Source organism: Dermochelys coriacea, chromosome 3 (genome assembly GCF_009764565.3).
Source record: "Dermochelys coriacea isolate rDerCor1 chromosome 3, rDerCor1.pri.v4, whole genome shotgun sequence".
NCBI classification, from domain to species: Eukaryota; Metazoa; Chordata; order Testudines; family Dermochelyidae; genus Dermochelys; species Dermochelys coriacea.
The window spans coordinates 85,725,305-86,195,381 of record NC_050070.1 but is presented as its reverse complement, the minus strand read 5'-3'; the positions used below and the strand labels follow the sequence as shown (position 1 = coordinate 86,195,381).

The 470,077-nt window shown below is 41.6% G+C and overlaps 4 protein-coding genes and 3 long non-coding RNA genes across 20 annotated transcripts; 3 read left to right on the top strand and 4 right to left on the bottom strand.

Annotated features, from left to right (window-relative positions):
• Nucleotides 1-7,877: 7,877 nt before the first annotated feature.
• Nucleotides 7,878-34,600, bottom strand: RPF2 (ribosome production factor 2 homolog). Of its 3 annotated transcripts, none has more exons than XM_038394018.2 (10): nt 34,461-34,600; nt 32,423-32,555; nt 28,377-28,414; nt 26,108-26,147; nt 23,180-23,261; nt 23,015-23,091; nt 19,340-19,439; nt 14,421-14,523; nt 12,904-13,048; nt 7,878-8,162 (listed from the first exon to the last, which is right to left on the bottom strand). In XM_038394018.2, the coding sequence occupies exons 1-10, from the start codon at nt 34,481-34,483 to the stop codon at nt 7,980-7,982; spliced, it is 924 nt and encodes a 307-aa protein (XP_038249946.1). In that variant the 5' UTR covers nt 34,484-34,600; the 3' UTR covers nt 7,878-7,979. The 3 variants fall into 3 exon arrangements, with proteins under 3 accessions (XP_038249946.1, XP_043366769.1, XP_043366770.1); XM_043510834.1 differs by lacking the exon at nt 34,461-34,600 and adding an exon at nt 25,076-25,247 and having other exon boundaries at nt 28,373-28,414; XM_043510835.1 differs by lacking the exon at nt 34,461-34,600 and adding an exon at nt 25,076-25,247.
• Nucleotides 34,547-49,122, top strand: LOC122459313. The gene is made up of 3 exons (XR_006279915.1): nt 34,547-34,677; nt 46,290-46,710; nt 47,302-49,122. It is a non-coding gene; the product is annotated as an uncharacterized LOC122459313 (long non-coding RNA).
• On the bottom strand, nt 47,536-61,242 carry GTF3C6 (general transcription factor IIIC subunit 6). The gene is made up of 6 exons (XM_038394019.2): nt 60,885-61,242; nt 55,074-55,154; nt 51,281-51,344; nt 51,054-51,098; nt 50,817-50,930; nt 47,536-48,217 (listed from the first exon to the last, which is right to left on the bottom strand). Exons 1-6 carry the CDS (start codon nt 60,921-60,923, stop codon nt 47,913-47,915), a joined length of 648 nt encoding a protein of 215 aa, XP_038249947.1. The 5' UTR covers nt 60,924-61,242; the 3' UTR covers nt 47,536-47,912.
• Nucleotides 52,829-54,778, top strand: LOC122459312. Its single transcript, XR_006279914.1, has 2 exons — nt 52,829-52,944; nt 53,293-54,778. It is a non-coding gene; the product is annotated as an uncharacterized LOC122459312 (long non-coding RNA).
• Nucleotides 61,243-82,811: 21,569 nt separating the features above from the next.
• On the bottom strand, nt 82,812-121,234 carry AMD1 (adenosylmethionine decarboxylase 1). Of its 2 annotated transcripts, none has more exons than XM_038396099.2 (9): nt 120,609-121,234; nt 98,523-98,609; nt 93,789-93,915; nt 90,023-90,125; nt 87,570-87,612; nt 87,327-87,471; nt 85,960-86,052; nt 85,711-85,866; nt 82,812-85,047 (listed from the first exon to the last, which is right to left on the bottom strand). In XM_038396099.2, exons 1-9 carry the CDS (start codon nt 120,737-120,739, stop codon nt 84,907-84,909), a joined length of 1,026 nt encoding a protein of 341 aa, XP_038252027.1. In that variant the 5' UTR covers nt 120,740-121,234; the 3' UTR covers nt 82,812-84,906. The 2 variants fall into 2 exon arrangements, with proteins under 2 accessions (XP_038252027.1, XP_043366768.1); XM_043510833.1 differs by lacking the exon at nt 120,609-121,234 and adding an exon at nt 119,589-119,685.
• Nucleotides 121,235-131,856: 10,622 nt separating this feature from the next.
• On the bottom strand, nt 131,857-149,609 carry LOC122459311. 4 transcript variants are annotated; one of them, XR_006279912.1, is made up of 3 exons: nt 148,751-149,584; nt 146,871-146,919; nt 131,857-134,609 (listed from the first exon to the last, which is right to left on the bottom strand). It is a non-coding gene; the product is annotated as an uncharacterized LOC122459311 (long non-coding RNA). The 4 variants fall into 4 exon arrangements; XR_006279913.1 differs by lacking the exon at nt 131,857-134,609 and adding an exon at nt 141,835-142,530; XR_006279911.1 differs by lacking the exon at nt 131,857-134,609 and adding an exon at nt 143,558-146,687 and having other exon boundaries at nt 148,751-149,583.
• Nucleotides 149,610-149,777: 168 nt separating this feature from the next.
• On the top strand, nt 149,778-389,170 carry CDK19 (cyclin dependent kinase 19). Of its 8 annotated transcripts, none has more exons than XM_043510824.1 (17): nt 150,050-150,165; nt 179,578-179,669; nt 187,203-187,264; nt 204,035-204,110; nt 265,670-265,780; nt 276,454-276,594; nt 294,500-294,534; nt 315,167-315,227; nt 326,262-326,319; nt 327,498-327,629; nt 354,631-354,774; nt 355,014-355,083; nt 356,038-356,110; nt 357,264-357,361; nt 370,276-370,354; nt 376,114-376,380; nt 380,101-389,170. In XM_043510824.1, exons 1-17 carry the CDS (start codon nt 150,132-150,134, stop codon nt 380,230-380,232), a joined length of 1,665 nt encoding a protein of 554 aa, XP_043366759.1. In that variant the 5' UTR covers nt 150,050-150,131; the 3' UTR covers nt 380,233-389,170. The 8 variants fall into 8 exon arrangements, with proteins under 8 accessions (XP_043366765.1, XP_043366766.1, XP_043366761.1 ...); XM_043510828.1 differs by having other exon boundaries at nt 150,052-150,165; nt 179,468-179,669; XM_043510830.1 differs by lacking the exon at nt 179,578-179,669 and having other exon boundaries at nt 149,778-150,165.
• The last annotated feature ends 80,907 nt before the right edge of the window (nt 389,171-470,077 follow it).

Sequence of the window (470,077 nt, the reverse complement as noted above, 5' to 3'; positions counted from 1 at the left end):
AGAACATGTGAGGAAAAGTGGGGGGGGAATAAACATGGGGAAATAGTTTTACTTTGTGTAATGACCCATCCACTCTCAGTCTTTATTCAAGCCTAATTTAATGGTGTCCAGTTTGCAAATTAATTACAATTCAGCAGTATCTCGTTGGAGTCTGTTTTTGAAGTTTTTTTGTTGAAGAACTGCCACTTTTAGGTCTGTAATTGAGTGACCAAAGAGATTGAAGTGTTCTCCGACTGGTTTTTGAATGTTATAATTCTTAATGTCTGATTTGTGTCCATTTATTCTTTTACGTATAGACTGTCCTGTTTGGCCAATGTACATGGCAGAGGGGCATTGCTGGCACATATCACATTGGTAGATGTGCAGGTGAACAAGCCTCTGATAGTGTGGCTGATGTGATTAGGCCCTATGATGATGTCCCCTGAATAGATATGTGGACACAGTTGGCAACGGGCTCTGTTGCAAGGATAGGTTCCTGGGTTAGTGGTTCTGTTGTGTGGTGTAGTAGTACCTGCTTTGAATATTTAACAGAAACAGCCCCTCTCCCTCTCCATCTCCAACAGTTTATCCCCACTACAGAAGTGTCTCTCTCACACCTGGTGTTTCTCAGGCATTTGAATTAAGCAGATCTGATAAAACACACTCCCTAACCCCACCCCAAACAAAATGAAGTTTTAAACAGCATGAACAAAACTCATTCCCTTCTCACTTAATCAGGTTTATCTAGTGTTCTAAGTCTACTAGCTCTCCAGTTATCTTCTATATTGTCAGGAAAAGCAAGATAGATGGAACCTGAATTTTCAATGTAAGAAACAAGTAGGAATAAACTTTGCAGGTCTTCTTTAAAACATAAAGAAACCAACCTCCCCAACTCACACACAAACCCAAATTGTCCTCCTCTGCCTGTCACCTTAAAGGGTTAAAAGCCCTCCTAGCATTTCATTCAAGTCGCCCTAATCACTGGAGAATTATTACTGTATGCAAAGTGAGCTAATAGGAGCTAAGCTCAAGCCGGTAGGTATTAAAAACTCATTACTGTTTATTGGCATACTTACTGGCTGTGCTTTTATCAGAATGTTTCAGGGGTTCTTTATATGAATCCAGTTTTTAAAAAGCTAATGTTGGGAAGACGGGCTGTGTGGGGCACTGCATGGCAGAATAAGAGAGATTCTTACTATGCTGGTGTTCTTGTGTAGGAACATCCAGAAGCAGATCTACTGATATACTAGCATAACAGTTCCAGGCCATGCCCTACAAAGTACTGAGCGCTCTCAACTCCCCTAGACTCCCGTGAGAATTGAAACTACTCAGCAGCATGTTGCAGGATCAAGCCTCAAGATGCTGGGGCTGTTTCCCTTATACCATCTTGTAATTCCTTGTTGCACTGGGAATTCTCTGTTGTGTCTGAGAACATGATCTAGACAGCACAACATACTTAACTAGCCCTTATTTTCCTAACTCACTGTAGCATTCTCTTCCCAATTGTTCCCCAGAAAAGAAAGGGATTTATTTATTCCCTTACTTAAGAAAAAAATTGACTAACACAGCTCATTTAAAACAGAAAGCCATACTCATTCCATCCCTTTTTCTACTTATGAAAGCAGAAACTCTTGCCTGATGGGACAAAAATAGGAACAGTCCCTACCACTTCAGTGTGAGCTAAAGGAAGAGAATAAAAATCTGTCATCAATTTCCTCCTAATAACTGCTGTCAGTAGGCCTCAGCCTGCCCATCTGTGGCTAATATAAGGCATCACAAGTGCAGCAACAAACCACAAGATGTTATTCTGCTGTAAAACAAACAAAATGGGCTGCAGTAGCAGGCAGTAGATTCAAGGAGATAGGATGGTTGAAATAACACCCTAGTAAAAAAGTACAGTACCTGAAGTAATGTTATAATTCAATATTTAATCAGTCAGAATTATAGCCTCACTGTATTAAGTGCTGTGCATACATAGAAGTCATGGTCTCTGCCCCAAAGAGTTTATAATCTAAGTCATGGAGCATATGAAGGGTGAGGAGAGGGAGATAATACGTACGTGCACTTTGTATACACTATATAGACATTTAATATTGTTTGTTTTGTAATTACATAACTAAATACAGACTAGCTCCTGTACACTGTCTGTTTCTTTGTAGGTACATGGCAAAAATAGGAACTGAATAAAGATCTGAAAAGAGAAGGTTGTAGTATTACCAATCCCTTGAAGGAAGGCATTCAGTAAACAAGGGACCATGTGAAAGAAAGCATAAAGACATTTGTGAAGAAGTACTCAATCCAGGCTGGCATCATGGGCAAAGAGGAAGAGGGGGAGCAATGAAATAAGTAAGCTGGGACAGAAATGTTAAGAGCATTGAAGGTCAGAGGTGCTGTGTTGAGTGTGGTAGGCTAAATTTTGCTGTTGCATTTGGTAGAGATTGGAAATGGATGATGTGGAAGATAGGGAAATCACAGAAGAAAAGATTGCAGTAATCAAGACAGGAGATGATGAGGATCTATACACAAATTTTAGCATTATGGACCAAAAAAAAGGCTGTATCTTAGAAATGTTATGCAAGAAGAAGCAACAAGTTTTGGACATATCCTAGATGAGTGGTGTGACAGAGAGAGGGAGTCGTCAAATGCAACTCCCAGGTTATGAGACTGATTGATCAGGAGGATGGTGGTAGCATAAGTAGTACAGAGAGTGTGGGGACTGGAGAATGTACTTTGAATTTTGGGGAAATTATAATCAACCATAATTTTTTTGTTTTTCTATTAAGTTCTGGTCAGGATTTTTACCTCCACTTTCTGAGTTGTTACTTTGCAAATCTATCTCTTGGCTGGTGGAAGAGTAATGAAATCAATGATCGAAGGCTGATAGAATATCACTGAAAGTTAAAGAAAACCGGAGTGAACAAAGAATGGTTGATGTTCTAATTTCTGAATGAGCCTGGACCTGTTCTACAATGCTCACTGCTTGCTCTAATTAGAAAGTTCTCATTTATTGAGTCCATAGATTCCTTAATAACCTTCTCCAAAATATACATCCAAGTCAAAAAATTTCACCCCCCACCTTCAGTCTTGCTTAGGCTGTTGCAGGGGTACAGCTAAGCTATTTTCAGTGGTGGAGTAGCTGATGCCAGGACAAAGTATCTCTAGGGAAAGACCTGACTTTTGATACAAACTCCTCCTCTTTAGAAATATCTTTGGGATACAGGGATAAATCAGCATTGGCTGAGATAATTAGCAGTATCTGAAGAAGGAGATTAGACTCATTGGACACAGGGAAATCATCCACTCATGCATTATATATTATGCACATGTATACAAGCACATACTAATACATATTTTGTACTATATATCTAATGCTTTCCATTAATCTCTATTTAATCATGTTTGAAATGCTAATTTATTAGACCTTTTATTTACTTTTCCTACGCTCTACTTTTTCCTTTCTGTTCTACAGATTGCAGTACTTGGAGTATTTGAATGAATGCACCAAGACCACATTGTCTTTAAAGCTATTTAATGCAGCCAAAGCCCTCACACAGAAGTGCCTGTCTCCCCTGGGGCTAGCTACAGGCTACAGCCATCACTACACCCAAGGTGCTATTTGTCATCTAGTCCAGTACTACTCAAAGTGGTGGTCCGACTTCCCTGCAGGGGTGCTGAGGCTTTGATGGGCTCTGGCAGAGAAGTGATGTAATTCCTCCTCCGGCCGCATGGGGCTCTGCACTGCGGGAGCCATGTGGGCTGCCACCTGGCCCTTTGCACAAGCCCTGTTGCTGCTGCTGCTCCCCTGGCCCTGGGGCTCCCGCTGCTGCCTGGTGGGTCCCCGGCTGCTCTGCTGGGCCTGGGCTGCTTCCTGCTGCTCAGGCTTCTCCGAGCCGCTCTCCCCGTGAGTACCCACCACCCTGCCTGCAGCCAGCCCTTGTCTCCAGCCCCTGCCGCACCCCCTGCCCTGCTCACAGCCAGCCCCTGTCTCCAGCCAGCCCTGCACCCCCCTGCAGCCAGCCCCTACCTCCAGTCAGCTCCTGCCCTGTCTCCAGCCAACCCCACACCCTCCTGTCACCAGCCAGCTCCGCACCCCCTTCCCTGCTCTGCCCATAGCCAGCCCTGCACCCCCTGCCTCCAGCTAGCCCTGCCCCACGCCCCTATCTGCAGCTGGCTCCACGTCCACTGGTGACCTGCAGTTCCCATAGCAGTAAACCTGCACACCTGCTTCAATGAGGGGGGCAGAGAGCAGCTGAGACCCACACATGTGCACACTCTAGGGTGACCAGACAGCAAGTGTGAAAAATCAGGACGGGGGTCGGGGGTAATAGGAGCCTATATGAGAAAAAGACCCCAAAATCGGGACTGTCCCTATAAAATCGGGACATCTGGTCACCCTAGCACACCCCCAGGGAGTGGTGGGGACCCACACGTGAAACGGAGCTCATTTCTAGTTCAGGTCCATCTTTTTAAAAAAGAACTTTAGGCAGGGTTAAAATACATCCATATTTTCCCAGACAGGTCAGGCGTTTTGATTCTTAAATCGCCGTCCGGGAGGAATTTTTAAAATTTAAAAATACGGGAAAATACGGACATATGGTAACCCTGTTGGTACAAAAAATAGATACTGGGGCACATCCCTTAAATCAGAACTTTTTATAGGGAACCAGTTGTTAAGATTTTGGCAGCTCATCACTGCCAGTGCCGGTCCGCGAGCCATTGGCTGCCGGTCTGCGCACACATTGAAAAAAAATTGCCGGTCCCCCACATCAGATAGCTTGAGCAGCACTGATAGTCTGTTTCTTTTCCCCCAGAATGCCTGCTCTTCTTTTCAGCAGCACTATCACTTCACTGGTTGTTCTTCATCTTGTTGTTGTACATTTGATTTTTTTTTCCTTCTTAAATGAAGTACTTTGCACTTTTTAATTGAATTTTATCTTCTTGATTTCAGACCTATTCTCCAATTTATCAAGGTAATTTTGAATTCTAAACCTGTCCTCCAAAGTACTTGCAACCCCTCCTATCTTGGTGTTATCTACAAATTTTGTAAGCTTAATCTCCACCCCATTATTCAAGTCATTACTGAAAGTATTGAATAGTACTGGACCCCAGGGAGGCCACTGAAGGAGCCCCTTAAATATACTGTCCCAGTTAGACAGTGAACCATTGATAACTACTCTTTGAATTCCCCCTTTCAACCAGTTGTGTACCCACCTTATTGTAATTTCATGTAGACCATATTTCCCTTAATTAATAAAGAATTACAGGAAGGTAATATAATTAATACCAATTGACTTGGCTTTATGGAAGATAGGTCTTATCAAACTCTTTTTCTGATGAGATTACAAGTTTGGTTGATAAAGGGAATAGTGTTGATGTTATAGACTTAGATTTCTATACAGCAGGGGCGGGCAAACTTTTTGGCCTGAGGGCCATATCGGGTTTCCGAAATTGTATGGAGGGCCAGTTAGGAGGAGTCCTCGCCCCCTATCTAACCCTCTCTCCTTCTCGCCTCCTGGTGGCCCCCCCAGGACCCCTGCCCCATCCAACTCCCCGTTCCCTGTCCCCTGATGGCCCTTCTGGGACCCCTGCCCCATCCACCCTTCCCTGTCCCAACTGCCAGGGAGGAGGGGCCCGCGGGCCGTAGTTTGCCCACTTCTGCTATATAGCATTTGACTTGGTACCACACATTATAATTAAGAAACTGGAATAGTACAAAAAAAAAAAACCACCAGGGGACAAACTGTGTAGATTAAAAACTGGCTGACAGGTCCTCAGTGTAATTGTAAATAGGGAACCATCAGCTGGGTGTGCTTCTAGTACAGGGGTCTCAAATTCAAATGACCACGAGGGCCACATGAGGACTTGTACATTGGCCTGAGGGCCACATCACTGCCCCCCTCCCCCAGCTGCCCGGCCCCGGCCCCACTCCACCCCTTCCATGAGGCCCCGCACCTGCACCACCTCTTGCCTTTTATACTGAGTGCCTGCTAGTTTGGTGTGACTGCATCACACGCGGCTGGGCAACAACATTCAGCTTGCAGGCAGCCATGGTAAGCCCTAAGTGCACTCAGGGTTCTGCTTCTTCCATATTCATTACAATGCTTTCAAACTGCAGCACCCTCCTTTCCCATACCAAGCAATGCCTGGTGGCTTGGCCATTTAAAAGGAGGGCCTGTGGTCTCTCTGGGATGATCGCCCCACCAACCAACACACACACACCCCACCCGACCCCATGCCCTTTAGGCTAAACACCAACAGGCCAGCATGGACAGGTTTCCCCCCACCCCCACCGCAGGGCTCTAACCCTTTAAGCCAAACGCGAACAGACTTTTCCTGTAGCTGTATTGGACGTGAATGCATCCCAAGTCTTCAGGGCAAATAAATCAGTAAACACACTTTCTTTTAAACCCTGTATCGTATTTACAAAGGTACACACACCAGAAGTGCCTTCTCCGGCGTCATGGTCCCGGAGCCCGCCTTGAGAGGAGGTGGAGGGTATTGGCTCCAGGGTGATGAACAGTTCCTGGCTGCTGGGGAGAACAGATTCACCGCTTGCTGCCTGTGCACTGTCCTTCTCCTCCTCTTCTTCCTCCTCCAAAAAAATCATCATGCCCCGGGAGATTTTCACAAACATGTTTGCGTTCCTTTTTTTGGAATGGAGTTCTGCCTGAACAGATTCTTCTCCCCAAACAGCGATGAGATCCAGTACCTCCTGCTCGGTCCATGCTAGAGCTCGTTTGCGCATCTGGGACTGCATGGTCACCTGCGCTGGTGAGCTCTGCATGGTCACCTGCGCTAATCAGGTCACCACACTGACCAAACAGGAAATGAAATTCAAAAGTTCCCAGGGCTTTTCCTGACTACCTGGCTAGTGCATCTGAGTTGCAACTGTGAAGAGCGGTCACAATGGAGCATTCTGGGATAGCTACCAGAGGCCAATACCATCCAATTGCATCCACAGTACCTAAAATCCCGAACAGTGATGTCAACTTTAGCGCTACTCCCCTTGCTGAGGTGGAGTACAGAAATCGGTTTTAAGAGACCTTAAAGTTGACAAAACCGGGTGGTTGTGTGGCCGGATTTAGTTTTAATTCAATAGAATGTAGCTAATTTCGATATAATCGCATACTGTAGACCAGGCCTTAGAGTATTAAAAGAAACTTGTCCATATCAGGAAAGAAAAGACAAATCAAGGTTTTGCTTCTTTAGCAGTCTCTCTATGGCATTCAAATATAGTGAAGAGCATAGTATAAATACCTAGATTAAAAAACACAGTGGACTGAATAAATTAGTCTTGTCCCTTGCACTCAAATCAAGCATAAGGTTCTGTGCTTAAGAGACTCAAAGGTCTCATGTGTACCTATGGTGAGTATCAGGTGCTCAGATACTTTAGTGATGAATGTAGTATAATCAGCTTGACAGATCATTCCTAATTCTAGGCAGTGTAAGTAATGCTTAGTTACAAAGAGGACATAGTTCATTAGCACATACTAATATTGATATAGGTTCTCTTTTTTGAAATGCATAGTTAATAAAAATAGTCCAAAGTTTATTAAGTTAGAGATGAGTAGTCAAAAAGTTATGTAAAACAGTCCAAATACTTTTAACATTAGCTGAAAACAAATCAAGGCCAGCATTTACACATTAACAGCTCAGTTCCCAGAAAGGGTTTATATGACAAGAGTATTCCAACAAGAGTCCCCAGGATAAAAACCCTAGAAGGCCATTTAATAGCCACTTATCTAATAGTTTTTCTTCAATTATTTGTTCTACTGATTTCTCCAAATAAGCATATCGAGCTTCAGACACCTGAGGAAATAATGTCAGTGTACAGCCCAACACCACTGAAGTTCACTTTTGTAGGACTATACATTAAAAATAATTACAGGACTACAGCATTTTAAAAAATGGCAGCTGACTGGTCCACATCTGCCACATTTATTTTGTGACAAATACAGCAAAAGCTGAAGTTATCAAGAGTCCAAAACTATTTTATCCTATCAGATGGATTTTGATTTCTTTGGACTAATCCCTTCATCTTCTTCAGTCATCTTTGCTGCAGGTCTCTTCTTTAATCCTTTCATCTTCCTTGTCTGTAATTTACTGAGATCCTGTTTCTGCATGTGGATCCGACCATATGATGTACCAAAGACATCGTGAGAGATATTCTTCTTCTTCTTTGGCTGCAAGGTAAGAATAATGTTAACATTTCTGGGCCCAGAATACAATTCAGTCCAGTAATTAAACTTCCATTACAATTTAAGATAACTACACCTAAAAATGGTATTGTACAGATAAAATCCAGAGTATAAAGATTTATTTTCCTGTCTTTATATGCCATCAGATCAGTTCCTTATCCTGCCCTACCCGTGCGTCCCTCTATAGATCATGCAATGACATCAGTTAGCTTAGCAAAAAGACCTGAACATTGCAAAGATAGTGTGCAATAAGAGAGGGCTACTTATTGTCACGGAAGGTTCTTTGAGAAGTGTAGTCCCTATCTGGATTCCAAGCGTCGGGTGTGCATGCGTGCCATGCGCTGGAGACGGAACTATTGATAATAGTGTCCATTGACCCGCATGCGTTGACCATGTGGTGCATCCAAGGCTTTAAGAGGCTGCATGGATTGTCGCCGCTCTAGTTCCTTCTTACCAGGTGGTAGGAGAACACCGAGCAGAGGGGATGGAGGGTGGGATTGGAATCCAGATAGGGACCACATATATCTCCAAGAACCTCCAATTACAGTAAATAACCTTCTCTTCTTCTTTGAGTGCTGGTCCCTATGTGGATTCCAAAGTGGGAATATAGCGAGCACTACTCAAGATGGAGGTGGGCGCAATGGCTCTCGAGAGGACCAGCTGTGTAGGACAGTATGACCGATGACAGCATCCATCGTGGTGGAGGGTCTGAGGCACCAGCTTCTGCACACAGAAAGGGGGACCATGCACTGCCTTGTTTATGTATATGATCACCGTCCTGTTGTCTGAGAGTACTTGGACGTGGAGGGAGTCTAGGAACGCTTGGCAAGTCAGACAGACTGCTTGGAGCTCAAGGATGTTGATGTGCATTCGTGCTTCTCATATGGACCAGAGGCCCTGAACAGTGTGGTTGTCAAGGTGGGCACCCCAGCCCGCTATGTCTATGGTGAGGGTGGCGGTTGGTGTGGGCGGCATGAATGGCATGCCCACTAGGACCGTGGAGGGGTTTCACCACCACGAGAGGGAGGTCAAGATGCTGGAGGGGAAGACTAGTAGCTTGCTGAGAGTGTCTTCCTTGGTGAGAGAGACTGTGGGGAGCCAATGTTGGAGGCTGACCATATGGAGACGGGCAAGTGGTGTAACAGCAGTACAAGCTGCCATATGTCCAAGAAGGGAAAGGCATTGGCAGGCATGTGTGGGTGGATGTCTCAGCATGGTAATGAGGGTAACAAGGGCATTTAAACGTTCCCTGGGAAGAAAGGCTCTGGCTGTCACGGAGTCCAAATGTCCTCCTATAAAGCTAAGTGGGAGGGTAGGGATGGAGACGGATTTTTCTTCACTGATGCATACTCCTAGTCTCTGAAGGAGGGTGTGTAGGGTGCACATGGTGGGCAGGAGCGAGAGGGTGCTACCAGAAGCCAGTTGTCTAGGTAAGGAAATAGGGCGTGCCCCAGTCGGTGCATACAGGCTGCAACAACCACAAAGATCTTGATAAATATGCGGGGGGCAGTGGAGATCCCAAAGGGGAGGACATGGAACTGATCATGGACATTGCCATGATAAAACAAAGGAATTTGCGATAAGCAGGGTGAATGTCTACATGAAGGTATGTGTCTTTCATATCGAGAGCCGCAAACTAAGCTCCATGCGGGAGGGAAGGAATAGTAAGGGGGAGGGTGACCAGCCGGAAGTGAAAAATGTGGATTTGTTTAAGGTGTGGAGGTCTAGAATGGGGCGCATACCTCCCCCCTTTTCAGAATAAGGAAATAGGGGGAGTAGAAGCCATGGTGGCAGTGTGGCACAGGTTCTATGGTACCCTTGTGGACAAGGACAGTGGTTTCGTAGTGGAGAAGATTGAGTTGGATAGGGTTCGGGAGGGAAGGGGGCAGCTCCCAGGTGGGTAGCATGGGGGGAAGGAAAGGAATTCAACCAGGTATCCTTGAGAGATGATGTCTAGCATCCAGTAATCAGAGTTGATGGAACTCCAAGCATATGGACAGAGTGCAGACAGAGTGCTAGACAACCCCCGAAATGATGGGAGGTGCGTCCGGAAGGGTTATGGGAAGTTTTCAGGTCTTTATATGAGTCAAAACAATTGTTTGGGTCAGTGAGAAATGGAAGCGGCAGAGTGCCAGGGCCATTGAGAGCGAAATTGATGTTGAAGCAGTTCCAAAGGTCGCTGGGGGTACGGTGATAAGTGGTGCGAGGACGAGGATGCAAAGGTGGGGGTTGTCGGTGGGTGGGGGCTGGGGCATAGATGCCCAGGGAGGGAAGGGTGGCCCGGGAGTCCTTAATGGAGTGAAGGGACTCATCCGTCTTGTCACTAAACAGTTTACTGTGGTCAAAGTGAAGGTCTTCCACCGTCATCTGGATCTCCTTTGGAAGACCATTGGACTATAGCCACGAGTCACGACAGAGAATGACTCTGGGGGTTAAGGAGCGAGAGACAGTGCCTGCAGCATCTACTGTGGCCTAGAGCATGACTTTGGCCATCAGCCTCCCCTCATCTGCCAGGCGTTGGAAGTCCTGCTGTTGGTCAGGAAGAAGAGTCCTGGAAATCTACCAGTTGGGAGTAGGATAGAAAATTGTATTTGGCCAGGATGGCCTGATAAATGGCAATACAGAATTGTAGCCCCGCTAACGAATAAACTTTTCTACTCAGCAAGTCTAATTTTTTGGCATTGCGATCTGGTAGTGTTGATTTAAAGTGCTGTTGTCGGGCATGTGCAGTGGCAGCATTGATCACCAGGGAATTTAGCAGTGGGTGGGTAAACAGGAAATCTGCGTCCTTAGAGGGGACGGAATAGCAGCATTCCGCTTGCTTTGGTATGGGGCACAAGAGGCTGACGTATGCCACACCATCTGGGCTGGTTGTAAAGTAGCCGAATGAATGGGTAAGGCTGTGCCATAGAATCCCAAAGATTGAAGCATGTCCAGGAATTGGTCATGGGGGTCCTGAACATCCTCTAGTGGAAGGTTGAGGGCCATGGCCATGCGACGGAGCAGGGACTGATATTGTGTATGGTCATCTGGTGGGGAGAGAGAAGATTGGATCAGGGCATCATCTGGAGATGATGACACGCCCGTAGGAATGGGCAATTCCAGTGGTATAATCGGGGCTGCCGATGGACCCAGAGGGTCCAGGGGTTCCTCCTGGACAGTCGCTGTATGCACAGGAAAGGTACGGTGTAGGTGGTGTGCACTGCGATGTTGTTAAGGGTCCCATGAGGCCCAAAATGGCCAAGGAGTTGCCATGCATGGGCGGGGTCCACAGGTATCGGGAACCAAGGATCAGTGGTGTGACCGTAGTCTGGAGGATAGGCATGGTACCAAGGATCCAGACTATAAGAGCAAGAAGGTAAGAGTTGTGTCTAGTTCTGAAGACCAGTCGGACTCTGATTGTTCTGGGAAAGGGGGAGTCGATGATGCAGGTGGTACCGGCAGTAGCGGTGATGTCGGAGGATGGTCGACCGGGAGAAGGGGCTCGGCCGTCGTCGTTGGAGCAGGACAGAGAACAAGAGGTTCATTGGCCAGAGTAGGGAACCTGGGACCTGATGGGGTTCCAGAATGTGATGGGGTACCAGTGAAGGGTAACATAAGCTCTGCCATTGGTGTAAGTGAAGATAAACTGCCTGGAGTGCATGGTACTGGGAGTACTGAGCTCGACAGAACCAGGGGGCTCGATGGTGCTGGAAGTGACAGAGGATCCTGGTGTTGGAATTGACAGTGTTGGTGGAGAGTGTTGGCATTTAGAACGATATTCTGTGAGCGCTTTCTTGGAAAGCGGTGTTGAAGTCGAAGATGGACCTTCATCTGTTGCATGCAACTTCTCCCCCAACCGATCCCAGCTCAGAGAGAAAACACTGCATTTTGAGATGGTCCCCATCGGGGAGCCACACTTGTGCCCGTACTTCTTGTGCATGCGGTGAGGTTTTGTCGGTGTTGGTGGTGCTGTACGAAAGGGACCAGGTGAGGCGGTCACCGTCCGTGACTGGCATCACTCCGGTGGTTCTGCTGGAGCTGGGTCTTGCTGCACACATGGGTGCATGGTTTCCGCCATTAGAAAATTTTGGAGCCAAAGCTCACATGCCACCCAGATCCATCATGGAAAGGAGCTCCAGATAGAGCAGCGAGAGACTACGTGGGCTTTGCCCAGACAGTACAGGCAGCAGGTGTGCTCGTCACTCACCGAAAAGGAGCGAGAGCACAAGGCACAATTTTTAATCCCGGCTTGACAGGGCATAATCCCTGGGCTAGGGAGAGAAGCCCCCGAACGGGAAAGATCCAACAAGTAACCTAACTAGCTGTGGCCGAAAAATGGATAACTACCTAATTAAGTAAATAAAGAAATTATACACAGTGAAAAAAAGGTTGAATGCAGTACTCTCAGGTGGCTAAGAGCATGGAGAGACTGGGTTCCAACTCTGGCCATGCGGCAGTAAGAGGGAACTGGAGTGGTGCAGCCTCTTAAAGCCTCGGGCACACCATGTGATCGATGCACGACATGAGCGGGTCAACAGACACTACTATCAACAGTTCCAGTGAAGGCACACGGCATGCATGTGCACCCCACGCTTGGAATCCACATAGGGACCAGCACTCAAAGAAGAACTCACACCTTCATCCCTTGGTCTTTTCCATGGTTTACTTTAAAACTGGCTCTGTATTAAAGACTATGTATGATGCAGAGCAAAGATTTTTGTATAAAATACAAAGATTTATGTACCTTGAGGGCTTTAGGTTGTTTAAGAGATAATTTATAGAGGTCTTCTGAAGCCAAATGTGTTCTCCTCATCACCAGATCGAATGAAGGTCCCATCTCTTCCACTTCAATCCTCGGTATTTTACATCCCGACTTCTTCAACAACACTCTGCGGAAGAGAGAGAGAGAACAAAAAAAATAATTAAAAAAAAAATCAACATTGTCTACCTTTGCTGCATTTCGTACTTATGTTTCTAATTATTTTCTGGACCACAGACAGAACTTGGCCTTTAGAAAACATGGGCAACTGTTGAATTTTTTTTTTGGTTCAGAAAACTTATAACCACGGTACCAGTGTACCACGGTACCAGTGTCTGATCTTGAATGCGTATTCAACTCCCATTGATTTCAATACAGTTGTGTGTGTGTAACCCACACACCTCCTGAGTGTGGTGTTCTGTCCCCTCAAGTGGCACTGAGATCACTTAGAGATTAATGAGTCTGCACTACAACCTTAGGTAGAGGCCATGTGGATTTTAGCTCATGCAGTAGAGGCTCATGCACTAAGCTTCAGATGTCCCAGGTTCGATCCCGCTTACTGACAACCAGGATCTGTTAGTGTTACATGTGCACAGAACCATGGGCTGGATCTGGCCCTGGAAAATGGCTACAGATAGAAATTAAATCTAACCTCCCGTCAGACGAGGGGCAGGCAAACTTTTTGGCCTGAGGGCCGCATTGGGTTTCTGAAATTATATGGAGGGCTGGTTAAGGGAGGCTGTGCCCCTGCCCCTATCCGAACCCCCTGCTTCTCACCCCCTGACGGCCCCCCCCGGGACTCCTGCCCCATCCAACCCCCCTGTTCCCTGACAGCACCCTGCCCCATCCACCTCCTGCTCTCTGTCCCTTGACCACCCCCAGATTCCCCGCCCCTAACTGCCCCATCCAACTCCCCTCTCCTTCCTGACTACCCCCCCACCCAACCACCCCTTCTCCTTGACTGCCCCCGGACCCTCTGCCCCGACTGCCCCTGCCACCCCATCCAACCCCCTCTCTCCTTCCTTACTGCCCCCCCGGGACACCTGCTCCCATTCAACCACCCAGTTCCCTGCCCTCTGACTTCCCCGACCCCTATCCACACCCCCTGGACTCTGACCACCACCACCACCACCAAACTCCCCTGCCTTCTATCCAACTCCCTTGCTCCCTTAACATGCTGCCTGGAGGGCCAGTGGCTGACGGCATGGCTGCACCAGGACAGGCAGCCGCTCCACACAGCACAGAGCACCGGGTCAGGCTGGGCTCTGCAGCTGCGCTGCCCCAGGAGCTCACTGCTCCTCTGCCCAGAGAACTGCACCAGCGGAGCAGTGAGCTGAGGCTGCAGGGGAGGGGGGGCAGTGGGGGAGGGGCCGGGGGTTAACTTCCTGGGCCAGGAGCTCAGGGGCCAGGCAGGCCGGTCCTGCAGCCAGACGTGGCCCGCAGGCCGTAGTTTTCCTAGCTCTGTGTTAGACAATGTAAATGGGGGAAATGACGACACTTACTTGTAGCTTCGCATATAAATTTTTCCATCCATAGCTGTGAAATGCAGAACATACTCTAACCCTGCCAGGCGAATAGTAGGCACAGTAGGACCTCGAAAGAAATCTGAAAGAACATTTCAAGATGTAAAAGTGCCAGGTTTCTTTACTTTTTTAAAATAAAGAGGTTTTTCAAAAAGGAGGTTTAAGATAAGCAGGACTTTTGATTCTAGTTTATTTGACAGTAAGTCTGTGTTATAAGGGATGAATCTCAGATTAACTAGAAACAGATGTGGCCTTTCTAGAGGCAACTGCAGTAATGCTAAACAGGGTCCCTTTCTGACTCACATGCAGGATTATTTACTACTTCAAGCCCCAGTCCTGCCAAGACTGCACTTGCTTAATTTTGCACGTGAGTACGCTCAATGGGACTACGCATGTATGTACCTGCTTAACTTTACATACATGAGTAGTCCCACTGAGCCTACTCACATGTGCAAAGTTAAGCAAGTGCAGAAGTCTTGGTAAGAGAGCATAACAGACATCTGCTTTCCAGAAATAATTTGGTAGCAATACAAGCTCCAGATCTTATTTTAAAGATCAACCCACCCCACCCCAAAAAAGATAGAAGAACAGACATTATCACTGCTTCAATAGTAACAATAACCTTAGTTTTGTGAAATACAAAAAGCCATACTTATTTCAGTTTATCCACTCTTCTAAACTTTCAGCTAGGAACTCAGAAAAACAAAATGCATCTCACATATGGTTCACTAAGTATACATAAGTACAGAAATAACATTTAGCTAAGTTATGAGGTTGTTGGACAAAGTGATGGATTAAAAGTCTCTGGTACCAAAGCCAGCAGTTAGAGTAGATATAAATAAGTGATCAAGATCAATACAAGATAAACATATACAAAGAAAGGAGATAGTGTTTAGTGTTACCTTGATTGTTTTTTACTCCCCCTTGTTTACTATATCATCTTGGAAACTTGAGACCATCATTGCTTTAAAAAACAGTTTTGTCTGTGGTTAAACAGAGCACTTTTGCTCTTTTTTAAATGAGCTAATACTTGCTATTGCACTACAATGAATATTTTTACTATTGTAGATGTACACATTTAGCAGACAAACACAACATGGTCAGTTACATATAGAAAGAAACTTAAAGATTGTGTTTACAGTTTCACAGGGAGCAAATTCAGATACCAGTTAACTATCAGTTAGTTGCTAACAATTCTCGTATCAGAGCCATTAAAATAGTGTATGAGCAAAGAGCACATAACCATGCAAACATGTCAGCCCTTTGCAGAGGGTGGAGGAAGGATGTAACCTGGTCCTAGGGAACAGGGTATGTTAATTAAAAAAAAAGATTAATACCCAGAAGCAGAACTGCTGAACGGCTCACTTCCCTTTAAGTTTCATTTTCAGATTCTTCAGCCAGTGTTTTCCTCAGTGACCTTTTTCTGGGAGCATCAGTGATGAAGCTATGTTGAAAACGAAGTCTTATTGGTGGCCACTACCTGAAGTTTAGCCAGAAAAATACTCTGGGTCACTTAATATTTTCTCCCTCCTCCTTTGTTGGGTTACTGGATTTGTATCTAGAGGAAAAGTCATCAGTAAAATATTTTCTTCTATTTTAGTATCAGGCTGTAACCAAGACGTCTCTTCTGGCACGTGAGCATCTACATTGCTTTTATTGGCAGATTATCCTTTTAGTATGTTCTTGTGGTATAGCTTTCCACTCGCAGGATGATCTTTATATCCAAATACAAGTGGTCAGGAATTTAAGTTTCTGTGACATCCACCAGCTGTAGACAGTATTTTTCCTCTCTGAAACTTCAGGGATTTGAAAATTTTGGCTTATTCATAGTTTTTGAGACAGTCCACTGTGGTTGGATTAGGGACCTTGTTTTCGTTATTTTTTTAATTCCTGCCACCAGTTTACCTCTTGTTTTTCTCTGTGCACTTAATGTGTTTCAAGGACATCTGATTCAGTAACCACAGCAAAAGAGCTTTTGATAACTTCCATTTGGTCTTCAAGGACTTGAAATGTGTGTTCCAAAGTAATTTATAATTTGGCCACTTACTAGGAAGATGCAACAGTTCTTGTCTGAACAGCACAAATATTGCTGGACTTTGCAGCAGTATGATGGGTGGAGCAGGACATAGAACAGTTGTTTTATGCTCCTTTATGTCCCCTTCATACCACCTCTACCCTCTCTTTTTCAAGAGAATCTAAATGACTCCTCCATATCTATGTATTGGACTCCAAATAATTTGTGCAAACATGGTGATAGGGGTGAAGGAGAAACTTAAGTGCTATCTCAAAACAAACAGGTCTCTTCCCATTCAGTCCAAGCCTGCATTTTAAGAAGAGTGACCCAACATTTGCCAATTTTTAATACACAAGTGGGTCCAATAAAGGAATGAGCAATGAAGTGTTTCACAAATATGTGCACAGGAGGCTATTAGAACCAGGGGTGCAGCAACTACATCTCACAGGAACACAGGAGATCAACAGACTCCTAATACTGGCACCAGAAACCAATGGCAGTAAAACCACTACTACAATTTTAAGACAATGCTTGTATGGAAACGGGAGGGGGAAGAAAATTACAAGTCTTTGCCTGGTTCGTCTATGTAGAGGGTTAAAAGGAAGCTGCTATTTACATATCCAAACCATTATGAGATGTCCTCAATTTTTTAAAAATGGATTTAAAAGTTTAGTTTAATTTGGTTATTATACAATATGCGAGTTCATTCCCTACCCCCACTGATTTCTAGAACGTGGGATTGCTATCACAGGACTTCCCAAAATCATACAAAATGTCCTTATGGACCACATGTCTATGAAAACCTGGTTGTTTACCACTAACATCAATAACATTACTCAGTCTAGTAACAAGGGGTCATTAGATAACTGAGCCTCCCGGCTCTTGGCAGTAGCGCTATAGTAACAAGCTCTTTACAAGAGCTGTGAGAGTTTCATAAGTTTCTTGGCAACAAAATGGTGGATTAAATACATTATCTTTCTCAGGACCAGAAAGAGTTACTCCCTATCATATAACAGCAATTTCACAGGAGATCAAATTGTAAGCCTAAACTATTTGGATGGTCTCAACATCTCATTAAATCCTTTATCAGAGGACCTCCGTCTTCCACCTATTGTTTTGTCTTTAGACATTTCAATGAAATCAACAGAACATCAAGACATTTGATGTGTACTTGGCATATGTTCTGCAGCAAAAAAATGGATGTGTATTTGACTGACGTGTATTTGGGTGTAAACAAAAGCTTAAGGGCAAACAAATGGGAGAGGGATATGTTACTCAGATTGGCAACAAAATAAATTCAAAGGGCTAGACTTTCAGTTCATCTAGCAAATATCAGTCAACGACTGGCAACACCATCCATTTCAGCTGTAAACCTGTATTTTGTATAAATCTCAATTGTGTGTGTGCGCATTTCGATCCATCGCCCCAACAATATGAAAATATGCTTAAGGGGATGCACATTAGAACAAGAATGTGTGGGGTTACTGGCGTGTAATGATTCTCTTCCAGAAATTTGGGCAAAGTGGCACAAACCTGATCTTATATGGTTTGCATCCTATATAATATGGACAGTGATGTAATCATTTAATCATTCACAGGACCCCAGCTTCTAGAACTGACTGAAAAATAGCTTTGCCATAAAATTCATCCTATTTGGTGCTATATCTCTGAAAAATACATAGATGAGCTCTTAAAAATAGCAGTAATTAATTTATTAATGCAGCAGTCACACAAAGTCTTCTTTTTTAGCGTCTCCAATAGTAGTTTAGAAAGATTGTGCAGTTACGAAGTCAAAGGCAGTGGCAATTTTTAAATTAACTTAGGCAAAAATGGATCTTTGGGATTTAACTATGAGTATAGCTTAGAAGTTTGATTCTCATCTGAATCTCCATGCCTCCGTCCATCTTTTCATTCCCTGCTCATGCCCTACCAACATTCCCACACACACCACTTCATAGTCCACATCTTCCGCACAAAATCCCATTCAGGTTAAGCACCACCTCTTTCTTTTAATGAAGCCTTGGTGCAGGGAAAGAAGTGCAGGAGAAGGGGAACAGATCTTCAGTCATTCTAGTTTCACTCCTAAAGCTTACTTCCCAAGAGTACACAGATTGTGAATAATGCCACGATACCATCTTACTTTTAAGCTCCAAATAGAACAAGTTCAATTTTAGACAAAAATAATTTGTCTAGAAAGTACACCCATTTTTGTAGTTGCTCTCAGCACTCCTAATTAAAATCCATAACCTTATCTATCATCTGTATGTTCTCTGCCTATTCCAATGGCTCCCATCCTTGATGTACAAAAAAAAAGTTTGTACATTTCTGTTTAATGGAAATCTGTGCCTAGCTTGAAGTTAACCAACACATTTAATTGTATGTTTCTGCCTTAACCACCACTTCTCATTTTCACTGCACATGTTGAACCCAAAATTCAACCTAGTGAGGTCCTGATTAGAACTGGTTGAAAGTTCTCTGATGGAATAGTTTACCATTAGAAAATGCAGTGATTTGACAAGGCTGTTTCAATATTTCCAAAAAATGTTTTGAGAGGAATTTCGTTTCACAGGAGATTGACTTTTTGTTCAGATTCAGGACGAAATTAAGTTTTGAAATGTCAATTTCCCCACTTCAACCACCTCTAGTCGTTATGGCTTTCCCAGGCTGATCTACTTTCTTCCATCCTTGGAAACAGACTTGATGATGACAGATTTAACTTCAGTTTTATGGTATGTTGTAAATCCTAATACCACTTCTTTAATGTTATCTTGCATTCTTGAATATGGACAAACATTAACAGGCAAACCAACATTTCTCAACATTTAGCATTGCCACAGATTTATGAAGTCCTACTGCTCATAAAGTCTTATTTCAAAATACTCACCAATGAGAAGACTTTTCAATCTTCTATATTCTTCATTTAAATCAAATGTGTCACCAGCAAATATCAACATGGGCTTTGTTCCTTCCGGACACTTGCTGTTCTATTGGACAAATATCAAACTAAGTTATAAAGCATATTATTTATGCAAGTGACCATGCACATTCCATTCTGAGCAGTTCTGGTCTCTGATAAACACAAAAAGAAAGGCATTTAAAAAATAAATCTATACGTTACTTGTACTTGGAAGTGTTTGCATTTTGAGTGTTTTTAAACAATAAGTGAGTGTTGTTCTCATTTAGGCTGAATAAGGAAAAGCTTCCTCATAGTAAAGCGTGTTCGACTGCGGAAAAGACCTACAATGGAAGTTCATTTGTTTGGGACTAATTAGAACTAAACTATTTGAAACACAAGCAAGCATACTGTATTTCTTGCATTGGGAAGGAGATGGAAAAGACTTACTGGATCATTCAGTCCATTTCCAACTTCTGATTCTGATACATCCTTATATAGCAAATTGACCACAACTCCCTGCTGTGAAATACTTGTGAAAATCATCAAGCTTAAGATGAGGGATCACTTTTCAAAGTTAAATTTCTTGCTACCTAAAAGATCTTTTTCATCCATACTACTTGTTCTGAATCTGCAAACTAAGTAGTTGCTAATCTGTGTAGTTTCTTAATTATAATAGTGTAAAAAGGCATATAAAATAGCTAACCTATTCTTTGGCAAAACCAAAACTTAATATGATCACACCAAGGTGGGTTTTCTGTTAGCTTTGGAGTTTAAGTCTCTTGAAGTCAAAATGTTGGCCCTCAGACTGAGCCAGATACAGTTCCTGAAAACCAGGGTTTGTGAATAATTGATGGCCTGAGAAAGTCTCAGAAGTATCTCACACTGATAACAGAAATATCCTTAGCTACAGTGAGATGAATTCTGCCCTGGGAAACCCATACATGGTTTCCCCCAATAACTTTGAAGGCCTCCCATGGGTAGAATCCAAGCTAGTAGCTTTGTAAATTGAATTATTCCTGTTTGCAGCTAAAGAAAATTGTAGACTTGGTTTGTTCCCAACAAAAACTTTGCAAAGGAATCCACTGGAAAACATATAGTTAATTTTAATAACATTTTTTACAAAGCACAAAAATAAGATTCTGATGTGAATGCATATGTTAATCCTGGAAGTTTAAAAGAGGCAATAGAGAAATGGTTTTGTTTTCCTTACTGAAAGTACATCAGATTCACTACAAGTGCTCACCAACAGATGTCACTAGAGCTCCTGCATCTTTAACAGGTTTCAGAGTAGCAGCCCTGTTAGTGTCTATTCGCAGAAAAGAAAAAAAGAAAAAGAAAAAGAAAAGGAGTACTTGTGGCACCTTAGAGACTAACAAATTTATTTGAGCATAAGCTTTCGTGAGCTACAGCTCACTTCATCGGATGCATTTGGTGGAAAATACAGAGGGGAGATTTATATACACACACACAGAGAACATGAAACAATGGATTTTATCATACACACTGTAAGGAGAGCGATCACTTAAGATGAGCCATCACCAGCAGCAGGGAGGGGAAAGGAGGAAAACCTTTCATGGTGACAAGCAAGGTAGGCTATTTCCAGCAGTTAACAAGAACAATTGAGGAACAGTGGGGGTGGGGTGGGGGGGAGAAATAACATGGGGAAATAGTTTTACTTTGTGTAATGACTCATCCATTCCCAGTCTCTATTCAAGCCTAAATTAATTGTATCCAGTTTGCAAATTAATTCCAATTCAGCAGTCTCTCGTTGGAGTCTGTTTCTGAAGTTTTTTTGTTGAAGGATAGCCACCCTCAGGTCTGTAATCGAGTGACCGGAGAGACGTAGAGACTGTCCAGTTTGACCAATGTACATGGCAGAGGGGCATTGCTGGCACATGTCACATTGGTGGATGCGCAGGTGATCTTCCTAAAAACACCATCCTAGCCACTCTGGATGTAGAAGCCCTCTACACGAACATTCCACACAAAGATGGACTACAAGCCGTCAGGAACAGTATCCCCGATAATGTCACGGCTAACCTGGTGGCTGAACTTTGTGACTTTGTCCTCACCCATAACTATTTCACATTTGGGGATAATGTATACCTTCAAATCAGCGGCACTGAGATGGGTACCCGCCTGGCCCCACAGTATGCCAACATTTTTATGGCCGACTTAGAACAACGCTTCCTCAGCTCTCGTCTCCTAACGCCCCTACTCTACTTGCGCTACATTGATGACATCTTCATCATCTGGACCCATGGAAAAGAAGCCCTTGAGGAATTCCACCACGATTTCAACAATTTCCATCCCACCATCAACCTCAGCCTGGACCAGTCCACACAAGAGATCCACTTCCTGGACACTACGGTGCTAATAAGCGATGGTCACATAAACACCACCCTATACCGGAAACCTACTGACCGCTATTCCTACCTACATGCCTCTAGCTTTCATCCAGATCATACCACACGATCCATTGTCTATAGCCAAGCTCTACGATACAACCGCATTTGCTCCAACCCCTCAGACAGAGACAAACACCTACAAGATCTCTATCATGCATTCTTACAACTACAATACCCACCTGCTGAAGTGAAGAAACAGATTGACAGAGCTAGAAGAGTACCCAGAAGTCACCTACTACAGGACAGGCCCAACAAAGAAAATAACAGAACGCCACTAGCCATCACCTTCAGCCCCCAACTAAAACCTCTCCAATGCATCATCAAGGATCTACAACCTATCCTGAAGGACGACCCATCACTCTCACAGATCTTGGGAGACAGGCCAGTCCTTGCTTACAAACAGCCCCCCAACCTGAAGCAAATACTCACCAGCAACCACACACCACACAACAGAACCACTAACCCAGGAACCTATCCTTGCAACAAAGCCCGTTGCCAATTGTGTCCACGTATCTATTCAGGGGACACCATCATAGGGCCTAATCACATCAGCCACACTATCAGAGGCTCATTCATCTGCGCATCCACCAATGTGATATATGCCATCATGTGCCAGTAATGCCCCTCTGCCATGTACATTGGTCAAACTGGACAGTCTCTACGTAAAAGAATAAATGGACACAAATCAGACGTCAAGAATTATAACATTCAAAAACCAGTCGGAGAACACTTCAGTCTCTCCGGTCACTCGATTACAGACCTGTGGTGGCTATCCTTCAACAAAAAAACTTCAAAAACAGACTCCAACGAGAGACTGCTGAATTGGAATTAATTTGCAAACTGGATACAATTAATTTAGGCTTGAATAGAGACTGGGAATGGATGAGTCATTACACAAAGTAAAACTTTCCCCATGTTATTTCTCCCCCCCACCCCACCCCCGTTCCTCAATTGTTCTTGTTAACTGCTGGAAATAGCTTACCTTGCTTGTCACCATGAAAGGTTTTCCTCCTTTCCCCCCCTGCTGCTGGTGATGGCTCATCTTAAGTGATCACTCTCCTTACAGTGTGTATGATAAAATCCATTGTTTCATGTTCTCTGTGTGTGTATATAAATCTCCCCTCTGTATTTTCCACCAAATGCATCCGATGAAGTGAGCTGTAGCTCACGAAAGCTTATGCTCAAATAAATTTGTTAGTCTCTAAGGTGCCACAAGTACTCCTTTTCTTTTTTGCATTGTTTAAGAGTATCTTACCTTAATATCTTTTAGTGACACAAATTTCTCAATGCCTAGCTCAATCATATCCAGGACATGATAATCAAACATACGACCTATGAAAGAAAAAACAAAAAATGTTGGGTTAGACATTTATTCTCAAGAGCCATTTCTTCGACCCATTTTTTTAAGAAAACATTTTACCTATTATGAGATTGTTAGGCCTCTTCTTATTATGTGAACCAAACAGAAACAAAGAACAATCCGACTTCTTCGAAAAAAACTCCTATAAGATTAAAAAAGACCACGAACTTCAGTTTGCAAACATGTTAAAGATTTGGTGACTGTTAATGTCACAGTTACATCAGTTGAACAGCTACAAATTTCATGTTGTAACCCATTCCCCCTTGGGAGGTTAATCCATTGTTTTATACACATGCCAGATAGTTCTTTCCTGGCATTTGACCTAAACTAGTGATACTCTGACCTCAGTGGTTCAGGAGCCAAATTAACAATCAACATTACCCAAAAGAGCCACAGAAGTGTGAATTCATGGTTTCATTTACTATAGTACTATTCATCTTTAAAAGTATGATAGGAAATATTTATTGTATATTATTCTCACAGCAAATAAGTTAATGACTTAAGCATCCAGATTGATTAATAACTTAGACTGGTTAATAATTAAGTCACAGTGTTTTAATATGTGCTGCAAAGAGCCGCAAGAGATGCATTAAAGAGCCACTTGCAGCTTGCAAGCTACAGTCTGAGTATCACTGAGCTAAATATTCCACTTCCTAATTTTGTCCCATTACTCCTTGTTCTTTACATTTTTTTCATTGGTCACCCTAAACTCCTCTTCTGCCCTCTTTGATGCAACATCCTGTTAAATACTTGTAAACAGTTATATTTTCTCATTTAGGATACGTCTACACTGAAATCCAAAGTGTGACTGCAGTATAGACATACCCACATTGCCACGGCTAAAAATAGCAGTGTAGACAGGCTAGCAACGGAAGTGCATACCAAGGATCCTTGGCATGCTTGTGTACTCCAGGATGCTGCATTTACCTTGCTATTTTTAGCCATACTAGTGTGGGTATATATATTTGAAATTCCATCATTTTTGGAGCCTAGATCATAATTTATGAATGCTTTGGGAAGCAGAGGTAGCAATACTGCAATTTTTAGTTTAAATGTTCCCAACAGCACTGTTAGAAAATGCTGTGCACATTTCACAGGATAAGGGACGTTTGTTTGCAAGGAAATTTCAAGAGCATGGAGACAGGACAGGGGCTAACCCCCTGCTCCCATTTAACTGACTTGTACCATCCTGCAGTTCACTGACACTCATCTTCCTCTGGATTCCCACTACTAATGCTCAAAAAGGAAAGTAATGTAGTGTTGCAATTAACTTAAATGTTGGATATTCATCAAAATACTCTGCCTTACTTAAAACCAAGAACAGATGGAGGAAAATCCATGAACTAGAAATTTTGAGACCAAAGAGAAATCCTACAAAGCAGAGATTCTCAAACTTGTCTTATTGCATAATCCCTTCCAGATCTACCAGCTGCCTGCATACCACTACTCTTCTTGTCACTGATACTTTGTGTGTTCTTCTTAACATTACCTGTCTTTAGCCATCTGTCCATATTTCACTGTTATGTACAGATATACTTTTAGTGCGACATAGCTGTGTTCTCATTAAGAACTTAATACTTAACTTAAGAACTGCTGTTTGTGGCACCAGGAAGCAAGGCTGATGTTGAGAGCCGTGCCATAAATGGCAACAGCTTTGTGAAGGCTGCTCTAGCAACAGGGACTTGGATTTTTTCCCACATTACACTGTGGGCATTTCTAGGAACTCATAACTGATAATTTTCTCACAGTTACCACAATAATCTGTTTTATTGGACAACTGGCAGTGTAATACAAATGCAAAGAGGACTAGCAGTAAAGTAAATGAATTGTTTATCTAAAAGTTTATACTGTCTTAGAATGTAGTCAATGAAAAATATGAAGAAATCTAAATTCTCCAAATACTTTTTAACACATTAAAAATATATATCAAAGAAGGCCCTAATATTTGATTTGTACCTGACAGAGCAAAGGTATGATTAAATCTGAGTCAGTATCTAGAAGAATCCATCTCAAATGAGGTCTGTTCTTAAACAACGATTGTATATTATCACTTCTCATCTCTTATGAGCAACCAACCACCTGTGACCAGCAGTCTTTGCTCTAAACAAGTATGTTGTTCCATGACTCTCTAAAACAGACAAGCCCCAGGATTTAAGACAATGCTTTGATATTTTTGTCTTCCTGTTCAGAAACCAACTTGACCTTAAAGCACTGAACTGAGACCAAATTTAGTCAGAAGTATATAACAGCCATCACAGTCCAAAAAAGTTTGTTTTCATTTTAAATTTTTATTTTAATTTTTTAAATGGAAACTTCTTGTCTGTGAACTCTGGAATAAAACTTGTGATTCATGATCTTTGATTTGCACTGCTGAAGTCAGGCAGAACACCTCAGCTTAATACATGCTTCTCTTCCTTTACTCAAATGTAATTAAGAAAAGCAATTTTTACAGGACACCCTAAATTTTCCTTTTACTCTTTTTTCCCCTATGGATTTTTTATTTGTGAAGAAACTAAGATGAATATTCACATAAACAATACATACTTTAAATGACCCTGAGGCTAATGTGAATTTCTAAGAGAGCTGTTTAAAAATATTATCCTTCCCTTCGAAACAAGCTCCTTTACTTATAACAACGTTCTATAATCCTAAATCTGTTTTGTCATAATTTCACAGTAACATACATACACTTTCAAGAGCACCCCAAAATTTTTATTTCCATAATAATAGCACGAGGGTTCTGCCTTCAGACAAAATGAGTGTTACCAGAAAATAACCTGGCAACATAAAACCAAAGCAGTATCTCTCAGGATCTAGTATTACACAGATATTCAATTTACTCCAAATTGCACAATAATTTCCTATAATTTAGCTTTGGGGTATAACTCCAGTGAACCTTTAAGAACTACTTTCCATGGCAGCCCTGCATTACTGTACATAGTCTCTCTTGTTCCATAGCAAGCTAAATAAAATGTAGTTTATACTTACCAGTGATGTTGGATCCTCAAAAGGTCTGGTAATATTTTTTCTGAAGGGGGAAAAAAAAAGAAAGAAAGATTTGGAATTTTTTTGTTTCAGAGTAGCAGCCATGTTAGTCTGTATCCGCAAAAAGAAAAGGAGTACTTGTGGCACCTTAGAGACTATTTATTTATTTGACCATAAGCTTTCGTGAGCTACAGCTCACTTCATCAGATGCATGCAATGGAAAATACAGGGGAGAGATTTTATATACACAGAGAACATGAAACAATGGGTGTTATCATACACACTGTAACGAGAGTGATCAGGTAAGGTGAGCTATTACCAGCAGGAAAGAAAAAAACCCTTTTGTAGTGATAATCAAGGTGGGCCATTTCCAGCAGTTGACAAGAACGTGTGAGGAACAGTGGGGGGAGGGGGAGAGGGTAGGGGGGCGTGGAGAAATAAGCATGGGGAAATAGTTTTACTTTGTGTAATGACCCATCCACTCTCAGTCTTTATTCAAGCCTAATTTAATGGTGTCCAGTTTGCAAATTAATTCCAATTCAGCAGTCTCCTGTTGGAGTCTGGTTTTGAAGTTTTTTTTGTTGAAGAATTGCCACTTTTAGGTCTGTAATCGAGTGACCAAAGAGATTGAAGTGTTCTCCGACTGGTTTTTGAATGTTATAGTTCTTGACATCTGATTTATGTCCATTTATTCTTTTACGTAGAGACTGTCCAGTTTGGCCTATGTCATGGCAGAGGGGCACTGCTGGCACATACATCGCATATGGCATACATCACATTGGTAGATGTGCAGGTGAATGAATGAGCCTCTGATAGTGTGGTTGATGTGATTTGGTCCTATGATGGTGTCCCCTGAATAGATACGTGGACACAATTGGCAACGGGCTTTGTTGCAAGGCTAGGTTCTTGGGTTAGTGTTTTTGTTGTGTGGTGTGTGATTGCTGGTGAGTATTTGCTTCAGGTTGGGGGGCTGTCTGTAAGCAAGGACTGGCCTATCTCCCAAGATCTGTGACAGTGATGGGTCGTCCTTCAGGATAGGTTGTAGATCCTTGATGATGCGCTGGAGAGGTTTTAGTTGGGGGCTGAAGGTGATGGCTAATAGTGTTCTGTTATTTTCTTTGCTGGGCCTGTCCTGTAGCAGGTAACTTCTGGGTACTCTTCATGCTCTGTCAATCTGTTTTTTGTATGACTTCACACTAGATGCCATGGTGGCACTTGGGTTATTCTACTCTTCTGAGAAGATTACTTCAGCTTTAGAAGCTGAGTTCCATCTCGGATCCAAAGCAATATTAATTAAGTGATTTTTCCTCCCTTGGTATCCTACCGTTAATTGAATTGTCTCGTTAGACTGACCTCCCACTTGATAAGGCAACTCCCATCTTTTCATGTGCTATGTATTTATACCTGGTACTGTATTTTCCATTCCATGCATCTGATGAAGTGGGTTCTAGCTTATGAAAAGCTTATGTCCAAATAAATTTGTTAGTCTCTAAGGTGCCACAAGGACTTTTTGTTGCTTTTGCTGATACAGACTAACACGGCTACCACTCTGAAATATTAATTCTGTTAGTCTTTCCTTAGTGTTCCCTATGTCGAAGTCCTTCTGTCATTAGATGCACTCTTCTCCACATTTCCTCGCTCTTATGATGCATGAATTGCAAACAAGCATAGAGACAGTACTCCAGAAGTGCAATAAGCTACCCTCCACAAGATGAAAATTTGCCTTTCAGGTATCACATGATATATCTTACAGTTGTCTTTGCCTTTTCATCCATATCATGTTTAATATTCCTAGATTTTCATGAGGTAGTACATCCAAGCACCTGAATTACAACTTGCCACTTAATGGCTCCCTATTTTGTCTAAACATATTCGATTATTAACTGTATTTCCTATTGAGACTACTTGCAACTTTACCTTTTATAGATTTAATGTTACTCTTTCAATTTATCTGTGCCAAGCTGAACTGCTGCCATATCTCATTAGCTGTTCACGCAGATTTGGATCATCCATGAAGTTGATCAGTAACTTGTCCCTTTTGTGAAGTTTTTACTTCATATATTTTGATAAATGGGACTGGACTCAGGCACTTAAACACCTATGGGCTTTTTTCCAGGTTGTTGTTGTCGTCATTTAGAATCACCCTCAGTTTATTATGTAGCCAGATCTTTTTCTTTAAATCCACTTTATTGCCCTGAATGGCACCTTTCCAGAGTGAAAATATTAAGTCCAACTTTATCAAACAATTTTAAAATTGCAAAATGTAACTTACTTTTTGTACAGGACAGCAAAGGGCTTTTTCAGAGCATACTGTAAAACAAAGAATTTGAAGTTAAGGAGAAAGTTCTTTTAACACACTGAAATACTAAGCATTGTTCTTTCTAAAATTCTACATGAAAACAGCATCAAAATGATAAATGAACTACCTGAGAATTAAACAGAGTGGCCATCAGGTACAATCTATCCCAGAAAGAAATCAACTCTATAAACATGCTCACAAAAGGGGCAAGAAAGTACAGATATAAGACTGGATTACTAATTTTAAAGAGGAGAGGTTTACAAAAAAACACACTTGAGACCAAAAAACACATTTGAAACACCAGAACAGGGCAGAACATCTTCACCTCCCACTCAAAATAATCTCAACGTTTGTACGAGAGATATTAAATTTCAAAGTAAACTACACTATTTTTATTTTATTAAAATGTTTATACAAATTGAGGGAAATGTTGCCTTGCAGTTAGAGCACTGGAAGAGGAGTTCAAGGTTGTATTCCTAATTATGGCCCTGACACACCAACTGAACAGTGCCTAGCACATGGGGACCTGGTCCATGACTGGGGTACATCAACACTGCAATGTAAGCCCAGGGTTTGAACTCAGGCACATACCTAACCCCCTTTCCATCTTCACACAAATCACTCTGACCCAGGACCAGGACCCATGGGGGTGGAGGGTCCAAGACTGGGTCATGCCAGGATCCAGGGTTCAAGCTCTATTGCTTTGCAGTACAGACACAGCCCCACTGCACTAGTGATCTGCCAAAGATATTCCACAATACCACAGAGCGACTTTCTGTGTCCTCTTGTTGGAATTATTAACATGGGAAATCACAAATCACCAGACACCAATTTAACCATAAATTGCTTTATTAAATCCAAAGCATCTTTATGCAGTTGCTCTAAACTAAAAATAAGCAGTCACTACTTCCAATACAGTAACAAAGTGAGCTGTAGCTCACGAAAGCTTATGCTCAAATAAATTTGTTAGTCTCTAAGGTGCCACAAGTACTCCTTTTCTTTTTGCGAATACAGATTAACACGGCTGCTACTCTGAAAAAAGTACTCATAAACATTTGATCAAGACACTTACAACCTATGGTGCTTAGACCCATACTGGTCGGCTCCAACATGGTCAGGCAGGTATTAGCAATGAACCCTTTAAGAGTTTACTTTTTATACCTTTAATGAACAAGTGATGTCATTGCAAGTTACTGACTTCAGATAAAAACCAATTGGAGACAGTTCACTCTTATTTCCAGTCTTAATCCAGATAAGATTTACAACCACCTTTCTTTGCAAGGCCTTCCCTCCCCTCCTTCTTGCTGCCCAACAGTCTTCCCATTGCATATGGGTTCACATAGGCTTTAACATTGGCGTGTGGGTTGGGGAAGGGCCGTGTTGGCTCATTTTAAGACAGATTCTCTTTGTTTTATTTAAAACCACCTGCAGTCATCCCTGTAAGTCAGAGGACTTCTTTTGAGAAACTTCCCCTTATCTCATTATTCTTTGAACCAGACATCCTCCCTACTTTACTCCTTCTGGCCTTATCACTTATTTTTTAGGCCTTCCTTCTACTTGCTAGTGAGGGCCTTTCTTTACAATACATGTATATTTCCTTAACCAAATTTAAGATGACTTTCATTCTTTAATTTTATACTTATCCTACACTTCTGAACAGTCAAGTTTTCCCAGACTGCGCCACGAAAAAAGGGATAGAGCAGTCACATTTTGGGAGGTCATTACTAAGGCTGGGATATGGGTGGTTATACTTGAGCCCACATAATGCACTGTAGATGGTAGAGCCCCAGGCTCGGAGTAAAGCCTAACAATTCCTAACCCGGAGTTACAAATGAGTATGGATGCTTAAATATACTCAGGAATTGCTAATGCAAATTCTGCTAACACTGCGCTCACATTGCAGTGTAGACATAGGGATTCCTAGGTGTTACTGCAACACAAATTATACCTATGCAACATTGGGCAAAGCATATCACCTCTCCATACATCAGTTTTCCATCTGTTAAATGAAGATTAAACCTAAGCTTAACACCTCTTAGTGAAACCTCTAAGTTTCTTTAAACAGCTTTGAGATCTTAAAATGAAAGGCATTACAGAAAGGCAGAGCATTACTAAACTCCCGTATTAATAATACACATTAGGCAAAGTTAAATACACATAAAATATTTTAAACACAATTAGTCCTAAAGTCAAAGTTTAGCACTTCCCTACAACAGCAGAGGGCAAACACATTCCTATCACAGCATTATTATGTTTTGGCGCTATTTTAGGTGTCAGATGGCATTAACTGTTGCAGGTAAAATAGCTGAACACCAAGTCAGGTTTTGGCAAAAATCAATTAATTTATTTTAAAAGATTTTATTTTGAAGTGAATTTGACCTTTGTTAATTATTTAGGACCTTTTACAGACATTTCTAATAAGTTTAGTTAGCTCTTGAAGCCTGGACCTAAAGACAGTCAGATTATTACAGCATGTCTCGGTGAATACTGGGATGCATAAACAGAGGACTCTTGAAGAGCAGAGAGGTTATTTTACATCTATATTTGGGACTCGTGCAACTGCTGCTTGAATACTGTGTCCAGTTCTGGTGCCCACAATTCAAGAAGGGGGTCAGAGAAGAGCCATGAGAATGGTGACAGGATTAGAAAACATGCCTTAAAATGACTGAGCTCCTTGAGTCTATTTAGTTTCATGAAGAGAAGAATAAGGAATGACTTGATTACAGACTAAAAGCATTAACATGGGGAACAAATATTTAATAATGAGTTTTCAATCTAGTAGAGAGATATAACATGATCCAGTGGCTGAAAGTTGAAACTAGACAAAATTAAGAAAAGAAGACAGACAAATTTTTGACAGTAAGGATAATTAACCATTGGAATAATTTACCAGGGATCACGTGAATTCTCCATCACTGACAATTTTTAAATCAAGATTGGATAATTTTCTAAAAGATCTGCTCTAGGAATTGTTTAGGGGAAGTTCTATGGCCTGTGCTATGCAGACGATCACAATGCTTCCTTTTGGCCTTAGAATCTATAAATTTATGATTTAGTCCTTATGATTTGGCATCTTTCACGTTACCGATAAATCCTATTTCTCCTCAGATACTGCAGTTCTGGTCCAATGTACAATAGGCTACATCTACACTACAAACCACGGATGGCAGTGTGTAGGATATGTTCAGTGAAATACAGGCTGCATCCACACGCCAGTACATAGCTACATTTGTAAGTGAAAGGCTCCGGAAGAGAGTAAGCAGCAAAGAAAAGCTCCAGCAACTCCCCACTGCAGTAGTCTCTTTCTGTGGCTAGGCATGACCCCCACCCCCCTAGCAACAAGAAGGCAGCAGGACACTACAATGAGCGTTCCAGTGAGTAGGGTGCATACCTGGGTACACCCACAGGGTTTAAGGCAGCCAATCAGGAGGAGAGCTCTGCCTGCCAACCTCCAACCCCTCAAGAGCTGAGAAGAGTTTTTGGATCCGGGAGAGGGAACAGCTCTCACAGGGGGGGAGGAGGAAATAGAAAGAGCCTAGTTGCTCAGGGAAGCTGTGCTCCGTTCCCTTTCCACTCCTGAGAAAAGTGGGTTGCCTCCTCCCCATCTCTGCAACACCAGCCTTGGAAGGGGGAAGAAGGTAAATAACCCTTGGGAGAGGGGAGTACACAGAAGGTGCATAATTAACAGGCTGCGGGGACAGACTTCATTAGAATTCTGGGGTTTGGGGAGAAGCTGAAAGCTCTGTACTATCAGGGAGCATTTTAAATACAAGTCTTTGTAATTTCATCTTAGTCCTCTGGCAGTGGGCAAAGTCACCTTACTCTCTAAATCTGGCAGAGTTGGAAACACCGACTATCACATACACTGGTTGGGGGCAGGAGGAATACAAAACCAAGACTGGAAATACTGGATTCGGAGTAGATAACATGTGACACAATTTGTTTAAAAGAAATGACTCCTGACACACAGCCCATGTTAAAACTTATTTCAGTACACATATTTCCAACAATATACTTACAATATCTTTAAGTGTTTCAGTCACTGTTAAGTTTGCATTTCCACCTTTTATGAGGATGGCATTTTTTGTATTTTCAGTGAGCTTGGGTTCTCTCTTCTCAAGAAACCTTTTGGCCCTCTTAGTTTTAGGCTTTCTACAAGGATATATTAATTACAAAATTAACTTGCACAAAACATATTACACTATGCTTGAAACAATCACTGCTGGTTGATGTTCTGTCAATAAAACAAAAATATGAATAAGTACTATACAAAATAACCACAAAGGAGTTAATGAAAATGCTTTACTTGATTTGTAAACAACCCTGCCCCCCCCCAAAAAAAAACTACTGAAATTGAAAGTAAAGTCTTGGCCTTAAGTTTTAATTTCCTGAGTTCTGCTGACTTGAAATTTAATGTGGGGCAATATTTCCACATCCTTGCTGAAGTCCTGATGGTTTCCCTTCATACCAAAACCCTGCATCATGGCCCCACGCACTATGGCTCATGAGGACTAGAGGAGATCCTCTTAAGAGCCCATCAATGGCAGCCTAAAGGCGAATTAAAAAGCCCAAGTTATGCTTGGCACTTCTCTGCTACTTCATGATGTATCGTCATGTACAAATACAGAGTTAGAAGAAAGATTGCTAATGAACAATTGCTACCATGACTAACCTGAATTTGGGTCCTTAGAAAACAGTTGACCGGGGTGGGCAAACTTTTTGGCCTGAGGGCCACATCTGAGTGGGGAAACTGTATGCAGGGCCATGAATGGAGGACTGGTGCAGGAGATTGGGGTGTGGAGGGAGTGCGGTGTGCAGGATGGGGCTCAGGGCAAGGGGTTGGGGTGCAGGAGGGGGCTCAGGGCAGGGGGTTGGGGTGCAGGGTCCAGCCTGGCGCTGCTTACCTCAAGCGGCTCTGGGGTGGTACAGCACAGAGCGGGGCTAAGGCAGGCTCCCTGCTTGCCTCGGTCCTGCACCATTCCCCTGTTCCCGGCCAATGGGAGCTGCGGGGGGCGATGCCAGCTCATGGAGCCCCCTGACCCCCCCGGGGGCTGCAGGGACATGGTGCTGGCCGCTTTTGGGAACAGCACGGGCAGGACAGGCAGGATCCCGCCTTAGCCCCATGACACCACAGCACTGGCGAGCCAGACTGAAAGTCCTGACTCACCAGATCTGGCCTGTGGGCCGTAGTTTGCCCTCTCCTGCAAGTAACCATACTGTCCTCTATTAAGATAGACGTTCCGTTTCAGTTTCACCAGTGATCACTGCACTACCTTTATGGATTATCTGTGAACTTTTGCCAGCATCTAGACAAGAACGATCTACTAAACCTGAGGAGTTTGTTCCTGAAATGCTAAACAGCACCAGAAATGAGTGGCCTACCTCTAGATCAGTAATACTCAGATCTCTGGTTCAGGAGCCAAATTAGGGCCCAACATTACCCAAAAGAGCCACAGTGGTGTGTATTCATCGTTTCATTTACTATTTGTATATTATATATATATATTATTCTCACAGCAAAATGACTGACCAAGTAGTCTACAATTGGTTAATGACATAGTAAAAGCATCCTGATTTGTTAATAACTTCGACTGGTTAATAATTAAATCACGAAGCGTTTCAACGTCATGCGGTGCTGGCTGTAGGGAGGTTATTTTGGAGAACGAAGTGAGGCAAGGAAATCCCCCTACAGCAAATCCCACAGCCACAGGGCTCTGCCCTCAGACAGCACCCAACAGAGCACTCCTCCCTCCTTCCTGTTTACACCTCTGGAGGCCCCGCGAAGGATCCTCTCGTCCCCCCGCGGGCAGAGCCGGGGAGATGCGTGTTAATACTCCGTGAAGGAGCAGAGTCGGTGCCTCCTCTGGGGCATCCGGGCCGGTGCGGGGTGACGATGTCCCCCCTCCGCTGGTTTGGGAGCCCAGCTCCTGGGCAGGGGCCCGCCTGGGGGCAAAGCGCACCCCGCGGACGCCAGCTCCCCCCGCACTGAGCTGGCCGGGAGCAGCCGGCGCTATCGGGCCCGCCAAGCCCCTGCACCGCCCCGGAGCCGCCACTTACACCACCCGGTCCAGCGCCTCCATCTCGCCGGCAAGAGAGACTGACGCACCCCCCACCACGTGCTTCGCTGCGTCATGACGTCACATCCGCCGTCAGCAAGCCAAGCCTCAAGGCAGAGGGACCGGGAGTCGGGAGCTGCGGAGTGCGTGCGCGTTTTCTGTTACTGAGCATGCGCAGTAGACATTGCGGCGGTCGCCGCCCTCAGATCGAAACGGGGGTAAAAGGACTACGGTGGGGAAATGGGTACGGAGAGGCGGTAGGGACAAAATTCTCAAAAATGAGAGGGGGCGGGGGAGGGTTGCGTTCCTGGCTGGCTGTTGCCTTTCCACTGCGCCCCCTAGCCAGGGCAGTGGCGCTGCAGGCCAAGGTGAGGGCGGGAATATAATTTATTAGCCCAGCTTCTGCGGGTGGAAGAAACAAGTTTCCGGGCTTCCCGGAGCGCCTCCTCAGGTCGGTGTAGCTCGATCGCTTCTCTCTCTCACCAACAGCCCTCGGTGCAATGAAAGCTATTGCCCCACCCACCTTGTCTCGCTAACATCCTGGGACGGTCAGGGCTACACCACCAGTGCGGAGACACCCACCTTCACGTTTCTGACCCCTCGCCAGTAGCTGTGATCAACACTGAAGCATAACTCAGAAAAGCAAGGAATGATTCTTCCTGCTGTAGGATTTCCTTGGCCGTCTGTACAGCTCTCTCAGCCGCTCCGTTCACTTGTGGGGACGATAGGCTGCTAGTAATGCGACCAAACTCATAATTTGTTCAGCATGACGTGAATTCTGCAGCTGTGAGTTGTGATCCATTGTCCATCACTAGTTCTGGAATACCAAGAGTGAGCAAAAGTGCGCTGCAGTTTTTCGCTAACAGTGGGACGTTATGTCTTTAAAGTACATTATTTCTATATACTTGGAAAAATAGTCCATGACAGCCAGATAATGCTGTCCTCTGAATTCACGTAAGCCTGTAGTTAGTCTCTTCCAAGGTCTGCCTAGTAGAGATGTTGTTATAAAAGGTTCTTTGCATTGTGTTGGTCTGTTAGCTCTACAATGTTCACATGCAGATACTTTATTCTTTATGTCCTTGCTGATTCCTAGCGACAACACTGACTGGTTGGCTCATTCACACCACTTAGTCCTTGATGTCCTTCGTGGATGAGGTTTGGATTTATCCTCCCATTTAGTTTAGAATTACGATGCAATCTCCTTTAATCATTCATCCATTTGACTTCCTTAATTGTCCATGTTTCAGAGTAGCAGCCGTGATAGTCTGTATTCGCAAAAAGAAAAGGAGTACTTGTGGCACCTTAGAGACTAACAAATTTATTAGAACATAAGCTTTCGTGAGCTGTAGCTCACTTCATCGGATGCATTTGGTGGAAAAAACAGAGGAGAGATTAATATACACACACACAGAGAACATGAAACAATGGGTTTAGCATACACACTGTAAGGAGAGTGAGGTTTCAGAGTAGCAGCCGTGTTAGTCTGTATTCGCAAAAAGAAAAGGAGTACTTGTGGCACCTTAAAGACTAACAAATTTATTAGAGCATAAGCTTTCGTGAGCTACAGCTCACTTCATCGGATGCATTTGGTGGAAAAAACAGAGGAGAGATTTATATACACACACACAGAGAACATGAAACAATGGGTTTATCATACACACTGTAAGGAGAGTGATCACTTAAGATAAGCCATCACCAACAGCAGGGGGGGGAAGGAGGAAAACCTTTCATAGTGACAAGCAGGTAGGCTAATTCCAGCAGTTAACAAGAATATCAGAGGAACAGTGGGGGGTGGGGTGGGAGGGAGAAATACCATGGGGAAATAGTTTTACTTTGTGTAATGACTCATCCATTCCCAGTCTCTATTCAAGCCTAAGTTAATTGTATCCAGTTTGCAAATTAATTCCAATTCAGCAGTCTCTCCTTGGAGTCTGTTTTTGAAGCTTTTTTGTTGAAGTATAGCCACTCTTAGGTCTGTGATCGAGTGACCAGAGAGATTGAAGTGTTCTCCAACTGGTTTTTGAATGTTATAATTCTTGACGTCTGATTTGTGTCCATTCATTCTTTTACGTAGAGACTGTCCAGTTTGGCCAATGTACATGGCAGAGGGGCATTGCTGGCACATGATGGCATATATCACATTGGTAGATGCGCAGGTGAACGAGCCTTTGATAGTGTGGCTGATTTTCGACGTCTCAGACTCAAGGAATATTTCCAACACACCTCTGACCAACATATTAACCCACAGAGACCTTCCTGCCAACACTACAAAAAGAAGGATTCTAGGTGGACTCCTCCTGAAGGTCGAAACAGCAGCCTGGATTTCTACATAGACTGCTTCCGCCGACGTGCACGAGCTGAAATTGTGGAAAAGCAGCATCGCTTACCCCATAACCTCAGCCATGCAGAACACAGTGCCATCCACAGCCTCAGAAACAACTCTGACATCATAATCAAAAAGGCTGACAAAGGAGGTGCTGTCGTCATCATGAATAGGTCAGAGTATGAACAAGAGGCTACTAGGCAGCTCTCCAACACCACTTTCTACAAGCCATTACCCTCTGATCCCACTGAGAGTTACCAAAAGAAACTACAGCATTTGCTCAAGAAACTCCCTGAAAAAGCACAAGAACAAATCCGCACAGACACACCCCTGGAGCCAGGACCTGGGGTATTCTATCTGCTACCCAAGATCCATAAACCTGGAAATCCTGGACGCCCCATCATCTCAGGCATTGGCACCCTGACAGCAGGATTGTCTGGCTATGTAGACTCCCTCCTCAGGCCCTTCGTTACCAGCACTCCCAGCTATCTTCGAGACACCACCGATTTCCTGAGGAAACTACAGTCCATTGGTGATCTTCCTAAAAACACCATCCTAGCCACTATGGATGTAGAAGCCCTCTACACCAACATTCCACACAAAGATGGACTACAAGCCGTCAGGAACAGTATCCCCGATACTGTCACGGCTAACCTGGTGGCAGAACTTTGTGACTTTGTCCTGACCCATAACTATTTCACATTTGGTGACAATGTATACCTTCAAATCAGCGGCACTGCGATGGGTACCCGCATGGCCCCAAAGTATGCCAACATTTTTATGGCTGACTTAGAACAACGCTTCCTCAGCTCTCGTTCCCTAATGCCCCTACTCTACTTGCGCTACATTGATGACATCTTCATCATCTGGACCCATGGAAAAGAAGCTCTTGAGGAATTCCACCATGATTTCAACAATTTCCATCCCACCATCAACCTCAGCCTGGACCAGTCCACACAAGAGATCCACTTCCTGGACACTACGGTGCTAATAAGCGATGGTCACATAAACACCACCCTATATCGGAAACCTACTGACCGCTATTCCTACCTACATGCCTCTAGCTTTCATCCAGATCATACCACTCGATCCATTGTCTACAGCCAAGCGCTACGATATAACCGCATTTGCTCCAACCCCTCAGACAGAGACAAACACCTACAAGATCTCTATCATGCATTCCTACAACTACAGTACCCACCTGCTGAAGTGAAGAAACAGATTGACAGAGCCAGAAGAGTACCCAGAAGTCACCTACTACAGGACAGGCCCAACAAAGAAAACAACAGAACGCCACTAGCCATCACCTTCAGCCCCCAACTAAAACCCCTCCAACGCATCATCAAGGATCTACAACCTATCCTGAAGGACGAGCCATCGCTCTCTCAGATCTTGGGAGACAGACCAGTCCTTGCTTACAGACAGCCCCCCAATCTGAAGCAAATACTCACCAGCAACCACACACCACACAACAGAACCACTAACCCAGGAACCTATCCTTGCAACAAAGCCCGTTGCCAACTCTGTCCACATATCTATTCAGGGGATACCATCATAGGGCCTAATCACATCAGCCACACTATCAAAGGCTCGTTCACCTGCGCATCTACCAATGTGATATATGCCATCATGTGCCAGCAATGCCCCTCTGCCATGTACATTGGCCAAACTGGACAGTCTCTACGTAAAAGAATGAATGGACACAAATCAGACGTCAAGAATTATAACATTCAAAAACCAGTTGGAGAACACTTCAATCTCTCTGGTCACTCGATCACAGACCTAAGAGTGGCTATACTTCAACAAAAAAGCTTCAAAAACAGACTCCAACGAGAGACTGCTGAATTGGAATTAATATGCAAACTGGATACAATTAACTTAGGCTTGAATAGAGACTGGGAATGGATGAGTCATTACACAAAGTAAAACTATTTCCCCATGGTATTTCTCCCTCCCACCCCACCCCCCACTGTTCCTCTGATATTCTTGTTAACTGCTGGAATTAGCCTACCTGCTTGTCACCATGAAAGGTTTTCCTCCTTCCCCCCCCTGCTGTTGGTGATGGCTTATCTTAAGTGATCACTCTCCTTACAGTGTGTATGATAAACCCATTGTTTCATGTTCTCTGTGTGTGTGTATATAAATCTCTCCTCTGTTTTTTCCACCAAATGCATCCGATGAAGTGAGCTGTAGCTCACGAAAGCTTATGCTCTAATAAATTTGTTAGTCTTTAAGGTGCCACAAGTACTCCTTTTCTTTTTGTAAGGAGAGTGATCACTTAAGATAAGCCATCACCAGCAGCAGGGGGGGGAAGGAGGAAAACCTTTCATGGTGACATGCAAGGTAGGCTAATTCCAGCAGTTAACAAGAATATCAGAGGAACAGTGGGGGGTGGGGTGGGAGGGAGAAATACCATGGGGAAATAGTTTTACTTTGTGTAATGACTCATCCATTCCCAGTCTCTATTCAAGCCTAAGTTAATTGTATCCAGTTTGCATTTTAATTCCAATTCAGCAGTCTCTCCTTGGAGTCTGTTTTTGAAGCTTTTTTGTTGAAGTATAGCAACTCTTAGGTCTGTGATCGAGTGACCAGAGAGATTGAAGTGTTCTCCAACTGGTTTTTGAATGTTATAATTCTTGACGTCTGATTTGTGTCCATTCATTCTTTTACGTAGAGACTGTCCAGTTTGACCAATGTACATGGCAGAGGGGCATTGCTGGCACACGATGGCATATATCACATTGGTGTGGACTGGTCCAGGCTGAGGCTAACCTGGTGGCTGAACTTTGTGACTTTGTCCTGACCCATAACTATTTCACATTTGGTGACAATGTATACCTTCAAATCAGCGGCACTGCGATGGGTACCCGCATGGCCCCACAGTATGCCAACATTTTTATGGCTGACTTAGAACAACGCTTCCTCAGCTCTCGTCCCCTAATGCCCCTACTCTACTTGCGCTACATTGATGACATCTTCATCATCTGGACCCTTGGAAAAGAAGCCCTTGAGGAATTCCACCAAGATTTCAACAATTTCCATCCCACCATCAACCTCAGCCTGGACCAGTCCACACAAGAGATCCACTTCCTGGACACTACGGTGCTAATAAGCGATGGTCACATAAACACCACCCTATATCGGAAACCTACTGACCGCTATTCCTACCTACATGCCTCTAGCTTTCATCCAGATCATACCACTCGATCCATTGTCTACAGCCAAGCGCTACGATATAACCGCATTTGCTCCAACCCCTCAGACAGAGACAAACACCTACAAGATCTCTATCATGCATTCCTACAACTACAAAAAGAAAAGGAGTAAATTCCCCGTCAATTTAGAGGAAACAAAAAAACAAACAAACTCCTAAATCAATAGCCTGTCAACAGCTGAGGGGAGGATGCTGTTGGCTGCCACACAGAGTACAAAAAAGTTCTCTTAACAACATTGTGTGTGCGTGTGCGCGAGTACAAATGCCCTCCCCCTATAGAGCCCTTAAAAGGATTAGTCAATTTACCAAGATTAACAAAAACATTTAGAGCCCAATCCTTCAAGACAAGGACGGTGGACCCCTTAGGCTAGATTAGACCCTAAACATTTTGGCCATCTAACCTGACTATTCATTTGTGATTGTTCTCACCCTATGTAGATGTGTGATCCATAAAGTTCAGATTTTTATTTAATTGGTTTTTCCTCAAGAAAACCTGTATTATTTAAAAATAATATATATTTTTAACAATTATATAACTTCTTAATAGCTTTCAAGGTATGTCAAATATCACCCAAAAATAATAGATTTAGTAACTTAATATTTGTGTAGACAAGCCTTAGACATTAAGGAGAGAGTACTGCTGCAATAGTATATTTAATCATTTATATGGACATTTAAATTATATGTAAATAAAGTACCCAGTCTTGAAGTTTAATAATTTTTATGATAAGGTTAGTATTTTTAAATGTAGAAAAATAAAAATGTTTATGGTAATAAGATATTTTAACAAATTAATTCAAATGTATCACATTTGCTAAATTATTTCCATGTTTTAAACTGTTTGTACCCTTCTGAAATAAAGGAGGGATGAGGAAAGGTGAAAGGAAGCCAATTCTGTTAGGGTCAATATTGGTCATGAGAAGAAAAGAAAGCATCTTTTGATGAGGAATCAATACATGAATGCATCCGATGAAGTAAGCTGTAGCTCACGAAAGCTTATGCTCAAATAAATTTGTTAGTCTCTAAGGTGCCACAAGGACTCCTTTTCTTTTTGCCAATACATGATACATACTCAGTGTCAGATTTTGCTGCCAGTAACAAAATCTGACAAGGAGGCATTTTCTGATGCCACATAAAGCACATCAACTAGGTTTCCATGGTAGGAGGTGCAGCTGTCATTTTGAATCAAGGCCCAAACCTGCTAGCTGCCCCAGTGCAAGGCAGACGCTCCCAGCCATTGCAACAGTTACAGCAGAGTTACCCCTGAGAACAAGTAACAATTCAGACAGAAGTTAGGCTGACATAATGCTTTTCAGATAAACTTATACATTTTTGGGTCTGCATCCAGAGATAGCCCAGAGCAGAAGAGTAACAGCTTCCCCCGAAAGCCCTGCGTGCGAGCATGTCAATAGGAGATCTATGTCCATAAAGTGGAAGGAATTCAGAAAGAGAAATAAAAACTACTGAGATCTAATTGTTACTCCCCCATTGAAGAACAGACAATTGGGTTGAGGAATAAGGAAATAAGGTCTCATTTGACTGGCTATCCCAGCCTCTGGACTGTACTCAGAAAGTTAACAGGTTTCAGAGTAGCAGCTGTGTTAGTCTGTATTCGCAAAAAAGAAAAGGAGTACTTGTGGCACCTTAGAGACTAACAAATTTATTTGAGCATAAGCTTTCGTGAGCTACAGCTCACTTCATCGGATGCATTCGGTGGAAAACACAGTGGGGAGATTTATATACACATACAGAGAACATGAAACAATGGGTTTTATCATACACACTGTAAGGAGAGTGATCACTTAAGATGAGCTATTACCAGCAGGAAGAAGGGGGGAAGGAGGAAAACCTTTAGTGGTGATAATCAAGGTGGGCCATTTCCAGCAGTTAACAAGAACGTCTGAGGAACACTGTGGGGTGGGGTGGGGGGAGAAATAACATGGGGAAATAGTTTTACTTTATGTAATGACTCATCCACTCCCAGTCTCTATTCAAGCCTAAGTTAATTGTATCCAGTTTGCAAATTAATTCCAATTCAGCAGTCTCTCGTTGGAGTCTGTTTTTGAAGTTTTTTTGTTGAAGGATAGCCGCTCTCAGGTCTGTAATCATGTGACCGGAGAGACTGAAGTGTTCTCCGACTGGTTTTTGAATGTTATAATTCTTGACATCTGATTTGTGTCCATTTATTCTTTTACGTAGAGACTGTCCAGTTTGACCAATGTACATGGCAGAGGGGCATTGCTGGCACATGATGGCATATATCACATTGGTGGATGCGCAGATGAATGAGCCTCTGATAGTGTGGCTGATGTGATTAGGCCCTATGATGGTGTTCCCTGAATAGATATGTGGACAGAGTTGGCAACAGGCTTTGTTGCAAGGATAGTTTCCTGGGTTAGTGGTTCTGTTGTGTGGTTGCTGGTGAGTATTTGCTTCAGGTTGTGGGGCTGTTTGTAAGCAAGGACTGGCCTGTCTCCCAAGATCTGTGAGAGTGATGGGTCGTCCTTCAGGATAGGTTGTAGATCCTTGATGATGCCACAAGTACTCCTTTTCTTTTTTACTCAGAAAGTTGGGGATGAATTATTCAATCTACATTTCATAATGACTAGATTATTACATAGTTGTGCTGGTGTTCGGAATAAATACCTATTTTATTGGTAAACCTAATGTACTCTGACATACATCTTTGTCCACATACAATAGGAACAGTAGCATAACATAATCCTATTAAGAAAGTGATTAGAGAATACTGTGAGGGAAGATCAGAGCCTGAAAATATTTGAAAACCTTGATTCCTCTTTCTGCATCACAAACACATTTATACATAATCAAAAGCATTTGCTAGCAGAACATAAAAATGTGTTTATACCAAAGCTGAGAACGAAAGAAAGTGGAGGATTCTATGCTAGGAGGCTACCATTGAAACAGTTTATCTGAAATGTAAGCAAAAAGTTATGATATTTCTACTATGAACCCTGTTACTCAGGAACAAGATGAACTGGGTTTTTTTTTCCTTTTATGTTTTCCCTTGTAGCCAAAACTTCATTGCTAACTCTGATTTATATCTGAATTTGTCCTTGAATACTTCACATGTAGTGATCATTAGTCCAAATTAGTCCAGTGGAAGCTGTAGTGTACAAAGGGCAAAAGTTCTTTTCCTATCACTGGTAGAGCTGCATTTTCTTGCTGTCACCAGTGGAGATTTAGACCTGGTCTACATACAGAGGTTAACTAAAGATGTGATTTTATACTGTTAAACCAGTACTATTGTGTGTTTGGATATTCATCACCATTTAAACCTGGGTTGTATCATTTACCTTGTGTTGGTAAGCGTACTGAGGTGCAAGCCAAACCAATAACTTGTTTTAAACCTTACATAAAAGAGTCTCCACATACAAAAGTTGCATTAGTTTAACCTACATATTGTAATTTAAACTAAGGCAATGTGAGTGTTTAGACAGTTTCTTAGAGGGCCAAATTTTCCCAGTGAAAATGCTCTGGGAAGAAATACCAAGTATGTTTTGATTAGAGTTGTGATCCTGTTGTAACTTAATCTATTGCCAAGTAGCTGAACACCTTTCTAAATGCTAATTTAGAAACTCCACAATAAATTTATTCCAGGACACATACATTTTTGTTAGTTACTCTAGGCTGGGATGGAAGAAGTCAATGGAGCTACTTCAATTACACCAGATGAAGATCTGGCCCTCTATCTCTAATTCCAGCTAGCCTTACTCACTTCTCCATCCTATCCTTTGTTCACCTTCTGCCAATTTTTCCACTGCGCAGCAGCCAAAGTGACCAATGTCATATCTACATAACATTTAGAAATGTAAAAATCTGTTTTGTGCTGTTACTTTAAACACTGAAAACGATAGAAACGTAAGTACAATGGGCTAGTGGAGAACACAGAACACCACAAATTCCACAACAGTTTTCCATGGAGAACACACACTAATTTAGAGAAAAAACACTATCAATGTGACGGTCACATTTTTGTTTGAAAATGTTGTATTTATTATAGTTAAAAACATCTAAGATTTTTATGACAGGTTTCAGAGTAGCAGCTGTGTTAGTCTGTATCCGCAAAAAGAAAAGGAGTTCTTGTGGCACCTTAGAGACTAACAAATTTATTTGAGCATAAGCTTTCATGAGCTACAGCTCACTTCATCGGATGCATGCAGTGGAAAATACAGGGGGGAGCTTTATATACACAGATGAGAGTGATCACTTAAGGTGAGCTATTACCAGCAGGAGAGTGGGGGCTGTGGGGGGGAAAACCTTTTGTAGTGATAATCAAGGTGGGCCATTTCCAGCAGTTGACAAGAATGTCTGAGGAACAGTGGGGAGTAGGGGGAGTGAATAAACATGGGGAAATAGTTTTACTTTGCGTAATGACCCATCCACTCCCAGTCTTTATTCAAGCCTAATTTAATGGTGTCCAGTTTGCAAATTAATTCCAATTCAGCAGTATCTCGTTGGAGTCTGTTTTTGAAGTTTTTTTGTTGAAGAATTGCAATTTTTAGGTCTGTAATTGAGTGACCAAAGAGATTGAAGTGTTCTCTGACTGGTTTTTGAATGTTATAATTCTTGACATCTGATTTGTATCTATTTATTCTTTTACGTAGAGACTGTCCAGTTTGACCAATGTACATGGCAGAGGGGCATTGCTGGCACATGATGGCATATATCACATTGGTGGATGCGCAGATGAATGAGCCTCTGATAGTGTGGCTGATGTGATTAGGCCCTATGATGGTATCCCCTGAATAGATATGTGGACAGAGTTGGCAACGGGCTTTGTTGCAAGGATAGATTCCTGGTTTAGTGGTTCTGTTGTGTGGTGTGTGGTTGCTGGTATTTGCTTCAGGTTGGGGGGCTGTCTGTAAGCAAGGACTGGCCTGTCTCCCAAGATCTGTGAGAGTGATGGGTCATCCTTCAGTATAGGTTATAGATCCTTGGTGATGCGTTTGAGAAGTTTTAGTTGGGGGCTGAAGGTGATGGCTAGTGGCGTTCTGTTATTTTCTTTGTTGGGCCTGTCCTGTTCTAGATGACTTTGGGTACTCTTATGGCTCTGTCAATCTGTTTCTTCACTTCAGCAGGTGGGTATTGTAGTTGTAAGAATGCTTGATAGAGATCTTGTAGGTGTTTGTCTCTGTCTGAAGGGTTGGAGCAAATGGGGTTGTATCGTAGAGCTTGGCCGTAGACAATGGATCGCGCGGTGTGGTCTGGATGAAAGCTGGAGGAATGTAGGTAGGAACAGTGGTCAGTAGGTTTCCAGTATAGGGTGGTGTTTATGTGACCATCGCTTATTAGCACTGTAGTGTCCAGGAAGTGGATCTCTTGTGTGGATTGGTCCAGGCTGAGGTTGATGGTGGGATGGAAATTGTTGAAATCTTGGTGGAATTCCTCAAGGGCTTCTTTTCCATGGGTCCAGATGATGAAACTATTTCCCCATGTTTATTCCCCCCCATCGTTCCTCAGATGTACTTGTCAACTGTTGGAAATGGTCCACCTTGATTATCGCTACAAAAGGTTCCCCCCCCCCGCTGGGTATAGTTCACCTTAAGTGATCACTCTCGTTACAGTGTGTATGGTAACACCCATTGGTTCATGTTCTCTATGTATATAAATCTCCCCACTGTATTTTCCACTGAATGCATCCAATGAAGTGAGCAGTAGCTCACAAAAGCTTATGCTCAAATACATTTGTTAGCCTCTAAGGTGCCACAAATACTCCTTTTCTTTTTAAGATTTCTATGACTGTCTAAAACAACTTGGCAAAACAATGGACCATTTACTTTGTACATCACATGCTTTGAAATGTCAGTTTCACTATTTCTCCCAAACAAACAGTATGCAAGGGAGAAACTGATTATAATGGTTAGTCAAATAGGGGAGCAAATAAATAAATAAATCCTGAAAGTGTTTTTAAAGGAATTATTTCAAAAATATTCAGAACATGATTTAAACTTGTTTTTTTTAAATTTTCAACTTGGAAGTTTTGAAACTGACTAGTGTCCCTGTGACATTATTGACATAAACTATGACCATATAGATCATTGTTGCAACAACTGTTATATATTTGCAGCAAATATTGTACAAAGGTTGTCATGTGGGGTATCTATAAAAAGGTTATGCTTTGCTGGTTATGTTTATGCTCTCTGTATGTGTGTATCATTTTGTAGCTGAAGTTATGAATATTGGCTACATACTTGTATCTCAATGTGTTTTGATTCTAAGTAGCCTCAGTGAAACATTTCATCAGCTTCTTGAGAAAGGACTATTCTCAGTAAGTGCCCAATCAAGGAACACTTAACTGACAATGAACTCTGGAAGATGACAATCCATATCTGAGCTTTCCTGGGAACGTTCAAACTAATATGTAAACAATGGCGTAGGCCTGCAAACTGAGTCATGCATGGACATGTGACTTGCCCATGTGACTCCAAGCACCATCTCGCTGCTGTGATTTTCCACAGTAAGAACAAAGAGGGATCCTTCCATGGGCGGAGAATATAAAAGGCCCTGAAAACCCCTCCATCTTGTCTTCAATCCGCCTCTGATCTCTGGAGGAACCTTCCTACAAACTGAAGCTCTGAACAAAGGGTTGAATGACCCATCCCAGCTGTGGATGTACTCCAGAGACTTGATTTGAACCTGCAGTTTATTCCATCACTGCTACAAGCCTGAACCAAGAACTTTGCCATTACTGTATGTAATTGATTCCATTTAACCCATTTTAGCTCTTCTATATTTCTTTCCTTTTACGAATAAACCTTTAGATTTTAGATTCTAAAGGATTAGCAATAGCGTGATTTGTGGTCTGACTGGTATATTGATCTGGCTCTGGAGCTTGGTCCTTTGGGATCAGGAGAACTTTTTTCTTTTACTAGGTTATTGGTTTTCATAACCATTCGTCCCCATAACGAGTGGCACTGGTGGTGATACCGGGAAACTGGAGTGTCTTTGTATGACTTGTGGTTAGCCAATGGGGTGAGACTGAAGTCCTCTCTGTTTGACTGGTTTAGCGTGCCTTAGAGGTGGAGAACCACCAGCCTAAGAACCACCAGGGCTGTGACTGCCCTGCTCTAAGCAATTTGTCCTGAATTGATACTCTCAGAAGTGTCCCACCAAAGGCAGCTTTGTTATAGTCCCTTTAGTAATACTATATATAAAGTCAAGTGTATATCAATGAATGACAGGTGCAAGCTAGACAAAACAGGGTTAAATTAGGTTCTAGTAAGCTCAATGAGATGTTACAATAAAATTAAGTAAAGAATACGTTTTGCCTTTTGTTGACAGAACAAGATTAAACCCCTAGATCACTTGCAGACTTCACCTGCTGATTGAAACGTTCTGACCAGAGGTGGTCTCCTATTGGGGACCATATGTAGTGGAGGGAGGAAAGAAATAGGCTACCAAAAATAACTCAGATGCGTTTTGTATGGTGTCCACCAATCTTAGCAAATAGGTCATTTGTATAGCATTTCCTGGAAGGAACATCCACATGGGTAAGGACATGAAACCCCAAGCTGAAATAACTGAAAATGTCAAGGCTTTATTTTGCAATAGATATCTTACAAAGAAAAGATTTACTTTTATTGATATTCATGGATGTGCAATGCATCAGAGTTTTTCTATGGTGTCTCCTTCTCATTTAGTCATTTGTTCCTGTTCCTCAACTCAGAGGTAAAGATGCTAGCCGGAAATGCATGTATACTTAACATAGAGACAGATACTAAGATCATCACATTCAAGACCCAAAAATGGCTTCCAAATTTGTGGGTGCAGTTTTGCACTCACTATTAATTACTCCCATAAAGTGGAGGTCAGATTGAGGTGACTTTAAAAATTTGGTTCATAATATTAACTAACTCCATTCATCCTCACTTCTAGATGCTGCAGACTTGACATCACCTAGGAGCATCATGTAAGGTATTGTCTTGGGCACTTCCTGAAGGAGAGTTTTCTGCTTCAGAGACAGGGCTATCAAGGAGAGGGACAGAGTCATCCATTTCCATGCTATGCTGCTTCTCCAGTGCGTAAGTTAGGCCAGAGTTCTCTTTGTCACTGACCTCTCCCTCCAACTTGTCTGCCAGTTTGTCCTGGGCTTGAGCTGCCTCCTCAGAATCTTCCTTTTGGTGCAGAAAACTACAAATCATATTAGGTCTGCTGTATGAGAAATCTTTGTCTTCAATCTGTAACCACTCCACACCACCTGGTCAGAAAAAAGATAAACTAGTGAAACGGGGAGGAGAGATTTTAACAGCAAGACGATATATTTTCTTAGTTTCACGAGTTCATTGTTTTAGCCTCAAACAATAACTAGAAATATGCAACAAAGGTAATGTTATGTTTGAGAAAAACCAACATTACGTACGAGGTGGTGTGTGCCATAAGCTTCTGCTACAAAAAGACTTGAGAGAAAGAAAGGAAACTGCCTATGCCCCATTTTCCAAACTGGAGACAGTAAAATCCCTCCCAAATGTCCTTAACTTCCTTCTGCTGCATAAGACAGACCTGTTTTCATTATGATCCTCACATGCTGAAGTGAGGAGAAAAATTCTTAGTTAAGACAAATAGCAGCTTATGTTTCACTGTCCTGAGGCAATACAGCATAAAACTCTGAGGGGTAGAAAGTTTGTTTGCTTGCTTATACTGGTTTATGTCTCCAATATAACATTTTTTGTCTAAGAACTGAGAGAGGGTCTTCAGAATCCCCATCATACAGATGATTTCTAATCAGCTATTTTCATTTGCTTTGCACTTGAGAGCTACATATCAGAACTATTGTTCTTCTAGCTGAGCAGTGCCCCCAACAAGCTCTTAGCTCTACTTCTTCAAATCAGCCCGTGTTTCCTATTAGGAGACTCAACACCTGTCCACCTCCAACACACAAGCTACTGCTGCTGACTCCTGAGTATTTTCAACCTAGGAAGGTACCAAGAATCGAGATATGGTCTTCCATGTGCTGTGTAAAACATAACTATTACACCACCAGCTAAACCCATTACATTTCTAAAATTAGGTAATATATGAATTTTTATGGTATTTATTGCTATCATGAACGGGGTCTCTCAATTACAGTCCAAGAGATTAAAACCAATAATACATCAAAACAAAGAGGGCTGCTTAATGGGTATAGTATTTTCCCCTTAATGGGGATGCCTTCTGTTGATTTACTGGCATTTGAGTTTTGTATGCATGTCTCATGCTGGTTCTGTTTGTTCATCTAATAGCTTTTCATTCTTCCACAGCAGTGATACATAAAAATAAATGGTACAAAGTTGTAAAGGTCAACATTTCCTTGCCTAATCCAAAAGAATGACTGGGATGGGAATGACATCTTTCAAGAATGTAGATCTTTATCTTTGGGCTGAGTCCCACCATACATTCAGGAGTTGAGGCCACTAGTTTTTGTGGTTGTTGAAGCTTCCCTGAAAGCTAGGGCTGTGTCTTGGTTAACTAAGTCTAAGTGTGTCTGGGACAACTAAAAACTATTATTTAATAGGATAATCCTTTTCCAATTCCTATTTATCTTAGAATCAGTGCATTTATATGACGACAGAAAATTCCATTATAAATACTGGGAGGGGGAAATCCTTTTCATTCAAAGGTTGGTTTCCCAATTATTTATAATACCAGCGAAATAGTAGATCACACAGACATTAGTTTACCATTCTTTGGTATTTATTTTGTACTGTGTCAACACTGTTGTATCTAGGTGCCACACAGCACCTATGCAAGTTCCAAAACAGTTTCCATACGATTCAAGATGCTAAGAATATATTTTACTGATGCAGAATGGAGACTATCATGTTAATTTAAGTTTAGAATATCAAATAACTTGATGGAACATGGCACCTGAAAACATCTAAGTGACTATGAATGAAAAGTGGTACCGCATGTCTGTAGTCCAGTTTATTAAAAACACATACAGATTACTAATGGAACTGGTATTTCTTCCCTCATGTAAGTATGCTCTTCAGAAGTCACACGTTCTCAATGTACAGTAATCAAAATGTGTCAAGTGCTGAATGTATGAGTACTGAGTGTTTGTCATGTGCAAACATTGAATTGCTTGTGAGGAAGCTTGAGAGTTCACTTAGAACATTTCCTACAGTGGCGTTGTTTTACTTAAGCAACCCACCTGCCACTATATTACACTAACTTTTAAAATGAATGATTTCTTAATAAATCAATAGGTAGTATTAGGTGGGAAAAGGAAATGTTACATCTTATGGGTAAAAGTCATCCCATCTGTGATCAGATCTTTACATCTAGATCTCTCACAATATGACTTTAATACCATAAAATGTAATCTTCCAGTTGAATATGTATAAATTTAGCATAAAATGGCTCTTTATTCCTAACCCTGTGTATAAGCAAAATAGCAGGAACAACTGGGAATAAGACATTGCTAGGAGCAGTATTACTGTAAATATCTAACTACAGAAACAGCATTGACTTCCAGCCTAGAGATGAAAGGCAAAATTTAATCCTGTTGTGAAATGGTACAATGACATTGAAGCAAGTGCACCAGAACTTAATTTGCCTACAGAATGCATATAAAAATGGAAAGTAGTTTGGCCCAAATCACAGGAAGTTTTACAAATAGCTATCATTTTTTAGTTCAGTTAATTTGTTTATATATCATATTGTTGTTTAAGAACGGAAAGCTTGTATCCTTTAATTCCCTGGATACTTATTGGCACTAAATGGTCAAACTAATTTCTGTCTCCAGCCTGGTATCAAAGATAAGGTTTAGTCCTAGGACGACCTCACATGTTCCCACATACAAGACTAGGTGCACTAACCTACGCTCTCTTCTCCTTCCTTCTTTTCAGTCAGGAGCGTCCGTGTCATGTTCAGCTTCTTCATTGTGTGGCATTTGTATTTCAGCTGTAGTTTTTGGTTTCCTTCTGTGTCCACTATAAATAAAAATTAATTGATTCATTTTAGTGAACATCCACATCATCTGAAACGTGAAAATTATCTGAACCTTACAGCGTCAGTTTAGATACAAGCCAGAACATACAAGATGCATCACTTACCTTGTTCTGCATTTTCTTCAAACACCACACAGGTTCCAAGGGTATCTATGGAGAACAAAGGACAGTTAGCTGAGAAATAACAGAGGTTATTTGCCAAAGGCCCAGTACTTCAAAAATTGAGTGCTCTCCACCTCCACTGAAGTCAATGGAAATTGAGGATCTCCCATGATTGGGCCCTGTATGTCAAACTGAAAATGAGCAGTTTCATCCATATAATCTTTTCCTACCTTCATACTCCCCAGCAAAGACATATCTGTCCACTTGCAAAATGGGCCTCTCTGTGTCTATTCCCTACAAACAAGGATAGACAGAAATTACATGGAAGTCATGCTTCAGCTAGTCAAGGCAAGGCACCAAGACTAAAGAAAACAACTGGTATGCCAAGTACAGTAAAACCAGCATTAAATACAGATTCCCTGAAATGGTATATGCAGTACAAGATAAAAAAGCAATATGGAATGCAAGCTAGACATAGTAAATCAAGTCTATTCTATCTCACTGAGATTAGTATGGGGAGAAAAATGAACACACACAAAGGAAACTTTCTTTTTGGTTTATAGACTCAAAAGCTTTCTAAACTGTGAGATTTAGATAAAACAGATATACAGTATATCTCGGAAAATTAGGTAAGCAAATGAGAAAGGTGTGCAGGAGAAAAAAAGGTTGCGTGAGTACACAAACACCACGCAGGCACATCAGCAGTCCAATGGCAGTGGTCGGAAGCTATTATTTATACACAACAAGCAGATCTTTGAAAATAAAAGGGACACCGTCAACTTAACATCAAGCAAATTTCTAAAAGTGAGTTAAAAGTGGTTTCCAGGACTAGTCCTGCTTCTGTTTCCTTCTACAAGTTTCTGTGGTTTTACAATCACTTTTCCCTATTTTTGAACTGTTTTTTCTCCCATTTCTGTGAGTGTGTCTCATAATCAATAAGGAAGTGACTATACAAAAGAAATAGTGAACCTGACTACACACAAAATGCTGTGAAACAAAGTAAACAAACAGAAATAATTTGGGGTGATATCTAAAGTTACTATGATTGAAAGAAGTTGTTATATTAATTATACTCGGTACATGATTTTAAGACAAACACTGTTTTCCAGTTGATAGTGTCCCACTGAGTTGACTGAATGCTTTTAAAAAGTCTTTGATCTGGAAAAGGCTACAGCATGTAGAGGGAAGAGGCAGTTGCGAGAAGTCCAAAGGAGCATAAACTATCCTATATCCAATTTCCTATTTATTAACAGCTTTTCAAAAGTACTTTATGCAATTGTCTTAGGGAAAACAGTATTTTAACTCAGAGTTTTATATTACTAAATTTACTTGCATGGAAAATAAATTATTCCTTAAGGGACAAAACCTTTTCAGGGCTGCATACTGGGGGATTTCTGTGTGGACAAGAGGGTGGAAGAAATCCTTACTCTGGCTGCAGTTCAGTACAAAATCTATTTCATTGCCATTAATGCAACTTCAGGTTTACAATAGCTTCTGTGCATTCATTTTGGGAGTGCGTTTTTTGGGTTGGGGAGGCATGGTGGGGGGGGGGGGGGGCAGAGACGGCCAGAGGATTTACTGAATATATGCCTTTCCAAAGCCCAGTTGCATGCAGGGATGCTGGAAGTCCCCACTGAACATAGCCTTGCAGCGTAGAGGTTGGGACCCTTGCATGAGGTTCCAAAATCCTGCTCTCCCTTCTGCAACAGAACCTTATAAGTTGTGCTGGCTCTGAGCCCTTCCAACTACCCAGGGCATAGGGACAAGATTTATAATCTAATCACAATCCTCAGTTTGTAATATCAGTCCTCTCCACACAACCCAATTATGTCATCACAAATTAAGGAAAACATCAGAGGGAGAATCAGTTACAAGATCAGAAGAACTCTTAATGGTGAGCCGAAATATTTTAAGTACACATAAAAATGAATTTTTTGAATCACTATCAGAACACGAGCAACCTTAAAACTGAAAAAACAACAGAAGCTCACGTATTCTCACTTCATAAGCCTGAAATGTTCTCAGAAAACACACCCAACCGTCTACTCCATGTGATGCTGTATGGAATATGGGAGACGCTTCATGATATTGTTAATACCAATATTATAAAATTCCAAGGAATCTTATCGGATATGCCACGTGAAAATGTTATGCTTTGCCAAGTATGATAATCTTGTTTATATGTTTGTATTACCTTTTATTGTGAGTTATACAATATTATGGTATATTTGTGTGTTTCTAGGTAACACCCCCAGATATCAGCATTACCTCGCCTGTTTGATGGCCCATCAGGGTCATCAGCTGTACAAAGAACCTACTGAAAGGAGCCAGGGGCTACACCTTCTGAGTCAGCAGGATGAGTAGGGGCATGCCTATAGAGAGAGAACTTTAAGGCTTTTCCATGCCTTGTGCTGTGAAGCTTGTGTTTGGGACACAGGAAGTACAAGCCAGATGGCAAAAGGAATATAAAGGGCAGCTGCATCATCTCCATGTTGTATTCATTTCTGCTTCTTACTTCTGGAGTAACTTTTCTACAAACGAAGCTCTGAACAAAGGACTGAATGACCCATCTAGAGATACTGAGCCTGATACTAAGAACCTGATATACGGACTTCGAAGTCTCTGTATTTATTTGATTGCTTTACCATTTAACAAATCTCTTGTTCTTTCTTTTTTCCTTATAATAAACCTTTAGTTTTAGACACTAAAGGATAGACTGGCAGCATGGTATTTTAGGTAAGATCCAAACTAACATTGACCTGGTGACGTGGCTGACCCTTTGGGTCAGAAGAACATTTTGTATAGTAAGTAGAGTGTTTAAATAACTTCTCACTGTACTGGATCTAGGAGCTGATTGGGAACCAAAGAACTGGAATGCAATAAAGGAAGATGTGTGATTTTTTTTTTTTTTTTTTAGCTTCTCAATAACCAGTGTTGGGGATCAGAAGCACAGTTTGTGACTGGTTGGTGAGTTTAACTTCAGTGTTAACCACCAGTTTGGGAGTGTCTGCTCTCCCTTATGCAGCCTGCTCTGAACTTGACATTTTCAGTAAGGGCTGCCCCAGGCACCCCGGGTCACACTCCATTTCTTAGCAAAGATTCAAAACTGGGTGTCTCATTAGTAACTATAACAGACCCTCACTATAACACGCATTGCTATAGCGCGGATTCGCATATAGCGCAATCGCAGTGATTTAAATTGGGATCCATGGTAACGCGACCCCTGCTATAATGAGCTACTGCGCATAGATTCCGAACCCGCGTTCTAGCGAGGGTCCAGTGTAGTACTATAGTGATGCCTCATTACTGATATATCATTATTTTTCCTAGTATACTTGAACAAAGCATATTTGTTGTAACGTACTGACCTTGATAGATACAATTATATTTGTTTGGCCTCATCAGTGAGACTATTCAGGTGCATAAAGTTAAGTTACTTGTTTGTGAGACGATGGCCTTTCATGTTCATTTTGTAAAATCCACAGTGGGTAGCACAGTTGTAAATACAAATTAATGAGATTCTCGCACAAATACTTCCAAAAAGTAATTTTTTAAAAAAGTCTTCCGTGACTAAGCTTGAGGTTTTGTTTTTTCCTGCTAAAACTGATCACATCATTAACATCAAAGTAGGATACAAAATGTAGATCCCTGTACTACTATATAAGATACAAAAACTGGAAAAGTTTAGTAGTGTCTGACAAGAGTAAATGGTTTTCACTATTTAAAAACACTGTGTTTGTTTGTGTGGTTTAAGTCACTTGGGTGTTTTTGAAAGTTATACCCAAAGTTTTGCGTAACAATATATTCACAGGCCAAAGAGAACTTTTGATATGCATTCACATTGCCCACTGATGCTAATCGCTCTGTGCGCAGACCATGGGAGTTTATCGCTCATATAGTCTGCATATTTCTACACAAAGAGTTTGATCCACAGCCCACTGAGTTCAATGAGGCCCTAAAATTTTTCCTTGTTCACGAAAATAAAAACTTGCCTCTTTACTAATATGTTGTAGTCAAACTCACCAAAATCTTGCATTTGTTTTCACATTTTTCTAGGAAGTCTGAATCAATAATTCCTGATAATTCTACTACGACCAGTTGTTCCTGCAAAATAAGCATATAAAGCTCATTCATCATATATTTAGAACACTAAATAAACGAACAACTTTAACATGAACACAATTATGTCTATTGCTTTGCTATTAAAACAGACCTCCCTCAAAATTAGAACTGTAGAACCAAAATTTGACCTTTATTGTTTATTTGCAAAACAACACAAAGACATTGCTATACCAGAACAAAGTAATATCCAACTAGTACACAGTTCTGTCCATGTCACCAAAACCACAACTGAATTTGAAGGCTGTTTGTATTTGACCTTAGATAATGTTCAATTTATACCTGGAAGAAGGACTGACAGCTCTTATAATTTTATGCTAGCTCGCGTAACAGCACATATTATATTTATTCATATTTTTTATTAAATCTTACAATGCTTCAACATTTACCAATTATAGACTGCAGCGTGAATTCTATAGGTTAATTATAAAGTTTAATTTTTTCTGCTTCTATCTGTTTACAGTGTGTTGCCTTTCCATTTAATTTGTTCTTGTAATTCCTTAATTTGAGGGAACGGGAAGTATAGGAGGAGAAAATGGTGTTGACAGATCCTTGCCAGTCTTTTTCTGAAGATAAGAGATAGATGCCCAATTTCCATGACCAATCTTATAATAATTATCAGTGAACACACAATTTAATTTTAAAAGTGTGGCAAAGGAAATATTGCAAGTTTGATTTTACAGCTTACGAGTAGCTATTACTCTTTTTTTTTTTTTTTTAAGGTTATGGTAAAATAATGCGACAGTATCAGTATTATTTTCCAAGTTCTTCCTCCTATACAATACAGTAAAGTTTCTTTTCCAGTTTCAGTTGACTACATGTAACTATCTGGCTTTGCCATCACAGTCCTCTGCTATCACAAAAATAAACATCTCAAATAAAAACCAGCTTTGTTATAATTGGAAGTTTTTTAAAACATGACTCCACTGGAGAGGCAATGCAGTGCAATGGATAAAGTTTCAAATGGACTTGGGAGACTTGAGTTCTACTTTGCTCTCCACCACTAACTTTTTGTGACCTTGGGCAGTCATTTCGCCTCACTGTACCTCAGTTTCCCCTTCCACCCTTGGAGTATCTTGTCTATTTAGAATGTAACCTTTTTGGGGGAGGGACCATCTCGTATGTTGGTATAGGGCCTACCACAATTGGGACCTGATATCAGTTGTGCACTGTAGGTATTACCCTAATACAAACAACACCAGTTCCAGTATCCTGTGTGAAATGAACTGGTGTCAGTCCACTTCCTAGCTGACTGCTGTCCACATCATAACCTTTATTCTTCTGGAGCATCAAAGGCCTGCTGCTCTACACTATAAAATGTTACCATTTGTAAACAATCGTAAGTATGCTCATAAAATTTGCAGATGACACCAAGCTAGGAGGGCTTGCAGTCACTTTGGAGAATAGGCTAGGCTAAGGTAAGAATTCAAAATTACCTTGACAAATTGCAGAATTAGTCTGAAATCAGTAAAATGAAATTAAATAAAGACAAGTGAAAAGTATTGCACTTAGGAAGGAAAAATCAAATGCACCACTACAAAATGGGAAATAACCGGGTAGACAGTAGTACTGCTGAAAACGGTTTGGGGTTACAATGAATCACAAACTGAATGAGAGCCAACTACGTGTTGCAGTTGCAAAAAAGGCTAATGTGCTGAGATGTATTAACAGGAGTTTCACATGTAGGACACAGGAGGTATCTGTCCCTCTCTACTTGGCAAGAGTGACCTAGCCTCAGCTGGAATATTTGTATCCAGTTCTGAGCACCACACTTCAAGAAAGACAGGGATAAATTGGAGAGAGTTAAGGTGAAAGCAACAACAATGTAAAAGGTTTAGAAAACTTGACCTATGAGGAAAGGTTAAAAAAACTGGGCATGTTTACTCTAGGGAAAAAAAAGGGGGTGGGGGGAATCCTGATAACAGTCTTCTGCAGTAGCTCACAAAAGCTTATGGTCTAATAAATTTGTTAGTCTCTAAAGTGCCACAAGTACTCCTTTTCTTTTTGCGAATACAGACGAACATGGCTGCTACTCTGAAACCTACAAGGGAACAGTGATCGTTTGTTCTCCATGTTCACTTAAGATAAGGTAAGAAATAATGGGCTTAATCAGCAGCAAATGAAATGTAGGTTAGCTAGTAGGAAAATTTTTCGAATGACAAGACTAGTTAATTTCTAGAATAGGCTTCCAAAGGAGTATGTGAAATCTCCATTAGCAGAGGCTTTTAAGAACAGCTTGGCCAAACATCTGTGAGGGAAGGTCTAGGTTTATTTGGTGTTATCTCAGCACATGGGGCTGGACTAAATCAGGGTTCTCAACCTTTTCTCTCTGAGGCCCCCCTCAACATGCTATAAAAACTCCAGGGCCCAGTGGTGGCAAGGGGGTGGAGGGGAGGGGTCTCGGGCATAGGCATAGTTTGACTTCTATTTTGTGGGGCGGGCAGGGGCCAGCGGGGTTCGAGCCACCACCACATGGTGGGGTACAGGGATGGAGTGCCACCTCCACCCCCTGACTCATCTCAGCAGGCTACACAGCCTGTCTGGGTTGGGAGGGTGGGGGGCAGGGAAGTAACCAAAAATTATAACTCAAAGGTGGAGGGCTTAGCTCAAAAAGTTTGAAAACAGCTTAGGGTGCAGGGAGGGGGTAGCTGGGGCTGTGTGCCCACAGGGGTGGCTGTGTGGGTGCACAGAGGAGGTGGCTAGGTGCAGGAAGGGGATAGCTCAGGGTGCAGAGAGACGAGTACTAAGGACTGTATGCAGACAGGGTGATAGCTCGGTGCAGAGAGAGGGGTATTGGGGCTGTGTGCTGTGAGGACTCCCCTCTGATCCCTGTTCCCAGAGGGGTCTGCCAGCCATGGAGCAGGATCTCCCCATCTGGGTGGGCTCTTACCGGCTGCCTCTGTGGGAGCAAACAGGGCTGGAAGCTGAGGAGCAGCTTTAATCTGGGGCACCAGCAGGAGAGGAGAGAGCGCTAGCGCTGCCGCTGCCTGCTCCATGGCACCAGCGAGGGCTCCAGCTTCCTGCCTCCGACCTGGCCAGGGAGAGGAGATGGGGGGAGGAGGAGAGCTGCCCCCAGGGCTGCCATGCTCTTGTGCTGCAGTTTATTATTTTTTTGGGAAGGGGAGCAATGCCCTCCATGTCTCCAACTCTGCCCAGGGGCTTAAGGCTTCTGCCGCACAGGGAGTACCAGGGCTTGGGGGTCCGGGATTCAGCCCTGTGGGGGAAACGGGGGAGGGGCACCAGGGATTGGGGCTTCAGCTGCAGGGCTCCATGGCCTCCTTGAAAGGGCTTGCAGACCCCCAAGGGCTGCGGACCCCTGGTTGAGAACTGCTGGACTTGCTGACCTCTCAAGATCTCTTCCAGCCCTACAATTCTACGAGTCTGTGCTAACTGATACAGTACATAGGATATTCCTGAGGGCATTCTGTGCCAAAAAATTAAAAATTCCGTGCACAATATTTTAAAATGCTGCAAGTTTTATTTGTCAATAAATAAATGCAGAGGCTCCAGCATGGCAGTGGGAATCACAGGCCACTGGCTACACAAAGGTGGGAGATCACCTGCAGCCTCCCCACGCCCAGGACACGGACTCATCGGTGAGACTACACCAGACCCTGCCACAGCATAAGGCCCAGGTCTGTCCCAGAAACACCCTAGAATCCTGCTCTTCTGCACCAGGTGTGGGGCAGGCAGGATCCAAGTGTGGAGGGGCTCAGTGTGAGGGGATTCGGGTGTGGGGGAGAGGATTGTGTGTGGGGCAATCTGGGTGCAGGCAGCTCAGTGGGGGGGATCTGGATTCACAGAGGTTCGTGGGGGGGGTTCTAGGTGTAGAGGCAATAGCAGTGGTGAGCTGGAGCTGGTTCGCACAAACCAGTTAAATTTTGAAGCAGTTTTAGAACCGGCTGTTAACCCACTTCCCTGCAGGGGGCGCTAAGGCTTTGATGGGCTCTGGCGGGGAAGTGATGTAATTCCTCCTCCGGCCACTGGGAGAGCCACGTGGGCTGCTGCCTGGCCCTGGGCACGAGCCCTGTTGCTGCTGCTGCTCCCTCGACCCCTGGCCCTGGGGCACCTGCTGCTGCTTGGTGGGTCCCTGGCTGCTCTGCTGGGCCTGGGCTGCTTCCTGCTGCTCTCCCCGTGAGTACTCACCACCCTGCCCGCAGCCAGCCCTTGTCTCCAGCCCCTGCCACACCTCCTGCCCTGCCCGCAGCCAGCCCCTGCCGCACCCCCTGCCCGCAGCCAGCGCGTCTCCAGCCACCCCCGCACTCCCTGCCTGCAGCCAGCCCCTGCCGCACCTCCTGCCCTGCCCTCACTAGCCCCTGCTGCACCCCCTGCCCGCAGCCAGCGCGTCTCCAGCCACCCCCGCACTCCCTGTCCTCACTAGCCCCGCCGCACCCAGCCCCACAGCCAGCCCCCGCTGCACCCCCTGCTCTGCCCACAGCCAGCCCCACACCCTCCCTGCAGCCAGCCCCTGCCACACCCCTGTCCTGCCCACAGTCAGCCCGTCTCCAGCCACTCCTGTACTCCCTGCCCGCAGCCAACCCCTGCTGCATGCACCCCCTGTCCTGCCTGCAGCCAGCCCCTACCTCCAGCCAGCCCCACACCGTCCTGTCTCCAGCCAGCCCTGCATCCCCTGCCACTGTCTGCAGCTGGCCCCACGTCCACTGGTGCCCTGCAGTTCCTAGGGCAGTAACTCTGCACACCTGCTTCAGTGAGGGGGGCAGGGAGCAGCTGGGACCCACACATGTGCACACCCTAGGGCGACCAGACAGCAAGTGTGAAAAATCAGGATGGGGGTGGGGGGTAATAGGAGCCTATATAAGAAATAAGACCCCAAAATTGGGACTATCCCTATAAAATCAGGACATCTGGTCACCCTAACACACCCCCAGGGAGCGGCGGGGACCCACACATGTGAAATGGAGCTCATTTCTATTTCAGGCCCATCTTTTTAAAAAAGAACTTCAGGCAGGGTTAACATACATCCGTATTTTCCCGGACAGGTCAGGCTTTTTGGTTCTTAAATTGCCGTCCGGGAGGAATTTTTAATATTTTCCTGGGAAAATACGGACGTACGGTAACCCTATTGCTACAAAAAAATAGATAGTGGGGCACATCCCTTACATCGGAACTTTTTATAGGGAACCGGTTGTTAAGATTTTGGCAGCTCATCACTGGGCAACAGGACCCTGCAGGGGCTTCGAGTTGAAGGGGGCTGGGCCGTGTGGGCGTCTGGATGCTGGAGGGGGGGGTGGGGGGTGGCGTTCAGTCCCAGTCCCAACACATTGCAGGCCGTGCCAGGGAGAGCAAGGATTGAAGGGCAGGGAGCATGACTCCCCCTTGCCCGGGGTGGGGGCACAGCCACAGCCTGCCCAAGTTGGCGCAAAGATCGCGGGAAAATAGGAATGAGGGCTCCCCCCCCCCCCCCGTCATTGACTCCTCTCTCCCCCGTCGTGTCCAGCCCCGCTTCCAGCCTAGCCAGACGCTCACCCGCCACACCCTCCAGGGCCAGCCCCGCCCGGGAGCTCCGCGGCCATACAGCGGGCGTGCAACAACGGGAGGGGGCGCCGGGGACCGGAGCCTCGGCCTGCCCGGGAGCTCGGCCCGGCAGCAGGGGCCGCCAAACACCGCCGCCCCTCGCTCACCAGGCCGGGCGGCCGCAAGGAGCCTGAGCGCAGACACCCGATACCTGCGCCGCGGCTGGGGACTCCTACCCACCTGCTCCTCCTCTTCCTCCTCAGCTCCCACCGCCGCCATGTCCCGGATCCCGCCGCGAGCCAGCGCCTCAGCGCCCACGACGTGACCCTGCCGCCGCCATCTTAGCTGCGGAAAGGGGCCGCCCCCTACGGCTCAGATCGGGGCGGGGGCCGATCCCCGGTCTCGTCCTGCCGCCCGATCCCCCCCCCCCCCCGGCGCGGGGGGCCCGGAGCAGCGAAGTCCCGCTCCAGCCGCTTGCTAGGGCGGGCCACGGGCTGCAGCCCGCGGAGGGAGGCGGTTTGCTGGAGGTTTCCTCCGGTCACAGGGGGGCCGCGCGCGGGGAGATTCCAAACGTCCCCTGGCTCCCGCCACAGGGAACGGGCCCCGAGGCGGCGGGGCCGGGCCGGGGCCGGGGCCGGGGCCGCGGCCGCGCTTGGCGAACGGGAACGGGCACCGCGCAGACCCGGGCCCGGGCGGCCCAGTGGGCTGGAGGGGCAGTGAGGGGGCTGGGCCAGGCCGGCAGGAGAGGGGAAGTGGCTGCCAGGCGAGCGGGGCTTGGAGGGAGGGAGCGCGGACTGCGACGGGGGAGTCGGCGCGCCACCAGGGCGATGTGGCCCCAGGGCTCTCCCCGCAGTCGGGGCACGGCCGGCCTGTGCCGGAGACAGAAACTTCCTGGGAGGCTGGGGCCTGCCTGCGAGCTGCCTCCCCATGGCGCGGGGCCATCCCAGAGCTCCGCGCGTGCCCGGTGGCCTTCAGTGCTCTGTCTGCAGGCCCGCTGCTGCCCAGCTTTGCGCCCCGCGTCCGGCAGCCCGTGTCTCTTGAGAACTTCCGGTAGCCGCCGCCGCCGCCGCCGCGCGCTTCTGCCCCCGGCCAGGGCCCGCGCGAGCTGGCTTCGTATGGAAGCTGCCAGGGGAACCGAGCTCGCCTGGGGTTTCCAGCCGGAATGCGTCATCTTCGTAGGCTGAACTGAAAACGTAGCTGATGGCGGCGGGAGGTTTAGCAGCCCTGGCCTGTGCTCACTCACTTAGTTCCTGGAGCCGCACCCAGAGCGCCTAGTGAACGAGCGCTAGACTCACGGAGAGGAGCGGCCCCCAAATGCAGAAAGGATTCTGGAGCCCTTTTGCCGTTAGGCCAGGAATACAAGGCAGGTTACAAACCACATGAAGTCTAACTCCGGGGGGGAGCAGAGCGCATGGGCCTTTTCCAGGCCAAGCGTTGCTTGGTTTTGTTGTTGTTTTTTTTTTTTTATAATCCGCATCAATCATTCGACGTAATAGCATGTCGCCCCCTCTGGTGACACTGGCGGCGGCAGAGCTGCAGTATTCCGCAAGGCTTTAAGAAATAACACCAGTGCATTGGAGTGCCTTACTTCATATTCTGCCACTAGAAGGAGACACCTGAACAAAATCTTGCTTGATTTAGAGATCTTGATCAAATCATTCGAGGCAGGTTTTCAATTAGTTTTTAACTCTAATGGCAGTAGGTAAACAGGCTACTTTATTTCAGTAATCTTCTCATGACTCATTCAGGGGTGATAAAGCTAGCCTTTTTAATTATCCTTAATTACTGGTATTGTGATTATTAAATAATTATACTTAATTATAATGTTTTGGGGCCAAATCTTGAAGTGTTTAGGCAGAACCTATAGTGACTTCAAGTGAAGTTCTGCCTGAGTAAGGACTGCTGGATAAAGCCTTTAATTTTCAAAGTGCTTTACAAACATTATTTAATATTCACAAACTACAGCACTCCTATGATACAGAATTAGTATTATTATCCTCTTTTATGGATGGGGAAACTGAGGAAGAGAAGGGACATACCATAGAGAGCCCTCCTGAGAGCAGAGACTAGATCTCTGGAGTTCCTGTTTGTTAGTCCTCAAACCCCATCTCTTGGTTTGTGCAGGATTGGGGTCTAGATTCATTTGCATGCTTAATTTTATGCACTGTGAGTAATTTTCTTGAGTTACTGACACTATGTAAAGGTAAGCATGGATTTAAGTCTTTGTAGAATTGGGCCCTATAGATCGGAGCTTTTGGATGCATCAGGAAGTTTGTTTACATATCATCATAGGTTAAGGACTGGGACTAATGATCTTAATTGAGTCTCTGTAACAGTCTCTATAATGTTTCTTCTTTAAGGGTTGTTCCCCTTCACCAATATTACAAGAAACAGGGAGGGACTCACTGAAATTAACCAGAAGCAAATTTATTGGATCCCACTTTACTTTTCACTTTGTCTCATTCTTTTTCTCTCATTTTCATGTGGTCTTTAATGCAATATCCATGCTCGTAACTCTTTCCCAATCCCCCTGCACAAGGCAGCTGTTCTCTCTGCCTACTCTTTATTCACTTCTGTGAGATCCACAACATTGATCCATTTCAGTTGAAGGCTCTTTTTATTTTAGTAATGCTTAATAAGATGGAGCCTTTGTCTGGGTCTCTGTTTTGTCTGTCTATTTAGACTGTAAGAACATAAGAATGGCCATAGTAGGTCAGACCAATGGTCCACCTAGTCCAGTATCCTGTCTTCAGCCAGTACAGTGGTCAATGTCAGATGCTTCACAGGGAGCGAATAGAACAGGATAATTTTGAGTGACCTAACTTCAGTGAAAACTGAGACTGCTCAACAGCATTGATGATCAGAGCTCTTGTTTGATCTCAGTTTGATTTGTCTATAGTTACTTGTTAAAAAGAAACTGATGCAAAAGAACTCAGTGCTTTTAATGATGATCCTAAGAAATTTTATATATAATGCATATAGGAACAAAAGCTCATGCACAGTGTCTTATAATCATTTACTTACATTGATTTAAAGTATACTCCAGGGGACTTTAAAGTGAAATCTGTTTCCTTGTTGAATTTTGTTTTGTCTTCATCATGTATGAACGCTGCTTTGCTTCTTAATGCAGTGTTGACAAAAGCATACAGTTGGACAACCCCAAGAACTGCCAAATTATTTCACCATGAAGAAAGGTAAAAATACTTACAGTAGCCAATCTGTATAATAGAACATCTGTTTGCTTTAGCTCAGGGAGCTTTTGAGGCCTAACTTGGCAGAATTTTGAAATTCCTGGTAGTTTAATGTGTTAGTCTTCTTGCTGACCTAGGAAAAGCAATTCTTACCCAGTGAAAATACAAAGGATCCTATTACGTAACTTTGGAAACAAAAGCTGTATGAATGGATTGTCCTTCTTAATACAAGTGCTAAACTTGTGACTTTCTTTTAAGTCACTGAAAAATGGTTCGGGATGAAGCAAAATGTAGACCTTAGTCACCAATCGCTTATAACTATTTTGCTGATATGTTATCTATTGCTGTTGCTTTCCCAGGTTTCATTTACATAATAGCATACACCACTTGCTCTCACAGGATTGATGGCTCTGACTCCATACCGAGCTATAATACAGGATGACAGAAAGGAGAGTAATAGGGTGCTTGGAGGGCCAGGTGGGCTAGTAATTGGTGCGCCTGCCTGCCCGCCCGCCCTTTGTTTTCCTGGTCAAGGTGCTTCAGTCTTTCAGGCAGTGTGAGCAGGGGGAACCTAAGCCCTACCACTGCACTGGGTCCCAGGCCAGGGCCCTCTGAGTTGATCCTGAACGGGGGGGGAACACCAAGTAGGGAGTGTCCACTGCCCTGGAGTCCCTTCAGTTTGGGGTGTGGTCCCAATGGTCCAATTTGCTGGCATGGCTTGCTTCCTGTGGTGCCCTCTCATGGATTTTGGATAGTGTCCTGCTGCAGTCCCAGGGTCCTTCGGGCAGGGCAACAATGAGTTTGCTGAAGCCAAACCTCACAATGTCTCTGGTCTGCAATCACCCCCTCAGTTGTTGGAGGATCAGAGGTCTTCTCCACAGTCTCCCTTGGCTGGAAGAAAGAATATTCTCCTTGGTGGCTGCCTTGGCTGACAAGCTAGTAATCCTTCCTTTCAGGTAGGGTGGTAGCTAGCTCCTGCCTCTTTACCATTCAGCCTGAACTGGCCCCAGTTCTCATCTTTCCTCCCCCCACCCTCCAGTCCTGGGATTGGCTGCAGGTATAATGAGACAGGGCTAGCTGGGCCTAAAGCTCTCCTTCACATCTACTGTGCTGGCAGGCAGTTTCTTCACTTCATCACAAGGTGGCTCTGATAAGGCCTACAGATTGACACACTCTGTCCACTGGCATTTTATATCACTTTGAGTCAGGACACTGCCATTATGGTTTTTATTATGTTTGATTACAAGTGTAATGGGTCACTCCACCTCTTGTGTGCCTCCTAGCAGCTAGGTGCAGTACTGCAATCCTTTTCTTGTCCCTGGTGCCCCCTGCAGGCTGCCAGTCAACTTTGGTGGGTCTTCCATAGCTTGGCCCTCTAGCCAAGACACAAAGTCCAAATGAACGCCTTCTGTGGGTAGCAAAGAAAGAGTTAAATAAATTAACAATCCTGTCATCCTTGCTAGGTTCTTCGGGGTTGTCTCCTTGTTGGGATTTATGCTGTGGCTTGCAGGGGGATCTAGGCCTGCCCACTACTACGTGTTCTAACTCAGGAACCCTATAAACAGCAGGTACGCTAGTACGTTGCTGCTTCTTCCCTTTGCCTTTTTCTACCTGACCCATTTTAGGTTCATCCTTACCTCAGGATTAAGGTTTGTAGGTCCTCTTTTTCTCTGCAAACCCAGCTTAAACAAATACTGCTAGAATCAAACTCTGGTTATCCTTCAAGATCCTTTGGCCAGAGAGTCATACCCTTCTTTCCTTTCCTCTCTGGTCCTAGATGGGAACTGAGCTGCTAAGATCCTGCAGCTCCTTTTAGCTGAGCCTGCTGAGCTCTGTTTGGTTACTTCTGTGAGGCCTCTCTAGGCATGCCTGGAGAACCCACCTTCACTACTTCTGGGGCAGGGTGTAGTGGGACCCCACAAAGCCTTCCATAGAACTACAAAGCCCAGGTACACCCCATGACAACAGGGAAAACATTTTTTTGTAAGAAGTCTGACCACTGTGACCTTAACTTTTGTATTATTACAGTCTTTGTAATTCTCAAGTTCCATGCATTTTGCCCTTGTATATTAAGTCTTGTCTCTTCTAGTCTGCCTTTGGATCTGTCTTCTCAGTTTCTTGTACTCTCTCCCATGTTCTTCAGCTGCCAAACCATTGTCTTTCTCTTTGTGTTTTTTTGCGAGCTCCAACACTTCACAGTTTAATTGTGATGTCCAATTGCATTTTATGGTCAAGTTGTAAAGGCAGTAGATTAATTCAGTTATCTGGGATCATATATATCCAACCAAAGAAGCTGTTCCAAAGAAACCAGAAGAAGACTAGGAATGCGTTGCTCCGCCATGGCATCCCTTATGAATGTTTGGAAAAGCCATGGCATCTTGAAATGTACGAAGGTTCAATTGGTGAAAAGCCTAATTTTTTCCATAGTGACTTATGGATGTGAATCATGGGAAATTAATGCTACTTTGACAAGAAGAAAATTGAAGCCTTTGAGATGTGGGCTGGCAAAGATTCTTGTGTATGTTCTGGATGGAAAAGACGACAAATGCTTATGTTAGAAATATGATTGCAGAGAAGCAGACACTGCTTTCAGAAACCAACAGATGTAAACTTACGTATTTTAGTCACATCGAGGATGGAATGAAAATAACGTTGAGAAAGTTATCGTGGAAGGCCTTTGTAATAGGGTTGACCAGTGAGGAGATCGTTAAATGGAATGCTGCAAATCACTGGGAGATCAGCTGCTGAATGCTTGGAGTTAGTGATGAATTTAGAAGGCTTTTGAAAATTCTGTTATGGTGTCACTAGTATTCAGACATAAATAAATGGATTTTACTTGTTTAAAAGGTAGTCCAAAATATGATTGATCAACCTTCAGAGAGGGCTTGACTTTTTTCTGCTGTTTTATTCCCATATCTTATTTTTAAAATTGTTCTATTTATTAATTTTAAAAAGCCTTACTCTATCAGACCTGCTTACCCCTCAGGCACTGCATATGTCTCTCTTTTAAAAATGTCTTGTTCAATGTCTTGTTTGCTTTTCTCTAGTGTCTACTTTTTTGACAATAATATAAGAATGAAATTAAAACAAAACATTTAAATCATATTTTTTCTTTCCAGACACTTAAAATAAACTACACTTCTTCCTTTGCAGAAGCAGAGGAGCATAATAAATTCAATGTAATCAGAGCAGGTTACGATATGAGACTTGTAATACCCTGCAGAGACTCCATGCCACTTATCACACCCATGATACTTGGCAGGCCTGAACTTAATTGCATTTTACCCATTAATGCCTCAGTACACTATTCCTTATGTAGGAAAGACACCTAATTCAACTCTTTGGAAGTTTTGCTTATGAGGGGGCTGCAGGAGAATCACTAAGCCTTTAAGGATACTGGGGAAACAGTTTTGAGAATCTTTTGCACTTGACTGCTACTAATCAGCTCACAGGATTATTAACAAAACTTGCTTCTGTTTCTAAGCACTGAAAACTTGTTCTTTAGTAGTGTTAACTAAAAAAGATGCTGAGGCAGGTTCATTCTCATGGTTAATCAAGTACTTTCAGGAGTACTGCTTCCCTGATTCATGTCAAAATAGGTGGATACTGTACCTGTGAAGTAATTGAACCTTTGAGACTCATTTATGCACAGACATCTTACTCATGATAACTCTGTGGAGATCTTTTTAAAATTAATTTACGTATACAGCCCATTAAGGAGATGAATGATAACTTCAATATAAGAATAGTTCTGTAGGAAATCACCCTGTCAGATTAAGGAGAGATGGTAGTGTAGAAATCACATGTAACTACAGGGCAGGTTCCTGCCAGAGGAAAAGCTGTGAATTTTTTTCTATTTATTTTTATTCACATTAATGAGAAAAAAAAAAACATGTTTTATTCATCTATTCAGTTTTTACCATTGAGTCACTTGATGCTCTGCTAGCACTGTCCTTGTATGTTGACATTAGAACAAGTGTTGCTATTTGCTACAAGTTCTTTGTTTCACTTATTAATACAGCTTTTATTTTGTACTTAAAGTGCAGTTATTTAGAGGATCACTTTTTCAAATTGTTTTTGTTACAGTGTGCAATGCCTGGTCTCAGTTAAGTCAGTCAGAGACACCAATCAGGAGATGAATTTTTGAGAAAGTAACTCTCTGAAAGTTTGTTTCACTGATAGCCTGTCCACTCTGCATTTCACTTCCTCTAATTAATAATTAAGCACCAACTTCAATACACTCATAGTAATTCTTATCTTTCCAAGTTTACTTCTCTGATTTCTAGTCTACACCAAAAGAGTTTCTTGAAATAAATCCATATGAGTGAGGAGTTTTTTTGTCTGTTCTTATAAATGCAAATAAATATTCCTTTAAAGAGCTAAGGCTAAATTGTAGATACTGACCTTCCTTGACTGTCTGCCTTAGCAGGGAGACAGCTGCTTTCCCTCAGCCAACCAACTAAGAATGGAAGGAACAATCATTGATCTACCCTTCAGGAGCTCAACTTCCAAATTCAATTTAAAGTGACTTCTGAAGCAATCACCAGTGGCCTGGAATATCTCAGCACTATGTTTACTATCATTTGGGTTTTGCCCTGGTGTAGAATTCAGAAGGGTCTGATTCTGGACTCATGGGATTTCCCCTTTGAACACTGAAAGATTTGTGTAATATATTAGATGGATTTTTAGGTAGTGCACTGATCTGGTATAGTCAAAATAGCAAAACCTAGCAGCTCAGCCTCTTCTGAACTTCATTATTTGCCTTCTCAGGGATCCTTCAGGCATACTGTTTACTATTAGAATAATCTTTCACATTCAGCTGCAAGACCGATGACATTGTGCCTTCCAAGAAAGTAATTAATTCAGGAGTTTCTTTATCTGCTGTAGTCCTCAGAACCTGAATTTCTCTCTAGATTACCTGATTTCCAAAGCAGCGATCTTGCATCACTGTTCATTAATAATCTCCAGGATAACGTGACCAGCTTTGCAACATGCTGTTCCACTGACTTCATTCTGATGTCCACATTTTTTATGTTCTTATCTGACTTCTCCAAGTGTCTTCCAGCTCTGTTGTTGGATCATATTAAAGAAGTTCTGTATTAAAATCACAAATGAGTTTGATTCCCCGTAGTTTAAATTCCAGGGTATTACTAATTAAGAAGTCTCTTGGTTTTTGGTACTGTTTCTCTCCCTCTATGTGTGAAACTTGCAAGCTGCTAATTGTGTTAGTACATTCTAAGACAGTCTGTTCTCAAAGCAATTCTTTGTAACAACAACTACTCACGCAGAGAGAGAGACTCAAAGCAATACTCTGTAACAACAGAAACAGCACCCAGAGACTCCCCGCCCTTTTGTTGTATTCATCTCGCTTTATTAACAGTTGTGATTAAAATCGAGATAGAAGATGTATGTGGATGGATGCTGGGGTGTGGATAATAACTGAATGATCAGGGAGGTGCCAGCCTAAGAATCCAGTGTCCATCGGCTGAAGGAGGCGTCAAGTGGAAATAATTAGAGGACCCCCGGAGGGGAGACTGGAATCCACCCAACAGCCTCAAGAATGGGAGAACCAAAGAATAAGATAACATCTGGCAGCACGGAGCCGTCAGGAATGTGCCATCTGCTGATTGATTCAGCAAAAGCATGATGAAGCAATTCCCATAGACTGGCATAGGAAGAAATTCCTATAAAAATGGACTCTAGAAAGTGGGAACTTTGGGGTCTGATTCTGCAAACCAACTTCCAGGAGCATCAGATGAGCATCTGACAAGGCCCTGCTCCCTCCTCATGTCCACGCCACCTGGCCAGTGGCTTGGCATGAGCAATTCTAAGGCTGGTAACTATGATGATAACCTTGCAGAACCTCTGTGTGTGTGTGTGTATGAATGAATGTGTGAATAAATATGAAATTGAATGGAATGTTATAGCTATATGTAAGTGCTTACTATGATTCTTTCTGTATTCACAATAAATGTGGCATTTTGCCTTTTCTCCTTTAATAAGATCCTGCTGGTTTTTATTTTATTGGTGTAACACTGTGACTATCTTTTTTGTTTTTCCATCAAAGTGAGAATTCTTTTGATGGACATTTGACTTAGAAATAATTAGCACCAGTCTGGTATGAATCAAACTTTCATCAGAATCAGAAGTGGAGGGAAAATTACATACGGTGCATATTAAAATGGTGTAGCCTCTGTGTGATGTTTTTGAAGCACACTGTTGGAAAAAGTATAACTGAATTTTGTTCTCGCCTTTTGGCATCTTGTCTCTGCATGAGGATTAAAAAACAACCACCCTTTTCTTGGCCAATGTTTTTTTCAGTTGTAGAAACATCGCCAGCTCTTTAAAATAAGGTATAAAAAGGATTAACTGTTTAAGTATGTAGGAATTGTGTTGAAATGTTCTCAGGTTGTGGTGAGACTCCCCTTTTGTACATTCTTCTGTAACTAATTTTAACTCTGCTCATTGCAGTCTTTGCTGTCTGAGCAGGTCACTTGTTGTAAATCATGCTGAATAAAGTATGGGGCATTTAGTGATACTGTTCATTGAATGATGTGGCAGTCAAAAGCCACAGGACTCAGCTGGAAATGCTTTGAGGAGGATATTAAATAATACGATTGTGAACTATTTGATTAATCTGGGTTTTTGCACTCTATTGAATGCTGCAAATTTGTAATGCAAACTAGTAACCTCTACCTTTGAAGGGGAAAAGATATTAGAGGAGATGACTCCCAAGCTTAAACCACCAGATTTGTGTTTGGTTCTGATTTTGCTCTTTGAATCTCCCTGATGGGATGCATCTGACACTTCAAATTTTGGGCTTGCAAGCCTTTAGTTAAGTTGAATGATAACTTCAGTACAAGACTAGTTTACTTTTAGAATAATCTTGCACATTCAGCTGCAAGACCGATGACATTGTGCCTCCCAGGAAAGTAATTAATTCAGGAGTTTCTTTATCAGCTGTAATCCTCAGAACCTGAATTTCTCTCTAGATTACCTGATTTACAAAGCAGCGATCTTGCATTGCTGTTCTTTAAATAATCTCCAGTATAACGTGAGCAGCTTTGCAACGTGCTGTTCCACTGACTGCATTCATTAATCATGCGCTAGTCTAGATCAGTGATACTCATACTGTGGCTCTCGAGCCGCAAGTGGCTCTTTAATATGTCTTCTGCAGTTCATTGCAGCATATTCATTAAATCACACAGTATTTTAATATCACAACAAATCAAGATGCTTTTACTATGTTATTAACCAATTATAGTTGATAAAATAATACTTGGTCAGTCATTTTGCTGTGAGATTAATATTTGTAATGCCAATTTTGCCACAGTATTTTTATATATTTCCCCGTCATACGGTTTAAAAAGGAATATAGTACTATAATAAATGAAACAATGAATTCACACTACAGTGGCTCTTTTGGCTAATGTTTTTCGCTAATTTGGCTCCTGAACCACTGAGGTCTGAGTATCATTGTTGTAGTCTGTCTAAAAGAAAATTTGAATGTGTACCTACAAAATTTAAAGTATTATCTCAGATTTCCTCTTTAGATTAAAGCTGTTGACTTACATTAGCTCAGATGTTTGTAATAGTTAGGAGCTCAACTGTGAAAAGTGAGTGAAAGTTCATGAAATGTCACAATAACCTATAACAACAAATGTTGATTGGGAAATGGTGCAGAAGGCAAAGAGAGTGAACTAGTCCAAATAAAAAAAACTACTGCTATAATTGAAGGACTGTGTTAAGATCATGCCTGCTAAACAAGAATGGTGTGACACTGAAAAAAATCAATTAACCAAAATTGGTGTGTCAGAAATAATGAGGGGATGGGCTATTTCACCTATCACTCCCTTTGGGGGTTCTTAAAAAAGACAAACTTTCTGGGGAAAATAGAAAATCAGATGGAGACTGTCACTACACCAGCTGAGTCAAAGAAGGGGAGTGAGTGAGTTTTGCAATCATGACTGCCACCTGGATCATCTCCTGTGACCTGGACCTTAAATATTCCAATCCTGGGAGATGTCCTGATGGAACCGGACCAGAGAGAGGGAGCCAGATGACATCAACAGCTCCAGCTGAATCCTGAACACTACCTGGGATGTAAGACACTGTCTTTCCCCCCCTTTCCCACCAAATTATATCCTTTTTTCTTTCCTACCTTATTTCTTTTCTTTCTTATCCATCTCAATTTTTCCTTCTGTCTAATAAGAGTGTGGTGTAGCTGGCCAAGACTGCCTATTTTTCAACACTGCTGTAAGCCTGTGACCAGCAAGGGGCAGCTAAAAGCAATGTCATGACCTGAACAGCCTGATGCTGGTATGAGTTTTCCAGATTTCGGAATGGCTAAGGCATGTGCTGTGGCTGTGTTTTTCCAACAGTGGGGTTGCAATTGAAAGTCATCTCCAGAGACAGAATCTGCATTCTCTATCTTTGCTGTTCTTTTTCTTCCCTTTTGTTTGTTTCTTGTTTTGTCTTCTAGGGAACAGGACTGGACTTTAACAACAGCTTCAGCCCATCAGTACTAATCTCTTCTCCTTTCCCCCCAAAAGACAAGTATTTCTATCTTTGATACCACCTAAAAGCCTGTTAAACAAGGGGTTTTTGCCTTCTAAAAACTCCAGTTAAAGGGAAAGGGACCAACGAATGCTGTTAAAATTAAAGTGTTAATTAATATTTTACATTTCAAATACTTTAACTGTTTTTCATTTGTGTATTTTTAATAAAAGGTTAAAAAGGATTTTAAAGGTGGGTGCACTATAATACTAAGCAGGCTGAGGTCTCTGTGTACCAAACCTTGTTTCCAGGTGTTGGATGGTGCCTGGGTTATTTTAAAAATCTTTGGCCCATATATTTCATCTAAATTAATACAACAAGCACTAGTCTAAATATTTTAATTTTACTATATTTTTCTCCTATATACTTTTTTTTTTAAATATTCAGAAAGTTTAATAAACCACTGAACCAGTGGTTCTCAAACTAGGGCCGCCGCTTGTTCAGGGAAAGCCCCTGGAGGGCTGGGCCAGTTTGTTTACCTGCCGCATCTGGCCAATGGGGGCTGTGGGAAGCGGCGCGGGCCGAGAGACATGCTGGCCGCCCTTCCTGCAGCCCCCATTGGCCTGGAGTGGCGAACCACGGCCAGTGGGAGCCGCGATCGGCCGAACCTGTGGACGCAGCAGGTAAACAAACTGGCCCGGCCCACCAGGGGCTTTCCCTGAAAAAGCGGCGGCCCTAGTTTGAGAACCACTGCGCTAAACTGTCTGAGATATAGATTCTTTGGTACTAACATAGCCTGTCCTTCTATCTTGAGTGATTAGGCCAAATACAGAATACATCCATTCCAGTCTACAAAAAGCTGTTTCTTTAGCACACACAGAGGTTGCTCTTGTGCTGTACAAGATCAAGTACTTGCCTGCTTGTATATGTGGGTGAGTTAGAACTCTCTTTGGATAAAGCCTGCTTGATTGGACTGAGTAATGTCAGGAAGCACAACATGTAATCTATTGGCCAGCACTTATGCCAAAGTCTTACAGTCAAGCTTGATTAATGAAAGAAGTTGAGAACGGACTCAATGAGATAGTGTTTCTCCAGGTTTAAGAATAACCAGGATTAGAGCAGGTTAGATCTTGGTGGGTGCAAGCCCCTCCACTATGACAAATCTTTTATTACAAAACACAACAAAATTAGCCTATCAGATTACTTTTAATCCTGCATTTGTTTTAATAGTTGGTTTTTCAATTGCATGCTGTGTGGTGATGCAAGTGAGAGGAGCTGGAAAGCAAAATAGAAATCAGGGTCTCTAAATGGTTGCCCACTGAGCCCTTCTGGTGGTCTGCATAACTTAAATATTTTGGGAACCAAGTTGTCATAGGTCATATCTGTGCCTACGCTGTAGCACCCTCTTCTCACCTAGCGTGTCAGTGCAGGCACTTCCTTCCTCAGTTTCTTTTCTCTCTGGTCCCCTTAAGAACACTACACAGTGTCAGGAGACTGGGTCATAGGTGATCAGGCCTAGTGATCAGAGCAGTAGTCAGGCCTCATGATTGGAGCCTGACTGCTAGAGCCAGGGGTCGATACAGGGCCAGAACCTGGAATCAGAGCCGACAGTCAAAACCAAAGTCAGAGTCCAAACACCAGAGCCAAGGGTCAAGACAGAGTTGGAATCTGGAATCAAAGATGAGTCAGAGCCAGATTGCCAATAGGGAAGGCAGGAGCAAGGCTGGGACAGGACGGGTACAAGGCTGGCTGGAGGGCAGAATCTGGACTGGAGCAGCAGGGCCTGATGAGAGAAGAGTGCAAAGAGTCCATGGGCTTGTGTGTTGAGCAGCCATCAAGCTGCTTCTTATCTTAAGAGCTGACCTGCTAGCTTCCTCAGCCAATCTGGCTCATACTGAGCATGTGCATCTGCAGGGCCTTACTCCTGGCATAGTCCAAAGGGGGGCACAAGACCCATTTCCCCTCCATTATTAAATTCAAATTAACTTGAAATAAAGTCTTGCCCCTTAGCTCAGGGATTGGACAGCCCTCTGTAGGACTTGTGGTCTGCTGGGAACTCTTCTCCCTTAGTTGAGCTCCTCTTTCTGTAAGCACCTCCCTGGAGCTGAGACCTGAAGGCCTTTTATCAGGCCCAAGTGCTTGTTATTTAATTAACTTCCTGGATAGGCTCCCTCCCCTTAAATTAGCTTGTTGTTGCTAGTAGCCAGTAATCCGATGACACAGGTATCAGGGAACTGGGAGGGTAGGAGAGTAGATCTTTCTCTTATGTAATTGCCCATAGAATGAAAGAGTTTGATACACAGATATGGATTGTTCGGCATCTCTGTTCAGGGAATGTAATACAGAACAGCTGCAAATACAACTTTTTCCAAATCTTAATGATATAGAAAGTGTACAGTTAGCATGCCCCCCCAACACATATTGACAAAATTAAACACGAACACTTAAAAATAGCAGAAGTGTACTGTATGTTTTGGTGTTTGGCTGTTCATTTATTTTCTACTACTTCTGCTTGCTTTAATTAGTACTACCAACATCCCCCTCAGTCTCTCCACCAGTTTCTAAATACTGTTGCTTCAGCTATTACAAAGCAATTGCCTCCACGCTGCATGTGGTCTTGCTCTTTACGTGTACCAGATGTTGATTCAGGTGTGCACTGTGAAACAGCATTATTTCCAGACAGTTGGGCAGGAGGAGCAATTTTAAAAAAAATATTTCATTATAGTTTCTCTTTTAAAATGTTTGAATAGAATCTGAAATATGGGAATAAAATGAGACAACTTATGTCTTTATTTAAATCAGCAGCCTTTTTAAAGTCCTTTTATATCTCAAAGTTCACTGAACTCTAGGCAAAAAATTAAAACCGAAGATTAGCAACTACAGTTTGTTAGACCTTCAAATGAAAACTACTGCAATTTCTACAATATTTGAATGCACATGTATGTCTTTCTTTTAGCATAAGGTGAAAAAATGTACTTTGAACATTTGTCTCTTCGGTTTCATCTATGCAACCCTATTGTCTTCAATGAAGCTGAACAGGTAGAACTAAGAACAGAATTTAGCCCTAAAACTGGAATTTACAATTTTGTTGATGATGCACAAGTCAGAATAGAATGCAGAGCAATGTTTTTAATCCTGTTGGCTGTGCAGCTCTAGCAAGTGTAAAATAAGCAGTAAATACAATACTTACTTTTGCCACTAAAGTAAGAGGGTGGGATTCAGTACATACAGGGAGCAGCTCAGATGAGTAAGCAGCAGCTATTTTTTAACAGTTATTTGCAAAATCAAACCACAGTTTCTGATGCAAAGAGGCACATATTGACCAAGTCTGGAATAAAAACCCCATGACCCTATAGAGTTCACTTGTGCACTGAGTTCAGTTTTGTTGTGAAATAAGGATGTAATCACTGTGTGTGTAAACTAGGAAATAGAATTTTCACAGAAATGTAAAGAATAGCATCCACCTGTCTATTGTTTGAGTATATACAATAATTTATTAAACATAATTTATTTGTTGGTAATCCCCAGTATGCAGTATAATGTACAGTAAAATCATCTCTTTACTCAGTCTAAAAGCTTAAAGTTAAACTTTTCTTAACATTAAAAAGCACTTCTGAGTTAATGTTGCTCATGATCATCTTGATAAAAAAGTCATTTTTCACATTGACAGTATAGAAGCTGTATGTAGGGTTGCTTTTAAACTGTTTTAGCACTGGATTACAGTTCCATTGTAGAACACACAGTCATGTGATCTTGCACATAGATTTCCATGGGACTGGCCGTGTGAGTATGTGCTCAGCAATTCTTGAGGCCCAGTCCCGCACCCTATGCAATCATTGGCAATGTTACCTCCGAGTTCAGTGGGTGCATGATTAAACTTTATGATTAGGGCCACTCCACAGGATGGGGAATTCCCTTTCCTGCAAATGCCAGGGATTTACAGTATTTGGAAGTTCTAACCTGTGATTCTTCCAAAGATCAAACATACCTCCCTCTTAAAGGGGCAGTTTCAAGGAAAGACTGCAACAAAAACTTAGTTTCCTAGGCCTTCTGGAGATTTAGCTGGCCAAAATTTTTGATCCAATGGTGTCTCAAATGACTTGCATTTTGAATTCAATGCATAGACCACTGGCAAATAGATCTTGCAAACTGGCTCAGTGGGTTGCCCACTGCACTGCAGCTGTAGTAAAGGTCTCACTTTTGAACACATCCTTTAAGAAAACATACCCAGTGGTGAGTAGCTCTAGTACAGTATCTCCACTTCAAGATTTTTGGCCATTCAGTGCAATGTTTTACAAGGAGATGAAGTACTACTCTCTTCCCTCTCGAGTGGTCCCTATACGTAGGACTGGAAGGGATCTCAAGAAGTCATCTAGTCCAGTCCCCTGCACTCATGGCAGGACTAAGTATTATCTAGACCGGGGTGGGCAAACTTTTTGGCCTGAGGGCCATATTGGGGTTGCAAAACTATATGGAGGACCGGATAGGGAAGGCTGTGTCCCCTATCCGCCCCCTCCCACTTCCTGCCCCCCTTAGAGCCCCTGATCCATCTAACCTCCCACCCCCATTCCTTGTCCCTTAACTGCCCCCTCCTGGGACCTCCTGCTCCCAGTCTCCTGACTGCTCTGAGCCCTATTTGCACCCCTAGCCCCTGACAGGCCCCCCTGGGACCCCACCCCCATCCAACCTCCCCTGACCCCATCCACACCCCTGCCCCTAACCACCCCCTGGACTCCACCCCCTATCCACCCCCCCCCCCCCGCTCCCTGGCCCCAGACTGCCCCAACCCCTATCCACACCCCTGCCCCCTTACAGGCTCCCCAGGACCCCACACCTATCCAACCCCCCTGTTCCCTGGCCCCTATCCACACCTCCCACCCCAACAGGCCCCCCGGGATGCCCACGCTTATCCAACCTCCCCCATCCTGACTGCCCCCCCCATGACCCTCCGCTCCTTTTCCAACCCCCTGGCCCCAGCCCCCTTACCATGCTCAGAGCAGCATATCTGGCAGCTGCACTGCCCAGCCGGAGCCAGACACGCTGCCACTCTGCTCTGCAGGAGCACGCAGCCCTACCACCTAGAGTGCTGCCCATGCAGCAGCATGGCTACAGGGGAAGGGGAACAGCAAGGGAGTAGCCAGGGGCTAGCTTCCCTGGCAGGGAGCTCAAGGGGTGGGCAGAATGTGGCCCATGGGCCGTAGTTTTCCCACCTCTGATCTAGACCATCCCTGACTGGTGTTTATCTAATCTGCTCTTAAAAATCTCAAATGATGGAGATTCTACAACCTCCCTGGGTAATTTATTCCAGTGTTTAACCACCCTGACAGGAAGTTTTTCCTAATGTCCAAACTAAATTACCCTTGCTGTAATTTAAGCCCATTGCTTCTTGTCCTATTGCCAGAGGTTAAGGGGATGCCCTGACTGGGATGATTTAGTTGGGGCTTGGTCCTGCTTTGAATAGGGGATTGGACTAGGTGACCTCCTGAGGTCCCTTCCAACCCTGATATTCTAAGGGCTTTGCCCCTGCATATTTGGGGGTGGGTGAGGGGGAGAAAGAGGGTAAGTAGGGGTTGGTTGATGCATGCTAAAAAAAAAAAAATCCATGTGAAAACCCTATGTTTCTGCAGCAGGGAACCCAGGGAAAAAGAGTGGCAGAATTTGAATTTTTTACCATCTCTAGACAACAGATAAAGGAGATGGTGGATCTGGGATCTCAGAGGCAGAGTCTTGTAGATCCACAGAAAAGGATGGAGGAATACAGAGGTTGTACTAGAAAGCACCAGATATCAAAAGACATGAAGAGGCGGGTGTGGAAGCAGGAAGACCAACAGGCAGAGATGTTTGGAGCAAGCTCAAAAGCTCTCTTTCCAAAATAGCTACATAGACTTTGCTTTAGGAGCAGAATTGAGTAGGTCAGCTCCAGGCTCCCATTTGCAGATGCTCTGGCTACAAGGGAAGACAGAATATGACAACAGTAAAAATGCTGCATACTTGGGAGGCACCTGATATTTCTTATCTACCTTTGGAGACGTAGGCATCTGCCACAGGGTTCTGTCTGGGTTCATGATAGCCTTGATAGGCAGCAGTATTTTTCTCACTGAAGCAGCCTGTGAAGAGTCTGTGTCTCAAGCTCCTCAATAGGAATGTGAAGGGCCCCAGCTATTCTTTTTAATACATCTTGGGAACCTTTGTGGGGTTGTTGGTGGTACTACAGCTTCACAAGGGGACAAGGAGGAAGGATCACTGGGAGGTCACCCTCTGGTTTTTGTTCTTTTCCTTTTGTACCTGTGGTGGTGGGAAGGTCTGTGGGACCTGCACCACAGATGAAGCAACCCTGGTGGCGGCATTAGTTCCTCAGGCTAAAGGTGGTCTGGGCAGAGTAGGATGGTCCCTAATAGGGTATGAGCCTTGCGTCCAGGATACACGGAACCATGGACCAAGGTTTTGTAGGTCACAGTATCTGTCCCGTGAAGAGTGGCTGGGCTCTCTGTAGGACATGGAGGGTTGTAGTAAAATATACTGTTGGTATTGATCTTCCTCATCCTCTGACTTGGTGGAAGATGCTCAGGAGAATGTGTAACTCAGATCCAGTGTACCACAGGAAGGTTATTGCTTTGGAGGGTGCACTATTTTGGTCATTATCTAAAAATATTTACTTTTTAAACCTCCTAGCTTCAAGAATTTGTGGCAACAGCCCAAAAGCTGGTATCAATTTTCATTTACTTAAGTTCAAAATTCAGCCAGACTGGTACTATTTTTCATCTTAAATTACCTGTAAACAAATGTTAACAGAATAAAAACCTCCTTTGGATACTAGCATCTATAAGATGATTTTTACAGTGCAGTATGATATCAAAACGTTTGTCAGGTTTCATTTTGAAACTGATCTTTTAAGCAATAGAGAATGACTTTTAGGTTAGCAATACCAAACATTTGCCTAAGGGCTTTAAGCAGTTTCCTAAAGCCTACTCTAGCAGATTAGATAATTTACAATTACAAGCACTATAATAGTCTGTAAAACAAAATCTCTGAATAGGAAAGAGCTAAAGGTCAGAAAATTACTAGCTTGTCTGACCTCCTGTATAACAGAGGCTATAGAATTTCACTTAAATCACCTCTGCGTTGAACCCAAACATTTAACTAAAGCATACCTTTCAACTGGTCTGGAAGACACTCAGATGGAGAATCTAACATTTCCTTCAGTAGTTGACTCCAGTGGTTAATCAACCTTATTGTTAAATGTGTGCCTATTTCTTCCTTGAATGTCTGGCTTTTACCTCCATCATGGGTTCTTATACCTTTCTCTGCCAGATTAAAGAGCTCTTTAGTACCCAGTATTTTCTCCCTGTGAAAGTACTTACATACTGTAATCAGTCACCTCAATCTTTTCATAAACTAAAATAATTGAGTTATAAAGTCTCTCAGTATAAGAGCATTTTCTCCAAGCCCTTAAATTGTTTCAGGCACTCTCCTGCTCCCTCTCCAATTTAACATCTTTTTAAAAATATGGACACCAGAACTTTATGCAGTATTCCAATATCACCAATGCTATACAGATGTAAAATCACCTCTCTACTCCTACATTTTAAGGTGTGGTATTAGCCCATTAGCTAACACATGATAACTAAGTCTATTGTAGACAAGGTATACTACCTTTAATACAATATAAACTAGCTGAGTTTAAACCAATGACCAGAGTGGCCACTTGACTTCAAGGGATTATGGGTTGTTTCCAGAGGCCAATCACAGCATAGTAATGCAACATGCCATCCACACTGACATCTGGGCATTTCAACCGGAGCACAGCAAGCTTTATGCTTCTCATGGAGGTGGATTACCAGGAGCGCTCCAGCTGCAGAGTCCAGGTGCTCTAAGTGCCTTGCCAGTGTGGACACCTCAGGAGTTAGGGTGCCTGGGACTGATTTAATGCATTCTAACTTGCAAGTGTAGCCAAAGCCAAAGATTAAAGGATTAACACAATAAGGCCCTATTTCTGACTGGAACTGTTGCACAATCCAGCTCAGTGCTAATTAAGTCAATTGACCTGCAGTCCTATATGTTTTAGGGTGTACAAAGGCTTCAGGGACACCACCCTGAAGAAGAGGGATAATGGGGACCTTTTAACTAGAATTGTAGGGAGTGGACCAGCGTGGCTGTGAAGTTCAGCAATTGATCAAATACTGAGCGTACGTTGCCAAGCTCCTTCTCCCCTCTCCCCACCAAAGAATGGAAGTATGTATTTACCAGCATGCAAGGCCTATCAGTATTATCAATCCCTTGCATAGTGCACTCCCCTTTAGGGAGTAGATGAGTACTTATACTTGACAAGGGTGCATTGCTTTAGCCTCTTATCTGACTGGTTAGGCCAGACTGCACAGTATCTAGGCACAATGAGGTCCATTACTGGGGCTCATACACCCTACAATACAGACTAACTGAAAAGCCTACTACATTGTTTAAGACCTCCCACAGACTGCAGATAAAAGTTAAGGAATCAACAGGATCAGTGAAGTAACAATTGTGTATCCAGTCATGTAACAAGTCTGGTTGAGCACAGCTCCACTGAGCCACAGTCCCAATCTTCCTATTTCTATTTGTTTATATGCAAAAATCAAGTTGCTACATAGTAGTAGTAGTATTACTATGAAAACTTCAGGCAAAAATTCCAATTTCAAGGTCAGTGACTGGACAAACCAAATGGTTCACACTATTGATTCCTAGAATCTGTAACATATGAAGCTTTTGGAATTAGATTTAAAATTTTATGAATGACAAGATGAAACAAGTATGTATCAAATATTTAATAGAGTTAAAAAAATTAGTTAAGTTTATGGACGAAAGATCCATCGATGGCTATTAGCCAAGATGGTCAGCGACACAACCCCATGCTCAGGGTGTCCCTAAACCTCTGCCAGACATCAGGCAATAACACACTTGATAAATTGGCCTGTTCTGTTCATTCCCTCTGAAGCATCTGGCACTGGCTGCTGTTGAAAGACAGGATATGGGGCAAGACAGACCATTGTTCTTACTCAGTATAGCCATTCTTATATTATGTTAAGTCTTCCAGAGGTAAAATAATAGTGTTTTAACTGTAAACTTGTCAAATAAAATGGGTACATTTAATCTCAGATTGTAGTAACTACAGAAATGCCAAAGATTAGAACATATTGCTTAGGCAAGGTTACTCCAAGCATTCAGCTATCTTCAATATTTCTGAAGTTTTCAATAGTGGAAAACAGTTCAAAATGCTCACTGATAATTTAGAGCAGCGATATTCAGAGTTCAGGAGCCAAATTAGTAGTCAACATTACCCAGAAGAGCCACAGTAGCGTGAATGACAGGGGAAATATTTAGTTTTTCTATATATTGTTCTCACAGCAAACAAGTTACTAACTTAATGCAAGTTGATAACTTAATTGGTTATTCACACAGTTAAAGCATCCTGATTGGGTTAATTAAATCAGTGTTTTAATATGTACTGCAAAAAGTCACAGAAGACTCATTAAAGAGCTACTGGCGGCTCAAGAGCCACAGTCTCAGTATCACTGATCTAGACTAGCACATGATTAATAAGTAGTTTTGGTTTAGTCACACAATATAAACTCTGATTAACTATTTAATGTTAATTTGTCTAAGTTATTTTGAATGTAGAACATTTTAAAACATGCTTTAAAGATTCAAACCATTTCTATATGAAACATGATTAGCAAAGACTTCACGACAGTAAAAAAATTTCATAGCTACTCCTATTTATTCTTTGCAAGATGGTGCTTTGGGATTCACATTCCCTAGCGAGCTCTCCAATGGAGATTAATTGGAAGTTCAAACAAATTGCTCCAGGACTGTTAGGCTAGACAATTTTATGTTCAAGTGTAGCAGTAAGAGCAGCTGAAAAACATGCTGAATGCTAGCCACTAATTCCTGCTCCTTAGGATTGTCCAGAAGAGGAGACTTGTCTGCATTACCTCAAGAGATAGTACACTAGATTTAAATTTAGCCAGTAGCTTCAGACTGACTTTGCAGACTAAGTATGATGAGCATACTGTTGCAACTATCATGAACACTGGGGGTTAAGAGATAAAACGTGCAAAATTAAGGGGGCTTGAAATCCAAGTTATGTTTCATGGCATGAACTTCCTAATGCTATCAGGCATGCATGCATGGATGGACTGGATAATAGGGTATACAGCATAGGAGAAACTGATATCTGATTAATGTGGTAAGTATTTATTTAGAAAGAATAGCTTTAACCTTCATAAGAGCAGCTTAACATCTCATTTGACTTATTTTGGTGTATTGTCCCTTTAGGCTATAAGTATCTATTCTGTTCAATGTATGCAATGCATATCCCCAAATTTTTAAGCGCAGAAGTAAATTCAAGCTAATGAATACATTATTCAGATTCATATTTCAACTAAGCTGTACAAAAAAGCACAAAAATTGTGATTTGTAACATACTACATCATCACTACAGACATTTTATTAAGCAAACTTTTATTGAAGCATTAAGTTTTGTGGTACAGATATATTTAAATTATCAAAGTCTAACACCATAGAGAAATTATAAAACCATACTTCCCCCTCTCCTGATCACCCAAGATAGTTCATTAATAATCCATTCAACAGCTTTCATTTTCTATTCAAGGCTTGTTTATATAAATTTGCATTTTTTTCAACTTTACTCAGAAAGGGATCTTCGGTCTGTTTGTATTATAGGACCTCAAGCCAACATAATGTCAAATCAGTTTGGACAATGTTCAAGAACAAAAACCATTTAAAATATTGGTCCTCAAAATATAAAAGCACCAAAAAAAAAAACCCCACAAACACGGTGCCATCTACAGAAGCAAATTGTTAACATTGGCAGATAACTTCTTCAATGAAGTCTTCAATCAACAATATGGTTAAAATAAGTCAAAATAATGTTCCAACCACTTGATTTCCAACCAAGCAGATTTCTTAGTTTAGAAACACTAAAAAGGTGCTTCATTTATAAATACGGAAGGAACAAAAACACCATTGTGTCAATCCAGAAAGTCAAAACAATATTGTGAGGACAAGAGGGAAGTCTCAAATTTGTAGTTATTAACTTGGTCTCACATCTGCTAAAATCCCACAATATTTGCAGACATAGCTGAAAATATGCCAACTCTTGAAAGCCTCCATCTATTAGTCAATAGACATTAAGTGACTGAATTACATACTTTTACACATGTTCTATGAATAGCATTCTATTTCACTGTGTCCAGTTCTTGTTCTATGCAGTCATTCACTTAATGCCATCAAGTCATGGTAAAAGGAACCACCACATTAGTTAGGAGGAAAACCAGTGAAGTCACAACACTGTTGAATATAGCATTAGTCACATGCACAACGTCACAGGACTTTCAATCACAAGATAAAGGCATTGATTTTATTTGGAATGACAAAACAGACATTTAGACCAGTTTATACCATATTTTCTCAAAACTGGAAATGAAAGTTAATGTGTAACAGTTTGAGAATGACCCAAGCTCATTAGCATAGCTAGCCTGGTAAATTCCAGTCTTTTTGGCTAGGACAATCTGCCGACAAATTTGAGCGCACCAGCTTTAGTAAGTTAGTCTTAAAAACATGTAACTTGAGTAGATTACAAAAGGTGAAAAAATATAAGCAACAGTGTAACAACTTTGCAAAGTACCAGTTCAACTATGCCAAAGCATCTGTATCCTGACAAATAACTTTCTGGGCCTCCTCTGAATGTAGACTACCCTACAAACAAATATCAACTTGGGCAGTAAATGAGATGAGACCAAACTTGACCTAAGATAATATTTGAACCCAAGTCTCTAGAAGTGAAAGGCTAGTGCATTATCTCACAGTGCTTCAGCATATTGCCCTTTACTCTTTCTGAACAAAATCCTACGAGTTTAAAGGACTAAAGTATGAGGAACAGTAATTTTATTATATCTCAAATAAAAAACCACACCCCTATCTGTAGTAGTCTTTACTTATTCTCAATCTTGCCAAATAATTTCTATCAAGTGCAAGAACTTTGATTCAACCATTGAAATGTGAGTTAGAAATCAATTTCATTAGAGAACACACACATTTGTCAAAAAATGGTCTAAAGATTAAAATTACAGCATAGATGAAAAAATCTGGCAGCAATTTAACAAAACTGCCCAAGATGAGAAGAAGGCTGAAGCCAATGTCTAATGAGGACGAAAGCCTTGTCTGTGGGGAATTTTTGGTGATACCTGGAGAAAAGCTATACTGTGTGAAATCCTAATTGAGTTGTTTTTACAAGTTTTGTAAAGTCTCATACAGTAACATTTCTCTACATGCACTTCAATTTCACAGCAAGAGTGGCATAGAATACCTAAACACAGAAGAGAGCATTCATGCAAGATATCTAACTCCTTGATATAATAATGCATACAATTCAAAATGATTATACTATGAATACATCTAGGGCTTCCCGCAACTACAAGGTGGTAGTGGAAAGCATGGCCCCCTGAATCATTAACTAGAAAGCAGCCACCACCTTCTATAAGGGATCTCTTTTTGCGTTTTTTCTTCATTTTTCTTAATCAACTATGTTGCTGCTGCCGCTTCTTGGCAAAACTGGTAAAAACAAAATTGTAATCATTGAACTGAGCAATCTGGCGATCAACACGTTTAAACCCTTCAATCTTCTGGGCAGAAGAAAACACTGTGCGACATTTAGAACTCTAGAAAAAAAAAAGTTAAATTCTTACATTTTCTGAGCTTTTTCTTACTTAAATTAACATAGCAGATACAAACTTTTAAACTAGTTTGTGGCATGTTCTTGGGATGCAATCATCAATGTGTTTCTTTGAATGAAAGTGCTGTAGGAAGCCACTGCAGTCTATTAAGAAGAAACAATTCTGTTTCCTACCCACCCCCTAGGTCTTTCATATTGCTTCTGTAGCAGATATGCAGGTTAGATGACCAGATCAGCACTTAAAAGCAGTGCTTCTAGAACTACCAGTTGTGACCAAGAATCAAGCTCTTATTGCCTATCACAATGCCTATCCAAAAGTGACTGGAGAAGATTCTAAAGCTTGATTATTCCTGTATTTTAGCAATTTCATGAGAATGTAAGGACATTTTAGAGAGCCTTGGTTTGAAGTCCAGATTAACTGACTTCTAAATTTTGTGTTTGATATATGCCAAAGTTTTGAAGACTGTTTGGACCCTGAAGATTGCTTCTTCTCCTTAGCCCAAGCAGCTACTGTTCAAATTAATGTAAATGGAAATTATAGGAAATGGAGAAGGGAAATAAATGATTTTAAAGCAAGGATATTTTGTTTAGTTAGCATCTATGTCTATTACCACCTTATTTAGTTGCCAGTTAATAAAAGGAGACTTACCTGATTAACAAAAAGGGTGGTAACAAATTTTCCTGGCTTGAAAACCTCTACAACCTTTCTAATCAGCTCATCATAGGATGTCTGACCAATGTTTGTTTCAAAACTAACGTAAGAAAACTCTGGTTCTGGAGTTATGTGAATAGTCCAATAAGTTCCCTGAGGAAGACAGAAAAGGTAAATTAGAATCATTCATAGAAACCTAACAATGATGTCAATGCTCAATGATAGCAGAAAAAATATGAAACTTACATCCAATTTCATCCCATTCATTGAATACCCACACGGATTGAACATTGTAGCATCAATGACAGAACCTGGTATCAGGTCACGAATTCCACTCACCTGAAACGTAGAAGTAAAGTTACATAACTTTGCACTTTATGCTAATAAGCTTCCATACTTTGTATTATACAAGTCTGGCTACCAAAGTCAGTGAACTCCAATTTAAGAGACCAGGCTCAGAAAGGATGTCGGAACTCTTACTTGGACAGGGAAAGAAGAAAATTAACATCTACTGGAGGCCCATTATACAAAGACTTGCTTTGTATCCAGCCCTACCCCAGTAGAAACACCTGCCACACAAGTCAAAGTGGCCTGGCCCCTTTCTTCAAATCTTTAACGTATTTTCATACTAAGTCTTAGTGCCAGCTGTATGCTTCACTGAAAAGCAAATTTAAGGATGAGGGTGTAATTGAAAATTGCAACTATGACTGCAACAGATAAAAATGGATAGTCCCAGCAGTCCCAAAGTGAGTAATGAGGACAGTTTGGATTTGCTTTAAAGTCTGAACAACATTCTCCCTTATTCATGTTCTAAAAGTAGGCTTCTATTTCACTGAAAGTACAGATCTCCCAGACAGTACTTGCACTGTACAGTCCTTCACTTAAAAGCCATCAAATAATATAACACAAATCATAACATTAATTAGAAGGAAAAATAGATGAAGTCACAATACTGTTGAAGTCGTATGCATATGTCAGTGAGAAGCAGTGGAACTTTTACCAGAGTCAAAAATTTTGGGAGGGAGGCAAAAAAAGATGGAATTCATATCCAAGTTTTATCAGAAGGGGGAACTTCTCCAACCTTCACCTTAAAAGAGGATTTTTAAACCTTCACAGTTTTAGGGGAGAAGTTTTGTCTGCATTTTAGACCGATAGCTATATGGTTCAATTAAAATTAAGCTACTGACTAGTCCATTCTTTTTATTTCTGCCAGTCTCCTTCTCTTCATGGAGTTTTACATTTTGTCTGTTTCAGTCTCAGTCAGTAGGTTCATGTCCTTTTTCTCCCAAGGAACCCATACTCCTTCACCCCTTTTCCAGACCACCAGTAAGAACTTGCCATCAGCAAAAGAGCTGGGAGTTGCTTCCAACAGATGCTACAATTCTCTTTCAAATGGGCTGAAATAGAGGGAAAGATGCAAAAACTAGTTCTGTCTCCAGAATTCCCAACCAGACTCTCTCCCAGAGCCAAAACAGAACTATTTGTCTGCCATGGCATTTTCCCTATTAATCTCTTTTTCCATAGGATGCGGATTATGAATCAGCAAGTGCTAGGTGAAGCTACAGTTGGCTCAATTCTGACCATCCCATATAAAATTTAAACTCCAGACTTACACGAGTGACATCATTTGCAGTAACACCGTCTTTCATGTAGAACTGGTCCATAACTACTGGATCAAGCTCGCTCATCAGAATTTCCAGTGTCTGATCTGGCTGATTGGTTACCCCACTTTCTGGGAAATCCAGAGTGTATAAATACCTGTTTAATATATAATCACTCCTGTATTATCCTAGCAGCACTTCAAAGTGATCTGTATTTTAGAAAATAGATTTCAGAATCTTAAAAAATATACCTACCAGCAATCAGAATTCATACGCCCCATGCAATAAGCTGCTCCATCTATTTGGGACAGAAGGAAAGTCCATTTATAATGCACCACAGCTGATTCCCCTCTCAGTGAAGGGACTAACCTAATTTCTATTCTTAACAAGGATAAAGTAAGAGTCATTTATGGGACATATAAAATGGTTGTTACTCATCTACAAGAACAGGTGTAGTGTGCCAAATCTTGTCAATAAGGATACTCAAATATAGTACCAAAGGCAGTTGTGATAATGTTCATTTTTACCTTTTCTAACAGCTTGTCTATCACACAAGCCCATCATTTATCTTTTAGGTCTACCTTTATGAAACATCTTTAGTATGTTTTATTCATAAGGGCAATGAGAATTAAAAACAGAGCTGTGACCCATTACAATACACGTTTACAGGCTAGATCTTAAATAGCAGGCTCACAAGCTAGCTGTTCACTCTAAGAAAACATACCTAAAAAGAACACTAGCTCAGCAACTGAATACATTAATATAAGGATGTATATTCTATCATTCAAGATCAATATTAACTTCAGACTCCTTTTACTTTTTAATTGAAAGTACTTTAAATTTAAAATTCTCATTTTGAATTTTGTAAACTGCCTAGCTTAGTACATCAGTGTGGTTATACTTTGAACAGTGCAAATTGACTGGCACCTTTTACTCCGATTTGCTCTCTGTGCACATTCAGAATCTCATCTAATCAAGATTACACTGCTTTGTTTCTGAAACCTACAAAGCCAACGCCACTAAATGTCAGCTACATTTTATTCCATTTTTAGGTCAAAAGGATTGTTTACTACTTTCCACTCAATTACCATTCTGCATACCTCACCTCACTCAGGACAATAGGGTGTTACAAGTTCCTAACTGGACATAATGTGGGCTACAGAAGCTTGCCAGTGGTGACACAAGAAAAGAACCTAGCTCAATTTTCAGATCCCAGGCTGAGTTTATGATGCCAGCAGTTAGAAGCATGTTCCATATCAAACACATGTCATTAACAGACACAGCATGGAACCTCATAATGAAAGATTTAGAGCCACTTCAGTGTAAGACTTAACCTGAATGATTTTTTTAAAAAGTTACTAGGACCTTGGAAGTACTACAGTAGTAGCCACCTTGCTGTAGTGATTAGGCTGGGTATCCTCAGTGGCCACCTGTTTGAGGAGCACTATGATTTTAACACTGCTGGCTTAAGCATATCAAAACCCTACAAATAAAGATAGGACATGAAGGGACCTCAAAGGTCATCTAGTCCAGTTCCCAGCCCTGAGGGAACTATGAATCTAGACCATCAATGACAGGTGACTGTCTAACCTGTTCTTAAAAACCTGACAGATTCCACAACTTCTCCGTTACCCTGTTCCAGTTAGGAAGTTTTCCCAATGTCCAGCCTAACTCTCCCTTGCTGCAATTTAAGCCCCCTACTACTTATCCTGTCCACAGTGAAGCAACTATATTCCCGGCCAGTAGAGCTGAACTGTGGGTAGACATGCCAAGGTCTTTAATCCTGAGGTACTACAAGTTCAAAGCCTATCAGGCTCCTTTTAAAATTTATTTTTTCTATGGTATGCAATCTCTCTCATACACTCTGGTCAGGATATTAGCAGGTACAATCTCTGGTTCTGGTGGAGGAGTCTGAGACAGCCTGTACTGGCTGTGAAAACCTACAACAGGGGTGGGCAAACTACGGCCTGCCAGCTGTTTTAATCCAGCCCTGGAGCTCCCGCTGGGGACCAGGGTCGAGGGCCGCTCCATGCAGCTCCCAGAAGCAGTGGTATGTTCCCACTCTGGCTCCTATGCGTAGAAGCAGCCAGGGGCTCAGCTTTGCACGCTGTCCCCACCCCAAGCGCCATCCCTGCAGCTTCCATTGGCCAGGAACCGCAGCCAATAGGAGCTGCAAGGGTGGTGCCTACAGATGGGGTAGCATGTAGAGCCGTTTGGCCATGCCTCCACATAGGAGCCGTAGGTGAGGACATACCGCAGCTTCTGGGAGTCGCTTGAGGTAAGCACCACCTGGAGCCTGCACTCCTGAGCCTCCCCCTGTGCCCCAAACCTCTGCCCCAGTTCTGATCCCCCTCCTGCCCTCTGAACATCTCAATCCCAGCCTGGAGCACCCTCCTGCACCCCAACCCCCCCCCAGAGCCCACACCCCACTCCCCCACCCAAAGGCCCCTCCTGCACCCCAACCCCAATTTTGTGAGCATTCATGGCCCGCCATCAATTTCTATTCCCAGATGTGGCCCTTGGGACAAAAAAGTTTGCCCATCCCGAGCTACAATAATGTTTTCAACAACTCTTACAGCCACTTCGTATGTGCAGGATATCATGACTGCCACAGGAAGAATCAGTAATAATTTATTAAACAGGCTTAAATACATACATAATGTTTGCTCTTAATACACAAATAGACAATGACAATTCCACTAACTCACTTGGGAAAATTTCATTAAGGAACTCTACTTCTTCCTGGAAATTCCTATGTGGGTACTCCTGGTGGGAAGGCTTCATGAAATTCTTACGTGAGTAAAAGAAGCTCTGAAAATAAAGTCAACATACATATTTGGTATGCTTGGGTACTATTCTAGAGATTTTTACATTCTAGTTGGATAATAACTAAGAGGTATAATTAGATTCAAAAGCTCACCATTACTAAACAAATCAGAAAAGAGGAGGTTATTCATCTTGTGGATTAACTGCAGTTCGAGATGTCTTCCCCCCCATGGGTGCTCCACTTTAGGGTGCGTCTGTACCTCTTGAGCCCTTGATCAGAGATTTTTCTGCTCGCAGTGCCTGTTTGGCCTGTGCACATGCCCTATGCCTTCTCATGTCAGACAGAGGCTATACAGAGATGTGCGGGCAAACTGCCCCCAGTTCCTTCTCCTCCTGAATGTCTCCACAGAGAACAAGCAAAAGGGAAAGAAGGGAAGGTAGTGGAGCACACATGCACACATCTTGAAGAACTGCAGTTACTGCACAAAATGAGTGACTACTACTTTGAGTAGTGCTCCACTTCAGGTCACTTCTGAGCAGTTTCCCCCAAAGAGAGGAGGGAGCTTTGGAACTAGGTCCACAACAAAGAGTACTGCAATCCCAACAGCTGTATTGGATCTGACAGCATGGACTAAACTAAAGCTCAGTACTTCAAAAACGTATGTACTGAAGCCCATGTAGCGGCCTTGCATCTCTCAGACATTTGTACATTCTTAAGCAATGCTGTGGATGTTGCTTGTGACCTGGTAGAATGTGCTATCACCCCTTTAGAAGGATGAATTTCTGCAGTCTCACAACAAGTGACAATACATCCGGATATCCATCTCAACAGTCTGAGCAGAAATCATGGATATCTTGGATCTATCTGCAAAAGACATGCACAGCCTGAGTGACCTTCAAAATTGCTTGGTCCTATTTAAGTGGAAGGCCAGAGAGCCCTTCTAACATCCAGGGTATGGAAACAGGACTCCTGCAGAGTTATGTGGCTTGAGGAAAAACACTGGTATATGAATTGGTTAAGGTGGAACTCAAAAATTTAGGTAAGAATTTAGGATGTGGGCATAAAGAAACTGTATCCTTGAAGAATACTGTAAAGGGAGAAATCTGCCAGCAAGGCTCTAATCTCCCCAACTCTACAGGCTGACAAGATGGTTACTAAAGAGTCTTCACAGACAAGTGCAAGAGACTGGGTTGCCACAGGTTTGAATGGATGTTTCATAAGGTAATTCAGTACCAGGTTGAGATCTCATGTCGAGGTGGGGTCTCCAGTCTTGGGTAGAGATTTGCCAAACCATATTAAACTTAGAAACATGATGAGCAAATATAGAAAGCCCCTCTACAGCCAGATGAAAAGCTGATATTGTGGCCAAATGGATCTTAGTTGAGCTAAAATGTGGTGGTCCTGCAGTACTGGGTGACAATAGCCATCTGGAGACTGAGGTTTCAGTATTGACAGACTCGGTACCCACGAGGAGCAGGGAATCCAGCTCATCCGTTATGGTAAGTCCCTCGCATATCTAAACTCCTGAAGGTCTGAGTAGAGAATAAGTACTGACGCTTTAGCGAAGGACATGATAGCCAAAGCTGATGGTACTGCCAATGGTGGGCATACTGATGTAGGTGCTGACAGAGTCTGGTTCCATTGCTTGCTTGGAATCGAGGGTAGATACCAATAGAGGGATGAGTTTGACTGTACTGGACCATGATGCTTATGCTTGCCATCCTCATCCCCAGTAGAGAATACTGAAGACCTATAAGAACCATGTCTCCCTCTAGAAGAGGGGTCTCAAAACTCCCGGCCCATGGGCCACCTGCAGCCCGAAAACCTCCCCACTGCAGTCCATGGAGGAGAGACGTAGGCAGACAGTTGCCAGCAATGTCCAATGTAGGCATTGCCCCCCACAGGCTGGGAGAGAGGGACAGAGATATCATTAGTTGCTGGGCAGAGGCAGCCATGGAAGCAGCATCACTTGTTTATATTCATTGCGGGGAAAAAAGTCAAAATACCGAACACAACTATCTGTTGCACACCTTGCTGCAATCCTGAAGGTTTCAACTGCTCAGTCATGGAGGCCAAACATCAACAAACTGAAAGAACTGAAGCGTTGCCAGGTGTCTGGCAAACACTAAAAACTCTCTGGCAGGCGAAGAAGTGTATAAAGTTGTATGGCAGCTTTATTATTTCTAAGAAATAAAAAATAAAAAAATACAATATAAACATTTTCTTTTCTGAACACCATCTTCAGTGACATTATTGGCCTGCTGGAAGGATTTGAGGACCGGCACAAATTGATTTTGAGACCCCTGCTCTAGAACTCCAGGGCTTTCCAGCTTCTCTAGTACTGGAGGAGTTCTTCAATGGTACCAAATTGAGAGGTCAAGGATCCAGAGACTACAGATCTCAGAGGGGACCCGAGCCTTTTTGGAACAGGGTCCTTCAGATAAGAGTTTGTACTCCTTTCCTCTTTGGGAGCCCTCTCAGAATCCTCCAACGATCTCCACTTCTTAGGGGAAGCCTGCTTCGGATCTGTCTGGAGACAGATGCACGGAGGGGAGGGATTTCCTGACCTGACTCAAGACAATGGTCAAAATAACTGGTCTATCATTAATAGTCTGAGCTTAATCTCCCTGTTCTTTTGTCCTCAACGTGATGGCTAGGGAGACATTGCACTTCCAGGACATGTGGGATTCCCTCAAGCAAGACACCTGGAGTGGCTGTCACTCAAAGGTATAGCCTCTTGGCAAGAGGGGCAGCATTTATATCTGGAAGCCAGGCATGCCTTGCCAGGAAGATAAGCCTCCCCAAGAAGAAAAAATCCTTTATTCTCACTACTAACACTAACTATAACCGCTAACAACTAATCTTAACAAAACTATAAGAATACAAAATTGGTGAGGCACACTCAAGCTGGGCATACTAGAGCTCCGTTTCAGGCCAAGGTGATAAAGGAACCGAGGCAGTTTGTCTGTGCATCCCTATGTAGCCTCATTGTCCAGCACAAGGAGGCATAAGGCACATGCACAGGCCAAACAGCCACTCCTAGTAGGAAAATCTCCAATGAAGATCGCAAGAGGCATATGTGCACCTGAAGTGAAGCACCCATAAAGGACATACCTGAAGAAGAATGAGTTATTTATCAGGTCTCCTATACCAAAGGAAGCAAAAATGAGCATTCACTCTAAATAGGATAAAGATCTTTGAATACTTTATCGAGTTAACTTTTTACATTTAAAAAAATTAAGATTAGACTGCTTCTTTCTTTTATTGTTTGCAAATTCCATGTGATTCTCCCCCCCAACATAAAAGGGGGGAGAATCACACAGAATCTAGAGCTTTCTTCAGAGCTAAGTCCACATAAACAACATCTTAGCTCTCACTGACAACTTTACAATAAAATCCAATGAATATACAAAGGAAAAACGTTTCTTAAAGACTAAGGAAGCAATCTTATTTCAAACTCTGAGTTACATTTCAGAAGTATTAAAGTAACTTGACCATGTTCTTTTTAAAAAGTTAAAAAGTACCTACAGGATTTATGAATCCCATCTTGGTACAGAAAGGTATGAAACTTATAGGAGAGGAGATTACATCATTAAAGGGAGCAGAGGCCATGGAAGCTGTGAAAGACTACATGAGAAACATGAATTTGAAGGTCTTTAGTAGTACATTGCACCAAATCTTTGTTAGTTGTATTTCTGGCAGCTTACCTGAATTGAGTCAAACCCACTGTACTCCCTAGCAAGCTCCAACAGGGGAACCAGTGCTTGCAGTAAGAGGGTGGTACCACATGTCTTCAAAATGAAACGTCTCTTGGAGACAAACATGCTACTCTCACTGAAAAAAAGAAAATGTCTTACATTAAAAATGGATTGATGGTTTAGATCTTTGTGCAGCACCCTCAACAAAGGTTACAGTATACGCACATTAAACTTTCTATGTACAAAACAAACTTGGGGCAGGATTTGGAGAGCAATGATTAGACTAGGGGTGGGCAATAATTTTCGCAAGGGCCAATCCACTGATTTTTGATAAGTTATCACGGGCTGCACATTTCTACGATATTAATGGAGGAAATGGGGGGTCTGGGAGGGAGTTTGGGTGCAGGAGAGAGCTCTGGGCTGGTGCAGAGTGTTGGGGTGCAGGAGAGGGTGTGGGCTCTGAGAGGGAGCTCCAGGCTGAGGCAGAGGATTGGGGTGCAGGGTCCGGGAGGGAGTTCTGACCTTGGGAAGGGGTGGGAGGTGCAGGCTCTAGTTGCAAGGTGCTTACCACAGGCATCTCCCGGCCAGTGATGCAACAGGGCTCAGGCAGGCTGCCTGCTTGCTGTGGCCCCACGCCACTCCTGGAAGCAGCTGTGGCCAGCTGCTGCTGGCACATCTGTGCACCCCTTGGGGGGGAAGCAGGTCTTCACGCGCTGCCTGCCCCCGCAGCTCCCCATTCACCTGTTTCTGGCCAATGGGACCTGTGAGGACAGTGCTGGGGGCAGGGAGCCATGTCCCCTCCACCAGGGGTGTGCAGAGATGTGCCAGCAGCAGCTGGCAACAGCTGCTTCTGGGAACGGCGTGGGGCCACAGCAGGCAGGCAGCTTGCCTGCACACCTCTCTGCGCCATGGGACTTTTTGTGTCCTGGACTTGGAGATCGCAAAGGGGCAGAGGAGGCTGGACAGAAACGTTAGTCATGGGGGGCTGGAAAGAAATATAGACAGGCTGGATACAGCCTGAGGGCCGTATTTTGCCCACCCCTGGATTAGACTAATTCCATCACACTAGAGCCAAGTTTATCAATGCTAAGGTAGGTAACTATAGCATACAAAGCCAGCTGCTGCAATAGGCCTTTGCACCTAGGTATTACAAATCAGAGTAAGATTTCAGCCAAGATTTTAAGACGTGGCTAGTTATTTTTGGGTGCCCAGCTCAACACTTAAGGAGCCCAATTATTTTCCAATTGTGGGTGCTTGAAATTTCTAGAAAGGGCCTGATTTATCAAAAAAGCCAGGAACACAATCTGAAAATCAGATTTATTTAAGATGTCAACTTGAACATCCAAAAGTCATTCGTCACTTTTCGAAGTCTTGGCCTGAGATGTCAACAATAAGAAATCAATATTCTTTAGTACAAGGGTGTGGAATTAGCCTCCACAACTATGAATAGTTAATATGCCTTTTCTGAATAAGCATGTATCAGATAAAAGCAGCAGCTGGATAATTTACTGTTTACTTGCTATGACTGCATTTGAGAAAGCATTTTAACAAAAACAGGCAAGCATTCATGTACAATTCAGTTTTAAAAGCATCTCAAGACACAATATAGATTCACAAATCTTGATTAGTAAATACAGCTATTAGAAAACATCATCAACATTCATGTAAGGAAGGGTTACCAGTAAATCTCAGAAAGACTAACTTGAATAATCAGATCCATAATGCCCACGTTTTCAGCATTTGTTTCAGATTATATTGTCTGACCACTATCTAATACACCAAATTAATTCGTCTTTGGCTAAAAGAAAGCAACTTTCCTTGCCTGAAAATGCTATGTTTCTTTAGAAAACATTTTTGGTTGGTTTGTTACTATTCACTGTGATAGTGGGTGAGAGGTTCTAGGCTAGCAAGACAAGACTATATATAAGCAGTATATACATTTTCCCAGATATTAGGCAAGTACGGAATTTGGACTACAGCTTTAGTTACTGAAATGCTTTCCCTGAAACAAGAGCAATTCCATTCTAAGACTAATTAGCTTTATATACAGGCACTGAAGTGGGCCAGAACAAAATCTCATTGCTTTTTATAAAATCTTAGCTTTCAAAGACAAAAGGGGTCATTGTGATTGATCTAAACTGCACAGACCATAGAACTTCCCCAAATTAATTCCTGTTTGAACAGGAGCATGTATCTATCAAAAAACACCCAATCTTTATTTTAAAATTGCACCCAATCTTTATTTTAAAATTGCCATTGGTGGTAAATCCACCACAACCCTTGATAAGTCGTTCCAACGGTTAATTACCCTGACTGTTAAAAATTTCCTTGTTTCCAGTCTGAGTTTTGTCTACCATCTTCAAACTATTGGATCTTCTTATACCTCTCTCCCCTACACTGAAGATCCCATTATCAAATATTTGTTTCCCTCTTTAAGGCATCTGGCACTCGCCACTGTTGGAAGACAGAATACTGGGTAGACAGACCATTGGTCTGACCCAGTATGGCCATTCTTATGTTTATGTTCCTATGTATGACTGCCCTATCCTCATTATTTACCACTCTAATAACAGGCTTATACAATTGCTAGGATTTCATGTTTCCAATATACTTTAAAGACTCCTCACTGTCCCTAGCCCTGCCAACCATGAATTTTTCCCTGAAGACATTAGCTTCTTTAATCAATATTCTACACTTTTATCAATTGCTACTTATTTCCCAAGCTAGATAGGAAGAAGTTTACATCTAAAACAGTGCAGATATTTCTGTGAAGAATGCAGATTGCACAGCCACTAAGGAGGACTGTATATTGTCTACAGGGTTTGCTCAAACCATGCCTTGAATTTTCATTTACATTAGTTTCCTTTAAATTGCTCTAGAAGCTTAAATGGTGCCCCTTTAAGATGCCATAGGAGTATAAGTGCCTCTTGTGTAAGTGACAATTTGGGCCCCATAAGTTTCAGCTGAAAAAGTTAGTGAAAAATTAGATCAAGAAAGGTAGAGCAGCCTTGACAGAACTGTAACTTACTTCATCTGCCAGTGAAGATATAGTAGCCAGAAGGTTATAGATCCGTATCTGTCCATAGTGGCATTCCAGAATTAGAATATTTTAGTTTAGTCATCAATATACCTTTAAACTGAACCATGGGTTAAAAAAACTGAATATGAAAACTAAATGGAGAACAGGACATTTGTTAGCCGCAGTGAAAGTTAATTCAAATGGCATATACTAAATGAGATGCAGTCTTTAATCATGGATACATTTATGGAAATTTCAGTTACTAACCTGGTCTGATCCTTTGATTTAAGAGGTGAATTTAAGATCACACTAACAAATTAACTTTAGTAAGAAACTTGCAGAATCTGTTAGCCAGCTGAACAAATAAGTTGCCCTTTCAAAGTGGTTTGCCAGCTCCAGAATTTGTTGTTGAGTTGTATACTATTTGGAGGCAGTCTTCTCCATTTCATAATCAATTAGTAAGAATTCAGATTGCCTCTCAATTTATTGCATGAGATACGTTATGTAAGATAGCACACAGCCAACATCTGTGTTAAAGCCACATGTTCATTACAAATCAGTGACTACTCAGACCAGAATTTCAGTGAGCCAGATACTCAAGTACACTATTAGCTGAATTGGGAGATGGAGTGTTTGATATATATTGGCTATGTATGTTTATTACTCCCTTCTTCTGGATGCAATGTCAGACCTGTTCAAATATTTGTTTCCCATGGATGGCTCGCTTATGGAGAATGCTATTATTATAGATTCATTTTTCTTTTAAGAGACCAATATAGGGGTTATGCAGTGTGCACAGTTTAACTAGTTGTGCACTTTTTGCAGCCATGGATTCGTAGCAGATTAAACAGCAATGAAGTACAAGGCTGCAGATGCTGGAGGTTTTCTAACACAATTTCCTCAGGAGTTTCTCACAAGCTCTCTTTTCTGCTCAACAAATCTATGAAAACTGAAACTTTTGTATTGTGCCTGCAAGGTGCAGTTTGTGGTCCTTGTAGTGAAATGAGGGGGAGTAAAAATCTTAATCTTTATTTTCCACACACTTCCATTTGACTGAACAATTTAAAAGTTAAAATCTAGAGTCATACACAAAACAGGCAGGCAAGTGTGTTTTTGCCTCTCACTTTTTGGAATGTGGGGAAGCAGTTGAAAGAGAAAATGCAGAAGATTCTTTTCCTTAGTACAAATTGTTCAAGATTCATGCAGCACAGCTGCAGAAACCAGGAGGGAGGAATTCCAGAGATTTCAGGGAATCTGAAGATTTGTTTATGGATGTCCTTAGTTCAGCAGCTATACTTGCTTTCCATATTTCATGTAGACGTAACAAAGCGAGCCTTGAAACTAAGTTTTCAGTTAGTCTTCCCACACAGTGCTGAACATAATCCTTGTACATGTTTCATGAAACCTTAATGTGGGAGATTTCTATTGATCCCAAGGCAATGTCTACTGATCAAGTAAATTCATCACAGAACTAGATGCAGATACAAAGCTAGTGCCTTAATCCTTTGAGATGCAGAACAAGACAAGCAGTGGTGCAAAACCTTTATAAAATGATTCATGATAATTGAGCACAAATGTGAAACATGTTTACAGTTGACAGACACTGCAAGATGTAGACATCAGAAGAATCTGGAGACTAGAACTACGAATGACTATTTCTTGGAAGAATATAATTATGTATATGCTTGTGTAAAACAAAGTACATTGTTGGAATACTGGCTTACCTGAGTACATAAGCTTCCTGCTTGTCAGTTTTTGTCACACTTATGATCAAACAATGCACATTCTCCAAAAGTTTGTCCCACTCAAACCTATAAAAGAAATCAGCAAGTCAAAGCTAATTCAAACACAAAGATGATTTTTGCCACAGAATTCAATTTAATTCTATAGTTAAGGTATAGTGTCATTTTTAAGATGAAGACTTTATATTAAAAGCTGTAAGCCACAAGAAATCTCACATCTAACACCTTCAAATTTAGTTTTGCTAAATGGTAGTTTACTGCCCCAGTTTGAGTTTACACATCAGCTAGCTGGTTTCCACCAGTTTTATTTTTAAATCACCATGGCTTAATTGACACTGCATATGGATTTAAAGCAATCACAACTGCTCCTTCCTCTGGGAAAGTATACAGCTACACTGGTTGGTTAATTAATTGCTTCCATACTTTGCTAGAGAAGATTCATGAACCAATTCCCTTACATTTTTGCAGCAGGTACTCTTCAGCTCAGCTAACCTCTCCCTCCTCCACCATCCAATGGCACCACTAGTTCCTAATAATTTGTAGATGACATCCTATGGCATTAACTGGTAGTCAGGAATCCTTTTCCCACCTGCTAATCGACCATGGCAAGTCAAAAACACAGCTTACCCATCTGTTCAATAAGACACTTTAGCTACCCAATTGTGGTTTCAAATGTTAACACTTTAGACATTCTTGGAAATGAAAGATGCTGAGTATTAATTTGCTTGTGCACTATAAATAGTATTGACATAATCCTTCCATTCCCATTTTTACCAGGAAATAGGAAAAACAGTAAGTAGCGACACCCAAAACGAGCCTGTAAAAATATCTACAATGTTATGTTATAAGTAAGCTATTATAGATGGAAGTTTCTATAGTTACAGCAGCTACATAGCAAACTTGATTAGTTTGGTTAGAGATGGAAAACCTGCATTTGAGCTACCAGAAGTTTCAGTTAGAGTGCATTTCAGCCAATATTCTTCATACAAGTTCCAGCTCCCTTGCCTGTGAACTAGTGCTATTAATTTCTGAAGAACCATGGTCTAGACTAGAGATCAAAAACCACATTATGTGGCTACTAAATAAAAACCATGTAACCTTGGGCAAGTGACTTAATCTGTGCCTCAGCTCCCCATTTTACAGAAGGGATATATTTCTTTGTCTCAACTGTATGCTCTTTGGGGAAAGGACTGTTTATGTATCTGGACAGAACCTAGAACAACAGAACTCTAATCATCATTTCAAATGAGATTAATATCTAATTTTAGTGACATGATCTGTGATAACTGGCATACAGGAGTAGCCTAGGATGATGTCTAAATAACCTGTGTATGAACAAGCCATTTGCTTTTGCATTTTTTTTTAAATAAAGCTGATTTCCTCCCCTTTATCTTAACAAACAAATCAAGTTTTTAGGTACCATTTTAAGCAGCTGAGTGACACGAACATTAAGAAGTTTTATTTAGATTAACCTGCTGTGGGGGCAGTTTATAAAAGTGTAGTCCACATAGGATAAGCCACTGCATTATAATGCCCTGGTAATCCTATAGGATGATGCATTAGGACAGGTTGTCTCGCAACCCCAACACATAAATAAGTTTCAATGAATAAAGTGAAACCTGGTCAATTAAGACCAAAACATAATTTAGTAAATTTTCTCTAGAATATGCTGTATATCAGAGCACTATTTTAAAGCTTCCACACAAAAAATATACTGGCTTCTGGTACATGTTGCTCTTCCCTTTAAACAAAATGTCATACTGAAACTTCAGACTCCCAGAGCTTCTCCTACATTTATCTAATGTGTAACTTTCAGGAAAGTTAAGATTTTAAATAATGCAATCCACAAAAAAGCACTAAGATGCATATCTAGTTAAACTTAGTAAAGCTAAACATTTGATAGCTACATCAACTAATTAAAAAGCTATGTATCCATATATAAATCTCTTCTGTAAGTGAACAGTGTTAACTTCAGCCACCACTAAACACCAACTAATTTCTTAATGAATGACAACATATAAAAATGTAACAGGCAAGCCACCACACACTAATTACTTCACCCGTTAAACTAACATTTAAAGGGAATAAATTGAGTAATCAGAAGGTGGTGCACACTGAAATAAAGTGTTAAGTTTCACAATTATGAAATTAATGTTAATTCCAGTTTAACAGTAAAAAGCCATTCGTCTACATATAATGCCAGTACAAAGTTGAACTCAAATGAAAAAGATAAGCAGCAGAAAGTGTGCCACTGAAGAAAAATTCATCTGAGAATTAAACCTTTAAAGATTAAAGCAGTAACTTTCAGTTGAACTCTGAACTCACTCTAAATACTTCCAGTAACCCATTTTATAGTCTACCATCTATATTACTTCTCAGTCTTCTATAATCAATGATTTGAAATGAAGGAATCTAAAACGCATAGCAGGTTTTTGTTTTTGTTTTAAATTTAAGTCTAAGGTGATGAAGTCTCTATTAAAAATCTAGAAGACAGACTTAATTTAGTTCCTCAACTGAATATATTAATCTGCATCTCCTGTCACAGTTACTGATCTAGCTGCAGCTGTTCCCTTTCTGGTCTAAGTGCCCCTTATTATCACTCAGGTGGTCAGGCCTTGTACCTTTATCTCTCCTGTGGTGGATTTCTGCCATTCTCTCACTTTTAGATCTGGTTGCAGTACCCTGTGTTAAAGTGCTTACCCAGGTTCTGGCACCTGTAGTTCTTCCCTTAAGGGGTCTCACTAGTTGTGTATAGTTACAAAACAGCCTTCTCAAAGAGAAAGTTATTCTGCAATAAGACTAAAAGCATGAGGAAGAAAGGGTTTTAAAACAAATGTTCTTCATGCATGTCCATTTTACACTAAAGGCTAACCATTATCTGATGGTGCCCTCACTTCTTCCGACATCAATAGATGCTTCCCTCTTAGGCTATGTACACGCTACTGCTTACGTCGGTATAAGTTATGTCACTCAGAGATGTGAATAAACCACCCTCTTGGGCAATGTAAGTTACATCAACCTCAGTGCCAGTGTGGACATCGCTATGTGGTGGAGAGGTTCTCCCGCCAACATAACTTCCGCTGCTCGTGGGGGCTGGAGTAATTAAGTCAACAGGAGAGCTCTCTCCCATGGGCTTAGAACATCTGCACTAGCAGCACTACAGCAGCACCACTGTAAGCACTGTCATGTAACCATAGCCTAAGTCTGCTTTTTCCATACTCTCCCCACTACCCAACACCAATAGTCTTACTTTTTAAATCTCCTAGAGTTCTTTCAAATTCCTATGTGCAGAGGACGTTTGATGTCCCGGCACTGTCTCAATCTCTCTCAAATGTTTGTAGAGAGGTGGATTATCCAGAGTAATTTTTCTCTTCTTGCTTATTTTTCCTCACAGACTTCCTATTACACTTAACCAATATATGTATGCAGTAAACATCCCAATCACCAGGTCACAATTCAGTATTCATAAGTTTACAAAGCAGCTTCAATTCCATCAGTTCTGCTTTAGAAAACTTTTAAATTAAACAATCTATTAAGAAAATGCTACCGAATCTGTAAAATTATGCTGGGCTTCTTGGTTAAACTATATCAAATTAAAATACACATCTCTGAATATCCTTATCGCTGTCAAGCACAAATTCTAGGAAGTCCATTACTGTCCAACAGGCAGTTTAGCTGACCCTGGCTTCGCTCCCACCTCCCACTTTGCTCTACACTGCTAAATCTTCAAAATTTAAGTTAACAAGCTTTCACAGAATCCATAAAATTAGTTAAAACAATTATTTCTTGGTTAACCAATCTGAAGATATTCCTAATTCTCAGTACATCTCATAGCAAGTTTTGAGTAGTGTATGCAGGGTGGATTTGATTTAAACCAAACTGATTTAACTCATGATTTAAAGTCAGGAAGACTCTATTTAATCATGGATTTCTACATAAAAGTGCATTTTTGTTGGTTTTTAGAACCTTTTTACAACTCAGATAGATGTAGTTTTCATTTTTAGAAGGTATACATCATACATTTTTAAGCGATTTATTTTGAAAACTTTTCAGATTAGTTTTATAGCTATATCAGAAAATGAATGATGATTGTTTGGTTATTTCATTTACCAAAGGTAACTGAAGCAGATATTTATGAAGTCGTTGGGAGGTGAACTATCTCCAATTCAATAGGTTAATCATTAATATTTGGAGGATTTTCTTGCCACATTGCATTAGGAGAAGACCACCACCAGACAGGCATTTACATTATTTTATTTAACTAAAACATTATATATTTTAAATTTTTTTCTTCAACAGAAAACATTTTAACAAAATAAGTATGAATTTTTTAATTTAAACAGTCAAGTTTTTTAAAATCAAGTTTTTGTTAAAATTGTTTAACTAAAATAGTTACATGGGGAATTTTTTTTAAAAACAAAAACAAATTAAATCGACTATGTCAGCCAGGTCAACATGAGAAACTTAAAATATTAGCTTCTGCAGCTAACTCCATTATCTTTACCTTCATTTTCCAGATTATGATCAAACTAGAATAGAAAAACAAGCTTTCCTGCTTTTTCAGGTCCCAAACAATTTCTCAATTTGGAATCAGAGTAGCAGCCGTGTTAGTCTGTATTCGCAAAAAGAAAAGGAGTACTTGTGGCACCTTAGAGACGAACAAATTTATTAGAGCATAAGCTTTCGTGAGCTACAGCTCACTTCATCGGATGCATTTGGTGGAAAAAACAGAGGAGAGATTTATATACACACACACAGAGAACATGAAACAATGGGTTTATCATACACACTGTAAGGAGAGTGATCACTTAAGATAAGCCATCACCAACAGCAGGGGGGGGAAGGAGGAAAACCTTTCATGGTGACAAGCAGGTAGGCTAATTCCAGCAGTTAACAAGAATATCAGAGGAACAGTGGGGGGTGGGGTGGGAGGGAGAAATACCATGGGGAAATAGTTTTACTTTGTGTAATGACTCATCCATTCCCAGTCTCTATTCAAGCCTAAGTTAATTGTATCCAGTTTGCAAATTAATTCCAATTCAGCAGTCTCTCGTTGGAGTCTGTTTTGAAGCTTTTTTGTTGAAGTATAGCCACTCTTAGGTCTGTGATCGAGTGACCAGAGAGATTGAAGTGTTCTCCAACTGGTTTTTGAATGTTATAATTCTTGACGTCTGATTTGTGTCCATTCATTCTTTTACGTAGAGACTGTCCAGTTTGGCCAATGTACATGGCAGAGGGGCATTGCTGGCACATGATGGCATATATCACATTGGTAGATGCGCAGGTGAACGAGCCTCTGATAGTGTGGCTGATGTGATTAGGCCCTATGATGGTATCCCCTGAATAGATATGTGGACAGAGTTGGCAACGGGCTTTCTTGCAAGGATAGGTTCCTGGGTTAGTGGTTCTGTTGTGTGGTGTGTGGTTGCTGGTGAGTATTTGCTTCAGATTGGGGGGCTGTCTGTAAGCAAGGACTGGTCTGTCTCCCAAGATCTGAGAGAGCGATGGCTCGTCCTTCAGGATAGGTTGTAGATCCTTGATGATGCGTTGGAGGGGTTTTAGTTGGGGGCTGAAGGTGATGGCTAATGGCGTTCTGTTGTTTTCTTTGTTGGGCCTGTCCTGTAGTAGGTGAATTCTGGGTACTCTTCTGGCTCTGTCAATCTGTTTCTTCACTTCAGCAGGTGGGTACTGTAGTTGTAGGAATGCATGATAGAGATCTTGTAGGTGTTTGTCTCTGTCTGAGGGGTTGGAGCAAATGCGGTTATATCGTAGCGCTTGGCTGTAGACAATGGATCGAGTGGTATGATCTGGATGAAAGCTAGAGGCATGTAGGTAGGAATAGCGGTCAGTAGGTTTCCGATATAGGGTGGTGTTTATGTGACCATCGCTTATTAGCACTGTAGTGTCCAGGAAGTGGATCTCTTGTGTGGACTGGTCCAGGCTGAGGTTGATGGTGGGATGGAAATTGTTGAAATCATGGTGGAATTCCTCAAGAGCTTCTTTTCCATGGGTCCAGATGATGAAGATGTCATCAATGTAGCGCAAGGAGAGTAGGGGCATTAGGGGACGAGAGCTGAGGAAGCGTTGTTCTAAGTCAGCCATAAAAATGTTGGCATACTGTGGGGCCATGCGGGTACCCATCGCAGTGCCGCTGATTTGAAGGTATACATTGTCACCAAATGTGAAATAGTTATGGGTCAGGACAAAGTCACAAAGTTCTGCCACCAGGTTAGCCGTGACAGTATCGGGGATACTGTTCCTGACGGCTTGTAGTCCATCTTTGTGTGGAATGTAATAATTATTGTATAATTTGGAATGAATTAATTCAAAGAAAATATTCTCTCCCCACTGGCAGAAGAAGCTACTTCTGTTAAAAGTGAGACTATCACTTCAACAGTCTCTGAATCCAAGTGGTTAACTGACTTCTACCAGTTCACTGGTGTGACTTTCTTTAAATCATCAGCAAACATATTTCTTGAATGGTTCACCCTTAGCTCTGAAGTTTATTATAGTAGGCACTATGGAGGGATGACTGTTGGATGTCCACGTCATAGGCAACTCCTCTTCTTCAGCAGTTACGGTTTGATCCTGGTACCGAGTCTTGAGAACCTTTGCAAGAAAATGAACTGGTGACAGTGCTTGTCCCATTTGTTTTTTTAATGCTTGTAATTTAACTCTGTCATTACATATTTCTCTTTTTAAGATCTCACTCAGTTCCATCCAAATTTCAACAGCCATTAGCAATAAAACAGCTATTTCCCTGCATTTTTTTCAAGGCTACAGAAATAGGTTTCAGGGTACTCTGCATGTGTTCAACATTTTTCTTAAGCTCAATGTTGAGAACTTTGGCTGTAAGAGTGCCATCTATTTTTTCACAGTTTTGTTCACAAACTCATCAGATTAGGCCAGTTCTTGATATAGTGCTCAAAACAGTCCACTTCTGAGTTCAATCGCATGAGTTGTGGGAGAGTTAGCTTGGTTTCTCCCACTTTTTTCAGAGCAGCTACTACAAAATGGTTGTTATGGAAGTATTTTGCAATTTCAACATTAGCCTTTATTTCTGGAACACAGATGTCTGACTAGGAGGTGCATCAAATGAGCACTGCAACAGTATGTTATTAGCTTGGGACTCTCTTCACTCTTCTAAATTTCTTCTCATCTTGGATATATTTGCAGCATTGTCTGTGACCAAGTGGCGTGCTAGACATTTGAATTTTTTTTCTTCCCACAGTTTGTTATAGCTTTTACTGCTACTTCTTGTAAATATTCTGCTGTGTGTTCATTTCCTGATGTATCAATTGTTTCTGTAAGGAAGACATTCCCTTCTTCTGTTGTCACACAAGTACATACAACAGGATCACTGGTGACATTGCTCCACCCATCAAGACTCAGGTTAACAATTGCACCCTCTAGACCTTTTGCACACTGCTCAATTTCTCTTTCATACACTTTACTATATCCAGCAATTTGCCTGCGACATCTCCTCTGTTGGGTGGACCGTATCCTGGTCTTAATGACTGAACCATGTTAATGAAGTGTGGGTTCTCAATCATATGGAAAGGAGGGTTTGTTGCATAAACAAACTGGGCAATTTTTTCATCAATTCCCTCTTTTTGTAATCTGCTGGTTCTTATCACAAATTTATCTATGGTTGTTTCTGGAGGATGGAGATTTTTTTTTCTTTTTGCTACAGGTGATATATTGGCTATGTGACATACATGATGTGACTGAAACACTATCATTGGCAGATACCCCTGAAGCTGTAGAAAATAATGGTGATCTTGAAGGTGGAGAGTCTTCAGAATCCTGTAGACGATGGAGTCTCCTAAACAAAACAAGTCAATTTAATTATTAACATACTGCTCATTTAGTATTACTCATTGCATTCACTGATACTCAGTACTACTTTAAAGGTGAAATTGTAAAAGGAAGATCTGCCTATTTCAGCTTTTTTTTTTAATCACAACTGCATCTAAAATGATAGTACTATAGAGTAACTATATTTTTTGCTCAAACATGAGAATTCAAGAATAGTCCAGAAGGAAGATAGGCAGTCCTTAAGAAAAGTAAAAAATAAAGAAGTTTACCAACCTGAAGATCCTATATGTTCAGACATGTTCCTTTCATTGTCTTCAATACAGTTTCCTCCTGAGAAGGAACACTTCTCATGATGATGTTTCATTTGGGCAACCAGGTCTTGCATTTCTTTGTTGTACTGTTTGCATTTTGCACACATGCCTGTCTTACCCACAGGTAGAGGAACTTCATTAAAATATTCCCAAACTGGGTCTTTTACGGCCTGCTGCCATTATAGGTTTTCCCTTCTAGTGAGAGAATGGTATCGTAGATCTCAAAGCAACGAAGGCTACACTCAAAGACCTCAAGACTTCAGGAATATGCTGCTCAGTTTCACTTTTGTTTCTACTTCCTGCCCCCCCCTTCTCACATTTATCTCCAGACTTCTTGTCCAGATCTATTCCACCCCCAACCATCTTCTATTCATTGAACTTTCTGAAACTTTGCACTTTTAGAGAGAGGTAAGGGATTGCCTCTGTGTACACAAATTTTCAGAGGCAAATTGAAGGATTCAATGTTTTAGAAGAACTGAAAAAAACATTCTGCAAGGCACAGGAATTCAACAGGATGGTGTGCTGCCTTTCCAGAGCCAAAACATGAGACATCACTAACAATGAATAGGATTCTCAAGTTAATGGACAAGGATCCATTTGTGATGATTCATATTACTAATTATACTGTATTGTGGGATATCACAGATCACAAAAAGACTTCAGGGTACTTGGAAGGATGCTGAAGAAGAAGAATTTCCAAGCGATCACAGTTTCTTCCTGTCCTGTGAGCAAAGGAAGACGAGGCAGAAGACTTTGGAAGTGAAGTACTAGCTAGGTAAGTGGTGTAGACGTTTGATATTATAGAACACTGACCACTTTCTATGGTAAAAGGAGACTGCATAGTTTAGATGACCTCCATCTCAGTAGAAAGCGAACCAATCTCCTAAGAGACAAGCTGGCCAGAGGGAAGATAAAAGCACTCATTACCACAAAATCAAGATGCTGACAACAAAATTAATGAAGGAACCAAAGGACAAAGATTCTTCATTTGCCTATATACCAATGCCAAGAGCATGGGTAACCAGAGGAATTGGAACTGCTCATTTAGGAACATAAATTCAACCTAATTGGTATTACTAAAACCTGATGGGGAATGATCTCCATGACAGGATTATTTAAATCAATGGTTGTAACCTATTTAGAAAGGATCAAGTGGGCAAAAACAGGAATGGGAGTGGCACTCTGTCAAAAAATGTTTTGGGAGTCACTGAACTTGGAAAACGATTCTGAAAGCTTGTGGATCAACATCCTAAGAGATAAAGTACAAGGTGTGTACTGGCTGGTATCTGCTACAGACCACCAAATCACACCAGGGAATAGGATTACTAGTTCCTTACACAACTACCTATCCAGTGTAAGAAAAAAAGCTGTGTGATCATAGAGGACTTCAAAACATATGCTGGACATATGATGCACCATTACTAAATCACCCACAGAATATCTAATTATTAGAGATGACAATTTCCTAACTCAAAAAATGTTGCCTCCAACACAGGGGAATTCTACACTAGACCTCACCTTGAGGGATAAAGAGGAACTAATCACACAACTAAGAGCTAATTGTAGTTTAGGTACAAGTGATAACTTAATCACATTTATAAAGTACAGAGTGAAGTCCAAACCAGTGATATATACGGTTCTTGAAAATGTCAGTTTCACAAAGCTGAAAACTACTGAGCCTAATTAGTTGGAACAAATTAATAGGAAAAAATGTGAATGATAATTGCAAATTGTTTAAGGACTTTACTAGAGGTCTGAAAAGCCACACACAAGGAAGAAGACTATTGGTTAAAACCAACCTAGTTTAGAAAGGAAGTGAGCTATAAAAATATAAAACAAATGGAAGAAAGGGGAAGATGACAGCATAAATATAAATCAGAAAATAGGAATGGTTAGCAAATTGATAAGATAACCAAAGGGACAAGGAAAAATCTTTAGTCACCAGAGTTGAGGATAATAAGGAGCTTAAAATTAAAACAAAGAATACTAACAGCACTGGTCCATTACTAGACGGAAATAGCAAAATTATCAATACAGAAAAGTCAGAAGTGTTCAATAAATATTTGTTTTGTATTTGGGAAAAACAGATGATATAGTCATATGCTAACACTTTCATTCTACTAGCATCTCTGGAGGATCTTAAACAGCAGCTACTAAAGTTAAAAATGTTTAAATCAGTAAGTCCAGATAACTTGCATCCAACAGTTTTAAAAGAGCTGGCTGAGGAACTTGCTGGACCATAATGTTTATTTTCAATAGGTCTTGGAACACTGAAGGAGTTCCAAAAGATTACAAAAAAGGTAAGTAATGACAACATTAAGAAGGGTAAAGGAAATGACCCAGGTAATTATAGGCCTGTCAGTTTGACATGATCCCGGGTAAGATAATGGAATGGCTGATACCCGACTTGATTAATAATCAATTAAAGGAGGGTAATATAAGTAATGCTAATCAACTTGAGTTTAAGAAGATGGATTCTTTCTAAGTTGACTTTTTTTTTATGAGAATACAAGTTTGGTTAATAAAGGTAATAGTATTGATGTAATAAACTTTTGTAAGGCATTTGACTTGGTACTGCATGATATTTTGATTAAAAACTAAAATGATAAAAGTAACAGGGCATACATTAAAAGCTAGCAAATAATTCTCAAAATGTAGTTGTAATGGGGAATCAGCATTTAGAGGGTTTTTCTAGAGGGGTCCCACTGGGATGAGTTTTTTGTCTTATGTATGCTATTTAACATTTTTAGAAGTGACCTGGAAGAAAACCAAAATCCTTGAAAGTTTGCAGATGACAAATATTAGGGGAGTGGTAAAATAAGGGAAGAGGACAGGTCACTGACACAGAGCAAGCCAGATTGCTTGGCCTCAAGCGAACTATGTTTATATGGTTAAATATATACACATCTAGGAACAAAGAATGTAGGCCATATTTAAAAGATCGGGGACTGTATCCTGGGAAGCAGTGACTGAAAAACATTTAGGGGTCATGGAGAAGGATGAGCTGAACATGAGTTCCCAATGAGAGATTGTTGCCAAAAGGGTGCCTTGGATCCATGAGCAGAGGAATCTCAAAGAGCAGAGAGATTATTTTACCTCTATATTTGGTACTGGTGCGACCACTGTATCCAGTTCTGGTGTCCATAACTCGAGGATGACAGGTTTCGGAGTAGCAGCTGTGTTAGTCTGTATTTGCAAAAAGGAGTACTTGTGGCACCTTAGAGACTAAAATTTATTTGAGCATAAGCTTTCGTGAGCTACAGCTCACTTCATCGGATGCATTCGGTGGTGTATTTTCCACCGAACGCATCCGATGAAGTGAGCTGTAGCTCACGAAAGCTTATGCTCAAATAAATTTGTTAGTCTCTAAGGTGCCACAAGTCCTCCTTTTCTTTTTTCAAGGAGGATGTTGATAATTTGGAGACAGTTAAGAGAAGAGGCACAAGGATGATTAAAGGATCAGAAAACATGCTACAGATTGAGCTCCTTGCATCTATCACTATAACTTAAAGAGAAGATTAAGGGGTAACTTAGTTACAGTCTAGAAGTACCTACATGGAGAACTAATATTTGATAATGGGCTCTTCCACCTAGCAAAGATAGATAACAATTCAATGACTGGAAATTGAAGCTAGACAAATTCAGACTGGAAATAAAGCACTGATTTTTAACAGTGAGAATAATTAACCATTGGAACAATTTACCAAGGGTCATGGTAGATTCTCCATTTCTGGATGTTTTTCTAACATATGATCTAGAAATTATTTTGAGGAAGGTTCTATGGCCTGGATTGTACAGGACATCAGACAAGATGATCACAATGGTCTATTCTAGCCTTGAAATCTATGAAACAGTCTTGTATTTGGGCAGGATTGGTATTTTCACTGATTGTGCCTGAGCAACACAGCAGCTTTGTGACTCGAATCAAGTCCGTTATACCACAAAAGCCATTTGGACTTGTCACTCAATTCACCAGAAAGCTTTGGCAGCAAAGCAATACCAGCAGAACTGACAACTTGATACTTTATAAGGCTTTGAGGTTTACAACTTTCACCAGGTAAATTCATGCCTCTATTTTAAGGAAGGAAATAGGCACTCAGCAGCAGCTCATCTTCCACACTGGTATTTGGTGACTTTCACAAGGCAAAGTTCTGAATGGTGTGTTTAAGCAGCTCGAAGAGTCAAGGATTTTTCCTTGCTGAATGTAGATCAGCCCTTGCAGAATACTTATCAGTGAAGTGCTACTTTATTCTGAAAGTTTATCTACAGAGGCAGAATATGGCATGGATTCTCAACCTATGATTACAGGCATTTGAGTTGTGACCACCAAGCCATTTTTTGAATTGCTAATTGAGAAGGAGGGGGAGTCCCAGTATGGCAAAGGTTCAGAATGACTGCACTAAGGGCTTGCGTATGCCAGAGACTTTTGCACGAATGTAACTATAGCTACACCAATAACCCCCCCCATACTGAATCAGCATAAAAGTGATTTGCACCAATACAGATCAATTTGGAGATGAGACTGCTGTAGGTTGCTTTTTATTTACATTATTGTAACATTTATAGTAAGGGACTATAGCGTGCAGAAGTCTCTGGTGTAGACAAACCCTACGATGAATCATCTTCAGAAGACAAGTTTAAGACAAGGTTTCTCATACAGCTTCATTCAACTTCAAGTTAATCAAACAACTAGGCAACTGATTTTTGCTGACCCTAAGGTAGCAACTTAAAATGGCTTTCACTCTATGTCATACTCTGCCACAAGATTTTGTTTATTACAGGACACTCAATTACCAGATCACTTGTATAAAGATGTCCCTGCCCCTTCTAAAAGTATCTTTTGCCCATCCAGAACTATGTTTTAACTAGTTCACTAACAGATTAAGCATGGTTCACTGGAAGAATTCATACAGCAATGACCAGGGGAGTCAGGCTGTACTGCTTTGCATTATTGCCTGTCAGTTGATTATGCTCAGCAATCGGAAAGCAGGAACATGGAGGCTGGCTAAATGAACATTGTTAGCAGTCTGATAATAGGGACATTCCTATCCAGACATTTAAAATCCAAGATGAAATGCCGTAATGCAGACCAGCTATCTACTGAATAGGTAGTTATGAAACTATTTTCTAGAATAATGCACCATTTACATCAACTTAGAAATATCTGTCTGATGTTTTCCTACTTGATTAAAAGTAATGCATAGAGTTGTTTTAATGCAGCAACAGGCAAGATATTTTTAATTTGAAAAAAGGGAAACTCAAAAATTGTCAGGAGGTTTAGGAAGCCCAGAACACGAAGCTACTTTTAACTTAATTTTAAACTGACTAGATTTCAAATTGCATATCCCTTTGAATTGTTCGTTCTACATTTTACCCAATGTTTAAAAGTCAGCTTAATCTTGTAAATACTTTTTAGTTTTTTCCTGAACATGAAGTCTTCTTAGTTGATGCACCAACACAGCTGTGTGAAAAAGTGACTTATTTTTCTTTGAGTCAAACAAATGTCTGAGTAACATCTGAATGATGGATTTAAAAATATTAAGAATCCAGACTTTCTTCAGACTTTTTAAAGAAAAGTTTGTATGGAAGCAACATTTTGATCTTAAGTTGCTAAACAATTTGAATAAATGCCATTTTAAGAATGCTCTGTTGTAGCATGTAAATGCATATTGCTACTATAAAAGCTAGTTGTATAGGAACAATATTACAAACAGACCAGTCATAGTTAAATACAAACAGTACTTAAGATTCTACCTGGACTAAGTAGTATGAACCTGTGCATAAGTAGCTAGTGTCTTATTGCTTCCACTATGGGTTAATAATAACCTTAAAATTACCAGTGGTGTCGTATTTTTATTTAAACTCACAATATTAACTGTTAGGGCCCATTCTGGAATTCCCACTCATGTGAGTGGTCTATTCATGCACAGGTAGTTCAACTGAAGTCAAGGGGACAACTTTCATGAGGGTTATCACATTCAGATCTTAATTGCCCAGAAGAAACAGCATACCTACAACAAAACAGGATCCATGTAGTTGTTCCCCTATTTCATACACAACTTGATGACAGGGTGGACTGATTTAAAAATCAAAATTATTTAAATTACCGATTTTAATCATGATTTCAAACAGCAGGCAAGAAACGTTGATTTAAATAAATTTTAGTTGTTTTACACATTTTATTCAGTTATTTTTCTAAAGAAAGGTTGATTCTCATTGGTTGGTACCTTTAAAACGTGTTTATACTGCAACTAAATACATCCTTTACACTAAACTTGACATCTTGCTAACCAGGAAGATGCACTATATCTACACATGTATTTAGACAACTATATAGCTTAATTTACATTTATTCAGATTCTTAATTTTTACCTTTTCATTCTGTTAGAAAATGATGAATGACTTACTAGATACTTTTTTATTTGTGATTTGTAAAAAAATTTGGATGGAAATTCAAATCTGATTAAAAATGCATAAAAACAGCATTTACTTTAAAAGAAACTACCTTAAGTGTGCTGGATACATTTAAAAGTATATCAAAACATGTTTTTCCTTTAAAACTGATGTATTAAAGTATTATTGAACTTATTGCTTCAGGTCACCATGTCCTCCAAGATTTTACAACTAGTACATCTCATCCCGTCAAACCCTGTTTTTATTCCTAGATTGGAAAATAAAAACAAACCTTCAAGCTTTATCACTCAAATGATATCTTAACTCTGAATGAACTAATAACTGAACCAAACTGAATAAACTGAAGAGAAAATATTCCCTGAACACCTTCAGAAGAAGCAGCTACTCTGCTGTCAAAAGCAGGTTCAGCATTTAAACTCTGTTCCCAGGTGCTTAGCCAACAACTTCCATCAGCAGTTCCATGGTATAACTTTAAAACGTCAGCTACAACATGTACTGCTTAATCATTTAAATTAAATACAAAAATAGATCATAATAAGTTTAAGCCTGAACTGCCAATTTCAAATTAAATTTGAAATCGTTTATATTTTTAATTTAAATAATTTTTTTTTTTAAAAAAAATCCACCATATTTGGTGTAAACAGTGCTGTTTTTAGCCATTACAGATTTCAGGTTCAAACTGTTTGATAAACTGATTCAGAACTTAATTTCTCCTATTACTGAAGCTATGTAAATTGATACCAGTTATGTTTGCCTGTAGTTCAAAGGGGACCTTAGTCCATACTTTATGTTCCTTACAGATCACCAGAATTTAAGCTGAGGCTACATCTGTAGAGAATACAAGAGCATTCTATAACCAACAATTTAAATCTAGAAGCAAAGATTCACTCAATTTCTCAAACTGAAAAGTCCATCCAAAACATTAAATGGCAGCTAAGTAATTGCTTGCTTTAAGTAGGTTCATATCAGTGTGTGCAATGCAACTCTAGATAAAATAGTTTAATTGGCATAAACAGAACTGTCACCACTAAGACTATGTAGTTATGATTTCTTTGGTATGGTCTGCTTTTAAATTTTTATTTCTATGGTAACTATACAGCTTTTAAACTGCTCATAATGCATTTCAAAGGTCTTGGTGGTCAGAGAGCTGACCAGTCACATGATGCTAAACTGCTCTAAAATATAGCTGAAAACACAAGCTTTCCTAATACTATTTTTCCATATATGCAGTTATTGTAGTTACCACAGGGATATGGTGCTATTTTGAATGTGAAGAGATGTGGACCATCCGAAAGTATGGTCCACACTGCCATTTCCATCTAGTCCAGTGGTCTCAAATGACCACGAGGGCCACATGAGGACTAGTACATTGGCCCAAGGATCGCGTCACTGACCCCTCACCCCACTGCCCCGGCCCGGCCCCCACTCCACCCCTTCTATGAGGCCCCGCCCCTTCCCACCCCTTCCCTGCCCCCATTTCAACCCCTTCCCGGAAATCCCCACCCCAACTCTGCCCCCTCCCTGCCTCCAGGGGGTGCAGGAGGGGTGCTGAGTGTGGCAGGGATTGGGGTGCAGGAGGGGGCTCAGGGCAGGGGGTCTGGATGCAGGATGTGGCAGGGGTGCAGGAGGGGGCTCAGGGCAGGGCATCTGGGTGCAGGAGAAATGTGGGTGCAGCAGGGGATTGGGGCAGCGTTTTTGAGACCTCTGATCTAGTCAGACTGCCAGCATTCATGACATGAGAAAAAAGGTAAACTTTTCTCAAGCACTCTTTACAAGGAAATGGACTTAATCTTTAGCAAAGCTCTGTGAGAATTCTAAAGATGAAGCACAAAGTTATGTAGGAAGCAAACTGTGTTCACTGTACTTTATAGACATGTGAAGTTTTTGTACACCTCCCTGTAATCTGACAGTTCCACTTTTAGTTTCAACCAAGTGGTGAAGACCACCACAGAATTTTAAAGCAGGCTTAAAAGTGTAGTATCACCAATGGAAAAGATCTTTCTGCAGAGAATAGGGCTGAATGCCCCAGTTATCAACTTTTATGACTGCTGCCTATTTTTGTCTTGCAGTGTCCATCAGATCGTGAAGGGGCCAGTTTACAGTTAGTTGTAAGCATATTATAAAGAAAGGTTTTTTAGTTATTTACTTCCAATTAACTAAAAAAATTTATATTTAACTATAATTTTAATAGAAGAGCAATGCTAACTTGTGAATATGGATGTCTGCAGAGAGAGTTTGATGTAAGCATTTCAGAAATTTGTATTGCTTTCACCAATTTAGTTCACATGTGAAGATTTACTTTAACAGAAATAATTATAATGGTATTACAATTAAATGCTCAGTGATCTAAATATTAAGCATAATTATGTATATAGATTTCTTCCATGAGGAAATTTTTATTTCACTTCTTTACATGATCTTGTTTGTCAAAGAGGAATTGCTACATATTTGGGACATGCCAACACAAACTTAAGTATAAGGAATTTTCAATTAGAGAAAACAGTATGCAGTACTGTTCAACATAAGATTTTAACTTATTTTCTTCAGAATCTCATGGTAATTAAGACCCATGAATCAAAGCATAGAAGTTCTTAAATCTTTGATTAATTTTTAAAAAGGGAGAAGATTGACTGGCTGTTCAAAATACAGTTAGTAGCTATGATTTAATGGCTTCCCAAAGTTATATGAATGAACATTAATTGCAGAAAGATATGAAATAAACCTCTTAAAAATTATTCTGGATCTCAGGGTTTCTCTGGATTTCAGGGTGGGTAGGAACGGTGTCTCCAGTCTCTTTGCCAGAAGCTGGGAATGGGCAACCGGCGATGGATCATTTGATTACCTGTTCTGTTCATTTCCTCTGGGGCACCTGGCACTGGCCACTGTCAGAAGACAGGATACTGGGCTAGATGCTCCTTTGGTCTAACCCACTAGGGCCATTCTTATGTTCCTATCTTTACTACTCTAGAGTTATGGAGAAAAAATAAGAGTATAGAATGTACTTAAATAGACTGCTGAGAAGGGTGGAATCATCCATTTTTTTTTAAAAAATCGTTTTTATTTAAATTGGATTTTGAGGGAAAAATCCATCTAAAGATAGTATTAATTAAGATGCATTATAGCACAAAGATATCATCATGGAACAGGGACTATAAATTCTAATTTATAGTATGAGAATATTATGTAATGTTAAGAAAAGTTTGCAAATGAGTCCAATAGTTCATGGATTAGGGACCCAATCTTATGGAGTTCGAGGGGCTTCTGTATAGATTTAGGTTCTTTCTATTACCCAACAGGATTCAGTGCTCAGTCTAGAGAGTAATACTCAAAGTGGTGGTCTGCGGACCAGTGCCAGTCCGTGAGCCATCAGCTGCCGGTCTGCGTGCACGTTGGAAAAAAAATTGCCGGTCCCCCACATCAGATAGCTTGAGCAGCACTGTTTAGAAGATACCATCAGAGATGCTTAGTTTTGCAGTTCTCCAAACTGGGATTTGTCTCCAGAGATAACATGCTTGTTAACAGCAAAAAAGTTGTTAAAGAAATGAATACTCTAGTGAGAAATAACAGACCTCAACCCTATTGTCCCTCTGCAAATTTGTGTACAAAGTCATCCCTTACCTCTCTCAAGTGCAAAGTTTCAAAAGTTCAATGAATAGACTGTTGTTGGGGGTAGAATAGATCTGGATAAGGAGAAGAAGTCTGGAGATAAATGTGAGAAGGGAAGGACAGGCAGTAAAAACAAAAGTGAAACTGTTTGAGCAGCATATTCCTGTAGTCTTTCTGAGTATAGCCTTCATTGCTTTGAGATCTACCATACCATTCTCTCACTAGAAGGGAAAACCTGTAAGGGCAGCAGGCCGTAAAAGAGACTACGTTTTGGAATAAGAACCATTCAAGAAATATATGTTTGATGATGATGTTTTAAAGAAAGTCACACCAGTGAACTAGTGGAAGTCTCTTAACCACTTGGATTCAGAGACTGTTGAAGTGATCATCTCACTTTTAACAGCAGTAGTGTCTTCTGCCAGTAGGGGAGAATATTTTCTTCCTTTGGACTTTCATTCTAAACTGAGAAATTGTTTGGGACCTGAAAGAGCAGGAAAGCTTGTTTTTCTTTTCCAGATTATGAAAAAACAGGAAGATGAAGGTGAAGACGACCGAGTTACCTGCAAAGCCAATATTTTAAGTTTCTCATGTTGACCTGGCTGACAATTTAATTTTTTTTATAAATATTTCATTTAACTAGTTTAGTTAAAAACAATTTTAATAAAAAAACCTGATTAAAAAATTGATGTTAATTCAAAAATTCATATGCTTGTTTTGTTAAAATATATGTTTGCTGTTGAAGGAAAAAAATTCAGAATACATAACATCATGGTTTTAATTAAACACATCAATTTATATGTCTGTCTGGTGATGTTCTCCTAATACAGTATGGCAAGAAAATCCTCCAAATATTAACCTGTTGAATTGGAGATATTTATGAAGTCACTGGGAGGTGAACTATCTGCTTCAATTACCTTTGGTAAATGAAATAACCAAACAATCATTCATTTTCTGATACAGCTGTAAAACTAATATGAAAAATTTTCAAAATAAATCACTTGAAAAATTTATAGTGTGTACCTTCTGAAAATGAAGCCTACATCAGATTAGTGAAAAATAAGTATTAAGGTTATAACAACCAACAAGAATGCACTTTTATGGGGCTTTATCTCCATACTTCTAGAACTATAGTTTAGCAAACAAGATCTTCTCTACATACAACTTGCACGGGTTTAACTAGTTTTACTGTTCTTTTTTAAAAATGAGATTTTCCAAGGCACAAAGAGCACTTAGGTGCCCAGCTCCCATTGAAAGTCAGTACCCTCGCATGCCCCAAATGGAGTATGAAGGACATAGAAACCTTGCCATGGAGTAACTGGAATGCACTTCAGGAAACCTTGCATCTTGCCAAAGGAAACCTAAAACAAACTAACTCATTTGTGTGTGTGTGTGTGTGTGTGTTTGTGTGTATTTAACCTGCTTTAACCCTCTAAGTTATTTTTTTCTTAGTTGATTATAGGATTGTCTACCAAGTGTTATCTTTGATATGAGGTCTAAGGTGCAACTGTCGCGCGGGGGGGGGGGGGAGGAGGAGGACATGGACAGATCCTTTGAGACTGGGAGTAACCTGAATATTGTTATGTTAGATGTAAGGGACCCTCACAAAGTTAAGTTTGCCTGGCTGGCAAAATAGACCAGAGTACTCAGGGGGTCTGTGACTCCATGGTTCAGCTGCTATAGTACTTGAGTTTGCACTTGTTGCTTGGTGAAACCTAAATATAGAACTCTCAACCAATCTTGTTGAGCTTCTTGACAGGCTGTCCTGTGGTTGGCACTCTGACCCATGAGCTACTCCAAAGAGCTTGACAATATGTTTTCCAAATCAGAAGCTTTTCTCCACATAGAATGCTAGCCTGGATACAATCAATAACCATTTCTACCGCCCTCTAAACATGGGATGCCTTTCCTAAGCTGATCTGCAATGCCTCATGTGATTCAAATTATTAAGACCTACTTCTACTGCAATAATCTGCAAGAAATTTGCCAACCAATAATTGCTAGACAGAAAGGAAATTAGGGAGATAGCTTCCTATATACAAAAGCCCTGGAACTAAAGTGTGCCAGTCATCACCCTGACCACTCTGCTTTGCATGTTTTATCTCCCTTTTCCCTTTCAGACAGTAAATACCTCAGAACAGGGATGGTTTACAGTACTCAACATATTTTGTGCCACTACTGAAATATAAACAACTTGGGTACATTCAGAGACCTGGTGCACATTAGCATTACTTCTCTCACAAGTGTCCATTTGCCTGAACTACTAAACAGTATATAAACTACATATCAGCTTTTTTCCATGCTCTTTCTACAGTACTAAAAGCATGTAAACATACTTAGAAATTAGTGATGAAAAATACATATCTACAACTAAGATTCACAACTCTAATTTCCTTCTGACCTCCAGCATCTGAACACATCACTTCAATGGCAGATCCTTCTGCTAACCACCGTTACAGTCCAAGCACTCAAAGGGAATCAGGTGTTTTAACTCTTGGCAGACAACCCTCCCCAGGCAACACAACATTGTATGGGGAGACAACCTAGAGTAGCAGAAACCTCATGTGTGTCACACCCAACACTGTTTAATCAAAGACCTGTTCCCCAGCAGGTTTGTCTTAGATACTGCACTGACAAAACAGAGCAGTCACAGCTCAGAGAGCTGTCCCTACCACGTAAGGCAGACTAGTTTGAAGCACGTGCACAGGAGAGACTCAGCCCACTCCTCCCCCCTGCGTGAGTGGAATGGAAGAAGCGCCAGCACATTCCTAAAATGCCCATTGGGTGACAGACCCAGACCCAAACCTCATTGGCTTGAATTTGTCAATGGCAGAGGAGAGGCAACCCCATTGGGGTGGGGGGGGGGGAAGAGAAGAGGCGAAGGCTGAGCCAAGAAACTCACGTGTAACCGTGGTTCCAGCCACACTTCAGCACTGGGAGGGGGCTACTCCCTATCGCCTGCCAGGCTGCCCCACTGCGCCACAACCACAGACAGGGGATCCCCACAGATTAATATCTCCTGTGGGGGGAGGGAGGGTGTTATCTGAACCCGCTCTACGCATTAGAGAGAGTGGGGGCTGCTGCGATAGCCACCATGAGGGAACCCCCAGCCCTGCCTCCACAGCAGAGAACGACGACACGCTCGCTCCTTCCCTGCTGCAGGCTCCGTGGGCGGGGGAAAGCAGTGAATACCCCCTCTCGGGAAGGTCTGGACACAGGTGACAGCCCACGCCGGTCTACGGGTAGCTCACCCCTTTCTCCTCGCTCCGGTCGCTTGGCAGCAGGCGACCCCGCCATAAAGGCGGCTCCCCCCTGGGTTTCGTTATCAGGGGAAGGGCCAGGCGCTAACCGAATCCCTGACTCAAGCCGCAGGCTGCGCACAAGGCAGCAGCCCCTGCAGCTGCGGCCCCTCCGCGTGCGCGGAGCCGCGGGCAGCCACTGCGACACTTGCCCCCGCTACACCCCCTGCCCCGCGGCCACGGCGGCTCCCCTGGCCCGTCACCACATGTTGCCAGCAGGGCCTTACGGGCTCCACGCGGTGGAGGCGGGTGTCATGGCTCCTGCGCAGAGCCCGGTCACTGACTACCACCTTCGCCGGGCCCGGGCGCGCTCTCCCGCAGCCAGCGGGGACCGCGGCTATGAGCGAGGCGCTGCCCGGGGCCCCTGGAGGGCGGGAGAAGGTCACACCCCGCGTGAGGCCAGGCCGGAGCGGGCAAGGTCAGGCCGGCGGTGACTCGGAGCCAGGCCGGCACCCAGGGCACGCACAGGCCGCGCCTCAGGCCGGGGACGGTTACCACTCCCCGCCCTCCCCGGAGCCTCACCCGGGAAAGCGCCAGGCGCGCCCCTCCCCCCAGCCCAACCGCACCCCGAAGCGGCTCGCGGCGCCCACCGGCGACAGCCCGGCTCCCCTCCGCCCGCCCACCTGGGGATGGTGCGGAGATCGCCGGACCCCTTGCTCTGGTGCGGCTCCTGCGGCGAGGGCTGCTCCCGGGCGAACCACACCTCCAGCAGCTTCTCGGTCCCTTCGAAGAAGTGTGCACCGTTCTCCTCCATGGCGCGACAACTCCGCAACCAACAACCACAGAAATTAACCCCAGCCCGGCGGCCGCCCCTGCTGCTGCTGCACGGGCCGCGCCGCCGCCGCCGGGTCCCCGGCCGCGAGTCACCTTCCAGGGGATAACGTTATGCGACCCTTCAACAAAACCAACAACAGCGAAACCGCCTGGGTGCGCGGCGGCTGCGGCGTGAGCGCGGGGGTTACAGTCCGGGCGGGCGGGCGCGGGGCAGGCGAGGCGGTTCGGTTCCTTGTATTCCGTATGTTCCCCTGTTGCAGAGAAGAGCGTAGAGCGAGCGCTAGCTAATGTCGCCGGCCATACTGTGTAAGCGAGGGGGCGCCGCGCACGCAGCCGCCTTTATACCCGCACAGGTAACAGGGAACGGGCCGCCGAGCGCGCCTATTGGACGCGCGCCTCTCGGCCCCGCGCTCTCCCAGCCCCCATTGGACACCGCACCTGCCTGTCGAGCGCCTCGGCCTGTTCGACTCCGCCCTCAACAGCAGCCCGCCCAGAGAGAGCTGTGTGAGCGAGATCGACACGGGGAAAGCTGGAGTGTGTGTGGTGCGAGGAGCATAACGGGGGGGGGGGGGGGGTCTGGGGCGCGAGCGGAGGGCGGTGAGAAGGTGTTTAAGAGTGAGGTGTGGGGCCGGGGAAGTCACTGTTCCTGAGGCTGAGAAGGGAGAAGTGTGACACAAGCTACTTGTGTGAAGGGGGAGGGGGGGTGTAGGGGAGAAAGTGTAATTTTTTCAAAGTGGTGCAAACCCCAGAGTATTAAACTAAATCAGCATTAGCCAGTTGTAAACAGATGCAAGCGTGTCTACAGAGGGGCGTGCACCAGTTTAACTAAAACAACTTAACTACATTTAATTTAAAAATTGATTTAAGTGAAAATGGTGCAACTTTTGTGTGCAGACATGGCAGGGGTATAAGAAATAGCCTGTGTCTGAGAGAGAGAAACAACAGTGATAGTGCAATGGAAAACGTGTGTGTGAAAGAAAAGGGGGTGATTGCATGTGTGTGAGGCCTTGTCTACACACAAAAGTAGTGCAAGTTTAACTAAATCTTTTTTTTTTTTTTTAAATTGGTAAAGTATCAACTTAAGGCAAATTGATATAAGGCACTCTTAAACCGATGTAAATGTCCATGCAGAGCAACGGCACCAATTTAATGAATACAGTTTCTAAACTAATTTTGTTAAAACAGTACAATTTTTGCATGTAGACAGGCCACGGGAGAGTGAGCGAGCAAAATACAGTACAGAGATAATAAGATGGTGGTGATACAGAGGGTACAATATTTGTTTGTGATATGTTCCTTTTATGTTGCTCTGTACGTGCAAAGGGGTTGTAAAGCCACTTATCTGGGCAGCTGGGATTTCCTCCTGTGAGAAAGTTCCCAGGTCAGGAACTTGTAGCGCTACTGTAGTTCTATGCCAACCACTATTTTGCAGCTTTCTGATACAGGAAGCATGACCCCCCGGGTGCATGGTCAGAGTGGCTCCATATTCCAGCTATCCCAGCCTGCCAGAATATTACTTTGGGTTAATAGGCAGCTGGATGCTGGCGACCACCAGCCCCAGAACACAGGGAGCACAAAGGTAGCATAAAGCCACCTTTGCCCTTGCCCATTTCTGTCCCGTGCAGAGCAAAGAATCAGTTCCAAAGGGGGAGTGCTGAAAGAATGTCCATGTTTTAGCGTGAGGAAAAGAATATGGACAAATTCCACATACTGCTTCAGTCCCTTTATATCATTCTGGTAGAAAAAAGGGGCTGTGTAGTATGTAGAATCAACCCCAGGAGAATACTCCCCATGTACAGAGGTTTCTCATTTTGTGTATAGCTGGCTGAATGGCTATTTTTCAGCTGTTGAGAGAAATTGTGTACGTGTGTGTGTGTAAGGGAACAAAAACGGTAACGTGTTAGGTGGAGGCGTTCCTCTGCTAAACACGGTTCAGTCATACTGTTGACTTATTTGCTGATTCTCTGTATCACATATTTCCAAGGACACTTTAAAAGGATACAGATAGAAAAAACTAGTTGCTGCTGATCTAGTCTGTGCACATAAGGAATGAATGACTTTCAAGACATTTGACCAGTTTCTAGGCAAAAGCGTTCATTGTTTTTATGTATCTGTACTACTCCCAGCCTAGCACTGACCTCCCACATTCATCTTGATTTAGCAGCCTTGGTTCTCTCATTTCACTTACATACAAGGCAGTAACCACAGCCAGCTCCCTGCTTCGGTGGGTCAAATGTTAGTAGTCAAAATTTCTCTCTGCAAATACAAATTGTTCATTTACCTTATGGAAATTCTGGTTTGTTTTTATGTCTGTTGTAACTAGCAATGATAGTTCTCGTATTTACTTGCTAATTATCTATGTTAGTGTCTACATCTAAAAACAGTCAAAATAGTCAAGGCCTGGGTTTTATGTTTGTTATATAGAGGATGGATTGTGGATCTCTTGTATACAACCAGTTGCTATTCTGATGTATTATATTAGATATCAGTAAAAAATACAAAGTGCTGTCCTTCCATCTGACCCCCTTTTAGGAGCCCAGTAAAATTCTGATGTCAAGCTCGGAGTTTACTAATATTTTTCAAAGCTCAATGATTAGGTGAACTTATGTCAGGTAAAATTGTAAGGGCATAGGTGTATTTAATGGATCTTTTATATATATCGCATATTAGCTAGTACTAAATATGCAAATGCAAAGCAATATAAATAAAGGGCTAGTTTAGTTTGATTCATGAGACCTTTGAATAACCTTTTTTCAGAAGGAGTGCAAAACAATATTTTTGAGTTAGTATGTATCCTGTTATTCAGTTCTTGAAATGTCCCAAATTGGGGACAAGCTTCCAACGATGAAGTAACAATAAGAGATTATGACCACCCAGACAAATATCAGGGTAAAAAAGAAAGTTGCCCAAATCCCACAATCCTCTGTCAAATATTAAGATTGATAGTTTTGTTATTAATAAATAGATAAACAAGTTATATAATTTAGGGTGTAATGTGGAATCTTATATTGGTCATAAAATATTATGAAAAAAATAAGAGGCGAGGGGTGTTAAAAGTGTGATATCATCTTGGGTATAAAAGAGTGTATGGACACTTAAGTCTTTGCCTTTGTTTATGTACACCTTGTTTGTATATACAGCCAAATCTTTGGCCTGATATACATCAGTTGATCACTGAGGAATGACACCTTGTACCTATACTGAAATAAACCTGTTCCTTAGATCTGAACTCAGGAATTAGTAGTGGTGTTGTATGCTATAGTAAGCAGTGATTGTTTGCTTTGCTAGGTTTCTAAGGTACCTGTGGACCTGCTTGATGGTCCAGAAAATATCCTTACAATAACCTGAATATTTAGCTATGCCTTGCAAAATTCTGTATTTGCTGAATAGGAAAGAGAAATAGTTCTCATATAATAACTGGCCAGTGTTGTGAAAATTATGCCTTAATTTAAAAAAAAAGTTAGTGACCTTCCTACAATTTACTTGAAATGAATTATTCAATAGCTAAAAAGAAAAATACATAAAATATTAAATAATTATTCAGTGACTTTTTTTAAAGCTAAATTACATCCTCAGGCCAAGAATTTCAATTTTGGTGCAAGTTCTGTGAACTAAAGAGCTCATGTAAAAGCTAATAAGTGCCCAGATGCCACAGTAAGTACGGGGCAAATTTTATTCCCATTTTACAAATGGAGATATTAAAACAGGTTGGTGGTCTGAGATTAATAGGAAGAGCTTTTTAAGTGACTTATTCAATGCCTCAGAGTGAGTGTGCGTGAAGCAGAAATAAGAACTCGTGTTCTGTCTCTCACTCTGTACTTCCTTCATCTCATGTTGCCTCTAGAATAAAGTGTATATATGTAAAAAATGTTAATTAAAATATTCATATATAAAACCCCCTCAGAAATGGAGATTTTTAATGTTATAACAACAACATTGATATTTAAATAGTATATTTTTAAATAATGTTTTATTATTCATATAGCATAATAAGTGAACATGCCTGCCTGCCCGCCCTGCCCCGCCCCTGAGCCGCTCCGGGAAGCGGCTGGACCCTGAGGGAGAGCGGGCCACAGGGCTCTGTGTTTTGCCCTGGCTGCTCCTCTAGGTACCTCCCCCAAAGCTCCCATTGGCCGCAGGGGCAAGGCAGGCGGGCAGGGAGGGAGCCTACCCTGTCCCTGGTGTGTGCTGGGCTGGAGCCGCTCTAGGTAAACGCTGGGGGGGCCGTGGGGAGCTGGCGGGCCGCAGAAAATAACCCTGCGGACCACATGCGGCCTGCGGGCCACGTGTTTGAGACCCCTGGTCTAAATTAATTGACAAGGCTTTTCATAGAGACAAAGAATAAACCATAAGCCTTTGCTTCAGCTAAATAGCACAAAGATAGGAAAACCCATAGTTCAACTCCAGATAGTATTGTTTCCTCTTGTTCTGAATTACACACACCTTTGTAGAAGGTAGGACATGTTGAGTTTTTTCTCCCCATAGAGTTCACTGAAGGAAGCTAGGCAATTAGAATGCTCCATTCCCCAGTCATAGTATTAGCTTGTGCAGAAACTTTGGATTGTTCAGGTGGGTTTTAACCAACTTGATTTAAGGATAATTCATCACATCAATCAAAAAAATATTGTAGAAAGGTGGTTTATATAAGTGAATACTTCAAATGGGAACCAGAAGTTAATATTAAAGTGATAATATTGCCAAAACTAAGCATTTAAAAAAAAATCATGAGCCAGGCATCAAATTCATGGTTTGCTCAAAAGTATGAGATTTTTTTAAAATAATACATCTGAGTTCTTTTATTTGACTTCTGATGTTGAATTTTGCACTTCAACATTAAGTTCCTCTCTGCATCAATGAGGGATGAAACTTACCTTATAACAGATGAGATTCCTACAGTAACATGAATCCAGGAGCTGGGTCTAAGAAAAATACAGGTCACAAGATTTATAATACAATCATGAGCCTTGGCAACATGATAAAAATGTAAGTGGCTCTGCCATAATTTTATATTGTACCATACTTCACTTAAAAATTAAATACAAGATATTTCCCGTACCGAAGAGGAAGAATCTGTGTGGCTTAACTACCTAGAACTCTAAAACTGCATGTATATTAGCTGGCTTACAACTGAAATAACCTATTATACTTTCTCAGTGGCAGTGTGATTTAAGTTTTACTATAGCAGCATATCGCTGATGGCAATGCTATAGCTAAGCTTGTGTCAGCATTTCTAAAAAAAACCTCCTTTTAAATACAGATCATGACTCAGCTTTGAAATTTGCTCTAGAATTAATCTGACAGAGGCTTGTTTTTGGACAATACAAGAGTAATAGTTTATCCTTTTGGGGATCGGAGGGCAACACTTTTTCCTAGAGTTGGGCAAAATTGGTGCCGATCATAGAGGTATAGGAGGTGCATACAGAAAATTTTTTTTAAAACTTGATTCTACAGCCTTTTTTTGACGTTTCATCTGTTTTCCATTTAAGTGAGTTGCACTTTATGACCTTACCTTTGGTAAATATTTCTGTAGCATATATATCTTACCCTTCCCTTATGTTTTCTACAGTGGTTTTATCTGAGAGACTAATGCCTGGTCTACAGTGGGGGCGGGGAAATCAATCTAAGTTACACAACTTCAGCTACGTGAATAATGTAGCTGAAGTTGATGTACTTAGACCTACTCACCGTGGTGAGTTGACTGCTGCTGCTCCCGTCAACTCTGCCTGCACCTCTCGCAGTGGAGTACAGGAGTCACCAGGAGAGCACTTGGGGGAGGAGGGGTCCATTTATTGCGTCTAGACTAGATGCATGGAGACTTAGGGTAAATCCAAGCTAGGCTACTTGTAGAGTGTGCTACAAGACATTTCCACTAACTGAAGGTTCTGGAATCTCCCTGTGCCACTGTGCAATGCAGAATTAGTGTTCCCTGCAGAATTCTATTTTTTCCTGCAGATCTGTGATTTCTAACAAAATGCTTCCTTCTGGTAGAAATAATAAATTTTAGCCCCATACTTGGCAGGGCTTGGGCTGTCAGCAGAAGGACTAGCCACATGGGGCTCTCAGCGGGAGCCCCACCATGTGCACGGCTGTCAGATGGAGCCCAGCTGCATAACATTTCCTGAATCTGATTGTCTGTATTGTTTCAGATATATTGCTGACAGGTATTTTGAAATAAATTACCAAAATAATTGCAACTGGTGTGATTATTTTGACAAAAAATATGATTGAGAATTTTTTACAATTAATTGTGCACAGAGTTTAATTTTTTTGTGCAGAATTCCCCCAAGAGTAGTTAATTTACTGCTGGAGTTTCTGTTTATAGGTGAGCTACTTTTGCTTGGCAGGTGTGATAGATCATGGAATATAAGCTTCCTGTTGTAGAGAAAAGACATATTAAGGGACATAGTCATTTTAAAAACCATGCTTTAAAAAAAAAACAAAAACAAAAAAACTTACAATTGCTGCAAACACCTAAGATAATTATACCTGGAAAATTAAAATAATTTACCCCAGTATTGTACATCTGGCAAGGTATGCTAGTCTTTTGGGATGCAGATGGAGAGCTCTTCTGGTTTGACAGCAGTGACCAACTTGTTCCTGGAAAGAAAGCCTTCTGCCCTTGTAATAAGAGTAACACACACACACGTATGTTGTGGCAGGAGACTGAACTTTATTTCTTGGCCCATGTCATCTGATATAGGTAAGAGTTATAAAAGGTTAATATCCTGACTCTAAAGCAAGCCTGGAGAGACATTCTATCACAGATGCTTTGTCCATACTTTGGAGCCAAGGGGAATTCGTGCATTCCCTCCAGTCTCTTAAGACACAAACAGTCATTTTGATCACTCCACTCAGAGCCAGAACAGTAATTGCCAAGTCCACTTCCAACAACAGAATTGAGCTTGTTTTTTTAAAAAAGGTGCTTTAATGTTTTGAGAGCCACGAGTCGCAGTTTTTTGGGCTTGTTTTATTAGGAGGTTGTTTATTTGGGCTTTTTTGTAATAGATGACTAACATGGAGGATGGAGAGAGCAAGGATGACTTTTAATAAAGTATACACAAATTATTGTAATATTTTAATGTGTAACTTAATGTTGTATGCAGCAAAACTAGTACTAAAAAAATAATGGAATTTGTATAAAACCTCCCCACCCCCAACCTTTTAAATGGGGTGGGCTTGTTTTGGGCTTGCTCTGAAAGGCAGTGCTCTTTCCCCCATTTCCCCCCCCCCCATCGGAGTTCTCAGGAACCTCCTCTATCTTCCGGTCCAGATATACTGAATCAAGAAATGCCCTAATTCAGCTACTCTCTTGCTTCCAAGGCCAGTAAGGACTTGGAGCTCTGGATATTCTCAGTCACGAGCTTGTTATTCTTGAGCAAGATCTGTCTGACACACAAAGAGTCACTGACAATCTCTGAAGGGAATCATGTCCAGCCCTTCTCCCTTAGAGAAAAGGCTGCCATGGAATGGGGGCTTTGAGGGTGAAAATTATACAGCACTTATTTGATGATGATAAAGAGTATTGATTTTTGTTCTGAAGTTTCCTCACAGATCAGTACTTATGGTACAAGTATCTATTTGCAGTTACCTTAAAAAAATATGCAACTGCATTCTTCTAATGTCCTGCATAATGGTCACTTCAGAGAAAAAAATCACTGGCAGTTAGAATTCAGAGAATCCAGAAACTCTGTCCTTTACAAACTAATTGCTAGTATGGAGGCATTCATAAACAACTGTGGCTAACCAAAAATTCTTGAAGTTATCAAGATTCCAAGGAGAATTAAAAAACTTGCTTCATGGCCAAAAAACTACACTTGAAATGTCTGTTTCTTATTCTGAGTTTTGATCCTTCCCACAGACACACATCAGAGTAGAAGAGGGCTGAATTTAGTCCTCTAAAGAATACAGTTTAAGGCCGAGGAGACCACTATGATCATATAGTCTGTCCTCCTGCATAACATAGGCCACTGAATTTCATCCAGCGATTCCAGCAGTGGAGGTGTTTGTTCTTTGTTAATATGTAATAAACTATCAAGCCCAATAATTTGTGGTTGAACTAGAACATCTCTTTTAGAATACATTGAGATTGAATGTCAAAGACTTTCAAGGAATAATTTACCAATTCCTTCAAAAATGAGGAGTATTTGTGGCACCTTAGAGACTAAAATTTATTTGGGAATAGGCTTTCGTGGGCTAAAACCCACTTCATCAGATGCATGGAACGGAAAATACAGTAGGCAGGTATATATACACAGTACATGAAAAGATGGGAGTTGCCTTACCAAGTGGGGGGGATCAGTGCTAATGAGACAGTTCGATTAAAGTGGAAGTGGGCTATTCGCAACAGTAGAATAACAAGGAAAGAAAAGTCACTTTTGTAGTGGTAATGAGGCCAATGTAATCAGGGTGGCCCATTTCAAACAGTTGACAAGAAGGCATGAGTAACAGTATGGGGGAAATTAGTATGGGGAAATTAGTTTTTGTAGTGAGTATATATGTACTGTGTATATATACCTGCCTGATGTATTTTCCATTCCATGCATCTGATGAAGTGGGTTTTAGCCCACAAAAGCTTATGCCCAAATAAATGTGTTAGTTGCTAAGGTGCCATAAGTACTCCTCGTTGTTTTTGCTGATACAGACTAACACAGCTACCACTCGGAAACCTGTCACCAATTCCTTCAGTAAATTGTTCCAATGATAGGACTTTAATTGGGGGGTAATCTTTCACTATTCTACAATATAAAAAGTTATTTTCAGTATGTCTGACTCTTGCAGCACAGAATCTGAGATTGGGAGTTAGATGAAAGACAAGACAAGACTCACTCCAGATCAAACTGAAGTGATAGTTGGAAGAGAGTATCATTGGAAAAAACAGGTAGTAGTTGCGTCTGCCTCTTCTGTTAACAGGGATGTCTTCCCTTTGCCAAGATAATTCACAAACTTCGATCTTACTAAAACCATCTCTACTTCATGAGTCTCAGATAGCATTGGTGTGCAAAGGTCTGGACCTGTGGTACCTAAAAGGCCACTTGAAGCTCAAGAATGAAGACTGTGGTCAACAACTCAGCTCCTCAGACACAAGACAGCTAGCTACTGCAAAGGATAAGCTTGTTTCTGCAAGAAACAGAGGTCCCAGAAGCCAGTCCAAGACTGAAAAGCTCTTGAAGGATTTAAGAAACACTTCAGTCATCACTGCTCCCATTCCAAGGGCAAGGTACACTCCTTTGACCTTGCCTTAATAAATAAACACACACAGCAGCCATAAAATAAAAAATAAGCAAAAGTCAGTTTTCCCTTTGGAGAGGAAGATGGCAGAAGAGGAGACTCACATGACAAGGGCTAGTCATTTTGCTTAATTCACTTCTAGAATCTGCTCAGATGCTACAGTGACGAGGACAGTATAAGAAAACGAATAGAATAAAATTCCAAGTTCAAGTAAAGTGAGGCATGAAGAGGTTAAATTACTTATTTAAAGTCCTCTTCAATGGACGTTTCGGAGGCAGGAAGAGAACCCTAGAGTCCTGCTTCAGATGAATTACAGACTTAGGCCCTAGTTCTGCAACAGACTCCGCATAGATGTGGAAATATGTTTGAGTGGAACCAATTGCAGGATTAGGGCTTTCAGGACTAAATTTGTCACTGATCTTCACTCAGAAAAATCCAACTGATTTCAGAGGGTGTTCTTTCTATAGCAGGGATTGGCAACCTTTGGACCGGGCCCGTTTGTTTACCTGCTGCATCCACAGGTTTGGCTGATCGCAGCTCCCACTGGCCGCGGTTTGCCACTGCAGGACAATGGGGGCTGCAGGAAGCAGCGCGGGCCAAGGGATGTGCTGGCCACAGGTTCCCGCAGCTCCCATTGGCCTGGAGTGGCGAATCACAGCCAGTGGGAGCTGCGATCGGCCGAACCTGCGGATGCGGCAGATAAACAAACTGGCATGGCCCACTGGGGGCTTACCCTGGTGGGCGGGGTGCCAAAGGTTGCCAATCCCTGTTCTATAGTAATGTTAGGATTGACACAAGCACAAGGTAACTCTAAGCCACAATATTATAGCTATTAAAACAATTGCGTTATTCAGAGCATTTAAAAATAAGATAACCTAACTCTGAATGTTTTCAATATTTTAAAACCTTCTAGAAGACTATGGAAAATATATAGTATATGCTACTTCCCCAGGGAATCAAACTTCACACTGCAGGAGTTTTCACAATGAACTTCCTCTTCTAGGAATCTGATTTATTGAACACAAATTTAATCAGCCTCCTGCTTAGGGTTGCCAACTTTCTAATTGCAAAAAACTGAATACCCTTGCTCCATCCCCTTCCCCAGAGCCTCTGCTCTGCTTCTTCTCTGAGGCCCCCCCCCATAACTTGCTCTCCCCTCACTTTCACTAGGCTGGGGCAGGGAGTTGGGGTGCAGCAAGGGATGAGGGATCCAGTTGAGTGTGGAGGCTCTGGGGTGGTGCCAGAAATGAGGAGTTCAGGGTCTGGGAGGGGCTCTGGGCTGGGGTAGGGATGTGGGCTCTGGCTGGGGGTGCAGACTCTGGGATGGAGCTGGGGATGAGAGGTTTGGGGTGCAGGAGGGGGCTCAGAGCTGGGGCAGGGGGTTAGGGTGCAGGAGAGGGTGCGATGTGTGGGCTCCAGGACAGAGTTTGTGTACGGGAAGGTCTCAGGGCTGGGGCAGAGGGTTGGGGTGCAGGAGGGGACATGGGGTGCAGGCTCTGGGAGGGAGTTAGGATGTTGGAGTGGGTTCTGACGAGGGGTAGGGAGTTTGGGGTGGGGCTCCGGCCAGGCAGCGCTTATCTCAGGTGGCTCCCGGTCAGCCGTGCAGGGGGGCTAAGGCAGGCTTCCTGCCTGCCCTGGCTCTGCACTGCTCTGGAGGTGCCTGGCATGTCCAGCCCCTAGGCGGAGGTGTGGCATGCACTGTTCGCGCGCACAGGCACCGCACCCACAGCTCCCACTGGCTGCAGTTCCTGGCCAAGGGGAGCTGTTGCTAGGGACTGCAGGGACATGCTGGGTGCTTCTGGGAGCTGCATGGAACCAGGGAAAGCAGGGAACCTGCCTTAGCGCCGCTGCTCTGCCGACTGGACTTTTAAGGGCCCAGCCACCAGGGCTGTTTTCCACCAGGGCTGTTTTCCACCGGGCATTCCTGTCAAAAACTGGATGCCTGGCAACCCTACGCCTGCTAGGTCACAAACTTTGGTGTAGAGTACTAGCCTTGTCCCTGCTGAAGCTTTTCTCCCAGCAGGCTTGTGACCCCATAGCCTTCCTAGCCAGTTTCTGATCTTTACAGATATACATTCCCCAGGCCTGTGCTAGGAAGCTCCAGGAAGACATCACCCTATTTTCTTACATCAAAAAGCAACCTTAACTGCATGTATCTACTGGCACCTTATAAATCGTAGCTCTGTGGAACAGTGGCTGGTTTCAGTTCCATCACTGGTGCTAAACCAATGCACTAAAGGACCTGCTTTGGAACAGGTGCACCGGGCACGTGCCTAGAGATCAATCCCCGTTATAGGTAGGTTAATGTTTCAGTTGTTGTGGAAGATCTACATTTTCATTACAACATATAAAGAATAAGAACTGAGTGTTATAGTATATTCTGTGCAATATGCCTCCCATATTCTTGTATCTATGGTATAAGAAATTACAAGCAGGGCTGTATGATGATTAGTTAAGTTTACTTTTACAGGGCCTAAGGATAGACTGTAAGCCCTTCTGGGTGAGGATTGTCCCTTTTCTGTATTTACACAGTACCCAGCACAATAGGGTTTCAATACCAATTAGGGCATTTGGGTGCTTGTGATAGGGTTGGGACTCACTTCTGCAGTGCCTTCTGTTGGTCACTCTGGGAATTAGCTCATTCCACGTGGAGCACCCTCTAGTGGTGGTGTCCCATCTATCTCTTGCCCTCTGTTGGCATCCAGACCTGCATTACTCCCTTCTCGCAGCATCCTCTTCAGGACACTGCCCTCCGGTAGTGCCCCCTAGTCCATGCTCACCCCCTTCCGGGGGGGGAAGGGTTAACAGCAGTCTTTTCGCTTCACCCCAGCTGCAGTGGCCAACCACATCTCCAAAGTCTAACCCCTTCTATCAGGGGTCAGGTGCAGTCTGCTATAGCCACTTCTAATGGCCAGGTGTAGTACAAAGGGGAAGGGGGGGGACCAGGCTGCCTCTACACCCTCCTCTAGCAGCAGCCTCCCTGCCCTCCTTCGCTTTCCTTGTCCACCTCTCCTCCCTAGATCACTTCCCCTTCAGTCCCCTTGCACCTTGTGGGCCCTTCTATCAGGACCTGCAGCCTGGCAGATATTGGGCTAGAGCTCGCTTCCGCTTCACCTAGCCTCCTTCACTCACAAGACCAACCTTCTCTCTTGAAGGTCTGGGAGAAACTAACTTTTGCCTGGGCAGTCTTTATATAGGGCCTAGCCTGGCTCTGATTGGCTGCCTCTTGCTCAGCCCTGATTGGCTCCCCAAAGGCCCTCTCTGATTGGCTGCCTGTCCACGCAGCCGCTCTGGCCTGCTGTAGCCCAATCTGGCCTGGGGTGGGGCACCACCCCACCACAGTGCTACTATAATATAAAAATGTACTAGAACTACTACTACTAATTGTCTCTGAGAAACAAACAGAGCACACATGTAACAGTGACCTGAACAAGGAGCATGCTGTTTCTTTCCAATCCTGCTGAAAGCTTTAAAAAACATTGGGCCCAATTCAGTAATGTGCCAAGTGCCATTAATTATATGACATTGAGAACCTATACCTTAGACCCCAGAAAAATAAAATTTACTAGTTATCATATGACCCCCTTGCATGTAATATCTTGCACTTGTGCTATGTGGGAGGCAGGTTGTAGAGAATATAATATGGCTCTGGACTTTCAAAATGGCACAAATTAGATTAAAAAGAAATGGACAACATTAAAAATATGCTTCTGTCTGAAATGATACAGAACCTCAGATTACTAGAAAAAAGAAAAATAATCAGTTTTTTAATTTGTGTATTTAAGAAGCACTTTGCATATAGTCATTTCCCCTGTTTGTGTGGGTCCTCACATAGCAACAAGTACAAGGATTTTTTTTTAAAAAATATGAGAACATGATTGTAGAACTGTAAATCTCCTCAGTTTCCCATCAATTTTTAATATAAGAAGCAACTTTAAACTATTTTTTTTAAATTATGTTTCAAGTTATGTCCCTTTAAACACTGAAATAGTCATTCAGTTTTGTCTGATTTTTCATTATATTTGGAGAATAAGGATCTACAAACGCTAAGGCTTGGTCTACACACAAGTGTCATTTTAACTGAAAGTGTTATTTTATATCAATTTAGTTAAACCAATGCAACTTTGTGTATGGACACTCTTAGGGGCTGGTCTACAAACAGTTTTTGTATCACTATAACTCTCTTGGTTTAGAAACCAATATAGTTAAAGCAGCACAACTTCCTAGTGCTTAATTAGCTGTAGCGGAAAGGGAGGAAACAGTAAATGTGATATATCTTGATTTTAATAAGGCTTTTGACACAGTCCCACATGAAATTCTCATAAGCAAACTAAGTAAACATGTCTAGATGAAATTATGATAAGGTGGGCATATAACTGTTTAAAAAAATATACTCAAAGAGTAGTTATCACTAGTTTGCTATCAAACTGGGAAGACATCAAATCGGGTCCCACAGGGTCTGTCCCAGTTCTGGGACTATTCAATAATTTCATTAATGGCTTGGAGGATGGAGCGGAGAGAACACACAAAATTTGCAGATGACACCAAGCTGGGATGGGCTGCAAGCACCTTGGAGGATAGGATTAGAATTCAAAATGCTGTTAATAAATTGGAGAATTGGTCTGAAATCAAAAAGATTAATTCAGTTAAGACAAGTGCACAGTATTTCACTTAGCAGTGAAAAATCAAATGCACAACTGCAAAATCAGGAAAAACTGGATTGGCAGTTGTACTGCGGAAAAGGTGTGATGCTGTATGAAACGTGGGAGACATTTTATGATATTGTTCCTACCAATATTATAAAATTGCAAGGAATCTCACCAAATATGCCATGTAAGGTATCTGTGAAAACGTTATGATTTGCCAAGTATGATAATCTTGTTTATATGTTTGTATCATCTTTGTATTGTTAATTATAGGTATGTATAGTATATCTGTATTTCAAAACTTGTGCTGTATGTCTGCGTGACATCCCCAGACAGATGGACTTCAGCGCTGAGACTGTTCGATGGCCCATCAAGGGTCATCAGCTGTACAAAGAACCTACTGAAAGAAGCCAGGGGCTACACCTTATGAGTCAGCAGGACTTGTAGGGGCAGGCCTATGGACAGGGGACTCCAAGGTTTTTCCATGCCATGTGCTATGAAGCTTGTGTTTGGGACACAGGACATACAAATAACATGGCAAAAGGAATATAAAGGGCAGCTGCATCTTCTCCATTTTGTTTCATTCCTGATTCTTACCTCTGGAGTAACTTTTCTATAAATAGGTTTCAGAGTAGCAGCCATGTTAGTCTGTATCCGCAAAAAGAAAAGGAGTACTTGTGGCACCTTAGCGACTAAGTGAGCTGTAGCTCACGAAAGCTTATGCTCAAATAAATTTGTTAGTCTCTAAGGTGCCACAAGTACTCCTTTTCTTTTTTCTATAAACAAAGCTCTGAACAAAGGACTGAATGACCCATCCAAGCTTTGGATGTGTTCCAGAGGGACTTTCAAGCCAGCAAACTCACCAATATTGCTAAGAACCTGATATATGGACTTGAAGTCTCTGAATGTATCTGATTTTTTTACCATTTAACAACTATCTTCTTGTTCTTTCTTTTTTCCTTATAATAAACCTTTAGTGTTAGACACTAAAGGATTGACTGGCACCATGGTATTTTAGGTAAGACCCAAACTAATATTGACCTGGTTACGTGGCTGACCCTTTGGGGTCAGAGGAACATTTTTATAGTGAGCAGAGTTTTTAAATAACTTCTCACTGTACTGGTCCTAGTTGCTGATTGGGAGCCAGAGAATTGGAATGCAATAAATGGGGCTGTATGATTTCTTTTTTTGCTTCTCAATAACTTGTGGGGGGAATCAGAAGCACAGTTTGTGACTGGTTGGTGAGTTTAACTTCAGTATTAACCACCAATTTTGGGAGCGTCTGCTTTCTCTTTTGCAGCCTGCCCTGACCGTGGCATTTTCAGTGAGGGCTGCCCCAGGCACAACGAGTCACAAAAGGATCTGGGGATAATGGTGGATTACAAATTGAATATGAGTCAACAATACGATACTGTGAAAGAGACAAATATAATTCTGAGGTGTATTAACAGGAGTGTTGTATGTAAAACACTGGAGGTAATTGTTCAGCTCTACTTAGCACTGGTGAAGCTTTAGCTGAAGTAGTGTTTCCAGTTTTGGGCACCACACTTTAAGAATGATGTGGACAAAATGGAGAGAGACAAGAGGAGAGAAAAAAGAACCCATGAATTATAAGGAAAGATTGGACATGTTTATTCTAGAGAACTGAGGGCTGAAGAAGGACAATTTCCAAATATATAAAAGATTATGAAAAGGAAGGTGATCAATTGTTTTTCAAGTCCATGGAGGGTAGGACAAGAAGTAATTGGCTTAGTTTGCAGCAAAGGCGATTTTGGCTGGATATTAGGAAAAACTTTCTAATTTTAAATATAATTAAGTACTGGAACAGGTTATTTAGGGCTCTTGTAAAATCCTCATCATTGGTCGTTTTCAAGCACAGATTAGACAAACATCTGTCAGGGTTAGCGTAGGTATACTTAATCCTGCCTCAGCACTGTGGAGGAGAAAGAGAAAAACTAGATGACCTCTTGAGGTCCCTTCCAGATCTATACTTCTATGATTCTATAGCAGTATAAAAATGCTTATATTGGTATAGCTATATTTATGCTATTTAAGCTATACTAGGCGTGGCCAAACCGCTGCTCATGAGCCACATGTGGCTCTTTTATAAAGTGTGGCTTGCAGAGCCTCCCTCCCCATTCTCCACCTACCAGACTTGGGGAAGGGGGAACTCAGAGCTTCTGCTCTGCAGCAAGGTGTCAGGGCTAGGGGCTTCTGCCAGAAATAAATGGTGCCTGCTGAGAGTGGGAGGGGCACAAGTTAAAGGTTTGCTCCCCTACCCACCCCCAACAGCCTCCCCTTACCCTCAGTGGTTTTCCCTGCGGCTCCCAGCTATTTGCTGCTGCCTTTCCCCATGGCCATAGTTCCCAGCTTTCCAGCTCCAACAGCTGCAATGTAGGGAGGGGGCCTGGGAGCACCATGTGACCAAGGAGGGCCAGCAAATCCTGGCAAAAATCTGGGTGAGGATGGACATATGCCCCCCATGCATTGCCTCTGGCTTCTTTCCAGCAGGGAGGCGGGGGTCTTGGGGCTTCAACCCTATGGGGCATGCCTACTGGGGTTCATGGCTTCAGCAGGAGTGGGGCTGAAGCCCTGAGCCTAGACAGGTGCCTCCCCTAGGGCTGAAGCCCTGAACCGTCCTGGGACCAAAGCCCCAAGACCCACCATCCCGCCGCAGGGCTGAAGCCATGAGATACACCACCCCGCTGCAGGACTGAAGCCCCGAGACCCAGCAGGTGCGCCCCGGCTCTTGAACTTCGGAAGATTGTTGTATGCAGTTCAGAGGCTCAGTACGTTTGGCCACCTCTGAGCTATATTGATAAATGTACCTTTATAGCACTATAACAGTGTCCACAGCAGGGGGTTGCACCACTTTTACTATATGAGTTTCTAAATCAATATAGTAGTGGAACAAAAATTGTGTGTAGATAAGCCCTTAGATCAGTTTAAACCAGGTTTACTCTGGTTTAGCTTGTGTCAGTAAACACGCACATGCTAAACAGATATTACCAGTGTTAATTTCACACAAGAGAGTCCACACACAAAAGCTACAATGGTTTAACTAACCTGATTTAAGTTAAACCAGTGCAATTTCTGTGTGTAGACAAGCTCTCATTTTTGTCACTTTACAGAATTGGGGCCACTGAAAAGTTCTGCAACTTTTACAACACCACTTAGATCAGCTTTTATGCACAACCAGATTGTGCTAGTAAATAAAATTACCCATATTCTGTCTCTTTCCTCCATCTCACTCCACCCCTTCCCCCAAGCTCCCCACCCCGCCTCTTCCCGCCCAGTTCCATCCCCTCCCCCGAGCATACCCCGTCCCTTCTCCCTCTCCCCACCAGCGCCTCCTGCATGCTGCAGAACAGCTGAACCACGGTGGATGGGAGACGCTGAGAGGGAGGGGAGGAGTTGATCGGTGGGACCACCATGGGCAGGAGGTGCTGGAGGGTAGGGGGAGCTGGCTGCTGGTGGGTGCTAAGCCCCCACTAATTTTTTTCCGCCCTGGCAAATGCATGTATCTTGGTTGGGAGCTACTTGCTTCCTATGGGTTCTTTTCTCTTCAAGCTGTAGGAGCTAGCTTCTCTCATTGGCTTTGATACCCTGATAGAGATGATGGCGCCACCTGTTACGATCACTTGCCAAGATTTCCCATTGGTCAGGATCAATTCCAAATTCCTTCATATCTCACTTGCATGTGTTTTTATAGTGAAGCTTGGGATATCCTGTTGTTCTTGTTCCCTCTGATAGCTCTCCATATAGAATGTCCTTGGGTATGCATCTGTCTTCCAACCTACTCGATGGCCCAGCCAGCGCAGTAGTCTTTGCTTGAGCAGGGCTGTCACACTAAGTAAATTTGCCCTTTGAAGAACCTCTGTGTTGGTGACTTTATCTTGCCATTTGGTGTTGAATATGTGGCATAAACAACGTAGGTGGAAACTGTTTAACCTTTTCTCTTGATGAGCATAAGTTGTCTATGTTTCTCCACCATACATGAGAGTGCTGAGGACGCAAGCTTAGTACACTAGCATTTTGGTCTTGATGGTAAGTTTTGAGTTGTTCCATGCTCTTTTAGTTAGTCCGCTAAAGATGGTGGCAGCTTTTCCAATGCGAACATTTAGTTCTTCATCCAGTGAGAAGTTGGTGGTCACTGTAGAATCTAAATAGAAGTAGTCCAAAAGTTCAGCTATCAGGTTTGTATTTAAGGTAATTGAAGGATCTTGTGGAACCCCCTGTCATAATACAACCATTTTTTTATGCCGATGGTGAGAGCAAATGCCTGACAGGCACTTAAAAGGGGGTCCATGAGTTCTTGTAGTAGATCTTCATTGTGGGCTATGAGGGCAGAATCATAGCAAATAGAAGTGATTAGCACCTTTTTGACTTTGGACTTAAATCGGGACAGGTTGAAGAGTTTCCCATCTGATCTTGTGTGGCGATACACTCCATCTTTCATGTCCTTAAACACAGTTCAAGAGTACAGAGAAGAAGATTCCAAAGAGTGTAGGGGCAAGAACACATCCTTGCTTCACTCCACTTTTCATCTCAAAGCTGTCCGAAGTGGACCCGTCAAACTGGACAGTTGCTTTCATATTGTTGAGGAATGAACATATAAGACTTAACAGGGTTGGTGGGCAGCCTACCTTTTCTAGTATTGCAAATAGACCTGATCTGCTAACTGTGTCAAATGCTTTGGTTATGTTCACAAAGGTGATGTACGATGGTTGGTTTTGCTCTCTACACTTTTCTTGGAGTTGACGCAGAGAAAATATCCTGTCTATAGTTGATCTTCCAGCCCCGAATCCACACTGTGATTCAGGGTAGACATGATTCACCAGCTGTTGTAGGTGCACTAGGGTGACTTTTGCGAAAGCTTTTCCTGTTTCACTTAGGAACGAGATACCCCCTTAGTTGTTGCAGTCGCCCTTTTTGCCTTTATTTGGGCATAACCTTTCATGGGTAAAAAACCCACTTCTTCAAAGCTTATGCCCAAATAAATTTGTTAGTCTTTAAGGTGCCACCGAACTCCTCATTGTTTTTGTGGATACAGACTAACATGGCTACCCCTCTGATACTTTTTGCCTTTGTTTTTACGCAAAGTGATGATGTTTGCGTCATGCATCTCTTGTGGTAGCTCACCCTCTTTCCAGCATTTAAGTAGCAGCTGATGAAGATAAGGTAATAGTCTTATGTATCTTTCCCACTCTTGAGGATTTCTGCTTGGATGCCATCTTTTCCAGGAGCCTTGCCACTTGATAGCAAATCAATGGCCTTGCTTAGCTCTTCTACATTGGGCTCCACATCTAGCTCTGGCATGACCTATAAAGTTGGTATTTGGTCCAGTGAGTTGCTGGTGATATTTCTTTCTTGTGCTTATAGTTCTGAATAGAGTTCAACCCAATGAGACAACTGCTTGCTTTTATCTGTAATGATTCCAATGTAACTTTACTGTGCCCCACTGGTTCCACAACTTGATATTTAACTCTTTCTTCTGATTAACCATGTCTTTGTGATTTTTCCTTTAGACTCAGCTTTCTGTTAGTCCAGGGACAAGGAATATTTTGCCTACAGGATCCTTGTGCTGTTTTGTGAGGTAACGCTTTGTTTTTCTCACCCCCCAGAATAAAGCAGTTGGCCAAAGGCAGAATCTCCTATGTTCAGGCCAGAGTACTGGATCATTCCCCAGAAAAACAGCACAAAGTTTCTATTTTGATTATGATACTTTTAACAATAAGTCAATGTAGGCCAGTGACTAGATCATAGGAGAAGAAGTCAAGACTCCTGGGTTCCATTCCTAGTGTGTACTCTCATTGTAAGATCCTTGACAAGTCACTTAAATTCCATGCTTCACTTTCCATACCGATAAAATGAGGCTCTAATAGTTTTCTACATCACAAGGGTATTTTGAGGTTAAATTAGTTAATGACTATAAGGGACATAGAGAGTACCTTGAATGGAATAGATGCTACAGAAGTGAATTTTTTTTATTAAAAACGTTAATGTTAAAACTCACTGACACAAACTAGTTTTTCATTTGTAACGCTGACAAATTTACAATTTAAATAAGACATCTGAACTTATGCCACTTGATTCTGCTGTATTCCCCTTTTAGATTTTGTAGTTGATGTAAGTATGGGCACTGTTTAATTTGTAATGAAAGAGGTGACGATGCTCAAGCAATTTTTAATTTTTGTAACTGACATGGCAAGCCCAGAGGTGCCACTAGGTTTATGAACTGCCAAACCTTGAAGTGCTGGCACAAATTAAGCCCTGGGTATGGGAGCACCTGGAATAGATTAAAAAATCTCTTGAAAAACCTATACTATGATGCCACACCTCATACTTTCAGGCAAGCACCCATGAAAACCCCAGATATATTTATTATACCTCCCAGCAAAAATTTCCAATGTGCTTATATGACTTTGTTTCTTAAGTGAACCTCTATGTGCTTTAGCAGCACTTCTATCTGAAGACATACACCTGCAGAGACCTCTTATAAATTCTCCTCCTGTGAGGCCTCTTCCCCCTCTGTGGTTTCCATTATATATTCCATACTTCCTTATACTGCAAGAGATGGATCTCTTTTTCTACTCTTCAGGAAAGGCAGCCTCATTTTGAGTCTAACTGAAGTAAACATTTAAAATAAGTATTTTATATGCTAACCAATGCAATGCCCTGTCAGCTTTAGCGAAGTTGCTGGAAAAAGGCTGCTTATGGCCCTTTAAGAGTTGGAAGAGAAACTGCTCCCTTGCTGAACCTAATTGGCAAATGAATGCTCCAGTTAGGGATCAGCCAACTAAGAGTGAAGCAACAGAGATGATGCAGCCTCCAGTTGTGGGAGACTGTGGGTTACGGAAGGTTAAAGAAGAGATAAGAACTTTTTGCTCTTCCCTGATAATTATACAGAAACAGAGTATAATGGCTGAGAAATTTATCTAGACAATAAGGGAAGGAAGTAAGTTAGAGCAAACTGCAAAGAAAAAGCTAGCATATTCTAAAGAAAATCTGCAAAGGGGAATGATTTGGCTTATGTCCTTTCCCCCTCATGTTGTATACACAAGGTCTAAAAATGTTTAAAAGGTGGCTTTGGTCTTTACCTTAGAAATACGTGTCTTGTCTGCCTTGGAAAACTAAGATGAGTAAAGAATTAGTGATATCACTAAGAGAATGAAAGCTGAGCAATTGAGAAAGAAAGGGGTTTATAGTAAGACTGTTTAATCCTTTTTGTGTTTAGTTTCTGTGACTTAACACTTTGTTAAAAATGAATTATTTATTCCAAAGCAACATCTTTGCATCTCCAGTTAAGATGTTAGAGTGTATAACAAATATGCTTGGAGTCCGCCAATTTGGCATTCCTGATCTAAATGAATTCCTGAGGTAAGAAATAAGAAGAAAAAATGCTTTGGTGGTTTTGTGTGACTTTTAGGCCACCTTTATACATCAATGGAAGGAAAAAGAAAAGAACAGTATTTTAAAAATATTAAAGCCATTTCACTTCTAACTGGCTTAGAAAACATGGAAATAGACCCAGTTGAGACAGAAAGCATAGAGAAAATACCAATTTAGTAAAACTGAGAAACTTCTAAGAGCTGTACAAGCAGACAGCACCAGTGTCAAAATGATATTCAACAACTGGAAAGTCCCTGAACTGTGAATAAGTACAAAGCTGATTCCATCTCCTCATCCACCTCCACATTTTACCTGATCAGGGTTTGGTCTGCATGATTTTTTTCTAAGCTGCATGCATGTTACTAGCATATTCCTAGCATGAAAAAGCATTGGAAATAATATTACCCCAGGACACAAGCCAATTCTTCGACAGTCTTCCCTCCATCCCCATTGGCTGTCACTCAGAGATTCTCTACCTTGTATAAAACTGCTTGTGCGGTTTCCCCTGTAGGAGCAAAGGAGAGAGAAGAGGGTCCCTTGCAGCTCATCTCTAGCTGCCCAAACCTATCTGTATTCATCCAAATGGATAACTTTTCTTCTTTTTCCCTGCACTCATCAACTTGTCTCTGTCAGACAGGCTAAGATGAACTGCTCTAATTATTTCCATTTTCATGGGAGAGCAGAAAATGCTAACTCATACCCCCACATCAGAAGTTGGAGGAGGAGGGGTTTTGTTGTTTTGTTTTTTTTGCACCAAGTGGGAATTGAACTTCTGAAAATCATCCTTATTGGCCTTATTGGGTTAATCCCAGGAACACTTAGCCTTATATTGTCAGGCTAGAAGTTGGTAGAAGAAGGAGAGCAATAGAAATTCACAGGTTTACCACAGTTATATTAAAACTCAGCTTAGTATCAGGTAAGACAGCCAGCACCATCATAGTATAACAGTTATCATGGCAACTTCCTTTATTTTTTTTTTTTGCTCTTCCTTGAGTTCTTTGGCATTAGGACACTCACACGTTCTTGACAACTGCTGGAAATGGCCCATCTTGATTATCACTACAAAAGATTTTTTTCTCTCCTGCTGGTAATAGCTCACCTTAACTGATCACTCTTGTTATAGTGTGTATGGTAACATCCATTGTTTCATGTTCTCTATGTATATAAAATTTTCCTACTGTATTTTCCACTGCATGCATCTGATGAAGTGGGTTTTAGCCCACAAAAGCTTATGCTCAAATAAATGAGTTCGTCTCTAAGGTGCCACAAGTACTCCTGTTCTTTTTGTGGATACAGACTAACATGGCTGCTACTCTGAAACCTCACATTTAAAGTGAGTTAACATACATTTCCTTATCTGTTACTTATACCCCAGGTTATTAAAACAAATTTAAAATATCACTTACTTTTCACTTCCTTTCTTTCTGTATCTTACTTAGTGAAAAAACTAGGGGTTTCATTTCTATTTCTAATTGGCTTCATTTACTGATTCTAATGCACCACAATGCTGCCAGGGAATGGCTTAAATTTAAAAAAAAAGTGCTTTTATTTGAATTAAAACTGTAATGAAAACACTTTTATTAATACTAAGTTTTGTAACAGTTTACTCTCAAAACATGTTGGGCCAAACTGCCTGCTGAGTGGCCCTTTTAATCTATGGACTACATTTGTAAAAAGAGTTAACAGAAGTGAAGGTCCAAAGAAAGACTGAGCCAGCTCTGGAATGTTAATGCCTTTCCCATCAATTGTAGAGCTATTGCCTGAGAGAACAGCCCTGTTACATGTAGGGCACTACTCAAAGTTACAGCTTTACTTAAGACTACTGGTAGGTGATCTGAAATGCTTTTAAAAATTGATTTATGATCCAAGTTCAACTGAATACATGTATATTTGGCTCCCAAATTTCAAATACAGTGTTATTAACTGAGCCTTTTTACCTGTCAGGACCTGAAGTAAAGATACTTTCTCTCCAAGAGTTCCGGAGATCACTTGCTTTAAGACTTTGTTGAAGGGAAACATGCACCCAGATCTTAGGTCTTGGCAGCTAAGTAAAGAACTTAATTTTTGTTTAAAAATTTGCAAATAAATATAGTAGATCTTCGCTTAGCTTCTTAATGATTTGGAGTCTTAAACAGGTTCTTGGCTCTCTGAGATATTTTAATTCACCTTTTAAAAACTCTTACACTTTAAAAGTTTGAGTCTTGTCTGGTTCTAGCCTCATCTATTTAATTACCTCTATTTCAAAGGTGTGATTTTATTTCTGTCCCAACGTTAAAGATTTAAAATAATTTCTCCTTTCATAGGGTTGACAGATACGATCAGTTCTTTTCCTGAAGGGAATGGAAGGAAGTTAAAATGCAAGGAGCGCCTTGAAAATGAAGACTAGTTTGTTTGCTGCAATAGGGAAAGGGGAACCAGTGTAGCGATGCAAAGAGGCGTGACAAGCTAGGGAAATGATCTTTGCAGCAACATCTGGAATGGATATAGCTAAGGCAAGCCCGCATTTGTCAAAGCCAGAGAAAAGGACATTGTGGTAACTAAGGCTATGTCTACACGGCAAATTACTTCGGTCTAATTTACGTCACTCAGGTGTGTGAATAATGCACACCCAAGTGACGTGTTATACCAACATAAACGCCAGTGTAAAAAGTGCTATGTCATCAGGGGAGCTTCTCTCATCAACATAGCTACCACCTCTCATGGAGGCAGGAATTATTAAGCCTATGGGAGAGCTCTCTCCTGTCGACTTAGAACGTATTCACCAAAAGCACTACAGCAGCGCTGCTGCATCAGTGCAGCTGTGTCCATGTGCGGCAGCTAATGGAGGCTGGGGGAGACTAAGCCTCCTGAAACCTCCTCTAATGCTCCCTGCCACAGCCCTGGGGGACTCATCTGGACTGCTCTGGGTGGCAGTGGGCCAGCCCAGGTTCAGGGCTGGTCTGGGCGCCAGCTGGGGTGTGGGGCTGTGCCAGCAGGCTGACTGGTGGGGGGAGGGGTCTTAGGTGGAAGTGGCAGGGCAGGGGCCTAGCCTTCCTGAATGGGGGGTGCACATGCCACCCATGGCTGTACCGCTGTAGCTGCTGTAGTATAGATATAGCCTGAGATAATGAGGTCCTTAATAATGATATCATGAGAGTTTCAGTTGTGTGGGTGGATAGGAAATGCAGTATTTTAGATTTTTTTCTGCATTTGACCTAGATTGACACAACCATGATGTGAGGATTTAAAGAGAATGCAAAGTTGAATGTTCTGGGCCAGAGAGAGGGAAGATGGAGATGTTATACATTCCCTGAGAAAAGAGGGATTGGAGGATTAGGAGTTCTGTTTTGGCCATGAGTATAAGGTAATGGCTGCAGGTGCACAAGGAAATGTCAGAGACAGGCTGAGGCTTCAGTTTGGATAGAAAGAGACAAGTATAGAACAGAAGTGGATCTGTGAGCTTTCCGCATAGAGATGAGTTGAATTTGCAGATTAGTTTATGTAGACATAAGGTATAGAGGGTAAAGAGAAGGGGAACCATAGTGAAGCCTTCTGCCCCCCGCCCTTCCCCAAATGTTGGAGTGGGGAAACAAGAGGATCCTCTGAAGACCATGCTGAAGAAGTGATTAGAGATGCAGGAGGAGGATCAGGAGAGGACTGAGTTATGGACACCAAGGGAGAATAAGATATCAAAAGAGCACCATCAGTGGTGTCAAAGACAGCCGACAGGTTGAGGTGAGTGAAGATGGAGTACTGGTTCTGAGTTTAAAAGCTTTAGTGAGGCATTTCATTTTCAAGGTGTAGAAGCTAGAGTGGAAAGGGTCTAGGATGGATTTGGAATGAGGAAACATAAAAGGGAGAGGGATGTCAGTTGGAGAGAAAAGTGGTTCAAGAGTGGGATGATTTAAGATGGGAGAGACTGAAGCATGCTTGTATCATGAGGTGAGAGAACTGGGGAAGAGCGGGAGGTTAAGAAGAAGGATAAAGGAGGAGATAAGAATGGGTGCAACAGAGATCAAGAGGTGGGATGGGGTCATTGAAGATGCTAGAGGACAAGAGCAGACAAACTTCTGTATCAGTGACAGGGAAAAATGAGTTGTAGGAGGGGAAGGGAAGGTGAGGAAAAGGTGAAGGTCTTGTTGCATTTTTGTCAATTTTTCTCAGAAGAAACTGGTGAAATACTGTCAGAAAAGTGGAGGCAGGAGGAGGTGGGGAGTATTTGAAAAGAGAAACAAAGATGATAAAAAAGACAGCTGAGATTTCAGATGGGAGATAAATTATGGTGAAGAAGTTGGAGTTGCTTAGTTAGGAAGATGACAGAAATGTAGGATGGGGAAAAATGTGAGAAATGGGAAATACTGAAGCATTATTTTGATCACAGAGGGTAACTCTATAGTGGTTTTATTTTTATTAACACTTTTATTAACACTTCTGAAGTATGTAATTTTATTTAATTATATTGGTTAACATTGGATTGATACCTCTCACTGGACAAGATAGCAATGTAGCAGCTCAATATCAGGCCTTATCGATTTTCATTTGTCGGTATCTGCAAATAAATCCCTGCCGAGGACAGCATCCACCATTAGAGAAGCTTGCATAGTGAGAAGGCAAGCTATCAGACAATTTTGATTCACAAGTACTAAGAGCTATGGCAGAAGCAAAGCTGACTCATATAGCTTTCTAAAAAAAAATGATCATGTTAGAATAATTATGGTCCCCCTTTGCCACTTCAGATTCATGTCATGACTTTTGCAGCCCTTTATGATTGCCGTACCAATCAGATGCAGGATTTGAATCCAAACACTAACCACTATACAAAATTCGATTTAGAGGTTCCAATTAAGACAAATTTCTTCTACTTACCTTAGCCCCAAACACTAAGTCATGGAGGTCTCCAGACAAGGGAGAGAAGCTTCAAAATAAGCAGACCAACATTTCAAAAATTAATAAAGTATTTAAAATATTTGAGAGCTCAAAGTAATTTAGTCTCTAAAACTTCAACACTTAGTTTTCATGATGTCTGTTTGAGGACTCCTTTGTAGGCCCAATATATTTAGGACTGATATTGGCCTGGTTATGAAGTTATGTTTTAACATTGTTTAGAATTCGCTGACATTACAAAAGCACCAAAAAGCTCACATCAAGACTCAGGTCCATACCTTGCTACATGAGTAATGAGAAAATAGGCCCTCCCCAGTGAACTCAGTCTTTGTTTATAATAAGCAGCAACAAGTAGATTCATTGAACAAAGGATATTTCTGGGATGACAAGGTAAAAGTAAAACAAGTATGTTTTGCATATTAGCCAATAGTCTGACTTTACCACCTGCCATGCCTCGCCAACATCACCTGTCAGTGTTTTCAAAAAGAAAAGGAGTACTTGTGGCACCTTAGAGACTAACAAATTTGTTAGTCTCTAAGGTGCCACAAGTACTCCTTTTCTTTTTGCGAATACAGACTAACACGGCTGCTACTCTGAAACCTGTCAGTGTTTTGTAAGTGTCATGGCAGAAGTGAGTTGAGGATAAGGTGGTAGCTTTATGAATTTGATGGGGGAGTTTTTTCCATGCATAATGGGAGAATTGATGATAGAGGTTGGCATTGTTGACAGAGCAAAGTCCTTATGGCACTGATTTTCAGTTAAAAAAAAGCTAAAATGGGGTCTCCTTAAAAAAAAAAGGTTATATGTGACCATATACCACTAAAATTCTGAGAACAGCTTGAGACATATGTCTACCCTATGTAGCCTGTATCGCTATAACTAGCGCCCTACCAAATTCACAGTGCATTTTGGTCAATTTCATGATTTCAGATATTTAAATCTGAAATTTCATGGTGTTATTATTATAGAGATCCTGATGCAAAAAAGGGTCGGGGGGGTCACAAGGTTATTATAGGGGTTTTGCGACCCTTACTTCTGCGCTGTTGCTGGCAGTGGTATTGCCTTCCTAGCTGGATGGCTGGAGAGCGTCAGCTGCTGTCCCGAAGCCCAGCTTGGAAGGCAGTGCCAGTGCCAGCAGCAGTGCAGAAGTAAGGATGGCATGATATGGTATTGCTACCGTTACTTCTGTGCTGCTGCCTTCAGAGCTGAGTACCCAGCCAGTGGCTACCGCTCTCCAGCCACCCAGCTTTCAAGACAGTTCAGAAGTAAGGGTGGCAATACCACGATCCTCCTACAATAACCTTGCAATCCCCTGCCTTTTGGGTCAGGACCCCCAGTTTGAGTAATGCTTGTCTCCCCTGTGGAATCTTTATTGTATAGGGTAAAAGCACACAAAAGACCAGATTCCATGGTCTGTAACACATTTTTTACAGCTGTGAATTGGGTAGGGCCCTAGGTATAACTATGCCCACGTAACCCTGTAGTGTAGATATAGCCTATAACAACAGATTTGTTGTAGGAACATCATTTGCCTGAATGACACTGATTATTTCACAAAAAGAAAAGGAGTACTTGTGACACCTTAGAGACTAACAAATTTATTTGAGCATAAGCGTTCGTGAGCTACAGCTCACTTCTGAAAACTGGTTATTTCATCAGACATCATCTTCTGTCAACATAGCTGGGGTTCTACTTACACTGGGGTTTTTGTCAGCATAGCTATAGATATCAGTGGTGTAGTTTTTTTACACCTCTAACTGAAGTAGCTATTCCAACGCAACTTAAATGTACACCAAGCCTAGGACAGAAAGATGTAACCCTTCTCTTGATAATCATGCTTAAGACTGGATGATTCCTCTTACAGTGTAGTAGCCTCTTGGGGATGTTGTCAGGTCGATGGTGAGTCAGGAGTGCACACGGTGTCTCACTCCCATCGCCATGGGCTGGCCGGCAGTATAGGTTCACCTCTGTGAAGCGAGTTCTGGGCAACCCTTTGATTTTGCAACACTTCCTGAAGCCATGGTTCTGCCCTAGTGCAACGTCAGAGTGCAATGCAGGATTTACTGGACACCTTCAGATCTCTTGTCCTCTTGGTCTGGTCGGGAAGGAAACCAAAGCGTTACCCGGCCGGCCCTCTTCTGCCCGCACTTTATTGGGGGCTGAGGGTGACAAATCCGGCCCGCTCTGCTGCAAAGGGGTGTGTGTGTGTGTGTGTGTGCGTGCGTGCGTGCGGGGGGGTTACACAGGGAGGGACAGCTCTCTCCGCCTCTGACCCCTCGGGGGAGGGACAGATGGAACCCCCAGCTCCATCCCTGCCGCAGCCGCTCCGAGCCGTCACCTGCCCCGTCTAGGCAACGCCACCCTGCGGGGCGCAAGGCGGGGCCGAGGGCACCAGTGCAACACTGAATGCAGCTCCCGCTCCGCGCTGCCCCGGCCCCGAGCGCTCTGTCCATAGCAGCTACACCCCAGCAGCGCGTGCCAGGGACCCTGACTGACGAAGAGGACAGCCACTCCCGCCTATGCCCGTGGCCCAAGGAGCGAATGGGCGGGATTAGCCCTGGCCAATCGGGAAGAACGGTGAGGGGGAAGGCGGGGCCACCGCTTGAGTGGCAGCTCACGAGATAAACAAGTTCCAGGCAGCAGCAGAGTCCTTCCCCTCCCCCGTAGCCGAAGGGCTGAGGCGGCAGCTGCGGCGCAGGTATGGAGCACGGTCTCCCAACGAACCCCCACCGCATGCAACCGCTGCTTCCCCCCTCAGCCGGGCAAAGTGAGGAGTCAGCAACTTCCCAGCGCCCGCTGAAATGCTCAACAGCCCAGGGAGAGCAGAGCGCAGGCGCTGACGGGAACTGGGTATTAAGGGACATGCTGGGAAATGTAGTTCGCACGCCGCTGCCTGCTGCCCGGGGCTCTCGGACCCCTGCCGCCAGCTGTACTACCAGTCCCAGAATGCTCCGCGCGACGCCGCGAGCCGCCCCAGTTGAAGCGGGTGGCGGCGGAGGGGACCAAAAAAAAAAAACAACAAAAAAACAACAACAACAAAACAAAAAAAAAACCACACCGCAACCCAAAACAAGGAAATGGTGCAGGGAGGCGGTTCCCGGCGCTGGGGGCGCTGATCCCGCCGCGCCCCCCTCCCCCATGGGTGAGCCATGGACTACGAGTTCAAATCCAAGCTGGCGGCCGAGCGCGAGCGGGTGGAGGATCTGTTCGAGTACGAGGGCTGCAAAGTGGGGAGAGGCACCTATGGGCACGTCTACAAAGCGCGGCGCAAGGACGGGTAAGAGGAGCGGCGGCGCTGGCATGGGACGGGGGCTCCTGGCTCGGTCCCCCGGCTCTCCCGGGGCGGTGGGGAGCCGGGGGCGGCCGCGGTGCCGTGAGTCCCTGGGTGTGCCCCTGATGCTCGACCGCAGGCTCCCGGGGCACCATCTCGACCCCGCAGCTTGGCGCCGTGGGGCGGGCGCGGGGGAGGCTGTGGTTGTCGGTGGCCCCTGGGGGCAGGAGTTGGCGGTGACAGCGGGGCTGGGCGGGGCTGGCTGCCGCGCCCCCGCCAGTGGGAATTCCCAGAAATCTCCGTCTGCCCCACATATACAGGGGGAGCGCGGCTTGCGGGGAAGGGGCAGTTGTGCGGCGAGTCCGGGTGCGAAGGGGGGTGTGGACGGACGAGGACGACCTAGGACAAGGGGTGTGTGAAGGTGGGGTTGGCTTTGGGGGGGACAGTGGGAGGGAGAGAGTCAGGGTGTAAAGGTGGGGGGCAGTGGGAGAGAGTGAACAGTCCTGGGGTGAAGATGGGGATTGGTTGTGGGGGGGGCAGCCCTGGGGTGAAAGTGGGGAGTGTATGTGTTGGTGGGTGAGCAGTATCAGGGGGATGGGAGAGAGCCCTTGTGCATGTGTGTGGGGGCTGGTAGAAGGGAGGTGGGGGGGAGTCAGGGTGTGCTGGTTGGGGTAAGGGCTTGAGGATGACCTGTGGTAGCCTTGGTAGTAAAGTGTGTGTGTGTGTGTGTGTGTGTCTGTGTCCCTTTCTCCCTGCAAAAGATGGGCACCGGCAATTTTCTGCCCCATGCTCCTCCCGGTAACTTTACTGTTTCACTTGAAGTCATGAGGGATGGTGAGGCAAAAGAAAAAATAGGCTAAAGAACCGAACTCTTGGAAAAAGTTTTTTGTAAACTATGTATTAAAGTAGAAAATCCAGCTTTCAAAAAATGTATTTACAAAACATGACTTTGTGTGGAGGTGGTGAGATGCAGGTGCAACTTCACTGACTGGTACATCCGGGCTTCATATAGCTCATAAATGTGCTAATTAAGCACTTATGTTCAGGGCCCCAAGCAGGCCCTGAGTGTTTTAGCAAAAAAAGGATAAAACTAACAAACAACCCTGTACCACACAAATAAATAAACCAAATTAAAGAGTATTCTGGGTATATTGATGCTAGCCAGTGTGTTCTGTATGGGCTGAGTGGAGGTCTCTGTCAATTGTTGCTTCAAATATCTTATTTTGTTTTTGAATAAATGTTTTCATCCCCAACCCCAGAATTGTTAAGAATATGAAATTTGTTAGCTGCTCAGTAATGTGGTGGTAAGTGTCCCTTATCCATTTTGTGATACATTTAATAGCACAGTCTAGTACAAATTGAGTGAGGTGGTGTTAAAAAGCTAGGTTTTCTTGTTGTCCTAGTGAGGTAATTCAGTATGTTTACTAAATATGTGAGGTTTTTAAGTACGGAAAATCCCCTAGGGGTATTGTGTGCTATCTGAAGCATTGGTACCTTCAGTGTTTATTAAAATTTATTTTTAAAATCCAAAAGAATGACCTGCTGTGCTTGCTTCTACTTTTTCTGTCTCTACTGTGTAGAACTGTGCTGTAGTTTTTAATAAGTCTGGTAATTGTTGACGTGATTGACAAAGCCCTGGCTGGGATGATTTAGTTGGGGATTGGTCCTGCTTTGAGCAGGGGGTTGGATTAGATGATTTCTTGAGGTCCCTTCCAACCCTGATAATCTATGATTCATACTAGCAGATAGCTAAGCCCAGAATGAGATGTGCTGCTCTCCTTCCTATCATGTTGCACAGGTGGGATGGTAGTGCCCTAGCTAGCTGTTACTATTCCTTGCTCATCTCATTTCATTGTATTGCAATTCTGTGATTAAAATTTAGCTATATCTAAGGTTTTAAAAAATCAAATGTTGATCCACACTTCAGACAGCATGAATATTTGCTGGAGAATTAATTCTAAACATCTCATTCAAATCACTCAGACCTATAGGAACATAGGATAGTGTTCAGTGGGGTTTTTTTTTAAACAAAACTATTATGTGTTGTGTGTGTGTGTGAGGGTGCATTTACAGAGGTGCTTTGTACATGTTCAGTTTTTAAAGACACTTGTAAGTTCTTATCTTTCCACGGACAACTAATTCTATGTAGACTTCCAGCAGTATAGACAGGTGGAGTCTTGGAAAAGCAACAGGATGTTAAATTAATCCTGTTACAGGTAAATAACTTAGAGTAATCTAAATTTGCAAGACACATTAAGGCTACATCTACACTAGAGAGCTTACAGTGGCACCAATGCAGCTGCACCACTGTAAGATCTCTCGTGTAGCACTTTGTGCCGTTAGGAGAGAGTTCTTCTGTCGACATAATCAAACCACCTCCAACGAGCAGCGGTAGCTATGTCCCACTGACATAGAGCTGTGCACACTGCCACTTACAGCAGAGAAACTTGTGTTGCGCGGGGTGGTGTTGGTGTTTTGTTCTCACCCCTGAGCAGAGCGACACAAGTTTTGCCAACATAAATGGTAGGGTAGACGTGGCCTAAGTTAGTAGGGTATAATACTTAGGTTAGACTAATATTTGAGAGACCGAGGACTGGTCCAAGTACACAACTGGGAGTCAGGAAAACTGATTCCAGCTCCAAAGCTGATTGCTGTAGCCTTCAGCATAAAGTCTAGTTAATTTCAAAAAGAGAATGTAAAGGCGTTTGAGGTACTACAGGTGACCCTGAGCTCCCCTGATAATTTTGGTGATTTTACAATTACATTTTCCTTTTTTTATGGCTCTTCTCATCCTTGTTACTGCATGAAAGATCTTTGGAAACAATAAGAAATAATAGTTAAACTGACTATACTCACAGTGCTGTTAAACACATCAGGTAAACTGAAAAAATCTTTGTTGTAATAATCCTTTGAGTGAGTTATAAGAATTGGTTGTTCCCCCCCTCCCCCAGTATAATTTTTCTGTCTTAAACTTGAAAGTTGATTGTACACCTTCAGTTTTTCCATTTGTAAAATGGGGATATTGCTCATATACTTTAAATGGGTGTTGGAAAGATTATAAGGGACTTGTACCTAGAGACATTAAAATGTTAGAAATATTGGCAGGAAATAAAATGAGACTGAACTTGGAACAATGGTAGCTAATACATCTGTGTGAGAAATGATCCAAAAACTACACTGGACATGAGAAAGAGGAACTGGAAAGAGGTGATGATGAAAAGGACTTAAAGGTGATAGTGAACAGTAATATGATGCCAAAAATGCCAGTCAGGGTGGATAAAAATCAATGATTTAAAAAAAAATTAAAAATGGATTTTTTATTTAAATCGGATTTTTTTGATAAAATGCTTTTTGAGGAAAAAACCTATCTAAAGATGGCTTTAATTAAAATACATTATAGCTCAAAGATATCTCATCATGGAATACAGATTATAAATTCTAATTCTATAGTATGAGACAATATAGTCATGTAATGTTTAAGAAAAGTTTTGTAAATGAGTTCCAATAGTTCATGGATTAGGGACCCAATTTTATGGAGTTCCAGGAGCTTCTGTATAGATTATTTAGGTTATTCTTTCTATCTACCCAACAAGACTCAGTGCTCAGTCTAGAAGATACCATCAAAGATGCTTAATTTTGCAGTTCTCAAACTGTGGATTTGTGTCTCCAGAGATAACATGCTTGTTAACAGCAAAAATGTTTTAAAATAAATAAATGATATATAGAGGTGAGAAATAATAAACCTCAACCCAATTGTCCCTCTTTAATTTTGTGTACACGGAGTCAATCCCTTACCTCTCTCTAAAAGTGCAAAGTTTCAAAAAGTACAATGAATAGAAGATTGTTGGGGGCGGAATAGATCTGAACAAGGAGAAGAAGTCTGGAGATAAATATGAGAAGGGAGGGACAGGCATTAGAAACAAAAGAGAAACTGAGCAGCATATTCTTGAAGTCTTTCTGAGTGAAGCCTTCATTGCTTTGAGATCTACCATACCATTCTCTCACTAGAAGGGAAAACCTGTAATGGCAGCAGGCTGTAAAAGAGACCTGGTTTGGGACAAAGAACCATTCAAGAAATATATGTTTGATGTTTTAAAGAAAGTCACACCAGTGAACTGGTGGAAGTCACTTAACCACTTGGATTCAGAGACTGTTGAAGTGATCATCTCACTTTTAACAGCAGTAGCTTCGTCTGCTAGTATAGAAAGAATATTTTCTTCCTTTGGACTAATTCATTCCAAATTGAGAAATCGTTTGGGACCTGAAAAAGCAGGAAAGCTTGTTTTTCTTTTCCAGATTATGAAAAAACAGGAAAATGAAGGTGAAGATGACCGAGTTAGCTGCAAAGCCAGTATTTTAAGTTTCTCACACTGACCTGGCTGACAGTCAATTTAATTTTTTTAAATATTTCATTAACTATTTTAGTTAAAAACAATTTTAATAAAATCAAACCTGATTTAAAAAAACTTGATTAACTAAAATTCAAAAATTCATATGCTTGTTTTGTTAAAATGTTTGCTGTTGAAGGGAAAAAAATCCAGAATATATAACATTGTTTTAGTTAAACACAACAATTTAAATGTCTGTCTGGTGATTTCTCCTCCTAATACAGCATGGTAAGAAAATTCTCCAAATATTAATGATTAACCTGTTGAATTGGAGATAGTTCACCTCCCAATGACTTCATAAATATCTGCTTCAATTAGCTTTGGTAAATGAAACAACCAAACAATCATTCATTTTCTGATAGAGCTGTAAAACTAATCTGAAAAGTTTTCAAAATAAATCACTTGAAAAATGTATAGTGTGTACCTTCTAAAAATGAAACCTACATCTATCTTTGAGTTGTGAAGAATATGTATTGAGGTTTTAACAACCAACAAGAATGCACTTTTATGTAGAAATCCATGGTTAAATTGAATCTTCCTGACTAGTGATTTACATTATGTTTTAAATCAAATTCACCCAGATGCCAATATCACTTCTGGGCTGCATATCCAGAAGCTTCACTTTGTGGAGTATGGAGGTGATTGTTGACCCTTTCTGTATGGTCCTAGTCAGAGAGTCCACAACAGGAATTTGTTGTACAGTTTTAAGGTACCGCAGTACTAGAGATGTTGTCATATGATCAAAAGTAATTTGAAGAGCAGCCAAAATGACAAAGAGGCTGGAGTGGCTGATTTATGGACAAAACTACATTCTCTCTATGAAGATATTTTAGTTACTCACTGCAACTAGATGTAGAATCCTCTTGTCTGGCTCCAGAAGGAGGAGTCTCCTTAAGGAATTGTGAGGAGGGGGGAGGGAACTCCACTGAACAAAGTGGATGGTTCAAAGGGAAGTGGCAGGTCCCCGTGTGGAGAAATCCTAGCCTTACATGTGCCTTGGGTGGGGTGGAATTTATATACTGTGCACTGCAGTAGGAACGTTTTCTATCTCAGACCAGCAACAGGTGGTCCATGCCCATACTCATTACAGAAGAAAGATTGGTTCAAGGGTAAACAGGAGTTGGAACAGATTTTTTTTTTTTTGGACGGCATCCCCTGAGGAAGTTGGGGGAAAGGGGCTTGGGACTCCTAACATCTGGTTGTGAGAATCCCCAGGGTACAATCCGTACTGTTGAACAGCAGTGTTCCCTCAGTTCTCCAACCTGGGGTGCCTTTTACGCCGCTTTGCTGAGACAGTGACTGCTCCTGGCCTGATCTCACTGTCGCTTCAGCATGCAAATTACTCCCAGCTATACCGCAAGGGTGCTACAGCCAGCCACCTTTGAATTACACTGCAAAGGAACATCAGCAAATTTGCAGACCCAGACTTCCCTCAGAAATGTGTGTTGTATACTGCTCAGCCCTCTCCTGGACAATACAAGCTCCTATAAAGTCTATCTTTTTTTTTTAATAGAAAATGACATGCATAAATCCTGTTATTTTAAATGGAGTTTCCCAAACGCTTCAGTTCAAGCACACGCGTTTAGATAAAACAATGAAACAAGTTTATTAACTATAAGAAGATAGATTTTAACTGATTACAAGTAAAGAGGCATAAAAATCAGAATTGGTTACAAAGAAATAAAAGATAGCTTGTTAGGTTAGGCGTTAGTTGAGTTCTAAGTGCATTCAAAGCAAAAATCTCTCACTACAGTAACTCCTCGCTTAACATTGTAGTTATGTTCCTGAAAAATGCGACTTTAAGCGAAACGATGTTAAGCGAATCCAATTTCTCCATAAAAATTGATGTAAATGGGGGTGAGGGGTGTTTAGGTTTCAGGGAAATTTTTTTTCACCAGACAAGACTAATATATATATATATATATACACATACACACAATATATACATTTTAAACAAACAATTTAATACTGTACACAGCTATGATGATTGTGAAGCTTGGTTGAGGTGGTGAAGTCAAAGGGTGAGCTATTTCCCAGGGCATGCCATATTGCTAAATGATGAACTAGCTTTTGGCTGAACCCTCAAGGGTTAACCCATTGTTGTTAATGTAGCCTCACACTCTACAAGGCAGCACAAATGGAGGGAGGGGAGACAGTATGGCAGACAGAGACAGAGGCACACACCCTGTGTGAGAGAGAGATGTGCATTGCCTCTTTATGTATGCGGACCTCACTCTAAGTAAACTGTCTTTTTAAGTAGATCAGCAAGTTGAGATAGCAGCTGCTGCTGCCAGGAAGCTCCCTCCGTCCAGAGCCCTGTCATGTGTCTTCCCCCCTGTCATGGAGATGGGGTGGAGGAGCAGGGGGGAGGGGGAAACCCTGACATTAACCCCCTTCTCTTCCCTCCGCCCCTGCACAGCAAGCAGGAGGCTCCCTGGAGCAGCTCCAAGGCAGAGGGTAGGAGCAGCACATGGCAGTGGGTGGAGGGACAGCTGAACTGCCAGCAATTGATAGCCTGCTGGGCGGCTGCCCCACAGGGAACTTAGGGGAGTGGGGAGCTGATGGGGGGCTGCCAGTCCACCCTGGTTCCAAGCCCCCACCAACTAGCTCCAACGGGCTGTTCTTCCTGCAAGCAGTGGACAAAGCAGGTGGCTGCCAAATGACGTTATAAGGGAGCATCGCACAACTTTAAATGAGCATGTTCCCTAATTGATCAGCAATGTAACAACGAAACAATGTTAATCAGGATGACTTTAAGTGAGTTACTGTACATCCTAGCAGTCTTACTGGCAGAATTCCTTTCTGCCAGGATCCCTCCCCAGTCCAGTGATGCCTCCTTTGTCCTTTAATTGTTGTCAATGCCATGAGTAGAGATGAAGGGAGAGATGATTTGGGGCATCTGTTCCCCATTATTTATAGGAATAATCCAGTTTCCAGCCAATGGCAGCTGCGGGGGTGGCGCTCAGGGTGGGGGCAGCATGCAAAACTTCCCTGATCGCACTCGCACCTAGGAGCTGCAGGGACATGCCGGTTGCTTCCGGGAGCTGCGCAGCGCCAAGGCAAGCAGGGAGTCTGCCTTGGCCCCACTGCGCTAAATGGCTGTTTTAATGGCCGGGTCAGCAGTGCTGACTGGAGTCGTCAAGGTCCCTTTTCGAATGGTTGTTCCGGTCAAAAACTGGACACCTGGCAACCCTAAACTTCCTTAAGTCATACCACAAGTTATAGAAGAGCTGGGAATTAAGTCAGACTGCTCAATTCACCCACGTACATCCTATTCAATGGCTTGTGTTGCTTGTCTTCTGGTGTGTTGAATGTGCAATGCCACACACTTTATCATAGTAAAATTTCTTGTGTTGCTGCATGAAGTATATTAGTTGACTTAGCATGGTAAGTATAAAGCACTACTGTTGGTTTCTTAGCTTGAAGCAGACCCTGAAAATTTGTCACTATAGTGTGTGTAATTAAAAAGAAAAAAAAACTCCATATACCCCCATAACAAGCAACACATACAAATTAAATGAATCTGTACAACTTGCTAGTTGCAAAACACACTGAAAAACCATGAAATAAGAATTATATAGTTAGTGTTGTCATGATTGATAACTGTGAATGAAGTGAGCTGTAGCTCACGAAAGCTTATGCTCCAAATAAATTTGTTAGTCTCTAAGGTGCCACAAGTACTCCTTTTCTTTTTGCGAATACAGACTAACACGGCTGCTACTCTGAAATCTGTGAATGAAATGACATGACATAGCTGGAGATGATGATGTGGCTCTACTTTCCAACAGGACAAAGTGAATGACGATGGATACTTGCTGCTCTTTCCTTAAGGCTCTCATGTGCAGAGTTTTTTAGGGATCTATCATGCCTCCCCCTTCTTCAATGTCTGAGACCTCTTAAAGATGTGAGGTGCTCTGGGCTCTGCTGCCCACGCTATGCAAATACCACACCATTATATGTCATTTTCCACTGCATCCAGTGCCACTACAAAGGTGGTGATGTGCTTGTCGGATTTGAAGGGAAACCAGATGAATCTTGGTGACAAGAGTAGGAGATAAGATAAGAAACAGTTAAGGGTTTTTGTCATGGAAGTAGAGAAAATTGGACTGATTGCATAAGAGGGCCAATTTTCATAACCTATTGAAGAAAAACTGGCAAGATTTAGTGATTGACTTACTGAAGAGAGATAAGGGGGGCCCACAAGGGATGGATAAATTATCATCCCCTTACACAAGGGGGACAGTGAATGTTAGACAGGGGAGAAAGAAAAGAGTGTTTGGGAGGAAAAATTAGTTCATTTTTGCTGTGTTAAATTTTAACCGGTGACAACTGAATATCAGGAAAGGTGTTTGAGAAGCAAGACTGGGGGTTGTCAGGAGCAGAATAGTCTTTCCATAACCTCTCCTTTATTTCCACACTCCCCTCCTCCCTCAGTTATAACTCAAACAATGAATGGGAAAATGAATCACGTAAAGAAAAAACAATTGTAAACTTTGTTTTCTACTTCCCAAAGATGTATCTTCTCTTGACCTTGCTTGCTGGCATTCGGGAATTGAAACAAAACCAGCATTTTTTAATATCTCAGGTTTCGCCTTGGATGAAACAAACTAGTAATTGACCTGAAAAGATTTGTTTCAAATAGTGATGTATTTGACTGAAAGAATGCTGAATCCACTTCAAGACAGTTGTTTTCACAAAAGAATTAGCAAACAGAAGGAGGGTAGTGTGGATACCAACAGCTGATTTAATTACTTCCTTAGCTCTAGGTTGACCTAAATTAAGTCAATCTAATTCTATAGTGTAGACAAACCTTAAGCCATCCTTATACATTTACTTCTGGTTGTATCCTTAACTCTTGTGGTTTTAAGATGTCATCTTTTTTTAAAAAACTTTTCTCTCATATTGGTGTGTGAAATATCCCAGTAGCAAATGGTGAAGTTGAGTATCTATAAAGTGTTGTTAAATGAAAAGTAAATAAATTGAAAACTAAAGATTTAAAAAGATTAGCGAAATAAACTTTGTGTTTCTAAAAATAGTAGGCAAAAATTTCACAGGCTAGGTCTTCACTACAGACTTGTATCAGTATACCTACATTGCTCAGGGGTGTGAAAATCCAAACCCAAGCAACCTTAACTCTTCCCCATAGGGAAACGATGGGACAAAAAGCAGTTATATGATTGTTATATAATTTGGGATAATTGCAACATATTCTCCAGTATTTTTATCCTAAATAGTAATGTATATTCTTAACCTTAATTCCATCTTAATGTAGTTTTTCAACTGGGCATTTAGGAATGAAGGTAAAAGTATTTTAAATAGTGTACTGCACATGTATAGTATCATAGTCTTTTGATAGTGCATGATAATGATGCTTCAATTGCATACATCAATAATAATTTCTAGCTGTAGCATGCTTAGTTATCTACCTTAATATAGTCGCGCTCTTTCTCACATTCTCCCTTTTCATGCTGCTCTGACAGGTTGCATAGCCTGACAGACAAAGCAAAAATTGAGTTCTGAAAGTGGATCTACAGCTCATCATCTTGAAATACAGGTACACTTTTATAAGAGATCTTAGTTCCTCAGCTTTTAAGCTGATCAACTTGCTTAATTCCAAGTACTTTGTTCTAAACTTTAACATCCAAAATACGGCCCGTAAAAAGAGCAATGCAGGTGAATTTCCTAAAATAGTACCCTTTGCTTAACTTGTGCAGGCAGAGAACAAAGAGCTCAGATCAGCTTACATGTTCTGTATGCAATAATTTGGCTTCAATGGTGAATAATCAGAATACTGCAAAGCACAATGTTGATCTGATTCTAGTGTTCTGTTGTCCAGAATGCTAGTGTAATAGGCTAAAAATATTACTCTGGGTGTTGGTATTTAGAATATAGCACTTACTCTGAATGAGTAGTTCATATCCTATGTTCATGTAAATAGAATAGTTTTAGCTAATATTGGAGACTAATAATGGCATGTTACTGTGCATGACAACTTGCATTAATTGTGTATTAGATAGACTTTAGACCAGACTAAGGAATTATTTTTATACCTGTTCAGTTGGCTGTGCTATGCAATGCAAACTGAATATGCTGCAATCAGGGGTACTGTAACTGCATTTCAAAAGACCTTAGCATGATGTTCTTGAATAAAAGCTCTTATTTTTCAAGGAGGAAGGAAAGTTACAGCCCTGGCTGAGTTCTTCTTGTCATCCGACACCAGGCTGCTGTCTTGGAACCAAGCTTAGGATCCTGCGTGCTTCACGCCTCCTGAATCTGAGTGGCATCTGAGGACAGACTACAAGACAGGCACACTCCTGGGGTTACAGACTCCTGCCTAGTACCCATTCTTAGGATGTGGCCCCAGTTCTTCTAATCCACAAGATCAGTGCCTAGTTGCTTAAGACCACAAGACCGCCAAGTCTCCCAGTAGTGTAAGCATGCCCTCCCCACCCTCATGAGTGCGCTAGTTTATGATTTAACTTATCAGGCTACTTGACAGTTAAAGCAAGGAACATGCAGATTTTGCAAAAGAATGTCTTAACTATACACACTTTCCTCATAGATACGTGCAAGAGTTAGCTCCCCTTTCCCTCTTATAGGCTTGTGGCATAGATAGTTATTTCAGCTAATAAATCAATAACCAGTCAATAATCTTGGTTGGTAGCCTCCATTGTTCTGCTAGGGCAAGGCTATTCAATTGTTGATAGTCCTTGATGTTCCTATTTCAGTTTCTTAGATATTGTCTATTTTCTGCCATATGCAGAAGATTTTAATCCACACAGAAGGTCATAGTCAGCAATAGGGTTCACAAGGAATTCATAAATTTACATAAATTCCCCAAACTGTCAGTGCTAGTTTCAGTGTAAATAATACAGTTTCTGGATTCCTTGGTGCAAGAAGTCATATTAAGATCTTTTGCAATGCAATTATTTCTGATTTCACCATGTTTAGTATTCCTGAGTTGTCAGTTATTGTTCACTTTTCATATTGGATTCAGTCAGTATCCAGGATAACTGCTTGTAAACTTCACTTGAACTTTTAGGAAAGGATGGGATCATAATCTGCTTAGTAAGAACAATCTTGCAAGTATCTCTTTGAAATGGAGAAACCATTGGGCTTTTTGGTGCTAGTGCCATGAGACTCTCAGGTGTGAAGTCCACTCTTGAATTGGTCTGATACCTGGTGATGACCAGGAGGGAACCCAGCAGTGGCTCAGAAGAAATGATTTTGTAGCAACAGGACACTGAGCAGCAGCAGTAGCTGGAGGAGCTCTTGCAGGATAAATGAGAGAAAGAATGGTGTCACCACATGGCAAAGATCTTATCTATTGAAGAGAATTTTGCAGCTCTGAGAATAATTCCCCTCCTCCCCCCAAATTGAAATGCACCTTGTGACCCAAACTAGTGCTTCAGTGGATTGTCAGGGACTAAGTAACGTCCTTGTAGCCTTTCATGTTGTTTAAGGCTCAATCATTACTTAGTCCTGACAAATTTGGCACCAGTCATTTGCTGGCACAATTGTTTGAAATAGTCATCCAAGCATAGGAGGAAGTGGAGTTACCAGTTCTTCTCTATACTGCCTTATCTAGTGAACATCCTAGAATTCTCTCTCTGCTCTTTGCGATATCCCCTCTCCCTATGTCTCACATATTATTCCCTCCCAGCCTTCACTAGTGCCCCTGGCTCACTCCATAAATGAGCAAACCAAGTGTGGTTTTCTGGCTGCAGGTCTCAATCTGACAAACTATAGGTAGTCCAAATACTTCTTGACACCCTTTCCTTGAACATTATGGTCTATTTCAATCTTCTACTAATTTGACCTAGATAATATGAGCCTTATTAGAGGGAGGGTAGGTTTTGCTTGAAACCTCAGATATTTTAATCATGACCAGTTGCTGATAGCTACATGGCTCCCATAGGCCTACATACATTCCCAAAGTAAAATTGAGTGTATTTAGGGGTGAAGCCCTGATTTGATGTCTCAGACTTGCCATGACCTGCCTTTGAGAACAGAGAGGTCCATACTCTTTCCACTCCCTGGGAGTCTTTGTTTCTCTTAGCGTCCCCTGTTCAACTTCTCCAATTTTTTAATTATGGAGACATAAACGTATTTAATGCATCATATTTGGAGGCACCAGACTCCTCTCAACCTTTATTTAAAAAAAAATCTGGTGGCTTGTTTAGAATAGCTTGTATTTTCAACTGTGTGTGATGCGGTGCGTAGTATTGCTCTCCTTATTAGATGGGGCATCTCTTGAGCTATTCTGCTCTCCCTGACTGAGATGCTTGTGATGATATCTTTAAAGGAGAAAAAACTACTTGCTTTGTAGTTCTGTTTCTTTGAAGATATCATCTTGCAGAATTCTCTCTGTTGCCCAAGTCCAATCAGACAACTTCTAGAGGGTTGAGATCAGATTGAGAATCCTGAGAGTTCCTCAAAGAAGTAGAATATCAAGGGAAATAATAATCCATTGTGTGATCGATACCTTTTGAAAATCCTTATAGAAAAATATTCAATATGTTGGGAAGTAAATTGGGGTTTTCTTTCCCAAATAGAGAGGTACAATACTGTTCATGTTTGGCACTTTCCCACACCCAAATACTTATATTTAATAAAGTGAGGTTATTTTTTATTTATTCTGGAGGGCAGGGATTATTGTAATCTAGAATGAGAACTACACATGTAAGGGAAATTCTGGATAGTTCTGGTTTACTATTTTTTTTTTTTTTTGAAACCTTGGATAACTTCTTGAACCTTTCCTTGCTTCAAGTAAAACTCCAGACAAGAATATGCTCTAAAAATCGTATACCTGTTTATTGTCAAAACTTGTTTCTATGTTCTACTTATGGTAACAAGTATGTAGCTTGGCTGCTGGTGAATAGTACTCTCTGTCACAGTTTCAGGATAACTGCACCTGTATTTCCCCCTCTTTGGTGCCTCAAGGGCACCCACTTAAAAGTTTCTGTTTCCCAACTGTCACCTCTCCTGGGTGAAGACCTGCATCTCACTGTGGCACTCTGTGCTTCAAAACAGCACCCTGCAACCTCCATATTCACCACTGTCTCATAATTATGACATGTTTTGTACAAAATATACCTTGTGAGGGATCATTTTAAAAGTCTTAACCTGTTAAACATTAATATCCCGTTGGATTGTATGTGCTATCATTGTATGTAAAGTTACAAAGTTTTGCTATGTGTGTGTTACTGAAATATGTTGTGAGGTTGTGAACACCCACAACCAGCCTATCAGATGAAACTGTGGAGGAGCCAGAAGTGCTGATGGCCCATTAAAGAGAATCCATGCTCCTAAGGATTATCCCAGGAACTGTATACAATGGAGACAATGGAGACAGATAACACATAGGCAATGAAGACTGCTTGACATGCGTTATAGCAAAGGATCGTTCCAGCAAGCTGGAAGAAACTATAAAAGAGGGAAAGTGACATAATCTCTTGGCCTCACTTCCCCCACAACTCAACACCTGGAAACACAACTGGAGGACATAGACTGAACGGAGAAAGGTGATCCTGGGCTGGAGGAGAGTTCCAGCCTGTGTATTGAAGATCTGTAACCTGCTTCTACTATCTATTAGGGTGAAATACTGCTTGATTCAAATCCTGTCTAGTTTATAGAATTTAGACTGCAAATTTTTATTTCTTAGGTAACCAGCTTTGATCTCTCCACTCACTACTTATAATCACTTAAAATCTATATTTCTCTAGTTAATAAATCTGTTTTATATTTTACCTAAAACAGTGTGTTTTGGTTGAACTGCTTGGGAAATATGCTCAGGTTACAAAGGCTGGTGCACGTCCACTTTCCTTTACAGAAATGGCGAACTTAATTAACTTATGCTGAAACAAGTGTAAGACGGTACAGTTCTGGGGTGCAAAGCTGGGGAGATGGGTGGAACTGGTTGGAGCTTCTCTATAGTTGGTTCATGAGTGGCTGGGAGAAGCATTTATGCAACGCAGTTGGGTGTGTCCCTGCCTGTGGATGTCTGTGTAAATTCAGTACCTGACATAGATTTGTGGCTTAGCAACAGCATCACAGTGTGAGAGAGAGCCCAGGATGGTAGGATAGAGGGCTCTGCAATACCCCAGTTATAGGTTACCCCTCGGGAACCCCGTCACATTCACTTGCTTCTGAACTGGGCTTTTAAGGCTGTGCAACTTCCTGCCATATACTGCAATATTCCCGGCAATCCAGTCTGCCTAAAAGTCCAGCGCCTGTGTTTTGCTTTTCCAGCTGTCACCAGCAGTTATAAGTTACCACAGAGCTCCTTATAAGTAAGCATATTTATTCTTAAATAAAAGCATTACAGAGAAAGCATATAAAACAATAAAAGCTAAGAAGTACACCCTCAGAATATACCCCCAACTCCAGCATAGGTCACTAGTAGGTATCAGTTCTTCAAACAACACAACTGCATTTTCCCTTTGGTTACAAGTTCATGTCGGTCTTTGGATGGGAAACCGGAACAAAGGCCCCGAATCAGCTGAAGCTCAGGCTATTTATCCAAAGGTCCTTTCTTTGTGAGTTGGATTCTGGACAGTCCAGTTTGAACCGGAATATGTGAGCCTCTCTGGGAGGTGGTACCTCCCTGGAGGTTCTATAACCTGGGCGATTTGCCTTAATCATCTCCTATTGTTTTCACTTTCTGGAGAAGCTGTGGTAACCCTCCCCATGGAGTGTACACATTCCCTGGCCCATAATAATACATACACCATTCATACACTAAATACAATATGGTCTGATCTCCCAAAGACATTGCAGGAATTTGACACATCTGATAGTCTCCAATCCAGAAACTCCCCCAAGGATCTTTGATTTTGATTGGTCAGCAGATTGATAGAGTTGAGCATAATGCATGCATAGCATTCCTGGCACTTGCGATACTTTCAGAATTGAACTTTGGTTTCCCACATGGCTATCTAGAGCAATAGCACTGACCCTCAGGTCAATCTCTATGCTTTATTTTAAATGTTAAGTACAGATTAACTTTATAATTAAGATTTATCTTATTTAACTATGAATTGTTGGGGTTATTTGTACTGTTTGCAGATCAGAGTAATTGGGCTGAATTCATTAGTTGCAGCAGGGATGGATTTGGTCTAGCGCAGGAGTGGGCAAACGTTTTGGCCCACGGGCCACATCTGGGTATGGAAATTGTATGGCAGGCCATGAATGCTCACAAAATTGGGGGCTGGAGTGTGTGTGGGGGGGTGAGGGCTCTGGCTTTGGCTGGGAGTGCATGCTCTAGGTTGGGGCCAGAAATGAGGAGTTCAGGGTGAAGGAGTGGGCTCCAGGCAGGGGGTTAGGGTGTGGGGCAGGGGTGACGGTTCCGGCTGGGGGTGTGGGCTTTGGGGTGGATCTGGGTATGAGGGGTTGGAAGTGCAGGAGGGTGCTCCAGGCTGGGACCAAGGGATTCAGAGGGTGGGCGGGGGATCAGGGCTGGGGCAGGAGGTTGGGACACAGGAGCGGGTCAGGGGGGCAGACTCTGGACAATGCTTACCTCAAGCAGCTCCCAGAAGCAGGGGCATGTTCCCCCTCCGGCTCCTATGCAGAGGCGTGGCTAGGTGGCTCTGCGTGCTGCCCCATCCGTAGGCACTGCCCCTGCAACTCCCATTGCCCATGGTTCCCAGCCAATAGGAGCTGTGGGAGCAGTGCTTGGGGCCGGGGAAGCACGTGGAGCCCCTTGCCTGTCCCTATGCGTAGGAGCCGATTGGGGGACATGCTGCTGCTTCCGGAAGCTGCATGAAGCCATGGCATGCGTGGAGTGGGACAAGCCCCCAACCCTGCTCCCTGGCTGGAGCGCTGGAGAGTGGCAAGTCCCAGACCTCGCTTCCCTGGCGGGACTATGAGAGCCAGATTAAAATGTCTGATGAGCTGGATGCAGCCCCTAGGCTTTAGTTTGCCCGCCCTGGTCTAGTGCCTAACTTTGTATAAAAATATACATGAATATTAATGAGCATAGTTCTGTATTTTGCCTAGAAGCTTGTTCCCTTTCTTAAATATCATTTTAAACTAACAGTCTAACTCCTGCTGTGTTTATTTATGAAATTTTGTTAGCTTTTTTGAGGGCAAATCCATCAGACAAGCTAAATTTATAAAAGGAATTAATCTGTTCCTTTTTAAACTTGCTCAATCAAATATTAACTACCTGTTCTTGTCAGTGTGATGAAGTGATATAAAATATTTGAACGCCTTATCAGACTACAATTTGGAAAAACATTCTTAATCTTACGAACATCTTGATTCTGCTAATTCTGAAGCATAGTAAAGAAGTTTGTTATTCAGTAACACGCAGAAGAGAGAGTTCAAGAAGCAAGTGTGATTGAACTATTAATTAGTGAATCTGCATTTAGCTAATCAACACCAATGAGCAGCGTCTCCCAACTCTCAGGCCAGTATATAGATGAAAGCTGTAATGAGGTCACATGTTAGCAAGTTCTTAAAGTAAACTAAGAAAATCCATTTGTTTACGTCTGAATATGACAAAGTGACAACATATCAGAATTATCTAAAGCGATGGTTCGTGAAGGGTAACTTCGAGCGCTCAATAGGTAATCTGCTGCACACCATCCATCCATCTAATCATAGGTCATCCCCTACAATGTTGATCCTACACCATTTCTTCCATAATGACTTTCTTAGGGTTATTTCCATCTCTGTGCCTCATGTGACTAAAGTACATAAGTTTTGCATTTGATTTCTGACATCAGGGTCTGCTTCTCTCCAATAATATTTCTAACATGGGCATTTGTCCTCCCGCCACCCCCATCCAGGAGATAAGTGTGGCCATCACCACATTTCAAAAGCTCCACTTGTTTTCTTGTCAGCAGCATTAACTTTCCATGAGTCATATCTTTAAATTGCTATGGAAAAAAATAGGATTTTCACCAGTTGCACCTTCATACATTTTGAGATGCCAAGTTTTTTCCAAACTTCCTTAAAGGTGGCCATAGCTGAGTGAGCCATCCCTAGTAGTCTTCCAATTTCTTGAGAACAGCCTCCTTGGTTGTATGTATATGATCCCAGATAATTAAATTCATCGACTGCTTCTACAGTTTGTCCATTAATCGGTGAAGCATGTGATCAGTGCATGATTGTACTCTCCACACTTTTCGGTGATGTGACTTGGTGGCATGTGCCTCAGCCCTCTCTGAAACCAGCTTGTTGTGGTAATAGTTCTGCTTCTGTCCTTCATTTCATGCAGCCCTGGATTATGTAGAGCATACCTTTGCTTTCATGAGATATCAGGGAAATGATATAATAGTTACCACACTCTATTATGTTTCTCTTCTTTGATAATGGCAGAAAAATTCCCTTCATCCAGTCCTCTCGCCAATTTCTAGTCATCCATACATCCTTACAAAATTTCCATATAAGAACAGTTTTGTGATCTATCCCTCATGCTTTCTCAGGCTTCGTTTTCATAATAGCGTTTACCACTTTCATTCACAGGATTTAGGGCTTTTGGCTCTGTACTCTCTCATCTGTCATCTTGAGGTATCAAGATTAATACAATAATCTCTCCCCCTGCATTTACTATCACTATCGCTCAGTGAGGACTCTGCAATCGTGAACTTTTATTACGTTTGATTGTGGGTAAAACCTTTCAGTAAGAAGTCTGACTATTGTGAACATACTTTTTGTATTACACTCATTATATTTCTCAGGTTCCAAACATTTTTCTCTTGTATATTCGCTCTTGTCTTATCTAGTCTGCTTTGAATCTCTCTACTCAGTTACTTATATTCTCTTCTACATTCTTCTGCCTCCCAAGCCTTTATTTCACTGTCATTTTCCTCAAGCTCAGACACCTCAGTTAACCATAGTTTAATCCTACACTGACTTTTCAGAGTGTGTGCTTTGGTGGTTTTGAGCATAATAATTTTCATTTTATTCTAAAGTTTGCTGGGGTTGTTCTCTTTCATCTGTGCCAATGCCTAAAACCCATTCTCGACAGAAGTTGTATAACTTAATTGATTCTGGACAAATCCGGATGCAGTGGACTTGTCGAAAGTTGTATCATGTTAAGTTTTAATTTTGTGCTTGAGGCTAACAGCCTATGATCTGACCCATAGTCTGCACTCGGAAGTCTTTGTCCATTGGACTCTTGATCACCAGCATTGCTATATTATTATATGGCCTGTCTGGTTCTTTGTCACACTATCCAGTGACCTCCACATATAGAAACATCCAAGTTTTTGGGTGAAGATGTTTGTAATGACCGGGTGATTAGAGCAACAGAATTCAACTAAAAGTATTCCTGTCTCATTTTGTGAACCCAAACCATTGTTTCCCATTACATCCTGGTGAGTTTACTGCACTAACATTCATATTTAAGACCCCAGTCTTCGCATGGTGTTTTAGTTACTGTTCAAGTCACTCATAACCACAGCCTGTCCTTTTAATTGCTGGCGCCTCCTACCCAGTATGGTTTGTTGTGCCTTCTGGCCTGGAGGGTCTCACTATCTTGTGCTACATGTGATTCACTTTAACAGAGGGTAGTTTCCTGCTGCTTTCTCTCCAGTTTGTGGCTGCTGTTAGTTAAATCATGATTTAACTCTTCTGCCTTTTGATGGTATTTTCTCCATTGAAGATCCCATTTGCCTACTCAGGTGCCAATCCTCATGAAAGTATTGGCATTTCTGAGGCTTGCCAGTTACTTCGCCGCCACTCAGCACCTGGTGTTGGCCAGTCACTGGTTATATCATGTACTGCCACGATGATACCGTCTAAGTCTTGAGCAAGTTCTTCACTCTTACAAAATAAGCTAGAGCATTACAACTAAACTACAGTTGTCAAAAAAGATTGCATTTTTTATAGATTTTCCTTGCTTCTTAAACTCTTTCTCTCTCTCTCTGTAGCCCCCCCACCTCATTCAATATACACTTATTAACTCCTGCAATGCATGTGTAGCCTCTTTTAGTACACAGCCCTGAGTCATTCCATGAGCACCATCCATCCTGTGTACTGAATGAGCTAAGGGTTCTGTGGGGGTAAAAATAGATGTAATTAAAGACTGTTACAATGCATATGCACAAGGTGCTGCAAATTAAGGTTCTGTAGGCAACCTTAATAACAACATTTCCCAACTTTGGTGCTTTACTTTGCAGCTTTGATGGTCTTTTAATGTATTCTTTTGTATGTAACTTTTTAGGATTTTGAAAAAGCAAATAAGGGGGGAAAATAACATTCCATCTTTTGGAACCATTCGGACACTAGGTTGTCAGGTCCGAGGTGCAAAAAACTCGAACACACAGAATGACCTTAGCCCCTAAAATTGGACAGCTAACAGTGTGTACTTAGTACCCTTACAGATTTCCCTGGCCAACTGCCTCAGAAAAAAGGATGATCCTGGGAAAACCTAGAAAGGGGGTAGCCTGAACAGGTACCCATCCACTGGATTATCAGTGGGGTTGAAACCTTTAGAACCATAGTATAGCCCTCTACCACTTGAGCTAATGGAATAATTTGTGGTGGTAGTAGGCTGTTATTCTCTGTATGGAGCAGCCACTAGAAGGGAATGTGACCCTTCTCTAGTGGTCTTACAAATATTCAGATAATGGATGATATCCCTCCTATTGAGGATGTTGGGAGTTCTGGGTTCTACTCAGGGATCTGGAGAGGAGTCTGCTGTAGTTACAGATGTTTTCCCTGCCACTCTTCCCTTTCTCTGTTTTCCCTGCCTAAACCCTCCTAGATACTTGTCTGCCCCAAATTGTCCTGTACCCCCTTTCCCTTTTGTGCCTCATTCCCACTCTGCTCCTCAACCCTCTGCATTCATGTCCCAGGCAGCTTCCATCTTCTCCTTCATGCTGCCTGACACCTAGTCTTGGTGCCACAACAGCCCCTGGCAACCAGGATGAGCAATTGTAGGAAAAGTCCTGTGAAGCCCTGTGCTGGAGCATGCTTAGCAAGTTCTGTGGGGGAGCATGCTCAGTGAGGTCAGAAGGTTGGAAGAATTTTGCTACCAACCTCTAACAAATGTTCACTAAGCCTACGAAAGTTACCATTTGCATGAACTTGGGTGGATTTTCACTGGGGCAGCAAAAGGTACTTTGCTCCTTAGGCTGTTTCAAAGTATAGAGATGCTGGTTTATCAACGAAATGGTTGTAAGAATTTAACATTGGCAAAACAAATGTGTTTTCCCCTAACCTTATTGTCTGAAATGGCTAAATTGTTTTTACAGAAACTTTTCCAAAAAATTCAGCTCAAGGCAAACATGGAAAACTGGAGCCCAAATGGTTAAAATTTGTCTAAGTTATAAGCAACCGAAAACAAGGTCATAAGTGGAAAGTTGGGTAACCTTAACTATAATGTAATTAATTTTACAGATTATATATTTTAAAAATTGAGTATTTTTAAAACAAATTGAGATTGTGTTCTTCCACCAGTAAAGCTAGATGCTTTAGTTACACGAGTCTATGTGGGAGAGATACATTTGAAACAAATTTTAAGCACTTCTAGGTATGATTTAAAAGCTTTCCATATATAAATGTCACATTTCAACTCTGATATTTAAGGGCCCTTCCAGGACTAGAAGCACATGCATATGTTCCACGGGAAATCTTCCTCATCAGAGGAATAAACTCTTTTTAAACACTTGGTTGTGATCCAGCATAGAATCATAGAAATGCAGGGCTGCAAGGACCTCGAGAAGTCATCTATTCCAGTGTCTCTCAACCTTTCTAGAATACTGTACCCCTTGCAGGAGCTTGATTTGTCTTGCATACCACAAGTTTCACCTCACTTAAAAACTACTTGCTTACAAAATCAGACATAAAAATACTAAAGTGTCTCAGCACTCTATTTCTGAAAAATTGCTTACTTCCTCATTTTTACCATAAAATTATAAAATAAATCAACAAATATAAATATTGTACTTATATTTCAGTATATAGTATACAGAGCAGTATAAACAAGTCATTGTATGAAATTTTAGTTTGTACTGACTTCGCTAGTGCTTTTATGTAGCCTGTTGTAAAACTAGGCAAATACCTAGATGAGGTGATGTACCCTCTGGAAGACGGCTGTGTACCCACAGGGGTTGGTTGAGAACCACTGATCTAGTCCTTTCTCTCATCCTGAGGCAGGACCAAGTATACCTATCCTTGTCAGGTGTTTGATCAACCTGTTGTTAAACACCTTCAGTGATGGGGATTCCACAACCTCCCTTGGAAGCCTATTCCAGTGCTTAACTATCCTTTATAATAAGAAATTTTGTTACTAATATCTGACCTATATATCTCCTGCTGCAGATTAAACCCATTACTTCTTGTTGTACCTTCAGTGAAAATGGAGACTAGTTGATCACTACGTTCCTTATAATAGCCCTTAACATATTTGAAAACTGTTGTCAGGTCTGCTCTGTTATTATCTAAGTCATTAATGAAAATATTGAACAGTACTGGACCCAGAACAGACCTCTGCAGATCCCCCATTTGATAGTGAATCATTATACTGATAACTAGCCTTTGAGTATGGACTTTCAATCAGTTTTGTGCCCATTTTATAGTAATTTAATATAGACTACATGCCCTAATTTGCTTATGAGAATGTCACATAGGACTGTTTCAAAAGCCTTACTAAACTCAAGATATCATGTCTACAGTTTCTGCCTTATCCAGTGGGCCAGTAACCCTGTCAAAGAAGGAAATTCTGTTGATTTGGCATGATTTGTTCTTGATAAATCTTTGTTGTCCATTACTTATATCTTCTAGGTGCTTACAAATTAAACAATCAATCATTTGTTCCAGTATCTTTCCAGGGAATACTGGGTTTCTTGAAAGGTCATGCCTCCCCCACTCACATTTTGATATTTACTAGCTACTAGAAGAATTGACATAGATTCATTAAAGTATTTTTTTGAAAATCTGTTGTGGTAGTGAAGAAAGATTTTGACTTTGCTGTCATTAAAATCCCCTAAATTTAATTACATAAACTCAGCAAGACTTGCTGATTTAAATTCTTTATTCTCCGTACAAAATATCTTGGCTTTTTGCAATATCTGGCTTTTTCTAAAATGGATTAATAATGTTTTGACAGCTAAGTGATGTACAGTATACTTTGCACGTAAAAAAATTTAAGCATAAAAGGAGGAGTGGAAACGAGTGACCTTTTTTGTTTTTTCAGCTTCTAAACTGAGTTTGTCTTTTTCGGTTAGAGATAATGTCCATGGGATAGTCAAAGGATAATGGTTTCCTGTAAAATAGATATCTGTGAAATAGAGGCACTTGTATTTATCTGGTTTCAGAGTAGCAGCCGTGTTAGTCTGTATTTGCAAAAAAGAAAAGGAGTACTTGTGGCACCTTGGAGACTAACAAATTTATTTGAGCATAAGCTTTTGTGAGCTACAGCTCACTTCATCGGATGCAAGCTTATGCTCAAATAAATTTGTTAGTCTCTAAGGTGCCACAAGTACTCCTTTTCGTTTTTGTATTTATCTGGGGAACACTAATCTGTGATCTTGTATAACAAACGTACTCCTGTGGTACCAAATGATTGATTCCAACTAATTGTTTTGTTCGTTGAATATTTGTGCAATAGAGTGACTGCCTCATTGTACACTTTTGATCAGACATTCCCATTGGCTTAGAGAACAGACTTAGTATCCTTGTGCAAGCCTGTGTAATAGCTTTTAGATAGCACTGTGTCCAATGCTGCAGGTCAGAAATGGAACTGAATGCCTGTAAAGGTTGGTACTTGACAGAGGTGGTGCCTAGGGGAGGTGGTGTGGGGAGCCCAGGCCCTCCCACTCCCCTGGACTCTGGCCCAGGGCCCTGAGAGGGTGTACAAGTTCAGGAAAGGGTTGTAATCAAGTTAATGCAGAACAAACACAGTACCTTTAGTCTGTCTGGGTTCTAGTGGGCCAGTTCCTCTCTTCTCAGAGAAGCAGCTTCTGTGTCCTTTTTCAGGAGCTCCTGAGGCCAGGTCCTTCTCCCTGCCTTACCATCCCCCTTCTGAGCTGTCTCAGGTCTTTTAAGCCCCATCATCACCGGGAGCATGCTCTGCATGAGCAGCTGGGTGGGGAGTCCGGGCCTGGAGTTTTTTAACCCTTTATTCCTGGGGAAATTCTACGCAACTGCGCATTGCAGAATTTCACAGAATACCCTAAAAACAACAAAGAGTCCGGTGGCACCATAAAGATGAACAGATTTATTTGGGCATAAGCTTTCGTGGGTAAAAAAACACTTTTTCGGATGCATGGAGTGAAAATTACAGATGCAGGCATTTTAAATTGACACCAATGCATTGGTCATCTTCCTGAAAACACCATCCTAGCCACCATCGATGTAGAAGCTCTTTACAACAATATTCCACGAGGATGGACTACAATCTGTGAGGAACAGTATCCCTGATGAGGCCACAGCACACCTGGTGGCTGAGCTTTGTGACTTTGTCCTCACCCAGAACCTTTTCAGATTTGGGGACAATGTATACCTTCAAGTCAGTGGCACTGCTATGGGTACCCGCCTGGATCCACAGTATGCCAACATTTTTATGGCTGACTTAGAACAACGCTTCCTCAGCTCTCATCCCCTAGCGCCCCTCCTCTACTTGCGCTGCATTGATGACATTTTCATCATCTGGATCCATGGGAAGGAGACCCTTGTGGAATTCCACTGTGATTTCAACAATTTCCATCCCACGATCAACCTCAGCCTGGACCAGTCCACACTTCCTGGACACTACAGTGCAAATAAATGATGGTCACATAAACACCACCCTATACCAGAAACCTACTGACCGCTATACTTACCTACTTGCCTCTAGCTTCCATCCAGGACACATCACACAATCCATTGTCTACAGCCAAGCCCTAAGACACAACCGAATTTGCTCCAATCCCTCAGACAGAGACAAACACCTACAAGATCTTTATCAAGCCTTCTTAAAGCTATAATATCCACCTGGGGAAGTGAGGAAACAGATTAACAGAGTGAGACAGGTACCCAGAAGTCACCTACTACAGGACAGGCCCAACAAGGAATATAACAGAACACCACTGGCCATCACGTACAGCCCCCAGCTAAAACCTCTCCACCACATCTTCAACGATTTACAACCTATCCTGGAAAACAATCCTTCACTCTCACAGACCTTGTGAGGCAGGCCAGTCTTTGCTTACAGACAGCCCCCAAACCTGAAGCAAATACTCACCAGCAACTACATACCACATCAGAGAAACACTAACCCAGGAACCAATCCCTGTAGCAAACCTCATTGCCTACTCTGTCCCCATATCTACTCTAGCGACACCATCAGAGGACCCAACCACATCAACCACACCATCAGGGGCTCATTCACCTGCACGTCTACTAATGTGAAATATGCCATCATGTGACAGCAGTGCCCCTCTGCTATGTACATTGGCCAAACCGGACAGTCCCTATGTAAAAGAATAAATGGACACAAATCAGACATCAGGAATGGTAACATACAAAAGCCAGTAGGAGAACACTTCAATCTTCCTGAACATTCTATAACAGATTTAAAAGTAGGTATATTTGAACAAAAAAACTTCAGAAACAGACTTCAAAGAGAAACTGCAGAACTAAAATTCATTTGCAAATTTAACACCATTAATTTGGGCTTGAATAGGGACTGGGAGTGGCTGGCTCACTTCAAAAGCAGCTTTGCCTCTCCTGGAATTGACACCTCCTCATCAATTATTGGGAGTGGACTATATCCACCCTGATCGAATTGGCCCTGTCAACATTGGTTCTCCACTTGTGAGGTAACTCCCTTCTCTTCAGTATATAATGCCTGCATCTGTAATTTTCACTCCATGCATCTGAAGAAGTGGTTTTTTACCACGAAAGCTTATGCCCAAATAAATCTGTTAGTCTTTAAGGTGCCACCGAATTCTTTGTTGTTTTTGTGGATACAGACTAACACAGCTACCCCCTGATACTTGACAGAATTCCCTGTTTACCCCTCAAAATTTCTGGCTGCTAGTAGGGGCTGCTGGACTCTGCAGAGCCAAGCTCACAGTGAGCGGAGCGCCCACCCTGCTTTGATCCTCATTCTTCCATGGATGGGAGAGGGCCTGGGAGATCCAATCAGCTCTGGCAAAGGGTGAAGAAGGGCAGGGCCACACCACACCATGTACTCTGGTGGGACAGTAAAGAAGTTGCGGGGAGTAAAGGTTTCGGGGGTGATGGTGTCATGGCTGGGCTCTGGGGGAAGGGGTTGTGGGTGTCTGGGCTGGGGGGTGCCTGCACCTGGGCTCTGGGAATATGGGAATGCAGGTGTCTGAGCTCTGGAGGCCCCACACAGCCCCCTCCAGCACTCTCTAACTGGAACTGGTTGGTGTAGGAGGTTTCTTTAACTCTCTACTTCTGGGGGAATCTTTTTTGCTGTTGTTTCTATTGACATACTTGTTGACAGGTATTTTGAAATAAATTACCAAAATAATTGAAACTGGAGTGATTATATTGTGTTGTTTTGACAAATAAAATATGCAGAATTTTAAAATATTGTTTGCAGAATTCTTAATTTTTTGGCCCAGAATTCCCCCAGGAGTAACGCTTCAACTCCCAGTGTGGGGTTTATACATCCTATCACGATGCCAAACAAATTACAGAAGGTGGGCCCTCAGACTATTAAGGGTGCTTTATTATATTAAAGGTCTATTTAATAAACCAAAAGATCTACTAGCAGTTGAATGTAACTTGTGCTATCATCAACATATACATTCTGTGGAAAAAATCTTAGCATCTTAATGTGAGTTTATACATATTATGTTTCTGAATTACTAAAGAATACGAAAGCTTACCACACCCTTCTGTAAGAAAAAGGTCAAAGGAATTCTCCAGTGTAGCTTTTCCTACTGGCTTGCCTCTACGAGCAGCTACATAAGAATCTCCTTCAGAGCTTGGTTTTGTTAGAGAGCATGAGCAGCACACCTGGCAAAGGGCCTTTTGCATCCAGTTGGGAAGGAACAAAATTTGTCCCTGCAGCCTGTGACTGTACTACAAAAGGTTACTGCCAGATTCTTATGGCTTTCCCTGTTACTATACAAAACACATGACTTAAATTTTTCACAGAATTTGGTCAGTGTAATTGAATATTAACTATTGCGCAAATGTTTAGTGGATTTTTATATTCCATCTTCTTCAAATTTATCTACCCATACTGTAAAATGTAGAATGCCTATTGACTATCAACAAAAAATAAAATCATATAAATATTCTGTGGCATGTACAACATTTTGTACGATGTACATCAGATTTTAAGATTGAGAATTTAGGTGGTGACTTTGTTAGATTAAAATAAATAAAATATATCTAAGAAATTTGATGCCAGATTGCTGTATGTGGGTAAACTCATGGTAAGGCTTTCAGGGAGGAAAGGGCAGTTGATAAGCTATTGGTAAACTTGTCACTTTATATGGAAAAGGTAAAGTTTTTAATGTTTGGTGCAGTTCATGAAAGATTGTTAACTCTTTATAATCTGAAATTAAACCTGTCATAGCTAAGAGTGGGGAAATGAATTGTCTTTTCAAGAACGTTATGCTTAAAAACATAATTCTTTTAAGGGTATTTAATACCTTACTGCAGTGGTTCCCAAACTTGTTTGGCCGCTTTTGCAGGGAAAGCCCCTGGTGGGCCGGGCCTGTTTGTTTACCTGCCGCATCCTCAGGTTCGGCCGATCGCGGCTCCCAGTGGCCGCGGTTTGCTGCTCCAGGCCAATGGGAGCTGCTGGAAGTGGCGTGGGCTGAGGGACATACTGGCTGCCGCTTCCAGCAGCTCCCATTGGCCTGCAGCAGCAAACCGCGGCTACTGGGAGCCGCGATCGGCCGAATCTGCGCATGTGGCAGGTAAATAAACTGACCCATCCCATCAGGGGCTTTCCCTGCACAAGCGGTGGAACAAGTTTGGGAACCACTGCCTTACTGGTTTATCACATGTTCCAGGAAATCTACTTATAATCTTGATATTGGCATTAAAATACATGGTAACCACCTGAGTTGTGAAACCTGACATACAATTTAATAAACATTGAGACAAAGGGTCTTCCATTCTATTTTAATATGACTCAAATAAGTATAGCAAATAGGAGGGATGTCACTTGTTACCTGAGAGCAAGTAGAAGAATAACAAAATTATTTTTATAGGAAAATAAAATCTAAATGTGTGATTTTAGTTTGTTACTCATGCTGACTCAACTGTTCTAACATGTTGTGTATTTGTAATTTACAAGACTGACACCTTAATAATGATTTAAATTCTTAATCTTTTTATATATTAAAAAAATCAAATCTGGAACATGCATTAGTAATGATGGCTGATCTTCCAAATTGCAGTGAGTGAAATTGGACCTGATGAAGCATCTATTTTCCATTCCAATCTCTGCCTAAGGGTGTTTTTCAGATAGGATAAATATGCAGTCTGTTTGACTCTACTATGCAGATTGCTGGGTCTTGCCACCTCCTCATCAGTGAAATTGCAACCTGAAGTCAGCAGTTTCTATACTTAAAATCTAGTTTGCCTACACACTGCCTATACGTATACCCTTTATTAAAGCTAGTTGAAGACTGCAGAAGGTAAGTCAGCTGAGCTGGAAAGGACTGGGATGGGAATATCAGTAGCTCCACAGCATGCTTCCTGTAGACCTCTGGCATCTCTAACAGGCTTGGAGGATGCTCCTCCTGTTTCATGTGTGCCATAAGGGGAACATTAAAAGATTGCTGTAGAGTTTCATGGGTTCTTTCTTCCTGTGAGCTTTAGTGCCAAAGTCCGTTTTTCCCCTTACTCTGTTACAAATTGAATGAAAATGGAGATGTTATGATCTTCATAATGGTTTAGAGAAGAATCTGCATTCAGAATATTCCACACACTTGTAGTCCTTGTTAAGCAGAAGAATAAGCAGTACAGGCTTCCTAATAAGATCAGTGTAGACCTAATATTTGGTGTTCCCAGACAATTATCTTCTACCCTTTCTGTAGTCCAGTAATAGGGGCGTATTAGACTGGAAAAGATGGTATGCAGACTAAGCTAGTCATAGCTGAACTCGGTGTTAACACAATAATGTTATTTCCAGGGGCTCTATTTACAGAATTGTGAAAGAGCTGGCAGCTAAAGATATTGGTATTGTCATTCCTAAATAATTTGGTAAACTAGTCTTTGTTGTTTAATTACGAAAATTATTACACAGAATTCCATGAAACTGGTGGCAAATTCAGCAAGCTTCTCTGACAGTCTAAAGAGCCTTACTGCTCTGGACTCGATGTATAATTCACAGATGAATAGAAGCGCATCACTCCTTTTTTAGGTAGTGGAGTCCTTAATGATAGTCTGCTTTTAACATCATTGGAGTATAAATCCATTTTCTCACCACTTAATGCCTACTATATATGATGTAGCAATAATATTTCCCTTTCCCCCCCTCCTTATCTTTGGATAATTCTTTCTCTTCTGCTGTTTGCTTCTCTGGAAAGGAAAGCTTTTAGAATCTGCGATCTATTTTGAGTGATTGCATATGTCAATTCCACTTCAGGTGTGTGGGCTCTTAGTGCACTAGAGTTGGAGACTTTTTCCTTAGTGGTAACCGTTGGGGTGGTGCATGCACCCTCTGCCACTTTGTGCTGCTCCGAGATGGTGTAAAGGGCAGAGCTGCTCCACTCCCTCCTTAGTTCCTTCTTACTACCCAAGATCAATAGTGGGAGTTGATTAACTTGCTACTATGAGTTTTCTCTCACTCCAGGGGATTAATTTCACTTCTGTAAATAGTTAGTAGTACTTGTTAGAGTAGCTTTTCTGTGTTATTTCTATTACAACTTTGAGCATCAGATTCCTGCTATACAAGGGGGACTGTTGACCACTGCTGGGATATGCCTTGTTCTCCAGGCTTTTAAGCCTTGTGTTGCAAAAAGTCTATTGATGTGTGATCTTCATTCCAGGTACATAAAGTGCCTTGGACAGGGTCACTTCCAAGACCATCGCCCCATCTGCAGGGACTACAAGTCCCAGAGAAAAAGGATAGAGAAGTGACACTATATTACCTCCTCAGGGAGGTTGCCCTGCGTCTACCTTTTGAAACTTCCTGCTTGGTCTGGGCATCAAGGAATTCTGCCTTCGATGATTGCTTCTCTGGATATTGTGGAAAGTTGAAAGGATGATCCTGTGGTGTTTGGGGCTTCTTTGTCTATCCAGGATGACTACAGGGCCTAGTAAGAGTAACTAAAGAGAGTAGCTTCTGAACCACTTAAACCTGAATATCGAGTAAGGCAGAGTCCGCACAGGCTGCTAAGCATACTACATAAATATGGGAGGATCCTTGTGATTGGCTCTGCCTATAAGTTAAGTCATTCTAGAGTGCACAAAATCTTTGTGGCAAATGCCATCTTCTCTGCCTCCAACAGCAAAGAGGACAGAGAGAATCTAACATGTCCCTTCTCAGGACTATGAATGTTTTTACACCTGCCAGGTTCCTTAGCTGTCTCAGTAGTGAATGAAAGAGCAGATCAGGAACAGCCTTCTTCTACCCCAGAAGACAAAAACAGAAAGAGATTCTACCTTTTTGGTAGAAAGATTTATTTCACAGCTGGTCTACAATATTGTATCTTTCTAAGCAGCAAGTCTTACTGGTCAGATATGAATTCTCCCTTTCAGGCAATGAATTGAAGTGCTCAGACAAGTTGCTGGAGGAGGCCAGGCAGGAGTTGCAGGCCATCTTAGAATAGGGCAAACTGATGGCTGGGACCTCTCTGTGGGCTGCCTTAGATGGTGCAGATTTGGCAGCCGGAGCCAAGGCATTTGCAGTAACTGAAGCCATGAATATCTGTGCATAATCATTGGGTCTCCTGCAGGACGTCTGGTCTAGCAGACTATCCAGCAACTTCACCTATGAATGTTCTACCCTCTTTTCACAGAAGACTGATCAGAAACTCCATAGTCTGAAGTATTCAAGGATCACACTGAAACATTGGGAATTTACACTACTTTCCCTAAAGGAAAGCAATTCCTTGCACATGTCTCTAGTGATACTAGCTCTTCCCACCGAGGCAGCCTTGACAACTCCAAGAAAAGCAGTGGGGGGACCACCAAAGGAAGAGACTTCCACCTCCTCTGTTTTCTTCCATGGTAGGTTTTTAGAGACAGTCTGGAAATCCAAGCAGCCTGTTTGACTGTCTTACTGAGGACAGAGTATCAAATCATTACATCCCCGTTTCTCCCGCCCCTGTTGTTCCAACAGGTTATCTCACTTCCTTTTTGCTTGGGCCCATATCATGACAGATCGATTGGGTGCGAAGTACTGTGTAACAGGGATTTATTTCCATCCTCTTCCCCATCCCTTTTCAGGGACCACTCTCAAGAGGTTGTCCTCCTCCAGGAGGTCCAGTCTCACCTTCATTTGGGAGTTATAGAAGAGGTTCCGTTCTTCACATGACTTCCTGATCCCAAAGGCAAAAGGAGGTCTCAGGTCCATTGTAGACCTCTAAAATATGAACAAATATATAAAAAACAAGGGTTTGTATGGGCACCCTAGACTATATCATCCCCTTCCTGGATCCTGGTGACTTAAAGGATACATATTTCCATGCGGCTATCCATCAAAGCCACAGGAGATTGCTAAGATTTCTGGTCAACACAACCTGTTATTAGTTTGCGGTCCTTCCCTTTGGCCTGTTTGCTGCCCTGCAAGTATTTACAAAAAGGCATGGCAGTAGTGGCTGCATCCTTAAGAAAATCAGAGTGAAAGTATTTCCTTACCTGAATGATTGGCTGGTATGAGGTAGATACAAACTCCAAGTAGAACTCAGTTTATGCAGGATCCAATCCCTCTTAATGATCAACAAGGACAAGTCAGTCTTTTCCCCAGTTCAGAGAATAAAATATATATGGGTGATCCTGGATTCTACAGTAACCAGAGTGTTCCTATGTCAAGCCAAATTCCCGAGAACGTTTAACATTTCTGCAGATCTCAAAGCCCATCCAATCACAGTAGTAAGAAACTGCCTCAGACTACTGAGGCATATGGCCTCCTGCACATATGTGGTTTGGCACACCGGACTTTGTCTCAGGAAGTTGCAGAGTTGGTTAAAGACTGTTGGTTAAGTACTTCCTGGCTCGTCACCACTGGCCATGCTGATTTGAGTTCCTGCATGAGTACTAGTCTCATAGAATAGTAGACTGGAAGGGACCTCGAGAGGTCATCTAGTCCAGTCACCTGCACTCATGGAATGAGTATTATCTAGGCCAGTGGCTCTCAACCTTTCTTGACTACTGTATCCCTTTCAGAAGTCTGGTTTGTCTTGTGTACCACCAAGTTTCATGTTGTTTAAAAACTACTTGCTTACAAAATCAGATGCAAAAATACAAAAGTGTTACAGCACACTATTTCTGAAAAATTGTGTACTTTCTCATTTTTACCATATAATTATAAAATAAATCAGTTGGAATATAAATATTGTACTTACATTTCAGTGTATAGAGCAGTATAAACAAGTCATATGAAATTTTAGTTTGTACTGACTTTGCTAGTGTCTTTTATATAGCCTGTTGTAAAACTTGGCAAATATCTAGATGAGGTGATGTATCCCTTGGAAGACCTCTGTGTACCCCCTGGTTGAGAACCACTGATCTAGACCATCCCTGACAGGTGTTTGTCTAATCTGCTCTTAAAAATCTCCAGTGACGGAGATTCCACAACTTCCCTAGGCAATTTATTCCATTATTTAACCACCGTCACAGTTAGGAAGTTTTTCCTAACGTCCAACCTAACCACCCTTGCTGCAATTTAAACCCATTGCTTCTTGTCCTATCCTTCAGGGTTAAGGAGAACAAATTTTCCCCCTTCCTCCTTGTAACAGCCTTTTCTGAACTTGAAAACTGTTATCATGTCACCTCTCAGTCTTCTCTTCTCCAGACTAAACAAACCCAATTTTTTCAATCTTCCCTCATAGGTCATGTTTTTTTTAGACCTTTAATCATTTTTGTTTCTCTTCTCTGGAGTTTCTCCAGTGTGTTCACATCTTTCCTGAAATGTGGTATCCAGAAGTGGACACAATACTCCCGTTGAGACCTAATCAATGCGGAGTAGAGTGGTAGAATTACTTCTTGTGTCTTACTTACAAGGACTCCTGCTAATGCAGCCTAGAATTATATTTGCTTTTTTTGCAACAGTGTTACACTGTTGACTCATATTTAACTTGTGATCCAGTATGACTCCCAGATTCCTTTTTGCAGTATTCCGTCCTAGGCAGTCATTTCCCATTTTGTATGTATGCAACTGATTTGTTCCTTTGTAAATGGAATACTTTACATGTTTCTGTATTGAATTTCATTCAGTTTACTTCAGACTGTTTCTTCAGTTCTTCCAGATCAGTTTGAACTTTAATCCTATCCTCCAAAGCACTTGCAAGCCCTCCCAGCTTGGTATCGTCCGCGAACTTTACAAGTGTCTGTATCGTTTATGCCATTATCTGTATCATTGATGAAGATATTGAACAGATCTGGACTCAGAACCGATCCCTGCAGGACCCCACTTGATATGCCCCTCCAGCTTGACTGTGAACCACTGATAACTATTCTCTGGGAATGGTTTTCCAACCAGTTACCCACCCACCTTATAGTAGCTCCCTCTAGGTTGTATTTCCCTAGTTTATTTATGAGACGGTCATGTAAGACCATATCAAAAGCCTTACTAAAGTGGAGATATACCACATCTACTGCTTCCCTCCTATGCACAAGGCTTGTTAACCTGTCAAAGAAAGCTATCAGGTTTGTCTCCTTGGACTAGTAGATGCATCCGGCCAATGAGAGTGTGGGAGAGAGTTCACTTTGGCTTTCTCTTACCCACACTGGCTCTAATTATGGATGTTTCTTCTGTAGGTTGGGGAGCTCACCTACAAACCTACCAACTCAGTTTGTGGTCTCATGAAGATTTGGCTGTCCACATAAATGTGTGGACATGCGGGCTGTTCATTTGGCCTGTTGGGCTTTTCTCCCATCACGGCAGAGAGGCTACATGTTCTCATAGACAACACTGTGGCAATATTCTAAATGAATATGTAGGGAGGGACTGTATCAGACTGTCTGTATCAAGAGGCAATACCTCTTTGGGAGTTTGGTATTGCCAATGCAATAAATCTCAAAGCCTCCCACCTTCCCTGTGTTCATAGTAGCTTCGAGGATCGCCTGAGCAAATAATTCAACAGAGATTGAATAAGTGGCTTCTTAGTTCAGATAACATGAGATTCATTTTTCAAACCTGGGGGCAGAGGGTTACTCACTTAGACCTGTTTGCTATTTGCCTCAAGAAAAAGTACCAAGTTTCTTGTTCCAGAGCAGCTCACAATCCGGGATTTCTGATGCTTTTGTACTTTCTACGAAAGATAAACTGATGTATGCCTATCCTCCCATTCGACCCCTTCCCATGGGTATGTTCAGGCTCAATTTAGATCATGCTTGCATAATCTTTATACTATCAGCTTGGCCTTACCAGCATTGGTTCTCCAGTCTGTGAATCTCTCTACTAGGGCTCTTTTGACACCACCTTCAGAACGCAAGCTGAGCTCCCAGGACCATGGTCACTTGCTGTATCCCAACCCAGTTGCTCTCCATCTGATGGCCTGGACGCTCTGTGGTTAGCAGCTCAAGAGTGAAGTGTTCAGAGAATGTGCAGAACATCCTGCTGAATAGCAGGGAAACAACTACTAGATACATTTACCCGTTGAAATAGAAATGATTCTCCTTTATGATCAAAACAGAATGATGATTTTCACCACTCCTGGTCTCTCCAATATATTTTGAACTGTTTGTTCCGCCTGAAACAATAAGACCTATTGATTTAGTTCTGTCAGAGTTCACCTGACAGCTGTCTCCAGCCATCAATCGCAGGCTGCTTAGTATTTTTGAATGTTATGTCAGTCAGATTCTTAAAGCATTTGGACAGGGGTTCTCTCCATGTGATGGATTCCATTCCTCCTTGGCACTTAGATCTGGTGCAACAAGTTTTGATGGTTCTGTCCTTTGAACTGATGGCTGCAGGCTCTTTACTGCAACTTTCTGTGAAAGAAGTATTTTTGGTAGGTATTACCTCCAGAAGAAGGGTGGTGGAGTATGAGCATTGGTAGAAGACCCTCCTTACGCATTTTTTTAAATATAGACGAGGTATGTGTACCTCCACATCTGAAATTCCTGACTATAGTAGTATTGGAAATCTACCCCAATCAAGCCATATACTTAATGACTTTCTTTTCTAAGTCCCAGTCTCATCAGGATGAGGAGAGGCTCCATATCTTCGGGCGATGAATTTTTACTTAGACAGGACTAGATAGTTTTTTAAATAGTCATCCCAGCTGTTTGTCTCAATTGTGGGCAGGATGAAAGGTCTTTCAGTCTCAAAGCAGAGGACTGCATCCTGGATTTTGTCCTGCATATGCCTGTGCTACGATGTTGCCAATGTACCCTCTCCAAGCAGGGTGGTAGCACGCTCTACGAGATCTCGAGCAACTTTTTTTGGCTCAAATAGCTATAGCTGACATTTATAGAGCTGCAATTAATAGTCATCAGTACATACTTTTACTACTCATTACACTATATCTCAGAATTCTGGAGATGATGCCAAGTTTGGATGAGTAGTTCTTCAGTCCTTGTTCAGGTAGACTGGAAAACGGACCTCTGGTTTAAACTGCTTGTGAATCACCTGAAGTGGAATGGATATGTGCAATCAATTGAATGAAAAAATGCTTACTAACCCTGTTCTGTTACTGTTTTTTGAGATGTATTATACATGTCTGTTCCATGACCCACCTCCTATCTGTCAGAGTCTATTCGGTAAGAAGTAGCTGACGGGGAGTCTGAGGTGGCACCCCACTTTATACCATCATGCAGCAGCAGCATGAGGAAATGGAGGATACATGCTCCACACTGATAGGTACTGATAAGGGGGGAAAAAAATAGACTCTGCACTTGGCATGCACATACCTGAAATGGAATGGGCATGAGTAACACATTTTGAAAGACAAGTTACAGAACAGGGTAGTAACTGTTGTTTTGTTTTGTTTTTAATCAGTCAGTCATGTAAGATTGTGAAGAAACAAGTCTCTGTACAGTTCTAGTAAAGGCTGAAAGAACTTATCTGGACCTGGAATTAAAGTAGCTGAATTTTTAGCACTCAGAATTATTTAACATGGGGACGTTTTCTTTTACATTATAAGCAGACTGTCAAACTTAGTATCCATAGCCTTAGAAGAAACTCACCTGCACATATTATAGTTCCTAGTGTCACTAGTGGTATTGTGGAGTCAGCTTAATTTTAGCAGTGGTGACAGTTCTTTAGCTTGGTGATATCTCTGAACCTTCATCAAGAGGGTTGGTAGTAGCAGAGGCAGTCTCTATGTGGAAAGGAGAGTGAATCACCAAAGAAGAGATTTTCTGTTGTGTCCTACAATTGGGTTAGAAAAACTGCAGCTAATAAACTCTTTCTAATCAGCAAGTAGAAACCCTAAAAATTTGCTGGGATTGCTGATTGTAAAGGCCTCAGACTACTATACAATCAATTAGGATTTATCTCTGATTGTCCTAGTTTAGAAGTTACTGGAGAGAAGGAAGAGAACTAGGTTAACCCACTACTAATGGTTCTGGAACAGAAAAGACCAGGTTCATGAATGTCTCCTGCATTGCCTGCAAGGTTCTTTTTGCATAAATACCAGTGAAAGACCTTCTCTCAGAAAGTGCTTGTCTCCATCCTGGATCAGGTTATGGTCTGGCTCATGGGTAGGCTTTATTAAATCCAGAATATTCACCACGAACACACAGGTTCACTGTTGTCTTGGTTAAATCACTTAATCTCTTTTGTTTCTCTATATGTAAAATGTGGATAAATACCTGTCTATCATGGGTGCTCTGAGACATGCTTAGCTTTTGCAATATACTTTCAGGTTTTATGGCAGGTTCTCTAGAAATGCAAAGTAGAAGAACATATAAATATGGCATTTTAAAGCATGAATTTTGCAGCAGTGGGTAGTGAATCTGATTTATTCCTTAAGCTGTAAACATGCTTCTGAGTTCATAGATCCTGGTGGACAGAGAGACAAATAAACAGAAAGGCAGCTATGTTCGTAGTGTCTATTCTAAAACACAGCTGAATATATTTACCAAATGGAGGGCAAAATCAGGCTATAGTTATGTTTCTAATAGTATCTTGTAATAAAAGTTTCTTTATAATTTCTATCTAGTTTGCTGTCCTGTAAGTTTCCTGTATCTTATTATTTTAGTGTAACATTTATTAAACTAGACTACTTTTAAAAAAAAATTTGATCTGTCCGGTCATTTGGTTTAGATTGGCTCCTCTGATTAAATAAATATACAATTTTTAAAAATTATTGTCTGTGTGCAGCGTATGTAGAAATACTACTTCTAATACAATAATTAGAATTGAGAACTTTTCCCTTTTCTAATTTTTTTAAAAACAAAATGTAGACTCAGATTACATTTTGGATGCTGAATCCTAGTAATTGCTTTGTTTTGGGCATTTATTTATGTAAATATAGTACATTGACAAGTCTGTAAACAAAGTAATAATAAACTAAGAATAGCATTTAGGAATTTGGCATTGTTGTGTTTTGAGAAGTGTAACCTTTAAATCTACATAAACTTCTCTGCCTTTTACTTCTGCTGTGTTCGTAGATTCCAGAAGGGCTTCGTGTATGGACTTCCTGCCTTGGAGGTAGCAGAATATTCAGCAGAAGGTAAAGAGGAGTGCTGCCTTCTGGTGTCATTGTATGTTTGCTGGGGTGCCTGGCATTGTGTGATGATCTATTAGAAAGAAGGAATCATATAACAAAAAGTGAAGTGGTGTTGAAAAATGTAAATCGGACAGTGACATTCTGCTAATCCAAACTTTGTGTAAAATTATTTGCATAAATTAAGTTCCAGGTGGGACGATGAAGCACTGCAAATGCTCCTTCCCTGAAAATTGAAGCGGTTAGAACTTATTTTCAAGATTAAAAGTATAGAAAGAAAATGCTAAGTATAATACTTCTTCAAGGATGTCTGTTGTGCTTACTGTGAGATATTTCCTGCTTGCCCGAACTCCTATTGATTGCCACTTGTTCCAGAATTGGGCTGAATACTTCGGATGTGGCCTGTCATCTTTCTCACTGATGTTGAATGTGGACTTCTTGATATCTCAAGAGCTTTGACATTTCCTTTCCATCTGCATTTCAATCATGTTCAATACCCCTGGCTCTATTTTCAAGGCTTCTTACAGACTGAAATACCTTAGTACATTTTTGACCAGAGCTTGAGTCCTCTTGCGTGACTTTCTTTTCTGGTGAGGCTGCCATCACCTAATTTGGGTCTTGGCTGTTACTGTCAAGGAAAGATGGAAGTAGCTGATCCAAAGCTGTAATTACCATACATGAAAGGTACAGATTATTCACTTTCTATATTAAAAGAAAAATGATCTTTGTCTCATTAGATCTGAGTGCTAAGTGATTAAACAGGTGTTTGCACCCTTGGGAAGAATAATTCTAGGCTGCAGTCCTTTAAAGCAGAGCTTTGTTTAAAAATTGGTCATTAGGATCTCCTGATGAAAGATCCATCTTAATGTCCTGAAGGTCCCAGAAAGCAAAACATAGTGTTTAATTTCTCTAATTTGCAAGCCACTACGATCTCCAAATTGTTATAAATTCTATTGCCCTCTGCCTTTGTTTTGTCTTCAATTTTATATTGAAAGTAAATGTTGCATACTTTTTTCCAGATCATCAATGTATAAAGTGAATAAGATCTCTCCTATAATGGATACCACTCTTGTCATCTGAGTGGTGTTCTGGTTGTGTCAGATTTGCTTCAGTATTTTCTTAAACCATGGAAAATAAGTTTCTGGCATGTCTTCCACTTTTCTTTTTCTAATTTTTAGATTTTTAAAGGCTAATATACTTCAAAGGCATGTGTTGAAGTACATTCTTAATAGGTAGTATATTCCATTAGTGACAAATCCCACCATAACCTCCACAGGTATGCCGGCTCATGCTCGTAGTGGAACTGGAATGGTGCCAACATAGGGGAGTTCAAGGGCAAAATGCTGTGAGGCAATGCATGGGTACTCCCTGTATGCTATGGAGCCTAGGGCTCTTCACAGCAGGGCTCTTTCTACATCACCCTACAGGGGAAGATTGACAGAAGATTGTGAGCCAGATCAGAACATGTGACTTCATGGATCCATCAGCCTTTCTTCCTTGTACATTTCTGAAACACTGACCCCACATTAGGAACTGTTAGGTAATTCTGCTGATGCTGTTCTGCCACTCTTCACATGGGGAGGATTCTTCCCTTCCCCAGCCTTCAAATAACGAGTTAACATATAAACCAGCTATTCTGCCTGTGTTTTGACATCAAAATTTGCTCCTAAATGCTTTGTCCGGACTTGTTTAAAATGTCTCAAGTGAGGTTGGAGTCTTCTGCCACTTCACTGAAGTGGTTATTTAACTGTCTGAGATCAGATTTTCAAAGTGTTGGCTTTGATGGACTAAATTTTCTTCCCGTTTTATCTCATTCTGGTTACACCTCTCTACCTTAGGTAATTCTCTATATTTGTTGTTTACATTTTCATATGTTAATAGATGGTTGTAATTGATTCTCTTTAATCATTTAACAAAATTGTAAACTTTTCACCACTCCATTCCATCACATCCAGTACGAAAATACTGTTTAACTCCCCCCCCGCCCCCCAAAAAAACCTTTGACTCCTACTAGTAGTAATGAGAGGTCTCGTGGTCATAGTTTTTTTTTCCAAGTATCTTGTCATTTTTCTTCTGAATTCTTTCCTTACGTTTAAAAAGTTTTCTTTTCTCCATTTATTTTCCTTTTTCTCTACTTTTCTGAATTTGTTGCACTTAGCTTCATTTTGAGATGTTTCAAATTTTCTTCTGCACCTGATATTTTATACTTTGCATATGAATAGTATTTTTAATCTATGGACGCGTGCATTTAACATCTCTTGAAGTGTTATGATTGCTTAGGCATGCATTGCCTGCCTTGTCTTCCTGCTTAAATTTTTATCTGGAAACAATTTTGAAGTTTGAAGAACTAGGGCTAGGTATGTCAGTACTATGGATTGGATTTTGGTAAGAAGGTAGAGTGCAACTTTATCAAAGCCACTACCTAAGTAGCTGAACTTCTGCCTTCTTTACTTACAATTCCCAACATAACAAATAAGGAATTTCTGAGATAAGTGAGCAAAGGAAAGACTTGTCTCCAAATGGAATGCCTGAGGAAGGCAAGAATAGGAAATCGGGTATCATTCAGTTGACATTGTGACTGTGAAAGTATTTGGCACTGGGAGATAACAACCATCAGTAGCTGTGAAAATCTTATTTTACAATGTCTGCAATACTGGGGGGTTGTGTGACCTAATGTTGGCAATATACCACTGGTGGGTACATAGTTATGAGTCTATATCCAGGGACTTGCCTAGACAGGTGTTTCCCCTGTGATCACTGTCTTCATGATATTTCATTTAAGGGGGCTGCATGTGGTCTCTGTCGAAAGCTAAGAACCCGCTGGTTGTCATGGTTGTTGTGGGAAAATATTTTATGTTCCAAAGCTGCTAGAAGTGAAATTTCAGTTGATGCAAGCTTTTCTCAGAGCCAACTCAATCAAGAATGAGAACAATTGACATTGTTGGACCCAGCCTAGCTAAGTGTTTATAGGCTAGACGAGGTGCAGGCTTGGTCCTTTACAAAGCACAACAGAGCCCCAGAAAAAAAGACCTTGACTAGGTGGACCATTGGGGCAAACTAAAGTTAACGAAACATCTTGGTCATTGAAGAGAGGAAAAAAAGGTCTGGAACTGTATAAAAGGAGAAAAAAGGGCATACGGTAGTATCCATTACAGTGGTGACACTCTGACAGTGTGAATATCTCATGAAAAGTGCATTCCAGCTGTCTACTGGAAAAGCACTATACAGATTGACAGATGGGTGAGAGATAGCTTATTAGTTAGGAAAGGAACCTTGTTAATAAGTATAGGCTCTGGATGGTGTTTTATATTTTTTTGTTTTATCTGTCACCATATGTTTCCAATCCTTATATTTGCTTTTGATTGAATCTTTATCTTAAGCTTTGTCAAATAAACTTCTGTTTGGTTTTGCTACATATGTGACTAAATGCTGTGTGCTATCGAGAGTGCTGAACTGAGGTGAAGCTAGTGAACTGAGGGCACTGCTTCCACAGAGGCAGTGAATCCTTGTGCATTGTAGGTGTCCAGAAGTTGAGGGACTGGGCACTTGAGTGTAATGAAGAGAGGTGTACAGATTGGTAGAAGGGACCAGAGCCCAAAGCAGAACTTGGGAGGCTAATTATCTCTATAGATTTAGCCACAGGTTGTCTGCTCTGCCCCAGGCATTCACTTAGGGAACCTGAGGGCTGAGGTGTGAACATTGCTAGCCTGTGGAGCCCAGAATGAGATGTTTGTATTGCCAGCAGCTGATAGCCTTGGGTGAGTGGGCACAGACAACTTCTTGCTGTAAGTTGGCAGTAGTGATTCACCCTGTACCCCTGGGTAATCCTGAAAGTGTAAGTGTGGATAAGAGCTAACTAGCTGATGCACTTCTTGGGTAAGACTTAATTCAGTTTTGGGAAAATACAGCGAGACTGAATATATGCCTTTTTTGCCTTTTGATACTGTGACAAAGCTCTGTCCTTGCCTCCGTGGGTCACACGTTTCCTGGCAGATTTCGCTAGCCTCAGAGGCTCACTGTGACCCTCCACGTAACCCTTCTTTCTCTAGAGACAAGGGTTACAGTCTACTGAGCCATTTTCATCATAAGCCAGTGAGGGAGGTGAGGAGAAGTTATCCTTTCTTGCACAGTCTCTGTTGTCTCCCAGTCTCAGTGATTAAACAGGGGGCAAAGGTAAGGGGGGGGGAGCTCAGGCCCACCCTCTACTCCAGGCTCCAGCCCAGGGACCTTAATAGTATCAGCTATGGTAGCTGACCTTTTAGAAACATGACATGTACAATTCCCTGGGCTACTTCCCCCACAGCAGCCCTCACTTCCTCAAGCTCCACTTCACCCTTACCTCAGGGCCTTCTTCCTTGTGCTGGATATGGTGTGTACTACTCAGCCTCTCCAGCCGCACAACTTCTTCCCACAGTTCCTGACATGCACACCCACCTGACTGACTGGGAGGCTTTTAACTAGTTTCAGCCAGCCCCGATTGGCTTCAGGTGTCCCAATCAACCTAGCATTCTCCCTGCCTTCTAGAAAGTTCTTAATTGGCCCCGGGTGTCTTAATTGATCTGGAGCAGCTGCCATTTCACTTAACCTCGTACCAGGGATTTATTTAGCCTGGAGCTAATATATCTATCTCCTACTACTTTTTTATAGCCATCTGGCCTTGCCCCGTCACAATACTCAAGTTTGAAATCTAGGAGTCTTGTTGGATCAAGGGCTGCTTTTGTCTGTCCAAACAGTAGCTGAAAACGAGAACTTTTATCTTTAATTGGAAAGATTGCATTCTGCTTCCGAATCAGACGCACATCACCCCACCATTATTTGTGCTTATTATTTCCATATGGGGCTATGACTATGTGCTCTTCCTTGGGATATACTTGAGAGCTACTTTGAAACTTTAGCTAGTGTCCAATGTGGCTACTTGTTTAGCAGTGTTTCATTCATGAAGCGTATTATACTTGTGCTCCAAAGATTGCGCTGGGTTTCCAGTTCATTTCTGGATGCAGTCCAGAGTCTCAGTTTTGATCTATTAAAAAAATAAAAAGGGATTTATAATTTATGTTCTATATATCTTGGTGATCACATTTCTGCTTATGCTTTGCATCTATAGTTGAGAGTAGCTTGTGATGTCGAGGCAAACAATTGGTAGGTTGAAAAGTCACAGTACTGGCAGTATAGTATTCTCATTGAAGGACCCTGGACTCTAGCTTTCCACCCATCCTGGTCTACCATACAAAACCATTATTTCAGCTTTGTGGTTTTTGTTTAGGAGAAGTGAGTTAGAAATCTTTTAAATTATAATGATGGGCTTACAATTTTTTTTATTGAATACACTGCTAGAGTGGTGATAGTTATACCATGCAGTCACTTCTATATTCTCTAGCTCAGATGTTCTCAAACTGGGGGTCACTGTGGAATGTATTCTGGTGGTGGTGGTGGGGAAGAAGCCGCTCTGCCTTCAGAACTGGGCAGACAGAGAGCGTTCTCTGCTGGCCAGGCACCCAGCTCTGAAGGCAGCACCACTGCCAGCAGCAGTGGAGAAATAAGTGTGGCATGGTATGGCATTGTCACCCATACTTCTCTGCTGCTGCTGAAGGTGGTGCTGCCTTCAGAGCTGGGTGCCTGGCCAGCAGCCGCTGATCTCTGCTCTGCCTTCAGAGCTGGGCAATTATGTACTTGTGTGGCTGGGGAGGGGGCGTAAACTACTACAGACACAAAGAAAGGGTGTTTGATCAAATAAGTTTGAGAGCCATGTTCTAGCTAGTGACTGTTAGAGCTTGCACTGGGAGAACAATCCTCTAGAGCAGTCCCTTGATGTAGATAGTTAATCGTAATCTTGTTATACAGGCCAAACTGTATTTAATGATATCCAAATTAAGCCTACTTGAATTCAAACTGAGACCATTATGATATATCTGAAACATATTCTGAATAGTATAGATAAAGTAGTATCAGAGATTACAACAATGGACTAATTGTCAAGTCTTCCTGAGTTCTGTTACAGACACCATGGTCTTGGGCAGGTCTCTTCTAGGTCTCTGTCAACTTATCTGTAATATGCTTTCTAATTCTTGGAGTATTGTGAGGCTTAGTACTAAAATCCTCTGAAATGTGTTAAGGATTTTAAGCCTTAAGTTCTTCTGAGATGAACATTTTGAAAATAGACTTATTTTTGGACTTCTGTGAGGAAAATGCAAAGTGAAAATGGCAACAGGAAGAAACATAAAGTTGCATTTTGTTTTTCTGCAAGGAGTACTTTATTTGGAAATAAACCAGTTTTTCCTTCCACTGTACAAATTAAGAAATATTAACCTTGAAGACTTGCAGAACTAGGTTTTGCCTAGTGATGGAGAGAAACTGTTCAAGCTGAGAGATCACCTCATACACTACACGTGGTGTGGCATTTTACAATAGAAAGAGCCTCCTATGTATCACGTGCTAGGATTGAAAGCTTTTGCATCTGGATGTTCCCCATGGCAGTTTGCAAAGTCTGGAGTCAGGAAACTTTCAAGCCAGGATACAAGTCTCATATAGTTCAGCTTGTTATAATGTTTTTATTTTTCATAAAATAACAAGGTTGATAACACTTCTGGAACCAGAATAGTCCCTTAATAATACCCATAGTCTTGAATATGAGAATTTTAAAACTTCATAAATGTAAATATCTAGTGGCTGCAACAGCAAACACTTTAAAACAATGCTTTGTTTTTGGAAGATCATTGGATGGAATTACTTGTGCTGTAACCAGCTAAGGGAGAAACTTGTCTATTAGTAAAAACAACTCTTATCTGATTTGTTGTTAATGGTCAAAGGTCTATATATGAATAAGTTGCCATCTTTTGCATTGCCCCAAAACTGCAGAACTACAGAATAAGGGCCTCTTGCATGACTCTTCAGATTTGTGGAGTGCATTATAAGGACAATTCTTGCACCTCTCTTTCAATGAAATCTGTACTCGTATTCTTCCTCTTATATAGATCTCACAACACTATTGTAGATATTTATGCTGTGCTATTCCTACAGGGATACCAATATACTTGTCTCTTAAGCTTAGTACATAATTCACTAGAACTTTCTTGTGTGTATACTGTAGCATCATACATTCAAATATTTTTTTTTTCAAGTTGCTTAAAAATTTAGGTCACTAAAGATCAGGCAGTGAGTTTACATACTGTTTTCTTTTATCGAACCTCAACATTTAAAAGCGTGGAAATGGCTAGCTAAGGACATAAGAATGTTTGCATGGGCAATATAAGATTTCTTATCAAGTATTCAGAACTATGTATTTCATCACAGTGCAACAGCCTTAACTGACTCATGGAATGTTGGGGTTTTTAAATGGCTTTTATCTGAAAGGATATTGATACATGGGAAATACACTTCTACCCCAATATAATGCGACCTGATATAACAAGAATTCGGATATAACGTGGTAAAGCGGTGCTCTGGGGGGCGGGGCTGTGCTCTGGTGGATCAAAGCAAGTTCGATATAACGCGATTTCACCTATAATGCGGTAAGATTTTTTTGGCTCCCGAGGACAGCGTTATGTCGGGGTAGAGGTGTAGTAAGAGCTAAAAATATATTTATCAGTTGGCAGTAGTTTTTTGGTGAAGTACTCAAAACAGCTGTTTCTTGATATAAAATAGGAGAAGTGTATAAAATAGAAGTGTAAAACTAATCTGTGATAAAACTTTGAATATGGATTTGCATTTCAAGCTGAAGAATTTAGCATTAATGTGTACATATGTAATTTTTCTTAAGAAAAGTTGTTTATATTTTGAAATGACTGAAAATAGTATTTTGTGTGAGTTAAGATTGTGGTGATGTATATGTGACTGGTTCGGTCACAGATCCCCTTGGGACTGTCACCTGATGTGCTGAAACTACCTCTGAGCCCGTTTTCCCTGTCAGCTTCCCTGCCAGAACCCTATCTTGTTGAGCCAGACATGCAAGCCTGCTGCAACACAGACCCAGGGTCTGAACCATGTCCCCAAAGCTGCAGGCTTTAACTGAAAACCACTCAGCAGGTACTCCTGTCTCCAGCACCCAGACACCCAGCTCTCAGTGGGATCCAAACCCCAAATAAATCCGTTTTACTCTGTATAAAGCTTATATAGGGTAAACTCATAAATTGTCCGCCCTCTATAACACTGATAGAGAGATGTGCATGGCTGTTTGCTCCCGCAGGTATTAATCACTTACTCTGGGTTCAATAATAAACAAAAGTGATTTTATTAAGAATAAAAAGTAGGATTTAAGTGATTCCAAGTAATAACAGACAGAACAAAGTAAGTCACCAAGCAAAATAAAACAAATCACACAAGTCTATGCCTAATACATTTAAGAAACTGAATACAGGTAAAATCTCACCCTCAGAGATGTTCCAATAAGCTTCTTTCACAGACTAGACTCCTTCCTAATCTGGGCCCAATCCTTTCCCCCGGTACAGTTCTTGTTAGTTTCAGCTCAGGTGGTAATTAGGGGATTTTTCATGACTGCAGCCCCCTTTGTCCAATTGTCCTAGTTATTGGGAGCCATCAAGATTCTAAGCCACCATTAATGGCGCACACTTTGCATAACTACAGTTGGACCTCAGAATTATATTTCATATTCCTAATTTCAAATACAAGAATGATATATTCATACAAATAGGATGAACACACTCAGATTATACACTTTGTAATTATACCTTACAAGAGACCCTTTGCATAAAGCATATTCCAGTTACTTCATATTTCCACTTGTTAACATATTTCCATAAACATATAGAGTGCAGTGTCACAGTATACATTTCTTAATACTTAATAAGAATGTCTGATATATGGGCAGAGTAAAGTTTATTATGTCCTTAATTAGCTATTTCCTTTTTTCTTAGTTACTGGGTTTTGTAAACAAGTTTTTGAGTTTGGAATTTAAATTTTAAGAACTTCTTTTCTATTGTGTACAATTTTCTATTGTGTACATAGATGGGGAGGAGGCATTGTAACAGTCTTCAAGCACATAAAAGGTTGTTATAAAGAGAAGGGTGATAAATTGTTCTCCTTTACCACTGAGAGAGATTTAGGTTAGACTAGAGGTTCTCAAACTGTGGGTTGGGACCCCATTTTAATGGGGTGGCCAGGGATGGTGTTAGACTTGTGGGACCCAGGGCTGAAGCTGAAGCCCCCAGGATGACGGGACTCAGATTACAAGCCCTCTGCCTCGGGCTGAAGCCCTGGGGATTCGACTTTGTCCCCCACACCCAGGGCAGTACGGCTCCGGCTTTGGCCCCCCGACCCAGGGCAGCAGTGTTTGGGTGGGCTCAGGCTTCGGTCCCCCATTCTGGAATAGTGTAATAATTTTTGTTGTCAGAAAAGGGTTGGGGTACAATGAATTTTGGGAACCCCTGGGTTAGACATTAGGAAGAACTTTAGTCAGGGTAGTTAAACACTGGAACAAATTACCTAGGGAGGTTGTGAAATCTCCATCATTGGAGGTTTTTAAGAACAGCTTAGACAAACACCTGTCAGGGATGGTCTAGAGATAATACTTAGTTCTGCCTCAATGCAGGGGACTGGATTAGATGGTCTGTTGAGGTTCTTTCCAGTCCTACATTTCTAGGAATCTATGAAGATAGTTTTTAAATTTTTTAGGGCTGTCGATTAATCGCAGTTTACTCACGCAATTAACTCAGAAAGGTGAATCGTGATTAAAAAAATTAATCGTGATTAATTGCAGTTTTAATTACACTCTTAAACAATAGAACACAAATTGAAATTTATTAAATATTTTGGATGTTTTTCTACATTTTTAAATATATTGATTTCATTTACAACAAATAATACAAAGTACAGTGCTCACTTTATATTATTTTTATTACAAGTATTTGCACTGTAAAAATGATAAACAAAAGAAATAGTATTTTTCAATTCACCTCATACAAGTACTGTAGTGCAATGTCTTTATCATGTAAGTGCAACTTACAAATGTAGGGTTTTTTTGTTACATAACTGCACTCAAAAACAAAACAATATAAAACTTTAGAGCCTACAGGTCCACTCAGTCTTACTTCTTGTTCAGCCAGTCACTAAGACAAACAAGTTTGTTTACATTTATGGACGATAATGCTTGCCCACTTCTTATTTACAATGTCACCTGAAAGTGAGAACAGACTTTCGCATGGTCCTTTTATAGCCAGCACTGTATGGTATTTACGTGCCAGATATGCTAAACATTTGTATGCCCCTTCATGGTTTGGCCACCATTCTGGAGGATATGCTTCCATGCTGATGATGCTTGTTAAGAAAATAATGCGTTAATTAAATTTGTGACTGAACTCTTTGTGGGAGAATTGTATGTCTCCTGCTCTGTTCTTCCTGCATTCTGCCATGTATTTCATGTTATAGCAGTCTTAGATGATAACCAGCATGTTTTCGTTTTAAAAACACTTTCACAGCAGATTTGACAGAACGCAAAGAAGGTACCAATGTGAGATTTCTAAAGATAGCTACAGCACTCTACCCAAGATTTAAGAATCTGAAGTGCCTTCCAAAATCTGATCGGGATGGGGTGTGGATCAAGCTTTCAGAAGTCTTAAAAGAGCAACACTCTGATGCGGAAACTACAGAACTCGAACCACCAGAAAAAAAAAATCAACCTTCTGCTGGTGGGATCTGATTCAAATAATGAAAATGAACTTGCATTAGTCTGCATTGCTTTGGATTGTTATTGAGCAGAACCCATCATCAGCATGGATGCATGTCCACTGGAATGGTGGTTGAAGCATGAAGGGACATATGAATCTTTATCACACCTGGCATGTAAATATCTTGTGATACTGGCTACAACAGTGTCATGCAAACACCTGTTCTCGCTTTCAGATGACATTGTAAACAAGAAGTCATCAGCATTATCTCCTGTAAATGTAAACAAACCTGTTTGTCTTAACGATTGGCTGAACAAAAAGTAGGACTGAGTGGACTTGTAGGCTCTGAAGTTTTAAATTGTTTTATTTTTGAATGCAGGTTTTTTTGTACATAACTCTACATTTGTAAGTTCAACTTTCATAATAAAGAGATTGCACTACAGTACTTGTATTTAGTGAATTGAAAATTTTTTACAGGGCAAGTATTTATAATAAAAATAAATATAAAGTTATCACTGTACACTTTGTATTCTGTGTTGTAATTGAAATTAATATATTTGAAAATGTGGAAAACATCCAAAATATTTATATAAATATTATTATATTATTGTTTAACAGCCCGATTAATCACAATTAATTTTTTTAATCACGCGATTAATTGCAATTAATTTTTTAAATCTCTTGACAGTCCTAAAATTTTCAATAGCTGGATAGGCTATCAGATTATTAAAACAGAAAAGTGGGCATTTCAGGACAAGCTAATAATGAATCCTGTGGACAGACCTTTGTCTCTTGCATTGTACACCTAACAAGGCAGCTAAGTAGTACAGCCTACCTTCACTCTTAAATGCTGGTAAAAATTGCTTAAAAATCATGGCAAATGTAAGTTTCTGATCACTGATCAAGGCTAAAGCTCTGGTCTTTGATACAGACAGTGCCTCTCAAGCTTCATGTGTCTGGGCTTCAGTTACCCTATCTGAAAAAGGTGTTAATGCTTTGCATTTCACATAGAGTTCATTTGTAGTTATCAAGGTAGCTCAAAAAGATGGGTAAGCATTTATTATTAACCGTGTTTTACATTTGGCTTAACTAAGTACTGATATCCAAAGCAATTTGACAGGTTTTGGAGTAGCAGCCGTGTTAGTCTGTATCGGCAAAAAGAATTGGAGGACTTGTGGCACCTTAGAGACTAACAAATTTATTTGAGCATAAGCTTTCATGAGCTACAGCTCACTTCTTCGGATGCATCTTATGCTCAAATAAATTTGTTAGTCTCTAAGGTGCCACAAGTCCTATTCTTTTTCCAAAGCAATTTGTATGCAATAAAGTACAAATCTACCACCTCTAAAGTAAGGAATCCCTTCTTGCTCTGTCAATGTAACTTCTGACAATCTACTTAAATTCAGTTCCTCAGCTACCTCATCTGAAAAATGGACCTGTGTACATTCTCCCTTGGGTAAGGGACTGTTTTCTGTTTGTTTGTTTGTTTTTTGGGTGGGTGGAGGACACACAGATGGAGTCAGTTACTTCAGTAGATTCTTGAATTTCTTTTTACTCTTCTTAAAAGTAGCCATATCCAGTTCTGAAATAGTCTCAGTATCTGACAACAGAAATTATTAGGGCTATGGAACGGCTGCCATATGAGGAGAGATTAATAAGACTAGGACTTTTCAGCTTGGAAAAGAGACGACTAAGGGGAGATATGATAGAGGTCTATAAAATCATGGCTGGTGTGGAGAAAGTAAATAAGGAAGTGTTTTTTCACACAACGCACAGACAACCCGTGGAACTCCTTGCCAGAGGATGTTGTGAAATCAAAGACTATAACAGGGTTCAAAAAAGAACTAGGTAAGTTCACAGAGGATAGGTTCATTAATGGCTATTAGCCAGGATAGGCAGGGATGGTGTCCTTAGCCTCTGTTTGCCAGAATCTGGGAATGGGCGACAAGGGATGGATCACTTGATGATTACCTGTTCTGTTAATTCCATCTGTCGCACCTGGCATTGACCACTGTCAGAACACAGGATACTGGGCTAGATGGACCATTGGTCTGACCCAGTAAGGCCATTCTTATGTTCTTAGGGGAACATCTAGCATGATTAGGGGCTAAGCATAGTTGACTGTTGCAATCAGCTTTACTGACAGAAAATCGGGTCTTGTTTTCAATAATGGCAATTTCTTAAACATTTTTAATTCCTGCCCTTGAAAACTGCCTCTTACACAAGTCCCAAGTCAAAAGTTACCTGTGTTTTCAAACTTTGTAATCTTTCATTCGATTTAGGGGACATAAACATACACTTTGCTGCCACCCCTCCCATCTGAAGTTGGTAATCTCAAAGGATTTATATGTCAAAATATATTCTAGTTCTTGGTAAGTCAACTTTAAACTTCAGAAAGAATGAAGGTTTTTTGCAGTTATAAGACTGATTTTTTTATCTCCCTTAGAATGGAACCATAATTACAGGCCTCATATAAAGAGGCTGCTATGTCTCCATAATAAACTCAATTAGAACCTCAGTCCAATTGTTGCAAAAACTATTGGACTGGGCCTTTACTGCTTAAACTAAAGGAAAGAGTTAGCTTTAATTTATAGAAGGCTCTTTTGTTATTTCTAAGCTGCTAATAGAGGGCATATGCATATTAAGATGCTTAACTTTACTTCTGCTGAAGGCAATGGCAAAAAAAACCAACCAACCGAAACCAAACTCTCTTGTTGAAATAAATAGAGCAGGATTGCCCCTGAATTGCCCACCACAAAAATCAAGAACTTTGGCTTTGTTACAATGTATTTTAAAACCTCACTAGCACACAAGTTTGTAGACGTAACAAGAGGGTTAGTTTGAAGGAGGAGTAATAATAATCCACTTTTGAGTTAGGTGAGACCAAGTTAGACAAAACTCAATTTCCAATCAGTATAAGTTTTCATATTCTCCTTTTTCTTGAGAATAAATCTGACAACTTTCAAGCCAAACAAATTTTGTATCCAAAGGTATAGGATTGCAAAAACAAGCATTATTATGGAAGCTAATTGTAACCTTAACTACAGACAATAAGGAGGTTAAGTTGGAGCACGAGTGAGACTTGGTGAGACATTAACCTTCTGGGTTTTCCCTACTTCTTCTTAGCCAACCCTTTGATTAAGTATACTGTATTGTGGTTGTTTAAATGCTTGATAGCCTATTTAGTGGGAACATCTGAGATTCTAGGACATTGCGCCGCAGGGTGCACTGAACCGTACAGAGCACATGAAGTTTGAAACTGTCAGTGATGAGGACCTAGCAAAGACTTTGCTAGATCTGTTGCAGTATAATAAGGAAAACTGTCTTTTAAAAACCCACATTGTGAGTTTGATATTCTTTCAGTGATATATTAAATGTTCAAAACGTAAAAAGTTTTAAGGTTAGAAGTAGACTATTCCAATTTTATTTGGATTTGAGCCATTTTATGGTTGCTAGATCTTCCTAAGAGAATCTTGCCGATACTCCTCCTGAAGGTCGAAACAACAGACTGGACTTCTACATAGAGTGCTTCTGCTGACGTGAACGAGCTGAAATTGTGGAAAAGCAGCATCACTTGCCCCATAACCTCAGCCGTGCAGAACACAATGCCATCCACAGCCTCAGAAACAACTCTGACATCATAATCAAAAAGGCTGACAAAGGAGGTGCTGTCGTCATCATGAATAGGTCGGAGTATGAACAAGAGGCTACTAGGCAGCTCTCCAACACCACTTTCTACAAGCCATTACCCTCTGATCCCACTGAGAGTTACCAAAAGAAACTACAGCCTTTGCTCAAGAAACTCCCTGAAAAAGCACAAGAACAAATCCGCACAGACACACCCCTGGAGCCCCGACCTGGGGTATTCTATCTGCTACCCAAGATCCATAAACCTGGAAATCCTGGCCGCCCCATCATCTCAGGCATTGGCACCCTGACAGCAGGATTGTCTGGCTATATAGACTCCCTCCTCAGGCCCTACGTTACCAGCACTCCCAGCTATCTTTGAGACACCACTGACTTCCTGAGGAAACTACAATCCATTGGTGATCTTCCTAAAAACACCATCCTAGCCACTATGGATGTAGAAGCCCTCTACACCAACATTCCACACAAAGATGGACTACAAGCCGTCAGGAACAGTATCCCCGATAATGTCATGGCTAACCTGGTGGCTGAACTTTGTGACTTTGTCCTCACCCATAATTATTTCACATTTGGGGACAATGTATACCTTCAAATCAGCGGCACTGCGATGGGTACCCGCATGGCCCCACAGTATGCCAACATTTTTATGACTGACTTAGAACAACGCTTCCTCAGCTCTCGTCTCCTAATGCCCCTAACCCCTACTCTACTTGTGCTACATTGATGATATCTTCATCATCTGGACCCATGGAAAAGAAGCCCTTGAGGAATTCCACCATGATTTCAACAATTTCCATCCCACCATCAACCTCAGCGTGGACCAGTCCACACAAGAGATCCACTTCCTGGACACTACAGTGCTAATAAGCGATGATCGCATAAACACCACCCTATATCGGAAACCTACTGACCGCTATTCCTACCTACATGCCTCTAGCTTTCATCCAGATCATACCACACGATCCATTGTCTACACCCAAGCTCTAACCGCATTTGCTCCAACCCCTCAGACAGAGACAAACACCTACAAGATCTCTATCATGCATTCCTACAACTACAATACCCACCTGCTGAAGTGAAGAAACAGATTGACAGAGCCAGAAGAGTACCCAGAAGTCACCTACTACAGGACAGGCCCAACAAAGAAAATAACAGAACGCCACTAGCCATCACCTTCAGCCCCCAATTAAAACCTCTCCAACGCATCATCAAGGATCTACAACCTATCCTGAAGGACGACCCGTCACTCTCACAGATCTTGGGAGACAGGCCAGTCCTTGCTTACAGACAGCCCCCCAATCTGAAGCAAATACTCACCAGCAACCACACACCACACAACAGAACCACTAACCCAGGAACCTATCCTTGCAACAAAGCCCGTTGCCAACTGTGTCCACATATCTGTTCAGGGGACACCATCATAGGGCCTAATCACATCAGCCACACCATCATAGGCTCATTCACCTGCGCATCTACCAATGTGATATATGCCATCATGTGCCAGCAATGCCCCTCTGCCATGTACATTGGCCAAACTGGACAGTCTCTACGTAAAAGAATGAATGGACACAAATCAGACGTCAAGAATTATAACATTCAAAAACCAGTTGGAGAACACTTCAATCTCTCTGGTCACGCGATTACAGACCTGAGGGGTGGCTATCCTTCAACAAAAAAACTTCAAAAACAGACTCCAACGAGAGACTGCTGAATTGGAGTTAATTTGCAAACTGGATACAATTAACTTAGGCTTGAATAGAGACTGGGAATGGATGAGTCATTACACAAAGTAAAACTATTTCCCCATGTTATTTCTCCCCCCACCCCACCCCACAGTGTTCCTCAGACGTTCTTGTTAACTGCTGGAAATGGCCCACCTTGATTATCACCACTAAAGGTTTTCCTCCTTCCCCCCTTCTTCCTGCTGGTAATAGCTCATCTTAAGTGATCACTCTCCTTACAGTGTGTGTGATAAAACCCATTGTTTCATGTTCTCTGTGTGTGTATATAAATCTCCCCTCTGTATTTTCCACCAAATGCATCCAATGAAGTGAGCTGTAGCTCACGAAAGCTTATGCTCAAATAAATTTGTTAGTCTCTAAGGTGCCACAAGTACTCCTTTTCTTTTTGCCGATCCTGTGTGTTTGTGTGTATATATTTTTGTTTGATAGTCTGTTAAGGTCTGGAAAAAGTGCGTATGGAGTTTCTTTATAGAGATCCTTGCAAATCTTTTATGGTTTCAAGAGATGTAGATATGTACAGATTGAAAACTTTTTCTTATTACAATTTTCAGTTTTTTAGTTTTGATGATTGTGACAGTGGTTAAAGATGGTTTGATTCCTTCTGATCCTCATTCTGCTGTAATTCATGTTATAAGAAGTTAGTGTTTTAGTATCTTGATCTAGTTTAAGAAGACAAAAATCAGTGTGAATGTACTTGCATTTATCAGTTTAAGTGAATATAAATGTAATCTATAAAATATTCTTCTTTTTTGTTTTTTTGTGCACAGAAAAGATGAAAAGGAGTATGCACTGAAGCAAATTGAAGGTACAGGGATATCGATGTCGGCCTGTAGAGAGATTGCAGTAAGTGGACATAAACAAAAGAAAATATCTTCTTATACTTGTTATGCAATGGATAATATATGTCTTACTCTGTGAGCAACACAACCAAAGGCTTAAAGTATAAACTTTTCACTCTATGTATGTAAATTTGAAGGTTTATTTCAATATAGGCTTCCACTAAAATTAATGTTTTGTAAATATATTTAAAAAAACAACTTGTAAATGTCAGATCTGTGGAAAGGATATAATATAAATTTTTTTCAGTATAATTTTGTCTGTCTTACTTTATTTGCCAGTTAAAAAACAAAAGTATTGTTTTAAAAACTATTTCAATTAAATTTAAAAAAATATTTTAGGGTTCCAAAAGAGACTCTAGTTGCCACTATAAAAAGGTCACTAAAGTGTAATATGTCAGCATAATGATAACCTATTCTTGTTTTATGTCTGAAAATGCACTGTAGTCTTGTTACACTCTGCGGTCTCCTGCATACAGAAAGTTGTCTTAAGACTGCATTAATGCTTTCTTTCATTGTAAGTATCTGCTGCAGATCTCTGAAAATAAAAGCATTAGTACAAGAATTACATAATTTTGAACACAAATTCTGCTCTTAGATATGTGTATGCATCTCCTAGTGATGTCAGTAGGAGTCCTAATAATAATAGGAATTGCGTGTCTGTATCTGAAGGTAGAGGTAGAGTTTGGCCATTAGATGTTTTTTGAGAGTGAAAATAACTGTGCATTAGGGTTAAAGTACTTGTTAGGGGAATAAAATTTTGTAATACAATGCCTGCTGCATCACTGTAAAAGAGATGCACTTGCTTGATCTAATATATTTGAATGCTGACATCGTGGTCAGTGCTTAGAAATATAAGATGTATGCCTCTGGCTTTTTATACTCTAGAATGCTAATGCAAAAATAAGCTGTTCAAACACACACAGTATCATGTGACAATAGAAGCTCATGGTGGTCAGGAACTGAAGAGGCCACTGACTTCGGTTTAGCATAATATACATGGTAATTTTGTGTAGTCTAAGGAGGTTTAGCAGCTAAAAGTACTGTTCTTTAAAGTGCCTGTCACTAGTAAATTAAAGTAGTTCACTGTGGAGATTATAGGTAGTTGTAATGCTGTTCAATTACAATTAAAATAATCTACCCCTATGACCTGCCTGCTGGAATTTCTGCCTTTGAGGGAATAACAGCTGTTTTCTAATATCAGTGCTAAAATGTGTTTAGTTAGCATACAGTCAGTCTTGTGACAACAGTGAGACTTTTATCATCTCTGCATTTCTACTCCCTTAGTTTTAAATTGTGTTAATATTTTGTGGGGAGGGTTCAGTTCTCACATGTGTAACTTCTCCTTCTCTATGAGGCCATATGGACATACTAGTGTCTATTTAATAATTTCTGTATGCTGACATGGAGATATGTCAGCATCATAGTCTTGCTTTTTCTTTTTTTGAACTGGTCTAACGTGGTTCAATAGCTCAAGACAACCTAGAAAAATGACACAACTATTACATAAGGCTTTTAATTCTACAGTAAATAAGTGTGGCTTTTGCTTTTTTTATTTTGGCTGCCTCAGCAGATGACTTATTCATCTCCAGAACATTTCTCACAAATTCCATAGTAAAACTCCTGTGGCTGAGGCATAGTAAAACTCCTGTGGCAAATACTGAGTAACCTTAGGGAAGATGATGGATGAGGTAGCTGAAACAGAAAAAAGTACTCTTCCTTTTATCAAATAAGATAGACTAAAGGGGGGACTGTGGGGCACACTTCATAACTTCTGTGGGTCAAGCTCAGTGTGCACACTCCTTGTATTCATACATTCCACCCCACAAGCTCCTTATGTGACACTCTCCCAATCCTCTCTGTTTCAGGGACTCTCTGTAACTCCCCAGTCTCCCCTTACAGGTTTCTCATGTGTCCCTGATTTCCTCCTCCCACTACAGCAGGGTGGCCCATTCTTCCCACCAAACCAGGGGCTCTCTTCCCCCTTCCTTATCCATCCCCCACCCACCAGGGTTGCCCATTCTCCCCACCATACTAGGGATTGTCTTACCTGTCCGCCATTTGCCCCATCATACTAAGGGCTCTGTGTCTCTCTTCTCACATCCCTCCAAAGGATACCTAACCTTTTCTTCCTTCCTTATTGAATGGCAGTGTGGATGGCTGATGCCTTCCCTTGCCCAACTGGAGCAGGCTTCCAGGAGGCTAGGTATGAGGAAGGAATAAAAGTAGTCTCCTTCTCTATCCTCTCCCTCAGACTGCCCAAGGGGGCTGTGTATCCACCCCATAGCTCCAAGCAGGGAGAGCAATTATTTCTCTTTTGATCATTCAGAGATCAGGGTGTGAACATGTTAAATTCTATTGGGAGGGTGAAGGGGATATTGTTCTGAGGGAAGATATTAATGGGTTGCCATCAACAGGTGACTGTGGCTGAGTGTGTGTCTTGTTTTCCATTTTTCAATATTATTATCCTCCAAATCGATAGACTACTGATGTTGTGAATATTCCCTGAAATTTTGGAATTGATTGGACAAAGTGTTCAAAAGCTACCGTGTGACAGACAAAGATTCCATCAAATTGAATGTACAGCCTCACAAATTCGGCCAAAAATGTACCTCAAAACTTGCAGTACAGGGTTTGCTTACACAAACCTATGAAGTCCTACAGAAGAGAGATTGGACTGGTAGAGATGCCTCTATAGGTGGCAATGGAGAGAGTGAAGTCAGAGGGAGTGAGTGTCTGTATAGGAAAAGGAAATTAGTCCTCAAATTTAAACTCAGGTTATAGTACAAGAGCTCAGTAACTTCCTTTCTGATATTTGTATTGCAAGTGGGAAGACTACACATTTCTCTTGAAAAGCTCAACATTACATAGGTGAGTCTAAAGGATTCAGATGAAGGAGGCCATATTAGGACTACTGTGTGGATAGTTCTTTTGGCATCCATAATACAAATTTCAGAGGAATGATCAGGATGGATGCCAGTCTCCAAATATTTGGGGCTCATCTTCATATGTGGCTTCATTGAATGAGGTTGCATATAGGAAAGGCACATGTGATGCAAACAACCTGATTGACTGAGTGTTCGGGATAGCTGACAACCCATCCTTTTTCTGTTTGACCATATTATACCTGAGCAAAACCTGAGGTTCCAGGAATTTATCACTGTATTAAGGGTAATTCAGCTGTCCACAGGTTCAGAGCCATTATATACAGAAGACATTGCACAAGATGGGAGGATATCAGATTAGCTTTGTGATCTAGAGGCTGCCTTTTTCTGTCTAGGAGAAATGCAAAAAGAACACTATCTTTTTAAAATTTGATTGTTCCTCAGTACCTCCTACCTGTATTTTACCAACTTTTTTCCTGTCTTTACTAGGATATAGAGTTCCTCCTTCAACAAATCTTAAGAACTATTGTATAATCAAAACACTTATTTTGTAGCCTTTATAAATGCCATGAACTTGGTTCAAGGCTTATTTTTTCTTTGCTCTGTATAAAGTAACTAGATATAGTGGACTTAGTTCTAAATTTCACTGAATTTCTTTGTAGGGGAAAATAAACTGAATAAAATTTAAGTTTTTAGATCAGTGGTCTTTTCAGGATAGAGAAGTGAGTTATTCCTTTTTGAACTAGTTCTGTTGCTCTGGTTTAGTCACAAATATTTTGTTATGTCTGCACTAGTGATGGTCATGAGTGTTCTGAATTGCCTTTGTGTCAGTATTAAGACTAGGGTTCAAAACCATTTCAGTTGGTTCCTGGCAAAGCTCCCAGAAGCATCAAATTTTGGGTGTCTTCAAAAGGCTGTCCATGTACTGTGGGACACTAGTGGGAGGACTAGTTGAACCATTTCAAGTTACCTCTGTCCATATGGACATTTACGTGGTACAAAGTGAAATTGTTTGGATTATAACATTAATTTAGCTTTACTGAATGCTAATCCAAGCAGATTGTAGCATTCATATACGCCACTTGGATTGGGGGCACAAGATGTGTTATAATATGCTAGAGGGACCAAATGGTTCTGAGGATAAGCAATGTCTTAGTCCTGGTCTACACTACACGTTTAGGTCAAATTTAGCAGCGTTAGATCGATTTAACCCTGCACCCGTCCACATGATGAAACCTTTTTTGTCGACCTAAAGGGCTCTTAAAATCGATTTCTGTACTCCTCCCCGATGCGGGGATTAGCTGAAATCGACATCCCTGGGTCGAATTTGGGGTAGTGTGGATGTAATTCGACGGTATTGGCCTCCGGGAGCTATCCCAGAGTGCTCCATTGTGACCTCTCTGGACAGGACTTTCAATTCAGATGCACTAGCCAGGTACACAGGAAAAGCCCCTGGAACTTTTGAATTTCATTTCCTGTTTGGCAGCATGGCGAGCTCATCAGCACAGGTGACCATGCAGTCCCAGAATCGCAAAAGAACTCCAGCATGGACTGAACGGGAAGTATTGGATCTGATCACTGTATGGGGAGATGAATCCATGCTATCAGAACTCCATTCCAAAAGACAGAATGCCAATATATTTGCCAAAATCTCCAAGGGCATGATGGATAGAGGCTACAACGGGGACCCGCAGCAGTGCCATGTGAAAATTAAGGAGCTCAGGCAAGCCTACCAAAAAACCAAAGAGGCAAACGGCCGCTCTGGGTCAGAGCCACAAACATGCTGCTTCTATGATGAGCTAAATGCGTGGAATTCTAGGGAGTGCCGCTACTACTACCCCACCCCGTCCATGGACCCTGCAAGGGGGGAGTCTCACGCAACAGTCACAAGGATTTGGGGGATGAAGAAGATGAGGAGGAGGATAGCACACAGCAGGCAAGTGGAGAAACCATTCTCCCCGACTGCCAGGAACTGTTTATCACCTTAGAGCCAATACTCTCCCAACCCTCCCAAGGTGGGCTCCTGGACCATGAAGCCGGAGAAGGCACCTCTGGTGAGTGCACCTTTGTAAATATAATGCATGGTTTAAAAGAAAGCATGTTTAATGATTAATTTGCCCTAAAGACTTGGGATGCATTCGTGGCCAGTACAGCCCCTTCTTTTAAATGGCCAACCCAATGGGTGCTTGGTATGGAAAAGGAGGGCGCTGCAGTTTGAAACCATTCCCACATGTTACGAAGGTTGAAGAAGCCAAAAGACTGTGGGTTACCATGGCTGCCTGCAAGCCGAATTCTGTTGCCTGGCCCTGCATGTGTGATCTCTCACACCAAACCAGCAGGCCCTCAATACAAGAGGCAAAATGCAACCTTGTCTCAAAAGCATATGTGCTATGTAATGTTAACAGCTTGGTTCACCATGAAAGAGTCTACCCATTGTTCTCTAAAATGTGCCTTTTTAAATACTACTCTCCCTTTTTTTCTTCCCGCAACTGCAAATGTTTCAAGGCTCCCCCTATCATCTCCATCCCAGAGGCTAGCACAAATAAGAAGGCGAAAAAAAACGCACTCAGGATGAAATGTTCTCTGAGCTCATGCAGTCCTCCCGCACTGAAAGAGCTCTGCAGAATGCATGGAGGCAAACAATGTCCGAGTCCAGGAAAGCAGAAAATGAACGCGAAGACAGGAGGGACGAGCAAGATGAGAGGTGGCGGCAGCGTGATGAGAGGAGGCAGGATGCAATGCTGAGGCTACTGGGGGATCAAACTGATATGCTCCGGCGTCTGGTGGAGCTGCAGGAAAGGCAGCAGGAGCACAGACCACCACTGCAGCCTCTGTGTAACTGCCCACCCTTCTCCCCAAGTTCCATAGCTTCCTCACCCAGACGTCCAAGAATGCAGGCCGGGGGGAGGCTCCGGGCACCCAACCACTCCACCCCAGAGGACTACCCAAGCAACAGAAGGCTGGCGTTCAATAAGTTCTGAAGTGCAGTGTGGCCTTATCCTTCCCTTCTCCTCTCATCCACCACTCCACCCAGTGCTTCCCTCCTCCCCCACCCCTCCCAGGCTATGTTGGGAGTTATCCCCTTATTTGTGTGATGAATTAATAAAGAATGCATGATTTTGAAACAATGACTTTATTGCCTCTGCAAGCGGTGATCGAAGGGGGTGGGCGATTGGCTTACAGAGAAGTAGAGTGAAACAAGGGGGCAGGTTTTCATCAAGGAGAAACAAACAGAACTGTCACGCTGTAGCCTGGCCAGTCATGAAACTGGTTTTCAAAGCTTCTCTGATGCGCAGTGCGACCTGCTGTGCTCTTCTAATTGCCCTGATGTCTGGCTGCATGTAATCAGTCGCCAGGTGATTTACCTCAACCTCTCACCCTGCCATAAACATCTCCCCCTTACTCTCTCAGATATTGTGGAGCACACAGCAAGCAGCAATAACAGTGGGAATATTGGTTTCGCTGAGGTCTAACCGAGTCAGTAAACTGCACCAGCGTGCTTTTAAATGTCCAAATGCACATTCTACCATCATTCTGCACTTGCTCAGCCTGTAGTTGAACAGCTCCTGACTACGGTCCAGGGTGCCTGTGTATGGCTTCATGAGCCATGGCATTAAGGGGTAGGCTGGGTCCCCAAGGATAACTATAGGCATTTCAACATCCCCAGCAGTTATTTTCTGGTCTGGGAAGTAAGTCTCTTCCTGCAGCTGTTCAAACAGACCAGAGTTTCTGAAGATGCGAACGTCATGCATCTGTCCCGGCCATCCCACGTTGATGTCGGCGAAATGTCCCTTGTGATTCACCAGTGTTTGCAGCACCATGGAAAAGTACTCCTTGCGGTTTATATATTGGCTGCTTTGGTGGTCCGGTCCCAAGATAGGGATATGCGTTCCATCTATCGCCCCACCACAGTTAGGGAATCCCACCGCTCCATAAGTTGATGCTAGCCATGGTGGTGAGGATGCACTCTGCTGACTTAATGCGCTTAGTGTGGAAATACGCAATTGACTGTATAAAATCGATGTCTAAAAATCGACTTCTATAATATCGACCTAATTTTGTAGTATAGACATACCCTTAGAGTCCATATGGTCTGTTAGACTAAATATGAAACAAATAAATTCTGGCGGTTCTACTCCAGGCTGTACCAATAACTCGTGGTCACCTGATCTTTCTGCATTTTAGAAATGTGGATTAAATTTATCTTATGAGAGTAAGGATTAATTATTCAATGTTAAAATATTTTGAAGACATAAAGTGTTACATAGGTACCACATCTATAATGTTTAAGACACAATTACAAACTATAATTTAAACATGACTGTTTATTAATTAGTAATCTTTAACCAAAACAGAGGACTTACATCCATATCCAAGATTTCAGAGTAGCAGCCATGTCAGTCTGTATCTGCAAAAAGAAAAGGAGGACTTGTGGCACCTTAGAGACTAACAAATTTATATGAGCACAAGCTTTCGTGAGCTACAGCTCACTTCACCGGATGCATTCAGTAGAAAATAAATTCGTTAGTCTCTAAGGTGCCGCAAGTCCTCCTTTTCTTTTTTATCCATATCCAAGCCTTTCCTTTTGTCCTGGATCTTAGACTTCAACAGCACTTTGCAATATTTGCTGTGATGTGGAAGGTAACTTTCTTCTTCTATTCCATCTGCTTTTTTAGAGCATAGTTTAAATAAAGTGAGACATTAACACCCCCCCCCCCACACGCACACGCTTCAAAATCTACCATGTATCCCTTGAAATGAAACACTTTTGCAGTAGCAATTTTTGTAGCAATTTCTTTTGAATGTGAAAATAGAATGTTTGTGTTTATGGAAACTTTGAAACTCCACTCCCTATTTTAGTAGCTGAAGGTAGTGAAATAACTATATATTACAAATTTAAGGGATTTTTTTATTAGTGTTAGGCATGTATTGGCTAGAATAGTTTACATATCATGGGCTTTATAAAACATGAATCATCAGCAGGAAGGTTATTTGTTTAGCAACATGACAGCCCCTTTTGATCTTCATGCCATGGTAAAATGAGATTTACTCAAATTACATTGCTTAAACCTGAATGAACTGTGCAATTTAAATGCAGTTTTCATAAGGGAATACAGAACAGCTTTTTAAAGCATAAAAATAATTTATGGGTATTCATTATCTTTTTTACTTTAGACAGAAGTTATTAGAAAAATGTGAAAATGGTACATCTTCAGTCAACAGATCTGCCTCTTTGCAGTGTCTTAGCAGCTGACATTACTGATCAAAATAATATTACTTTTAAAATCTAATGTAATTAGATATTTTTATACATCAACTCCCCCCCACACCCCCTGCCACTCGCAAGCTAATCAATATTGTATGTTTAGGCCTGCATCCAAGGAAGTGTATCAAGCACATCCATGTTAATAACTAATGAAATGTCAGTGTTATTTCTGAGTGTTCTTGTTTTTGTCAACTTTTTAAACATCCTTTAAAGTAAATGTATTTTTTGTTATAGTGCAGATCTGCTTTGAAAAGTGACTTCATAAAATTGACACAGGATAACATATTGTTTAAACGGCTTGCAGATCAAATTTACTCACTTGACAAGTAAAAACATTTATTTTAGCTGCTATTCTGTAAACTCAGTCTGGAATTTTAGTTGCAAGATGAGTTCTTTCTGACTCACTACTAATAATAAAGACTCTATCATCAGAACTTGATTATTAGTTCTGTTCATTATGAATAAAATGCAATCTTTATCTTCCATAGGTGTGCTGACCCTGCACAAAGGAGTAGAAGGTAGTAAATACTTACTTTGGCCAATAAAGTAAGTTGGAATGACACTGAATAAATAGAGAAGAGGACTAGTTTTTCCATTAACTTCAAGGGGGTATTAGATCAGGCCTGAATGTGGAGGCAGAAATTGTCAGTAGTATATATTTTGTTGTTTTAGGGGGAAATGTATCTTATTTTACAGAATTATGTTTGTACGTTATGGAAGGTAAAATGTCCATTAGAATGTTCAGGACCTTGCAACATTTTAAAACATAAAATGTTTCAGTCCTATGTTTATGTCAACTGGTGATCCTCAGTGTCCAGAAATGCATAGGAAATGTGGTAAAATAGAAAAAGTTTAAAATTTTAATGGTACTTTGGTTTGAGAAGTTAATATCAAATTGGGGTTATGTTATCTTATTTTTAGGGCTGTTGATTAGTAGTAATTAACTCACATGATTAACTCAAAAAAATTAATCGCGATTAATCGCACTGTTAAATAATAGAATACCAAATGAAATTTATTAAATATTTTGGATGTTTTTCTACTTTTTCAAATATATTGATTTCATTTACAACAAAGAATACAAAGTGGTATACAGTGCTCACTTTATATTATTATTTTTTATTACAAATATTTGCACTGTAAAAAGATAAAAGAAATAGTATTTTTCAATTCATCTCATACAAATACTGTAGTGCAAGCTCTTTATTGTATAAGTGTAACTTACAAATGTAATTTTTTTTGTTACACAACTGCACTGAAAAACAAAATGATATAAAACTTCAGATACAAGTCCACTCAGTCCTACTTCCTGGTTAACCAATCGCTAAGACAAACAAGTTTGTTTACATTTATGGGAAATACTGCTGCCTGCTTCTTATTTACAATGTCACTTGAAAGTGAGAACAGGCATTGCAAAGTATTTATGTGCCAGATATGCTAAACATTCATGTGCTCCTTCATGCTTTGGCCACTATTCCAGAGGACATGCTGATTATGCTCATTAAAAAATAATGCATTAATTAAATTTTGACTGAACTCCTTGGGGGAGAATTGTACGTCTCCTGTTCTGTTTTACTCGCATTCTGCCATATATTTCATGTTATAGCAGTCTCGGATGATGACCCAGCACATGTTCTTAAAACAAACACTTTCACTGCAAATTTGACAAAATGCAAAGAAGGTACCAATGTGAGATTTCTAAAAAAGCTACAGCCTTGACCCAAGGTTTAAGAATCTGAAGTGCCGTTCAAAATCTGAGAGGGACAAGTTGAGGAGCATGTTTTCAGAAGTCTTAAAAGAGCAGCACTCAGATGTGAAAACTACAGAACCCTAACCACCAAAAAAGAAAATCAACTTTCTGCTAGTGGCATCTGACTCAGATGATTGAAAATGAACGTGCATCGGTCCACTTTGCTTTGAATCGTTATTGAGCAGAACCCATCATCTACATGTATACATGTCCTTTGGAATGGTGATTAAAGCATGAAGGGACATATGAATCTTTAGTGCAGCTGGCACGTAAACATTTTGCAACGCCGGCCAGAACAGTGCCATGCGAATGCCTGTTCTCACTTTCAGGTGACATTGTAAACAAAAAGCAGGCAGCATTATCTCCTAAAAGTGTAACCAAATTTATTTGTCTGAGCCACTGGCGGAAGTAGGACTGAGTGGACTTGTAGGCTCTAAAGTTTTACATTGTTTTGTTTTTGAATGCAGTCATTTTTTGTACATAATTCTACATTTGTAAGTTCAACTTTCATGATAAAGAGACTGCACTACAGTACTTGTATTACATGAATTGAGAAATACTATTTCTTTTGTTTTTTACGGTGCAAGTATTTGTAATAAATATAAAGTGAGCACTGTACACTTTGTATTCTTTGTTGTAACTGAAATCAATGTATTTGAAAATGTAGAAAACATCCAATAATAATTAAATAAATGGTATTCTATTATTGTTTAATAGCGCAATTAATTTTTTAAATCGCTTGACAGCTCTACTCATTTTATAAAGGGTTTTTGATATATGGGAATATTTTCCCTTGTCTAATCACACATGAAATATATATTCTAAATCGATAGTATTCTATTGAATGTGTTTCATTTTGAGTGCCTATCCATAGCTCTATTATCCAGATTTAATATTTAGTAAAATCAATTTAATCGGCACTCATATAAATGACATGGTTACTTAATGAAGATGGGTGCCAGAGAACTGAATTGATGAAAGGAATTTAAATGTCTCTTAAAAAGCAACCAGTAGAACTCCAAGCTGTGAAGTGTTTTTAAATGGCATGCCTAGTGATGCCTGCAGGACTACTTCCAGTATTCCACAGATGGGATATGAGTTTCCCATGGTGCTTCCTGGCTCTATTCCTTATTTCAGTAGACTCTTTTGTTTATTCCCTTCATTCTGCACTGCTCTTTACCTTTTGGCACCCATGCCCTCTCTCTACCATAAAGTTCATTCCACCAACCCACAGTCTTGGCTCGTTCCCAGCATTTTCTTTGTCCGCTTCTGTACTTGTCCTGCTGAATGGCTTTTGCAAGTCCTATGAGCTCACTTGCTTCATCCACTATAGGTTTATTCTCTGCTGCATAACTCTGCCATCTACTCAGCCAAACAGCAATACTGCTCTTCCATGGTTGAATCTTATCCCTATAGTCGCTTACACTTATTAGCAACATTAGTCTTCTTCCTTAAATCCTGCCTTCCTCTCTGAACATGGTCATGACTGCTGCTACTTAAAGTGCTTGTCCGTGTATATATGTAACAAAAATATTCCAGTCTTGCTGCGCATGTGCCTAGTGCACTCAAGTTGGATTATTGTGGTCAGCAGTGTTTGTTGGGACTGCTTCTGGTGCCTGACCTGTCCTTTTGTCTCTAAAAGGGCATAAAGGATATGATGACTCCACCTGCTCTTCAACTCCTTCTCACTGCCTAGCTGAGTCGAGTCAAAACTTGAGGTTTCCTAACTTCTTCAGTCACTAGTGCAGCTTATTCTTTGTCGGCACTTGTAAGGAGTTAGGTCCTTAGTAATTAGGTATTAGCATAGATTTTTTGATAGAATTTTCTTTCTTCCCTTTATAAAGAAATTAACATCTTTGTTTTGCCCATGAGGCCATACTAGGATCAGTTATATAATTGACACAAATCTCCAGGCTTCAAAAATTCAATGTGAGGCTTTAATGCTTCTCAGTGATGGGCATCAGGTATTTACTATGTCTGGGTGAAGGGCGCATTAGAGAAAGATGTGCTATCTGTAAGTCTTTTTCTGTGAAAACACAGAGTTAGGGTATCTTGCTTAAAAATGTTCCTTTTGGAGAGATCAGTGTACCCATCTTCAGACTCTGGGATGTCCGGGGCAGAAACTTCTGAATAATGGTCTAAAAATTCTCCTGCTGGCTCCTCTACATGTGGAGCTGAAGTTCCTGGGAAGGGAAGAGCACTGGGTCTTGAGGGGAAGAGATCTAGTCAATCACCAGGCCCTTGGGGAGACATACATCATCACAAACTCAGATAAAGGGTCGTACAAGGCCCAAAAAGAGTCAGGCACTGGTCACCGTGCCTCATGACCAGCTACATCAATACCACATACATTGATCTTTACTGACCTCATGTCACTGAGGCCTCCTGTACAAACACAATCTACTTGTCTATTTTTTGACACCAGTGTATTTGGGACCAAAATCCTATACAGGTTTCTTTGCTACTGGACTTCCCAGGACGAGTACTGTAAAGGTGCCTCTTCCTCTGTTGTTCTGGCAGTGGTAGAGTACATCAGCACTACCAGCCAGGTGCTCCTGGCATGCCTGCTGGTACAGGTCCTCCTCCTCAGGAGGACTGTTCGTTCTCCTCCTCAAGCCCTGAGGGCCTTATGGAGCTTTCACCAGCTTGTTCCTTGTGGTCTAGGTATTCAGGCCAGCATACATCCAAGAGGGAGTCAAAGGGTGAGTTTATTATCCTAGATGTAGCTCAATGAGGGATACTACTTCCAGGTCCTCCCCATTGCCACCTGCCTTTTATGCTTATCAGGCCCTGTGGGGAACGCATTGTGCTAGAAGACCATTGTCTACATCCCAATCCAGAGCTAGAGCCTTTTCTCCACTTCACAAGAGAACTTTATAGCCAGCTTGGTCTGCTCTACTGCCAGCTGAGCAGACTGTTCCTGGCTCTGATGAGGAGTCACAAAGCAGAGGACCATCCTGCCCTGGCTCACTATTATAATCATCCGTGGATGAGGCTGTAGTCCCTGCATCATCTACTTCAACCCCAGATAAACACAAGAGATTTCAGGACTCGTAACACAAACTGGCTAACACACCTGAGATCTAGTTGAGGTGATCCAGGCAAAATCATGCTCAACTCCAGGACATCTTGCATACCTTGGTACCTGGATACCTTGTAGCGCCCACCTATGGGCATGACTACACTTCAAGATGGGGGTGTACTTCCTGACTCGAGGAAACATGCTCATGTTAGCTCTGATTAAAGTAGTGTGCTAAAAATAGAATGTAGTCGTGGTGGTGTGAGGGGCTAGCCACCCCAAATACAGTCCTGTCCAGACCATAGACAGGTATTCAGGGCAGCTAGACCCTTGCACTGCCATGGTTGCATTCTATTTTTAGCAGGCTAGCTTGATAAGAGCTAGTGGGAATTGTGTCTTTAATTTGGGAATTACACCCCCCCAGCTCATAATGCAAACAAACCCTTTGAGGGAACTTTTAGAGTTGGCTAAATTGATCCGGAAGACACTTGTCTCTCTTGCACCAGTATCGAAGAGAGCAGACCATTGCTACCAACCTCCTTTCCAGGGCTTCAAACAATTTTATGTGCTCCCCGCACCAGCATCATTAGTGATTCCTGTGGCAAATGAGAGAGCAAGAGCAAAGCCATAAAAAAAAACAAGGAACTCAAAACATTTTTTTAGACAAAAACTAATTAAGTCTCCAACGAGACTCTCCAATTACCAAGCCCTGTTAGTGAAATACAGTGATCTGAAATGGGATTCTGTGACTAAATTTGCAGACTGTCTTCTTCAGATAACAGGGAGGAATTTAAGTCTCTTACAGCTGAAGGTCAATTGGTAGTGCATACATTCCTCCAGGCAATCCTCAGTGCTGTAGATGCAACTTCTAGATCTATGGCTGTCTCAGTTGCTATGAGGAGATCATTGTGGCTACAGTAATCAGGGATCACTACAGAAGTAGAAATAACTGAGGATTTTCCATCTGAAGGATGTGAAGTTTTCAGTGCTAACCTAGATAAGGCCTTACATTCTCTAAAAGACTCCCATGCTATGCTGATATACTTAGGGGTCAGTATTCCTGCACTGAAGCATAAGCACTTCAAGCCCTCAATCATGACAGGGGCAATCTTTTTACACACAGTGTAGACAATGTGACCCACTGAGGAAGTGCCAAAAATTTCCCAGAAGGAAGACATCTGCATCCACTATTATATCTGCTCATTAGCTCTTAGCAAGGCAGTAGATTTAACTTCTTGTTTGGGAGTGGCATGCAAATTATGTGGGATATTCCACTTATGTCCCTTCTGTTTAGGAATCATTTTATTTCATTCCTTTGGGGTGTGGAGTACCATCAATTACATCCCCCCCCCATCCTGATAATCATGGGCTATTCCATCTAGTTCTATACCCTCCTTAGCCCCCCATTCCATTTTTCAGGGTTCACTCTCATAAAAGCATGGTACATCAGGACATGCAATTACTTCTAAACCTTGAAGCAATGGAAGAGGTACTCATTTTCTGCTTCCCAAAACTAAATGAGGTTGGCACCGTATTCTGAACCTGAGACATCCAGCGTCTTAATCACACAAGCTCATGTTCATGATAGTGTCTCTGGCATTGATCATTTCAATCTTAGAGCCACATGATAGCTATGCAGCTCTTGACCTTTGAGATGTTTATTCATATAGCTATTCACCCTGCCCACAGAAGGAATCTGAGGTTTCAAGTGAGCATCACACTCTACCAGTACAGGGTGTTCTAGTCAACCTATTGACAGCACCAAGGATGTTCACGAAATGCCTAGTAGTAATGTCATCTTTCCTCAGGAAACAAGGAATTGAGGTGTTTCCCACATATTTAGAGTGACTTATTTGTGGAAAGTCCTATCAACAAGTAAGACTCCATTCAATGAACTCTGCAACTTTTTGTCTTTATTGGCCTGAAAGTAGACAAAGTCAAGCTGTCTCCAGCTCAAAGGGATGGAATTTGTAGGAGCCATTCTAGGCTCCAAAACTTCAATGGCTTATCTAATACAGGAAAGATTTCGAGCCATGCTAAATCTTTTCAGCCAAGTACAAGCTCACCAGAAGACATCGTGAGAACCTATCTCAGGCTGCTAGGTCACATGATCTTCTGCATATACATAACTCAGCTTGCCTGACTTAATCTTTTATTGCATAAAAGGGTGGGTGAAGTCTATATATCAGCCAAGCAGACATCTCCTGGATATTTTAGTACATTTTCCAACAGAAAGCCTGTCATTCAGGGGGTCTTTCCATCAATTTAAAGTCTGCAAGGGAATGCCCTTTGCTCCTCCATTACCATCAAAGATGTTGGTGACAGATGCTTCCATATTAAGATGAGAAGCCCTTTTAGACAATTTCAAACACTAAAGTATGTGGGTTCTTCAGGAAACAAGATTTCATATAAATGTTTTGGAGCCAATGGCTATTCATAAGGTTTGCTCAGCTTTCATAGATTCGTAGATAGTAAGGTCAGAAGAGACCATTATGATCATCTAGTCCAACCTCCTGCACAACGCAGGCCACAGAATCTCATCCACCCACTCCTGCGATAAACCTCTCACCTCTGAGCTATTGAAGTCCTCAAATCGTGGTTTAAAGACTTCAAGGAGCAGAGAATCCTCCGGCAAGTGACCCATGCCCCATGCTACAGAGGAAGGCGAAAAACCTCCAGGGCCTCTTCCAATCTGCCCTGGAGGAAAATTCCTTCCCGACCCCAAATATGGCGATCAACTAAACCCTGAGCATATGGGCAAGATTCACCAGCCAGATACCCAGGAAAGAATTTTCTGTAGTAACTCAGATCCCACCCCATCTAACATCCCATCACAGGCCATTGGGCCTATTTACCATGAATATTTAAAGATCAATTAATTACCAAAATCATGTTATCCCATCATACCATCTCCTCCATAAACTTATATAGTTTAATCTTAAAGCCCGATAGGTCTTTTGCCCCCACTGCTTCCCTTGGAAGGCTATTCCAAAACTTCACTCTTCTGATGGTTAGAAACCTTCTCTAATTTCAAGTCTAAACTTCCCAATGATCAGTTTATATTAATTTGTTCTTGTGTCCACACTGGTACTGAGCTTAAATAATTCCTCTCCCTCTCCAGTATTTATCCCTCTGATATATTTATAGAGAGCAATCGTATCTTCCCCCAACCTTCTTTTAGTTAGGCTAAACAAGCCAAGCTCCTTGAGCCTCCTTTCATAAGACAAGTTTTCTATTCCTCGGATCATCCTAGTAGCCCTTCTCTGTACCTGTTCCAGTTTGAATTCATCCTTCTTAAACATGGGAGACCAGAACTGCACACAGAATTCCAGGTGAGGTTTCACCAGTACCTTGTATAACAGTACTAAAACCTCCTTATCTCTACTGGAAATACCTCACCTGATGCATCCCAAGACTGCATTAGCTTTTTTCAAGGCCATATCACATTGGCGGCTCATAATCATCCTATGATCAGCCAATACTCCAAGGTCCTTCTCCTCTGTTACTTCTAATTGATGCGTCCCCAACTTATAACTAACATTCTTGTTGTTATTAATCCCTAAATGCATAACCTTACACTTCTCACTGTTTGACTGAGGAACAAAACATCCTAACCCACCGAATACTCTACAAGGCATACTTATGTTTCTAAGTGGAAGAGATTCACTAGCTGGGTTCAATATCCTCATCTCTGGCATGGATACTGGACTACCTTCTGTCCCTAAGGAACTTTGGACTGTCAGTGAGCTCCCTGAAGGTTCACCTAGCAATCATCTCAACTTTAAACCACCTAATTCAGGAGTACTCTATGCTTTCACAGCCTACCATGGCCAGATTCCTAAAGAGGGCCTTATGAGGATATATCTCCCTGTTAGGAAACCCTCCCCTTCTTGGGACCTAAATATAATTTTCATTGGGTTAATGGCCCTACCTTTTAAGCCATTAGCTACCTGTTCTCTGTTTCATCTTTCGATTTAAACAACCTTGCTCATAGTGGTAACATTGGATACCAGAAGAAGGTTTGGGGAGTGTGATGGGTCCGGCACCGCAGCACCCCTTTGTGGCAGGGGTGGATGGTGTGTCAGGGCCTCACCACTCTTACATTCCCATGCCCATCCTTTAAGGGCATTCTGATGTGGCCCAATGGCCGGTTTCCCCGTGCTCGCTCCTTGGTCGAGGTAGTGGGACTTAACAGTCTGAGTCCATGTGTCGCGCTCCGCGTATCAGGGCAGTATGGCCCAGTGGCCAGAGTCCATGCAACTTGCCCCATGTATCAGGGCAGTGTGGCCCAATGGCCAGAGTCCATAGCTACCACTCTCAGGCAGGGAAGTGTATCCCAATGGTTGGAATGGTAAGGGGACCCAGGCCCGCCCTCTCCACCGGGTCCCAACCCAGGGCTCTCCTGTTGGTGGGGTTTCCCCTCACACTTAGCGTGGCAGGGATCCGCCCGCAACACGCCGAGCATCAGTGCAGCTTTAATGCTGCTCGTCTCTAAAGTTCCCCTGGGTCACTTCCTACCTTCACCGTCATGTTCTCCAAACCGGCCGGGGGGTCCTCTTGTCCGTCCCCTCCTGTCGGGACCTCCGTCTGGGACGCCAGGTATATCCTGGCTTGGCTGGCCCCAGGAATGCTGGCTGTCCCTCCTCAGGAACAGGCAGGGTGTCTCCTTCTCCTCCGGTGGTCAGCCCAGACTGAGCTCCTTTGCAGGGTTTTATACCTAGTCTCCAGTTGGAGCATGCCCCGCAGGGCTTCCGGGGCAGGGCTTCCTCTGCCAGGAAGGAAGGGTTAACTCCTGCGTTACCAGTGTGGGGCCACTCTGGAAGGAGATACAAGCTCTGATGGCAGGGTCCCCATGTACAGTTTTTTCATAACCAGTGTCCTTGAGACCTCACTCTAAATTTTTACCTAAAATAGTCTTTTAGGTTATATATGTACTTGTAATTTCCCCAAACCACATTCCGATAAAGACAAGATTAAGCTTCACATCATAGATGTTCTTAATGCATTTTCTTTCTACATAGACCTAAGTAATTTAGAGTATCCTTCAGGCTGCCTATAACATATGGGAACAGTGTGAAAGGACAGGCCATTTCAACACAGACTTTCTAACTGGATTTTTGATTGTATTCAGCTATGCTAAGGATTAACAAGCACTATTCCGAAGGGAATTCTGTGCCAAAAAATTTAAGTCTGTGACAAAAAATTAAAAATTCTGTGCACAATATTTTCAAATTCTGCAAAATTCTGCATATTTTATTTGTCAAAATAACACAATATAATCACACCAGTTTCAATTATTTTTGGTCATTTATTTCAAAATACCCGTCAGCAAGTATGTCTATAACCATGCAGACAACAAAAAAGATTCAGAAAATGTTTGACAAATAGATTCCTTACTAGACATATTAATACAGAACTCGGAGTAATAATTCATTTAAACTACAGTCCAGAACTGTATTTCCCACACCCTTCAGAAGCAATGGAAAGGCTTGGGGAAGTCAGGGGTAATGGAGGAGCTGAGGGAGAGGGAAGTAATTGCTGGGAAGGAGCCTGGGTGTGAACTTGGAGGGTTGTTGGGTATGGGTGGGAAAAGTATGGAACAGGTTTTTTACTGGTGTGTGGAGGGATTGTTAAGGAGCTTCCCCCATGCAGTCTCTGGCTGACCCCCAGCCTCTCCCATTCAGTCAGGCACATTTGGCCCTTTCCCCATGTGTCCCTGCACCCCAATGTGTCCTTGCACCCCCATCCACATATGTCCCTCCATCCCCACTCAGATACCTACTCCTCCATCCCCAGGTGGCACTGCACCTCGTCCCCCTGTGTCTCTGTGTCTCCACTCAGCCCCCTTCTGTCCCCATGTGGCCCTGTACCTCCCTCCTCCTGTGGCCCTGTGCCTCCACTCCCGTTCAGCCCCTGCCCCCGTCTGTCCTCCACTAGCCCTTATGATCCCCTGTCTGTGACTCCTCCTCCCCCCCCAGCAGCCCCATGCTGTCTGTCTCCCCATAGACCCTGTCTCTTGGCCTGGCCCAACAGGTGCTGTGAAGAAGACAGGCTCTTTCTCTTCCCTAGCTGGCTGGGAGCTGCTGCTCTATTCTATTGCTAAAACACTCTGTGCACAAAAGGAGGAACTGCAGCAACTTTCCAGCAGAAAATTTTTTCTGCACAAAAATTTAAAAATATGTGTGGCTCATTAATTATGTGCATGCGCAGTGGCATAGAATTCCCCCAGAAGTAAAGCACAGATGCACTGAGAGTGGTAGCTCTGTATTAGAGCACAAGCAACCTTTGTTTCTTCTTGAGAAATGTTCCCATGCTGGAGATATATAGGGTGGCTAATTGGGTTCAGTGCACTTTTTTATTCAGCCTTCCTCCACAGTAGAAACATTGAGATCTGACACTAATTTTGATAGGGCTGGCCTACAATCATTATTTAGGTGGACTCCTAGCAGTTATCTCCTACAATTTAGATTGCTTCATGTGGGTGGCCAACTGTGGAATATATATGGACAAACACTCTAAGAAGAATCTTATTTATCTTACAGTACCTGTGGTTCTTCAAGATATTGTCCATATGTATTCCACAACCCACCCATCTTCCTTACTACTATGGAATCTGAAACTCCTGGATTCTGTATTGGTGAAGGAAATTTGTGGAATACTGCTGTTATGCCCTTTATTAAAGGTATAAGGACACTCAAAGCCAGGTGCAGTCCCAAACAGACTCCCAAAACAATCTGAACTTGGGTGTATGCGTACAAACAGTAGAATATTTATGGACAACTAAAGACAACTTATCTAAGAACTACAGTTACTGTAAGCTAAGTACCCATTTCTTCTTCAAAGACAAAATTTACAAAATCTGCTGAGATCTTCCCTCTCCCACAAACACTACCTTTTCCATCACTGACCTTGAGGTCTCTGTCTTCTCTTCAGCTGTGCCAATGAATTCATCCATTCCCACCTCATTTCCATTGTCCTTATGCTCTCCCCATCTCTCTTTCCTTCTAAATCTCTATCTTTTCCACTCAATATAAGTATGTTCTCGACTCTCCTTCTCCATATCTGCCTTTCCTGCTACCTTCCCAGCTCTTTTTTAATTTATTCTCTCAAATATTTTAATATGCTCCGATTTCCTCTCCTCCAACTCTGTCTTACATCCCTTCTAATCTGGCTTCTGATGTTTCCACTCCATGGAAACTGCTCTTACTACGGTAATGACCTCTTGACAAAAATATCAGGACCTTTACCTTCCTTCTGCTGCTTGTCATGCTGTTGATCTCCTTTTTGATCTTTCATCCCCACTGAGCTTCAGAGATTCTGTTTTCTCCTGGTTCTCCTCTGGCCTCTGTGATTTTTCTTTTGATGGGTGGGTTCTTCTCCTTTTTATTTCCTATTTGAGAGGATTCCTTAAAGCTCTTTTACTGCTCTTGCTCTTCTCACTTTACACCCTGTCCCATCAGCTCATGTCTTCCGCTGTTATCTGTATACTTGCAATTCTTTCTCTCTACCACTGAACTGTCTCCTTCCATCCAATCCCACAACTCAGCTTGTCTCCAACATCTCCTCTTGGCTGTGTTGTCACCTTAAACTGAGCATGGAAAAAAACAAACTCTTCCTTTCTTTTTGTCATTCTCGATGTGTCTCTCTCTTCTCTATCACCTTAGCTTGCAGCCTTGAATGTTATTTTCTACTCCGGTCTCAGGTCTCCAGGCTAGTTTCAAATCTTTCCTTTCTTTTCATCCCCATAGACAGATCTATTGTTCGGGCCCTTATAATATCCTGTTTTAAATTACTGCCATACCCATCTCTCTGGTCTCTCAAACACACATTGTTCCCCTTCAGTCTGTACAAAATGCTGCCACTCTTCTTTTAAACCCCTCCACTAGCTTCCCATTTAAGGTCTTATTAATTTTTAATCTTCTTGTCACTATCTCCAAAGGTATATATACATAACTTGGTGTGACAGGTTGGATCACAGAAACCCTCTGGGAGCTGCCACCTGATGTGCCAAGACTGCTTCTGCTTCTGCTTTCCTGCCCTGTCAGCTTAGGATGTCAGTGCCCTGCCTGATTTGAGCCAGACCCGCTAGCCTGCTGCAAACCCAGACCCAGGTCTAAACCACGTCCCTTAACAGCTGTTAAGCTGTTAAGCTTAACGGCTTAATTGAAAGCAGCTTACAGAAGCGTTCCTGTCTTTAACACTCAGATACCCAACTCCCAATGGGATCCAAACCCTAAATAAAGCTTATACAGGGTAAACTCATAAATTGTTTGCCCTCTATAACACTGACAGAGATATGCAAAGCTGTTCCCTCCCCCCCCTCCCCCCGGTATGAATACATACTCTGGGTTAATTAATAAGTAAAAAGTGATTTTATTAAATACAGAAAGTAGGATTTAAGTGGTTCCAAGTAGTAACAGACAGAACAAAGTGAATTATCAAGCAAAATAAAACACGCAAGTCTATGTCTAGTACGGTAATAAAACTGAATACAGATAAAAACCTCACCAGTTCCAGTAAGCTTTCTTTTACAGACTGGGCTCCTTCTAGTGTGGGTCCAGCAATCACTCACACCCCCTGTAGTTACTGTCCTCTGTTCCAGTTTTTTTCAGGTTTCTCTTTAGCCAGCTGAAGACAAAATGGAGGGTCTTCCAGGGGTTTAAATAGACTTTTTGTGGGTGGAGATCCCCTCCTCTCTCCTATGCAAAGTCCAGCTACAAAATGGAGTTTTGGAGTCACCTGGGCAAGTCACATGTCCATGTATGAATGAGTTCCTTACCAACCAAGCCACATTCCTGGGAAAGCCCAAATGTGGACTGGTGTCTCCAAGTTCATTGTTGGCTTAAGGGCTTCTTGATTGGCCACTTACTGAGAATAGACTTTTCTCAGGAAGCTGACCAACTGCTTTGCTAAAACCTACTCAGAATCAAACAAATATCCAGCCAATATTCATAAATTTGAATACAAAAATGATACATGCATACAAATAGGATTAATAGATTCAGTAGATCATAACCTTTACAGAGATATGTTACATGGCATATGTAGCATAAAACACATTCTAGTTATGTCATAGATACTGTGGCAAATTGCCAGCACTACTGTAATGGGTCTCACTCCTTCTCTTCTTGGGTGGGGGTTCAGGGCACCATTTCTTGCCCCTGAACTGGGGTATTAACTGCCCCACTAGTGTCCTAGAGGAGGGGAGTGGAGAGGGAGGGACCCAGGCCCACCCTCTACTCCGGGTTCCAGCCCAGGGGCCCTAGGGATAGCGGTAAACCACTGGAACTAGTGGTTCCTTCCCCTGGGCTACTTCCCTCTCCTGCCCTTCAGCTTGTGGGGCTTCCTGCCCTTCCTCTGCACAAACCAGGTGTCCCTTTACCTAGGGTCTTGGTCTTCTTAGCCCACACAGCACTTCTCCAAATTCTCCTCTGCTTCCCTCCAAACTGCTCTCTGCTCTAACACCAATCCACTCTGTTTCAACTCCTCCAAACTGCTCTTTGCTCCAGTGCCAATCAATCTCTGCTTCAACTCCTCCAAACTGCTCTCTGCTCCAACACCAATCCACTCCGCTTCAACTCCTCCTCTTGTCTGATTGAAGCAGGGTTTTTTTATCATGTTAATGGCTTCAGGTGCTTTAATTAATTTATAGGTTTCAGAGTAGCAGCCGTGTTAGTCTGTATTCGCAAAAAGAAAAGGAGTACTTGTGGAACCTTAGAGACTAACAAATTTATTAGAGCATAAGCTTTCGTGAGCTACAGCTCACTTCATCGGATGCATTTGGTGGAAAAAGCAGAGGAGAGATTTATATACACACACACACACACACACAGAGAGAACATGATAAACCCATTGTTTCATGTTCTCTGTGTGTGTGTGTGTATATAAATCTCTCCTCTGCTTTTTCCACCAAATGCATCCGATGAAGTGAGCTGTAGCTCACGAAAGCTTATGCTCTAATAAATTTGTTAGTCTCTAAGGTGCCACAAGTACTCCTTTTCTTTTTAATTAATTTATAGTAAACTTTCTTCCCTCTACTGAGAATAAGGCCCCCTTCTAACACTCTCCTGCTGCCCTCTGGCCATGCTGTATCACAATACATTCATAAGTATATTCCATAATGCCTTGTGGGGGGCACCATCACACTCGGTGCTTCCTACTTTTCCTTCCAAGTTAAGATTCATGTTGTCTCCTGTCACTCTGCCCTGCCAGTGCTCCAAACCTCATCATCAAATTCTCACACAGTCAACTCTGTGCCTCTATCAAGCAGTCCCATGTGCGGAACAATCTACCTGAGCTCATCTTCAAGGTCCCTACCTTGTCACCTTGAAGACCCACTTCTGTGCTGCTTATAGTGAATCAAGTTCACTTTTTTATAAATTGTTAGCTGTTGATCCCCTTTCCTTGACTGTCTCCATTTCTTTTTTCTTAGATTGTGATCTTCGAGTAAGGTCCATTCTTAAGTGTTTGGAAAGTGCCTCGCCCATAATTATTTTTGTGATAGTGCAGTTAACAAGGTGGCAGGGACAGAATAGGGTTTCACCTTCAGTGATTTATCTCAGCCACCTTCTCTGCTCTCAGTGTTTGCGTTGGAGGGGTGGAGAAAATGGGATGGAGGAGGAGACAGCTTGCTCTGTTGGGTCCTTGTCACTAAGATGGTGAAGGGTGGAAGAGGCTGGAGGTAACGTGGGTTGTCCTTGAGGTTCCCGAGTCTGTTTTCCCCCTTGAACCTTTCTCACAGCCTTGATTTTCCTCAGGTTTCACAGATCACTTTCCAGTTTCCATCTTCCCCTTCTGAAAAGCACTGGTCTCAGAACAAGTTCATCCATCTCATTGAAATGTCAAGCTGTAAAAGCTTTCATAATTTGGTGTACTTTAGTATTCTAGTATTTCATTAGTAAATTTATGTATTGTGATGAATTTGCTGAGCAGTAAGAGATCAGCAGAGGGCATCCACTAAGACTGAATCTGTTGCTGATCTGTTGAAGGGCAGTAGGGCAGACTGTTGGGATGGGTTCCAAGGCATTTGGGGAAAATGGTTAGAGAGCTGGAGGCAAAGAGCTGAAGGGGGCTGTTCCTTGTGCCAAATAAGGGTAACAGAGCTAGGATTTCTAGATTTGCCTGAATGTAGCTTGTTCTGTCTTTTTATTTTAGGACTGAGGGGCAGTCAGGCATAGTATAGATAAACAAATTAGACCATGCTCCAGAATGTCACCTCTCTCAACAGTGGAAACTAACCTGGTGCAAGGCCACGAAATTGACCTCTGTTCAGCTAAGAGGTGGCAAAGTCAATGTTATCTGTAGAATACATGAAGGTGGGGCCTGAACTTATTTGGTTTGATAAAAATGTCACATGATGGTAAAAACTATGAAAACCACTCAGTTATACTAACAATAGGGGAGAGAAAATCAGACAGGAGTGACTGTAGTTGATCGTGTCCCTTTAAAATGTTAGATTTTATTCAGGGAAAGATGTTTGTTACCCAGGCAACAGAGAATACGTACTTCAGTACCTATGAAAGGAAAAGAACAGATGTTCTTATGTGCAGCATGGAGTTACAGCCAATTATCACCCTCATTAGTAAATAAAATGCGGGCAGTAATTAAACTGCTTATTACTTTACCATTGCATGCGATAAAATTAATAAGCCATGAATAGAAGGAAGAAGGGTATAGGGGAGAGGAAATTCTTCCTTATCTGACGCTGTATGAGATTTTAAGTATTTTAACTTAAATAATAAAATTCATCAATGCTTCCTTTCCACACTAAAATGCTTTTTAGATTTTGTAGACTTACATTTTGCCACTGCGTTTGCTTCAGTATTATGCATTCTTCTGATTGTCTCCTTAAGAAAGTTCCTTTTGATTTGACATTTGATTCATTAGTATTGCATCTTTGATAATTTGCGTTACTCTTCTTAAATATCTGAAAAGGAAAAGGAAATTGGGTAAATCCCCTAAAAGTAAAATAAGGAAGTCTCTACTGGAATACCAGAAATATTAGTATTCAGCTTCTGGATCATGTAAAATTATACTGAAGCCTGATTTGTACATGGATTTTTGTACCAGTATAACTATTATGATTAGGGGGTATGATTTTTTTAACCAAAATGTATATGGTGGTACAGCTTCCCTATTGTAGAAGCAGTTACATTCCTATTATACCGCTATAGCATATTCTCCTTCCTTTGGGCAGTCACATCCTTTCCAGGTTAGTGAATACTGTTCTCAACTTTTACTCAAAGGAAGTAAGAGCTTTGATATTTGATATAATAGTTAGGAACAAAGCACATTTTAGGCTTGATCCTCTTGTAGTATACACTAGCATAACTTTATAGATGACAGTGAAGTTATGCCATTATACACTAGCTCAAGATTTGGCTTCTTGCCTATACTTTTTCCATACTTCTTGCCAGAAATAGAAAGGAAAACCTTTATTTTATGCTTTTATAAAGAGCATTGCAAAAACATTTTTTCTGTCTTGGCAATATAGGATAAAGGAAAGTGTCCTTGCCTATCCTTTTTTTCAGGTTCGGCTAAAGGACATATGTGGTCCTATAGATCAAACTGTAACATGTAGCATGGAAACAAGAAAAGGAATATTGTGTATCCCTTATTTTTTAGTTTATTTGGTTAATTGACTGAATTATCCCATCACGCCCTCGTGACATGTTGGGAAACTACTCCAAAAAGTCCAATATTATGGCAATGGTGGGTGAAAAGCTGAATGTAAAAGAAAAACATTTGTCCTCTAAATAGAAGGAATGAATTATTTTTAAATTCCCGCAACTCTTTTTTCGTGTTGTTTTTAAATCTTCTAGTCTCCCCATCAGCCTGCCCCACTGATTTTGACCACTGGTGTATGCTCCCTCCCATCGTGCTATCCCATACTAATCCACAGTGACTGCATGTTTCCTCACCTTCACTTCATTAGTCCTGTAGCCCTGATTCAACTCTCCCATTCAACAAAAGGACCGTTTACTTTACCAAGCACTGCTTTCTCTAATCTCTCCGTTGGTGAGCTTCCCCTATCTGATATAGGAACATGGGCCTTATAGAGTCCAGCATTATAGAGCATTATAGAATCCAGTTCCTAGCTATCACGGGTAACCCTGTCATAATCCCATTTATAAACTCATTAAGATAGTTAAATTGTTTTCCTCTACTACTCCTATTGAAAGGCTGTTCCAAAATCTCACTCCTCTGATGGTTTAGAAATCTTCTAATTTCTAGCCTAAACTTATTCATGGTTTATACCCACTTTGGTTTTGTGCCAACAGTCTCCTTTAGCTTAAAAAGCCCTTCTTTCTGGTGTTTATAACCCTGATGCATATATAGAAAGCAATCATAACCTCTCTCTGCCTTCATTTTTCTAAAGTAAACAAACCAAGCTCTTTTAGTCTCCTCTTGTAAGAGAGGCTCTCCACTTCCCTGATCATCCTACTAGCTCTCCTCTCTCTGTACCAGTTCCAGTTTGAAATCAATTTTCTTGAAAAGGGGAACATGGAGGAGATTAGTCACTGTCAGCATTGCCCATCAGCCGTCTTCCTCATGCTCTGTCACTTGGCCTTTCTGTGACTTCCAGTCCATCATTGCTGATGACTTCTTGTCTGTTCTCAGCCCTTTCCTCCTTTCCTTTTCTTCCCATTTTTGACATGTCAGCTGCCTTCAACATCATTGACCCATAGTCCTCTTCTTGAAATCTTGTCCCCCCTTTGCATCTGTGATCTGTGCTTGCCTGGTTTTCCTTCTACCTCTCTAATTGTTTCTTTGGAGGATCGGTCTAATTTTCCCCCTCCAACTTTTTTGGGGAGGGAGGGACGGGAATATGGTTCCATGGGACTCTGTCTTGGGTCCCGTTCTCGTCTCTCTCTATACTTTATCTATGGGTAAACTCATCTGCAAAAACAAATTCAGATACCCACTCTACACTGATGACTTGCAGATCTATGTCTCCTTTCCAAACTAAAATCTTGACCTGTCTCTTTGACACTTGTTATCTAGCTATCAACTCAAGCTTAACATGGCTAAAACACAGTTATTAATCTTCTCTCCACCCAAGCCCTTCTCATTACCTCTTTTCTTGATCACTGTAGACAACATCACCATCCTGCCTGTCTCTCAGGTCTGTAATCTAGGGTTCTTCAACTCAGACCTCTCTCTAGGTCCTCACTTTCAGGTTATATTTAAATCTTGCATGTTCTTTTCTGCATAACATCTCTATAATAGAGCTAAAACACTCATCCAGGCCCTCACCTTGCATCTCAGTTACTGCAGCACCCTTTTCTCTGGTCTTTGCAAAAGCAATCATGCCCCACTCATATCCATTCAGAATGATGCTGCAAAGATTTTCTAGCCTTCTTGCTTTGACCATGCCATTTTCCTATTTGCTCCCACTTCTCTATTGCATCAAATATAAACTGCTTGTCTTCACTTTCAAGGCTATTTTGCCTTCATGGCCTATCCCCACCCTACCATTCATCTCTGGAGAGATCATTGCTGTTGAGATGTTGATGCTAGCCTCCGTTGCCCAATTGTTACACTTTCAAACAAGCACCTTCGTGCTTTCTTGCACGCTGCTGCACATGTTTGGGAGGAACTTCCCATAGACATCAGCAAAGCAACCTCATTATCCACCTTCAAATCCCTTCTCAAAACTCTCCTTTGTTGTGATGCCTACAAGAATCTTGACCGCGGTTAGGTTGCTGCTGTGCTAGTCCATAGCTTATCATACTGAGCAATATTGTCCCTTTTTCTTGTACTTCCCCCTCTGGGGCCTCTGTCTGTGTCTCCCCTCCATGTTTTAAAGTTAGATTGTTAGGCCTTTGGAGTAGGGACAGCCTGGTTGTTCTGCTTGATACAGTGCCTAGCACAGTCCATGGTCCATAACTAGGGCTGCTAGCGCTATGGTGATACAAACAGATAAAACTGGGAATTAAAACTTAAAATATGATATCCTAAAACAATTACAGATGGGAGCTTTGCACTTGTTCTGGGTCTGGTCAGTGCTTCTGTCTTTCTTTACTATATGTTTGTACAGTATCTAGCCCAGTGGGCTTTTGATCTTGATTGGTGTATCTAGCTGCTACTGTTGTAACACAAACAATAAAGAATACTATAAAACAAGTTAACAGCCTGCCTCCTGCTGACAGAAATTTATAATAATTTGGGAAAACTCCAGGTCCTTTCATTATATATCTTTTCTGGAGCAGCAAAGCAGTCCTGTTAGGATTCTTGCCAAACTATATTAAATGAATTGTTTGACGAAGTTCCTGGGACAAGCTATTGAAGTGTATAAGGGAAACAGTTTAATCTTGCTGTGTCGTGCTGTTACATGAGATTATATATTGCAATCCAGAATAGGGAGCTCCCAATCTAAATTATTTTTCCTAACCTTCTTCAAGTACACGTGAGACTGACTCAGATGTAAAAAGCATAGCTTTTTGACCAGTCTCAGCTTGGAATGTGCAGCACTAGTCACTTAGCACCCCTTCCTCAAACTAATTTACCTTAGGCTCAAACATTGTATGTGGCATGATCACTACTAAAAGGGTTTGAACTTTTGTGTAATATTGAATGTGAAAGTACAGTGGTCACTATTAAAAAGTCAGCATTTAAGTTACCACAATTCTTTGAGTGCTTGTCCGTATTTGGAGTATTCCCACTTGGTCTTTCCTCTGCACTCAGGGCATGTACAAAATGTCCCTCCATGGTAGTGGCTCACTTAAGGAATCAGGGTATTTTCATTTGTCCCTGCTTGAATAATTAGCTGCTGAAGTGTGCTTTTGTGCAAGGACCTGATGAGTCACATAACTACTCAGCCAAACTTCTTTCACACCTAGGGTTCTTTCTCAAGCTCCCAAAGTCTATCTTCTGTCCTGCTCAAAGGATTCACTTTATAGGCGCCATATTCAATTTTGTAGAAGGGAAAGCTTTTCAGCCATAGGACAGATTTCTCTGAATAAGGCAATGTATATTAAAGATTTGAAGTTTGCCTACATAGACATCATTATGTCATCCAGGAGAGTGAGCTGAATGCGCTCATGGATGATCCACCTTTTATTACTTTCATAAGGATAACGTAGTTTTTAGACCTGATTCTCTGTTTTTACCTAAAGTAGTGTTAATTTCCATGTTAATCAGTCTTATTAATTTGCCATTTTCCTCCTAAACCACATTCTAATAAAGGGGAATCTGTCTCCACATATAGGATGTCAGAAGGGCTCTCACATATAATTTGGACAGAACTTTGAGCTATCAAAAACATCTAGACTGTATGTATCTTATGTCAAGAATAATATGGGGCATCCGATGAAGTGAACTGTAGCTAATGAAAGCTTATGCTCAAATAAATTTCGCCTCTGCCTCAGATCCCATCCTGAGAACTGAGGTCATGATGATTGGCCAGCCTCTAATACCCTGGATGCAAAGCACTCTGACAGCAGGATCACATGCATGATCCAAAGGAACACAGTTGGAAAGAATTCTCCAATCCCAGATGCCGGGAGTACATATACACAGGCCTGAAGTGCACTACACATAGGGGCAGCACATCTAAAGAATTCCAGTTATTACAGGGGAAGTAACCTCTCCTACCCTGTACTTTGGAATAAGAAAAAAATGTGCCGTCTAGAAGTGTCTGTTGGTAAACATTAACTTTTTGTGGTGATCACTGTATCTTATTAATGTACCTGTAGATTCAGACCAGGTTTGAGATGGTGGTAACTGGCTTGGTTGAAAAGAACACAATATTGTTCACGTTATTTTGCAAAGGACTCTTGCCTTGTAGTGGACAGAATGGATGGTGCTCATTTAGTGAGCAATCTAATATTTTCTCATTGTTCAGTGTGTGTCCCATGCCTTATTTACTGCACGCTATTCAGACTCTTCTTGAACACAGAATTATCTATTTTCTCATGTGCTTCCCTATGGTGCGGATCACTGTATTATCTGAATGTAACCCCTGCCTGCTTGGAGTGGCATTTTGTCTCTCTCTAGTGGTGGCTAGGCCAGCTAGAGATTGATGAGCCTGATACAGCCTTGTCTAAGAGACGTGTCTTTTAGCTCAGGCAGTAGAGGCTTATGAATTAAGGTAACAGGTTTGATCCTCGTTGCCAATGCCCCTGTGTGAGTAGGCGTTACATGAATATTTCCCAAATATTAATGAATTTATTTTCACAGCAGCCCTGTGAGATGATTATCATCCCCATTTTACAATTGGGGAACTGAGGCAGAGAGTTTAAGGTAAAAAGTATCCACTAATTTTATATACCCAGTTTGAGAAACCTAGGACTTGATTTTTTCAGAGTACTTGGTATACTATTTATATAGCACTTTATATACTCAAAATACAGCTCCCATGGACCTCACTTGCAGCTTTGCTCACTCAGCGCTTCTATAAAACAGACCCCAGGGTTTTAAATTGGGCATCTAGAAAATGGGGAACACACAATTAGTAACCATCTGTGAAAAGTTTGGTTCAAGTGTCCTAACTAGCATCACATAGGAATGTGCACAAACGGGAACAGAGTCCAGTTCCCCAGGGCAGCATTCAACTGCCTTAACCATGAAAACATCCTTTCTCTTTCCGCATTCGCTTGCCTCAGTCACTACATACCTTCTTTCTTAGGAAACAAATGAAACAGGTGTCCTACAGATAAATTTCCTTCACTACGGAACCATGATTCATCCCCAGAGGGAATCTGTTCTGTATACTGAATGAGGCAGGGGGTCTATCACAGGATGGCACTGGCCCTTTAAGAGGTACGAGGCCAGTACACCGGTGACTGGTAAGTTGACTGCCAGTTAGGGTTAAGAGAGGGCACCTGGGCCATGGGGACAAGACCTGGTGAGTCAAAGAGGACTGAGAGCACTGGCAGAGAGAAAGAAGGTAGGTGAGAGCTGTCTGAGGTGGAAAGGTGAAACCAGGGAGGACAAGAGGAGGAGGAACTGCAGCAGCAGAGGATGTCTGGTACAGAGAGCCATTGGGAAGAGCAAAAGCTTGATGGTGAGGACTAGTCAGAGTTGAGGAACCCTTGCTGTGTTAAAGGAGAGCTCATGCAGACACCCCTCAGAAGGGGAAGAATCAGCCTGGTTAAGAGAAGCTGAGACTAAAACAAGAGGGTTGATGCTGGATGTCTGATCCTAGATGTAGGGGTAGGATTCACATGCAGAGAGGCCTGAGTGAGTGGAATGCTGGGAAGACCCCTGGCAGTTGGCCTGAGTGGAAGGCGGCAAGGAACCTACACCCAAAATAAGGGACTGGTCCTGGAAGGATGTTCCTGGAGCAGGAATAGGACTCTCAGGCCAGGAGGCCTGGCTGAGCAGAACACTGCGGGGAGGTTCATCACAAAAGACCAGACTTGAGGCTAGAGGAGACGACTCACAGAAGAGAACTGTATCTTGGAGCTCTGATAGAAGGCCTGGAGAGTGAGGCTCTGGAATTGGGGGCTAAAGGAACTGACAGAAAGTGGTTCCTGGCTTGGGTGGGTTATCTGGGAAACAGTGACTTTGGAATGGGATTTAAAGAACTGCTGCATTGTAACCTTGTTTTATTTTGGGGTTTTCAGAACTGTTTTTTATTGTGAGGGATGTGTGGACTGTGGTACTTAATATAAATAAAATGGTTTGAATTTGCTGCAATAATCCTTTTCAAGTGTCAATTCCAAGTGGAAACTGAGGCAGGCAGGCATGTTATGCCATGGCCATCTGTGGGACGATGCTCCTGGAGGGGTTGCCCTACAACAGGGCCTTGGAAAAAATAGTAGGTGATCATGGAATTAAGGACTATATCATAATGCATATGCACAAAGGGGCTGAATTAAGATTGGACAGGTAACCTTAATTTGTCACTTCCTAACTTTTGAGTGCTCGACTTTGTAACTTTAATGTTCTTCTAACATTTTGTGTGTGTGTGTGTGTGTAATTTTTATGGTTTTTAAAAAGCAAACTGAAAAAATGGAAATGCCATGTGATTTCTCATTGACACCCACATAGATCATCAACAGGGTGGGACTTTTTGATCCACTGTAGAGGCCTCTGTCACTTGAATAGCAATAGTAGGTTATCCTCTATGTATAACAGCACTAAAGGGGGATGTGACACACTTTCCCACTGGGTTTCACAGATCTTTGCTAATAGGAGAGGAATGGTGAGACTCAGAACGGGTTCCATTCCAGGCTCTGGGGAGGAGTATCCTCTGTGTACAAACTCTTCAGCCCATTTCTCACCCCTCCAAGCTTGACCTCTTCTACCCTGCCCTAGTTTTTTCTCTTTCCCATCCTGACTTTTTGTCCCAACCCCATTCCCCTCACCTAGACCAGTGGTTTCAAACTCCGGGTCGCGACCCAGTACTGGGTCACGGAATGGAAGGCACTGGGTTGCAGCAGCTCTGGTCAGCACCACTGACCGGACCATTAAAAGTCCTGTCAGCGGTGCTGCCTCCGTCTAGGAGCCAGACCTGCTGCTGCCTGCTTCTGCGGCACAGCACAGTCTGCGGTGCCAGGACAATCAGGAAGCCTGCCTTAGCACTCCGCTGCACTGCTGACCTGGAGCCACCCGAGGTAATCCCGCGTCCCAATCCCCTGCCCCAACCTTGAGCCCCCCAAACCCCCCATCCCTGGCCCCACCCCAGAGCCTGCACCCCCAGCACAGAGCCCTGACCCCCTCCCATACCCCTGCCCCAGCCCAGAGCCCCCTCCTATACCCTGAACCCCTAATTCCCGGCCCCACCCCACAGCCCTCACTCCCACACCCCAACCCTCTGCCCCAGCCATGAGCCCCTCCCACACCCCAAACCCCTCATCCCCAGCTCCGTTGGGTCATGGGCATCAACAGTTTTCTTCAACTGGGTCAACAGAAAAAAAAGTTTGAAAACCACTGACCTAGACACTGCCAGTCTGTGTGCCTCCAGGCTTCTCATCCCAGTCCTAGTTCCCTCATCCTGGCTCTTATTATCTGACTTCTCTTCCCATCTCCTCATTCTCCATCTCTACGGGGTCCTAGTCCGAATATCCCTCCATTGGATGAGGAGCCTGTCTGTCTTCCCCCAGCTTCTTGTCCCAGTCTCTTTGCTCAGGCAGTTACAGTTCTTCCACTGCTCTTCATCAGATCTGTCTCCCTATCCCTCCCTGCATGTTCCCAGGCTCATTCCTCCTCCCTGCTAAGCTCAAACTCCTCACCTACCTGCTGGCACCATTTCCCTCCTCCATTCCCTTTCCACCAACTCCCAGTTTCTCTCTCTCCTTCTTAGCATGCAGATTCAGGTCCCCAGTCTCCCTGGTTTGTGTCCCCATTTTTTCCCTGTCTTGTTTCTGCACCCCTTCCCCTCCACTCCCCTGGAGGGCTGGCTCTTGTCACTGCTGCATGTGAATGAGGCAGTTTCCTGTGCTGCCTGGGACCAGCTTGGGGAGCATTGGGAGCACAGGGAATGAGGGTCCTGTGCTCTCAGATTCAGTGCTGACACCCAGTCTGCAAGCAACCCAGAGCTGTGATTGTAGGGAAAGTCCAGCTTAGCACAGCTGGACTTTTTACAGACTTTTTCTGCAAAGCTTTGGCAAAGCTCTGCTGAACATGTGTAAATTGTGATTTTTTCCCAAAGGCTTATATCGGCCAAATTAGAGCAGATTTTCATAGGGATGGAAAAAGGCACATCCTTATTGAAACACAGGCCACCTTCCACTAAATTTCAAATCCCTGCTCCAAAAAATGGGGATGCTAGAGGTCCTCAAAAGGTCACAGATTTTTTTTTTAAATGGGGAAAATGTTTTTTTTCCCCCTATTTTGTTCTCAGAAACAGCTGAACCACTCCAAAAACCCCCCAAACAACCTCCTCCCATCCCAAAAAAACCCCCCCAAACAAACAAAAAACCAGCGTGAGGCCCACAGCCAGGGTGGAAAATTTCAACATAGAATCACAGGGCTAGATGAGACTGCAAGGGTCATCTAGTCTAACCCCCTGCCAAGATGCAGGATTTGTTGTGTCTGAACCATCCAAGACAGATGGTTATCCAGTCTCCTTTTGAAAACCTCCAATGAAGGAGCTTCCACAACCTCCCTCGGCAGTCTGTTCCAAATTTTTCCTGAGATTTAATCTAAATCTGGTATGCTATAGTCTGAACCCATTGCTTCTTTTCCTGCCCTATGTGGCAAGAGAGAACAACTTTTCTCCATCTCTTTTATGGCATCCTGTCAAGTATTTGAAGACCGCTATCATGTCTCTCCCTTCATCTCCTCTTTCCCAAACTAAATGTACGCAGTTGCTTCAGTCTTTGCTCATATGGCTTGCATTCCATCACTTTCATCATCTTTGTTGCTCACCTCTGGATCCTTTCCAGTTTCTGTACATCCTTTCTATACATTGGTGACCAAAATTGGACACAGTATTCCAGCTGAGGCCTAACCAGTGCCGAGTAGAGCGGTACGATCACCTACCGTGACTTGCATGCTATGTCTCTGCTAATGCAACCTAAAATTGCACTTGCTTTTTTTGCAACGGCATCATATTGCTGACTTATATTGAGGTTGTGATCTACCACAACTGCCAGATCATTCTCAGCAGTGCTGCTCCCAAGCCAGCTATCCCCCATTTTGTATTTGTGCATTTGGTGTTTTTTTCCCAAGTGTAGCACCTTATATTTGTCTTTGTTGAATTTCATTTTGTTGTCTATGGCCCAGTTCTTCAGTTTATCAAGATCCCTCTGAATCTTAGCTGTATCCTCCAAAGTGTTGGCCAACCCCATCTTTGTGTCATCTGCAAATATGGTCAGGATGTTCTCTGTACCTACATCCAGGTCATTCATAAAGATGTTAAACAACACCGGACTCAGAACAGATCCCTGTGGAACCCCACTTGAGACCTCATCCAATCTGACATCATTCCATTTATAGCATAAGCATTTAAAGAGTGGCAAAATTATGGCAACTGAAAACAAAGTCTTATAATGCCAAATTTCAGGCAGCCTTAATAATACGCAGTGCTACCAGCCCTGCCAATAATAAAATTTTGTAACTTATAAAAAGAATTTCTCTGCCTTTTCAGGCAATCTGAAGTCATATGACACATAATTACAAAAGTAATCATGATTTCAGTTAATTCATTTGAAGATGAGGCTGGTGTCCATGAGTGAACTCTGTACTGAAGTTTTGAATGAAAGTTATTTTTGTTGGTGAATAATCTTGAATAAGACTGCATGACACTTCAGTTACTCACTTGTGTATTGTCTGGGAAACTCTTTGAACCCAGTTCTCAGGAAGCATGTCTAATAGGAGTGTTGACATAGTAGGTTGTTCTGAGTCTTTAGGGATCACTATTAGACCACCTCTGCCAATTCTCAAGGTTGCTTAGCTTGTCTAACCAATATTTCTTTTGCTGATCTAAGTTTTCTTAAAGAGACATCTATTAAGTCATCATTCACCACCTAAAGCCTTTGTCATCTGCCTCAGTTTTTATTGTGGGAAAAAAATGTTGTTTTTCCTCATGGTTTGTGTTATCACAAAACTTTTCACTTTTGACTGAGGAATGAGAAAATACTAGTCCTAAACTAACAGTCCTTTGAGTTTTCTCCATTGCACTCCATGAATGGTAAGACAATGAAAAGAATCTTGTGGGGGGGCATATTGTGACTTGGGAGACAGTCAATTAACATCTTGTTTTCGCTTGATGCATGCTTAGATTTCTCCAAAGAGTTGACTGTGAGTGACTGCAAAAGGTATCTTTAATAAGTGGTAACCTAGTGCCAAATTAATACAAAACTAGTACAAAATTTAACAGTAATCACATCCATAAAAAGATATAATATATTTGTTCTTTAACTCAGTGAGAGAAATGTTAAAATTACAACAAATAACTGGCTAAATTCCTTCACTAATTTTTCTTTAATGAGTCTTGAACAAAAAAGACCTTAAAGTATATTCTGGTTGGTTTTGTTACAAGTTCAGTATTATCCTAAAATATAATGTACAAGAGCATTTACTGTAAAAGAACTATGTGCAATATTTGGGTCTATAATGATTTACTATAATACAATCAGTGTACAGTGAAAACGTACTGTATGCATCTGTAAAATACTGTGTATAGAACCATTTAAAGAAAAGTACTAAGGTTAAACTATGACCAAAGATTAATTAAATACAATGGAACCATAAATGTAAAATACTGTTAGTTTTCACTTTTTTCTACCACGGATTGGAAATACAAAAGAAATAAATGTTAAAGATGCATCAAATCAGCAATGCTTATGTGTCTAATTTGTGTAAAAGTAAAAGATTAAAATCTAGATTGGATTTATATTCCTTATTTTTTTAAATGCAGTAGGATCAACACAAGCCATTTAATCATGTTTTGCGAGGCTAATAATAGCAGAAATTATTACATGAACTCTTAATTTTGTAGACTCTCATTTTGAGGAGTTTGGCTTTAATCAGTATCCAGCTAGCTATTACACTGATGTTATATCTGCAGGTTAGGACTCGTCTGCATGGAAAATTAAGCTAAATTAACTAAAATTGTGAATTTAAAATGCATTATTAAAAGTCCATTGAACCCCTTTGTGGATGCTCTCAAAAGTAAAGAGACCTTTATCTTAATTCTCTTTCAAAAGTGAAAAATAATCTCTACTATTCCATGAGTTCATATATTTTAGAAAGAAATTCAATTTGAAAGTCAGAGTTTGTGAACTTGATTAATATAAGGAAATAAAAATAAAATAAAAATAAAAATTGACCCTCTGCTAGGTTATCTTTTTTTGGATGATTCATGTCACAACTTTGGTATCAAGTGAGTGTAGTTCTTTTTATTTGAACACAGTATGTAACTTTGGTACACTTAGGTTGTGTGAAGATGCAAAAATACTCAGTAAAAAACAAACACAAAAAAAGCCCAAGACAAACCACTTGTCACCTATGGATATAGATGCTCTTTCCTTTCTGTGAAACAATAAAAGCATTATCCCTCTATTTCTTTTGCACTGGTTTATAACTACATACAGTCCTCCATTCAAAAGCCAGACGTTTTACAAATTTAAGGGGGAAAATCAGCTTCTGAAAAATAAGCAACTAGTAAGTATTGATGGGTCCATTTGTTGTGTGATCTCATGGGTTGTTCCCCTAGTATTCTAGAAAACACTAGTTGATGAAAATACTTGTCAACATCTTCAATCCCAAATGGGTATGCCAAGTCAGAAAACCATCATTTTTTGACATGGTAACTTAAGCCTTGTCTCCACTGCTTAAAAAAAAAAAGCTGAGTGTTTTACTTTGGGGTAATTAACACATGTGAGAGATCCTGAGATAAAAACACTGAAGACAAGCCACTCCCAGTTTTACTGTGAGGTAAACTCATGAAAGTCAGCCCTATAACCTCATCTTGAGTGACCTTGGTTAGATTATCTCATGAGAAAACCGGGAGTGGCTCGTCTTCGGTGTTTTTACCACGGGAAAGCTCTCACACATTAACTACCCCAACGTAAAACACTCTCAGTTTTTTTTTAGCAATGAAGACAAGCTCTTGCCCTCTGTAAATGAGATTAATAGTAACAAATTATGAAATAACCATTATGTATGTATCCAGCCACAATTTAAAAAAAACAACCAAATTAATACATGTTTAGAATCATAATACATTGTTTAACATAGGATTATCTGGAGCCAATTTTGAAGATTTTTTTTTTTTAAGTAAATTGACTCTCTTCTCGCAGCAGAGAAACTGTTCTTGGAAATCCCTTTCCTTTAGTTCAGATAGCATATATTTTAAGCTTCATTATTGATCAGACAGTTCTTTGAGTGATTGCTCATGTGTATTCCACAATTGCTCGCCAGGTGCATTGGTGCCTGAAGATTTTCTTCTAGCAGTACCCATAGGGTGGAGCGCCCCCCCGTGACCCCGGTAGCAGAGCCTGCCTGGTGCGGTATAAGGGGGGCTGCGCTGCCCCCACCCTCAGTTCCTTCTTGTCGCCAGTGAAGGTACGTCGGAACTGCTCAGCTCCAGCTTTCCTGCAGCTCGTCCCCAGAATTCTTCATTTGTTCAGTAGTACCTGTAGTCAGTTAGCTAATTCAGTGAGTTTAGTTAGTAATTGAGCCCAGGCCGGGGCATGACCCGCACCCTAGGCTTTATTGTGCAGCTCCTGTAGGCGTTCTATGCCAAGGAGCGACCTGCACACGGATTGTCTGCGCTGCTTGGGAGAAACCCGTATCTGCAAGTCTTTCAAGCCCCAGACTAAAAAAGAAAGGGACATTAGGCACTGGGCCATCCTGATGGAGTCAACACTGGCCCCGTCCCCAGCACGCCGCTCTGAACCGGTAACCGGCACTGCGGTGTCGGTACTTGGAGACCCTCCGGTACCATCGTCCAGTCGGCATTGCTGTCTATGGGGCACGCCAAGAGGACCGGAAAGACTCCCTCTTTGCAATGGCACCGAGGGAAGCCTGGGACAGAGGTTAGGCCCATGTCGGGTAGTCCTCGATCCCCATCGGGCCCTAGGCCTCTGACTCGCGTTGAGCAGAGTAGCCCGGCCCCTTCGGAGCAGGCCTCTCTGGATGTCTGGATGCCATCTATGCCCGAAGCCCTCCAGGCAGCCAGGGACATCATGTCCGTGCCAATGCTTGGAGCTCCGCCAATGTCAGCCCCACAGCTCTAGAGGCAAGCCGCCGCTGGGATCACAGCAGTCGGCCACCGGCCCGGTACTGGTCTCAGTCGAGGGAATGTTACCGACACTGCTCACCGCTCAGCGAACGTTCAGGGCTCAGTCCATGTGGATCACCCTCAATGCCGGCCAGACTGTCCAGATGGATGCCGTACGACCGGGACTCCCGGCACCTCTTGTCTTCGCGAAGCGAATATTGACGGGACCGTGGTGGACGTCACCAACGGTCCTCATCTCGCAGAAGATACTGCAGTCAGTCGCATCATGATCGTCGACACCGTTCCCGCTCGGACTCCCGTTCCAAGTCTCTGCCAAGGCACCATAGCCCCGGGTGTTGATCGCTGGCATCTCGCCAGCACGGATCCACCCATTGAGGCCATTCGCAGAACAGCTGCTACTGTTGGTGCCTCTCCTCTGCATGAAGATCGTGGTCCCATGGCGGATGTACATCCCGGCACTGCCAATGTACCCGGTCCAGAGGCAGCAGCGGATTATACGCCAGCCCGGCCTCCCGTCACAGTCGCTCATCTACAGGCCAAGCTAGCCAGCCTGAACAGCTGGCCCTGCCAGTGGCTCAGCAAGCCCAGTGGTACCAGTGGGCACCGTGGCCTCCGACTTAGCCCCCGGTGGGGACTCGCTTGGTGGCTGGGGCCTTGGAAACACCGTCGGTATCTATCTTTAGACTGCCAGAAAAAAGGTTGGTGGGAGCTGTGTCCTCGGTAACGTGCCTGGAGTCCAACCAGGTGGTGGATCCTCCGGTGCCGGACGACAGCCAAAGCACCGCATGGGCCTTGCCCAGTCTGGAGGAGCTGATTGTGGCCCCACCCTCCTCCGTCCTGCAGGAGGACTACCAAGCCCACCAAGATCTCCTAAAAATGGTGGCAGCGAGCCTCCACCTCCAGGCTGAGGAGATGGAAGAGCCCTCCGACTCCCTGTTCAATGTGCTGTCCCCAGGGCTGGTGCAAGGAGGTTTCATGCCCTAGGTGAAACTTCCACGTTGCGCCGCCCCCGCGGCAGCTCCCTTCCCCTCCCCCTCCGCCCTGAGGCGCCCCCCCTGCAGCAACTCCCCGCCGCCCCCTCCCTCCCTCCCCTCAGCCCTGGCAGTCCCCCTGCGGCTGCTCCCCGCCACCCTATCCCTCCCTCACTCCCTCCCTCCCCTCAGCCCTGGCAGCCCCCCCTGCAGCTGCTCCCTGCCACCCTCTCCCTCCCTCCCTCCCCTCAGCCCGGGCAGCCCCCCCGCGGCAGCTCCCCACTGCCCCCTCCCTCCCCTCAGCCCCTGCAGCCCCCTCTGCAGAAGCTCCCCACCACCCCTTCCCTCCCCTCAACCTGGGGAGCCCCCCTGCGGCAGCTCCCTGCCGCCCCCTCCCTCCCTTGGCCCGGGGAGCCACGTGCAGCAGCTCCCCCCAGCTCACCTCTGCTCTGTCTTCTCCCCAAGCATGCTGCTGCCGCTGCTTCTCCCGCCTCCCAGGCTTGCGGTGCCAATCAGCTGTTTGGCGCGCAAGCCTGGGAGGGAGAGAAGCAGAGCGGGGCAGTGCTCAGGGGAGGAGGCGGAGCAGAGGTGAGCTGGGGCGGAGAGTGGTTCCCCTGTGCGCCGCCCCTGCCTCCCATTACTTGCTGCAGGCGGCCCTCCCCGCACCCCCCTACCCCAGCTTACATCTGCTCCACCGCCGCCCCCCAACCACTTGGTGCCCTAGGCGACCACCTAGTTCGCCTAGTGCTTGCACCGGCCCTGGCTATCCCCTTCAACACCGGGCAGGGTGGCCTTGCCGCTCCATGAAGGGGTGGCAAGAATTTCAAATGCCCAACCAGCCTCGTTGGCTCCCATCTCTAAAAAGGCGGAGCGCAAGTACTTTGTACCCATGAAGGGACACGAGAATCTGTATACCCACCCGGCACCCAACTCCTTGGTGGTCGAGTCGGTCAACCACAGGGAGCGGCAGGGGCAACCAGCCCCGACCCCCAAGAACAAAGACTCTCAGAAGCTAGATACTTTCAGGAGAAAAGTTTATTCATCATCAAGCTTTCAGCTACGAGTAGCAAACCATCAGGCTCTCCTGGGTCGCTACGAGTTTAACCTCTGGGAATCCCTCCCCAAGTTTGAGGACTCCCTCAGGGAGCGCGATAAGAAGGAGTTTTAAGGTGCTCATGGAGGAAGGGGCAGCGGCCGCAAAGGCATCCCTGCAGGTCGCTATGGATGCAGCGGACATGGCCGCATGGTCCATGGCCTCAGCGGTGTCCCTGAGATGGGCGTCATGGCTTACGCTCTCTGGGCTCTCCAGCGAAGAGCAGTTGTTGCTCAATAACAATTCAAAGGAGAATGGACCGACACATGTTCATTTTTGTCATCTGAGTCAGATGCCACCAGAAGGATTGGTTTTCTTTTTTGGTGGTTCAGGTTCTGTAGTTTCCGCATTGGAGTGTTGCTCTTTTAAGACATCTGAAAGCAAGCTCCACATCTCATCTCTCTCAGATTTTCGAGGGGCACTTCAGATTTTTAAACCTTGGGTCGAGTGCTCTATCTATCCTTTGAAATCTCACATTGGTACCTTCTTTGCATTTTGTCAAATCTGCTGTGAAAGTGTTCTTAAAAAGAACATGTGCTGAGTCATCATCTGAGACTGCTATAACATGAAATACCTGGCAGAATGTGGATAAAACAGAACAGGCGACATACAGTTCTCCCCCAAGGAGTTCAGTCACAAATTTAATTAATGCATTCTTTTTTTAACGAGCATCATCAGCATGGAAGCATGTCCTCTGGTATGGTGGCAGAAGCATGAAGGGGCATATGAATGTTTAGGATATCTGGCATGTAAATATCTTGCAACACCGTCTACGAAAGTGCCATGCGAATGCCTGTTCTCACTTTCAGGTGACGTAAATAAGAAGCAGTCTGCAGTAGCTACCGTAAATGTAAACAAACTTGTTTGTCTTAGCAATTGGCTGAAGAAAAAGTAGGACTGAGTGGACTTGTAGGCTTTAAAGTTTTGCATTGTTTTGTTTTTGGGTGCAGTTGTATAACAAAAAAAATCTACATGTGTAAGTTACACTTTCATGATAAAGAGATTGCACTACGGTACTTGTATGAGGTAAATTGAAAAATACTACACCTCTACCCCAATATAATGCGACCCGATATAACACGGGTTCGCATTCAACACGGTAAAGCTCCGACACACTGTTCTGAGCAGCGTGTTAAGGGTGCCAGGCCGGGCCAGGGCTGAGGGGTTGGATAAGGGGCAGAGGGTCTTGGGGGCGGTCAGGGGCTCCCACCCCCCAGGGTCTGGGAGTCAGGAGCTGTGAGGGGGCACTTTTGGGGGCCTTGCAGTCCCAGAGTGACCCGGGGGATTAGCGAGGTGCCAGGAGCAGTGTGCTCTGCTTCCCTCGCCCCAGCCCCAGCCCCAGCCCCAGCTGTGTCGCTCGGGGGAGGGGGCTTGGGGAAGAGATCCCCATCGCACTCACCGGCAGTGGCGGAAGCAGAGCAGCCTGGCCCCAGACAGCTCCACTCCGCCAGCTACCAGCCGCAGTGCTCTGCTTCCCGCCATAGATGGGTGCGGGACCTTTCCCCAACCCCGCCCCAGTGACATGGCTGGGGCCGGGGCCGAGTCCACGTCTCTCTGCTTCCCACCGCAGGTGAGTACGGGGGTGGGCGCATCCTTTTCCCCAATGTCCTTGCACTCACCCGCGGTGGGAAGTGGAGCGCCGCGGCTAGGAGGTGGAGGAGTAGAGCGGGCTGAGGCCACGTTGCTCTGCTTCCTGCCGCTGCCGGTGAGTGCCTGTCAGGGGGCGGAGGGTGGGATAGGGGTCGGAGCAGTCAAGAGACAGGGAACAGGGGGGAAGGGCAGGGGGTGGGGTCCTGGGGGTGATTAGGGACGGGGGTCTCTGGAGGGGGCGGTCAGGGAACAAGGAGGGCCAAAGCAAGTTCGATATAACATGGTCTCACCTATAACGCGGTGAGATTTTTTGTCTTTCGAGGACCGCGTTATATTGGGGTGGAAGTGTATTTCTTTTGTTTATCATTTTTAAGGTGTAAACATATGTAATAAAAATAATAATATAAAGTGAGCCCTGAATACTTTGTATTCTGTGTTGTAATAGAAATCAATATATTTGAAAATGTAGAAAAATATAAAAAAATATTTAATAAATTTCAATTGGTATTCTATTGTTTAACACTGTGATTAATTGTGATTAATTTTTTTAATCGCAGTTAATTTTTGAGTTAATTGCGAGTTAACAGCTCGAATAAAAGCCTTTTCACATTAGCTATAATTGAAGAGAGATTTAATCCTAGCCACAGCTATGCAGAAAGCAAATCAATCTGAGTTGGTGAAATAGTAAAACCTAGGACAACTTGACAAACTTGAAGAACCTGAAACGAGCTTAGATACTGTAAACAGAAACTTGAGAGTTAAAAGTCAATATCATAAAACCCTTGAGGCAACAGGAGAGAACTCCCAGTCTTCGCAGAATACCAGCCTACATGCACAAGGTGTGAAAAAAAATCATATTCCAAGTGCTGAGGTATGTCCAGCCAGAGGTACATCGTGTAATACACGCATAAAATATGGACATTTTATGACTGTTTGCCACACCAGAGCAGTCAGGGAGTTGAGTCTTATTGCAGAGAAGTAAGAGCCACAGAAATAAATTATACAAGTAGCTTTGGCTTTTTTCTTTAGGGGAAAAGAAAAGCAGTTAAATTTGCATCTGTCAAATTTTTCAGTTTCATATTCACCAATCTGGCATCTTCATTTCGTGAACACTTATAGGAAATGAAACACAGAAGTAAGGACTAATATAAAATGTAGTGCCAAAAATAAAAAAGCTGTTAAACCACATTACAGCTACACAGTTTAAAATAAAGTTTCAGTGTTAGGAAATGTAAAAGGTAAAGTTTCTACAGCCATATTAAGTTGGTCACATGGCACATACTGCTGTGCACAGCATATTTTATTCTGGTTAAATATTAATTAACATTAATTTCTGCATATCCCTGGAGGAACCTTAACTTATGCAGTTCCTGATATTTTAACTCAAAGACCTTAATTGTGTTATCAAATATTTTGCTTAAAAAAGCAAGAGCCAAAGTTATCCTTTTAGGCAGTTGTGCTTTTAAGTTCACACCTGACTGATATTAATATGGCAAGTTCCTCCTTTGTTTCTTCTAATATGTGACCAGAGATAGTTTTCTGCAAGTCCAGGGTAGCAGTGTAGTAGCACACTGTTTATACTTTGATGCCTGCTTCCTTGCAAGGGGAATATATACACTATGTCTGTGCTGAGGAAATTTTCCCTCAATGTTCAGAACAGATGTAAACTAGTTCAGCTGAACCATCCTTAAAACCAGACGGACACAAGTGTAGGTACCCAACGTAAAGAAAACACAAGACTCAAGTGGCTGGAACTGTTTTTATAAGTTAGACAAACCATCTGAAAGCAAGTTTGATTTTTTTTGGTCATGCCATGCTCCTGAACCAGATATGGACTGCTTACAGAGCTTGCTTATATGAACCAGATGTGTTCATCATAAGAGTCTTTAATGCTCCACCATATTTGGCTGAGGTTTTGTTAAATAAGGTATTTTACATGTAGTGCTACCTAGAGGCTAAACAGCATGATACAGTTTAGCATTCTATTACATCTCCCTTCTACAAATATTTACACTGTCACAATGTCTTTGTAGTTCAGTATGGATCAGTCTCTTCAGTGTCTGTATTGTACTGGTTTTCTGTTTACATAACTCAAACGCATAATCACTTGGTCACCTGGCTATCCATTAGTTGCAGCGACTGGCTGTGGTTGGTTTGGAATTGAGTCATTGTCTTCTTGTTCTGCATCTGCCATCTGTACAGTTTGCTCTGTTGACTGTTCACATTTTCTGTTGAACTCTCCGCTGTTGGTCTCAATCACATATGATTTGGGCACTGAATTCTTTTCCTTTATGACCTCTGGAGTTGTCCATCCCCTTTCTCCGTCCAGTTTGGCATGAACATAGTCACCAGGTTCGATACCTGGGAGTTCTCTGTGTGACATCTGTTGTAAAAGTGTTCATAAGCTCTTTTAGCCTTTTTATCCCTTTTGGTTACTCCCTTTTGTAGATAGTGAGGTAGTTAAGCAAGGTCAGCACTGTACCTCCCACCCATGGTTGACCTTGCTTAGTTTACCACTCCAGCATAACTGAAGTGCATTGCTTCTACTAAATTTTTACAGCAGGATAGCTAATGTGCATTAATTATCCTGCGGTAAAAACACAACCTTTTTGGTCACTGAAGACTTAGCTTTGATGTGTCCAGCATCTGACCATTTGATCAAGTGCTACAAAGCCTTCATATTTGATACAGCTTTTTTATCATAATGAGAATGACCTTCACAGTAACAACGGCTCACCTCTTCTCCCTAATTCCTACAAAGAGACCCTACTCCAAGCAGACCTTTCTATCTTCCAAAAAGTAGACAAGCCAGAGACTTTGTATTACCAGTCTCTTATTTGGAAAGCACTCACATATTCCAGCTATTGGCAGCCCTTCAAAATCCTAAGATAATCAATGGATGACATATAAGAAAGAGTTTAAGACAACTTGGGCTCTGTTGAAGCAAAGTATCAGCATGTTGTCCTTTAGTTAGTGGGGAAAATAATGAAAGGCAAAGCAATGGTTCTATGTACATTGTCCTTTGAAATGTTCCTTACTTTTGTGAAGATTCCAACACTGAAGCTTCTCTGCTGATTCCCTTACCAACTTTACCCTCTCTCAAACATCGGAAATTTTTCAATACTATTTTTTTTTCAGTATGCAAGACATCCACTGATAGGGGAATCTTGTTCCAGATTAAGTTTCCCTCAAAATACAATTCATTTTGACAGAAAGCAGAAAAAGTCACTAGCAACTTTGTATACGTTATGTAGGTGCCAGAAAACCTAGAAACTATTCCAGGCTATACAAACCCAGAATTTTGAGGCTGGGACCACACAATGAGGTAAAAGATGTTATAGTGAAGGGGTGTATAAAAAAATCCCTTAACTAGATATGCAAGAAATATTCAATTTTAACTGTTTTTATAAGTGGGAAATTCTACAGCATCGCTAAAGTGATGGAAACAATACAAGCTGAAGTGCTGCTTAACGTAATGAAATCCTTAAAATGGTAAATTAGTTCTTCTCTCTCAACCCCTCCCTTATTTGTTTATTAAAATAAGTAAATAATTGTTCAGTAGCTCACCTGGGATACAGGCAAAAGGCTCTAGTAAAACCTGGGATAAATATTATTGGAATAGATTTATAGAGGGGAGGGGAAAATAAACTAATCTGTCACAATGTGCAGTCCAGTCTGCAGGGCGGATAAAAAATTAATTTTAAACAAATATGATTTTTAAATTGAAATTGGATCTTTTATTTATTAAAATAAATAAAATTAAATTAAAATAAATTTTAAAATTAATTTTGAAATTAAGACAATCTATGTTAAATTATAAATTTACTATAATCTATTAATCATTCAAATTAAATTAAAACAATAATATTAAGCAATATGTGTTTGCTGTTAAAGTTTTAAAGAAAGTCGAACCACTGAACTGGTAGAAATCACTGGCTAACTACCTAAACCCTGAGTGTGTTGAACTGCTAAACTAGCTTTTGACAGAAGGAGCCTCTTGTACAGATGCAGAGGAAATCTTTTCTGTATTTCAGTTTATTCAATTAGTTCAATTCAATTACTAGGTCATTCAAAGTTGAGAAACCAAATGAGAGTTGAAAATACAAGAAATCTTGTTTTTCCTCTTCCACTATATAAATAAAAACCAGATGAGAGACGGTGAGAGCTACTTGTAAAATTTTGAAGGACCATGATGATCAGAAGCAAGAAGTTCAATTAATTAAACTACAGATAATACTTTGTCTAATAAATCAGTTTTCAATGTAAATCATGTTTTGATAGTTGTTCTTATGTATATAGTACATTTATGTGTTAACTTTATTTAACTACTAATTTTTTTTAAAAAAAAATGCTGTTTTGTGCATTTAATTGAATTTGAATTTCCAAATAGTGCTTCACACAAATTTAAAATTAAAAAAAAATCAATCAACTGGTAAGTAAGAAATGCATCATTCACTATTTTCTAGCATAATAAAAAAGTAAGCATTAAGAATCTGTATAAATTAAGCTATGTAATTGCTTAAATATATATCGATGTAGTGTAGCCTCCTGGTTAAAAAAGAAGCTCCAAATTTAGTGTAAAGGCTATTTAGTTGCAAATCAATGTGTTTTAATGATTGCCAACCAATGAGAATCAGCCTTTCTTTAGGATAATAACTAAAAACTACAAATGGAAAATGAGACTAACATTGATTTAAATCAAGATTTCCTGCTTGCTGATATAAAATCATGATTAAAATCTGTGATTTTAAATTGCTGATATTGAAATCAGTCCACCCTGTCAGTCTATTATAAAATAAATCCAGACAGTTACACAGCCTTCTTAAACACAAGTTACATTGCTCCATATTGTGTTTGGACTTGTCCAAGAGTAATTCAGCTTGAGAAGTAGGCTCATGTAAGCCCACAGTAACCAGTAGTACTTGAGGTGCCCTTCATTGTGTGTCCTTAGAATGTAAACAGTGTGCTATGTTGCAAGAAGATTCTAGGTAAGTGACTTACAACCTGTGAGGACATTCTGGGGACTGAAATACATATTCTTTGACTCATATCAGTGGTGAACTCACCCCATAATCATTTCAGAACTGGCATGTAACCCATGAGATAGTGCTGTTTGAATCTGGCAGAAGGTGCCCTTGAACACACTGGATAGTGGAAGGAGAGTGAAGAAAGGGGCTGCAATTTCTTGGAAAGTCATTTCTTACACAAATACTTTTCCTCTAGTATGTCAATGGAAACATCAGAAGGTTCTCGGGATGATAAGAGAATCTTATAATAACAGTGTTATAGTACTAGGTTTAATTGAGAACCAGATTTAAAAAAAATATTTTACATTTTATACACGTGGGCAATGTTTTCCCTTCTGGACTTTGTATATTTAAATGTGACCCTTTCTTGCAAGAGCAGGCAGCAAGGTGTCTGAGTGTCTGACACCTGAGCTGAATTTTGTGCAGGGAGTCTAAAGTCAAAGCATGTTAGCAAAGTTTAGTTGTTAAGAGAGTTTGTGTGTGGGTTTCACATTCATTGCTCCATAATAGATTCAAAGTCCATTAATATCACTTCAGCCTCTCATGCCAGGCAAGAACTTCAGCCTAACTCAGGTTCTACCTTACCCTTTAGACAGCAAATTTAAAATTAACTGTTTCACTCCTTGACTCAAAGAAATTCCAGTCAGTTTCCTTCTCATAGGACACAAAGTTTAAATAGAGGCTTTTTGGTAGCAGAAAATCATGGTTACATAGACAAAGAGGAAAAAAAAGTGTGATGAGTTTAATTTCCAAGAACAGTGGATAGTATTGGGGTCTAGTAAAACAGAATGTATTGTTACGAAACGATTTGGAACTGCACTTCTAAGAAAAATAGTGTTAAGGGGAAATCCAGTTAACTGGCATTAACTGTTAATAATTGCAGTTTTTTACATATAAAACATATAGGGTATAATTCTTCTTTCTTTACCCTCCTGCTCTTCAGGTGCATAGGGCATCCTCCAGTTTCTGCTATTTATTTGGGGCTTGTGCTGGTCAGTTCCAGCTTCTGAGTGTCATGTGAATTAATTTTGCTTCTTCCTCTATTCTATTGTGTTTCTCTAGGTTGCCCTCTTTTTCTCTTTCCAGGTGGTGTATCCATATTATCACTTGTCATCAAAATCATGCTGGTGGCATCTGTAAAATGTCCTAAATATGTCCATAGTTGTCATCTTATCATATTTGATAATTTAGATTGGTTCGCTCTATTTACAATTTCTGATGGTGCAAAAAAATTTTTTTCCAATGGACTCCGAAGATCTTTCTGCAGGCTTTTACTTTGGAATGAGTTGATCTTATTAATTTCTGTTGTAGATTTCCATGATTCTGCTCTGTAAAGGACAGACATGACACTGGAGTTAAAAATGTGTGGTTTAGTTAGTGCCAGTCATGCTGCTTTTCCAAATCTTTTCAAGTTTATAAAAATTGTTTACTGCTTTTGATATTTGTTGCTTCACATCCTGCGTGGTGTCACCATCATTGCACCTCTCACCCCGAGGTAAATAGAATGACTGACTTCTAGTGTTGCTTCATCCTCTCTGGTTAGTTTTGGGACATTGATAGTTGTATATTTTGCCTTCCCCTTCCTGATGAACAAATCAACATCTGTATCTGCAAAAGATGTATTTTCTTCCCCCTGATGTGTTGAACTAATCAGGACAAGGTCAGTAACAAAAATGAGGTCATCCCATTGTGCTTTATCATTTGTCCATAAAATTCCTTGGTTGCCTTCTGCAGTTACTTTCCTCATGACATAGTCAATTACCAGTACAAACAATAGTGGGGACATAATGGACATAGTACATCCTTGCCTTACTCCAGTTGTCGCTAAAAACCACTGGCTGATGTTGTCACTATCTCTGATCCAAATGAACTACTAGGAATACATAATGAGGAGCTACTACTAGAACTTGATATTGATTTAGGAGATATTACAATGGAATAAGTTAAAGCCATCAGTAAACTCTCAAAAATGAGATTGCAGCTGGAGAGGGCAACATTACTGGAGAGATACTTAAAGCTAGTGTTGGAACAATGCTCCAGGCTTTCCTTATGTTTTTGGATAGAATATGCTATGAAGAAAATAACCCAGCCTGGTAGAAGAGAGGCCTTTTAGTAATATTGCCAAAGAAGGGTGAGCTTGCCAACTGCAATAACTGGAGAGGAATCACATTACTCGCAGTGCCTGGGAACATCATGTGTAATGTCATCCTGGAACGTATCAAGAAACAAATAGACTTCCAACTTGGAGAGTAACAAGCGGTTTTTAGACCCTTGAGATAACACGAAGACCAACTGTAGTTCTCAGACATATACAACAAAGTGTGGAGTGGCAAGCAGCACTTGTGATGAAATTCATAGCTTTCTGGAAGGCATTTGACAGCATTTATAGAGATAGTCTTTGGAAAATTATGGTATACTATGGAATACCAGCAATATAATTAGAATCATCAGGGATCTAAACAGGGTATAATTAGGATATCTGAAATATATTCGAGGTATACCATGATATAAATCTCTTTCTAGGCTTCTTTAGTGTACATCAACATCATTGTGAATATATACATTTTTAAAAATTTTCCCTTGTAGAGTAGTATATCCTAAACTCAGGTTCTGGGCACATTAAATAGCATAACCACCTGGAAGAAGTTTTAACTATCTTTCCTGTACTGAGAAAAGTAGTACTTGTGGCACCTTTCCTGTACTGGTTTCCCATTAAATTTAGAATGGAAACTTGCAACAGTCTTCAATACTACATAGTGAAGCATTTGGAAACATTCTATAAAATTAAAGCTATTGATACCTACTTGTATTTAACTTCTGTGGCAAGTACAAACTTAGTTTGGTATAACTTCAGCATATCTACAGCAGTGTCTCTTGATATAACTATAAAGTAAACTTTTATTTTTAATTGCTGTGAAGAAGCTGTGAGTCAGAGAGTGCCTCTCATGAATGACAGGTAATTGATCTGTCCCTTCAGAATAGGTTATTATGAACTCTGAGGGGGAAATGTCCACTTCCTGCTTATGACTTCCATGAAATCTTATCTGAAATCATGGTGTTGGTGATAGCAACCTTAACAAAAAAAAAATCTTCTGTTCTGGGTAATTTATTTTGACAAGTACCACTTCTTTATGCTGCAATTTTGATATATTTAGAATCCCTTTTTAAGGACCAAATGTTGCACAGTATGTGGTTTGTTGTTCAGCAGCAAAATAACTTTTACTATTTTGATTGTATGATTCACTATAATTGTTTAAATATTTATGGAAAAAGATCTAATGTTTATACATGTTATGTGGGCTGCTGCTGTTGCAACAGCAGTTTCAATGTGGCTATAAATGATAGCTGACTTCATTCCATTTAGAAGTCTAAAAAACCATTAACTTAAAAGGGGCAGATAAGGATATTACTAAAATGATGTAATCTACTCTTTAATGAGAATCTTTGTTCATGTTAGAGCACAGATCATATAATATTGTACAAAAATTGAATGTAATGAACATAAATTTGTTAGTCTCTAAGGTGCCACAAGTAATCCTTTTCTTTTTATAAAAATATATGAATACCTAATATATACCTGGTGTTATATAGAATTGAAAGAGCTTGATGGGCCCAGCTCTAAGCAGCCTTAGCCTGTAATCTAATTAAAAAAATATTTGGAGAATTTTGGTGTCTGATTTGAATGACCAGAGGATGGATTTATCTCAGGGAATCAAATATATAAATATTCAATACTGAATTTTGAACATACTGCAAGTTTAGATCCTGACCCTGCTCTTGGATTCATGTGGGCAGTTTCCTGTGCCCGTGCAAAGCCCTAATGAAGAAAAAAAAATCTGCGTAGACAAAATGATATTATTTGAATTACAGTATGTGTAACTTTGCTAGTCTTTGGACAATAGCTTTTATCACCTCGATCTTAAAAGAATGTTGTATGACATAAACTAATATCTATCTGATATATTTTTAAAGAACAGCAGTTAGTGTTCTGTATTCAAAGGCTACTTAGCTGCTTGAGACAAAGCTGCTAATTTAATCATATACATTTATCCAGCCAGCAAGTGTAAATACAGTAGAACCTCAGAGTTACAAACACCAGAATTACATTCAGTCAACCACACACCTCATTTGGAACTGGAAGTACACAATCAGACAAGCAAGGAGATACTGTGCAAATCATTACTGGATCAAGCTCTGTGAAGAGATACAGAGAGCTTCAGACACAGGAAACCTTTGAGGAAACCTCAAAGTCCTGTATGATGATCTGAAGAAAACTATTAGTTCCACTGTCAGCAAGGTTGTCCCACTCAAATCGCTCAGTGGTGAAATCATTACAGATAAAAGCTAACAGTTGTCTTGTTGTGTCGAACACTATTCAGAGCTATATGTAGATGAAAGAAAAATCACCAGCGAATCACTGGATCAAATACCAACTCTACAGGTCATGTCAGAGCTAGATGTGGAGCCCACAGTAGAAGAGCTAAGAAAGGCCATTGATTTGCTGTCAAGTGGCAAGGCTCCTGGAAAAGATGGCATCCTAGAGGAAATCCTCAAGTGCGGGAAAGACAGCCTATTACATATGTGCCGAGTTTCTAATCTGCTGGGAGTGCTCGCACCCCGGCTCTGCCCAAGCCCCGCCCCCACTCCACTCCTTCCCCCAATGCCCCACCCCTGCCCTGCTTCTTCCCACCCTTCCCCTGCCCCCATTATGCCTCTTCCTGCCCCCCCACCTCTTCCCTTCCAGTTCTGTCCCCTCCCTCAAGTGTGCTGTGCCCTCTCACCTCCCCCTCCCTCCCAGCATCTCCTGATGCTGCGAAACAGCTGATCTGCGGAAGGCGCTGGGAAGGAGGGGGAGGTTCTGATGGGGGCTGCCTGTGGGTGCTCAGCACCCACCATTTTTTTCCCCGAGACTGCTCCAGCCTCAGAGCACCCACAGTGTCGGCACCTATGCCTATTACCATCGGCTTCTACTTAATTGTTGGAAAAAGGGTGAGGTACCACAAGAGACACGTGACACAAACATCATTATTTTGTATAAAAGTAAAGGCGAAAAGGATGACTGAAACAGCTACGGGGTATCTCGCTACTAAGTATAGCAGGAAAAATTTTTGCAAAATTCATCTTAGTGCACCTACAACAGCTGACAAATCGTGTCTACCCTGAATTCAGGGCTGGAAGATCAACTACAGACATGACATTTTCTCTGCGTCAACTCCAAGAAAAGTGGAGAGAGCAAAACTGACCATTGTAAATCGCCTTTGTAGACCTAACCAAAGCATTCAACACAGTCAGCAGAGCAGGTCTATTTGTAATACTAGAAAAGATAGGATGCCCACCAACCCTGTTAAGTCTTATATGTTCATTCCACAACAACATGAGAGCAACTGTCCAGTTTGATGGGTTCACTTTGGACCGCTTTGAGATGAAAAGCGAAGTGAAGCAAGGATGTGATCTTGCCTCTACACTCTTTGGAATTAGTACTCTTGAACTGTGCATTTAAGGACATACATGAAAGATAGAGTGCATCTTCACACAAGATCAGATGGGAAACTCCTTCAACCTGTCGTGTTGGCCGCTGCTTCCCGCAGCTCCCATTGGCTGGGAATGGCGAACCGCGGCCAGTGGGAGCTGCGGGGGGCCATGCCTGTGGACGGTCAATGTCAGCAAAATGTCTCATGGCCCGCAATCAGATTACTCTGATGGGCCTCAGGTTGCCTACCACTGATCAAGACCAAAATGCTAGTGTACCAAGCTTGCGTCCTCAGCACTGTCATGTATGGTGGGGAAACACAGACAACTTATGCACATCAGGAGAAAAGGTTAAACAGTTTCCACCTACATTGTTTATGCCACATACGCAACACCAAATGGCAAGATAAAGTCTACTACAGGACAGGCCCAACAAAGAAAATAACAGAACGCCACGAGCCATCACCTTCAGCCCCCAACTAATACCTCTCCAACTCATCATCAAGGATCTACAACCTATCCTGAAGGACGACCCATCACTCTCACAGATCTTGGGAGACAAGCCAGTCCTTGCTTACAGACAGCCCCCCAACCTGAAGCAAATAGTCACCAGCAACCACACAACAGAACCACTAACCCAGGAACCTATCCTTGCAACAAAGCCCGTTGCCAACTGTGTCCACATATCTATTCAGGGGACACCACCCTAGGGCCTAATCACATCAGCCACGCTATCAGAGGCTTGTTCACCTGTGCATCTACCAATGTGATATATGCCATCATATGCCAACAACTGATTATCACTACTAAAGGTTTTCTTCCTCCCCCCCACCCCTCCTGCTGGTAATAGCTCATCTTAAGTGATCACTCTCCTTATAGTGTGTATGATAACACCCATTGTTTCATGTTCTCTGTGTATATAAATCTCCCCACTGTATTTTCCACTGAATGCATCCGATGACGTGAGCTGTAGCTCACGAAAGCTTACGCTCACATAAATTTGTTAGTCTCTAAGTTGCCACAAGTACTCCTTTGCTTTTTGCAAATACAGACTAACACGGCTGCTACTCTGAAACCTGTCACCAACACAGAAGTTCTTCGAAGGGAAAATTTACCAAGTGTGACAGCCCTGCTCAAGCAAAGATGACTGCTCTGGCTGGGCCATCTGAGTAGGTTGGAAGAGGGACGAATACCCAAGGACATGTTTTATGGGGAGCTATCAGAGGAAACAAGAACAACAGGACAACCCAAGCTTCACTATAAAGACATATGCAAGCGAGATATGAAGGAATATGAAATTGAACTTAACCAATGAGAAACCTTGGCAAGTGATTGTAACAAGTGGCGCTATCGTCTCCATCAGAGTATCAAAGTCTATGACAGAAGCTGGCTACTACAGCTTGAAGAGAAAGGAGCCAGTAGGAAGCAAGCAGCTCCGAACCAAGATACATGCATTTGCAATAATTGCCAAAGATCATCCAAATCTCGTATTGAACTATGCAGTCACATGAGACATTGCAAACCATCTACATCATAGGCTGCAATTCCCACCATCTCTCACAGATGAAAGGATGCCAACAAACTGTGTTAAACGTAAACTACTAAAAAAAAAAAGGAAAAGTATTTTTCTTTTGCATAGTAAAGTTTCAAAGCTTTGTATTAACTCAGTGTTCAGTTGTGAAGTTTTGAAATAACAATCATAATGTTTTGTTCAGAGTTATGAATAGCCTCCATTCCCGAGGCATTCATGACTCTGAGATTCTACTGTAAGGATCTTGAATTTAGTTTGTGCGTTTACAATTTAATTATTTAGAAATCTTCCTAGTTAATTTCACTTGGCAGCCTCTCAACATTCTTTTGAAATGTTAATATATTTAATTTGGCTTTCAGAACATGAGTATTTAAAAAAGCATGTATACAGTCTGTACTTTTGTAACATGCACAAACAAATTTAGATAATTTGGTGGGACCTTCTTGGCTTCTGTGATTGTGACTGCACAGATTTACCCAGAGGCTTATATAGTAACTGAAAAACACAATCACTTTTTTCAGGGAGAATTCTTGATATTCCATTTAAATGCAGTACTCCAATTTTAGGATCAGATGCATCAGTTTTATGCAGTAAATTAAAAATATATTTTACATAAAACCAACATACTTTACATAAAACCAAAGCAGTATTTTTTCTGAGTTTTATGAAATCCTTGTAAGTGGATAGGCTAATCTTAGTCTAGTTCTTCTCAGGTTTAGTCTTGAAGCTTTGGAAAAGGGGGCTTTTCATGCCTTCTTATTTTAAATGCTATAATATACATAAAATATTTTAAAATATTAATTAAAATGCTTAGCATATAAGTTGGTGTGTATCTGTGTCTCTTGCCTAAAAAAAATTATCATTGCTTCTATAGTGTGAAAGAATCTCTCTCCTCTAACTTCTTGGTACTTCATTGTTTTTACACATGTTTCACTTACTAGTCAAGTTGTGCTGATATGTGCCCACTAATATAAGATTTCTTTAGTTTTAATGGCAGTAACATATTTGTTTTTAGAATTCTAGAATGCACATATGTTGGTTTCTCATTTTAAATACTGTACTCTTTTTAGTTAATGTAAATCATGTGTTGTGTATTCTTTCCTATTTTTCAGCTATATCTTTGTATAATGGCAAATTGGTATCAGATCTATGGCATAGAATTTGTGTTTTAGTGATCTGATTAGCACTGCTCTTTTTCAGATGGATTCTGAACTGCTCAGTTGTGTATCATGGGCTCTAGACTGCTAATAACTCAAGGAGATTGTAAATCCTGCAGGGGCTTAGGCTAAATAAAAGAGTGCTCAAGGTGGTCCACAAGACAATGTCTCTGTTAAGATAAAGTCTTCACTATAAAAAAAGGTTTGAAAATCCCAGCAGTATATCAGAAAGTCTTCCCGCACTCTGCCTTGAAAGTGTGCCTCAGCATTTGTCTATTCAAACTGTCTGCTGAGACTAGTAATGACTGTGATCACTACAGACCTACCCTGGAAATGAAGCAGTGGTTTATAGGAAAACACGCTGTAAATTCTATCAATCTTTTTAGCCATCTGGTGGTTCCTCCTCTTCTGCTCTCTTTGAAATGCAATTACAAACTGGATTAGTATTCAGGATTATTTTTTTAACGATTAAATAGCATGAAAAATATTTTTAACTGACATTCATGCTTGTCTTGGTGAGGAATGAGCAAGCAGTAGCTGTCAGAGACTTTGGGGACAGGATCAATCATGAGGGCTTCTGTTCCCAAGAGACTCAGTTTCCACTTCTTCCATAAGAGGAGAGAAACAGGAACTGGCATGAACTCCAGGAGCAGCAGTGCCCATGAAGGTCATGTTGATTTACTGATAAATAGAAATGACCAATCCCCTTCTCAAATGAGCTTACACAGTTCCTTTGAGAACTGATACCTTACCCATAATGGTACTTCGAAAGCACTGGTTCCCAGCCTTTTTGAAAGGCTGAACTTATTTACCAGAATTAAACCATGGGTATACAACCCTGTGCCCTTAGCCTACCATTCAGTTGTGGATCCTCAAACAGACAATTTAATTATGGGTCCTCTTAAACATTACTCGGACCCTGACTGTTACCCCTGCTGAGTAGGGGCTTCAATCTCAATCACAAAACAGGGATTTGGAACAAGTAAAATAGAAGGTAGATAATGTCAGTGTACTGATGCCCTGCCTGTAGGCTTTTATCATTTAGGTGTGGATAGACATTTGACCATAAGTTGTAAAAGCAAGATGAAGTAATATTAATACAGTGACTATCTCTTTCTTATTATGTATTATTAAATATTTATATTATGGTAGCACCCAAAGGTCCCACTACAAACATGGATAAGACACTACTTGCCCTTAAGGGCTTACAATCTGCAGACCTTTTTCTACTTGCTTACTCTTATTAACTTCCCCATTCCTGCCATTCTTTACTCTCCCTTTACTTCTCATTTAAAGGAAACCACAAACCATGTAACTAACGAAGCTGTTCCAGTTCTTTGCCAGATTCATTTGTTTGTATGCTGCAACCCTGTCCCCTACCCTGTTTTGTATATTTTAGCTTGTAAACACACAGAGCTTGTATCTTATTTATGTTTGTATAGCACCCAACACAATGGAGCTCAAATCTCAATTGCTGCCTTTGGGTGCTATCATTATAGGCTGGGCTGGTTGCCTAGTTAGTATTCAGGTTGTCCAACCCTTACCATTATAAGACCACTTACCATTACAAGAGATCCACTTCCTGGACACTATGGTACAAATAAGTGATGGTCACATAAACATACCAGAAACCTACTGACCACTATGCTTACCTACATGCCTCCAGTTTTTATCCAGACCACATCACATGATCCATTGTCTATAGCCAAGCCCTCAGATACAATCACATTTACTCCAATCCCTGAGACAGAGACAAACACCTACAGGATCTCTATCAGGCATTGTTAAAACTACAATACCCACCTGGGGAAGTGAAGAAACAGATTGACAGAGCCAGAAGGGTACCCAGAAGTCACCTACTACAGGACAGGCCCAACAAAGAAAGTAACAGAATGCCACTAGCCATCACCCCAACTAAAGCCTCTCCAGCGCATCATCAAGGATCTACAGCCTATCCTGAAGGACAATCCTTCACTCTCACAGACCTTGGGAGACAGGCCAGTCCTCGTGTACAGACAGCCCCCCAACCTGCAGCAAATACTCACCAGCAACTACACACCACACAACAGAAACACTAACCTAGGAACCAACCCTTGCAACAAACCCCATTGCCAACTCTGTCCGCATATCTATTCAAGGAACACCATCATAGGACCCAACCACATCAGCCATACCATGAGGGGCTTGTTTATCTGCACATCTACCAATGTGATATATGCCATCATGTGCCAGCAATGCCCCTCTGCCATGTACATTGGTCAAACTGGACAGTCTCTATGCAAAAGAATAAATGGACAAAAATCAGACATCAAGAATTGTAACATTCAAAAACCAGTAAGAGAGCACTTCAGTCTCCCTGGATACTCAATAACAGACTTAAAAGTCAGCTAAGAGTCCTTGTGGCACCTTAGAGACTAACAAATTTATTTGGGCATAAGCTTTCATGGTCTAGAACCCACTTCATCAGATGCATGGAGTGGAAAATACAGTGGCAGGTATATATATACATAGTACATGAAAAGATGGGAGTTGCCTTATCAAGCGGGGGGTCAGTCTGATGAGACAATTCAATTAACAGTAGAATACCAAGGGAGGAAAAATCACTTTTGTAGTGGTAATGAGGGTGGTCCATTTCAAACAGTTGACAAGATGGTGTGATCAGTAAAAAAGTGATTTTTCGTCCCTTGGTATTCTACAGTTAATTGAATTGTCTCTTTAGATTGGCCCCCCTCTTGGTAAGGCAACTCCCATCTTTTCATGTACTATGTATGTTGTGACAAAGTTCCTCCTCTACCTTGGTGTGTCTTGTGCTTATTGGCGGATTTGCTCGCCTTGGAGCTTCACAGCAGCCCTCGGTTTGGCCGTTTTCGTGAACCAACAGTCCAGGTCAACTCCTCCTGTGTCTGACCAGGAGTTGGGAGGTTTGGGGGGAACCCGCCCTCTATTCCGGGTTCCAGCCCAGGGCCCTGTGGAATGCAGCTGTCTAGAGTGCCTCCTGGAAAAGCTGTGCGACAGCTACAACTCCCTGGGCTACTTCCCCCGGCCTCCTCCCAACACCTTTTCTCCTCACCATAGGACCTTCTTCCTGGTGTCTGATAATGCTTGTACTCCTCAGTCCTCCAACAGTATGCATTCTCACTCTCAGCTCCTAGTGCCTCTTGCTCCCAGCTTCTTACACACGCACCACAAACTGAAGTGAGCTCCTTTTTAAACCCAGGTGCCCTGATTAGCCTGCCTTAATTGATTCTAGCAGCTTCTTGATTAGAACACCTGCAGTCAATCAGCCTGTCTGTCTTAATTGTCTCCAGAAGATTCCTGATTGTTCTGGAACCTTCCCTGTTACCTTACCCAGGTACTTAACTTGGGGCTATTATATCTGCCTTCTATTACTCTCCTGTAGCCATCTGGCCCGACGCTGTCACAAAATATATACTTGCTACTGTATTTTCCACTCCATGCATCTGATGAAGTGGGTTCTAGCCCATGAAAGCTTCTGCCCAGATAAATTTGTTAGTCTCTAAGGTGCCACAAGGACTCCGTGTTGTTTTTGCAGATACAGACTAACACAGCTACCGCTTTGAGACTTAAAAGTCGCCATTCTTCAACAAAAAAAACTTCAGAAACAGAAGAACTGGAATTAATTTGCAAACTTGACACCATCAAATTAGTCCTGAATAAAGACTGGGAGTGGCTGGGTCACTACAAAAAATATTTTCCCCTCTGTTGATATTCACACCTTCTTGTCAACTGCTGGGAATGAGCCACATCCACCCTAATTGAATTGTCCTCGTTAGAACTGACCCCCACTTGGTATGGTAACTCCCATCTTTTTATGTGCTGTATATTTATACCTGCTTACTGTATTTTCCACTCCAGGCATCTCATGAAATGGGTTATATCCCACCAAAGCTTATCCCCAAATAAATTTGTTATTCTCTAAGGTGCCATAAGGGCATCTCATTTTTTTTTTATTATAAGACTGTTTTCAGTTGCTTATAACTTTGCCATTCTTTAACAGTTTGGATGAAATTTTTCATGCTGGGTCTCTGCCTCAGATTGATTTTTTTTGGGAGGTGAGTAGGGGGGAGGGAATTTCCATCAAAAGAGTTCAGTCTTTTCTGAGAATGAGACTAAGGAAAAGTATGTTGTTTTGGCCATGTTAAAAATTCTGGTGATGTTGTCTTTGAAAACTTCAAGCATAGCATGCTTTGGAGCAGAGACTTGAAATTTGACATGGATTGGCCTTATTCTCAGAATTGTGACTTTTGCCATCCCTGTGAAGATCTGCCCAACTTTGGCCAAGTTATAAGTCTTAGAAAAATCCCAGTTTGCATGTGTTCAGTAGAGACTTGCTAGAGCTTTACAGTAAAAAAAACCTCATCTGCACTGAACATGCTTCAGCCAGGGGCTACAGGGTTCTGAGCAGGACTTTCTATGCAATTGCTGCTGTGGGCCAGGCTGGGGCCGGGAACAGAAACTGACAACAGCAAGATCATCTCTCCTGTGCAGTCACTGATGCCCCAGCTGGGCCCAGGCAGCATAGAGGAGGCAGCTGCTGGATTCAAATACAGAGGAGACAAGAGCCAGATTCAAGGGTGGAGAGAAGCAGTTTGGGACAAGGAGTCTTAGTGGGAGAGGGAAACTGGGGGTGGGAGGGAGAATGGAATTAGTTGGGAAGGAGACAAACTGGGAACCAGTGGGGTGGGAGAAAGGAGGTGAGGGGAAGAGACATGGGATCTGACGAAGAGCCAGGATGTGAGGATGGGGAGGAACTGAGATTGGACAAGGATCTGAGGGGAGAACTGAGACTGACTGGACAAGGAGCCAGTTGGTGGTGGTGGTGAGGGGACTGATTGGGCAAGAATTTTATTCCAGGAGACTGGGACTCTGAGCTTGTGGGGTGGGGGGAAGGAGGAAGGCAACTGGACTCGGTATGCGGAGGACACAGACAGATGGGACAAGGAGCCAGGAGTAGGGGAATGGAACTGGCTGGGCAAGGAGATGGGGGGCAAAGAGTTGGGTGTGAGTGGGGGGACCTGAGATTTTCTGAGCAAGGAACCCAGACTGGGAATGGGGACTAGGAGGAAGACTGGGACAGTGAGTCCAGAGGGAAAACTAGGGCTGTCTGAGCGCTGGGATTAGGATGGGAAGCCTGAGAAGTGAGATTGGGGACTGGTTAAGCGAGGAGATGGGGCAAGGAGCCAGTAATGAGAGTCAGGATGGGGACGTGGACAGTCTGGAGTGGACAGTCTGGATGTGGACAGTCTGGATGTGGCAGAATGGGTCAAGCTTGTGGGGAACGGGCAGAAGACTTTGTGCCCCATAGAGCACACTCCTGTCCAGAAGCTGGAATGGAACGCAAGATTCCTGAGTTTCACCATTCTCCTGCTGTCAGAAATATCTGTGAAATGCAGTGGCAAAGTGTGTTTCATGTCCCTCTAGTGCTTCTCCACATAGAATTAAAGTTGCCTGTGTATCTGACATTTCTTAACTTTTGAGTGTTTGACTTTGCAACCTTAATGTCCTTTTAACATAGGGTGTGTGTGTGTGTGTAATAATAGAAATGTTTACTAATAATAGCCATGTGCCGGTGGTGAAAAACTGCTGTTTAAAGTATTCAGCATGATATACATCCTTCAGACTCAATTGTGCCATTTAAGCACAGTCACACCACCTCAGGGGGAACACCATGAGGCACTGTGCAGCATGCCTTCCTGAGCTGCTTGACATATGCAGGTTGTTCATTGCTTTACACCTTTATGAGGCTAGCCAGGGTGTCTGTGTTTCTCCCAATAGAAATAGAAATGTGGTCGCCCCTAAACTCCAATTCTGTTTGACCCTTCAGCAGGCCATTGGTGTTGGGATGGCTCTTTATGCTCTTCTTACAGCACATCACTCTCCATCCCTGTCCTAGCTAGGCACAATCTAGCCCTTCCTGAAGTTAATAGCAATAATGTACTGAATTGCTTTGGGTATATTGTCTGTGGGATCAAACTTACTTTGTTGCAAGTACCTTGCATGACTATGACCTATCATAGTTATCCATGTCTCCAATTCTTGTAACACAGTTGCCTTTGTCATTAGATACTTTGTATTGCAAACTGAAATCATGTAAATGGTAGTTTTTGTACCTGCAGAAATACTGACTTTTTTGTGTCTTTACTTACAGCTTTTACGAGAATTGAAGCATCCCAATGTGATTGCATTACAGAAGGTTTTCCTTTCTCACAGTGATAGAAAGGTTTGGCTGCTGTTTGATTATGCTGAACATGATTTGTGGGTAAGTGCAATTTTCCTGTATTTTTAAAATATTTATACAACATTCATATGTGACACTGATATGTGTCTGTGTATAATATAGTTAAGGTTGTAACTGAGGATGTATTATAAGCCCAATTTTGGCCTTCCCTCTAATATCCATGAAAAATGCCATATCAGCTTCAAAAATGAAGATTAGATTTGAAGGCAAGATTGAATATTCCTACCAGATTTGAAGGGAATAGGTTATGGGTTCCCAAATTGTCACCCTAAAATAGAAGTGTGAAGAAGCTTTCCACGCTTTCTTTTGGCAACTTTTGTTACAAAAATTAAATGAGAGAGAGAGATTAGTTTACTGGCTTCCCTCATCAATATCTAGTGCGGAAAACCAAAATCCAATTGTGTTACACTCTAATTTCAAAGTTTATTAATGTCTGAATTTGTAATGTTGCTATGAGTGAGGCCTGTTCCACTGAGTTTAGAGTAGGATATGAAATGATTTCTGGAGATTTTTTAAAATGAAAACTTATATCTCTAACTCATTTCTTCATAGTGATAGCACGTCAATGGCAGAAAGGGAATTTTTCCACCAAAAGTCTAATGATATTTGGTTTGGTCTGTTATAAACTGAGATTTGTTAGAACATTGTGTTTTGGATTTGGGTACAGATTCTCAAGCTCCATTTCCCCATCCAAATATATGGGCTGCTTAGATCTGGGGGCTTGGTTCAGGCCCAGAAGAGAACAAAACATCCTAAGAGTAATTTGTGGTGAATAAGTTCCTTTGAAAACGTTCTTGCCACTTCTGTCCTTACTGGCGTCAGTCTCAGTGTTATTACGAAGGCATCACTAATATGGATGTTAGCATTACTAACAATATGTTTAATGTCAGTGGCAGATTGTTGAATTGCTTGTAATTACAAGTATATTAGATAATAAGAGCTATTTATACAAGACACTATCAGAAGTTCACTACTGAGGAAAGTAAACACAGACTATGCACAAAGTAAAAGAAAACTTAGATCAGAGTGAATCAACTCATGAGATTTAATCCTCTTGCACATAATCTAGTTGAATCAACTTGCTCTGACATGGTGACCGTCTTGCACTGAGTCACTTCTGAAGGTTTTTCATCAAAATCAAGTTACTCAAAAATGTGTGTACTCTACATATATTTCCATTCTACATATTATAATTTTACTGCATATAATTTAAATAATTCTGTCCGTCAGTTGAATTTACTTGTTTTTTAGAAAAAAGAACAGGAGTACTTGTGGCACCTTAGAGGCTAACAAATTTATTTAAGCATAAGCTTTTGTGAGCTACAGCTCACTTTATCGGATGCATTCAGTGGAAAATACAGTGGGGAAATTATTTTCCACTGAATGCATCCGATGAAGTGATGCCAAGGTGCCACACGTACTCCTTTTCTTTCTGCGAATACAGACTAACACAGCTGCTACTCTGAAACTTTTTTTTTTTTTTAGAGTAACCACAAGAACCATTTTACTGCTGCATTGAATGACATGTTCAAGAACCCTTTTCACCAACCTTTGCTATTCTAATTTTTGTGTGTGTGTGGTATTCATATTGTGTAAAAAAAAAACAAAACAAAACAAAACACCACATGGCTAATAGATGAGGAATCACTATGTTTTAATGTTCTCACCACTCCTTAAGGGTCTGGCTGTTGTTTAGTCATAGTCCCAGTTTAGTTAATTGATATATATTATTTGAGATGTAATGTTTGTTACCCTAGTAGTTTCTGGTCTCTGATTTTTCTCCTTACTCCTTTCTGTGCAATATGTGCTGCTCAAATAATTTTCCTTTCCCATGCACCTGATCATGTCTCCACTTTTTAATCTTTACAAGAACTCCCCTCTTCCTCTGCATAAAATTAGTTACATTCAAGGCTCTCCATAACTTGGTTCTTGCCTAAAGCTTTGGCCTCATGTCCTCTAAAAGGCTCTTGTTCCTTCCACTTCTCCCCAGCATCCCTCCTAATTTCCCCTTTTGTCTCTTTTGCTCACTCCCAACTTTGTGTCTTTTTTCATGCTGCCTCCAACAGCCTCCCAGTTAACGTACGTAAAGCTCCTTCACACTTCTCCTTCAAAAAGCTCCTTAAAATCCCACGTTTTGTGAATCATTTCAGTAGTAATGTCCACTTGTTTCTGTGTTGTGGTGTTTTGCATTTCCTATGCTGCACAACTTGAGTCCTTAAACCTTTTGGGGAAGAGAACTTACTTGTTTTGCATAGGTTTATTTTACTGACCAGCACTATATACTCTCACAGTGTTACCCCAAACAAAATAAGTATTTAAATAAAAATTTAATGCCATCTGAAAATATATATATATATTTTTAAATTGTGGGATAATAGATGTGCTTTCACTAAAGAGAGATACACAGATGATCAACATTTTCAAATTTGGGTGCCTAAAGTTAGTTACCCAAATCCATATTTAAGCATCTAAATTAGTGTGTCCTGATCATTAAAATGGCTAGTCATCTGCAACTCTTAATGGCTTCGGTGGGAACTATAAATGCGCATCACTTATAAAGATCAGGCCACTTTAATTAAAGTGGTTATCTTTAGGCTCCTATTCTAGAAAATTTTGGCCAGAGATGAATAAGGAAGTATGCCGGATATTATCTTCTTCTATATATTTTGTAGTATAATAAAAATTCAGCATATTTTAATGAACAAAAATGATGGATAGAAGCCCAGTCATTAAGGGGGAGAGTCTTTGGATTCAGATGATGATTATATTTTATTAAAATACTTTTGTGATGGGCAAGAACAAACACTACTTATTTTTGTTCAGTGTTTTTAATACAGATATATCATAGACCACCTTACATTTGGTGACACGTATAGTAAACTACAAAGTTTGCTTGTAATTTATGTTAGTAGTTGTAATTTATCTTGTTAGATTCTGTGGTTGGCATAAGGAAGAGGCAAAGAGAGCTGTAATAACTTAAAAACCTTTGATTAAGTCTTTATCAATATTTGTATTATCCCCCCCTGCAAACATATTAACTACTCACTCATTAGCTAATATAATCACACTGAATCCCCAAAACACCTCCCAAATTTTACCAGATAGGCAAAACAAAATAATTCACATGTAGCAATTCATCTAACCAATACATAGTCATACTTGGTTTTATACTTTAATTTCCAAATCCTCAATATAATCCACATATGGCTTCCGTATGTTTTTAAAGCCTATCCTGTGTCTTTCAGTCTGTCTTTCAAATGATGCAACCTGAGGTAAGGTTAGCCAACCCTTATTCCTCTCTTGGGGATGTATTGTCCTTACATAGTCTAATGGCTATTCTTTTTGGTCACTTTTAATCTAATTTACATCCAGGTTGTCTTTCTTGATTTAATGATCTTCAGATCAGAAGTATTATTAGTTTTACATATCACTGAGCTAGTCATAAAGACCGTGTGCAGAAATGATGGCCGTGTTTCCAGTTGCTCCTTTCGAATCCACATGTATGACTGTACCGTCCTATAAAATGTGTTTCATGGATTAAACATATCCAAGAAAAGTGTAAATACCTAAACCTTCTACCTGTTTTCTGCAATGCCCAATGCTCATCATGTAAAATTTTTTAAAATGACAATTTTAAATGTCTCTCTTGCTGTTTTATAATTAAGGAACTTTGTTGACCTATTCAGTTTTCATATAATTTTCTTATTCTGTCTTAGTTTAAGGTTTTATACTGCTGCATGTCACTTCCTTTGTGGGTCATAAGCATTTGACATCACTTTTAAAATTTATAAGAAACAAATTAAATGTGTGATGGCCACTAAATTCAACTTTTCTTAGTAACATTTTTTTTTAAAGGCCACAGATGAGATCTGGCTAGAGATGAGGTTTTTATTGGTAAAAGTTGAGTATTTATTACCTTCCAGCAGGTCAGAAATGTGTAGGATTCCCAGCTACACCAATAAACCATATGCCATTGTAACCCACCCACTTTCTAGGTTTGGTGCTCTGTCCCATCTAGTGGCACTGAGACCACTTAGAGAGAAATTAATGAGTCTGCTCTACACCCTTAATTAAGAGTTACATGGCTTTTAGCTCATGCAGGAGAGGCTCATGCATTTATCTCCAGAGGTCCCAGGTTCAATCCCGCCTGCTGATGAGGGGGGCCTGTCGGTGTTGCACCATTACCTTTTTAATATTAGTATTCCCTTTACATGCTCTTTGATTGAAATATCAGACAGATCTCTCCGTCCTGTGTATTATATTATTCATCCTTTCTATTTGCTTAACTAGATTCCTGCTCTTAAAGAAAATTAATATCCATTTTGCTGTCCTGAATTGGTGAGATATCTTTCCTTCTGTAGCTTATGGCACAGAGCTGATCCTCAATGAGTTTATCTGCTGATACCAGTGAAACTGTTAAAATAAAAAATAGTTGTTGCATATGATATGAAATAATGTTGGATGTTAATCTATTACACATAGTCTGCCTTTTTAAATTAAAGAAAAAGGTTATAAGGATGCAGGGGTTGTCTTTAATATATGATTTTCATCTAGTAATAGAAATGAGAAATCCTATTATCCTCATTTAGTTTAGAAAGAAAGCACAAAGGATCCTCTTTGGATCCAAACTTCCTAATTCCAATTGACTCAGCATTCAAATAAAGATTTACAATTTCACATATCAAACTTTCAAGGAAATAGTCTTGTATTCTTACTATTCATTTAATAATGGTGGTGAAGCGACTAATAGTAAGTACTTCAAATTTAAGTGGATTCCATCAACATTTTCCAATATTTAAGTCATACTCAGATCTGGTGCAATTCCATTGGTTTTACTTGGTTACATTAAGTCTGATTTTAGCTCTTACTCATAAGGATAGCTCAAGCCCAAATATTTTTACATTACTTAAATGTAGGCTTGGCAAGCCAGTCAATTGACCACCTATTATTTGATCATGGTCAAGTATTGTCAAATATTTTAGCAAGAATCCCCTGATCTACGGTGGATAAAGATTGATGATTTTAAAAAAATCAGATTTTTTATTTAAATTGGATTTTTAAAATTTTGTTATTAAATTATCATTTGTTTTTAAAAATCAGTTTAAACTAAAAACTGAATTTAATACAAAATATGTCAAGACCTAAATTTATTATAATCTCTTAAAATATTTAAATAAAAATGTTGAATCCATGAGTTTCTACAAAAACTTTGAGTAAAAGGCTGCTTTTCTAGGTAAAGAAAGAATTGGGAAAAACATTCAGCTTTTGAGGTCAAGCTTTGTAAATGTGGCACAACAGCTCATATACTGTATTAAGGGCTTAATCCTGTGGGGACCGAGAGGCTGTGCTATTGGATGCAAGAGACTTGCAAAGCTATCCAAGGTATTGGGACCTGGCTTCTGACTCCAAGAGACACCAACACGTAACTCATCAAGATCAATCACAGAACCCTCTTAGATACTCCTATTTTATAGCTTTTCCCTACCTCAGCTTTGATAGGCTCAGTTTTCAATTTAAAGAAAATCACACCACTGAACAGATGGAAGTCACATGGTAAGCACTTGGGACCTGAGTTTGCTGAAGTGCTAAACCAACTTCTGACAGCAATAGCCTCTTCTGTAGGCACAAAAGGAATATTTTCTTCATTTGGACTAATTCATTCACAGTTGATAAATTGATTGGGAGTTGAAGAAGCTGGAAAACTCATCTTTCTCTTCTCATCATGAATAAAAATGAGGAGGAAGCAGATGAAATCTGCTAGTTTTAAAAGTTTGAAGGATAGCCTGAGTAACTTAATTTCAACAGGCTTAAGACTGGTCTATGCTGCAAACATAGGTCTCTGAAAAAGAGGGCTCTGAAAAAGTTTCTCTGGGCGAGGGCAAGGTGTGGGGGGGCAGGTTCATTCCTGGTTCTTACTCCTTCTCACATAGCTTAGGGGAGGTTGGTGCCCCCTGGGCCCTAGCATCCCCAGAAGGTGTGAGGCTCACCCCTACAGAGTTCTGGGTCTGGAGACACTGAGGGAGGAAGAGTAATTCTGGCTAGGCTTCATCCTTCCCTCTTTCCTCAATGCCCTAGTACTTGCTGAAGGCTGCTTTTGTGTCTGCTCTGCCAGATTGAAAGTTTTTTTGCTACTGTGGAAGATGGTATGCTGGAAGAGAAGGGTCACTGATCTAAGCTGGTATAACATTTCCTAGGTTCTAAGAAAAAAGACACAGTGAAAACTATGCTGGACATGGTGTGAGGGGTTGTTCAGTGCTTATATGCTGATCCAAAAAAAGAATTAACTAAGTTCCTGGAGGATAGGTCTATCAATGTCTACTAGCCAAAATGATCAAGGATGCAACCCTATTCTTTGGGTGTCCCTAACCTCTGACTGTCAGAAACTGGGACTGGATGACAAAGGATGGATCACTCAATAAATTGCCCTGTTCTGTTTGTTCCCTCTGAAGCATTTGGCACCAGCCATTGTTGGAAGACAGGATACTGGGATAAATGGACCATTGGTCTGACCCAGTATGGCTGTTCTTATGTTCACCATAATAGGAGGTTTCAGCAGCTTTCAGTTTGGACCTTTTTTCTTACCAGGTTTTGCAGGCCAGCTGGGAAGTACTGGGTCCATTGTTGATTGATATTGTCAGTGTTTCCCTGGGTGAAGGAAGAACAGTGGCTCCAGCAGCTCTTAAATAAGTCAGTTTTCAAGAAATCAACTCATGATGTTGTCAGTCGTGCTAACTGTGAACCTGTATCTTATCTACCATTTTTAGGCAACGTCATTGGGAAGGTTGTAACAAAGCAACTCTGGCAATTTCTTGATTTTTCAATTTCCTTGACCTTCAATAATTTGATAATAGATTGGATTTGGGGCAGAAATAACACTGATTATAGTAGCGTGGTAGCCGTGTTAGTCTGTATGAGCAAAAATGAGTTGTAGCACTACAAAAGTGATTTTTCCTCCCTTCTTGTCAACTTTTAATAGCCCACTTCTACCTTAATTGAATTGGCTCGTTAGCACTGACCCCCCACTTGGTAAAGCAACTCCCATCTTTTCATATGCTGTGTATTTCCACCTCTCTACTGTATTTTCCACTCCATGCATCTGATGAAGTGGGTTTTAGCCCACAAAAGCTTATGCCCAAATAAATTTGTTAGTCTCTAAGGTGCCACAAGGACTCCTTGTTGTTTTTACTGATTATATTAGTTGATGATCTCCTCCTAGCAATGGACAAAGATGGTCACTCTTAAGATTGATTCAGTTCAGTGACATAGCAGTGAAATATTCTGTATCCCAATCCCTTGGTCTTGAATATATCTTGCATTTAAATTTTACTCAGTACTGAAATTGTAAGTGGGACAGGATCAGATCAAGTGTGTAGAATAGTGTAAGACTGTCACTGCTGCTATCTATCCAGTAGAAACTGTAGTTTTTGCTTTTGTTTTGTAGGAAACGGAATTTGAGAGACCCATCTACCTCTGTTGAGGGAAACTATCAGTTATAATTGACTTGTAAAATTGGGTGGGATTGGAAAGAAAGTAAAGCTGCACTTAGTACGGGGCAGTAGGCTTTGATTAGACCTTTAAAGGAGAAATTCTCCAGAGTGGGTTAGATAACTTTCCAACAAACCTTAATACAGTATTAAGTCCCTGACTCTTTTATAGTTGCAATTTTTTAACATCGACCTCTCATTTGTGTTCTTTCGCAAACCTTGCTCGAGATGGCTATGCATTTGTTTCATTTAAGTATCCCTAACCAGCCTTGTTCTTTTATGGTGGGGATTTCTCTACATGCAATGATATGGTCTGGTTTTAAACAAATGTTTTTGTAAGGATTGGTTTCTTGCAAAGATCATTAGCTAGTTTTGAAATGGATCCACTGAAATGCTTTTATCAGTACATGCTCCATGAGAAAGGACTAAGCTTTTACTAATTGCTTTGGTGTGTGAGTCTTTGACATGGTAAGCTCTACATATTTTATTGCTGCTTCTAAATTTTTGATTGTATACCAATAAAAGATTTTTAAAAAATTGTTGTAATTAGCAGCAGCATATTTTGAAAAGCCCTTTGAAGTACATAAGAGAGTTGTTCTTGTCCAAGGAGCAATTCACAGTACTGGGAGTTCCCTGTTCTCGCTCTCAAACTCCTTCTGTGACATGACTGAAAGGAAAAACTTCAGGGGGAGTTCCTATCTAATATGTAAAATGATCCCTTAAGGGTTTCATTTAGTGTTATCAGAATATTCAGGCATTTGGATACCTGGCTGTAGGAGTTTGGTGTTTATTTACTAATTGTATATTGGGGTGGCAAGAACTAGTAACCTTATGGCTTTGTCTGTACTAGGCATTTTTCTGTATTTCCCACCATCATCATCACTTGTGAAAGCAACAATGAGAATATTAGTGTTGACAAGGAGTTGCCAGTTTTTTAACTCCACTGTGTTATCAAGAGCTGCTCTGAGTATTGTTCAATGACATGGTGTCTAAAATACCAGTGGCTGGCCTATGTTAACTCTCCCCCCAGAGGAACTTCACCAGTGGTAGCAATGGTGAGAACAATGTCTAATGTAGACACAACTTCTTGTTACAGCCTGATATCTAAAGCTTCAAAGCTGGGAAAAAAAAGTTTGAATTAGGCAGCTTCTACTGAAAGTTCAAGTAATTCAGTCTTGTCGCTGCTCAAATTAATACCTTGAATTGTTCTAAATAAACGTATGTAAATGGTCTGTATGAATTTCATCCTGTAAAAAAAGCTCACTGAAAGTTGGCTTGTTATGCATGGTTCTTTGAATCTCAGTCTGTGAGAATCTGAGTTATGGTGCGCTGCACCTTATGCACATGAGATTGGAATCTTTTGAGCACCAGTATCTGTTGGGACCATGCCTGTGCAGTGTATGTCCTTGTGCACTCCACCTCGCAACTAAGGGCATATAGGGCAGAGTGGCTCTGACTGCTTCTCACTTCTCTTTTACCGCCAGTGATAACGAGAGGAAACTTTGTAGTGTTCACCTGCTACCCCATAGTGCCCCTTCATTGAAGTAATGATGTAAATATTTGTAAATATTAGTAGCTACCGTAATTAGTTCAGGAGCATTTTTCTACCCTCATGGCAGCTCATTTTTGTTTTCTTTAGATTTTCTGTCTTTTGCCTGAGTACTAATTAGTGCCAAGGTGCCTGCCTGTGTAATGGCCGAGTCTAAACCCTCTGACTTCAAGCCATACCAATCATGTGATGGACTTATTCCATTAACTGATGGACACAGTTGGTGTCTTTTCTTTTTCAAGAGCCATGGATCCAGACCATTGCACTGTGTGCTGGTCTCTCTTTACCAGAACTTATCACTCCTGAGATACTTGGCTTCAGGAGGTAGAGTTTTAGCCATCAATGGGTTGAGGGGTTAATTGAGTTGTGAAAGGTGTTCTCTTATGCCAAAAAGGGACTCTTTTCCTATTGATCCCAATCCTCAAGTATTTCTGTAAATAGGGATGAACCCAAAGGCTCACTGGACCAAATGGCACCAAATCTATTCTGGTATTGAAACAAAGATTCTTTGTAGGTACTAAGATCCCCAGTGCAGTAGTCCATAACAGCATTACAGACCTGTTCCTACCTACTGACATTGAGCCTCTGGCACTGGTCTCAGTTCTGATGCCACTAGTATCAGTTTCTCTGGCACAAGAAAGAATTAAACCCTCAGTAATGGTAATGTCTTATCATCCCACTGAGGTGTTACCATCATCTCTAGAACATATTTAATCTTCCTTCTCTTCTCCCACATATTCTTTCCAGAATTAAGATGAGACCTATCTACAGATGTCCATTCCCCATCTCCTCTCAGGGGTTCCCCAAACAATTCCTGAGTCACCCTCTTCCTAGAGATTATCCAAGTGGATCATTCAGTGCATTACATCTTGCTGCCAACGAGCAGATATGCCCCTTCCCTCAGGCAACAGGGCCCACTCAACTAGAGCCGAGGCATCCTCTTCAAAGACCCACAGGGCAGCCGCTGGGAGTTAATTTTATATCTTTAACAAACATTAGGCTCTGGATCAGAGAACAAATCAAATGCCAAATTTGGGAGAGCAGTTCTGTAGCTAGAACTCCTCAGACCCTCCTTTATTAATCTGGGAACTGCTAGTCCATCACCATAAGTGGGATCCATACTGACCAAGACTTGAGGTAAGAATGATTACTTATCCCTACAGTAACTGTGGTCTTTAAATTGTTTTGTCCTTATGAATCCCATGACCACTCCTCTTCTCTGTTCCTTTGGAGTCCATTTGTGCTGGGATTGTGAATGAGCAAGGAAACTGAGAGGCAATCAGGGCTGGTCTATCCCATATGCCATTGGGTGGATGCAGGGTACAGGTGTGGCTCCAGTGGACATTGCTGGACAAAAGAATTCAATCTCATGCACATGCAGCACATATGTACCATAAATGGGGTGGTGTCCATATGAAAAAAACATTTCTAAGAACCACAATGACTGCAAAGTGGTAAGTAGTTACTGTTTTGGTATTATCTAGATTTTCTTAAAAAATTAGTAGGTGTATAATACTGAGAACACATTCCCCTGAAAAAAATTGGAGGCCACCTTTGCAAAGCAAAAGGCAACAACCTCTTTATTTCTTTCCCTTTGTTAATGTTGTTTGAGGAAACTTACTTTATTAAAAAAGCTTCATGTTTCTACTTTTTACTTCTAGCATATTATCAAGTTTCACCGTGCCTCAAAAGCAAATAAAAAGCCCATGCAGTTGCCAAGATCTATGGTTAAATCACTACTTTACCAGATCCTTGATGGAATCCATTACCTCCATGCAAACTGGGTGCTTCATAGGGACCTGGTAAGTACTCTGTTTTATCTGATATCGAAAAGTTCACATTTGTATTCTTGGGAAGAGGAAGAAAAGTCACAAGTAATAATCTTGCCTATCGATCCTTACAGCTCTTCCTGTTATTGTTACTGGATACCATTGGAGGCTTTAAAAATAAAAACAAACTATGTGTTCACATTGTTTTTATCTGCCACATCTGAACTCAGACAATGATACTGCATCCGGTAAAAGGAATGCAGATACCAATATCTGAAAACAATACACCAGCCAGCTGGTATGTATTTGTAGTATAAGTGTGTGCTCTACTTTAAAAGGGCAGTTTACTATGAAGGAGATAGATAACTTGCACATAAGCCAAATAGTGTGTAAGGTTATCAAAAGCTAGTGAAACACTTGTTTCTTCTGTGGAGTATTTTTTTTACGTGATATTTTTTCTGGCTGTGGGAAGTGAATTGAGATCAAGTTGTCAGCTTTGCAAGTTTCGCATGACCTAGAGTGGCTCTTGAAAGTGGTTGCAGATTATGAAAGCTGCCAATTGCCCCATCTATGCTTTGTTTTTTCTGAAAGTTTCCCACCATTTCTAACACTAGTGCTGCGAAACACTAATGTAGACAGCCTGTAGAATTTCTTTGAGCAAGGTAAACAACATAGTGGTTTCAGAGTAGCAGCCATGTTAGTTTGTATTCGCAAAAAGAAAAGGAGTACTTGTGGCACCTTAGAGACTAACAAATTTATTAGAGCATAAGCTTTCGTGAGCTACAGCTCACTTCATCGGATGCATCCGATGAAGTGAGCTGTAGCTCACGAAAGCTTATGCTCTAATAAATTTGTTAGTCTCTAAAGTAACATAGTGGTTAAATGTTCTACTATTGTTAGAACTCTACCTGTGGTACAAATGGTGGGAGCTCTAAAGAAAAGTAGTCTAGTATATACAGTTACAGAAGGCTAATATTTGGATTTTTTTTTGTAGTTACCAACAGCTTTTTGGCCTGCTACTAGCATCTCCAAAAGATTTCAGTCATTTTCAAGTTTTGATAGATGAGAAATGGGTTGTTGCCATATCGTAGTGATCAAATGAAAGGAGGAAATCAGGCTCATATTGCTAGTTGCCAGAATAACTGCTTCATTGCAGAACGTTAATGAAATTAATTAAAGTTTACCTGTTCCTCAGTGGTTTTTTAAACCTTTAACAGGTTATTCCTCTTCTCTTAGATCTTAATATATTTGTGCTTTTCTGCATCTGGAATGGTAGTTCTGAGCAACAGCAGGAAACAAAGTTCAAAAAGAGGACTGATTGTAGTGCTGAATTTCCCATTTTTCTCAGAAGAAGGTCTGTGAAAGAAAGGTGTCACTTATACAAAATGTGAAGACATAATTAAAAATGGCTTAGGACAAAAACCTAAAAACAAAAACTGCTCAACTACATTTAAAGAAAGTATAAATGATCTTAAGACCATGCCACATACAGTCTCAAAGATGTGTTCTCTTAAGAACTTGGTTTCTTTGCAAGGCAGCTACCTATAAGAAGCCTAAAAACTTGGGAATTTCTCTTTCTAACCTATGCTATTTACGCTCAGGTTGGCTGATGATACTTTTGTGGATCCTATCTGTTGTCGGTATATATGGAGCAAAGATGGTGCCAGGAGTCTTTATATTCTTCCTTAGAAATGTCAGTTGTCTTTGTGGGAAGGAAGACATTTTTCCGTACCACACGTGGAATGATGGTGCCAAAGAGAGTTTTTTGTAACTAGGAAAGGAGAAGACCAGAAGACTTTGAAGTTCACTGGGTTCTTGCTATGTAAATCTAATTTACTAGGAAGTGCTTAGATACCACAGCAAGGGGTGCTACAGAAAACCCATAAACACACACACTGTACTGGTGATTAAAGACACTCAGAATGCATGTGTGTTTTAAAAGAAAGAACTGCAGAATAAAGCCCCTTTTAAGAATCTTGTAGGTCTCAAGTAATTTAAATCACATATTGATGCACAGCAATCAATACAGTTCTGCAGAAAAGGACCTGGGGATTACAGTGGATGAGAAGCTGGATATGAATCAGCAGTATGCCTTTGTTGCCAAGAAGGCTAATGGCATATTGGGCTGCATTAGTAAGAGCATTGCCAGCAGATCAAGGGAAGTGATTATTCCCCTCTATTTGGCACTGATGAAGTCACATCTGGAGTATTGCGTCCAGTTTTGGGCCCCCCACTACAGAAAGGATGTGGACAAATTGGAGAGTCTCCAGTGGAGGGCAGCGAAAATGATCAGGAGGCTGAGGCACATGATTTTCAAGGAGAGGCTAAGGGAACTGGGCTTGTTTAATCTGCAGAAGAGAAGAGTAAGTGTGGGAGGTCTAGGTTGGATATTAGGAAAAACTTTCACTTGGAGGGTGGTGAAACACTGGAATGGGTTATCTAGGGAGGTGGTGGAATCTCCATCCTTAGAGCTTTTTAAGGCCCAGCTTGACAGAGCCCTGGCTGGGATGATTCTATTTGCTCTCGTGGTTCACATCCACTATTGAGATTGGAGTTAATATGCTCATTTAGCAACTCCATTTAAATGTGTAATGATAGAAAAACTCAGTTATATTTCCGAACATATCCACCTTCTTCCTTTCTTGTTATTTGTACTTATAAAACAATTGTATCTACATTTCCATTAAACTGAATCAAAATGTGTGTATGTGAACTATTTCCCTTATTCACTAAGCCTGATATTTGTTTCTTGTTTTGTCTAAGTTGGTTTGGTTACACCCTTTGGAAACAAAATACTTTTTTCTATTTTATGTAAAGCAGTGTTTTACAGCTGGGCACATGGTGTCTTCCTGATTAGATAGTGTAAGTAATTTCTAGTTATTTGTAGCAATTCAGCAAGAATAAGGGAAAAACGTAACATGTAAATGTCATAAATTTACAAATCTAAAGATATAACAATATCAGAGATTATTCATATTATAGTACCAGTCAAACTGTTTTAGTATAATACAACAGGAAATGATGTTTAGAATTTACTGCACACAAACTACATTGAAAAATGCAGAAACATAAGAGCTATACACTTGCTGGAGTAGTGGGGGAGATATCATACATTTTATTGTACTGTTGCACTCGTGACGTTGCACTACAAATGATTTATGAAAATATGCTTATAAATGTGAGTACGATGTAACTGGAATATGCTTTATGCAAAAGGTCTCTTGAAGATATCATTACAAAGCTTATAATCTACTGAGTATATTCATCCCATTTGGTTGCATGTATTATTTTTATGTCTGGAGTTAGAAGAATAAGATATAAACTTGTATTACTAATGTAAACATATTAAGTGGAAGCCATTAAGGGTGCTTCAGAATCAATTAATTGTAAATGACTCTGTTTACTTGCAAACCTTCCTGTGTACATGTGGGCCAGCCCAGGAAGAATGGAGGGTGCAGTCTCACAGGACATCTGATCATGTCACATGATGCTGGAATCCATCTTAAATCTGGTACTTTTCCATTTAGAAGGGGGGGTGGGGACCCAGAGAGACAAAAGATTCCCAACTTGTGCCACAGCTATAAAGGGGGGTGGAGCAGGATAAAGGGCTTGCCAGTCATAAGAAAACCCCTGCTTACCACCTAAGATGTCTACTGGAACTAACAAGGACTGTACCAGCGGATTGGGCACAGATGAGGAAGGAGTCTAGTCTGTGAAAGAAGCTTATTGTAACATCTCTGAGGGTGAGATATTACTTGTAATCACAAAAAGAAAAGGAGTACTTGTGGCACCTTAGAGACTAACAAATTTATTAGAGCATAAGCTTTCGTGAGCTACAGCTCACTTCATCGGATGCATTTGGTGGAAAAAACAGAGGAGAGATTTATATACACACACACAGAGAACAAGAAACAATGGGTTTATCATACACACTGTAAGGAGAGTGATTACTTAAGATAAGCCATCACCAGCAGCAGGGGGGGAAAGGAGGAAAACCTTTCATGGTGACAAGCAAGGTAGGCTAATTCCAGCAGTTAACAAGAATATCAGAGGAACAGTGGGGGGTAGGGTGGGGGGGAGAAATACCATGGGGAAATAGTTTTACTTTGTGTAATGACTCATCCATTCCCAGTCTCTATTCAAGCCTAAGTTAATTGTATCCAGTTTGCAAATTAATTCCAATTCAGCAGTCTCTCGTTGGAGTCTGTTTTTGAAGCTTTTTTGTTGAAGGATAGCCACTCTTAGGTCTGTGATCGAGTGACCAGAGAGATTGAAGTGTTCTCCAACTGGTTTTTGAATGTTATAATTCTTGACGTCTGATTTGTGTCCATTCATTCTTTTACGTAGAGACTGTCCAGTTTGGCCAATGTACATGGCAGAGGGGCATTGCTGGCACATGATGGCATATATCACATTGGTAGATGCGCAGGTGAACGAGCCTCTGATAGTGTGGCTGATGTGATTAGGCCCTATGATGGTATCCCCTGAATAGATATGTGGACAGAGTTGGCAACGGGCTTTCTTGCAAGGATAGGTTCCTGGGTTAGTGGTTCTGTTGTGTGGTGTGTGGTTGCTGGTGAGTATTTGCTTCAGATTGGGGGGCTGTCTGTAAGCAAGGACTGGCCTGTCTCCGAAGATCTGTGAGAGTGATGGGTCGTCCTTCAGGATAGGTTGTAGATCCTTGATGATGTGTTGGAGAAGTTTTAGTTGGGGGCTGAAGGTGATGGCTAGTGGCGTTCTGTTATTTTCTTGGGCCTGTCCTGTAGTAGGTGACTTCTGGGTACTCTTCTGGCTCTGTCAATCTGTTTCTTCACTTCAGCAGGTGGGTATTGTAGTTGTAGGAATGCATGATAGAGATCTTGTAGGTGTTTGTCTCTGTCTGAGGGGTTGGAGCAAATGCGGTTATATCGTAGAGCTTGGCTGTAGACAATGGATCGAGTGGTATGATCTGGATGAAAGCTAGAGGCATATAGGTAGGAATAGCGGTCAGTAGGTTTCCGATATAGGGTGGTGTTTATGTGACCATCGCTTATTAGCACCGTAGTGTCCAGGAAGTGGATCTCTTGGGTGGACTGGTCCAGGCTGAGGTTGATGGTGGGATGGAAATTGTTGAAATCATGGTGGAATTCCTCAAGAGCTTCTTTTCCATGGGTCCAGATGATGAAGATGTCATCAATGTAGCGCAAGTAGAGTAGGGGTTAGGGGGATTAGGGGACGAGAGCTGAGGAAGCGTTGTTCTAAGTCAGCCATAAAAATGTTGGCATACTGTGGGGCCATGCGGGTACCCATCGCAGTGCCGCTGATTTGAAGGTATACATTGTCACCAAATGTGAAATAGTTATGGGTGAGGACAAAGTCACAAAGTTCAGCCACCAGGTTAGCCGTGACAGTATCGGGGATACTGTTCCTGACGGCTTGTAGTCCATCTTTGTGTGGAATGTTGGTGTAGATGGCTTCTACATCCATAGTGGCTAGGATGGTGCTTTTAGGAAGATCACCAATGGACTGTAGTTTCCTCAGGAAGTCAGTGGTGTCTCGAAGATAGCTGGGAGTGCTGGTAATGAAGGGCCTGAGGAGGGAGTCTACATAGCCAGACAATCCTGCTGTCAGGGTGCCAATGCCTGAGATGATGGGGCGGCCAGGATTTCCAGGTTTATGGATCTTGGGTAGCAGATAGAATACCCCAGGTCGGGGTTCTAGGGGTGTGTCTGTGCGGATTTGTTCTTGTGCTTTTTCAGGGAGTTTCTTGAGCAAATGCTGTAGTTTCTTTTGGTAACTCTCAGTGGGATCAGAGGCTAATGGCTTGTAGAAAGTGGTGTTGGAGAGCTGCCTAGTAGCCTCTTGTTCATACTCCGACCTATTCATGATGACGACGGCACCTCCTTTGTCAGCCTTTATGATTATGATGTCAGAGTTGTTTCTGAGGCTGTGGATGGCACTGTGTTCTGCATGGCTGAGGTTATGGGGTAAGCGATGCTGCTTTTCCACTTGTAATCAGTTTCTTAATGTATTAGGCTTAGACTTGTGTGTTTTTGTTTTATTTTGCTTTGGGACATACTTTGTTCTTTTTGTTATTACTTGAAACCACTAAAATCATACTTTTTATACTTAAATCACTTCTGTTTATTAATAAACCCAGAGTAAGTGATTAATACCTGGGGGAGCAAACAGCTGTGCATATTTCTCTATTAGTGTTATAGAGGGTGGACAGTTTATGAGTTTACCCTGTATAAGCTTTATACAGAGTAAAACGGATTTATTTGGGGTTTGGATCCCATCGGGTGTCTGGGTGCTGGAGCTGAGCTGTTTTTAGTGAAAGTTTTCAGCTCTGGGGGCATGGCCCAGAGCCTGAATCTGTGTTGAGGCAGGCTAGCATGTCTGGCTCAACAAGGCAGGGTTCTGGAGTCCCAAGCTGGCAGGGAAATCAGGCTCAGGGATAATTTCAGCACAGCGGGTGACAGTCCCAAGTGGATCTCTGTGACCAAACCTGTCACAGCACTTAATCAAAAGAAAATGGCAAAAAATTAGGATAGTAAATACATTCGTGGAACTCCCAGGATCTGTATTCTTGGATACCTGAAAATAGTTACTCTGAGAAATTATTTTTAAGATCATCAGTATTGGCCAAAAGAGTCAACGTAAAGAATTGCAAATTGGTAAACAAATTGAACAATGTGAACTGACAAATCCAGGAAAGGTGACACATACAGCCATAAAGGAATGTGTGAGGATTTTAAAAAGACATGAGGCCAAATTCAAATGTGAGTCAACGTCATGTAATTTATACTTTCTTCCAGCTCCTTTGTTGTATTTTGTTCTACCAGTTTAAACTTCCTTGTGCTCAAATTCAGAAGTGATGCATAAATTGGTGAAAGTTAGACTCCCACTATGCTTGCTTACATCCTCTCAACCGAAGTATAAGGGAATGTAATCTAGAGTAGCATATATGCAGTATCACCACAAGAAGACATAAATCAAAATACAGTGGCTTTGGCTTTAACTTATTCCATCTTCCTTACACCTTACACCACCTTGCTTGATATATTGGACTCCCTTACAAATGGGTAGGGCAGATCTAAGTAGGTTTAAGGTAATCCAAACTAGTGTATGAAGATTTAATTTACACCACTTTCTAGATTTGTCCAACATGTCTAATGGATCTTTTTATTGTGAGCTCTTCTGTTCACATCATCTCCTCACTCAATTCATTTTATTTTAACAAAAATTTAAAGATGTAAACAAAATAGAGAAGTAGCTGCAGTGTTCTACTGTTGTGCCAGTGTTGAACAACTGTTGTACTTTTAAAAATGAGAAATTGATTATCTTATTTTAATAATGCTGCATTAAGATGGACTAAAGGCTATTACCAGCAATTATCAAGTGTGATCCTTAGGAAGAAGTATGTTTTTGTCTGCACCTTCTCAAGTACTCTGTCGGTGGAAGTTTGGAAAATGTCATCATTCTAAACAGTGGCATAGCCAGGTGAAGAAAACGGGGAGCAGAGATAAAAAGGCACCACCTGCTTGTACTCACCTGGTGGCACTCTGGGTCTTCAGCAGTGAGTCAGGGAGTGCTCCGGGTCTTCAGCGCCGCTGAAGAAAAATTTTAAAGGCGCCACTTGTGCTCGGTGGGGGAACAGCCGCTGTCCCGCTCCCCCCCAGCTATGCTACTGATTCTAAGGTTTAAATGTTCAAGTTAAATTGGTTACTATTGGTTATTGAGATTTTTTTTCTGTAGATTTAATGTAACTGTGTTGATAAACTTTATAATATTGGGGTTAATTTTTTTTCTGTGGGAGATTGAAAGACTAAATGGCTTTGTACAAATATAAATATTTTTTTAAGATTAAATACTTATTTTTCATCTGCAGAAAAGCAGCTTTCGAGAGGATATTCCTTACCTGATTATTCTATTTAATAAGGTGTACATTTTAAAAGATGAAAGTAATTAACCATTGGAACAATTTATCAAGGGTTGTGGTGGATTCTCTATCACTGACCATTTTTAAATCAAGAGTGGATGTTTTTCTTAAAGATATGCTCTAGGAATTATTTTGGGGAAGTCTGGGGCTGTGTATTACACATGAGTGATCACTGTGTGATCACAATGGTCTCTTCTGGCCTTGGAATCTAAGAATCTGTGAATACAGCAAAGAAGAAGGGAGCATAGGGTCTGGGACAAGAGCACAGGCTTTATGTTGTCACTACTGTCAAGTTTTGATTTCTTTCAATAGCATTATGTCCCTTTAATAACCTTGGAGCTGGTGTAGTAATAGTCTACAAGATACATAGACTTGTTGCCTATCAAGACATTTAAAATAATACTTTCTGATTGGATTACAAGTTGCTGGGTTAAGAAAAGAAAATCTTAACATAAGAATGGCCACATAGGATAAAATCAAAGGTCCATCTAGGCCGATATCCTGTTTTCTGACAGTGGCCAGTGCCAGGTGCTTCAGAGGGAATGAACAGAACAGGTAATCATAAAGTGATCCATTCCCTGTTGCCCATTCCCAGATTCAATGGGAACTGTGCATGGCACAGGCCTTCCTTTCCTGGATGGAATTAGGAATGCAATCAAGGTCTCCCTCCTTTGATGCTACACAATGCCTCATTAGCCTTCAATGGGCCATGTTTTGTGCAGAATGCACACTTTACCTTAATTAACACTTCTTTTCTTGTTTGAGTTACACAATTACAGAGGTTGACAATGCAAACACTCAGTGTAACTTTATATCATGGGCTACAGAGGTTATAAGTGAGATCAATACATGCAGTATCCTACAAGTATTCCATAAAGTCTAAATGTTGAACACATTCTTATAACACTAATATCTGCTTTCGACTCTAATTTAATTTTACCCAAGCTCTTTGAAAAGGCGACTTGGTGGCATTAAAGGGCAAGCTTGAAATGCATCCGCTACAACCACATACTTCAGAAATAATGGAGTTTTTGCCTTCTGACTAATTCTGTATGATTCTTTAGAAAATGGATCATTTTGCCTAAACAACCACAAGATCTGGAAATACTCTTAAGTAGCCAAAAGAACCCCACTACAGAATCCACCACACACTGTCCACAGTGCTTTTTAGAATAATATTATTGAGAGTTCCAGACATTCTGGCAATTGTCAGATATTGCCTGGGATATTATCCCTTTTTACAGCCTATATTCATTACTGATGGAAATTTTTTGATTGTATACCAATAAAAGATTTTTAAAAAATTGTTTTTTCTTATGACAAATTCTAGGTGCCAATTTCTAGAATAAATAAAAAAAAACTATACACCAGAAACAAGAAAAGACTAATTTACACAGTTGCTTAGGTTCCCAGGCATTAACTTAAATATTTCCAGCACAGGATTTTTATGGCATGTATTAAATTTAAGGCAATCAAAGCCAAGAGGGGAAAAGACATGGGAAGGAGTGGGATGGGGAGAAACAGAGGGAATGAGAAGAGGGCTTATGTGGATTAGTCCCCTGCCTTTCATCCAGATGTCCTGAAGGGATCTTTAGCTAATCAGTTCTAGGAAATTGTCCCAAATGGATTCAAATTTTTCTGGGGTTTGCTGTCTATTTTATGTGATCCTTTCCTTCGCAGCCGGGTCTGCGAAGTCCATTATACCAGTCTTTGTGGTTTGGAGGACTATTTACTTTTCCAGTGTGGCAAAATTTGATGTCTTGCTGTGACGGAATGGGGAGTATTGACCAGAGGATGTTGCGTGGGAGTTTTACTGGTACTGTCTGCATTGGTGATGGTGATGGGATATCAGGGTGTGACTTCACTTCAGGGACTATACCTGACCATGTAACCTGTGCCCAGGAGTGAGATGACACCAGGTGATACCTTCTGCCCGGGGAAACTGGAGAAAGGCTGGAGGAAGAGCCAGGGTGTGTGGCTGGAGGAGAGTGCTAGAGGGGGGTTTCAGTTGGGAACTGGCTGGGGAAATGGAGGGAGACCCAAGACCCGGGGTCTAGGCTCCTGGCTCCCCCCCCCAAGATGGACCTGACTGAGGGCGTCCTGTTGTCTGTGCCTATAAGCTCTGTTTGGGACTGTGTTCCTGTCATCTAATAAACCTTCTGTTTTACTGTCTGGCTGAGAGTCACGGTGAATCGCAGGAAGTGGGGGGTGCAGGGCCCTGACTCCCTAACACGCTGTGACACTTGCAACCAGTAAAGTTCAGTGTAGCTATCTGCTTCTGTATAATGATAGCTTCCATTTCCAGGGTACATGGCCCATTATGCAGGTATCTGCTTTCAGGTCAATGAAGTCTCTATGATTGTGTTAATTCTTCTTTTGGTGGCATCCCAGAAGCTTGAAATAATAGGGCATGGCCAAAACATATATGCAAGTGTGGTTTCTTTGCTCCAATACATCCCAACCAGTTATTGGGGGGCAGTTTTAATTTTGTAAAGTGTTGGTCATGACCAATGAACCCCGTAGACGATCTTTTATTAAATGAGATGTAACCAGAGGTCCAAGGTCAATTCCTTAATTTCTCATATTGCTCTCTTCCAGCATGAGGGTGAGATTTATTGCAAGTGATGATCCACTGAGGGTTAGGCGCATGCACTGTGTGCCCGGAGCCAGAGTTTTTCAAAGTAGTAATGAGAGTCGGTCCACACATGCGCCCTTGCAGTCTCTTGTGGTTTAGCCCTAGGCGATAAAGGGTGGGGTGGACTGATTGCATCTTCAGTTCTTTCTCACTGCTGCCTGGTCCGAATCAGAGCTTCTGCTTTTTTTTTTCTTGTCCTTGGTGACGCACTTTCCAGAAAAACTGTTTTTATTCTTGTACATAGTTAGGATTTTACTGATTTTTTGTAGTAGATTTAGTGTTCATAGTAATTTTTATAGGATTAAGGACTTTGGGATGCTGCTTTGGTGGTTTCCCACCAACCCCCCAGCACCTGAATCTGGATACTGGATTATGCCAAAGATGCCGGGATTCAAGGTCTACGCTTCCTGCCCTCACCCGTTTTCGTTCAGCGACAAGGACCAACATTGTCTGTACTGGTTGGGGGAAGCCCACGTCACTTCCAGGTGCAGTATCTGCCTCTCCTTCCCAGCCCATACCCGGAAAGGCCAGGTCCTCCACCTTAAGAGGCAACTCATGGAGATCGCCATGAGGCTGCAGTTGGATCCTGGCTGGGGACCTGCCACATACATTGGCTTGAGCAGTCCAGAGGTGTGCCTCCTACTGCAGAGTCTCATTCCGGATCCACCAGTACCAGTGCTATGGATTCCATGCTGGGGCCTAGCAATGAAACATGGAAGCATGCTCATAAGCATGGCAGTAAGTCTTCCTCCATATCCAAGAAAGAAGCTGTATTGTCCACAAGTTCTGACCATGGAGGAGGGGCATGTTCCAAGGTCCACAAGAGGGAGAAGAAGTCTAATTGTTTGCTGGATCTGCCGGTCCCAGTTCTGGAACCACGCACCCCTCCTGCATTGGGTCTGCCAGCGCAGTGTGAATTGTCAGTCCCGAGGTAGGCCTCCTTACCAGCCCTGGTTCCATCTATGGACCGGGTGCTGTTGATGCCAGAGAGAATCGGATGTGCTCTTGGGTCTCATGAACGGTTTGCCCTGGAACAGATGAGGTCTCTGCGTGTTCCAGTCAATTCACCTGCTAATCGGCCCCCTCTCCTACATCAGATCTGCCACCCTCTGCTCGAGTTCCTACAGCATACCCCACTCCATTGGCCCCGTCAGCACCCCCATTTTTACAGGACTCCAGTTTCTCTGAGTCTGAGGATTTGGATACTATGCATGGTCTGCTGCTTCTGTTCTGAAGGCATGACTACCAGAGGGTCCTGGTGACACCATGGCAGTACCTTCCCTTGCCTCAGCCCAGGAGCCACTGGTACTCAGCTCCATGGACACCGCTGCAGCAACACCAGGATCAACCAGTTTGGCCATATTGGAGCTTGTGGCCCCACGATTCACCTTCAGAACTGTCTCGTTCAACCCGGGAGGGAATCCCCTGTCTCACCACTCTGTCCTTCATCGAGTAGACTCTTGGAACTGGGGCTGGATGATACGCTGGTTATCCTGGCTCCAGCGGATCCAGAGAGGTTCCTCTCATCCCTGGACGTGGCTGTGTCGTCCATGGCCCCCCTCTATCCTGGACGACTATTGTTAATACCAGGAGCTGCTCAGGAGAATAGCTAATGCCCTTCAGATCCTGTTGGAGGTGCAGGATAGTCAGCACCAGCTACTAGATATCTTGCATTCATTGGTACCGGCTTGGGCCCTACCAATCAACGACACCATTCTCCAAGTGGCACACACTGTTTGGCATATTTCAGCCACGTGTGATCCTGCCCTGAAAGGGGGAAAAAAGAGATACTATCCTCATCCCAAGGGGTCTGAGTTTCTGTTTTCTCATCCTCCACCTAATTCCCTGGTGATCCTGGCTGCTATGGAGCAAGCCAGACAATAGCTTTGGACAGTGTTTGCAAAAATGACATGCAAAACTAAGTGAAGTAAATAAGTGTGAGATTTATTTAATTCACAATAGCAAAATCCTTAACAGAGTATATTGAAAACCAAAACTATGAGAATTACAGGAACCTGTCAATGTTAACAAGCCTTAGGAATTAAATATTTTGATATCATTTTATGTCTCTTTTCTTTGTTTTCTTTCATGATAATGTATTGCTCCGTCAATTTTGAATCTGCTGAGACTTGCAGAATTGGAGAGTCAAGGTGTGTGAGGTAATATCTTTTATTGGACCAAGTTGGAAGAGGCAGAAAAGAGGTTTATTTTTATTTTTTCCCTTCCCCATGTCAGCACACTCTGCCTTTCAGGAACCTCTACAATCAAGCCTGGTGAACTGCGGTGACATTTCTCACCAATATTCTGCTTCCATTTCCTCAGCAGCACTATGAGACTACTTTTCTCGGATGTTTTGCAGTAGTTGTCTTGTTTTCCCTTGGTCTCCATCTTAAAGAGAAAAGATCTTCTCCAGCCAGGTTAAGAGGAACTCAGCAGGCAATATTTCTATTTCCACATTTGGCTTCATGCACTGGAGGGCCTGTGCGCCCCCCCCTTCCTCCCGCCAGCCCCATACACTCCTCTCCTAAATTTCTATTGCTTCATTTTGAGAGTTTCTTCTAAGCAGGTTCCTGACTGTTTGCTGTCTTCTCCCCTCTTCCCCCATAGTTACTGTTGGGTTTTTTTCCTGTGCGCCATGCTTCAAAATCTTGGCAATCAGCCTCCGATTAGTAAGAGAAGAACTGTGGGCTCTATGGGGTCCCTTCCCATCAAACTGTCACAGTGGCCAGCTCCTATTGCACGCAGTACTTCAGGGAGGCACCTACCTGACCTTTCTCTGCCTCAGTCAACCCACTGCTTGCCCTCAACTTCATCCCAGAGTCTCCCTGCCCAGGGACAGTCTCCTCTAGCTTTCAAGCTACAAATAATCCACTATTTCAGAGCTTGCTTGAATTTTTGGATGATCAGGCTCTGGAGCTAACAGACTCAGTTATGGGCCACCTATTAACAGTCACTCTCAATATTTAGTTAATTCAGTAGTGATCACCCCATTACCTTTACAAGGGCAAACCTGTGGTAGATCTGTCAGAAATCTGCATCTGCATAGCTGTGTCAGCTCAGATAGGCTTTCACTTGGCTCAAGGCAAGTGAATTTAGGAATTCCAACTCAGCATCTGTTTCTTGGAGTTGCAGGCAGTGGATAATGCAATAACCAGGCTTATTCTAAAGCAGTGGTTCTCAAAGCCAGTCTGCCGCTTGTTCAGGGAAAGCCCCTGGTGGGCCGGACTGGTTTGTTTACCTGCCGCGTCTGCAGGTTCAGCCGATCGTGGCTCCCACTGGCCGCGGTTCACTGTTCCAGGCCAATGGGGGCTGTGGGTAGGGCGGCCAGCATGTCCCTTGGCCCGCGCCACTTCCCGCAGTCCCCATTGGCCTGGAGCAGCGAACCGAGGCCAGTGGGAGCTGCGATCGGCCGAACCTGCGGATGCGACAGGTAAACAAACCGGTTTGGCCCGCCAAGAGCTTTCCCTGCACAAGCGGTGGAACAAGTTTGGGAACCACTGTTCTAAAGGACTCTCTGGCAATCACAGCCATTGATGTAGAGACCATGGCTTTCTCTTCTCCACCCAGGCAAAGCAAAAGGGGAAAGCTGAAATAGAGTGGCCAGAAAGATTATTCTGTATGTGGATCACTTTGGCTTCTGATTCATTTGTTATATTCAAAAAGAGTATTTTAAATGGTAACCATGACACTTGTATGTGTTTATTAAACCAACACTTTTCCATTTTTATAATCTTTTCTTAGTTTTAAGGCCAATACTGAATTTTAATATCTGTCTATTTTCAGATTTGTAGTAAAGAAAGACTGATGCATTAATTCAAAAACCAAAAGGTATCTCATCATAGAAGGTTTCAGAGTAGCAGCCGTGTTAGTCTGTATTTGCAAAAAAGAAAAGGAGTACTTGTGGCACCTTAGAGACTAACAAATTTATTTGAGCATAAGCTTTCATATGCTCAAATAAATTTGTTAGTCTCTAAGGTGCCACAACTACTCCTTTTCTTTTTTTCATCATAGAAGGCAGCTTTTATTCAGTGGTTGAGTGCGGAACTAAAATCAGGGAGCCATGTTTAGGCTTTATTCTGAGGCATTACCATTGTGTTACCTTAGGCATGTCATTTAACCCCTCCCTGCCTCAATTACTTCATCTATTATCTAATCCATAGGGACATTAGGGAGCTTAATATTGGAGCTAGTTGAAAAGTTTTTGACTAAGAAGTCTTTCATTGGAAAATGCTGATTTACCAAAAAGGCTTTCTCAGGCTTAAATGGAATTGTGCAGGGGGGACAGGAGAGAGATCATCTCAAAGTAGTCAGTAGCTAGGCCATTTATCTGGGATGTGGGAGATATACGTTTAAATCCCTAATCTGAATTAGGCAGAGTAGAGACTTCAACCTGAGTTTCCCACAACTCAGTCTTATCTCATTCTCTCCTGTAGGAGCTATTTTACCTAAATGTTCATAAGGCCAGAGACAGGGAGAGATTGACACTCTAGCTCTGTGGTAAGGGCACTTAGGATACAGAAGACCCAGTTTCAAGACCCTGATTTGGTACCCTATCCCCCAGGCTGTAGACTCTCTGGCTGTGTCTATAATACCGCGGTAAGTCGATTTACGCTACGCAACTCCAGCTACCTGAATAATGTAGCTGGAATCGACATACCTTAGGTTGAGTTACCACAGGGTCTACACCTTGGGGGGTCGACGAGAGAAACTCTCGTTGCCTTACCTTACTCTTCTTGTCGGGGGTAGAGTACAAGGGAGTCAACTGGAGAGTTATCTGCTGTCGATTTGGTGGGTCTTCACTAGACCCATTAAATCGACCGGTAGTGGATCAATCTCAGAGCGTCAATTCTGGCTGTAGTCTAGACATACTCTTTTTTTTGTGCGGAATCAGGCAGAGCAGGGACTTGAATCTGGATCTCCCATATCCTGGGTAAGAGCCCTTACCACTGGGCTATTGGCTATTTTGGGGTCATTTTCATGAAACATTTAGAAATATCTCATTTTCACAGAACAAAAACAAATGTTGAAGAAACCTTGAAATTTTTCATGAAACAAAATTATTTTCTGGCAAATCCTAATTAATATTTTCATGTGTTCTGAGATCCTCAAGTGAAAAACATTATACAGTGCAAATTATATAATTATCTTTTTGATGAACCCATCCCAGCAAATTAGAAGCATTAAAGAGCATATAAAATAAAAGTTAATTACCTGGTGGACAAAAAGCTTCCTCCATTTTTGACCGTTTTACACGATGTATCAAAAAGATGTTTGGTAAACTGTAAGAGAGAGGCACTCATGATTTCTACATGGGGCTTGTAGGTAGTGAGAAACTGATCATGTTTGGAAGGACTCCTTAGTGGGGGAGAGTGTTGTTTGTATTGATTTATAGAGTGCTATAAATTTACACTGCACTCTACAAACATAGAGTAAAAGATGTTTCCTGTTTCAAAAAGCTTGTCCTTAAGATGGTGATTAATTTTAAAAAATTACCTAAAATGCTGCAGAACTGAAGCAGTTTTTTTCAAAACAGAGGCAGTTTTTCAGTGTTCCTTTTCAGATTATAAATGAAGCAAAATGTATGTACTTTTGAAACCTACAATGACCTATACAAAAATCACTTTAAAGAAGTCTGACAATCTTCCCTTCTACAAGTGAATCTGAGCAAGGATTTTCAAAAGCTGATATCAAAAGTAAATTTAGACTTAGGTTCACTCATCAGTAGTTTGACAACCAGTTGCTGAGCAGGAATGCAGAACTGTTGGAGCCTGCCCTGCTGCCAACAATTTTGTGCTAGCTTGAAGATTTTCTTGGCACCAATCAGGATGTATACATGCCTTTCTATAAATAAATAAGTAACCAACCAACCTGTCTGCCTGTTTGTTTAGCTTTTAGAATATGCTTTCCATTGAAAAATGTAAGTCCTTACAATAGATATCGCTTGTGATTTTTTGGTCTTGATTGGTGCTTTTCTCCATCTGTCTACTGGTTCCCATATTGTACAAAAGGAGTTGGGGTGCCTATTCCTCAGTCATTCCACCTGACCCTTTACAGCATAGGGATCTTATCAGACTATGCAAGTATCTTAAAGGATCAAACCAGGATCTACAGAAAGGATTTCTCATGTTCCCAGATTGGGAGGGTGGTAATGATTAGAAGATATTTGGAAGGGCAGTTTCTGCTTGAGTGATTTGGAATAGTGTGCTGAAAGACAAAGTGGAAGCAGATTGTACTGATACCTTTTAAAGAGATGTTCATTTGTCATCCAATAATGTATGAGTATGTCAGCTAAAACAGGGTTTACTCGCTGACAAATAGGTTTAATTTTGGTAGGCCTATTGTTTTCTACATCCTTAAAATGTTATGTTTATCAGCGTCTACTTCAGAAGGTTAGGAGCGTCCTTGCTTAGAACACTAAGGTGTGCCCCTTTGGTTCTAGAGAGACTAAGGCTATATCTATACTGCGTAGCTTACAGTGGCGCGGCTGTGTCGCTGCAGCCGCACTGTTGTAAGGTGCACTGTGGGGCCACTCTTTATCGCTGGGAGAGAGCAAGGGGTGATAGCTTCATTGCCAGGAGCACGGCTCCTGCCGACAAAGCGCTGTCCACACCAGCGCTTTTTGTTGCTAAAACTTTTCTCATTCGGGGGGGGGGGTGTTTTTTCCCACTCCTGAGCTACAAAAATTTTAGCAATGAAAATGCCAGTGTAGACAAAGCCTTAGTGTTGTAAGGTTATATATGTCTTCTAAGATTCACTGAATCTTACAGCATTTGAATACATGCAAACAACAAAACATCTTCCAGAGGTCCATTAGCATATGCTTTCCCTTTTTGGATAGCTTACTAAGACTTCTGTGGTTTGTAGATGCATTTTACAAATGAAGAATTATAATTGCTGTCAGGGAAGAGCTTAACCAAGGTTTTGAAAGAGGTTTACATCAATAAAACTTGGACAGGAAATAAAACGTGTTGGTAAGGTAAGTCAGAAGAAAGAAGGTACTGACTTACATTCTTCCGGCTGCATTCTGCCAGTAAATTCAACAGCTACATGTGGCTCCTCTGAGAGCTGCTTATCTGCTGTCCTGTGGAGTGGAGAATGGAGAGAGAGGACAAAAAATAAAAGTAGTTTAGGAATCTGTTTATTTCTTTGCTTGATGTAGAAAAAACAGAAGGAAAATGTTCTCATTTCTAATGGAGCAAAACCACATGCCATCTGCTTTATGAAGCATTTTAGTAAATAGATAATGTATTTAGCATGCTTGTGCAGCTGTCCTCTTGGAGTGAGCAAACTGAGCTTTACATTCTAAAAACAGCTCTTTAAAGTGCCTCCTTTCCAGTGACTGTAATCTTGCAAATTCTGTTTCTTTTCTGTTTTGTTCTTAGAGAATGCTGCCTTTTCTCAGCTATGATGTGATCAGGTAACATTGCATTTGTCTAAATTTCTTTCTTATTCAGTGGCATAATCCATCATGAATAAGGTTAAAAAGTTCATACTTTCAATTCTGGAAGGTGATGAAGCTTGAAGCAGATCAGAGAAAACAGAGCTGTGTATGCATACATAATATGTGAAGAAACAAAGAAAAAATGCTGTATTTGCATTTGTTCTCAGGTGTTGGTCCCCTTCTTGTATATATTCCTCTTCACTTGTAACATATACAGTCACTTTTCCCACTATATTAGGATGCTGCAATCAGACTGTGTTGCATCTAAATTAATCAGTGCTGATCAATGGTCCAGTAACTTGCACTGACCCGTGACAGTGAATGCTTGCTTTCATTCATTAGCTTTATCACGTTCTGTGATCTCTGTCAGAGACAGACTTACTTTGCTGTAAAAATGACAGGTCTGTTAGTATTTCACAAAAGAGTTGTCTCTGAACCATCATCTTTCCCCCCCTTTTTTGCTTGTATTTAAAACTTTTTAGGGTGCAAATTACATTTAGTTTTAGTGTAGGTCAGATCTGTTAACAAAACACACAGTAAATTAAAAATATACCCTAGATGAAATTATTTGTGTACTGCTAGCTATATAAGGATCAAATTTTGAAAGGCTCCTCACAGGAGCTGGCAATTAAGTTTTTAAGTTGAACAGTAAGAGAGGGGTTGTTGCAGTCTTATACATGTTTTGAATTTCATATAACAAGCATTTCAAAGTTAATTTTTTCACCCACTTTAATGAATTGCAAAGTTATCTTTAGAGACTAACAAATTTATTAGAGCATAAGCTTTCGTGAGCTGTAGCTCACGAAAGCTTATGCTCTAATAAATTTGTTAGTCTCTAAGGTGCCACAAGTACTCCTTTTCTTTTTGCGAATACAGACTAACACGGCTGCTACTCTGAAAAAAGTTATCTTTGTGCTTGACGGGAGCACTGCTAAAAATCCACAGTTCTGTAGCTTCAGAAATACTCTGTCACATTTAGCCACATATGCCAGAAAGTCTAGTCAATGAGGATTTGTGACTTATATCTCATTCAACAATTCTCTTACAATTTTTATGCAGAAAAGAAAATCTTGAAACCATCCAACTTAGTACATAGCTGGCCTTCATGTTATCACATGTTTTGGTTGCTATTTTGCTTGTTGTTTGTCTCCTTCCTATTGTTATACTCTCATGGTTGGGTCCTGTCTGAAATTAGGTTATGAGTTCTTTGGCAGGGGCTCTTATTCTACTCTGTTTGTACAGTGCCTAGCGCAAAAGGGACCTTGGGTGGTACCGAAACACAAATAATTAATTCACATCCTCTGTCCACCAGACATGCCAAACCCATGGAAAAAATAAATTGGGCTTATTTTTGGCTTAATTGGGTTTTGAGTTGCTTGTTGGTTAGTTTTTTGCTTGTAGCTTGTTGCTTGTTTGGCTTATAGCTTGTTGCTTGTTTCTTCCTTTTTTTGATCGGCTCCCGGCAAGCAGAGGCAAGGGCGGGAGAGAGTCAGTGGTGCACAGTGGGCCCACCACAGTCCCAGACTGCACGTTGGGAGGGATGTACTCACATAGTGTTGGAGTTCTTAGGGATTGGCTTGTTTTGGCCTTGTTTTGAAATGGGATTAGCTTGATTTTTGACTTATTGTGAAAGTCGGGGTGCTTATTTACCATGTGAAAATTGGCAACTCTACTGTCCACCATTATTCTTTTAGTGCTTTGTCTCAGGATTTGACATAATCTACCAACTCAAATAGTAGGGTTACCATAGGTCCGTATTTTCCTAGACATGTCCGGCTTTTTGGTTCTTCAATTGCTATCCAGTAGGAATTTTTAAATATCTAAAAACATCCAGGATTTTGCCATTATTATTTTTCCCCAAAGAAGAATTGATCATTCAAGAAAGAGAGTGAATGCTGATCATTTGAGAAAGAAAGTGAATGTTGATCACTTGAGAGAGTGCCCACTTTTTCCCCTAGCTCCCAGCGCTTGAGCTGCGAAACAGCTGTTTTGTGTGGTTGGGAGGGACAGGGGAGGAGGGGGAACACGGCGCGCTCAGGGGAGGAGGCGGGCTGGGGATTTGGGGAAGGGATCCAATGGGGCAGGGAGGAGGTGGAGTTGGGGTGGGGGCGGGGGGCATGAGCAAATACCCCCCCACCCCATCCCTTGGAGTGTCCCCTTTTTTGAATGTTCAAATATGGTAACCCTATCAAATAGCTTTCCTGCCTACTTCAGCTCATAGTGTAAGAACAATATAGCAGTGATTTTATTTAGTAAAGTTGCTGGTGATTTTATAGCACATTTTCTTTGATAGCACCACCTTTTGCATCAGCATTAAAAGTTTGCTGCCTTTTTAAAACCTTGTCACAAGATGGCACGCACTGCCCCTTAAGAGGAAAGAGGCCAGTGCACCTCTGACTGGTCAGCTGACCCCTCAGTTGAGCTAAATAAGAAGGCAGCTAGCTTCTGGGTGGTGGTAGAGCCTGGGAGTGTCAGGCCTGAGAAGCAGTCAGGAAAGGGCAGAGAGATTATATTTTGGGCTCTCATTGCCTGGGAACAGGGAGACAGGCCAAAACCTAGGAGTCCTGGGTAATGGGAGCAGGATCTGCAGGAATCTCCTTGGTTGGGGAGGCAGTGGGAGCCAGTGGGGGAAAAGAGTCCCTAGGGAAAGAGCCCAAGGAGGCAGTGCTCAGTTAATGGAGCATGGGAGAATCCTGCAATATGCCCTGAAGCAGAAGGACTTCAGGGAGGTAAAGGGGAAAATCCCTTGGGAGCTATAGACCATGGTGCTGGGGAGCTGTGTTTGTGGGGGTTTTGCCTACCTTTGAGAAATAAAACCACCTGGAAAAGATACTGGGTGTAGCAGTGGGTTCTTTGTGGGCTGGGGATGAACCAGCACCTTACAGACCTCCTCATTGCTTTTGACTTCTGCTAGCCTAAGGAACTAAGAACACAAAGTTGGATTCTCTCCGTGGCAGTCTGTTACATTTCCATTCAATCGCCATTATTTTTTTTTATTAAAGGATATATTAAGTGTAGAGAATGTCCTTGTAGTCAAGCAGTGGTGAAATTTGGAGTTTAAAAGTATTCAGCTGGTTCTACATAAAATAGCAATTTCAGATTTTTAAACTTAAAAACCAGAGTAATTTAACTCCATCCTTCTTGATTAAATATTGAATTAGAATTGGAAAGTTCAGTGCAGTGTCCATCGACAGCCAGTATTTTTTAATATAATTTTTCTTTAGAAACAATGTGTATGGACCAGATTCAGCATTCCTAAAATTCCCATTGAAGAACTTTTGTCATAGAGATGGCTGGGAACTATGTACCCTCATTCATTCTTTCATTCAAGAGTCAATAATACAATTTTTCTAAGTGGAATAATATGGCATAGCATACAAGGTATCTCTTGAACTCAGGTGCTGGAGGTATTTTCTTGTTTAGCTCAGTTTTATATCTACCTTTAAAACAATAACTCTTGACGTAATAACTGGGTGACATTTATCAGAGCTTTGGATAAGGCTCAAATTTGGTGAAACTGGATTTATTGAGCTAGCAGCAACTTTTAATGCTGTTGAAGCTTAATTTTACGGCAACTGAACTTTTAGAACAAAAGCGTTGGGGGCTGGTTTGGCCACTTCATTGATATTGGACTTCAACAAATTAAATGGGACACTGGATTCTTGTTTTTGAAAAAATCGGGATACTGATAAGGACATTACAAACTCAAATATTCCTGAAATTTATTCTTATCAGGTCACTGTGTATCAATATACTGATTATCATAGTCGCTAAAAGGGCAACAGTGTTGCATGTTTTCTGAATAACATATTCTTGGTCCCCACTTATGAAGTTTTAGTTAGCTTTTTAGTATAGCGATGGCACAGGTATATCTCAATAACCATAGAATCGGTGAATATATATGCTTTATTGGCTGATAAACATTGTTAGCCAGAATGCACGGATTTTCAGTGGATGGTTTTCTTAATGCAGATCTCTTTGCTCAGATTAGCTACTATAATTTTTCTGTTTTGATTGCTCCCGAATTTCAAATTTACAAGAATTTACAAGAATAAGAGGTATGGGCTGATTTGGCACCATCACTAAAGGCTGCTTCAATATCTCCTTTCAGCTGCAGCAGTAAAAAATATGTGGAAGAAAAATGGGGGAGCCAAAAAGTAAAGGAAATGAGTCTGTCAAACTGATGACAGGAAATTGTTATGTTTTAAGTTTGAAGCCCTCCTCTGCCTTCAAAAAAGAAAAAGAAAAAGCTGTTGCCTTGTTTTTCTCCTTTCAAGCTCAGTTCTGTTACCACAAAATGAGAGTTTTGTCAACGACTTAATTTTATCCCTCTCCCCTCAATACGTTCTATAAGGTTCTGATCCCCATAATGACTGTCCTATTTGTGTTATAATTTTTGGTTAAGTTGGGAGAATCCCAGCCCTCCCCTTCCTCAGTCTCTCAATAAGGGTGTGTTCTGTGTCATAAAGGTCTGAATTGTTTTTAAACAATGTACCATTCAGCAATATGCAACATTTTACATTCTTTCTGAAGGGTCTTCCTGTTAAAATATGTGGTGATAATAAAATAATAAATATGGGTGATAATAAAATGTCAGTATAATAATAATGACTTTAGGATAATTCTTGTTAACTCATTATTACCCATATTTTGGGCTAATACACATTTTAACCTTCCCCAGCAGTCTTCTATAACTCATAGTATGTATTTTCCCTATTAACACTCTAAAGTTACCATAAATATTTTCAAAAATATTGGGTTCAGTGTCTTTATTTTGTTGAATTCTAATTTTAGTGATGGTGCCAAATCAGTCCATACCTCTTATTCTAAAAGTTCAACTGCTGTACCAGTCATTCAGTTGACAAGAGTATGAAAGCTTGCTAACTCAATAAGAAATAAAGCTTCATCAGGTTTGACCCTTATCCAACGCTGTCAGAATGTCATTCACTCACAATATAATGGTTACTACTGTGCTAAAGGAATAATTTAAACTGAATGGTACAGGATGTAGTTTGTTACTTAATCAGTAAGGAATAATGCAAGGCAGAGTACATTTGTTGGGCAGAAAGCAATGTTCTATGGTTTGTGATAACGAGCTAGATTTTCAAAGGGATTTAGGCACCGAGTGAGATTGTTTTAAAGTGCCTAAGTAGGTTAGGTACCTACTCATAGATTTCCAGTTGAAAATCTGTCCCTAATGAATGGGAGTTAGGCATCTAACCTGGGTAGGTGCTTTTGAAAATCCTAGTAGTGCCTAAAGATGGAGATAAGCCACGTCTCCAGTACCTGAGAAATGTAGTTGTCTCACAGCAGCTACCTGCTCTTCCACGTTATTCTACATAGAAAATGGTATAATTGTTGATAAATGGGGGAGAAAATGTAAGTAGTTTTGAGCCATGTCAAAGACAGAATTTGTTCTTTTGGGTCAGAAGTGCCTTCGTATTAACAACTTCAATCTGCTATTTTCCTCCTTGACACTTACCTTTCATTTGTTTCCATTCTCCTCCTCTGCCCACATTCCTTTAGCTGTCAATCTACCTATTGCCACCTCTTCTTCATTATTCATATTACCTTGACTCCATCTCTCATGAAATCCTCATCACGTTCTTCATCTTCAGTGCCTTAATTGTTGCTACTCCCTTTTCTGTGCCCTTTCCAAGTCTTAATTGAACTCGCCCTATCATGTGCAGAATATTGCTTTATATCTTGTCCCATGTACAAACAAGTGCACTCACCCCTCCCTAATCTTCAAATAATTCCACTGACTCCCTGTTCATTTCAAGATTCAGATCAGAATTGCCTTACCTGATTTAAAACTCTTGAACTTGCTCAAGCCTATGACTCTCTATACCCTCTTCCAGCTCAGTCTGTTTTTCTAGAACAGGGCTCCGACCTGATCCTGCTCATAATCTTGAGTTTCAGTATGAGTGCTTTCTCCTTGAAATGCCTGCCCCTGGGAACAGTCAGTACTTCTCTACTTTAAGCTCTTTTAACTTTTCTTCTTCCCTGTGTCTCTTAATTTTTCTCCTTCTCAGTTATTGGTCTTACAAATGAATAATTTGCTCCCCGTAAACTGTATTTATATAATTGCTTTCTATATTTACAACATACAGTATTTTGTATTTAGCTCTTATAAAGCATTTTGGGGATAATTTATTGGAAAGATCCTATTCAAAATAAGATCTATTGTATTTTTGCTTTTATGTCTCAGATCACTCCCTCATCCTTGCACTCTTTAAAAATCAAAATATTTCCATTTTCAGAAGTTATTGTAAATATTTTTTATTATTGACCTCAATTTTTGTAGAAGTCAGGCTGATCTCAAATATATCAGACCAAGGTAAAGGAGGTATCACATGAGGTGTAAAGATAGGGAACCATTAATGCCATTGCATAAGGCACTGGTAAAACCTCATCTGTCTACAGTTACAGTTGCACAGGTGTAAGAAAGACAAATTCAAACTGGAAAAGGTGCATAGAAGGACTATTAGGATGATCAGGTAAATGGAGGTATTATCTTGAGAGGAGAGTAAAGAGCTTTGTTGTACTGCATGTCTATAAGGCTTTCTGAAAATCTGCTATCAGAACTTTGCACTGTGCTCTCACAACCTAAGCAGAGAAAAGCTGGGCCAGAAATTGAATGGAAGACCTTCAGTATGTAACTTCTACAATAAACAGTGTTGGAAATTGATTATAGACGTGCCCACCTAGTGATAGAGGTGTTGTGCAACTGAAAGTGCAGTCTCTCCAATGAAAGAAGGAATAGATCACTTCTGACGATAACATCTCATATCAGAGGGGTAGCTGTGTAAGTCTGTATCCACAAAAACAACGAGGAGTCCAGTGGCACCTTAAAGACTAACAGATTTATTTGGCATAAGCTTTCATGGGTAAAAGACCTACTTCTAAAGATGCCTGGAGAGAGCATGCACCTGAAGAAGTGGGTTTTTTACCCACGAAAGCTTATGCCCAAATAAATCTATTAGTCTTTAAGGTGCCACCGGACTCCTCGTTGTTTTTATAACATCTCATGGAACTTTTCAAGAAAGAATGGTTTATTGGGTGCAGAATATGTGTGAGCCGTTCTAGTCCTTGGCTTTTCTTTGTAGAACATGCAATACCATACTCCAATATAGAATAATGGAGTTTCCTGTGTTTCATTCGAGGCTACTGTGACTTTATTTCAGGATTTATTGTTCACCAAGCAAAGTTGACTACTGTCTTTTTCTACATTATTATTATTGACAGTCCTATCACTTTCATCTAGTAATGGTCCAGTGCCATAATTAGCATCCCTTTTGTTCCTAATATACTTTAAAAAAAGGTCTGTTATTGTCCATAACCTGTTGACTATAGGTTTCTCCTTTTGTCCTTTGGTTTCTCCTATCATTTTTCTACAATTCCTAGTTTCTATTTTATATTCATTGCTATCAACTTTCCATCTTTTCCATTTATTATTATTTTTTATTTTTCTTTATAACTGCTTTCACTTCCCAGCTAAGCCACGTTGTTTTTTAACCAGTGTAGCCTTCTTTCTTGGCTCTGACCCTTTGGGCATCTAAAGAAAAAAAGCTCATCTTTTTGGGCCTGCTCTGCCCTTTATGCCACTGGGTGGAGAGCCTGGGGACAAGGACATCTAGGGTGCAGGTGCAGCCCCAACGGACACTTTTGGGCCCACTCTGCTGTTTTGTGCCCTCAGGTCGGAGAGGTGCATCTGGGGTGGAGGCCCAGCCCCAACACACACTGCTGGCCAAAAATATCTGATCTTGCCCAGTTGGGATGCATACACACTAATGATGAAATCCATGTGGCCAACACATCTTGATGTCACAATTGGAATGTGGGCGATCTGGCCTAGTGATCAAAGCAGGAGTCAGACCAGGTTAGATACCAGGAGGTCAGAGTCCGAGACAGGCTAGAGGGCAACTGACCATTGAATGTCAGGAGGCAGGCAAGGTCAGAGTACCAGGAGATCAGAAGCGGGAGACAAACTTGAGAGCAGAAGCACGGATCAATAACCAGAGTCACTCCAGGTTGGGGTCCCAGGATGTCAAGCCAGGGAGCAGAAGCAGGAAGCACAAAGCACACAGTCCAGAGTAAGGTGGATCCCAGTTTCCTGTTATCCTGAATTATGCTGATTTGTGCCTTTAGACAAAGGCTCTTCAAAGCAGGAACTATTTGTTCAGTACACTTTACCCATTATACTTTTTTATGTACACGGAAAGGGCTTTAAATAAAGCATTGTGTTAGTAATGTATACAGATGTTGTGACAGCAGTTTCCAAAGCTGTAATTTTAGCAGTTTATAACTTTCCACACAAAAAAATACATTTTGGGCTGAAGTTTCTTGTTCTTGCTCTCAACATGTAACTGAATTAATTTAAGTGGGGGAAAAATCTCTTGAGCTATATCTGAGTATTCTAGACTGAAAAAAAATCCAATATTTTTAGTAAGAAATTCCCGAATAATTTTTCAGCTTAGATAACTCAAAATCAGTCTGGATCTGAAACTCCAAGGCCCAAATTTTGTAATCAGATCTGTGGGGCACATAGTTGTGTCCAATTTTGACATGTAGTGTGCACAGTCTTCAAATTCTGTATTGAATAAGGGAACCTTTACTAAGTCTGAAAAGAATACGCAGAAAAAAGGTGAATCAAAGTTCATTATGCACTCTAGTCTGTATATGTTATCAGGTAACTGATAAAATGAGCAGAAAAGTGAATGTAATACATTAAAATTCCACAGAGCAAATGTTAAGAATCCATATTTTATTAAGAAACACTGCAAAGACATCATTAACCTAAACACTCCCAAGCAGATCTCTGCTTTCTATCTTATAATCTCATTTGAGTGGGAGCATCCAACTGTGGCAGGTTATAAAGAGATCTTTCTTCCAGCCTGCAGAGAGCAAACAGAAATCTTAAAATAGCTCAATCTTTTACCTCCTTTGCTTCATGTCACTAATTTTGAAGACTATATTGCCACATCAAGGAATGACATTTGCCAAGAGCCTCTCATTATGTTGTTCCAAATTAGCTGTAGGATATAAAATAGTAGGGCCAAATTCTGGTAGGGCATGGTGTATAGGCACCCACCCAAAAATATTTGAGCAAGGGGAGTGCAAGGTTGAAGTTTTCTGCCTCCATTCCAGTGTTATCCTGCAACAGGAGCTGTGGAGCAGGGGCTGTCTAGGGTGCAGTTGGGGGATGGGTCTGCTCCACATACTTGCCCTCTATTCTCATACCCCTTCTACCCCACCCCCCAACAGTATTCCTACTCGTGCCATCAGATAGAATGTTGTGTGTAGGGCAATTGCTGACCAAAATATGTTTGCTTGTCAAGACTGGTTTCAGAGTAGCAGCCGTGTTAGTCTGTATTCGCAAAAAGAAAAGGAGTACTTGTGGCACCTTAGAGACTAACAAATTTATTAGAGCATAAGCTTTCGTGAGCTACAGCTCACTTCATCGGATGCTTATGCTCTAATAATTTTGTTAGTCTCTAAGGTGCCACAAGTACTCCTTTTCTTTTTGTCAAGACTGTGTCAGTGTGACATTTTCAAATTCACCTAAAGGAGTTAAGCACCTATTTTCAATTGATTTTCAAACAGAATTGGGCATCTAACTCTAGTATTGTCTAAAGTGCTTAGTTCTTGGTGTATATGTGCACCCTTTGCGGGAGTATTTCCACAGTGAGGCAGAATTTAACCCTTAGCCTATAGGATATATTTAGATTGATCACACAAGCATGGTTCAGACTTATCTTCAGTTCCATAGTCTCAGTACAGAGAAAGGATAAATATAATGTCTGTCGTCACATCAAAGAGGGCAGCATTTTGTATTATTTAAATCCATAGAAATACAAATTTTAAAATAACTCAGTTTTCTCCGTATCTTTGATAGTAACCCTATTTTAATAAAGTTGCTCTATGTAAACAGTACTTAATAATATAGAAGTTGTTGGCCATTTGTTTGGCATTTGCCTAACCCTTCCCCAATCAATATACATTAAAAATAACAGTTGTTTGTATGGAATGATTCCTGAAGGGTAGCATGACAGACTGTCGTTTCTAAATGCTTGAGATAGCAGTTTGTCAGAAACTTGCATTTGACCTAGCACCCATCTGTAGCTGACTGGTTTTTGACTAGTTATGGTATGCATTGGATCCTCTCATGCTAATATTATTGGTCATAATCATTTCTTTTCTTTCTCTTTTTGTTTTTTCATAACTTCAGTAATATGAATTCCAGTGCTAGATTGTATACATAACAGCAGGGAGGAAAATGTTCATTTTTGTATCTTATGACTTTATTTCTTTGTGTGATTTAGTTTGTTATGACTTTGCAGTTAGTTTGATATCAGGAGTCCAATTAAACTAGTGAAGTTTTGTCAGGGTGCTATACTGTGCATTTTCTACCATGTTGGTCTTACATAGTCGTGCTAATTGTATGTTTGGAAGATCCTCAAGATTTTGATAATGGAAAAACAGTATGTACAGAATGTGGGTAATATCATATTAATATTTATGCAGTACAATTCCATACATCTTAGAAAATAAAACATTCAAGAGAAAGTTACTTAAATTTGAAAGATGATTAGAAATAACCATTTGATCACTAAAATTTTACACTGAATAATTACTACATATTATCCCTTTCCTGAATTCTGCCTAAAGTTTCTGCCTAAAAAAATATAAAGAACAATTTGGTTCCTTAGTGCATTGTCCCTGAAGTATTCCCAAAATCCCCCCCATAGACATGAAGGCAAAGACTTCAAGAAAAATTTTCTGGAAAATAATCAAATTATAAATAGCTATTTTTCCTTTCTCTTTTCCTTCTTTAAGATTTCCACATAAGGACTTATTATTTTAACCTAATTCAGTCAGTCTAAACCCACTGAGCAAAATCTGTCTTGTGATGAAAATGGATTAATTTTGCAACTATGCCTTTTATTTCTATATTATTTATCATAGAAACTTTTTTTATTCTTTGTCTGCCTTAGACTAACTGAAGAGTGAAGGATCAGAATTTCATTGTCTATGATATTTGGTGAAGTACAATTAACAACATGTTTTATGATGTTTGGCAGGACTCTCATTTTTAGTTATTTGTACTTTGATTGGGTAAAGGCCTTAATAGTCCCACTAGGCCATGCAGAATAGCCAGAATACTGTATAAAACAAAAACCAGAAGTTTACAATAGCTGAATGTATTGCCATAGTTCAAAGTATTATCAGAGATGGCAATTATGATGCCTAATTCTCAAGACAAAGAATTGTAACGAAAATAGAACAACACAAATAAGAACAAGAGTTCCAACAATGGAAAACAGGTGTAAATCACTCATTTGAATTCCCTAATCTCATTTCCTTCCTTCATCAGATTCTAATCTAGAACTATTTAGGATAATGGGTGGTTTTTTTAATATTAGTATTCTCCCAGACTTATAGTCTCTCTTTTTAGATTTTGCAATTAAATTAAGGACAGTGGCAGTGTATCATTAATTTCAGGAAGTCCTAGTTTAAGAATATATAACCATAAGTCTCATCTCAGTATTTTTTGAGTCAGATCTTTATTTTACATTTATAAAATAAAGGTAAATTAGGCACATCTTCTGGTAAGGAGCAATGTAGAATTGTGTCGACTTGGCCGTAGCATCCTGAGGCATTCTGAAGCAGAATGTGTTCTGGAGCTCTTACACAAGTAGGGGCTGTGACCTGTTATTACATCTTTAATGGGATGCAGCTTTCTTCCTCCACATTTCTTTGCAGGTGGTGTGTCTAAGTGGATAGAACAATGGTCTCATCCCCTTTGAGGTGCCATGTGCCCATGAGGGAGCAGCTTGGGAGCAGACCGTGTACTCCCATGAGCACAGGGTTTGAAAATACACCTGGCCTTAAATGAGTTAGTAGGGGTGGGCAATCTCCTTATACCCTCTGTCCTCTCCCCCTCCCCCAACCTTATTGCACATCTACCTAAGGACCACACAGAATCTGGCCCTAAATTATCCAATATTGAGACGTTCCATGGGAAGTGAGTTAGAGTGGATTGTGATTTGTTGAGAAACCTTGAGATAACATGAATGTGTTGTTCTGAACAACTGCTTCCTTTTGATTTTTTTATTGAAATTATTTCACCATTTTTTCTTTTTTTCCATCCATTTCTCTCCTTCATATTTCTTTTCTTCCTTGCCCTCCCCAAAATACCACTTAGGTATTTTAAACTGAAGTATACAGTTGCAAAATCAGCACCAATGAGTGCTTTTGGATAGATTATGTTGCATATCAGCTTAATTTAAGTTGTGTTGACTGTTTTGGAATTCTATTTTTTTACAGTTCTTTTCTCTGTAACTTTAACTGCATAGTCATCAACTGAAACAAAACAAAGCAATACATTATGAAGTAAAGTACTAGGAAAATATGCTCAACATCCTGAGTCTGTCTTGAGTTTTAATTTTATGTTGCAAACATTCTTCAACAAACCATCATCCCTAGGCAACCTGAAGAAATCCCTGAGTCTCCAGAATGGTATGTTCAAGGAGGATTCTTTCATTTATGAATTCTTGTATAGTTCCATACATTCCATTCTTGACTGTGGTGACTTCATTTACACTGGATATCAGCAATCAATTTTCCAGTACCATAACTTCCTTTAACTGCTTCATTCATTGATCAAGCAGCGGATAGACTTTATTTTTGTTCATATACTTCAAAACGATTTGTTACATCTAGCAAAAAACATATCTTTCAGTTCTGATCATACCAATACGGTTTATAAGTTAACCATATGTTTTATAGGAATTGCTCTTTTGCATGAAATCACATCAGATCATTAGTTTACAGTGATTTATATAAGAAACCGCAAACATTGTGTCTCGCATTAGGAAGGGAGAGGAGATAACATAAGAATGGCCATACTGCGTCAGACCAATGGTCTATTTAGCCCAATATCCTGTCTTCCGACAGTAGCCAATGGCAGATGCTTCAAATGGAATGAATAGAACAGGGCGATCATCAAAGATAAATCCCCTGTGGTCCAATCCCAGCATCTGGCAGTCAGTCTTAGGGACACCCAGAGCATGTGGTTGCATCCCTGACCATCTTGGCTAATAGCCATTGATGGACCTTGTTACATCCTGACACCCCAATATTCACCACTGTTATGTCATTAGGATATGTCTTATACAAAGTATGCCATGTGAAGTGTCATTCTAAAAGTCTTGATCTGTTAGACAGTAATATCTCATTGGATTGTATGTGCTATCATCATGTGTGAAATTATGAAGTTTGGCTATTGTGACAGACCCAGACCAGTGGGGTACAGGAGTCTGGTAGAAGGCAAATATACTGGCCACTGGATAAATAGTTTTCTCTTCCCTGAGTGACCAGAGCAGGAGCTGCCCTAGAGCAATCAGGAACCTGCTAGAACCAGTTAAGACAGGCAAGCTAATCAAGACACCTGGAGCCAATTAAGAACTTTCTAGAATCATTTATGGCAGGCAGGCTAATCAGGACACCTGGTTTAAAAAGGACCTGCCATCAGTTAGTGGGGGGGCATGTAAGGAGCTGGGAGTGACAAGACATGCTGCTGGAGGACTGAGGCGTACAAGAGTTACCAGACACCAGGAGGAAGGTCCTGTGGTGAGGATAACGAAGGTGTTGGGAAGAGGCTATGGGGAAGTAGCCCAGGGAGTTGTAGCTGTCACACAGCTATTACAGGAAGCACTCTAGACAGCTACAATCCACAGGGCCCTGGACTGGAACCCTGAGTAGAGGGCGGGCCCGGATTCCCCCCAAACCTCCCAACTCCTGATCAGACACAGGAGGAGTTGACCTGGACTGTGGGTTCCACCAGAGGGGAGGTCTCTGGGCTGTTCCCCCGACCTACATGGTGGATCAGCAGAGACTGCAGGGGATTGCTCTCTTTTTCCCCATGGTGGCCAGTGATGAGGTTATCTGAGTGAACGGCACATTTGAGCCACGAAAGTGGCCAAACTGAGGGCTGCTGTGAATTTCTGAGGCAAGCAAATCCACCAATAAGCGCAGGACCCACCAAAGTAGAGGAGGAACTTTGTCACATTATGTGTGTGTTGCTGAAACATATCCTGAGGTTGAAAACACCCACAAGCAGCCTTTCAGGTACAACAGTAAAAAGGCCAAAGAATGTTAATGGCTTATTTAGGACATGCACACAAGCATAAGGATTACCCCAGGAACTGTGTACAATAGAAACATCTTGGAGATAGCACTATTCAGTGGGAACTGTTTGACTGAAGTCACAGCAAAAGAGCTTTCCAGCAAGTGGGGAGAAGATGTAAAAGGGGGAAAATGACATTATGGGAGGACCTTGCTCTTCTGTACAACAAAGCACCTGGAAACACCTGAGGAACAAAGACTGAGCTTGTGCTGTGCAGATCTTTCTATACAGTGCAAGACAGTAATATTTTGGGATTATCTCCCAAAAGGGGTGTGCATGTGAATGCTGGGTGAGTCCTCTCACACAGAGCTGACTTCAGTCTGTTTCTGCAGCTGGATTTGGCCCTACCTGTGTGTGTGTGTGTGTGTGTGTGTGTGTGTGTGTGTGTGTGTGTGTGTGCTACAAGAGGCTGGAGAGCCTAATTCAGCAAAACAGGGAGAGGGAATCCAGGCTGGTGGAGCAGGAGAGGCTCAGTGAAACCCCAGTACATCAGGTGGCATCACGAAGGAGCAGGGGCAGGGAGAAGGGGGGTGTCCAACCTGTCATAGACCTATCCTCCATTAATTTACCTGAGTCTTTTTTTTAATCCAGTTATAGTTTTGGCCTTCACAACATCTCTTGGCAATGAGTTTCACGGTTTGACTGTGTGTTGTGTGAAGAAGTGTACTTCCTTTTGTTTGTTTTAAACCTGCTGCCTATTGATTTCATTGGGTGACTCCTGGTTCTTGTGTTATGTGAAAGGTTAAATAACACTTCCTTATTCACTTTCTTCATACTAGTCCTGATTTTGTAGACCTCTGTCACATCCACCCTCAATAGTCTCTTTTCCAAGCTGCATAGTCCCAGTCTTTTTAATCCTTTTCCTCATATAGAAGTTGTTCCATATCCTTAATCATTTTTGTTACCCTTCTCTGTACCTTTTCTCTTTATAATATATCTTTCTTGAGTGGAATGACCAGAAGTGCACACAGTTTTCAAAGTGTGGGCATACCAATGGATTTATATTACACTTGAAGAATTTTGCACCAAAAAATTAAAAATTCTGCGCACAATATTTTAAAATTCTGTATAATTTATTTGTCAAAATAATACTATATAATCATGTCAATTTCAATTATTTTGGTAATTTATTTCAAAATACCTGTCAACAACTATATAACAATACAGACACAAAAATTCCGCAGGAGTAGAGAGTTAAAGAAACCCCTATGACCACACAGTTCCTATTTCTCTGCCCCTCCCCCAGCACAACCTAACCCAGGGGGCCAGACACCCAGACCCCCTCCCTCCAAGAGCCCAGCCATAGGGCACCCCCCAGCCCAGACACTTGCTCCCCTTAACCCCCAAAGCCCAGCTGCAGAGCGCCCTCCAGCCCAGCCATTCACACCTCTTCACTCCCAGAGCACAGCCACACCTCCCACAGAGCAGAGACATGCACCTCTGCCTCCCCAAAGCATAGCCATTCCCCCCCCCCAGCCCAGACACTCGCACATACCCACTACCTTCCCAGAGCTTAGGGATCCAGAGGGAGAAACAGTCTGATGCTGGGTCCTGGGCTTGCGTGGAGTTTCCTGCATGCCGCCTCCTTCCTTCAGGGTGTTTGAGGAACTGCAGCTGCCTGAAACCCTCCCACTCTGTCCCCCACTCCCTGGCAGTGTCTTCTAATTGCAAGGTGTGGAGCTGGACTCTGCGGGATCCAGCAGCCCTGCAGCCTCTGGGGGGGAAAAGGGAAATTCGGTGCAGAACATTAATTTCTGCATACATTCTGCACCGTGCAGTGGTGCAGAATTCCCCCAGGAGTATTATATAGTGGCATTATGATATTTACTGTCATATTATCTATCCCTTTCCTAATGGCTCCTAACATTCTGTTAACTTTTTTCACTGCTGCTGCACATTGATCAGATATTTTCAGAGAACTATCCACAATGACGCCAAAATCTGTTTCTTGAGTGGTAACAGCTAATTTAGACCCCATCATTTTATAAGTATAGTTGGGATTATGTTTTCCAATATGCATTACTTTGCATTTATCAACAGTGAATTTCATCTGCCATTTTGTTGCCTACTTGCTCATTTTTGTGAGACTCCTTTGTAACTCTTTACAGTGTGCTTTAGACTTAACTATCTTGAGTAATTTTGTGTCATCTGCAAACTTTGCCACCTCCCTGTTTACCCCTTTTTCCAGATCATTTATGAATATGTTGAACAGCACTGGTCCCAGTACAGACCGTTAGGGGACATTGCTATTTACCTCTCTCTATTCCGAAAACTGACCATTTATTCCTACCCTTTGTTTCCTGTTTTTTAACCAGTTACTGATTCATGAGAGGACCTTCCCTCTTAGCCCATGACAGCTTACTTTGCTTAAGAGGGTTTTGTGAGGGACCTTGTCAAATGCTTTCTGAAAATCTAAGTACCCTATGTCCACCGGATCACCCATAACCACATGTTTATATGCCCTCTTAAAGAATTCTGATAGGTTGTTGAGGCATGATTTACCTTTACAAAAGTCACGTTGACTCTTTCCCAACAAATCCCAGCAAATACAAACCAATAGGACTAACTTCAGTACCAGCCAAATTGGTTTAAACTATAGTAAAGAACAGAATTATCAGACAAACAGACGAACACGATTTGTTGGGGAAGAGCCAACATGTTTTTTGTAAAGGGAGAGTCTGTGCCTAGTAGACCACATCTCCTCCAGTGTCTGGAATGGAGTCTGAGTCTGAGTCTCACCATTCCTCTGCTGAGAGCAAATGTATGTGAAAACTCACTGGTAAAGTGTCCCATCCCACTTCTGTCAGTTACTCTGTTAGTTCAAGTGGCAGAGCTCTGTGCATTGAAGCTAAAGGTTGTGGGTTATCTATAAAGCATCATATGTTGGAATTTGGTGTTTTTTTAAACTGAGGAAATTATACACAAAAATACATTAAAAGAACATTGTTAAGCATGCAAAAGTTAGGAAATCCTAGAATTAAGGCTGCTTGTGCACTCTTTAATTACATGATCATATATTGTTTTTTTCCTCAGGATCCTTGCATCTTTCAGTGCACAGGATGGAGGGTGTTCTCACCTTATGAGCAGCTATTCAATATTTTGATTTCTTCTCTCTTCTGCGTCTCAGGGAAATCTGTTCAGTAGATTCTTGGTCTCAAATTCAGAACTGCACTCTTTCTTTCAACTGTTTAAAAATCAGTCCCTTGTACATTTCACGTTAAACTACCATCCTGCAGAGGAAGAGGATAGACATCTGACTCAGTAAGGGAGAAGACAATAAATGATGTCTTCATTATCAATTGTAAAAAAAGGGCATAGGGTGAAATTAGGTTTTGATTGTTCTCAGAGAAGCAGCAACTTTGGCCACAGAGATATGCTTCAATCATATTCCAAACAAACAGCCCATGAATATGGAATTTTGAAGCCACACTTCTTTAAAAGATAAAAATCTGGCTACACTTGGCTTTATATTTGTAAACATCCATATTTATTTTCATTTCCATTTTCACTGCAGTAGTAGTAGCTTTTGGTCTGATGTCCATCCAATTTAAAGAAAAAGGGAGATGTCAAGGTGGTGGTATTGAGAAAACCAGAAATTCTAGGCCTAATAGTGTCCATTGTTAATTTTCTATTTTCTGTATCATTCTTCGTCTTTGTTCTTATTAGATCATTTTATTTTAAAAGCCTTGCATTACACTACTTACTTCATGGGCTTATTCTTCTTGTTACCTAATTGCTTAACCACATTTGCCTCTGTTACTCATTTTTTCTTTTTAGACTTAGACTAATTTCAGTTTCAGTTGAATGATCTCCAACTGTTTTTTAAAAAAGATTTCCTACCCTTTTGTGCAGATTTCCTAGATGTTAGACATAATTCTGGCTCTGGTGTGCACTATAGTGGTCTGTATCAGTCTGGTCTTGTTGAATGTAATACTTGTATAGAACATTGTTGTGGAAGAAATGGTGAACTGCATTTTGATGAAATTCATAGATGCTGCTGCATTGAGAGCTAATGCTAATAGCAGTATAACAGAGATATAATACAAAAAGAATTAGAGGGAAAATCTGGACAGAGAATGTAATGTAGTTAACGTTGGGAAAATATGAACTAATTAATCTGGGGAAAAATAACTTGAAATGCTGATAATTTGGTGGGAGGGAGAAACTTTGAAAGTCATTTTGTCAAAAGAGACATCTTGTCAGGCTTATATGAGCTGGCTTTTCTTTGTAGTCCTATCATATTGCAATGTGAAGAACTAATTAGATACTGTGTCCTATGAGGTACCTCAATACCAGAAAGATGTTGACCAAACAGTTTTCTCACAATACATGGTGGAAAGACAATACTATTCTGTGTTTCTGAATACTGTGTTTCATGTAGTTAAATGCAGTGAAAGGACCTCAGAAAAGAACACCAAAAACTATTAGAGGGTTGAAATGATTTAAAGAGCTAAAGAGCCATTATTGACTGAATTACTATATTAATAAGTTTGATGATTGTCTGCAAACCTTAGTTCAATAATGCAGTATGTTTGACTAAAATGTTTTGAGTTGAAGGGTGGATTTTTGTTCTGATGAGCTTCTGATTAAAAGCCATTTAATGACTTTTTTCTATTTTATTGTATAAATGTATTTCTTGTGGATGGGGGATTTTGGGGTAGCGCAGGCAAGCAGGGTGCAAGTTTCTCCAAACAAATCTGATAGTGCACCTAAATCCTGACCTTCAGCAACCACTGGCTACTTTGTAGCAGACTGTCAGTGTAAAACTGTGCAGCCTAATGGCTTTCTGATCTGGGTGTTTGTGATCTAAAGACTAGGAGGAAACCACCAAACTCATTTTTGCTTGTCTTAAGAATGAATTTAGATAGGTCTCCAAGGGCAAAAGTTTTGTGCTGCCTAGCCTATAAATAATTGTTAAATAACCAACACTTTAAACTTTATGTAGAAAAATACTTTATTTTTTTACAATAGAAAATGTCTATTTCATATTATTCTTTGTCCAGTGATACATTCCAACAGGGAAACACATTTGTTTGAGTATAAACAATAAAGAATAGTATATGGAAAGCTGTATGACCAAAGGAGGCTCTCATGGGAATGTAGTTCTTTATCACATCTCTGAAGAATTGTATCACTGTATTTAAGTACAAGAACAGTAAACGTTATTACAATTAATATGCTACGATCCATTGTAGAATACTGTTCCTGTTATGACCTAATTAATTGTGTTCCTCTCAAGATTGTAGACAGTTTTACTTTTGTTTGTTTGTTTTTTGTTTTTTTCTTCTCCAACCACTCCCAGTTAAAGACTTCATAGGAGTTACATTGATTCAATAAACATCAGTGTTCTTATGATCACGTTCATGTTTGCATTTCAAATTTTTTTCTTAAATAATAAATACTTGTTACCTCAGTATTTCCAGCTCTCTCACATTGAGATCTGTTAATTGCCACTGGCCCACTGATAGTAGAAGAAGAGAAAACACTATAATTTACATTTACTTCTTGTAAGCAACTTGCTAAATCATATCGGCATCTAGACCCCTTGCTGCATATGTTTCAAATTTTCACACAAGTTGTTTGTTGCTATTGATCCTGTTCTTTTTGCAATTGTTCCTTTAGTATACAATCAAACCTCAAATGCATCTCAACAGGGATTTGTCTGATTGTTTTTTATTGCTCGTAACTTAAATGTGAGACTTGCAACTCTTACTGTTTCTGCTGTTTCTATAGCAACTGAACTTGCGCAAGCCAGCAATGTCACTTTGTTTCACAGCTGGCATTTTGTGTGCACAGTAAGGGGAGAGTTTGAGGAAAGTACAGAGTGAATTAATTGGGATGCAACTGGGTCAGAAGTGTTATTTCAACCACTGTAATATTGACCATTTCTATTCTTTAGTCTTCATCTGCCTACAATATTACATGGTTTTTTATCCTCCCTTCTTGATTACTGCCACTTCGCCTGTCCTCATCTCCTCAATTGCCTTGTTACCATGTTCCAGCATGTCCAGTCCAGCCTCAAATGCAAGAGAGATCATCTCAAGACAAAATTATTTTAGGAAATCAAAGTACATACTAATCTAGAGAAAAGTCCAAGATGTTTCTACTGTTAATATGTAGGCCTCCAAAAAGCAAAGGTTTCCTATCAGAATTGAGATGCTGTCTGAAATGGTGATGAAATTTCCTAAGTCTTACTGTTCTGAGAGACTTCAATATCGCTGTTGACAACACCTTAAGCCCAATTTTTTCTCTCTGTACTTTTCACTCTTGGTTTCTCACAGGTCGTTTCTGGATCTACACAAACAGCTGGTCATATCCTGGATCTGATTTTTTTTTTAAACCGGACATGGGTAAAGACAGCACAGAAAATACACCCCTATCCTGTACCAACCACCATATTCTCAATGCTGATTTCAGAATCCTCCTGGCCTCCAGACAAGTAGAAGCTCATGTCCTGGTCAAAGTCCAAAACTTTCTTGTAAGTAAATCCCCACCACCATCACCACCAAAAAAAATCAGAAAAAAAGATCTAGTGAGTCACCAGAACCACTCACAAACTACAGACATTGGACACACTGGTGCTGAAGCATCTAGTTGCCCCTCACAGATGTCCAAGATTCTCTGGTGATCCGCAACAGAAAAATTGTGAAGAAAATTTGAGCATTGGAGGTAGAAGATACATGCATGTGCAGATAGGTTCTGGCACAAGGCGGTCTTGTAGCTGTTTAAAAAAAGAAAAAAGAAATCCAATCTCTCCTCTACCATAACAGTCTCGTCTAAGCACACCTTGCTGTACTATTAGACTGCAAATTACCTTGTTAACTCTGAATGTCTCCACTCACTGCCAGAACCAATTGCTGTTGCTGTGGAGAATTATCAACCAGTTATTTAAGAAAAATATCCACTCACGTCACTGTCAGGAAACCAGATTGTACATACCGGATATTGGCATAATACAATATTTTTCCTCTTTGAATTTAATCAGTGCAGGAAATTCGAATGTGTGTTGATTTTTGTGGGGTAGGGAAGGGAAAGAGGAAAAGCATGTTGCATGTGGACATGCCTATTGATTTTTGTTTTGGGTGAAGAAGGGCTGTATAAATGTTTTTGATCAGGGAAGAGACCGAGAGAAAAGGAAAATTGTGAGAGTACTGAGAGGGTTGGAATGGGGAACATGGGTAAGGGAAACAATGATAGAGGAAGAGCAGAGAAAGACTGGAAATTTGGAAGGAAAAGAAGAGAACACAGAATATGAAAAGAAAGAGGAAGGGAATGGAGGGGAAAGAGAAGGAAAGGGAAAAATTGGTTACTAAACGATATAGCAAAATTAGATTGAGTGGCAAATAAGCTGATAAAGGAAAAACACATAGTAGAAGAAAGGGAAAATAAAGTGAAGGGAAAGAAAACAACAAATGCAAGGGACAAAAAGTAAATGTTTGCTTAAGAAAAAGTGCCTTTGAAAAATGGTATATTAAAAGTCATTCAAAAAAAGATAACCTGTGCTGTGGAGGTGTGAATAGAAATTCACCAATGGCCAGCCCCTGGCTGGCTATTCTGCCTCTCTCTTGTTTATTTTTTAATGTTGTACAAAATTGTTAGATTCATAGATTGTAAAGGCCATAAGGGACTTTACATAGTCTACTTTGACATGTATATCACAGGCCATTAAATTTTTACCCAGTTACCCCTAAATTGAGCCCAATAACTTTGATGTTTGACTAAAGCATACCTTCCAGAAAGGCATCCAGTCTAGATTTGAAAACATCAAGAGATGGAGAGTCCACTACTTCTCTTGATAGTTTGTCCTTATTGTTAAAAAACTATGCCCTATTCTAATTTGAATTCATTTGGCTTCCGCTTCTAGTCAAGTTCTTGTTACGCCATTCTCCATTAGATTAAAGAGCCATTTTAGTACCTGATATTTGCTACTGATAAAGGTACTTATATACTGAAATCAAGTGACCTCTCCATCTTCTTTTTAATAAACAGATTGAGCTCATAAGTCTCTCACTGTAAGGCATTTTTCTAGTCCTCTAGTTATTTTTGTGGCTCTTTTCTGTAGCCTTTCCAATTTTTCAATGTGGACCTGTAGGATGTAGTATACTGGATGCAGTCCTGACCGCATGTACAAAAATGTGGTCATATTGGAAGATCATTAGGTGCCAAAGTAACCTCTCATGACCAAGTTAGTCATAGCCCAAAATATTTAATGAAAAGCCACACTAATTAGGTACTTATTAAGAAGAGTATGTGGGAAAGATGTAAATATAAAAGCTCAATTTTAAAGCAGAAAGTTGATTTTTATGACTAAGACCTCCAGAGTAAGTCATACTTTTGCATGTGTATGGATAAAAGGTATAAAATCCAGCTTCCTGTATATATAGTATTTAATCATAAAACAGCCAAGCTAGCCAATTTTTGCCATGCAGGACATCAACAGGAATGTTGGCCTATATATATTTTCAATGTTATTTTTCAAAAAAGCACAAATATAAAGAAAAATATAGTGAAATGAATTTGACCAATGTAATCTAAGCAATACTATTTTCAGAAATGACCTCAGTTATAAAATATACACATTCACATTAATGCCTCCAGATCAGGCCATATTTTAGAGCATTTCCCCTACCTTTTTCACCCCTGTAAAATTTTCTCCTTTTGGCAGTTCTTTCAACTAATCTGAATACACAGATGGCAAATTAGAGTTTCATTTTTGAGTATTATATGTTTTGTTACCATTAGAGAACTGGTATCCATTTCTTGCTTTTCACTGGAAGATTTAATTAAGTAGCAAATTCCAGTACACACGTTTTTGGAGAGGACCGTATCTATATATTCAGAACACATTTTTGCATATTTTCTTCAATATTTTCGTAGTCTCCGGCAAGAGAGAGTTGTATAACAGTATAGCTGCTGATTGGACATATCTCCAACATTTACTTCCAAAGATAAAGGGAGTTGTGGGTGCCAAGCATCTCTGAAAATCAGGCCATTTATTTTATTTAAGTGCTTGTATAATGATTTAGGTGACTAAATATAGGCACCTAGCTTTGAAATTTTTGGCCTAAATTTATAAATATCATACTGTACATAAAAACACAGCATTAGGATAGATCAGGGGTCGGCAACTTGCGGCACGCGTGCCAATTTTTAGTTGCACTCTGCTGCCAGCCAGGCTGCTGGTCCCACTCAGCCTGCTGCTGGCCTGAATGGACGGAACCCTGGGCAGGCAGCGGGCTGAGCAGGACCGGTGTCCGGGACCCCAGCTGACAGGGGCTGGTGGACGGAACCCCAGACTGGCAGCAGGCTAAGCAGCTCAGCGTCCTGCTGGTCTGGGGTTCCGTCTGCCGCCCGCACTGCCGGTCTGGGGTTCTGTCCGCCAGCACCTGCCAGCCAGGATCCCCGCCACCAGCCCTACTCAGCCCACTGCTGGCCCGGGGTTCAGTCGGGGGGGCCCTGTAAATGTAAAATTTATGACTGGCACGCATGTAAATGAAGTAATGAAGTACTTAAAGTAATGAAGACTTGGCACACCACTTCTCAAAGGTTGCCGACCCCTGGGATAGATTCATCCCTGATGTTATTGAATTTGGCCCCCTGTTGATTTTATTCACAATACCTTGTTGCTGTGTGATATCTGGTTCTGTATGCTATTGTATATTTTAGAATCATAAAACACCCACATGGAATTCCTTAACAACTTTTAAAACTTTGTATAGAAAAAACATTCAAAAGAATGTGATCAAATCAGCAGACTAACCAGCTCAGAAATCAGCTTAGGCACACTTCTTTGCTAGTTGTTGCAGCAGAGTTCTATCTCCAGATTAATTAAATACAGTGCAGGAATCTTTATCACAACAATATATAGACTATTCCCAGTTTTTTTAAGTAATAGGAAAACAGCTACTAACGTGGATTCCACCATAGCCTATGTGCATTATTGTGAGCCATTTAATATTTTAGTTGCTGGGCTAAAATATAATTCTCTTCGGAGAAACAACCTCTTGAACAATCTTGAGATCAGTGCAGGTTGTAACATGAGCCTAGGAAGTCAGCTGTTCTGTGAGTCCTGTTATACTAAAGTTCTGCTTGCTTTCTGTTATTTTGTCCTGAGCACATCTCCTGATGCCACACTGTCAATCGTTAAGTTGCAGTTCTGCTATACGAGTACATAAAAACAACACTGTGGGATTCTTTTTTGCCCAACTTACTTCCAGGTCAGATCTTTGCAGTTTATAAATAAATGATTGCCAGACTTGCAAAACTCAACCCAGAATCTAAGTTATTTTGGGTTCGTTCTAGCCCACAGTCACCCAGAATCAGGCTTCTGAAGTGGGAATTTATGTAACAATTCTGATGGTGATAGGGGCATATGTAGACCCCGTCTCCATCTCCCACAATATTATTAACTATGTTATGTTAACAGATTTAAAATATAGTAAAAAATTTACTTTAGTCAGTAAGCTAAGCAGATAGGATTCTGAATACACAGTGGAACCCATCTGTTGAGTATGAAGGTTCCATTTTTGACAGTGATGATTTTCAGAGTAGAATCACGCTTTAGGAACTTTAATGAAAGAATGACAATGTACACCACCTTCCCCTTGATTTCTGCAGGTTGTTTTTGATAACTGCTTTGATTTTTAGTTGTAGTAGATCAGTCTGATGCTTGGGGATTTTTAAATAACTGCTTATACTTACAAATTTTTCTCCAAAAAGTTAATGCACTTTCTTTACTATAGTGATCAGAATATCCTCACCGTATCAGTGACATTTATTTTATTATATTCCACTTAAAACTGCTATGATTGTCAAGGTAGCAACACAAATATATTGTGAATAGATGCCTTTGAGAACAAAATAAACACAACTTGATTAAGCAAGCGTGGCTTGTGCCAGTATATTAATAAGGAAAAAGGGCAAGGGAAGTTTCTAGACTGAACATCTTATTTCTTAGTGTGAAATGTGAAAAATCTCCCTAGGGGGAAGTGCATAATGTGCTTCTCTAGTCTTTATTTCAGTCACAAGATCAAAATCAACATTTAGCTAAGCACTGTTCATCAGGTATCTTTGCAGTTATGATGCTTTAAGCATCACATATTTAAGGGATTAATTGTACCTTGCTTAATATTTAATGCAATATACTTCTCTAGTGGCTGTCTTTCTCTTCTAAGCTGTTCCAGGGGTCTTCCAGTACATCATTTTGGCACACATCATCTTTCGGTTTTTATGTTCTCAAGGCAATGTGATGTATGGCCCACGGTGTTGAAGTGGAGCCATTTATTATATTGTGTGACGGGGCAAGGCCAGATGGCTATAGAAAAGTAGTGGGAGATAGATATATTAGCTCCAGGCTAAATAAATCCCTGGTACCAGGTTAAGTGAAATGGCAGCTGCTCCAGGTTAATTAAGACACCTGGGGCCCATTAAAAACTTTCCAGAAGGCAGGGAGAAGGCTATGTTGATTGGGACACCTGAAGACAATCAGGGGCTGGCTGAAACTAGTTAAAAGCCTCCCAGTCAGTCAGGTGGGTGTGCATGTCAGGAGCTGTGGGAAGAAGTTGCGCTGTTGGAGAGGCTGAGTAGTACACACCATATCAGGCACAAGGAAGGAGGCCCTGAGGTAAGGGTGAAGGGGAGCTTGAGGAAGTGAGGGCTGCTGTGGGGGAAGTAGCCCAGGGAATTGTACATGTCATGTTTCTAAAAGGTCAGCTACTATAGCTGATACTATTAGGGTCCCTGGGCTGGAGCCCGGAGTAGAGGGTGGGCACGGGCTCCCCCCCACCTTTGCCCCCTGTTTAATCACTGAGACTGGGAGACAACAGAGACTGTGCAAGGAAGGATAACTTCTCCCCACCTCCCTCGCTGGATTATGATGAAAATGGCTCAATAGACTTGACCCTTGTCTCTAGAGAAAGAAGGGTTATGTGGAGGGTCACAGTGAGCCTCTGAGGCTAGCGAAATCCGCCAGGAAACGCGTGACCCACGGAGGCAAGGACAGAGCTTTGTCACAATTGTCAAAAATTACACTTTACCTGGCACTACTGACATCATACGGACTAGCCGGAAACAGAATATACTAATGCTTTATTTCAGAGTAGCAGCCGTGTTAGTCTGTATTCGCAAAAAGAAAAGGAGTACTTGTGGCACCTTAGAGACTAACAAATTTATTAGAGCATAAGCTTTCGTGAGCTACAGCTCACTTCATCGGATGCATTTGGTGGAAAAAACAGAGGAGAGATTTACACACACACACACACACACACACACACACACACACACACACACACACACACACACACACACACAACATGAAACAATGGGTTTATCATACACACTGTAAGGAGAGTGATCACTTAAGATAAGCCATCACCAACAGCAGGGGGGGGAAAGGAGGAAAACCTTCCATGGTGACAAGCAGGTAGGCTAATTCCAGCAGTTAACAAGAATATCAGAGGAACAGTGGGGGTGGGGTGGGGGGGGAGAAATACCATGGGGAAATAGTTTTACTTTGTGTAATGACTCATCCATTCCCAGTCTCTATTCAAGCCTAAGTTAATTGTATCCAGTTTGCAAATTAATTCCAATTCAGCAGTCTCTCGTTGGAGTCTGTTTTTGAAGCTTTTTTGTTGAAGTATAGCCACTCTTAGGTCTGTGATCGAGTGCTTTATGCAGTGATTCAGCAGTTTAATTATGTCATGGTGCCTGAAATTGGACATGCTCTTCCCTAGAAACACAATATCAGCTTTTAGAGTAACTCCTCACTTAACGTCCTCCCAGTTAATATTGTTTTGTTGTTACGTCGCAGATCTATTAGAGAACATGCTTGTTTAAAGTTGTGCAATGCTCCCTTATAATGTTGTTTGGCAGCTGCCTGCTTTGTCCACTGCTTGCAGAAAGAGCAGCCCGTTGGAGCTTGCTGGCGGGGGTTTGGAACCAGGGTGGGCCGGCAGCCCCCCTATCAGCTCCCCTAAGTTCTCTGTGCGGCAGCCACCCAGCAGGCTACCAAGTGCCGGGTAGTTCAGGTGTCCCTCCCCACACTGCTGTGTGCTGCTCCTGCCCTTTGCCTTGGAGCTGCTCCCGGGAGCCTCCTGCTTGCTGTGCAGGTGGTGGGGGAGAAGAGGGGTGCTGATGTCAGGGTGTTCCCCTCTCCCCACTCCTGTATCCCACCTCCACAGAGCAGGCGGGGGACACCATAGGGCTCAGGACTGAGGGAGCTTGCTGGTAGCAGCTGCTGTCTCAACTTGCTGATATACTTAAAAGGCAGTGTACTTAGAGTGGGGTCAGCGTACTTAAAGGGGCAATACACATCTCTTTCTCACACACACGCTTGCACACACACACCGTGTGTGTGTTTGTCTCTCTCTTGCGCGTGCACATACACATGCACCGCTTGGCACTTTGGAAAGTGGAGGGAGTGGTGCACTCCAAAGGGATAGCATGGATTCATCATCACATTCAGTTTCCGCAGGGAAAGTTTGCAGCCACTGCCATGTGTCTGTTGTGTCTCTTCCCTCCATTCGTGCTGCCTTGTAGAGTAAGGCTACATTAACAACAATATGTTAACCCTTGAGGGCTCAGTCAAGTGCTAGTTCATCATTTAGCAGCAAGGCATTCCCTGGGAAATAGCCAACCCTCTGACTCCACCACCTCAACCAAACTTCACAATCATCATTGCTATGTTCAGTATTAAATTGTTGTTTTAAAACTTATACTGTGTATATATTTATATAATGTCTTGTCTTGCGAAAAAAATTTCCCTGGATCCTAATTCCCCCCCCCCACCACCACTGACAATAGTTCCTATGGGGAAACTGGATTCGCTTAACATTGTTTTGCTTAAAAGCATTTTTCAGGAACATAACTACAACGTTAAGTGAGGAGTTACTGTAGTAGTGGCAGTAGCATGATGGGTACATGTGAACAGCTGCTTATGATTTCACTTTAGAGTAGCAGCCATGTTAGTTTGTATTCACAAAAAAAAAGGAGTACTTGTGTCACCTTAGAGACTAACAAATTCATTTGAGCATAAGCTTTCGTGAGCTACAGCTCACTTCATTGGATGCATCCAATGAAGTGAGCTGTAGCTCACGAAAGCTTATGCTCAAATAAATTTGTTAGTCTCTAAGGTGCCACAAGTACTCCTTTTCTTTTTATGATTTCACTGGATGTCTGCTCTGAAAATTGAGCAGCCTTAACTTAAGTGGACAGCAATCATCCATCATCCTCAACTGTGCTTGGCAAGTGTCCTTATTTGAATATTTACTTACTGTAGGTAACATGCGAATATTATTTGTTATTTAACATTTATATTGTTGTAATGTAGAGATTTCATCCAGATCGGGGCTACACTAGACAGTTCCTGCTCCAAGTTGCTTACATTTTACACAACTTTTTGAGTATGCCTATGTAATGACTACTACATTCATTTGTCCACTGACAGACACCTCATAGGCACTAACTTCTGAGGTGCTTTCAACTTGGACAATGTCTGCTATGGCCAATTTGATATTTACAGTAAGGGTTTGCCCACTTTTCCTTAAATGTCCATTTAATTATAGTTAAAAGTTCATCTGCGTGTGCAAAGTGAGAGCAAGCATCATCTTTTTCATTTTGCCTAGATTTGCTGAAGAGACTGTGGTCTATATTTTTTGCAATAACCGTGTGCTAAAATTGATACTATCCTTGTCAAATGCATTCTCTGTTAAGAGACTTTGAGAAAATCTTCTTTTAACTTCAGGGATATGGTGTTAGGAATTGATAAACTGATTGAGATTATGGCATGAGTTTTGTTCACTGTCTCTTCTAATTCTTGGAGAAAGTCAAACCTGATGTGACTTGGTGAGTTGCCAGCAGTTTTGAACTGTATATTTAAACCTACTTCATGATAATGTTTGAATGAAAGTATCTAAAGTTATGCTTTGAAGGTTGCTGTTGTGTATCCCTCTATTTAAATAATTTCACATTTAAAATCTCATTCATTTTTTTTGTAGCTGTTAATACAATAGTAGAAAATCTTCCAAAATATGTGTATTCATGTTTAGGGAAGTCTAAGCCCTGCTTATTGTTGAATTGTACAATAATTGTTGTAAAGTATTATGCACATTTTATATAGCTAATGTTTGGAATGGACAATTTGTTTGCTTTGAACAGTTGCAGATTGCATGAGATGCTTATAAAGACTTTGTATTATCAGCGAAGGCTTAATCTGCACTAGAAAAGGTTTGTCTGTATAGCTATGCTGTAGACACTCTGGCAAAAGATTGCTTTTGCTGGTACAGCTTATACCGGTTCCCCTAACAAAATTAGCTATACTGGCAAAAGCACATTTTGCTGGGATAACTGCTTCCACATGAGGGCTTTTGTTGGTATAAAAATGACATTTAATAAAAATCACATTCATGATCAACAAAAAAAATTGTGTGGACCTAGCCCAAGACAAGGACTTCATGGGCTACCATTCAAGAAATCTAAATGTTCTTGACAGTGTTCTTGGGTTCCTGCTTGTGCCTCACTGTAGAAATTGCTGACATTTTAATTATTTATAAGTGTTTTAAAAAAATAAAGTTTAATTAAAAGCAGATGAAGAGGTTTTGTGCAAAGGACAATGTTAACTATTATTGCAGTGTATTTCTAGTGAGAACTCTCAGGGATCTGTTCTTGGTCCTATGCTATTTAATATTTTTATTGATGACTGGGAAGAAAACACAAAATCATCACTGATAAGGTTTGCAGATGGCACAGAGATTGGGGGAGTGGAAAATTATGAAGAGGACAGGTAACTGACATAGAGTGATTTGGATGACTTGATAAACTACGCTCAAGCAAACAATAGGTGTTTCTTTACAGCCAAATGTAAAGTCATATATCTGGGAACAAAGAATGTAGGCCATACTTGCAGAATGGTGGACTGTATGCAATTGCACTGACTGCCATAGAACTCCCTGGCATAAGGTTGTGGTGTTGCAGGGGTTCTTGTCTCTACCATCCCCCTCTCCCACCCTCCCCAGTAACCACTTCCTTGGTCCCATAAGAGCCTATCTGTCTGGGTTCTCCATAGCCTGGCCCTCTGGCCAGGTTACTTAACTGGACACTGTTACATTAGGCTTGAATAAAGACTGGGAGTGGATGTGTCATTACACAAAGTAAAACTATTTCCCCATGTTTATTTCCCCCCCACTGTTCCTCACACATTCTTGTCAACTGCTGGAAGTGGCCCACCTTGTTTATCACTACAAAAGGTGGTGGTTTGTTGTTTTGTTTTTTTTCTCTCCTGTTGGTAATAGCTCACCTTACCTGATCACGCTCGTTACAGTGTGAATGGTAATACTCATTGTTTATTGTCCTCTGTGTTTATAAAATCTCCCCACTATATTTTCCACTGCATGCATGCGATGAAGTGAGCTGTAGCTCATGAAAGCTTGTGCTCAAATAAATTTGTTAGTCTCTAAGGTGCCACAAGTACTCCTTTTCTTTTTGCATCCCCTTCTAGTATAAGAAAGATTTGCCTATAAGTTCAAATAGAAATACGCACTCATAATTCTTCTGCCCTCTTGCGCTACTCTGAAGTTCTTTGCCTTTCGCCTGCAACCCCTAGGTCCTGCAGAGCTTCTTCCTATATTGTTTCTTCCCAGCAAGTTTCCCCCACTATAGGCTGCCCTCCTCTGCTGCCTGTGGATATCTTCTAGCCTGACTTTACCAGGCCCTTCCCAGAGAGCAGGAACTCCCCTTTGCTCCTCTCTCCTGGGTCTCCACCCCCAGACTGTGTTCACAGGTCGGTGATCCCCTCTCACTGATCCCCTGCAGACTTTTAAGACTCCAGACAGCTATCCCGAGCTGAGTGTGATGGTCACAGGCAAGGCTGTGCCTGGCTTGCCTTAAAGGGCTAGACAACCTGTGACAGGGACTCTATCCTGGGAAACAGTGACTGAAAAATTCTTAAGTGTTATAGTTGCTAATCAACTGAATATGTGCTGCTTGTGTGACACTGGCTAAAAGGGCTAATGTGATTGTAGGATGCATAAACGGGGGACTGGTGAGTAGAACCAGGGAGGTTATATTGCTCTGTATTCTGCACTGATGCAACTACTACTAGAATATTGTGTCCAATTTTGGTGTGCAGAATTCAAGAAGGATGTTGAAAAATTGGAGAGGATTCAAAGAAGAGCCACGAGACTGATAAAAGAATTGGAAAACCTGCATTAATAGTGAAAGATCTAAGATGTTCCATCTGTGTAGTTTATCAAAGAGAAGGTTAAGGAGTGATTTAATCACAGTCCATAAGTATCTACAGGAAGAGTAGAAATTTGATAATAAGGAGATCTTAAGTCTAGCAGAAAAACATATAACATGATCCAATGACTGGAAGTTGAAGTTAGACAAATTCAGACTAGAAATAAGGTGCCATTTTTAATAGTGAGGGTAATTAACCATTTGAGCAATTTACCCCGGGTTTTGATTGCCTTCCTCATAAGGTGTCAGTCAGTTGAATATTCTGCTTTTTATTTTTCAGAAACCAGCAAACATTCTGGTAATGGGAGAAGGTCCTGAAAGAGGAAGAGTGAAAATAGGTAACCCTTTCAATAACATATTCATTAGATATACAATGAATAATGAACTTTCTACGCAATGTGGTAGTTTAGAATAACATAACATTCTAAAATTCACTGTATTCTTAATAACAAGATTTTGTACACAACTCCTAATTAAACTGAATATTGGCCAAAAAGTATGTTTGAAGTTAAGAATTTAGCAAGGATTAGACATTTATATAGATAATGAGGACATCTACACTTACCCTAGATTGGATAAAAGTATAGATGAGGGCATGCTTCAGGGCGTAAACCAAATACTAACTATCAACAGTTAAGTAGAAATTTTTCTTGTGGCTGTGTTTATCAATAATTGCCCAACACAGGCTTCTTGCAACTTCTACGTACCATTCTGATACTGGTGACTTTTGGAGACAGGTTACTGGACTAGAAAGATAACTGGATAATTGGTCTGATACGGTATGGCAATTCTTATGTTTTTAAGTACTGGTTTTACAACCTGTTCACATTTTGGTTAATGCAATTACAGGAAATCTATTTTTGGTAAACGAAAAAAGTTCAATATCTAAGAATTGTGGAGCACTAGTGGAATTATTGTAACTAAGAATTAATACGGTATCTAACAATGCTACATTTCCTCCGACATAGTTAGCATATAAAATTTAAAGAGATGGTGCCCTTTTCATTTGAAGATTTCCCTATTCAACAAAAAACTATTAAGCATCAAAGTGGAAACACAAAATCACTGTGGAAGCTATTAGTCACGTATCTAATTATATACTATGCAGGTACTAGTCAATAATAAAGAGGATATAAAATTTGTTTTTAATATAGCAAATGTATGCTATTTTTAGGTATTGGGTGGGAATGTTCACATCAGTTAGGATAAAATAGTAATCCACCTGAACTGCTCTGATTATGGCTATGATATAATTGTTTTACTGTACTACAGTTCCACAATGAAGCCACCTTTTAAATGTTACATAACGGTATCACTTAATTGAAGTCAATGGAGTTGGGCCCAGTATAATTTGAAGTAATTCAGTCAGATATCTAGTAACTATGATTTACAGCGTTCAATCATATTAGGTTACATTGTGTTCTAATAAACATCTTGCTTATCATGCCTATAAATATTGCTTGTCATTGTGTGACTTACGTATAGTCAAACAAATGTTTTAATATTTATTTTTCAGCTGACATGGGTTTTGCAAGATTGTTCAATTCACCTCTGAAACCTTTAGCAGATTTGGATCCAGTTGTGGTGACGTTCTGGTATAGAGCTCCAGAACTGTTACTTGGTGCCAGACATTACACAAAAGCAATTGGTAAGTTACTGTATAGGGAAGTGAAGTTGTTTACAGTTTCAGGATAACTGTATGTGTATTCCTTCTGTGGTGCATTCCAGAAGTGCTCAGTCAGGTCTCCAGCTGTCACCTATCTCTGGGTAGCAATTATTGTCCCACTCCCCTCTGACCAGGATTAAAGACTGCACAGTCCCCTGCTACACACTGTGATATCCCCAGCAAGCCAGTCTGCCTAACAGCCAGTGCCTGTGCTTAGCTTAGGACAATAACGATCATAGAATCATAGAATAGAATCATAGAATATCAGGGTTGGAAGGGACCTCAGGAGATCATCTAGTCCAACCCCCTGCTCAAAGCAGGACCAATCCCCAATTTTTGCCCCAAATGGCCCCCTCAGGGATTGAACTCACAACCCTGGGTTTAGCAAGCTAATGCTCAAACCACTGAGCTATCCCTCCCCCCCCAATGTTTTTACCAGTGACAATACAGCTCTTCCAAGGTAAGCACATTTATATGTAGGGCCAAAGCATTACAGAAAAAACATTAAAAACAATAAATGAACGTACACACTTACTAAATGTACCAGAAATCACCTATTTTCCATATGGGGAGTCTAATAGGCCAATGTTCCTTCCAGGCCTTCAGCAAGGGGTGGGGCCTTTGCTTGGACAGAAGGTTCTATCCATTTGCTGAATCAAAAGGAAGACCACCAGTTAGTTTCAACTCATCCTTTTATACCAAAAGCCTCTCTCTTTGTCTCTGGAAAACACAGAGGGTGGAACTTTTCTGGAGTTGTTTACAATCCCAGGGATAATCAGCCCCCAGTGTTTTTAGCTCCTGGAGGAACTGAGATAACCCCCTCCCCCATCATGTAGTAGAACACAGTTATACATAAACATTCAGAAATTTTGTATATTGGTCCCTGTATATAGGGTTGCAATATCTGTCAGTTTACCTTTAAACTTCCTAAACAAGCAACTAAACTGGAAGGCATAACGAAGTGCTGCAGAGCATGTTGAACAAAGAAGCTTTGTTTCAGGCAGAGGAATTCTTTGAGTGGCCTCTACACATTCCCACTCAAGGGTGTGCAGGTGGTGCAACTCTGATAGTGGAATATTTCATAGCAGTGCCTGTTGGAGCATGCTTGTGCCCCCTGCTGTTCCTCTCCTCATGGTTCCTGAATATTCTGAGGGCCAGGTTATAAAAACTGTGTGGTGCTCCAGCTGCCTCAGTTCCTTCCCACTGCAGCAGCAGACAGACCAGGAGCCTCTCCAGGCTGCTCTGTCCCAGAGTCAACCTCTTTGAAGACTCAGTACATTAGATTTCTGAGTTAGTTAGGATTAGTGTTAGAAATTTAGCTTATTTTCTTTATAAAATTATTTCCATTATTAGTTTTTATTACTTGCCACACCTTGGTGTGGGCTTATGGATCCTATGGTGAATCTGAAGGGGAAGAGGCCAGTATTTAAGTGGTGAACCTTTTGTCCCTGCTTTGGACGACCACATGAGATGTCTAGCTTGTTTGGGGGAAGGACATTCTCCTTCACTTTGTGCAAACTACAGCACTTTCACCACAAGAGCTGGCAAGAAGCATCAGAACCACCTCCAAGCCTTACTACTTCAGGAGGCAATTGCAGCAAAACCCTCTGGTTTCTTAAACACTGGTTTTGTGAGCACTGAGAGGCTGGAACAGTACCTTAGCTCTCAAGGAATAAAAAATCCAAGATGCTGACAAAGGTACTGTCTTCCACTTCTGGAGTGAAAGCAAAATCTTAGGTACTGAAAGATCGTAAGCCATTGGATCATAAGCCTAGAAATAGCAGAACCCTACAGGTGTCAGCCTGTGTTAGCATAGCCAGTCCTAAAAGAATGCCCCTTTGAATCCAATGTCTCCACTTCTGGATAAAAGTGTGGCACGAGATACAGTTCCTGTTAGCAGAGCCAAGAACTGTTCTCGGTCTCTCTTGGTTCCCTCAAGGTCAGTTCCAAAAATACTTTGCGAACTGAGGCCAGAGGTTAAGGCCATGACATAGAGCAAATCCCTAAAGAAGAGTCGTACCCCTAGGGTACAAGCATATCAGTTTTGAATGTTAGCTCCACCTCCTAGGTGCTGTCAGCATCTACTGTAACATTAGTTGCCGAAGGTACATTGTTCAGATCTGCACTTAGAGTCAACTGAGAAAGTTTCATGTGTCCCTTCATCCAGGGGTCAGAGTGATAAGGGGAGTATAAGAAAAGTCTCAGGGCCACTTCCTTCTCCCTCTTCCTCAAAGGGGAAAAGATCACCAACACTTTTTACTCCCTCCCCTAGACCTCACCAGGGAAGATTGTTTCTCCCTTTTCAGTTTTAGGAATGCCAAGGCCACTAATTTCCACTCTATTTATTGCCTCGGATCCAAGATTGGATACACAATCTGACACTGAATCAGATTGTGACAAGTAGGTTAATTTCTTCTTTGAGTGGTGGTTCCTATGTGTATTCCATGTGAGGTGTGCACAAGTTCTATTCACCTGAGACCAGAAGATTTTCATTAACAGTGGTCATTGATCCGTGCTTACACCCTTCTCCTTGTGTTCTGAATTGATGGTATAAGGGGCGGTGTGAACCAACCGCATCTGTAATTCCTTCTCTACTGCTTGTTCTCAGACAGAACTTCTCCAGTGTCCATAGCTTCAGCTAGCACTCTTTGTTTTATTAGTTATAAATAGTTTCTCTTTTTCTGCCAAAGTTTTAGTGTTAGTTTTGGAGAACTTTTGAAGGTTTGAGGGTCCTCCTGCCACCCTCCCAATCCTAGCATGCCTCGGGTGCCTAGCGTGCCCAAGGACCTGGGCTTCAAGAACTGCATGGTCTTCCTCTGGGACTTCCTGGTTAGTGACAGCTATGACACTTGTTTGTATTGCTTCAGGGAAGCTCAGACCTCACCCAGCTATAACATCTGCCAGACTTTCCTTCACTGAACTAGCCAATCCCAGGAGTTCAGACCCCAAACTTCCTGGTGATTGCTCAATGAAACCAGAGTCTGACCCCAGCCCATCAGGCTCTCTGTGCATTGGGCAAATGCAACAGGAAGTGCCCTTTCAAGTACAGTTGTCTTCAGCTCTGGGACCACTGCCAGCAGAGTTAAGGACTCTAGAAGAAAATAGGGGAGACATGAAGGGGGTAAGAGTAAACACTCTCACAAGGACAATGTGAAAAATCCCTTTCTAAGTCCTCTTCTAAAAAAAGGATTTCTTTCACAATTCACTCTGTCAGGTGAGACTCTGCACCACAGTGCAGGTTTGTCAGAAGCTTGAAGAGAACACGATACTTGTTCCTTGGCACTGTCAGTCAACTGTTCTCTGAGACCACTGTCCACTAAAAAAGTGGCATAAGGACCATCCTCTTCAGGGACGCTTCTCACAAGAGGCTGCTCAGGTGGTAGTATAGATAGGAACCATACACCTGGAAGTACTCTAGTTACTATACAAGATAAGTAGCCATTCTTTACAATCCCAGCTCCCAACATGTGAAAAGAAAGGGTATCAGAGCAAACACTACACAGATGCTCCTCAGTTCATATAGCTACAGACCATACCTTTACCCCATATAGGTACTATAAATGGAAATCTGATGAAGATTATTGGCGGTCTTGGCAGAGCCTTGAGCCAGATGGCTTTACTGGCCCTCACCTACATATTTTGGGGGTGTTGAACATACTTGTCTTACAGGGACCCACCCCTCCTGGAAATCAGTGGAAGCCTTATACATTGGATCCTTTGCTCCCAAATCCATCTCTATTACTGGAGTATAGAGAGCATTCCCCAGTGGTTGTCCCATATGTTGTCAGAGGAAACAATGATGGGACCTACTCAATACCAGGATGCGGATCTGGAACCTGATAAGTTGTCTTCTGCTTTAGGAGTCCTTTCACCATCTTCCCCATAGCCTTGCCTTCAGAATATTCAGGAATATTCAGGTGGGAGGAGCAGGTGCAAGAACATTCCAGATGACACTGTTGTGAAATGTTCCACAGTCAGAGTTGCAACACTGGCACGTTCCATTGGTGTTAACGTGTAGAGTCCATCTTAAAGAACTCTAGGTACAGGTGAATAACCTTCATTTCCATCTGCAGAGAAATATTAGCAACATCATCAAATATATTCAAAGCTAATAGTTCAAAAAATGCTGCTTTTTACCAGTTGAAATATATAAATAAAGCTGTTAATATATTGTGTAAAAAATGCATATTGTAACTGTTCCTTTAAAGATTTTAATTTGGGAGAACAGCAAAACATAACTTGTCTTACAGCTTTATTTGTAAGTTTGAGGATGGAGTTTGAATGACTACTGGCTGAGCTTCTTACTAAAATCTAGTATTTCTTAACAATTGATGTCATCAAGAAGATGTAACAAACCAGAACTCATGGTCTGTTCACTTATTTGTGATATGAACAAAACTGAAGTATAGAATGAGTTATAAGTATAGACAGGGCTATGAGAGTCTCCTCTTAGTTTACTATTCTTCATGCCATCTTGCTTCCTACAGAAAGCATTCTGTGCTAATTAAACATTTGGCTCAGAGTGAGATTGGATTTTCTAGGCACGTGATTTATGCAATAATTATTATGCTTTGCTAATATCCTTAACACACAAGGTATTAGGTATATAAATTTCTATTACCGTCAGTACAAAGATCTCAGTTATAGTCAATTAAATCACCTTTGTTACTAATAATGTCCTATATTATAAAAGTATATAAAGAGACAGATTTATGCTGATAGTGAATTCCTTCTCTGAGAAGAATTGAGATTGGTTTTAGCAAGACATATCATTTTAGATTACCAGTGATTGTGCGATTTCTTAATTTCCTATGTCCTTGAAGGTGTTTCTGAAAACAGCCATGTGGCCTCTGTTAGCGTTTGTCAGGATTGAGCTCACCCTGAAGGAGGAGTATCATAATGTGATATGTAGAATACTGACAGGTTTCAGAGTAGCAGCCGTGTTAGTCTGTTTTCGCAAAAAGAAAAGGAGTACTTGTGGCACCTCAGAGACTAACAAATTTATTTGAGCATAAGCTTTCGTGAGCTACAGCTCACTTCATCAGATGCATCGCTAAGATGCCACAAGTACTCCTTTTCTTTTTATGTAGAATACTGTGTCACATATGAACATTGGGCAAGATCCTGGTTGCACTCCAATCCTTTTGCACCACTGCAGCTATGTAATGTGGCCATAATGCTGGCTTAAATAGCTATCTGAGGATCCTCCTATCTTGGAGGAATTCCCAGTTGGCTTAGAGCTGGCATACCTAGTGCTAGACACAACCTGTGAAGTAAGGAGTGTGACTGTGGGAAAGGAGCATGGCTGTGTTTCTGATGTGCTTCAGCAATCCCCAGCTGCCACAACAGCCCCATGGGGGCCATTGCATCTACCTGTAACTTAGAGTAGTCCAGAGGCTATCTTGATTGCATAGTGGAAAGTTATCTTGATTCTGTTCTTTCTGTTTTGTAACTGTGTATACCATGCTCATCACCATAATGTCTGAGCACCCTCCAGTAGTGCATCTATGCATTTCTGACATGCTTTTTTCTCTCTTATCCTTTCCCCAGAGTGAGATGTGCACTGGAGTGTATTGTTTTGATAGGATGTGAGAGTTTTGTTTGTTTAATTTTTAATATACATTACAAATTTCAGGTGTTTATGTAAGAGAAGGCAAGTCAAAGAAATGCACCTTGCATGTGGCATATGAAGAGGTAACTAGTCAAGATGGTCAGGGATGCAGCCCCATGCTCTGGATGTCCCTAGGCTCTGACTGCCAGAAGCTGGGATTGAACGACAGGAGATGGGTAACTCAATGGTTGCCTATTCTGTTTATTCCCTTTGAAGCACCTGGCATTGGTCACTGTCAGAAGAGAGGATAGTGGGCTAGCTGGACCATTGGTCTGACCCGGTATGGCTGTTCTTATGAGGTTTGCATGGTCATTAGTTCCTGAGGGAGTTCATTCCACAGTCTCAGGCCACCCCTAGAGAAAGTTCTGTTTCCCTAACAGACGTGCTTTGCTCTTTTTGATGAGAGTTCTATTGTGCCAGAGGAGCACAGTTGTCGACAATGGTCTTTGCCCCAGAGCTTAAGACAGTCTTCTAGGTATCCTTAGCCCAGGTCATGGACTGCTTTGAAAATAAGGATCAAGACCTTGAACTTGATTTGAAATTCTTTGGGAAGCCAGTGTAGAGAGCAGAGGGACTGTTTGATATGTTTGTGGTATCTTGTGTTGCTGAGGAGATGTGCTGCAGTGTTCTGAACTAGTGGAAGTTTCCCAAGTGCTGAAGGTTTCACGGTCAGTTATATCGCATTGCTGTAATCCAACCAAGAGGTGAAGAAGGCATGAATAACTGAGGCCCCTGGTCTTTGTCTGCCAGGATGGGATGGAGCTTCCTAGCAAAGCAGAGACAGTTGAAAGCATTACTCACAGATGTGCTGCTGTGTGAGAGTTTAACACCAGTGAGAAATCCTTGAATACTCCTAGATGACTGACTGAACTGACTCATTGTGGTTGCATATCTTCAACGAACAGAGACTGCATAATGGCTGGAAGCTCTTCAAAGTACTTTCCTCAGCCTGACAGCAGCATCTCGGTCTTGCTCAGGTTCAGACAGCGGTTTTTTATCCAAGAGTTGATCTCATCTAAGTATTGGACCAACTTGATGGTAGTGGCCCAGTACTTGGGTGAAGAGTAGGTAGAGCTGAGTAGAGCTGTATTTTGTGGCACTTGAGTCCATGTCACAGATAATTATTCCTGGTAGTTGACAAATTGTTTGCAGATATAGATGAGTGATTATCTATCTATCTATCTATCTATCTATCTATCTATCTATCTATCTATCTATCTATCTATCTATCAGGAGATCTCTTTGAAGAATGAATTAGTATAAAATTATTATTGTTGTTAAATTATGCAAAAGATGACTTTGTTCCTACCCAAAGGTTTTTATCATTTAAACCAAAATATACAAGGACTTACTGTAAAATCCCAGAGGATGGTGCTAGTTTAGAGAGGTTTGTTTGCTTTGCAATGGAGTAATGACAGCATTTATGGGCCTCACATAAGAAGTGTGTCTTCAGGAGGGATTTGAATGAAGAGAGCGTGGTGCCTTGTATAAATGGATAGAAAGTGTATTCCAAGCTCATGGGGTAGTGAGATAGAAAGCATGGAGATGAGGGTAGGGAGAAAGGAACAAAGGCAGTGGGGAGGCCAGATTTGTTGGCCTACTGAAGAAGTTAAAGGGGGACAAGAAATTAGAACAGAGATATATGTGGGTGTGGAATTATGCAGTGTTTGAAGGCAAGGAGGAGAAGCTTATAACATGACAATTGTAATGTGTATGCTCCTTATGAGTCCAAACTTGTATTTTGCCTCTAGCATTGTGAGACATTACCAAGCAATCTTAATGGGCTAATTATACCAGGAACAGTTGCCATTTCAACTGCAGACCATACATTAGAGACACATTCCTTTGGTGAAGGAGGAAGCTCTTAAGCTACATCTTGAAATTTCTTTCTGAGGAACATAACTTTAACTTGTTTTAAAGTTCCACAGTCCTCCAGAAATATATATATATTTTAGTAATAGCTCTTGAATTAAATAAGGCACTCATTGAACAGAACTTGTTCATTTGGGAGGAGAAATTGCCTAGATGGTTTTGAAATTGAACATTATGAACATGTGATAAATAACATAGACATAGGTTCTCATTTTCCCCGGTATGTATAGTTTTCCTTTCTTGTCTATATAGTATTCCATTTAATTATTAATTGCAAATGATCTGGCTTTTAGCTATCATCTTAGGTTAGCTTTAGAGAGTCCTCTTCCTTGATGTGAATATTGACTATTCTGTCATTGTGAGAAGCTTATTTCAAATTTATTATGTATGCATATAAACATTATTCTAAATCTACCTATTACAACCCAGAAACGTTGCCCAAATCAGATATTGTACAAATAAGACCTCTGCTTTAGTTTTCATTCTCTTCCATCCTCTCACCTTGATTACTGCATTTCCTCATTCATGGTCTCTATGTCCCAACTCTTCAAACTTCATTTTGTCCAAAATAAGAAAGCTTGTCTCCATGTACTTATCCAGAAACAAGAAGCTGTTACTCTCAGTGCAAGTCTACACTACCACTTAAGTCAATCTAATTTACATTACTCGGGGTAAGCAACAGATTAGCAGAAAATAATAGTTTTTGCTGATGACATAGCTCTTCTGTATAATCACTCAACCAACATGCAAGCAAAGACCAAAAGGCTGCCCAACATCGCAAAATATAGGGTTAATATAAGCTCCCAACTCAAGCCTTACATTAGAAGACAAAAGAGTACAAGAGGTGGGTCAACTCACATACTTTGGCAGTGAAATTCAAGCCAGTGGCAATATCCAGAAGGAAATAATGTCATGAATTAGCAATTACCAGCAAGATTTGGTCTTTGAAAAATCTACAATTTAAAGACCAAACTATGAATTTTCAACTCAGATATTTCCACCTTAACATATGAATGTGAAACCTGGAAATTCACCAAAGATATAGGTAGACACACCTTTGATAGTAAATGCCCCAGGAAGTTATCAGGTATCAAATGGAATGTATTTATAACAAAAGCTGAGATTTATCAGAATTCAACATCATCTTATCCTGAGAGTTATCCAGAAAAGATGATGGAAATATTTGGGTCATGTGTTAAGAATGAAGCAAGAGCCTCTGCCTTGGCAGGCATGCCATTGAGCTGCTGGTGGAACATGTAAAAGGGGTTGACCAAAAGAATCCCTTCACCAAACAGTGCTTAGAAAAGGGACTTCTGAACAAGGATGCAATGAGTGGCCCTGCAGAAACAGGGATAGCAGAACCTTCTTCAGGCCCTAGGTGACACTTGATGGTGCAGGAACGTTTCAGATAGTATTTAACAATACTAGTTTAACTGTTTTTCTTTACTGTAGGTTTTTGGTTACAATGCATTTGTTCTTTTCTGAAATGCACAAAGTAGATTAAATGTTGCTCTCTTTATCTAGTTACAGTAGGCAATGGACGATTTATTGCTGAGTACCTTGGTTACTTCCCTCTTACTTGGCAGTGACTTCCTTTGAAAATATTGTGCGTACACAGTATAATATATTAGGGGGGTATTGTTTTGGAAAGAAAAAGCGGTCACCTGAAAACCAAAATACTGCACAAAGTCATTTGGCAGACACACAACAGGTATTAGTTTTTCCTGCAAGGTTATTTATATAAAACATTTCAAGGTAGTTTGAAGAATTGGTATTTTGTGAAACCTAACTGCTCCGAGCTAGAATTGACAAATTACCATGAGTTAAAAGCCATGTAGCAGTCTTGCTTACATTAAGCATTCCCTCAATTGGCAGACTAGTTATATCTGTGTCTAGTTACTATAACTCTGTCTAGTCTGCACTCTAAATTAGCTGTTAAGATTAAATAGAATATTCCCCAGAATTAATGTCCAAAAATAAACTGGTAAAGGCTCTAGCTGATACAGACTGAGTAACCTGATCATAAAGGTGTTTCATTTTTATAAACTAACTTTTAGTTTCTAAAATTGAAAGGAAACACTAATGCATCTTTTAAAGTTTTGGAGTGCATTTAGTGGTTATGAAAGTGAGATTAACAGGAATGACTTGAGCCAGACACGGGGGCCAAATCTATATGTACTGAAGCCAGGGGAGTTATTCTACTGCAGGTTAGGAAAGAAGATCTAATGGATAAGGGTCCTGGACTGGAACTCAAGGTGTCGGTTTAATTACTGGCTTAGCCACAAATATCATTTGTAGTTTACAGCAAGTCACTTAATGTACCTTGTGATTCAGTTCATCATCTGTAAGGTGAGAATAATATTCACAGCAGTGTTGTGAGGATAAAATCCACTAATTGTGGGATACAGATATAGAACAGTGTTGAGGGACATAAGTAGCTACATAGATTAGATTTCTCCTGTGGTGAATTTAGCCCTGAATTTGAGGAGTCTGACCAAGCTTCCCATACAGCTCTCCAAATGCTCCTTATTCCTGACATAAAAATCTGTGGATTTTCAGGCTTAAGCAGAGACTGCCAATCATGTCAATTTATGTCATATTTTGTGGTAGTCAGCTGATATTGGTAAATGAGGATCTTCAGTCAGACTGCCCATTTACCACTACCAGCTGACCACCATAAAATGTGACACAAATTGATGCTGAAAATTTAATATGTTCTAACCCAGGATTGGAAAAGCAAGTCAATTAGCCCCAGTGCTATCTACATTACCCGATACTATCACTTCAGCTTCTTCTTGGCCTGATTTTTCCCCCACAAAATGTAATGACTGTTGAACCCAAGTTCTTTGATTTTATATTTCATGTTCAGTTATACAGAGATACACTGTTGCAGGATAGGTTTCAGAGTAGCAGCCGTGTTAGTCTGTATCTATAAAAAGAAAAGGAGTACTTGTGGCACCTTAGAGGCTAACAAATTTATTTGAGCATAAGCTTTCGTGAGCTACAGCTCACTTCATCGGATGCATGTAGTGGAAAATACACTGGGGAGATTTTATATACCCAGAGAACATGAAACAATGGTGTTACCATATACACTGTAACAAGAGTACAAGGTGTATATGCACTTTCACCTGAGTTCACCTTACCTGATCACTTTTGTTACAGTGTGTATGGTAACACCCATTATTTCATATTCTCTGTGTATATAAAATCTCCCCACTGTATTTTCCACTACATGCATCCGATGAAGTGAGCTGTAGCTCAGAAAAGCTTATGCTCAAATAAATTTGTTAGTCTCTAAGGTGCCACAAGTACTCCTTTTCTTGTTACAGGATAATTAGCGTGGCTAACAATACTTTGGATGGTTTAAGAAGAGGCATATTGCTTTAGGCAAACAAAGTTTTTTTCCAAATCAATAACCCAGTGATGTGAAGCCAAAATATTATGAAAAATTTCTCCCTCAATGAGCGATAAAGACAATGTTCCCTGGGCAATATAGTCTTTCTCCATTCTGTTCACAAAGGTCCATCAGTTCCATACACTTTCTCCCCAACTCCTTCCCTTCCACCCTCAAAAAACTTCACTTCACTATTTTCCTTTCAAAAAATGTTATCCATTTCATATTCTCCCCCAATCCTAAATCATTATAGTAGTTCCTGACAAATTGGGGCTCCCCTGGTTTTTCTCCCTAGTAGCTGTTCCTCACAACAGCAGCAGTGATTGTCCTACAGCCTCTGGCTCTGGAGTAGTTGGTTGAGTGGAAGTCTCCCTCTGGTGCAAAGCAGACACTTAGGAAATGTTTCCTCTTAAGTTGGGCAGGTCTTCCCTAGATGGGGTAGAGGAGTGGATTTCCTTAGGCTGCTGGGCAGAAGAGTGGGGCTTCAGGCTCCCTCCCAACACCAACACTTTGGACTGTGGCTGCACAGGCAGGCATCAGCAGCAGTGGTCACAGGTCTCTCACTTAGAACAGCAGCCATTTAGTCCCATCTTTTCCTTCCCTGAGCCTTGTCATGCACTGCTGTAGCAGCTGGTTAGGGAGCGGTGCTGTGGGGAGTATGCAGTGCATTGTCTACAAGGACTGCGTGGGGACATAAGGGAGTTTCCCTTATAGCTGCTGCCATAGTCACAGCAATATTTGAGTGCACTTTGAGAGTTGAAAATGTTAACAAGCAGAACCAGACTTAGCATTTTGCAGAGGATTACAAACAATTTTTTGGTCACTGCCTCTTTATCCCTCACCTCGCCTGTCTCCATCACACCACTATGCAGGGCTAACCTAAGGATTTTATGTAATTCTTTGGGATATGCCCAAACATAACTTACTTATTTTACGTACAAATTATAGTGGGATTGAATCTTTAGGTCTCCTCAGCCTCCTGCTGCAGAAATGGGTCCCAGCTGCAAATTTCTATTAGTCTCAGAAATCTGTTATCACTTATGTTTTCAAGGCTCCCTTCAGAAGGAATTGGGCTAAAAACTTACTTTTTAAATAAAAAGATTCTCTTTTAGAAAGCCAAAAGTTTGCATCAATTAACAAATGGTTCCTGCAAGCCACTCCTCCAGCTCATCAGTGCAGTAATAAAAATGTCTGTTGAAAAGGTTCAATTACTGGCTGCTGTTCACAGAGTGCTACAAAAGTTTTTTACCAAGTTGTAGTGTTGATATCAGCACTTGATCAAAGATAATTCTTTGACTTGTGCCAACCTTTACAGCCATCTAAGGGCACAAAACCATGATGCTGAGATATTTTAGCTTTCATCAATTTGAACTTCAAATTATTACAGCAATATCAAATATCTCTCAATGCTGCACTGCAGGTTAGTGCTCCAGATGACTACCTCATTCTCAAAATATGGATGGGATTGCTTCACAGACTGCCTTTCTGGCACTAGCGCTTTCACAGTCTGGCCAATTTAGTTACATATAAGGACACAAGAGTAACTCTCAGTGTCTCATATATAACTAAATGAATTAATGTAAGATTGAACCCCTCAGTGACACAGAGACACTAATATATTGTAAAGCAAAGCACTATGCTTAGTAAGAAGATAAAGCACTGCTCTCGGTGTCTGTGCTGTCTGAGAGGTAAAATATCTCTTAATCCTTTCTTCCCCATGAAGCAGATATGGCAGTTTAGGCCTTAAAAGCTTTATCTAGCTCCCACTGAAGTCAATAGAAAAACGCTTGTTGGCTTCACTATGAGTTTAAACAAGCACCCACTTTTCTTATCATGACTCATTCTACCATGGAAGAAGTCTTTTTTCACCTTGGAGCAACTGAGGAACATACTGGCATTTTAAAACTTGGAACTGGTTTTCAAAGAAGTGTCATAATTTATTAAAGCAGCTGCATGGAAATATGTGAGAGAGATTAGAGACCAATTTCCATCTTAATTCCACATGAAGTTAATCTCATAAGAACAGTATTGTGCACACAACTCCAACATGATGTTGTTCAATTTAATATTCTGTCTTCAGATTAGAAGAGAAAAATGGTAACTTCCTTTCCTTTTCAGAGGTAATATAAATACATCTTCCCTCCTCAGTGTCAAATTTCAGAAAACATGGGTAAAAGCAGTACCCTTCTGTGATACTTTAGGAGTCAACCCAGACCAGTAAGGGGTGGTGTTATCCCTCTAGCCCTGGGTGCTTTCTGTGCTGTGCAGCTTTGGCTCAGAGCTCTGATACCAGCAATGTGCTTTCAGCACAAAATGGCATCGCCCTGGCTTCTGCCTTGCAGGGCAACACCATCAGACCTTCCAGTCCTGACTTTCCCCAAAACTGTCTCCCTGGTAGTGTCTAGACCCTCTCACTGGAACATTCACAAAAGCTTACAAGTTGTTTCTCCTTGAAAGAGAAAGGACACAACAGCTTATTAACTTAACTGGGGTTAATGCACCCTTCCCTTCAATCACAGAAGTGAGTTAGTTTATAGTAAAACTAGTTTAACTACATAAAAACATAGATTTAAGTGATACCAAGTTAGAAGTAGTAGGGATAGAAATGGTTACAAACAAAAGTGAAAATATACTAGCAAGACTGAAATTCAACCAACATGAGCCTTCTTGTTGAAAGCTTTTTCAACATAGTCATTCTTCCAGCATGGCTGGCTGATCTTTAGCCAGGATCACAGAGCCCAGTGTGCTTGGTTTTCTTTGTCTCCTCAAGGCAAGGATAACTTGGGGGTTCTCTCCCTCTCTCTTTATACTCCAGTAAACCTTTGAAATGTATTCTTCTGAAGTGTAGCCCCAGATAATGTTCCTTTCCTTTGCTGAGTGTAGAAGCCATGCCAGCTTCTTCCCACTTGTGATTTTTTTTTTACAATGCAAATGCTCTTCCTGCAATCTCTGATGCAAATGAATAACCCACTGTTCTGGGTTGGGGTGTGAGACCCTTTCTTTTGTCTTCATAGTTCTTTTTAGATTTTCTGTACATTTATCACAAAAGAAGATTAATGATCAGTTAGTTATTAGTTTTCCAGTAATATATTACATGCCCCCTTTTGGATAAATATTATAACAGTGTGTGAGGTGCACTGAGCTGGTCAGTCAAGCTGAGACTCATTGCTACATACTAGAGAGCTCCATGCCATCTGGTACTGGGGGGCTCTTAGAGTCTCACTTTTTACTGTGTATATTACTCTGTGCGCATTTAATATCTGTCTGTTTCCTGGTGTATGCCTTACTGTGGCATCTGTATACTTATTGGGGATGTGTCCTTTTATTAACAGAAAGTCCCAGGAGAGAAGCTGAGGCAAAGAGAGTAAGTGGCTTGCTCAAGTCCCAAAATGGAGTCAATGTAAGAGCCAGGATTAGAAAATAGGAGTCCTTGACCTTCCAGTCCTATGCTTAGGCTACACCTTCCACAGTCACTTTAAAATTGCAAAGCATAATGCTCATACTTCTTGGAAATTTTCATAAAACATTCTGTTAAAAAAACAGTTCTGCCAATGCAGTATTTCTTGTACAGTGTTAATTCCTTCATCATTATAGGGGAGATGGAGCAATCCCTATACTTGGGCTGCCTAATGGTTTCCACTATAAAAGATTCTTGTTTCCTTCTCTGTGAGAAGCTCTCTCATCTCCATTATTTGCAGCAGCCCTATGATATTCAGTGAGGAAATCTCATGAAATCCCATTGTGCTTTTTTGGTGAGAAATAAACTTTAAAATGGTCGTTTCCCTTCTCTCACTTGTGTCTCAGGAAAATTTTGATGTCCTGGCAAAATAACAACATTTTCTGAGGCTGAGCTGATGCTTCTGGCAAAGCAGAAGTCTCAACATCAGCACATGCTGTACTGATAACACCTGGAAAGAGCTGTAGCACAGGGTAGGACAATACTCCCAACCTACCTGTGGTCCCAGTCACCCATGCCCCAATCTGGGGGCACCACACAGGTTAGAAAAGAGGAGAGAGCCAGACCAGGATCCAACTCCCCCCCCAAACCCAGCAGCTGGCCCTAGCAACCCAAATGGGGCTGGAGCTGCCCCCTGGGGCACCAAATGGGGCTGGAGCTCCTCCAATCCTCAGGGAGGGAGAATTGGGAGATAAGTCAGTCCCCCTGACTCAGCACATGGTCTCTCTGGGGTAACAGTCAGCTCCTACTGCCAGCTAATGTAGCTAGTCCTATTGCTCAAATGGTAGCAGCCTGTGAAGCAGTGTTGAAGGCTCAGGGTTCAAACATTGATGCTGCATGATGGGAATATTGTTATAGTTGTACAGACATTTTTTTTAAACTTTTTCCTATTATTTTTTAAAAGTCTAGGAAATTCCATACAACCAATCTACATTTAAAAGAATATTATTTGGGTTGTAAGACAAGCACTTGAAAGTTGGAAAATGCCAGATTTACAGTTGCCCACGTTACCTTAATTCTTGTGCATTATGATACAGATTATGATCACATCCTACTTTTCCCCACAGGTTCACTGGCTCATTCAGTGCACAGAGTGCACACACAAGGTGACAGAAATAAGGTTGTGTGGGCAATCCTAAATCTGGCATTTCCTAACTTTTGATTTTCTGATTTTGCAACTTAGCTATTTTGTTCTTTTCATGTAGTTTTTTGTATATAATATATTCTTTACAGTACATAAAAAAAGACTGTTCTTTAGGAGTTCATCTGTACCAGCTGCTCATTCCCCATGTGAAGTCATAACCCAATGCTTGCCACTGTAATTGACTGTAATGTTGCAAACAAGAGTATGACTGGAGATGCCTAATGCACAGCAGCCACTGAACTCAGAAGAGCTCAGAAACATCTTATGGAAATATTATGATGCATAGAGATGGAAGTACAAGAGTAGACATTTTGACATATAAAGAGAATTCTTTCTAAACAGAGTGAATGAAATCCTGGCCTTGTTGAAGAAAATGGGAATTTTGCCATAGACTTCAGTGGGGCCAGGATTTCACACAATTTTTTCAGTATTTTTCAGGAGGTATCAGTGAGAGTTTAAAACATGACATCAGTAGAGGCCTTAAGGGAAGTAATGCAAGTACTGGCAAAATACAGGCCAGTTTAAAGAAGTGGTGATAAAAACAAACAAATAACAAGCGTTTTTAAAAATTAGATACAGACTCTTGGTTTTATATCTTTCATCTTAATTTGCATATTATGGTTTTGTTCTATCTGATTTAAAATTGGCTTGGTCCTATATATGATGACCCTAGAGAGTAAAACTAATATTTCATTACAAGAATGGGTAAATACACACTCACTAGCTATGTACAGTCTCCAAATCTCTGAGATGTGGGTTGTTTTGACAGAACACTAACTTGCTCATCATATTTTCAAAGTACAAATTTCAGTTCTTCAGTTCTGTTCCTTTGAGATGCTGTTTGTTAAAGCTTCAGAGAATATTTGCCAACTTCTAGATGAGTGGTACCAAAAACTCCTGGCCCATTACCCATCAACATCACTGCCTGCTTCCTGGTGAAAAGCCAACTCATGCAAACGTGTCATCAAATCTGCATATGAGGCATCACATTGAAAAGAAAGGTTCAATAACCAGTCTTTTCCAAGAGCCACTTTTCCAGTGCTTAGAGAAATAAAATGTAAAGGTCCCACTCAAAGGCATAGTCGAAAAACTGTCTTTAAAAAAGAAGAAATTGGATTTCTTTTGTAAATTAAGGACAAATATTTTCCCCCGTATCAGAAATAAAGAAAAAAAGTGAGAATTTTTTCTCACATCTTCAAATATTTAGACATATTTTTATTACATTTTATCCTATCTTTAAGTACTTGAAGAAATTATGTTTAATAATAATGTTTAAGTACAGTCAGCCTGTACTTCTGTAGTATCATAGTGTGTCCAGATCACTTGGGAGCCCTGAATTAATATACTAAGATTCAGGATCAAACTGTACCATATCAGTAGCTGAATTCAATACATGCATGCTGCTTGTATGACCACACAGAAACTAACACTTCAGATTATACTCTTGCCAGTCTACTCTGGGTTGTATGTAAAATTTTGAATGATTTTTTGAGTAATATCTATCTTAGTGATTGTAAAATCTTGATGAATCGTCCTTGGATGTTGCAGGTATACCTGTTACATAGAGCCTATCTCTTTTTTTCTTTCTTCTCTCACTCTACTCCATGCTGAAAGATTTTTTTTCTTGCTTCAGCAGCCCCCTTCACCAACACTGCCTAACATGTACCCCAAGCAGAGTTTTGAAAAGGGAGAATTTCCAGATTCTCTAGGAAGTCCCCGAGGGATTTCACTATAACTATTGATTTTATAAAAAGAAAAGGAGTACTTGTGGCACCTTAGAGACTAACAAATTTATTAGAGCATAAGCTTTCGTGAGCTACAGCTCACTTCATCGGATGCATTTGGTGGAAAAAACAGAGGAGAGATTTATATACACACACACAGAGAACATGAAACAATGGGTTTATCATACACACTGTAAGGAGAGTGATCACTTAAGATAAGCCATCACCAACAGCGGGGGGGGGGAGGAGGAGGAAAACCTTTCATGGTGACAAGCAGGTAGGCTAATTCCAGCAGTTAACAAGAATATCAGAGGAACAGTGGGGGGTGGGGTGGGAGGGAGAAATACCATGGGGAAATAGTTTTACTTTGTGTAATGACTCATCCATTCCCAGTCTCTATTCAAGCCTAAGTTAATTGTATCCAGTTTGCAAATTAATTCCAATTCAGCAGTCTCTCGTTGGAGTCTGTTTTTGAAGCTTTTTTGTTGAAGTATAGCCACTCTTAGGTCTGTGATCGAGTGACCAGAGAGATTGAAGTGTTCTCCAACTGGTTTTTGAATGTTATAATTCTTGACGTCTGATTTGTGTCCATTCATTCTTTTACGTAGAGACTGTCCAGTTTGGCCAATGTACATGGCAGAGGGGCATTGCTGGCACATGATGGCATATATCACATTGGTAGATGCGCAGGTGAACGAGCCTCTGATAGTGTGGCTGATGTGATTAGGCCCTATGATGGTATCCCCTGAATAGATATGTGGACAGAGTTGGCAACGGGCTTTGTTGCAAGGATAGGTTCCTGGGTTAGTGGTTCTGTTGTGTGGTGTGTGGTTGCTGGTGAGTATTTGCTTCAGATTGGGGGGCTGTCTGTAAGCAAGGACTGGTCTGTCTCCCAAGATCTGAGAGAGCGATGGCTCGTCCTTCAGGATAGGTTGTAGATCCTTGATGATGCGTTGGAGGGGTTTTAGTTGGGGGCTGAAGGTGATGGCTAGTGGCGTTCTGTTGTTTTCTTTGTTGGGCCTGTCCTGTAGTAGGTGACTTCTGGGTACTCTTCTGGCTCTGTCAATCTGTTTCTTCACTTCAGCAGGTGGGTACTGTAGTTGTAGGAATGCATGATAGAGATCTTGTAGGTGTTTGTCTCTGTCTGAGGGGTTGGAGCAAATGCGGTTATATCGTAGCGCTTGGCTGTAGACAATGGATCGAGTGGTATGATCTGGATGAAAGCTAGAGGCATGTAGGTAGGAATAGCGGTCAGTAGGTTTCCGATATAGGGTGGTGTTTATGTGACCATCGCTTATTAGCACCGTAGTGTCCAGGAAGTGGATCTCTTGTGTGGACTGGTCCAGGCTGAGGTTGATGGTGGGATGGAAATTGTTGAAATCATGGTGGAATTCCTCAAGAGCTTCTTTTCCATGGGTCCAGATGATGAAGATGTCATCAATGTAGCGCAAGTAGAGTAGGGGCATTAGGGAACGAGAGCTGAGGAAGCGTTGTTCTAAGTCAGCCATAAAAATGTTGGCATACTGTGGGGCCATGCGGGTACCCATCGCAGTGCCGCTGATTTGAAGGTATACATTGTCACCAAATGTGAAATAGTTATGGGTCAGGACAAAGTCACAAAGTTCTGCCACCAGGTTAGCCGTGACAGTATCGGGGATACTGTTCCTGACGGCTTGAAATCCATCTTTGTGTGGAATGTTGGTGTAGAGGGCTTCTACATCCATAGTGGCTAGGATGGTGTTTTTAGGAAGATCACCAATGGACTGTAGTTTCCTCAGGAAATCGGTGGTGTCTCGAAGATAGCTGGGAGTGCTGGTAACGAAGGGCCTGAGGAGGGAGTCTACATAGCCAGACAATCCTGCTGTCAGGGTGCCAATGCCTGAGATGATGGGGCGTCCAGGATTTCCAGGTTTATGGATCTTGGGTAGCAGATAGAATACCCCAGGTCCTGGCTCCAGGGGTGTGTCTGTGCGGATTTGTTCTTGTGCTTTTTCAGGGAGTTTCTTGAGCAAATGCTGTAGTTTCTTTTGGTAACTCTCAGTGGGATCAGAGGGTAATGGCTTGTAGAAAGTGGTGTTGGAGAGCTGCCTAGTAGCCTCTTGTTCATACTCTGACCTATTCATGATGACGACAGCACCTCCTTTGTCAGCCTTTTTGATTATGATGTCAGAGTTGTTTCTGAGGCTGTGGATGGCACTGTGTTCTGCATGGCTGAGGTTATGGGGTAAGCGATGCTGCTTTTCCACAATTTCAGCTCGTGCACGTCGGCGGAAGCAGTCTATGTAGAAATCCAGGCTGCTGTTTCGACCTTCAGGAGGAGTCCACCTAGAATCCTTCTTTTTGTAGTGTTGGCAGGAAGGTCTCTGTGGGTTAATATGTTGGTCAGAGGTGTGTTGGAAATATTCCTTGAGTCTGAGACGTCGAAAATAGGATTCTAGGTCACCACAGAACTGTATCATGTTCGTGGGGGTGGAGGGGCAAAAGGAGAGGCCCCGAGATAGGACAGATTCTTCCGCTGGGCTAAGAGTATAGTTGGATAGATTAACAATATTGCTGGGTGGGTTACGGGAACCATTGTTGTGGCCCCTTGTGGCATATAGTAGTTTAGATAGCTTAGTGTCCTTTTTCTTTTGTAGAGAATCAAAGTGTGTTTTGTAAATGGCTTGTCTAGTTTTTGTAAAGTCCAGCCACGTGGAAGTTTGTGTGGAAGGTTGGTTCTTTATGAGAGTATCCAGTTTTGAGAGCTCATTCTTAATCTTTCCCTGTTTGCTGTAGAGGATGTTACCTAGGGAGGTGGTAGAATCTCCTTCCTTAGAGGTTTTTAAGGTCAGGCTTGACAAAGCCCTGGCTGGGATGATTTAACTGGGACTTGGTCCTGCTTTGAGCAGGGGGTTGGACTAGATGACCTTCTGGGGTCCCTTCCAACCCTGATATTCTATGATTCTATGATTCTATGTTGATCAGGTGGTTCCGCAGTTTCCTTGAGAGTGTGTGGCACAAGCTGTCAGCATAGTCTGTGTGGTATGTAGATTGTAATGGATTTTTTACCTTCAGTCCTTTCGTCCTTTCAGTGCTTACAGACAGCCCCCCAATCTGAAGCAAATACTCACCAGCAACCACACACCACACAACAGAACCACTAACCCAGGAACCTATCCTTGCAACAAAGCCCGTTGCCAACTCTGTCCACAAATCTATTCAGGGGATACCATCATAGGGCCTAATCACATCAGCCACACTATCAGAGGCTCGTTCACCTGCGCATCTACCAATGTGATATATGCCATCATGTGCCAGCAATGCCCCTCTGCCATGTACATTGGCCAAACTGGACAGTCTCTACGTAAAAGAATGAATGGACACAAATCAGACGTCAAGAATTATAACATTCAAAAACCAGTTGGAGAACACTTCAATCTCTCTGGTCACTCGATCACAGACCTAAGAGTGGCTATACTTCAACAAAAAAGCTTCAAAAACAGACTCCAACGAGAGACTGCTGAATTGGAATTAATTTGCAAACTGGATACAATTAACTTAGGCTTGAATAGAGACTGGGAATGGATGAGTCATTACACAAAGTAAAACTATTTCCCCATGGTATTTCTCCCTCCCACCCCACCCCCCACTGTTCCTCTGATATTCTTGTTAACTGCTGGAATTAGCCTACCTGCTTGTCACCATGAAAGGTTTTCCTCCTTCCCCCCCCGCTGTTGGTGATGGCTTATCTTAAGTGATCACTCTCCTTACAGTGTGTATGATAAACCCATTGTTTCATGTTCTCTGTGTGTGTGTATATAAATCTCTCCTCTGTTTTTTCCACCAAATGCATCCGATGAAGTGAGCTGTAGCTCACGAAAGCTTATGCTCTAATAAATTTGTTAGTCTCTAAGGTGCCACAAGTACTCCTTTTCTTTTTGCGAATACAGACTAACACGGCTGCTACTCTGAAACCTATTGATTTTATGTGGAAAACACTCAGATACTATGGTGATGGGCTGCAGTATAAAACTCTTAAACAGATGAGTAGATTCATAGAGTTTAAGGTCAGAAGGGACCATTAGATTATCCAGTCTGACTTCCTGTGTATCACAGGGCATTGCATTTCACACAGTTGCCTCTGTACTGAGTTCATAACTTTGTTCATAAAGCATATCTTGAAGCATCCAGTCTTGATTTGAAGACCAAGATATAGAGAATATACCACTTCCCTTGTAGTATGTTCCAGTGGGTAATCACCCTTACTGTTAAAAATTTATGCCTTATTTCTAATGTCAATGTATCTGGCTTTAAGCTTCTAGCAATTGGTTTTTGTAATGCCTTTATCTGCTGGATTAAAGAACCCTTTAATACCTGATATTTTCTTTCCATGGAGGTACTTATACATTTCATTCAAGTCACCTCTCGTTCTTCTTTTCAATAAGTTAAACAGAGTGGGCTCTTTAAATTTTTCACTGTAAGGGCTTGTCTACATGAGGAAAAGCCCAGAACTTACAACTGCTGAATAGCTATTCTGCACTAACTCCCATGTGGACACCCTTTGTTAGTGCAGAATAAGAGCCTCCACGTGGAGAATTAGTGCTGAATAGTTATTGTGCTTTAAATTCAGACCCTAGCTATTTCACACTAATTTCCCTTTGAATTCCCCATGTATACTTACACTTTAGCTACAGTGCTAATGTGACATGGGTTATGCAGAATGCATCCTAATTTAGCAGCTGTCCTAAAAAGCCATTATTTCACACATTTCAAAGCTAGGACATTGCCAATCATAAAAGCTTTCTAATAATATGGGCATACAGGCACTTATAAGAACAGCAGATAGCTAAACAATCATAATGAAAGTGGATATATTTAAAGTCTGTTCTCCCAGTTATAAAACATCATGAGACACTTTTAAAATATATGGATAATAATTACAATAGTGAAGACATTACAGGTGGGAACTGGGAGACAGTCATAAAAAAGAATCTTACATTGCAGAAGGGAACTGGGAACTTAGTCATTTCCTTCAACAACAGTTAGTCCACCCTCAAAGCTATGGAGCAAAGTTAACAGGAGTGAGACTGGTTGGGCTTGGGGTTGTTTGAGGAGGGGAGAGAGCCTGGACAGCTATGAAAAGCAGAGTTCAAAAGGTTAAGGTAACAGTCAAGTAAGCATCTGAACTTGAAATTTGTCATTTCTAAATGAAGCCCTTTATAGATAGAAGTATTTCTGTTTGCCATATCCTCCATCCCAAAATGTACTATAAGTTATTCTGTTCCAGTATTTTATCAATGAAATAAGAACCATCGCCATGGATAGATACGTGTTCATCTCTCAATCTTCACCATAGCATAGGAAAAGGAGAGTGGAAGATAGAACCAAGCTGACAGGGAAAGTAATATAATTTGGTTTATGGTTCAGGATATTGCCATTCACCAAATCAGGGAACATTATATGCTTTCTCTGCAGAAATGTATGCAATCAAGTCCAGGCTGCAACATTTTTAGTTTCTGTAGACCAGAGTTGGAATATAGCAAGAGTTTGTTACTAGAAAATCAAGTAAGGGTAAAATTAATGTAGTAAAATAAAAAAACTTGGCTATATTAAGCCAGCATGTCGCTTTGTTAGGCTATTTTGTTGAACTTCTAAAACCTTATATGCATTGTTACCCTCCTAGTTTGGAGGGGATTGTGCTTTTGGTCCTGGAGGCATAGAGGAGCAAAATGTACACTGTCCATGCTTAACTTCAGTAGCTCAGGAGCAGTGAAATATCCCTTCTCCTGACCTTTAGGGACGGGGAAAGGGAAGAACCTATTGTGATAGACTTATACTGCTTTTTTCAAATTATTTAAGGGTGTTTTAAAACATATGTATTGTAAATATTATAAATATGAATTAAAACTGTTGTTTTAATGCTGTATTTTATATGAGGTGCCGGAAGCAGGAAAGGTGGAGAAGCGATATATTTTATATTTGAAAGACTTTTTAAAATCTCATTTGAACGTTTAGTGCTCAACCCTGCAAACACTTCCAAGGCTAGTGGTTACTATTGTGGGTCTAGTCTCTTTGGTTTCAACTGGGGTTAAACACTGTACTAAGGTTATATCTACACTACCACGGCTACAGCTATGGTGCTGTAGCTGTATTGCTGCAGGTTTCAGAGTAGCAGCCGTGTTAGTCTGTATTCGCAAAAAGAAAAGGAGTACTTGTGGCACCTTAGAGACTAACAAATTTATTTGAGCATAAGCTTTCGTGAGCTACAGCTACAGCTCACGAAAGCTTATGCTCAAATAAATTTGTTAGTCTCTAAGGTGCCACAAGTACTCCTTTTCTTGTATTGCTGCAGCATCATCACATAGATGCTTTCTACATCGATGGAAGGGCTTTTCCATTGATTACAGTTAATCTATCTCTCTGAGAGGTGGTAGAATCCTTCCATCAACCTAGCGTGTTTACACCAGGGGTTAGGTTGACATAGTAACATAATTAGGTCAATCTAACTTTTAAGTATTGACCATGCCTAAATGTTTACAGGATTGGATCCATATGGTAGATAAGGGCAGGAGGATTATCTTTTATTTTTATCAAAAAGATGAGACCCAAACTATACATGATTGATTTAATTCAAATAATCCAGGAGATACACTGGTGTATATAGGAACATTTGTACTGAAGGAGCTTCTATGCTATTTCCAGAATTATTCTTTCTATAGAAATACCACTATGGTAGATAATTATCACAAATTGCCAATATTATACAAAAGCAAAGTTGAGAAATGTGATGGAAAAATTCCTAATAGCAGGCTGGATTGGATAAATCAAAGCGATTTAAATCACAGATTTTAATCATGTTTTGCATTTATATTTTTTAGTTATTTTCCTAATTAAATGTTGGATCTCCCTTGTTGGCAACCATTAAAACATGTTGATTTACAATTAAATATAGCCTTTACACTAAATTTTGTGCTTTTTTTTCTAATAAGGTGGATATAATATATATATTTTTAAGCAGTTATATGGCTTAACTCACGTTTACACAGATTCTTAATTTTTACATTTCATTAATTTTTTATTAGCAGGTTTGTACATGATTTGTCAAGTTCTGTTTGGATAGAAATTAAAATTCAATTTGTAGTTAGTTAATGGAACTGATTGTTTCTTGTCACCATGTCCTTCAAGATTTTAGAACTCGTAGATTTCATCCTTTCCCAACTGTGTTTTTTTTTTTTTAAATATGTTGGAAGAGGAAAACAAACTTTCCTGCTTTTTTTTTTTCATCACCCAGCTGGGTTCTTAACTTTGAATGAATTAGTCATTGAACTGAACTAGTAGAATAAACTGAAATAAAAAATATTCTTTCTGCACATGCAGAAGTGGCTACCGATTTCAAACGCTGGTTTAGCACTTCAGTAAACCATGATGTTCCAGGTGCTTAGCCAGTGATTTCTGCCTGTTCAGTGGTTTCTTTGAAAGTTGGCAGCAAACATGTATTGCTTAATGTCTTAAAAAGTTTAATTTAAATTATTTTAATAGATTATAGTAAGTTTACTCCTTAATGTAGGTTGTCATAATTTCAGATTTACTTATGTTTGTTTTTAAAAAATAAACCCATATTTAATTTAAAATAGAAAATCTGATTTAAATTTAAAAAATCAGATTTTTTAAAAATAGTTGGTTTTGATCGGCTCTGCCTAGCAGTAAGGGCAATTAAGCACTTGCAGCAGTAGTTGCCAATGACATGTTTTATAGCAAATTAGTATAGAGAAAATCCTGACCCACTTGGATTGCAATTCATGATGCCTTTTCTAGCTGTATAAATCTGTAATTCTATACAAAATGAAAGTTACAGATTTTCTATAATTTATTAAGTATTCTGAAGATATTTTTTGATAATACCCTGAAGTTAGGGTGACCAGATAGCAAGTGTGAAAAATCGGGACCAGAGGTGGGGGTGTAACAGGTGCCTATATAAGAAAAAGCCCCAAATATCGGGACTGTCTCTATAAAATTGGAACATCTGGTCACTTTACCTTAAATTGAAGGGAATCCAGCAAGAGGCATAACAGGCTAAACTCAGGAATTATGAGCCGCACATATTAAAAAATGTAATGACTGAAAAGCAACATAGTTAAAGTACTTTCATGTTGCCCAGTAATCCATTTCTTGAGTAAATGAAACATTAATCTGAAATGTTGAGTTTACAGCCTGTGTGTGTTTAAAAAAAATTATTATAGAAAAACATCTACTTGTTGCTGTGGCAACTTTTGTGAAGCCAGGAGGACAGAGAAATGTACTTTCTCTGTTAATCTATATCACAAAGACCCAGGATACTTTAATCCATCCCCACCTGTAAACTGCTTTACTCACAGCCTAGCTTGTGAGGGAATAGTCTTCCAAAGTTGAATGTGCCATATCTGAGGAGGTTTTCCGCCTCATCTTTGCCACCAAAAGGAGATCACTGATTGCATATTTTACTTTGAGTGGAAGAAGTTAAACACCTCTTGTAAGACTGAATGATTAAGTCTTTTCACTTGACCCACATAGAAATTATGTAAATACCAGGCTGCCCAGTCTACAGGAGAAAATATTAAGAACAAAAGATGTTTTCACGCAAATACCCCTAATAATAAAATCAAAGCAAGACAACACCTGAGAATGTAACCTAAATATGTATAAAAGTAATGAGATGAAATATTGAAAGGGAAAATTTAAGATGACTGTCAGGAAAATGTCTGACGATAAGATGTTGACTTGTGGAATGGTATTTCTCAAAGGAAATAGAGAAATTTGGGACGCTGAAAACTAACTGGAGAAAATAATACAAAGGGTAATATGAGGAAAAATTAAAAATTATTTTTCTGCTGGTGCCTAATTCAGCTGCCAGTATTTCTTTTCCCACCCTCAAGCCCATTGCTTGACAATTTTACATTTTTAGGGTGTTTAGCGTAATGTAACTTTGTTGTAGTACAGAACTCTTAGGACTGCTGTGAGTGGAGTTAGCTAGCTAACATATAATCTATAGATTTATTTAACATCACTGAAATTGCTGTTCTTATAGATTTTGTTTTGAACAGCATGTGAACATGACAGAACACAAAATCTTTTTGTATAAAATTAATGTTACTAGAATTTGCTTTCATCGAGATGATCAGTCTGTTGTACTGTTCATTAATGCATGTGGTATCAAGCTACTGTAGAGTACAATGTTGTAAAATGGTTCCAAAGGGCGTTACTGAGCATGTATCAGAGTCTTTTTAATTGGTTAAGAAAGCTGCAGTCTGTCTTCTTTCTTAGCTAAAATTTGGATCTTGCTCTCTTCATTTTATCTAGTCTTTATTGTTTGCCCAGACACACAAGCTGCTATAATTTTTCTTTTCAGTATATATTTGATTTCCTTATAGGAATTGCGTTAGAGTATCTGATAGAGCTATTATTTCAATGTATCCTTTTTGGAGCATTATGTTCTGTTTTAGATAATCACTTGAATGTCCTGAAGATTAAGTTGTCAGCAGAGATTGGGAGGGCTTCTGCTGTAACTCTGAATGTATTGCTATTCTGTGTTAGATTGCTAGAGTCCAACTTCAGATAGAATTTACAAGACAGTTTGTTTGATTTGGCTTGTAACTAATATGTGGTGATGCAGTTATTCCATTTCCTGTGTGTTAATTTATTGCATGTTTTAAAATTATTGTCATGAATTTTCATGTGAGTTATTGTGTCTGTACTGTGTAAAATAGAAATCAGGCTGATGGAATATAGTCAATTCACCTAAATTATCTTCTCTCTTTCCTAGATATTTGGGCAATTGGGTGTATATTTGCTGAGCTATTGACTTCAGAACCTATTTTTCACTGTCGTCAGGAAGACATCAAAACGAGCAATCCTTTTCATCATGATCAGCTAGATCGCATTTTTAGTGTAATGGGATTCCCAGCAGGTAATTTACTTTCATTAAAAGGTCAGGCATAAACCCTTTGAGTTAGATTTTGTTTTAAAGGAAATTACTAGCTCTATAGCTTTATAAAAGCTGGCAGTATGATGGATGTGGAGTCTCTGCCCAAGAAAGTGGTGGGATTTGTGGAATAACAGAACAATGTCAGACAAATATTACAGTTTATGTACATTATATTATTTAACTAGCACTTTAAACTGTCCAATTGCTTTATCTTTTCTAAGATAAAGACTGGGAAGATATAAGGAAGATGCCAGAATATCCCACACTTCAAAAAGACTTCAGGAGAACAACGTAAGTGATTATACCACAGACAGTGGTTAAAAACTGCTTGTAATAGATACACAGAAATCAGCACTAGTGATTAGCTTCAGTTATCTTCTGTCTTGTTTAGACTTTGGAAGAGTATTTATTTGGATTTTAAAAGAACGCTAGTGTCCATCTTTTAATGTTGGCAAGAGGTTTTGCTGAGTAAGTCAGATCGTTCCCTGCACTGGTAGACAAGGAAGGGAAATCGTGCAGGGAGCAACATAGTCCAGGACAAGGCACGGGTCTGGGATTCAGGAGATTTGAGTACTATTTCCAGCTCTGCCCTGGATTTTCTGAGTGACCTTTGGCAAACCACCTGATGCCCCTGTGCATCAGTTTCCCTCTTTGTAAAATAATCATAGTTACCCACAGAGATCTAGAGATTAAAAGCAAGACATAAATTCTATGTCTGATTATTCTTAATGGGAATATTTGAACTCAGGAAATGCAAAGATTTCACATGGCTCATGCTTCTGTTGGGAAAAGGGACAGGTTTGTTTCTCTGCCAACTGAAGGGAATAGTTGCAACAGCTTCTCAAATGGCAAATAATGATGCAGTGGCTGCACTGTTGGAGCCATTGTGCCTGTCTGACAAGGTAGCTTCCACTAGGATAGGGCAGCTCTGCCCTCCCTACAACATTTGCTATGGCTTTGTGCTACCATCAAGACCTCAGCCATACATCAAAGCTGTATGTTCCATTGTAATAAAGTAAACAGTGTAATAAAATAAACAAACAATTTAAAAAATACTAACACTGAAAGCTAGGGCAAACATTCACACTTCACAAATAGAGTGTATGACAATGTAGGACATTATATCTTCTAACAAATGAAATACAAAATGTGTCCTTTTGGACTAGTATACATTTTCTTTATTGCTTGGTGCAGTGCCATAATCCTAAAGTATATTATTTTTCAAATGTGTTTACAATTTTTCAGATATGCCAATAGTAGCCTCATAAAATACATGGAGAAACACAAAGTCAAGCCTGACAGTAAAGTTTTCCTTTTGGTACGTACATCATTGTGCTATTAGGGATTATTTTACTTTGAAATATAATTGTGATATTAAAACAGTTCTATTTCTGCTTATTGGAGGATGAGAATATAAAAATATAAATTATAGCTACAGCCATGGCTTTTAATATTTTAACAAATTTGCCATTGTCGGCTTTTGCATTTCACCCCAGAATTGGCTGCCTTTCTGAGACAGGCAAAGTAATCCCTCTGTATAGTCACATCATATGTCAGTTTGTGAATTATACATGTATCGGTGGGAGAGGAGGGTGGGAGGATCACCTTTCCTTCTGAAGGATGAATGCTTTCTTTAGCTCTTTGCTATTTAACATACCTATAATATAGAAAGATCTCTCAGAGCCCTAGCTTATAAACCTTGCAAATACACTCCAAAGCCCATCTCTTGTGTTGGGCATTTACTTGCAAGGGGCTGAGCAAATTGCCTGCATAATGTTCACATCTGCAAGCAAAAGAGACCAGGCATAGAATCTTTGTCTCTCATATGGGAGCAGAGTGCTACCCGTGTACTACTAGTGTAGTTCATCTTCAAAGAGGACAGGCCATGGTCATGTGCACAGTAGTAGCATAAAGATCACCTTTGCACTCTGATCTGGATGCAGCCTTTGTGTAGGATCAGTCCCCATGCTCTGAGTTACAGCTCCTTTCAGGCTGCTCTTGCATACATTGTCTACAAATAGTACCAAAGGGCATGATAAAAGGAAGTCTTGGTCACACCTACTTTCCTCTATGCCTCTTTCCCTGCTATACCAGCAGCAGAGAGTGACAGAAGAACTCCTATCCCATCTTTGTGCCCGCAGAATATCACCCTTATATTGGGCTGATCCTTCACGGACGGTAACACTTAATTTAGAGCCACTTTATTTGAGTAGCTCAAGGTGGCACATACAGCACTGAAGAATCTAGCCCAGTTAGCTCTCATACCAACAAAACTTCATAGGCCTAATATTTTTGATGGATGTGCATCACAGAACTAGACGTGTTGCTGTGCATTAAATGCTTATTTTGCTTTCCTGAATGAGCTATTTGTCGTTTACGAGATCATGATGTAAGTGGGCCACAGAAGCCATTAGTTTGAAAAATAATGGTTTCATACATTTCTTAACTACTTCCAATGTTACGCTACACAGCTTCAAAAACTTCTTACCATGGATCCTACGAAGAGAATTACCTCAGAGCAGGCTTTGCAGGATCCCTATTTCCAGGAGGATCCATTGCCTACATCAGAGTATGTGTCTCACTTTTTCTGTGTTCTTTACAGTGATGCCTTTTTTTTGCTAGCTAGTAATGTGCAGTATATGGTGACCATTTAAAAATGAAGAAATAGGCTTGTAACGAGAACATTTTTCTCACCACTGTGAATCCACCTCTAAGCTTTCTAGGGGCACCAGTGGTGTAAATCAACCAGTGATTGGCAGAGCAACAACTTTATACTTGCTGCACTCAGTAAAAGTGGGTAAATGGGGGGGGAGTGATGGTTCTTAGAAAACTATTCTGAAGTATTTATATAAAACTCCTGTAGATGTGCCCCTCTTAGACATGCATCATTCAGCCAAGATGTACATAATGTACTTAGTTCTGAACAATTATTTATAAATCAGCCCCTCTTATCTTAGTCTACAGTCTCCCTTGGGCAGAGATCTTGAATTATGCCAGCGGAGGTGGTGTGACATGGACAGATACATCTGCTGTTATGATAAGAATACCAAAACACTTTATCATATGACCTCAATCTAGTTTCTTCTAATTAATTATAGACTGAGCTGGCAGCAGCATCAGATGTAGTTAAGGTTGCTGAACCACTTTCCATTATAACTTTACCAAACTTTAACTGTTTGGGCTGAAATTTTCCATGCTGGGTAGGGATTGCCTCAGGCTGGGTTTTGTTTTTGTTTTTCATTGAAGTTTTCCTTAAAATGGTTTAAGTGTTTCTGAGAATGAGGTTAAGGAAAAATCTGATGGCTTGTCCATGCTAAAAATCAAATCTTCTATGGGAAGCTCTAGTGCCTCCATGCTTTGGAGCAGGGACTTTACATTTCTCAGGGTGTTCTTCCTGGTGCCCAGGATGTGCTTTTTTGCTGTCTCCACAAAAATCTACCCAAAGTTGGGCAGCTTATAAGTGTATACAAAATTGCAGTTCACACATGCTTACTAGAAACTAGTTAGTTTGACAGCTAAATTCTCCCAAAATACTCTCTTTGCTGGGCATGCTCCATCCCAGCACTACCGAACTTTCTTTGCAGTTGCTCCTTCCAGTGGCCAAGGAGTGCAGTGGAACCAGGCACGGGTACCTGACAGCAGGGAGACTCGCTCCTCTGTTCTCATTGCTCCCTCTGTTGACACCAAAGCAGTAGGAGAATAAGGAGGAAGATGTACAGGCTGAAGAGTTGGGAGGCTGTAGGGGCAGAGCAGGAGCAGGGACAGGATGTGGTCCAGGGACAATAACGGCTGCCAGGGGGTGTTAGGAGAAGAGGGGCAGAGATGGATTGAAGTTGCAGTGGGTGATAGGCTGAGGGGCAGAATGAGACTGTAGGACACACTCCCCTCCAGAATCTGGAGTAGAGCCCGGAATTCACCACTGTTGTGCTGTCAACAAGTAGCTGTGAAACCCACTGGTAAAATGTTTCAGCCCTAAGTGGCAGGTCCACATACAGAATAAGCAGGCTACTACTGCTGCCAGTTATCTCATTAGCTCATGTGGCAGGGCTCTCTGCTGTGGATCAATCTAAACCCAGCCCTTCTGATGATCCATGTGGAGGATCAGTATGGTTCCACATGATAGAATGTTTTTTCAGTGTTCTAGGAAATTATATCAGAAATACTTAATTAAAAGAACATTTTGGTTACAAAGTCAAGCGCTTAAAAGTTAGGAAATGCCAGACTTCAGGTTGCCCATATTAATTCAGCTCCCTTATGCATATGTGTTAGATACAGACTTTAATTACATGATAACATACTGCTTTTCCACAGGACACCTGCCTCATTCAGTGTACGGTATGGATCTGCGCAGGTCTGAACCAGTGTTCTGTAGTGAATGAGGCTGTCTGTAAAACCCCTGCCTCATTTGTTGCAGAAGTTGGAAGGTGTATAGTGAAGGAGATTGCAGGAAGAAAAAGGATGGTTTCATGGTTTAGGCAGTTGAATGATATCCTAAAGGATTGGATTCTGTTCTTGACTCTGCCACGAAGTTCCTATGTGGTGCTGGGCAAGTCACTTAAACCAAACTTTTCACAGTTGTTGTTTGCTCCTCATTTTATGGGTATCCATCTTGAGATCCTCGGTTCTGCTTTGTGAATGTGCTGAGTACTCACAACTGCATCTAATGTCAATGAGAGGTGTGATTTAAACATATAAACTGCTATCCACATGCCAATGGATCTCAAGCTGACCAAATTCAGTGGACACTTGATAGTTTTGGCCCTAATCTCTTGGTGCCTTAGTTCCCCAGCTATAAAACGTGGATGGTAATGCTTTCCTATCCACAGGGGTGTTATAAATATAATGCATTAATGTTTCTGAAGTACTCCTATGCCACAGTGATGAGCAGCATGGAATGGCCACCTTTATTCTTGAATTTCCTAATATTTGAGTGCTTGTCTTTGCAAACTGGCTATTCTTTTAACATAGTGTTTTTTCTATGCATTATTTAATTTTGCCAACAGGGTGCTAGAAACTTTTCAGACAGAAAGACAATAAAAACCCCGTCCAGGAAACTTTATTATCTGAATAGAAAATACACAGATGCAGCATGGAATTATTTATTTATTTATTTTATTATTGTTGTTATTTTATTTTATTTTATTTTATTATTATCGTAGCACCTAGGAGTTCCAGTCATGGACTAGAACCCCATTGTGCCAGGCACTTTATAAATGTATAAAAAAGAGATCCCTGCCCCTGAAGAGTTTATAATGCAACTAAAGTCTGTGAGCGATCAAGCAATGACATTTATCATGAGTCTTGTTAGTCCTATTATATTTGTTTGAATTTCAAAAAATATTTACTGTTTTGTTAACAATTATTTGAGGGGAGTTCTAGGGATTATAGGATTTTGTCATGGTTACAGAACAAGCTTCACATTTAGACTCCTTTCGGTCCTCCTCAAGTGAATGCCTCTCTGGGTGGAACCATGGGGTCCTACAACCCTTAGACAGGATCTCTGGACTGCAGGTTCCCTGTTTACCAACTGTAATAACACAACAGGCCTAACTGTATTTTGCATCTGTATGCCATTTTCCTCTGAGAGCCTATTACCGGAATCCAATTAAAGTGACTCAAAAACACCTTCTTCAAAGCAAAGTCTTGTTAATTCACCCAAAGGTGCATAACCAGCAGAGCAAAGAGTTAAAACAAAAAGAACAGGAGTACTGAGACTGCCGAGACTCATCAAGCCCTCGGATCGCTACCCCTTCCTGCTTCTCCACGTGGGCACCAATGATACTGCCAAGAATGACCTTGAGCGGATCACTGCGGACTACGTGGCTCTGGGAAGAAGGATAAAGGAGTTGGAGGCGCAAGTGGTGTTCTCGTCCATCCTCCCCGTGGAAGGAAAAGGCCTGGGTAGGGACCGTCGAATCGTGGAGGTCAACGAATGGCTACGCAGGTGGTGTCGGAGAGAAGGCTTTGGATTCTTTGACCATGGGATGGTGTTCCATGAAGGAGGAGTGCTGGGCAGAGACGGGCTCCATCTTACGAAGAGAGGGAAGAACATCTTTGCCAGCAGGCTGGCTAACCTAGTGAGGAGGGCTTTAAACTAGGTTCACCGGGGGAAGGAGACCAAAGCCCTGAGGTAAGTGGGAAAGCGGGATACCGGGAGGAAGCACAGGCAGGAATGTCTGTGAGGGGAGGGCTCCTGCCTCATACTGGGAATGAGGGGCGATCAACAGGTTATCTCAAGTGCTTATATACAAATGCACAAAGCCTTGGAAACAAGCAGGGAGAACTGGAGGTCCTGGTGATGTCAAGGAATTATGACGTGATTGGAATAACAGAGACTTGGTGGGATAACTCACATGACTGGAGTACAGTCATGGATGGTTATAAACTGTTCAGGAAGGACAGGCAGGGCAGAAAAGGTGGGGGAGTAGCACTGTATGTAAGGGAGCAGTATGACTGCTCAGAGCTCCGGTACGAAACTGTGGAAAAACCTGAGTGTCTCTGGATTAAGTTTAGAAGTGTGTGCAACAAGAGTGATGTCATGGTGGGAGTCTGCTATAGACCACCGGACCAGGGGGATGAGGTGGATGAGGCTTTCTTCCGGCAACTCACGGAAGCTACTAGATCGCATGCCCTGATTCTCATGGGTGACTTTAATTTTCCTGATATCTGCTGGGAGAGCAATACAGCGGTGCATAGACAATCCAGGAAGTTTTTGGAAAGCGTAGGGGACAATTTCCTGGTGCAAGTGCTAGGGGAGCCAACTAGGGGGAGCGCTTTTCTTGACCTGCTGCTCACAAACCGGGTAGAATTAGTGGGGGAAGCAAAAGTGGATGGGAATCTGGGAGGCAGTGACCATGAGTTGGTTGAGTTCAGGATCCTGACGCAGGGAAGAAAGGTAAGCAGCAGGATACGGACCCTGGACTTCAGGAAAGCAGACTTTGACTCCCTCAGGGAACAGATGGCCAGGATCCCCTGGGGGACTAACATGAAAGGGAAGGGAGTCCAGGAGAGCTGGCTGTATTTCAAGGAATCCCTGTTGAGGTTACAGGGACAAACCATCCCGATGAGTCGAAAGAATAGTAAATATGGCAGGCGACCAGCTTGGCTTAATGGTGAAATCCTAGCGGATCTTAAACATAAAAAAGAAGCTTACAAGAAGTGGAAGCTTGGACATATGACCAGGGAAGAGTATAAAAATATTGCTCGGGCATGTAGGAAAGATATCAGGAGGGCCAAATCGCACCTGGAGCTGCAGCTAGCAAGAGATGTCAAGAGTAACAAGAAGGGTTTCTTCAGGTATGTTGGCAACAAGAAGAAAGCCAAGGAAAGTGTGGGCCCCTTACTGAATGAGGGAGGCAAGCTAGTGACAGAGGATGTGGAAAAAGCTAATGTACTCAATGCTTTTTTTGCCTCTGTTTTCACTAACAAGGTCAGCTCCCAGACTGCTGTGCTGGGCAACACAAAATGGGGAAGAGATGGCCAGCCCTCTGTAGAGATAGAGGTGGTTAGGGACTATTTAGAAAAGCTGGACGTGCACAAGTCCATGGGGCCGGACGAATTGCATCCGAGAGTGCTGAAGGAATTGGCGGCTGTGATTGCAGAGCCCTTGGCCATTATCTTTGAAAACTCGTGGCGAACGGGGGAAGTCCCGGATGACTGGAAAAAGGCTAATGTAGTGCCCATCTTTAAAAAAGGGAAGAAGGAGGATCCTGGGAACTACAGGCCGGTCAGCCTCACCTCAGTCCCTGGAAAAATCATGGAGCAGGTCCTCAAAGAATCAATCCTGAAGCACTTAGAGGAGAGGAAAGTGATCAGGAACAGTCAGCATGGATTCACCAAGGGAAGGTCATGCCTGACTAATCTAATCGCCTTTTATGATGAGATTACTGGTTCTGTGGATGAAGGGAAAGCAGTGGATGTATTGTTTCTTGACTTTAGCAAAGCTTTTGACACGGTCTCCCACAGCATTCTTGTCAGCAAGTTAAGGAAGTATGGGCTGGATGAATGCACTATAAGGTGGGTAGAAAGCTGGCTAGATTGTCGGGCTCAACGGGTAGTGATCAATGGCTCCATGTCTAGTTGGCAGCCGGTGTCAAGTGGAGTGCCCCAGGGGTCGGTCCTGGGGCCCGTTTTGTTCAATATCTTCATAAATGATCTGGAGGATGGTGTGGATTGCACTCTCAGCAAATTTGCGGATGATACTAAACTGGGAGGAGTGGTAGATACGCTGGAGGGGAGGGATAGGATACAGAAGGACCTAGACAAATTGGAGGATTGGGCCAAAAGAAATCTAATGAGGTTCAATAAGGATAAATGCAGGGTCCTGCACTTAGGATGGAAGAATCCAATGCACCGCTACAGACTAGGGACCGAATGGCTCGGCAGCAGTTCTGCGGAAAAGGACCTAGGGGTGACAGTGGACGAGAAGCTGGATATGAGTCAGCAGTGTGCCCTTGTTGCCAAGAAGGCCAATGGCATTTTGGGTTGTATAAGTAGGGGCATAGCGAGCAGATCGAGGGACGTGATCGTTCCCCTCTATTCGACACTGGTGAGGCCTCATCTGGAGTACTGTGTCCAGTTTTGGGCCCCACACTACAGGAAGGATGTGGATAAATTGGAAAGAGTACAACGAAGGGCAACGAAAATGATTAGGGGTCTAGAGCACATGACTTATGAGGAGAGGCTGAGGGAGCTGGGATTGTTTAGTCTGCAGAAGAGAAGAATGAGGGGGGATTTGATAGCTGCTTTCAACTACCTGAAAGGGGGTTTCAAAGAGGATGGCTCTAGACTGTTCTCAATGGTAGCAGATGACAGAACGAGGAGTAATGGTCTCAAGTTGCAATGGGGGAGGTTTAGATTGGATATTAGGAAAAACTTTTTCACTAAGAGGGTGGTGAAACACTGGAATGCGTTACCTAGGGAGGTGGTAGAATCTCCTTCCTTAGAGGTTTTTAAGGTCAGGCTTGACAAAGCCCTAGCTGGGATGATTTAACTGGGACTTGGTCCTGCTTTGAGCAGGGGGTTGGACTAGATGACCTTCTGGGGTCCCTTCCAACCCTGATATTCTATGATTCTATGATTCTATACTTGTGGCACCTTACAGACTAACAAATTTATTAGACCATAAGCTTTCGTGGGCTACAGCCCACTTCATCGGCGCATAGAATGGAACATATAGCAGGATATATATATATACATTCAGAGAAGTTGGAAGTTACCATACAAACTGTGAGAGGCTAATTTTTTAAGATGAGCTATTATCAGGAGGAGAAAAAAAACTTTTATAGTGATAATCAAGATGGCCCATTTAGACAGTTGACAAGAAGGTGTGAGGATACTTAACTTAAAGAAATAGATTCAATATGTGTAATGACCCAGCCACTCCCAGTCTCTACTCAAACCCAAGTTATGGTATCTAGTTTGCATATTAATTCAAGCTGAGCAGTTGCTCGTTGGAGTCTGTTTCTGAAGCTTTTCTGTTGCAAAATTGCCACCCTTAAGTCTTTTATTGAGTGGCCGGAGAGGTTGAAGTGTTCTCCTACCAGTTTTTGAATGTTATGATTCCTGATGTCAGATTTGTGTCCATTTATTCTTTTGCGTAGAGACTGTCCGGTTTGACCAGTGTAAATGGCAGAGGGGCATTGCTGGCACATGATGGCATATATCACATTGGTAGATGTGCAGGTGAACGAACCCCATCATCTCAGGCATTGGCACCCTGACAGCAGGATTGTCTGGCTATGTGGACTCTCTCCTCAGGCCCTACGCTACCAGCACACCCAGCTATCTTAGAGAAACCACTGACTTCCTGAGGAAACTACAATCCATCGGTGATCTTCCAGAAAACACCCTCCTGGCCATCACCTTCATGAAAAAACTCGTACAGATACAGACAGACATCATCTTCCTTTCCAAATGCAAACAGATGGACATCATACCAAAAGGACTAAAGGTAAAAAATCTATTACAATCTACATATCACACAGACTATGCTGAGAGATTGTGCCACACACTCTCAAAGAAACTGTGAAACCACCTAATCAACATCCTATGCAGCAAACAGGGAAAGATTAAGAATAAGCTCTCAAAACTGGATACTCTCATAAAAAAACAACCTTCCACACAAACTTCCTCTTGGATAGATTTTACAAAAACTAGACAAGCCATTTACAACACAAACTTTGCTTCTCTGCAAAGGAAAAAGGATACTAAACTATCTAAACTACTTCATGCCACAAGGAGCCACAACAGTGGTTCCCTTAACCCACCGAACAATATTGTTAATCTTTCCAGCTATACTCTTAGCCCAGCAGAAGAGTCTGTCCTATCTCAAGGTCTCTCCTTTTGTCCCTCCAGGCCCATGAACATGTTACAGTTCTGTGGTGACCTAGAATCCTACTTTTGACATCTCCGACTCAAAGAATATTTCCAACACACCTCTGAACAACATACTAACCCACAGAATCCTTCCTACCAACACTACAAAAAGAAGGATTCTGGGTGGACTCCTCCTGAAGGTTGAAACAACAGACTGGACTTCTACATAGATTGCTTCCATCAATGTGCACGGGCTGAAATTGTGGAAAAGCAGCATCACTTAGAATCATAGAATCATAGAATATCAGGGTTGGAAGGGACCCCAGAAGGTCATCTAGTCCAACCCCCTGCTCAAAGCAGGACCAAGTCCCAGTTAAATCATCCCAGCTAGGGCTTTGTCAAGCCTGACCTTAAAAACCTCTAAGGAAGGAGATTCTACCACCTCCCTAGGTAACGCATTCCAGTGTTTCACCACTCTCTTAGTGAAAAAGTTTTTCCTAATATCCAATCTAAACCTCCCCCATTGCAACTTGAGACCATTACTCCTCGTTCTGTCATCTGCTACCATTGAGAACAGTCTAGAGCCATCCTCTTTGAAACCCCCTTTCAGGTAGTTGAAAGCAGCTATCAAATCCCCCCTCATTCTTCTCTTCTGCAGACTAAACAATCCCAGCTCCCTCAGCCTCTCCTCATAAGTCATGTGCTCTAGACCCCTAATCATTTTCGTTGCCCTTCGTTGTACTCTTTCCAATTTATCCACATCCTTCCTGTAGTGTGGGGCCCAAAACTGGACACAGTACTCCAGATGAGGCCTCACCAGTGTCGAATAGAGGGGAACGATCACGTCCCTCGATCTGCTCGCTATGCCCCTACTTATACAACCCAAAATGCCATTGGCCTTCTTGGCAACAAGGGCACACTGCTGACTCATATCCAGCTTCTCGTCCACTGTCACCCCTAGGTCCTTTTCCGCAGAACTGCTGCCGAGCCATTCGGTCCCTAGTCTGTAGCGGTGCATTGGATTCTTCCATCCTAAGTGCAGGACCCTGCATTTATCCTTATTGAACCTCATTAGATTTCTTTTGGCCCAATCCTCCAATTTGTCTAGGTCCTTCTGTATCCTATCCCTCCCCTCCAGCGTATCTACCACTCCTCCCAGTTTAGTATCATCCGCAAATTTGCTGAGAGTGCAATCCACACCATCCTCCAGATCATTTATGAAGATATTGAACAAAACGGGCCCCAGGACCGACCCCTGGGGCACTCCACTTGACACCGGCTGCCAACTAGACATGGAGCCATGGAGCCACTTGCCCCATAACCTCAGCCGTGCTGAACACAACATCAACAACAGCCTCAGGAACAACTCTGACATCATAATCAAAAAGGCTGACAAAGGAGGTGCTGTCGTCATGAATAAGTTGGAATATGAACAAGAGGCTGCTAGGCAGCTCTCTAACTCCACGTTCTACAGGCCATTATCCTCTGATCCCACTGGGGATTACCAAAAGAAACTATAACATCTGCTCAAGAAACTCCCTGAAAAAGCACAGGAACAGATCTATGCAGACACATGCCTAGAAAACCGACCAGGGGTATTCTCTCTGCTACCCAAGATCCATAAACCTGGAAATCCTGGACGCTCCATCATCTCAGGCATTGGCACCCTGACAGCAGGATTGTCTGGCTATGTGGACTCTCTCCTCGGGCCCTCCACTACCAGCACTCCCAGCTATCTTCGAGACACCACTGACTTCCTGAGAAAACTACAATCCATCGGTGATCTTCCAGAAAACACCCTCCTGGCCACTATGGATGTAGAAGCCCTCTACACCAACATTCCACACAAAGACTACAAGCCATCAGGAACAGTATTTCCGATAATGTCACAGCAAACCTGGTGGCTGACCTTTGTGACTTTGTCCTCACCCACAACTATTTCATATTTGGGGACAATATATACCTTCAAGTCAGCAGCCTGGGTACCTGCATGGCCCCACAATATGCTAACATTTTTGTGGCTGACTTAGATCAATGCTTCCTTAGCTCTCATCCCCTAACACCCCTACTCTACTTGTGCTACATTGATGACATCTTCATCATCTGGACCCATGGAAAAGAAGCCCTTGAGGAATTCCACCATAATTTCAACAATTTCCTTTCCACCATCAACCTCAGCCTTGACCAATCCACACAAGCGATCCCTTTCCTGGACACTACTGTGCTAATAAGCAATGGTCACATAACCACCACCCTATACCGGAAACCTACTGACCGCTATACTTACCTACATGCCTCCAGCTTCCATCCAGGACACACCACACGATCCATTGTCTACAGCCAAGCTCTAAGATACAACTGCATTTGCTCCAATACCTTAGACAGAGATAAACACCTACAAGATCTCTATCAAGCGTTCTTAAAACTACAATACCTACCTGCTGAAGTGAAGAAACAGATTGACAGAGCCAGAAGAGTACCCGGAAGTCACCTACTACAGGACAGGCTCAACAAAGAAAATAACAGAACGCTACTAGCTGTCACCTTCAGCCTCCAACTAAAACCTCTCCAGCACATCATCAAAGATTTACAACCTATCCTGAAAAATGATCCCTCACTCTCACAACTCTTGGGACACAGAGCACTCCTCGCTTACAGACAGCTCCCCAACCTGAAGCAAATACTCACCAGCAACCCACACCACACAACAAAAACAGTAACCCAGGAACCTATCCTTGCAACAAAGCCCGATGCCAACTCTGTCCACATATCTATTCAGGGGACACCATCATAGGACCTAATCACATTAGCTACACCATCAGGGGCTCGTTCACCTGCACATCTACCAATGTGATATATGCCATCATGTGCCAGCAATGCCCCTCTGCCATGTACATTGGCCAAACCGGACAGTCTCTACGCAAAAGAATAAATGGACACAAATCTGACATCAGGAATCATAACATTCAAAAACTGGTAGGAGAATACTTCAACCTCTCTGACCACTCAATAAAAGACTTAAGGGTGGCAATTTTGCAATGGAAAAGCTTCAAAAACAGACTCCAATGAGCAACTGCTGAGCTTGAATTCATATGCAAACTAGATACCATTAACTTGGGTTTGAGTAGAGACTGGGAATGGCTGGGTCATTACACATATTGAATCTATTTCCTTAAGTTAAGTATCCTAACACCTTCTTGTCAACTGCCTAAATGGGCCATCTTGATTATCACTACAAAAGTTTTTTTCTCCTGCTGATAATAGCTCATCTTAACTAATTAGAAAAGGAGTACCGGTGGCACCTTAGAGACTAACAAATTTATTAGAGCATAAGCTTTCGTGAGCTACAGCTCACTTCATCGGATGCATCCGATGAAGTGAGCTGTAGCTCACGAAAGCTTATGCTCTAATAAATTTGTTAGTCTCTAAGGTGCCACCGGTACTCCTTTTCTTTTTGCGAATACAGACTAACACGGCTGCTACTCTGAAACCTTAACTAATTAGCTTCTCACAGTTTGTATGGTAATTTCCAGCTTATCTGTGTGTGTGTGTGTGTGTATATATATATATATTACTATATGATCCATTCTATGCATCCGATGAAGTGGGCTGTAGCCCACGAAAGCTTATGCTCTAATAAATTTGTTATTCTCTAAGGTGCTACAAGTACTCCTGTTCTTTTTGTGGATACAGACTAACACGGCTTCTACTCTGAAACTGGTTAAAACAAAGAGGCCTGTTGCCTGGGCCTTACATTTTATTCTTTCCTTTCAAGGTTTAGGTAAATTCCATTTACCCCAAGTACCCCTTCCCCTGGCTTGGTTAAAAAAGAGAGTCCCTGCAACATTCTCTTTGTTAATCAGAGATCCACCTCCAGCAGCTGCTGCCCACTCAAACCCCCATCTTCCCTAGGCTGGGGTCTTTACTGGGTTAGTGTCCCCACTGATCCTAGGCTCAAGCCTGGACCTTGCTAGCCTGGTTGGAGCCAGGTAGGTGAGCATTTCAAAGTAATAGCTCCTTTATTGTTCCCTTAACAACCCTGGGTATTCTCTCTGAAGGTACCTTTTCTGTGGTATTGTTTGTTTTCTGTGTATTTCCCCCCCAACAGTTTTCTTTCATTTTACTCCATGCAGCCAGACAAGCTAATATCAAGCAGGTAAACTGAGAAATATGTGACATTCATAAAATGTAATACTGATATCCCCCACTCTCCGCAGCCTCCTAGAAGAACAGAATGCTTAAAAAGGAATTTATGGAGGAGACATGATAGACAGGGAATGGATTCCAGATGTAGGAGCCCTCATGGAAGAAAGCACAGGTCTAGTCTACACTAGGAAAAAAAGGATTTGTAAAAAAATCAAGTTAGCCATTATGATTTGAAATGCAACTTAGCAATTGGCATAGATCCAGGTTAGCACTTTTAAAATCATGTTAAGCTGATTGTATTGCAATACAGGTTACCCCCTGAAAGTTCAACAGCAAGAATTGCTGAAATTAAAATTGGTACAAAATATTATCTACTAGTAGGTCTTTGCTGTCTGGTCTACTTCTGCCTAGGTCACAACACCTGGCAACATGATTTTAAAGGTATTAAACTATGTGTACTCTAGATACTAAATAATATTTCAAATCATGTTAGCTGACTCAATCTAAAAACTACCTTTTTATTTCCTTCTAAACAAGGCACCTGAGATTAATTGATTCCAGTTCTCTAGAGATGAATAGGTAGTACATTTAGGGCATTCAAAAGCCATTGAAGTCAATGGAAAGACTCCCATGACATTAATGGGCATTGGATCAGGCCCTCAATCCACTGTGCCATCCATACTCCTAATTGAGTTCTGTAGAGTTTCTGGTTGATTCACATAGCAAAGTGAACAAATGCAGTGTCAGGACAGCAAATAATTGTGCTGTCATTTGTGCTCACTCAGTTCTGCTGTAATTCTAGAGGAAGGCAGCTTGCCAGCAGCAAATACAGCAAAAGTTAAAATCTTATACCAGTAGTTATATATCTGTTGGGTGTTTATAGGCTCACTTAGTAATTTGGAGTCAAAGCATAACAAACATTAAAAGAAAAAGCCCTGAAATATATATGATATTAAATAAATGAATTTCAGAAGCATGTATGTTTAGTATGTCTCTGATTTGCTGTTTGATATATTTCAGTGTATTTGCTGGCTGCCAGATTCCTTATCCAAAACGAGAATTCCTTAATGAGGATGAACCTGAAGAGAAAGGAGAAAAGGTATAATAAAGGGCACTTTTTTTCAAAATATAACAAAAAAGTTGTGATGCCACAAAGGGAAACTAACAGAACATAGGCTTTTACCCAGGAATGTGTGTTGAAGACAAGACTGTCCCAAAATTTATCACGGTACATTAGAAAGTTTCACATTAATGCATAGTAAATTATAGTGAATAAGATTGTTTGTTTGTATTTTTCCTAAACTTAAAAATTTGTGGCTACTCAGACACTATTTGTAATACATGGCTAACAGAAGAAAGAGAAAGGGGCCTCATGCTGTCATCAACTTGTGTCCTTGCGTGTGCATGGGACAGGGCCTGTTATTGATCCAAGAGGAAACCTCTGGTTGAACACATCCTCTGGTTCAGATAGTCTGTACAACGTGGGAGCCCAGTTTGATTTAAAGCTGTGCCTATCAATGATACATTTGAAAGAGTAAATTCTACTTTCTGAACTGATATTGTAGATTAGTATTTCTTTTACCTGTGACAGTGTCAGAGCAGGGGGAAATGTTAATGTACTAAATCCTCATGATTTTGTTCCCAGGTCATTTTTTGAGACTAGGAAAAATACAAAACCTAAATTAAAATAACAGTGGAGTCATGATACTGATGTAATTGAAATTCCGAGACTTAGCAATGCTTTTTAAACTTTCAGTTACCGAACAATAAGAAACAACATGAGCTCAAATGAGTTAGGCTTTTGTTATGTTGATTTTACTCATTTGTGAGTGTTAAAGTATATATTTGCATTTCATTTTCTTGGGAAATTTTATTTAGTTAAACAAAAATGACACGCACAGTATAAATACTCAAAGCAGCTATTATGATCTGTTGTGTAAATAGCCTTTGTGTCTCCTTGGGACTGTCGCATGTTTTTGCGTGCCATAAATAAAGATTTTGCAGCATATCTAGTTAATTTTGAAAAAATGACATTTTAAACTATGTATTACTCATTGAATCTGTTTCCACAACAAGAAAAGTTTGTTAAAGGTAACCAGTGAAGGGTGTTTTTAAAAAATGGATTTGTACCGTGTTTTGCTGCTTTATGATGTATAAAAAAGGCCTAGAAGATTTAAAAAACAAACAAACATATAAACATCAGGAATGTCAAGTTTTGTCTTTCCTGGTTTTGTTGGAAGGCTTACAGGGGGTCTCTGAGATGGTGTATCTGGAGCTCTTACACCTTAACGGAAGGGTAAATCTTTAATAAAAAACATCCTTTCTCCAAAATTTTCATTGGTCAGCAAAGTTAAATAAGTATTCACAAAAACAAAACCCCTGATTTTTTCCTAAGTAAAACCCCTTTGTTTCAGACATATGGCTAGATTTTTTTCCAACTAAAACAGTAGAATGAATGAGGGCAGTGCAGGGGAACATGCTGCTGTCCTTGCACCTTTACTATATAACAAGTTTCAGCCCATTGAGTTATGCAGTTCCTGAATGTCAGATTTACTTTTCTAATGGAGTGCAGGCACAACGTAATTGTGTTGTCACCAATGCTGCAATAATCGGAGTAGTGACAAAGATCCCTTCAATGGGAAGGTTTCAGAGTAGCAGCCGTGTTAGTCTGTATTCGCAAAAAGAAAAGGAGTACTTGTGGCACCTTAGAGACTAACAAATTTATTAGAGCATAAGCTTTCGTGAGCTACAGCTCACTTCATCCAATGCATCCAATGCATCCGATGAAGTGAGCTGTAGCTCACGAAAGCTTATGCTCTAATAAATTTGTTAGTCTCTAAGGTGCCACAAGTACTCCTTTTCTTTTTTCAATGGGAAGATACTCGGCTTAATGGGTGAAAACAGCAAAACCCTTTATTTCAGTGATGGACATGAAGGAACAATGATTCTAGCAATAGCTGTCACATAAAATAGTCTGGAAATAGTTTACTAAATGTCTTGAAAAAGTAATATATGCTTACTAAAGCTTGTTGTTTGCCACAGTAATTTATATTAACTATAATAATACTTTGCACTTCAATGGCACCTTCCACCCAAGAATCAAAACAACTTTTCAAACAGTAATAAAGCTTCACAGAACCCTGTAAGGCAGGTCTGGTCCTGGAAATACAATAAAAGACAAATTCCCAGTCACAGGTTGCCAATATTCATCATTTTAAAAAAAGGTTAAACCATTTAACAACTTCTAACAGTTCACAACCATTTCAAAACACCAGAAACCACTGCACCAGTGCCTGCCAGCTCAGACCTACAGTAGCAGCAGAGCCTGAAAGCCTGTGGGGGTGAATTGCATCTGCCTTGTCTCCAGCACTGCTTCCCAGACTCAGGCAGATCTATGCTAGAAACTTGCTGGTATAGCAATGTCAGTTACAGGTGTGATTTCTTTATTTTTATGACATTTCTATATTGCCAAAACCTTAGTGTGGACATCCAATGAAGTGAGCTGTAGCTCACAAAAGCTTATGCTCAAATAAATTTGTTTGTCTCTAAGGTACCACAAGTACTCCTTTTCTTTTAGTGTGGACATAGTTATACTAGCAAGTAAGTGTTTTTGCCTGTTGTCATGGGGTGAACTGCATCAGTGTTTTCTCCCTGTCTCTCTACAGGCATTCATGCCATCTTCGAGTGGAACTCAAAGCTAGAACATGTTTTGTCAACCATGTGGTCATTGATACAGAGCAAGCTGTTCCTTAGATCCCTTTACAGTGCACCCCTCTACTGACAGGTTTCACTACCTTACCCCTCTTTGGGTGTAACCACACAGGTCTACCATTCTTACACTGGATTCTGTAGTGGCAGGATCCTCCTATTTCCATGTTACCACAGTAGGCTGTATGTATTTGGCACCTGCAAGAAACTTTCCTCCAGGAGCTTGTGACCAGCAACTTATGAAAGTGACTCAAAACAGCTCTTTCCAGACAAAAGTATTGTTGATTCACCCAAAGATACACTGTGATCAGAGAAATGGGTGAAAACAACAAAAACGTACAAGTGTTTGGCCTTACCTACACTTATTCCTTTCTGTGCAAGTTTAGGAGGGTTCCACTCAACCTAGGTAACCTCCCCTCTACACTGGGGCAGACTGTGCTGCTGAATTCTCTGCTGAATTCAAAATATCTCCCCTCAAGTAGCAGTTCCTCCAACCCCTTCCTTTCTCCACAGGTTGCTTTGAACTATTTATGGTCCTTTTGATATCTAGGCTCTGGCTTTCGCAAAACAGCATGTCACTTTTGTCTGGCCCCTGGGAAAAGCATCTTCCCAATTGAATCGCCCAGCTTGTTTACCCAGAGCTTATTTTGTTTTGATCCCTGCTTGCTCTTCCTTACAACCCCTTCTAAGTTCAACTCTATGTAGTCAGACAGAATAATATCAGGCAGGCAAACTGAAGTACATATAATATTCATAGCAAAATAACACAGTTATATCCCTCATTCTCCACACTGATATAACTTACTTCATTCAGATAACTGTTAAAAATGATAATGGCGGAAACACTCTTGTGCTGGTATAAGCTGCCGGCTACAGTAGGAGAGTTGCCACTATAGCTATAATGGCAAACTTTTCTAGCGTAGACTAGGCCTCATCCTCTTTCAAAAGCAAAAGGAACAGTAGCTGCACTACACAGATTTCTCAAACCAGCTAGGTAATCTCCATGCCTCACCTGTCCAAAGCCAGAAAAAACATGGAATCCATTAGCCCCAGTTGTGAGAGTTCTCGCTGTTTTTCATGCAGCCCAGATTTCAACGCGGCAGCTGTGGGGATTCATAGTGAAAATGGTTCAGCTCAGACCCAAGCACCCATGTGCAAAAATCACAAAATGTCAAATAATTAATTGAAAAAAATGACAATCTCAGCACTGTGATACAAATGGGATCTTTAAGAATGGTTTGATCTACCTCTGTGAGATAAATAACTTCTTTCTTTTTTTTAAAGTTAAACTTAATTAATTTAAAAAAAAAAACTTAACAAGTTAACTTGTTGATCTCCCCTGAAATAGAAACTGGGTGTGACTGTGTATGACACATACAGGCAGTAGGATATATTTTTGACTTTAGCAGATAGGAAAGGGAGACATAAGCCCTCCATGTAGATGCAAGACAGTATGAGCCTTTGTGCAGTCCTAAATAAATACATTCTTTTGAATTTCATCTGGAGTGTAACTTGTGACATTGTCATGATGAATGGCAATCGATACACACTTTAGTTTGAAGACGCTACATAGCTTGTGATTAGTGAGTCTGCCAAGCAGTTTGTGCCGAAGGCAATTGGTTGCTATAACTTGTGGGAAGCGAATTATTTAAGCTTTCCATAAAGGTTGACCACATTTAAGCTCTGATAAATTGTTGTCTAGTTAAGCTGACCCCTCACCCTCAAGACCTTGAGAGAACTGAAATGAGTTCAAAATTTTATAAAGTTTTAAAGTATTTACCCAAAAGTGCTCAAATATTTTGAGCAACATTTTAAAGTTTTTATTTATTGGCTGGTGAAACTCAGACTGCAATAAAGATGTTTTTGTTTCTCTAAAGACAATTTTATATCTTATATGAACAACAAATAAAAATGGTCACTGTTGTTGTCCCCTTAGCTGCATAGATGCCCGGTAATAAGAACCTTTTGCAATGCTGGATGGTTCCGTTCTTTACAGCTGGATATCTGTGGAACTCTTGCTTATCACGCTCCACCGTCCATTCTTTAAAGTCCTTAGGTCTCTGCTGCCAGACCAGCAGAGGGTCCTTCGCTCTCCAGCTCCCACACTCTGCATCCATATGTTCTGGCCTTTTTCTCTCCGCTTTCTGGCTCCCTCCCCTTCCTTTTATTTGCTACTAGGCCCTGGTGTATCTTTCAATTATCTCAAGTCTCTCTCTCTCCCTCCCTATCTTCAGCTACCTTTTTCCCTCATTCTCTGCCACAAGATCCTTCCTTCAGACCTTTTACTGCCAGAAGACACTGTCCTTCAACCCTGTCTCCAGGCAGTCTGCTCTAACAAACTCTCTTCCTCTTTCCACCAAGACTCTCTGACCCTGTGTCTACAGCACCGTGTTTGGCCCTGTTCCCATCATATCTCTCATTGCAAGGTGGTTAAAGCATAACACTGTAACTCAGGAGTTGAGATATCTATTCCCAGATCTGCCACAGATTTATTATGTAACCTTGGACAACTCATTTCATCTCTCTGTGCTTCAACTGACTCATCTATAAAATGGAAATAATGCCACCTGCCTCACAGGATTGCTGTGAAGAAGCTTCATTAATGTTTGGAAAGTTGTTTTGATTGTTAGGTGGAAGGTGCCATTGAAGCGCAAAGTATTATTACTTTATTTGCTGTTGCTCACCACTGCTGCCCTGCTGCAGCTTATTTGCACCCATTCGTGATGTGACCACCACCATTTTCTTCCTTCCATCCTTCTCATTATTAAGCGGATCTGGATTGGCAGGCTAGGGGTAGGAGTTACTAGATGGTCATTCAAGTTGGTTTTTTCCCCTAGTGCACCTTATTTTTAAAAATGAACCACCGACAATTTTATTCTATTCTGAAATTTCAAACCCACAACGTTTCAGTAGTTTTGAAATTCATCCATCCCTCCTCAGTTTACAGATATCTACCCGGGGCAAATAGCAGTATACTGAGGACAGATGTTTCACTTGCTTTCCTCTCCTCACCACAGTCCAGCTGTGCTTTGTCCTGTGGCTAGTTCTCACCCAAGATGTGGTTTGGGGGGTTCTGAAGAGTTTGTGATACCAAATGTAAATAAATAATTCAGGGGAAAAGTGGCCATCCCCAACTGTGCTTTCTCTTAGAATCAGCAGCAACAGAATCCACATCAGCAACAAACAGCACCTCAGCAGCAACCGCAAGCAGCACCTCAGCAACAGCAGCAGCAACAGCAAACCAGTACCCAGACAAACGGGACTGCAGGAGGAGGCGGCGCAGGAGGAGGCGGCACTGGGGCAGGACTCCAGCACAGCCAGGACTCCAGCCTCAGTCAGGTGCCTCCAAATAAGAAACCACGCATAGGGCCTTCCGGCACTAACTCAGGCGGGCCTGTCATGCCTTCCGATTATCAGGTACAGACTCTGGTTGTTCCTCCTAGTTAATTTTAGGGGCAAGGTGTATTCTACTGTAGAAGTTTCTTATTTGATAGTGAAATATTTCCACAGAATAAATTTACTTTGAGGGAAGTTCATTATCATGGACTTGTACTTGCTCTAATATATTACTAGAACCGTGGACTTTAATTCTACTTCTGTTTAAAAAATATTTCACTGCATCAAAGTTCATTCTTGAGACGGATTTCACTCTTTGGTATTTATATAGATCTCAATAGCGTTTCCTTTGTTCTCAGAATTTCAATATCATTCTAAAACATGTGCTTAACTTTAGGAATGTGAGTAACCCCACTGAAGTCAGTGGGACTGTTTTCACATGCTGAAGTGTTTTGTTGGATTGGGTCCAGAGTACTCAGCACTTCAGAGGATTGATCCCGTGTGAGAAGCAGGCCCTAGAAAAATATGCTGAGTCAACAGCACAGGTTCTTTGATTTAATTCCTGCCACTTTCCTTTCCATGTGATGATGATAGATGGGACAAGTCATATTCTATTGTTTCTCTTAATACCTTGATAACTGTTATCTAAATCTTAAAGATCAACAACTTCTGTGATGCGATAACATAGATCTGTAGGTGACACAGTATGCTTCATGCTTAAGCAAGACACTCGAATAATGGTGATTCCCATTTTATCTCTAAAATGCTTCCTGTGAGTGAATTCAAAAGTGAATCTTCAAATGAAAGGTTTGGGGGGTTATTTGCAATAAACTGGTCTGTTGTTTTCCATTCTCGGCATGCTCTGACTATAGCAACATTAGAATATATTAAATGAAAACAATGACTTCAGTATTCTTTTTGAAGCTGAACATTTGTCTTGCTTTACTAGAATCAGAATATTTCTTCCTCTGAATAAGTGACATACATGAAATAATTCAAAGCATTGAATGAACCAAACTCACAAATACTTGGGGAGATTGCGAACGTTTCAGACAAGATTAATTGAGCATTACCAGATAAATATTTTTCATTTTTTTCAAAATACATCTGAAAACAAAGCTTTGTTTTTTATCTCAAAAGATCATTGAAAATATGTCAGAATGAGAAGAGACTGGATATCACTTGAAGTTATGTTTTTTGCAAGGATTCTAGATGCTATTGCTGGATACTTTTAGTAAGACATCATCTTGATAAAGACTCATATCAGCCTCTATTAAACCTTTCTTTTTACTCTAGAGCTGCTTTGACTTCCTAGCCCATCAACCCCCTCCCCAGATAATTGATTTCTGAATGCTAGACATTTTCCTTCCATTCTAGTTTTTTTCTTTATTTCAAATGATTTTAAAGGTGGTGATGGCAATTTAGGACTAACAACAACTCAGTCAGATTTCTTTCTTGAAAAGTTCAGAGTGGCTTGAGGTCTCAGAAAGTCCCTATTTATAGCTGGCTTGTTTCTGTCCATATTTTGAGATTTTTGTGCTGCATTTCATGTTATTGACCATGGGATCCTTCAGGATGTCGTGGAGTTCTAGGCAAGCCTTCCCATTACAGGATTTTCTTGATTTAAGTCTTACCTTTTTGGAAAATTAATGTAGCTCTTGTGATTCTTTTCTGTACAGCCTGTAGCCATTTGTTTTAGTGACCCCTCCACTCCAGGCTTTATTTTGACCCCAGTGCTGTTAATTATTTGTATGTTCCCATTAAATCAGCTGTTAAACAGTACAATCTGATTATCCATGTTCACACTTGTATCTAGCTAGCTGTGGCTCTCTCTCTCTCTCGCTTCTAGCTGACTGATTGTCTTATATCCAGAATGGAATGTCTGCTATTTGTCCAAATCTAGAGTCAAAACAGAAATTCTCTTTTGTGGGACTAAAGTAAGAGAGCCTGGTTAAATGCATTCTTTTAGTCTTATGGCATTAATTTTACTCCATTAGATTTAATTCAAAATTAGACGGAAAAATCTTTTGGTTTGGACTCACTTTTCTTCTGAATTTAAATCTGTGATGAAAAATCATTTATATTATTTAATCACAGCCATCCTTCATTATTTCTAAGGGTAATTCTTGGTTGCTTGTTTTTTGTCTAACTTTCTGACCCTTTCATTTTTTCAGCACTCCAGCCCCAATTCTATATTAATCTTCTTAGTGGAATCTAGATTAATGTTTATCATAGCTGGTGACAGAGCATTTGTTTGTTTTTGTTCTTTTTGAATGCCTGGATGCTAAATGTTTAGGTAGGGGCAGCCAACCTGAGCCTGAGGGAGCCAGAATTTACCAGTGTACATTGTCAAAGAGCCACAGAAATACATCAGCAGCCCCCATTAGCTCCCCGCTCCCAGCGCCTCCTGGCCACTGGCAGCCCTGCCGATCAGCGCCCCCCTGCACCTCCCGATCAGCTGTTTCATGGCATGCAGGAGGAGGGGGAGGAGCGAGGGGATGGCAGCTCAGGGGAGGGTGTGGGAAGGGTGGAGGGGGGGCAGGGTCTGTAGCAGAGCTAGGGGTTGAGCAGTGAGCACCCCCTGGCACATTAGAAATTAGGTGCCTGTAGCTCCAGCCCCGGAGTTGGTGCCTATACAAGGAGCCTCATATTAACTTCTGAAGAGCCGCATGTGGCTCCGGAGCTACAAGTTGGCCACCCCTGTGTTAAGGCAACAGGATCAGAGCTGTGTAAAACAAAGTCTAAGACCAGGGGTACACAGGCATTTATTTGGTTTGAAGGCCAGATTTAATCATTTATATAGGATCATGAAATATTTTACATGAAAAGGGCTACATATGTTTTATTATATGATATGATACATACAACCAGATCTTAACTGTTTATTTGCAAGGAAACTGGAAGGCATGTACAGCCTGAATCACTATTTTGTTATGAATCTTCAAAATACTGTACAAGTATTTTGAAATTCTTAACGTATCTGATGTATCTTCATTGAGATCTGTTCCGTACAAAGTATTAAGATTAATGAATAACAAGCATTTTTTTCTTCGTCTGTGAAATCTTGTTTCACAAATCTGACAATTTAAAGAACAAATTCAGGGAATTAATATTAAGGTCTTGCACACATGCACTCACTGGCATCTCTGTGTAAATGTCTTTGTTTTTAGTAGACGGAGCACCAGAATAGGAATCGAGATGTGTTCTAGAATGATATTATTGGAACTTATCAACAAGTCTCTCCCCAGTCAGATGTTGGGGTATCTTTTAAGTCATATCCCCCCATTTCTTCCCTACTCTTATTCCATCTCCTCTGGAACTGACTACATTGCCTCTCTAGCACATCTAATCTCTCCCCCTCCTCTCCCTTTCCCCCCACAACGTAGAGAATGAAAGTTTGGAGCTGGCAGTCACTTATATTTGTTATTTAGTTAATAGGGGCATAGAAATAACAAATAAAAATAGATATTTATTAAAAATAAATCATGATAGTCAGATATGGGGTTAAGAAACAACAAAAATTAAGAGTTAGCAGTGGGGCTCGATCACTTCAAAATCAGTTTAAAATGGTCTTGGATTGTAACTTCTGTCTTTTTGCATGGCTGTCAAACACCTAACACCATTTGGGTGCTATATCGATAATAATGATTTAATTATCATACTGTTGGCCCTTAAAGAGGAATGTTGTTCAGTCGCTTTCACTGTATTTTGATTTGATTCAGCCTTTTAGAGTTGAAAAGCTCCCTGCAACATTGTCCTAACAGGCTGTTTTAATTTCTTTTCCGTTTTCTTTTTCTCCAGCACTCCAGTTCACGCCTCAGTTACCAAAGCAACATTCAGGGATCTTCTCAGTCCCAGAGTACAATGGGCTATTCCACATCATCTCAACAGAGCTCTCAGTATCATCAGTCTCATCAGTCTCATAGATACTGAGACCTAATAGACTGCGCTTAGAAAGGAATGGACTAAAAGTCAAAAGACTCCAGCAATATGAAGTTCCTAACAATGAGAAGAACCAAAAATGCAAACTGTGATACAGATTTAAAATTCACAATTATAAAAGGAAAACTTTATTTACTGAAGATTTTTTTTCAATGACTCTGTTCCTTCTTTATTGCCATAAAAGAGATTCTTGTGAAGTGCCCCCTCCCTCCCGCGTGCTTCCCTCGCATGTGTTCCATTGTGGTAACTCTGATGAAACCATCTGATCTGAACCCAGCACTTAACTTCTTTAACCATTGGAATTTTTGAAGGATTCCTGGTGCACCTTTCTCATGTTGTAGTGATTGCCATAAATCTATCTTTTCAAAACTCTTTGATGGGATTTTAAAGTTTTAAAATCTTGAACTCCCAGGCTTTCAAGCTTGTATATAATTAGTTTTATACTAGGCAAACCAGTTTAGCTATACAGGTATAATGCACCTTTTAAAAGCACTATGTTTTTTTCACAGGATATTACTGTTTTCCTCATGGATGTCAAGAACAGCAAATTTTACTGTTCCAGAGTATTTTACTATTCTGTTTATATTAGTCTAGTTTTCAGGCGACGTCTTAGGGAAAAAAAACAAAAAAAACCCCAAGTTTCTGCAGCAGCTAATGTGCTTCATGGTACTGGACTGTACACCAAACAGAAGATTGTGAATGTTTCCTAAATCTTTCATATTGAATCCCATACATATTATGACCATGTTCTGAGTAATGTTGAATTAAGCATTATTTTAAACTAAAGCATGATACTTACATGAAAAGGAGATGCTTTCGGAGCACCATTGGAACAGAGGAATGGAATGTAACGGAACGTCTTCTCCAGCTGGGCATCCAAAATAGCCAGGAAAATATATTTAGTGCCCTATGATCTCAGCAGAAAAGAGAATGTGGTTGATGACTTACACTAGTCCTTGTTTAAAAAAACAAAACTAAACAAAACAAAAAAACCCCTCTTCTTTAATGTGTGTGGGAGTCTATATATCTGGCTTCTCTGATGCAGTCTCCCTTTGTCAGTTTCCCTGAATCAATTATCTAAATATAAAGATGACAAAAATTTAAAGGATTTATAAAATAAAAAACAAATAATTGTCCATTTTTATATAAAATTTAAACGTCAAATTTAAGAGACATTATTGTATGGTTTGAAGAGCATGTTGAAAATTGTCTTTGTTTTTCATGTTTAATATGCAAATTCTTTATTCTTCACGTTGCTGTGATTAATCCAGATTAGTTGCACCAGATGCGCTTGGTTGCACTGAAATGTTTCTTTTTCCCAAGAGCAAACACGTTGTGATTGTGCCTAAGGACCATAAGCGGATGAGTTACTGGCAGTCTATCCCAGGTAAATAATTAGAGCTCACAAGCATAATCGGAGGATCATTATCCAATTTTCGGAGCCACAGTTATTCAGAGACACGTAACATATAATTTGGAGCAGCTCCATTTTTCTTCTGTGTTTAGAAATAAGGCTGATGAATCTGATTGCACTAAAACTGGAAATACATTCATGTACTTTAGAATGTTCCTCGCTGTATGAGCAGCACCAGTCTTTTTTAATTGATTGCTGGAGAAGAAGTCAAGAAAGGAGCAAATTATGTTTAAGCAATGCATATTATGGACATTTACACTACACAGTGTGATATCATGTTTAGTTGTGTTCTATCCTGAATCCATGCAAGACTTTAGACATAACCACTATACATTCCACACTAAAATTGTAATAGAAACTAGGCAGGTGGTAGATCTGTTTGCTCTGTTTTTTTGTCCCAGTGAGAGTAATAAGTATTTCCATTGAGAGTGAGCCAGTCACCTTTAATGCATTTTTTTCTCTCAAAAATGTTTTGCTTTTATGACCAGTTGGAAACCTGCTTTGGCCACACCAGCTGCCACAAGATTTTGCTCCAATGACACCAGGCTTCTCTGGAAAGTGACTGAAGATAGAATGGGCAAGACGCGATAAACATGAAATGAAGCAATTTGAAGGAAAATATAAATTATTATTAGGACAAAACCATCTCCTATTGGATACTTTCCATCTTTATTCTGTGTGATACTACATGTCCTGTGCTTCTGAGTATCTTAGTTGGCAGGAACTGATTTTAATTGTTAGTAAATTTCTTTACCTGCTTGCAACGTATCTGGGCTCAAGAGATGCAAGTCCCCACCTCTTAATGATGTCAGTGGGAGCCCATGTCTGCCTGAAGGAGAACTTTGCCCCTGCCCTACAGCAGCATTATTGAATAGTCTTGTGACTGGCTTCCAATTTTCTGGATACCAGGTTTCTGACGTGCTGATCGTTGTCTCCTGTCTTCTTCCTATCCCTCTGTTCTCTTAAAACACCATTGGCTATTGTAACATAATTATCTAATGTTTGTCCCCCTCCCATCTCCTCTTATTCATTATCAAATTATTGATGGTGGCAGGGGGACAAAAATCTGCTTGTAGTTAAGCTAGACTCTTATAGTGTCAACAAAGCTAAATCAATAGTGTAGGTTCATCGATGTGTGGAGTGCAAAGATACATAGCATTATAATGTGCTTTAATTCAATGAGCTTCCATCCCCTAGAATGACTGCTATCACCATTGTCTAAACTGAATAGATAATTCTGTATTTGCTAGATCTAAATTGCTTGCTGTGCTTTAGCCCCTTGCAGCTTCTATGCACGTGCAAAGCTGAGCTAACTCCTCCATTGCCTTCAAAATAAAAGTAGAAAGGGGAATAAATAAAAGCAGTGGTTACTGCTTAAAAATGTTTACTGTGCACGTTTGCTCGCTTTCTCTCTCTTTGTCAGTTGGTGTTTGGATATTTGGCCTTTTCTGGTGAGCTGTGTGTGAATTTCAGGGTGGATGGGAGCCAAGGTGAGAGAGATTTGTTCAGAGGTAATTTCATGAGGAAAAATGCTCTTTGTTTTCAGAGGTTAATCATGTAATATGTTATGGGAACCCAGGATCATGTATATTTTTCCACCTGTGCAGTTTTGGTAATTGACACTTATTATTATTCACAGTTTTGACCTTACCCATAACCTCTGTGTGCCCTCAGAAAGGTATTTCACCCTGGTAACTAGAAATGGAAAGTGACATCAGCTTGATTGTTTTCTCATTCCTGTTCCCTTGGTGAAACAGTGGACAGTCAAATACCATCCTGCAATGTTTCTCATCTCATTTTTGGAGAAGACAGGAGAGTGAGGAATGGGATTAGCAGCAAAGTCTACATTGGTGAAGTTTATGTAGCACAAACTGCACAATGAAGGAAGAATATTGTGAAAGCTGCGAGTCCTGCACTGTATTTGTGACACTGTATCTTTTGGGGGGAGGGGGAGGGAAGAGCATTCTGAGGGGAGGGTGGGGGTAGCTTGAAGTATTCAAATATGTCTAATATTTTATATAAACATATTAAAGCTTAGTTCCCCTTTGTAATCTTCAGAAATGGTACTTAAACACCATTAAGCAAAGAATTGTTTTAGGATTAAATAAATGTATTGTACATAAGGCCATATGTAATCTTCTACAAGTGTCGCCACACAGGAGCGATATGTATTACTATACGAAAAAAAATCCTTAATGCACTGTTATCTCCTAAATATTTAGTAGTAAATTAATACTATTTAATTTTTTTAAAAATCTGTCTTGTGTAGACACTAAAAAGTATTACACAAAATGTGGACTGAAGATGTCCTTTTTAACAGCAATTTAAAGAACTTTTATATATGTAATGTAGTACACTTTTCAATTTGTTCTAGTTTGTATTCTCCCATGTTTACTATTGGTGGAAGTGTGTCTGTTTCTCTTCAGTTTTTTTTAATAATTTCATGCAAGTATCCTTCATTTTTGTAGTTTTTATTATAGATTACTGCATATGCTCTTCATGCTGCCACAAAGCTTTGCTGCTTTAGCTCTCTGGTGGCAACATACAGCAATACCCATGCTGATGGGTTTGCAAAAACACAAAACAAAATATATTTTTCTCATTCTGGAGCTAAGAGTTTACTGCTTTGAGTTGTCCTCATGTCGCTCTTGAAATGACTGTTAAAACTGAACTATGAGTTCGTTGCATTTATTTTATATTCCTGGTTGTCATGAAATTGAATTGACTTTGCTTCAGTGTGAATTTTTTAATACAAATAATATACATTTGTAATAATAATAATAAAAGGTTCAAATCAAAGAAGTGTGCTGGGAAGTTGTGAACATCAGACTTTGAATTACAAAAGAAGCAAAATGTGTCCTGCAGAGTTGCAACCTGAAATTGTATTCAGATGTTTATATCATAAACCACACAAAACAGAGTTTGTGAAGCCTCCAGTTTGGAATTATAGCCTTTTAAAATACCCAAGAGGGTATTCGTGTTTTGCATGTACGGTAATAGAATGAAGCTTTATGGAAAAACAAAACAGGTGGAATGCTTGGTGTACTCTCTCTAAAGTGATTTAGCATGCAGTTTGGCTATAACTTATAAAAATATAAAACTACCAACCTGGTGATTTTATATATTTGTCTTCTGGAAAAGTTGTGCATTTGGAGACTAAGCCCCGTGCTTACCACCTTCCCTACAGCCCTCCCACCTCCAATCCCATATCCAGGCTATATTTGAATATAATTCTCCCAAGTGTCTAGGGTGACAACATGTTAGATTGGAGAACATGAGCTAGGGAACTCAGCTCTGTTTTTCAGGTTGATTTTCTGTGCGTTGTTGGCTTGCATATTATAACTCCACGAGTCAGTTTTTCAGAGATGGTTGTTATACTGGCTTTTCCATAAACTACACCCATTTTCTCCATCCCAGCTGTGTGTGAGAGAATGACTGCCACCCACTTGCTTCTCGACTGACACTAAAACAGAGGCTTGAATTTCTGTTGTAACTTTAGGACAAGGTAAGAACATGCTATACCCATGTTCACTAAGCTGTTGGCTTCTAGCAGATAAAGGATTCTGACTGATTCTTCCTCCCTGATGTATCGAAGGATTAGGTTTAACATGATGCATGCATGTTATCAAAGAGATTTCTTTGACTTTGTGTCTGCACTGATGACTTGCATTTCCAGTGTGTAGTACCTTTCACCTAGAAGGATCCCAAAACATTTTCCAGATGATATTTACAAAGTATAGGAATCTCTTCACCAAGCATTCCAAGTGACTGCAACATGTGTGGTTATGTTTATTCCTCTTGATGAGAGTAGGGCTAGTTAGCCGGTGGGAGTAGACATGGTTATATAAAGGATTCTCTGCCTACATAGCACCACTTACTATGTTTTTTTCCTTTTCTACTTGTACTTGGTGGAGTGCAGCAGCAGCCTTTCGAAATCCCTGGTACATTGGAATGTACAGCATTGTCTCAGAGATCATTCATCATTCCCAGCAGTGTGCTTAAGTTGGATGCCAGCCTTTGAGGTCTGGCATTCTGTGTCAAAGAGCTAAGTTTAAGACTAATGATCTAAAGAAGAATCAGCCCTGCAGCGTCCAGCCATTTATGGGTAAGGGCTGCAAAGACAGTGTTTAAAGCTGAGAAAAGGTCATGCTAAGAGTTAGCACCAAAGCATAGGAGAGGCAACAAAAAGTGTCTTAAAGAGAGAATATTTGTTGCTGATTGCAGAGATACAAGTTCTAAACATTCTGAACAGAAAATCTGGCTGAAACTTCAAGGGCAATAAATTGTTACCTCAGGTGGTTTTACAAATATTGATGGAGGGGAGTGTGGAAGGCAGTGTTGTCTGGAGGAATGAGCACAGACTTAGGAGTCAGGGTCCTGCATTCACACTTTGGCTCTATTACTGATTCCATGTTGCCTTAAAGTCACTTCTCCTTTCTATCTCCCTTCTATCCTTTCTCATTTATAAAATGGGGATTAAAGGTATCTCACCCACAGTAGGTTTGTGGATTAGTTAGTTTCTGTATGGTACTTTGAAAATGTACAGCACTACAGAAATGCTAGGTATTATTAACTCTGTTTAGATAAACTCAGAAGTTTAGCATTGTTCCAGAGGCCAACAAAGGATAACGTTGATCTGAAATACTACTTAATAGACATTGGTTTTTCGTGCAAGTGAACTTCATGCCCTTCTTTTCCAACACAGAGCAATGTATGGTCAGCAAATGTGATTCGTTTTTACATTTTTTTAATATTCAGAAAGAAAAATATTTTATTGTTGCATCAAGACTCTGTAGGGATTGATTTTTTCGTTAATGAATTAAATATTTTTAGTGCAACAATTTTAGTGATTGAAACAACTGACATTGTTGTAAAGGATTTGAGTAACGGGAGTTTAGATACAATCAGGCTGTTAAAATACTGTGCTATTCCCAGAATTCTTCTGCAACATAATATCCACAGTAAATGTTTTTAAAAGTCATAATCCCTCATTCTGACAACATTTAAAATCGGACGGTTATTGCCAGCATACAGAATATCTTTATTTAACATAATTGTCTAAAAACACTATCACAGGATCAGTATCTCTGGCTTTGAAAATAAACATCCTGGCATGCATGTGCAGTATTTGTGAGAAAGCATTATATGTGAGATTGTGTTCTTTGGAGTTGCTTAAATAGGATGCAGAATTTGGAAGAAAGTATAAATTGCATACTTTTATTATGTGCATTCACAACATGTGGCTAAAAATGTTGTCTTCTCTTGTCTGTGAATGATATAAGGCAGCAAAGCATTCCCGGGGTTATGTTTCCTTTAGGCGCCATTCCATATCAGTGCATTTTAGATATATTTTAAAACAAAATGAGTCAAATTGATGCCTGAAATCAATTGTTAAACAAGGGCTCTATTTGCCCCAGTAACATCACTGCAAAATTGGAGTCATGCTGTGTGGATGTAAATCTAAACTAGCAGTGAAAGTTATTAAAACAAATTAGCTAGGGACTCTTCTCTCATTTTTAAATGCGATTTTTTGAATCAGTAGTTTAAAAAAACCCTCCGATTTCTTCTGTTGGAAGACACAGAACCTATTATATGAAATGTAATCATAATGATATGTTCTATACTCTTTCCATCCCACAAGAAACTGAGAATACAACCATAGGTAATGTATACATGCAGGGACCAGAACAATGGGGCCCCAATCTTGATTGAGGCACTCTGTGTGATACAGTAATGGAAATAACCAATGTCATCAGACTTTTCCAGCCTAAGTTTTTTAAAAAAAACAACCCAAAATCTAGGTCACTTTGCATAAAGCAACAATTCAACACTGAGAGGATGCACACTATGTTGTAAAGTAGCCTCGTTAATTAACCTGAAAATTACTTCAGCAGGGGAACTTTCAAACTGACAGAGCCATTACAAATGTAAACCTTTAGAAGGAAAAGAATGTGGAAAAGGCAGGAAGGGCACATGAGATATGTAAAATTAGTGCTTAGTTGTACACTTTACAGTGATATTACTACACTGCCTCACACACTGGCTATTACTGATAGCTTCTTGGTCTCTGATGCATAGAGCTTCAGTGAGAGTCCTAAGGCATATTCAAGGGCAGCATTGCAAGAAATGTTTTAAATAATTATAATTAATCTCTTTAGAACATACTTCTACATGTTAACAAATAGGGTCTCTTGCTTTCTTTGGGATGTTAAACAACAGATGGAAATGGAGTATGGATTCTGTTGATTTTTATTAGTGAATGCAATGCTAATGATGGGCTAGATTAATAGCCTTGGAGTCTGACTTTCTTCTTTTATCTACAGAATAGGCAACAGTACAAACTTCCACATACCATATGGTCAGGCTGATACAACCCTGTTCTGGAGGGATGACCTCTAAGGATGAGAGGTTGTTCAGGCTCTGTGATCATTCAATCCTAAGTTTGCCAGCAAAGTTACATATGTGGTGTGGACACAATCATTAGGTTATCAGCTCATTTCATATAAGCCACAGAAAAGCCATCAGATAGGTTTTAACAAAAAATCACTCCTTATTAAAGACAGAGACCTGGAGGTGAAAAGGTTCAAAATTCCACTACCAACACCATGTGACCATCCCAGTCTGCTGAGTAGCGATGTGAGACATTCAGAAATTCTCAGAGCTTGTCATTGTTACTAGTGCTACACAACATAAGCACTCTTACTAGTTTTTCACCAGTTTTCAAAAATGATATAAAAGTACGTAAATTCCTAGGGTATAATGAAATCTCTCCCAGTTATTTCTATTTCCAACTATGTATCCAGCATGTATTTTAATTGTGTTAATGGGGTCTGGTAGTGATACACAAGGAAAAGCAAAGCTTTGAATAATTTGTCATCTGAACTCAGTGTCACTCATTAACGGGGAGACATCAAAAGAAATCAGGCTTTTTCCCTTGGCTGCCCTGATGCTTGTGCTGGCATTGCTTCTGCTGCAGCTGATTACAGGTCTTATCAGACCATTGCCTTATGAAATAACTAATTCTTTTTGAAAACAATTGAGGTTAAGTGGGAAATGTTTATTTTCTTCCAGATGTAGCATCACAACTGTAAAATGTACAAAGGTAAAAGTGTGCAGTTTAACCTAATAGCCAACAACCCACTATGGGGCAAATTATGCTCATTTAGCAGAAAGAATTCATCTCCCGATTATGGATTGACTTACCAATGGCAAAAAGGTTGCAGACATTGGTATCTGATTCTACTACCATAAATGCATGAATATCTGCATAGAGTTAGGGGTTTCAAAATGCTGTTCTCTGCTATCTTGACCATATCTGTTTACATCCTTCTGCGTTTGGGGGGGAGCTCGTCATGTCTCATAAACATAGAAATGATTCCCCATCACTTCAGTTAAAATAGGAAATTGTACAAACATTCCAATGTGAATATACCTGTTGGGACATACGTTGGGTTGCCATTAAATAGTGCTGTTAATATAGGGAATATTAAAAAAAAAATCTTTGTAACAATCCTGGACAATAGCTTCAAGTAATGTCTGTTATTGCACAGTGTGCTCATAGAGCTGTAACTGTGTTTGACTGTGTTTGACTGGTGTGTTTCATATTTACACACTAGCTATGTGATTTCATCTCAGAGAATCCAGTCTCACTGACAGTGTTATGCACATGCAGTATACATGCTCAGCTATGGCTTGCTAATGTAAGTCTTGTAAAAAACTTTTCAATTAACTGTGTCCACTTTGAGACACGAGTGCCCCACCATTCGGTACACAGAAGGGCATGTTAAACAGTGGTGGTTCTCCCCACACATGCTATATCCATATAGCAATCCCAGAGCGTCATATTAATACACAGTATTTGTACTATTTCAGGACCTCGTCACAACAGCTCCATGCATTACAGTCATAATTGGGGTAAACCACATGTATCCTGCCTAATTCCCTTTATGGAGTAACTAATCATATCATTTGCTTCTTGACTGTGGTCCATAGTTCCATGTAGCCCAAAATTGGATACCCTCAAATCTAATGATTACCCTTACAGTGCCCTAATCTCCCTTCTGTAGATTGTGAAATGTCAGGGTATGTACTATGAGATACTTTGAGATGATTATTTTCATGCAATATATGATAACCCCTTTATGCTAGGCAGGTAGAAGTCAAAAGATTTTTGCTTTTAGGCTCTAGGATTCCTCCAGAAGGCAAAGCCCAGTGTAACATTTCACTGTGGTTTGCTCATGCAAAATGTCTCAGGATATCTCCTAAATCTTCCTATGTAGTATAGCTAAAGGATTCTTACCAATACAGTTTACCACGTTTCGGCATGCTGAAGAGACACCTACAAAAAATTGTAATCAAGTTTCCTAGTTATTCTGATTATTCATACATCTGTGTGTGTGTGTTTTAAGACATGGTCTGTTAGCCAAAAATGTGATAAAACAGGATACCCTGAACAGCCAAAATAACTAAGTATAACAACTCTCAACATTCATATTTCAGTGAGGTTTCAGATATACACAGTGTGTCCCAGCTTAGGATGCTCAAGGCCAGACATTCTCAAATGAGTAACATGAGAACTTCTTTCATCTATATACATGACCAGCTTCCATTTCTACAGTTACAAGAGGGTAAATCCATTATTTAAGATAGGACTACTGTACTGTGAGGCAAAACCACCCAGCATCCTACAGTGCTGGGTGATCTGTATTACATACAAATCACAGCAGGCTCCCAAGCTTCCAGTTTATAATGGATGTTCACAAGCTGTTTTGGAAATTAAGCTGCAAACTATGTAACAGTTATTCTTTCAACAGAGACTAGATAGCTCAAGGGCTGGCATACTCAGACGTTCACCTCTGAATTGCCACCTTAGTGTCAGCCCATGCCAGCAACAACTGCTTTTTGGTGGCCTGTAAGAAACGAGTGTGATGGGCAAAGTCCAGTTAGAATCATAGAATCTCAGGGTTGGAAGGGACCTTAGGAGGTCATCTAGTCCAACCCCCTGCTCAAAGCAGGACCTAATCCCCAGCTAAATCATCCCCAACAGTTCCTAATGGGCAGTTGTCCACATTACAGAAGCCAACTGACATGAACTAGCACCCCTACTGGAAGTCTCAGGAGAGAGGCCAATACTGAAGAGTTATGTAAAATCTCCAGGGTTCAGGTATTTTAGCCGGTCGGGGGACCTTCATTTGACATTGTGTTGTTTGTATTGTGTATATTTAGATAAAATACTTCTGTTTTCAGGAGCTAATCTGATACATTTCAAGAATGCTTAATTCACAGTTCTATAGAATGTATTAATGGAACAAGTTTAAAGTCTAATAAAAATTCCAGTCATAGCCAAAACTCATACAACCTGCTAAGCACATAAAACATCCAGAACACCAGAATGTGCACCTCTTGTTACAAATGCAACTTCAACAAGCAATAGAGTTTTTGGGTGGCAATTCATTTTTAACTGTAAGAAAGTGAGGACTTAAAACTGAAGACCTTGCAAGCCCATCTTCCCACCCTTCAGGGCTGTGAGTGCAGAAGTGGGTCTGATGTATTTTCTCCACCACATCATGTGTATATAAATGTTTTTGATGTGTAGTATTTACATGGATATATGTTAACCTATTTTCTTGTCTGTTCCATAGAAAGACTGGTCTGTGATTATGACAGTTCACCAGGCTCAGGTGGAGTTGGAGGGATGCTTCCCCCATCTCAGCTGCCATTAAAGTGACAAGCTTTATCCAAAACTCAGGTGGTAGAAGGACAACACCAGTTTTGAGTGGTCACTGAGTATGGTGAGTGGCTGAATGCTCCATATTGTAGTCGTGGTCCTGCTTTGATGAATTCTTCTGAAGCTTCTGTGGTATTCTAATGTCAAAAGTATCATTCATTCCTTCCCTTTAAACCCTGTGCTGCCTGCTGCATGACCTGGATTGAAACGTACCTGAGTCAGAACTCCGGGGGGGGGGGGGGCTGACTCATTCTGTCTAACAGCACCCTCTCAGCTTCTTAGGAAAAGACTCGCACTGTAATAATGTAAATGCAGGTCCCACTAACATTTTGTTCCACTTTACTTTAGACAACTTGGAAATGTCTGCCTCAGATGAATCCCATTTTCCAAAATCCCCGGAGTCCTGATGTTCTCAGGAAGTAGCCTAAGCTAACAATGCCAATATTCATGTTTTATGGGGATTTCTGACTCAAATTTTAGAGCTGGTTTATCATGCAAACATATGTGCCCCCAAGCCATCCAATGATTAGAAAGAACTAATCTATTTTAAGCAATATGTAGTCCTTAATCAACTATTTATCATTCCTGAAGATTACATTGGCAGCTGCAAGGAGATAAGGAAATCCCAAGATGATATAGAACCTGGTTTTTGTGTTGTACCATAAGTTAAGAACTGCAGTAGGGATAAAGATTCTGATCCTACTTCCATTGAAGTAAATCGCAAAACTCCCATTAACTTCTATGGAAGGAGGATGAGGCCCAAAGTCTATTATGTAAAAACAAAATCCTTTGATCAGATTTCACATCAGCCATAAAATGAGAGAAGTTAGCAACAGAAAAGGCTTAGTCCATCTCTCTGCCAATGCAGAGTTGTTCCCTATAGGAGGCTTGAGTATTGTGTCCACATTTAGAGGTTCTTGGCAATGAGTTTCCACCATTCCCTTAAGAGACTATTCAACTATCTAATACATCTCACCTGCCAGGAAACTTTCCCTGCTGTTCAAGCTACAGGGACTTTTTCTTTTTTGGATAAAATATGTCCCATCAATGTGCAGGACTGACAGAAAAGGCTGGCAGAAACCATGATGCGTTGCTTGCAACATGCAAAAGAAAGTAAGTTAATGTATCACTAATTTAGAATTGCTATTGCCCTGATCTATGTTGTGTAATGTGCAATTTGTGTAAGAGCCCAGTCAGCAGGAAGAGAGAGAAACGGTCTTGGCACTTCTGCTTTATTAAGTTATCTGACAGGTCAGGCTAGTCACGTTGCTGGAAAGAAGACATTAGAGATGGTACAGCAGATAAGGAGTCTGATGAATTTTTCTTGCAATGATACAAGAACATCCTGCACCGAACTCAAAGATGTCAGGCACGGGGTAAGTGCTGCAAAGCAGTGTCCCTGACAATGGATGCCATTTTAAAATATCTTAGCTTCCCTCTGAATAACTGACCATCTGCAGTGGGTCCAATACAATTTTGGTCTTGTCCCAACTCCCAGCCAAAAGCCATGCAACAGCTAATTCTGAAAGTGAAAGAAAGGAAATATTACCCCCGGTGTTCTTCCAGCTAGCAACTTACTCAGGAGGAAGAGGGAGGCAATTGTGGTCTGTTGGCCAACACCCCTTGGAATATGAATATTTTTATGGGTGTGGGTGCAGAAAGAGAGTGAGTTTATTAGCTTCCTGGCATGTTTACCAGCTTCAGTGCTAGTTACACAGCTAGGGCCTATTCTCTCCCCTCCGGATATCTGAGCACATCCCACTGAAGCCCATTTGGAGTTATTTGTATCTTGCAGAGGGAGGATAAGGCCCCTGGAGTTGTTCTTTTGTATTTAATTTATATGTTGTTGATTTGTATCTGGCTATTTTTCAAGCACGTATGATTCATTTTTGCATGGGCAGGTGGGAGTGGCTCCATTATTCTTTTGAATCACTCCACGTTTTTCTGTCATTGGAACATGCTTTAACAACTGTGTGTGGGGAGCCTGGTGGGAACAGGCTTGGTGGCTCTGTCTCAGCTTGTGCTGCTGCTCCATGGGCATGAGAAATTCTGTAGCGGAGCTCCTCCTGAGTTTTTTGAACTGGGTTCTTCTATTATGACAGCTGGACCATTTCTGATCTCTTTATGGGACTTGTTTCCTTGAAGAGAGAATGAACTTCATCCTTTGTGTTCAGGGTATGAGACTTCTGCAGTGACTACTGCTGTTGCAGGTCAGAGATGGGGTCCCATACACGTTTCAGGGATAAGTTGTCTAAACACTGCTGTGCTTGCTTCCAGACACACTCTTTTTATATCGGAATCCAGAGAGCCTCCTCTCATCCCTAGCACTAGCAGGGACATTTTAGAACAATAAGCTTCGCACAGAGAGGCTCCATACTGTCTGCCGAAGATTATTTGGGCATCTGTCGTTGTTTCCTACAGGCTTGGTGAGTTTGGCTTTCACAGATTGCAGAACCAAAGCACAATGTGGGGTTTTGCCCAAATCAAAACCAGGCCACCTTGTCCTCTCTAGCGAGTGCATCACACATTTTACAGTGCCCAACAGTGTGTTAGTTGCTTCACAAGTGACAGAAACATCATCCCTGCCTGAAACAGCTTACAGTCTCAGTACACATCTTACAGTTCTGGGTTTTAATAGACAAAATAAGTCCAACCAAAAGTAATGAAGACGTAAAGGACCAGATCCTCTGCAGGTGTAAACTGTCATAACTCCATGGACTTCAGAATCTGTGCTCCCTATACGCAAAAATGAAAAGACTTTTCCTAAAAGCAAAAACTCCCCTCGCCCCCTTGCAGGCAAATACATGAGAAAAATAGTAGGGTTGCACTTTAAAATTAGGCTAAGTATATGGCTTCACAAAGGATGTGTTGCTAATGCACTATTTGTACTCCAATGGACAGGCTGCCAGCATTGCAATGATTTGCAGTAACACTGTATTCGGGGCGGTCTTGTACTTAGGATGGGACTAAGGCCTGGTCTACACACACATTATGCACTGGCATAACTATTTCAGTTAGGGCTCTGTTTTTTTACTAATATATTTACACCACTACGTGTGGGCACAGTCAAATCAGTACAAAGGTTATTCTAGCACTATAGCTTATTCCCCTTTCTGTATGGAAATAGCTATACTGGTATAAAGCACCCTTGTATTGATATAACTGCATCCATGCTAGGGAGGATTGTACTGCTTCAAGTATAACTGGTGCGTGGACAAGGCCTAAGAGTTAGGACTAATGGATACAGTTCTCAGTGGTTCATCTATTCACTGAGACACTCTGGGCATGTCACTCAACTCATCTGTAGGAGAAGTATAATAATAGCTTCCAAGAGTGCTGAGCCTGATTGAGTAACTGCTCAGTATGGAAGCACTTTGAGACCCTCCAAGGAAAGGTGTTTCAGAAGTGCAAAAGTATTATTGTTGCTAATATTTGTACACTTTGGATTTAGTGCATGGACTGACCTTAGTTTTAATTTCTTTTGCCTTCTGGTAACCAGATTCACTAATCCACTTACAGGAAACATAACTTAACAAGAAATATACCTAAAGGAAATCTACCGGCCACTGCAGGTGATCCTCAGTGAACTCGAAAAAGCTTTGATTAAGGAATCTGGAACCAGACATTTCAATGGCAGGTGTCGCAGTATGTTTGGAAGCAGAGACCGAACGTCAGTGCACAGATGTTCTCCCTTTTGCCTTCTGAGAGAGGAACTGCTGGTTTGTTTGTTTTTCCCCAGAGCTCAGGTACCAGAGATGATGGCAGTTCTTTTCCAGTACATAAATAATTTATTGACCATAAACATCTCCTGCTGGCAGCTGGCTACAGTATGTCATGCTGAGGAATGCTAGAGAGCAACAAAAGTGCACTCCCTTGGCAGCAAGCAATGAAAAGGCAGTTCAGCTGCCCATAAAATGCCATCGGGTAAGCATGTCCCTCCGGTTACCAACAACAAATCTCACACAGAACGCCAGACATTGGAAGGGGAAGCAGTTGACGTTACTTTTCAGGATCATTTGTACCTTTGTCACTAGGCTGGTTCCCCTTGAGAGCAGTGAGCATTAATTACGCTGTTTTCTTAACAGACATTGAATTTCAAGTCTCTCAAGAAGAGTTTGGACAAATACTGTCACTCTGGCATAAAGCCATGAGCAGCCTGAAACCTCGCTCAGTTAGATTTAAAGGACTTTTTCAGAGCCCCCGGTAGCAGAATTCCCCTTGATTTCAATAAGAGTCAAAGGCATGGAGCTGCTGTAGAGTTGGATCCTAAGGTGTTCCCAATGTTTTCTTCACACTCCATTGCTGTGAATACCTTCCTGAGACTTGAACAAAAAATGCCTTTCCCCAGTAACTGTCAGTGCCCATATAGCCAGCTCTTCCATCCTAGTCTCTTCCCCTACACCACCTTGGTAACAAAACTTGAAGGCAGAGCTTTATAGCTGTGTTTTGGGCAGGTATTTCAAATGTGAGGCACCTAATTCCATATGTAGGCTTCTAACTAAAAAGCTCCTGATTTGAAGAGGTGCTATGCACCTGCTGCTCCAGAACGTGGCTCGGAATTCCCAAGCCAAGATTAAAACTCCTGGCCCTAGTTATTAAAAAGCTCTCTCAGAACTCTACAAAGCTCTGTCACTTGCACATTAAAAAACACTGGCCGGGTCAGATGACATTTAAAATTATAATTTCATGAGAAATATCACCTAAAGACATATGTTAAAATTGAAGTAAGACAGTTTATGGATAGATGACATACCCTATTATACATGTTAATACAGTAATATTTTAGCATCTCCAATAATGCAGCCATTACTAACCTGATTAACTTTATGTATGGACATGCTTATTCCAGAATACAAGTGCCTTATTCCAAAGCTGGTCACTTCCAAAGTAGATTAATAGATTCCAAGGCCAGAGGGACCACTGTGTTCAAGTCTGACTTCAGGTATCATAGGTCGCAGAACTTCCCCATAAGAATTCCGAGAGCAGCAAATTAAGCTAATTCAGAATCCGGCGCTGTTGTTCTAGAATAAGAGTGTCCACACATGGGGTTAGTGAGGAATAGCTATTTCAGCATGTGTAGACAAGACCCTAGAATTGCTGGGAAGCAGGACTGCTCTAGCCACTCCCTCTCCTGCCCTTGTCCTGCCTGCCACCAAGCCATGTCCTACCTTGGTATGATGCCTGAGCCAAGGGTTCCTATGGGGATGTATAAACAATGAAGCCCATTCTGCAGCTCCTTGAGAGAGCCTCCTATGCTGAGCATCCCTCTGGATAACCTTACAGCTGCACTGCAGCGGCTTAGCTGGCACAAAGGGGCCTCAGCACATGGGTGAACTCCCCTGCAACTCTGCTTTTGCAGCATCAGTATGTGCCAGTTTTGGGGCCAGATAGCCCAATACCAGCCTTCAGCCCCTGCTGTAAAATTACATGATGTAATTCTATTGTTGTTCAGTTATGTTTGGTGTAAAGCAAATAAGAGCAGGAGGGATTATTTTATGCAATGTTCAGAACAATTTTGCAGCTACTCCTGAAAATTTTCTTCCTTTCCTTTTCTTCTCCTTTCTGTTCTTTTCTCTTAAATTTGCATCTTAAAGCAGCTATTTTCCCAACAAAATGCTCATCCAATGGGGCAGCAGATTCTTTACTCAGTAGTATTGTCATGTGGTTTAAATATATGCTTGTCCAAAAATTGAAATTTGGGGTAGCTTGATCCTCCACTTATCTAGGACTTTACACTACTGAAAAGTGCTGTAAAATGCTACCAAAGCAGGATGATGGAGAGGAATACTCTTCCCTCTTCACTGATTGATTGGTTTGGAGGGCCAGCATGGGTGAAAGCTTTCAGAGTCCACTCAGCTGGAGTTACAGGCTTAAGGTGTAAGAGGTTTGGAATGAGGTATTTATTCTTTTGAGTTGTGCTTGATTGGGTAAGGTGTGGCTGGCAAGTAACACTCTAAAGGTTTGGCTGCCATCTGCTGGTGAATTCCAGGGGCATGAAATGCATGAAATTTCATTTCAAAAATGAAAACTCCTAGTAGAAATTTGAAAGAACACTATAACGTTTTTTTCCTCCCATGTCATTTATTGTTCTGTTGACAGAAGCTAGCCCTACCATGTTATCACATTTGTGCCCCCAGATCGCAATGTTAAGCTTACAGAATTTGGAGTGTTATAGTCTCCTTGCCAGTAAAGAGATCATCATTTTTTCTGTTAGAACGCCTAGTGTGTAACCTATAAAAACCAGACTTCCAGCTGGGTGACCTTTCTAGCCATATTTTTATGTGGCCCCCAGCACTGTAGTCTCTCAAGTGCTTACGGTGAAAGTGGTACTGTCGGTATTTCCTGAGGAAAGAAGTGCACGGAGGTTGTGATTAATAACACAGCCTTGGATCATGCCCCCCAGTTCTGCATCTAGGGGAACATGAGCTCAGCTGCCTCTGTGGCACCACTGTCCCTTGCCTGGGGTTATTTTATTTCTTCCACTGTGTCCCTGAGAATGCAGTGATCATTTTGCTTGTTCCTTCTTTCTCACAAAAAGGGCCCCATTCTCAAATTACAGATAATTTCTTCTGTCTTCTTTATATCGGAAGAGCCAGTTAAAACAGAAATTGAAATTCATCAGTAGAACAAAGTGACCCAGGGAGCCACGAGCCATCATCAGCCTGCCATGTCTTCAGAGCCAGCTCCTCAGCTATCAACTATGGCCCGCAGCTGGATACGGCCCGCGAGCCGTTTTAAGCCAGCCTGTGAGCTCCTGCTGGGGAGCGGGGTCTGGGGCTTGTCCCCCTCTGGTGCTCCAGCTGGGGCGCTGTGGCATGGCCCCACTCTGGGGCGCAGGGTCAGCTCCCGGAAGCAGCCGCATGGCCCCGCTCCAGTGCTCTAGCAAGGTCAGGGTCCGCTTCATGTGTAGGAGCCGGAGAAGGGACATGCCACTGCTTCCGGGAGCTGCTTGAGGTAAGCATCGCTCGGAGCCTGCACTCCTGAGCCCCCACTCTCCAACCCCCTGCCCTAGCCCTGATCCCCCTCCCACTCTCCCAACCCCTCGATCCCAGCACAGAGCACCCTCCTATACCCAAATCTCATCCCCAGCCCCACCCCAGAGCCCACACCCCCAGCTGGAATCTGCATCCCTTCCTGCACCCCTGCCCCAGCCCTGATTCCCCTCCCGCCCTCTGAACCCCTCGGTCCCAGCCCAGAGCACCCTCCTACACCCCAAATGCCTAATCCTCAGCCCCACCCCAGAGCCCGCACTCCCATCCATTGCCCTCACCCCTTCCTGTACCCCAACCCCAATTTTGTGAGCTTTCACGGCCTGCCATACAATTTCTATTTCCCGATGTGGCCCTCGGGCCAAAAATTTTGCCCACCCCTGGTCTATAACATTTCATTTATGGACAAAGCATTTGTCTTTTACTGCTGCAGAAAATAACAGGAGGGAAAGCAGCGATCCAGGCGCTCATCAGACAGACTTCAAAGGTTCCTGTGAGAGAGAGCCCTGAAATGCCCACACCCCAGAGAAATTTGAGTAAAGGTTTTGTTTCTGTTCCTTCTTGCCCTTTTCTCTGCATTTAAACGTCCCCTTTGTGAGAGGCAAGGCTGAACGGAGCTGTCCCAGCATTTTCCATCTTGCTTCTTCTGTCTGTCCAATTTCTCAGTTCTCCTTTGGGGTTAATTAACTTACCTGCTTCTGGTGGTTCTGCCCGAGGAGCTAGATCAGAATAAAAATTGCAAATCAACTATTTATAAAATGAGCTCCTACCCTGGGAGGGGTTATGTTAACTAGAGGGCAGAGCCAGGCCTTTATATACAGCGCTGGCTGACTACTAACAGAGCATAATTTGGGTTAGCTCTGGAGAACTGAGGAGCAGCTTATACACTGTACCTGTAAACTGGACACATCAGATACGAAATCAATGAAAGATAATGTCAGTTTTTATAGCCACTTTTCATAGTAGACTCATAGTCTAAAGCATCTTTATACTGTTATATTTTGACTGGACAAAACATTTGATATTTTTGCAAATATTCCCTGAATATGCAGGTCTGTTTGGTTTTTCACCCTCACTTGTGCTTTGTAAACATATTTTATAATGAACTTTGCACAAACACTATTTACCACACTCTCTTCCCCATCACTACGAAGTAGTATGACAGCTCTACTCCAACCACTTTGTAACACCCTTTGGAGACAGAAAAATGGCTCACTTATTATGAAGGTATTTATAAAAGGGTCAGTGTATTCACTATCTAAAGGAAGAAATTAATGTTTTAAGAGAGACCCTGTGCTAAGCACAAATGAGGTTTCCCATGCATGTCTTGCCACTTAATGTAAAAACTGACCATTTCTCCAGGCATGTTAGTTTCTGGTTGAACTGGATTTCCAATTATTCAAAACAGAGCCAAGACACTGCATACCAATAAAATTACTTAGGATAACACAATGTACTTTCTGGCAGAAGTAGAATATTGGGTAGATTGTTACAAAGAAATACTGGGGGAGGGGAGTTATTTGTTTTAACTAATCCATTTACATTTCTTGACTCCAAATTATTTTGGCTCATTTATGGTATATCTATAGGTCAATTTATTTTCCTTAGAATGCAATCTAAAACTAGTCCTACAGAAGAGCACTTAGCTCTAGAAAAACAATAATCCAAAAGTTCTCAGCAACAATTTTAAATAATGAAAAGTTAAAAGCAGTGACAGAATGATGCAGCAGTTAAAGTGCAGTTCCACTACATAAGCCAAGTGTTTTTATTTTAAAAGCAACTTCTTAACCAACATCTCTCCCTGTGTCTATTCAGAGTCACATCCTTTTATTGTAGTGACAAAATAAGTTTTACTGCTCTTTTTTTTTTGTTAGCCTTGCAGAGGCAAACAGTTAAGAGGATGTGAGAGCTGGATTCTGTTCCTTCCTGTGCATCAACAGCACTGTTTGTTAAATTCCAATGCACTACACATTTGCAATATCATTGAAGGTAATGGAATTGCTCAGGTGTGCAATGAGGGGCTAACTGAGCCTGCAAAACCCCCTTTACCATTTAGGGTGTATGGCGCTTTAAGAACTATGCGTAATTACTGGTATGTTCGCAGCATACAAACAGAGATGTTAGATAAAAACATAGAATACTCTTGCTGGAAGGCTGCGGTGTTACACTACTTTATTTCTTAGAATTCAGAACGATAACATGCAAGAACCCCAAAACAGGCAGAGACGAGGCAGGTTGCTCCCTAAAACAGAGAGGCACAATTTCCCCCACTTTAAACTGGCTGGCTGCAGAATGACTCTGATTGCACACTTCTCTACAGAGGCCCCAGGCTGCAAGCAGGACCAGGAAAGCTGTTGAGAATTTAAGGCGATAGATCATAATGCTAACAGTTTTCAGTGCGCCACAATTATTGCTTCATCAAAGCCTGGAATTTTTTGCATAGCAGAATTGAAATGTCTTGTCAGTTGCAAATGGAGTTAGGTGAGGTGAACATAAGAACTGAAATGTGGTTGAATGTGTCTTGAAAACAAAATGCCCTCACTGTGCTAAGGTTGTTTTATTATTAATTATTATTATTATTATTATTATTATTATTATACTGGATATGAGTCAGCAGTGTGCCCTTGTTGCCAAGAAGGCCAATGGCATTTTGGGATGTATAAGTAGGGGCATAGCGAGCAGATCGAGGGACGTGATCGTTCCCCTCTATTCGACACTGGTGAGGCCTCATCTGGAGTACTGTGTCCAGTTTTGGGCCCCACACTACAGGAAGGATGTGGATAAATTGGAAAGAGTACAACGAAGGGCAACGAAAATGATTAGGGGTCTAGAGCACATGACTTATGAGGAGAGGCTGAGGGAGCTGGGATTGTTTAGTCTGCAGAAGAGAAGAATGAGGGGGGATTTGATAGCTGCTTTCAACTACCTGAAAGGGGGTTTCAAAGAGGATGGCTCTAGACTGTTCTCAATGGTAGCAGATGACAGAACGAGGAGTAATGGTCTCAAGTTGCAATGGGGGAGGTTTAGATTGGATATTAGGAAAAACTTTTTCACTAAGAGGGTGGTGAAACACTGGAATGCGTTACCTAGGGAGGTGGTAGAATCTCCTTCCTTAGAGGTTTTTAAGGTCAGGCTTGACAAAGCCCTGGCTGGGATGATTTAACTGGGACTTGGTCCTGCTTTGAGCAGGGGGTTGGACTAGATGACCTTCTGGGGTCCCTTCCAACCCTGATATTCTATGATTCTATGGTTCTATGATTCTATTACTTTTTATATAAGTAGAGCTGAGCAAAAATCAGAATTTCCATCCCACAGGAAATGTTGTTATTTCAATGTTTGTTTTCATCCCAAATTGGGACAAAAAGCTGAAATATAAACATTTTTTGAAAAAGGAAATATTCAAAAAATTTCAATTCAGAAATGTTGAAATGTTTCATGTAGACATTTTTGATAATGAAACATTCTGATATTCCCCAAACTGAAATATTTAATTCCCATTTGTTGAACTGACCAACATTTCAAGTCAGTCCAACATTAAACTGAATTTTCCCATTGTCACAAGGAAACTGTAGTTCAGGAACCTGGTGCCCCCATTCTTCCCTATGGGCAAAGGTTCCTGGTTGCACTCCATTTCCCAGGATGCATCTACAGTCATGTGACTCCCAGGATGCATCAAGCAGTTTGGTCAGAAAGGAATCCATGTTGCATCATGGGAGATGTAGTCCTATAGGGAGCTCAGGCCATCAGACAGAATGAGGGCCTGAATTATAACTTCAGTAAGAAAAGTACAATAGCGAAATTCTGCTTAACGTTGAATAATATTTTGTTTCAATTTTCTTTCGGTAAAATTGAAAAAAAATTGGCAAAATTGAAATTTTCCTGTGAAAAATTTTCATGGTGCAGCAACTGTGTTTTCCAATAAAAAACTCATTTCAACCAAAAATTCCCAACCAACTCTCTATATAAGTAACCCTAGCAAGGATGTATGAGATGGAAAGAACCCAGCTTGAATTTGCAAGGCAAGCATTCAGGAGGAAAATAACACTTTTACCTGTAAACTCATTTGATGTGGAATTAATGAGAGAGAAAGGCAAAGTTTTTACAGTCATTTTTCACAGTAGAATTGCATCCCAAAGACTGTGACTAATTGCTGTGTGTCTTATTGGGAGACATGTAAAGGGCTCATATGGCACAGTCGCCTCTCCTCCTCAGATCCAGTGTTATATCTTGTATCATAGTATGGGACAGACTCTAATTCCATCACCTTATGCTTTTCTTCATCAGCCTCACTAAAAATAAGGGCTTTATCTCCAGTTACAATTCAGAGGATTCCTCCTTCCCAGGAGCACAAAATCTGCTTCCACTGAAATCAATGGAAAAACTCTCATTAGCTTTAGTGGGTGTTGGCTCTGAACCTAGGACTGCAGTCACTGCCAAAACCCCTGATGCAGGAACACTCCCTATATCAGAACCTAATACCAGTGCAAAATCTGGAACAGCTGCAACAGTGATGCTTCAATAAGCCATTCTAAAATTCAAAGAGGGGTACAAAAATGAGTTGCACCTTATTATAACCAATTACATAACACATAGCTATGCCTTCCAGGAGGAAAACTATAACCTCAGTTGTACCTGCTGAGTCTGGAATTCCTTCAAGACATCCTGATGACATTATAAAACCCTGACAACAAATCTTAAGGGTTGTTTTTTTTAGTGTCACAATAACCCCAATTATATCCTTAATGTATGTACATTTGAGATATAATATTGCTTTTTCAACAAGATATGATTAGGTAATAATTTCTTTACCGTGTCCCCTGTGAGTACACACTTGGCAGGAAAATCAGATTTGCAAACAGATGACTAGGAAGAAACCAGCAAGTTCTGATCTAAATGGAAAATTAACATTTTCATACTCTGCACAAGGTTTTGCTAGATGACCAGGGTGCCTAGTTGCTACAGTAATAATAATAATAATTAGATGCTGAAATGCTGTGGAGCCACTGCCTTTTGAAGGCCACCAAAAAGTGCTGGAGACCATGAGAGCTATTTAGTTTGGAAGCTGTTCTTGTTGCGGATGTCCCTCTATCACAGCCAATCCTTTCGTGATTTTAAGAAAATGGGAGGGTGGGACTAATGTTTCAGATAGGATACTAGGATGGTTATCTGTTAGGACATTTTTCTGGATGGGAGGTAAATGGGAAGATTCAGCATCCGAGAGTGAGAGGGAAGCTGTGTGAGGTTAGTGGGACTGGATTCTCAGCTCTCTGTGGTGATTTCTGTTTCTAAGGCAAAAGGATCAAGCAACCCTGTTCCTTTTGGGTGAAACTGAAAGGAGGCTTTCAGGTAATTAACGTTTAGAACATCTGCATGCACACATTGCAATCAGGCAAGAAAACCTGACTGTCTGGCTTCTCCTAGCAATCTATCACTTCAATTTTTTGAATGAGAGATTAAATAAGGCTGATAAAGGCACCAGTAAATGTGCTGTTTCCAAATGCCACATTTACTGTAAATAAGACATCTGCTCTTTGTGATTTAATCTTTGCTTATCTGATGGCTATGGCCTGAATTACTGACGTACGGTTGGATGATAATGCAGCTCAAATTTTGCATGATTTTGTATCTGATAATTCAGTATCCCAGACCACAATGTAAAACCCCTTTGTTATAAATCCAACATATAGTAAAGAAGCCAGGCCTGGCAAAAATCAGGTACTGTGAGTATATGATGTAAAGCAGGACCATGTTTTAGGGTTCTTTTGATATACATCATCCTGTATAGCAGGAAATTCATGAAGGAGTTGCTCTTGACTATGATCCTGGAAGGCCTATGAATCTTTGTGCTGGATTTCAGTCTCAGGTATGAGAGGGTCTTGGAGCCTTTGCTTTGAAATGTCAGTAGGTGATAGTTACATTTAACCTCATTCAATGAGTTAGCATAGCCAGACCTGGAAAGGATCAAAAGGTGGACCTGGTATCATTGGATTTAGTAATCTCAGGGGAGGGGTCAAATGTCTTGGGAGATCAAATCATCGTAGTTTGCATTTCAACACTGGGTGATCAAGCTTTCTGCTACTGTCATAAAAATGTATAAATATTCACCCAAATATTTCCTTAATCTTTTGCCTGTCCTTCACCAGGAATGTTAACACAACAGAGAGAGTTCATACAAGTCTGATAATTACCATTTAATACAGTGGTACTAGTCCATTCTCATTCCGTCCTAGTTTCTCAGAGACCATTATGTTTTGGGTCTGTATTAGAGTAACACAGCTTGAGAAGGTCATACTTGCCTTGCAAAATCATTACTTCCAGTATCATAGTCCTATATATCTGTAAAACCTGCTTCTTTAGTGGGACTGCTAGCTGCCTCTTCTGAACCATCCACCTGTCCTTCTCATCATTGTAGTCTTATTCATTTCAACTGCTGGCTGCCAGTAGAGATGACCCTAGGGGAGAGCTGATCAGTTTTCAAGGACAAGAATTAGGATTTCCAAGATGATCTGAATTTACCGCTATTACCAGAGTTGGGTGTCAGGAATTCTGTTGATTGTTCAGGAGGGTTTCAAATCAGCTTCAGAGTTTCACGCAACTTGGAGCTTGGATCCTTTTCCCTACAAGTCTTTTTTTTTTTTTTTTGAATGGTGGGAGATACTGATGTCAGTGTAGTAATAGTTCAGTTGTGATTACAAGAGGGCTTGTAGATAAGCTGTGATGAATCCTAAACTAAATAAAGCTCGCACAACATGGCCACACTTGGTAGTTAAGGAGTAATCTCTTGGTTTGGCCAAACTTCTAGATGAATTTACAGAGACACACAGCCATCAATGACATCTGCAGTTCACATTCAGCTGTGAATACTGAACTTACACTGCCATTGTCGGAGTCAAGAATTACTTACTAAGAACAGTTCCTCAAAGTGGCTGATCCTTGCTTGATAAAATTAATAAGCAGCAGGTTTAAAACAAAAATAATGAAGTACTTCTTCACATAATGCATCGTCAACCTGTGGAACTCATTGCCAGGGGATATTGTGAAGGCCAAAAGCATAACTGGGCTCAAAAAAGAATTAGATAAATCCATGGATGACAGGTCTCTCAATAGCTATTAGCCAAGATGGTCAGGGACACAACCCTGTGCTCCAGGTGCCCCTAAACCTCCAACTACCAGAAGCTGAGACTGGACGACAGGGGATCACTTGAAATTGCCGTGTTCTTTTCATTCCCTCTGAAACATCTAGCACTGTCCATTGTCAGAGACAGAATATTGGGCTAGATGGACCATTGATGTGACCTAGTGTGAAGGGTTCGGTCACAGAGACCCTCTTGGGACTGTAACCTGATGTGCTGGAACTACCTCTGAGCCCATTTTCCACTGCCAGCTTGGGATTCCAGAATCCTGCCCTGTTGAGTCAGACACGCTAGTCTGCTGCAACACAGACCTAGGTCTGGTCCACGTCCCCAAACCTGCAGACTTTAACCAAAAACTGCTCAGCAAGTTACTTATCTCCAGCACCCAGACACCCAGATCCCCAAATAAATCCGTTTTACTCTGTATAAAGCTTATACAGGGTAAACTCATAAATTGTCCGCTCTCTATAACACTGATGGAGAGAGATGCACAGCTGTTTGCTCCCCCAGGTATTAATCACTTACTCTGGGTTAATTAATAAACAAAAGTGATTTTATTAAGTATAAAAAGTAGGATTTAAGTGGTTTCAAGTAATAACAATCAGAACAAAGTAAGTTACCAAGCAAAATAAAACACACAACTCTAAGACTAATAAATGTAAGAAACTGAATACAGGTAAATATCACCCTCAGAGATGTTCCAATAAGCTTCTTTCACAGACTAACTACTTCTTAGTCTGGACCCAATCCTTTCCCCTGGTACAGTTCTTCTTAGTTCCAGCTTAGGTGGTAACTAGGGGATTTCTCATGACTGGCAGCCCCCTTTGTTCTGTTCCATCCCCTTTTATATCTTTGACACAGGGCAGGAATCCTTTGTCTCTCTCTGGGTTCCCACCCTTCCTTCTAAATGGAAAAGCATCAGGTTTAAGATGGATTCCAGTATCATGTGACATGTTCACATGTCCTGTAAGACTTCATTACCCACTGGCTGGCACCCACATATACAGGAAGGCTTACAAGTAAACAGAGCCATTTACAACCAATTGTCCTAGTTAATGGGAGCCATCAAGATGCCAAGCCACCATTAATGGCCCACACTTTGCATAGTTACAATAGGACTTCAGAGTAATACTTCATATTTCTAGCTTCAGATACAAGAATGATACATTCATACAAATTGGATGAACACACTGAAGTAGATTCTAAGATTTGTAATGATACCTTACAAGAGCTCTTTTGAATAAAGCATATTGCAGTTACATATTTATACTCATAAGTATATTTCCATAACATATGGAGTGCAATGTCACACCTAGTATGGCTGTTCTTATGTTCTTGTAAGTGATCTAAGGTCCACTTCAATTCTTGATACTCTAGATCATGGGATTCTGCATCACTTGGGTAATTGGTTAAATCTGGCTGTGGATCTGTTTAAATTAGGGCTATCGATTAATCCCAGTTAACTCACGGAATTAACTAAAAAAAATTAACTGCAATTAAAAGATTAATTGCAATTAATCACACTGTTAAACAATAGAATACCAATTGAAATATATTAAATATTTTGGATGTTTTTCTACATTTTCAAATATATTGATTTCTATTATAACACAGGATACAAAGTGTACAGTGCTTACTTTATATTATTATTTTTATTACAAATATTTGCACTGTAAAATGATAAACACCTCATACAAGTACTGCAGTGCAATCTCTTTATCGTAAAAGTGTAACTTACAAATGTAGATTTTTTTGTTACATAAGTGCACACAAAAACAAAACAATGTAAAACTTTAGAGCCTACAAGTGCACTCAGTCCTACTTCTTCTTCAGCCAATTGCTAAGACAAACAAGTTTATTACATTTATAGGAGATACTGCTGACTGTTTCTTATTTACAATGTTACCTGAAAGTGAGAACAGGTGTTCACATGTCACTTTTGTAGCCGGTGTGGCAAGGTATTTACATGCCAGATACACTAAACATTCATATGCTCCTTCGTGCTTCGACCACCATTCCAGAGGACAGGCTTCCAAGCTAATGATGCTTGTTAAAAAAATAATGCGTTAATTAAATTTGTGCCTGAACTCCTTGGGGAAGGATTGTATGTCTCCTGTTCTGTTTAATCTGCATTCTGCCATATATTTCATGTTATAGCAGTCTTGGATGATGACCCAGCACATGTTCGTTTTAAGAACACTTTCACAGCAGATTTCACAAATGCAAAGAAGATTTTCACAAATGAGATTTCTAAGGATAGATACAGCACTCAATCCAAAGTTTAAGAATCTGAAGTGCCTTCCAAAATTTGAGACGGACGAGGTGTAGAGAATGCTTTCAGATGTCTTAAAAGAGCAACAGTCTGATACGGAAACTACAGAACCCGAACCACCAAAAAAGAAAATCAACCTTCTGCTGGTGGCATCTGACTGAGATGACAAAAATGAACATGCGCCGGTCTGCTCTGCTTTGGAATGTTATCGAGCAGAACCTGTTATCAGCATGGACGCATGTCTTCTGGAATGGTGGTTGAAGCATGAAGGGACATATGCTGCTTTAGGGCATCTGGCATGTAAATATCTTGCGATGCCGACTACAACAGTGCCATGCGAATGCCTGGTCTTACTTTCAGGTGACATTGTAAACAAGACGTGGGCAGTATTATCTCCTGCAAATTGTAACCAAACTTGTTTGTTTGAGCGATTGGCTGAAGTGGACTTATAGGTTCTAAAGGTTTACATTGTTTTATTTTTGAATGCAGTTATTTTTTGTACATAATTCTACATTAGTAAGTTCAATTTTCATTATAAAGACAGGTTTCAGAGTAGCAGCCGTGTTAGTCTGTATTCGCAAAAAGAAAAGGAGTACTTGTGGCACCTTAGAGACTAACAAATTTATTAGAGCATAAGCTTTCGTGAGCTACAGCTCATGCATCCGATGAAGTGAGCTGTAGCTCACGAAAGCTTATGCTCTAATAAATTTGTTAGTCTCTAAGGTGCCACAAGTACTCCTTTTCTTTTTTCATTATAAAGAGATTGCACTACAGTACTTGTATTAGGTGAACTGAAATATACTATTTCTTTTGTTTTTTACAGTGCAAATATTTGTAATAAAAATAGTGAGCACTGTACACTTTGTATTCTGTGTTGTAATTGAAATCAATATATGAAAATTTAGAAAACATCCAAAATATTTAAATAAATGGTATTCTATTATTGTTTAACAGTGCGATTAATCACGATTAATTTTTTTAATCGCTTGACAGCCCTAGTTTAAATGGTTCTAGCAATTCCTGTCTGTAGTACTACTGTATGAATTCTCATGGTATATTTCAAGGCTGTGAGCTATCTTTGATGTTCTTCAGTCTGACTATATTTAGCCTGTTGAAGAGATTTGTGAGTTACAGGCTGGGTTACCATCACTGCCAAGCTGGGGAGTCAAGTTATATTTATCTTTCTCTCCATACTCAGTAGGGGACATCATCCAAGGTTCTATACCACTGAAAGCTAAAAAACAGATTACTATTTTAGGTTTTATTTTTAATGAGATCTTAATTGATTTTACTGTTGGTCTTTTGCAAGGAGTCTAGAATGCTATGGCAGACATGTGCCTAATAAGTACAATTACATCAGAATGTCGGGATATATTATATACAGCACCAGAGGTGCAAAAATACTGAGCATACAGGGTATATATACTTAACAAAGAAGCAGTAAGAGAACTTGGTCTTTTCTAAAATATTTGTATATCAACTCTTATCACGGTATCTTATCTCACCAATGACCACATCAGAGAATTTTACCTTTGTGGGTATGATACAAAAGGGACCAGCACAACCAAGGTTATCATGTCAGAAAAAGCTTAGCTTCAGAACGTGTGTTAATAATCAGAAACCTCTTGTTCCCATTCCTGCTGTTGGACAGTCACCAGTTCAGTTGATTAGTTGCCCTTCATTTGAACAATCATTTCCGCTTCAACTGAAAAAAAAAATTTTCAGTCATCAGAAAAGAACGCCAATCTACCAGGTTTGACAAAATGGACTCTGAAAAAGCATATTGCCATATCCAAGCAAAAGAGCAATCTCCTGCAGACCTGCCAGAGACAATGCTTCAAGCACAATAATTGACTGCAGACATTCCACTGACTCATAGTTACTGAAACAAAGAGGCTCATTACTGTACACCAGGGTCCTGTAGTCCAAGGGCCTCTAAAGAAAAGATGAGTGGAACATGAAAACAATTGTGTTTCAAACAGTGCTAACTGATTTACTAGTGCAGTGCTGACATCTTGTTGATGGACGTGTAATTCCTGCGTGGGGGAAGATTCTGTGGTGCCTGGACTGAAAATGGTTATTTAAAGTAAGAGAAGGGGCTAAATTCAACCCTGGTGTAAGCAGATTGATGGTGCTACACCCTCTCACACCATGGTAGAATTTGGCCCCAAGTGTGCAACCTCGGTGCTGAGACATATGACAGTGGTCAATCAGGCAGCTTAATGTTTGTTTGTTTGTTACAAAGCAATTGGTTTAAAAGGCACCCTTTACCCTAAAAAATACAGCTTGTGGTCTGACCTGAAAAAATACAGCTCTATCACATAATTATATCTTATGTAATCTAATCTATTTTGGGCATTTCCAGTGCATACATCACTCTGGTATTGAGGTGCCATGTTGTTAATTAATTAGCAATTAGCAACATCAAGAGGTACATTAGCTTGGAAGCAGAAGTTTCATTGCAGACATTTCTAGCTACAATGCTTCTGATGTGACGTATACTTTGATTTGATTAATTTCTACCATTATTCCAGGATGTGTTTCTAAGTATCCTTAGTTCTCAGTCTCTTCCCACATACTGTACAGACATGGAGAGTCTAAAAGAAGTGGAGCCTTGCTTTGCAAAAGGCAGTGGGTTGAACTGCAATAGCTGGAACTGCTGGATTTGAATACTCACTAGTCAGACTGTTATCACATTCCTACATTTTAGATTAGAACAGTGAATTCAATTCTGTACCTTTCATAAACCCAGCCAATAGAACTTTAGCATCTGTGGATTACTTAGGGAGGTTTCTGAGACCTACTTTAGATTACTGTCCATTGCTAGGCTACCTATTCTTGTAGTTCTGTCTATATATTTTTGAGGTCTGTGCAGGGGTGTGTACCCCCAAAGAGGCTCTGAAATGGTTAATATAGGCCTGAGAGGCCAATCAAAGATGATTCCCAGGTGCGGGAGGAGCTGGGTGGATAGTTTAAACAGAAGAAGTTTAGAGCAGAAGTGCCTGCAGGGAGAAATTCTGCAGTCACTCTCTGGGACGAGAGAGTGGAGAAATTGGCAGGGTCAAGGAGGAAGCCTTGGCAGGAGGTCAGAAATGATATGGAGCAGCTGTTGGGATGGAGCAGGCTCTGGTGGTGAAATGGGCAGGATCGGGTCTTCCAAGGAGAAAGCCCTGGGAGGCATTTAATTGAGGAACTGTGTAAGGGAAACTTAAGCCAGAGCAGGGCAGAAGTTAAGTTATATTTTTGCTTTGAGATTTACTGGGGAATGCCAGGGGAGAGCCCTGGCCCTGACAGAAGAGTGAACCTAGAGAAGGCCTCATAAAAGGTTATGATAGAAAGAAGCCCCGGGAGGAAGTGGGGGTGAGAAGGAGAGGTTTAATAGACAGACCTTGCCTACTTGCTACAGGGTCCCTGGGGCTGCAACACAGAGGAGGGAGTGGGCCTGGGTTAGTCTACCAGCCAGTGGTGAGGTGGCATGAGCAGGGAGAAGGGGACATGGATGATGGAGAGCCCTAAGAGAAGGGTACGAGAACTGTGGGGCCTAGAGTTGGGGCTCAGCATTACAACTGAAGACCATTTTATAAGAAAGTTTGAATTTTTGTTTGTTGGATTTTTTTAACCCTAAAAGGGGTGGGACTAAATTAAAACCTGGCCAAAGGGCTAAACCACAGGAATAGAGACCACCACAGGGCTGGACCAGCTGTCAGATGGGGAAGGAGCCTGCTACCTCATGCCCAGCTATTAGGATGTACACTAGCAGTGAGTGAACTCTTCCACAGATTCTTTCTTTGAGGTTTGACTCTTTTTCAGGATTCTTAAATTCTCATTGTCTTTTTGTTTGGTAAAGCTTTTATGACCACTTGTTAAGTGGGCTGAATGGTGCCTCTCTTCAAACACGTATATTTGGGTCAAACGTAACAGTCCAGAAAACTGTGCTTGGAAGGAAAACCACATTTGAACATTTCTTGGTTTATAATGAAAACAAACTGATAGCTACTTGCACTATTTGGGAAGATTTAACTCACGGTTTTCTTCCCCTACATTAGTAGCAATCCTTTATCTGAGTCATGTACTGTGTTTGGTCGAGAATGAAGGATGGCCATGTCCCATGTATGTGTTTGTATACATACTTTTATGGCATTACAGGTTTCAGAGTAGCAGCCGTGTTAGTCTGTATTCGCAAAAAGAAAAGGAGTACCGGTGGCACCTTAGAGACTAACAAATTTATTAGAGCATAAGCTTTCGTGAGCTACAGCATGCATCAGATGCATTTGGTGGAAAAAACTTCCTCTCATACCTTTGGGGGACTTGTTATTCTCTTAAAATGGCCTATATTTCTTTCCCAAGTGAGCCCTCTAGCAGTATTTGCTAGAAAGCTTTGCTGACTATCCTATTGAAATGAAATGGCAGTTTAGATTGTATAATCTAAAAATCCACTTTTACAGTTCCTAGTATGTGAAAGATTTCCCTCTGTGCCTTATCTGCTCCCTGCTTCTTTCCTCTGTGCTAATGCACCCAGATCCTTGTTGGCAGCAGTGGCTCATAAAATGTTGGAGGAGTGATGAAAGGACTCTATATAAATTATTTTGTTTGTTCCCCCTGCCAAAGATGAAAAACGGCCTTCAACACCCAATGGGTTACACAAAAACTCATTATACTGAAAACGATACATTAACGATGCTTTAAATAAAATCAGTTGTAGAAATAGTTGTATCAAGTGATGGCAAGAAAAGCCATGAGCTGTGGACTGAAAGCTCCAGTGGAATAAGATGCATGCCAATGACAGCAATTGTTCTCTCACATTGAGCCAAAAATAATTTAGCTAGGCACCCTAGTAAGAAGGAAAATGCATTTTGCTAATGATGAAAACATATCGGGTTGTAACAATTTGTATAGGTAGATCTGCCAGCCTTCTTGTGTGCATCTGGAGTGTGAATCTTAGGACTAAATTTTCAAAGGGGACATAACCTGGCATCTGATATTGTGCTTGAATATTTTGCACATAGAATTTAATGTATATCCCAACAAGTGTTTGAGTATGAAAATGCCACAGGCATGAGACTGGCTATTCACATTCCACTTGCGCATTGCTTAAACTGAGAAATAGATGTGCCCTCCTCAATATGTTGAATAGGCATTTGTTTACTTTCCAGGAATAGGTCCCTTCCAGACCTACTCTTCTGCTCTCATTTAGATGTGTACAAAGTTTTACACTGAGCAACATTTGTTGATAAAATTCCAATTTTGCATCTTTTTTTTTTAAATCTAGTTTGTGGTGTACATGGTACTTGAAGTGGCATGGTGATGAGATGGGAAATCATAGCAATTTACAGCAGAAGTGACGCCTGAAATCAGTACCCCTGGAAACATAGTAACATGTCTGATGGGATGCTGTGGTCTTTGGGGAGACTGAGGCTGTTACACTTGGATTTTTTCTTTTCTCCTTCATTCTATTCTCAGGCCATAGTCCCACCCTCCCACTGGCTCTCTAGTGTAGAGGTGCACTCTGACCCATGGATGGAGATAAATTATCACAATCTACTACTGGCTGAAGAGATAAAGCCAGAAAGTATAATAAGGCAAAAAAACAAACAAACAGTTTGAGAGAACCTGGCATATGTCCCAACACAATCAAGAAAAGGACAGAGAAGAAGTCAATGACATTATTTCCTTTGCATCAAGCAATACAACAATCGAGGCTAACAAAACTGTAAGCAAAACTGAAAAACTATTTTTTCCCTGTTCTTCACTGCCTACTACTACACATGAGTAAATGCTTGTATCATTCGGTCTGCAGGTGAAGTGAGGAGCACTTGCATTTTACCAATTATGTGAGTCAGATCCTGGGGTGTGGCTATGCATAGAGTGCTGCTCAGATTGTGTGTGTGCACATAGATGGTGGAAAGCTCACCTTTGCATTCCCCAATCCCACTGCTGCTCTGTGTGGATCCAGTTTGTGTTGAGTTAGAATAGCCGAGGTTATCAGGATATTTTGGGGGTTAATCTATCTGCATCAGTGCCATAGTTATGAGGGCTATGGGCAGTAAAGCATAAAATTACAATCTTATGCATGGAATCAAGATGTCCACTTTCCTCTGCTGTTTGAACCTTGTATGTGCTGTAGTAGATGATTCGCAATGGAAGCAAACAAATTCTTCTGTGAGCCACAATACCTCAGAGAGCAGCCTTTGTTTTCCCAGTGAAGTAACCTATAGCCCAGTGCTCCTGAATGCTATGAATTCCTGTTGAGTGAACACCCCTCTGCTGTGAGCACCACACGCAGCATGAGGTGGATAGAGTGTGAACGAGGTCTGCTCCCACTGACCCCTCAGTAACCAGTACATGGTGCCCATTCTCCCTGTGGATAACCGCTGCTGTTGCCAGCTAATGTTGTTAGGCCTGCGCCAGTGCTGAAGATTTCAGGCCCAAACTAGAGTGGGGTGGAGAAAGGGATGTCCATTTTGTGGAAGATTTTGATATTTTGGTTTCATTCAGTTTCATAATAAAAAAACAAAAATTGTCATTCCCCATGAAAATGAATAGAGCCCCTGCTCTGGGGCTGTACACCTGGCAGGATGCCCCTCAGCTTCAGACCTTGGAAGCCCTAAGGTCCTCAGCTATGAGGCAGCCTGCCTGGTGGGATACCCCAGGGCCATTGATCCTGGAAACTCTAGGGTCCCTAACTTCAAGGCAGTCCACATGGTGAAGAGCCATGGACCCTGGAAATGCTGGTGGGCAAGCTGGCAGGAAACCTGCCTGGGTTCCAGAGGAACTTTGTTCAAATTGAACCTTCTCTTCAAAATGTTTTGATTTCAACCAACTGGCAAATTCAGAAGAAAAAAATGTTTCATCAGAATTTTTCCATCCAGCTGTAGTTCAAGATGATGCGTGATGTGGAGGTGGTTACAGCTGCAAATGACTGAATTTGTTTGTATCTTTTTACTTCAAAAAAACCCTAAGAAATTACATACAAAAATGCCTCTGCATGATACAGTCTTTAATTACAGGATCACATATTATTTTTTCCATGGGATTCCTGCCTGCCCAGGAATAGCTTTTCTGGGACTGCTGAGAGGGATATCATTCTGGTAGCTGCCAGAATTTTGAATGCTTTCTAAAGTTGGTTTCAGAGTAGCAGCCGTGTTAGTCTGTATTCGCAAAAAGAAAAGGAGTACCCGTGGCACCTTAGAGACTAACAAATTTATTTGAGCATAAGCTTTCGTGAGCTACAGCTCACTTCATCGGATGCATTTCCGATGAAGTGAGCTGTAGCTCACGAAAGCTTATGCTCAAATAAATTTGTTAGTCTCTAAGGTGCCACGGGTACTCCTTTTCTTTTTTCTAAAGTTGGAAATACTTTTCCTTCTTGTGTGTTGGATCTGGCTCACAGGTACATCAGAGAATGTCTACGATGTAAAAAGCTCTTCTCCAGGTTTAGAAGGAAGAATCCCAGTTTAAAGAGTATTTCGTAGCTCACTTCAAGTCTGGCAACCGTTATCAGCCTATCACTGATGTAAGGGAAGACAATAGTTTTATTTTCTTCAGGGACTGGTGTTGTGACCATTAGTATCTTTGCGAGAGCATATTTAAAGGAAGGAAGTAGCCCTGGAACTGTTCCTGGATTATTTTGCACCTGTTAATCTTCATAAGAGTAAACTGGAAGACATCAGTGCTGTCACTGAGTAACCCAGGGATATGATCTCATGATTTGATCTAAGTATCTTTACTATCCTTTTTCCCCCTTATTCTACTGCAAGTTATAAAGGATACTAAGGACCCAAACCTCCAACCCTGTAAAATGTCCTTCAGTGGAGTCATATAGTGGTAGGGTAGTGTTATCTTGCATTATCTTCAGTGGGATTATTGGTGTGAGTATGAATCCCAGAATTGCTTTGTGGCTCGATCCTAGCATTTTTATATTTGACTTTTAGCCCTCATTTTAAAAAAGTCTTTAAAGATTAACAGCTGATCAGATATGAATTTGCACATTTAAATTATCCTGGGCTCCTTTGAAGGGTTGTATAAAATAGAAAAATATACTTCCAAGAAGGGCATCCATGAAATAAATCTCAATTTAATAAGATGTGTTAACTATTAGAAAGCATGCTTTCACCATTGTCTGCTGTTGTGCTGGCAACAACTGACACTGAATCACAGGGATAATATGTTCCAAAACTTATTTAGAATAATCATTTGGGATTCAGTTGCCTGTATTATTGTGCCAAGTGGCTCCACATAAAAGCACTTTTAATAACTTAGAATCATAGAATATCAGGACTGGAAGGGACCTCAGGAGGGCATCTAGTCCAACCCCCTGCTCAAAGCAGGACCAATCCCCAACTAAATCATCCCAGCCAGGGCTTTGTCAAGCCTGACCTTAAAAACCTCAAAGGAAGGACATTCCACCACCTCCCTAGGTAACGCATTCCAGTGCTTCACCACCCTCCTGGTGAAAAGGTTTTTCCTACTATCCAACCTAAACCTCCCCCACTGCAACTTGAGACCATTACTCCTTGTTCTGTCATCTGCTACCACTGAGAACAGTCTAGATTCATCCTCTTTGGAACCCCCTTTCAGGTAGTTGAAAGCAGCTATCAAATCTCCCCTCATTCTTCTCTTCCGCAGACTAAACAATCCCAGTTCCCTCAGCTTCTCCTCATAAGTCATGTGTTCCAGTCCCCTAATAATTTTTGTTGCCCTCCGCTGGATGCTTTCCAATTTTTCCATATCCTTCTTGTAGTGTGGGGCCCAAAACTGGACATAGTACTCCAGATGAGCCTGCACCAATGTTGAATAGAAGTGAATGATCATGTCCCTTGATCTGCTGGCAATGATCTACTTATACAGCCCAAAACGCTTTTAGCCTTCTTGGCAACAAGGGCACACTGTTGACTCATATCCAGCTTCTCGTCCACTGTAACCCCTAGGTCCTTTTCTGCATAACTGCTGCCTAGCCATTTGGTCCCTAGTCTGTAGCAGTTCATGGGATTCTTCCATCCTAAGTGCAGGACTCTGCACTTGTCCTTGTTGAACCTCATCAGATTTCTTTTGGCCCAATCCTTTAATTTGTCTAGGTCCCTCTGTATCCTATCCCTACCCTCCAGCATATCTACCACTCCTCCAAGTTTAGTGTCATTTTCAAACTTGCTGAGGGTGCAGTGCATGCCATCCTCCAGATCATTAATGAAGATACTGAACAAAACTGGACCCAGGACCAACCCTTGGGGCACTCTGCTTGGTATCGGCTGCCAATTAGACATGGAGCCATTGATCACTACCCGTTGAGCCCAATAATCTAGCCAGCTTTCTATCCACCTTATAATATATTCATCCAGCCCATACTTCTTTAACTTGCTGGCAAGAATACTGTGGGAGATCATATCAAAAACTTTGCTAAAGTCAAGGAATAAGACGTCCACTGTTTTCCCTTCATCCACAGAGCTAGTTATCTCGTCATAAAAGGCAATTAGATTAGTCAGGCATGACTTGCCCTTGGTGAATCCATGCTGACTGTTCCTGATCACTTTCCTCTCCTCTAAGTGCTTCAGAATTGATTCCTTGAGGACCTGCTCCATGATTTTTCCAGGGACTGAGGTGAGGCTGACTTGCCTGTAGTTCCCAGGATCCCTCTTCTTCCCTTTTTTAAAGATGGGCACTACATTAGCCTTTTTCCAGTCGTCCGGGACCTCCCCTGATCACCATGAGTTTATTCATTTATTCACATAAATAACACACACAACCTTTTTATGCAGAGAACAATTTAAGAAATGATGATGAAATTTATGATACAAAATAATGCCATATGTGTCCTTTCCAAAACCCCATTATTCAGTTTGTTCACTTGCCTCTTTCATGTTGACAATGCTGCTTTTCCTTTTAATATAATTTTAAAAGGGTTTCCAAGGCTGTTTAAAGTTGGAGGTCTTGGGATCCAATAAAACCTGCCAGTTTTCCCTTTGGCATCATAGTTTTCATACCTTTCAACCATGTGAAATCTGTCACTGACAGCTCTTGATCCAGTTTTCCACTGAAAGGAACCCTGGGGTTGGCAATTAATACCAGACTGGTCAATGAAAGTTAAGGTGCTGTTTTATCATTATTTCATCAGTATTTAACAAACAGAATGTATATTCCAATGAGAAGTCATTTTAGTCAGTGCAGTCACAGACCATATATGCACAATCTGATCTCAGAAGGTCAGAATTATTATTATTATTTATTATTTATTATTTACATTTCATACAGGTGACAAAATCATTCTTGGTGTAACTCCTTTGAGTTCAGTGGGATTAGATAGATCAGAGTGAATTTGGCCACAAGTGTCTTTGCAAGATCTCACATTAAGAGAGAAATACATTGTGCAGCAAGAGCCATACCAATGCACTGGCAGCTGGGCCGTGCAGCCTCTTTTCTTGTGAACAGTATCATGAAATTCAATGAGGCCAGGTTGCATGATCTTTATTTGAATGTTCTCGCATGTTTTTAAGATGACCAATTAAAAGTGCATTTATTTCAATGTTTAATCACTTAAACCCAGAGGCTGTTATATTAGATGTGTGGAGCATATACATTTGCTTATATCTAGATCTTCACATCCTGGAGTTTTATTTTAAAGCATCAGTAGAAAGTCACAGGGGGTGAAATTTATCCCTGTGGAGAAGGTCAGCCCAAGACCTATACATCATTTATTTCCTCAAAATAGATGTAAATGATACTTAAGGGATACCTGGCTGTACACAACCTCTCCAGAGGGGTACATTTAATCCATATTGTATATGCACAGAATGCAGTTTTTAAACACTTAGCTCCGAAAAAATTGAGCATGGACCATGGAAAAATTTACATTTTAAAAACAATTATTTTTGAGCTCTGAGATAAAAACATGTCTAAATCTAATGTAGAACAATATTATTTGGTCATGTTTGATTCAAAATTATCAGAAATATTCAAATCAAATGAAATGTTACCACACTTTTCTGAAACTGTCACCTTTATGGAGGATAAATAAAAGGAATTTCAGGCCGAAAGGAAATGTTTAGAAAGTTATAAATACCTGAATACAAGCTTACAATAAAAGTGCTATTTGTACCATACTGTCATTACTATAATTCTATAAGAGGGTAAGTTTCTGGAGTGTCTGAAGTTGTGTAACATATACTATCTGGGTACAATGACTTGCCTGCAGTTTATTCTGAAAATCTGGCCCATTATTTTGAATCAAAGCTTGACATAAATTAATGGTTGGAACAATCTTAAAATACAGCACCTGCTTCCTTTCAAGACTTTTTTTTTTTAATTTTCTTTTATATATATTTTCCCCCCTCTGTTTTCCAAGAGATGGGTTTTAATAAAACTCTCGAGTATTCATTCCTGCATTTTAAAATATCAGATGAGACCACCCTGATGTTCAGGTTGCCACTTATGAGAGTTTTCATTCTGGTACAAATGAATCCATTTAGATATGGCCTTAGGTCATCATGAATCATCATATTGCATCAGAACATTATCACTGAAAAACAATGTTCCCAAGTTGAAAATATATTTGCAAGTTCTGGAAGGGTTTTCAAGTCTTGGGGAAATGGCATCACCCTGCTAAACATATGAGAAACAATACTAGTCCTGGAAGGAGCTTCTGAAAAGCTCCAAAGTGACTTAGAATCCTAAGTCCCATTCTCAAAAGCAACACAAGAGCCTAAATCTCATTAAAAATCAGTGGGATTTACACTCCTAAATCATTCAGCTGGCTTTGAAAAATTTTCCCTGGTCTAATTTGGAAGAAGTTTCTTCTGGATCACAGGGAATAGTAAAGATAAGAGTCAGACAAACTTCTGGGGGTGGGGGGAAAGAAATTCAGAATTTAAGCATTTGATCTTAGACTTAAAACAATATAAATTTGTGCCACATACAAAAAAGTCTATGGATGCCTTGTAATCCAAACAATTAAAAGCATCCTCAAGTAAGTATTTTGTTATGAAAGTTAAAGCAGATGTAAAATTTTGAGTATAAATAGAAACACTTGCATTTGAACTCTTGTTCAGTACTATTCCAAACCAATTAACAGCTGCAATGAAAGTAAAGGAGTAAATGACCAATCCAGATTAACAATGGCTGCTCTACATTAAATAAACTCAACAAATTTTGTGGGCCAGATTTTGATCTTAGTTGTACCAGGGTAACTCCGTTGAGATCAAAGAAATGACTCAATTTTTTTTTAAATTGAGGTGCTCCGATACTATGTTAGAGGGGGCCTGAAATGGGCTGTGCATTCAACACAGGCTCTGAAAGGGTTGATGTGGGCCTGAAAAGCCAATTATGTTATCCAGCTGCCCCTGGAGGGAGAGCCAGGGTTAAATGAACATGAAGCCCAGCAGGGCAGGAGAAGGCTGGTTGGTATAAAGCCAGGAAGCTGTGAGTTCAAGGAGGCTACGGGGGAGAGTCTGTAGTGAGTCTCTGGGTGCACCGAGGTGGGGAGGAGAAAACCCGAGAGAGAGAATAAGCTCTGGGATTGTAGCCCTGGAAGAAGTGTCAACCCCAGAGGAACTGTGGAGAAAGACAGCCTGAGGGCTGAGCAGGAAGAAGTCCAGGGAAACAGCAGCAAGCAGTAGGACTGAGCAGACAGTGGCTGCTTGTTATAGGGTCCCTGGGTTGGAACCCACTATAAAGGGCAGGCCTGGGTTCCCCTTTCAGCCACTGGGAAGTGGCACAGGATTGTGAGAAACACTGGTCAGGCAGGACTTTGTAATCTGCCCTGCCTTCTGGGGTATCCTAGTGACCTGGCCAGAGGGCTGAGTTATGAAGAGGGAGCACCCTTAGTCATGGGGGTGGACCCTGAGGTGAGCGAATGACAGAAGTGGGGGCCAGACCAGATGAGAGCTGATTCCCCAGACACAGCTACAAGGAGATGCCCACAACTGTCAGTGAAGCCTGTGACATGGTCATATACAGGGGCGGCTCTAGACTAGCTGCTAGCAACTGGTGCCCTAGGCGAACCGTGCAATCGGCACCCCTCACCCCCAAACACCAAGGGCAGATTTAGGCTGAGGTTTTTGGTAAACTGGGAAACATTTTGTCCCTTTTTTCCTTTTAATGTTTTTTAAGCTTTTTTTTTTTTTAAACAGAGGCTTAATTATTCGGTTTGTCCATCTGTCCGTCCGCCTGTCCAACCAATGTTTCTGAGATCAGATAAAATAGAGACACAAAATTTTCAGAATAGATTTGTACCCAACAGCTAAATGATATTTCAGTCTGATTTCAATTAAAAATGCATTAAAAATATTAATTATAATTTTTATTACACATCCAAAATCATCCACTATGCTATCTTGCTTTAACTGCCATTACCATGTCCAATATAGAAAGAAATAAGAAAACTCTTCAATTAACTTTAACCTGTATTTACAAAACACTCCAAATAAAAAACACTCTGTGCTCTTAAAACGTGACTTTTCTTGCTTTAAGTTTTGAAAATTCAGTCACTAGTTCTTTTAGATCCAGTTTTCCAGCTATTTCATGCTCTATTGACATTGTGGCAAGTCCAGCAAGTCTCTCTTGCACCATTGTTGAACGCAGATATGTTTTTATCAATTTTAACTTTGAGAAGCTACCTTCCCCACTAGCTACAAAAACTGGCAAAGTTAAATGAATGCATAGAGCTATAAAAATATTTGGAAAACTGTCTGTGAGTTCATTTTCCTAAACAAACTTCCAAACTTGTTCAGGAGTGGAATGTTTCTTAAGTCCTCTTGAAAAAGCCTGAAGTTCACTACGCAAATCAGTAGCATCAGTGTCTTTCGAATTTTCATGAGTCAATGCCGACTCCAGTTTTATACAAAATTCTCTTATCTGTTTTGCTGTTTTCTTTTGCAAGCTGTGGATGTCATATAGAAAGCCAAATACTGGCTCTAGCTGCTGCATCTCTTGAAATCTTTCATCAACCGAGTGAATAGCAGTATCAAGGACTGCGAAGTAGAAATTCACTTTGAACCTTTGTTTTGGGTTCCGAATGGGTGTGTCTTGTCCTTCATACAAAAACTGGTGTTTCTTTTGCTGAATGAGAACAGGCTCTGGTTCAAATTCTGTTGGAATGTCTATTTCTTCAGCAAGCTTGAGAGAGTCTACCAGTGTTCTTTCAAACCTTTCATCACTTCTGAATTCCTCCAGAATATTTTTAGTTTGCTGCAGTTTTTGAATAGTGGAATGTATGTTCAAGTTATTTTCCTGAAGCTGCTTACTAGTGAGGTTAATCTTGAAAAGGATATTATGCCGCAGAATGAGTGAAGTCACAAATTTGATCTTGGAAAGGCCATTTGCAAAAGCTTCTGCAACTGAAAGTGCCATATTGCCAGATGATCCAGTAAAGATAGTATCAGAAATTTCAATTAGGGCATCATAAATGTTTCCAAGTTCATAGCTAAGAGGCTTCAAAGCATCAATGCGACTCTCCCATCTTGTCTGACTAAGTGCTTTCACAGTTAGAGAATTCGCATGGCGAGTCTCCCAACAGCGTGTTGAGCCTGAGAAAAACGCGTTGCACCAGGTCAAAGAAACTGCTTGCCTCCAAACAGCATCTAGCAGCATCATTGATAACCAAATTCAGACAATGCGCACTGCAAGGAACGAAAAAGGCCCTAGGGTTGATTTCCATCATTCTCCTTTGCACACGGTTGTCTTTACCCCCATATTACCCCCATTATCATAGCCTTGGCCACGTAAGTTTTCAACAGATAATGACATGGTTTCAAGCTCTTGTAGAATAGTTTCAGTCATAAATGCTCCAGTCGTCTCCTTCTATGGTACAAAACCCCCAAAATGTTCCTTTATGAGCAATTCCACATTATCTTCATCTACAGAGTTCTCCATAGCCCCAAAACGAATGATCTTCGTCATTTGTTCAACATGACTCACATCTGGTGTACAGTCCAATATTATTGAAAAGTATTTTGCAGAATGGGCAGCTTCTGCAATTTTCTTTTTAATGGCGTTTGCTAGGATTTGAATCAGTTAATTCTGCATATTTTTTCCTAAGTAATGAACCTGTGTTTCACGATCAGTTATTTTACGTAGCTGCTCCTTCATGCCTGGATCAAACAAAGCTAGGTAGTCAACAAATTTTAAAAAGTTTCCATTACCTGGAGTGTATAATTTTTCATTTCTACCGCAGCCGTGGAATGCTAAATTTTGCCCACCGAGAACTCTCACTGAAGCAATCAGACACTCTAACGTTTGTTGCCAATATTCTTCTTTTTCCTTGATCACATATAAATTTTCTTCATCGATTCTTTTTCCTTGATCACATATAAATTTTCTTCATCGATAGTTTTTCCTTTTTTCAATCATAATTCAAGTTCTTTCCAATTTTGAAAACATTCCAAATGTTCTGTACTGCTTTCATGTGAAGAGAGAATTGAAGATATGTTTTTCCAGTCCTTTGAACCATTTTCAGTAGGTGATGTACCAATTGCTTGATTTCTAAACAACTTGCAGCAAAAGAAAAACAGGGTCCTTTGACACTGAATATTGTAACCAGTTTCAATGAATTTCTTCCTCATTAATGAGTTTCCTCTTGTAATGCTGAGCAGAGAATTTTCTTTTATTTCCATCCTTGGGAAGGGAACTTTATGAACTTGTTTGGGTCGATGTTCCACGAGAATTTGCCACACATGGTCATCACATCTGGGCCATGAAGCTGGGTCCCGATACTCTAACTTGTTTGTAACTTCCTCATCCTTTCTTCCTTCTACTTCATTTACTTCAATTTCTGCATGTGTCTCTGAAGGTGAATAAATTTTCTCTACTTCCATATAAGTCTGATGCTGTGAGCTGCCTTCATCTAGAAGTAAGTTTCCATCATCTTGAGTTTCCAAACTGCTTTTTTGTGGATGTGAACTACCCTCATCTTGAAGTAATGTACCTTCATCTTGATGTTCCAAACTGCTTCCATGCGGATGTGAGCTAACCTTTTCTCCCAGTAAAATTCCTTCATCTGGGTGCTGTGAACTGCTTCCCATCTTTATTTGGATTAAAGAGAAGATATTTCAGGAAGGATCCCTGCTGTTTGCTTGGTCCTTTTCCTTCTCAGCCTTTCATTTACGATACTCAGCTCCTGAGGGTTTCATTTTTCCTCTTTCTGCCATGGGGCATTTGAATATTATGTACTATGCTCCTGACTGCAAGCATTATAGCATTAAGGATGGCTGACACACCACATCATTAGTGATTTAAACCACATTGCAGCCATCCCAACACATCGTTTCACTGCTTAAAGGTTCAATGATTAGTAACATACACTCACTTACCTATTAAAACAGTTAGTTACAGCATTTACACTTAAACAAAATGACCTTTTCCGTTGTTATAACCCAACAACGGTTGTTTGGAAAGTAATACCCTTCCTCAGGGTTACCCACTTGGAGTGTGATGTCATCACTTTCATAGTCTATTAAGTGTTAATGCTGTTACTTTTCTTTAATGGACCTTATTTATTACATGTGAACCAGATATAATAAAGAAAAGTTCATAATTGTACAGCCTGATAATAACTCTAAGGTTTAATAACGCTTAAAGATACTCACATTTTGGATTTATAATGCTGAAAAACACTGTTCTTTATTCTTTGGCACCAACAAACACAATTTTCCACAGCATTCACTCGATTCTTAATCATCTACCTGTGATGTGTTAAAATGACCATTTGACATGTATCAACTCATGATATCTCCATTCTACATGAATTTCCAACTATGCGATCTTGATGTATATTCGAGTTAGGTGTCACTAGTATTGCAGCTCTTGCCGCCAGCAGATGTGTTTCATTGTGGCTGAGTTGTTGCTTATCAAAATTGTGGAGTAGGTCATCTTGACTCTGTCACAAATTGAAAAAAAAGTTGCTAAAATATTATTTATTTTTGCACTAAATAAAATATTTGACATATTAATAAATTCTCAGAAATGTAGAGAAATTAATTATAATTCATATTCCCTCCGTACGCACACGGGAATTGAAATAATGACATCTTTGTTATTTTATTTGTATTTTTTCATCTTTTTCATTTAAAATTTTTTTTTTAAATTAGATTTTTTTCCTTGAATTTGGTGCCCCATTTAACTTGGCACCCTAGGAGACTGCCTAGTGTGCCTATATGGACAGGCTGCCCCAATCATATAAGTATCTTAGATTAGAGGTGGGCAAACTATGGCCCTCGGGCCACATCCAGCCCACGGGACTGTTCTGCCCAGCCCCTGAGCTCCTGGTCCAGGAGGCTTGCCCCCGGCCCCACCCCACTGTCTCCCATCCCCCGCAGCCTCATCTCACTGTGCCACCGCTGGCGCAATTCTCTGGGCAGCGGGGCTGCAAGCTCCTGGGGGAGTGCAGCTGCAGAGCCTGGCCTGACCCCGTGCTCTGTGCTGGGTGCTGTGTGGCTGGCTCCAACTGGGCAGCGTGACTGCCTGTCCTGGTGCAGCTGCGCCGCCAGTCACCGGTGCTCCAGGCAGCATAGTAAGGGTGTGGGGAGTGGGGGAGGGAGGTTGGATAGAGGGCAGGGGAGTTTGGGGGGTGGTCGGGGCCAGGGGTGTGGATAGAGGGGTCGGGGCGGTCAGAGGGTGGGGAACAGGGGGGTTGAATGGGGGCAGGGGTCCTGGGGGGCAGTCAGGAAGGAGAGGAGGGGTTGGATGAGGTGGCGGGGGGGCAGTCAGGGGCGGGGGTTCAGTGGACAGTCAGGGAGTGGGGGGTGGATGGGGCAGGGGTCCCTGGGGACAGTCAGGAAGGAGAGGAGGGGTTGGATGGGGTGGTGAGGAGCAGTGGTGGGGGGCAGTTAGGGGCAGGAGGTCTGGGGGCGGACAGGGGACAGAGAGCAGGGGGGGTGGATGGGGCAGGAGTCCCGGTGGGGGGGCTGTCAGGGGGTGAGAAGCGGGGGGCTAGATAGGGGGCAGGGGCTGGGCCACGCTTAGCTGTTTGAGGAGGCACAGCCTCCCCTAACTGGCCCTCCACATAATTTCTGAAACCCGATGCGGCCCTCAGACCAAAATTTTTGCCTGCTCCCGTCTTAGATGGATGGTGTTACATTGGGTAACTGAGATTAGAATTGGCCCTTGACACTTAGTATTTCATAGTGGGGGTTGATTTTTACTGGGGTGCATGTTCCTTACATGTCAGTGCAGTTTTTATTTTAATTTCACTAAACATCTGAGTATCACAGCATGTTTTTGAAATGCGGGTTCCAAGCACTGTAATTTAGAAGTGTAAAAAGATCCTGCTTTTTTCAGTTGTCTTAGATTCAGTTTCATTATATATATTTTTAAAGATGCTTATTTTAAAAAAGACTTCACTTTATCTCGTGCCATTTGCTCAAGAAGTCAGAGGAGGGAGGAAAAAAGGAGTTTTTCCTCTGGGGAGAAGGAAATTGTGTTGTACAGATTTAGTGAAGAAGCAGACTACTTAATGACCATTCCAATACTTAGTGCTGAAATCTCTGTGTCTACTTTTTCTAATCTCCAGTGTAACCAGGCAAACAGTTTAATTCTGCAACTCCTATCAGATGTACCCAGAGCTTCCTATGGAAATATTACTTTCTAAGAAATGGTATTTGTGACAAAGAATGCACAGATCTTCATTAACTCTTTCCTAAAAAAGGTTGCCATATATGTGGTCATCATGTTGTTAAAATCAACTACTGCATGTATTGATAACCTGGTTCAAATGTGGAAGCAAATTTTCATTTAAGCAATTTGTCTTTTGGCTGCAAAATGTTGGACTGCAGGAATGTTGTCTTTTGACTGCAAAATGCTGCTTATTTATGGCGCCACATAAGTTATGCATCATAATAATACTGATATTGATTGAGGTTTCCAGTACTTGGTTTCCATAGATGCAAAAATATTTCTCTTGACAGCTCATTTTCTGCTTTTTTTTGTTTTAGTCATGCTACAAAATGAATCCCCCACATTACATTATGTGATTCAGAAGTTAGAGAGAAGTCACTTTTTTGCTGTAGTAAGTGGAAACAGTTTAACAACTTCACCTGCTCTGATCAGAGAAAGTCAATCTAAAGTACCTCTGGCTACTGTGTAGCAAGCCCAGTTTAGACATTGCTTAGAGGGCTTGCTTCAACATTGAAAAGGCACTTCTAAGTTGTTTCCCTAAATACTCTTTTCCATTTGCAGTGAAGTAGCTGACCTGTCTCTGATCCTATTTTAAGCCTGCAGACAGCTTCATTGAGGGTATCAGTTAAATTACATCATTCATCTACGCTCTACCATAGGAAACTGAGTTCTTATAGAGGATTATAAGAGGAATGGCACAATGTCATTTCAAAAATAAGGGGCTGAGAAGTATTTCTTGCATGTAAGGAGCAAGATAACACCTAATTCAATATATAGGGTCCTGACCAAGGGGAGTTTTGAGAGAAAAGTAGATGAAGAATCTCTTTGCTTAGTAATAAGCCCGGGGGGGGGGGAATTAAATTCCCTCAGACAGTGACTTTTGGCTTTGTGGGGAAGTAGGATTAGCACTAGAATCCTTTTATTCTATTTAACAAATCTCAAGCATTCCCAGTTAATTCAGGAAGATTTATGGATTTTATTTTGTTGTTTAGATTGAATCTCTCACAGAAAAGCTCCTTGTATGAAACTTTTAAAGATAAGGCACATTTTAACCCTTATGAGTTTTCAGTAGACTGTTCCCCAAGGAGTTAAAATGGCTAAAGTACCAAACCAAAGGCTTCCTGGATTGCAGATATGGAAAAGAAAAATGCGTGGGACTACTTAAAGTTTTGCTCCTGAATAGTTATTAAAATAGACTGAAACAGGAAGGGGAGCTTTCACTGTACCAGTGGAACTAGGAACTAGAAGAAGAACCGTGGGGGTGTTTGCTTCTGCTTTTACCAGAGGAACAAGAGCTGCTCTACAATCTGTTTTCTCTTCTTTTAGCCCTGGTTCCTGAATTAGATGGAGAACAGTCAATCAAGTTGGTTTAATGCAGCTTTGCTTGGAAGAGAATAAAGGGGAAATGGTTCAAAAATACCCAGATGGAGAGGAAGAGTATTTCTGAAGCAGATGGTCTAGCACTGGAAGGACAGCTCATAGATTCATAGACGCTAAAGTCAGAAGGGACCATTCTGATCATCTAGTCTGACCTCCTGCACAACGCAGGCCACAGAATCTCACCCACCCACTCCTACGAAAAACCTCACCTATGTCTGAGCTATTGAAGTCCTCAAATCGTGGTTTAAAGACTTCAAGGAGCAGAGAATCCTCCCTCAAGCTCTACTCTTTCTATTAACCAATTAATAATAACCTCATCTGCTGCTAAATTTGAAATGTTGAAATGCCTGGTGGAATGTGCTGAGCATTTAGCAGATTAGGCCACTGCAGTCTTGGAAATTGAGACAGCAGATAGCTGTAACCAGGGTTGCATCTGATGAAGTGAGCTGTAGCTCACGAAAGCTTATGCTCAAATAAATGTGTTAGTCTCTAAGGTGCCACAAGTACTCCTTTTCTTTTTGTGGATACAGACTAACATGGCTGCTACTCTGAAACCACATATGGTTAGACAGTTAAAGTTTTTCATCACCCTCAGGACTTCTCGGTCAACAGGCCTTGGTCTCCTCCCTCTTCTGGAATTTCAGAGGGATGACAATGTAACTAATTAATGAGTGTATTATTGCATGTTTTGTCACTGCTTTGATTTGTCAGATTATTTCCTTTTGCTTTGTGTTTTGAATAATCAGTAAAATATATGAAAACACAAAAGGAAAGAAGTGGGGAGTGGCTCTCGGAGAGGGCATAGTTGGCTGTACTACACCAGAATAATCATTTTGGAAGGGTGTCCAAAGCCATAATTTTCTGTTTTGCTTTTTTTGCCTGAAACCATAATCTGATATTTATCAAATAAATGGAAGAAAATCCCATAGCTTCAATACACAGTGCCCCCCTCTGTTCTCTCTACATAGACTACAGTTGCTTAGCTTGTCTACAAGGGTCCAACAAAGCACAGCAGAAGGGTGGGATATGTAAAGCACTCAAATTACACCATATAAACTCCGCTGGCACACTCAAAAGGTACCTTGTTCATGTTAACATAGTCCTGTTTTGTTAATGCAAACGAGCTACATTATTTAGAGCATTCCAGCAGGGTCTACAAGCGGCAGTTAGAGCATGCAGACAAGCCCGTAAGATGTTTTGGGCCTGATTCTCCTCTCATGTCAGTGTATATTAGGAGTAACTCTGCTGAAGTCCAGAGGGATGATATTTGAGATGTGCAGTTGAGAAATCTCATGGAAAAGTTTATCATACAGGTGAGTATGCAAAATCCCTCTTCACTTGCAATAGGTGCTTAAATTACTTTTGTCAAAGATCTGTCTTTTGAAATTGAGTCCTTAATTTTCCCTTGTTTGTGCACTTTAAATGTCCTTTGAAAATTTAGCCTTCTGTTCAGTATCCTCCCTGCTCTGTTACAGATTGCTTAGTACCAAAGAGGTACTCAATACTCATACTTCACTGCTTTAAAAAAATCATCTAGAGATTGTTGGAAATATGTTGGCATATCCAGATCATCTTCAACCTCTACAAAGTTGGCCAAACAAATTCAAAACTAATAGCAACATTTACCCAAGTACAGTAGAACCTTAGAGTTCTGAATACCAGTTACAAACTGACCAGTTGTTAGAGTTCCCTTCCCACTTTGAACTTTGGGGTACAGATGTGGGGACCAGCATGAAAGACCCCCCCCCCAAAGCTTATATTCTACCAGCTTAGGTTAAAAACTTCCCCAGGGCACAAATTCCTTTCCTTGTCCTTGGATGGTATTGTGTCACCACCAAGTGATTTAAAAAAAAATTCAGGGACAGGTCACTTGGAACCCCTCCTCCCCCAAAATGTCCCTCCAAGCTCCTTCACCACCTTTCCTGGGAAGGCTTGAGAATAGTATACCAACCAATTGCCTTTAATGTAAGTACAGACCAGACCCTTTATCTTTAGGACACTAAAATCAATCAGGTTCTTAAAAGAATAACTTTATAAAAAATAAAAAAGTAAACGAATCACACTTGCAAAATCAGGATGGAAGGTAACTTTATAGGGAAATAAAAAGATTTAAAACACAGAGGACTCCCCTCTGGACTCAGCTTCACGTTTACAAAATCAGGAATAAAACTACCTCAAAGCATAGGGAAAATTCACAAGCTAAAACAAAAGATAACCTAACGCATTTCCTTGCCTTACTTACAATTTTTGTAATCTTAGATGGATTATTTAAGGTAGGTTTTCAGGAGATGTTGGTACCTACCTGCTCTCTCTCTCTCTGTCTAGAGAGGGAACAACAAAGAGAGAATAAACAACACCTTCCCCCCCCCCCAGATTTGAAAGTATCTTCTTTCCTTATTGGTCCTTTGGGTCAGGTGCCAACCAAGTTATTTGAGCTTCTTAACCCCTTACAGGTAAAGCGATTCAGTACAGCTGCAAGGAGGGATTTTATGCTACTCTTTCCTTTATATTTATAACATCAGTCAATCACACACCTCATTAGGAACCTGAAGTACGCAGTTAAGCAGCAGCAGTGACAAAAAACAAATACAGCACAGTACTGTATTAAATGTAAACTACTAAAAAATAAAGGGAAAATTTTAAAAGTTTTGACAAGGCAAGGAAACTTTCTGTGCTTGTTTCATTTAAATTAAGATGGTTAAAAGCAGCATTTTTCTTCTGCATAGTAAAGATTCAAAGCTCCATTTAGTCAATGTTCAATTGTAAACTTTTGAAAGAACAACCGTTCGGTCCCTAGTCTGAGGTGTTTGTAACTCTGAGGTTCTACTGTAATTAACATTTTCTACTCAATGTCATGCAGTCCAGTGTGATGGAATGTAAAAGGAATACTAAATAAACTGCTAAATCTAAAAACTTGGCAAGAACATTCTGAGACTACCTGCCTTACTGTGGTCTTTTAGCTCATAGCAGACATTAATTAGCACATTAGTGCTAGCCATTTCAGAGTAGCTGTAAAGAGTGGAACAAAGGAAGCCACCGGCAATGAACAAGAAGTTTTTTGGTCCTACAAAAGCCAGGATCTATGCTATATATTCTTGAGTGTCATCTACTGTCATCTTATCTTTCAAATATTTTAATATATATGCAGACATAGAGCACTCTTGCAACATCTCTCTCCCTATAAAGGAAATCAAGTAATTAACTATATAGTCTTTGAAATAGCTAGGTAACTTTACTGTTCTTCCACTATATGTGGTTTTATTTTGATTCTTTTCCTTGTCTCATGAGGGCAAACAGCAAAACTTCTGTGCTGCAGGGTTTTCTGGCATCACCACTGCCAACTCACAGGAGGTTCACTGGTCACTGCCAGTCTCCCCTGCATCTCATCCAGGTGAGGAATCCACTTGAGTCATTCCTTGACTACTTGGTTGTTACGGACCTTTTATGAACATGTCAATGTGCATTGTCTGAGGTGGCACACTAATGTGCTATTGTAGAATTTTAGCCTGGAGTTGCTTTCCAGTAGTTTGGGGGATTTAACTTGCACAATTTTGCAGTAAGCATTAAATGTTGTTATGCTGCAAGTAGACATGCTGTCAGCAGAAGATTTGAATATCTGAGCTGGTGCTGTTTGAAGTTTTTGCTGTACAAAACACATTTTTCTTTCTTCTTCACAACCCAAATGCAATAGGTAGAGGTGAAACAAAATCACCTGAGAATGTAAAATTGTTAGTTCCCTCCCCCCCGACTTAGACTATATTGTAGGACTATTTCTGTCACTGTTTGCAGACTTTTGAACAATTTTATTTCTTTTTTTGCAATAAGCATATATGGCACCATATGATGAACATTGATCTCTTTCATGTTCTCTCACAGCACATGCATTAAATTTAACATCTTTGTAGGGGAAAAAATACCAACGAAAACCATCACAATAGCATTTAACTTCAAGAAGTGGAATAACACAAAAATGAGGAGGTTAGATAAACAGAAACAGTCATAAGAGTCTAATACCTGCAAGCTGCATGGAAATTTTATTAAAATACCAAAGCAGAGGCTCAAACAATATGGATAGCCCAAATAAAAAACAAGTAAGAGAACCAAAAAAAGCCACCCTGGTTAAACAGCAGAGTACAAGAGGCAGTTAGAGACAAAAAGATACCTTTTAAAAATTGGAAGTCAAATCCTACTGAGGAAAATAAAAAGGAGCATAAACTTGGCAAGTCAAGAGTAAAAGTATAATTGGGCCAAAAAAAAGAAAGTGAAGAGCAACTAGCAAAAGATACACACACTAACAGCAAAAACTTTAAGTACATCAGAAGCAGGAAGCCCGTCAAATAGTCAGTGAGGCCACTGGGTGACCGAGGTGCTAAAGGAGCACTCAAAGAAAACAAGGCCATTGCAGAGAAGCTAAATGAATTCTTTGCACTGCTCTTACCTGCAGAGGATGTAAGGAAGATTCTCACACTTGAGCCATTCTTTTTTGGTGACAAATCTGAGGAATTGTCCCAGACTGAGATGTCAATAGAGGAGGTTTTTGAACAAACTGGTAAATTAAACAGTAAGAAGTCACCAAGTCCAGATCATATTCACTGAAGAATTCTTAAAGAACTCAAATATGAAACTGCAGAACTGTGGTATGTAACCTATTACTTAAATCAGTCTCTGTTCCAGATGAGTGGCTGATAGCTAATGTAATGCTGATTTTTAAAAAGGTTCCAGAGGCGATCCTGGCAATTACTAGCCAGTAAGCCTAACTTCAGTTTCAACCAATAGCAAAGAACAAAATTATCAGGCGCATAGATGAATCATAGAATCATAGAATCATAGAATATCAGGGTTGGAAGGGACCCCAGAAGGTCATCTAGTCCAACCCCCTGCTCAAGGCAGGACCAAGTCCCAGTTAAATCATCCCAGCCAGGGCTTTGTCAAGCCTGACCTTAAAAACCTCTAAGGAAGGAGATTCTACCACCTCCCTAGGTAACGCATTCCAGTGTTTCACCACCCTCTTAGTGAAAAAGTTTTTCCTAATATCCAATCTAAACCTCCCCCATTGCAACTTGAGACCATTACTCCTCGTTCTGTCATCTGCTACCATTGAGAACAGCCTAGAGCCATCCTCTTTGAAACCCCCTTTCAGGTAGTTGAAAGCAGCTATCAAATCCCCCCTCATTCTTCTCTTCTGCAGACTAAACAATCCCAGCTCCCTCAGCCTCTCCTCATAAGTCATGTGCTCTAGACCCCTAATCATTTTCGTTGCCCTTCGTTGTACTCTTTCCAATATATCCACATCCTTCCTGTAGTGTGGGGCCCAAAACTGGACACAGTACTCCAGATGAGGCCTCACCAGTGTCAAATAGAGGGGAACGATCACGTCCCTCGATCTGCTCGCTATGCCCCTACTTATACATCCCAAAATGCCATTGGCCTTCTTGGCAACAAGGGCACACTGCTGACTCATATCCAGCTTCTCGTCCACTGTCACCCCTAGGTCCTTTTCCGCAGAACTGCTGCCGAGCCATTCGGTCCCTAGTCTGTAGCGGTGCATTGGATTCTTCCATCCTAAGTGCAGGACCCTGCACTTATCCTTATTGAACCTCATTAGATTTCTTTTGGCCCAATCCTCCAATTTGTCTAGGTCCTTCTGTATCCTATCCCTCCCCTCCAGCGTATCTACCACTCCTCCCAGTTTAGTATCATCCGCAAATTTGCTGAGAGTGCAATCCACACCATCCTCCAGATCATTTATGAAGATATTGAACAAAACGGGCCCCAGGACCGACCCCTGGGGCACTCCACTTGACACCGGCTGCCAACTAGACATGGAGCCATTGATCACTACCCGTTGAGCCCGACAATCTAGCCAGCTTTCTACCCACCTTATAGTGCATTCATCCAGCCCATACTTCCTTAACTTGCTGACAAGAATGCTGTGGGATGAATGAACATGATAGGTTAGGGGAATAGTCACAACATGGCTTTTGTAAAGGGCAATCATGCCTCAGCAATCTATTTAGCATTCTTTTAGGGGGGTCAACAAACATGTGGAAAGGGGTGATCCAGTTGATATCATGTATCTGGTCTTTCAGAAAGCCTTTGACAAGGTCCAACACCAAAGGCAAAAAGAAAAATGGGCAGTCATGAGATAAGAAAGAAGGTATTTCATGGATCAGTAACTGGTTAAAAGACAGAAAACAAAGGTAGGAATAATTGGTCAGTTTTCACAGTGGAGAGAGGTAAATAGTGGTGTCCCTCAGAGATCTGTACTGGGATCATTGATGTTCAACAAATTCATAAATTATCTGGGGAGAGGGGTAAACCACGAGGTGGCTAAGTTTGCAGACAGTACAAAATTACTCAAGATAAGTCCAAAGCTGACTGTGAAGAGTTACAAAGGGATCTCACAAAACTGGCTGACTGGGCAACAGAATGGCAGATGAAATTCAATGTTGATAATAATGCACACTGGAAAACATCCCATCTCTATATACAAAATAATGGGGTTTAAATTAGCTGTTCTCACTGAAGAAAGAGATCTTGGAATCATTGTGGACAGTTCTCTGATAACATCCGCTCAATGTATAGTGGCAGTCAAAAAAGCTAAGAGAATGTTCGGAACCATTGGACTAGGGATAGATAATAAGACAGAAAATACCATAATGCCACTATATAAATCCATGGTACGTCCACACCTTGAATACTTCATGCAGTTCTGGTCACTCCCTCTCAAAAAAGATATATTAGAATTGGAAAAAATACAGAGGATGACAACAAAAATGATTAGGGGCATGGAACAGCTTCTGTATGAAGATACATTAAAAAGACTGGGACTGTTCATTTTGGAAAAGAGGACTAAGAGGGGATATGACAGAGGCCTACACAATCATGAATATGTGGAGCAAGTGAATATGTGAAGGGGTAAATAACACTTATTGTTCTTTTCATTCTCTCTGAAGCAGTTGGCACCGAACACTGTCAGAAGTGGACCATTGGTCTGACCCAGTATGGCCATTCTTATGTTATGTATTGCTTGTCTTTCTTTGCAGATGGCTACCCTGTTTCTTGATTTGCTCTGTATGTTTGCATATCTTCCACTATTTCTAATGCTTTCAGTTTTTGTAGCTGTTTCTTTGCCTGTTTTGCTCCTGAAGCAAAGAGCAGCATCACAATTAAGTTCACTCTGGCTTCATTATCTTTGGTGCCTAAAACTACATGATCTCTAATAAGTTTGTCTGTAAGGGTACCAAATGTGCATGATATGTCTAACTGGCATGACCTTGTTGCATATTAGTCTATAGCTTCTATTTCACTTCGATTATATACATTGAAAATATACCTCTGGTGATATTGCATTGCTTTTAAGCACAAATAATTTTTCTAGAGCATTTCAGATTACTTACACTTTTGCCTTTCTTCATCTGCTAGCTGTAAATGCTGACAAACTAGGAAGCAATCCTTACCCACTGCTTTATTCAGTGCATTATTCTTACAGCTACTTCCTACTTTATCCAGGAGTCCCTGAAGAAGTTCCAGTTTTCAGATATCTCCATTCATTTTCATCACGTTGATCACAGTCATTCCCAACATGATTCAGTGTCTCTAATAAGCTACAACAGCGAATGAAAAGAGTAAAATTAATAGATTTTAAGGCTAGAAAAGGATCATGACATTATCTAGCCCCAAGATGGGCAAACTATGGCCCGCAGGTCACATCCGGCCCATGGGACTGTCCTGCCTGGCCCCTGAGCTCCTGACCCGGGAGGCTTGCCCCCACCCCTCCCCTGCTGTTCCCCCTCCAATGCAGCTACACCACCACATGGGCAGCGGGGCCGTGAGCTCCTGCCGCTCTGAGCAGCATGGTAAGGGGGCAGCAATGGCGCACGTGCGGCGGTGGGGGGTTGGGTAGCAGGTCCCAGGGGGCAGTCAGGGGACAGGGACCAGGGGGCAGTCGGATGGGGCGAAGGTTCTGGGGCGGTCAGTGGTCGGGGAACAGGGAGGGTTGGATAGGGCATGGGAGTCCCAGAGGGCCTATCAGGGGGCAGGGGTGTGGATAGCTCAGGACAGTCAGGGTACAAGGAGCAGGGGGGGTTAGGGTGGGGGCGTCCCAGGAGGGGGCAGTCTGGGGACGGGAAGTGGGAGGGGGCGAATAGGGGCTGGGGCAGGGGCCAGGCTGTTTGGGGAGGTACAGCCTTCCCTACCCAGCCCTCCATACAGTTTTGCACCCCGATGTGGCCCTCGGGCCAAAAAGTTTGCCCACCCCTCATCTAATCTGACTTCCTATATTATAGAATTTCTTTATATAGAATTTCATTCAGTTGCTCATGTATTAAGCTCAATACCTTTTTTGACTACAGCACATGTGACCAAAGAACTTCTTGATGCCAACTGGCAGATGGCACAGAGGGTGAGTAGAGTTTTACAAGAAGCCCCTATGTCAGTTATATTTGTAACAGTTCACTAAAAGGTGGCATGGGAGGTCTCCACTGAAAACTGGTAACAAACTTGTCATCATAACCATTGCAAAATGTGTGTAAGGATTAATATTTAAGAAGGCATGTGTCTGTACTGAAAAATATGTTCTTAAGGTCTTTGAGTTAAAGCAGGTGACTAGGAGGTGACAAACATGCTTCTTTCAGACAGGCAGGAGACACTTATGTGTCTGATTTTATGAAAATTGAGTATTGTTTATTTCACGATACATATTTTCTTACTATGCCACCAGCTAATCAAGATTAAGACATTAACAAGAGATTGTAAAATCTACGGGAAGGAATACAAACAGGAGTGTTTCTAGTTTATGAATAAAGATCAAGATACATTTGGGATTGCAAAGGGACACCCTACTATGAAGTTAGCTGTCAGTGTGCTTGCTTCATGAACAGAAGATCACAGCCAAGCCAGGCTGAAATACACTGCAAAGATTTAGGGTGAATTTTTGCTCTTATGACATTATTATGTCATATTGGTTAAGTTTAGGCTCCAGTATGTGTGTAATGATTTTATTTTATATGTAATCCTTTCTTTGCAATATTCTGCTTGCTCTTGTTTGAATCTCTGTTCTTTGTTAAATCAATTTATACTTGTTTTCTCTATAAACAAATCTAACTGCTGTGTGTTAAGCAGATTGTGTTCTGAGATAACTGTGAAGCTGGATGTACTGGTCCTTTGGGAACAGTGGATCTGGAAATTCTGTGAGGGTCCAGTGTTGAAAAACCCTAGAGTAGACAGATTTAAGAGAATACTGCACATAAATGCTTCTCCTGATCCCTGCTTCCCCGATGAGGGTTTCTGATGTTGTTCTGTCATCAGACGGTGTTGGGTGATATGAAAGCCTGCCACAGGCAGGGAATAAACATTAAAAGAACAACAGTAGAGATAAATATAAAATTTTGAGGTTTTAATATGCCATGTTTGATAGTTGCTGTATTTGTGGCAATTTTTGGTTTCTCTTTGGATTAAATCTTTACTAACTGAGATTTGTCCAAGAAGTCAATCACATTTCTCTTCAGGGGACTGAGAATGCCAAAAATATCTCATTACTTACATAAGGCAGTCCTGGAGACATCTAATCAAGTGATTAAAGTATCCAGCCTCTGCTGCAGATAATCCTATCCTAGAGTGCCAGGGACAGTGTATGACAAAAAATATTATCCAGATAAGGATCTCCTCATTGCGCATTGTGTCCTATGTTAATGAGATCTCCTTAATTCAAAGCACTGAGCATTCAGTAGTGATGAATGTAGCTGTCATTTTCTTTTTCCTAGTTAATAAACTTTTAGTTAATTACAGGATTGGCTACATGTTTTGTCTTTGGTTTGAGATCTGAAGTGCAATTGACCTGGGGTGACTGGTCATTTGGTTCTGGGAGTAACCTGATTATTGGTGTGATTTTTGGTGTAAGTGATCATCTATCATAAGACCAGGTTGCCTCAGTGGCAAGATAGGCTGGAATGCCCAAAGGCACTGTCTGAGACTCCATGGTAAAACTGTTATAGTGCTTTAGGAGTTCACACCAGTTACTGGGTTGGTGAAATCTAATTAGAGAACATACCACTGGTTTGGGGTGTCTGCCCTGCTTCTTGACAGTCTGCCCTGAGGTTGGCACTCAAGGTCGTGAGCCACTCCACACAGCATGAAAGTGATGTCGGCTGGCATCCTGTTATTATTGATAATGTCAATGTACATGCATTTAGTTTTCACCACATTCAGGGATAGTCCATATTCCTCATTGACTGTTTTTACAGACTCCTACATTCATTGCATTGGTGGTTGCAGCAAATAGTTTTGTATCAACAACATATCTGAGGTCAGTTAAGTGTTCACCAATGGAAATCCCAGCTCTTTCCACTTTATCCAACTGTCCAGGCTTGCCTTATAATATATTCTGCATACATGTTGAAAAGACTTGGGCACAGAATACACCATTGTCTCACACTCTGCCCGATGGAAAGCCACTTGCTGGTTCCTGCTGCTGTCTGCACCATGGTCTCTTGTTGACATACAGAGTTGTGATGAGTTCAATGAAATGCTTTGGAATCTCCTCAGTCTGCCTGTATCTTCCAGAGGCAGTGATGTTGGACAGTACCAAATGCTTTGGAGTCATCAATTCATAGCCAAATACACGACAGTAACTCTGAACTTTCTTGATCTCTGTACATCTGTGACTTGAAGGGTGTTTCTAGTCCATGAGCACCTTGGTGGGGTAGCCATAGGGCTGGACACAGTAGCTCTGGAAGGCTTCTGTGGTTGCTCTGGCTGTGATCTCCCCAAGGAGCCTGGCAACCAGGAATTTGGGGCATTGATCTGCCATGGTCAGGATGTAAGATGCACTGCTTTGGCTTGAGTTCATCCCCAAGTGGTACAGTGCTACCAACTCCGAGGGCATGTTGGCTTCCATCATCTGGAGGGGGGGCCCTGTCTTCCACCCTGGAGTTCCGTCTGCTGGTGCAGACTGGGCAGTTATCGTGCCACTCCTGAATGGCTCAGGCCATCCCCACCTAGTAAAACCTCATGTGAATATTCATATCAGTCTTCTTGGGGCCAAAGTGGCCCAAAGCATCATGATAGGCTTTGGAGAACTATATTGGTTGCCATGTGGGGCAGCACCATCTGGGTGATTTCTTCATTTGTCCTGGAGTCTACTTGCTCTCTTTCTATCTCAGGGGATGATGTGGGTCTCCACGCTGGGTAGAAAGCTTCAGTCTACCTCCAGCCAAGCCCCAAATGTCAGGTGTGGGTAACCCAATCCCAGAATGGAGGTGGCTGTCTAGCCCTGGCTCTCAGGTGTTTGCAACTCCACTCCCTCCACAACCTTCTCTTTAAAGTTCTCAAACTCCATATTGGGGTATTGGACTTGGAGGGAGCGCAAAGGCTGCTGAGCAACAGCATTACAGGTGCCTTCTGCCAATCGTTGTGCCAGGTAATGTTCTAGGTTCTGGGCCAGGGAAGGCCTCATTTTTTTGATGGAGTGAAGGATCACTTGGAGGCTATTGCTGAAGTCCCTGAGTGGCGCCAAGGTTTCTGATCCTGAACACAGAACACTTTCATCTGTTCGTGGGACTTGGGCCCATAAATCTGATCCAGTTGCTTTAAAATATTTTCGACTGTACTCTTCTGGTCAGCTGGGCAGGTCTGTGCTTCCACTGGGAGACTCACCCCACATAGCCCAACAAGATCCGCACCATTTAGCGCTCAGTGAGGCAGTACCTATTAAATGTGGATTCAAGCCCTGCCTGGAAAGCTGTGAAGCTGGTCTGGCCATTCCCTCTAAACTGAGGTAATTGTAGGGTCTTCATGAGTGAAAGTCATTGGGGCAGGGCAGGCTTCCAGGAGGAGGGCAGGGTTTCAGGGGCTTGCCTAAGAGCCTGTACTATTCAAAGATGTCCCTGGGCCTCCGGCTACCTGAGCCTCAGACAATGTCCCCAGGGATCCCTGCCTAAACTCCCCAAATCCTGTCAGGTGAGGGATTCCCAGAGTTGGAGAAGGGGTCCCAGGTCCCAGCACTGCGCCTCTGCTCAAACACCAACCCTATCTTTTAGGTGGGGTCAGAGTTAACTTCTGTAACAAGCACTTAACAGTAGAACACCATTTTTATCTAACCTAGGCAAAGAGTAAACCCAGGGGAGGATCTCTAGCAGGGTTTACATAGACTTCCTGGCCCCTATTGCAGCCTAGCCTTGTGTCTGGCACAACATACAATGTGCCCCCCCATCTAGTCCTGCTCCAGATGGAGCCTCTGTAGCTTCTTTGTTACGCCACCAAGTTTTACAGGTGAGGTCCCTGATCTGCCCCCTGGCATCAGCTCATTGGCTCAAAGCTTCCCAGTCTGTAGCCAATTCTGTGTCCTTGTTTTGGAGTGGCACTTGCCCTCAGCCAATCAGGTTTGGTTGTCCAGGGGGGCAGGACAGGGGGAAGAAAGGGAAAGGAGCTCTAGTTCCACAATCACATCTGCACTGCATGTCTATCACTTACTAAGCTTCCAACATCCCCTCCCAGCATGAAGTGGGCTGAATATAAAACCTGGATAAATTCTCTTGGAGAGTCTCTCTTTCAGTTGTTCTAAAGTTCTGTTCAAGGAATCTGGGACAGCTGTAACTGTATTCATTTTTAACCAATAAAAGTTGTGATTAAGCATGGAAATCAAGTAGCTGTGCATGCAAATAGAAATGTATTTAACTAGCAAGTTGCCTGCATAAATATTCATTTACAAACACAATTATAGTCAGTCAGTGCACAGAAAATCATAGTAACTGCAACTGTGTACTTTTTTCTGCATGCATACTTTTTTAAAGTCAGGCCAGTAATGTCCCATTGTATGAACAAATACCATGCAAGAATTTTATTCTTGACCAGTGGTGTCTTTGATCCAGTCAGGCTCCCTGTGAGGTGGCCTACCAGACTGGTATGGGATAATCCACTCTCTGGATCCTTGGGTGTTTTAAGCCTTCAGAAGCTGAACAGACCCCAGGCTCTTTTCAGTTTTGGGGTCCCTAGGCATATTCTCCGCATGAAGACCCTCTCTAACCTTCCCTCCTGAAAACTGCAACCTCACGGTTACCTGTCCATGGTACCCCTGGAATCAATGCTGACCCCTCAGACTCTCTCTTATCTTAAACACATCCTCTCCTAGAATCCCAACAAAGTTGTGAGCCTTCTGGTTTACCTCTTCAAAGGGCCACATGGTAGGGGTAGCAGTTAGCACACAGACACTTAGCACAGAGTTCTCCATGCTGTTGCTCTTTACTTAATCCCATGAGAAATACAGAGATCTATGCAAAAATAATAAACCCTACACAGTTTCCTTCTTCGGTTTCCTCATCACTCCAGAGCATTCTTTGGACAGGGGTCAGAGGCCCTGGGATCAGTCAGGGTCCTTATGCTCCAGTGCATGACTTGTCCTGAAACATGGTATGTTCTTCCTTAGCTCTGCTATGCTCACCTGGACTGGTCCATGCCCTTCCTACCCAAACTTCCTGGGTCTCTCTCTTCCTCTTGCTGCCTGAATCCTTATGTAAGCCCTTAACGGGTCACTTGGCATCCTTTCTGTGCTTGCTAAATTTCATCTCTCCCCTCCCCTCAGCGAGGTAGGGTAAAATCATTTTTCCCCCTTAGGCCTGAGCTTACCCGTTATTCTAAAGTGTTGAGTTCTAATGACCCTCCATTGTACCTGGTCCAGGAGGACATGATACAGCCCCGCAAGCCCAGGGGGTATACATAACTGGAGGTGTGTGATGAATTAGGGCTATAGCCATACAACTTATGAATTCTGATTGATATTGTGAAATTGTATTATGAAAATCTGCTGTGTGATAAGTGCCCATATGCATGTGGACCATCATTGTTAACAAGTCCTGTAGCATGTATGCATCAGTCAGCTACAATAAGAAGGTACTTAAGACTTAATGACCCTATGTAGTCAGGTACAATCATCTGGGTCGGTGGGTAAGCTGCATTCTTAGAAAACAAATTTAGCAGACTCCAGATAGGAAGGGAAAGGTAGGAGCAATAGAAAGTTACCAGATGGGTGTGCTTCACAACTTCTGCATGCCCCTGAGAGAGTTAAACTGTAAAGCAGAAGCTTTGCACCTTTGGTATGGAGTTCTAGGAGAAGGGTGTGCTTAAGTACCAGGGAGTCTGAAGGGTCAGCTCTGTGCTCAAATGGGCTAGGCAGCTGGACAGCAGATTCCAATGCTGAGAGAGGTACCAGATAGAAGGTCTGTGCTCTGAGAGTTAGTCTCGGGACCCTGAAATTGGGGCACTGACTGGACCCATTAAGGCTCCAGAAACATAATACACCCAAGGGATCCAGAGCATGGAGGCTTGGATTCCCTTCACATCAGTCCTAGTGGGTCGCCAAGAGGGGGTGCTTATGAGGATCTGTGACGGGGGCACTCGCTCATAATACAGAAATTTACATAGTAAACACTTCATAGTAAACACTTAGTGAGTGAGCTGTAGCTCACGAAAGCTTATGCTCAAATAAATTAGTTAGTCTCTAAGGTGCCACAAGTACTCCTTTTCTTTTTACTTCATAGTAACTTATAGTATCTACCACAATTCATGGATTGTACAAACATTGGCAAATCTGGGAGGTTTTACCATATTGAAGATTTTAACAAATGAGATGTCTGAGGGTCTAGTAAAGTGCTTATTTGCCTACAGGTCTCCAAGTTGAATGGTCAATAGGTGACTTTAAGTCACGGAGAAGTGACATTAAGCTCAAATCTCCTCTCAGTTAATTTAAGTGAATTTGCAGGACATTGAGGGCCAGTTTTTGCCTAATTGCTCTGCGCAAGTGGTAGAGGATATGAAAACCCCAGCTCTTGTGTGTTTCCTTGGAGTGACTGGACACATTTCATACTGTGCTCCTTGAAATGCAGGAACTAATTCCTCTGTGTTCCTCCTTTATGGGTTGCAAGGCCCTCCAAAAGGAATGTGGAGTATGTGCAGCCACAGCCCTGCCCCACTTATGCATAGGCTAGCAAAGATCTCTGGGCCCATCTGTTTAACAAACAACAGGGAGCTCTAAGAGGAAAACTCTGTTAATCTCTGAGGCAGAATTCCTCCGTGAAAGGGGCAGTTTCATACATCCCTGAATGTGTGTGTGTGTGTGTGTGTGTGTGTGTGTGTGTGTGGTGGGGGGGTGGTCATGATGGCTAATGACAATAACTGAAAGCCCTCACTTTCAGCAGACTCAGAGGGAAGGAACACATACAAAGGCTTTGATGCAGGCAAAGGAGTGTGATACTGATGTTAGGTTTTGCTTGCCCTTGTATCAGAACTGTAGACAAGCATGGTATCCCTGGTAGAAAAAGATGTAACTAATATTTACCCTGTTTGTAGACAAACATCTAATATAAGATAGAGCACGTCTACGCTGATAAAGTTACAGGTCTGGCAGTTGCATCGCTACTCAGAGAGCGCTGAAGGGAAACTGCTGTTGTGTGTTCACACTGTTAGTTGCCTGCGCAATAGCATGTTCACACTTGCGGCACTTGCAGCGGTATTTGGAGTGGTGCACTCTGGGCAGCTATCCCACAGAGCACCTCTTTCTCTTTTGCTGCTAAGACTTGTGGGAAGGCGGAGGGGGTTGCAGGTCCTGTCCCAATGCCCCACGATGCATTGCTTCACATCCCAGCAATCCCTGTGCGTCCATCCATATTTGGTACCATCTTTCAATGGTTTGTGTACTGTGTGCCTGCCTCTTCGGGCTGCAGGAATGGATCCTGAACTGTTGACCAGTATGCTGCTTGCTCTGACCAACACATCACGAGTGGCAGTGGAGTTATGCCTTAAACTACAAATACAAGAGGAGTGCGCCATTGATCTTGCCACACATACTAGCTTCGACACGAGATTGCTTGTGGCATTCATGGAGATGCTGACCACAGTGGAATGCCGCCATTGGGCTCAGGAAACAAGCACTGAGTGGTGGAATCACATCGTCATGCACGTCTGGGATGATGAGCAGTGCCAGCAGAACTTTTGGATGAGGAAAGCCACATTCCTGGGACTATGTGATGAGCTCGCCCAGCCCTGTGGCACAAAGACGTGAGAATGAGAGCTGCCCTGTCATTGGAGAAGCGCGTGGCATTTGCACTGTGGAAGCTGGCTACTCCAGACTGCTGCCAATAGGTTGCTAACCAGTTCAAAGTGGGAAAGTTGACCATTGGACTCGTATTGATGGAAGTGTGCAGGGCCATTAATTGCATCCTGCTTTGAAAGACTATGACTCTGGGCAACATGCATGACATTGTGGATGGCTTTGCACAAGCAGGCTTCCCTAACTGCGGAGGGGCAATAGATGGCACGCACATTCCAATTCTGGCACAAGACCACCTAGCTACTGAGTATATTAATCGCAAGGGGGTATTTCTCAATGGTTCTCCAGGCGCTTGTGGATCACCATGGACGTTTCACAGACATTAATGCAGGCTGGTCCGGAAAGATGCATGATGTATGCATCTTTCAGAACACTGGCCTATTCAAGAAACTGCAAAAAGGGACTTTCTTCCCAGAACAGAAGATCACCGTAGGGCAGGGGTTCCCAAACTTGATTTGCGGCTTGTTCAGGGTAAGCCCCTGGTGGGCCACCAGGTACTTTGTTTACCTGAGCGTCCACAGGTATGGCTGCTTGCAGCTCCCAGTGGCTGCAGTTCACCATTCCCAGCCAATGGGAGCTATGGGAAGCAATGGCCTGGCCCTCGCTGCTTCCCGCAGCTCCCATTTGCTGGAAACAGTGAACCGTGGCCACTGGCAGCTGCGAGCGGCCGTGTCTACGGATGATCAGGTAAACAGTGTCTTGCGGCCTACCAAGGGCTTACCCTGAACAAGCAACGAACCAAATTTGGGAACCCCTGCCATAAGGGAAGTCGAAATGCCCATTGTGATCCTGGGAGACCCTGCCTACCCCTTAATGCCATGGCATATAAAGCCATACATGAGGCAACTTGACAGCAGCAAGGAATGGTTCAACAACAGGCTGAGCAAGTGCAGAATGACTGTTGAGTGTGCATTTAGCCATTTAAAAGCCCATTGGCGATGCCTGTATAGGAAGCTGGACCTGACCGATGAAAATATTCCTATGCTTATAGCCATGAGCTGTATGCTCCATAATATTTGTGAAGGGAAGGCTGAAAGCTTCACTCAGGGCTGGACTGCAGAGGCTCAGCACCTGGAGGCTGAGTTTGAACAGCCAGAGACCAGGGCTATTAGAGGGGCACAGCCTGGGGCCATAAGGTTCAGGAATGCCTTGAGGCAGCAATTTGAAGCTGAAAACCACTAATATTTGTTGCTATGCTCAGGATTGTAGTGTTTGTAATGCTAGGAGGTAATTGATGCACATGTTGCAGTAAGGGGGCTTAACATATGTTGTATGTTGCTTTGCATTTTTGCTTTCACTTATTAGAATAAAGATTGCTTTCAAACCAACACAATTCTTTTATTAAAAGACAGCAGCCAGAGGAGAGAGTCAAACAAAAAAAATACATCAGCAGGGAGGGGGATGGGGGAAGGGAAAGTCCCAGGAGGAAGAGGGGTCCCGGGACGGCTAAAGATTTGTGTATGTCCAGGGATCATATCCAACCTTCTCCTTTGGAGTACAATGCAGCAGGTACTATACTTCAGCAGGGCCAAACTTCAGAGGGATGGATGTTGAGTGCAGTGGGTAGTGAGAGTCCACAATGCTGGACTGTGAGGAGGTAGGAGTGGAATGCTGTGGGTATAGAGTGAAGGCAGGAGGTTGATAAGAGTCTGTTGGCAGTGTGTGGGGAATGCATGGGAAAGAGTTTTGTGACAGCAGCTATAGGGGAGGGTGGGCGCAGAGCTGCTCGGTTTGAAGAGCTAGTATCACCTGGAGTGTGTCCGCTTGGCACTCCATAACATTTAAGAACTGCTCTGTGGCTTCTTTCTGGTATGCCATGTTCTCCTTCCGGTCCCTCTTCTCGCTGTCCTGCCACTCGTTCAATTCCTGTTTCTCGACGTCGGAGCGCATCATAACCTCACGCAGAAAGTCCTTCTTAGTTCTTCTTGGCCGCTTTCTAATTCTGCGCAGCCGTTCTGCCGCTGATAAAAAAGAGGGAGGCTGGGCTCCCAAGGTCATCACTGTGAAGTTTAAATGCAATATTTTACAGAAGCAGTATTGTTTGCAACACAAACAACACTGATTCAGTGCTTTAAAACACAGCCAGTACTCACACACCTATCACTACCTGGCTGACCCCAAGCAAGCACACATGAGCCACAAGACCCCCAAAATGGTGAGTTGCCGCAGGGGCAGGTTAAATCACTGTTCCTGGATCCTGCTGTACACTGGGCACGTGGCTCTTGGGGAGAGCCAGCACTGTAGGGGGGGGCTTGATAATCATTCCTGTCCCCACACTTTCCACAGGATGTGATCATAATGGAAGATATCTTGCTGCTGAAGGTGAGCAGGGAATCAAGGGAGGGTCTTGATTCCTCCAAGCCTGCGGCTTCCACCCTGGCCTCTATGCGGCTCGCCTGTGTACAGTAATGGTGTCCCATCCCCCTGCTCCATGACGGCACAGTGGCGCGGGAAAGTTACTGTTTATGGGGCAAGAAACAAAGCAGCTTGTCGAAGATCCTGTGGCAGCGGATTGCCCAGTATCTCCACGAGAGTTTCCTGGAGATCTCTGAGGGAGATTCCCTTGAAGCAGGGGAGTCAATCAACAGTCTGTTTCGCTGCTCAGACTAGGCATGTGGTGGGAGACAAGCCTATTTTCTGCAACCCTCCTGCCCCCAACAACTCGTTTCAGAAATTCCCAAAATCAGATCCACTTACCAGGGGCCTCCTCTCCTGTTTGCGCTTTGCAAAGATCTGACAGCTGTGACTAGCTAGGATCCTCCAGGGTAGAAATGAACTCCTGGCTGCAGGCATCTCTGGCCTCCGAGTCATCTTCTGCCTCTGGGTCCCCTCCCGCTCCACATCCTCGCCCAAGATTTAGTCCACCTGGCTTGGTCCACTCTTGACTGGCACGCGATCCAAAGAAGTATTCACAGGGACCTTTGCAGTGGAGGTGGGGTCACCACCGAGTATCATGTCTAGCTCTTTGTAGAACTGGCAGCTCATGGGTGCAGCATCGGAGTGGCGGCTTTCCTCCTATGCCTTGTGGTAGGCGTTCCGCAGCTCCTTCACTTTGACCCTGCACTGCAGTGTGTCCCAGTCATGGCCCCTTTCCATCTGTCCATAGGTATCATAATTCTGATGGCTGGAGTGCAGCTGTGACTGCACTGCCTCTTCTCCCCAAATGTTGATGAGGTCAAGCAGCTTGGCATTGCTCCAAATGGGGGAATCGCCTGGTGCGCAGAGCAGGTGTCGCCACCTGGAAAGATGTGCTGAGACCCCTGCACGCATCACCAAGCAAACAGGAAGGGGACTTTCAAATCTGCAAAGGAATTTACGGGGTGGGGATGACAGTTGGTCACCTAAGAGCACGACAGTAGAGTTCAAACCAATGATCAGAGAGGTGAGAATAGGCATTGTGCAGTGCTGTAATCGCCATGGTGTCTACACTGGCATTGCAGTGCTGTAACCTCGGCACAGAAAGCTGTACACCTCTCATTGGGGTGTTTTTTTTAAAGTGCTACAACTGTGCATTTTCTGCGCACTAAGGGGCTTGGCAGTGTGTACACCTTGGAAGTTACAGTGCAGAAAGCTGCTTTACTGCGCAGAAACTTGCCAGTGTAGACAGGGCCATAGAGACTATTAAAGTCCTCATGCTGTTGAGTGAAAACTCTGCTCAACAAGTCAGTCAGTACATCATCTTTCCATGGTAGATGAGACAGTGGATGCATCCAATGAGGGAACTGAACTTTATGATCAAGGAATTTCTTGACACAACTGGCAGAGCATATATTTGGAACAATATTTTATTTATTTTCTTTGGCTTTTGGTAGTTTAAAGGAAAATGTCTGGAATTTTTGTATTTTTTCATCCATGCTTTCTGAGAACAATAAAATGGTAAAGGGGGGAGAGGGTTAAATTGTAATTTGACTCTTTCTTTCTCTGGTGCTTTCCAAACCGTACATCCTTGGACAAGAACGCTGCTAGAGAAATTGCACTGAGAGCAAACACTGGACTATAGAGGTCTCCCTGAATGCAGCTTTGCTAGTCATCATCAGGTCATTCAAAATTTATTATTTTGGCCTATGATGGATTAAAATATAGCATAAATTCAACTGAAATCAAAGCAACACTATAATGACAGTATTGACAATACTCATGCAAATATAGAAAGTATTAGAGCTCTTTCTGGATCATAGAATCATAGAATATCAGGGTTGGAAGGAATCTCAAACATTATCCTTAAGATAATGCTTTAGTGTACTGCCAATTTGAAAAACAGAGGTAAATGTAGTGTACTAGCATAAGAAATGGAGCAGATTATGAGAATCCTACTGAAAATAATCCTATTAACACTGGAAAATATCCAGGACAAAACACTGTTTTCATAGATTCATAGATACTAAGGTCAGAAGGGACCATTCTGATCATCTAGTCCGACCTCCTGCACAGCGCAGGCCACAAAATCTCACCTACCCACTCCTATGAAAAACCTCACCTTTTCACTTCCTTTTAAATGAAAAATAGACTATTTTGTATCTTTATTAAATATATTAATGCCAGAAATATTTTAGAGTATTCTTTAATTCCACAGGAAGCTTATTAAGCATTTAAATATTTCCTTCAGTTCAGTTTGGCAAAAAGAATGGGTTAATAGCCTCTATTTTTGAATGTATCAATCTTCTTTCTGAAGAAACGGATCTTTATATTCCCAGCTATTGCACAGGTGAGAAGTTTGGAAATGTAAACTATTAACTTTTTAAAGAAAATGATATCTTTGTAGTACAGAAATTACAACTTTCTAAATTGTGTATTGTTTTGAAATGGCAAGAAGATATCTAGTTTGACTCTGGTAACATTAAACAGTCCTTGACTGCTCAACTACCAATAAAGTAAATACACTATTTTTTTTTAACGTTCTTCACATTCAGAAAGAGAGATCACTGCCAGCTTAAAGCAATGTAAATAATTTTCTGCTGTTTAATTAATATGGGTTTCCACCACGGAGCTCTCCCCACCCTTGGGTTTTGGCTTATTTTCCTTTTTTGTGAAAGCATTGTACATTACAAACAACTGTGATTTTGGGTATGTTATTTAATGATCTTTTACACATTCTACTTACTTTAAAAGCTGCCATGCTTTTTTTCTTCTTCTGTTTTTAAGCTCTCACCCCCTTGTCCCTCTAATACCTGTACGAAGTGAAAGCTGGTCTCCATTTTGGAAGAGAAGGTTAAAGGACTAGAGACCCAAGTATCAACCGTGCATTGCATTAGAGAAAAAGAAGATTTTCTGGAGAGAAGTCAGCATTTGGTACTGCAGGCACAGCATGCTGAAGAATAAGAGAGGGCAGTGCAGAACAGGGAAGAATATTGGCAGCATGTAACCTCCAGAAGAAAAAAGAGAGGAACCCATGTATCCCCAATGCAGATAGAGGTAAGAAACTGTTTTCAGGTTCTCTGCACCGGTACTACAGTGGAGAATGGCTTGGAAGAGTTATCTGAGGGAAGGGATCAGAAGGACACCCCATTGACTGGATGGCATGGGCTGCATTATCCTAGGAATGGGGGTTCCATGACCACCAATCCAAAGAGAAGGAGATGGATGGTGGTGGTTGGGGATTCCCTCCTAAAGGGGATGGAGTCATCATTCCACCGTCCAGACTGGGAGACTCGAGAAGTGTGCTGCTTGCCTGGAGCTAGAATTCAGGATGTGATGGAGTATCTGCTGAGACTGATCAAGCCCTCGGACTGCTATCCCTTCCTACTTCTCCATGTGGGCACCAATGATACTGCCAAGCATGACCTTGAGCGGGTCACTGCAGACTACATGGCTCTGGGAAGAAGGATAAAGGAGTATGAGGCACAAATCCTGTTCTCATCCATCCTCCCTGTTGAAGGAAAAGGCCTAGGTAGGGACCATTGAATTGTGGAGGTAAATGCATGGTTACGCAGGTGGTGTCAGAGAGAGGGCTTTGGATTCTTCGACCATGGGATGTTGTTCCAGGAAGAAGAATAGCTAGGAAGAGATGGGATCCACCTAACAAAGAGAGGGAAAATCATCTTTGCAGGCTGGCTTGCTAACCTACTAAGGAGGGCTTTAAACTAGGTTCGCCGGGTGTTGGTGATCTAAGCCCAGAGGTAAGTGCAGAAGTGGGATACTGGGAGGAAACACAAGGAGGAGGGTGCAACAGGGGAGGCCTCCTGATTCATACTGAGAAAGAAGGGCAATCGGCTAGTTATCTTAGGTGCCTGTACACAAACGCAAGAAGCCTTGGAAACAAACAGGAAGAATTGGAAGTCCTGGCACAGTCAAGGAACTATGATATGAATGGAATAACAGAGACTTGGTGGGGTAACTCACATGTCTGGAGCACTGTCATTGATGGGTATAAACTGTTCAGGAAGGACAGGTATGGGAGGAAAGGTGGAGGAGTTGCACTGTATGTAAGAGAGTAATATGATTGTTCAGAGCTCCAGTATGAAACTACAGAAAACTCTTTTGAGAGTCTTTGGGTTAAGTTTAGAGACGAGAGCAACAAGGGTGATGTCATGGTGGGCATCTGCTATAGACCACCAGACCAGGAGGAGGAGGTAGATGAGGCTTTCTTCAGACAACTAACAGAAGTTTCCAGATTACAGGCCCTGGTTCTCATGGGGGACTTCAATCACCCTGACATCTGCTGGGAGAGCAATACAGCAGTGCAAGGACAATCCAGGAAGTCTTTGGAGAGTATTGGGGATAACTTCCTGGTGCAAGTGCTGGAGGAACCAATTATGGGTCATTCTCCTCTTCACCTGCTGCTCACAAACAGGGAAGAATTGGTAGGGGAAGTATAAATGGGTGGCAAACTGTGCAGCAGTGACCATGAGATGGTTGAGTTCAGGATCCTGACAAAAGGAAAAAAGAAGAGCAGCAGAATATGGACCCTGGACTTCAGAAAAGCAGACTCCCTCAGGGTACTGATGGGCAGGATCCCCTGTAAGGCTAATATGAGGGGGAAAGGAGTTCAGGAGACCTGGCTGTCTTTTAAAGAAGCCTTATTGAGGGTGCAGGAACAAGCCATCCCAATGTGCGGAAAGAATAGCAAATATGGCAGGTGACCAGCTTGGCTTAACAGAGAAATCTTCTGTGATCTTAAACACAAAAAGGAAGCTTGCAAGGAGTGGAAACTTGGACAGATGAGTAGGGAGGAGTATAAAAATATTGCTCGAGCATGCAGGGGTGTAATTAGGAAGGCCAAAGCACAATTGGAGTGGCAGCTAGCAAGGGATGTGAAGGGTAACAAAAAGGGTTTCTACAGGTATGTTGGAAACAAGGAAATCAGGGAAAGTGTGGGACCCTTACTGAATGGGGGAGGCAACCTAGTGACAGATGATGTGGAAAAAGCTGAAGTACTCAGTGTTTTTTTTGCCTTGGTCTTCACAGACAAGGTCAGGTCCCAGACTGCTGCACTGGGCAGCACAGTATGTGGAGGAGGTAAGCCGTCCTCAGTGGTGAAAGAACAGGTTAAGGACTATTTAGAAAAGCTGGACATGCATAAGTCCATGGGTCCAGATCTAATGCATCTGATGGTGTTGAGGGAGTTGGCTGATGTGATTGCAGAGTCACTGGCCATTATCTTTGAAAACTTGTGGCAATTGAGGGAGGTCCTGGACAATTAGAAAAAGGCAGATATTGTGCCCATCTTTTAAAAAGGGAAGACGGAGAATCCAGGGAACTACAGACTGGCCAGTCTCACCTCAGTCCCCGGAAAAATCATGGAGCAGGTCCTCAAGGAATCCATTTTGAAGCACTTGAAGGACAGGGAGGTGACCAGGAACAGTCAACATTGATTCACCAAGGGCAAGTCATGCCTGACCAACCTGATTGCCTTCTGTGATGAGATAACTGGCTCTGTGGATATGGGAAAAGCAGTGGACATGATATATCTTGACTTTAGCAAAGCTTTTCATACCATCTCCCACAGTATTCTTGCTAGCAAGTTAAAAAAGTATGAATGGACTATAAGGTGTATAGAAAGCTGGCTAGATCGTTGGGCTCAACGGGTAGTGATCAATGGCTTGATGTTTAGCTGGCAGCCGTTATCAAGTGGAGTGCCCCAGGGGTTGGTCCTGGGGCCAGTTTTGTTCAATATCTTCATTAATGATCTGGATGATGCGATGGATTAAACCCTCAGCAAGTTTGCGGATGACACTAAGCTGGGGGGAGAGGTAGATATGCTGGAGGGTAGAGATAGGGTCCAGCGTGACCTAGAAAGATTGGGCCAAAAGAAATCTGATGAGGTTCAACAAGGACAAGTGCAGAGTCCTGCACTTAGGATGGAAGAATCCCATGCACCCCTACAGGCTGGGGGCAGTTCTAAGAAAAGGACCTGCGGATTACAGTGGATATAAGTCAGCAGTGTGCCCTCGTTGCTGAGAAAGCTAATGGCATATTGGGCTGCATTAGTAGGAGCATTGCCAGCAGATCGAGGGAAGTGATTACTCCCCTCTATTCAGCACTGGTGAGGCCACATCTGGAGTACTCTGTCCAATTTTGGGCCCCCCACTACAGAAAGGATGTGGAAAAATTGGAGAGAGTCCAGAGGAGGGCAACAGAAATATCAGGGGATGGGCACAAGACTTATGAGGAGAGGCTAAGGGAACTGGGCTTGTTTAGTCTGCAGAAAAGTGAGGGGGGATTTGATAGTAGCCTTCAACTACCTGAAGGGGGGTTCCAAAGAGGATGGAGCTCAGCTGTTCTCAGTGGTGGCAGATGACAAAACAAGAAGCAATGGTCTGAAGTTGCAGTGGGGGAGGTCTAGGCTGGATATTAGGAAAACGCATTTCACTGGGAGGGTGGCGAAGCACTGGAATGGGTTACCTAGGGAGGTGATAGAATCTCCATCCTTAGAGGTTTTTAATGCCTGGCTTGACAAAGCCCTGGCTGGGATGAATTAGTTGGGGTTGGTCCTGCTTTGAGCAAGGGGTTGGACTAGATGACCTCCTGAGGTCTCTTCCAACTTTAATCTTCTATGATTTTGTATATTAACTGTCTTACTTACTTGAGAATGTGATAGCATAGTAGTTGAAGTTTCTTTTTGTCCTTTAAGAAATGTTTAACTGTTGTTCCGTCTCCTGGTAGGTACGATGTTATTTGAGAAAATTATTTTTTCTGTGGAAAATATTCAAAATTTCCTGAATTTTTTATTACAAAAACCCAGCCTTTACCCCCTCTTCCTCTCCCTATCCTTCTCCAGTGACAAAATGGAAAAAGGGAAAGAAAGAAAGTAAGAGAAAAATGAAAATTAAAACAAAACTATTTTTGGTTTTTGAATTTTTAATTTAAAGATGGAAAAATAAAAACGCTACAAATTTCAGTGACAAATTTTGTTTCTGAAAAAGGCCATTTTTTTTGCTGACAACGAATGAACAATTTCAATCAGCTTGAATGAAAATGTATAAAGTATATAATTCAATTAATGATAATGTAATATTAATTATAAAAAGTATCCCAAGGTGGCCACTTTTTAATTTTTGAGCTTTTATTTTTACTGTGAGAGTTTTAGATTAAACCTTTAAGATCAAGGCCCTGTCCCTCTGGACATAACTGTTTGTAAGAGGGAGAATTTGCTCCAATACCTTTGGTTCAAGATGATTTTGATGGATTGCAAATTCCTTCCTCTCTCTCCCCTACCCCCCATTCTCCCTGTATCTTAGTTTACACAAACAGATTAATTATTAACGGGTGGTCACTGTTTCACTCTACTAATTACACAGCAGAAAATTATTCCAGTCTAGATAGCAAAAAATTGTATGCGTCTGAGACTGTGCCTTCAAATGGTGCAGCATATTTGCCTGAACTGTATTGTGTGTGTCAAATTTAGGTTGTAAGCTCTTTGGTGACAAGGATGTCTTCATTTTGGTGTCTTGTGAAGTGCCCAGAGCATTGCTGGCACTTACTAATGAGAACAGTCTGTACAGGGCCAAGCACACGGATGTGGCTCAGCAAATACAAATTAATTTCCAAATACAAATTAATGGCAGATAGAGCCTAGGTTCTTCAGAGAGAGGCAGGGCCATCCCTGGCTATTTTGGTGCCTTATGCAGCGCCACTGTGCGGGGGGGGGGGGGCGAGAGGTTTAATATTAAATGATTAAATAATGGGTAAACTGTGATTTAATGAGGACCTCTTCCTGAGCTGTTCTGTGGAACTGAGTTTAAAGGGCTGACAGCTTGTTGTACTTGGTCAATGATTAGCATTGTTGCCCAAGTATCTTGGCAGCCATAATGAGATACACTATGGCTGCAAGGACGTCCCTAGTTCTTTTTGTGCCCTACGCAGCCAACCCGTGGGGGGCGGCTGTGTGGGGCCCCAGACCTCTGTGGGGAGGAGCGGGGGGGCTGGTCCCAGGCCTCCGTGGGGGAGGAGGGTTGGCCACTTCCTGCAGGAAGTGGAGTGACCCGTCCCCAGCCTGCTCTGCTCCCCTGGCTCCCAGGCTTGGGGGGACGGGGGAACCGCCCCCCAGCACTTGCCGGCACTGTGGCTGGGAGCCAGGGGAGCGGAGCAGTCTGGGGCTGGGTTGCTCTACTTACCGGTGGGTGCAGAGTCGACCGCTTCTGGAGTCCTCAGGGGAGTGGGGCTGGGGCAGAGCAGGGACTGGAGCTGCACGCAGCCGCGCAGGGCACCAGGAAATGTGGTGCCCCAAATTTCCAGGTGCCCTCTGCAGCTGCGTACTTTGCGTAAGGACGAGGGGTGAGTGGGGAGCAACTCTGGGAACAGATGGGCATACCGGCCAAAAGCAGGAATGAATTATGTATACTGTGGCCATGCCTCAAGGCCTCATCCAGGTCAAGGGCCTATGTACACGTGTATAGTATGGTGACGGGTTTCCGAGTAGCAGCCGTGTTAGTCTGTATCAGCAAAAAGACTGAGGAGTCCTTGTGGCACCTTAGAGACGAACCAATTTATTGGAGCATAAGCTTTGGTGAGCTAAAACCCACTTCCTGGGATGCCTGGAGTGGAAAATACAGTAGGAAGAGAGATTTATATATCCAGAGAGAACATGAAACAATGAGTGTTGCCATACCCACTGTAATTTGGTCTCCTTACAGTTGGTATGGCAACACCCACTTTTTCATGTTCTCTGGTTCTATCTGTCTCTCTCTTTCTCCCCACTGTATTTCCCACTGCATGCATCCCATGAAGTGGGTTTTAGCCCACTAAAGCTTATGCCAAAATAAATTGGTTAGTCTCTAAGGTGCCACAAGTCCTCCTTGTGCACACTATGGAAAGTCCCTGCCCACCGTTGCTCACAGCCTGGCAAGGGCTCCAGTGGCCCCCTCATGGAGCTCAGGGGTGGAGAGGGCGCCCATCCCCGGGGGTATCTGGCCAGGGCTGTGGAGATTATTTGAGCGGGCAGCTGGAAGGCAGTGATACAGTTCTGTGGCAGCTCCTGGTGTCCGGCCAGGCTCGGGGGTGTCTCGGGCGTGACGGTGCAGACCAGGGGGAGGAGTCAGCGGCGGGCGGGACACGAGGCTCTGGTGGGCGGAGGAGCGGCGGGGAGAATGAGTGTCCCCGCGCCCGCAGTCAGTCCAGCAGCGCGGCCTCTCTGCCCCAGCCATGGCTCCGCAGTGGGAGCGCCTCTTCGACTCCGTGGGACACTTTGGCAGGTAGCGGGGCGGAACCCCAGCGCGGGGCCGGGCGGGTGTTTTCCAAGGGAAACTGAGTCTTCCTGAGCCTGCTCCCGGGCAGCGGGGGAGCTCCTAGGAAGCAGCGGCTGCCGGACCCACGGGCGAGGGGGAGCGTGGCGGGTCCCTGCCCTGCTGGCCCCCCGGGGGCTGTCGCGCTTCGAAATGCCGAGTCAAACCTACCTCCTCCCCGCCCGGCTGCCGGCGAGCCGCTATGAGTCTTTTGGCACGTGTAAGAGTTACACCAGCTCAGGTCAGGACAAGCCCCACGTTACAAAAACTTAATAATACGTATTCAGCCTGAGCTGCACACGTTTTCGAAAGTTACAGCTGGAGAAACAGATAGTCCTGGCTTATTATGGGTGTATTAACCCCTTCCCCATATATGTAAGTGACCTTTTCAAATGGTTTTATTATTGTTTTTAGGATCGCCATCATTGCCTAACAAGATTTTTTTTTACACCCAAAATGATCTCCTTCATCTATCATGAAATTGCTACTTTAATGGTGTGTTTTGTTAGTTTTGAATCATGCATAGTACTACAGCTGAGAATCCCTGTTAGCAAATCAAATAACTTCCTCAGTCAACCTATTTTTATAAGCTCATATAAATCATGTTGTGCTATATATGGTTGCAATAGTTCTTGCACAGTTAGATTCTGACCAATCCAAACATGACTGATAGTATTTTGGAACTGGTTTGATTATTTTAAGCTCCAGATCATACAGTAAAGAATGGCCAGCTGTTAATTTTTTAAAAAAATCACTTTTAGTTAAAAGCATTAAATTCGCACGGTTAATACTAATCCCTTTTTTTATTTGGCTCCCTTTCAAAATCTACTTTGGTGCCTACAGCCATTCAAATATTGGTGCTGTCATGTGCATACAAATTGTTGATTTAAAAATAAATGACAATAATTTCAAGCTATGGCATTCAACATTTCATTTAAAATATTTCAGCAGGTCCTCAATATTTCATAGCTTTTATTTCCCCACCCCAGTTTGTTCAACTCATCCCAGTTTTTGTAAGAAGTACGTTCATTCACAGGTTTGCTGTCACTGAAAAGTCAAATCATGGCTTTGTCCAAAGCCATTTCAAAACAAAATATGTCATTAAGGTTGTAAAAGGATAATTTGTAATACCAATGTTAGAAAATTGCAATAATTAAAATAAAACAAATGTTTGAAAAGAAACACCGAGCTAATATTCCAAAAAAATTACATTTTCTCTGCTGCATATATGAATTATAGCAGTATGGTCTGCTGTTATCAAGAAAAGGACTGTGTCCATTTGTGTTTGACTTGTGCCTAACACAATGGTGCTGAGATCCTGATTGGGGCCATCTGGCACTAACTGCAATAAAAATAAATAATAATAACCTGCATTCTCCCTTTCTGATGTCTATCAGTAATAGGAGAATCTGAAACCTATATTGTGAAGGTGAGTATGTTATTGCCAGGGGGGAGTTGAGGTCGGGGAGGTTGTCTGTGGCTCATAAATTCAGGAAAGTTGGCTTAAAAGTTGCTCTCTGGCCTGTGTTTGGAGTGTGAAGTCTCTGATGGTTATTGGGAAGATAAATGGAGAAGAGTATGGTGTCTAGCCCATCACAGAACGTTGAGTTGAGCCGTGGTTTAGTCTGGAATAAATATAGAGAGTAATATATGAGCTACCCATACCAATAGGATGGATGAGGGTCAGGATTCCAGTCCCTAATCTGAATCACTAGTGGATGTGGGTTGCAGTTTACAAGTAGGTATGTAGAACGTTCTGTGGGGTTGTAGGGGAGTCTTGGTTTATACTTTAATTAAAATAGATGAGGAAAAATCAGGGCTGGCTCTACACTTTTTGCCGCCCCAGGCAGTGCGCCACGTTGCCGCCTGAAGAAGGGAGCTGCCGCCTAATTGCCGCTACGGGACTGTGAAGATACAAGCTGCTGCGGTGAAAAAAACCATGCCGCTCTAACGACACACGGACTGCTGCCCCTTTAAGATTGCTGCCCCAGGCAACTGCTTGGGACACTGGTGCCTGGAGCCAGCCCTGGGAAAAATGCCAGGGGAAAGGGGTCAGGATTTTCCCTATTTGTAGATTTCTTGGTGAAATATTTCTACACTTTCTGATGTATAGGTTTTTTGAACTGCAATGATCTAAATTCCTGTCTTTCAAACACTTCTAACTTTACGTTTTTTGCTTAATAAATGAAATGCTCTTGCAGCATTCTTATCAATTAATAGTACAGTTGCTCCCTTAACTTTATTTTAACAAGATTTTTGGTTGATTTACTTCACTTTAAAAAATCTTTTTTACACTGCTGGTGTGTGAAAACTTGTACTATGTTATGTGGAGTTGTTACAATTTGGAGCAAAGAGAAACCCAATTCAAGAACTACTCCAGTGTTTATAAATTCAGCAGGACACTGTGTTGCTTATAAAAACTGCTTTGGACCAGAGATTCCTACATTGGAGCTCTGCCACATCCAGACCTCAGGTCTGTACTATTCCATCTAAGCTTTTATATATGCTCATTGCCCTAGCAGCAGTATATGAGTTCCATGTGCCAGGCCTTCCCTCTCCTTCCCATTTGTTGGGGCCTTATCTGTCTCCAGCCCATCCATTCTGTGCTAGACTCTCCCTCTTCTTTTCACTCAGAGCTTTTCTAGACTCCTCCTTCCCATATAGAGTCCTATATGCCCTCTCCTATGTCATAGCTCACAGATCTTGTTGTGGCCGTATTCCCCCCCCCCCGGTGTAAATTACTATATGTTCATAGGGCCTCATGGAATTCCCAATGTTCACAAAAGATGTATCAAATAACAAAAAACCCCAACCATCTCAAAAGTACTCAGACACCATTCCTTACATAGAGAAAAAGAAGATAATTGTACAGAGCGTATTTTTGATTTTCCAACCTCTCTTATCTCAAAAATGCCTTGAAAAATTACTTCCTGACTTTCTCAAAATACACGGTTCTGGCATATATGAATACACATGCTTAAGAAATTTAAGGACAATTGGTTTTGGTTCACGCAAGTTACTGTGGAGGAACAGGTGGTCATAGTCCACTTTCTAACAGAGCTACACATAACCATAACAATGAAGAGACTATAGTCTTTCTATAATCTATATAATAAGATTCCAGGATTGTCAGTGTGTGTGTCACTCTGAAGCCTAGAATGCCCATTGAGTCAGCGTGAATCAATGGAAGCAGCTACAAGCATCGTTCACAGCTCTTTTTGTTCAGAATAGATTGGATCATTACTGGATTTCACGGTCAGTTACCTTTCAGTTTTGAAGTTCTCAGCCATTTTGACTTTATGAATTACACCTGTACACCAGCATAGACTTTCAGCTACTGTAAAGCATGTATCTATGCCATGCCAAGAGTCCTAGACCGCTGTGACATTGGAGATAACTCAACCAATCACCACCTCATTCTACAGCTACCCGAACAGCACCTACCCTTCAGTACATGTGTTCTAGTTATGACTACTATTCCATGTTTCTGTTGTCCCTATAATATCTGATTTCACTTCCTGCACCAATAGTCCTTGTTCCTCCATTTTGTTAACTCAGGGTTCTTGCATTGATGTACAGACATCTTATTTGTTTCTGCTTGGCTTCATGCAGATTCCTTGCCTAATTTAGGTAATCATTTTACTGCCATCATCACCTGTCTGACTGTAACTGTCAGTAGTACTGGCTCTATCTTTCCTTTTGTTGTCCATTCTACTACCCTCTGTTGTTCCTTTCTCTGTTGCTGTACTCCATTTACTTGATTTTCCTTCCACTCAATATTAGAATCGGGTGTGAAGATTACATTAGCATCTCCCAACCATTTCCCCTAAATTCTTAGTTTAAAGCTCTTTTAAGCAGTTGTGCTAATCTCCATCCCAGAAGTCTATTCTCCTCTCTACTCAGGTAGAGTCCATCCCATTAGAACCATCATCTGTCTGTGAATGCCTCCCAATGGTTGAATATCCCAAAGCTCTCCTTATAGCACTGTTGTCTGAGCCATTTGCTGATCATCATCATCTTATCTTGCCTTTTGTTGTTCTCCTCTAGGGAAAGGTATAATCCAACTGAAGATCACCTGAGCCTCCATTTCTTTAATTGTCTTCCCCAGCTTAGCACAGTCTTTTTTTAATGCATCCCAGGGAGAATCTAGCAGTATCATGTGTTCCATCATGAAGAACAATGAGTGGATTCTTTCCTGCTCCCATTAGGATCCTCTTCGGCCTCATGTTCATATCCAGTATCTGTAATATTGTTCTAGTTTTTTAATCAAAATGTGCTGTAGCAAGTGAAACACTTTTCAGAAGTTTATTTAAATTATCTCAACATTATTGCCTTCAACAACCAAACTTCGTATCTTTTTTTTATGAGAGTACAAGTTAGTTTGACAAGATCTATGTTCTATAAACCCATGTTGATTTGCATTAAATACATTACCCTCCTTTTAATTCTTTATTAATCAAATCCCATATTGGATGCTCCATTACCTTGCCTGGGATCGATGTCTCATCCAATTTACTCTTTTTAAAAATTGGCACAGTGTTAGCTTGCTCCAATACTTCTTCAAATTCAACATTAATGGTCCAGCGATGCAAGTTATCTGGACCTGCTGATTTTAAAAATATCTAACTTTATTAGCTTCTGTTTAACATCCTCCAGAGATACTAGTGGAATAGAAAGAGTGTTATCACCATATGATGAGACTACATAATTTATTTTTCCCCCAAATACAGAACAGAAATATTTATTGAACACTTCTGCCTTTTCTGTATTATTATTGATAAGTCTTCCATTTTCATAAGTAATGGATCAGTACCATTGTCAGGATTCTTTTTGTTCTTAATATATTTAAGAAACTCTTTATTATCCTAACTCTGCTGGCCATAGAGTTCTCTTCGAGTCCCTTTGCTTCCCTTATCAATTTTCTACAATTCCTGACTTCTCATTTATATTCATTACTATCAGCTTCCCCTTTTTTCCATTTGTTGTATGTTGTGATTTTTTTTATAGCGGCTTTCACTTCCACTCTAAACCAGATCATTTTTTCAACCAGTACCATCACCTTCCTTGATTGTGGAATTGTGGCTTTTTGTGCATCTAGTAAAGTGTTCTTAAATACTTCCCAATTATCAGTCACATTTTCCTGACTAAATTCTTCCTCCCAGTTGCTATGGCTCATAATTGTTTTCAGCTTTGTGAAATTGGTCCTGTTAAAGCACTAAGTGTATATATTACTGTTCTGACCTTTATTCTGTGTGCACATTGTAAATGTGATCAAGTCATAATCACTTGTGCCTAAGCGACCATTAATTTTTACTTCTGTGATCAGTTTCTCTTTATCTGTTAAGACAAGATCTAATAATAGAGATCCAAGAGGAGATACACCAGTGCCAAATACAGAGGTAATATAACCTTCTTACTCCTACTTGATATTTCCATTAATATAGCCAAGGATAACATTAGCCCTTTTCACTGCAGCATTGCTCTGGGAGCTATGTTCAGCTGATTATCCACCATGACCCCCAAGTCCTTGTGAGAGTCACTGTTTCCCAGGATAGAGTCCCCCATTCTGTAAGTAAGGCCTACATTCTTTGTTCCTCAAAGTATGACTTTTCATTTGGCCATATTAAAATTAAAGTTAAAAATATTGTTTGTTTGCACTCAGCTTATCAAGTGATCCAGGTCACTCTGTAGCATTTCTGTCAGTCTTCATTATTTACCACTTCCACAATATTTGTGCCATTTGTAAACATTACCAGTGATGATTTTATATTTTCATGCAGGTCAATGATAAAAATGTTAAATAGTGTAGGGCTGTGGGCTGCATTTCACAGACTGGTAAGAATCTATAATTTTTACCAAACCCAAAAGCAGTTCAGACTCATGGGTAATTGGTCATGTACAACATTCACTTGAAAAAACCCACAATGGCTGCCTCTATAGAATTAATAATTATTTTGTAATGTACGTGATTAAACTGCATCTGCAACATGGAACATGATGCAAATATTATATAAACATGATGGATTATACCCTGTGCTGTATCTTAAGGGTGAAAAGAACACAGTTTCCCTCAACATTTTAACCTGGTAGCTTCAAGAGTTTAGCATTGTTTCCTCTGATTTGCAGGAGCTATTCCTATTTACTTGTGTAGAGCTTTGGAAAATGCATATTTATGAACACCAGCACCACATTTCTCTCAATTGATTGCTTCAAACCTTCTAGAAACTAAGTATCTCAAATCAATGTCCATCTATGGGGTCTAGTTGGGAGTGGATGTGTGACAGAAAAACTTCATCAGTGTAACATCTTAATTGTGCCAAGTGATAACATCTGCACAGAACTGTTGCCCCAGCTCATATTTTCATGTCAAAAATCAGTAGGACTAGTGGAACTTCAGTGATGATTGTTAGTTGTCTAGATGTCTTATAAGGTCTATCTGTGTGCATTCATGTGTTTGATTCCTATGGGGTACTTATTGTAGAAATGCCTGAATCTCATACTTGAAGAATTCTTCCAGATTGATTGAACATGTTTGGCATGTGATGTTTGTTGTGCCAAAGATACTCTAGTCATGCTGAATAGCTGCTGTGAGGATCTTCTCTGATGAATAATTCCCCTGAATAAGGGAAACTTGTTTTCTTTTTTTGTTTCTCTGATAGGTTCAAACAAAGCACCACATCTTTCTGTTATGATATAAGTAGCTTCCCAATAGGGGTCCCGTGGGTGCTGAGCAGGGCAACTTTGCTCCATGCAGTCTTCTGACTGACCTCTCTGGTGGATGCCTCTATCTTCTTCTGTCAGTGCCAAATTCATGGCAAACAGGGAAAGAAGGGAAAGGAGACCAGGGGATATGCCATGGTAGGGAGCAACCATCTTGTACATGGTTTCACTATTTGCACTTGTCCATGTACTTTTGGTTTGGAGATTTTTTTTTTCTTTAAGGTTCTGTTGTTACTGGTGTTTTGGTGTGGTACGGGCAGCTGACCTGCCTGCCAATAGGTGATTGTTGCACTTTTCTAATACATGTTTATAAATAGTTTTTTATTTCATCAAGAAAATGTATTGCTATCAGTGCATTGCATCATACAATGTGTATTTAAAATAATAAAGGTAAACACATGATCAGGGACAATTAGAAATTAGTATCTTCTGTACAGTTAGCTAAATCAATCCATACTTCAATCACTTCCTTACATCGATCCATACTGTGAATCAGCACTTCCCCTCTCCCCGCATTTGGTAAACATTGCATGGCAATCAGTCACCCCCACAAGCACATTCATAAAGGTACTATTCTTCCTCTTCCAGTGGTTCATGCAAGTCCATAATATGGAAGCACAAAGGGTCCTTGACTTCTGTTGCCCAGTATATCCAGCTTCAGCTGGGCTCAGTGTACCGATTCAGCAGCCCCTTGCTGTCATAGGTCCATTTGCAAAATAATGGCTTACCTTTGGCTTCACAAAGATTGTGAAGAGCACAGGAAGCTCTTGTAATGCAGACAGCATTAATGTCACTCAAATCCAAATTGATCCGTAGACATCTACAGTGGGATTTCAGGTTTCAGAGTAGCAGCCGTGTTAGTCTGTATTCACAAAAAGAAAAGGAGGACTTAGGCACCTTAGAGACTAACAAATTTATTTGAGCATAAGCTTTTGTGAGCGACAGCTCACTTCATCGGATGCATTCAGTGGAAAATACAGTGGGGAGATTTATATACACAGAGAACATGAAACAATGGGTGTTACCATACACACTGTAACGAGAGAGATCACTTAAGGTGAGCTATTACCAGCAGGAGAGCGGGGGGGGAGGTGGTTGAAACTTCTTGTAGTGATAATCAAGGTGGGCCGTTTCCAGCAGTTGACAAGAACCTCTGAGGAACAGTAGAGGGTGTGGGGGGGGAATAAACATAGGGAAATAGTTTACTTTGTGTAATGACCCATCCACTCCCAGTCTCTATTCAAGCCTAAGTTAATTGTATCCAGTTTGCAAATTATTTCCAATTCAGCAGTCTCCCATTGGAGTCTGTTTTTGAAGTTTTTTTGTTGAAGAATTGCCACTTTTAGGTCTGTAATTGAGTGACCAAAGAGATTGAAGTGTATTCCAACTGGTTTTTGAAGGTTAAAATTCTTGATGTCTGATTTGTGTCCATTTATTCTTTTACGTAGAGACTGTCCAGTTTGACCAATGTACATGGCAGAGGGGCATTGCTGGCACATGATGTCATATATCACATTGGTAGATGTGCAGGTGAACGAGCCTCTGATAGTGTGGCTGATGTGATTAGGCCCTATGCTGGTGTCCCCTGAATAGATATGTGGACACAGCTGGCAACGGGCTTTGTTGCAAAGATAGGTTCCGGGTTAGTGGTTCTATTGTGTGGTTGCTGGTGAGTATTTGCTTCAGGTTGGAGGTCTGTCTGTAAGCAAGGACTGGCCTGTCTCCCAAGATCTGTGAGAGTGATGGGTTGTCCTTCAGGATAGGTTGTAAATCCTTGATGATGCATTGGAGAGGTTTTAGTTGGGAGCTGAAGGTGATGGCTAGTGGCGTTCTGTTATTTTCTTTGTTGGGCCTGTCCTGTAGTAGGTGACTTCTGGGTACTCTTCTGGCTCTGTAAATCTGTTTCTCCACTTCAACAGGTGATAACTGTACTTGTAAGAATGCTTGATAGAGATCTTGTAGGTGTTTGCCTCTGTCTGAGGGGTTGAGCAAATGTGGTGGTATTGTAGAACCTGGCTGTAGACAATGGATCGTGTGATGTGGTCTGGATGAAAGCTAGAGGCACGTACATAGGAATAGCGGTCAGTAGGTTTCCGGTATAGGGTGGTGTTTATGTGACCATTGCTTATTAGCACCATAGTGTCCAGGAAGTGGATCTCTTGTGTGGACTGGTCCAGGCTGAGGTTGATAGTGGGATGGAAATTGTTGAAATCATGGTGGAATTCCTCAAGGGCTTCTTTTCCATGGGTCCAGATGATGAAGATGTAATCAATATATCACAAGTAGAGTAGGAGCATTAGGGGACAAGAGCTGAGGAAGTGTTGTTCTAAGTCAGCCATAAAAATGTTGGCATACTGTGGGGCCATGTGGGGACCCATAGCAGTGCCGCTGATTTGAAGGTACACATTGTCCCCAAATGTGAAATAGTTATGGGTGAGGACAAAAGGCACATTCAACAACCATTCTACATCTGCTGAGAGTGTAATTAAACTTTCTTTTGCCAGGTCCTCTGAAATCAGGGTACAGTTTCATAAGCCAAAAGTAAAAGAGGGTACACGAGGTCTCCCAGAATATCAAAGGGGACAGTAACTCTGTTTATGACAATATCATTTGGTGGGAATAGTATCCCAGCCTGTCTGTGAATGTATGTGACCAGTGAAAAACTCTGGCATCATGGATTTTTATGTCTGCCACCGTGGGGTAAACCACACCCCTGATTGCCTCAGAAACTTCCACCAGCACTTCACCCCCAGTTGATTTTCCAAACCCAACCTGGTTGGCAATGGACCAATAGCAGTCTGAGGTAGACAGCTTCCAGATTGTTATAGCAACCTGCTTCTGGACCAGCAGGGCCTCTCTGATGCATGTATCTTTACCCTGGAGGGTTGAGTCAAGTTGCTCACAAAGGTCCAGAAATGTAGCTTTCTTCATGTGAAAGTTCTGGACCCACTGCTTGTCATCCCAGGTCTGCAGGACCATGTGATCCCACTGATCTGTGCTTGTGGCCCTGTGACAGAAGCGCCAGTCTAAGTAGGGGGGCATCAGCAGCTAAACTGAGTGTCATGAGCAGCACCAGCCAGTTCAAGTCTGCCACATCTCTGTCATCGCCTACCTCTTTCTCCTCCTTTTCCTGCTTAATCATAAGCTCTGTCAGGTGCCTTTAGTGAGTCAGGAAATGCCACTGCAATGTCCACCAGTGCCTCATGGAAGCTCTGCCCATTTCCTGACATGGGAGTGAAAGAGCAAGCAAGAGAAGCTCTTCAAAAAGTTCCTCCTCCACGTTGCTGGCTCTGGTAGCTGGGAGCACACAGACCAAAAAGTCAGCTCAGCAGGATGTGTTGTCAGGCTGTTCAAACTTTCTGTAGTGGGCAGGTGAACTGTCAAGTTTTCCCACAGTGCACCACAGTCAAAGGGCTAGAGCGGCCACATTTCAGGAAGGCTCTAGGGAGTCTGATTTGACTCAGATCTGTGTGCTACAGCATTGATGGCAGAGCCCCAGGCTTGAGCCTGGTTTAGAAAATTCTTACTGTAGGGTGAACAATCAGTGTAGATGCCCAAGCCCTGGGTTCGCTAACCAGGCTCAGGTGACTCAAGTCCCACTAATCTTGGCCTTGCATTGCAGCATAGACATACCCTTAGTGCCATCTAGGCCACTTGGCCTTCCCTAGCCGCAGGGCCCAGGCTCCTCTGTCGCACCCTGCACCCAGAGCCACCCTCTCAAAGATACCCAGGAATATATTGGGGTCATCCATAGCAGCCCATCTTCCAGGGTCCAGTCCTTGTGCCCAACTGCCATTCCCTACCAAGGGACTCACTATCCTTTGCAATAACTGTTGCTGCAATTCTCTTGCTCTTTGATGACGCTCTGCAGACTCTTTTGCTGCTTTGCCTACCAAGCAAGCAATGTCGGCCTCTCCAGGTGGTGCTGGAAACCTTACAGAGTCTTCTGCCTCTCCTCTTGCTGTTTCAGTAATCTTTGCAGGGTCTTCTCCAGTGTCGAGACCACTGAACCCTCCTGCTGGCTATGACCCCAGACAACCCCCCCTTGTCTGTCAGGACATCATCCAGCTCCTGTCTCTTTTCTAGCCACAAACTGCTCGGAGACCTTCTGGTCAAACACCTCATGCAATTTATTTTCAGTGTCCTTTCCACCACCCTTAGAGACTTGTGCAGCTCTGTATTTACAATGGCACACACTTAGCCAAGGAGCGGGAGAGACTGAAAGTGTCTTTCCCCCTTTGAGATCTTTCCTGGCTTCGACACTGAAGAGCCTGCCAATCTCTCTCCTTTGTGCCCCCCTCTTTGGTAATGGGATAATTAGCTTTTGGGGGCTCTCCTCAGACCATTCCAATCTATAAATTAGGCACAGCTTTCCTGCCTTAGCGATGACTCCTGAGCAATGTAATTGATGATTTAATGATCAGAGTGCTGGTACAGCTGCAGTTGGCCAGCACTCTGTCACAATTGCTGAAGTCACTGAACCCACAAATTAAATGAACAGCATGGTAGCTATTGAGGAGTCATGCAAGCTTTGCTTTTGCATAGACCCAAGCAACTGAAATAGAGCACTAAAAAGAGCTCAGTACAAATGCCTGCAATTGAACAAATCATGAGATCAACCTCATCTGCCTTCCAGAAAGAGCCAGGGAAGTATATCTAATGTTGAATAAAAACAAGATGAAATTGTGATGGACTGCAGGATCATACATGGGAAAACTTGCCGACCTCCCAAGGGCTACAACCTTGGGATAGACCGTAGTATTATAGTATTGGTGGAATAGACAATAGTATTATTTCAGATCATGCCCCTAGAGGGGGGCTATTGTACAATCCACTAAAAACGAGAAAAAACAAGGAAAGAACTCGATATTATATGATATCCTAGTGCAGAACACATAGGTAGTGATATTGAGTAAAAGAGAAATTCTGGGCTATGTAAAATGAGATGATACAGTACAATCTGAAGATAGAAAACAGGCTGTAATTTAGGGAGATGGCTTTAAATATCTAGCAATAAAGAAAAAATTGTGACTTGGCTTCCTTGAAAGAGAAGAAACAAAAAGAATGTCTGCTCTACATAAGGATACAAAAAGCCAAGAGCAATACAGAATATTAATAAATGTAAGGGGAAAATTCAATTTTCTGCTGACTAAAGAGACAAAGTCACAATAAAGCTAATCAAAAGATCCTGCTTTAGAAAGGTCAATAAACCTGATAATATTTTGTCTCATCCTCTTAGGAGAGTTCATGGGAAAGCTACTGTCTAATTAAAAACCAAGGAAGGTATGACAAAAAATCCAATAGCTATTATACCAGCCTTCAGTGATAACTGGGCTTGTTTAGTCTGCAGAAGAGTGAGGGGGGATTTGATAGTAGCCTTCAACTACCTGAAGGGGGGTTCCAAAGAGGATGGAGCTCAGCTGTTCTCAGTGGTGGCAGATGACAGAACAAGAAGCAATGGTCTGAAGTTGCAGTGGGGGAGGTCTAGGTTGGATATTAGGAAAAAGTATTTCAGTAGGAGGGTGGTAAAGCACTGGAATGGGTTACCTAGGGAAGTGGTGGAATCTCCATCCTTAGAGGTTTTTAAGGCCTGGCTTGACAAAGCCCTGGCTGGGATGAATTAGTTGGGGTTGGTCTTGCTTTGAGCAGGGGGTTGGACTAGATGACCTCTTGAGGTCTCTTCCAACTCTAATCTTCTATGATTTTGTATATTAACTGTCTGTCTTACTAGAGAATGTGATAGCATAGTAGTTGAAGTTTCTTTTTGTTCTTTAAGAAATGTTTAACTGTTGTTCCGTCTCCTGGTAGGTACGATGTTATTTGAGAAAATTTATTTTTTTTGTGGAAAAAATTCAAAATTTCCTGAATTTTCGATTACAAAAACCCAGCTTTTACCCCCTCTTCCTCTCCCTATCCTTCTCCAGTGACAAAATGGAAAAAGGGAAAGAAAGTAAGAGAAAAATGAAAATTAAAACAAAACTATTTTTGGGTTTTGAATTTTTAATTTATAGATGGAAAAATAAAAACGCTACAAATTTCAGTGACAAATTTTGTTTCTGAAAAGGGCCATTTTTTACTGACAATGAATGAACAATTTCAATCAGCTTGAATGAAAATGTATAAAGTATATAATTCAATTAGTGATAATGTAATATTAATTATAAAAAGTATCCCAAGGTGGCCACTTTTTAATTTTTGAGCTTTTATTTTTACTGTGAGAGTTTTAGATTAAACCTTTAAGATCAAGGTCCTGTCCCTCTGGACATAACTGTTTGTAAGAGGGAGAATTTGCTCCAATATCTTTGGTTCAAGATGATTTTGATGGATTGCAAATTCCTTCCTCTCTCTCCCCTACCCCCCATTCTCCCTGTAACTTAGTTTACACAAACAGATTAATTATTAACGGGTGGTCACTGTTTCACTCTACTAATTACACAGCAGAAAATTATTCCAGACTAGATAGCAAAAAATTGTATGCGTCTGAGACTGTGCCTTCAAATGGTGCAGCATATTTGCCTGAACTGTATTGTGTGTGTCAAATTTAGGTTGTAAGCTCTTTGGTGACAAGGATGTCTTCATTTTGGTGTCTTGTGAAGTGCCCAGAGCATTGCTGGCACTTACTAATGAGAACAGTCTGTACAGGGCCAAGCACACGGATGTGGCTCAGCAAATACAAATTAATTTCCAAATACAAATTAATGGCAGATAGAGCCTAGGTTCTTCAGAGAGAGGCAGGGCCATCCCTGGCTATTTTGGTGCCTTATGCAGCGCCACTGTGCGGGGGGGGGGGCGAGAGGTTTAATATTAAATGATTAAATAATGGGTAAACTGTGATTTAATGAGGACCTCTTCCTGAGCTGTTCTGTGGAACTGAGTTTAAAGGGCTGACAGCTTGTTGTACTTGGTCAATGATTAGCATTGTTGCCCAAGTATCTTGGCAGCCATAATGAGATACACTATGGCTGCAAGGACATCCCTAGTTCTTTTTGTGCCCTACGCAGCCAACCCGTGGGGGGCGGCTGTGTGGGGCCCCAGACCTCTGTGGGGAGGAGCGGGGGGGCTGGTCCCAGGCCTCCGTGGGGGAGGAGGGTTGGCCACTTCCTGCAGGAAGTGGAGTGACCCGTCCCCAGCCTGCTCTGCTCCCCTGGCTCCCAGGCTTGGGGGGACGGGGGAACCGCCCCCCAGCACTTGCCGGCACTGTGGCTGGGAGCCAGGGGAGCGGAGCAGTCTGGGGCTGGGTTGCTCTACTTACCGGTGGGTGCAGAGTCGACCGCTTCTGGAGTCCTCAGGGGAGTGGGGCTGGGGCAGAGCAGGGACTGGAGCTGCACGCAGCCGCGCAGGGCACCAGGAAATGTGGTGCCCCAAATTTCCAGGTGCCCTCTGCAGCTGCGTACTTTGCGTAAGGACGAGGGGTGAGTGGGGAGCAACTCTGGGAACAGATGGGCATACCGGCCAAAAGCAGGAATGAATTATGTATACTGTGGCCATGCCTCAAGGCCTCATCCAGGTCAAGGGCCTATGTACACGTGTATAGTATGGTGACGGGTTTCCGAGTAGCAGCCGTGTTAGTCTGTATCAGCAAAAAGACTGAGGAGTCCTTGTGGCACCTTAGAGACGAACCAATTTATTGGAGCATAAGCTTTGGTGAGCTAAAACCCACTTCCTGGGATGCCTGGAGTGGAAAATACAGTAGGAAGAGAGATTTATATATCCAGAGAGAACATGAAACAATGAGTGTTGCCATACCCACTGTAATTTGGTCTCCTTACAGTTGGTATGGCAACACCCACTTTTTCATGTTCTCTGGTTCTATCTGTCTCTCTCTTTCTCCCCACTGTATTT

Excerpts from the sequence above, each read along its gene's own strand:
- RPF2 (XM_038394018.2), bottom strand. The coding sequence starts at position 34,483 with ATGGAGGCGCTGGACCGGGTGGT. Across the intron at positions 28,415-32,422 it reads CTGAAACACTTAAAGATATT|TATGCTCTGAAAAAGCCCTT; the intron begins GTAAGTATATTG and ends TTTGTTTTACAG. Across the intron at positions 19,440-23,014 it reads TGTCACTAAAAGATATTAAG|AACAGCAAGTGTCCGGAAGG; the intron begins GTAAGATACTCT and ends TTTGTCCAATAG.
- GTF3C6 (XM_038394019.2), bottom strand. The coding sequence starts at position 60,923 with ATGGCGGCGGTGGGAGCTGAGGAGGAAGAGGAGGAGCAG. Across the intron at positions 51,345-55,073 it reads AAAACAAATGCAAGATTTTG|GGAATAGACACAGAGAGGCC; the intron begins GTGAGTTTGACT and ends CCTTGTTTGTAG. Across the intron at positions 50,931-51,053 it reads TGAAGAAAATGCAGAACAAG|TGGACACAGAAGGAAACCAA; the intron begins GTAAGTGATGCA and ends TTTTATTTATAG.
- AMD1 (XM_038396099.2), bottom strand. The coding sequence starts at position 120,739 with ATGGAGGAGAACGGTGCACACTTCTTCGAAGGGACCGAGAAGCTGCTG. Across the intron at positions 90,126-93,788 it reads GTGGGTTTGACTCAATTCAG|AGCTTCTTTTACTCACGTAA; the intron begins GTAAGCTGCCAG and ends CTTTATTTTCAG. Across the intron at positions 85,867-85,959 it reads TGAATGGGATGAAATTGGAT|GGAACTTATTGGACTATTCA; the intron begins GTAAGTTTCATA and ends TGTCTTCCTCAG.
- CDK19 (XM_043510824.1), top strand. The coding sequence starts at position 150,132 with ATGGGCACGTCTACAAAGCGCGGCGCAAGGACGG. Across the intron at positions 356,111-357,263 it reads ACAGTAAAGTTTTCCTTTTG|CTTCAAAAACTTCTTACCAT; the intron begins GTACGTACATCA and ends TACGCTACACAG. Across the intron at positions 357,362-370,275 it reads GATCCATTGCCTACATCAGA|TGTATTTGCTGGCTGCCAGA; the intron begins GTATGTGTCTCA and ends GATATATTTCAG.